The 575,342-nt window shown below is 48.3% G+C and overlaps 3 protein-coding genes and 3 long non-coding RNA genes across 13 annotated transcripts in view; 1 reads left to right on the top strand and 5 right to left on the bottom strand.

Annotated features, from left to right (window-relative positions):
* The window catches only part of hipk2 (homeodomain interacting protein kinase 2), a 295,692-nt gene extending 242,315 nt beyond the window's left edge, over positions 1-53,377 (bottom strand). For 5 of the 7 annotated variants that reach the window (XM_086008608.1, XM_086008610.1, XM_086008609.1 and 2 more), the window contains exons 1-2: positions 52,621-53,377; positions 26,276-26,386 (exon numbers count right to left, since the gene is read on the bottom strand). In XM_086008608.1, coding sequence (XP_085864734.1) covers positions 26,276-26,386; positions 52,621-52,630 — 121 coding nt within the window. In that variant the 5' untranslated portion in view covers positions 52,631-53,377. Of the gene's footprint in view, positions 1-5,359; positions 5,433-26,275; positions 26,387-52,620 lie in introns of those variants that run through there. The other 2 variants (XM_086008613.1, XM_086008614.1) reach the window with 2 other exon arrangements.
* Positions 53,378-88,154: 34,777 nt separating this feature from the next.
* Positions 88,155-403,875, top strand: tbxas1 (thromboxane A synthase 1 (platelet)). Of its 2 annotated transcripts, none has more exons than XM_086008606.1 (14): positions 88,155-88,239; positions 122,047-122,185; positions 136,764-136,857; positions 196,510-196,562; positions 236,160-236,256; positions 243,691-243,807; positions 297,619-297,707; positions 307,638-307,786; positions 309,404-309,534; positions 340,977-341,306; positions 365,339-365,427; positions 366,614-366,751; positions 394,153-394,315; positions 403,406-403,875. In XM_086008606.1, the coding sequence occupies exons 2-14, from the start codon at positions 122,079-122,081 to the stop codon at positions 403,484-403,486; spliced, it is 1,638 nt and encodes a 545-aa protein (XP_085864732.1). In that variant the 5' UTR covers positions 88,155-88,239; positions 122,047-122,078; the 3' UTR covers positions 403,487-403,875. The 2 variants fall into 2 exon arrangements, with proteins under 2 accessions (XP_085864732.1, XP_085864733.1); XM_086008607.1 differs by lacking the exon at positions 88,155-88,239 and adding an exon at positions 88,336-88,426.
* On the bottom strand, positions 111,987-422,659 carry LOC147105988 (uncharacterized). Its single transcript, XR_015081310.1, has 3 exons — positions 422,551-422,659; positions 237,768-237,841; positions 111,987-112,261 (listed from the first exon to the last, which is right to left on the bottom strand). It is a non-coding gene; the product is annotated as an uncharacterized LOC147105988 (long non-coding RNA).
* LOC147105990 (uncharacterized) lies at positions 114,674-120,407 on the bottom strand. The gene is made up of 2 exons (XR_015081311.1): positions 118,346-120,407; positions 114,674-114,873 (listed from the first exon to the last, which is right to left on the bottom strand). It is a non-coding gene; the product is annotated as an uncharacterized LOC147105990 (long non-coding RNA).
* A 3,657-nt stretch (positions 422,660-426,316) lies between the features above and the next one.
* Positions 426,317-428,545, bottom strand: LOC147105987 (uncharacterized). Its single transcript, XR_015081471.1, has 2 exons — positions 428,273-428,545; positions 426,317-426,615 (listed from the first exon to the last, which is right to left on the bottom strand). It is a non-coding gene; the product is annotated as an uncharacterized LOC147105987 (long non-coding RNA).
* Positions 428,546-510,876: 82,331 nt separating this feature from the next.
* LOC147105986 (intestine-specific homeobox-like) lies at positions 510,877-546,525 on the bottom strand. The gene is made up of 5 exons (XM_086009741.1): positions 546,120-546,525; positions 535,847-536,041; positions 533,533-533,684; positions 514,516-514,632; positions 510,877-512,147 (listed from the first exon to the last, which is right to left on the bottom strand). The coding sequence occupies exons 1-5, from the start codon at positions 546,301-546,303 to the stop codon at positions 511,893-511,895; spliced, it is 903 nt and encodes a 300-aa protein (XP_085865867.1). The 5' UTR covers positions 546,304-546,525; the 3' UTR covers positions 510,877-511,892.
* Between the last annotated feature and the right edge of the window lie 28,817 nt (positions 546,526-575,342).

Genomic DNA, 575,342 nt, shown 5'->3' with positions numbered 1-575,342 from the left:
TTGATGTCCACCAGAGAGGACAGACTTGGTTTAATGTCTCATCCAAAAGACGGCACCTCCCTCAGTACTACACTGGAGTGTCAGTCTAGATTATGTGCTCAAGTCTCTGGAGTGGGACTTGAACCCACAAACTTCTGACTCAGAGGTGAGAGTGCTACCCACTGAGTCACAGCTGACACTACCAAGGACCTTATTTTTTTGTGCTGTCTTTATCTGAGGCACCCATTCCTGTTGATTAATATTTTTAAGCCCTTGTCTGCTGACGGCGCTGGCTCTTGATGGGGTATAGGTGCGTGGGTTCCCCAGTACCCTGCCCAATGATGTACTGTAGCAACTTGATAAGGCTTCTTCGACAGCACCACCCAAGCCCCCGAACCTCGATGGACAAGGGCAGCAGGTGCATGGGAACACCATCCCCTCCAAGTCACATGCCATTCTGACTTAGAAGTATATCGCCGTTCCTTCATTGTCGCTGGGTGAAAATCCTGAAACTCCCTCCCTAACAGCACTGTGGGAGCACCTCCACCACACGGACTGCAGCGGCTCAAGAAGGCGGCTCACCACCACCTTCTCAAGGGCAACTATTGATGGGCAATAAATGTTGGCCTTGCCAGCGACGCCCACATCCAGAGAATACATTTTTTAAAGGTGGTTCTTCTTCACATTTGGAGCTAGGCGGAGAGCGTCGCTAGGGTCTCAGAGGGCATCACAGCCAAGCCCAATTTTGTTCAAACCAAATGACCAATCAGAATCGACAGCCCTGGCTGGTTTCTTTCCTTCCCCAGTTCAACTGATGGCACCTGTAACATCCCCACTGGGAATCTTACCTGGAACCTTGTGGTCTGCAGCACAAAGGGAAGTCTCTTTACCTACTCGCGGAACAGAAGAGCAACTATTTTTACCATTGAGAATTTGAACACCTCATTCATGCTCAAACTCACAGCAGAAAGCATCTCTCAGTGGTAGTAGACGAGTTAGGGCCGAAAGCACCAGTGGGCACAGGGCAGTAGCCCAGAGTAAAGGTGGCAGTGGGCATGTCCAAGAGGAATTGAAGCCTGGATTGGTAGCAGGAGAAGGAGGGGTGGGGTGGGGGGGGGGGGCGGCGGTGTCGCCAGGATGGTAGCGTTGAGTGGGGTGGAGAACCGAGAGGGGCATTTGTAGAAAACAGAAGAAAAAAGGCAGTAGAGGTGGTACAGGCTGGAGGAGATAGAAGTTGAGAAGGAGAGCTGGGAGGTGGCTGGCAGGAGTGGAAGAGCTTGGATCCGGAGCAGCAGACGAGTGTGCAAAGTGATCAAAAAGCTTCAAAAATCACAAAAAAGCAGGTTGCAGAGGAACTAAGCAACAACAACTTGCATTTATATAACGCCTTTGACATAGATCCCACGGCGCTATTTTGAAGAAGAGCAGGGGAGTTCACCCCGGTGTCCTGGACAATGTTTAATCCTCAACCATGTCACTAACACAGATTATCACACTGCTGGCTGTGGGACCTTGCTTTGCACAAATTGGCTGCTGCGTTTCGTGCAGTACATCAGTGACCACACTTCAAAAGTACTTCATTGGCTGTAAAGCCCGTTAGGATGTTCGGAGGTGGTGAAGGGTGGGGGTAGAAGGATGAGGGTAGAAATGCAAGTCTTTCTTTTTTCACTTGTGCGCAGTAATAGCCCAGATGTACTGTACTCGGCCACTGGGGAATGATGTTCTGGTCAATAGGGATGTGGCAAACTCCACCAATGTTTTTTTTGCGGTCTGTAAAGGGTTAAAACACACACCCATTCCACAAGACAGCTGGAGTTCCAGACTCTGAGCATAAGCTGCAAATCCTGAAGGGCTTTGGTGCCTAAACACAGCACAATACTTCAGATCAGGCCAACGTTATCCATCTCAGGGATCACCTTAATAAACAGCCCTGAGACGAAGGCCTCGATTCGGAACTTGTTTACGTCTTGCTTCGCTCGAAGTTTCACAATAATTCAACGTACCTGCGGCAGTAGTAAAGCACAGTCGCTGCAGTATTCTTCTCCTCAAGGTGCTGACCCTTGCTGGGCTATGGCCATCCTCTGCAGCCTCGCCCGAGGCAGCCACTCTTCATGCCTCAGCCCACAGACAGTGCGCGCGGGCCTGCTATTCTACTGCTGAGGGCATCACCTCTGATATTTCCTCTCCCTCGCCCGTGTCATAGCACTCCATCTCCTGCCCACAGTACAACTCAGGGAAGTCATGACAGACTGGGGAATCAGCCTGGGCCCTGCTGGTCTCCACAGCGCAGTAATGCACTGGGCAGTGCCTTAACCCAGTAAAACATCAGCAGAGAGAGCAAAACACTGAGGTAACCAGTGCTACAGAGAAACTATATCCTCTAGTGGGAGAATCAAGAACGAGGGGAGATAATCTTAAAATTCGAGATAGACTGTTCAGGAGTGAAATCAGGAAGCACTGTATCACACAAAGGGTAATGGAAATCTGGAACTCACTCCCCCAAAAGGCTGTGGGTGCTGGGAGTCAATTGGAGCTTTCAAGACTGAGACAGACAGATAGATAGATAATTGTTAGGTAAAGGTATCAAGGGATAGGAAGCAAAGGCAGATCAGCAATGCTCTAATTGAATGGTGGAGCAGACCCGAGGGACTGATTGGTCTATTCCTGTTCCTATTGGCCTGGAATTTGCTGTGGGTAATAACAGCGAATGAACAGCATTCTCTGTTATTACCCCTTTGAAACTAACTGCAACGTCAGGATTTAGCGCACGCGCATCCTAATGCAGGAACTCACTGCTCCGACACTGGCTGTACTGTGCCCGCCCCCAACTCCCCACATTGCCAGAAATTAGTGTAATCAGGGAAATCAGTGAAACTGATGAATTAGGGATTAGGGGTATCTGGGGTTTTAACAGCGCATTGACTGCTAAACAAACATTATGGCCCTAAAAAAACTAATTTAAATTTTGTGGAGTGTCAAATTTATCTATTTTAATAAAATTTACAAATTAAGGAACTTTTTTTTTAAAGTTTGTTCATCTTTATTTCAGGTATACCTTTTCCCCATGCAAGAGCCACAATCTTTGTTTTACTCTCTAGAACATTTATAAAAGGTAATAATAAAAGGAGCTTATTCACTTCCTGGTTCCCAGTCTGTGAGAAGTCTGCATTGTGATTGGCTGCTTAGACAGCTTGTTGACGTCACAGCAGCTCGCGTCAGGGATTCCCCATTAACTCACACTGATCTCAACTGAACGTTGGAGAAGCCGAACTTTTTAAAAATTCGTTCCTGGGATGTGGGCGTCGCTGGCAAGTCCAGCATTTATTGCCCATCCCTAACTGCCCTTGAGAAGGTGGGGATGAGCCGCTTTCTTGAACTGCTGCAGTCCGTGTGGTGATGGTACTCCCACAGTGCTGTTAGGGAGGCAGTTCCAGGATTGACCCAGCGACGATGAAGGATCGGCGATATACCTCTAAGTCAGGATGGTGTGTGACTTGGAGGGGAACTTGGAGGTGGTGGTGTTCCCATGCATCTGCTGCCCTTGTCCTTCTAGGTGGAAGAGGTCGCAGGTTTGGGAGGTGCTGCCGAAGAAGCCTTGGTGAGTTGCTGCAGAGCAATTTGTAGATGGTACACACTGCAGCCACGGTACGCCGGTGGTGGAGGGAGTGAATGTTTAAGGTGCTAGATGGGATGCCAATCAAGTGGGATGCTTTGTCCTGGATGGTGTCGAGCTTCTTGGGTGTTGTTGGAGCTGCACTCATCCAGACAAGTGGAGAGTATTCCATCACACTCCTGACTTGTGCCTTGTAGATGGTGGAAAGGCTTTGGGGAGTCAAGAGGTGAGACACAGAGATCGCAAGACCTTTGTGGGAAGCTTACTTCGGGGTCAGTGGCGACTGTCTTTGCTTCGCCGCTGACCGCAAATTCCGGGGCAATGTTCCTATGTTCCCACAGTGTGAAACACCTTTCTGAGGCTGTGGGTGGGTTAGGAAATTGTTCTGCCAAGACCGAGCCACCCACTAGGTAAATGAATGGCTGAGGCCCGGGGTATTGAACCTCTGGCTTTGGTTGGCCTTGGCTCTGCTCAGCACCTCCCCAGGTACCTCTGATGAGGTTGGGGAACTCGGCATTGGGAAGGAGCATCTCAGTTCGGCCGCTGACTGTCACTGCGTGCTATTCAACCTCCACATTACCCCCCGCCCCACCCCTGCACACCCAACACCATCCCGCCAAGGGAAACCTGGCACACTCTAGCACGAACCACCAGGATCATCGGTGAGCCACAGAGAGACTCGTGGTGGGTGTCAAACGGTTTGCATGAAGTGTCGTGACTGCAAAGATAACGCTGATCACGAACAACTCTAAACTTTCCCAAATCCTGCATTTCTTTTGCCGATAGGACTGACTGACAAATAGGTTATGGTTGTTGTCTCATCCCGAATCAACGAATCCAAAACTGGGAGTGAGCAGTTTCCTGGGATCATGGTTTGGAATTCTGAGCTTTGCTTTACTGTCGTGAAAATTTTATAAAATTACATAGTATTTACAGCACAGAAACAGGCCATTCGGCCCAACTGGTCTGTGCCAATGTTTCTGCTCCACACGAGCCTCCTCCCACCCATCTTCATCTCACCCTATCAGCATATCCTTCTATTCCTTTCTCCCTCGTGTATTTATCTAGCTTCCCCTTAATACATCTATGCTAGTCACCCCAACTACTCCCTGTGGCAGCGAGTTCCACCTTCTAACCACTCTCTGGGTAAAGGAGTTTTTCCCAAATTCCCTATTGGATTTATTAATGACTATCTTATATTTACGGCCCCTAGTTTTGGACTTCCCCACAAAAGCCTTAAATAATGCCATGGTGCCTCCATTTCACTGACTGGATGGATGTTGGATAATGAGTGATGCTCTCCCAACATGCAAAGGGCCGATGCCGGAGATTCTAGGCACCGCCCGGTTATAATCACGTATGCAAGCTCCAGGTGCAGGGACCAACTCTCATTGGAAGCTTGCCTGTGCAGGGCGGGGACAAAATATCGCACGCCACTGCGGTAGTTACAGCCCTGCAGCAACTTAAAGGGGCAAGCATCTTATTATTGTTGGACAAGTCAGGCTTAGCAAATAGGAAGATCTACAGGAAATGCAGTAGGTCATCGAGGAGCCCGTCAAGATTCTTGTCAATGCCCACCAGAGGGGACCGCCTCCCTCCATGATCATCCAGGACTTAATGAGAAGAGGTTGTCTTGGGTCCGAGTGCCAACTCAACCACACCACCCACTTGGAAGTAGAAGTCGAATAATATACAGAGTCCACTGAGGTAGAAGCACTGACCACTACCTGGCAATAATTGGGTTCATTGGGCATATTTGGCACTTACAATTCCCTGCCCCTGCCTTCACCTGGAGGTGTTCCTTCACTTAGATCCTTGGTTACTGAAGAGACAAAGAAGGAAATAAGGCAAGAAAGACAAGTAGGAACATTAGGAACAGGAGTAGGTCATTCAGCCCCTCGAGCCTGCTCCAGCATTCAATTGACCCTCCTTAGCTCCCTATCCTTGATACCCTTACCCAAGAAAAATCTATCTATCTCCTGTCCCCCAGCATCCACAGCGTTTTGGGAAGAGAGTTGCAGATTTCCACCTTTGCCCCAATGTTTTGCTGGTAAAAAGCAAAATAGGATGGAAAAGAAAGCAAATGCACCAGAGTTGGATAGCAATGTTCACCATTCAAGTCCTGGCAATAACTTTAGTAATCTCACTAAGGAGTTTAGATGATATTACAAACAGTAACAACCAACATACAAACTTAGAGAGGTGTCAAGGCAGAAATCAGTCTCATTATCTGAGGTGGTTTGTAAAATAGATTCCTAGAGTTTATGGTGGGGGGGGCTAGGGTGGGGGGGGAGCGGATGAGAAGGCAATTGTGCTTTGCAACAGGTACACTGCCAAACACTGGTGCGTGGAGACACTGAAGGGGTTAAAGATCGGAATGTCTGTGAATGGTACTGTAAGGATGGTGACCAGGAAATTAAATCAACAGTATAGATTAGATTTTGATCATTCCCACCATATTATCTCTGTTATGGCGATTGTAATTAATATTCCTGTCATATTCTACTGTGATGCTGCACAGTCCTGCATTCACCAAACGTACTGAGGTCTCGTGACTCTGTTCAAAGAAGAGCAAGAAGTTCTCCCCATGTCCTGGCCAACATTCCTCCCTCAACCAAGACCAGCAACAGCAGATTAACTGGTCATTCACCTTGTGTATCATTTATGAGATCTTGCTGTGCACATTTATCTCGGTAACAACAGTGACGGCACTTTAACAGTAATCCACTGGTAGTGAGCTGCTTTGGGACGTGGCTTTTTTGGTCGGTTCTGTTTTTGTTTAACATTTCTGTTTGAACGGCTGGAGTAATGACAGATCAACACTGCATGTGAGGAAAAAGAATCCTTAGTTTGTGTTAGGTCCTATATAAATGCAGGTTCTTTAAAAAAAAAAATTCATATACAAGATGACCACCCTCACAAATTCCACCAGAGACCCCCCCCCCCCCCCCGTATCAATACACAGAAACAAAGGAACAAGAGGAGGCCATTCAGCCCTTCGGGCTGGCTCCGGCATTCAATTGGATCATGGCTGATCTGTACCGCAACCCCATCTACTCGCCTTTGCTCTATATCCCTTGATTCCCTTACCTAACAAAAATCTATCGATCTCAGTCTTGAAAATTTCAACTGTCCCCCCCAGCATCCACAGCCTTTTGGCAGGAGAGTGTTCCAGATTTCCACTGCCGTCCATGTGAAAAGGTGCTTTCTACTTTCCCTCTTAAATGACCTGGCTCTAATTTTAAGGTCACGCTCCTTTATTCTTGATTGCCCCACCAGAGGAAATAGTTTATTTGTATCTACCCTATCGCATCCTTTTAACAATTTAAACACCTCGATTAGATCACCCCTCAACCATCTAAACAAGGGAATACAAGCCAAGTTTATGCAACCTGGCCGCATAATTTAACCCTTTAAGCCCTGGTATCATTCTGGTGAATCTGCGCTGCATTCCCTCCAAAGACAATACAGGTAGACTACCCTTTATCCGGACTTCCGAAAACCGAAACCCTCTAAAAACCGAAGGTTTTTTCGGTCAGCGTAAGTCGTGCGCACGACATGACCAGAGTGGCGCACGACTTACAGGCCTAGCCGGATAAGGGACAGTGTAGCATTTTTCCGCACTTCTGAAAACCGAAATCGCTCAGCGTAAGTTTACCAGCCTTTATCCGCACATCCGAAACCAGAAAACCTCTGAAAGCCGAAAGTGGAGCAAAGCATGACTTCTGAAAACCGAAATGCGCACGACCACGACCCCCGCCGACCCCCACCCCCGACCCCCCGGCCGAACCCGACCCCCACCGACCCCTGACCCCCACCGAGCCCCGACCCCCGACCCCCCCCGCCGTACCCCACCCCCGCCGACCCCCACCCCATTTCGGATAAGAGATAGTGTACCAGCCTTTATCCGCACATCCAAAACCAGAAAACCTCTGAAAGCCGAAAGTGGCGCAAAGCATGACCCGAGGTTTTCGGATAAAGGATAGTCTACCTGTATAGCTTTTCTGAGGTTCAGTACTCCAGACAGGGTCTGGCTAAGGCTCTGTATAACACCTGGGAATCCCTGGCCCAAGACCGCACAAAGTGGAGGAGAAGCATCCAGGAAGGCGCCGAACACCTCGAGTCTCTTCGCCGGGAGCAAGCGGAAGCCAAGCGCAAACAGTGGAAGGAGCGCACGTCAACCCAAGCACACCACCCACCCGCCCCTTCAACCACCATCTGCCCCACCTGTGACAGAGACTGTAGGTTCCACATTGGACTAAACAGTCACCTGAGAACTCATTTTTAATGTAGAAGCAAGTCATCCTCGGTTCCGAGGGACTGCCTAAGAGATAACTGCAGCATAACTTCACCCCCTTTGTATTCCAGCCCTAAGGTGAACATTCCATTAGCCTTTTCCATTGCTCTTTGTCTACTAGCTTTGTGTACCTGGGCTCCCAAATCTCTTTGCTTCTCCACAGTTCCTAGCTTCTTACCATTTAGAAAATACTCAGATTTATCTTTCTTGGATCCAAAGCTTCTATTCAAAATTCTCACCTCTGTGTCAGCTGGTATCCATAGGTAGAATTCCACTCATTCCCATTCCCAGCAACTTGCCACGTTTCGGGATTTCCGACTATTTTGCCACAGAGACTTTTCGGTGTCATTCACATTAAAATGGTGACTACTTAAATTCAGCCCACAAGCAGTTACATCCACAGGACAGCAACATGCTGAGAATGCGGGTTAGAATTCACACGCAGCATCTATCTCGTCTTTCCAGTCTATCTAGATTGCTTGAGATAGTGGCAATGCGTTGAAAGCATCTCAGTGAACATTCACCCTTGGAGGTGTTGGAATGCCCGTCCATCTGAGCTCAGCAGGAATTAGTTGCCGAGAGCCCTCGCCCAAGAGGGCATAGCCCGTTTGATTGGCAGCTCAGCTGACCAATCCTCACTCGCTAAGAACTGGAAGAGACCTCATTTTCCAGTCCAGCTAGGAAATAAGGAGAGAAACGCGTTGGCTACGGGGGGGTCAATCTGCGAGATATGGTAAGGAAGCCCGACCTCAAGAGAGAAAAGTCTCTCCTTGAGCTTAACGCCAGTCATGCTCAGAGAAATAACAGGCTAAATGCAACTTGTCTGACCAGTTAACAGGGAGGATGTGGCGTACTCGTTATTTTCTACATTACGAGGAGCATTATGAAATAAATTTTAATTGACTGCAAGCGTTATTGTGTTCGTTCACTTTTGTTAAATAAATCCACCTGCTGATTTATAGTTGAGCCACATCTCACTGAAGTAATCACCAGATGCCTTGTGGATATCCAGATGGAGACACGTGTGAGCTTACAGTATCCAATTCATATAACAAGGGGGTTTTATTGTTACTGCGCCACCCCCCGCCGCCAGCCCCTGCCACCCCCCCCCGACTCATGCTATCGTAGGTGCACTCCAGATTGTACGACTGTAGGCGTACGTACGGAAGAGACCGATGATGCTGAACCTGAGATAATATCGAGCATGCACCTGACACGGCACATTCTCACCACCTGTTACTTAAGTGACAACCTGCCCTCCCGACTCCTGAAGTTCGTTTTAAATGTCTGTCATACTAGGCTGTCTCTGATTTTTTTTAATAAAGGTTGATAATAAAGGAGGGAATAAAGGCAGAAGAAAGAAAGGATCTTGGGTGGAAAATCAGAATGTAGAATCAGTTTGGGTGGAGCTAAGAAACAACAAGGGGCAGAAAACACTAGTGGGAGTAGTCTATAGGCCTCCAAACAGTGGTTGTAGTGTCGGGCAGAGTTTACATCAAGAAATTAGAGATGCATGTAACAAGGGTAATACAGTAATCATGGGGAACTTTAACTTTCAAATAGACTGGGCAAACCAAATTTGCAGAAATAGTGCAGAGGAAGAGTTCATGGAATGCATTCAAGATAGTTTTCTAGATCAGTATGTCAAGGAACCTGCGAAGGAATTGGCTATTTTAGATCTAGTACTATGCAATGAGACAGGGTTAATTAATAACCTTGTAATAAAGGAGCCTCTGGGGAGTAGTGATCATAATATGATAGAATTTTATGTTGAGTTTGAGAGTGATTTAGTTAAATCTGAAACAAGGGTCCTAAACCTGAATAAAGTAAACTACGTAGATATGAGAGGCAAGTTGGCTAAGGTAGGTTGGGAAACTAGATTAAAAGATATGACAGTAGAAAAGCAATGGCAAACATTTAAAGAAATAATTCACAATTCGCAATGAATATATATTCCCTTAAAGAATAAAAACACCACGAGAAAAATGGTTTAACCGTGGCTAACAAGAGAAATTAAAGATAGTATTAGATTAAAGGAAGAGGCTTATAATGTTGCCAAAATGAGTAGTAATCCTGAGGATTGGGAGGATTTTAGAATTCAACAAAGGAGGACCAAGGAATTGATAAAGAAAGCAAAAATAGAATATGAGAGTAAACTAGCGAGAGACATAAAATAGACTGTAAAAGCTTCTATAGGTATGTAAATAGGAAAAGATTAGCAAAAGTAAACATGGGTCCCTTATAGGCTGAGACAGGAGAAATTATAATGGGGAATAAGGAAATGGCAAAGAAATTAAACAAATACTTTGTGTCTGTCTTCACGGAAGAAGATGCAAGAAACCTCCCAGAAATAGTGGAGAACCAAGGGTCTAGCGACAATGAGGAACTGAAAGAAATTAGTATTAGTAAAAAAAAAGTACTGAAGAAATTAATGGGACTGAAAGCCGATAAATCCCCTGGACCTGATGGCCTACATCCTAGGATTTTAAAAGAGGTGGCTATAGAGATAGTGGATGCATTGGTTGTCATTTTCCAAAATTCCATAGATTCTAGAATGGTTCCTGCAGATTGGAAGGTAGTAAATGTAACCCCACTATTTAAGAAAGGAGGGAGAGAGAAAACGAGGAACTACAGACCAGTTAGCCTGACAGCAGTAGTAGCGAAAATGCTAGAATCTATCATTAAGGACGTGGTAACAGGGCACTTAGAAAATAATAATAGGATTGGGCAGAGTCAACATGGATTTATGAAAGGGAAATCATGTTTGACAAATCTGTTTTTTGGAGGTTGTAAGTAGCAGAATAGATGAGGGGGAACCAGTGGATGTGGTGTATTTGGATTTTCAGAAGGCATTCGATAAAGTGCCACACAAGAGGTTATTAAACAAAATGAGGGCTCATGGGATTGGGGGTAATATACTAGCATGGATTGAGGATTGGTTAACGGACAGAAAACAGAGAGTAGGAATAAACAGGTCATTTTCGGGTTGGCAGGCTGTAACTAGTGGGGTACCGCAAGGATCAATGCTTGGGCCTCAGCTATTCATAATCTACCTCAATGATTTGGATGAGGGGACCAAATGTAATATATCCAAGTTTACTGATGATACAAAGCTGGGTGGGAATGTAAGTTGTGAGGAGGATGCAAGGAGGCTTCCAGGGGATATAGACTGGCTAAGTGAGTGGGCAAGAACATGGCAAATGGAATATAATGTGGAGAAATGTGAAGTTATCCACTTTGGTAAGAATATTGAAAAGCAGAGTATTTTTTAAATGGCAAGAGATTGGGAAATGTTGGTGTTCAGAGGGACCTGGATGTCCTTGTACACGAATCACTGAAAGTTAACATGCAGGTACAGCAAGCGGATGGTATGTTGGCCTTTATTACAAGAGGATTTGAGTATAAGAGTAAAGACGTCTTACTGCAATTATATAGGACCCTGGTGAGACTACACTTGGTGTATTGTGTACAGTTTTGGCCTCCTTACCTAAGGAAGGATATACTTGCCATAGAGGGAGTGCAATGAAGGTTCACCAGACTGATTCCTGGGATGGGGGGATTGTCCTATGAGGAGAGATTGAGTAGACTAGGCCTATATTCTCTGAGTTTAGAAGAATGAGAGGTGATCTCATTGAAACATGCAAAATTCTTACAGGGCTTGACAGAGTAAATGTAGTGAGGATGTTTCCCCTGGCTGGGGAGTCTAGAACCAAGGGTCACAGTCTCAGAATAAAGGGTCGACCATTTAGGACTGAGATGAGGAGAAATTTCTTCACTCAGAGGGTGGTGAATCTTTGGAATTCTCTGCCCCAGAGGGCTGTGGAGGCTCAGTCGTTGAGTATATTCAAGACAGAGGTCGATAGATTTTTGGATATTAAGGAAATCAAGGGATATGAGGATAGTGCGGGAAGGTGGAATTGAGGTCGAGATCAGCCATGATCTTATTGAATGGCGGAGCAGGCTCGAGGTGCTGAATGGCCGACTCCTGCTCCTATTTCTTATGTTCTTATGAGCGGTGGGAACCTGGACTGAAGACGGGAGGGCTGCCACTCCTGAGATTTGAGAACATAATCTAGACTCCTGTGTTGCATTGTTGGAGGTGCCATCTTTCGGATGAGACTTTAAACCCTCTCATGTGGATGTAAAAGATCCTGTGACACTATTTCGAAGAACAGCAGGGGAATTCTCCCCAGTGTCCTGGCCAATATTTATCCCTCAAAAACATCACTAAAAACAGATTATCTGGTCATTATTGCATTGCTGTTTGTGGAATCTTGCTGTGCACAAATTTAATGCTGTGTTTCCTACATTACAACAGTGACTACACTTCAAAAGCACTTCATTGGCTGTAAAGCACTTTGGAATGTCCTGAGGTAGGTAGGTTGTCTGTCTGTCTGTCTTTCCCTGCTGTTCTCTATTTTATAGCCACCTGGAGCAGCAGAGTGGCATCTAATAAAGAACAGATTCTGTTTCCTCCAGTGCTGCAATATAGATGGTGATTCCCTTCATCTCGATTTCAGTATCGACTCCTACTGCCGATTTGAAATCTCTCTCTGTATCTATCGTATCGCTTTCTCTCTCTCTCTAATCAATCTGCATTGGGAAATGTTGATGTACAACGAGACCTGGGTGTCCTTGTACACCAGTCACTGAAAGCAAACATGCAGGTGCAGCAAGCAGTTAGGAAGGCAAATGGTATGTTGGTCTTCATTGCAAGAGGATTTGAGTACAGGAGCAAGGATATCTTACTACAGTTATACAGGGCCTTGGTGAGACCACACCTGGAGTACTGTGTGCAGTTTTGGTCTCCTTACCTAAGAAAGGATAAACTTGCCATGGAGGGAGTGCAGCGAAGGTTCACCAGACTGATTCCTGGGATGGCAGGACTGTATGAGGAGAGATTGGGTCGAATAGGCCTGTATTCACTAGAGTTTAGAAGAATGAGAGGGGATCTCATTGAAACGTATAAAATTCTGACAGGGCTAGACAGACTGGATGCAGGGAGGATGTTTCCCCTGGCTGGGGGGCTCTAGAACGAGGGGTCACAGTCTCAGGATACGGGGTAGGACATTTAGGACTGAGATGAGGAGAAATTCCTTCACTCAGAGGGTGGTGAACCTGTGGAATTCTCTACCACAGAAGGCTGTGGAGGCCAAGTCACTGAATAAATTTAAGAAGTAGATAGATTTCTAGACACAAAAGGTGTCAAGGGGTATGGGGAGAGAGCGGGAATATGGTATTGAGATCGAGGATCAGCCATGATCATATTGAATGGCGGAGCAGGCTCGAAGGGCCGAATGGCCCACTCCTGCTCCTATTTTTCTATGTTCCTATGTATGGGACTAGAGTCACATGTATGTTAGACCAGGTAAGGGCAGCAGGTTTCCTTCCCTAAAGGACATTCCTGAACCAGTTGGCATTTTTACAACAATCCGGCAGCTTCATGGTCACTTTTATTGATACCCCAGATTTATGGCTCCTCTATTCTTTCAGTTCTGATGCCTGGATTAAAGTCCAGCCCAGACTGGCTGGGATGAAGGTTCTCTCCCGCCCTCTGGCTGGAAGGGTCCCCAAATGTACCGGGGCAATTGCTGTCCATTTCATAGCAGACATGGGCCACTGCACAAAACTGCCCATCAACAACAACAACTTGCATTTATATAGCACCTTTAACATAGTAAAAACGTCCCACAGTGTTTTACAGGCAAAATCTGACACCGAGCCACATAGAAATTTTGGACAGGTGACCAACACTTGTTCAAAGAGGTAGGTTTTAAGGAGCGCCTTAAAGGAGGAGAGGTAGAGAGGTGGCGAGGTTTAGGGAGGGAATTCCAGTGCTTAGGGCCTAGGCCGCTGAAGGCACGGCCGCCGATGGTGGAGCAATAAAAATCAGGGATGCAATAAAAATCAGGGATGCAATAAAAATCAAGGATGCGCAGGAGTCCAGAATTGGAGGAGTGCAGATATCTCTGAGGGTTGTAGGGCTGGAGGAGATTATAGAGATAGGGAGGGGCAGGGCCATGGAGCGCCTGGAACACAAGGTAAAGAATTACAAAATTGAGACGTTGCTGGACCGGGAGCCAGTGTAGGTCAGCGAGCACAGGGTTGATGAGTGAACGGGACCTGGTGCGAGTTAGGAGAGGGGCAGCAGAGTTTTGGTTGAGCTCAAGATCATCAATTGAGAATCTGGCTCAGAGGGGCCCTTGTGTGGGAAATAGACACCAACAGCAGTGGTTTAGAATGGGAGCAGAGTTGAAGAAGCTTTACTCTACTTTGAACCTATACTCCACCTGCCTGGGAGTGCTCGATACTGAAACTGGGTGGGGATTTTAAAAAAGAGGAAAAATAAATTACTAGAACAAAGCAAAATATTCCAGTTTTCAATACATACGTGCTGATTCAGTTCAAGCCGTACACCCAGGCTATTCTCACCATAGCAGCCCCAGGCCAAGGACTCCAATCAGAAGCATTACTGTCACACAAATTAGGTGTGGGCGGGACAAAATGAGTTTAATTAACCACTGCAGTTTAAGCACCTAATATTTGACCCGTAGGGTTTCCATTTACAGACAGATTTCTGGTGTCAGGTTCAGATGTTACTTTCCAATTCAAAAACTCCTTTGATTTTCATTGAATCATAGAGCCTTACAGAATAGGAGGCCATTTGGCCCATCGAGTCTGTGCCGGCTCTTTGAAAGATCTATCCTATTAGTCCCACACTCCTGCTCTTTCCCCAAAGCCCTGCAAATGTTTTCCTATTTAAGTATTTATCCAATTCCCTTTTGAAAGTTACTATCGAATCTGCTTCCACCACCCTTTCAGGCCGTGCATTCCAGATCACAACTCACTGCATAAAAAAATTTATCATCTCCCCTCTGGTTCTTTTGGCAATTATATTAAGTCTGTGTCCTCTGGTTACCGACCCTCCTGCCAGTGGGGACAGTTTCTCCCCATCTACTCTATCAAAACCCCTCATTATTTTGAACACCTCTAATAAATCTCCCCTTAACCTTCTCTGCTCTGAGGAGAACAATCCCAGCTTCTTGAGTCTCTCCACATAACTGAAATCTCTCAGCCCATTCCTGAAGTCGCCAACTCTGCCGGGTATCGCTCCAATGTCTCGCGCAGGTGGCCATTTTTCATGTGTGAGTCTAGACAGCGAGTGTTAGGAAGACTGCTCGTTCATGGAGGGCTTCACAGTGGAGCTTTACCTAGCCCCCACCTGCACTCTCGCACCGTCCAGCCGGAGAGACTGGATGGAAATCAGGTGTGGCAACTCCAGGTCAGGGACAAACTGTGGCAACTCCTACGGACTCACCAGCTGGCTTAGCACAGACAGGGAATCGATCTCAGGACCTTCTGGCCTGTATGGCTCAGTTACACACTGCCTTTACCAACGGAGCCATCGGGCAACTATAAACGGTATGGTTTAAAGAGAGATACTGTCTTCCTGTACATAGGAACAGGAGGAGGCCATTCAGCCCCTCGAACCTGCTCCGCCATTCAATGAGATCATGGCTGATCTGCGACCTAACTCCATTTACCCGCCTTTGGCCCATATCCCTTAATACCTTTGGTTAACAGAAAACTATCAATCTCCAATTTGAAATTAACAATTGATCTAGCATCAATTGCTGTTTGTGGAAGAGAGTTCCAAACTTCTACCACCCTTTGTGTGTAGAAGTGTTTCCTAATTTCACTCCTGAAAGGTCTGGCTCTAATTTTTGGACTATGCCCCCTAGTCCTAGAATCCCCAAACAGCGGAAATAATTTCTCTCTGTCTATCCCATCTGTTCCCCTTAATATCTTGAAAACTTTGATCAGATCACCACTTGACCTTCTAAATTCTAAGGAATACAACCCTAATTTGTGTAATCTCTCCTCGTAACTTAACCCTTGGAGTCCGGGTATCATTCTGGTAAACCTACGCTGCACTCCCTCCAAGGCCAATATATCCTTCCTAAGGTGTGGTGCCCAGAACTGTTCACCGTACTCCAGGTGTGGTCTAAGCAGGGTTTTGTATAGCTGCAGCATAACTTCTGCCCCCTTGTATTCTAGTCCTCTAGATATAAAGGCCAGCATTCCATTAGCCTTTTTAATTATTTCCTGTACCTGTTCATGACATTTTAATGATTTATGTACCTGGACCCCCAAGTCTCTTTGGACCTTCACTGTTTTTAGCTTTTTACCATTTAGAAAGTACCCTGCTCTATCCTTTTTAGGTCCAAAGTGGATGACCTCACATTTGCCTACATTGAAACCCATTTGCCACAGTTTTGCCCATTCACTTAATCTGTCGATATCTTTGTAATTTTATGTTTTCCTCTACACTGCCTACAATGCCGCCTATCTTTGTGTCATCGGCAAATTTGGATATATGACTTTCTATGCCATCATCTAAGTCGTCAATAAATATTGTGAATAGTTGAGGCCCCAACACAGATCCCTGCGGGACACCACAAGTCACATCCTGCCAATTAGAGTACCTGCCCATTATCCCTACTCTCTGTCTCCTGCCGCTCAGCCAATTTCCTAACCAGGTCAATAATTTGCCCTCAATTCCGTGGGCTTCTACCTTAGTTAACAGTCTCTAATGTGGGACTTTATCAAATGCCTTCTGGATATGGAAGTCCATATAAATAACATCCATAGACATTCCCCTGTCCACTACTTTAGTCACCTCCTCAAAAAATTCAATCAGGATGGTCAGGCATGACCTACCTTTCACAAATCCATGCTGGCTCTCCCTGATCAACTGAAAATTTTCAAGGTGCTCAGTCACCCTATCCTTAATTATAGACTCTAGCAATTTCCCGACAACAGATGTTAGGCTAACTGGTCTACAATTCCATGGGTTCCCTCTCTCGCCATTCTTAAATAGCTGAGTGACATGTGCAATTTTCCAATCTAAAGGAAGGACTCTAAAACTGCACATCAGCAGGAGTGAATGCGAAGCCCCCAGCAGGAGTCAATGCCATGTAACCATCCTCCAACAGAAGTCCCCAGTAGATAACAACCCAGGAGAGGAAGGGGCAAGAAGGCTGAGAAATGAGGTAAATAATAAAAGAAAGGTGAAGCCCCTCTATAACCACTGTAGGTTATGCAGGGGTTACACATCTGCTCAGCAGTCTGGGTAGTCTCTACCCCATTAGTACAAAACTGACTCTCTTCCAATCCTTCACTGAGATCCTAGTGGCAACTCGAGTGATCTAACGATTTCACAAATGATATTGGAGTTGAACGATTTGAAAGGCATTGAAAGATGCTTTATTTAAAATAGTCTCATTACCCATTTACTTTCAGAGTGCTGTAATTCAAAAATAAAATCAATCTCTCCTCTCACTCTCCGAGAGGCACCCAAATGAAGAAAGATTCAAGTATCTTACACTGCAATGCGGTTAAACTAGGTAGAAGTCTTCACGTCAGCCATAAAGATTCTCTATTTGCTTAATGTGGGTGCGGTCTGCAGCTATCAATCACAGAGGGCAAGGTACTAGGTGTTGGCATCCTGGCTCTGTATGTACTTTGAGGCACAGGGTCACTATGGTAACAGGAGCAATTGGAAAGATGAAAATGAATTTTATACCCCCCTCTTTTGGACAGTATCATTTATACAATCCAGTGAACCAGCCAAACTCGCATCTTCATGTGAGGAAATTCTTCAAATTAATCTAAAGATACAACAGTGGACTCATGTTCAATTACTATGACTTCCTTCTCAACTGCAAAAAACAATCTTTTCACTGCACAGTTACAAACACATTTATGGAGTTAAAACATTTTAAATGCTGAAAAATTCGGATTTTTTTTTTGCCATATTCTCGCCCTCTCTCCCCCAAGAGGCGCTGGGCGCTGGGGGACAACTGAAGCTTTCAAGACTGAGATCACTCGATTTTTTGTTAGATAAGGGTATCGATGGATATGGAACAAAGGCAGGGAAGGAGTTGAGGCACAGATCAACCACGATCTAATTAAATCCAACAGGCCCGAGGGGCTGAATGGACTGCTCCTTAAAGGAACTGACTCTCGCTGGGGTACAGTCCTGCAAGCACCAGCTTACTTTTGTTACCTCACCCAAGTCGCCATAATCCAGACAGTGAGGGGCAGCAGACTATTTTACCATGGTACTGGGAGAGAGGGAGAGAAAGAAAAGGGCATCACAGCTTCCTGTCAATTCTGTCCTCATCAAACTCCAACCCCTCCAGAGCAGGTCTATGGTAGCGATCAGGAACGGGGAATCATGACCAACTTTCCCCTCGTCAACTCAGGGGCACTGATCTCAGTTGTTGCAGCCCTACCACTGTCCTGCATTAGAGTTGCTAATTGAGAGTGTTGGTCAAACCCGTGGAGCTGTATCGGTCAACTAGTCAAAATCTTAACCAACCAAAGCATCTGGGGAGTGGGTGAAGAGTGCAGGGTGGTGGGAGGGGGGGGTGTAAATGTGGGAAAAGGGGGTTGACTAGTTAACAAAAAGAACTTGGTGATCTGTTGGCTGAGGTCTGAATGTTGACCAAGACAGTGGGAGAACTCTCCTGCTCTTCTTCGAATAGTGCCATGAGGTATTTTACATCCACCTAACCAAGCAGTTTAACGTCTCATCTGAAAGACAGCACCTCTGACAATGCAGCGCTCCCTCACTGGAGTGTCAGCCTAGATTAAGTGCTCAAGTCGTGGAAAGAGGTTTGAACCCACTGACTCAGAGGTGAGAGTGCGACCAACTGAGCTAAACTGAGGCTTTGTGTTGGTGGAGACAAAAGCTGATGCCCACAATGCCAGCTGGACACTTTTTAAAGATCTATTTTACATCAACAGCTTAACAACAAAAAGTCGCAATGAATGGACAAAGCATTTGTCACTGCAACTGGCTCCAAGACTGAACAGAGTCCAACCCTTGGTCAGTACCAGGATAAACTGCCTCTTAAAAGCACACTGCATAGTTCTGTAGTCTCTGGATGTGGAGAATATTCCATAAATGCAGCTTGCTTTCTGTAATTCATTGACCCATGGCCAGACAGATTATTTGAGGATTAACTGGGTGGTTTCAGAGAGAATTCCTACAGCCTTTCCTTTTCCAAAGACCAAGCATAGAGAAAAACAAATCAAAATCTGGGCACCGGTTTGAAGGATATGACATGTTTATTTCCCACTTTCAAAGATTCTTTTTCTCTCCCTCAAAGAGAATAAAGACATTGTAACAGAGCTGCATTGATTGGTTGTGCGTTATTGTGAAGTGAAGGGCAGGCGTTGACCCGCAGTAACATCAGCAAATCGGCAGCGTGCTCCGGAATGCTGTCCCCTTAAATAAAGACCTGGGGTGTTAATGGCGTGCAATGGCAGAGCTTGGGGGATCTCTTTATGTAGGTTTTTCTTCACACTTGCAACAAGTTGTCGGCTCGAATGGTGAATGCCGATTCAATGCAACGGTTCAAAAAGGAGCTCGACGCATTTCTTGCTGCGTCTAATATCAATGTGGACAAAAGGTCGGTGGGAGGTTGGGTATGAACCTCATGGTCACAGTGATCTCCTACAACTCATTTTTATCACCTTTGGGAGTGGGAGAAGTTGTTCCCTGATTTTTGTTCACCTTGAATTGGCTTTTTTTCACCTGTTTTTTTTTGCCTCTCCCAGGAAATGACATGGCTGGCAGTGGGAGGGAGCATAGGGAGTCACAATGCTTCGGTAAAAAGAAAGACTTGCATTTGTATAGCACCTGTCAAGGCCTCAGGGCATCCCAAAGTGCTTTACAACCAATGAAGTGTTTTTGAAATGTAGTCACTGTTGTAATGTAGGGAAACACGACAGCCAATTTGTGCACAGCAAGATCCCACAAACAGCAATGTGATAATGGCCAAACAATCCATTTTAGTGATTTTGGCTGAGGGATAATAATTGGCCAGGACACCGGGAGGACTCCCCTGCTCTTCTTCGAATAGTGCCATGGGATCTTTTCCGTCCTCCCAAGAGGGCATCTCATTCGGAGGACATCACCTCAGTACTGCACTGGAGTGTCAGTTGGATTTTGTGCTCAAGATTCTGGACTGGGACTTGAACTCTCAACCTTCTAACTCGGACAAAAGTGCTACCCACTGAGCCACAGCTGGCACCTTTGTTGTGTCCTGACTGTTTGGGACAGGCTCGATGGTCTTTTCCTGCTCCTCTTTTCGTATGTTCAACAGTAGTGGGTTCAATACCCCTCTGCATTGAACACTTCCCCGCAGGGCTGGAGAGAATCAAAACATACCAGAGGGAGAATCAGCGTCACCCAGAGAGGAACAAAGGAGCAGGAGGAGGCCATTCAGCCTCTTGGCTGATCTGTACCTCAACTCCATTCACGCACCTTTGCTCCATATCCCTTGATACCCTTACCTGACAAAACTCTTACCGGTATCAGTCTTAAAATTTTCAATTGTCCCAGCATCCACAGCCTGTTGGGGGAGAGAATTCCAGATTTACACTACTCTGTGCGAAAGTATGTTTCCTGAACCGCCTAGGTCTAATTTTAAGATTTGCCCTCTTTGTATCTACCCTATCAAATCCCTTCACCTAGCAGAGCCCTGGGAACATTACCTAAAGCAGACAGGAGCGGAAAGTGAGGAAACCAGATGGAATTTAGCTTCTACTAATGAAATTATTAAGAAGTATAGCTATATTAGATCTCTAGTGGAGACATTTCTATTCATTCTTATTAAAAATCACAACCTCAAGCTTTAAATATAGTCAATTTTTCTATTAAATTTGCAATGTCCTCAAATTAAGGTTCAAATTCATTAAATCCCAGGCTTTAAATTGCCTCATTTACTGAGTCCTGATTTCCAGATTTACTCAGTCTTGAGTCTAGCAAGTGCATTGTGTACTTTCCCCGATTCTCTCCTTTCACTACCCTCAAGGAATGAGCTACCTGGGGTACAGTTCCAGGCACCAGCAGCTTTCCAGTGCCTACCTAAGTTGCCATTCTTCCTGTGCAATACCTGGTCAGTTGAGTGTGGGCAGGCTATTCAACCATGGAGGGAGTCACAGGCTGAGCTCCGATCCCAATCCTGATCCTCATCCAATGCCACATTTCATCAACCACACTCTTAAATTATTTTATAAAGAAAGAGAGATCATCCAGGGCTCCCATTCCTGATACCTCTCCAATGACCCCACCTGCCCCCACTGTGGAACATGCAAGGTTGGGATCAGGTATGGCTGTGGGCCATCGGTTTAGGAATGACCACTTGGGTGAAGTACTAGAAGACGTCCCAAGGATCCACACCCCACCATGAATCAGTGCCTGGGGCGGGGGTGTTGAAAAATTAGGAGACAAGTCTGTACACTTCGAATTACCTTACTTTCAAACAGTTACAACAAGAACAACAACTTCCTACATATAGCACCTTTAATAAAGTTAAACGTCCCGCGGCGCTTCACAGGAGAGTAATCAGACAAAATTTGACATCGAGCCACATAAAGAGATATTAGGACAGGTAACCAAAAACAAAGATGTAGGTTTTAAGGAGCGTCTTAAAGGAGGAGAGAGAGGTAGAGAGGCGGAGGTGTTTAGGGAGGGAATTCCAGAGCATAGGGACTAGGCAGCTGAAGACACGACCACTAATGGCGGAGTGGTAAAAATGGTAGATGTGCAAGAGGCCAGAATTGGAGGAGTGCAGAGATCTCGGAGTGTTATAGGACCTTAAAGAAAGGGGCTTTGCAACCACTGGATAACGCCCATGAGCCGACTTGCCTGAGAATCACACTCAAAACTCCTGGCTCTTGGGGCAAGTCGCATCAATGAAGACCATCGGGGGTGAAATTGGTCATAGGCGGGAACGAGAGCAGGCGGTATTGCATAAGAACATAAGAACATAAGAAGTAGGAGCAGGAGTAGGCCATACGGCCCCTCGGGCCTGCTCCGCCATTCAATAGGATCATGGCTGATCCGAATCTAGACTCACGTCCACTTCCCTGCCCTCTCCCCGTAACCCCTAATTCCCTTATCTGCTAGGAAATTGTCTATCTCCGTTTTAAATTTATTTAATGTTGCAGCTTCCGCAGCTCTCTGGGGTAGCAAATTCCATAGATTTACTACCCTCTGAGTGAAGAAGTTTCTCCTCATCTCAGTTTTGAAAGGGCAGCCCCTTATTCTTAGATTATGCCCCCTAGTTCTAGTCTCACCCATCAGTGGAAACATCCTCACCGCATCCACCCGATCAAGCCCCCTCACAATCTTATATGTTTCGATAAGATCGCCTCTCATTCTTCTGAACTCCAATGAGTAGAGTCCCAACCTACTCAACCTTTCCTCATACGTCAACCCCCTCATCTCCGGAATCAACCGAGTGAACCTTCTCTGAACCGCCTCGAGAGCAAGTATATCTTTTCTTAAATATGGAAACCAAAACTGCATGCAGTATTCCAGGTGTGGCCTCACCAATACCCTGTATACCTGAAGCAAGACTTCCCTGTTTTTATACTCCATCCCCCTTGCAATAAAAGCCAAGATTCCATTGGCCTTCCTGATCACCTGCTGCACCTGCATACTAACTTTTTGTGTTTCATCCCTTTGTACTGTAGCACTTTGCAGTTTCTCTCCATTTAGATAATAACTTGCTCTTTGATTTTTTGCATCGGTTGCCCATTAGACATCCTGCTCCATTGATTTCAATAGCAGTGACTATCGGGCGTGTGCTATAACGGGCGACCAATGCGATCCTGCCAGCTTGCTTTCCAACCCATGTCCAATTGCAACACCCACCCCCCCTCACCCCGCCCCCCCACATCGGCTCGGCACTGGCACTGGCACAAATTCCTACAGTCTCCCTCAGTTGAACATCACTGAAGTCAGAGCATCAAACAATAAGCTGATATGCTCAAGTTTCATTATTCCCCCATCACCCCCTCCCCGGGTAACTTGCTAAGCTTAGTAATGAAACGAGTGAAATTTCCATGCTATAATCCATTTAAAGCATGATTGACGCCCAGCAGTACAAATATATATGATTTTCTTCCAAACCAGGGCTTGTATCTGGAGATGCGCTCATCATTACACTGCACTGAAATCCAAGCAACACTGCAGTCCCACATGCAATTTTAACCCGGTCAGTTTTACATGCCAAAAATACCAGAGTTTAAATGAGTGTTTCTGACCCTGACTGTACTAAAAGTCACTTTTCCTACTCCTGTTCCGGCTCCAGCTGAGCAATGTTCGAACAGATCTGGCCCAGAATTTCCAGGGGCAACTCTCTTCCTTTTCCCTGGCAATTGTGGGTGCCATTAGTAGGGCCAACTGTTCTCCGCAGCTTCAACCTTCGCTCTTCAAAACCCACGGGAAGTTTGATTCCAGGGGACCACTGGAGAGATGAAGCCCACCTCCTTTGTTTTATGATGCGCACTTGGCGATGGGGCTTCTGGAAATTTAGTGGTGGTGAACCCAGCCGTTGCCATCGCCAGGGCCCAGCTTGGAGGGTCCAGAGAATGGCAGGGCGAGGCACCTCTTTGCCTTGCTTGTCCAAAGAGACTGGTGGCAGGCTGAAGGCCTCTGTTTGACCAGGACTTTCTTGGCGTCCCAGTTGCAATACAAAAGAGCCTTAAATTGCCACTGTATAACACAAAGGCTCTGAGTCACAATGCCCTCAGCTGTCTGTGAAAGGCTGGAGTCAGGCCACAGTTTTAATGTAATCATTGTCACACTGTAACCATCTCGAGCCGGAAGAGTTCCCAAGTCACAAGTGATCTCACGTGCTGATTGACAAACAAGAGGATATCTGACCACAGCTAAAGCCTTTATGGGTCCAACAGCTCTCACGAGATAGAATGGCTTTCCATAAAGGGAAAGAGTTCTGACAAATGAGTTTCAGTTGGTAAATATGTGAGATATTTCAAGATTATGCCTCTCGCAACAGAACCTCCTTGGAAGTAAGTTTCTGAAGCAGCCAATGCAGAGAAGATGTCAACCCACTGCCAGGCAACATCTCAAAGCTTGTCCTCTGATAGACAATCCCTTCTACCTCAAGACCCCAGCCTTTTCTTTATTGGAATCAATTTATTTTTCTCTCTCTCATTGATACTACTGTGGTCAGTGCGCAACTGAACTTTACTCTTAAGTTGCGTCTTCTTTTTCCATCCTCACTGAGTTGCTATCAAGACTGGTATCATCCCCGACTCAAATTCATTCTTACTCAGGAACTCTTCACCTCCCTTATTCTTTGGCTCCCTTTGAAAACCGAAGCTTACTTCTCAATGTATCTCCCCATTTCCTTCCAACCTTGGTGAAGTCCTATCCCACAATCCTTCACTTCAATTTCTTAATAGATACATATTTTTTTCCAAAGAATATAAGTCATAATAGCAAGTCTACAGGTCACTAAGATGTTCAAGAAGGTGCGATCTGTACCCTAAATTATACCGTAATTACACTGATAAATGACCAGAAGCCGCAGACCACTCCCTTCCTACGTACTTGCACAACACTCTTTAAGTGGGACATTAGTGTTAAACTGCTGACCTGGTTCCACTGATTTCACAAATCCCGAAACCACACTTAACTCATCACACGTTCTACTGTCACTGCCTTCACGCATACGCAATCTGACAACACCGCCGCAGCTAAGCTCAGTGGGGTATTACACAACATCTCAGAGTCACAAGGATGTGCGTTCAAACTCCATTCCAGCGTTTGAACATATAATTTCCGCTGTGCAGTGGAGAAAGAAAAAGAAAGACTTGCATTTATACAGCGCCTTTCACAACCTCAGGACATCCCAAAGTGCTTTACAGCCAATGAAATACTTTTAAAGTGTCGTCATTGTTGTAATGTAGGAACTGCAGCAGCCAATTTGCGCACAGCAGGCTCCCACAAACAGCAATGTGATAACCACCAGATAATCTGTTTTTTTGTGATGTTGATTGAGGGATAAATATTGGCCAGGACACCGGCTTAACTCCCCCGCTCATGGGATCTTTTACATCCACCTGAGAGAGCAGACAGGGCCTCGGTTTAATGTCTCACCCGAAAGACGGCACCTCCGACAGTGCAGCACTCCCTCAGTACTGCACTGCAGTGTCAGCCTAGATTTTTGTGTTCAAGTCTCTGGGGTGGGACTTGAACCCACAACAATCTGACTCAGAGGCAAGAGTGCTACCCACTGAGCCACGGCTGACACAGAGGGGGTGCTGCATTGTCAGAGGTGCACACTTTGGGTGAGTTGCTATACTGAGTGTTAATAATAACCTCCCCAGGTATGGAAGCAATGCTGGAGTCTTGCACAGAATTGGGCTGTAAAGAGAGTTCATCTGAAGCAACATTTACACAGTATAAACGGGGCAGACATCCGCCTGTCTGGCTGAGTGTTAAAGGCACTGTTGATAGAAACATAGAAACAGAGAAGATAGGAGCAGGAGTAGGCCATTCGGCCCCTCGAGCCTGCTCCGCCATTCAATGCGATCATGGCCGATCATCCAAATTCAGTACCCTGTCCCTGCTTTCTCCCCATACCCCTTGATCCCTTTAGCCTTAAGAAATATATCCAACTCCTTCTTGACTATATTTAATGAACTGGCCTCCACCGCCCTCTGTGGTAGAGAATTCTACAGGTTCACCACTCTCTGGGTGAAGAAATTCCTCCTCATTTCTGTCCTAAATGGCTTACCCCTTATCCTTAGACTGTGACCCCTGGTTCTGGACTCCCCGACCATCGGGAACATCCTTCCTGCATCTAGTCTGTCCAGTCCTGTCAGAATTTTATAAGTTTCAATGAGATCCCCTCTCATTCTTCTAAACTCCAGCGAGTACAAGCCCAATCGACCCAATCTCTCGAAGAGGAGCAAGGAATTCTCTCAATGGTCTGGGCTACAAACTTACCTCAACCAACACCACTAAAAACAGATCAGCTGGTTATTCATCCCATTGCTGTTATTGTGTTACATTTGTTCACATAACAACACTCACTGGATTTTAAAACAATTCCTTGTACGTGAAGCGCTTTGAGTGGTTTCGGAGGGACAATGGAAGGTGTTATATAAACGGCCAATCTTTCTTTTCCTTCCCCCTCCCCTCGTATAACTGGAGCTGATCTATAAATCTGCCTTTACGTAGATCGAGACCAGATTATGACAACAGATTTTACTAATCCAGAACATTTAAATTTAACTGCTGCTTGGTGTTACAATGAAGGCTTGGTCGGGTGAAACAGTTCAGGGAGCTGCTTAATTATAGTGAGATCTACTAATGTAATCCAGATTCAGTCTGTGGAAACGCTGAGTTTGGGTTAAAAGGTGCTGGGCTTCTGAGATCCAGTGTTGTAATCCTGGTTTGGTCTACTTAGGTGCCAAGGGCAGGTTGGCAGAGCAGCCTAAATTATACTGGGAGGTGGTGCTGTAAATGGTGTGAGCGGGTAACTGAAACTCACCCCGTTTACATTGTGTAAATGTAGCTTCAAGTGAAGTCTCCTTAAAGCCCAAATCGGTCCAAGACTTCAGTGCTGCTTCCATGCCTGGGGAGGTTGTTCTCATTGACACTCCTGGTCAGGATAAAAGAAAAGGCTTAGGGTTTGATCGGCAATGTCTCTTTCACCTCCAGTTTATCTCTATCCTTCAGAACCTTTCTCATCTCACTCACAGTCTTCACTACGATGGTCAGTTCCTTTCTCTAAATTTTCCTCTGATTCCTCATTAGCTCCATGTACACCATCCTGTGCCCTCCATCTCCCTGCTGCTGCACACTTCAAAACCAAGACTCATTGTTTTTTATTCGTGCCTGGAATGTGGGCGTCACTGGCAAGGCCAGCATTTATTGCCCATCCCGAAGTGCCCTTGAGAAGGTGGTGCTGAGCTGCCTCTTGAACCGCTGCAGTCCATGTGAACCGGTGAAGGTAGTCCCACAGTGCTGTCAGGGAGGGAGTTTCAGTATCTTGATCCAGTGACGATGAAGGAACGGCGATATACTTCCAAGTCAGGATGGTGTGTGACTTGGAGGGGAACTTGGAGGTGGTGGTGTCCCCATGCGCCTGCTGCCCTTGTCCTTCTAGGTGGTGGAGGTCGTGGGTTTGGGAGATTCTTTTGTACCTTCTTCTCCAGGACCTTAAAATTGGTCAGCTCCTCAATCTTCACTCAATCCTACTATTTTTCAGGCTTCAAAAACCCAAGCTTGCTCCTACTTGCCGATTTACTTCACCTATCCTTCTACCCTTTTTAACCTTGACTGGGTCCTGCACTGGTATCCTCACTTAGGTCTCTTTGGAAAAGAAATAATCCTGAAGCTGCTTCAATTATACTGTGATATGGTGCTGTTAACTAGACCCGATGCATGTTGAGTGTAGATTTTTGGCACTGCCCCAGTTTCCCGACACACAGTGCTGTAATCTGGATTCAATGCATGTAGGTGTTGAGGGCTATCAACTGATTCTGCAGCACCCATTAGCAGTGAATATTTAACCTGTCCAATTCTCTCAGCCAGGAGATTGAGAGTAGGGTGACATAAAGAGGTTAGAGGAAGCAAAAAGCATCTTAAATGGGTTGGAGAGGTGGGACTGAGCATTCGACCAATAACAAACACTCAGTGCCATAGAGTGGCATAGGTCTACACTGGATTCCTCCACTTGAGAAGATCTGATCTAAGACGTACCAGGCAGAGGGGCAAGGCAAATCAACCAGGGATGTCTTGCCTGGGTGCCACCTTGGGTGCCCTTGCAACCAGCCAAAGTAGACACTGACAGCAGATGGGCGAGTTCAGGTACACTTCAAATTAGGAGATAAATTTTAAAAGAAATATATAGGGAAATGACCCCCTCTGGTGTAATAGCCTTTGGGACTTGGGTTCAAATCCAACCCAGAACTGACAGGATGAAAGCCTCCTCTGTCTGTAAGGGCCCTGGGAAAAGTGAAATTGGGTGGTCCCAACTCAGTTCACCGTGGGCACGAGCTTACAGCATGCATGGGCAGTCACAGTCAAAAAGGTCACAGGATGACTGGTGCGGGAAATGAAAGAAAGAATAAAAGAATAAAAGAACAGAAGAACGAAAGAATGGAAAAACGGAAGAACGGAAAAACGGAAGAACGGAAAACGGAAGAACGTTATCGGGATGCCCAAAGTAGGAAATGCAGCATCCAATTTGCACACAGCAAGCTTGCATAACAGCAACGAGGTAATGATCAGATAATCTGTTCTCGTGATGTTATTGGCCAGGACACTGGGGAGAACTCCCCTGCTATTCCTTGAAAATTGCAGTGGGAACTTTTACATCCACCTGAGTCTCATTCGAAAGACGGCAGCTCTGACAGTGCAGCACTCCCTCAGCACTGCACTGGAGTGGGGCAATAGGAGCTGCTCTCCTAAGGTTGGGACTGATTGTTGGGGCAGAGGGGGCCTTCCAAAGCCTGACTGAGGGCCCCCAAGTCCCAGCCACCAGGTGCTGCTGCTCTGCCAAACCTCGCAGCTTGGCTCTGACTGTCACATGACTAATTTTTATTTTCCAGTCAGCATGTAATGGTCTCTTGGAAGCACTTCTGTTACACATTCACAGTGTGTCACACACGAATGAGAAAGTCAGCGGCTGCTCGAGGATAGGAAACAGGACTGTTGAGATAAACAGGACTTTAACACCTTCCTCGGGGCAGTACATTGCGAGATTATGGCGTTGAAAAGATTAAAAACAAAGGCGGCTGCAATATGAAGTATTAACTGGTGAAGTTAATCTTTAAACTCCCAGTAAATATTTACCTAGCAGCGATCTTGGTGAGGAGAGGTGAATGGAGTGCAACTTAAGCGGATGGCCTACTATTTCTAGTATACAATAAATTATTACAATAGCAAAATACTGTGCATGCTGGGATTCTGAAATAACAGAAAATGCTGGAAACACTCAGCAGGTCAGGCAGCATCGAGGAAAGAGAAACCGAGTCAACATTTCGGGTCGCGGACCCTTCGTCAGAACTGGAAACGGTCTCCCTTTCATTTCCAAGTACTTGAGATTGAAGGGGGTGGTGGAGATACCTCCATTATTACAGAAGCAGCAGAAAGTAGGGCCTGAGGAAGATGCGGAAGATACACTATTGGAAATAAAAATTCAAAATGAAACTATATTAAAACGAATGGAACTGAAAGTTAAAAAAAGTAAGAATTCCCAGAATAGTGAAGGAGGATAGGGAAAAGAGAACAGAAAGGCCAAACATGATTTTCCAAGAATCTTTGAAAACAGGAACCAGAGGGTGGGAAATACTACAAGCCCACTGACTCCCACAGCTACCTGGACTACACGTCCTCCCACCCCGCTTCCTGTAAGGACTCTATTCCATTCTCCCAGTTTCTCCATCTCCGCCACATCTGTTCTGATGATGCCACCTTCCATACTAGTGCTTCCGGTACGTCTTCCTTTTTCCTCAACCGAGGGTTCCCCTCTACCGTTGTTGACATGGCCCTCGACTGTGTCCGTTCCATTTCCCGCACTTCTGCTCTCACCCCTTCCCCTCCCTCCCGGAACCACGATAGGGTTCCCCTTGTCCTCATCTTTCACCCCACCAGCCTCCCCATTCAATGGATCATCCTGCGCCATTTCCGCCACCTCCAGCGTGATCCCACCACCAAACACATCTTCCCCTTCCCCCCACCCCCTTTCAGCATTCTGAAGGGATCACTCTCTCTGCGACACCCTGGTCCATTCCTCTATCACCCCTAACACCCCTTCCCCTTCACCCGGCACCTTCCCATGCAAGCGCAGGAGATGCAACACTTGCCCTTTTACCTCCTCCCTTCCCACCGTCCAGGAGCCAGGGGTGATGGGTGAACGGGACTTGGTGCAAGTTAAGATACGGGCAGTAGAGTCTTGGATGAGCTCAAGCTTACTGAAGGTGCAAGGTGGGAGACCGGCCATAGCATGCAGAACTGAGTGCGCAACTTGCGTGTCAGATCGGCAATCTGACTCCCGACTGCACTGAATCCAAGAGAAGGTGGGAGCGGCCCCAAGGAGACAGTCTCACATCTCTTGGGGCAATGGTTAGGGCCCCATCGCTTGCTGCATGGAAACTGGGGTGACCCTGCCTATTAAGAGCTAAGACCCTTAGCTCCTTTTGCTGGATAGCAGGAAAAAGATAGGGAAGGGCATGGAATCCCGGCTCAGTCCGGTAGGCTGGGAATGGAGATCCTGAGGCATGGAACAGTTGGCCTACCAAATGGCACAGGCAAAGGAGAGCTGGGCTATGGCTGGCCCCTGAATGACAGTACAAGTGCCATTGCCTACAAGCCAGATTCTTCTTGAATGCAAAATGCTTTACTTTCCCTTCAGTAGATTCTGTGCTTAATTCAGAGACTGCTGCTGCCTTGCAGCAATCATTTTACTTTAACTTCCCATTTCCACAGCTTGTTAAACCCTTGCTACTCAGTGCCTGACCCACATACTCAGCCTGCCTCTGACCCTCCAGGCTTCTCGAGCGGAACCAACAATGGGGCAGGAGTAGAGAGTGCTGGAGGTTTAATTGTGGAGTTGAAATGCTCGATCCCACTTCCACTGCAGGAAAAATCGTAGAGCAAGTTATTATCTTAATGGCAAGAAACTGGAAAGTACTGAAGTACAAAGGGATCTGGGGGTCCTGGTGCACGAAACTCAAAAGGTTAGTATGCAGGTGCAGCAAGTGATTAAGAAGGCCAATGGAATGTTGGCTTTCATTGCTAGGGGGATAGAATATAAAAATAGGGAGGTATTGCTGCAGTTGTACAAGGTATTGGTGAGACCGCACCTGGAATACTGCATACAGTTTTGGTGTCCATACTTAAGAAAAGACATACTTGCTCTCGAGTCAGTACAAAGAAGGTTCACTCGGTTAATCCCGGGGATGAGGGGATGGACATATGAGGAGAGGTTGAGTAGATTGGGACTCTACTCATTGGAGTTCAGAAGAATGAGAGGCGATCTTATTGAAACATATAAGATTGTGAAGGGGTTGGATCAGGTGGATGCGGGGAGGATGTTCCCGATGATGGGTGAAACTAGAACTAGGGGGCATAGTCTTAGAATAAGGGGCTGCTCTTTCAAAACTGAGATGAGGAGGAACTACTTCACTCAGAGGGTGGTAGGTCCATGGAATATGCTGCCCCAAGAAGCTGTAGAAGCTACATCATTACATAAATTTAAAACAGAAATAGACAGTTTCCTAGAAGTAAAGGGAATTAAGGGTTACGGGGAGCGGGCAGGAATTTGGACATGAGTCTAGGTTCGGATTGGTCAGGGCCCTGTGGGTAGCGGAGCGGGCCCAGGGGCCGTGTAGCCTGATCCTGCTCCTATTTCGTGTGTCTAATTCTGTTAGATTCAGGAGATGGTTCTGTGATAGTGGATTGGCGGTTAGGATCAGATCAGCCATGATCTTATTGAATGGCGGAGCAGGCTCGAGGGGCCGATTGGCCTACTCCTGCTCCTATTTCTTATGTTCTTATGTTCTTATGTAGTCACATGGGATGAGTTCTTTATCACTGCGTCTGTATTCAAAGGAAATATCCTTCAGTGCCGACACTTAACCATGTTCTATGCAGTTTCACGTGATTCCTAAAGGCTGCGATCAACAGCTGGCCACATAAAATGATACAGCATAGAAGAGGGTCATTCTGCTCATCCTGCCTCTTTGGTAGAGCTATCTAATTAGTCCCATTCCCCTGCTCTTTCCCCATAGCCCTGCAATGTTTCCTGTTGTGTATGTACCTTTAAGGGAATAACTGGTTTTAGACTGCAGTACCGGCAGTGACCACCCCTGTATAAAAGGCCCTAGCAGGCCTCTGTATTTCAGTCTGACGTTGCCTCCTGTTCAGTAAAGTACCTGTTAAACTGTTCTCCCGAAGTCCGTGTATTATTGAGGCGCGGACTTTACATTTCCCCTTCAAGTATTTATCCAATTCCCTTTTGAAAGTTATTATTAAATCTGCTTCCACCGCCCTTTCAGGCAGTGCATTCCAGATCTGAACAATACAGAGTAAAAAAAAAATCATTCTCATCCCCCCTCTCTTTCTTTTCCCAGTTACCTTCAATCTGTGTCCTCTGGTTACCGACCCTCCTGCCAGTGGAAACAGTATCTCCCTATTTACTCTATCAAAATCCCTCAAACAGCTGGTCACACATTGCAATATTTTTTTCTCTTCCAGCTCCTTCCCCAGCTCTCCTGGAGGCCCTGATTGTTGCTGGGATACAACTTGATGGTTCTCGCAACCTGCTCGTACCTCATTCAAGTCGCCATCCTTTTCACATATTAATCTATGAGTGGGATTCACAACCAGACCTAAAGTGGACCTCATCTGGCGCCCACACAAGCTCCAGCAGGAGTCGCTGGATAACATTCCAGATAAGGACACCCTGTCTGAAGTTTTTTTTCCCTACTACCTGCTCCCTCTACTCGCCATCTGGCCACCCGACGTTAAGACTTGGAGGAGTCAAACTTTCCTCCACTTCCCAATGCAGGCAAACTCAGGCCAACCTTTTCAGCTCCCGATGGCCTCTATCCGACTCTATTGACTTTGCTTACTGTTACCCACAGGTTAAGTGTGTTTGTGTGGAAGACTGCCTTCCAGCAGTATGTGTGTGCCAGGTCTGTCACACAAGTCTGTTACACATCCATCTGCTGCCTCTTCCCCCACTACTTCCCAAACTTTAATGCATTCTGTTATCACCTCATAACTCAGTCGATCCAATATTCTCCTAACCAACGTTTCTCAAACTGCAACCCATCAGGAAGCCGCTGTCCCTGGCCTCACCTGTTCAAAGCCCACACTCCCATCACCCTGGCCTCACCTGTTCAAAGCCCACACTCCCACCACCCTGGCCTCACCTGTTCAAAGCCCACACTCCCACCACCCTGGCCTCACCTGTTCAAAGCCCACACTCTCACCACCCTGGCCTCACCTGTTCAAAGCCCACACTCCCACCACCCTGGCCTCACCTGTTCAAAGCCCACACTCCCACCACCCTGGCCTCACCTGTTCAAAGCCAACACTCCCACCACCCTGGCCTCACCTGTTCAAAGCCCACACTCCCACCACCCTGGCCTCACCTGTTCAAAGCCCACACTCTCACCACCCTGGCCTCACCTGTTCAAAGCCAACACTCCCACCACCCTGGCCTCACCTGTTCAAAGCCCACACTCCCATCACCCTGGCCTCACCTGTTCAAAGCCCACACTCCCACCACACTGGCCTCACCTGTTCAAAGCCCACACTTCCATCACCCTGGCCTCACCTGTTCAAAGCCCACACTCCCACCACCCTGGCCTCACCTGTTCAAAGCCCACACTTCCACCACCCTGGCCTCACCTGTTCAAAGCCCACACTCCCATCACCCTGGCCTCACCTGTTCAAAGCCCACACTCCCATCACCCTAGCCTCACCTGCCTCCCTTTGTAACTTTGTTCTTGCCTTCAAATACTTCTGCAGCCTTCCCCAACTCACTACCATGACCTACTTCTGCCCTCTGCCCCTGCTCACATCTTTCTCTGCTCTAACACTGGCCTGCTCCTCAGTCCTGTCTCATTGGTGGATGCTCTTTCAGCCAGCATGCATCTGCTTATCTCGAACAATCTCCCTCTCTGCCTCAAATCCTCCTCCATTTCAATTTTGAGAAACCTCACAAAAACTTTTCTCTTCAAGGGCTCTTTCAGCCCTCTCCTCCAACTCGATGCTACTTGTTCTATCCCTTCTCTCTCATCTCTGTAAAGCTCTGAGATGTTTTTCTAACATGAGGATCACAATGTAAATACAAGTTGTAATATTTATTAACCCACCTGGGGTTGTGATAGCAGTACTCCAATTAGCCTTAGAAATGCTAAATTAGGTGAGGGGGAATAACTATGGAGAAACAGCTATCCCATCATTCACAGCAGTATTGAATACTCCCTATTAACACAATAGGGCTGTCAGCATCTTAATCTCCTGCTTCTTCATGTTTGCCAAACAAATGCCTGGAACTACCAGCTCCTTGTGTAATCTTGCCCCAGCCTTCACTCTCTACACACGAGACCACAATCTTCCTTTGATTTTATTGAGAATAGTCTGGTCAATGCTTCTCTCCATCATCCTCTCATGTTCCTCCTAAATTGCAGTTATGCATTTTTCCCCCTCCCTGTATCCTCACTATTTTCTTATCATAATTCATTAATCGATTTCCTACTGTAATTCACTCCTTCCGAGACCTCATTACCTTGGTGCTCCCTCAGTTTCGGCAAACTTCAGGGTCTTAAAACTCATCCTTGGAGCCACCTTATCGTTTGTTTCTCATTTACATTGGCTTCTCTGCAACTCTTTTCGTCGCTGGTGATGTCCTGAGCTACAAGACTTGGTTAATCACTGGGCATTCCCAATCAACAAGAACTGGTGCTTGCAAATTGGCTTGCCACTCTCGAGTTTTTTTTTAAAAGTGCACCAATATGTTGACAATTCCCTCATGAAGCAATCTCCGTTATCAACTAAGGAAGCCAATCAAATTTGTCTAATGTGTGGAGATTTTAGTAGCTTGCTTTAAAGCCTCGCTACTTAGTTGCAGAATCTCCATCCCTGTCCACTAGCACGTCATGGTTTCACAGCTGGCCAGTTGCTTTTCCATACCTTCATGCTCGTTACACATGAAGCTCTCATGAGAGATTGATTAGGTACAGCAAAAATCAGATATATTAACTCACTGTGTAATTGGTCGTGGACTGAGTTGGAGAGGTGCATTATTGATTGGTTATCTCTGTCTTTGATACAGCAACACCTTGCATTTATATAGCAACTTTATCATAGTAAAACGTCCTAAGGGGCTTCACAGAAGCATTATCGAACAAAAGTTGACACCGAGCCACATAAGGAGATATTAGGATTAAGAAGCGTCTTAAAGGAGGAGAGAGAGGTAAAGAGGCAGAGAGGTTCAGGGAAAGAATTCCAGAGCTTAAGGCCTAGGCAGCTGAAGGCACGGCCACCAATGGTGGAGCGATGAAAATCGGGAATATGCAAGAGGCCAGAATTGGAGGAGCGCAGAAATCTCGGAAGGTTGTAGGGCTGGAGGAGGTTACAGAAATAGGGAGGGGTGAGGGCCATGGAGGGATTTGAAAACCAGGATGAGAATTTTAAAATCGAGGTGTTGCTGGACTGGGAGTCAATGTAGGTCAGGGAGTACGCTCGATGTAAGCATGAGCGATCAGTTGAGGCTTATACTGGCTGGTTGGGCCCTGAGCTGTTCTGCAATAGCTGACAAAGAGTAAGCTGCTGAATGAGTGAGAAAGAAAGAATCACATTTATATAGCACCTTTATCACATCTTAGAAATAACTCAAAATACAAAATACCCCAGCAGGTGAGGGTTTGCCACTGGAAGTAGACTTTTGTGTTTGGCACAAGAAAAAATACCTGGAATAGGGGCTGCCAACTCCAGTTGGGCATATTCCTGGAGGATTCATCACATGACCTCCCACCTCCAACCACCCCGCCCCCCTACACCCCACCATTGGTCACCCGACACCTCCACCCCACCACTGGTCACCCGACACCTCCACCCCACCATTGGTCACCCGACACCTCCACCCCACCATTGGTCACCCGACACCTCCACCCCACCATTGGTCACCCGACACCTCCACCCCACCACTGGTCACCCGACACCTCCACCCCACCACTGGTCACCCGACACCTCCACCCCACCACTGGTCACCCGACACCTCCACCCCACCATTGGTCACCCGACACCTCCACCCCACCACTGGTCACCCGACACCTCCACCCCACCATTGGTCACCCGACACCTCCACCCCACCATTGGTCACCCGACACCTCCACCCCACCATTGGTCACCCGACACCTCCACCCCACCATTGGTCACCCGACACCTCCACCCCACCATTGGTCACCCGACACCTCCACCCCACCACTGGTCACCCGACACCTCCACCCCACCACTGGTCACCCGACACCTCCACCCCACCACTGGTCACCCGACACCTCCACCCCACCACTGGTCACCCGACACCTCCACCCCACCACTGGTCACCCGACACCTCCGCCCCACTATTGGTCACCCGACACCTCCACCCCACCATTGGTCACCCGACACCTCCACCCCACCATTGGTCACCCGACACCTCCACCCCACCATTGGTCACCCGACACCTCCACCCCACCATTGGTCACCCGACACCTCCACCCCACCATTGGTCACCTGACACCTCCACCCCACCACTGGTCACCCGACACCTCCACCCCACCACTGGTCACCCGACACCTCCACCCCACCACTGGTCACCCGACACCTCCACCCCACCACTGGTCACCCGACACCTCCACCCCACCACTGGTCACCCGACACCTCCACCCCACCACTGGTCACCCGACACCTCCACCCCACCATTGGTCACCCGACACCTCCACCCCACCACTGGTCACCTGACACCTCCACCCCACCACTGGTCACCCGACACCTCCACCCCACCATTGGTCACCCGACACCTCCACCCCACCATTGGTCACCCGACACCTCCACCCCACCACTGGTCACCCGACACCTCCACCCCACCACTGGTCACCCGACACCTCCACCCCACCATTGGTCACCCGACACCTCCACCCCACCACTGGTCACCCGACACCTCCACCCCACCATTGGTCACCCGACACCTCCACCCCACCATTGGTCACCCGACACCTCCACCCCACCACTGGTCACCCGACACCTCCACCCCACCACTGGTCACCCGACACCTCCACCCTTGCGATGCATCGCCTTCCCACACCAAGTGTAAAGTTAACAGACCCTTTGTAACTTGATTGGATGATTCTTGACTGTCAGTCAAACAGAAAATTTTCCCCACCTCCAATATTTTTACAAATAATTAATGAAAGTGCTCAAAGAAAATGAAAAGATATAATTTTATCTAATGCCCCTGCGCTTTTTCTCCCGAGTTGCTCCCAGCAGTGTCCTGGAGATTAATCTCTAATCCCTGGACGAGCGTTGGCAACTCTAATCTGGAACGAGTCCCACCCGGACAGGTACAGTTTGGTTGGCACCCATTGAAAATGGAAAAGAAATATGAAAAGTTAGAAATAAACAAGACCTCGCTACATTTGCACTGATATAGTGCGGGGCAGTTGAGAGGATGAGGCACCAGTCAGGACAGCACCTCCCTCTCACTGCTGGGTAAATTTGCCTGATTGGCAGCCAGCCGGTCTGGCAAATGCACAGGGCTGTCAGCTCATTGGCATTTTACATAGGATTACATAGACATTTACAGCACAGAAACAGGCCATTCCACCCAACTGGTCTATGCCGGTGTTGATGCTCCACACGAGCCTCCTCCCACCTCTTATGTTCATTAATAAATAGACATTCTTATTGTGAACACAGCTAGATTTTGCTAGTTACTTTATTGAGCACATGTGGACTAGGTACGGTATCTGTAGAGGCTTCCATCTTGACTGCTGCCTTGTGGGTAGCCTAGTGCCTCATGGGTAATGTAGTCTTAATATACATACAGCTGGGTAGTGTAGTCTTATACATACAGCTATATACAGCTCTACACAGCTCTCCGGCTCCACCTAGTGTCCACTATAGAATGACATGTTATTGATCATTACATCCCCCTTTCTTTGAGGTTTAACAAAATCAATATCAATCAACTTTCAAGAAAACAATAAAGATAATATCAGTAACACTTTTGTTAGTGCTCTATAAACATAAACATTTTCAAAACAGTCAACACATTTTCAAAGCTTTACATTGTACTCAAAGATTAACTCTATCAGGCTTTTTTACTTCACGTGTGGATCTTCTCAACACGGGTAAGTCTGATGTGTCTTCATGAGATTGTTCTGGCGGTGAATGACAAGATGCAGTTGCGGCATTGTCATCGATCTGCTCTTGTATAGATCGAGGTCTCCTTGCGATCTTTGCTTGGAGAGGGTTTCAGTGTTTCCTTCACTCTTCATGCCATACCTCTCAATGTAGTCAATGCACTCTCGAAAAACTGCTGGCAGCTGGATCCCATCATACAGCATAGTCCTCTCAGCAGCCTCGGCTAATGGAACACCAAAGATTGGCCTGAGGGAAGAAGGAGTATCCACCGGAACTGCTTCCTGCTCTGGTGCAGGCTTCTTCTTTTTCTTTTTCTCTTTCCACTGCTTAACAACATCTGCTGCAGTTATATCTTTGGACTTTTTCTCCTTGTGTTTTTCCTCTTTGTGCTTTTCTTCCTTTGGCTTCTCTTTGACCTTAAAGTCTTTTTCTTTCTTCTTGGAGAAACTAGGCTTTTTGAAGACATGGATACCCTTTGGCCTTTTCATCCTTGATGGGCTCTCTGCTTCATCACTTGAGTCATCTGGTCTGCTTATGGCACAGTTTATACGGTAGACTCTCTTGACCAGTTCTAAGTCTTCACAAGCTTTGTCACCTAGTATCGAATCAAGTCTTTCAGCCACAACAGAAAACATGAGATGATGCACTTTGTCTTTGACTGTCACTTTAAGTCTGCATACACCTAAGCTATCTATTTTCTGTCCATTATAGCTCTTCAGTAGTACTGACTTTTTCTGTATTTTGGGCTTTTCTTTCATATTTTTTATGTCACTCATACTGATTAAGTTTGCTTTTGCCCCAGTGTCCAGTTTCAATGTAACTAATGCTCCATTTATCTGCAGTGGGATCATCCATTTGTCCTCTTTTACTGCATTAACTTTATGTTCAGCATTGTCCATTTCTGAGGGCTGCACATTTTCTGTATCTTTTTTGATATTGTCACATGACACCATTCGTACAAAAAATGTCTCACTTAAATCAGTGTCCTCAATTACATTAACTCGTTTCCCTTTCTTAGTTTTTACTTTTGAAAAGCATTGTTTGGCAAAGTGATTCTTTCCATTACACTTTGTGCACATTTTTCCAAACGCTGCGCATTGTAAACCACAGCGTTTACAATTAAAAATTTCATCCTCCGATTGCTTTTCATTTCTGTTCTGCCCACGTTTCTTCGCCTTGTAGGACACAGCACCGACAGCAGCATTATTACTCATTACAATCGCATCATTATTGATTTCACTGAAAGTCTTCGCGTGCTTTCGAGCTAGCTCGCTGGCTTGGCATATTTTCACTGCATTTTCCAAATTTAGTTCGGTTTCTCTCAACAGACGTTCCCTGACTTTTTTATCATGAATACCAAACACAATCTGATCACGAATCATGGATGATTTCAGCTCAGAGAAATTACATGTCTGTGCTTTCAGTTTCAGATCAGTTATAAAGCTATCAAAAGTCTCATTTTGCTGCTGTGTCCTTGAACAGAACATGTATCTTTCATAGGTCTCATTCTTTTTGGGAGAGCAATGTGCATCAAATTCTTTTAGCACATATTCTAATTTTTCTCTGTTCTCCTCTGGATTAAATACAAATGTATTAAATACCTCTATCGCCTGTGGGCCTGCAACCGTAAGCAGCAACGCTATCTTCCTTGCGTCTGGCTTCGTACCGAATCTGATGGCTGCAATGTAGAGTTCGAATTGTTGTTTAAAAGTCTGCCAATTGTAGTCGATTTTTCCTGTGAGTTTCAAACACTCTAGTGGCTTCAAATCCTCCATGTCGCTTTTCACAATTTTCAGCAGATCTTCACTATCCTGGTACCATCTTATGTTCATTAATAACTAGACATTCTTATTATGAACACAGCTAGCTTTTGCTAGTTACTTTATTGAGCACATGTGGACTAGGTACGGTATCTGTAGAGGCTTCCATCTTGACTGCTGCCTTGTGGGTAGCCTAGTGCCTCATGGGTAATGTAGTCTTAATATACATACAGCTGGGTAGTGTAGTCTTATACATACAGCTATATACAGCTCTACACAGCTCTATGGCTCCACCTAGTGTCCACTATAGAATGACATGTTATTGATCATTACACCTCCCTTCTTCATCTAACCCCATCAGCATATCCTTCTATTCCTTTCTCCCTCATGTGTTTCTCTAGCTTCCCCTTAAATGTATCTATATATCAACTACTCCCTGAGGTAGCGAGTTCCACATTCTAACCACCCTCTGGCTAAAGAAGTTTCTCCTGAATTCCCTATTGGATTTATTAGTGACCATCTTATCTTTATGGCCCCTAGTTTTGAACTCCCTACAAGCAGAAACATCTTCCCTATCAAACTCCTTCATAATTTTAAATACCTCTATCAGGTCACCCCTCAGCCTTCTCTTTTCTAGAGAAAAATGCCCCAGCCTGTTGAGTCGTTCCTGATAGTTATAACCTCTCCTTTGCACAACCTCCTCCCACTTCTATGTCAAGGAAACCCAACCCTACAACCAGTGGGGTTTCAAACAGGGAAACGGTAGATACCTCCATCGCTTACTGTGAAGGGCACAAGCAGAGCGATCAGCCGCAAACTGGCAGAGGGGCAGCTAGGCGCATTCTCCATTCTTTCTTAAAACAGTAGGGGCTCGATGTATTTGCGATTCAGATGGTGGCCATTTGAGAGCAGAAATGTGAGGCAGATTGAAGAGCAGAAGGACATGCTGATCATCAGCGTGCGCTGCTCTATGAAGAAACAATTCACGCCCTTGCTCCACTAAATAAAGAAAATGTCCATACAAGCAGCGCAACAAGGCCGGGGGACCCGATCTTTAAAGGGGCACGGCCAGCTCTTGAAGTGCCTTGCCATAAATAAAGATTGTGGGGTCCGCACACACTGGGAGGTATTCAGCCATACAGCTGTTGAGCACAAGGGTGAAGTTCATGCCAAACTTCAGCCCAGAGAAGTTTTGTTTTTTCCCTTCTCATTTTTCACCCCTCATCTTCCCTTTTGGAATAGGGTAAAGTTCTACAGGGCTGAGCGCTCTCTGCTACACCACCCCAAGGAGTCAATATCCAAACTGTGCCTGGACATCATCCGAGATCAAATGGGAGTGTGGGGAGTAGGGAGGGGGTGGCAAATCACACTTGAGCCTGTTCCTGTTCTCAGCTATTGTCCAGACACATGCTCTTCCAGCAGGGGCCGCTGGGTACTTTTTCTCCCATTCTCAGGAGATGGCGACACTAATTTATTGCCCGGCCCTAGGTGCCCATGAGAAGGTCGTGGTGAGCTGCCTTTTTCTTGAATAACTGCAGTCATGTGGTGAAGGTGCTCCCACAATGCTGTTAGGTAGGGAGTTCCATGATTTTGACCCTGATGTGCCTCAATGAATCTGAGACTCAACGTTAACGGAGCAAAGCAAGGCTTTTATTAACTCAGAAAGTAATACACATTGGAGAAGTGTCTCTCATCCAGAGATCTGCTGTACTGGATGTGAGACACGCTGGGCCTGCTTAAGTAGGGGCCAGGTATGGGCGGAGCCCTACACACAACACAATACAGGTAAGGAAATGAAACTGAAACTAAACTAAACACAGAGAATACAGTGCCTGATGAATGGCATATTTCATCACATTCGCCCCTTCTACAGATTTAGTCTGTTCGGGGGTTTGGTAGTCCTCTGTGACCGACGTAGCTGTTGTGGTGCCTCGGGTGTCGGCTGGGTGTCCCCGGTGGCCTCCTGGGTCTCTGCCGGGGGCGCCGCCAGGGTTGTTGAAGGGGTAGTTGGTGGGGGCACCGTTGGTCGGTGTTCTTCCGTGGGTGATGAAAGAGTAGTGGGTGGGTAAGAGTTGCTGTGATCGTTGTTGCCGTTGTTGTCGCGGTTGTTGTCGTTACCGGCTGGGGCGACGTCTTTTATGGACACGGTGTCCTCCCTTCCGTCGGCGTGCCGGACATACGCGTATTGGGGGTTGGCGTGTCCGTCTTGTGGCCCCTCACATGGCTTCGTACAAATACCGGACCTGGGGTGGAGAGCCATGACGGCATGGATACGCCTGAGGTGGATTTCCGGGGAAAGACAAACATTCGTTCATGAGGCGTGGCATTAGTGGCAGTACACAATAGCGACCGTATCGAATGGAGCACATCTGGGAGGACTTCCTGCCAGCGAGAGATAGGGAGGCCCTTGGTCCTTAGAGCTAGAGTGACTGCTTTCCATACTGTCCCGTTCTCTCGCTCCACTTGACCGTTACCCCGGGGGTTGTAGCTGGTGGTACGGCTCGTGGCGATCCCCCTGGACAGCATGTACTGGCGTAGCTCTTCACTCATGAAGGACGCCCCCCTATCCGTATGGATGTAGCTCGGCATACCGAACAGGCAGAACAGGCTGTTGAGGCATTTAATGACCGTGGCGCTGGTCATGTCTGGGCAGGGGAAGGCGAATGGGAAATGGGAGTATTCGTCCACAATGTTCAGGAAGTAAACATTGCGGTCAACTGACGGGAGGGGGCCCTTGAAATCTAAGCTGAGCCGCTCAAAGGGCCGTGTAGCTTTGATTAAGTGGGCTCTATCTGGGCGGTAGAACCGAGGCTTGCACTCAGCGCAAATGCGGCAGTTCCTGGTCAGAGACCGAACTTCCTCAATCAAGTAGGGTAAGTTGCGGGACTTTATGAAGTGGAACAGCCGTGTGACCCCGGGGTGGCAGAGGTCGTTGTGGAGGGTCTGTAGCCGATCCCCGGTGGCGCTGGCACACATCCCTCGTGAGAGGGCATCAGGGGATTCGTTAAGGGCCCCTGGCCGGTAAATGATGTCATAATCGAAGGTGGAGAGCTCGATCCGCCACCTAAGAATCTTATCATTTTTAATCTTCCCCCTCTGTTTATTATTGAACATAAACGCTACCGACCGCTGGTCGGTAAGTAGGGTGAAGCGTTTGCCGGCTAGGTAGTGCCGCCAGTGGTGCACTGCCTCCACGATGGCTTGGGCCTCCTTTTCCACGGAGGAGTGTCTGATCTCGGGCCCTTGGAGGGTCCTCGAGAAGAAAGCTACGGGCCGCCCCGCCTGGTTGAGGGTGGCCGCCAAGGCAAAGTCAGACGCATCACTTTCCACTTGAAAGGGAGTGTTCTCGTCCACTGCCTGTAGCGTGGCCCCCTCAATATCCCGCTTAATGCTTTTGAAGGCGGTGTGGGCCTCAGCAGAGAGCGGAAAAGAGGATGCTTTCAAGAGGGGGCGGGCTTTGTCGGAGTAGTTGGGGACCCATTGGGCATAATAAGAAAATAACCCCAGGCACCTTTTCAGGGCTTTGGGAGTGTTGGGCAGGGGCAGCTCCTGTAGGGGGCGCAATCGGTCGGGGTCTGGTCCGATTTCCCCATTCTCCACCACGCTGCCTAGTATGCAGAGGCGCGTGGTGTTGAAAACGCACTTGTCCTCGTTGTAAGTGAGGTTGAGTTTTTGTGCAGTTTTCAGGAACCTCTTGAGGTTCGAGTCATGATCCTGCTGGTTGTGACCGCAGATGGTAACGTTGTCGAGGTAGGGGAAGGTTGCCTGCAAGTGGTGGTCATCGACCATGCGGTCCATCTCCCTCTGGAAGACCGAGACCCCATTCGTCACCCCAAAGGGGACTCTGAGGAATTGGTAGAGGCGTCCGTTCGCCTCGAAGGCAGTGTACGGGCGGTCCTCTGGTCTGATAGGGAGCTGGTGGTACGCTGACTTGAGGTCGATGGTGGAGAACACCCGGTATTGGGCGATTTGGTTCACCATCCCGGATATGCGGGGTAGCGGGTAGGCGTCTAGCTGGGTGTATAGATTAACCGTCTGGCTATAATCTATCACCATCCGCTTCTTCTCGCTACCCCTCACCACCACCACTTGGGCGCGCCACGGGCTGTTGCTGCGTTCGATAATGCGCTCCTTCAGGAGCCTGTCTACCTCGGTCGCGATAAACCGCCTGTCCTCCCAGCTGTACCTCCTGCTTTTGGTCACTATTGGCCGGCAGTTGGGAGTAAGGTTCGCGAATAGCGAAGGCGGCTTTACCTTCAGGGTAACCAGACCGCACACTGTGAGGGGCGGCTGGGACCCACCGTACTTGAGCGTGATGCTTTGGTGGTGGCACTGGAAATCCAGGCCCAAGATCACGCTCGCACATAGATTCTTCATGATTAGTAATTTAAAATTATCGTATACAGTTCCGTTAACGGACAATTGTACCGCGCAGTAACCCATAACGGTCGATGTCTGGGTTTTATCAGCCATAGAGATGGTGCCCCGAGCAGGGACCACCGTTAGAGAGAGTTGTTGTGCCAGTTCCGGGTGGATAAAACTCTCCGTGCTTCCACTGTCAAATAAACATTTAACCCCGCACCCGTTTACCTCGATGTCCACCATTGATTTGGATAGCGGGTGCGGTCTGGTCTGGTCCACTGTGACCGATGCCACTGTAGGGCCCTGATCGAGACAAGATGGCGTCCACGCTGTCTGCTCACAAGATGGCGGACCCCACGAGGTCGGGCAAGATGGCGTCCAAGATGGCCGCTCCCACGGCGCACACGCGGCGGTGGCGGGTTTTCCAGCAGGGTTCCCTCTGCACACCTTCCCGAAGTGCCCCTTCTTACCGCACTTAAAGCAGGTGGTGCCTTTCGCTGGGCACAGGTTTCTGATGTGCTTCGGCTGCCCGCAGAAGTAGCAGTTGGGGCCCCGACGCGTCGCGGCTGTCGTAGGGCTTCTGGGGGGAGAGCGGGGCCCCGACGGTGTCGGGCTGCCGGGCGGGGAAGATGCCTTCCAAGATGGCGGCGCCCTTGGTGCACACGTGGCGGCGTGGGCGGCGCGGGCTGAAGAGTAGGCGTCCGAGTTTCTCTGGGCCTCATCCAGGGATCGCGCTGTGTCCACAGCCTGTTTCAGGTCCATTCCTGTTTTTTCCAGTAGTCTCTGCCGGATGTAAGTGGAGCTGAGGCCTGTGATAAAGGCATCACGAACAAGCTCGACAGTGTACACTGCGGCTTTTACATCTTGGCACTTGCAGTCTTTGCCAAGCGTTTTCAGGGTGACTAGGAACTCATCCAGCGATTCCCCCAGTCGCTGTGCGCGAGTAGCGAGCAGATGCCTAGCGTACACCTCGTTCGTAGGCTGCTGGTAATGCGCCTTTAGGATGTCGCAGGCGGCCGGGTACGTGTCGGCGTCTTGGATGAGGGGGTAAACCCGGTGGCTTACCCAATTCCGCAGGATTCCGAGTTTCATACTTTCAGCGTCCGTAGCGCCTGTGATGGCTGCGGAATTGTCCAGGAAGAATTCCATACACTTAAACCAGTGTCCGAATCGTGCCGATGCGTCCGAAGCATGCGGGTCCAAATCCAAACATTCGGGTTTCAAGAGTTGGTCCATTGCGTTGAAAATTGAGTTAATAAAATTGATGTGCCTCAATGAATCCGAGACTCAACGTTAACGGAGCAAAGCAAGGCTTTTATTAACTCAGAAAGTAATACACATTGGAGAAGTGTCTCTCATCCAGAGATCTGCTGTACTGGATGTGAGACACGCTGGGCCTGCTTAAGTAGGGGCCAGGTATGGGCGGAGCCCTACACACAATACAATACAGGTAAGGAAATGAAACTGAAACTAAACTAAACACAGAGAATACAGTGCCTGATGAATGGCATATTTCATCACAGACCCAGCGACGATGAAGGATAGCAATAGAGAGCTGGAACCTTCGACAACATTCCCCTCTTACTCTGACCTCGCACCTCCTGCAGAGGAGAGAACGAGATCTTGAATCTGTGCACCTTCCTGGTCTGTATGACTCAGTTACTATGGAGCCACTGGGGGAAGCCCTGCTGTGACAATTTAATGAACATAGGAAGGAACATAGAAACAGGAGGAGGCCATTCAGCCCCTCGAGCCTATTCCGCCATTCAATTAGATCATAGCTGATCTGTATCTTAACTCCATTTATCTGCCTTGGTTCCATATCTCCTCATACAATTACCTAAAAAAATCTGTTGATCTCAGTTTCGACATTTTCAATTGACCCACCGCATCCACAGCCTTTTGGGCAGAGAGTTCCAGATTTCCGCTATCATTTGTGTGAAGAAGTGCTTAAGATAAATTTCAATGAAAAAGATAGCATTGCAAAATATGATGTGCCACCTGTATGATTTACATGATGTACAAATCCTTTCACTTTCCCAATCAACAATAGAGAACAGTCAGAGGCTCACAGAGCTATTCCTTCAACTTACACTAGTCCAATTTGCTGAACACAACACCCGCTTGGGGGCTTAAATAACTGAGCATGGCAGATTTGAGAAACCAAGGTTTGAGTGGACACAGAAGGAAGGACCAGTTGACAGAAATAGGTTAATCGACTTTAAAGGGCATCACAGCCAAGTCTTTCACAGTTACAGGCACTGCCCAGTACAGTTGACTGGACATGAAGGTCCATCACAGTGCCTTAACTATAACAACAACTTGCATTTATATAGCACCTTTATCGTAGTAAAATGTCCCTAGGCACTTCACAGGAGGGTTATCAAACAAGGAGAGTTATCAAACAAAATTTAACAATGAGCTACATATGGAGATATTAGGACAAAAGACCAAAAGCTTGGTCAAAGAGGTAGGTTTTAAGGAGCGTCTTAAATGAGGAGAGAGAGGTAGAGAGGCAGAGAGGTTTAGGGAGGGAATTCCAGAGTTTAGGGCCTAGGCAACTGAAAGCACTGCCACCAATAGTGGAGTGATAAAAATCGGGAATGCGCAAGAGGCCAGAATTGGAGGAGCGCAGAGATCTCGGAGGGTTGTAGGACTGGAGGAGGTTACAGAGATAGGGAGGGACGAGGCTATGGAGGGATTTGAAAACAAGGATGAGAATTTTAAAATTGAGGCAATGCAGGTGATGCAGGTGAATGGGACTTGGTGCAAGTTAGGATATGGGCAGCAGAGATGTAGAGGAGCTCAAGTTTATGGAAGATGGGAGACCACCCAGGAGACTCTCATGGACAAGATGAGCTCGGAGAGGGCATGCGGGGAGATTGGAGAGAAACTAGCGAAAGATGCGAGTTCAGGGCTAGGGCAGGGGGGAACCTTAGAGGACGTTTAGCCCTGTGGAAGAGAAGGAAAGGAAGCAGCAGAGGCAGCTGAATGGATAGTCTCAATCTTATATATATATATATCTCATATATAAGTCAGTAGAGAGATGGAATCTAAGCTGGGACCTTCCTAGCCTGCACGGTTCAGTGCCACACCACCCTGATACCCAATGGTCCCTCCAATACAGAGTGTGTTAATATTTACAGAGGGGCCTGTGAGGGTGTTAATATTTACAGAGGGGCCTGTGAGGGTGTTAATATTTACAGAGAGACCTGTGAGTTAATAATTACAGAGAGGCCTGTGAATTATTATTCACAAAGTGTCCTGTGAGTTAATATTTACAGAGGGTCCTGTGTGTGAGTTAATATTTACAGAGGGACCTGTGAGTTAATATTTACAGAGGGACCTGTGAATTAATATTTAAAGAGTGTCCTGTGTGTGAGTTAATATTTACAGAGGGTCCTGTGTGTGTGTTAATATTTACAGTGGGACCTGTGAGTTAATATTTACACAGGGTCCTGTGAGTGTGTTAATATTTACAGAGGGTCCTGTGTGTGTTAATATTTACAGAGGGACCTGTGAGTTGATATTTACAGAGGGTCCTGTGAGTTGATATTTACAGAGGGTCCTGTGTGTGTGTTAATATTTACAGAGGGCCCTGTGTGTGAATTAATATTTACAGAGGGTCCTGTGTGTGAATTAATATTTACAGAGGGACCTGTGAGTTAATATTTACAGAGGGTCCTGTGTGTGAATTAATATTTACAGAGGGTCCTGTGAGTTAATATTTACAGAGGGCCCTGTGTGTGAATTAATATTTACAGAGGGTCCTGTGTGTGAATTAATATTTACAGAGGGACCTGTGAGTTAATATTTACAGAGGGTCCTGTGTGTGAATTAATATTTACAGAGGGTCCTGTGAGTTAATATTTACAGAGGGTCCTGTGTGTGAGTTAATATTTACAGAAGGTCCTGTGTGTGAATTAATATTTACAGAGGGACCTGTGAGTTAATATTTACAGAGGGTCCTGTGTGTGAATTAATATTTACAGAGGGACCTGTGAGTTAATATTTACAGAGGGTCCTGTGTGTGAGTTAATATTTACAGAGGGACCTGTGAGTTAATATTTACAGAGGGTCCTGTGTGTGTGTTAATATTTACAGAAAGTCCTGTGAGTTAATATTTACAGAGGGATCTGTGAGTTAATATTTACACAGGGTCCTGTGTGTGTATTAATATTTACAGAGGGTCCTGTGAGTTAATATTTACACAGGGTCCTGTGTGTGTATTAATATTTACAGAGGGTCCTGTGAGTTAATATTTACACAGGGTCCTGTGTGTGTATTAATATTTACAGAGGGTCCTTTGAGTTAATATTTACACAGGGTCCTGTGTGTGTATTAATATTTACAGAGGGTCCTGTGAGTTAATATTTACACAGGGTCCTGTGAGTTAATATTTACAGAGGGACCTGTGAGTTAATATTTACAGAGGGACCTGTGAGTTAATATTTACAGAGGGAGCTGTGAGTTAATATTTACAGAGGGTCCTGTGTGTGAGTTAATATTTACAGAGGGTCCTGTGTGTGAGTTAATATTTACAGAGGGTCCTGTGTGTGAGTTAATATTTACAGAGGGTCCTGTGAGTTAATATTTACAGAGGGTCCTGTGAGTTAATATTTGCAGAGGGTCCTGTGAGTTAATATTTACAGAGGGTCCTGTGTGTGTTAATATTTACAGAGGGACCTGTGAGTTAATATTTACAGAGGGTCCTGTGAGTTAATATTTACAGAGGGTCCTGTGTGTGTTAATATTTACAGAGGGACCTGTGAGTTAACATTTACAGAGGGTCCTGTGAGTTAATATTTACAGAGGGTCCTGTGTGTGTTAATATTTACAGAGGGTCCTGTGAGTTAACATTTACAGAGGGTCCTGTGAGTTAATATTTACAGAGGGTCCTGTGTGTGTTTTAATATTTACAGAGGGTCCTGTGAGTTAATATTTACAGAGGGTCCTGTGTGTGAGTTAATATTTACAGAGGGTCCTGTGTGTGAGTTAATATTTACAGACGGTCCTGTGTGAAGGTAAAGTAGTAAAGGGGGTAAAAGCAAGAATAAATTGTCACAAAACATATTTAAAAGTTCTTTATCTGAATGCACGCAGCATTCTTAACAAAATAGATGAGTTGACGGTACAAATAACTACACATGGGTATGATCTGGTGGCCATTACAGAAACATGGCTGCAAGGTGACCATGACTGGGAGCTAAACATCCAGGGGTATTTGACAATGTTGGAGTCCATTATTAAGGAAGCAGTAACAGAACATTTGGATAAGCATAATTTAATCGGACAGAATCAGCATGGTTTTATGAAGGGGAAGTCATGTTTGACAAATCTGCTCGAATTCTTTGAGGACATAACAAACAGGGTGGCTAAAGGGGAACCAGTGGATGTGGTGTATTTGGACTTCCAAAAGGCATTTGACAAGGTGCCACACAAAAGATTACTGCACAAGATAAAAAATCACAGGATTGGGGGTCATATACTGGCATGGGTGGAAGATTGGCTATGTAACAGAAAACAGAGAGTTGGGATAAATGGTTCATTCTCGGGTTGGCAATCAGTGACTAGTGGTGTTCCGCAGGGGTCAGTGCTGGGACCCCAACTCTTTACAATCTATATTAACGATTTGGAGGAAGGGACCGAGTGCAACGTATCCAAGTTTGCCGACGATACAAAGATGGGAGGGAAAGCAGTGAGTGAGGAGGACATAAAAAACCTGCAAAAGGACATAGACAGGCTAAGTGAGTGGGCAGAAATTTGGCAGATGGAATATAATGTTGGAAAGTGTGAGGTTATGCACTTTGGCAGAAAAAATCAAAGAGCAAGTTATTATCTAAATGGAGAGAAACTGCAAAGTGCTACAGTACAAAGGGATCTGGGGATCCTGGTGCATGAAACACAGAAGGTTAGTATGCAGGTACAGCAGGTGATCAGGAAGGCCAATGGAATCTTGGCTTTTATTGCAAGGGGGATGGAGTATAAAAGCAGGGAAGTCTTGCTTCAGTTATACAGGGTACTGGTGAGGCCACACCTGGAATACTGCGTACAGTTTTGGTTTCCATATTTAAGAAAAGATATACTTGCTCTCGAGGCAGTTCAGAGAAGGTTCACTCGGTTGATTCTGGAGATGAGGGGGTTGATTTATGAGGAAAGGTTGAGTAGGTTGGGCCTCTACTCTTTTGAATTCAGAAGAATGAGAGGCAATCTTATCGAAACATATAAGATTGTGAGGGGGCTTGATCGGGTGGATGCGATGAGGATGTTTCCACTGGTGGGTGAGACTAGAACTAGGGGGCATAATCTTAGAATAAGGGGCTGCCCTTTCAAAACTGAGATGAGGAGAAACTTCTTCACTCAGAGGGTAGTAAATCTATGAGAGCTGTGGAAGCTGCGACATTAAATAAATTTAAAACGGAGATAGACAGCTTCCTAGCTGATAAGGGAATTAGGGGTTACGGGGAGCGGGCAGGGAAGTGGTCGTGAGTCTAGATTCGGATCAGCCATGATCCTATTGAATGGCGGAGCAGGCCCGAGGGGCCGTATGGCCTACTCCTGCTCCTACTTCTTATGTTCTTATGTGAGTTAATATTTACAGAGGGTCCTGTGAGTTAATATTAACAGAGGGCCCTGTGTGTGTGTTAATATTTACAGAGGGTCCTGTGTGTGTGAATTAATGTTTACCGAGGGACCTGTGTGTTAATATTTACAGAGGGACCTGTGTTAATATTTACAGAGTGTCCTGTGAGTTAATATTTACAGAGGGACCTGTGAGTTAATATTTACAGTGGGTCTTGTGAGTTAATATTTACAGAGGGATCTGTGTGTGTGTTAATATTTACACAGGGTCCTGTGAGTTAATATTTACAGAGTGTCCTGTGTGTGAGTTAATATTTACAGAGGGTCCTGTGAGTTAATATTTACAGAGGGTCCTGTGTGTGAGTTAATATTTACAGAGGGTCCTGTGAGTTAATATTTACAGAGGGTCCTGTGTCTGAGTTAATATTTACAGAGGGACCTGTGTTTGAGTTAATATTTACAGAGGGTCCTGTGAGTTAATATTTACAGAGGGTCCTGTGTTTGAGTTAATATTTACAGAGGGTCCTGTGAGTTAATATTTACACAGGGACCTGTGAGTTAATATTTACAGAGGGCCCTGTGTGTGAGTTAATATTTACAGAAGGTCCTTTATGTGAGTTAATATTTACAGAGGGACCTGTGAGTGTATTAATATTTACAGAGGACCACTGTATGTACGTTAATGTTTACAGAGGGTCCCTTTCAATATTTGCAAGCAGTCCCCACAGAGAAAAGTTTGAAAAAGCAGTCTCGAAGCCTTGATGAGAGTTAGAGTTTGTACTGCTCTACGGTGAGTGAGATGAATCCATTTATAGTTTAACGCAAAGGATTTTTTGCCAGCTTCAACTGGCATTTTCGTTCAGCCAACCCGAGCTCTTCCTGGGGTTGAGCTCCACTCGATACCATTCCCCTTAAGTCTTGCACCACCAAATGCGAGGGAGGAGGAATCGATGCTAAATTGACCAACACTCTGGGAATAAAATATTAAGTGCCATTACAATAAATAGAAAATTAGAAAAAAATCAAAATACAACTGTTAATCGAATTTATAAGCAAAATGGTTCAAACTCGAAAAGGTTTTATTTGTTCCTCTAACAAGAAGGAGGTTAGCTTTGCAAATATAATAGTTCCCTTCAAACATTAACAGTTACAGACAATAATCCAACATGTACACACATTAGATCTGCAACGGGACAACTGTTTGAAAATGACAGCATGCTGCTGGTATGGAGAAAGACTTGGGCCAATATGTGGGGACAACTGCAGTAATAAGTCACAGGAAAGCATCACTGAAATAAAGGAAACCCCCCATCTCGAAATAAAAAGAGAATCCAGCGACCAGATATCTCGCAGTGAGTCAAGCATCGACATCACGGCAGCCTCGCCCGACAGGGGGCGGGCAAGGGAAGATTTCACAGAGGAGACAATTATTTCAGAATCCAGATAGTTTCTGTACACTGGCTGTGTCCTCTCCCAGTGCAATGAAATTCGCTTTCAACAAACTGCTCGTTTTAAAAGGCACGTGTGAGCAGATTCATTTTTGCTAAAAAAAAATGACATAGCGAGATAACAACCAAAAAAAAAAACAGGGCTTTGCAACAAAAAAACAGAAGCATTTCCAACAGTTCTGCTTCCATAGCCCCCTTTAAGACATTCCTTTGTCTCCTAGTGTTTAATCCAAGCCCCGCTATCACCAGGAAATCCTTCCAACTATTCACCCGTAAATCAATGGGACTTTCACACGCACGCAAAGTTTCCTCACTTGTTATTCGCTCTGTGAATCAGATCTGTGAAATTAATCATTTCAGCAATTTCCTCTCTTCCTTTTTCTACATATTGAGAAGTGGATTCTCGTGAAACACAAATTCACTCTTCCACCAAAATAAAACAAGAGTGGGGGGGGGGGGGGGGATTATCCGCAAACTGGTATTTGCTGAATTTATATATCTTTCCAAATCCATTAGACTGGGAATCCAAACCAATCGGGTCCAGACTGCAAGAGTCTAGACTCCCTCAACAATAACAAGCAGGATCCCGGTGAAATGCCCAGTGTCAGTTTCACTTGCACCCAGTCAAGTCTCCCCTTCGGTTTCCGCACTCACACAGATCGAGTCTCCTGCACAGAATCGGGAAGCTGTCCCCCAATCCTTTCACAATGACCACCCTCCAACACCACACAAGCCTCCCCATCCTCAACCTGCCAGCTGATCAACAAGAAAATGAGAGAGACGTGTGTGTGTGTGTGTGTGTTAATTTCAAGTCTTACCTTGGTACATCGGGGCCAGCGGTGCAATGCTGTATGCTATGCATGGCAGAATACAAAGCCAGTTGCTCCTCTCCTTGCTAAACACGGTGTAGATCTGCCATATTGTGCTGGACTAATTTGGACTGTAAATCCCTGGCTGCATCACTGTTCCGATTCATCCAGAGCGAGCGAGAGAGAGAGAGAGGGGGGGAGAGAGAGAGACATTGGGGGGAAAAACTCTTGCAGGATCGGTCATTGAACGCTCTTCTTTCACGCAAGGTTCTCTCTCCCTCTCCCTCCCTCTCTCTCCCCACCCCAGTACAAGACACCGGAGACCCTGCGAGGATCCAGTGCGAGTCCCACATACGGATCTGCTACTTTGTGTCTCAATATTATTTTTAAAAATTGAGCCAAATTGCGATCTTTTTTTTACCTCCTAGACAACATGTCTGGGGGGGGGGGGGGGGGGTTTCTGCAAACTTACAAGCAGAAGCCAGAGAGCCGGAGAGACATCAACTGCCTATGCAGTCGATCTCTCCCGAAAATAAACCCTTTAAGAGCGAGCTTAGCAACTTTGCTTTCCACCCCCCTCCCTCCCTCCCCCCAACTCTCTTTGCAATGACTTTTTGATCGCGATCTCTCTTTTTGGGGGGAGGAGGTACAGAAGGTGTTGGGCTGTAATCACTGCGGTGGATGAGGAGGACAGAATCGATGTCTCCAGCACAGAAACTGAAGGGGAATTATTTCGGCACCGTTCTTCTTTCGACTGCTACAGGCTGAGAGCGAGCGTGACGCAAAGACAGATACAACAAATGGAAATAGGGATGAGCCAGCGAGCGAGTGATGCCCATCCAGACTGGACACTTTAACTCCTTGCTTTCTGGGCTGTGAAAGGGAACAATTTCATCTTCTTTATTATTAAAATATAAATCAACGCACTTAATTGCCCACTGTCTAACCCCGCAACCAACACCGAGAAATAGATGATCTCATTGCTGTTTTGTGGGAGCTTGCTGTGCGCAAATTGGCTGCTGCGTTCCCTACATTACAACAGTGACTCCACTTCAAAAAGTAGTTAATTGGCTGAAAAGCGCTTTGGGACGTCCCGAGGTCGTGAAAGGCGCTATATAAATGCACAATCTTTCATTTTTTTTCTAAGTATATGCGCATGTATAAGTACAATCGTTTTATTTTCTTTTTCATTAATTCTCGGGATGTGAGCGCCGCTGGCCAGGCCAGCGTTTATTGCCCATCTCTCGCTGCCCTTGAGAAGGTGGTGGTGAGCCGTCTTCTTGAACCGCTGCAGTCCGTGTGGTGAAGGTGCTCCCACACTGCTGTTAGTGAGGGAGTTCCAGGATTTTGACCCAGCGACGATGAAGTAACAGCGGTATATTTCCAAGTCAGGATGGTGTGTGACTTGGAGGTGGTGGTGTTCCCATGTGATCGCTGCCCTTGTCCTTCTAGGTGGTGGAGGGCAAGGGTTTGGGAGGTGCATTTCTTGCTGTGCAGGATAGCTTCTTCGTCTTCATTCAAAGGCCATTGCCATTACACCTCTCAAAGTGTAATGAATTGACAGTATGGAGTTGGCGAGGGCAGTGAGAATTGTCATTTTCTGTAGCACTGGGGAATCAATTGGCCTGGAATCCCTGGTTTAAACCGAGGTGGTGTACCACTGCTGCATTGTAAAAAAGATCCCGTAGCACTGTTCGAGGACAGGGAGGGAGATCACCCGGCATTTTGGCCAACATTCCTCCCTCAGACGACAACTGCAAGCAAAAAAAAATGTAAACTGGTCAACCGTCTCCTGCTGTTTGTGGGATCATTCTGTGCATGCATCAGCTGCCTGATAAAACAACAGTGACTGCGTTCCAAAGCAGTTGATTGTGCAAAGCAGCTCGATGCATTGAGAGGTGATGAGGAGCTATTTAAATGCTCATCGAAGGCTGCGGCTGCTGTTTTGTTCCTTGGTGCTGCTTAATGTCGAAACATCTCAACTGAAACAGCAAAGGTTGAGAAGTATGACTGTCGTACAAAAGTGTTGGTCAAAATTGATTTTTCATATGTTTGTCAAACGTATGAGTCAATGGCATACAAATTTTAAAATTCTCATCCTTGTGTTCAAATCCCTTCATGGCCTCACCCCTCCCAGTCACGATAACCTCCTCCAGCCCTCCAACCCTCCAAGATCTCTGCGTTCATCCAACTCTGGCCTCTTGTGCATTGCCGATTTTCATTGCCTCACCATTGGTGGCCATGCTTTCAGCTGCCGAGGCCCTAAGCTCTGGAATTCCCTCCCTAAACCTCTCCGCCTCTCTACCTCTTTCTCTTCCTTTAAGATTCTGCTTAAAACCTGCCTCGCTGACCAATCGTTTAGTCACCTGTCCTAATGTTTCCTTCTTTAGCTCATTGTCATTTTTTTTCTGATTACGCTCCTGTGAAGCGCCCTGAGATGTTTTACTATGTTGAAGGCGCTATACAAATGCAAGTTGTTGTTGTCAGGCGAGGCTGATTGGCTTGTGAAAGCAGGTGCATGCGAAGTCACACACCACCCTGATTTGGAAGTATATCGGTGTTCCTTCATCGTCACTGGGTCAAAATCCTGGAACTCCCTCCCTAACATGATTGTGGGAGCGCCTTCACCACACGGACTGCAGAGGTTCAAGAAGAAGGTCCACCACCACCTACTCAAGGGCAACTAGGAATAGGCAATAAATATCAGCCTTGCCAGTGAAGCCCACATGATGAGAATTAAGTTAAAGAAAAAGTGGTATGTGTCACTTTGATGTGCAGGTGTTAACAACAAACATGGCATACAGCACGTTTCCTTCAGTGCCTTACTTCATAAAGAGAGCATATAACTCAGCCATTCTGACCAGTAAGGTCCCAGGTTCTGTCCCTGATCTCCGTGATTGCAGGTAGATTACCCCTCTCAGGAGGATGTAAAAGATCCCATGGCACTATTTCTAAGAAAAGGAGAGTTCTCCCCTGTGTCCTGGACAATATTTATCCCTAAACCAGCATCACTAAAAAAAAATGAATGGTCATTATCACATTGCTGTTTGTGGGAGCTTGCTGTGTGCAAATTGGCTGCTGCGTTTCCTACATTACAACAGTGACCACTTTAAAAGTACTTCATTGGCTGTAAAGCACTTTGGGATGTCCTGAGGTCATGAAAAGCGATGTTTAAATGGAAAACTTTCTTTTAAAAAAAACAAACACACAAAGTTTTGAAAAATAAATATTTTCTATGATGGTGCTTTACTGCTCCTGTGAAGTGTTTTACAACTCACTGGAAAAGTATGTGGCCACAACATTGGAAATGCTTTAAGCAAGAACTTGGGTTGGAATAAATTGGGTTGCGGGTCATCCAAAATATGCTTTCCAGCCATTTGCTCCCTCCTGCTCCTCCAGGTACAGGCTCCTGCTGGTGTACAGTTCCACAGAAGCTCACCACATCTCATCCAAGTGGCCATCGTCTTCCTTTAGCCTCAACATCAGCACCAGAAAAGCCAGTTTGACCCCAGAGGTCATCAGAGCTTAGCCTGATTCTGTCCTCACCTGACCTTCCAGCGGGGGTCACTGGACAGTGATTCAGAACAAGGTTCCTGGCTCTTGCTGCCTGCGGCTCGGGGTCAATTTCAATTACACTCCGATATCATTTCACGCAGCATAGACCAGGGATCGAATCTGGAACCTTCTGTCTATCTCTATCTCATAAGAAAGAAGAACTTGCATTTATATAGCGCCTTTCACAACTTCAGGACATCCCAACAAAGAGCTTTACATTAGATCATGGCTGATCATGTGCTTCAACTCCATTTTACATCTTTGCTCCAAATCCCTTGATACCCTTACCTAATAAAAATCTATTGATCTCAGTCTTGAAAATTTCAATTGACCACAGCCTTTCTGGGGAGAGAGTTCCAGATTTCCACTACCCTTTGTGTGAAGAAGTGCTTCCTGATTTCACTCCTGAACGGCCTGGCTCTAATTTTAAGATTGTGCCCCCTTATTCTGGATTCCCCCACCAGATGAAATAGTTTCTCTGTATCTACCCTATCAAATCCCTCTCATCATTTCAAACACCTCAGTTAGATCACCCCCTTAGGCTTCTAAACTCAAGGGAATGCAAACCAAGTTTATGCAACCCTTTAAGCCCTGGCATAATTCTGGTGAATTTGAAGAGCAACAAAGGCAAGCGTTTCTTGTGGAAGTCAGATAGTGCCCCAGATAGCCCAGTGGGTAAGTGCACCATCCACTTAGAGACCTATAGACCAAAAGCAGGTCATGAGTTCACAATCCTGGTCTAGCCTGAGTGGGCTGATATCAGGTGGGACTGCACGTGGGGCACTACAACTGGCCTCAGCACCCCTGAGGTAAGGGGACGAGTGTGAAATCAGCCAAGGTTCCTGTACCTGATTTGTTATCCAGTGCTGCAAAATAGATGTCGCACGACGACAGATTTGGGTTTGGTGAGATGTCTACCAGCTTTCACTGTCTCGCTCACACACCAGGAATAGTCACTTGGCAATGTTAGCACGACATCCAATGCCCATAGAAATGTAGGGGGTGATTTAGCCGGCCCTGGGGAGGCGGGTATGGAGGTGGGACTGCCAGGAAAATGGCAGAATTTGGGGGCGGCTGCCCAACCCGCCTCCATGCCATCTTGCCAAGAGGAGGGTAGCTGTCCCATCTCTTTGGAGGTGGGAAGGGATTAAAGCCAGATAGTTAACAGGTAGAAATTAGGATTATCCCCTTTTTGCCCTCACAAGTGCGGGCTTCCCGAAGGCTCTGAAACACGCCAGGTCAACAAGGCGAGTAGTGGGTCTGCGGGGGTCAGAGGGGTCCAAAAGTGTGCTGTGGAGGTGAGTGATGGGTGCAAGTGTGGAGAGGTGAGTATCTGAGGTAAGTGCAAAGTGTTAGAAAAAGTGTACTTACCTTTGTTTCTTCCTGCAGGCTTCAGTTGGTGAGTATGCGGAGAGTCTCGGTGTTGGAGATGACAGATGGCCGTTGCATTCTCCAATGCAACAACCATCTCATTTCTGCAAAAGAAAGAGGTTTGATGAGGTCTTGAATTGAAGACCTCTTTAAACTACAGAGAATGTCAGTGTTTGACAGCTTCACAGAATTTTTGACAGATGAAACGTCATACGTTGACGTTCTCTGCAATTGGCTTTCCCATAATTGGCCTGCTATGCTCATTGGGCGGGCTTAACAAAGTCAATCAAGGGAAAATAGCGTGGGTTGGCCAGAAGTTGATGGAGACGGGACTGAAACCTGACAAGTGGGAGTGCCGCCTCCAAAAGCTCCCCATTGGCAAAATCACCCCCGTAAACTAGCGAGAGTCAGTACTTTCAGGGGAGGACAGAGAAAGGTGTGGTTGGTGGTGTTGGGGGACCTCCCACTGGCAGGAAATGGAGAAGACCGAGAAAAGTCACATTATTCTCAAGATAATGACACTTTCGTCACTAGTGACACACTGCAACACAAGGCACATTGGTAACGGAACAAACATCTGTCATGTGCTATTAATATTCATTTAATAACATCCTGCTAAAAAATGTCAACAATTTTTATTCATGATGGATTGGCTTCCAGCTTGATACAAGTCAAGTCACCGGGGCTGGGAGATGGAATGCTGAACAACACGAACCAAGTAGGTCACTGTTCAAAAGCTCCGGTGATACAATGACAGCCCAAGATGGAAGGTGTTGCATTCTCTAGTGGTAAGAGCTGTCAACTCGATGAGCACATAATTCACACACAAAAAACCCACAGTAAACAAAGCAAAAAGCTGATTGGCACTGAGATCAGAAAGAACCACAAAAAGAAATCCAAGATTTCAAATGATTAAAGTGAAGAATGAAAATGAATATATAGAAGAGAGAGATGTCACTTTTCAATTTAAGGGTGGGGAAGGTGTAAATCAGGAGGTGCACATGGATCAATCTGCGAGTCTCACACAGAGTGGGCACTCAGTGTTTAAATTAAGCCGACAACTCCCCTGATGCAAGTGAAGGATTCACTCAGTTGAGTGCTAAGCTGTTCTGGCTAGAAGGGCCCAGGTTTATAATCCGAGGGGGACTTTTAAGTGGGAATGGTATTAGGGGGTTGGGGGCAGGGGAAGGGTGAGTTTAACTCCTGGGCTTCATCTGCATGCCTCCCGCCCGCCCAGAATGAGCATGAAGTGGCAGCGGGCCAGCGGGCAGGAGCGGAACTTTGAGTGGCAGGAGGCGGGCCGGGAAGAAGGTAAATCACGGGAAGGGGGTTTCGAGTGGGTCACATGGGAGGGAAAGTTGGGAGCCAACGTTCCCGCTAAGCTGCCAGGGATCCTGCACAGGCCGCTCACCGGCTTTTCGATGGGAGATTTCGCCCGTGCGCGAAATTTTGACTGGCCTGCGCAACCTGTTAAAGGGACCGCACACCCCCCCAAAAAAAATGAGGGAGGACATTGGTGGGAGCCCTTGACATAGGAGACCTAAACTTACCTTGTGGGGCCCGGAGGCACACTCTTGCTAATTTTCTAATATTTTTCCTGCAATAGGATGCTCAAAACTCCACAGAATATGCCAAATGTGGCCTAACCAATACCTTGTACAAATATCACTTCCTTGCCTTTATATTCAATGCTCCTCTGTATAAGTCCCTTTATAGGGCCTTCCCTATGCTCAGCTCAAAGATCTATGTTTATCTGCACCAGTAGATCTCCCTGTCCCTTTGCTCTGTTACAAATCTTGCTCTTTAGTGTCCACTTCCTTTCACTGTTCTTTTTCCAAAAAAGTACATTGTAGGAATGTCTAGTTCCTATCCAAAAGACTGAGGTCCACTCAGGCGATCAAATAAATGAGATTTAATGAAAACTAAGAGTTTAACGGATAACTACAGGAGAACATCGAATATAGGTCTAGTCAGTTTGGAGGCTCCACGAGGACTGCTTGGGCGGTCCCGTGGCTGACGTCATGACGTCATCGCGTTTTTCCCGCCGGTGGGGGATCACGTGATGAACGGCGTGACGTCATCGCGTTTACCCGCGCTATTAAAGTGATCGCGCTCTGTACATGTAAACAGTGAAAACAAAGATACAGACTCAGGCTGTAGCCAACATATTATTAAAGGGAATTATATACAATTGATTAGAGTCCCTTAGTGGCTCCGCCACAACTTCACATTTCTCAACACTGAACTGCCTCTGCTACTATCTGCTCACTTGGCTAATGTATCTGTTTTACTGCATTCTTCCTCATTCTTTGCCATGCTTTCTAATTTGATGTCATTGGCAAACTTCAATTATCATTCCAAATTGAGTCTACACCCACATTTTTTATATAAATAGAAAACAATAGTTGACTCAGCGCAGATCTCTCGGACACACTGCATCCTGTGAATCCAAAAAACATCCATTTATTGTTACCCTCTGCTTTCTGTTCCCCAATCACCCCTCTACCCATGAGGCTATATTCCCTTTAACATCATGTTCCTCAAACTTTGGAACAAGTCTTTTATGTGACACCTTATCAAATGCCGTCTAAAACCCGTAGATATATCATCCACCATAGTCCGTTTATCTATAGACTCTGATTTCCTTGCGAAATTCAATTAAAATAGTCAAGCTTGACCTGTCCTTTACAAGCAACAAGCTGAGTCATCCTCATTAGCCCGTCCCTTTCTAAGTATTCACTCATTTCATCCTGTATAATGGACTCTAGAAATTTACCCACAACCAATCTATTGTTTCATGGCTTATCCCTGTCGTCTTTCTTGAACAAGAGGAGTATTTCCCACCACTAATACAATAGAAAAATACTGCGGATGTTGGAAAGCTGAAATAACAACATAAAATGCTGGAAACACTCAGCGGGTCAGGCAGCATTGAGGAGAGAGAAACAGAGTTAACGTTTTGGGTTGAACCCTTCGTCAGAACTGGAAAAGGTTAGGGAAGAGAGATTTTTAAGCAGGGGCAGGGAGGAGGGGAGGAAAGAACGAAGGATGATAGGATGGAAGGCAGGAGAGATTGGCTGACAAAAGGGATGATGGTGGGAGGCAAAAGGAGAGGTAATGGGACAAGTTAAGAAACAAAAGATGGCTCTAGATGATGTGTGAATGATGATGGCATGGCAAAGCCACCAAAGAGACTCTCACAGTAACTTGTACAATTGTCTTTAATCATTATTGTTACCTTTTAATGTTTGCCCTGTTTAAACAGCGCAGGATCGATAAAATCGCGATCTGACGCGATGACGTCATCCCGTTCCCAACGGCGGGAAACGTGATGACGTCATGACATCAGGGTTGGAGGGCGTTACCAGTTTAGTTCACAGTGTTTTCGTTAGGAGTGCATAGACTCCTACATTGGTGACCCCGAATCCTCGCGATCGTTTTTCACGGTGGACACGGAACGCAGGCCAGTGATGGATGCCAACGCTGTGGCCTTGAAGCTCCCCCAATTCTGGGAACAACAGGCGGCCTCCTGGTTTGTGCAGGCCGAGGCGCAGTTTGAACTCCGCAACATCGTGCAGGACCAAACCCGACATTTGTACGTGGTATCCGCCCTCGATAGCTCGACGGCGTCAAGGATCATCAGCCTTCTGGAGAACCCCCCAAATGCTGACAAGTATGTAGCCATCAAGACTCGGCTGCTGCAGGTAATTGGCCTTACCAAGGCGGAGCGCGCTCGCCGCTTACTGACACTAACAGGGTTAGGTGACTCCAAACCCTCGGAACTAATGAGCCACATGCTGACGCTCCTGGGGTCCGAACCCCCATGTTTCCTGTTCCACGAGCTGTTCCTTACGCAGCTGCCCGAACACGTCCAGGCAGCCCTCGCCAGATCGGACACCGGGGACTGCATCACGCTTGCCGAAGAGGCGGATAAAATTTACGCGGTCCGGCAACAATACTGCGCCATCGTGCAACGCCCCACCCCGAGGGGCCCGGCCCCAGCCCCGGCGCCTCCGACGGCCGGTTACTGTTACTACCACACTCGTTTCGGCCCGAAGGCCCGCTGCTGCCAACCACCGTGTAGTTTCGTGCCCAGACCGTCGAATAGACCACCACGAGTCAGGAACACCGGATCCGGTGCGTCCCCCGCGGTCACGATGGCGATCGGCGACTCCGGGAATCTTATGTATTTAACCGACTCCATCTCGGGCCGTCGTTTTCTGTGTGACACGGGGGCACAGTGCAGCATACTTCCCGCCTCGGTCCTCGACCTTCGGTCCAGCGGACGGGGTCCCCCCCTCCAAGCTGCCAATGGAGGTACGATCCGCACTTGCGGGAAACGACGGGTGCAAGTCTGTTTCGGTGGCCAGCCCTTTACCTGGGATTTCATCGCCGCTCAAATTTTGCAGGCCCTCTTGGGCGCCGACTTTTTAGGCGCCAACGGCCTGTTGGTGGATGTGAAAAATTGACGCCTCGTTCACGCCACCATGCTCGACGGTATTTCAGGTGCGCACAGCACGGCTGCACCGCGCTCGGTCTCCTGCGTGCGGCCACCTCCCGACGACTTCTCCCACCTTCTCGGAGACTTCCCCGAGCTGACAAAGCCCACCTTTTCAGCTTCGACCGCCAAGCATCGGGTGGAGCATCATATTTCGACAACCGGCTCTCCCGTCTACGGCAGGGCGCGGCGTTTGGAGCCCAGCAAGCTCGCGGCAGCGAAGGCAGAGTTCGCCGCGATGGAGAAGCTGGGGATTATTCGCCGGTCCAGTAGTCCCTGGTCTTCACCGCTCCACATCGTCCCAAAGCCCGGCGGGGGATGGCGGCCCTGTGGCGACTATCGTCGCCTCAATGAGATAACGACGCCCGACCATTACCCCATCCCCCACATACAAGATTTCTCTGCACATTTGGCGGGGAAGTCAATATTCTCAAAGGTCGACCTCGTCCATGGGTACCATCAGGTCCCAGTGCACCCCCCGGATGTCGAAAAGACGGCGGTCATCACCTCTTTTGGACTTTTTGAATTCCTCCGCATGCCCTTTGGGCTTAAAAACGCGGCGCAGGCGTTCCAGCGCCTTATGGACTCGGTTCTGTGGGACCTCGATTTTTTGTTCGTCTACTTGGATGACATTCTGATTGCTAGCACCACAAAGGATGAACACCTCAAGCATCTCCGTGTCCTTTTTCAATGGCTTCAGCAGCATGGCCTCATTGAGAACACGGATAAATGTCATTTTGGCCTGGCGCAGCTCGATTTTCTAGGCCACCGCATAACTTCCGCAGGGGCATTGCTGCTTCAAGCTAAGGTGGAGGCGATCACGGCGTTCCCGAAGCCACAATCTGTGAAAGCCTTACAGGAGTTCCTGGGGATGGTTAATTTTTACCACCGGTTCGTCCCCAGGGCCGCACAGCTCATGCGGCCGTTCTACGAGGCCCTCAGGGGCAAGACGGGAAAGGAGCCCGTGGTTTGGTCGCAAGAAATGGGTCGCGCCTTCGAGGATACGAAGACCTCGCTCGCGAACGCGACGATGTTGGCACATCCCCTGCCAGGAGCTATCATCGTCCTCACGATGGACGCGTCGGATTACGCTGTGGGGGCCGTCCAGGAGCAATGGGTCGACGGCGCATGGCAGCCTCTGGCATTTTTTAGCCGCCAGCTGCAATGGCACGAACATCGATACAGTACTTTCGACAGGGAGCTGTTAGCTTTGTTTTTGGCCATCCGCCACTTCTGATTCCTCCTCGAAGGGCGCCGCTTCACTGCGTTTGTTGACCACAAACCATTGACGTTCGCGATGGCCAAGACAGCTGAACCGTGGTCGGCTCGGCAACAACGGCAGCTGACTTACATCTCCGAGTTCACCACCGACGTCAGGCACGTGGCCGGCAAGGACAATGTCGTCGCTGATTGCCTCTCCCGCGCCGCCGTCCAGGCCGTTCAATTAGGCATTGACTTTGCAAGAATGGCAGCCGACCAGGCTGCCGACCCGGAGACTCAGGCCTTTCGTTCTGTCCCCGCCAGCCTCCAGCCGAGAGATGTACCATTCCATGCAGCAGGTACCACTCTACTCTGCGACGTTTCGTTGGGTGCACCCCGTCCGATTGTGCCGTCCACCTGGCGCCGAGGCGTTTTCGACGCCATACACGGGCTGTCGCATCCTGGAGTGCGGGCGTCGCAGAAGCTGCTAGTCTCCAAATTTGTCTGGAGAGGAATACGCAAAGACGTCCACGACTGGGCGAACACTTGTGTGGTTTGTCAACGGGCCAAGGTGCAACGGCACGTCAGGGCCCCTCTGGCCACCTTTGAGGTACCGGAGCGGCGTTTCGACCACATTCATGTTGACCTAGTGGGCCCACTTCCACCGTCCCGTGGTCTTACGCACCTTCTGACAATGGTGGTTCCCCTGACGTCCACCACCTCTGCGGATGTCGCGCGAGCCTTCATCTCATCATGGGTAGCCCGGTTTGGTGTCCCTGCGGATATTTCGTCGGATCGCGGGCCGCAATTATTTCGTCGGAATTATGGAACGAGTTAGCCTCAGTATTGGGCACTAAACTACACCGCACTACGGCTTATCACCCGCAATCGAACGGCTTGTGCGAGCGGTTCCACCGTTCATTGAAGGCGTCGCTCAGGGCCAGCCTTCTGGATGCAGCATGGGTCGATAAACTGCTGTGGGTGATGCTGGGACTGCGCACGGTGCCGAAGGAGGATCTACAGTCGTCGGCCGTGGAAATGGTTTACGGTCAGCCACTTCGAGTTCCGGGCGAGTTCCTGCCGTCCCCTACGCGGCCGTGGTCTGCAGCCAGTCAGCGAGAGGCCCATCGGGACGCGGCTCAGTGTTTCCACCCAGTTCCGACCTCACAGCACGGTTTGCCTTCTTCCAACATCCCTGGGGAGCTGTCAAAGGCCAAGTTCATCTTTGTGCGCCAAGACGGCCATCGTACCCCGCTCGCGCCTTCTTATGCAGGTCCGTTCCAGGTTCTACAGACCGGGGACAAGAGTTTTGTGATCGACGTCGGGGGCAAGCCTGATCACATCTCCGTTGATCGCCTCAAACCTGTGCACCTGGACCTCGAACAGCCGGTCGAACTGGCGCAGCCTCCGCGCCGGGGCCGGCCGCCGGCCACCGCTACGCCTAACCGCACCATGCTACCTGCCAGCTCGTCACCTGCTCAGCGTTTTCCTCTCCGGGAATTTAGGAGTCGGTCAAACAGGCTTTTCCGACCTCCACAGCGATTGACTTTCCTCATTAAAGACAATTCTGGGGGGGCGTATGTGGCAAAGCCACCAAAGAGACTCTCACAGTAACTTGTACAATTGTCTTTAATCATTATTGTTACCTTTTATTGTTTGCCCTGTTTAAACAGCGCGGGATCGATAAAATCGCGATCTGACGCGATGACGTCATCACGTGGGATATGTGACGTTCCCAACGGCGGGAAACGTGATGACGTCATGATGTCAGGGTTGGAGGGCGTTACCAGTTTAGTTCACAGTGTTTTCGTTAGGAGTGCATAGACTCCTACAATGGCAGCAATATTAACAGCTACCATGTGAGGAAACAAGAGAAAAAAAATATAAAGAAATACAGGAGCCAATTTGTAGTCTGAAATTGTTGAACTCAATGTTGAGTCCAGAAGGCTGTAAAGTGCCTAATAGAAAGATGAGGTGCTGTTCCTCGAGCTTACGTTGAGCTTCGTTGGAACAGTGTAAGAGGCCGAGGATGGAGAGATCAGAGCGGGAGTGGAGCGGAGAATTAAAGTGACAGATGACCGACCGGAAGCTCAGGGTCATGCTTGCAGACTGAACGGAGGTGTTCCGCAAAGCGGTCACCCAATCTGCGTTTCGTCTCCCCAATGTAGAGGAGACTGCATCGTGAGCAGCGAATACAGTATATTAAATTGTAAGAAGTACAGGTAAATCACTGTTTCACCTGGAAGGAGTGTTTGGGGCCCTGGATGGTGGGAAGGGAGGGGGTAAAAGGGCAGGTGTTGCATCTCCTGCGCTTGCATGGGAAGGTGCCGGGCGAAGGGGAGGGGGTGGTAGGGGTGATAGAGGAATGGACCAGGGTGTCACGGAGAGAGCGGTCCCTTCAGAATGCTGAAAGGGGGGGGAAGGGGAAGATGTGTTTGGTGGTGGGATCACGCTGGAGGTGGTGGAAATGGCGCAGGATGATCCGTTGAATGTGGAGGCTGGTGTGGTGAAAGGTGAGGTCAAGGGGAACCCTATCGTGGTTCCGGGAGGGAGGGGAAGGGGTAGGAGCAGAAGTGCGTGAAATGGAACAGACACGGTTGAGGGCCATGATAACCACGGTAGAGGGGAATCCTCGGATGAGGGAAAAGGAAGACATACCCGAAGCACTAGTATGGAAGGTGGCATTGTCTGAACAGATGCGGTGGAGACAGAGAAACTGGGAGAATGGAATAGAGTCCTTACAGGAAGCGGGGTGGGAGGAAGTGTAGTCCAGGTAGCTGTGGGAGTCGGTGGGCTTGTAGTATTTCCCACCCTCTGGTTCCTGTTTTCAAAGATTCTTGGAAAATCATGTTTGGCGTTTCTGTTCTCTTTTCCCTATCCTCCTTCACTATTCTGGGAATTCTTACTTTTTTTAACTTTCAGTTCCATTCGTTTTAATATAGTTTCATTTTGAATATTTATTTCCAATAGTGTATCTTCCACATCTTCCTCAGGCCCTACTTTCTGCTGCTTCTGTAATAATGGAGGTATCTCCACCACCCCCTTCAATCTCAAGTACTTGGAAATGAAAGGGAGACCCCCTTTCATTTCCGAGTAGTTTTCCCCCTTCTTTGACTATCCTTTTGCTTTTTGGGGGGCTTCCAAAAGCCCTTACTATTTCCCTTGATCTTGACTGCCAGTCTTCTTTCCTACTCCCTTGGCCCTTCCTATTCTTTTTGCTTCCCTTTTATATTTCTCTATTGTTATCTTCTGTATTACGCTCTCAATATTTACCACTTGCCTCTTTTTTAAACCAAATATTTCTCTATTCATCCCTGGAATTCAAGCCTTTGACACAAGCCCTTTCCTCCTCGTCAGCATGTATTTAACCTGTATTTTAACCGTCTTTAATTTAAACATCTTCCACTGCTGGGCTGCTGTTTGATCTGTCATTTCTTTCTCCATCCAATTAATCTGGGTGAGGACCTCTTTAATACCGCTGAAATCATCTAATTTCTAGTCCAACACCGTTATCTTCTATAACTGGGAATATCTTATTCAATGGACTTGCTTCAGCTGAAGCCATATTTCTGACAAGGCTATACCATGTCCTTTCCCGTTGAATTAGTGCCTTTATTCCCCAACTATATGCTTTGCACATTGCACTGCACCCTGACTCATTCACGCTCCTAAGTAGCAGTTTTTTTCATTCTTTCCTTCACTATCTTTCTCCTCAACCTTTGTCCTATCTGCCTTAAAGTCTGTCTTTCCATAAGAAAGAAAAAGAAAAAAGAAAGAATTTGCATTTATATAGCCTGTTTCACAATCTCAGGATGTTCCAAAGTGCTTGCCAGCCAATTAAGTACTTTTGTTGTGTAGTCAATGTTGTAATGCAGGAAACACGGCAGCCAATTCGCACACAGCAAGCTCCCACAAACCACAATGTGATAATGATCAGATAATCTGTTTTAGTGATGTTGGTTGAGGGATAAATATTGGCCAAAACACCAGGGAGAACTCCCCTGCTCTTCTTCGAATAGTGCTATGGGATCTTTTATGTCCACCTGAAAGGGCAGATGGGGCCTCGGTTTAATGTCTCTTCTGAAAAACGGCACCTCCGACAGTACAGCACTCCCTCAGCACTGCACTGGAGTGTCAGCCTAGATTTTGTGTTCAATCCTCTGCTCATAACCCACCTTGAGCTGACTATTTTAGACTGTTTTTCCCCTTCACTATACCAGTTCTAACCTTTCCCTCCATATACTCTAAAGTAAGTCTCTCTAGCCCACCCTCCTGAGTTTAGTAGTTTAAGGTCACACTCACTGCTCTACCTAATCTTGGTTCCAGGACATTCAGTTCAGATTGAAGCCCTTTCCTCCAACACCTCTCTTCCCATCATGTTTCTGTCAGTTAGGCTTTGTACACAATGCAAATACTTTTAGTTTCCTTCCTTTCCCATCTTCCTCAGTCCTACCGATGTTTTTAGATTCCCGCCAGATGGTCCCAGCAGGTCCCAAGTGTTCTTTTTGGGTTAGTTGGCCTTAGCCAGCGCAGGACTTGGAGTACTACAATGGGCATAAGTGCTCTTAGGTTAGAGAAGAAAAGGAAAAAGAATCAGCAAGGTTCTCAGTCTTTCTTAAAATGAATTCTCAGGATGTCGGCATTGCTGGAAAGGCCGGCAATTATTGCCCATTCCCTGGTTGCCCTTGAGAAGGTGGTGGTGAGGTGGCTTCTTGAACCACTGGAGTCTGTGTGATGAAATTACTGCCACAGTGCTGTTACGTGGCGACTTCCAGGATTTTGATCCAAGAATGGCGATATTTGTCTAAGTCAGGATGGTGTGTGACTTGCCAGTGAACTTGGAGGTGGTGGTGTTCCCATCAGCCTGCTGCCCTTGTCCTTCTAGGTGGTGGAGGTTGAGGGTTTGGGTGCTGCCGAAGAAGCCTTGACAAGTTGCTGCAGTGCAATCTGTGAATAGTACATGTAATGTATATACCTTTAAGGGGGGAACTACTTTTTACAGCTCATGTATACTGTAGTACCGGCAGCGACCGCACCTGTATATAGCACTGAGTAGTAATCTGTACAGTCAGTTCCACTGTGAGCCACGTTGAGTAAACACCTGTTGTACCGTTTCTCCTGCAGTCTGTGTCTTATTATACACAGACACAACACTGGCGACGAGGCAAGTTCGAACCTACCTGCAACTCTGCATCACCTCCTGGGGATTCGTTCCTGGAGATCAGTGGATTGGAGGTCAAGGCCAGAGACTCGGGCGTCGACCACGGGCAACTGCCCAGTCATCCAGCAGAGACTCGAGAATTGCGGGGGAGGCTGTCGAGAGCCAGGCTTGGCTTTCCAGTCGAGGTGGTCCAGTGAAATGGGCTGGCAACAGGTAGTGCGCAGACCCTTCCCGGACAGCGGCGGGCTAGAGCCCGACCGAGCGGCACAGCAAAGGGCCGAGCAGCGTCGACGGGGGAGAGAGAGGGCAGAGCGCACAGGGCGCAGTCGGTGTTCAGGGGCTGAGCAGTGTCAAAGAGAGGGAGAGAGAGATGCGCAGAAACCCGCAAGGCGCCGCCATTGCCACGAGGACCGCCGAGAGCGGCATTGGCAGCAGCGCAGGAGAAGCGCGCGAAACCTACAGGGCGCCGCCATTGCCACGAGAACCGCCGGGAGCGGCGTCAGCAGCAGCGGGGGAGGAAGGAAAGCGCGGGAGACACCATTTTAAGCCATTGGGAGACACCATTTTAAACCACACCCAAAATGCCGAAGAGTGGCAGTATCACCGCATTTGACAATTAAGTCGAAGATTGGACTACATATGTCGAACGAATAGAGGTGTACTGCAAGGCAAATGAGGTGTCAGATGACAAGAAAGCGTCGGTATTGTTAAATTTAATGGGTGCAAAGTCGTATGGTTTATTACGAAATCTAGTAACCCCAACGAAGCCAATGGAAAAGAGTTTTGAAGACATAGTAACGATACTACAGGGACATTTAAACCCCACACCGCTGCTGATAGCAGAAAGATTCCAGTTTCACAAACGGAACCAGCATAAGGATGAAAGCAATGCTGATTATTTAACAGAACTGCGCAAACTATCGAAACATTGCCAGTTTGGAGCGGGACTGGCAGATACCTTAAGGGACAAGTTTGTGTGTGGGCTTCAAAGTGAAGGAACCCAGAAACATAGAAGATAGGAGCAGGAGTAGGCCATTCAGCACTTCGAGCCTGCTCCGCCATTCAATGAGATCATGGCTGATCATTCAAATTCAGTACCCTGTCCCTGCCTTCTCCCCATATCCCTTGATCCCTTTAGCCTTAAGAAATATATCCAACTCTTTCTTGAATATACTTAATGAACTGGCCTCCACCGCCCTCTGTGGCAGAGAATTCCACAGGTTCACCACTCTCTGGGTGAAGAAATTCCTCCTCATTTCAGTCCTAAATGGCTTACCCCTTATCCTTAGACTATGACACCTGGTTCTGGACTCCCCGGCCATCAGAAACATCCTTCCTGCATCTAGTCTGTCCAGGCTTGACAGAATTTTATAGGTTTCGATGAGATCCCCTCTCAATCTTCTAAACTCCAGTGAGTAGAAGCCCAATCGACACAATCTCTCCTCATAAGTCATTCCTGCCATCCCAGGTATCAGCCTGGTGAATCTTCGCTGCACTCCTTCCATGGCAAGAATGTCCTTCCTCAGGTAAGGCGACCAAAACTGCACACAATACTCAAGGTGCGGTCTCACCAAGGCCCTGTACAACTGCAGCAAGACATCCTTGTTCTTGTACTCGAACCCTCTTGCTACGAAGGCCAACATACCATTTGCCTTCTTAACCGCCTGCTGCACCTGCATGCTTACCTTCAGCGACTGGTGCACAAGAACACCCAGGTCTATTTGCACTTCCCCTTCTCCCAATCTATTGCCATTCAAATAATAATCTGCCTTCCTGTTTTTGCCACCAAAGTGGATAACCTCACATTTATCCACATTATAGTGCATTTCCCATGTTTCTGCCCAATCACCCAACCTGTCCAAATCGTACTGGAGTTTCACGACATCCTTCTCACAGCATACACTCCCACCCGGCTTTTATCTGAAAAGGACCTTACGCTGAAAAAGGCTTTCAGCATTGCGGTATCATATGAAGCAGCAGCACAGGGTGCTGCAGAGGTACAACAGAGACCGCAAGAATATGGCACAAACGAAATGGAACAGAGAAGTGCTATCACTGCGGCAGAACAACTCATGACCAGAATGATTGCTGGTTCAAAGACAAAGTGTGCAGACAGTGTGGAAAAGTAGGACACATAGCACGAGTCTGCAGGTCGGGAAAGAAAACCAGCAATAAGAAACCTACCAAAGGAAAGTACAAGAAGGTACATAAGATGACGGAGAATAGTTCAGATGAACAAAAGAGTGATAGCGACTCCGAAAGCAGGGAACTGAGTTGTCTGAAACTACATAATGTGATCACAATGGAGGATCACCGAACCATTTGGGTCACTCTCAAGATAGCAGGAGTCCAGGTAAAGATGGAATTGGACACAGGATCAGCCCTAACAGTCATAAACCGACGGGACTACGAGCGGCTATTCTCACACATACCCTTGAGAGACACAAAAATTATTTTGAAGACGTACACGGGGCAAAAAGTTGACCCCAAAGGAAAAATAAGGGTGACCGTTATATATAACGGTAAGGAAACACCAAAACTAGACCTGTATGTATTGCAAGATGGAGGACCACCATTACTGGGACGTGAATAGATCCGGAAAATACAACTGGATTGGCATTCCATACAGGCACTGACTGTGGCTGACAAAAAGGATGACGACGTCACACCTGGGCGACTGTCAAAGATCCTAACTGATGCGAAAGAAGTGTTCCAGCAAGGACTCGGAACACTAAAAGGCATGACAGCGACGATTAAAATTGAAGAAAACGCAAGTCCAAAATTTTTTAAGGCCAGACCGGTACCTTATGCGATCCGCCCAGCCGTCGAAGCAGAGCTGGAGAGTCTGGAACGTTCAGGTGTACTGTCCAAGGTAGACTGGAGCGAGTGGGTTACACCCATCGTCCCTGTGATGAAAAAGTCGTTGAGCAGCACGCCTGGGGAACCAAGGAAGGTTCGCATCTGTGGAGACTTTAAGGTAACAGTGAACCCGGTCCTTCACACCGTACAATATCCACTTCCGCGGATTGAAGATATTTTCGCCTCGCTATCTGGAGGGAAACGCTTCACTAAGATTGATCTGGCCCAGGCGTATCTGCAAATGGAGGTAGAAGAAGCATAAAAAAAAACCTCACAATCAACACCCATAAAGGTCTCTACCAATACAACCGGCTGGTATTCGGGGTAGCATCAGCTCCGGCTATTTGGCAGAGGGCAATGGAACAAGTCCTGCAAGGGATTCCAGGGACCCAGTGTTATTTGGACGACATCCTGGTCACGGGCGAAAATGACAGTGATCACCTTGCCAACCTGGAGCAGGTGCTCACTAGATTGTAGGAATATGGGCTCTGAGCTAACCGCCCCAAATGCGAGTTTTTTAGAAAACAGATCTCGTATTGTGGCCACGTTATCGATAAAGAGGGGTTACAAATGTCCCCAGAGAAGATTGAGGCAGTAGTCAAGGCTCCAGCACCGGAAAATGTGTCACAACTGAGGTCGTTCCTCGGGCTGGTAAACTACTACCATAAGTTCTTGCCAAACTTGTCTACAATACTACACCCACTGAACACCCTACTGCAAACTGGGGTGCCATGGAAGTGGAGTGACGAATGTAGACGAGCTTTCCAGAAGAGCAAAACACTAATCACATCGAAAGAGGTATTGGCCCATTACAACCCAGCATTACCAATTCGGTTGGCATGTGATGCGTCACCCTACGGCATTGGAGCGGTGCTGTCGCACAAATTCCCGGACAGCTCAGAGAGGCCAATAGCCTTTGCGTCATGATCACTAACCTCAGCCGAGCGTAACTACGCCCAGATTGACAGGGAGGCCCTCAGCCTAGTGTGGGGAGTGAAAAAGTTCAATCACTATCTGCACGGGCAGAAATTCACCTTGCTGACTGATCACCAGCCTCTTGTCTCCATTTTTAATCCGAAGAAGGGCGTTCCGGTGATGACTGCGCAACGACTACAAAGATGGTCACTTTTTCTAGGGGCGCACCACTATGAGATTGAATATAAGGGCACGAAACAGCATGGAAATGCTGATGGGATATCACGCCTGCCACTGCCTACTGCGGAGGAAGCACCAGCAGTGGATCCTGTCGAAATATTCCATTCGACTATAGTTGAATACCTACCGGTTACTAACGCTTGTCTCGAAAAGGAAACCCGAAATGACCCTGTAATGTATGTACCTTTAAGGGGGGAACTATCTTTTACAGCTCATGTATACTGCAGTACCGGCAGTGACCACACCTGTATATAAACCCTGAGTAGTAATCTGTTGTTTCAGTTGCAGTTTGAACCATGTGGATTAAACACCTGTTGTACCGTTCTCTGCAGTCCTTTTCTTATTATTACACGGACGTAACAATGGCGACGAGCAAGTTTGAACCTACCTGCAACTCTGCATCACCTCCCAGGGATTCGCTCCTGGAGAACAGTGGAAGAAGGTCGAGTCCAGAAGCACGGGCGTCGATCACGGGCAACCGCCCAGTCATCCAGCGGAGATTTGAGCATCGCAGGGGAGGCTGTCAAGAGCCAGGCTTGGCTTTCCAGTCACGGTGGTCCAGCGAAACGGGCTGGCAACAGGTACTGCGCAGACCCTTCCCAGACAGCGACGGGCTAGAGCCCGACCGAGCGGCACAGAAAAAGGCCGAGCAGCGTCGACGGGGGAGAGAGAGAGGGCAGAGCGCACAGGGCGCAGCCGGTGTTCAGGACCGAGCGGCGTCAACGGGGGATAGAGGCGAGAGAGAGCAGAGTGCAGCCGGTGGTCAAGGGCCGAGCAGCGTCAACGGGGGAGAGAGGCGCGCAGGAAAATGCGAGGCGCTGCCATTGCCACGAGGACCACAGAGAGCGGCATTGGCAGCAGCACAGGAGCAGCGCACGAAACCCACAGGGCGTCGCCATTTGCCACGAGGACCGCCGAGAGCGGCGTTGGCAGCAGCGCGGGAGATGCCATTTTAAGCCGCAGCGGGGAAGAAAGGAAAGCGCGGGAGACGCCATTTTAAGCCAGTCTAACCACACCCAAAAATGCCGAAGAGTGGCAGTATCACAGCGTTCGACAATGAAGTCGAAGATTGGACGACATATGTCGAACGCATAGAAGTATACTGCAAGGCGAATGAAGTGCCAGATGGCAAGAAAGCGCTGGTATTGTTGAATTCAATGGGTGCAAAAACGTATGGCTTACTACGAAAACTAGTAACCCCAGAGAAGCCAGTAGAAAAGGATTTTGAAAACATAGTGTCAATCCTACAGGACCACTTAAACCCCACACCGCTGCTGATAGCAGAAAGATTTAAGTGTCACAAAAGGAACCAGCATAAAGATGAAAGTAATGCTGAGTATTTAACGGAACTGCGCAAGCTATCGAAACACTGCCAGTTTGGAACGGGACTAGCAGATACTTTAAGGGACAAGTTTGTGTGTGGGCTTCAAAGTGAAGGAACCCAGAAATGGCTTTTATCAGAAAAGGATCTTACGCTGGACAAGGCATTCAGCATTGCAGTATCACATGAAGCAGCAGCACGGGGCGCTGCAGAGATACAACGGAGACCGCAAGAATATGGCACAAATGAAATGTCATACGGAACAGTGAAGTGCTATCGCTGCAGCAGAACAACACACGACCATAATGATTGCTGGTTCAAGGACAAAGTGTGCAGACAGTGTAGAAAAGTAGGACACATAGCAAGAGTCTGCAGGTCGGGAAAGAAAACCAGCAGCAAGAAATCTCCACAGGAGAAGTACAAGAAGGTACATAAGGTGACGGAGAGTAGTTCAGACGAACAGAAGAGTGATACAGAGTCTGGAAGCAAGGAGCTGGGTTGTCTGAAACTACATAATATGATCAAAACAGAGGATCACCAAACTATCTGGGTCACGCTCAAGATAGCAGGAGTCCAAGTGAAAATGGAATTGGACACAGGATCAGCCCTAACAGTCATAAACCAAAGGGACTACAAGCGGCTATTCTCACATATACCCTTGAGAGATACAAAGATTGTCTTGAAGACGTACACAGGGCAAAAAGTCTACCCCAAAGGAAAAATAAGGGTGAACGTTATATATAACGGCAAGGAAACACCAAAAATGGACCTATATGTATTGCCAGATGGAGGACCACCACTACTAGGACGTGAATGGATCCGGAAGATACAGCTAGATTGGCATTCCATACAAGCACTGACTGTAGATGCCAAAAAGGATGACGGCGTCACACCTGGATGACTGTCAAAAATGCTAACTGACGCACAAGAAGTGTTCCAGCAGGGACTCGGAACACTAAAAGACACAACAGCGACGATCAAAATAGAGGAAAATGCAAGCCCAAAGTTTATTAAGGCCAGACCGGTACCTTATGCGATCCGCCCAGCCGTCGAAGCAGAGCTGGAAGGTTTGGAACGGTCAGGAGTACTGTCCAAAGTGGACTGGAGTGAGTGGGCTACACCCATCGTTCCTGTAATGAAGAGGTCGTTGAGTAATACGCCTGGGGAACCAAAGAAGGTTCGCATCTGTGGGGACTTTAAGGTGACAGTGAACCCAGTCCTTCACACTGCACAATATCCGCTTCCGCGGATTGAAGATATATTCGCCTCACTATCTGGAGGGAAACGCTTCACTAAGATTGATCTGGCCCAGGCGTACCTTCAAATGGAGGTAGAAGAAGCCTCAAAACAGTACCTCACGATCAACACTCATAAAGGTCTCTACCAATACAACCGGCTGGTGTTCGGGGTAGCATCAGCTCCTGCTATTTGGCAAAGGGCAATGGAACAAGTCCTGCAAGGGATTCCAGGGACCCAGTGTTATTTGGACAACATCCTGGTCACGGGCGAAAATGACAGTGATCACCTCGCCAACCTGGAGCAGGTGCTCACTAGATTGAAGGAATATGGGCTCCGAGCTAATCGCCACAAATGCGAGTTTTTCCAGAAGCAGATCTCGTATTGTGGCCACGTTATTGATAAAGAGGGGTTACATAAGTCCCCTGAAAAGATTGAGGCAGTAGTCAAGGCTCCAGCACCGGAAAATGTGTCACAACTGAGGTAGTTCCTCGGGCTGGTGAACTACTACCATAAGTTCTTGCCAAATTTGTCTACCGTACTACACCCACTGAACACCCTACTGCAAACGGGGGTACCATGGAAGTGGAGTGACGAATGTAAACGAGCTTTCCAGAAGGGCAAAGCATTGATCACATCAAAAGAGGTGTTGGCTCATTTCAACCCAGCACTACCAATTCGGTTGGCGTGTGATGCATCACCCTATGGCATTGGAGCGGTTCTGTCGCACAAATTCCCGGACGGCTCGGAGAGGCCAGTAGCCTTTGCGTCTCGGTCACTAACCTCAGCCGAGCGTAACTACGCCCAGATTGACAGGGAGGCCCTCAGCCTAGTGTGGGGAGTGAAAAAGTTCAATCACTATCTGCACGGGCAGAAGTTCACCTTGCTGACTGACCACCAACCACTTGTCTCCATCTTTAATCCAAAGAACGGCATTCCGGTGATGACTGCACAACGGCTACAAAGATGGTCCCTTTTTCTAGGGGCGCACCAATATGAAATCGAGTATAAGGGCACGAAACAGCATGGAAACGCTGATGGGCTATCACGCCTGCCACTGCCTACTGCGGAGGAAGCACCAGCAGTGGACCCTGTGGAAATATTTTATTCGTCTATAATTGAATGCTTGCCAGTAACTAACGCTGGTATAGAGAAGGAGACCCGAAATGACCCGACACTGTCTCGGGTATATGATTTGACGGTGAAGGGATGGCCAGCACATGGCGACTCACTGTTGCCAGCATTCTCATCCAGAAGAGAACAGCTGTCAGTATGCCAGGGGACCTTGATGTGTGGATCCCGAGTGGTAATTCCACCCAAGTTAAGGGAGAGAATGCTCAATGAGCTTCACGAAGGTCATCTGGGAGGGGTGAAAATGAAAAGCCTTGCTAGGGCTTATGTGTGGTGGCCGGGGATCGATCAGCAAATTGAGGACCTGACAAAGAGCTGCTCAGGATGCCAGAAGGTCCAAAATGCACCACCACATGCCCCTCTACACCCATGGGAGTGGCCCTCATCTCCATGGCAACGGGTGCATATTGATTTTGCTGGTCCATTCATGGACTCAATGTTTTTAATAGCCGTGGATGCGCACTCGAAATGGCCTGAGGTGATCAAAATGTCCTCCACCACCATGGAGAAAACTATTGCAGTCCTATGGACCATTTTTGCCAGGAACGGCTTGCCAGAGCAGGTTTGCTCTGATAACGGACCACAGTTTGTGTCCGAAGAGTTTCGAAGATTTATGAAAAGGAATGGGGTAAGGCATTACACATCCGCCCCGTATCATCCAGCCACAAATGGATTGGCTGAGAGGTTCGTACAAACCTTTAAGAAGGCAATAAAGGCTATGTACAATGACAACATTCCGCTGCAGCACAAGGTGGACAATTTCCTGTTCGCCTACCGGAATGCGACACATGCAGTCACCAACCAGGCCCCAGCCATGATGTTCTTTAACCGAAGGTTAAAATCTCGCCTGGATTTGCTCAGACCAAACGTACAAAGAGATGTTGAGAGTAAGCAATTCCAGCACATCCATGAGAAGCCAACAAGGAGCTTCAATGTAGGGCAACCAGTCTTGGCCCGCGACTACCGAACAGAAAAATGGCAGCCAGGAACGATATGCACACGGTAGGGCCCACTAATGTACACAGTGGACGTTGGGGAGAGCATCGTGAGACGCCATGCTGACCAGTTTCTAGAGTCACAGGAACAAGTCAACCCCATGCCTCGCCCATACGTACCTGGTGATGAACCCGACGTACAGGTCGCATCTACCCCAGAAACAGTAGCATCGGAAGCTGATGAACCAACCGACAACAGGGGGCCAGAATCGCCTCCGCACCAAGAGCAAGACACTCGGGAAAGGCGCTATCCAGAAAGGGTCAGGAAGCCTCCCCAAAGACTGAATATATAAATAGACTATTTTCAGCTAATGTTGCATGTTAAAAGTGTTAATTGTAATTAGTTTGATATTTAATTGTTAAATGAGTGTTATGGTACTGTTAATCTAAAAGGGGAGGAATTGTAATATATATACCTTTAAGGGGGAAACTACTTTTTACAGCTCATGTATACTGTAGTACCGGCAGTGACCACACCTGTCTATAGCACTGAGTAGTAATCTGTACAGATCAGTTCCACTGTGAGCCACGTTGAGTAAACACCTGTTGTACTGTTTCTCCTGCAGTCTGTGTCTTATTATACACAGACACAACAGTACACACTGCAGCCACGGTGCGCCAGTGGTGGAGGGAGTGGAAGTTTAAGCTGGTGGATGGGCTGCCGATCAAGTGGACTGCTTTGTCCTGGATAGTGTTGAACTTCTTGAGTGATGTACCTCTGCACCCATCTAGGCAAGTAGAGAGTATTCCATCACACTCCTGACTTGTGCCTGGATGACTGCTCATACCTTGCTGGAAAACGCATGTGCACGGTTGTGATGTGAGGACAGGATTGGACTCGGCTGTGATGTCCTCTACAGCAGAATATGCCAACCATTGTGGCCCAACTTTGCCGAATGGCCGCTTGGTGAAATTGCAAGCACCCATGGATCTGTACCCATGCACGAGTCAGCGCCTTCAGGAGGGAAAGCTAGAGAGAGAGAAAAAAATGAGACTCCAACTTCCTGGTGTGTTATCAAATAGTTTTTAAACCATTTTGCTTTGACATTTAAGGCAATATAATCCCAACTGAAATCAAGGCCAGGCCACTTGACAAAAGTTCACTGCTTACTTCAGTTCTAAATTGTTTTATTGCCTCCATTTCTGCCACTTGTTTCCCCAGCCCGGGCACCTGCTGAGCTTTTTAGTAGATGTTTTATTACAGTTGTAACCATGGAATAGTGTGGGTAAGGCTATTGAGCAATAGCTGAAAAGCCCAATTGGCTATCTGCTCAGAAGGCATTGCTCTCCTGCTCTATCAATGCTAAAGTAACCACTCTGTCCTGTCTGTTATATTGGGTTTTCGCATCAAAAAATTCATTGATTTTCTTTTCTTTTGCTTGACATTTAGCTATTTCCAAATTTCAGCTAAGGGATAGAAGAAGCAATCAAAGCAGATGCTTGCTGTCAGCCTGATCGGTTTTGTTTATGCACTTATTTAATTGAGGGAACTTCAGGCACCTGGTGTCAGCATCAAGCACTCCCAGGTTAGGTATGAAACAATTGGATGCAGAGTAGAGTTTCCTGCACTCTGCCCCAAAACCAGAAGAGACCCCTCCCCCCACCCCATCTGCACAATTGGAGCATTTTCCATACCCGCTATCTGTGGTTTAGCTAAGGGATTGCCAAAATGGTGCTAACGTGTGGCGAAATGGAGGTAGATTTGTGCCGTGGGACCGTGCCCATGAGGAACCAGGTTAAGGATGCTCAAAAGTCTTTACCTGGCAGCCACAGATTCATATTTCTCAATTGGTGGCACTGGCTTGTGATCAGGGGCAGGAACGCTGACTCACGTCGTTCCCTGCTAAGTCCATGAGAATGGGTGCTGACTCTAGCATCCGGTGCTGCCTGAGCTGAGATGAGGCAACTTAGGACTGACTGGGCCTGGGCCCTTCCAGCTCTCGTGCAATGGAGCATGGTACCTGGACGTATATTTGCCCCATCAGCCATCAGGGGAGAACTCCAGAGAGCTCAACTTTCAACTGGAAGACCCAAGATCAAATCCTACTCTAAATGTATATGCAGGGGCTCTGTGACAAGTTTGTAAGTTGATTGTGTAGGAAATGGAACAAACAACAGATGGCGGTGGTAGTGAGGGGCTTGGGGGTGGAGAATGGTGGTAGACCCTGTTGCCTCCCTCAAGTGTGCCTCTTGTATGATGGGGCATTGACTGGAAACTTGGGAATCTCCCAAACCAGGGCATCTTGTTACTTCCTTTTAAGTATCAGCCATGACTCAGTGGTAGAACTCTCGCCTTTGAATCAGAAGGTTGTGGGCTCAAGCCCCACTCCAGAGTCCTGAGCACATAATCTAGGCTGACACTCCAGTGCAGTACTGCGGGAGCGCTGCACTGTCGGAGGTGCTGTCTTTTGGATGAGACATTAAACCGAGGCCCTGTCTGCCCTCTCAGGTGGATGTAAAAGATCCCATGGCACTCTTGGAAAAAGAGCAGGGAAGTTTTCTCATTGTCCTGGCCAACAATTATCCCTCAACCAACACCACTAAGGATAGATTAACTAGTTACTCATTTCATTGCTGCTTGTGGGACCTTGCTTGATACAAATTGGCTGATGTTTTCCCACAAAACAAGACCGACTTCACTTCAAGAAGTAATTCATTGGTTGTGAATCATTTCGAGACATCCGAAAGACACTATATAAATGAAAATTCTTACTTTTGATGATCTGGTCATTTATTTCATTGTTGTTTGTGGGATCTTGCTGTGCGCAAATTGGCAACCACATTTCCCAAATTAGAACAGTGACTACACTTCAAAAAAAGCACTTCATTGGCTGTAAAGCGCGTTGGGACGTCCTGAGGTTGCGAACGGTGCTATAGAAATGAGAGTTCTTTCTTTTCTTCATTCTTTTCTTTGATCATCATTTTAACATAAATCTTCCTTTATAAAGTCTTTAGTTAGTATTTTCACCCGCTCTCCATAATTTTTCATGTCCAATTCTCTCATGTTGCTCCTTTTCTTCTGGGTGGGTTGGATTTAAATTTTTTGCTTTTTAAATCATTTTTGGGATGTGGGCGTCGCTAGCAAGGCCAGCATTTATTGCCCCATCTCTAGTTTCCCTTGAGAAGCTGGTGGTGAGCTTTCTAAGATAGAAAACATCCCAAGGTGTTGCAGTGTAGTTTCTGGCAGAGAGCCTTGTGTTGTGTTGTTTCCTGTGTTATGCTTTGGGGTTGATATTTCACCGAGTGCTATTTTTAATGCATCGGTTAATACATTCATATTGAATTGCTACATGCGTCAACAACGTCACAAACCCCATTTTCTTTTTGTGGTTGCACCCTGTAATTTCGTGCTTGCAGAAGGTGAGCTAGCATTTTCCCTTATACGTTATGCAACTTCAGGTTTAACAGAAGGTTTTGAAAAGGTAATTTTTAATGATAATATTATTTTTATCCTACACCCTCCAGTCCTCTGCCTCTGGCCTTTTGTTTACACCTTACATCCCACCATTGATGGCACAGCCTTCAGCTACCTCAGCCCTATCGCTACAACTCCCTCCCTCTGCCTCCCCTCTTCCCCCTTCCCATTCCAGGGACTTGAGCACATAAAGCTAGGCTGACACTCCAGTGCAGTGCTGAAGGAATGCTGCACTGTCGGAGGTGCCTTCTTTCGGAAGAGACGTTAAACTGAGTCCCCGTCTGCTCTCTCAGGTGGACGTAAAAGATCCCATGGCACTATTCTGAAGAAGAGTAGGGGAGTTATCCCCGGTATCCTGGCCAACATTTATTCCTCAACCAACATAACAAAAACAGATTATTTGGTCATTATCATATTGCTGTTTGTGGGACCTTGCTGTGCGCAAATTAGCTGCCACGTTTCCCACATTACAACAGTGGCTCCACTTCAAAAAGTATTTAATTGACTGTAGAGCGCTTTGAGACTTCTGGTGGTCGTAAAAGGTGCTATATAAATGCAAGTCTTTCTTTCTTCTTTCCCCATCTTGAAAAACCTTCTCAACATCCACCTTTTTGACCAAGCTTTCCATCAACCCTCTTAATTTCTCTCTCCATGGCTTGGCATTTGCTCCTTGATCTATTTCCATTTTTTTCCTGCTTCTCTCTCTGTAAGGTATCTTGGGATATTTTCTGCTATATAAAGCTGCCATCTAAATGCAAGTTGCTGTGGTTAACAAGAGCACACTTTTGACGTAATGGCCCTGAAATTAGGATCGGGGGCTTGCCGCGCGTGCAAGCCCCCAATCTGCACTCACCCTGCGCGCCGACATCTGAAGCCCGGGCCTGCTTGCATTTCCTGTCACAGGCCCGGTTCAGATGTCGGCGCGATGTGCTTACCTGATCCAGCGGCGTAGTTAGTGCGATGTGCCGGCTGGGATCAGGTGAGCACTGTGCAGCCAATCAGGGGAGGGGAAACTCATTCATGAGTTTGACAGTAAGAACTGTCAAACTCATGAAAAGTATGGGCTGCCAAAACACTACTTTAACTTTAAATAAAATTTTAAAAAACATCCCACTGATTATATTAACTATAAATAAGTTTAAAAAAATGTTTTAAACAATTAATCAACTTTTTGAAAAAAAATTTTTTTTTTTAAATAGGGTCTAAAACTAAACTTACCATCCTGTAAATTCTTTAAAAATAACAAACCTGTGGAAAAAAAATTTCTACATTGTACTAAAAGCCCACTTACCTGAAAAACTAAATACTTACGTCTTGTTTTTCCACACGTAAAGACTGGAGGCCTTTACACGCGCGCAACTCTGAAAAAAAAAGGAATTTTACCGCGCACGTGTTGCCTGTGCAGTCGCGCACGTTCTGCCTCTTAACCCCTTGGGTCAGAGGACAGGAAATGCCGGTTTTCAGCGCATGTGCTGTGCATGCTGAGAACCGGCAATTCCTCCGGGCACACGCGTGAGTACCCCGTCCTTACCCACGCGTTGTGCCCGGAATTACTGGCCATTAAAACTCACTACGCACGTGGTTTGAGCATAAAGCAAGGCTTTAATCAACTTGTTTCAGAACATGGAGGTCTAGTTGTACTTCACTAGTTCCTTGTCTTACAAAATGTCCCTGGCAAGCTGGGCCCATGCCCGAGTATTTATACTCCTTGGACAGCGCCACCAGCTGGCCATCCAGCGTTATTTCACGAGTAGTTTCATGATGAATGATGAGATTTATAACATTCTTCCTGCCCAAAAGATTTGGAAGTCCGCCGACTTCCTCTTAGTGGATTAGGCGGACCACGAATAGCCGCAGTCTTTTAGATTTTTGTTTATGGCTAGAAGGCACGTCTCCCCGGACCGTGTCTTGGTCCCTGGGCTGCTTGATCCGTACCGGTGGATCGACAGGGCCCGTGTTGCTCTGGTCAACCCGAGGGAGGCTGGGGAGATCGTGACTCCGGGTGTGGGTCCCCACAGGCGCAGAACTGGCTTCATCCTGTTGGATAGCCGGGGATTGACCGGCGTCCTAGCCTCGGGTGGCCATCCCACGGGGAGCGCTCGGCTCCCCGAGTGGATCCGGTGGGGCAGCTGGCAGATCTCTCGATGTCCCAGGTAGGGCATCATCTTCAGGGGAGCGCAGAGTGTCGGCATTATCCCCATGAGTCCCTCTATCGGTTGGGTCCGTGGAACCGGCCGGACAGGGAGCCAGGTCCCAGAGCGAAACGGTGGACTCCCGGCCATCAGGGTACCACACGTGCGCGTACGTGGGGTTAACATCCATGAGTTCTACCTCGTCGACGAGAGAATCGTTTTTAGATGATCGGACGAATCTTCGGAGCAGCACGGGGCTGGGAGCTGCCAACCATGACGGTACAGACGTCCCATGGATGGAGCGATGCTGGAAGCTGAAGAATCACTCGTGAGGTGTGACATTGGTAGACGTAGAAAGGAGAGACCTTATGGAATGCAACACGTCAGGGAGCATAGTTTCCCACTGCTGGTCTGGTAGATTGCGTGACCTCAGCGCAAGATGAACGGCGTTCCAAATGATAGCGTTGTATCTCTCAACCTGTCCGTTACCGATGGGATGGTACTGTGTCATTTTACTTGTGGCGATTCCCTGTTGGGAGAGAGAACTTTTGAGTTTGCTTGACATGAAGGAGGGACCCCGATCAGAGTGGATGAAATTGGCCGTACCGCAAAGGGAAAAGACTTGATCAAGGCATTTGATCACTGTGGAAGTAAGCATATTGGGACAGGGGAAAGCAAAGGGAAAGCGTGAATATTCGTCCATCATAGTCATTAAGTAGGTGTTTCACGTTGAGGAAGGCAATGGCCCTTTAAAGTCAATGCTGAGTCACTGCATAGGCTGCATAGCGTGTATGAGTGAGCCATCCGATGGACGGAAGAATTGCGGTTTTAATTCTGCACAAATTCTACAGGAGGAGCACGTTCTTTTCACATCTTCCGTAGAAAATGGGAGATTTTTAGATCACACAAAGTGCAACATACGGGTAATGCCAGGATGGCATAAGTCAGTACGAAGATCCGCCAGAGTCGAAGTTGACATAGAAGAGCAGAATGCCTGCGTGAGGGTATCCGGAGCCACATTCTCTTTGCCGGGTCGATAATGTATGGTGTATCCAAAGGCGGCCAATTCCATCCTCCAGAGTTGTATTTTGTTATTCTTGATCTTAGTGCATTTCTGGTTATCCAGCATAAAGGCCACGGAGCGCTGATCGGTTATAAGTGTGAAATGGCGACGAGCGAGAAAATGACTCCATTTACGTACCGCTTCGATGATGGCCGTAGCCTCCTTCTTGACAGGAGGATAATGGAGCTCGCTACCCTGCAAAGTTCTGGACAGAAATGCAACGGGTCGACCACCTTGATTCAAGGTAGCAGAGATCGCCACATCCGATACATCGCACTCGACCACGAAAGGAAGATTTTCATCAATGGAACGAAGCGTGGCTTTTTCCAGTTGTCACTTGAGGAAGTTGAAAGCTGAAATAGCCGTTGCCTCCAATGGAAATGACTTTGCGTGAAGCAGGGGCTGGATCTTGTCGGAGAAGTGGGGTATCCATTTCGCATAATAGGCGAACATGCCAAGTGCCCAACAAAGAGAGCCAAGATTCCTAGGGGGAGGGAGCTCCTGAAGCAGACGAAGTCGCTCCGGATCCAATTTGATGACACCGTCGCCCACCCAGTAGCCAAGGATGTTGACTGATGGTACTGATTTCACAGATTTGGACTCATTTAAGGTTAAGTTGCGACGACGGAGAACGTCAAAACATTTCTGGAGATTGGCATCATGTTCCTTCTGGTCATGACCAGCAATGGTGATATTATCCAGATATGGAAACATAAGAACATAAGAAATAGGAGCAGGAGTAGGCTAATCGGCCCCTCGAGCCTGCTCCGCCATTCAGTAAGATCATGGCTGATCTGATCCTAACCGCCAATCCACTATCACAGAACCATCTCCTGAATCTAACAGAATTAGACACACGAAATAGGAGCAGGATCAGGCTACACGGCCCCTGGGCCCGCTCCGCTACCCACAGGGCCATGACCGATCCGAACCTAGACTCATGTCCAAATTCCTGCCCGCTCCCCGTAACCTTTAATTCCCTTTACTTCTAGGAAACTGTCTATATCTGTTTTAAATTTATGTAATGATGTAGCTTCTACAGCTTTTTGGGGCAGCATATTCCATGGACCTACCACCCTCTGAGTGAAGTAGTTCCTCCTCATCTCAGTTTTGAAAGAGCAGCCCCTTAACGGAAAAGTGTCCGTTAAGTTCTCCTGTTTGACTAGGCTATCCATTGCCCATTGATAGACGGCCACCCCATTGGTGACCCCAAATGGAAGACGACAAAACTGGTAAAGCCGACCATTGGCCTCAAAGGCCGTATACTTTTTGTCAGAGTCCTTTAACGGCACTTGATGATATGCGCTCTTTAAATCAAAAGTTGAAAATACCTTGTAGTTGGCAAGGTTATTGACCATGTCATCGATGCGTGGTAGTGGGTAGGCATCCAGGTCGGTATACTGGTTAATAGTTTGCGAGTAATCGATGCAAAGACGTTTCTTGTGTTGCTTCAGAGGATTTTTAACAACGACGACTTGAGCCCGCCAGGAAGATGAACATGGCTCAATGATACCGTCAGCTAGAAGGCGAGAGATTTCTGTCTCGATAAAGGATCGATCATCTTGGCTGAAACATCGTGATTTAGTGACTATGGGCTTACATCGGTGGGAAAGATTGGCAAACAAGGAGGGCTCGTCGAGCGAAGCCGCTGAAAGCGCACAAAACGGTACTTTGGAAATAGTAAGCTCTGGCTTTGACCCTCCAAACTGGAAAGTGAGCCTTTTGTGTTGTTTCTGGAAATCCTGTCCCAGGAGCACATCACTGCATAGGTTCTTGAGCACCCCGAGCCGGGTGGAGAAATAAGTACGGCCATTGAGAATAAGGTCGACAAGACAAAAGCCGGAAGAATTGGTGGTCAGTGTTGTCAGAGCCATTGCAATTTCCCTGTCCGAGGGGTAAATACACAGTTTTAACTTACTGGCAGCCCGCTCACTAATGAAGCTGTCAGAGCTGTATGAGTCGATTAGTGCACTCAAAATGTGTCCATTTACCGAAACCTTCGTGGCTGCATGGGACAGACTTTGGGGAAAACAGCTGTGATGGGAGGAGGGGCAGTTTTACCCTTGACAGCTGTAACCTTAGTAGTGGTTATTGGGGGAGGAGCAGTTTTATAGATTGCAGCTGTAACCTTAGTAGAGGCCCTTGGGGGAGGAGCAGTTTTATAGATAGTAGCTGCAAAACTAACAGGAGCTCTTGACTGGCATACCTTAGAAAAGTGACCCTTCTTGCTGTAATGATTGCAGGTCGCGTTACGAGCAGGACAACATTTCCTATAATGGAACGCACCTCCACAGAAGAAACTCTTCCTTCCAGATTGCTAAGATGCCGCTAGGGCGGGGTCGTCATCAGTGTAGGTTTCTAGGGTAGGGTTGTCATCAGCCGGGCTGGAGTTGTCATCCATGAGGGCTTCCGCCCGAGGCCTATCGAAAGAGTCACTAAAAGTGATAGCAGCAGCCCGTGCACGTGGTGAAAGATAGGTGTTTGCATTCCTCTTTGCTAAGTCCAGAGAACATGCCTGGTCATAGGCAGCCTGTAACTTGAGGGTTTAATTCACCAACAGACGCTGACATATGAAGGGAGACGCAATCCCATTAATAAAGGAATCACGAATTAACTCCTCCTGGTACTGCTCAGCTGTAACAGCTTTATGATTACAATCCTTGCTGAGCCTGTGAAGTTTCTGAAGGAATTCGTCAAGTGATTCCCCAGGTTGTTGTCGAATTGTGGCCAGTAGATGCCGAGCAAAAATTTCATTTGGGGACTTGACATATAGCTGCTGTAGTATTTGGATAGCGGCGTCATAGTCTACACATTCTTCGAAATAATCAAACACATGAGGGGATACATAATTAGCAAGCATTCGTAACTTGTTAGGAACATTCTCACCACGCTCCTCAAGGAAGTTGCTAAAGGTATGATACCAGTGTTTCCATACCTTAGCGGCTGTAAGTGAATTCGGGTCCAGGTCGAGACGGGCGGGTCTGAGTAGTTTCTCCATGATGGATCGATTACTTGTCTGAGTTCCCTTCTACAGTTCGAGTCGTAGCTGGCTGTTCCCGAATCACCCAAAGCGCGGAGTCGATATCAAGTTGATTAAATTGATGTAATAAAACTCACTACGTACTTGGTTTGAGCATAAAGCAAGGCTTTAATCAACTTGTTTCAGAACATGGAGGTCTAGTTGTGTTTCACTAGTTCCTTGTCTTACAAAATGTCCCTGGAAAGCTGGGCCCACGCCAGAGTATTTATACTCCTTGGACGGCGCCACCAGCTGGCCAACCATCATTATTTCACGAGTAGTTTCTTGATGAATGATGAGATTTATAACAGCTTTCTCAGAGCCTAAATAAGTCAAATTCTGTTTTGGATTTTTACCGGCAGGTTTGTGGATTGCATCCTATTCATCTTTCTGCGATGACCACAAATCTGTGAAAGAAAGAACTTGCATTTATATAGCGCCTTTCACAACCTGACCATCTCAACGTGTTTTACAACCAATGGAGTACTTAGATATATGAACCAATGAACCAGTGTGTGCTTCACAAATCTGATATTACTGAGATTTTAGATGGGTGAATTTCTATAGGGTTTGGGATCTGCCTATTTTGTGCCCCTCAAAAGAATTTCACTGTTGTCAACTCTGACTTTATCATCGAGTCTTGCCACATCTTTTCCAGTCTAAAAACAGATAAGGCCTTTTACAAGAGAGTGTAGGAACAAACCTTCAGTTATAAACTTTCCTTCCATGATAACAAAATGTCATCAAACGCCTCATGAACCCAAAGCCTCCTCAACATAAAAGACGGAAACAAATGAGGGGGGGGGGGATTTTTAAAATCTTAAATATCATACTTTTAATGTCCGCTATATAACTTTGAAATTTATGGCCAGCCACTCAAGAAACAGACAGGTGCCAACTGTGATCTAGTTCCTGATGGTCCAGCTGCATTGATTTTCCACTGACATTTGCAAAACAGAAATAGGAATATTAATAATGCAGCGTTGCCAAGACTCACAATCTCATTAACGATTTATTGACTTTGTACCATGGTTTTAACAAGTGTGATTCACCAAGAGAAGGGATGGACTTTTTCTCTGTTCCCCACCCGCTTCTATTCCCAAGAATAACCCCATAAATCGTTAACTAAATCCTTTCTGTTGACAATTCTGTTAGTATTTGGTTCCAGGCTGGATTTCACACCTCTCTCCAAAAAGGTGAAGTTTTCTTTTTTTTTAGATGCTGCCTAGCATCCTCTGTGCAATTTGTTTTAATATACCTAATAGCAGTTTTCGGCAAGTTAATATCCGATGGCAGTTTGCAGGGGGTTTAAAATGTCTTGGTCATGTTGTCATGGGCCCGTACCTGGGCGGTGATGGACCGCGCGCAGTGCCCTGTGGGAGCTGTAGTCTCTTGCCCTCCCTCCTATGCTTATTCGGCGCGAGCAATTGGGGGCGGGCGGACTACAACTCCCAGCGGGCCCTGCGTGCAGGGCGACGTCAACACTTCAGGCGAGCGGATGAGGCCGCGGCACTGAGGTAAGCGCTGTGAGGGGGTTGGTTTGGAGGGGCAGGAGAAGGCGGGAGGGGAGGTAGGTAGGTCGGCAGGCCGCTCCTCGTCATTAAACATTGCCTTCCTCCCATTATTCCCGCGACTTCCTCTCCCCGGGGCTGGGCGGGCACTTCCTTGTTGCTAGGCTACAGGTGCAGTTGGCAATACCAGCAGGTGAGTGCTTCATTTCCCTATCTCCTCACGGCACAGACCCAGGCTGGTCAATCAGGTTTCTCGGGCTCAGCTATCTCATGGAGGTTCCCGCGCTTTACACAGAAACATGGGCGGTGAGGCTGGCTATTCGGCCACAGTGGGCATCACCGCCAAGCCCTACTCTGCCCTTAACGGGGCATCTACACCAGCGCCATATTTGTTGGGGCTGTCGAGTTTGTGATCGGCAAAGGGGGACCCTGGCGGACCTTGCCCAGCTCTGTGCACCCAGGGGCCCTGAGGCCAGTTGTTAAGCGACATTTGTCTTTGGGATGAGACTTTAAAAGAAGTGGCTGTTCAGGTGGCTGTTAAAGATCCCAGTGTCTATACCAACATTCTGCCCTGAACCAAAACCAAATCCTGCATCTCATTTGTTTGCTGTGTGCAACTGGTTGCTGATGTAACAACAGTATCTGCACTTAAAAAGTGGTAAAACTCTTTGAGACACCTTGAAGACGTGACCATTTCCTGTAACAAATATAGGTTCTCTTTTTATCTCGGTTCAATTTTTACCCTCTGCTACTCTCCTGGTTGAGGTCTGCTAACTGGAGGAATAAATATGTCAGTGAATCCACTAGGTGCACAGCCGCCAATGGTGGAGTGATAAAATCGAGGATGCGGCCAGAATTGGAGAAGCGCAGTGATTTTGGAGGGTACTCGGGCGGGAAGAAGTTACAGAGATAGGGAGAGGGCTAGGCCATGGAGGGATTTGAAAACAAGGCTGAGAAATTTTAAAATCGTGGCGTTGCCGGACTGGGAGCCAATGTAGGTCAGCGCGCACAGGGGTGATGGTTGAATAGGACTTGGTGCAATTTAGGATATGGGCAGCAGAGTTTTCAATGAGCTCAAGTTTATGTAGAGTGGAAGATGGGAGGCTTGCCAGGTGAGCATTGGAATAGTCAAGTCTAGAGCTAACAAAGACATGGATGAGGGGAGGTTGGAGAGAAACTAGAGAAAGATGTGAGTTCAGGGCTAGGGCAGGGGGGGAACGTTAGCGGAAGTTAGGCCTGGTGGGCTAGGGTAAGGGAGGGAAGCGGCAGAGGCACTGAACGGATGGTCTCAATCTTAGTGACAAAGAAGTCCATGAGCTCCTCGCACTTGTTGGAGGTGAGGGTGCTGGAGACAGGGGAGAGGGGTTTAAGAAGACTGTTTGCAGTAGAGAAAAGAAGCCGGAGGCTATCTGCATTCCAGGATGACCTTGGAATAGTGAACAGTTTTCGCAGACGAGAGCAGGACCCGATGGTGCATTATGTGGTCCAGCCAGATCAGGCGATGAATGGTTAAACCAGTTATCCACCATAAACGTTCACGTCTGCATCCCTTGGGCTTAAGGGAACGGAGATGAGGGCCGTACCAGGGGGAATGACCAGGGTTTGAAAGAGTACTGGTTTTAATGGGAACAAGGACATCAAAGGAGTGCTTGAGCAGATCGGTAGCTGCAGAAATGTTGTGGTGAATGGAGGGCCAAAGGCTAGACAGTTGGGATTTTGCGAGTGCAGTTGTGTGACTTAGTGGAGAGCTTTTTCCAGGGCGGACACAGAAGGAAGTCGGGATGGGAGGAAGAAGGGGGAATTTGGGTGGAGAGGGATACAAGGAAGTGATCAAGATGGCCTTATCTGTAATTGATATGATGGGAGTAGAGGGACTATGCGTGATGGCAAGGTCGAGGAGGTGGCCTGAATATGGATAGGGAGGTTTATATTGAGGGAGCGATTAAGGGAGGATTGGAAGGCAGTGAACTCAGATGAGTTGAGATGGAGGTTGAAATCAGAGGATGAGAGGTTGCTTGGTGCAGAGGCTGAGGGAGGAAAGCAGTGAAGATATCTTGGTGAGAAACTTAAAGAAAAGAAAGACTTGCATTTATATAGTGCCTTTCACGATCACTGGACTTTACAGCCAATGAAGTACTATTTGGAGTGTAGTCACTGTTGTAATGTGGGAAACACGGCAGCCAATTTGTGCCACAAACAGCAATGTGATAATGACCAGATAATCTGTTTTATGTTGATTGAGGGATAAATATTGGCCAGGACACTGGGGAGAACTCTCCAGCTCCTCTTCGAAATAGTGCCATGGGATCTTTTACGTCCACCTGAGAGAGCAGACGGGGCCTCAGTTTAACGTCTCATCCAAAAGACGCAACACTCCCTCAGCGCAGAACTGGAGTGTCAGCCTAGCTTTATGTGCTCAAGCCCCTGGAGTGGGACTTGAACCCACAACCTTCTAGACTCTGAGGCGAGTGTGCTACCAACTTGGTGTGGTACTTCGGTGGGTGGTAGAAAACAAGGATTTTAAATGAGAGACGAAAGGGGTGGAACAAGGTGAGATGCTCAAAGGAGGAGAAGGTGCCAGAGTAGTAGGGGGACAGACCACGGTGTAATTTGGTGATGAGAGCCACACTGCCACCATGACGGTTTAGGCGGGGCAAGTGGTGGAAGGTATAGCCAGGCTTCATTTAGGGGGATGGTGTCATCATCCCTCAGCCAGGTTTCCCTCAAGGCCATGATGTTGATGCAATCATCCCCGATAAGCGCATGAATGGCAAGGATCTTGTTCGCAAAAGAGCAGACATCCTGGAGGGAGATGTGGAGAGGGGCGGTGATAGTTGATCCACTGGTGGAGTCTACAGGGTCAGCATTGGGAGGGGCGAGTGGGACGGGAAGGAGATTGGCAAGGTAAGTCCCCACGGGCGCGCTGGGTGGGAAGGGATATGAGGTCGTAGGATGGGGCATTCGGAATTGCTGCTCGTAAGGAGGCAGCGACGAGTGCCTCGATGTGCCCTTCGGAGGAAGCCAAGTGAGGCACAGAATGAAGCTGTAGGCTTATCTAAGAGAGAGTGAAGCCTGGGATGGCGGCAGGAGAATAAGATCATCTAAGAATGCTGAAGGGTTGGGATCGGGATTTGGAAGGGCGGAGTGCCTGAGGGGGGAGAAATGAAAGGAGGCATGACAACAGGAGAGAGGGGCCTAGGAGGGGTAATGAGAAAAGAGGGAAGAAAGGGGAAATAGAAGTGATGGGCTCAGATCTGGAGTGGCAGCCAAAACGTGCACGCAAATGGACACAGAAACTCAAGTTACATAGGCATGATTACATAGCAAGATTAGGATAAATATGTCCTGGTAATTAAGGAGAAATTAAGGATATTATTAGATCCAAAGAGGAGTCATATAAAGTTGCCAGAAAAAGTAGCAAGCCTGAGGATTGGGAGCAGTTTAGAGTTCAGCAAAAAAGGACCAAGAGATTGATTAAGAGGGGAAAAATAGAGTATGAGAGTAAACTTGTAAGGAACATAAAAGCGGATTGTTAAAGCTTCTACAAGTATGTAAAAAGAAAAAGATTGGTGAAGACAAATGTAGGTCCCTTACAGTCAGAAACAGGAGAATTTATAATGGGGAACAAGGAAATGGCAGAGCAATTAAACAAATACTTTGGTCCTGTCTTCACGGAAGAGGACACAAATAACTTCCCAGAAATGCGAGGGAACCAAGGGTCTAGTGAGAAGGAGGAATTAAAGGAAATTAGTATTAGTAAAAAAAATAGTGCTGGAGAAATTAATGGGTCTGAAAGCTGATAAATCCCCAGGGCCTGATAATCTGCTTCCCAGAGTACTAAAAGAGGTAGCCATGGAAATAGTGGATGCATTGGTTGTCATCTTCCAAAATTCTATAGATTATGGAACAGTTCCTGCAGATTGGAGGGTGGCAAATGTAACCCCCACTATTTAAATAAGGAGGGAGAGAGAAAACGGGGAACTACAGGCCTGTTAGCCTAACATCAGTAGTAGGGAAAATGCTGGAGTCTATTATAAAGGATGTGATAACAGGACACTTAGAAAATATCAATGGGATTAGACAAAGTCAACATGTATTTATGAAAGGGAAATCGTGTTTTTTGAGGATGTAACTGGTAGAATAGGTAAGGGAGAACCAGTGGATGTGGTGTATTTGGATTTTCAGAAGGCCTTTGATAAAGCCCCACAGAAGAGGTAAGTGTGCAAAATTAAAGCACATGGGATTGGGGGTAATATACTGGCATGGATTGAAAATTGGTTAACAGACAGGAAACAGAGAGTAGGAATAAATGGGTCTTTTTCGGGGTTGCAGACGGTGACTAGTGGGGTACCGCAGGGATCAGTGCTTGGGCCCCAGCTATTCACAATATATATCAATGATTTGGATGAGGGAACCAAATGTAATATTTCCAAGTTTGCTGACGACATGAAACTAGGTGGGATTGTGAGTTGTGAGGAGGATGCAAAGAGGCTTCAAGGCGATTTAGACAAGTTGAGTGAGTGGGCAAATACAGGGCAGATGCAGTATAATGTGGATAAATGTGAAGTTATCGACTTCAGTAGGGAAAACAGAAAGGTAGAGTATTATTTAAATGGTGATAGATTGGGAAATGTTGATGTACAAAGGGACCTGGGTGTCCTTGTACACCAGTCACTGAAAGCAAACATACAGGTGCAGCAAGCAGTTAGGAAGGCAAATGGTATGTTTGCCTTCATTGCAAGAGGATTTGAGTACAGGAGCAAGGATGTCTTACTACAGTTGTACAGGGCCTTGGTGAGACCACACCTGGAGTACTGTGTGCAGTTTTGGTCTCCTTACTTAAGAAAGGATAAACTTGCCATAGAGGGAGTGCAGCGAAGGTTCACCAGACTGATTCCTGGGATGGCAGGACTGTCGTATGAGGAGAGATTGGGTCGACTAGGCCTGTATTCACTAGAGTTTAGAAGAATGAGAGGGGATCTCATTGAAACGTATAAAATTCTGACAGGGCTAGACAGACTGGATGCAGGGAGGATGTTTCCCCTGGCTGGGGGGGGTCTAGAACGAGGGGTCAGTCTCGGGATATGGGGTAGGACATTTAGGACTGAGATGAGGAGAAATGTCTTCACTCAGAGGGTGGTGAACATGTAGAATTCTCTACCACAGAAGGCTGTGGAGGCCAAATCACTGAATATATTTAAGAAGGAGATAGATAGATTTCTAGACACAAAAGGCATCAAGGGGTATGGGGAGAGAGCGGGAATATGGTACATATTGAGATAGAGGATCAGCCGTGATCATATTGAATGGTGGAGCAGGCTTGAAGGGCCGAATGGCCTACTCCTGCTCCTATTTCTCTATGTTTCTATGTAATAAATGGAGAATAGAGAAGAGACAATAGGAGTAAGTCCAGAGTTAAAGTCAGAGGTCCCGTGGTGGGATAAAGTTGAAGTAGGTCTGGTGGAGTCAGCATGGAGCATCGACGAACTGATGTCCAGGTTTGGCGACAGGTGTGGAGAACGAGTGATCCAGAAGCTGTTTGAAGGGTAGAGTATCGGAGGACGGACTGCTGGAGGAATTTCTGTGGGAATGAAGAGCCAGGAAGTATGATCGATCGGGGGTCAGAAAAATGGCAGCAAAGTTGAAGGTCAGCATAAGATCCAGAAGTGACAGAGAGATGGGCTATGGCCCAGGAGAGTGGATTCCTGGCCAGGAACCACACTGTAGCTGAAGATGAAAAGTAAGTATGACCAGTAGGCCAGTCACAGGCTCAGCAATAACAGCAGGGTGATGGGCTGTAGGCTAGACAAAGTTATTGTAAAACTTAAGCAACTGAATAGCAGATCAGAGACGCAGCAGCTGAGTCTTACAATGTAGTCCAGTGGAGAAGCGTAATCCAAAGCCCAATTTGAGCAAAGATCCATTGCTCACTGATGAAAACAAAGAGCAGGTATGGTCGGGGCATGTGCAGTGGGCCCAGGTAACTTTGAACTTGCAGTTAGGACTGAAATGCACCCACTATTAGAGCTAGGGGAACTTAAACAGTGAAAGAAAGGGCAAAGGATGGTACTGGATAATCAAGGAGAATTGCACAGCAAAGAGCTCCCTAGGGAGCTGCCAGTCCAGGAGCCATCTTGAATTAGTAGTATGTAGTAATATATTAGTAATAATATAAAAATATAGACATAAATAACAAAAGGAAAATTTAGCGGTAGGGCCATTAAAGGATGAGCAAGATAAACTCGCAGGTAATGACGGAAATGGTAGAAGTATTGAATAACCACTTCGCCTCGGTTTTTACAAAAGAAAATAATGAAATAGGCACTTTACCAGAGGATGAGCTTAAAAAGAATATTAATATAGTTGGGATAGAAAGGGAGAAAATAATTGACAAACCAGCAGAACTAAAAGAGGATAAAACCCCAGGTCCGGATGGTATGCACCCACGCATACTCAAGGAAACTAGGGAGGAGATAGCGGATTGGCGACAGCTAATGTTGCTCCTATATACAAAAAGGCAGATAGAACAAAACCTGGGAACTATAGACCAGTCAGCTTAATGTCAGTGATGGGAAAGATGCTGAAATCTACACTAAAAGAATGGATAGAAGAGCATCTAGAGACAAAATATAATAAAAGATAGTCAGCATGGATTCCGAAAGACTAAGTCATGCTTAACCAACCTGATAGAATTCTTTGAAGCGGTAACGGAAAGAGTAGACAAGGGTAATGCAGTTAATGTCATATACTTGGATTTTCAAAAGGCTTTTGCTAAGGTACCACACGGTAGGCTCATGACAAAGGTTAGGATATGTGGAGCCAGGGGAAAAGTAGCTGAATGGATAGCAATTGGCTAAAATATAGAAAGCAGAGATTAGGGGCAACGGGTAGTTTTTCAGATTGGAGGAAGGTAGAAAGCGGTGTTCTACAAGGATCAGTGCTGGGACCACTGTTAGCCATAAATTACATTAATGATTTGGACTTGGGAACAAGTTAAATATGATACCAAACTAGGGGGTGTAGCTAACACTGAGGAAGAATGCAACATAATAAAGACACCATTAGAAAACTTGCAGGCTGGGCAGTTAAGTGGCAAATGAACTTCAAAATACCTGTAGATAAATGCGAGGTGATGCACTTTGGTAGGAAAAATAGAAACATCACCTGCACCTTAGAATATAAGAAGCTGAACGGGGTAGAAGAGCAAAGGGATCTAGGGATCCAGGTGAACAAATCATTAAAAGCAGCATCGCAGGTCAGCAAAGCAATAAAAATGCTAACCAAGCACTGGGATTTATTTCTAGGGGTATAGAATTCAAAAGCAGTGAAGTTATGTTAAACTTGCATAGGTCCCTGGTCAGACCCCACTAAGAGTACTGCGCACAGTTGTGGTTTTCATTCATACTATAAAAAGGATGTCGCATTGGAGAAAGTGCAAAAAAAAAAAAGATTTATAAGGATGCTACCAGAACTGAGAAAATACAGCTATCGGGAAAGGTTGAATAGGTTGGGGCTTTTTTCTTTAGAAAAGCAAAGATTTAGCGGTGACCTGATGGAGGTCTTTAAAATTACGAATGGGTTGGACAGGGTAGCTATTGAGAGAATGTTTCCACTTGTGGGAGAATTCAAAACTAGGGGCCATAAATACAAGATAGTCACTAATAAATCCAATAACAAGGAGAAATTTCTTTACTCATAGAGTGGTTAGTGGTTGAGGTAAATAGCTTAGATGCTTTCAAAAGGAAACTACAGGAAACTTTGGTTTATCCGGAGGTTAACTGTCCGGAATGCTCGATCCACCGGCAAAATTCAGGAGTCGGTTCAGTAAGTTTTTTTTCTTTTCGTTGCTTTTTTTTCACCAGTCAGGCTCTGCAAGGTCTAGCTAAAGCTGTTGCTTAGCTACAGAGACGCTTGCAAGCTACGGCCGACTGTTTAGAAGCTGTTGCTAAGCAACAGGGTTTGTTGCTAGATACGGAGCTCAAAAGCTCTGTATATGTTTTAACATTAGCGCTGGTTTGTCCGGCAGTTTTGATGGGGCGGCAACAGCTCGGTCCCGTCGGTGCCGGATATCACAAAGTTTCCTGTAGATGAGTCCATGAGAGAGAAGGGAATAGAAAGATATGCTGAAAGGCTGAGATGAGGTAGATAAAATGGGAGGAGACACGTGTTGAGCACAGACTAGTTGGGCTGAATGGCCTGTTTCTGTGCTGTGTATTCTATGTAATTCAATACAGACTGTATTGAACTGGAAACTTTATGGTATGACTTCAGTTACAACACTTGGTGGTGCTTATCTCCCTGAAGCCATCAAAAGAATACAGAAAATTCTTTCAACCCACATTTCTTTCTGGGGATAGTGGACATTTAAGGAAAGGAGAACATCTAGAAAGAAAAGAAAGAACTTGCATTTATATAGTGCCTGTCAGATCCTCATTACGGACCAAAATATTGTACCTTTGATGTGTACTTACTGTTGTCACACAGGAGAATGTGGAAGCCAATATGAACGCAGCAATGTCGCACAAATAACAAATGACCAGGTCATCTCTTTTTGTTGGTATTGGTTGAAGAATGAATGTAGGCTAGGACACCCCTGCATCTCTTTGAATAATGTTGTGGGATCTGAAAGGGCAGATGTGGCCTCGGTTTAATGTCTCATTTGAAAGACGGCATCTCTGACAGTGCCGCACTCCCTCAGCACTGTACAGAAGTGGTCAGCCTAGATTCAGGTCTCTGGAGTGGAGCTTGAGCCCACAACCTTCTAACTCAGGTGAGTGCTACCACTGAGCAATACTTTAATAATTTAGGAAGTAATTTTGCTTAATAAATAAATTCCTTGCCTCTCCCTGATAAAATAATACATTGGCCCAGATTTTGCTGCCAAAATAACAGCAAATTTAATGGCGCTTGTCCAGCAACTTCTGGCGAGGAAGAGATACTGGAGACAATTGCTGGATGATTTGACTCTAATTCACTCTATTTCCTTCTCCGTTGTTCCCCTGTTTTTTCCCTCAGTCTTTGAATCTCTGTGGTTAAGGAGATGGACTGTTGGTCCCATCGTTCACTAAGGTCCTACATGCCCCACTGCCTTCACCGGGGCTGTTATAAACTTCCAGCAAGTTGCAGGGCAAATCTTTTTCGAGCCGAAGGGTAAGGGAAGGGAAAAAAGTCCAACTACCAGGGCATGTAGCCAGATGTCCTGCTCCAGCAAAATCTGAGCCAATATAACATCATTAATTATGGAAAAGGCTATTTGATATTTATAACAGGACAAGACGAACCTTGTACCAGCTAGACCAGTGCTGATCATTAACTTTTCATCCAAGTCTATAATCCCAATTGGCAGTGATGAGATGCGGGTCAGCACCTGCGAATTCCCCACACAGTGAACTTCTGATTTCAGTATGTCACTGTGAGCAGTTTTGTAGTGTAGGCCAGGCACATTTCCCACAGGAAGAGAGGGATCAATGGTTTTATTAAATTGCTCCAAATTGATTTGAAACAAAAAACCCTTTTAAATGCTGTATTGAAGCTGGATTAAACAAGCTTCCTCTTATTATTCCACTGCTGGAGAACATGGAAAGGAGAGGGAAGAGCTTTGAATGCCAGCTGTGCCAACATCCCAAAGCCAGGCAGACTGTGAATAGAAGCCCAGAGGCACGTGGAACAGTGAGTCTACCAGGAGCAGCAGGTGAAGGAGAGGTGGGCTGCAAACAGCCTCCAGGGTCCTATTCTAAGCATCAGTGCGTTGAACTTTTAACATTAAATGAATGGTGAATATCATAAGAGTGACAGAAATGGAATGCAATATAACTCAACACACAAAAGATAAAGTGGTTCATTACGCAGCAAATTGTTCTGATCTGGAATGCACGGCCTGAAAGGGTGGTGGAAGCAGATTCAATAGTAACTTTCAAAAGGGAATTGCAGATATACTTGAAGGGGAAACATTTGCAGTGCTATTGGGAAAGTACAGGGGAGTGGGACCAAGTGGATAGCTCTTTCAAAGAGCCGGCACGATGGGCTGAATAGCCTCCCCCTGTGCTGTATAATATACAATTAACAGAAATTAGTGATGACTGGGGAAAAGTTTGTTTTTAGGAAACTGCATACTTGAAGTGGAGTGGCTGTGGAATTAAGTGTCGAGCCTGGATACATCCATGCTGTATAAAATGGTACATTTTAAAGTGAGGTGATTCAAAGGGTGAATCAAATAGAATTATCTTCAGCAACCTCTCCTGATGGTGTACTGAGTCAGTCACCCCTGTTGTGCACTGTACACACCAGGATGTCCCATGTTGTAATTGCTGGCCAATGATGAATTAACAGTGCACATTACCCAAGATGAAGAAGGGAGGGCAGGGGGAGGAGAGTAGCCCGGGTTCTTGCTTTTGATCACTATTGAGTGACCTCTGTAGTATTGTCCAATAGAAATTGCTGACTAACCACAGGTGTGGCTATGGTAACACTGTTTTATCCACATGCACTAATTATAGTAGAATAACACCTTTCTCTCTCAGTTCTGGTCACCAGTGTTTCCTTTAAGCTGCGTGGCCACACAGCATACTGCAGCTCCTGCGCAGCCAGCTCACTGGCTTTTAAATAGGAAAATTGTATTTTGAATGGGCCGTGCAGCCCCTTAAAGGGGCCATGCATCCAAAAAATATTAAAGGGAACATTGCTGGTCACCTGTCCTAATGTCTCCTTCCTTGGCTTGGTGTCAGTTTTCTTTTGCCTGATTACGCTCCTGTGAGGTGCCTTCGGAGGTTATACTGTGTTAAAGGCGTTATACAAATACAAGCTGTTGTTGTTGTAAATGTACTTCATCATGTGTATATTTACTTAACAATCATCTACCACTTTTCAGTCACCTAATGGCCACGGTAGGGTAAAGCTTACGTTACTGGGCTAGTAATTCGGATTTCCAACATCTGCAGTATTTTGCTATCGTAGTAATGCGGAGATGTGTTCAAATCTCATCATGCCAGTTTATGAATTTGAATTCTGATTTTAAAAAAAAGTTAAATAAATCTGGAATAAAAAGCTAGTAACAGTGACTGTGAAGCTATCAGATTGTTGTAAAAACCCAGCTGGTTCACTGTTTATTTTAGAGAAGGAAACCTTACCTGCTCTGTCCTATATGTGACCACAGACCCAATGTGGTTGACTCTTAACTGCCCTCTGAAATGGCCTAACAACTTAACTGTATCAAACCGCTACAAAGAAGTATAATAAGGATTAAATCAGACGGTCCACTTGGCTTCAACCTAGGCATTGGATTTGGACCCGGCAAAGGCACACCCACCCTGCAAAGTCCTCCTCACTAATGTCTGGGGACTGATACCAAAGTTAGGAGACCTGTCCCACAGACTATTCAAGTAACACCCTGACATAGTCATATTCACAGAATCGTACCTATCAGCCAACGCCTCATGGCATCAGGTCAAACATGGGCAAAGGAAACCTCCTGCTGATTACTACCTACCGCCCTCCCTCAGCTGATGAATCAGTACATCGCTGCAGGAGTTCCTCAGGGCAATGTCCTAGGCCCAAGCACCTTCAGCTGCTTCATCAATGACCTTCTTGCCATCGCAAGGTCAGAAGTGGGAATGTTCGCGGATGATTGTAGTGTTCAGTTCCATTCGCAGTTCCTCAGATAATGAAGCAGTCCGTGCCTGCATGCAGCAAGACCTGGACAGCATCCACGCTATGGCTGATAAGTGGTAAGTAACATTTGTACCACACAAGTGCCAGGCAATAACCATCTCCAACAAGAGAGAGTCTAACCACCTCCCCTTGATATTCAATGTCATTACCATCATCGAATCCCCCACCGTCAACATCCTGGGGGGGGGTCACCATTGACCAGAAACTTAACTGGCATATATAGTGTGGCTACAAGAGCAGTTCAGAAGCTGGGCATTCTGCAACGAGTGACTCATCTCCTGGTACTTCCCAAAGCCCTTCCACTACCTACAAGGCATAAGTCAGGAGTGTGATGGAATACTCTCGACTTGCCTGGATGAGTGCAGCTCCATCAGCACTCAAGAAGCTCGACGCCATCCAGGACAAAGCATTTGCTCAATCGACGCCCCATCCACCACCTTAAACATTCACTCCCTCCACCATCGGTGCAGTGTGGCTGCAGTGTGTACCATCTACAAGATGCACTGCTACAACTCACCAAGCACCTCCCAAACCCACGACCTCTACCACCTAGAAACATAGAAACATAGAGATAAGAACAGGAGTAGGCCATTCGGCCCTTCGAGCCTGCTCCGCCATTCAATGAGATCATGGCTGATCTTCGTCTGAGATCTTAGCTGATCTTACCAGTTCAGTACCCCGTCCCCGCCTTTTCTCCGTAACCCTTAATCCCCTTAGCCTTCAGAAATATATCCAATTCTCTCTTGAAAATATTTATTGAATTAGCCTTCACAGCCCTCTGTGGCAGGGAATTCCACAGGCTCACCACTCTTTGAGTGAAGAAATTCTTCCTCATCTCTGTTTTAAATGATTTGCCCGCTATTTTTAGACTGTGGCCCCTGGTTCTGTGCTCCCCTGCCATTGGAAACATTCTCTCTGAATTCAGCCTGTCCAGGCCTGCCATAATTTTATATGTTTCGATGAGATCCCCTCTCAATCTTCTAAACTCCAGTGAGTACAAGCCCAAACTATTCAATCTCTCCTCGTAGGTCATTCCCGCCATTCCAGGTATCAGCCTGATGAATCGCCGCTGCACTCTTTCCATGGCAAGAACATCCTTCCGCAGATGGGGCGACCAAAACTGTACACAATACTCCAGATGCGGTCTCACCAGCACCTTGTACAGCTGTAGTAAGGTATCCCTATTCCTATACTCGAACCCCCTTGATATGAAGGCCAACATACCATTTGCCTTCTTAATCGCCTGTTGCACCTGCATGCTCTCCTTCAGTGACTGGTGCACAAGAACACCCAGGTCCCTCTGCACTTCCCCATCTCCCAATCTATTGCCATTTAGATAATAATCTACCCTCCTGTTTTTACCCCCAAAGTGGATAACCTCGCATTTATCCACATTATAGTGCATCTGCCACGTATCCGCCCATTCCCCCAACCTGTCCAAATCGCACTGTAGCCTCCTGACATCCTCATCAGAGCCCACCCCTCCTCCTAGTTTAGTGTCGTCAGCGAATTTGGAAATATTGCATCCAATTCCCTGATCCAGATCATTTATATATATTGTGAACAGCTGGGGTCCCAGGACAGATCCTTGCGGCACCCCGCTGGTCACTGCCTGCCACTCCGAAAACGAGCCGTTTATTCCAACTCTCTGTTTTCTATCCGCCAGCCAGTTCTCTATCCACGTTAATACTTTGCCCCCAATCCCATGAGCCTTAATTTTGCATGATAATCTTTTGTGTGGAACCTTATCGAAGGCTTTCTGGAAGTCAAGGTACACCACATCCACTGGCTCTCCCCCATCTATTTTACCAGTTACTTCCTCAAAAAATTCCAGCAGATTAGTCAAACACGATTTACCCTTTGTAAATCCATGTTGACTCTGTCCGATCCTTTCCCCATTTGTCAAGTGCTCCGCTATTTTATCCTTAATAATGGACTCTAGCATTTTGCCCACAACCGATGTAAGGCTTACTGGTCTATAATTCCCTGCTTTCTCTCTACCCCCCTTTTTAAATATTGGGGTAACATTAGCTACCCTCCAATCCACGGGTACTGTTCCCGAGTCAATGGAGTTCCGGAAGATGATCCTTAGAGCATCTGCTATCTCCAGGGCCACCTCCTTAAGTACCCTAGGATGTAGTTTATCAGGCCCCGGGGATTTGTCGGCCTTCAGTCCCCTCAACTTACCCAACACCATATCCCTAGAGATACTAATTTCTGTCAGCTCCTCCCTCTCATTAGTCCCTATGTTTGCCGATATTCCTGGGAGGTTATTTGTGTCCTCCTTTGTGAATACAGAACCAAAGTATGAGTTTAATTGGTCTGCCATTTCCTTATTCTCCATTATATATTCTCCCGAATCGGACTGCAAGGGACCGACTTGGGATTTTACCAGTCTTTTCCTCCTGATATACCGATAAAAGCTTTTGCAGTCTGTCTTTATGTTTGCTGCAAGTTTACTTTCGTATTCTATTTTCCCCTTCCTGATTAGAAGGACAAGGGCAGCAGCCACCACCACCACCACCTCCAAGTTCCCCTCCAAGTCACATACCATCCTGACTTGGCCATATATCGGCATCCCTTCATCAACTCTGGGTCAAAATCCTGGAACTCTCTACTTAACAACACTATGGGAGTACTTTTACCACATTGAATGCAATGGTTCAAGAAGGCAGCTCACCATCACCTTCTCCAGTGCAACCATGGATGGACAATAAATTCTGGCCTTGCCAGCATCGCCCACATCCCGAGAATGATTTTTTTTTTAAAAAGGAGGCTCGTGTGGAGCTTAAACACCGGCATAAATCGGTTGGGCCGAATGGTCTGTTTCTGTGCTGTAAATTCCGTGTAATTCTATATAAGATAATCCTGGTCCTCCAAAAACCCAGGGGGATAAAAGCTAAACAAAATGGCTGAAATGCCAGTGGTGCGTTTTGCATTCCATATAATATACCCTTGTTGCTTCGTGTTTCCGTTCCTAGGACGGAGATAAGGCTGCCAGGAGTTGTACAAGAGAATCTTTGGATGACTTGTCCAACAACAACAACTTGCAGTTATATAGCACCTTTAAATTAGTAAAACGCCCCAAGGCACTTCACAGGAGTGTAATGACGCAAAAATTGACAACAAGCTGAAGAAAGAGACATTAGGAGGGGTAACCAAAAGCTTGGTCAAAGAAGTAGGCTTGAAGGTGTTGTATCCGTGTGTTAATGGAGACACGGAATGCAGGAGTTGGTTTAACAGGTGTTTACTGAACAAAGTCTGGAGGTGAACTAAAAGATACAAGACACTATACAGGCTTATATACCAGAGTGGTCACTACCGGTATTACAGTACACAGGGGCTCTTAAAGGTACATACACTACAATTCCTCCCCTTTTAGATAATTAGTACATAACATTTTAAGTAATCATTAATTAACATGTTTACAAGAATAATAACCTACACATTTGCTGCAGTTAATCAATTATAAGTCGGTCTCTCTGGAGGCTTCCTGACTCGGTCCGGATAACGCCTCGGTGGTGTAGTAGGTTCTTTTGGCAAGGTCGATTCGGCTTGAATGCCAGTGTCGGGTTCATCTGGTTCCAGTATCACCGGATCGGAGGTAGATACTATGGGTATCTCTGCTTCATCATTAGGCGTATAGAGTTGTGGTGTAGGTTGTCCCTTTTCGGATGACTCTATGATCTGGTCAGCATGGCACCTTATTATGCTTTCTCCAATGTCTACGGTATACATCAGCGGTCCTAGTCGTGTGCAAATAGTTCCAGGCTGCCATTTCTCGGTACGGTAGTCCCGGGCCAAAACTTGTTGACCTATCTGGAAGGTTCTAGTTGGCCTTTCATTCATGCCTTGAAATTGCCGGTTCTCTACGTCCCTTCTGATGTTTGGCTTGATCAAATCCAGCCGGCATCTTAGTCTTCTATTGAAAAACATCATGGCGGGAGTTTGGTTTGTAACCACATGTGTTGCATTCCTGTACGCAAACAAGAAGTTATCTACCTTATGTTGTAGATTTATGTCTTCATTACCCATGGCCTTTATGGCCTTCTTGAACGTCTGGACAAACCTTTCAGCTAATCCATTGGTGGCGGGATGGTATGGGGCGGACGTGTAGTGCTTAACCCCATTGTTTTTTAAGAACTTCCTGTATTCTTCGGACACAAATTGCGGTCCATTATCAGAACAGATCTGTTCAGGCAGCCCATTCCTGGCAAATATGGTCCTTAATACTGTGATGGTTTTTTCCGTGGTGGTGGAGGACATCTTTATTACCTCCGGCCACTTGGAGTGTGCATCAACCGCGATTAAGAACATTGAGTCCATAAATGGACCAGCAAAGTCGATATGTACCCTTTGCCATGGAGATGAGGGCCACTCCCATGGATGTAGAGGGGCTTGTGGTGGGGCGTTTTGGACCTTCTGGCATCCTAGACAGCTCTTGGTCATTTCTTCGATGTCTCCATCGATACCTGGCCACCATACAAACGCCCTGGCTAGGTTCTTCATTTTCACTCCACCCAGATGCCCCTCGTGAAGCTCCTTTAGCACTTTATCCTGGAGTTTGGGTGGAATCACCACTCTGGATCCACACATCAAGGTTCCTCGGCACACTGACAGCTGTTCTCTTCTTTGCGAGAATGCTGGCAACAGTGGTTCGCCATGTGCTGGCCATCCCTTCACCGTTAAATCGTAGACTCGTGAGAGAGTCGGGTCATTTCTCGTTTCCTTTTCAATGGTAGAATTTGTTGCTAGTAGACATTCCACTATGGTAGAGTGGAACATCTCCACTGGGTCCACTGTAGGTGCCTCTTCTACCGTTGGCAACGGTAGGTGCGATAAACCGTCAGCATTCCCATGCTGTTTTGATCCTTTGTATTCTATGTCATATTGGTGTGCCCCTAGGAAAAGGGACCACCTCTGTAGCCTTTGCGCTGTCATAATGGGAACGCCCTTTTTAGGGTTGAATATGGAGACAAGGGGTTGATGGTCAGTCAACAAGGTAAATTTTTGTCCGTGTAGGTAATGGTTGAATTTCTTCACTCCCCATACCAGGCTGAGTGCTTCCCTGTCGATCTGGGCATAGTTACGCTCAGCTGAGTTCAATGAGCGTGACGCAAAAGCTATCGGCCGCTCCGAGCCATCAGGGAATCTATGCGATAATACCGCTCCTACGCCGTAAGGGGATGCATCGCACGCCAGTCTGATTGGCAGTGATGGGTTGTAATGAGCCAACACTTCCTTGGACGTGATCAAGCCTTTGCATTTATGGAAGGCATGTTTACAGTCTTCGCTCCATTTCCAAATTACTCCCGTTTGTAGCAGTGCGTTAAGAGGGTGCAGAACAGTTGACAAGTTCGGTAAAAATTTATGATAGTAATTTATCAATCCCAGGAACGACCTTAATTGTGAGACATTTTCAGGTGTTGGGGCTTTTATGACCGCTTCAATTTTTTCAGGTGACTTATGCAACCCTTCTTCGTTAATTATATGGCCACAATATGATATTTGTTTCTGGAAAAATTCGCACTTGGGGCGATTTGCTCGTAGGCCCCGTTCTCTCAGCCTAGTGAGCACCTGCTCCAAATTGGCAAGGTGCTCGTTGTCATTTTCTCCTGTTACAAGGATGTCGTCTAGGTAGCATTGAGTCCCCGGAATCCCTTGCAGGACTTGCTCCATAGCTCTTTGCCAGATAGCTGGAGCTGATGCTACTCCGAAAACCAGTCGATTGTACTGGTACAGGCCTTTGTGTGTGTTTATCGTGAGATACTTTTTAGAGGCCTCCTCAACCTCCATCTGCAGATATGCCTGTGCCAAGTCAATTTTGGTGAAACGTTTCCCTCCGGATAGTGAGGCGAAAATATCTTCTATCCTCTGAAGAGGATACTGTACCGTGTGAAGGACCGGGTTTACAGTCACCTTGAAGTCCCCACAGATGCGAATTTTTCTCTCTTCTTCAGATTTATCATTATTCAACGTTTTCTTCATGACTGGGACGATGGTTGTTGCCCACTCGCTCCAATCTACCTTGGATAACATGCCTGCCTTTTCCAAATTCCCCAGCTCTGCCTCGACTGCTGGACGAATTGCGTATGACACCGGCCTTGCCTTAAAAAACTTGGGAATTGCCGCATCTTCCACTTTTATTGAGGCGGTGACGCCTTTCAAGGTTCCTAGTTCCTGTTGAAACACTTCTTTGGCGTTAGCCAAGATGTCTTTTAATCGTTCAGGTATGACGTCATCATTTTTTTTCTTACTGGTCACCGTCAGTGCCTGAATGGAGTGCCAGTCTAAACGTATCTTCCTGATCCATTCACGTCCCAACAGCGGTGGACCACCATCTTGCAGAACGTATAAATACAACTTCTATATTTCTTTGCCGTTATATACAACAGGCACCCTTATTTTCCCTCTGGGTTATACTTTCTGCCCCGTATATGTCTTCAAGATAATGGATGTGTCTTTCAAAGGTATATGCGGAAATAGCCGCTCGTAATCCCGTCGACTTATGACGGTCAGAGCTGATCCTGTATCTAGCTCCATTTTAACTGGGGACCCCGCTATCGTGAGGGTAACCCAAATGGTGTGGTAATCTTCTTTGGCAATTACATTATGTAATTTGAGACAGCTTAGTCTCTTGTTTCCGGAGTCACTATCGCTCTTCTGGTCTTCGAAGCTACTGTCCGTCATCATTTGTACCTTTCTGTACTTTTCCTTATTGATTTTTTTTCTGTCAGTGGATTTTCTGTTTCCAGATCGGCATACACGTGCAATGTGTCCCATCTTTCCGCATTGCCTGCATGCTTTGTCCTTGAACCAGCAGTCCCTCTGGTCATGGGTGGATCTGCCGCAGCGATAACATCTCTCGAAACCCCGTGTCATTTCATGGGTGCCGAAGTCCTGTGGCTTTTGCTGTATCTCTGCAGCTCCTCTTGCTGCTGCTTCGTATAATACAGCCACACTGAAGGCCTTGTCCAGTGTCAAATCTTTCTCAGAAAGTAGCCTTTTCTGTGTTCCTTCACTTAGGAGACCGCAGACGAATTTGTCTTGTAGAGAATCTGCCAGTCCTGCCCCGAATTGGCAGTGCATTGACAGCTTTCTTAATTCGGTGAGGTAATCAGCGTTACTTTCATTCTTGTGCTGATTCCTCCTGAAGAATTTGAATCGTTCCACTATCAGCAGCGGTGTTGGGTTTAAGTGCTCCTGTAGGGTATCAACAATCTCCTTAAAATTCTAGTCCATCGGTTTGGCTGGAGTGATTAAGTTTCGTAACAGCCCGTATGTCCTTGCGCTCATCAGATTTAGAAGTACCGATGCCTTTTTATCATCCTCTACTTCATTCGCTGTGCAATATACCTCCACTCTTCCCACATATGTGGTCCAATCCTGTATATCGCTATCGAAAGCAGTAATATTGCCAGTTTTAGGCATCCTGAAAATCAAAAAATGGCGCCTCCCGCGCTTTCCTTTCTTCCCTGCCGAGAAAAAATGGCGCCTCCCGCGCTTTCCCGCTGCTGACAATGCTGTTCTCCGCGGTTTTTATTTACACAGATATTTTTAATAGTTGGAGACTTGTTCCCGCTGGACTCTCTGGGACTTTTCCCTCCCTCTGCTTGGTCCGAACGCCGACCTGCTTTGCAGCGCCGGCCGTCTCCCGAGTGCTCCACCCTCCGTCTCTGTTTGCCTCCGCCTTCCGACTCGCTGCTCGGCCCCGCTGCAGAGCCACCCGATCGAGCCCCAGCCCGCCGCCCAGGAAGGATTAGTGCAGTACCTGCCACCAGCCCGGCTAGCTGGTGAAACCACAGTTGGTTTTTTTTCTTCGACCTTCGTCTGAGGAATCGATCTCCTTGAGGTGCTGCCGAATTGCAGGTAAGTCCGTTTCCAATTCGTCGCCACTGTTGTATCCGTGTGTTAATGGAGACAAGGAACGCAGGAGTTGGTTTAACAGGTGTTTACTGAACAAAGTCTGGAGGTGAACTAAAAGATACAAGACGCTATACAGGCTTATATGCCCGAGTGGTCACTACCGGTATTACAGTACACAGGGGCTCTTAAAGGTACATACACTACAGAAGGAGTGTCTTAAAAGAGCAGAGAGAGGTGAAGAGGTTTAGGGAGGGAATTCCAGAGCTTCGGGCCTAGACAGTGGAAGACATGTTGCCAATGGTGGAGCGAAGGATCGAGGAGGGGATGGACAAGAGGCCAGAATTGGAGGAGTGCAGAGATCTCGGAGGGTTGTAGGGTTGGAGAAGTTAACAGAGAAGGAGGGGGCGAGGTTATGGAGGGATTTGAACATGAGGATTTCATCGCGAGAGACGTGATTTTTATTGAAAATTCAGCCCAACTTGCGATCTCGCGATTCACCTCAGAAAATTCACGATTTAAAACTTTGTCTGCAATATTGTTGACATGCTGAGCAAACCAAAAGTGTGTGCTCCGCCACACACTATGCGGAGGAGTCCAACTCGCTGGGTATGTTGGGAGATGTAGTTCCATTCTCGAACCATTCACGTGTGCTGTGCATGAATCGGCACAGTCAGTGAATGCGATCTGGAAAGGGTGAGACATGGGTGAGGGGAGGAGAGATGGTGGAGAGTGACGGAGATGGGATACAGAGAGGAATGGGAGAAAGATGGAGTTAGAGAGATAGAGATTGGGGAAGAGTGACAGGGCGAAAGAGATGGAGGCACAGAGAGATTTGGAGGACGATGAGAGAGAGATGGGGGTACAAAGAGGAATGGGAGAGAGATGGAGGTGGAGAGAGAGATGGAGCTACAGAGAGAAAGGATGAGACTCAGGAGAGGAGGAAAGAGATCAAGACTGTTGAGTCTGTGCTTTCAAATGTAGTTATGCTGAATAACTGGACACAGACTACAGAAATACTTAAACAGGTCTTTAGTAACTGAGGGTCAGGGCTGAACTGGAACACTTTGCTCCACAGGGTTTATATACCGGTGTGGTCACCACCGGTACTACAATGTACAGGAGCCATCAAAAAGTAGTCCATCACCTTAAGGTATCCTCTTAAGGTGGTACAGGTTACATACACTACAAAGACCAGCGGAGGGGGGGGGAGAGAAAGGGATGGAGATGCGAAAGGAAAAAATTGACGTGGCCGGAGGGAGAGGTGTGGGAGAGATTGGGGGAGGAAGAGAGAGATACCGGGCAGATAGAGAGAGGAGTAAACACTGAGGGCAAGAGATAGTGAGATACAGGGAAAAAAGGAAGGGGGGAGACAGAGATGAGAGAAAGAAACTGAGAGGTAGTGGGGAAAAAGACTGAGGGGGGAGAGCGATTGATGGATAGATGTGAGGGAGAGAGAATGAAAGGAGGGGTTGGGGAGCGAGACCAGAGGCAAGGGAGAGAGAGAAAGCGAAGGGGGGAGTCTGATCGATTGATAGGAGGGAAAAGGAAAGAGGAGGATGATGAGGGTGTTAAAGTTTTTAGGCAGCAGAAGATGGTTTTCTTGAGTCCAGTGACACAAATCATTCCTGTATGTAAGTCCACACACCCAGTTAACTGAAGTGACTTTATCTGCCAATATCCGGTAATGTAGCATTGCCCAAGGTCAATCAGAGCACTTGTTGTAATTTGCTAATTGGATATGACAGCAGCCCTCCCATCTATTTGGATAATGGAAGAATAATCCAGTGGTTCTCAAACTGGGGTCTGCACAGACAGGCTGGTAAACAGCAGAGGGAGAGGAAACAACCCTGAAACACTCAGCAGCTGTGCCGTGAGTAGGCGGGCGGTGGAGGGTTACACCTGAAACTGTGCCAGTGTTCCCAACAGGAGCCACCGAGCCTAATCCCACTCCAGGAAGAACAGGGAAGTGTCGTGCGGTGAAGTATTCAACAAGCATGTTGCTGAACCCGTAGGCTTACCTTTCCGCTGAAGGGAAGATAAAAGTGTTCACATCACCAATCACATCAATGTTCACTAGGGGTGATCGCGACTCCTGTCTCCATGGGAAAGTATTTTTGATCTTTTTCCCCCAAAACTAACCTTTGGTTGGCAGCTGCAGGGACTGTATTGCGTGGTGGTTGTGTTGGGCACCAGGTGAAGGGTGGTGATGAGTAGAATTTTTAATAATTTTTTTTAAAGCATTTTCAGATACATTAATATAGTTTTTGTAAAGAGCTGTAACTTGTTAGAGATTAAATAAAGCCACTAATGATTAAAAAAAAGCCACTACCCTCATCCATGCCTTTGTTACCTCTAGACTTGACTATTCCAACGCACTCCTGGCTGGCGTCCCACATTCTACCCTACGTAAACTTGAGGTCATCCAAACCTCGGCTGCCCGTGTCCTAACTCGCACTAAGTCCTGTTTGCCCATCTACATTGTGCTCGCTGACCTACATTGGCTCCTGGTTAAGCAGCGCCTCGATTTCAAAATTCTCATCCTTGTTTTCAAATCCCTCCAAGGCCTCGCCCCTTCCTATCTCTGTAATCTCCTTCAACCCCACAACCCCCCTGAGATATCTGCGCTCCTCTAATTCTGCCCTCTTGAGCATCCCTGATTATAATCGCTCAACCATTGGTGGCCACGCCTTCTGTTGCCTAGCCCCTAAGCTCTGGAATTCCCTCCCTAAACCTCTCCGCCTCGCCACCTCTCTTTCCTCCTTTAAGACGCTCCGTAAAACCTACCTCTTTGACCGAGCTTTTGGTTATCTGCCCTAATTTCTCCTTATGTGGCTCGGTGTCAAATTTTTTGTCTTATAACACTCCTGTGAAGCGCCTTGGGACGTTTTACTACATTAAAGGCGCTATTGTGGCGACACGCCACCACTGGACATAATCCGCTCACGGTGGCACGGACAGTTTACGCAGGCGCACTGCCGGCAGCAGACGCCCCCAGCCGGGGGCCCTTTCCTCCAGCAACTTGTTTCCTGCAGGGACAGGCTGCCGGGAGCACTTCCTGTCTGGGGAGTATTTAAGTGGTTGCGCGGGCTTTTCCAGTTTCTCTTTGCCATGAGGTTGATTAAAGCAGTTGTGTTTCAGCAACTCTGGTCTCGACTCCCACGTTTTCCGCGGTATCTCAACACTATATAAATACAAGTTGTTGATGTTATAAATCAAAAAATAGCAACTCATGATTTCTTACTAAATCTCATGATTTTTCAGAGTTTTTCTCATGATTTATGAGGTGGTGGTGGGGTTGGCATTACTGGAAATCTAAAATTGAGATGTTGCCAGACTGGGAGCCAATGTAGATCAGCAAGCTCAGGGTTGATGGGTCAGCGGGACTTGGTGCGAGTTAGAATGTGTGCAGCAGAGTTTATGGAGAGTGGAAGATTGGAGGCCGGACAGGAGAGCATTAGAAACTGGCCCATCCAATTTTCCTCTTCACCAAACAGCAGCGCAGAGATAAGGAACTTGCCCTAAGGTCTCATGGATGCGAGTCTGTGTGCCACAGCAAACTGCGTAGGAACGTGCTGCTCATCACTGTAAACTGTAACCTCCATGAGCTCTGCCATGGTTCCGTTCCTGACCGTCACATCTCTATCCGAATTCTGTGCTAACATATCACCTATGCCTCAGCGATCAGCAGATGTGACGTTACTGGGTGGCACAGCCATTTTCACCGTTTTATGAGTGTCTTCAATTACGGGTGAATAACTAATTTCAGTGCGAATGCTTCAGATAGTGTGTAAAATTATAAAGTGATGCAGCTAAAGTAAAGCTGCATTATTATTTCAAAGTAAACCTTGGGATACAGTCAAACACTTTCAAGGCCGCATTTATTATTAGTCCCTGGTCGCCCTGAGAAGTTGGTGGCGGACCTTCAAGTTGTGATTGTTTGTACAACTGAAGGGATTTGCTCGGCCACTTCAGAGGGCATCAAGAGTCAACCAGCAGTAGGGAGTAGAGTCACATTTAGGCTGCTTTCGTGGTCATTTATTTCTGGTTCCAGCCTACAAAGAACCAGATTTATTGAATTCAGTTTCACAATTTACCCTGGTGGGATTTGAACTCTCAACCTCTGGGTTGCTCGCCCATTATTGGCTGCCATTCCAATACTGAATAGCTATCTAGAGAAAAACCCAGATTCAAAGTAAATCAAGAGAATAGGAATCCTCATTTACTGATTCTTTTATTACAGCAGAGGGCACTCCACCCCCAAAATAGCAGTGTGGCTGTACCCTTGCAACAGAAGGTGTGTCAGAAGGTTGTAGGTTCAAGCCCCACTCTAGTCCGACGCTGCAGGGCAGTACTGAGGAATTGCTGTCGGAGGTGACATTCTTTCGATGAGAAGTTAAGTCTGCCAGCTCTGGTGAATGTTAAAGATTCCATTGCACTACTCAAAGAAAAGCGGGGAGTTCATGTTCGCGGTCAACATTCTTCTCTCAATCAATATCTGTAACAAAAAAAAATAACTGGTTATTCATGTCCTCACTGTTTCTGAGACATCGCTGGCACAGAAATGCTGCTGCACTCGCCTACATAGCAACCATAGTGTTTCAAAAGTAGTTCATTGTGTGTTGCGCTCTGAGCTAATTCAACCTGATATGGTGCCGGGTGACTGCAAGCATGCTATTTATTATAAATAGCAATGTCCATGGAGCTCGTAGAGTGTGCTGCAGATGTGAGGTGTAGATTGGAACATGGTCACATCTGAAATAGCTGAGTGAATATAATACAGCTTCCAAATAAAACCATACTCTAATATAACTAAATGTATTTAAATATAACAAGAGAAAAGTGACCCTTCATACCAGACTGTTAATTCCCCATTGACTCACTGTCTTCTTTCTCTCATTTGCCATCATACCTGCCCACTTAAAATATTCTGGTGGAGATAAACAATTGTTACTTTTTATTTCCTCTCCAATTTGCCCCCCTCCCCACCCACTCTCGTAAACTCTGTTGCAAGGGTACAGTTCCACATGTGGTGGCTGCTCTTTGGCACCTTGCTCAAATGGTCATTATTCATGTGTGAGTCTTGACAGTGATTGATGACAGACTCTTTGACTATAGAGGGCATCACAGCCGATCATGACCCTGTCCTCACCGGACACCCACTTCCAAGAGGTCACTGGATGGTGATCGGCCGATTGGACCCTGGCTGACTTTCCCTTCCCCAATCCAGGGCATAGAGGCATGTTGTAACAGTCCTAACTGTTGGATCAGCTGGGAGAAGCGAACCGTAGAGACTTGAAAGATAGACTTGCATTTCTATAGCGCCTTTCACAACCTTGGGACGTCCGAAAGCGCTTTACAGCCAATTAAGTACTTTTTGGAGTGTGGTCACTGTTGTAATGTAGGAAACGTGGCAGCCAGTTTGTGCACAGCAAGCTCCCACAAACAGCAATGTGATAATGACCAAATAATCTGTTTTCGTGATGTTGATTGAGGGATTAATATTGGCCAGGACACCGGGGAGAACTCCCCTGCTGTTCTTCGAATTAGTGCCATGGGATCTTTTACGCCCACCTGGGTGAGCAGACGGGGCCTCGGTTCATCCAAAAGACGGCACCTGCGACAGTGCAGCACTCCCTCAGCACTGCACTGGGGTGTCAGCCTAGATTTTTGTGCTCAAGTCTCCGGAGTGGGTCTTGAACCCACAACCTTCTAACTCAGAGGCGAGGGTGCTGCCCACTGAGCCACAGCTGACACAAGGTCCAACACGTCTTTTGATATTAAAAAACCCTAAAATACTGAAGATGCTGAAAACCTAGAAAAACAAAAACCCACAGAAAATACTGGAAACACTCAGCAAGTCAGGCAGCATCTGTGAAGAAAAAAATACATCAACATTTCGGAAAATTCTTCTCTGACCCCCTTCACCAGGATCTGAAGATATTACACGTGAGCAGCTTATACGAAAGAACAGAACGAGGGTAAGGGTGGGGGGGGGAAAGAGAGAGAACGAGCTGTAAAGTGATTAGGTGGAGGACAGGAGATGATTAACTGACAAGTGACGATAGCATAAGACAAAAGGAGGCACCATGAGAGAAATAAAAGACATGTACGAGGTTCAAGACTGTGAATAGTTAAAGCAGGTTAGCTGGGTTGGAGAGAGGGGGAGCGTGAAAACCTGGCAAAATGGAGCAGGCTCCAAGTCTGGTGGAAGGTAAAAGCAGGTCAACCCCAGGGGAGCAGACCACCCTGCCGCTTCTGCAGATGCGACTTCACAAGGTGGTCAGTTTGTTTTCATGTTATTCAAAGCTGTCCTGATCAATGGATCAAATCTGCATTTCCAGGACGAATACAAACATACGAAAAATAAGGGCAGGAAAAGACCCACTGGTCCATCCACCCTGTCCCACACAGTTGTGATACTTGCAGCACCACAATACAGACACTCCCCACCCAACCCAAAACCATGTGATCTCCTGAGCGAGGCAAAGAAACATAAAACCCAGGGCGGGGGTGGGAAGAAACTGGAAAATTTTGCCTGACTGGCTGAGTGTTTCCAGCATTTTTCTGTGGGCTTTTGTTTTTCAGATTTCCAGAGAAAATCCTATCCAACTCCCTTAGACGATCAAAACTAGTCCAGGAGACCACCCTGGGCCTGATTAATGTTACCAGGCACCTAGCTTTTGTACAAGGTGATCTCCGCTCCAGCCAGAACAGGTCTAGCTCTCGATTGAAGGAATTAAGCAAATTAGCTGAATAAAGGCTTTGCGTTTCAGATCTCAATTGGATTCCCTTTTTATATATAGCGGGAAAGCACAGTATAAAGTTATGTAGTTGTGTTATGTTGGAAAACATGGCAGTGTAGCGATTCGTGTGCATCGCCACTAAATAATCAAGTTCGACTTCGACGAACTATAAATAAGTTGTTTATTTACAGGAACAGGTTAAATACAACAGGTAAGGTAGCAGGTAAGATGGCTGACTGTAGGAGCATCGTGGTGTAGGTCTTTCCCCAGCGGGGACGTCACGAAGACTAACTAGAAGTTTCCGAACTCGACTGCCAGCAGGTTCCGAGCTCTGATGTCATGACGCAGAGTACAGGAATGAAGCCTGAGTGCAGTAACAGATACATTTATAAGTTAAAGGGAATTATGTATATCTCAATGTAAGGGACAATCGGTGGTACCGCCACATAGGCCCCCCCAGAATTCGCTTTAACGAAAGTCCAAGGATGAGGTGGTCTGACGAGCTGGTGGTCTCGGTGGTCATGCTGTCTCGACTAGGGTCCTCAATTTAAATAAAGGAAACTACGATGGTCTGAGGAGCGAGTTGGGTAGGATTGATTGGGGAATGGCACTCAAAGGGTTGACGGTGGATAGGCAATGGCAAACATTCAAAGACCGAATAGATGAACTACAGAAGTTGTTCATCCCAGTTTGGCATAAAAATAAAACAAAAAAGGTGACTCAACCGTGGCTAACAAGGGAAATTAGGGATAGCATAAGATCCAAGGAGAGGACATACAAATTGGCCAGAAAAAGCAATAATCCTGAGGATTGGGTGCAGTTTAGGATTCAACAAAGGAGGACAAGGATTAATTAAGAAAGGAAAAATAGAATATGAGAGTAAGCTTGCAGGGAACATAAAAACTGACTGTAAAAGCTTTTATAGATATGTAAAGAGTAAAAGATTGGTGAAGTCAAGCGTAGGTCCCTTGCAGTCAGAATCGGGGTAATTTATAATGGGGAGCAAAGAAATGGCAGACCAACTAAATACATATTTTGGTTCTGTCTTCACAAAGGAGGACATAAATAACCTCCCAGAAATACTGCGGAACATAGGGTCTGATGAAAGGGTGGAACTGAAAGATATCAGTATTTGTAGGGAAATGGTGTTAGGAAAATTGATGGGACTGAATGCCGATAAATCCCCAGGGCCTGCTAATCTACATCCCAGGGTACTTAAGGAAGTGGCCCTAGAAATAGTAGATGCATTGCTGGTCATCTTCCAGAACTCAATAGACTCTGGAACAGTACCCATGGATTGGAGGGTAGCTAATGTTACCCCACTATTCAAAAAAGGTGGCAGAGAAAAAGCGGGGAATTATAGACCGGTAAGCCTGACATCGGTAGTGGGGAAAATGCTAGAGTCCATTATAAAAGATGTAATAGCAGAGCACTTGGAAAGCAGTGACAGGATCGGACAAAGTCAACATGGATTTACAAAAGGTAAATCATGCTTGACTAATCTACTGGAATTTTTTGAGGATGTAACTGGTAAAATAGACAAGGGAGAACCAGTGGATGTGGTGGATTTGGACTTTCAGAAGGCTTTCGATAAGGTCCCGCATAAGAGGTTAGCGTACAAAATTAAGGCACATGGGATTGGGGGCAAGGTATTGACTTGGATAGAGAACTGGTTGGCGGACAGAAAGCAAAGAGTTGGAATAAACGGGTCGTTTTCCGAGTGGCAGGCAGTGACTAGTGGGGTACCGCAAGGATCGGTCCTAGGACCCCAGCTGTTCACAATATATATTAATGATCTGGACGAGGGAATTGGATGTAATATCTCCAAATTTGCAGACGACACAAAGCTGGGTGGGAGGGTATGCTGTGAGGAGGATGTCATGAAACTCCAGTACGATTTGGACAGGTTGGGTGATTGGGCAGAAACATGGCAAATGCACTATAATGTGGATAAATGTGAGGTTATCCACTTTGGTGGCAAAAACAGGAAGGCAGATTATTATTTGAATGGCAATAGATTGGGAGAAGGGGAAGTGCAAAGAGACCTGGGTGTTGTGCACCAGTCGCTGAAGGTAAGCATGCATGTGCAGCAGGCGGTTAAGAAGGCAAATGGTATGTTGGCCTTCGTAGCAAGAGGGTTCGAGTACAAGAACAAGGATGTCTTGCTGCAGTTGTACAGAGCCTTGGTGAGACCGCACCTTGAGTATTGTGTGCAGTTTTGGTCACCTTAACTGAGGAAGGATGTTCTTGCCATGGAGGGAGTGCAGCGAAGATTCACCAGGCTGATACCTGGGATGGCAGGAATGACGTACGAGGAGAGATTGTGTCAATTGGGCTTATACTCACTGGAGTTTAGAAGATTGAGAGGGGATCTCATCGATAACTATAAAATTCTGTCAGGTCTGGACAGACTAGATGCAGAAAGGATGTTTTGATGGCCGGGGAGTCCAGAACCAGGGGTCATAGTCTAAGGATAAGGGGTAAGCCATTTAGGACTGAAATGAGGAGGAATTTCTTCACCCAGAGTGTGGTGAACCTGTGGAATTCTCTGCTACAGAGGGCGGTGGAGGCCAGTTCATTAAGTATATTCAAGAAAGAGTTGGATATATTTCTTAAGGCTAAAGGGATCAAGGGATATGGGGAGAAGGCAGGGACAGGGTACTGAATTTGGATGATCAGCCATGATCTCATTGAATGGCGGAGCAGGTTCGAAGGGCCGAATGGCCTACTCCTGCTCCTATCTTCTATGTTTCTATGTAAGCTGATCCTTACGCACGTCGTGGTGAATAAAACGTATCCGTCAGGCGAAGGAACAGGGAAACATGCGAAACAGCAGGCCTTGTCAGAGTGACAGGCAGGTCGGGCGGACGCGGGTGATGACTCTGTTGATGTTGGAACAAGTCCTTGTTCTGACGAAATCTGCAGGAACGCCAAACGAGCGATCCAGAAGGACTTGACAGGCGAGGTCGGTGAACTCGCCGACAGGTAAGCGAAACCTTCAGGAGGCTGGAACACACGGAACGGTGCGTGCCATAGTGCTACGACGTTAACACAACAGAGGGTGAAGAGTTACTGCGTTGACCAGTGATCGGTGAGGCCAGCAACTTTCACGTGGCTGATCGCGGCCGCAGGATGCCCGTTGGACCCATCCTCTATGTGTGCAGCTTCAGTAGACGTTTGCGTTTGTTAAAGGGAAAACTGGAGAAAGGGCGGCAACTGTCCAGGTTGTTGTTGCTTTCGGGAGGGGTAAACTGCTTGTTGTAGATTTAGGAGAAAACAGCCGGGAGGGCGGCACACTTTTTGTTCATGCCGAATCGTGTAGTAGGTAACACAACCAGCAGGCTGAAGGGCTGGTGCGTCGTCGGCGGAGAAGGAGTCGTCGTCTTTCACGAGGGATAGGTCCTCGTGGTTCGCGAGGGATGGGACCTCGTGCGCGAGGAGTGCGTCCTCGTGTTTCGTGGGGGGTGAGTCCTCGTGGTATTCCCGCAGGGCGCGCTCCGATTTTGTGGGCCCGAACATGCTTTACCCCGCGCTTGGAGAGATGTATACTTGCTGTTGCTTTGGACGTAGAGGCGGACGATTCGTGTGGCGGTAGGAAAGACGAGTACGGGGACCGTAAGCAAGTGCGTGGTCGGCGCCGCATCGATGTTCTCGTCGAACGGGGCTTCTACCTTTATAAAGCACGAGGGAGACTGTGGCTCCCTGGATTGCGGTAGCGACAGCAAAACGGCTGGTGCTTCCATGGCGTGCTTCTTTTGTGAAAATTGCTCACAAAAAAACGGGGTCCGGTTGAGTTTTGCCCGCGTCAAACGGGATCTGCTCCAGGCTGCACTTACCTTGCGAATACGTTCGCAAAGACGGGGTCGCCTTTGGAGGAATCGGTGTTAGGCGGTTGCTATTCCATGGTTGTGCGTCGGTCGTCTTGTGGGAAGACGAGGTTCAGGCTACGCGTTGCTACCGTGAAAATCGTTCACGGATACGGGGTCATCAATTGTAGTGTTGGAATTGATGAGCTCCGGTACTCACGTCGTTGGGTCACCAATGTAGCAATTCGTGTGCATCGGCACTAAATAATCGAGTTCGACTTCGACGAACTATAAATAAGTTGTTTATTTACAGGAACAGGTTAAATACAACAAGTAAGGTAGCAGGTAAGATGGCTGACTGTAGGAGCACCGTGGTGTAGGTCTTTCCCCAGCGGGGACGCCACGAGGACTAACTAGAAGTTTCCGAGCTCAACTGCCAGCAGGTTCCGAGCTCAACTGCCAGAAGGTTCCGAGCTCTACTGCCAGAAGGTTCCAAGCTCTGACGTCATGATGTCATCACGCAGAGTACAGGAATGAAGCCTGAGTGCAGTAACAGATACATTTAAAGGTAAGTTAAAGGGAATTATGTATCTCAATGTAAGGGACAACCAGTGGTACCGCCACAGCAGCTATTTTGTGCCAGCAACGTCCCACAAACAGCCATGAGGTGAACGACCAGTACCGTGGTCTGTTTATAGACTGAGGTAAGGACACCAGAAGAACTCCCTGCTCTTCTATATATTGTTACGGGATCATTAACATCCATCTGCACAGGCAGACTTGTCTTAACGCCTGGCCCAGTGGAGCAAGCAAAATAAAGCCTGCAAGTTAATTTTTCAGGCTGCCGTTAAGTGCTAGGGTCAAAGTCAAACGGTCATGGATTCCTCTGTGCATTTTTCGTAGCTCAGTAAATACCCGATCACTCCGTCCCAGCTGCGATTGATTGATGACTGAGTTGGATTTAGAGCAAAGTTCAGCAAAATAACACAGATCAACGGAGGTTGAGGAATTGGATGTGGAGGTTTATTCTGATTTTGGCCTGTGCTGGCAATAGCTGTGGGTGTGGATGCTGACTATAGTTACCCTCCTTGGCTATGATGCATGACAACGTTCAAAGAACATAATGAATATTACTACTGTGGGTAGATTTTTGTTCTCCTCTGCTGAAGGTGGTGACTTGGGTCGCCAACCCTCCAGGATTGCCCAGGAGTCTCCAGGAACTAAAGACTAATCTCCAGGATAACAACAGAAAATGCTGGAAAAACTCAGCAGGCCAGGCAACATCAGTGGAGAGAGAAATAGAGTCAACGTTTCAGGTCGAAACCCTTCGTCAGGACTAATCTCCAGGACACTGCTGCCAGCAAACTGGGAGAAAAATCATAGGGGCATAAAAAAAATCATGTTTTAAAAAAGATTTCTTTGAACACTTCTGTTTACTAGTTATAAAAATATTGGACATGGGGTGGAAAAAGCTGTTTGACTGACAGTCAAGAATCATCCATTTGGTTAATGGAGAGTCTATTAAAGTTCCAATTGGTATAGGAAGGTGGTGCACCATGACAATGGACATGTTGGGTGACCAATGGTGAGAGTGTGGGGGCGGGGTGGTTGTAGGCAGAAGGTCATGTGATGAAATTTCCAGGAATATGTCCAAGCAGAGTTGGCAACCCTAGTGGTAACCGATGCTAGGGTGTGGCTCCACCCATGCTGGACACCCTCTTGTACCTTGTACGATGTGTGAATTTGATGTGTATAACGAGACAACGTATGTTGGCAGGCTATTCAATCATACAGGGTATTGGGCCAGAAATTCGGGTCGGAGGCTTCCCGCGGGTGCAAGCCCCCGACCTGCAGTTACCTTGCGCGCCGGCCGTTGTGCTGTGGGCCGGCGTGGGATTCCGATCCTGGGCCTGCGCCAACTGCCGGCGTGCAGTGCTTGCGTATCCCAGGGGCGCAGTTAGTTCGATGCGTCCCCTGGGATCACGTGGGCCATGGAGAGCCAATCGGAGCAGGGAATCTCTATTCATAGATTTGACAGGAAGACCTGTCAAATCTATGAATACAGTTCGGCCCAAAACATAACAAGCTTCAAATACATAAAAAAAAAAAATCACATTTTTAAAATAACTATAAATTACATAAAATAACTATTTTAAACAATTTAAAGTTTTGAAAAAAATTAATTACAGTTTCTAACGGGGCTAAAAATCAACTTACCTTTCTTTAAAGTGTTTAAAAATAATAAACCTGTGGAAAAAATGTTTTAATTTTACTTAATTCACCACTTACCTTGTTAAAAGCAGGCCTTGCGACTGCTTTTTAAAAGCATAGCTGCTGGAGACTTGCCCTCCCGGAAAAACCTGGAAAAAAGCGGAAGTTCCAGGCATATGTGCTGCCTCTCCAGCGCACGCGTTCGACCTGTGATCCCCTTCCTTTAAGGGAACGGAAGTTCCGGGGTTCCCGCGCATGCGCAGTGCATGCACGAAACCGGCACTTTCGTTGGGCCTACGCGTGAGTACCCAGCGCGTACTCACCCGGTGGACCCGAATTTCTGGCCTATTATTTCTTATCTGCCGCCTACTGGATAGTGTGCAAGAGCAGGAACCCTTGCTTGATTTTTTTCCTCTCTCCCTTGCCTAAGGGTGCTAAGGCCCATTTTAACATCATAACTAATGCGGAATTGAACCTGGGGTCACTGGCCTGTGCTACCAACTGGCCATACTGTAGGTTTATCAAGAAGGACTTGGTAGTTTATTCCCAAGAGATTCACTCTGCCGAGTGTATTTCTAATGAGAAAAAAACTGCAACGTTAAACAGCCATCTAAAATTCTTTCTTTCCATTCATCAATTCAGTCATTAGAATGGCATAAGCTCATATTCACTGTCACAGTTGAGATGTGATGCATAATTCTACCCATTACATCTTTCTGATCACTGCATTGGCTCAACTGTGATGCCAGTCTTAAGCTCACATGGAATAGAATCATGGAATCATACAGCACAGAAAGAGGCCATTCGGCCCACCGTGCTTGTTCTGGCTCTTTGAAAGACCTAACCAATTAGTCCCACTCCCCTGCAAATAGTTCCTTTTTAAGTATATATCCAGCTCCCTTTTGAAAATTACTACTGAATCTGCTTCCACCACCCTTTCAGGCAGTGCATTTCAGATCATAACAACTCGCTGTGTAAAAATAATTCTCCTCATCTCGCCTCTGTTTCTTTTGCCAATTATCTTAAATTTGTGTCCTCTGGTTACCGGCCGTCCTGTCAGTGGACATAGTTCCTCCTTTTTTATTCTATCAAAACCCCATATAATGTTGAACACCTCTGTTAAATCTCCCCATACCTCCTCTGCTCTAAGGAGAACAATCCTAGCTTCTCTAGTCTCTCCACATAACTGAAGTCCCTCATCACTGGTAAATCTCCTCTGCACCTGCTCCAATAAAATAATTGTCCACGTATGAACATTGATCATGCCTGGACTGCACCTTTCTGCCTGTGGAATACACGAAGGAGAATTGTTTCCTTTAGGGATGAGGGTTGAAAAAAAATAACCTCCCTTTCTGAACAGGAGCAATTTTGTCGAATCTGTTCTGCATAGTTAGTTGGTAAACAATACTGTGCCTGTTTACTCTCCTGGCCAATTGACTTGCATGCCAAAGAAAACGCCTTGCTGCAAATTGCTCAAACAGTCCAGCGTGTGGTGAGATTCATTACTCCTGTTCCTTCAGTATTGTGCAGGATTCAGACGGAAACACTGAAGATGGAATCTGTGGTAGACCTTGTGAGGTTCCAGGCTGCCTCGATCGAGCTCACTGGGACGACGGTTTCTGTTGGACTGTTTGTGCTCTTCCTTGGCCTTCTGTACTGGTAAGTAGACTGAATGTCTCCTCCATTTTACTTTACAAAAACGATGGTTTAAAAGTACACTATTGCTTTCTTGCCCATAAGAATTAGCTTTGGATGTGCGGCAAAAAGCGTCAGTATCATTCTAGAATCTGGTCGGCCATCTAACTCTCAAGTACACTGAAGCCACAAAGTGCGAGCCCACCTGTGCAGGTAGTCTCGTGCTTTTTGAAAGGTGGGTGCAGTCTGATGTGAAACCAAGTTTAGAAAATCTCCCCAGGTGGATGCCTGAGATCTTCTTGTGTAGGACTGTGTTCCCGCACAAAATTCACTTTTTAATAATGGCAGAGAGTCACAGTCCTACTAGCGAGTGGAGCTCTGCACATGTGAACTTGTGCACCAGCACAGTGTGTTGCTGGGCAGAGTGCGAGGCACAATCGGCAGTAGAACTTTGATCTGGTGCCTGAAATCTAACTGTACGGGCACTGGTCTCACGCCAGTTTTTGCGGCGTAATGACACCTCTACATTATTACCCACTGTTTTTACCCTGTTGGCTATTTGCTCATTTATTTTATTTGCTATCTTCTAGCCCGCCCCCCCCCCGCCCCCCCAAGGCACTGTGTGAGTACCATGAAGAGGCAGACCGAAGCGTCCCGTAAGACTCGATGCTCTCCTCCCCTCCTGTTAGGAAATGCTGCACCTCCATTCTGCATTTCTTACCTGAGAACAGGGGCTGAGATTAGGATCTCACTATCTGTAGAACCTTGGGTATGAACCGGCCCCAGGACACTTTTTGACATGGTGTGTTGGTGCAGCGACCTAGTTTACCACCACATTGCCTGAGCATCTTTAGACATCAGGATGACATCAAAACTCATTGCACCCATTAGTACGTGGAAATCCAGTTGACCGGGTTAGGGTTAGGCTGGCACATCTGTACAGTACTGAGGGTGTGCGGCACTTTCTTTCAGATGGCACGTTAAACCGAGATCCCATATGCCTGTTCTGTGGGCATAAAAAACCTCAACGCACTATTCAGCGGGAGGAGAGAGTTGTCCTGATGGCCTGGTCAATATTTATCCTTCAACCAATACCACCAAAAACAATACCTGGCCATTTATCTCATTGCATTTATTTGTGGGATCTTGCTATGTGCATATGTTTTGCTGCATTTGCCTACATAATAACAGTGACTCTGCTTCAAAGCAACTCATTGCCTGTAAAGAGCTTTGGGAGACCTAAGGCCCTGTACAAGAGTTTTCTTTTTTTTTCCACAGTGCTAAACTCCTTCCATTCCCGTAATATTATCCGGGTTCCCCCATTTACATTACAGGGTGGGTATAGTGCAACGCAAGAAAAATGGCACGTGCGCATTCACGACTTCGTCGTACTGGCCGAGGGCTTTCCCAGACACGAGTCTGTCCACAGCCTGAGCTTTCAATGTTGAGCAGCACCAGCAATTTACATTAGCACCTGGGATTGCATTGCCTCTCGAAGGGACTGCTGTAGTATAAATCAGAGAGCGTAGAAGGAGGCCATTCCCTTTTGAAAGTTATTACTGAATCTGCTTCCACCACCCTTTCAGGCAGTGCATCCCAGATCATAACAACTCGCTGCGTAAAAAAATGTCTCCTCATCTCGCCTCTGGTTCTTTTGTCAATTATCTTAAATCTGTGTCCTCTGGTTACTGACCATCCTGGCAGTGGAAACAATTTCTCCTTATTTACTCTTATCAAAACCTCATATAATTTTCAAATGGGATATAAAATTCCCTCGATACTTTGAAGTTACCAGCGATTTTGCTGTATTTACAGATTTCAGATAAAAACACTGATGTAATAAAACTCACTACGCACGTGGTTTGAGCATAAAGCAAGGCTTTAATCCACTTGTTTCAGAACATGGAGGTCTAGTTGTACTTCACTAGTTCCTGTTTTACAAAATGTCCCTGGCAAGCTGGGCCCCCGCCCGAGTATTCATACTCCTTGGACAGCGCCACCAGCTGGCCGTCCAGTGTTATTTCAGGAGTAGTTTCTTTATGATGATGAGGTTTATAACAAACACCTCATTTAATTGTCCCCATCCTTCTCTCGGTGCACTGTGACAAGCTTATTGCAGAAAGGCAAATAAACTGAAGAAATACAAGGGGGGGGGAAAGAGATACTTATTTTCCTACATGGCTAACAGAAACAGGCTGTTTCTCTACAAAACTATTTCAGATACACAAAGTACAGTGGAACTTCAACTGTCTGGAGGAGACTCTTTCTCTTACCCCCTCCCCCCCCCCCCCCCCACACACCACCCCCACGCCCCCACTTGGATAATGAAGGCAGGCCCTTAGTTGAGAGTTTGCCTTTGATGGTGTTGGTTGAGGGAAGTCTAACCACCTCCCCTTGACATTCAACGGCATTACCATCGCCAAATTCCCCACCATCAACATCCTGGGGGTCACCATTGACCAGAAACCTAACTGGACCAGCCACATAAATACTATGGCAATAAGAGCAGGTCAGAGGCTAGGTATTCTGCGGCGAGTGTCTCACCTCCTGACTCCCCAAAGCCTTTCCACCATCTACAAGGCACAAGTAAGATGTGTGATGGAATACTCTCCACTTGCCTGGATGAGTGCAGCTCCAACAACACTTAAGAAGCTCGACTCCATCCAGGACAAAGCAGCCCGCTTGATTGGCACCCCATCCACCACCTTAAACATTCACTCCCTCCACCACCGGCGTACCGTGGCTGCAGTGTGTACCATCTACAAGATACACTGCAGCAACTCGACAAGGCTTCTTCAGCAGCGACTCCCAAACCTGCAACCTCTTCCAAATAGAAGGACAAGGGCAGCAGGCGCATGGAAACACCACCACCTCCAAGTTCCCCTCCAAGTCACACACCATCCTGACTTAGAAGTGTATCTGGAACTCCCCACCTAACAGCACTGTGGGAGTACCTTCACCACACGGACTGCAGCGGTTCAAGAAGATGGCTCACCACCACCTTCTCAAGGGCAACTAGGGATGGGCAATAAATGCTGGCCTTGTCAGCGACACCCAGATCCCATAAGCGAATAAAAAAAAAAAAAGAATCTTATCCAGAATTCAGGGGGCACTCACTGCTCTTCTTCGAAGATTTTCAACATTCACTTCAACAGTAAGCGGAGCATTGGTTCAATATCTCTTCCGAAAGACAGCATTTCCATTAATGTAGCACTGCGTTGAAGTGTCAGTCTAGATTCTGGTCCCACATTTCCTTGTGAGTCCTGATTGATAGAGATTATGGGTAGGTGAGTGATGGGGGTATGGTGAATTGAGCAATGGCTGAGACTAGTGGTGCAGTTGGTAGGATATGGCATTTGAAGGTGCATTCACTGACCTTGACCACTCGTGTGAGGTCATTAAACTTCTTGTGACACTGCATCCAGGTCCTTGGGGCTGCGCTCCTGGCATTAACCTCCGCGGCTATCTGCTCCCACTGCCTTCTCACTGTGTGTCTGGAGGGCATCCTGCCCCACTGCAGATACAGGACATCTCTCATGTGTCTTTCCACCTCCTCCAACAAGACCTCCAGTGCAGTGTCGGAAAACCTTGATGCACGCTCTCTCCGATGGTCAGCCATTGTTCTTTGTTGAACAGCACTATTCCGAATTATGTCAGCACCTCCAGCAGCCACAATACACCTTCCCGTTAAGAGGTGCAGGCTATCTTTAAGCCGTGCAGACTAGCTTTAAGTAGTGTTAGCAAGTAACAATATTGGGCCCCCTGCTGATGCATGCAGCCAATGAACAGCGTGGTTAGCACTGGCTGCTCCCAGCAATCAATATAATGAGCAGGCAGCACGAAGATGATGTGCTGCCTGGATTACATTGAACGGGGTAATTGCACATTGCGATCCCTGCACCTGTTTTTGGGGGCTATTCAATTTACCCCCCAGTACTCCTAACAGATTGAAGTTCCCACTTATTTAAAACAATGAAGTGGTGACAAATCAGACTATTTCTTCAGCACAGTCATTCTGCCCAATTGTGTTGGTATAGACACTGTAAGCTTGTTTTCTGACTCTTTAGGAGAGCTTGACTTATCTTTGTTCTCTGACTTGGCTCACAAGTTGCAGGTTCAATTGGATCTTCTCCAAACCAGCTCTCAGTCCCAGAAAGTCGTCGTCTTAGGCAGTCCCTCGGAACCGAGGATGATTTGCTTCCACGTTAAAAATGAGTTCTCAGGTGACTGATGAATCCAATGTGGGACCTACAGTCTCTGTCACAGGTGGGGCAGACGGTGGTTGAAGGGGCGGGTGGGTGGGGTGCTTGGGTTGACGTGCGCTCCTTCCGCTGTTTGCGCTTGGCTTCCGCTTGCACCTGGGGAAGAGACGCGAGGTATTCGGCGCCTTCCCGGATGCCTCTCCTCCACTTTGTACGGTCTTGGGCCAAGGATTCCCAGGTGTTGGTGGGGATGTTGCACTTTTTCAAGGAGGCTTTGAGGGTGTCCTTGAAGCGATTCCTCTGCCTACCTGGGGCTCACTTGCCGTGTCGGAGCTCCGAGTAGAGCGCTTGTTTTGGGAGTCTCGTATCGGACATGCGGACGATGTGACCCGTCCATCGGAGCTGATCGAGCGTGGTCAAAGCTTCGTTGCTGGGGATGTTGGCCTGAGCGAGAACACTGACATTGGTGCGCCTATCCTGCCAATGGATTTGCAGGATCTTACGGAGGCAGCATTGGTGGTACCTCCCCAGTGCTTTGAGGTGCCTGCTGTACATGGTCCATGTCTCTGAGGCATACAGGAGGCATATTGCTCTGTAGACCATGAGCTTGGTGCCGGGTTTGAGGTCCTGGTCTTCAAACACACTCTTCCTCAGGCGACCGAAGGCTGCACTGGCACACTGAAGGCGGTGTTGGACTTCGTCATCGACATCTGCCCTTGTTGACAGTAGGCTCCCGAGGTATGGAAAGTGGTCCACGTTGTCCAAGGCAGAGAAGCACTACTGGCGCGAATTCATGAACTAATTTCTCTTATCTGGAAGGAGGAGAGCATGCCAGGGGATCTCGGAGACGCCGTAATTGTGACCATCTTCAAGAAAGGTGACAAGTCCGATTGCGGTAATTACAGAGGAGTTTCCCTGCTGTCTGCCACAGGGAAAGTCATCGCAAGTCCCAGAAAGTATCTAGCAGTCTGCTATCCATCTGCAACAGTATTCTCCTCCTCCCCCTCCCCTCTGTAACTCTGCAATCATTGGGGAAACATGTCCCAGACTTGTGAAACAAAATGTGGTCAGAACGTGCTACACGAAAGAAGTAGGTCTAAGAGGTAACCTTTTGAAACTGCAAGACAAACTACCTCTGGAAATACACAAATAAGTGTGTTGATATATTTCCATGGTGATGAAAATACACAGGGGAGACGAAGGAAGCACAAACTGCACCAGCACTTCAGCCAAAAATATTTACAACATTCTCACTGAAGTTCTGAGCTCAAGCATGTGACAGAAACTGAACGCAAGGTACAACCAGAGTAAACAAAACCCACCAACTGGGAAATAGAAATAAAATGAGAAGCGCAAGGAAAATGAAACCTCTCCTTTTCTCCGCTCCCTTTAAGGTGCCAGCTCCCAGCTGGAATACCAGTCGTGGTGTGTTGCCCACTGTTAGATTTCAGTGGTTTCTCCCCCTGTTCTGAATTTGTCCTTTGGAAAGAAATAAACAACCTTTTTTTTTGCAAACTCCTGTCGGCGACCTGGCTTTGGAGAGGTTGGTCTGACATAACAGACCTGAATGTACTTCATGCAGCAAATCGCTGATTATATATTTTGCGACTGCTTTGAGATCAAATGGAACAGAACATCTGCTGCAACAGAGGCATCGACACGACTATTCAAAATGAATCCTCCACACAGGAAGAGAGGGCTCCAAGCTGAATGTACTGCTGCTGATGTCGGTGCCTCTGCTTTGGCATCAAAAGATGATAGCGAAGAGAGTGGATAACCAAAAATAGCAACAATTGTCACGGGAGCCAGAATATTGCTCAGGAAGAGCAGTCATTCAGGAAGCAGCTCAGTACCTTGGGTTCTGATCAGTCTTAATCATACTATTTATAAACATCTGCTTCATACAGTCTAGTGAAGGGTATGATCCATATGTTTATTCCATTTGACTGCTGTGAAAGAACAGGACAAATTTAAATGGACAAATTGAGAACAGAAGATCGAGGGGTGATCTGATCGAGGTGTTTAAAATGATTAAAAAGATTCGCTAGGGTTGATACAGAGAAACTATTTCCTGTGGTGGGGGAATCCAGAACAAGGGGCCATAATCTTAAAATTAGAGCCAGGCCGTTCAGGAGGGAAATCAGGAAGCACTTTTTTTACGCAAAGGCTAGCGGAAATCTGGAACGCTCTCCCCCAAAAGGCTGGGGATGCTGGGGGTCAATTGGAGCTTTCAAGACTGAGATTGAGAGATTTTTATTAGATAATGATATCAAGAGATATGGAGGAAATGCAGGTAAATGGAGTTGAGGCGCAGATCAGCAATGATCTAATTGAACGGCAGGGTAGGCTCGAGGGGCTGAATGGCCTACACCTGTTCCTAATGTTACTATTTTTCTAAATGGCTGTCGAGAGACTACTTTGAGAACTCTAGCTCCCCACCACTCCTCTCCTGAAAGTGCTGACTATGTTTTCACAGGAGCCTGAACCTCACCCAGTCTTCATGAGCCTCGACAGTGAGTGTTGACAGGCTATTCTACTACGGAGAGGCTCAGAGCTGAGCCAAGACCTGTGGCTAAATGATGTGCGTGTGTGCCTTCCAGTGTGGGGGCACTGGATAGTGATGGGGAGCGCCCTGCCTTCTGCCCTAGTTAACTCCGCACAGGCTGGGTATTGAACCTGAGCCTTAACTAATACATGTGGTGACTTTCTCCAACTTGCACACTGAGCAGCTGGAACGATGGTTTGGATTGCAGTTTCTTAACAGATGTGCCATGCTTAGTAGGCAAAGGAAGAGTCGTGGATAATGAATTTAATGCCTCATGTTTTAATTCTGTTGTCCCGACATTAAATAGCAGCACTAAGGAAAGAAACACTGGCTTTGAAGAAGGCAAAAATCAGCTAATCGTCCGCTCTGCTGAAAACATCTCGTGTGCTGACTGGACTTCCACCCATTCAACACACAGCCGGCTGAGAGATATGGAAGGGCCTAGAATCCAGCCTCGCCTATATGAGCAGGTGCTGGGTGCCAAGGGACAAACACCAACAAAAATTACTGCAACGAATAAAAATGCGAAACTTGGCATTTCAGAATTGTTTATCAAGGATGCATGTTGTAAAAGCAGGTGATTTGGAATCAATATTTCATCACCCCCTCGCCCCCCGCCCCCACCAACTGAAACCTGACAAGCTACCAGATGTCCTCAATTACTGCTTGTGGGAAAATTGTGCTCAAATTTTGAGTTCAAATGATGAGCTTGAACATGTGGGGGAGGGGAACGAAAAGCTCTACAATCAGTTCTTGAATATATATTAGGTCAACTTTCGAAAAACAACGGCATCTGGAATAACAACTAGCTCTAATCAGTGATCGAATATTCCGCTCCCCATGCCATCTGTTCCTAACATTACTGTGACCCCTGAACCAGTATAACTTACTGGCATAGTCCTACAGCCTGGATAACCCTAGACTGTCTTTATCTGACAAAAAATGTTTCTCATTTGAGCTGCTGCGGGATGTGCAGAAACCTCTTTCCAGTACTCCAAAGTACATGTTCAAACAGACTGATTTTTAAAGCGACTGGTGCTTTACCCAACCCTTACACAGTTGCTGATCGTAATCGCATGCAAGGCCAATCTGGTGTTTGCCTTTTGCGCTTTGGAATGCCACTTTTATAAGTCTGAAAGAGAGAGAGCGAGAGCAAAAGAAAGAACGAAAGACTTGTATTTATATAGCGCCTTTCCTGACCTCAGGACATCCCATAGCGATTTATAGCCAATGAAGTATTTTTGAAGTGTAGTCACTGTTGTAACATGAGAAACTGCAGCAGCCAATTTACGCACAGCAAGGTCCCACAAACAGCAATGTGATAATGACCAGATAATCGATTTTAATGATACTGGTTGAGAGATAAATATTGGCCAGGACACCGTGGAGCACTCCCCCGCTCTTCTTCACAAAATGCTGTGGGATCTTTTACGTCCACCTGGGAGGGCAGACGGGGCCTCAGTTTAACATCTCAGCCGAAAGACGGCAGCACCCCCTCAGTACTGCACCAATGTGCCAGCCTAGATTACGTGCTCATGGCCCTGGAGCGGAGCTCCAGAGGGGGTAGTTAAAATGGACTAGGAGACTTACCCACTGGCCTCCCGCCTATATCCTGCCGACTGCAGGGTCCTTGTTTAAGTATCTGATCGGATCCTGACGACGTCATCGGGACCCAATTGCAATATTAATCCCTCGCGGTTTCCCCGCCAGGCCAAACCGCCTGCGAACAGGAGCCAGCAGAGTAGGTATGTTGTACTGCCTGGAGGAGCACCTCTGCCCCACAAGGAAGCCCGAGCCTCCCCTGCCCTGGGCTTCCTTCCCCCTCCGAACTCTCGAACGCCATCCCAAAGACTTATCTTAGTGCATGGGACCATTCGATTGGGTCCCCAGTGGTGGCCTCCTACTGCCTGAAATCCCACTCCTCCCCACTGGGTATATGTGGGTGACTGCGTCCGATTATGCAGGTGAGGCTGGGGAGTTAAAATCTCAAACTGCAGAGGGCTGGACGGATTGCCCTCCACCTTGGCCCCCTGACTACACCAATTCTGCTCATATTTCAAATAGCCCCCATGTTGACTTGTCTCCTCATTGGGATTTCAAACCATCTCCTCTCATAGAATCTTCCAATTGCCCTCCCCCACTCCTCCAATTTAAACAGAACAGTCTGTTTACATTCCTGGAAAAGAGTTACCAAGACTTCTTGGATTTGGGATGGTCTGACCTCAAAGCTGAACTGAACGCAGTGGATTCGACAACGATTAGCCCTACCCCTGATCTTGTGATGGGATAGTTATTGATGAAACAGCTAATGATGGATGGGCCAAGGACCCTTCCCTGAGGAATTCCTGCAGTGATTTCTGGGGCTATGATGAATAGGCTCTGACAACCACAACCATCTTCCTTTGCGTCAAGTACGACTCCAGCAACTGGAGGGTTTTTCCTTTGACCTTGGTGCTATACTTGGTCAAATGCTGCTTTGATTCAGATCTTGCATCCTTGTCTGGATCAAGATTATGATGAGGTCTGGAACATTGTTTCTAGCGGAACCTGAACTGAGCATCGGTGAGCATGTTATTGATGAGTCGGTGTCATTTGATGGCACTATTGATGAAGCCTCTCATCACTTTACTGATGATTGGGAGAAGGCTAATAGGGCGGTAATGGGCTGTCTTAGATTTATCTTGTTTACTGTGGATAGGACTTACCTGGGCAATTTTCCACACTGTCGGGTAGATGCCAGAATGTATAATGATAAAGGTAAAGTAGTAAAAGGGGTAAAAGCAGGAATAAATTGTCAGAAAACATATTTGAAAGTTCTTTATCTGAATGCACGCAGCATTCGTAACAAAATTGACGAGTTGACGGTGCAAATAACTACACATGGGTATGATCTGGTGGCCATTACGGAAACATGGCTGCAAGATAATCATGAATGGGAACTAAACATACAAGGGTATTTGACAATTAGGAAGGACAGACAGGAAGGAAAGGGAGGTGGGGTTGCTATGTTAATCAAGGATGGAATCACTGCAATAGTCAGAAATGATATTGGGTCAAGGATCAGGATAGTGAAACAGTTTGGGTGGAGATAAGGAATAATAAGGGGAAAAATAGTGGGCGTAGTCTATAGGCCTCCTAACAGTTGCAACTCTGTTGGTCGGAGTATAAATCAGGAAATAGTTGGGGCTTGTAATAAGGGAACAGCTATAATCATGGGGGATTTTAACTTTCATATTGACTGGACTAATCAAATTGGGCATGGCAGCATTGAGGAAGAGTTCATAGAGTGTATTAGGGATGGGTTCCTTGAGCAGTATGTAACAACCAACCAGGGGGCAGGCAATCTTAGATCTGGTCCTGTGTAATGAGACAAGATTAATAAAAAATGTCCAAGTAAAGGATCCCCTTGGAATGAGTGACCATAATATGGTTGAATTCCAAATTCAGTTTGAGGGTGAGAGAGTTGGATCTCAAACCAGCGTACTAAGCTTAAATAAAGTAGACTATGAAGGTATGAGAGTAGAATTGACTAAAGTGGACTGGGAAAACAGATTAAAGTGTATCACAGAATCACAGAAACCCCACAGTGCAGATAGAGGCCATTTCGGCCCATCGAGCCTGCACCGACACATATCCCGCCCGATCCCCGTAACCCCTACACCAACACATATCCCACCCTATTCCCGTAACCCCACGTATATTTAATCCCCCTAACACTAAGGGTCAATTTATCATAGCCAATCAACCTCACCCGCACATCTTTGGACTGTGGGAGGAAACCGGAGCACCCGGAGGAAACCCACGCAAACACGGGGAGAATGTGCAAACTCCACACAGACAGTTGCCCGAGGCCGGATTCGAACCCGGGTCCCTGGCGCTGTGAGGCAGAGCAGTGGTCTACATTCAAGGAGATATTTCACATCTTTCAAGATAAATATATTCCACTGAGGAAAAAGGGGAGTAAAACAAAAGACAGCCATTGGTGGCTTAGTAAAGTAATAAAGGATAGTATTCGACTGAAAACAAGGGCATATAAATTAGCCAAATCTAGTGGGAGGATAGAAGATTGGGAAGCATTTAAAAGCCAGCAAACAATAACTAAAAGATTAATTAAGAAAGGGAAGATAGATTATGAAAGTAAACTAGCAAAAAATATAAAAACAGATAGCAAGAGTTTCTACAGCTATATGGGTGGCTAAAGTGAACGTTGGTCCCTTAGAGGATGGGACTGGGAAACTAGTGGTGGGGAACATGGAGATGGCAAAGACACTGAACAAATATTTTGTATCAGTCTTTACAGTAGAGGACACTAAAAATATCCCAACACTGGACAAACAGGGGGCAATGGGGGGGGGGGAGGAGCTAAACACGATTAAAATCACTAAGGAGATGGTACTCAGTAAAATAATGGGACTTAAGGTGGATAAATCCCCCGGACCTGATGGCCTACATCCTAGGGTCTTGAGAGAAGTGGCGGTAGGGATTGTGGATGCATTGGTGATCATTTTCCAGAACTCCCTGGACTCAGGAAAGGTCCCGGCAGATTGGAAAACTGCTAATGCAACGCCCTTATTTAAGAAGGGAAGTAGACAAAAAGCTGGAAACTATAGACCAGTTAGCCTAACATCTGTGGTTGGCAAAATGTTGGAGTCCATTATTAAGGAAACAGTAACAGAGCATTTGGATAAACATAATTTAATAGGACAGAGTCAGCATGGTTTTGCGAAGGGGAAGTCATCAAATCAAATCAAAATCAAATCAAATCAAGTTTTATTGTCATTGTTAGTGCACAAGTGCAGTACAACGAAATGTAGGCTTGCATTTTTTAATTTAAACATAATTTAATAGGACAGAGTCAGCATGGTTTTACGAAGGGGAAGTCATGTTTGACAATTTGCTCGAATTCTTTGAGGATGTAACATACAGGGTGGATAAAGGGGAACGGGTAGATAAAGGGGAACCAGTGGATGTAGTGTATTTGGACTTCCAAAAGGCATTTGACAAGGTTCCACACAAAAGATTACAGATCAAGATAAAAAATCACGGGATTGGGGGTAATATACTGGCATGGGTGGAAGATTGGCTATCTAACAGAAAACAAAGAGTTGGGATAAATGGTTCGTTCTCGGGCTGGCAATCAGTAACTAGTGGTGTTCCGCAGGGGTCAGTGCTGGGACCCCAACTCTTTACAATCTATATTAACGATTTGGAGGAAGGGACCGAGTGCAGCATATCCAAGTTTGCCGACGATACAAAGATGGGAGGGAAAGCAGTGAGCGAGGAGGACATAAAAATCCTGCAAAAGGACATAGACAGGCTAAGTGAGTGGGCAGAGATTTGGCAGATGCAATATAATGTTGGAAAGTGTGAGGTTATGCACTTTGGCAGAAAAAATCAAAGAGCAAGTTATTATCTAAATGGAGAGAAACTGCAAAGTGCTACAGTACAAAGGGATCTGGGGGTCCTGGTGCATGAAACACAAAAAGTTAGTATGCAGGTGCAGCAGGTGATCAGGAAGGCCAATGGAATCTTGGCTTTTATTGCAAGGGGGATGGAGTATAAAAACATGGAAGTCTTGCTGCAGTTATACAGGGTATTGGTGAGGCCACACCTGGAATACTGCGTGCAGTTTTGGTTTCCATATTTAAGAAAAGATATACTTGCTCTCGAGGCGGTTCAGAGAAGGTTCACTCGGTTGATTCCAGAGATGAGGGGGTTGACATATGAGGAAAGGTTGAGTAGGTTGGGACTCTACTCATTGGAGTTCAGAAGAATGAGAGGCGATCTTATCGAAACATATAAGATTGTGAGGGGGCTTGATCGGGTGGATGCGGTGCGGATGTTTCCACTGATGGGTGAGATTAGAACTAGGGGGCATAATCTTAGAATAAGGGGCTGCCCTTTCAAAACTGAGATGAGGAGAAACTTCTTCACTCAGAGGGTAGTAAATCTATGGAATTTGCTACCCCAGAGAGCTGTGGAAGCTGCAACATTAAATAAATTTAAAATGGAGATAGACATTTTCCTAGCAGATAAGGGAATTATGGGGAGCGGGCAGGGAAGTGGACGTGAGTCTAGGTTCAGATCAGCCATGATCCTATTGAATGGCGGAGCAGGCCCGAGGGGCCGTATGGCCTACTCCTGCTCCTATTTCTTATGTTCTTATGTCATAATGGTACTAGAACTTGGCTAGCTCTGTTACGCAGGTCTTCAGCAGTAGCTGTTGCCATGTCTAGTGCTTACAGCTGTTTCTTAATGTCACGCAGAGTAAACCATATTGGCTGGATATTGGGTAACTAGGATGGTGGGGACCTGGGGAGGAGCCCTGCAGGATTGTCCACCTGACACTTTTGACTGGAGCATCGACTAAAATGCCAGTCTCCCTCTCAGAGATGTAAAGTGCTATTTTAACTCATGAAATACTTGCATTTGTGCACTAAGAAAGAACATGCATTTATTTAGTACCTTATCACATTCTCAGGGCATCCCAATGCACATCACTTTTGTTGCTATTTGGGCAAACATGGAAGATAACTTTGTTATATCTCACCCAGGAATGTACATGCTTTTGAATAGGACTGAGTACTTTGTGCTTCCAATGCTGCCTGGAAATACCCCTTCTTCCAACATGTGTGGCACTTGCTGGTTCTAGCAGGATACACATCTCTGGGGTGGTGGTGGGTGGAGAGGAAACGTCCACACCAGTCACACACTTTTGGTTTATCAGTGAGCTTCCCATTTGTAGCTTTGCTTCAGAGGGTCCTTTGGTCTTGACCGTGGCTTTGACACTTGTGTTGGCTGCTGAAGTTTTCCCCTCCGTGCTGCCATTTGCTTTCTCAGTTGGCTGGTTTCTAACTGCCGCCTTTTGCCTTTTAACAGCTTGTCTCTTGCATTGATTCTTCAATTGCCTCCTTAACTATAAGGTCAGGGTAAAGCTTAAAGCCTTTTATCTCGCAGACCAACTACAATGTGACCACGAATCATTTCACCATGTAATGCATCGTATTTGGAATGCTCTGATTCCAATGTACCACCACCAATGCCTTTTAAATCTTTCTACAGCTATTGAATAGAATTTACAGCACAGAAACAGACCATTCCGCCATTCACCTCCAAGTTCCCCTCCAAGTCACACGCTATCCTGACTTGGAAGTATATTGCCATTCCTTCATCGTCGCTGGGTCAAACTCCTGAAACTCCCTCCCTAATCGCACTATGGGAGTACCTTCACCACACGGACTGCAGCGTTTCAAGAAGGTGGCTCACCACCACCTTCTCAAGGGCAGTTAGGGGTGGGCACTAAATGCTGGCTTTGCCAGTGATGCCCACATCTCAGGAACAAATTTTTTTAAAAACTGGTCTGTGCCGGTGTTTATGCTCTACATAGCTATAGTCCCGACTCTCAGCTTAAATGAGCAGACAATATCTTCTGTTTCATCTGTATGAGTGAACAGATATGAATCTCCTCAGCCTTTTCACATCCACTAGATGCTTTTCCATAATCTTCAAGAGTTTGAATAAACTTAATGCACTCTTCGGGGTTTTTGAAATTCAATTTCTTTGGGGGCTTAATTATGTTTTTGTTAGATTTGTTCTCCAGAAGTAGCGTAACAACATTTATTAACATTGTCCTAAAATCAGGATATTGCAACGGGGCTCGCAAGTAATGTCCCTCCCCTCCCAAAGTCAAATATCTTATTGACACTCGCGTCTGAAGGATGGCCCACTTGGTTGAGGTAATGGAAGACACCCATGGAACTGTTGCCCAGCAAGAATTGTTTTTGGGAGAGAAAGGGAAAAAATTGGCCAAAACAGTACTGTGATACTTCTTTTAGTATTGTGTTATTCCTTACAGGTACTCGGTGTTACCATTCTCTGAGTTGAAAAGGATTGGAATCAAACATCCAAAGCCATCTCCTTTTGTAGGCAACATGTTCCTCTTCCAGAAGGTAAGATCCTAAGAGAAGCATTATACAAAGGAAACATTTGGGGTTGGGGAGGGAAGAAGAACTTGAATGGAGGTGAACGGGATGGAACCTTATGGAGGTATACAAGATAATAAGCAGAATAGAAAAGGTAAGTCTGGTGCACTATGTCAAGTTAAACCACAACTGCAGGACAAGAGGACATAGGCTCAAACTGGTAAAGGCAAGTTCAGGAAGCACTTCACGCAACGAGTGACTAACACCTGGCATGGTCTTCCCAGTAGGGTACAAGAGGCAGAAACTCTAAGCTAGAGGTTATGATGGGAATGCCCTGGGTTTCTATGGAAGGATTAGCTGGATGGACCGATGTTCTCCCTCATCGCTACTTACCTTTCTGATTGAAATACAACTCCTTCATAGTAAATTTGCAAACCAAAGTGAAGGGATAAGGCCCAAGTGCAGGATACCACTGAGATAGAGCTGAGGAGAAGACGCGATAAGTCAGAAGTAGTGATTAGGTGAGGCCAAGCTTTGGTTAATAATATAATCAATTGTAGGAGGAAAGGGAAACTGAGGGAACTCAGGAGTTCCACCGTTTTAAGTCCTGAGGAAGAACGATTTAGAGAAAGAAGCATTGTGTGAAGCCTTAATTTTACTATAGTGAGGAATTAGAAAGGAGGAGGGGGAGCATGTAGGATAGCGTATTTGTGGCTTAGACTATGGGTTTGGAAGTTAGATTACTCATGGTCCCGGACCACACCAAGATAACATTGCCATACGACAGCTAATCTACAATATTCCCCGGGTTAAGAGAGACCAGAAACACTGATTTCGCATTGCAGGAAGCTGAGATTTTAAGATGCTCATTTCGAGACGGCCGTTCATTTCGCTGCATGTTTCCCCGAGAGAATCTTCACAGTGAATCAGTGTGTTTCTCAGCCAGTCCTGGTTGTTTTTAATTTGTTGCTGAGGCAACGGGCGATTGTTTTCAAAAGGAACCTAATCAATAATCTCGTGCGAATTCCAGAACAGTTTACACCGTGTAAACACATATTTACCAAGTTAGGAGTAGCCTGTCTGTCTGAATTCACCAGGCAAAGCCAGTTGTCACAGCACTCCCAAAATCTGAGGAGAAATAGCCCTTTGATTTAAATCTGATGTCAAGACATTTCTGTACGTCCCTGAGCTTTTTACATTTATTTATTGTTTTTCCTCATTAAGAATCAGTGGTAGATAATGTAGCCAAGGACTCTCAGTTCCTACACGCTCTTTAATCATTCTTATTTTAAGAGATAGGGGAAGTACATCATGTTAAAAGCACTGCCTCATTTTACTGAAATATGCAAGAAATGTTGTTTGACTGTCTCAGCAGCTTTCTGAGCTACAGGGAGGCCAGCCTTCTCTCCCTGCTAGGCCGCATCGTGGTGTCAGTGGTGGCAAATGACCTGGGTTGCCTCCTTTGGAAGTGACTCCAGACCAGGCTGACAGTCGGTTCAAAGCTGCAAGACAATGGCGCAGCTGTCGGCTGGGCCCTCCGAATGCCTAGCCGACAGTATGGTGTCATAGGTTCTTAGGTTGGCGTGCAGTGAGGGCCTCCATCCTTTGCAGCGGAGCCACTCAAGGATACAAAAGGCCACCATGGTGGTGATGTGTTGCCAGGCCTTACCTCACTTGAACTTCATGCAGCTCAGGAAGTCAACCCTTTTAGGGGGGGAAAAAAGGTCAAACAAAATTATTGGGCTGAATTTTCACCCCTTCTGCCTGGTGAAAATGGAAGGCAATGACCTACCACCCAGTTGCCGCTGGCACTGTGGCCATGTTCACCGGGGCCTACCGCTAGGCGACAGGAGCTGCCCCTCGGAGTCAGGCGGTAGGCCCATTTAAAATGGAAATCGGGGTCCGACCAGCATCAGGTGGAGGTGTGGCCGAAGTGGACTTGAAATAAAGTACCTCTTCGTTTGTGTGGGGCTGGGACAAGCGTGGGTGCACCGCGCTCCTCTCGGTCTCACATGCCCAGCCCAGCCCGGGCCGCTGTCACTCCAGCTCCCCTTCCCCAGAGATTCCTCCCCCCTCCCCTCGCCACCCCCAGCAACCTACCTGGAACCGGTCTGCCCAATGCAAATGAGGCCCCATCCTCGAGGTTGACTGGGCCTCCCGGCTGGGATACTGAGTTGTCAGCAGGCACATTCTACTGGTCCGTTCACCGGATGGGGGAAATCCCCTTCCCCCCACGATTGAGTGTCATTTTCCTCCTACAGAGGGAAGATGGTGCTATCACATCCTTCTCTGACCTGTTGTTTGTGTCCACCAGGTGGCTGACATTGGTGGAAACACATCACCATGTTTAAGAGTCTCTGAATAGAACTACTGGGAAATTTAAGTGAGGACAAATTCCAATTGCTCGATGTGGATTGTGCACTCTTTCCTGTAGGGACGGATCCACTTACTTCAGCCCTGAGAACTTGAGCAGCTTGCATTTATATAGTGCACTAACTTCATAAAACATCCCAAGGCACTTTACGTGGGAAGAACGGATGAGCGGAGAAAGAAGCAGGAAAGTTGATCAAATCCACAATGAAAAATGAGGAGTATTTTTGGGATGTGGTTGGGGGGTGGTGGTGGGGTGAGGAGGGCGACAGTTCCAGAGAGCAGGACCTCAGCAGCTGAAAGCCCCCACCACGGAGTGTCATTTTTCTATCCGAACAATCTCATGCAATACTATATGTGTTCAACACTCACTGAAACACATCAAATAAAAGTGTGATGCATTGCTCGGGATCGGAATAAAGCTGTGGGGTATTTGTAACCAGTGAGTTTAAAATCAATAGTTTCCATCTTTGTTAAAAATAGCAGGTAATAGAGTTTCACAAGGACACGAAACATATTCTTCACTACAATTGTGACTTCAATCACTTTGATTCCAAAGACTAAGTGCAGTCGATTTACAGTGAGCCTTGTTTTTCACGCAGGTGAAATAGTGGGGTTTTTACCTTTGCTTCGTTCATTCTTCCTACAGCCTACGGGTAGTGCATAAGAGTCCTTTGGAGTGAACACACTGACTTCCCTGATCAAGTTGAAAGCACAGAGGGGGAGAAGTTGCTTTCGGCCCGTTTTCGGGCATGACATCAGAGACGCTTTTGATACGCGCGTTAATGACTGGAGGCCCGAGGCTTGTCCCAAATTGGGCCTCAGGCTTCATTGCCATAATTCTGGAGAGCGGCGGAGCCAACTGGGTGTCAAGCTCCAGGCCAATCGGGCTGGCTTGACATTAGCAGCGGCCCCCTCAGGACCTACCTGAGAACTGGCGGGGGGGTGGGTGTGGAGAGGTGAGCTCAGTCCAGCAGAGGCCCACAGTCATGCTGTAGAACTGTTTTGTTGGCAGTCCCCAGCGGCCCCTTTAAGAACTGCCAGTTAGGCCACAGAGGAATCTGAAAAAGGAGTGGAACGTGCCCACGTATCCTCTAAATTTCGGAGCAAGGGATGTGAAACAGGCCTTAAGCCCCTCATTAGCACATGGAAGGGGCCTATTGCCTGGCTGAGGTGGCCACCAGAGATGCCTACATATCACCTGACCCAGTATGGCGTTGGATGTACTTTTGGCGCCGTTTAGGCACAGGACATAGCCCTCCCAGAAATTGGGGCTCCCCCCCCACCCCCCCCACCCAGTTTTGCGCCCCAAAAAATGGGCATAACAGGGTCCAAATTTTCCAGCAGAGTAAAAGTTCAACTACACGAATTGGAACATGTAACAGAGCAGCAATAAAAATGTTGCCTGCTCATATTTCAGAATAATCACAAGATATTTCTTGTCTTCAGTACTTCATTTCCTGACATAATTTAAGATTCCAGAGTTCAGGTTTCCTGCTCGCCTACGGATTATTATTTTTTTTACAACATGTTGCTGCTTCTTTGCTACCAACCCATTGCTTGCACGTACTCGAGGCAAAGTTTGTAGAGATACGATGGTTGTGGGAAAATGTGGCTTTGATTTAGAAGCCGATACATTTGCCATAAGCAGCAGGTTATGCTGGGACGGTCCCAGCATCTGAGCACATTGTTGGGCTATTGGAAATGCATCCTGTTTAACTATTAAATGGGCAGAATTTATTTTCCTTCCCTCGATGGCTCATAGGAACAGGAGCAGTGCCATTCAGCCCATCGAGCCTGTTCCACCATCCAGCGAGATCATGGTTGATCAGTATCCTAACTTAACTTACCCACCTTTACTCCATTGCTCTTAATATCCTTGCCGAACAAAAATCTTATCACTCTCAGTTTGAAATTAGCAATTTACCCCCAGCCTCAGCAGCTTTTTTGGGGGAGAGAGTTCCAGATTTCCACTACCCTTTGTGTGAAGATGTGCTTCCTGACATCACCCCTGAACGGCCTGGCTCTAATTTTAAGGTTATTCCCCCTTGTTCTGGATTCTGCTGCTGGAGGAAATAGTTTCTCTCTATCTACACTATCAACTCTTTTAATCATCTTAAACACCTCAATTAGATCATCCCTCAATCTTCTGTAATCAAGGGAATATGAGCCTAGTCTATGCAACCTGTCCTCACAATTTATTCCTTTTAGCCCGGGTATCATTCTGGTGAATCGGCGCTACATCCCTTCCAAAGCCAATAGCTCCTTCCTGGGGTGCGGTGCCCAGAACTGAACGCTCAGTTGGTAAATAGAAACCTAGAAAAATAGGAGCAGGAGGAGGCCATTCGGCCCTTTGAGCCTGCTCCGCCATTCAATATGATCATGGCTGATCCTCTATCTCAATACCATATTCCCGCTCTCTCCCCATACTCCTTGATGCCTTTTGTGTCTAGAAATCTATCTATCTCCTTCTTAAATATATTCAATTCAATTCAATTCAAATCGCTTTATTGGCATGACAAGTTACATCTTATGTTGCCAAAGCATCGAAAAACATTCATGTTTGATACAGATCTATCCATACAGTGTATAAACAGATATATCCCTGAGTGTATAAATATACATTCATATATTTTATATATACTCTTGTAGCGATTCGTGTGCATCGCCACTAAATAATCGAGTTCGACTTTGACGAACTATAAATAAGTTGTTTATTTACAGGAACAGGTTAAATACAACAGGTAAGGTAGCAGGTAAGATGGCTGACTGTAGGAGTACCGTGGTGTCGGTCTTTCCCCAGCGGGGACGCCACGAGGACTAACTAGAAGTTTCCGAGCTCAACTGCTAGCAGGTTCCGAGCTCAACTGCCAGCAGATTCCGAGCTCAACTGCCAGCAGGTTCCGAGCTCAACTGCCAGAAGGTTCCAAGCTCTGACGTCATGACGTCATCACGCAGAGTACAAGAATGAAGCCTGAGTGCAGTAACAGATACATTTAAAGGTAAGTTAAAGGGAATTATGTATCTCAATGTAAGGGACAACCGGTGGTACCGCCACACTCTTCTTATATTTAGTGGTTGTCCCTCTGTTTATGGCAAGCTGTAACATAGTGTGCTGCTAGTGTTACACAATTTCTCTCTTCCCCTAGTAGGTATGGGAGTTTTTGATCATCATTCAAATTTCTGAATTCTGGGCATATTTTTGTGAATTTTGGGTAGAAATTCTCCCTTATGCCCTGATATTTTCTACAAGCTGTGAGGAAGTGCATCTCTGTCTCCACCACTCCCTGACTGCAGTGAGAGCATATCCTGTCCTCTCTTGGTAGCCGGGTCTGCCTGTGTCTACCTTTTTCGATCGCCAGGCTATGTTCACTAAGTCTGTACATTGTCAAGGTTTTTCTCAGTTTGCTATCCTTTACCATGGTCAGGTAATCAGCCATGTTGTATTGTCTGTTTAGGGCCTTGGTTTGGTTTAGGGCAGTGACTTGGCCTCTACAGCCTTCTGTGGTAGAGAATTCCACAGGTTCACCACCCTCTCAGTCCTAAATGTCCTACCCCGTATCCGGAGACTGTGACCCCTCGTTCTAGACCCCCCAGCCAGGGGAAACATCCTCCTTGCATCCAGTCTGTCTAGCCCTGTCAGAATTTTATACGTTTCAATGAGATCCCCTCTCATTCTTCTAAACTCTAGTGAATACAGGCCTATTCGACCCAATCTCTCCTCATACGACAGTCCTGCCATCCCAGGAATCAGTCATGTGAACTTTCGCTGCACTCCCTCTATGGCAAGTTTATCCTTTCTTAAGTAAGGAGACCAAAACTGCACACAGTACTCCAGGTGTGGTCTCACCAAGGCCCTGTATAACTGTAGTAAGACATCCTTGCTCCTGTACTCAAATCCTCTTGCAATGAAGGCCAACATACCATTTGCCTTCCTAACTGCTTGCTGCACCTGCATGTTTACTTTCAGTGACTGGTGTACAAGGACACCCACGTCATTTTGTACATCAACATTTCCCAATCTATCGCTATTTAAATAATACTCTACCTTTCTGTTTTCCCTACTGAAGTCGATAACTTCACATTTATCCATGTTATACTGCATCTGACATGTATTTTCCCACTCACTCAACTTGTCTAAATCGCCTTGAAGCCTCTTTGCATCCTCCTCACAACTCACAATCCCACCTAGTTTCGTGTCGTCAGCAAACTTGGAAATATTACATTTGGTTCCCTCATCCAAATTATTGATATATATATATATTGTGAATAGCTGGGGCCCAAGCACTGATCCCTGCGGTACCCCACTAGTCACCGCCTGCCACCCCAAAAAAGACCCATTTATTCCTACTCTCTGTTTCCTGTCTGTTAACCAATTTTCAATCCATGCCAGTATATTATCCCCAATCCCATGTGCTTTAATTTTGCACACTTACCTCTTATGTGGGACTTTATCAAAGGCCTCTGGCAATCCAAATACACCACATCCACTGGTTCTCCCTTATCTATTCTACCAGAAACATCCTCAAAAAACTCCTGTAGGTTTGTCAAACACGATTTCCCTTTCATAAATCCATGTTGACTTTGTCTAATCCCGTTGATATTTTCTAGGTGTCCTGTTATCACATCCTTTATAATAGACTCCAGCATTTTCCCTACTACTGATGTTAGGCTAACTGGTCTGTAGTGTTCCCTGTTTTCTCTCTCCCTCCTTTTGTAAATAGTGGGATTACATTTGCCACCCTCCAATCTGCAGGAACTGTTCCATAATCTATAGAATTTTGGAAGATGACGACCAATGCATCCACTATTTCCATGGCTACCTCTTTTAGTACTCTGGGATGCAGATTATCAGGCCCTGGGGATTTATCAGCTCTCAGTCCCATTAATTTCTCCAGCACTACTTTTTTTTACTAATACTAATTTCCTTTAATTCCTCCTTCTCACTAGACCCTTGGTTGCCTTGCATTTTTGGGAAGTTATTTGTGTCCTCTTCCATGAAGACAGGACCAAAGTATTTGTTTAATTGCTCTGCCATTTCCTTGTTCCCCATTATAAATTCTCCCGTTTCTGACTGTAAGGGACTTACATTTGTCTTCACCAATATTTTTCTTTTTACATACTTGTAGAAGCTTTTACAGTCTGCTTTTATGTTCCTTGGAAGTTTACTCTCATACTCTATTTTTCCCCTCTTAATCAATCTCTTGGTCCTTTTTTGCTGAACTCTAAACTGCTCCCAATCCTCAGGCTTGTTACTTTTTCTGGCAACTTTATATGATTCCTCTTTGGATCTAATACTATCCTTAATTTCTTTTGTTAGCCATGGTTGGGCCGCTTTTCCTTTTGTGTTTTTGCGCCAGAAAGGAATGTATAATTGTTGCAATTCATGCATTCGTTCCTTAAATGTTAGCGATTGCCTACCCACCGTCATACCTTTTTAATGAAGCTCCCCAACCTATCATAGCCAATTCACTCCTCATACCTTCGTAGTTTCCTTTGTTTAGATTTAGGACCCTAGTTTCGGATTGGACTTCTTCACTTTCCATCTTAATGAAGAATTCTATCATGTTATGGTCAATCTTCCCTAAAGGACCCCGCAAAAAAGGTTATTAATTAACCCTTTCTCATTACATTATACCTGACGTAAGAAAACTACTGAGCACTTGGTTTGAGTATAAAACAAGGCTTTAATCAACTGTTTTACAACCATGAGCTCTGGTTACATCACTAGTTCCTGGTTACAAAAACGTCCTGAGCAAGCTGGGCCCACGCCCGAGTATTTATATTTTCCTTGGACGTCGCCACCAGCTGGCCGCCCAGTGTTATCTCATGAGTCATTTCTACACGAATGGTAAGATTCATGACATTCTTCCCGCCTGAAAGATTTGGAAGTCTGACAACTTCGTTCTAGCGGATATAACGGACCACGAAGAGCCGCAGTCGTTTCGATTTCTGTTTGTGGCCGGAAGGCACGTCTCCTCGGACCGTGTCTTGGTCCCTGGGTCGCTTGGTTCGTACAGGTAGGTTGACAGGGCCCGTGTCACCTTGATTGATCTGAGGGGGACTGGGGCGATCATGACTCCGGGTGCGGGTCCCCACAGGCGCAGAGCTGGCTTCATCTTGCTTGGTAGCTGGTGATTGTCCGGCGTCCTGGCTTCGGGTGGACGTCCCGTGGGGAGCGCTCTGCTCCCCGAGTTGATTCGGCGGAGCAGCCGGCAGATCCCTTGATGTCCCGGGTAGGGCGTCATCCTCAAAGAAGCGCAGAGTATCGGCATCATTAATATGGATCCCTCTATCGGTGGGGTCCATGGGACCGGTTGGACAGAGAGCCAGATCTCGGAGTGAAACGGTGGACTCCCGGCCATCAGGGTACCGCACGTGCGCGCATGTGGGATTAACGTCTGTTAGTTCCACCTCATCGACGAGGGGATCATTCTTGGAAGATCGAACGAATCTTCGGAGCAGCATGGGGCCGGGAGCTGCCAACCATGATCGTAGGGTCGGCCCATGAGTGGAGCGACGCTGGAACCCGAAGAGTCATTCGTGAAGAGTAACGTTGGTGGATGTAGAAAGAAGAGACCTGATGGAATGCAACACGTCAGGGAGCACAGATTCCCACTGCTGGTCTGATAGGTTGTGTGACCTCAGTGCAAGATGAACAGCGTTCCAAATGATAGCGTTGTATCTCTTAACCTGTCCGTTACCGATGGGATGATACGGTGTCATTTTACTTGTGGCGATTCCCCGTTGGGAAAGATAACTTTTGAGTTCGCTTGACATGAAGGAGGGACCCCGATCAGAGTGGATGAAATTGGCCGTACCGCAAAGGGAAAAGACCTGATCGAGGCATTTGATCACTCTGGAAGTAAGCATATTGGGACAGGGGAAAGCAAAGGGAAAGCGTGAATATTCGTCCACCATAGTGAGCAAGTAGGTGTTTCGCGTTGAGGAAGGCAATGGGTCTTTAAAGTCAATGCTGAGTTACTGCATAGGCTGTATAGCGTGTATGAATGAGCGAGCCATCTGATGGACGGAAGAATTGCGGCTTTAATTCCGCACAAATTCTACAAGTGGAACATGTTCTTTTCACATCTTCTGTAGAAAATGGGAGATTTTTAGATTGCACAAAGTGCAACATACGGGTAACGCCAGGATGGCATAAGTCAGTATGAAGATCTGCAAGAGTCGAAGTTGACATAGAAGAGCAGAATGCACGTGTGAGGGTATCCGGGGCCACATTCTCTTTGCCGGGTCGATAATGTATGGTGTAGCCAAAGGTGGCCAATTCCATCCCCCAGAGCTGTATTTTGTTATTCTTGATCTTAGTGCGTTTCCGGTTATCCAGCATAAAGGCCACGGAGCGCTGATCGGTTATAAGCGTGAAATGGCGACGAGCGAGAAAATTACTCCATTTACGTACTGCTTCGATGATGGCCGTAGCCTCCTTCTCGACAGGAGGATAATAGAGCTCGCTACCCTGCAAAGTTCTGGACAGAAATGCAACGGGTCGACCACCTTGATTCAAGGTAGCAGAGATTGCCACATCCGATGCATCGCACTCGACCACGAAAGGGAGATTTTCATCGATGGAACGAAGCGTGGCTTTTTCCAGTTGTTGCTTGAGGAGGTTGAAAGCCGAAATAGCCGTTGCCTCCAACGGAAATGACTTTGCTGTTGGGGTCATAAGAACATAAGAAATAGGAGCAGGAGTAGGCCAATCGGCCCCTCGAGCCTGCTCCACCATTCAATAAGATCATGGCTGATCTGATCCTAACCTCAAATATACTATCACTCTCCATCCCACCCGAACCCATGTGATCTCCCGGGAGAGGCGAAAAACCGGATTAAAAAAAAAAACCAATGGCCAATTTGGGAGAAAAAATCTGGGAAATTCCTCTCCGACCCATCTAGGCGATCAAAACTCGTCCAGGAGATCACTCTGTCCCTATATTTTCTACAGTACTTACCTTCTGTAAAGGCGATCTCCACCCCAGCCAGGAACAGCTATAAAACCATCTCCTGAAATCTAACAGAATTAGAACACAAGAAGTAGGAGCAGAACCAGGCTACACGGCCCCTGGGCCCGCTCCACTACCCACAGGGCCACGACCATTCCAAACCTAGACTCATGTCCAAATTCCTGCCCGCTCCCCATAACCCTTAATTCCCTTTACTTCTAGGAAACTATCTATTTCTGTTTTAAATTTATTTAATGATGTAGCTTCCACAGCTTTCTGGGGCAGCAAATTCCACAAACCTACCACCCTCTGAGTGAAGAAGTTTCTCCTCATCTCAGTTTTGAAGGAGCAGCCCCTTATTCTAAGATTATGCCCCCTAGTTCTAGTTTCACCCATCATTGGGAACATCCTCACCGCATCCACCCGATCAAGCCCCTTCACAATCTTATATGTTTCAATAAGATCGCCTCTCATTCTTCTGAACTCCAATGAGTAGAGTCCCAATCTACTCAACCTCTCATCATATGTCCACCCCCTCATCCCCGGAATTAACCGAGTGAACCTTCTTTGTACTGACTCGAGAGCAAGTATGTCTTTTCTTAAGTATGGACACCAAAACTGTATGTAGTATTCCAGGTGCGGTCTCACCAATACCTTGTATAACTGCAGCAATACCTCCCTGTTTTTATATTCTATCCCCCTAGTAATAAAAGCCAACATTCCATTGGCCTTCTTGATCACTTGCTGCACCTGCATACTAACTTTTTGAGTTTCGTGCACCAGGACCCCCAGATCCCTTTGTACTTCAGTACTTTCCAGTTTCTTGCCATTAAGATAATAACTTGCTCTATGATTTTTCCTGCCAAAGTGCATAACCTCATAATTTCCAGTATTGTATTCCATCTGCCAAATCTCTGCCCACTTACTTAGCCTGTCTATGTCCCTTTGCAGGTTTTTTATGTCCTCCTCACTCACTACTTTCCCTCCCATCTTTGTATCATCTGCAAACTTTGATACGTTACACTCGGTCCCCTCCTCCAAATCATTAATATAGATTGTAAAGAGTTGGGGACCCAGCACTGACCCCTGCGGAACACCACTAGTTACTGATTGCCAGTCTGAGAATGAACCATTTATCCCAACTCTCTGCTTTCTGTTAGAGAGCCAATCCTCCACCCACGCCAGAATATTACCCCCAATCCCGTGATTTTTTATCTTGAGCAATAATCTTTTGTGTGGCACCTTGTCAAATGTCTTTTGGAAGTCTAAATACACTACGTCCACTGGTTCCCCTTTATCCACCCTGTATGTTACTTCCTGAAAGAACTCAAGCAAATTTGTCAAACATGACTTCCCCTTCATGAAACCATGCTGAGTTTGTCCTATTAAATTATGTTTATCTAAATGTCCTGTTACTATCTCCTTAATAATGGACTCTAAAATTTTACCAACCACAGATGTTAGGCTAACAGGTCTATAGTTTCCAGCCTTCTGCCTACTACCCTTTTTAAATAAGGGTGTTACATTAGCAGTTTTCCAATCTGCCGGGACCTTTGCTGAGTCCAGGGAGTTTTGGAAAATTATTACCAATGCATCCACAATCCCTACCGCCACTTCCCTCAAGACCCTAGGATGTAAGCCATGAGATCCAGGGGATTTATCCGCCTTGAGTCCCATTGGCCCAGAAATTCGTGTCGGGGGCTTCCCACGGGTGCAAGCCCCCGACCTACACTTACATAGCGCGCCGACAGTTGAGGCCTGGGCCTGCGTGGATTTCCTGTCTGTGGCTCGTTCCAGCTCCCGGCGCGCTGTGCTTGCGTGACCCAGCGGCGTACTTAGTGCGATGCGTCGGCTGGGATCACGTGAGCACTGGGCAACCAATCGGAGGAGGGAAAAGTCCATTCATGAGTTTGACATAAGACCTGTCAAACTCATGAAAACTCCGGGTGCCCAAAACAGTACATAACCTTAAAATATTTTTTTTTTAAATCGCACTATTTAAATCAACTATAAATAACATTAAATAACCATTTTAAACAATAATTTAAATTTTTGAAAAAAATAATTTTATAAAAAAATCAGAGCTAAAAATACACTTACCTTACTGTAAAGTATTTAAAAATAATAAACCTGTGGGAAAAATGTTCTAATTTTAATTAATTGACCACTTACCTTTTAAAATGAAGTCCTTACGTCTGCTTTTTTAATGTGTAAAAAGTGGAGGCCTTCACACACGGGCAAACCTGTCAAAAGAAAAGGAAGTTCAACGCACACACGCTGCCTCATACGGCGCACGCGTTTCACCTCTTAACCCCTGCTTTCAGGGGACCGGAAGTGCTGTTTTCCCGCACATGCGCTGTGCATGCAAGAAACCGGCACTTCCATCGGGTCCACGCGTGGGTACCCCGTGCGTACTCACGCGTTGGGACCCGAATTACTGGGCCTTTATTTTACCAAGTGCCACTTCCTTAGTGATTTTAATCGTATTTAGCTCCTCCCCCCCCTAGAGCCCCCTGTTTGTCCAGTGTTGGGATATTCTTAGTGTCCTCTACCGTAAAAACTGATACAAAATATTTGTTCAGCGTTTTTACCATCTCCATGTTTCCCACCATTAATTTCCCGGTCTCATCCTCTAAGGGACCAACATTTACTTTAGCCACCCTTTTTCTTTTTATATAACTATAGAAACTTTTGCTATCTGTTTTTATATTTTTTGCTAATTTACTTTCATAATCTATCTTCCCTTTCTTAATCAATCTTTTAGTTATTTTTTGCTGTCTTTTAAAGACTTCCCAATCTTCTATCCTCCCACTAGATTTGGCTACCTTATATGCCCTTGTTTTTAGTCGGATACTATCCTTAATTACTTTACTTAGCCACGGATGGCTATCTTTTCTTTTACACCCTTTTTTCCTCAGTGGAATATATATTTTTTGGAAGTTGTAAAATAACTCCTTAAATGTACACCACTGAGCATATACCGTCTTACCCTTTAATCTATTTTCCCAGTCCACTCTAATCAATTCCGCTCTCATACCTTCATAGTCTCCTTTATTCAAACTCAGCACGCTTGTTTGAGATCCAATCTTCTCACCCTCTAATTGAATATGGAATTCAACCATGTTATGTCACTCATTCCAAGGGGATCCTTTACTAGGACATTTTTAATTAATCCTGTCTCATTACACAGGACCAAATCTAAGGTTGCTTGCCCCCTGGTCGGTTTAGTTACATACTGCTCAAGAAACCCATCCCTAATACACTCAATGAACTCATCCTCAAGGCTGCCCTGCCCAATTTGATTTGTCCAGTTAATATGATAGTTAAAATCCCCCATAATTATAGCTGTTCCCTTATTACAAGCCTCAACTATTTCCTGATTAATACTCCGTCCAACAGAGTTGCAACTGTTCGGAGGCCTATAGTCTACGCCCACTAGTGTTTTTTTCCCCTTATTATTCCTTATCTCCACCCAAACTGTTTCACTATCCTGCTCCCTTGACCCAATATCATTTCTCTATTATAGTGATTCCTTCCTTTATTAACATAGCCACCCCACCTCCCCTTCCTTCCTGCCTGTCCTTCCTGATTGTTAAATAACCTGGTATGTTTAATTCCCAGTCATGGTCACCCTGCAGCCATGTTTCTGTAATGGCCACAAGATCATACCCATATGTAGTTATTTGTGCCGTTAACTCATCCATTTTGTTACAAATGCTACGTGCATTCAGATAAAGAGCTTTCAAATATGTTTTGTGACACTTAGTTCCTGTTTTTTCCCCTTTTACTACTTTACTTTTTACTCCATACCTTCTGTCCCTTCCTGACATGTTCTGTTTTTTAATTCCCCCACTGCTACCTAAGTCTATGACCTTCTCCGTTGTCATTTTTATTATTTGCTCTCCAGAAACCTCCCCCCCCACTAATTAGTTTAAAGCCCTCTCTACAGCCCTAGTTATATGATTCGCCAGGACTCTAGTCCCAGCACTGGCCAAGTGAAGTCCGTCCCAACGGAACAGTTCCCTCCTGTCCCAGTACTGGTGCCAGTGTCCCAAGAAGCAAAACCCATTTTTCCCACACCAGTCTTTGAGGCACACATTTAACTTTTTAATTTTATTTATCCTAGCCAAATTCGCTCGTGGCTCAGGTAATAATCCAGAGATTATTACCCTTGAGGTTCTGTTTTTTAATTTGACCCCCAGCTGCTCATACTCCTTTAACAGAACCTTCTTCCTTGTCCTATCGACGTCGTTTGCACCAACATGGACCACGACAACTGGATCCTCCCCCTCCCACTCCAAGTTTCTTTCCAGCCCAGAAGAGATGTCCTTAACCCTGGCACCGGGCAGGCAACACAGCCTTCGGGACTCCCGCTCTTGACTGCAGAGAACCCTATCTATCCCCCTAATGATACTATCCTCTACCAGTACAACATTTCTTTTTACTCCCTCCACTTGAATGGCCCCCTGTTCCACGGTGCTGTGGCCAGGTTGCTCATCCTCCCTGCAGTCCCCGCTCCCGCCCTCACAGGGAGTAAGAACCTCGAACCTGCTTGACAAGAGCAAGGGCTGCGTCTCCGTCAACACTACCTCCTGGATCCCTGTACCTGCCTCACTCGTAGTCACACTGTCCTGTCCCTGACCACGGACTACATCTTCATTAATTAATTTCATAGGTGTGACTACCTCCTGAAACATAGCGTCCAGGAACTTCTCCCCCTCCCTGATGTGTCGCAGTGTCTGAAGCTCGGTCTCAAGCTCTTTAACATGGAGCTTGAGTTCCTCTAGCAGCAAACACTTATCGCAAATGTAATCACCGTGAGCCTCAATGGGGTCCACCAGCTCCCACATTTCGCAACAGTAACACATCACCTGTTCACCCATATCTATGTAATTAATTAAATTTCTTCTTATTAGTTATGAAGGCCCTCTGCCCCGAAATAGATGATAATATTGCACCACTATTTAATGGGTCGATAGAAATCAACAGGCTCTGAGACTTTTGTTTCGGCAAAGGCAAAACGTGTCTTACTTTAATCACTCTCCACGAGGTCTGAAGGGCTCAGCCCCGTGCAGGGGCTATGACGTCATCATGCAACCGATGTCATGACATCATCACGCTACCGACGCTCTTAAAGGGACCCTGCACCGATAACCCAACCCAGAACGTACATATCACAACATTGCTATACATAGTGAATTGTGTTTAGGTACATATAACAGCATTGGCTATACATTGTGTTATTGTCCCTATGTGGCCTCCGCCACATTGCGTGAAGCAGGGGCTGGACCTTGTCGGAGAAGTGGGGTATCCACTTCGCATAATAGTTCCTGGTTACAAAAACGTCCTGAGCAAGCTGGGCCCATGCCCGAGTATTTATACTTTCCTTGGACGGCGCCACCAGCTGGCCGCCCAGTGTTATCTCATGAGTCATTTCTACATGAATAGTAAGATTCATGACAATACCCAATCTAGGATAGCCTGTTCCCTAGTTGGCTCCTCAACATACTAGTCTAAAAAACCATCTCGTACACACTACAGGAATTCATCCTCCACAGTATTATTGCTAATTTGGTTTGGCCAGTCTATATGTAGATTAAAGTCAACCATGATTACTGTAGTACCCTTGTTACATGCATCTCTAATTTCCTGTTTGATGCCATCCCCTACATTACCATTACTGTTTGGAGGCCTATAGACAACTCCCACCAATGTTTTCTGCCCTTTGGTGCTCCTTAGCTCCACCCAGACTGATTCTACATCTTGATTTTCTGAGCCAATATCCTTTCTCACTATTGCTCTGATCTCATACTTTACTAACAATGCCACCCCACCACCTTTTCCTTTTTGCCTGTCCTTCCTAAATATCGAATATCCTTGGAGATTCAACTCCCAGCCTTGGTCACCCTGCAGCCATGTCTCCATAATCGCAATTATATCGTATCCATTTACATCTATTTATCCTGTTAATTCGTCTACCTTATTACAAATTCTTCGTGCATTCAGATACAGTGCCTTTAGATTTGTCTTGTTAACATTTTTAGACATCTTAACATTTTTTTGTCCTATGGCCCTATTTGTCTTATTCTCATTTTTTCTTACCCGGACCCTATTTGTTAGTGCACTCTTTTGTTTGTACGCTCTGTCCCTTCCTGACACAATCTTGTTATCCTTGCCCCAATCACTTTCCTGCACTGCTTTCTTGTCTTTTCTCTAGCATTCTAGATTTCTGTCCACCGAGACCCCCCCCCCCCCCCACCCCCCTTTTTAGTTTAAAGCCCTATCTACCTCTCTAGTTATTCGATTCGCTAGAACTCTGGTCCCAGCATGGTTCAGGTGTAGTCCGTCCCAATGGAACGGCTCTCCCTTTCCCCAGTACTGGTGCCAGTGCCCCACGAATCGAAACCCACTTCTCACACACCAATCTTTGAGCCACGCATTCATCTCCCTGATCCTATTGACCCAATGCTAATTTGCTCGCGTCATAGAGTTATACAGCACAGAAAGAGGCCCTTCAGCCCATCGCGTCTACGCCGGCCATCAAGCCCTGTCTAATCTAATCCCATTTTCCAGCATTTGGTCCGTAGCCTTGTATGCTATGGCATTTCAACTGCTCATCTAAATGCTTCTTGAATGTTGTGAGGGTTCCTGCCTCTACCACCCTTTCAGGCAGTGAGTTCCAGATTCCAACCACCCTCTGGGTGAAAAAGTTCTTCCTCAAATCCCCTCTAAACCTCCTGCCCCTTACCTTGAATTTATGCCCCCTTGTTATTGACCCCTCTACTAAGGGAAAAAGTTCCTTTCTATCTACCCTATCTATGCCCCTCATAATTTTGTACACCTCAATCAGGTCCCCCCTCAGCCTTCTCTGCTCCAAGGAAAACAACCCCAGCCTGTCCAGTCTTTCTTCATAGCTGAAGCGCTCCAGCCCAGGTAACATCCTGGTGAATCTCCTCTGCACCCTCTCCAAAGCAATCACATCCTTCCTATAGTGTGGCGACCAGAACTGCACACAGTATTCCAGCTGTGGCCTAACCAGCGTTTTGTACAGCTCCATCATAACCTCCCTGCTCTTATATTCTATGCCTTGGCTAATGAAGGCAAGTATCCCATATGCCTTTTTAACCACCTTATCCACCTGTTCTGCTGCCTTCAGGGATCTATGTACATGCACACCAAGGTCCCTCTGATCCTCTGTCTTTCCTAGGGTCTTACCATTCATTGTGTATTCCCTTGCCTTGTTCGTCCCTCCAAAATGCATCACCTCACACTTTTCAGGGTTAAATTCCATTAGCCACTGTTCAACCCATCTATATCGTCCTGCAGACTGAGGCTACCCTCCTCGTTATTTACCACCCCACCAATTTTCGTGTCATCTGCGAACTTACTGATCATACCTTTTACGTTCACATCCAAATCATTAATGTAGACCACAAACAGCAAGGGACCCAGCACCGATCCCTGCGGTACCCCACTGGACACAGGCTTACAGTCACAAAAACAACCTTCGACCATCACCCTCTGCCTTCTGCCACTAAGCCAGTTTTGGATCCAATGTGCCAAGGCACCCTGGATCCCATGGGCTCTTACCTTCTTGACCAGTCTCCTGTGCGGGACTTTATCGAAAGCCTTACTGAAATCCATGTATACCACATCCACTGCACTACCCTCATCCACACACCTAGTCACCCCCTCTCAAAATTCAATCAAATTGGTCAGACATGATCTTCCCTTGACAAAGCCATGCTGACTATCCCTGATTAATCCTTGCCTCTCCAAGTGGAGACTAATTCTGTCCCTCAGAATTTTTTCCAATAATTTCCCTACCACTGATGTTAGGCTCACTGGCCTGTAATTTCCTGGTTTATCCCTACTACCCTTCTTGAATAATGGTACTACGTTAGCTGTTCTCCAGTCCTCTGGCACATCCCCTGTGGCCAGAGAGGTTTTGAAAATTTGTGACAGAGCCCCTGCAATCTCCTCCTTTGCCTCACACAGCAGCCTGGGATACATCTCATCCGGGCCTGGAGATTTATCCACTTTTAAGCCTGCTAAAACCGCTAGTACCTCCTCCCTCTCGATGCTAATATGTTCAAGTATATCACACTCCCCCTGCCTGATTTCTATGTCTACATCGTCCTTCTCCATAGTGAACACAGATGCAAAAAATTCATTTAAAACCCCACCTACATCTTCTGGCTCCACACACAGATTGCCACTTTGGTCCCTAATGGGCCCTACTCTTTCCCTAGTTATCCTCTTGCCCTTAATATACTTATAAAACACCTTAGGATTTTCCTTTATTTTGCTCGCCAGTGTTATTTCATGGCCCCTCCTCGCTCTCCTAATTTCTTTTTTAAGTATCCTCCTGCACTTTTTATACTCCTCTAGGGCTTCCTCTATCTTTAGTCCTTTGTATCTGCCAAAAGCCCTCCTTTTTTTCCTAATCCATTCTTGTATATCCCTTGACATCCAAGGTTCCCTGGGCTTGTTGGTCCCACCCTTGACCTTTACGGGAACATGTTGCCATTGTACTCTCTCAATTTCCTTTCTGAAAGACTCCCATTGCTCTGATGTGGATTTTCCTACAAGTAGCTGATCCCAGTCCACTTTGGCCAGATCCTGCCTTATCGTATTAAAATCGGCCTTCCCCCAATTTAGAACCTTTATTTCCGGTCCATCTCTGTCCTTTTCCATGACTACCTTAAATCTCACCGAATTATGGTCACTGTCACCAAAGTGCTCACCTACTAACACTTCTACCACTTGCCCGGCCACATTCCCTAGAATTAGGTCCAGCACCGCCCCCTCTCTTGTAGGACTTTCTACATGCTGGCTCAAAAAGCTCTCCTGGATGCACTTTAAGAATTCTGCACCCTCTAAGCCTTTCACACTCTGACTATCCCAGTTAATATTGGGGAAGTTGAAATCCCCCACTATTATTACCCTATTATTTGCACATTTCTCTGAGATTTGCCTACATATCTGTTCCTCTATCTCCCCCTGACTGTTTGGGGGCCCATAGTACACTCCCAGCAAAGTGCTTGCCCCCTTTTTGTTTTTAAGTTCTACCCATATGGCCTCATTAGATGAACCTGTTAATATATCATCCCTCCTTACAGCAGTAATTGACTCCTTAATTAATATTGCGACACCCCCTCCTCTTTTACCCCCCCCCCCTGTCTCGCCTGAAGATTCTATACCCCGGAATATTGATCTGCCAGCCTTGCCCCTCTCTCAACCATGTCTCCGTAATAGCAACAATATCATACTCCCATGTGTTCATCAACACCTTCAGTTCATCCGCCTTATTCGCAAGACTCCTTGCATTAAAATAAATGCCATCCAGCCTTGCCCTACTCCCTTGTGCCGTTACATATTTGCTCTGCCTTCCAAGCTGATTTGTTTTTTCCTCTATATTTGGCTGTACATCACCCCCTATTATAGCTCCACTCTGTATCCCATCCCCCTGCCAAGTTAGTTTAAACCCCCCCCCAACAGTGCTAGCAAACCTCCCCGCAAGGATATTTGTCCCGTTCTGGTTCAGGTGCAACCCGTCCGACTTGTACAAGTCCCACCTTCCCTAGAAGCAGACCCAGTGATCCAGGAAACGAAAGCCCTCCCTCCTGCACCAACTCTTTAGCCACGCATTCATCTGCTCTATCCTCCTATTCCTATACTCACTAGCACGTGGCACCGGGAGTAATCCAGAGATTACAACCTTTGAGGTCCTGCTCTTTAATCTGCTACCTAGCTCCCTAAATTCTTGCTGCTGGACCTCATCCCTCTTCCTACCTATGTCGTTGGTCCCAATGTGAACCACGACCTCTGAATGTTCACCCTCCCCCTTCAGAATGCCCTGCAGCCGTTCAGTGACATCCTTGACCCTGGCACCAGGGAGGCAACAAACCATCCTGGAGTCACGTCTACGGCCACAGAAACGTCTATCTGTTCCCCTTACGATAGAATCCCCTACCACTATTGCTCTCCCACTCTTTTTCCTCCCTTCCTGAGCAGCAGAAGCACCCCTGGTGCCAGGAAGTTGGCTGCTGCTGCCTTCCCCTGGTAAGTCATCCCCCTGAACAGTATCCAAATCGGTATACCTATTTGAGAGGGGGATGGCCACAGGGGTCCCCTGCACTACCTGCCTACTTCTACTGCTCCGCCTGATGGTCACCCATTTCCCTTCTGCCTGTGCAGCCCTTACCTGCGGTGTGACCAACTCACTAAACGTGTTATCCACGACCCTCTCAGCATCGCGAATGCTCCAAAACTCACCTATCCGCAGCTCCAGCGCCTCAATGCGGTCTGCTAGTAGCTGCAGCTGGATACATTTCCAGCACACATGGTCGTCAGGGACACCGGCAGTGTCCCTGAATTCCCACATAGCGCAGGTGGAGCATAACACGGGACTTGGCTGTCCTGACATGACTTACCCTTTAATTAATTTAAATTAATTCAATACCACCAATTAAAGATATTCTCTAGGGCGCTTGTATGGCAGAAGTCCCCGCTACACCAGAGAGACCCTAGAAAATATAAACCGCAGAAATTGAAGTTACCTTACAGCTAAATGATATATTTAAGGGCTCTGGTTTACAAACAAACTCGTGGCTCCGGTAATAATCCAGAGATTATGACCTTTACGGTTCTGCTTTTTAATTTAGTCCCTAGCTGCTCAAACTCTCTCAGCAGAACATCTTTCTTTGTCCTACCTATGTCGTTGCTACCTACGTGGACCACGACAACTGGATTCTCCCCCTCCCACTGCAAGTTCTTCTCTAGCCCGGAGGAGATGTCTTTTACCCTGGCACTGGGTAGGCAACATAGCCTTCAGGACTCACGCTCCTGGCTGCAGAGAACAGTGTCTATCCCCCTAACTATACTGTCGCCTACTATAACCACCTTCCTTTTCACTCCTCCCACTTGAACGGCTTCCTGTACCACGGTGCCGTGGTCAGTTTACTCGTCCTCCCCGCAGCCTCCACACTTGTCCACAAGGGTTGCAAGAAGCTCAAATCTATTGGACAAGTGCAGGGACTGAAGCTCATGCAATATTGCCTACTGACCAGGTGGTCCGAGGTTCGATCCCTTTACCACTCTGAGCTGGTCGATCTTGGCTGGGACCACAAGTGCTGCGTTTAAAGTCAGCAGCCCCTGGGCCGGGGGTGGGGGTTGTGGATTCAGCCAGTGCGTGGATGTTGGGTGAGGACAGCCAGCCCGCTCACATGGTCGAATTGTTTATTGACGCGCTGTCGCAGCTCAGACTGCGGGTGGGGGGGAGAGGGTCAGCCTGAGTAACGGACGATGCTCGCGGATCCATCCCGAGAAGGCAAGGAAGGATAGTAACATTGACCTCAATTTTTCTGAGGTGGTGGGGGGATGGGGGGTGTGTGGTGGAAACCTGGTAGCGGGCAGGGCCCCATTTAAATAAGACTTCCCAAGTCCCTCTCGACTCTTGGCAGACTGTGTAGGAATCCCCCTCTCCCCCCGCCCCCCCCCCCAATCTCCTGGCAGACAGTGCGGGAATCGGCCTCTTCCCCCCCGCCCCATCTCCTGGCAGACAGTGCGGGACTCCCTCCCCCCCCAGCAGACAGTGCGGGACTCCCTCCCCCCCCCCCCCCCAGCAGACAGTGTTGGGCCCTCCCCCTGGCTTATCATCAGCGCCACAGCATAACATTGATGACGTCATCGGGCTATGACTTTTGCTTCTTAACTAGGCCCCCGCCGTTAATATTACGCCGGCCGGGAACGTGGCGGTTCAAGATTTTAACCCCTCGCCTGACCCTCTCCTGCCCGTCGTCGGGGGGTGGGGGGGGGGGCGGCTGGTGGTGGTTTGCTGGTTAAAATCGAGACCAATGTCTGAAAAGGAAGGGGAGAAAAACTGAGTGACTCCGCCTGCTTCGGAAGCTTAAACCTCTGCCTGTGAGCAATCGAAAAGAAAAAGTTATTATCCCATTTTGCAGCCTCGGCAGCTGGTCCATTCCTGCTGGTAGTTGGTTTGATTTAGTGCGCAATTGGCAGTTTGGGCTCGCCTTGCATCTCAATGAAAAGATCACTTTCTTGACGCCTCTTGAGCCAGACAGCATTCTCTTTGTTTGGCTCTCACTGCCTGGCCTATATATAGCACTTCAAGCTTTCCCCCCTCCACCCCCTCTGTGTGCAAAATCCCAGGAAAACAGACCATGGATGTGTGGGGGCATTGTCCACAGACGCTATGGACCCAGGCTTTTTTTTTTAGCTGTGCGATGCCTGACGAGGCGGATTAAACTGTTTGTGGCAGTTTTCATTGTGTAACAGGTGACATTGCAGCTACCCCCAGCCCTGCCCTCCCCCTCAGTGAAGTGCGCGGCTCTCATTCCCTTTATACAATTCAACGTTCTGTGCTAGAATATGAAGCCATTACCACTGTGATACATTACCCAGAACACTCTTTAGTGGTTTAGCAACCAGAGCTCGGCCGCTCCTGCACAAAAAAACACCTGCTGTCGAGCCTTTGCAATAAATCACGATAAAAGGAGCCCGAGACGCATTTTGTGGTCAGTGCTCCTTGTGAAGACAGAATTTCATTTGTTCAAGTCCCCGGGGTGTTATTTTCAAAATAATATTTCGATCTTTAAGGTCTTTTAAAATTATGAAGGGGTTCGATAAGGTAGACGTAGAGAAGGTGTTTCCACTTGTGGGGGAGACCAAAACAAGGGGTCATAAATATAAGATAGTCACTAATAAATCCAACAGGGAATTCAGGAGAAACTTCTTTACTCAACAGTGGTTAGAATGTGGAACTCTCTATCACAAGGAGTGATTGAGGCGAATAGTATAGATGCATTTAAGGGGAAGCTAGTTAAGTACATGAGGGAGAAGGGAATCGAAGGATGTGCTGATAGGGTTGGATGAAGAGGGGTGGGAGGAGGCTCGTGTGGAGTGTAAACGGTGGCATGGACCACTGGGGCCGAATGGCCTGTTTCTGCTGTAAATTCTATGTAATTCTATGATCTGTGCAGTGCGCTGGAAATACACGTACAGTACCTCATTCATATTTTGGATGGCAAAAAAAAACCCACCTGGCTCATTTATCGGTACAACCTTGGAAAACCACCGCGGTTTGCTTGTACAAAAAAAAATGTATTATGCCAAATCCCACATTAAAAAATATCATCAGTTTTCTTTCACCTCCTTCAGGCGGCATTAAGCAGGTAGCCCCAGTCATGGTTTGGCATCCTAAAATAAAAACAGTGGCGACGATAATCTGAGCCTAAGCTGGTCAACAAGGCACTCGTACAGGAGTCAGTTCCTGACATCTCATGTACCAACACAGCAACGCTCTGTTTACGAACCCGTGTAATTTGGATTTGAGAGTGTTTTTGTTTGGTGGGCAAATGAAGGAGGTCTGGACCAAAGCCTGGACACAGGATCATTTCCAGTATTTTGTTGGCACTGTGCTACAACTAATGGCTAGCTGCCTGGCAGCGCAGCATTAAAGGAACATTCAGTCCCACAAGATCTGCTTCCCAGCTTTCTTGCCCTCCTCTCCTGATGGCCGCGACTTCTGCCCGGGGTGCGGTTCCAAGGGGCGCTGGCTCGCCTCCGCTCCCTCGCTCAACTGGCCATTCTTCATGTGCTCGCTGGGCTGTTTGACCTGGGGGGTGGGGCGTTACATCTCAGCTCAATCCTGGCCTTGGTCGTCGTTCACACATCCACAGTTGCCAGCATCGCAACATTTCAGCTCTATCTACCCGCCTTGGTTCTGTAATCCTTGATACCCTTACCTAGCAAAAATCGACCAATCTCAGTGTTGAAATTTTCAATTGACCCCCAGCCTCAACAGCTTTTTGGGGGAGAGAGTTCCAGATTTCCACTACCCTTTGTGTGAAGAAATGCTTCCTGACATCACCCCTGAATGGCCCGGCTCTAATTTTAAGGTTTTGCCCCCTTGTTCTGGACTCCGCCCCACCCCCCCCCCCCCCCCACCAGAGGAAATAGTTTTTCTCTGTCTACCCTCTCACCTCCTTTAATCATCTTAAACATCTCAATTAGATCACCCTTAAATCTTTGCTGCTTGAGGGAATACAAGTCCAGTCTGGGCAACCTGTTCTCATAATTTAACCCTTTTATTTCCAAGGTCATTCTGTCGTGGGTTACTGGATGGCAATCGTTCAGGTAATGCAACCCCATTGTAATGGGTTAGTAATCTTTCAAAAGGCCTATTTGGGGAAAGGCGGTGCACAACGTGGTACTGAGCTGTGCACAGCAGATGGCCTTGGATTCAGTTGCCAGTCTGTGTTCAGGTAGATGATGCCAGCTGGGACAGCATTTGGGACACTGCACTTGTCCCTGGGTGAGGGTGGGGGGAAAAAAAATCAGACAGGACTGCAAAATGCATGTATGTGGACATCCAAGTGGGGGCAGCATTGGGCTTGACCGTGATGCCCTCTGTAGTTGAATAGTCTGCCAGTATTCATCTGCGACCACACAAGAAGAATGACCACTTGGGTGAAGTAGTGAAGGCCCATCACCTTCAGAAAACATTTCCAGAGCAATACAGCTGTTATGGGTCATGATGGTTTAGGAACACAAGGAACAGGAGGAGGCCATTCAGCCCCTCCAGCCTGTTCTGCCATCCAATTAGATCATGGCTGAGCTGCACCTCAACTCCACATACCCACGTTTGTTCCATATCTCTTGATGCCCATACCCAACAACAATCTATCAATCTCTAAAGCTCCAATTGACCTAGATCTGTATCTTAAATCCAATTTCCCACCTCTGCTCCATTTCTCTTAATACCCTTGCCCAACAAAAATCTTATCAATCTCGGTTTGAAATTGGCAATTGACCCCCAGCCTCAACAGCCTTTTGGGGCAGAGAGTTCCAGATTTCTATTAACCTTTGTGTGGAGAAAGTGTTTCCTGATTTCACTTCTGAATGGTGTAGCTCTAATTTTAAAATTTTGCCCCATTGTTCTAGATACCCCAGCCACTTCCCCCCCTTCCCCCCCCCCCCCCCCCCCTGAACAGATAGCTTTTCTGTATCTACTCCATCTAATCTTTTTCAAATTTTAAACACCTTGGGCCAAAAATTCATGTTCGCCACGAAAGTTGCTGGTGTCACCGGCAACTGGAGTTAACGGCCACTGAAAATGGCCGCCACGCTAAACCGAGTAAATCGGTCTGGGGGAGCTGGAGAATGGTGGCGCAGCACTTGCTTTGTGTGCAACGCCCTCCTAGTGGCGTTAGTGGAGACTTACAAGGTAAAGTTCCCGTCCTGAAGTGGCATTCGAGCTTCACACAGCTTATGGGAGTGAGGCTGTGGAGCTCACAAGCAATTGTGGGCAATTAATAGGGCTATGAATTAAAGGGGCAATGCACGCAGATGTAATACAAAATAAAATGCAGTTTTCAGCCCTTACTACCTTTCAAAAAAAAATTTAACATTAAAAAGAAGTCCCAAATGTGATTATTCAGCTCTTAAAGCTGAATTCTTTTCCGAACCTCAATAAATGGCTCAGCACGCCAGGGAAGGGGCACCCAGGGTCTCGCAAGCAGCACTCCAGCTTTGTGCATGGGTTCAACACTGCAAGACAGGTCCTCTACCCACAGGGACCAGGAGGCCCTCCAGAAAGAATGATGTGGGACTACATCACCGAGGCTGTCCCTGTCAGCAGTGTCGCCTCCACCACCTGGCTCCAGTGCCCAAAGAAGCTTCATGACCTCAGACCACTGGTCAAGGTCAGTGAATGCATCTTCAAAAGCCGTCTCTTACCAACTCGCCACACACACTGCTCAATCCACGACCCCCACTCCCAATCACTCACCTACCAACAATCTGCACCAATCACGAGGCACATCACCTATTCCTAGCCTCACTTCACCCCCTTGGAGGAGACGGTGCAGGCTATTCTTGGCAGGGGCACGGCTGAGCCCTTGGCCAGTGGTGGGGCTGAAAGGATAAATCCTCATACGTTATCGTTCTTCTGGCATGCACCTCTTGCTTTCCCACCCTCCCCTCCCCACAGCTCCACCCTTGTGTCTTCCTCATTTATGACACCAAAGAAATGCAGCCTGCCCAGCCAGTGGTTGACCAAGAAGAGGGAGAGGAGAGTGAAGAAGAAGAAGAAGATTGATTTGACACTCACAGCCACCAGCTCCTCAAGATCCACCAGCAAGGCCATCTGCAGTGTCCCCCACTGAAATTCAGCAGCCTTCCACCAGCCATGCTGCAGCCACTGGGGTAGCACTGCGTGACATCAGTAGGATAGGCAAAGGCACACACACAAGACAGTCACTAAGAGAATGCATACGGGTGATGAGTTGATTTCTTGATGTCACATTGGATGGATAGACGTATATAGGTAGATTGGAAAGTTTGCTTTGTGGTGGCTTTTATTTCAGCATCGTGGCCACGAGAGAAGGTAAGTTGTGGGACGAATGTTGAAAGGGGAATTGGGGTTGTAGTCACTGGGACCGCAGGTGGATGATTCCATCCCGGATATCCTGGCTTCAAAGGGGCTGTCTGAGATGCATCCTTCCGTCTGCTTCCTCCTCTTTGTCTCTGTCTTCCCTCTGCGAGCAAATGCTGTAAATATGAAATGACAGCATAAAATGCTGGAAATACTCATTTGGTCAGGCAGCATCTTGACCTGAGACGTGAACTCTGTTCCTCTCTCCATGGATGTTGCCTGACCTGCTGAGTATTTCCAGCATTTTCTGTCTTCCCAGACACCTTCCTTTACCATCCGAGCCCTTGTAAGCACCCAGCAGCACTCCCTACCCACTTAAAAACTTTTAACATCTATTGCAGCAAGCCATTGCTTCAATAAAATCAAAAAACCCAGTCCAAAAGCTTAAATACAAACTCACCTGAATGATGTGTGTGTCCTTTTAAGAGGTGTTGACCTCGTTAACCTGGCATGTTAAGGATCCAGCACTAGGGTCGAAGTTCGCGTTGTAACATTAAGTTGGTATTGCACGTCGATTGTTGTGAGATGGTGCTGCCAGTTACCGGCAGTGCAAAGGTAAGCAAGACAATGGCGACCGCCGTGGGACCCGCCACCAGCTGACTTAAAAGAGCGGCAGTCGCCGTTTTAGCACCATTTAATGGTGCTATGGAGTGGCACTAAGGCCACGAATTTCTCGGCCCTTGACCGGATCACCCCTCAATTTTCTAAACTCAAGGGAATACAAGTCAAGTTTATGCACCCTGTCCTCCTATTTTAATCCTTTACATCCCGGTAGCATTCTGGTGAATCACAGCAAACACTTTATAGGATTTACGTATTAGTGTGCAACTCAGAATGCAAGCTCAGGAAGTTACAACTAGATGCTTCCTTTGGTCAATTTAATATCCCAACCTTACTTCACCACATATTCTTAATAAAAGAAAGGCATTTACATAGCGCCTTTCACGACCACCAGACGTCCCAAAGCGCTTTACAGCCAATAAAGTACTTTTTAAAGTGTAGTCACTGTTGTAATGTAGGAAACGCGGCAGCCAATTTTCACACAGCAAGCTCCCACAATTGGCAATAAAGGAAAAGAAAGACTTGCATAGGATTCCATAGGATATACAGCACAGAAATAGGCCATTCGGCCCAACCAGTCCATGCCGGTGTTTATGCTCCACTCGTGCCTTCTCCTGTCTTTCCTCATAATCTTTCAGCATAACCTTCTATTCCCTTCTCCCTCATATGCTTATCTAGCCTCCCCTTAAATGCATCTATACTATTTGCCTCAAATACTCCCTGTGGTAGCGAGTTCCATATTCTCACCACTCTCTGGGTAAAGAAGTTTCTTCTGAATTCCTTGTTTGATTTCTTGGTGACTATCTTATTTTGATGGCCTCTAGTTATGCTCTTCCCCACAAGTGGAAACTTTCTGTTTCTACTCTATCAAAACCTTTCATAATTTTAAAGACCTCAATTAGGTCACCCCTCAGCTTTTTTTCAAGAGAAAAGAGACCCAGCCTGTCCATCCTTTCCTGATAGCTATTTATATAGCGCCTTTCACGACCTCTGGACGTCGCAAAGCGTTTTACAGCCAGTGAAGTGCTTCTGAAGTGTAGTTCCTGCTGTAATGTAGGAAACGCGGCAGTCAGTTTACACACAGCAAGCTCCCACAAACAGCAATGTGATAATGACCAGATGATCTGTTTTAGTGATGTTGGTTGAGGGATAAATATTGGCCGGGACACCAGGGATAACGCCCCTATTCTTCTTCGAAATAGTGCCGTGGGATCTTTTACGTCCACCTGAGAGAGCAGACGGGACTCGGTCTACCATCACATCCGAAAGCGAATTCTGAATATCCTGAATAATAGTTCAGAATTTCAAACATCGATCGGTTTTCTGCCACTTAAAAATCAGCTCCCTCGGTGGATAAGCAACACAGACCAAGCAGTCCTGTGCTTCAGCCCCTCAGATCTCAGTTGGCTTAAAAGTTCTAATGTCCTTTAGGGAAGGACACCAGCCACCCTTACTCGGTCTGGCCTACATGTGACTACAGTCCCACAACAATCTGGCTGGCTCTTACCTGCCCTCTGAAGTGGCCGAGCAAGCCACTCAGTTGCATCAAACTGCTACAGAGAAGAAGGCTCACCACCACCTTCTTAGGGCAACTAGGAGGGGCAATAAATGCTGCCATACCAGCGAGAATAAATAATAAAAGAAAAAATTGGCCTCCCGGTAGGAAAGGGAAAATCAGCCCTCTCTTGATTGCTATCCTTTGTCCTTGAGTGGAAGGAAGGGTGACCGTTACCTGTGCACCTGTATCCCTGCACCAGCCAGCAATACCGTCAGGAGAGGAGGAAGGCAGAAACTGTGATTTGATACTTTTGTCGGAGATTCTTCGGTGGTTACAAATGCTGAAAAAGACTTGACGTGTTTTAGAGAACATTCAGCTTCAGATACACTTTGCACGCATACTATGAATGGCGAGATTCAGACAGCAACAAATATAGAGGTGAGGTTTCCTCTCGAGGCATGAGGGAGGGATGGTCTCCTTTTCCCCAAAGTTTCTTAAGGCAGTGGTTCTCAAACTGGAGTCCGTAGAGATAATGTGAAAGGGACCAATGTTCCCTCCTATTTTTTTGGGTGTGCGGCCCCTTTAAGGTGCTGTGTGGCCCTTGCAAAGTTTCGCGCAAACCTTTACATTGAAAAAGCCGGTCCCGGGCTGCGCAGGACTGGCAGAGAGGTGTGTGGCCCCGCACCTTATAGGGAACATTGAACGGGACCCGTTGCTGTGATGGCACGGGTCGAGCGCGAGCTGTAGGCTGTTATTGTGATTTCCTTCATCCGTTCGAGCGGCACAGCTGGGAGCTTGTGCACCGGGGGAGTTTGATGTCAGGCCCGGGCACCTGGTGCACTCGCACAGCGAGACACTGGTAAGCAATCGCCGGGCGGGCACTCGGGCCGAGGCAGCTCTGGAAACGGACACGTAACCAGATTAGCCTGGCCTCGGACTGATTGAGAGTCCCAAGAGAGGAGACGAGAGGCCCCAGGGACACCAGGAATGGATTCGCAGGGCTGGGGGAAGGCAGGAAGGAGCCGCCACATCAGTCTTGTCCAAGGTTGATCAAGCTGAGCTTCGTTCGGTGAGTACGGCAGCTGGGCCTGTGACTGGACCCGGACTAAAGCCGCAGTCCCAGTTACTGGTGGTGTCTCCATGGTAGAAATGCCGCACACCAGGCAGCGAATCAGCGATACTCCAGCGCAGACAGGCCGGTAAGCAGCAGAGGGAGAGGAAAAAAAACCCTGAAACACTCAGCAGCTGTGCAGTGAGTAGGCGGATGGTGAGGGGTTACACCTGCAACGGTGCCAGTGTTCCAAACAGGTGCCACCGAGAGTCCGACTCCAGGAAGATCAGGGAGATGTGCGGTGCAGTATTCAACAGGCATGTTGCTGAACCTGTCGGGTTACCTTTCAGCTGAAAGGAAGATAAGAGTGTTCATATCAGCCATCACATCAATGTTCACTATATCGGACAGCCCTGGTAAAATTTCTTGCAAGTCCCTTTAACAGGACACTGATGAACTTTATCTTCAGAAATGTAAACATGCAAGGCGTTTATAGTATTATAATTTAGGCGGGGTGGGGGGGTGGTCTGTGATTGCTAATCCATTTGAAAAGGAGTCCTTATCCAAAAAGGCTTGAGAACCACTATCTTATAGAAGCAGATCACGCAATGCACTTTGGGTGCTACACATGCCTGTGGGACCTCCTGCAGACCTTGTGCTGTAATGCAAAGTTAGCTTACTGCAATAAATGTTCAGCGCTCTTGGAGCACAGTGCATGGTGCGCTGGAAGGACTACAACATCAAGGTTGGTATATCCAGCACTAGCAGCTCTTAAAGGGCTGCTGTAGTGGACAGGCTTAAAGCTATCCGGCAACTGAGAGGGGAAAAGGGTTGGAAGGACACTGTGGGGAGGGGCAATGGACTGCACCATTCATTGACAATGCAGTAGGATGTCCTGCAGAGAGGGGTGGCTTTTTTTGGAGGTGAGAGGCACCCAAAAAGAAAAAAAGTAAATAAAAACTGGCATTTAGATAGCACCGTAGCACCTTTCATGTTCTCAAGATGTCCCAAAGTACTTCACAGACAAATGAGATACTTTTGAAGTGTGTAGCCACTGTTCTAATATGGACAACACAGCAGTTAATTTATGAACAGCAAGATCCCACAAATGAGACAACTGTCCAATGAATCTGTTTTGGTGGTGTTTGTTCAGGGAGGATTGTTGGCCAGGATATGGAGACAATACCCTACTCTTCAGTGAGAAAGTGCATGATATCTTCTGTCAGCCTGAACAGACAAACAGGGTTCATTTGGTTTAACGTCTCATCCAAAACACAGCACCTCTGACCGTGCAGCACTCCCTCAGGGCAGCACTGGAATGTCAACCTAGATTATGTATTCAAGTCTCTGGGACTTTTTGGGGGCGATTTTGTGACTGGGGGCGCGTTGGAGGCGGGACTGCTGCTTGTCGGGTCGATGTCCCACCTCCATCGATTTGTGGCCAACCCACGCTATTTTCCCTTGATTGACCTTGTTAAGCCCGCCTAGTGGGCTTAGCAGGCCATTCAAGGGAAAGCCGGTTGTAGAGCACGTCAACGTATGACGTTTCATCTGTCAAATATTTTTGACAGATGTATTGTCATCGTTTGACAGCTCCGTGAAGCTGTCAAACAGTGACATTCTCTGCAGCTCGATGAGGTCTTGAATACAAGACCCCATCAAACTTCTTTCTTTAACAGAATTGAGATGGTTGTTGCATCTGTGAATGCAACGGACACCTGTCAATCCCAACACGGAGGTCCAAGACTCTCCGCATACACACCGACTGAAGCCTGCAGGAAGAAACAAAGGTAAATACACTTTTAAAAACACTTTGCACTTACCTCAGATACTCACCTCTACACTCTTGCACCCATCACTTACCTTCACACCACACTTTTGCACCCACCCAACCCCCGCAGACCCAGTACTCGCCTCGCTGAGCTGGCGTGTTTCGGAGCCTTCGGGAAGCCCGCACTTGTAAGGGCATAAAGGGAATAATCCTATTTTCTACCTGTTAACAGGCAGTTAATAGGCTTTAATCCCTTCCCGCCTCTAAGGAGATGGGAGCAGGCGCGGGACGGCTACCCTCCTCCTGGGAAGATGGCATGGGGGCGGGTTGGGCACCTGCCCCCAAATTCTGCCATTTTCCCAGCAGTCCCACCTCCATAGCCGCCTCCCCAGGGCTGGCAAAATCGCCCCCTTTGAATCAGAGGCATGAGCACTACCATGAAGCCAAGCTGATTACAATAAAGAGCAGCGCCAGAGGAGCGTAGATGGAAGTGACAAGAGAATGAATGTTACCTCACCTGTGGCCCAAATGTGGTAGCAAATGAGGAAGAAATTTTCCGGGCAATGCAAAGTTGCCATGGTAAGTGTGCTCTTAAATGTGGTTCAATTTTACAATGTTGACTTACGATGCCTCTTAAGTGAAATTCACTATAAACAGATGCACCATCACAGGGGGAGAATGCACTGCGCTTTGTCAACTGTTCATCTTTCTAAATGCACAGATGTGCTTGTGTTGTTCAAGGGCACTATATGTTGCTGTATCAACGTGTTAAGCTTGTGGCCCATAAAATGTGGCAAACAGCACACAGCACGTACACTGCCAACACGAGGTACTAGACTTCTGCACGCGCATGTACTCACAGAATGTGGCAGGTGGATTGGCCGCTTGGGTGATGAAAGTCATCCTCCACATGTCCCTTGCTTGCAGGAGAAGAAGTGGGTGGCCATAGCTGTGACCCTAGACTCCTTATGAGGAGAGCACAACAGAGATTCTGGGCATGGAAGCAACAGAGGGAGCGAGGGGTTGGTGAGTCGGGAGGCTTCCTCTCCAAGCTTCTGGCTAGTAACTCTTGCTTTTGGCTTCTTATCAACTTGCTCATTCGCTCCCACACACCTAGGGAGACATTGCAGCCCAACACTCGGCAGTATTTTGCCATGGGGTGGGGCGGGGCGGGGGGATGTGCCAGTTGGTGAGTTGTAGAAACACTGCACAAATGATGAGAAGCAAATGCTCAAGGGCTCCTTCAGCTGCTGAGCCCAGGGATTTGGACCTGCCTATAATGGCACTTTGGGGGCTCAGCATTAGCGTAATTTGAGAGTGTGCCGCATGGCCCGTACAGTTTGGAAACCTCTATGGAGGAGTCTGCATTTGCAGTGATGTAGTTCACTACAGAGTATGCTGCCGCTCCGGACATACCTGCCATCATACGAACATACAAAACTGACGGGCGGGAAAAGACCAGCTAGTCCATCAAGCCTGCCCCACACTCATGATGGCCATAGCATCATGACTGAACACTTCCTTCCTGTACTAGTGGGACTTAATGAGGGACAGGATACAGACAGCTGATATGTAGACAAGTTAGCGTTTATAGAGGGTGGAGGTCATTGGAGAAATTAAGTCTTAAGGTGATGAGGGTTTCAGTGGCCATGGGGGCTAAGGTAGGGGCAGAGGCAGGTAATGTTGTGTAGGTGGGAGTAAGCGAGCCTTGGTGATGGAAAAGAATGTGAGGTTTGGAGCTCAGCTGAGTCAAACAGGACAGCAATGTTTTGCACAGTCTAGTTCATCCTGAACAAATGGGCAGGCAGAGGGATGTAGTCAGTGGCAAGGGAGTGGAGTTTCTGGGGTGATCGAAGACAATGACTTTGGTCCTCCCAATGTTCAGTTACATATGCTGGGGGAGAGCCCAGCAGCAGAGGAATGACAGCAACTATCACAGGCCATATTACCTACAGGCCCAAGCAGCCACCAAGTCAGTCGCAGTTGTAGGGCCATCTACTGACCCAGCACAACTAAGCACTGGACCACCTCCATCCCTAGAGGCAGACACTGACACTTGCCAAATAACCTCCTCGCGCCCTCCTCCAACTGAACGACCACTTCGAAGTAGCTCTCTGTTAGGAAGTAGAAGGCTCGCACCATATATTTAAATTAACGGTAGGCACTAGGGCAAACACATGACACTGCACACAGTCAGGGTTAATAAACTTTTGTTTGAGAGATACTGGAATGTGCTCCAACAGTTTTATTTTTCTGAGGCCAGCTGAGGTTGTTGGGGAGAAATGATGTGGTAACAGTATTGTTACAAATTATTTACAGCACATTCGGCCCAACAACACCAGTATTTATGCTCCACACAAGCCTCCTCCCAACCCTCTTCATCTAACCCCATCAGCATAACCTTCTATTCCTTTCTCCCTCATGTATTTATCTAGCTTCCCCTTAACTGCATCTATGCTATTTGCCTCAACTACTCCTTGTGGTAGCGAGTTTCACATTTTAACCACTCTCTGGGTATAGCAGTTTCTCCTGAATTCCCTATTGGATTTATTAGTGACTATTTTGTATTTATGGACCCTAGTTCTGGTCTTGCCCGCAAGCGGAAACATCTTCTCTGCGTCTACCCTATCAAATCCTTCCATAATCTTAAAGACCTCTATCAGGTCACCCTTCAGTCTTCTCTTTTCTAGAGAAAAGAGCCCCAGCCTGTTCAGTCTTTTCTGTTAGGAATAACTCTCAGTTCTGGTATCATTCTAGTACGTAAATCGTTTTGCTCCTTCTCCAGTGCCTGTTTATCCTTTTTACAATATGAACACTAGAACTGTTCACAGTACTCCAAGTGTAGGAGATTCCGTGTAACAGGGTTTGACAGAACCTTCTGCAAGCATGACCAGTTGCCATGGCTCAGGACTTGACAAAGTGGATGAATAAGATCTGGGGATGGGAAGTGGAGAATTCTGAGCTCATAGTTCACATGGGAACCAGCACTGTAGGCGGCCATAGAATGGAGACCCCACAAAGAGACAAGAAAAAGATTGAAGGAAAGGGCTTCCGAGATAGTAATCTCAGGATCACTGCCCATGCCAAGTGCTGGGCCAATTAGGGAGTGGCAGATTAGGCAGGTCATTGCATGGCTCAACACATGGGATAGGAGGGGAGGCATGCAAATTCTTGGCCTGCTGGCCCTCATCTAGGGCAAAAATACTTTACCGTTAGGACATTTATCTCAGTTGATACGATAAATAAAATAGTTGGGAAGGATTTCAAATTGGGAAGAAATGTGGGGGCGGGGTGCCGGGATGGAACGTGAAGGATCAATTAGGAAGGAGCCATATGAGTACAGTAAGGAGTGAGTTAAATGTAATTACTTGAGTGCCAGGAGTATAATGATTAAATTTGATGAGTTAGAAGTGATGGTAAATAGGGATGTCATCACTATCATAGAAATTTTAGGGGGAATGGTAGCATCGTGGTTATGTTACTCGACCAGTAATCCAGAGGCCTGGACTAATGATCCAGAGACGTGAGTTCATAATCCCACCACAGCAGCTGGGGAATTTAAATTCAGTTAACTAAATAAAATCTGGAATAAAAAGCTAGTGTCAGTAATGGTGACCACGAAACTACTGGATTGCTGTAAAAACACATCTGGTTCATTAATGTCCTTTAGGGAAGGAAATCTGCCGCCCTTACCTGGTCAGGCATATGGGATACTTGCCTTTATTAGCCGAGGCATAGAATATAAGAGCAGGGAGGGTTATGCTTGAACTGTATAAAACACTAGTTAGGCCCCAGCTACAGTACTGCGTGCAGTTCTGGTCACCAGATTACAGGAAGGATGTGATTGCACTAGAGAGGGTGCAGAGGAGATTTACGAGGATGTAAATCTCAGCCCCTAAACTTGCTTTCCATTTCCTGCTTTTTTTCCGTTCTGACAAAAGGTCATCGACCTGAAACGTTAACTCTGTTTCTCTCTCCACGGATGCTGCCTGGCCTGCTGAGTTTTTCCAGCGTTTTCTATTGTTTTCTGGGCTGGGGAATTTTAGCTATGAGGAAAGATTGGATAGGCTGGGGTTGTTTTCTTTGGAACAGAGGAGGCTGAGGGGAGACCTAATTGAGGTGTATAAAATTATGAGGCGATAGGAAGGACCTATTTCCCTTAGCAATAGGGGCATAGATTTAAAGTAATTGGTTGGAAGTTTAGAGGGGATTTGAGGAGAATTTTTTTCACACGGAGGGCGGTGGGGGTCTGGAACTCACTGCCTGAAAGGGTGGTAGAGACATTTAAAAAGTACTTGGATATGCACTTGAAGTGCCATAACCTACAAGGCTACGGACCAAGTGCTGGAAAATGGGATTAGGGTGGATAGCTCTTTTTCATCCGGCACGGACAAGGTGGGCCAAATGTCCTCCTTCTGTGCTGTAAACTTCTATGATTCTATGATGATTCTATGGCCTATATGTGACTCCAGACGTACAGCAATGTGGTTAACTCTTAACTGCCCTCTGAAATGGCCTAGCGAGCCACTCAGTTGTATCAAACTGCTAGGAAAACCTTCACCTCATGGACTGCAGCAGTTCAAGAAGGTGGCTCACCACCAGTTAGGGATGGGCAATAAATGCTGGCCTTGCCAGCGATGCCCACATCCCATGAGTGATTTAAAAAAAATTAGTGAAAGCTAGCTAAGGGAAGAGGATCAGGGGAGACTTATCTGCGTGATTATGTGTGCTACAGGAGCAATAGAGAAAGAGGGTGGTCCTATTTATCAGGGGAGTTGATGAGAGGAAGGAAGTGGGAATAGGCATAGGGGGCTAAATTCGGTTGATTTGCACCCTAAGAGGGCGCTAACAGGGCACAAATGAACTAGCACCTGGGCGTGACGCCGCTAATACCTCTCGCGAAATTCAGCGGGAGGTTAGCGGCGGCATTAACTGTTAGCGCCACTGGCGATGACATCATCACCGTGCGCAGTGCCCCGGCTGTAATATTGGGTGGCGCCCCCGATTTATCACCGGACGCTATGTCCACCGGGTCAGGGGGGCCTACCTGCGGCCAGGGCAGCGCTAGTTAAAGGTGAGGTGGCGGGCGGCCATTTCTGTTGCTGGCCGCCTGCCAGCACCTGCCCCCGTTGCCGTCCCCGGCCTCTGTGAAGCCCCCCCCCCCGCGGGGTGCTGGCTGCTCTCTGTGAGCCCAGCACTCCTCTTGAGTGCCGGGCTCATTTGCCAGCACTCCCGATCCCTGGTGGCCCAGCTGGGGAGGAAGGCCTGCAGTACCGCGGCGCGACATTGGCTCGCAGTGCCCCAAGAGGGACGTGCGGCGCTTCCAGTAGCGCCCCTCCTCCCTCTCGGGGCGCTACCTGGGAAAATCGGCCGCAAGGACGCTAAATTTAGAGACCCGGCGAAGGGGGCACGACCCAATTTTTACCCCATAGAATTTCTTTATATAGATCTGGAAGATAGAAATGGGGATAAAAAGTCAGTGGTAAAAATGTGTTCAGGCTAGTACAAAATGAAATAGAGGTCAGAAAGTCCTTGGTCATAACCATGGGAGATAATTAATTTTCCTTACAATGGGGACAGCCTGTAGACCTGAGGGAGTTTATTGAAGTACAGCAGGTAATGCAGCCCACAAGGGGGAAGATACGAATGCATTTGCTCCTAACTAATAAAGAGGGAATAGTAAACCAAGCAGACTTAGGGAAAATTTGGGGTCTGGTAATCACTAACTCTAGGCGTGGCTCTCCTATGGAGCACCTAGAGACGCTGAAGTTACATTGGTATCCTTAGGATGAGCTTTCAATTCAATTTTTTTTCAATTTCAATTTTATTTGTCACATAACCAAATACAACAAGTGAAATCCAGTCAGTGAAATGCTTTTTTCTTAACGAGCCGAGCGCACCAAGCAGCAAAGGACACTTAGCTGCCTGGTACGCACGGAGCCCGCAAGGACGGCAGCCATCTTCATCGGCGCTGCAAAGACTGACATGGTGAAGAGTCTCAGTATAAGCTTTGTTGCCAGTGATTGAATGAGCGAGTAGGATGAAATGGAAGAGCAGCAGAAGGTTACAAGGAGCTCAGTTCTCCGATTTCACTATACCTAATCAACTCTCTCCCTAGGCTCTGCAAGGCTTCCTCTCTATATGGGGTCCACAGAATGAATATTAAGGTGCCCTTTTTTTGTGTCTGTTCTCTCTCTTTTGTTACGGGACATCCTCTCCTGCAAAAGGTGAGAAGTCATGATGACAACAACAACTTGTATTTATATAGCACCTTTAACATAGTAAAATGTCCCACGGTGCTTCACAGGAGTGTTATAAGACAAAAAATTGACACTGAGCCACGTAAGAAATTAGGGCAGATGACCAAAAGCTCGGTCAAAGAAGTAGGTTTTAAGGAGGAAAGAGAGGTAGCGAGGCAGAGAGGTTTACGGAGGGAGTTCCAGAGCTTAGGGCCCAGGCAACAGAAGGCACGGTCACTGATGGTTGAGCGATTATAATCAGGGATGCTCAAGAGGGCAGAATTTGAGGAGTGGAGATATCTTGGTGGCAGGGGGGAGGGGCGGTTGTGGGGCTGAAGGAGATCACAGAGATAGGGAGGGGCGAGGCCATGGAGGGATTTGAAAACAAGAATGAGAATTTTGAAATCGAGATGTTGCTTAACCGGGAGCCAATGTAGGTCAGCGAGCACAGGGGTGATGGGTGAACGGGACTTGGTGCGAGTTAAGACACGGGCAGCTGAGTTTTGGATCAACTCAAGTTTACGTAGGATGGAATGTGGGAGGCCAGCCAGGAGTGCGTTGGAATAGTCAAGTCTAGAGGTAACAAAGGCATGGTTTCAGCAGCGGATGAGCTGAGGCAGGGGCGGAGACGGGCGATGTTACGGAGGTGGAAATAGATGGGTTTAGTTATGCTGCGGATATGTGGTCGGAAGCTCATTTCAGGTTGTGAATAGTCTGGTTCAGCCTCAGACAGATGCTAGGGAGAGGGATGGAGTTGGTGGCTAGAGAACGGAGTTTGTGGTGGAGCCTGAAGACAATCGCTTCGGTCTTCCCAATATTTAATTGGAGAACATTTTTGCTCATCCAGTACTGGATGTCGGACGAGCAGTCTGACAATTTAGAGACAGAGGAGGTGTCGAGAGGAATGGTGGTGAGGTAGAGCTGGGTGTCAGCAGCGTACATGTGGAAACTGACGCTGTGTTTTCAGATGATGTCGCCAAGGGGCAGCATGTAGATGACAAATACGAGGGGGCCAAGGATAGATCCATGGGGGACCCCAGAGGTAATGATGCGGGAGCGGGAAGAGAATTGATTTTCTGGCTACGATTAGATAGATAAGAATGGAACCAGGCGAGTGCAGTCCCACCCAGCTGGACGATGGTGGAGAGGTTTTGGAGGAGGATGGAGTGGTCACCGTGTCAATGCTGCAGACAAGTCAAGAAAGACGAGGAGGGATAGTTTACCTTTGCAACAGTCACAAAGGATGTCATTTGTGACTTTGCTGAGCGCCGTTTCGGTACTCTGACGGGCAGAAACCAGATTGGAGAAATTCAAACATAGAGTTCCGAGAACGAAGGGCACGGATTTGGGAGGCGACAACACGTTCAAGAACTTTTGCGAGGAAAGGGAGGTTGGAGATTGGGCGGTAGTTTGCAAGGATGGAGAGGTCAGTTCCCTCTAATTTTTTTTGTACCTAGCGGGCCATGACATTTTCGTCCATGAGCAAATTTTAAAACAACAACAAGAACAACTTTTACAACAACAACATTTACAACAACGACAGCAACAGCAACCACTTAACAGTGTATAATACAGTAATGGCATATTGCCACCCCACCATCTCAAATCATGAGACCATCAGACAAGGTCCTATACAAATTTAATATAACTTCTCTGCTTTTGAATTATATTCCTCTAGAAATGAACCCCAGTGCTTTATTTGCACTTTTATGGCTTTTTTAACCTGTGTTGCTACTTTTAATGATTTGTGAATCTATACCCTTAGATCCCTTTGCACCTCTACCCCATTTAGACTCTTATTTTCCAAGGAGTAGGTCGCCTCCTTATTCCTCCTACCAAAATGCACCACCTCACACTTATCTATATTGAAATTCATTTGTCATTTACATGCCCATTCTGCAAGTTTGTTTCTGGTAGAATTAATTAAAAGCTTTTAGTTCATCATGTACAAACTCTATTTAATAAAAAAAACTTGTCAAAAATGACTGGGATATAAAAGAACTGCATAATAATGCATTAACACTTCAGAAACATCACTCAGTTACACGGTTATGCATCGACAAACAATCCAAAAGCCCAAGGTGAGCTGAAAGAGGCATATCTCTTCGTTCAATTTTTAAATTTTCAACATATTAGCCCATCCCTCAAGTCACTATAGCAGTGGCTGCACAAGCAGCGGCTGTCCTATGGCGCTGACGTGCTGTATGTCTGTTAGAAACTAGGGGTGCCTAAAAATGTATATGGCTACACGAACAATACTGTGTTTAAATGATAAGTTTAGTTTTCCTGGAAAGCTTGCATTAGAATTTGAGACAGTCTTTTTAATCAGTTAGATTAGGTGAAACAAACATTCCACACAGGGGCCATAGGATGGCCCTGCCAGGTTAGTTATCTGTTGTTTGTAAGTTAGGGTTTTAACTTTGTTAATGTAGCTTTAATTTGGCCAGTGAAGGCCCAACATGTGTTTCTTCCATTATTACTAATAACCATATTATAATCTCTGCAGATAGAATTTGGAGTTTGTTTAGCAGAACTGCTTGTGAAGATAATTAAAAGTTAATTAGGAAAAGACATAGAATGAAAGGAATTTGAGGAGGCTAAGGTATCCATCTTAGAATGGGCCATTTGCTGGATGAAGGTGAGATAGCGACTGGCTAATGTGCGACAACTCTGGCTGGGGCCATGATTAAGAGGGACAGGGCCGGGCCTTGTACTTGCTGGGTTAAGGAGGATAGAGTCAAGAGAGAGAAGATGGATTACAATGGAGGAACCTTCAAAATGTAAAAACAAGAAAGATAAATTGGATGAAGTAATGAGACCTTCTTTTGGGGAGGGCTTTTGTCCAAGAACAAGACAAAGAACTTGAGCTGTCATTGGTTGATGAAGTTTTGGAGGAACCTCTGTAGGTTAAATGGTCTTGTCAATAACATGGCCTCAGGCCCACCCCTAAAATGAGAATATAAGTGACACCCCAAGGGCTTGCCCACACAGACGGTGGAGGGGAGAGCTGAACAGAATTTGCAAAGAGAAGTTGGGCTGGTCGAACGCTCTTTTGAGAGTGATCCCATGCTCACCATCGAAGGCCCTAGAGAGAGAGAGAGGCCGGAAGCCAGAGAACTGTTTACCCATGCCAGACGTCTGTCCGATCGGGTCCGGTACCAGCTGCTTGTCACGGTCGTATGTTTTTGCTGTATTACTAGTGTGTTATATTCCATCCTAAACTCCGACTAAACACAATATACCCACCATATTGGTTTGCACTCGATCCTGTTTACCAGAGATACGTGAATCTCTACACATCCACATAAGTGATTAGAATATTAATCACAATGCAGCCAGACAACCAACAAATATAAAGTGCTGTAGTTCTTTAGTTCACAGTATCAAAAAAGAATTGAACAAAAACAGGTATCCATATTTCCAACTTCAATCACTTCCATTAATAAACGTGGGGGGAAAAATTGAGTCGCGCCCCCTTTGGGGCACTAACTTTGTCGGGGCACTACTTTTAGCACCCCGAAAAAATTAGCGCCCCGCGGCTTATTTTCCCAGGTAGCGCCCCGAGAGGGACTAGGGGAAGGAAGGGAAGTGGCAGAGGCAGCTGATCGGATGGTCTCAATCTTAGAGACAAAGAAGTCCATGAGCTCCTCGCACTTGTTGTTGGAGGTGAGGGTGGAGGAGACAGGGGAGAGGGGTTTAAGAAGATGGTTAGCAGTAGAAAATAGTAGCCGGGGGTTATCTTTGCATTCCAGAATGATCCTGGAATAGTGAGCAGTTTTGGCAGACAAGAGTAGGACCTGATAACGCTTCATGTGGTCCAGCCAGATCTGGCGGTGAATGGCTGTTCAAGTCTGCGTCCCTTGGACTTGAGGGAGCGAAGATGTGGGCCATACCAGGGGGAACGGCCAGGGTGAGAGAGAGTAATTGTTTTAATAGGGACTAGGGCATCAAAGGTGGTGATGAAGGTGTGGTTGAGCAGAAACGTTGTGGTGAATGGAGGGCTGGACAGTTGGGATGTCGTAAGTGCAGTTGTAAGAGAATTGGGACCTGCAAAGGCCAGCAGTGATCCCCAAATATCTGGCATATATCACCCACAATATGATAAGTGTCATCTTGGCTCAGTGGGTAGCACTCTTGCCTGAGTCAGAAGGTTTGTGGGTTCAAGCCCTACTCACAGACCTGAGCACACAATCTAGGCTGACAGGTGCAGTGTCGTGCTGAGGGACTGTAGCACTGTTGGAGGTTCCGGTTTTTGGAACAGACATTAAACCGAGGCATCGTCTGCCCTCTCAGGTGGCTGTAAAAGATCCCACGGCACTATTTGAAGAAGTGCAGGGGAGTTCACCCCGGTGTCCTGGCCAATATTAATCCCTCAAGCAACATCACTAAAACAGATCATCTGGTTATTTAATCCATTGCTGTTGTGGGACCTTGCTGTGCGCAAATTGACTGCCACGTTTCCTATATTACAACAGTGACGTCACTTCAAAAGTACTTAATTGGCTGTAAAGCACTTTGCGATGTCCTGAGGTTGTGAAAGGCGCTATATAAATGCAAGCTCTTTCATAGAAACATAGAAGATAGGAGCAGGAGTAGGCCATTCGGCCCTTCGAGCCTGCTCCGCCATTCAACGAGATCATGGCTGATCATCCAACCCTAGCACCCGGTCCCTACACCGACAGCCATCCCACCCAAGCCCTATCCCCGTAACCCCACGTATTTAATCCCCCCTAACACTAAGGGTCAATTTTTTTTTATCATGGCCAATCAACCTAACCCACACATCTTTGGACTGTGGGAGGAAACCGGAGCACCCGGAGGAAACCCACGCAAACACGGGGAGAACGTGCAAACTCCACACAGACAGTCGCCCGAGGCCGGATTTGAACCCGGGTCCCTGGCGCTGTGAGGCAACAGTGCTAACCACTATGCCACCGTGCTTTCACAATGGGTATGAGATGACTCAGAATCATGCAATCACATTACATGAGAGGATTACTTTGAATCAAATGCATGCAAGGTGTGAGTGAAGGTGCAGTTCAAGGAAATGCTGTTAGTGCTAAATGAACCCTGCAGCATAAGTGTCATTTACACCAGCAACCAGAGTACTGTAAGACAGTGTGAGGTGGATGTAATTGCAAGTGCAATATATGTTTACATAGTATTTACAGCACAGAAAAATGCTCAACAGGTTCATGCAGGTGATTATGCTCCACAAGAGCCTCCTCACACCCTTCTTCATTCAAACCCCAGCAATATATCCTTCTATTGCTTTCTCCCTCATGTGTTTATCCAGCTTCCCCTTAAATGATCAGTGTTAGTCGCCTCAACCAATCCCTGTGGTGGCGAGTTCCACGTTCTAACCTCTCTCTGGCTAAAGAAGTTTCTCCTGAATTCCCTATTGGATTTATTAGTGACTGTCTTATATTTATGGCCCCTAGTTCTGGTTTCCCCCACAAATGGAAACACCTTCTCTATGTCTACCCTATCAACCCCTTCATATTCTTAAAGTCATCTATCAGGTCACCCCTCAGCCTTCTCTGTTCGAGAGACAAGAGCCCCAGTCTGTTCAGTCTTTCCTGATACTGTAGTTATAACCTCTCAGTTCTGGTATCATTCTAGTAAATCTGTTTTGCACTTTCTCCAGTTTAGTACATGGAATTAATGGATGGCAACAATCTGTGCCTGGCATGGTAAGGTGATTAAGCTGAGTGCCTCATTTCCTGCAGCAGAATTTCGATGACTTTTTCTGGAAAACAAGGTGTTCTCATTGCACAATTCCTTACAGATATTGTGAACCACCAAAGAAGCTTGCACCCTTTGACAGTCAGAAACCACGGTTTCTGCCTCTTTGAGCTACCAGGAGCTTTAAGTCCTGTCACAGCACCTGATTTCCAACCCTCCAATGGCGAACTCCCAGTCAGGAGTCTTTTTCACGCTGGGAATTTACCTCCATTATGTAACTGATGTAGTTTCTGAAAATATGTGCCAGGTCAGTGCACTATAGGTCAGGTCAGTGCTTTCCACGCACCATCCCGTCTTTGGTTGTGCTCAGACCCAGTTGGAAACTCTGGGCTAATATGTCAGTAACCTGCATGATACAAGTGTGCACTGTCCCGGAAATGTTTCCTGATTCTGGCTGCAGGATTCTTTATAGTTTCATTGGTGCCTCTTTCAGTATTTTTAGTCTCCACATAGATATTCTGATCCTTTTCATGTGGGTGGTGGTGTAAGGATGGCTCTGAATGGAGGTTCTAATTTGCAGGCACACCTATCTGTCATGCCTCCTTCGACCCTGATGCTCCCACAGAACCTGAAAATTGACTGTTGTGCCCATAGGGCGACACAGGCTCCTCTCTGCAGATGACATAGAAACATAGAAACATAGAAGATAGGAGCAGGAGTAGGCCATTCGGCCCTTCGAGCCTGCTCCGCCATTCAATGAGATCATGGCTGATCATCCAAATTCAGTACCCTGTCCCTGCCTTTTCCCCATATCCCTTGATCCCTTTAGCTTCAAGAAATATACCCAACTCTTTCTTGAATATATTTAATGAACTGGCCTCCACCGCCCTCTGTGACAGAGAATTCCACAGGTTCACCACTCTCTGGGTGAAGAAATTCCTCCTCATTTCAGTCCTAAATGGCTTACCCCTTATCCTTAGACTATGACCCCTGGTTCTGGACTCCCCGCCATCGGGAACAGCCTTCCTGCATCTAGTCTGTCCAGACCTGACAGAATTTTATAGGTTTCGATGACAAAGGCAGTACAGCTTTAAGAAGCTGTCAGCAAAGGTCCAGAAAGTTTCTCTACTTTCCTTTGTTTAACACAGCAATATAGCAGAGAAACAGCGCCTTGCAAAAAGATATACCAAAAACAACAATGTACCTTTACGAGCAAGGGCTCAACTGAAGGGAAGAAGCCTCTCTTGCAACACCCATTTTACATGAACAGTTAACCCATGGCAGTCCTGCTTAGGTGATCCACCTACGTTATGAGGACCACCCCTAACTTGCATCAGGATTGGGGCCTTAAATATCCCACACAGTTGGTGCGCAGACTCCAAACGCTTGAAGCGTTTCCGGCTCAGGTTCCTGTTCTTGGGCTCCATAGACCTCAGCACCTATTAATTCTGGGAACCAGCACCCAATGCTTTCTGGCCCCTTCAAATGGGCTTACACAATCATCCTGACAGAACGAAGTGGCTCCCCATCTTAACATCCACGTGTGCAGATGCTTTATGGCTTATTTTCCAACGCAATGCCCCATTCGCAAAATTATCTGGCAAAAATTGACCAAAACTCTCTGGCATTATCAGCCAATAATCTGACCAGTTTAAACTGCAGTTAAAATAAGAAGGAGGCAATACTTTAGGAATGAATATCATCGCTCCCAACCTTCCACAAAACCAAAGGGTGACAAGTAATCGGAAGCGGCCGAAGTACCTCTCACCACTGCCCCCCCCTCCCCCCGCAGTTGAGGAATTCTCCAAGATAAATTCTCATTGTGCCCAAAATTAATCCTTTAAAATGCCTTTTAGAATTCCAGTTTAATAATTAATGCTTTAAAATGAAACAGTTTATCACTGCCTTTCTGTACCTGGGTTAAAATAAAACAGATCATTTCCTAATGCTCAAAGAAGATTGGTCTCAGGGGTAGAATCGAATTACTAGATCCAGTTGTAAGCACGATACAGCTTTTCAGGTTGAACTAAAGATTTATTGTGTTGATACGCAGCACTGCTTACATTGGGTTCTTATTACAGAGGAGCTGGAAACTCCTAATGACTCAAGCTTCTTTATGAAAAGAAAGAACTTGCATTTGTATAGCGCCTTTCACGACCTCTGGACATTCCAAAGCGCTTTACAGACAATTAAGTACTTTTGAAGTGTAGTCACTGTTGTGATGTAGGAAACGTGGCAGCCACTTTACACACAGCAAGGTCCCACAGACAGCAATGAGAATAATGACCAGATAATCTGTTCTAGTGATGTTGGTTGAGGGATAAATATTGGCCGGGACACCAGGGAGAACTCTCCTGTTCTTCTTCGAATAGTGCCATGGGATCTTTTACGTCCACCTGAGGCGGCAGACTTCTTATCCGAATGACAGCACCTCTGATAGTTCAGCACTCCCTCAGTACTGCACTGAAGTGTCAGCCTAGATTATGTGCTCATATCTATAGAGTAAACTCAAGCTTACCTAGGAATCAATTATCTATCCCTATAATATGTTAAGAATCACCCTTCCAATGCTCCCAGACCATCGTACGCACTTCCCCAACCCATGCTCCAGCATTTCCACCGCCAGGATTCTCCCCAGTGTTCGAGATCCCGTCGGCCTCCCCAGCACTCCATAAACGGGATCCTTGAGCACCCGCCTAGACCTGACAGACTGTGGCATCATCTGTCAATGCTCCCACCCCAGGAATCCCCTAGCAAAACTAAACCCCACACTCCGCATCCAAGTGTCACAAAATCCGAAATACCCACTTTGTAATACTGCTGTAGCCCACAAACTCCCCCCACTTTCTTCCTCCCCCTGCCCTACAAATTCAGAGTGACCTCGCAACCCCCTCCCCACGACGGCTTCTAAACCCCACGTAACTATGACCAGTCTGCGACATGCTGCCCGTCATCTTTCTGTGTGCCTTCAAAAAAAGGTAAGAGATAAAAGTTGCAACATAGCTATTTTATTATAAAAAATTGGTACAATAGCATGCACTTTCTGCATCAAACTTCAGTGTCAGCTTTCTGATTCGTTCAGATTCTAGCCTCAGACTTGATTGGCTCACACTTTGGTGTGACACTTGGAGATTGGCTCAAATCTCATTCAACAAATCACGAGCTCAGAAAAGTAACCAAAACTGTATCAATAAAGCAAAGCAGAACCTGAACCAATCATGTCACTCCATTTTATTTTTCAAAAACCCTTTGTGCCAGAACTAAATAACTACAAAACCGAGCAAACTCTACCAGTAATTTAAAAAAAACTGGGATTAGTCTTGAACTGCTCTAGCAACGAGCTGGCAAAGACGCGATGAGCGAAATGGCCTCCTTCTGTGCTGTAAACGTGTATGGTTCCGCATGATGAAGCCCAGCATCACGTTAGCCTTTTCAGTTTTTGCAGCTAAAAGGGAGCTTTTAATCACTTCTGTACCTGCATCCCTAAATCACTTTATTTGTTTAACCCCCCAACCCCACGCCATGCTGATCTATTTAGACACTACTCTCATCTGCCATTCTTGTGGCTCAGTGGATAGCACCCTCTACTCTGAGTCAAGGTTGTGGGTTCAAGGCCCACTCCAGAGACTTTGAGCACATCCAGGTTGACACTCCAGTGCAGTACTGAGGGAGTGCTGCACTGTCGGAGGTGCCGTCTTTTGGATGAGACGTTAAACCGAGGCCCTGGAATAAAAGATTCCATGAAACTATTTGAAGAAGAGCAGGGGGAGTTCTCTCCTGTTGTCTGGGAGTTATCTGGGCTAACATTAATCTTAAGGTAATTGGCAAAAGAAGTAGAAGGGAGATGAGGAGAATTTTTTTACGCAGCGAGTTGTTTATGATCTGGAATGCACTGCCTGAAAAGGTGGTGGAAGCAGATTCAATAATAACTTTCAAAAGGGAATTGGGTAAATACTTCAAAGGGAAAAATTTACAGGGCTATGGGGAAAGGACAGGAGAGTGGGACTAATTGGATAGATGTTTCAAAGAGCTGGTACAGGCACGATGGGCCGAATGGCCTCCTTCTGTGCTGTATCATGCTATGATTATGTACGACCTCACATTGGGTTATATCAAGGTGCATCTGCTATTGTTCTGCTCACTTGCTTAATGTGTTATGCAGGTTTCTGCTCTCCTCCTCACTATTCCCTTTGGCCTTGAAATTCTGCGTTGGGGGGGGGGGGTGGAGGCGGGGTGGTGCATCCCTGTGTAAGTGCCAAGATACACCCGCCCATGTCCTCCACCACCGACCCTGTCAAGGTTCGCAGGGTTACAGGGAGATCCAGCAACTTGCATTCCTTTGGCTGGCTAGGGGTGTACCTGGGACGCCTCTACACCAAAGAGGCTAGAAAGTCTGATCGAAGAGTCCCAGGCCAGTGGGGGTGATGCCAGGTATCCACTTCCCCAGCTCATGGAAGAAAGCTGTAGGTGCCTGCACAGCCCCAGTAAAAAGGGGGCTTCCTTAATCTTTAGGCGTCCAGGCTACAATCCTGGCCTGGACCCTCAGGTGGGTCCCACATTTGCCCGTGGTCAGGGAGGTCGCCATATCTGACCAGGTCTACCTCCGCCAATTATACGCCGGGTCCCTCTGAATGCCCAGGAGAATGGTAACTCCGAACTTAAGGAGTCGTTGCCGCCCCTCCCCAGTCTTCCTTATAACGATGGCCATGTCTAAATGGGGAGTGGAGGTTTTGCCCCCTTCCCAACTCTGGGGTAAGGCCGGGAACTGGTAACACTGGGTTCCAGCCTCGCATCTGGACATTCCAGCAGGCTCCCGCTGAAGTTCTGGCAGAGCTTACATCTCCTAGCTTAGTATCAACTGCAAACTTGGATATACTCCAATGTACTTACAGAGTGTAAAGCTGAGGAACACCACTTGTCACTGCCTGCCAATCTAACAATGTTCCTTTTATCCCAACTTCACCTCCTACAGCCAAATCAGTTCCCTGCCCATGTCACCAGTTGCCTCTATTTCCTCGTGCATCAGTTTTAGCCAGTAATCTGTTGTGCAGAACTGTACCAAATGTCTTTGAAAATCCATGCATATGACATCCTGTATAAGACTTCTATATTTACCACTTGTGACTTTGTGAAAACTTGATTAGCTTTTAAACATAACCTATTATTTCTAGGGCTAGAGGGGGAAAAATTGAGTCGCGCCTCCTTTGGGGTGCTAAGTTCGCCGGGGCGCTACTTTTAGCGCCCCGAAGAAATTAGCGCCCCCACGGCCAAAATTCATCGGTAGCGCCTCAAGAGGGAAGCGGGGCACTACTGGAGGCGCCCCGCCTCCCTCTTGGGGCGATGGGAGGGAATATCGCGGCGCTATGTGCCGCAGCGCCATGCGCTGCAGCACGTCACGCCACGGTACTGCAGGCCTTCCCCCCCCTTAAAGGGGAGGGGCCTTGTGCAGCGCGACCCGGGGCCCAGGTGGGCCACCAGGGATCGGAGTGCTGGCAAAAGAGCCCGGCACTCAAGAGAAGTGCCGGGCTCATGGAACGCAGCCGGCACTCCACGGGGGGGCTTCTCTGAAGGCCGGGGATGGCAACGGAGGCAGGTGCTGGCAGATGGCCAGCAACAAAAATGGCTGCCCAGCACCTCGCCTTTAATTAGCATCGCCCCGGCCGCAGGTAGGCCCCCCTGACCGTGTCGGACATAACGTCCGGCGGTAAGTTAAGGAGCGCTACCGAAGATCGCAGCTGGGGCGCAAGCGGGGTGCTGTGCACGGCGATGATGTCATCGCCAGCGGCGCAGTGCCATGGGGCGCTAACGGTTACCGCCGCCGCTAACCTCCCACTCAATTTCGTGGGAGGCGCTGGTGGCGCCGCGCCCGGGCGCTAGTTGCTTTGCACCCCGGGCGCTAACGGGAGGCGCAAAGCAACTGAACTTTTCCCCCATAGAATTCAGATGTAGTGAAGTTATGTTAAACTTGTATAGGAACTTGGTCAGGCCGCACTTGAGCAGAATTGTGCGCAGTACTCTTTCATGCTATAAAAAGGACATAGAAGCACTGGAGAAAGTGCAAAAAATATTTACAAGGATGGTACCAGAACTGGGAGATTACAACTATTGGGAAAGATTGAACAGGTTGGGGCTTTTTTCTTTAGAAAAGTGAAGACTTAGAGGTGACCTCATAGAGGTCTTTAAATTATGTCTTTACTCGGAGGGTGATTAGAATGTGGAACTCGCTACCACAGGAAGTGGTTGAGGTGAATAGCTTATATTCTTTCACATGGAGTACATGAGAGAAAAGGGAATAGAAAGATATGCTGAATGGCTGAGATGAGGCAGATGAAATGGGAGGAGACTCGTGTTGAGTATGAACACCAGCACGGCCTAGATGGACCGAATGGCCTGTTGCTGTGTGTAGTGTATGTACCCGTCTACCTTTAAGGGAACTATTGAATGTAACCGTTCACCTTTAAGAGGACTACTTTCGGGTGGCACTATTTGTTTGGCTTCTGTATACTGTAATACCGATAGTGACCACACCAGTATATAAGTGTTGTGGCAGGATTGCTGGGGCAGATTCGCCCGGACCTTCGAATAGTAAAGACCTGTTTGTTTGTTACTTCTGAAGTCTGTGTATTTATTAACTGCACAACCCACAGACTTTACACTGTGCTGTATATTTTACGTAATTCTATCTTTCACAAAACCATGCTGCCGCTCCCTAATCAGCTCAGACTTTCCTAAGTGCTCTCTTTAGCTGCTTTTGATGCTGGACTTTAGCAATTTTCCCACTCTGCAAGTCAATTAGAGGTTCAGTGGTCTTAAAAAGAGATCGCTTTTAGAACTTTCTCTGTAAACAACAACTTGCATTTATAACAACAACAACTTGCCATTAACATTGTAAACATCCTAAGGCACTTCACAGAAGCGTTATCAGACAAAAATTGACACTGAACCACATAAAGAAATATTAGGACAGGTGATCAAAAGTTTGGTCAAAGAAGTAGGTTTTAAGGATCGACTTAAAGGAGAGGAGAGAGGTAGAGAGGCGGAGAGGTTTAGGGAGGGAATTCCAGAGCGTAGGGCCCAGGCAGCTGAAGGCACGGCCGCCATTGGTGGAATGATGAAAATCGAGGATGCGCAAGAGGCCAGATATCTCGGAGGGTTGCAGGGCTGGAGGAGGTTACAGAGACAGGGAGGGGCGAGGCCATGGAGGGAATTGAACACAAGGATGAGAATTTTAAAATCAAAGCTTTCTCATTTGTTACGTTACATATCAAGCTCCACCTCACCACTTAGTTTGCTAGCAGGATATTGCATATATATATTTTTTAAATCCATAGTTCCAGACCAGGAACCAATGTAGGTCAGCGAGCACAGGGGTAATGGGTGAACGGGACTCGGTGCAAGTTAGGATACGGGAAGCAGAGTTTTGGAGGAGCTCAAGTTTGTGGAGGGTGCAAGGTGATGGAGAGGATATGGGGTCGGAAGCTCAGCTCAGGGTCAAATAGGACAACGAGGTCGCGGCTTCATGTTGATGCTTCCGTTCCTTTCTTCAAACGTCCTTTATAACCTATCCTTTCAATCATGAACCCCCACACCCTCCCCCACCCTCCTCCCCCCCAACCCCATCTAATTCCCCTGTTCGGCATTCTCCCCCTTCAGGAGCCCTTGAAATGAAGCACTGCTGTAATTAATTTTTTTGAGGAGAACTTTGTGCTAACCCATGTGGGTATTGCACCGCTCCAGATCCAGGAGAGAGGAAGGCGGAGTCTAACCTCATGTCAAAGCCCAATTCAGTTCAAGGCCTTTGTTACAATGTGCCTTTCTCAACTCTCTTCAATCTGTTCAAGATCAGATCACACAGCATTACAAAGTGGAGGTTCAGGGGCAGAATGGGGTGGCAAGGAAGTAAGAAGAAGAGTAAATGGAAAATGAACTGAAGTGAGAGAAAAAGAGGGAAAGTGGAAAAGAACAAAAAGGAGCAATGAGAGAAAAGGAGTGAGTAAAAAAAAAGGACAAAGAAACAAAGGACTAACTGCAGCAAGAATCTACACTATATTTTAAAATATGTTTTAAAACTGAACAGAATAAGTTTGCAGTGTCTGGTCAAAATGTAGACTTCTGAATATCCACTACCCTGTAATTCTAAAGTTTGCAGAACACAAAGAGATTGCAGCCTGTATAATGGAATATTTAGTGGAGTTTATACAGTTACTTCAAGTCCAGTGGCCATCCATCAGTGTCGCACACAGAGCAGACTTGTGTTCTTTGCAGTTTGCCCTTTCAGGTTTTAACCACAATTAGTCCAACTGCTCTTTCCGTGCAGACTGGATCCATTTCTTTTTTGCAGGGTAGTGAGTGTATCCTGGGTGTTCTTTCTGTCTCTGCTCCATAAAGGGAATTGGAAGTTTTACATACAGTTGAGTCAGTACAGAAATCTGACAGGAATATAACCACACTGGACTAAACCCGAGATTCATATTATGCATGCTGATCGCACCCTTCACCCTTATGCTGCTGAAATGCTAATCTGTGCCTTCATCCTCTCCGGGATTGACTTCCGCAGCCTCAAGACCTTCCCTGCCTCCACAAGCTCCAACATATTCAGATTTCCATATCCTCTCCTGCACAAAGTCTGACATTCCCTTACCACCAACTTTACCATACTACACTCACTCCTCACATCTCAGTAAATTGATTTAAAGTACCCAGTTCTTGATTTCAGATCTCTCCGGAGACTTGCCGCACCCTAGCTCAGCCACCTCCTCCAATCTTATGACCCCTGTAAACACCCTCCAGTGCAATGACACCAGATTACTCCTCACTTCATATTCACTCCACTGCACTATTAGTTCCCTTTATTTTAGCCACTATGGCTATGCATTGGAACTTTGTCCTTGCTTTCTGCTATGGCTGAATGGGTAGCACACTCACCTCTGAGTCAGAAGGTTGTGGGTTCATGTCTCATTCCAGGGACTCAAGCACAAAAATCTAGGCTGACACTTCAGTGCAGTACTGAGGGAGCGCTGCACTGTTGGAGGTACTGTTTTTCGAATGAGATGTTAAACTGAGACCCATGCTTTCCTCTCAGGTGGACGTAAAAGATCCCATGACATTATTTTGAAGAAGAGCAGGGGAGTTCTCCCTAGTGTCCTGGTCAATATTTATCTCTCAACCAACATCACTAAAACAGATTGGCCTAGAAATTCGGCTACTTACCACCACCCGGTACCGGCAGATTCCTTAAAAAAAAAGGCAGGTGGGAAATGCCTTGGACATGCAAATCTGGATAGCGTGACATCAGTCGTCGTGCAACGCCGACTTGCCCCACGCTCTACGAACTTGGACCTTTGCGCTGAGTTTAGTGCTGGGTCCTAGGCTCGCTCTGAAAAGCGAGCGTGCAGCAGAGATGCTGTCAGCAATTCTTAAAGGGACACACACATCTTTCAGGTAAGTTTGCATTTAAGCTTTTGGACAGGATTTTTAAATATTTTATTGAAGTAGTGGCTTGGTGCAATAGATTGTTAAAAGTTGTTAAAGTGTGCAGGGAGTGCAAGGAGTGCTGCTGGACACTTGCAAGGCCTCAGATGATAAAGGAAGGCCTCCGAGAAGACAGAAATGCTGGAAATACTCAGAAGGTCAGGCAGCATCTATGGAGAGAGAAACATAGTTCACATCTCAGGTCGAGATGCTGCCTGACCTGCTGAGTATTTCCAGCATTTTTTGCTTTTATTTCAGATTTTCAGCATCCACTCGCAGAGGGACGAGGAAGACGCAGAAGAAGAAGACATAGAACAGGAAGAAGCAGAAGAGGAGGAAGTAGAAGTAAAGATGCAACCCAGACAGCCACTTTCTGGCCTGGATATCCGTGATGGAATCATCTGCCTGCGGTACCAGTGACCACAACCCCAATTCCCCTTTCAACATTAGTCCCACACCTTACCTTCCCTCTGTTATTGACCATCACAGCGTCCTCTTGACCACAATGCTGAAATAAAAGCCACCACAAAGCAAACTTTCCAATCCAACTTTATACATCTATTCATCCAATATGACATCAAGAAATCAACTAATCACCCTTATGCATTCCGTTTGTGACTGCCTTGTGTGTGCCTTTGCCTATCCTACTGATGTCATGCAGTGCTACCCCAGTGGCTGCAGCATGGCTGGCGGAAGGCTGCTGACTTTCAGTGGGGGACACTGCAAATGGCCTTGCAGGTCGACCTTGAGGAGCTGGTGGCTGGGAGTGTGAAATCGAGTAACGGTGCTTCTTCTTCTTCTTCTTCACCCTCCTCTCCCTCCTCTTGGTCAACCACTGGCTGGGCAGGCTGGATTTCTTGGGTGTCTGAATTGAGGAAGGGTGGAGTTGTGAGGGGAGGGCGGGAAAGTAAGAGGTGCATATGAGAAGGAGGATAACGTATGAGGATACCAGCATCTTGTATCCTTTCAGTCCCGCTGCTGACCAAGGGCTCAGCCATGCCCCTACCAAGAATGGCCTGCACTGTCTCCTCCAAGGGGGTGAAGTGAAGCTAGGAATGGGAGGTGTGCCTTGTTTGGTACAGATTGTTGGTAGGTGAGTGGTGGGGGTCGTGCATGGAGAAGTGTGTGAGGCTAGTGGTGCATTTGGTAGGAGATAGATTTTGAAGATTAATTCAGTGACCTTGACCACTGGTCTGAGGTCATGAAGCTTCTTTGTGGACTGGAGCCAGGTTGTGGGGGCGACACTGCTGGGTGCCCTTCCCTGGCTTGCTGAGCCATTTGTGTTTGTGCTGAAGCACCGTTCCCATTTTTTTAGGTGTGGAAGGCAATTCAGCTTTAAGAGCTGAAGACTGCCATTTGGGAATTCTTTTAAATTTTTTTTCTTCAGAAGGCAGTTGAGTCGTAAGAGCTAAAAACTACCTATTTTTAAATTATTTTAATTTTTTTCATTTTAGATGGCAGTTCCCCTTTAAGGGAGCGCACTGCTTTTTAAAATGACAGCTTTGCTCAATAGAAGGCTGTTCTTGCTCCAGTGACGCTACAGCCACGCTACATTGGGCCTCCTGAAAACCGGCCTTGCACAGTGAGTTTAGCGCTGCGCTAATGTTAATTAGCAAGCAGCACCAATATACCAGTGCTGCCAGCACTATTAATTTTGGCGGTCGTTAACTGCAGCCGGTGGGGCAACCAGCAGGTTTCCAGCGCTCTGGAATTTCTAGGCCATTATCTGGTTATTATCACATTGCTGTTTGTGGGATCTTGCTGTGTGTAAATTGGCTGCCACGTTTCCTACATTACAACAGTGACTACACTTCAAAAATACTTTATTGGCTGTAAAGCGCTTTGGGACGTCCTGAGTTTGTGAAAGGCGCTATATAAATGCAAGTCCTTTCTTTTTCTTAGCTTATTAGATCTCCTGCAACCTTTCCAGCAATTAACACTGAGTTGCAGAGGTGCCGTTTAATATATGCAGGGTAGGATTTTTAACTTTTTCCATCAGCTGATTTGTGATTGAACTTGATGCCATTGTTAAACAATACATTTCCCTTTGCTCCTCTGCGATTGGACGTCTTTTTAGCTGTTTCCCCAATGGCTCATAATGGGCAGGTTATCACTAGGCTCATAGGAGCAAAAACAGAAAAGCAAAAGGCAGCTTAAGAAGAAAATGGCTCAATAATCACCATTGTCCAGGAGTTCTTGTCAAGGGCTCCCAGAGTTACAGGAATAGATGCCAATTAAGCACGACTATTGAGGCATGATTCCCACTGCAATGACTCATAACTGGACAGAGCCAGGCAAAAATAGAGAAGCAATGGAGCCGACTTCCAAAACCACAGAACTGCCCACATGAGTTGGTGAGATTGCAAGGGGCTAGGGCCAATTGAAGTTGAAAGACAAATAGGGTCACCTCTAGGAACAGGATTGAAGCAGGTCTGTGTCATCGCCACCCATGGGTGCTCATGTGTATTCGTCAGTCATTGACTGAACCTGCGCAGCTTTTAATAATATAAACTGGACCATGGGATAGCAAGTCGGTACATTGACCCACTTACTACTCCAAATAAAATGAGCTGGGGATTCAGTACCTTAAAGGGAGGCACACTAGGAGCATTTCTAAAGACATTTGAATAAAAATATGAATCCTGAGAACACTAACTCTCCCAAGTAGAGTTTGAGAGCTGAATTAGGAGGTTGTGGGTTCAAGCCCCACTACAGATTTCAGCATGTGATCTTCACGGACCCTTCAGTACAATACTGAGGGAGTGCTGCATTGTTGGTGGTGCCGTCTTTCAGATGAGCTGCTAATCCGAAGACTTGTCTGCCCTCTCAGGTGGATGTAAAAGATTCCATGACACCATTCAAAGAGCAGCAGAGTTCCCTTAATGTCCTGTGGCCAGCATTTATTCTTCACCCAACACTGCCAAAAGCAGGTTAACTGGCCATTCATCTCATTGATGCTTGTGGGATCTTGCTGTGTGCAAATTGGTTGACAGGTTACCAACAGTGACTACACTTCAAAAGTAATTCACTGGTTGCAAAGCACTCAGGGACATCTGAGGACGTGAAAGTTCTACATAACTGCAAAGTTCTTTCTTTTCTCCCAATACATTATAGGTGGGAACTGGCCTGGTACTGGAGTTGCAGTTATATATATTTAGATAGAATGGAAATGAATCAGTCGGGATTATTTCAGTGTACGTACTGCTGTGGTTTAGATTTCCTTTTCACACAGCAAAATACATACAAAAAGGACGTTTACAAAATGGTGCCTAAGTGGATGTTTCTGAAGCAGTGCCGTTTGTGTTCTTTTGGGAAATTTTCTCCCCTTCTCCCCAGAATGCATCAACTGTTGCTAAGGCTGCATGTTCACACAGGCCCCAGCAACCCCCAGTACCTCAGTTAGTGACAATTCTTCCTGCATGAGCCTAGATATTGAGTGTCCAAAGGGTATTGGACCATGGAGAGCATCAGAATTCAACCAAATCCTGACCTCAGCCAAACTCCACATACTCACACTGTCTGTCAGGGGTCACTCTGTCTGTCAGGGGTCACTCTCTATCAGGGTCAATCTGTCTGTCAGGGGTCTCTCTGTCAGGGGTCACTCTGTCAGGGGTCACTCTTGTCCGTCAGGGGCCACTCTGTCTGTCAGGGATTACTCTCTGTCTGTCAGGGGTCACTCTTGTCTGTCAGGGGTCACTCTGTCAGGGTCACTCTCTGTCAGGGGTCACTCTCTGTCAGGGGTCACGCTTGTCTGTCAGAGGTCACTCTGTCAGGGTCACTCTCTGTCAGGGATCACTGTCTGTCAGGGGTCACTCTGTCAGGGGTCACTCTCTGTCAGGGGTCACTCTCTGTCTGTCAGGGGTCACTCTGTCAGTGTTCACTCTTGTCTGTCAGGGATCACTATGTCTGTCAGGGGCCACTCTGTCAGGGGTCACTCTCTCTGTCAGGGATCACTGTCTGTCAGGGGTCACTCTCTGTCAGGGGTCACTCTCTGTCTGTCAGGGGTCACTATGTCTGTCAGGGGCCACTCTGTCAGGGGTCACTCTGTCTGTCAGGGGTCACTCTCAGTCAGGGGTCACTGTCTGTCAGGGGTCACTCTGTCGGGTCACTGTCTGTCAGGGGTCACTCTCTGTCAGTGTTCACTCTTGTCTGTCAGGGCTCAGTCTTGTCTGTCAGTGGTTATTGTCTGTCAGTGGTCACTCTCTGTCCGTCAGGGGTCACTGTCTGTCAGGGGTCACTCTCTGTCTGTCAGGGGTCACTGTCTGTCAGGGGTCACTCTCTGTCTGTCAGGGGTCACTGTCTGTCAGTGTTCACTCTTGTCTGTCAGGGGGCACGCTGTCTGTCAGGGATCAATCTCTGTCAGGGGTCACTCTCTGTCTGTTTGGGGTCAGTGTTCACTCTTGTCTGTCAGGGATCACTATGTCAGGGGCCACTCTGTCAGGGGTCACTCTGTCTGTCAGGGGTCACTCTGTCTGTCAGGGGTCACTCTCTGTCTGTCAGGGGTCAATCTCTGTCTGTCAGGGGTCACTCTCTGTCTGTCAGGGGTCACTCTGTCAGTGTTCACTCTTGTCTGTCAGGGATCACTATGTCTGTCAGGGGCCACTCTGTCAGGGGTCACTCTGTCTGTCAGGGGTCACTCTCTGTCAGGGGTCACTCTCTGTCTGTCAGGGGTCACTCTGTCAGTGTTCACTCTTGTCTGTCAGGGATCACTACAGGGATCACTATGTCTGTCAGGGGCCACTCTGTCAGGGGTCACTCTGTCTTTCAGGGGTCACTCTCTGTCTGTCAGGGGTCACTCTCTGTCAGGGGTCACTCTCTGTCTGTCAGGGGTCACTCTGTCTGTCAGGGGTCACTCTGTCAGTGTTCACTCTTGTCTGTCAGGGGTCACTCTGTCTGTCAGGGTCACTCTCTGTCAGGGATCACTGTCTGTCAGGGGTCACTCTCTGTCAGGGGTCACTCTCTGTCTGTCAGGGGTCACTCTGTCAGTGTTCACTCTTGTCTGTCAGGGATCACTACAGGGATCACTATGTCTGTCAGGGGCCACTCTGTCAGGGGTCACTCTGTCTGTCAGGGGGTCACTCTCTGTCTGTCAGGAGACACTCTCTGTCAGGGGTCACTCTGTCAGGGGTCACTCTGTCTGTCAGGGGTCACTCTCAGTCAGGGGTCACTGTCAGGGGTCACTCTGTCGGGTCACTCTGTCTGTCAGGGATCACTCTTGTCTGTCAGTGGTTACTATCTGTCAGGGGTCACTCTCTGTCCGTCAGGGGTCACTGTCTGTCAAGGGTCACTCTCTGTCTGTCAGTGGTCACTCTTGTCTGTCAGGGGGTTACTGTCTGTCAGGGGTCACTTTCTGTCTATCAGGAGTCACTGTCTGTCAGGGATCACTCTGTCAGGGGTCACTCTGTCTGTCAGGGGTCACTCTGTCAGGGGCCACTCTGTCACGGGTCACTCTCTGTCACGGGTCACTCTCTGTCAGGGGTCACTCTGTCTTTCAGGGGTCACTGTCTGTCAGTGTTCACTCTAGTCTGTCAGGGGTCACTCTGTCAGGGGTCACTCTGTCTGTCAGGGGCCACTCTGTCTGTCAGGGGTCACTCTGTCAGGGGCCACTCTGTCACGGGTCACTCTCTGTCACGGGTCACTCTCTGTCAGGGGTCACTCTGTCTTTCAGGGGTCACTGTCTGTCAGTGTTCACTCTAGTCTGTCAGGGGTCACTCTGTCAGGGGTCACTCTGTCTGTCAGGGGCCACTCTGTCTGTCAGGGGTCACTCTCTGTCAGGGGTCTCTCTGTCTGTCAGGGGTCTCTCTGTCCGTCAGGGGTCACTCTGTCTGTCAGGAGTCTCTCTGTCTGTCAGGGGTCACTCTCTGTCTTTCAGGGGTCACTGTCTGTCAGTGTTCACTCTTGTCTGTCAGGGATCACTCTGTCAGGGGTCACTCTGTCTGTCAGGGGTCACTCTCTGTCAGGGGTCACTCTTGTCTGTCGGGTCACTGTCTGTCAGGGGTCACTCTCTGTCAGGAGTCACTCTCTGTCAGGGGTCTCTCTGTCTGTCAGGAGTCACTCTCAGTCAGGGGTCACTGTCTGTCAGGGGTCACTCTGTCGGGTCACTCTGTCTGTCAGGGGTCACTCTGTCGGGTCACTCTGTCTGTCAGGGATCATTCTCTGTCAGGGGTCACTCTCTGTCAGGGGTTGCTCTGTCAGGGGTCACTCTTGTCTGTCAGGGGTCAGTCTGTCAGGGGTCACTCTGTCAGGGGTCACTGTCTGTCAGGGGTCACTCTTGTCTATCGGGGTCACTCTTGTCTGTCAGGGGTCACTCTTGTCTGTCAGGGGTCACTCTTGTCTGTCAGGGGTCACTCTTGTCTGTCAGGGGTCATTAAATTGTGTCTGGAGTGGGAACCCAGGCCGATTTCTCCGCTCACTAGCCTGCGGCAATGATGCTATTCATATCATTGTAACACCTTAACTGCTGAGCTCAGCTAACTCAGCCCAGAGATGGAACCTGGACCTCCTGGTCTGTATCACTCAGTTACACTTTACCGACTGAGTCACTTATTGTTGTATTATTGTTGGGCTTGTTTTTATTGAGAATTTACATTTTTTACTTATTTTTGTTTCCAAATAGGGCTTTTTTGAGGGCCACCAGGAGTTGGTCCAGAAGTATGGCCGAGTTTGTGGGTAAGCAAATTCTTCAAACTTTTATTACTGCACTGACCTGCCATAGCTGGGGAGAGGAGGGAGAGAACGAGGAGGAACACTGATCAGGAGAAACATCTTTACCCAGAGAGTGATTAGAATGTGGAACTCACTACTATGGAGTAGTTGAGGGAATAGCATAGATGCATTTAAGGGGAAGCCAGATAATCACATGAGGGAGAAAGGAATAGAAGGGTATGTTGATAGGGTTAGATGAAGAAGGGTGGGAGGAGGCTCGTGTGGAGCATAAACACCGGCATAGACCAGTTGGGCTGAATGACCTGTTCCTGCGCTGTAAATACTTTGTAATACGATGTAAGAAGGATCAACATTGCAGTGACTATCTCCAGTCTTTACTGGGTGTAATAATTGAACTCATACATTTTTTGCAATTATTACAATGCTTTTTTGGATGGTGGAAACACATTGGTACTTTAAAAGGCTCAGTGCCATTTCAGGGTCTTAAGAGAACCAGGCACCATATTCTTTCTTGAAACCTTCCCCTTGATTACTAGACGGAAACTATCTTTATTGTAGGAAGGCGCGGAAACATCTGTCATTGTATAGACTTACCGGTGAATCATCGATCTCAATATTTACGGGGAGACTAGGAGGGTGCGGGGGAGGCCGAAAACAGCCAAAGGACCCGCCAAGGCAGGGGACGCTGAGGCAGCTGGGCCTCATTATCATTTATCTGTTCTGTTTCCCGCTTGGCCACTGGCCAAATTGACCAGTGGCAGGAGTCTGCAATCGGGGACCCTTGTGGGGGGAGGGATGGTCCTTGGCAATCGAGAGCGGGAGAAGGTCAGATATTGTGGGTGGGGGAGAGAAAGGGCATTGGGGCTTGAGGAGAGAAAGGGCATCCGGGCTGGGGAGAGAGAGGGCACCTGGGCTCTGGGGAAAGAGAGGCCATTGGGGATGGGGGGGGTAGAGATTGGCAATCGCGGCAGGGAGGAGAGAGAGGCCGTGATCGGTGGGGGGAGGCCAAAGGCTTCCTTGAGGGGTCGTGGGGGGGAGCACCTGCTCCTCCTGGCCCACAGGAGGGAGTGCTGGAAAAGGCACTTACCTTGTGGAGCCGGCAGTTCCCGCCTCCCATTTCACTGCTGGCTTTCCCAAACCCTAGGAAAGCCTTGCTGCGGCAGTGGATTTTAAATCGGGCTCCTAATTGCACGGTGGGATCTCGATTTAAATACGTTAATAAAGTGCCCCGCTTCTCCACAGTGGGACACTCAGACATCCTGCTATCCGTGCCGTAAAAATGACTTGGGTACTTGCGCGGCGTGTTGGGGACATATTCCCCATATTTAATTAGTTAACCAGACCCTCTCCCGCCCATCATGGGGGGGGGGGTTAATAATATCAAGGCCACCATGCTTCCATGAATGAAAGTCATAGGATTACATAGGATATACGGCACAGAAACAGGCCATTCGGCCCAACCAGTCCACGCCAGCGTTTATGCTCCACTCGAACCTCCTCCCGGCTTTCCTCATCTAACTCTATCGGCAGAACCCTCTATTCCCTTCTCCCTCATATGGTTATCTAGCCTCCCCTTAAATGCAGCTATACTATTCGCTTCAACCACTCCCTGTGGAAGCGAGTTCCACATTCTCACCACTCTCTGGGTAAAGAAGTTCCTTCTGAATTCCCTATTGGATTTATTGGTGACTATCTTTTATTGATGGCCTCCAGTTTTGCTCTTCCCCACAAGTGGAAACGCTCTCTCTGTATCTACTCTATCAAAACCTTTCAGAATTGTAAAGACCTCGATTAGGTCACCCCTCAGCCTTCTCTTTTCAAGAGAAAAGAGACTCAGCCTGTTCATCCTTTCCTGATAGGTATACCCTCGCATTTATGGTATCATCCTTGTAAATCTTTTTTGCACCTTCTCCAGTGCCTCTATATCCTTTTTATAATATGAGGGCCAGAATTGTACGCAGTACTCAGAGTGTGGTCTAACCAAGGTTCGATACAAGTTTAGCACAACTTCTCTACTTTTCAATTCAATCCCTCTAGAAATAAACCCTAGTGCTTGGTTTACTTTTTTATGGCCTTATTAACCTGTGTCGCTACTTTCAGTGATTTGTGTATTTGTACTCTGAGATCCCTTTGCTCCTCTACCCCACTTAGATTTGTATTTTCCAAGTAATATGTGACCTCCCTATTTTTCTTACTAAAACGTAATACCTCACATTTATCTGTGTTGAATTTCATTTGCAAATTATATGCCCATTCTTCAAGTTTATTAATCTCTTATAATGTGTTGCAGCCCTCCTCAATATTGACTATCCCCCCCCCAATTTGGTGCCATCTGCAAATTTAGAAATTGTGTTTCTGATTCCAAAGTCTAAATAATTAATAAAAGTTGTGAACAACAGTGGCCCAGCACTGATCCTTGTGGAACACCACTACCCACCTTCTGCCACTCTGAATAGCTACCCTTTACCCCTACTCTCTGCTTTCTGTCTTGAAGGCAGCTAGTTATCCATTCTGCTACTTGTCCCCTGACTCAGCATGCTCTGACCTTATTCATTAGTCTATTATGTGGTACCTTATCGAAGACTTTTTGAAAATCTCAATAAATTACATTTACTGCATTATCCTTGTCTACTCTCTCCGTTACCTCTTCAAAGAATTCATTGAGGTTGGTCAAGTAAGACTTTCCTTTTTGAAATCCATGCTGACTATTCATTATTATATTTTTGGTTTCTAGATGTACTTCTGTTTTCTCCTTTAGTAGGGATTCCACTATGTTTCCTACCACTGATGTTAAGCTGACTGGTCTATAGTTCCCTGGACATGTTCTATCTCCCTTTTTAAATATAGGCATTACATTAGCTATCTGCCAGTCCTCTGGCACTGCACCTTGGTCTAACGAATTATTAAGTATGTGTAGTAATGCCTCTGCTATCTCTTCCCTAGATTCTTTTAAAATGCGTGGATGTAATCCATCCGGACCAGGGGTTTTATCCTCTTTGAGTTTGATTAGTCTATTTAATATTTCTCCTCTTTTTATTTAAAATGCTGTTATCTCATTTCTAATCTCATCATCTGATGTCATGTCCATCTGTTCTGTCTCCCTGGTAAATACCGAAGCAAAGTTATTATTTAATATTTCTGCTATCTCTCTATTGCTGCCTGTGATATTATCCTGTCCATCCCTTAGTGGCCCTATTCCCATCTCGACTTTCCTTTTTTTATTTATGTGCCTGTAAAATATTTTACTATTTTGTCTTATGTTCCTTGATAATTTAATTTCATAGTTCCTTTTTGCCTTTCTAATAGTTTTTTTGACTTCTCTCCTAATCTCTTCGTATTCTCCCTTGTCATGCTCTCCCCTGCTGTCTATGTACTTAGTGTATACCTCTTTCCTTACCTTCAATTTTTCCCTTATGTCATTATTCATCCACGGTGTTTAGATTTTTCTTGTTTTTTAGCGGAATATATTTTCCCCAGTCTCTGTTGAACACCATTTTAAATATTTCCCACTGCTATTCTACATCATTGTTTGCCAATATTGTTGTCCATTTTATTTCCCCAAATTCTATTCCCAGCCCTGGAAAATTGGCTTTTCTCCAATCTATTACCCTGGTCTTCGTCATACTTACTTCCTTCTCAGTTATTATCTTAAAGCGTATTTTATGATGGTCACTATTGCTTAGATGTTCCTCTACTTTTACTTCTTTTATTTGCTCTGGTTGATTCCCCATTACTAGATCCAGTAGCGAATCCTCCCTTGTTGGGCTTCTTACATATTGGGTTAGAAAGGAGTCCTGTACACATTGTAGGAACTCCATTCCCTTATCCCCTTTACCTACCTCTTCTGTCCAATTAATAGCGGGGTAGTTGAAATCCCCTATGATTATTATTCTATGTTTTTTACTAATTTCCCTAATTTGTTTGCATATTTCTTCCTCCACCTCCCTTCCACTATTAGGTGGTCTGTAGACTACCCCTACTAATGTGATTGATCCTTTATTATCTTTTATCTCTACCACATGGATTCTATTTTTGCCTTGCTGTCGTTAGAAAAAAAAAGTTGAATTAAAGTACAATTTTTTTTTCTCACCTACGACCTCCGCTCCTCCTCTTGAAGATGTTCATTCACCGGTTGCCATTTGGTAACTGGTGGACACTGTTTATGTGGGAGCATTGAAAATGAATGCCATGATGTCATGAGGCTAGTTAGCCCTCATGGATCACAGCTTCGCCTGAGGTCCACACAAACACACTTCCAGCATGGGTCATTGGATAGCAATTGAAAACAGGAGCTCTGGCTGACTTTCCTCTCCCTAACCCTGGGGAGCTACGACCAATTGTGGCATCCAACCGTGAACCAAGCTGAGAGCAGGTAATTCAGGGAGCTGACCATCATCTATGGGTACGCACCTTGAGTATTGAGGGAGCACCTCGAACACAACTTAACTTTAAGCCAGCAAACTGGGCTTCTTGGTGCAAGCCTGTGTAGTACTTATTTTTCTGAACTAGATGTCAGCAGGCACACACTTTAAATACTCTCCTGTAGCAGGTATGTTTAGGAAGAAAGAAAGGACTTGCATACATATAGTGCCTTTCACTATCTCAGGGTGTCCCAAAGTGCTTTACAGCTAACGGAGTACTTTGGAAGCGTAGTCACTGTTGTAATATAGTTGCCAATTTGCGCACAGCAAGGTCCAACAAACAGCAATGAAATAATAACCAGATAATCTTATTTTAGTGATATTGGTTGAGGGATACATATTGCCCAGGACACCAGGAGAAACATAGAAACATAGAAGATAGGAGCAGGAGTAGGCCATTCAGCCCCTCGAGCCTGCTCCGCCATTCAATGAGATCATGGCTGATCATCCAATTTCAGTACCCTGTCCCTGCCTTCTCTCCATATCCCTTGATCCCTTTAGCCTTAAGAAATATATCCAACTCCTTCTTGAATATATTTAATGAATTGGCCTCTACTGCCTTCTGTGGTAGAGAATTCCACAGGTTCACCACTCTCTGGGTGAAGAAATTCGTCCTCATCTCTGTCCTAAATGGCTTACCCCTTATCCTTAGACTGTGACCCCTGGTTCTGGACTCCCCCGCCATCGGGAACATCCTTCCTGCATCTAGTCTGTCTAGTCCTGTTAGAATTTTATAAGTTTCAATGAGATCCCCTCTCATTCTTCTAAACTCCAGCGAGTGTAAGCCCAATCGACCCAATCTCTCCTCATACGTCATCCCTGCCATCCCAGGTATCAGCCTGGTGAATCTTCGCTGCACTCCCTCCATGGCAAGAACATCCATCCTCAGATAAGGCGACCAAAACTGCACACAATACTCAAGATGTGGTCTCACCAAGGCCCTGTACAACTGCAGCAAGACATCCTTGTTCCTGTACTCGAACCCTCTCGCTACGAAGGCCAAAATACCATTTGCCTTCTTAACCGCCTGCTGCACCTGCATGCTTACCTTCAGCGACTGGTGCACAAGGACACCCAGGTCTCGTTGCACTTCCCCTTCTCCCAATCTATTGCCATTCAGATAATAATCTGCCTTCCTGTTTTTGACACCAAAGTGGATAACCTCGCATTTATCCACATTATATTGCATCTGCCATGCTTCTGCCCAATCACCCAACCTGTCCAAATCATACTGGAGTTTCTTGGCATCCTCCTCACAGCACACACGCCCACCCAGCTTTGTGTTGTCTGCAAACTTGGAGATATTACATCTAATTCCCTTGTCTAGATCATTAATATATTTTGTGAATAGCTGGGGTCCTAGGACCGATCCCTGCGGTACCCCACTAGTCACTGCCTGCCACTCGGAAAAAGACCCGTTTATTCCAACTCTTTGCTTTCTGTCTGCCAACTAGTTCTCTATCCAAGTCAGTATCTTACCCACAATCCCATGTGCTTTAACTTTACATGCTAATTTCTTATGCAGGACCTTACCGAAAGCCTTCTGAAAGTCCAAATACACCACATCCACTGGTTCTCCCTTATCTATTCTACCAGTTACATCCTCAAAAAATTCCAGTAGATTAGTCAAGCACGATTTACCTTTTGTAAATCCATGTTGACTTTGTCCGATCCTGTCACTGTTTTCCAAGTGCTCTGCTATTACATCTTTTATAATGGACTCTAGCATTTTCCCCACTACCGATGTCAGGCTTACCGGTCTATAATTCCCCGTTTTCTCTCTACCACCTTTTCTGAATAGTGGGGTAACATTAGCTACCCGCCAATCCATGGGAACTGTTCCAGAGTCTATCGAATTTTGGAAAATGACCAGCAATGCATCTACTATTTCTAGGGTCATTTCCTTAAGTACCCTAGGATGTAGATTATCAGGCCCTGGGGATTTATCGGCCTTCAATCCCGTCAATTTCCCTAACACCATTTCCCTACAAATACTGATTTCTTTCAGTTCCTCCCTCTCATTAGACCCTATGTTCCCCGACATCTCTGGGAGTTTATTTGTGTTCTCCTTTGTGAAGACAGAACCAAAATATGTATTTAATTGGCCTGCCATTTCTTTGTTCCCCATTATAAATTCCCCTGATTCTGACTGCAAGGGACCTACGCTTGACTTCACCAATCTTTTTCTCTTCACATATCTATAAAAGCTTTTACAGTCAGTTTTTATGTTCCCTGAAAGCTTACTCTCATACTCTATTTTCCCCCTCTTAATTAATCCCTTTGTCCTCCTTTGCTGAATCCTAAACTGCTCCCACTCCTCAGGTTTACTGCTTTTTCTGGCCAATTTATATGTCCTCTCCTTGTATCTTATGCTATCCCTAATTTCCCTTGTTAGCCACGGTTGAGTCACCTTTTTTGTTTTATTTTTTTGCCAAACTGGGATGAACAAATTCTGTAGTTCATCCATGCAATCTTTGAATGTCTGCCATTGCCTATCCACCGTCAACCCTTTGAGTGATATTCCCCAATCAATCCTACCCATACAGATTCCACATCATCAGAGCTAATATCCTTCCTTACAATTGTGTTAATCCACTCTTTAACCAGTAATGCTACCCCACCTCCTTTTCCTTTTTGCCTATTGCGTGGGATCTTTTACATCCACCTGAGAGGATTCAGCGTCTCATCAAAACGACAGTGCAGCACTCCCTCAGTACTGCACTGAAGTGTCAGCCTAGATTATGTGCTCAAATCTGTGGAGTGGGGCTTGAGCCCACAACCTTCTGACTCAAAGGCAAGAGTGCTACCCACTGAGACACGGCTAACACCCCAAAAAAAGCACATAAGAAACATCTAGTGGCGACAATAAAGTAAAGCGTGAGTTTTTTGCTCAAACTACTGTCAGTGTGGAGATGTTGATCGCTACTCAGTTGAACACTTCGACATTAATGAAGATGACCAGACTTGCCTGATTTGTGAAAGCTAAGCAGATGTCCGAGATAAGTCTGGAGAATTTGAAGTCATGACTCTTTGTATAAGCAGGATCTTTTACCAGTAAATGCACCCACTGAGAGTGGGGAGAGAGCTTAAGGGAAATTTCATTCTGCAGGGAGATATAAGAGCATGAAATACTTTCCCACAGGAATTGTTTTGAGGCAGAGACCATCGCATCTTTTAAGCGAACAGCAAACATTTGAAGCAGAGAATGATACAGAGCTATGGGAGAGAGAGCAGAGCAGCAGGATTAGCTTTGGGTAATAGCAAAGAGCCAGCACAGACACAGTAGAGTGAATGGCTTCTTTCTGTGCTGTGAACTTCTGCAGCTGAGTAAGTTGATAACAACCCTGTGGTGCTGTATTGCATGTTCATGGATATTTGCTCATGTTTATCACGGGCTAACAGCACCATAAAATAACACAGGGGCGGACAGTAACTACGACACACATAAATTCTAGAGGTCCCATGGTGAGGTCGTTGGCCCCGTCTTTCTCCTGAGCATTGATCAATCTCTTTCAGAATGGTGGAACTTTTCATCTGGTTACTGTCACTCACTGAAATTCAGACTGCTAAATTCTGAGCAGAGAGGAGTGGTATAGTTTATTTAATCCTGACAAAGTCTAGGCAATTTGGGATGCCACGGTCGACCTCAACGAACACAGGGATGGAGATGGTAAAATTGGCCAGGATTCCTGCTGCTAATTGCTAGCCAGTAACCCGGGCGTGAAAGCGGGCACTTGCGGATGGTGGGTAAGAACAAGATCAGACTTGGCTGTGATATACCCTCCAAGGTCAATAAACTACCAACAGTCACCTAGCCTTGAAGAATAGCCACTTGGGTGAGGTCAACAGCAGGATTCACTGGAAAACGATCAGGGGCACAAACCTCCTCTGATTTCTTCCCCTCCTGCTATCCTAAAGTTGCTGAGGTCAGCTGCAGCACCCGAGGTCAATTGCTGCCCTCGGGCAGATTGAGTAACATGGGTTTCCATGGTCAAGAATCTCAGAGCAGCTCTCAGCTTGACAGAAATTTCCATCATTGACTGTTTGCTGTGGAGTTATCACTGGAACATTCTTGTAGCAAGGGAGATCTGACTTAAGGTTATATATAATGAAAACTAAACTCCGTCCTGGTGAATATTGGAATTTTTTTTTACTGACTTTGATTATATATGGGGGAAATGAAAGTGACTTTGAACTAACGGGGTCAAAATGGAGTGGTCTTTCCTCACAAGACCACCAGCTGAAATTGGGACTAGGCTGTCTGAGAAAGCAGACCTGCATTGTTTGAGGTGATCATATAAGGAGCAGTTGCTACACTGTCCCCACCAATTAGCAGTTCCTGGGTGTGGGGGGCCTACACTAGGTGTGAATTGTTGCACTTCAAATAGTGTCATTTCAAAATGTTTCATTGGGGAAAGATTTGGTTGCTTTGCGCTAACGGGACGCAAAGCAACTAGTGCCCGGGCGCGGCGCCACCAATGCCTCCTGCGAAATTCAGCGGGAGGTTAGCGGTGGTGCTAACCGTTTGCGCCCCGTGGCGCTGCGCCACCTACGATGGCATCATCGCCGTGCGCAGCGCCCCGCTTGTGCCCCAGCCGCAATCTTCAGTAGTGCCCCCTGACTTACCGTCGGACGCTGTGTCCGACGGGGTCAGGGGGGCCTACCTGCGGCCGGGGCGGCGCTGTTTAAAGGCGAGGTGCCGGGCAACCATTTTTGTTGCTAGCTGCCTGCCAGCACCTGCCTCCGCTCCCGTCCTCGGCCTCCTTACCCACCCCCCCGCAGGAGCCCGGCGCTTCTCTTGAGTGCCGGGCTCTTTTGCTGGCACTCCCGATCCCCGGAGGCCCAGCTGGGCCCCGGGTTGTGCTGCGCAAGGCCCCTCCCCTTTAAGAAGGGCCTGCAATACCGCGGCGCGACGTGCCGCAGCGCCATAGTGCCGCGATATTCCCTCGGAGCGCCCCAAGAGGGAGGCGGGGCGCTTCCAGTAGCGCCCCGCTTTCCTCTTGGGACGCAACCACTCAATTTTGGTCGTGGGGGTGCTAATTTTTCCGGGACGCGAAGTTAGCACCCCAAAGGGGGCGGCGACTCCATTTTCCGCCCATTGTGTCTTGAAACTGGCTCAATGCACAGGTCGGTGCTCGTTGGCCTCTTGGGCAGTTGTAGGGATGTCAACCCTCTGGGCTTGTCCTGGAGTCTCCAGAGTAAGCTCCATAACACTGTTACGAGCAACCCAGATGAAAAATTATGTGATTTCTTTTCATTTTCTTTGAACATTTATTATTTGTTAAAATATTGGAGACGGGATAAAAAGGCTGTTTGACTGACAGTCATGCATCATTCAGTCGGGTAACAAAGAGTCTGTTTACTTTCCGATTGGCGTGGGAAGGCGGGGCGGGCAACGATGGACGTGTCGGACAACTGATGGCGGGAGCTTAGAGGGCGGGGCGGTTGGAGGCGGGAGGTCATGTGATGAAACCTCCAGAAATACGCCCAATCAGAGATGGCAACCCCAGGTGGTTGGGCAGTTCTGGACTTCAGTCAGACCAATCACATTGCTAGGTCAGGATGGTGAGAATAACTCGGAGCATGCAATACTTAAAAAGCTCACCTAAAATCTCTGAAAAAGGACTGCACAAATCTGGAAATAATTTGTCATGTTGGATGAAATACCATTTAATGTGTAGCATAAGTGCTGCACCGCTATTCAGATCTGCTGATCGAACTTGCTTCTGTGTATAGTTCTTACTTGTATTTGTGGTTTAGCCTGAAATATGTGGTTCATCAACAGATTGCTTTTCCATCTATCAGAAAGGTCAGGACAGTACGGCGAGCAATGCACATCCATTATAGCCCACCGGTAAAAGGATAGATTGTTGGCCCTGAGACACACTACATCTCATTCACTGCACTATAACAACAACAACTTGCATTTACATAGCACCTTTAACATAGTAAAACGCCCCAAGGCACTTCACAGGAGCGTTATTAAAACATAATTTGACTCCGAGCCACTTAAGGAGATATTAGGACGGATGGTCCAAACCTTGGTCAAAGAGGTAAGTTTTCAGGATAGAGAGGCAGAGCGGATTAGGAAGGGAATTCCAGAGCTTAGGGCCTAGACAGCTGAAGGCCTGGCCGCCATTGACGGAGTGATGGAATTCGGGGATGGTCTACTTCAGAAGAGGGGGGAAGGAGGGGAGGGAGGGAGGGGGAAGGAGGAAGGGGCTAGAAGCTGCTTTTCGCGATGTGCACAGTGGAGTGCTGGGAGATCAGTCCACTTTGGAAGGCAAGAAACGAACTACAGGAAATATGATATTTTCTTCCATGAAAAGGAGACTAGTTTGAACAAAAACTAGACTTTACTTGCCCTTAAGTAGCTTTGTGACTACATGAAAGAAGTATATCATTAATGTCCACTCTGTTCATTGATTCATTATGGCTTCGACTGTGCATTCACTGATGCACGAGGTGCTTTGTGTGGCAAGGTCGGTCCTCGTTCCAGTTCATTTTTTTCTCTGCCTTTTCATTTTGCAACCCAGTTTATCTTATCCAGTGGAATAATAATTCAGTCCAGCTTGGCATTCCAACCCAGATTCCCCAGCACGGTCACTGGAAGTGGGTGGGGGGAGGGTGGGGGTTGGGGTTGGGGGAATTCCAAGGGTGACTTGGACTTGTCACCTGAAGCTGCTGTCCTCAATTTTTTTTTAATTCGTTTATGGGATCAGGGCGTCGCTGGCAATGCCAGCATTTATTGCCCATCCCTAGTTGCCATTGAAAAGGTGGTGGTGAGCCGCCTTCTTGAACCGCTGCAGTCCGTGTGGTGATGATACTCCCACAGTGCTGTTAGGGAGGGAGTTCCAGGATTTTGACCCAGCGACGATGAAGGATCGGCGATATACTTCTAAGTCAGGATGGTGTGTAACTTGGAGGGGAACTTGGAGGTGGTGGTGTTCCCATGCGCCTGCTGCCCTTGTCCTTCTAGGTGGAAGAGGTCGCGGGTTTGGGAGGTGCTGCCGAAGAAGGCTTGGCGAGTTGCTGCAGTGTATCTTGTAGTTGGTACACACTGCAGCCACGGTATGCCGGTGGTGGAGGGAGTGAATGTTTAACGTGGTGGATGGGGTGCCAATCAAGCGGGCTGCTTTGTCCTGGATGGTGTCGAGCTTCTTGAGTGTTGTTGGAGCTGCATTCATCCAGGCAAGTGGAGAGTATTCCATCACACTCCTTACTTGTGCCTTGTAGATGGTGGAAAGGCTTTGGGGAGTCAGGAGGTGAGACACTCGCCGCAGAATACCTAGCCTCTGACCTGCTCTTGTTGTATCCGTGTGTTAATGAAGACACGGAATGCAGGCGTTGGTTTAACAGGTGTTTACTGAACAAAGTCTGGAGGTGAACTAAAAGATACAAGACGCTATACAGGCTTATATACCCGAGTGGTCACTACCGGTATTACAGTACACAGGGGCTCTTAAAGGTACATACACGACAATTCCTCCCTTTTTAGATAATTAGTACATAACATTTTAAGTAATCATTAATTAACATGTTTACAAGAACAATAATCTACACATTTGCTGCAGTTAATCAATTATAAGTCAGTCTCTCTGGAGGCTTCCTGACTCGGCCCGGATAACGCCTCGGTGGTGTAGTAGTTTTCGGTGGTGTAGTAGGTTCTTTTGGCAAGGTCGATTCGGCTTGAATGCCAGTGTCGGGTTCATCTGGTTCCAGTAGCACCGGATCGGTGGTAGATAATATGGGTATCTCTGCTTCATCATTAGGCGTATAGAGTTGTGGTGCAGGTTGTCCCTTTTCGGATGACTCTATGATCTGGTCAGCATGGCGCCTTATTATGCTTTCACCAATGTCCACGGTATACATCAGCGGTCCTAGTCGTGTGCAAATAGTTCCAGGCTGCCATTTCTCGGTACGGTAGTCCTGGGCCAAAACTTGTTGACCTATCTGGAAGGTTCTTGTTGGCCTTACATTCATGCCTTGAAATTGCCGGTTCTCTACGTCACTTCTGATGTTTGGCTTGATCAAATCCAGCCGGCATCTTAGTCTTCTATTGAAAAACATCATGGCGGGAGTTTGGTTTGTAACCACATGTGTTGCATTCCTGTACGCAAACAAGAAGTTATCTACCTTATGTTGTAGATTTATGTCTTCATTACCCATGGCCTTTATGGCCTTCTTGAAGGTCTGGACAAACCTTTCAGCTAATCCATTGGTGGCGGGATGGTATGGGGCGGACGTGTAGTGCTTAACCCCATTGTTTTTTAAGAACTTCCTGAATTCTTCGGACACAAATTGCAGTCCATTATCAGAACAGATCTGTTCAGGCAGCCCATTCCTGGCAAATATGGTCCTTAATACTGTGATGGTTTTTTCCGTGGTGGTGGAGGACATCTTTATTACCTCCGGCCACTTGGAGTGTGCATCAACCGCGATTAAGAACATTGAGTCCATAAATGGGCCAGCAAAGTCGATATGTACCCTTTGCCATGGAGATGAGGGCCACTCCCATGGATGTAGAGGGGCTTGTGGTGGGGCGTTTTGGACCTTCTGGCATCCTAGACAGCTCTTGGTCATTTCTTCGATGTCTCCATCGATACCTGGCCACCACATAAACGCTCTGGCTAGGTTCTTCATTTTCACTCCACCCAGATGCCCCTCGTGAATCTCCTTTAGCACTTTATCCTGGAGTTTGGGTGGAATCACCACTCTGGATCCACACATCAAGGTTCCTCGGCACACTGACAGCTGTTTTCTTCTTTGCGAGAATGCTGGCAACAGTGGTTCACCATGTGCTGGCCATCACTTCACCGTTAAATCGTAGACTCGTGAGAGAGTCGGGTCATTTCTCGTTTCCTTTTCACAGAATCACAGAATCCCCACAGTGCAGATAGAGGCCATTTCAGCCCATCGAGCCTGCACCGACACATATCCCACCCTATCCCCGTAACCCCACGTATTTAATCCCCTAACACTAAGGGTCAATTTTATCACAGCCAAATCAACCTAACCCGCACATCTTTGGACTGTGGGAGGAAACCGGAGCACCCGGAGGAAACCCACGCAGACACAGGGAGAATGTGCAAACTCCACACAGACAGTCGCCCGAGGCCGGATTTGAACCAGAATTTGTTACTGGTAGACATTCCACTATGGTTGAGTGGAACATCTCCACTGGGTCCACTGTAGGTGCCTCTTCTACCGTTGGCAACGGTAGGCGCGATAAACCGTCAGCATTCCCATGCTGTTTTGATCCTTTGTATTCTATGTCATATTGGTGTGCCCCTAGGAAAAGGGACCACCTCTGTAGCCTTTGCGCTGTCATAATGGGAACGCCCTTTTCAGGGTTGAATATGGAGACGAGGGGTTGATGGTCAGTCAACAAGGTAAATTTTTGTCCGTGTAGGTAATGGTTGAATTTCTTCACTCCCCACACCAGGCTGAGTGCTTCCCTGTCGATCTGGGCATAGTTACGCTCAGCTGAGTTCAATGAGCGTGACGCAAAAGCTATCGGCCGCTCCGAGCCATCAGGGAATCTATGCGATAATACCGCTCCTACGCCGTAAGGGGATGCATCGCACGCCAGTTTGATTGGCAGTGATGGGTTGTAATGAGCCAACACTTCCTTGGACGTGATCAAGCCTTTGCATTTATGGAAGGCACGTTTACAGTCTTCGCTCCATTTCCAAATTACTCCCGTTTGTAGCAGTGCGTTAAGAGGGTGCAGAACAGTTGACAAGTTCGGTAAAAATTTATGATAGTAATTTATCAATCCCAGGAACGACCTTAATTGTGAGACATTTTCAGGTGCTGGGGCTTTTATGACCGCTTCAATTTTTTCAGGTGACTTATGCAACCCTTCTTCGTTAATTATATGGCCACAATATGATATTTGTTTCTGGAAAAATTCGCACTTGGGGCGATTTGCTCGTAGGCCCCGTTCTCTCAGCCTAGTGAGCACCTGCTCCAAATTGGCAAGGTGCTCGTTGTCGTTTTCTCCTGTTACAAGGATGTCGTCTAGGTAGCATTGAGTCCCCGGAATCCCTTGCAGGACTTGCTCCATAGCTCTTTGCCAGATAGCTGGAGCTGATGCTACTCTGAAAACCAGTCGATTGTACTGGTACAGGCCTTTGTGTGTGTTTATCGTGAGATACTTTTTAGAGGCCTCCTCAACCTCCATCTGTAGATATGCCTGTGCCAAGTCAATTTTGGTGAAACGTTTCCCTCCGGATAGTGAGGCAAAAATATCTTCTATCCTTGGAAGAGGATACTGTATCGTGTGAAGGACCGGGTTTACAGTCACCTTGAAGTCCCCACAGATGCGAATTTTTCTCTGTTCTTCAGATTTATCATTATTCAACGTTTTCTTCATGACCGGGACGATGGGTGTTGCCCACTCGCTCCAATCTACCTTGGATAACACGCCTGCTTTTTCTAAATTCTCCAGCTCTGCCTCGACTGCTGGACGAATTGCGTATGGCACCGGCCTTGCCTTAAAAAACTTGTGAATTGCCGCATCTTCCACTTTTATTGAGGCGGTGACGCCTTTCAAGGTTCCTAGTTCCTGTTGAAACACTTCTTTGGCGTTAGCCAAGATGTCTTTTAATCGTTCAGGTATGACGTCATCATCATTTTTTTTCTTACTGGTCACCGTCAGTGCCTGAATGGAGTGCCAGTCTAAACGTATCTTCCTGATCCATTCACGTCCCAACAACGGTGGACCACCATCTTGCAGAACGTATAAATACAACTTTTGTATTTCCTTGCCGTTGTATACAACAGGCACCCTTATTTTCCCTCTGGGGTATACTTTCTGCCCCGTATATGTCTTCAAGATAATGGATGTGTCTTTCAAAGGTATATGCGGAAATAGCCGCTCGTAATCCCGTCGACTTATGACGGTCAGAGCTGATCCTGTATCTAGCTCCATTTTAACTGGGGACCCCGCTATCGTGAGGGTAACCCAAATGGTCTGGTAATCTTCTTTGGCAATTACATTATGTAATTTGAGACAGCTTAGTCTCTTGTTTCCGGAGTCGCTATCGCTCTTCTGGTCTTCGGAGCTACTGTCCGTCATCATTTGTACCTTTCTGTACTTTTCCTTATTGATTTTTTTTCTGTCAGTGGATTTTTTGTTTCCAGATCTGCATACACGTGTAATGTGTCCCATCTTTCTGCATTGCCTGCATGCTTTGTCCTTGAACCAGCAGTCCCTCTGGTCATGGGTGGATCTGCCGCAGCGATAACATCTCTCGAAACCCTGTGTCATTTCATGGGTGCCGAAGTCCTGTGGCTTTTGCTGTATCTCTGCAGCTCCTCTTGCTGCTGCTTCGTATGATACAGCCACACTGAAAGCCTTGTCCAGTGTAAAATCTTTCTCAGAAAGTAGCCTTTTCTGTGTTCCTTCACTTAGGAGACCGCAGACAAATTTGTCTCTTAGCGAATCTGCCAGTCCTGCCCCGAATTGGCAGTGCTTTGACAGCTTTCTTAATTCGGTGAGGTAATCAGCGTTACTTTCATTCTTGTGCTGATTCCTCCTGAAGAATTTGAATCGTTCCGCTATCAGCAGCGTTGTTGGGTTCAAGTGCTCTTATAGGGTATCAACAATCTCCTTAAAATTCTTGTCCATCGGTTTGGCTGGAGTGATTAAGTTTTGTAACAGCCCGTATGTCCTTGCGCCCATCAGATTTAGAAGTACCGATGCCTTTTTATCATCCTCTACTTCATTTGCTGTGCAATATACCTCCACTCTTTCCACATATGTGGTCCAATCCTCTATATCCCTATCGAAAGCAGTAATATTGCCAGTCTTAGGCATCCTGAAAATCAAAAAATGGCGTCTCCCGTGCTTTCCTTTCTTCCCTGCCGAGAAAAAATGGCGTCTCCCGCGCTTTCCCGCCGCTGCCGCTGCTGACAACACTGTTCTCCGCGGTTTTTATTTACACAGATATTTTTAATAGTTGGAGACTCGTTCCCGCCGGACTCTCTGGGACTTTTCCCTCCCTCTGCTTGGTCCGAACGCCGACCTGCTTTGCAGCGCCGGCCGTCTCCCGAGTGCTCCACCCTCCGTCTCTGTTTGCCTCCGCCTCCCGACTCGCTGCTCGTCCCTGCTGCAGAGCCACCGATCGAGCCCCAGCCCGCCGCCCAGGAAGGATTAGTGCAGTACCTGCCACCAGCCCTGCAAGCTGGTGAAACCACAGTTTTTTTTTTTCTTCGACCTTCGTCTGAGGAATCGATCTCCTTGAGGTGCTGCCGAATTGCAGGTAAGTCCGTTTCCAATTCGTCGCCACTGCTGTATCCGTGTGTTAATGAAGACACGGAATGCAGGAGTTGGTTTAACAGGTGTTTACTGAACAAAGTCTGGAGGTGAACTAAAAGATACAAGACGCTATACAGGCTTATATACCCGAGTGGTCACTGCCGGTATTACAGTACACAGGGGCTCTTAAAGGTACATACACTACAGTGGATGGGGTGCCAATCAAGCAGGCTGCTTTGTCCTGGATGGTGTCGAGCTTCTTGAGTGTTGTTGGAGCTGCATTCATCCAGGCAAGTGGAGAGTATTCCATCACACTCCTTACTTGTGCCTTGTAGATGGTGGAAAGGCTTTGGGGAGTCAGGAGGTGAGACACTCGCCGCAGAATACCTAGCCTCTGACCTGCTGTTGTTGCCACAGTATTTATGTGGCTGGTCCAGTTAATATTCTGGTCAATGGTGACCCCCAGGATGTTGATGGTGGGGAATTCGGCGATGGTAATGCCATTGACTGTCAAGGGGAGGTGGTTTGACTCTCGCTTGTTGGAGATAATCATTGCCTGGCACTTCTGTGGCGCGAATGTTACCTGCCACTTATCAGCCCAAGCCTGAATGTCGTCCAGGTCTTGTTGCATGCAGGCATGGACTGCTTCATTATCTGCGGAGTTGCGAATGGCGCTGAACACTGTGCAGTCATCAGTGAACATCCCCATTTCTGACCTTATGTTGGAGGGAAGGTCATTGATGAAGCAGCTGAAGATGGTTAAGTAAGTGTTAGTCTGGCCATGAGATAAGTAGGCTTCGGAAAGCAAGGGGCTAGAAGATGAAAAAATAATTAATGGTCTGGGACATGTCACACTCCAATTGTGGCCCGGCCCATGCTGGTAGGTGATGAATTCGCCATTCTTGGTGGTAATAGTGAAGCTGCTCCCTCCTGACATGCTCTGTGTAAATAGCCTGAAATTTGGAGACTGCAGGGAGGGGGAGAAAAACTAGCAAAAGCAACTTTATTCTACAGTTTTATGTAACAGGAAATGTGATTACTGGGATAGCTGAGGACATTTGATACCCGGAGTGTTTAAATCATCCCAGTGTTTACTTGTGCAGGAATATCAACACAGCACTGATCGCCTGCATTTACTACAAGTTATCTTGAGGGGTCAAGAACGAGGGGCTCCAGATACAAGATTAAATGTGAGCGATTTAGAACAGAGGGCAGAGAGTTGTGAGGCTGTGGAATTCACTTCCAAGGTTAGTGGTTGAGGCAGAAACTATGTCAACATTTAAGATTAGATTGGATAGGTGGATAAAGGAACAGGGGATAAAGAAAGGGATGTGGGAGCAGGGCGGGTAAATGTGATTAGGACTATTTGCTCATGTGGAGGGTAAACGCTGACACGGACTGGTTGGGACGAATGGCCTGTTTCCGTGTTGTAACTTCTGTGTATTTTGCTGTATCATCGTCTCCCTGTCCCCAACACATGGAAAGCCAATCTTCTGTCAATCATCACAGAGCCATCACCCACTAAAGGCACTCGTGCTGCCCAAGCGATGTGCTGCTCACCCAATTGTCCTTTGTCCTGATGGGCCCTATTCGAGTTGGTTGGAGTTGTAAGAAGCCCTGCCATTAGAGCGGCCTCCAGCAGCTACACTTGGGCCCCTCGAGCAGTCGGGCTCTGGATGAAATCTAATGCGCGGAATCCATCTTCTTTATATTATAGTGTGGCATTGGTGGCGTTAAGGAGACATACCTATATTTATATCAATATAAAAGCACCTTAACAATCACTATTCTATTATTAGGTTTTGGCCTTGGCTCAGGGGTAGCATTCTCGCAAAGGTCATGCGTTCAAGTCCCACTCCAGAGACTTGAGCACATAATGCAGGCTGACACTTCAGTGCAGTGCTGAGGGAGTGCTGCACTGTTGGAGGTGTTGTCCTTCAGATGAGCTGTTAAACTGAGGCCCCGTCTGCTCTCTCAGGTGGAGGTAAAAGATCCAACTGCACTCTTCGAAGAGGAGCAGTGGCGTTCTCCCCAGTGTCCTGGCCAATATTTATCCTCAGCCCACATCACTAAAAAACAAATTAATTTCAGTGCTGCTTTGGGACCTTGCTGTGCGCAATTTGGCTGCCGTGTTTTCTACATCACAACAGTGACTACACTTTAAAAGTACTTCATTGGAAATAAAGCGCTTTAGGACATCCTGAGGTCGTGAAAGGTGCTATATAAATGCAAGTTCTTTCTATTCTTTCATTATTCAAAATCATCAGGCAAGTTATAATTACACAGCTACAACACTTGAGTGCTCTAACAGAGCCTAACCCCCTAGATGCGACATAGGCACACAGTACATGCTAACAACTCCATCTGAAACACACACACGCCATCTATCGTCCAACCACACACATACAGCATGAATGAAATGGAGCAAAAGAACATTGCAGAAACCACCTCAATTACAAACAGGACAACAGCTTTCCCAGAAGATGCCTTCAGAATCAACATGGGTTTCAGGGTCTGGCTGCTGAGACAGGGAAGAGACTAATAAACTTCCAAAACTGATACGTTTTACCATGTGACCTCTGCGATGGCAGCACAAATTCAACACAAAATGCTACAAAGGTTTCTCACCTGAGTAATGTTATTTTTAAATTTGTTCTTGGAATGTGGGCATCATTTTTAAGGCCGGCATTTATTGCCCTTCTCTAGTTACCCCTGAGAAGGTGGTGGAGAGCCGCCTTCTTTGTCACAGTTTGATATAATCTAAGTGGCTTGCTAGGCCACTCAAGACAATTAAGAGCTGCCCACATTGGTGTGGGACTAGAGTTGCATATCGGCCAGACCGGGAAAGGTTTCCTTTCCTAAAGGACACTCGTGAACCAGTTGGGTTTTTAATACAATCCAATAGCTTCACGGTCACTTTTACTGATATCAGCTTTTTATTTCCAGATTTAAGTTTTTTAAAATTCAAATTCTCAAACTGTCACGGTAGTGTTCTGTGGATTATTTCCCTCAGAGACCAAAGCACACCAACCCAACCAGAAATACAAGAGGCAGAACATGACAATGCAAAGAGGTCCGCTATTGAGGTGTGACAGTCAGTTTTACAGACAGAAAGGTTTCAGGATCAATCCCCAGTCTGTGCCGGTTTGCTGATTACCTACTACTGCTTACAAACTGGCTTTAATCAAAGAACTGCTAATCCTGATCCAGTCAGGCCTGAGAGAATGTGTGCAAGACCACAATGCGAGGACATGATCAGGTTTGGCTGTCTTTCTGTCAAGTAGCTTAGCAACCCTTCCTGGGCTCACACACCTGGGCAAGATACTGGAGCACAGCTGGCATCTGTATTACATAGTATTACATCGAATGTACAGCACAGAAACAGGCCATTCGGCCCAGCTGGTCCGTGCTGGAGTTTATGCTCCACACAAGCCTTCTCCCACCTTTCTTCATCTAACCTTCTATTCCTTTCTCCCTCATGTGTTTATGCAGATTCCCCTTAAATGCATCCAAGCTATTCACTTCAACTACTCCATGTGGTAGCGAGTTCCACATTCTAACCATTCACTGGGTAAAGATGTTTCTCCTGAATTCCCTATTGGATTTATTAGTGACTATCTTATATTTATATCCCCAACTTTTGGTCTCCTCCACAAGTGGAAACAACTTCTCTAAGTCTACCCTATCAAACCCTTTCGTAATCTTAAAGACCTCTATCAAGTCACCCCTCAGCCTTCTCTTTTTCAGTCTTTCCTGATATGTATAACCTCCCAGTCCTGGTATCATCCTTGTAGAACTGTAACCCAGCATGGGTTTGGGCATTCAGGAGAGCAGGTGGACAAACCGGAGCAATTAAAAAAAAATCAAAACAGTACCAGCACAGAAGATGCAAAGAATAAAAATGCAACCAATTCAAGGAATACCGAAGTTAAGAGTTACAACAAATTCAAGAAAAGAAGTTCAAAGTTTGAAGGAACAACAGAGGTACTATAAAATGAAAGAGAACGGGCACTGAGAAAAAAGGACTAAAAACTCCCTCGAGAAAACTTGACCAAATGTCACAAAAGGACTAAAGTGACAGCCCCACAGTGATTACAGGTAGACTATCCTTTATCCGAAAACCTCGGGACCAGCCGTGTTTCGGTTTTCGGAAAATTTCGGATTTCAGAAGGTATTTTATAAGACTGGGAAATTTGTCGGGGGTGGGGGTCGGCGGGGGGGGGTCGGCGGGGGTCGGGGTCGGCGGGGGGGGGTGGGGGTCGGCGGGGGGGTCGGGGGTCGGCGGGGGTCGGGGTCGTGCGCACGACTTACGCTGAACGAAAAAACTTTCAGTTTTCAGAGGATTTCGGTTTTCGGAAGTGCGGATAAAGGATACACTATCCCTTATCTGAAAGGGTGGGGGTCGGGGGGGGAGAAAAGAATATCGGACAGGCCGCTGCAGCTATCGGACGGGCCACTGTATTGTTGGGTTCACTCTCCCGGTATACCTCCTTCACACTGCCCGGCTCGGCCTGCAATCTCCTACCCAGGAGGGAACTCAGTGACCCTCTGCCCTCCTCAGCGTAAGTCGTGTGCCACTCTGGTCATGTCGTGCGCACGACTTACGCTGAACGAAAAAACTTTCGGTTTTTAGAGGGTTTCGGTTTTCGGAAGTTCGGATAAAGGATAGTCTACCTGTACAAGAGGGTGTAGAGATGTTTGAAATAATTCTTTAAACAAGGCACATCTCTCCTATACCCGTGAAGATTGCCATGTACTGCATTGGGCAGTCTCAACCTCGAGTGCATAAGCTCATTCTCAATGTCACTAAATTGGGAATCTCATTCAGAGACTACAAGAGGCTGTTTCAGGAAATGGTACACTAGGGGGTTTCTTCAGAAGTTGAGGAAGAGTGGAAGGAGCTTTACCTTGCATCTAACCGTACTGTATCCGACGTGCAATCGCTCAAAGCTGACGGGGTACTATTCCCCCAGCACTAACGTCCCTGAACCATTTTTGAATATAAAACTTACACAGGAAAAGTAAGGTGAAAATAATCTCACCAGTAGCAGTGCCACATACAATCACTTGCATTTATATGGCGCCTTTAATGTAGCAAAAATGTCCCACGGCGATACACAGGAGCATTATCAAACAAAATTTGACACTGAGCCACAGTAGGAGATATTAGCACAGGTGAACAATAGCTTTGTCAAAGAGGTAGGTTTTAAGGGGCGTCTTAAAGGGGGAGAGTGAGGTGGAGAGGTTTAGGGAGGGAATTCCAGAGCTTAGGACCTATCAGCTGAAGCCACGGCGCCAATGGTGGGCGATGGAAATCGGGGATGCGCAAGAGGCCAGAATTAGAGGAGCACAGAGATCTTGGGTTTGTAGGGCTGAATGAGGTTACAGAGATAGGTAGGGGTGAGGCCACGGAGGGATTTGAAAACAAGGATGAGAGTTTTAAAATCGAGTTGTTGCCGGACTGCAAGTCAATGTACCCAGAATGATTACTCTATTCAGTGTTAGCTGACATGATGCTTATAGAAAATGTTAGTCTTTGAGTACAGATACAGGGGGTAATCTTGTGAAACAAGCAAAGCCTCATAAAATGACCCTTTAATTATTATATACCATGTAAGCCCAGGTTGATCATACCCATCATTTTAATATTTATATTGACAGGAGTGGAGATGGCACAATAATACAGTATTTGGAGCTTAAAAGTGCTGCAGTATAGAGTGACCAGCCATGGGTTTGTATCTGCAGTTCCCTCAATACAGCAACTGACTGATCTCAGCCTTCATGTTGTAGTGAAGTGCACATAGTGTTGTCACCTATTGCCAAGACAGGGGCCCAGTACAGTAGGGGCAGGAGGTGGGATAATGATATGAGTTCTGATGCTTGCTTTGTCAGTAATGAAACTTAATGGGCTCGTCCCTCCCCATCTTTGTAATCTCCTCCAGCCCTAAAAACCCTCCCCTGACCCCCTCCCCAACCATCTGAACGCTCCGTTCCTCTAATTCAAGGTTCTTCCTTGATCCACTATGGCCCCAAGACTCCACCCTAAATCTCTCCACTTCCCTCTCCTCCTTTATGACCCTCCTCACACTCACCTCTTTGACCAAGCTTCTGGCAACCCGTCCTAATCTCTCCTTCTTTGGCTTGGTGTCAATTTTCTTTTTTTACACCTCTGTAAAGTGTTTCTATGCTAAATGCACTATGTAAATGCAAATAATTGTAATCAAAGACTTAACGTGCAATGCCTCCATATCACAGAAGTAGGAAAGAAAGGACTTTCATTGTAAAATCTAGACTTCTTACATTCGGTATACCACTTGGAAATATCCAGGTGGCCAACTCAAAAACCAGAGTTGGATCCCAAGCTGGACAGGTGGCATTCCTAAGTTCAGGATGAAGCCTAAAGGCTTGCACATAGGGATGGAGAGAAAAGCAGGCCATGCTTGTTGAACTCCTAGTGGCATAGCCTATGACACAGGCATCTACAGAGAAAGGGCAGTACATAATACTCCTCTCTATTCACTTCAGTGCTGGGCCTGACAATAACACTGCCCCCCCCGCCACACTCCACCCAGCTCCCTTGAATGCTTGCCACTCTGTTGTAGCCATTACCAGTGTCCTTACGTACTGATTTATTTATAATTCTCAACAAGAAATTTGAAAGGACAGTGCTTCTATTGTGCCATTGAAACAGTGACAGTGGAGGCCAGGCAACTGCTGTTCATATAAAATACCTTCCGAACTCTGTTCGATTTAAGCTGTACAGATCGTGCAGTAGCACTGTAGTATGTTTTATGATGCTCATTTGCAGCATGACTCAATAACATTCCAGTGCTAGTCTGGACACCACAGTAATTCTGAAGTTGTGATGCAGGTGATGTATCAGACAGGGACTATTGTGTCGCTTTCGCGAGCACTGCAGATGTGATCGAGGCAACTCTCCGCACTGACGGTGGCCTAACATAGTGGCGGGCCACAACATCATCCTCATGATTTCCCCAGCATGGTGGGTTTCCAATCTCAGCCAGCTATTCGGTGAGGCAGCGAGTGGAAATAGGCACAGGGGAATGAAGAATCTGCGGAGCGTTCAGGTTCTTCTAAACGATAGGTTGCAGAAGGTGATGAAAGAAAGAAAGAACTTGCATTTATATAGCGCCTTTTATGTACCACTGGGCCACGGCTGACACCTAAGGGACTGAACAAGGAAATGGTTTGCTCTTCCCACTTGAGGGGAAGGACGCTTGGAGAATGGGAGGATTGGATAAACAGATGTTAGCGAAGTGAAAGTAATGTGATATATGGAAAAGGTGACTCACATGCTTTGAAGATTAATGTTTTCAATGCATAACGTACCTATGGGAGCTCTCCAATCACATGCTTCTCTTATCCATGGTGCACCCAAATCTACCTTTATCCTTTTATTTCCCAGTTCCCTGAAGGCGCTGACTCCTTGCTCAGGTGTAGTTCCACACACGACCACTCTTCAAGTGTGCATCTAGAACATTTTTTAAATTATTTGTTCACAGGATGTGGACGTCGCTGGCAAGACCAGCATTTATTGCCAAACCCTAATTACCCTCGAGAAGGTGGTGGTGAGCCGCATTCTTGAACCGCTGCAGTCCGTGTGGTGATGGTACTCCCACAGTGCTGTTAGGGAGGGAGTTCCAGGATTTCGATTCAGCGACGATGAAGGATCGGCGATATATTTCCAAGTCAGGATGGTGTGTGACTTGGAGGGGAACTTGGAGGTGGTGGTGTTCCCATGCGCCTGCTGCCCTTGTCCTTCTAGGTGGTAGAGGTCGCGGGTTTGGGAGGTGCTGTTGAAGACGCCTTCGTGAGTTGCTGTAGTACATCTTGTAGCTGGTACACACTGCAGCCAAGATGCGCCAGTGGTGGAGGGAGTGAATGTTTAAAGTGGTGGATGGGGTGCCAGTCAAGCCGTCTGCTTTGTCCTGGATGGTGTCGAGCTTCTTGAGTGTTGTTGGACATGAGTGGCAGCAGGCTGTTTGGCAACGGTGGGAGGGGAGGGGACACTAGGGCTGAGCCCAGTGCTGGCGTCACTGATATCTACAATTTCAATTTCAATTTCAATTTTATTTATCACATAACTAAATACAAGAAGTGTAATCTAGTCAGTGAAATGCTTTTTTCTTGACGAGCCGAGAGCACCAAGCAGCAAGAACACTGAGCTGCCTGGTACGCACGGAGCTCGCAAGGACGGCAGCCATCTTCATCGGCGCCATCACAAAAAAACACATACCGACATATACACGCATACATACTTCAAATATAAATAAAGCAGACATAAAATAAATAAAAGACATTAAAAAAGACAGCGCATAAAATGAACAAGCAATAATGTAAAAAAAGTAATTTCTACAGTAATTACATTGATATTTCTACCCAGGCTTCTAGAATAATCTCTGGCTACAGGGTGGCCGCCCTGGGAGAGCATCGTCAGGAACTCACAACTTATAATTAATATGAACTTCCCAGCACGGTTTACTGGATAGCGATCAGGAGTGGGAGCTCTGGCTGATTTTAACCTCCTTTGCCAACTCAGAGCATCTCAGCACAGACCAAAGTTCTTTCTGATTCCATACTTCCTTAACTAACTGATGAACAGCTCTTTTTATATGTTTGAAAGTTTTGCATAACAACCTGCATTTATATAGCACTTTTAACATAGTAAAGCGTCCTGAGGAGCTTCACAGGAGCGCAATCAGACAAAAGAAATTGACACTGAGCCAAAGAAGGAGATATTAGGACAGGCGAGCAAAAGCTTGGTCAAAGAGATAGGTTTTAGTTTAATCTTCTCTTCCTTTCTGTTGTTTTGCAACAGTATTTATGTTTCATCGTTCTGACGCTTGCTCAAACACGCCAGTGAGCACAAGACATTGCTGTGTGTTTCCTTCCTCCTACTGCTCGCTCGGTATGACCGGGAACTATTCCAGCTATCCCATTAATCAGCTTATCAGCTACTACTGCTCACTACATCAACAGGTCCCCATTGTCTGATACAATTTCCACCCGGCTTCTAGCATGGGGACTGGCACGATTGAACAACTGCCCTTTTTCTTTGCTTTTGGGATTTTGGCATCAGACTCTTCATACATTCAACACCAAAATTCGATGGTATAAAATGTCATGCACAATGACTGAGCTGTGGGGTTGACTGATGCTAGATGAACCGCATCTGAGTAATGATGAAGGCTGTCCGTCCAGAAACCTCTCTTTACCCCTCTTCAGATTTTGACACTGCATTTCCAGCGATTTTCATTTTTATGTCAGATTTCCAGCACTCGCTGGTTTGCTTTTTATCTGGTTAGCATTATGTTTTGCATGAAACTGTAATTTTCCCTTCATGCTCGACCAAACTAGTAAGGGTCAACACGACACAGGACTGCTTGTTGGGAGAGTAGCACACTTAAGTAGATGTTAGGTTAAGATATTCCTTTCAGATGGCTTCATTCCCCACAAAACCATCAAACACAAAAAAAAATCAGAAATCTGGGTAACGAGTCAGGGGCAAGAGAGTGGGACACAAACTGAGGTTAAAGAGTAAAAGAGAAATAATGATTAGGTGATGCTAACTTTTGGGGTCCAAAAGCTTGTAGATTATAGGAGGAGGGGAGGTGTGGAGTTCCCCAGTTTCTAGGACTTGGAGAAGAATGAGTTAAAGTGGCAGACTGTGCGATGAATCCTGAATTACAGTATTCATTCGTGAGAAGTCTTAATAATTCTGCTAATTAATTTTATGTTTGAGTTATTGTATTTCCTGACATATCTGTCTGCTATGTTGGGGCAGTTGAACCAGAATGGTACAATAAATGTTTACATAGATAAGTAAATCTGTTGGCACACGGGTGAAGCATAATGGTTCTTTGAACTTCAAACAGAAGGCTGCTTGAAGATTACCGTGATGATTGATGGTCTCTGCAAAAGCATTACCCATTTATAGCAAACAACAAGGAACGGTTTTAGTCTGGGGAGACTTGCAGCTCATGAATATTGAGGCATCCCTTGTAGCCCCCAAAGAACCTTTGTGCTTTTTGAAAGGGAGGTTTTCTTTTTAAAAATTGCCGTTTATTATTATAATATTTAATCTTGTTGCGGCACTGCTCACAGACTAAAATTTTAAAGAATGGTCTCCATTTTACCCTGCAGTGGTCAGCCATGTGGGAGCAGTGCTATCTGTCCGTTTTATTCTGACCATCAAATCTAGTTGGGGTTCTTTGTCAGTGGGATGAGTGTTCTCACCTCACTTCTCTTGCCTCAGAGGCAGAAGGTTGTGGGTTCAAGTCCCACTCCAGAGACTTGAGCACATAATCCAGGCTGACACTCCAATGCAGAAATGTTGGAGCTGCAGTGTTTTGGATGAGACGTTAAACCAAGTCCCTGGCTGCCCTCTCAGGTGGATGTAAAAGATACCATGACACTATTTAAAGACGAGCAGGAGCGTTCTCCTCCGGTGTCCTGGCTAATATTTATCCATTAACCAACATCACTAAAACAGATTCTCGGTCATTATCTCATTGCTGTTTGTAGGATCTCGCTGTGCACAAATTGGCTGCTGCATTTCCTTTATTACAACAGCGATTACACTTCAAAACTACTTCATTGGCTGTAACTCGCTTTGGGATGTCCTGTGGTTGTGAAAGGCGCTATAGAAATGCAAGTCTTTCTTTTTTTCTGTAGCTCCGCCTGCACCTAGTCTGGGAAACGGACAGACTGGGCTTTAGGTTAACGGGAACATGAAGCCCAGGGTCCGGAGCTGCTGCTGAGCCGGTTGTGTAAATAATATTTTTAAAGGGTTCCGTGCTGTCAGCGCGCTTGTGCTTTTGGCTTGCTGTGCGTGTGTTCTTTGCATTTGGGCCTCAGTTGCAGAGAGGTTTAGGGAGGGAATTCCAGAGCTTAGGGCCCAGGCAGCTGAAGGCATGACCTCTAGTGAAGCGACTAAAACTGGGGATGCGCAAGAGGCCAGAATTGGAGGAGCGCAGAGATCTCGGAGGGTTGTAGGGCTGGAGGAGGTTACAGAGATGGGGAGGGGCGAGGCCGTGGAGGGATTTGAAAACAAGGCTGAGAATTTTTAAATGGAGGCGTTGCTGGACTGGGAGCCAATGTAGGTCAGCGAGCACAGGAGTGATGGGTGAACGGGACTTGGTATGAAACAAAATACATTTAAAAACTGGCAGTGCCATCAGTATATAAAATATTTCTGTTAGTACCCGGCTCTGCGAAAGGAAATATTTTTTTCTCTTTAAAATGCTGATAAATCCACAACGCACTTTCGGTTCTATCTCAGACTTCCTGTATTCCAGCTTTACTTTAACTCAACAAAGCACGTGTTCCTTTCCATTGCCAAGCGGGGCGTGTATGACGGGCGGCCGGTCCGCTACTGCCCTGCCGTCAAGGTTGAATTTTACCCCCATTGGTTGAGATCTGAATGTACGTGTAAAATGACAAGGAAGCTCATTGAACCGTGGGTTACCTCGGACTGCAGTTCTTTATTCATTTTCGGGATATGGACCTCACTGGTAAGGCCCATCCCTAGTTCCCGTAAGTTTGAGACAAACCCAGTGGCTTTCTAGACCATTTCAGAGGGCAACTAATAGTCAACCATGTTGGTGCGGGACTGGAATTACATATAAGCTGGGTAAGAATGGCTGGTTTCCTCCGTAATGGACATTACTGAACCAGTTGAGTTTTTACAACCATCTGATGCTTCATGTTACCAGCTTTTTATTTCTAGCTTTTTAAAAATTCTAATTTCAAATTCTCAAACTACCACGCTGGGATTTGAATTCACATTCTCTGCATTAACAGGCCTCTGGATTATTAGTCCACTAACATAACCACTACACTACTGTACCGTTTAGAGTATTTTAAAGTGTGACTCAACAGTGAAGTGACTATTTTAACAGTCAGCACTGGCCTGGCATACAGCTGAATAGATCCTGTGCCCTTTTGGAGTCCAGCAAAAACAATTAATTCCCATTGAACCCTAGAGATTGCATTTAGAAGTTTATAGCACAGAAGGAGGCCATTCTGCCCATCCGGCCTGTACTGTCTCTTTGCTATAGCAATCCAAAACTAATCCCACTGCTCTGCCCTCTCCCCATAGTCCATATCTTCCTCTGCTTCAAATATTTATATAGTTTTCCCTTAAGAGATGAAATGGTTTCTGTCTCAACCACTCCCTGTGACAAGGTATTCCAAGCTTCAACAACGCTCTGGCCTCGATTTTCATTGGGCCGTGAGACGGGCTTTGAGGCGTGTGGGGGGTTAAAATTGCAAAACCTAGGGGTCGGGACCCCCGCGCCTGGTTTCCGCCTCCACGCCATTTTAACCTAGGTGTGTCTGATTGACCCGAATCAGTCCCGCCTGCAACAGGCGGGACTGGTCTTTAGGGCCCTTAAGCAGCACTGACTGGCCTTTATAATCCCATTTTAACAGGTCCTTGCCTGTTTAACCCTTTTCCCACGTAAAACACGCCTGGTAGGGATGACGCCTGTGAAACCTGGCGTGAACACTATTGGCTTGCTGACTATCAGCTGCAGGTCCAACATTAAAGAGGATATTTGATCAGTCATCATTTGCAGGTGGCAAGACTTTGTTGTCTCAGGTCTGGCGGAACTTTTAGAAGGCATAACCACACCTGTGGAAGGTTGGAGCCTCACACACTTCTCCAGTGTGACCTCCTGCGAGACCCCTCTCGCCACCCTCACTCAGCGCTTCCTCAACTGAGGCACCTACCAGAAGCATGGGAGGCCTTTTTTCCTTCCCCTCTTGGCATTAGAGGACCTCCAGCCCCATTCGCGAAATGACACACGCCACAACTGCAGAAGTTGCCATCAGAAATTTTATTTACAATAACCAACTGATGGCATTTTTAAAATAAACACATTTCACCCAAGTGACTACCCTTGTGACTATTAGTGCTTTATTTTCCTCTTACGCGTGCTCCTACGTAGTGGTTCCCCTGTGACTTCAGCAGATGTGGAGACCCCTTGCTCACTTTCCTACTGCTCCTGTCTCGACATCTTTGGCGGGCGTCCTCTGGGATGGCGAGCCTGTGAGGGCTCGCCAGCAGTCTGCTGCTCCTGCGGCTGTGCAGGGGTTGAGACCTCTATCTCCGTTGGGTGTGTATTCTGGCGGGGCTCTGACTGAGGGCTCTGCAGTGGCATGGAAGTGTGAGCGCTTGGAGAGGAGCCCCCACTTCCTTGAGGTCTGCCACCAACCTCCCTCTCAAGGACCAGGTCCCCCTCAGTGCCTGCAAGTGGCTTGAGAGCAGCTTGCTGCACATCAGGGGGGCCATGGGGACCCGTTTCTACAATGGCAGTCCTACTCAGAGGGCCTGCCATGAAGGTCTGGTTTCTCTGTTCAATAGCTGACCATCGCTCCTCCAGAGATGCCATGTTTTCAACACTCTGGCGACTTAGCTCCTCCATGGCCGTAGCCATCCTCTCCTCTACTGTAGCCATCCTTTCCATGGAGGTTGCCATCCTTTTCGTGGTGATGCGTTCATGCGCCAATGATTCCACAGAGGCTCTGCTCATGTTCGCTATGGACTCCTCCATTCGCTCCACACTCGCAGTGACCCTAGAGACAAAACCTGCCAGAGACTCCTGCATCTGTGCCTGGGGTTCCATCACCTCTGATCTTACGGATGGACCCAGAGGCAGAGGGTCGACATGCTGCTGAGCCGAGCTGGCAGAGTCCTGTGCCCTCCGACTAGGACTCTCCACTGCTGTCCCTGTCTCCACAATCTGCTGATGCTCACTTGTGAGCTGTGATACACCAGGTGACAACTCTACTCCAAGTCCCGAAGGTCCCACCGAGGTGTGAGTGTCTGCGCTGGTGCTGGGTGCACTTATTGCTGATGACGCTGCGCCCTCAGAGGTTGCAAAGTCCTGTGAGGAGTCTGGCTGCTCGGGCTCTTCCTCCTGCAGAGTGGGGATGGGGGCTCTCGATGGTCCTGTGAGGGAGTCAAGGAAAAAGTTAGAGATGTGATGCCAAGGTTACATGCACATTGCATTCTGCAGATGATCATAAGTTCATATGATGTAGCTTCAGAATCATTATCAGCGACTTATGCAATGCCAATGAGAGAGATGGAAAACTATTCTGTCACCAGCTTGCGGGGATGCTCCTGCCTGTCCTTCCCCAACGTCCATATCTCGGTCAGCCCCGGCAATCTCCAGGATGCCTTCCTCCCAGGGGGTGAGCTGGGCTAATGAGGGCGGCCCTCCTGTCCTGGCTCGCTCTCTCCTGTTGTGAGCTCTCTTTTCCTGCAATGAGGGAGACAAGTGGAGGTTGAGTGAGAATGAAGGAGTGAGTGCAGAGATTGCATAGCATAGATACTTAGAAGGAGACAAAGATGGAGTGAGGTTGCAAGACCAAGGGCCCTCCCTGTGTGTTGTCAGTTGTGTTCAAAGCATCAGAGTGAGAGGGAGTGTGAGGGCTGCATGGTGGCATAGCTCTGTGAATGTGAGCATAGAGAGAGAGGGAATGGGTAAGGGTGCATGGATGTGAGTGTCTAGCGGGATGTGCAGGAAGAGATTGCTAAAGCTGAGTGCTGGTGAGGAAAGGCAATGGGGATCAGATTGAGGGTGATGGAAAAATCATACAGTACTTACTTTTCCAGTGCGAAAAAGGTCATGGAATCTTTTCCTGCACTGCAACCATGTTCTTCATGTTAGCCCCAAGGAGTTGACTTGACCTGCCACCTCTAGCCACACAGCCTTGGTCTGGCTGGGAGGCCTCTTCCTCCCTGAAGAAGGGAAGAGGACCTCCCTGTGGGCCCTAGCACCGTCCAATAATGCCTGTAGTGAAGTCTCATCAAATTTGGGCGCAGATCTGGCCCTCCCGCTGGCCGTTGCTCCTGCAGGCTCCTGTGCCATCTTAATGTGGAAGGTTGGAAGCCTGCAGAGGCAGACTTTCTGACTGGAAATACTCAATTGCCAAGGCTTCCCACACGCTGGAAATCAATTGGCCAATTGTGTTAAATTTGCATCAATCTCACAGACCCATTTACAATCGTGTCGGAATCACTAAATTCGGGGAAACCGCCAATTCCCCGCACCTGAACGAAAATCGACCCCTCTGTACAAAATGTCTCCAAACATCTCTCTGCACTCTTTCTGTGAAGATTTTAAATTGATGACTCCTCGGGCTCGATTTTCATTGAGCCGTGGAGTCGGGCTTGGAGGCGTGCGGGGGGTTAAAATCGCAAAAACTGGTGGCGGGACCCCCCCCCCTGCCTGGTTCCCGACTCCGAGCAATTTTAACTCAGGCGTGTCTGATGGTCCCGACTCTGTCCCGCATCCAACAGGCGGGACTGGTCTTTAAGGCCCTTAATAACCACTAAATGGCCTCTACAATCCTATTTTAAAAGGCCCTTGCAAATTTAACCCTTTTCCCACGTAAAACGTGCCTGGTGGGAAACACGGATGTGAAACCTGGCAGTAGCACCATTGGATTGCTGACTATCAACTGCAGGTCAACCATTAAAGAGGAGATTTGATCAGCCATCATTTGCAGCTGGCAGGACTTAGTGGTCTCAGGTCTGGAGCAACTTTTAGAAGGCTTAACCACACCTGTGGAAGGTTGGAGCCTCACACCCATCTCCAGTGTGGCCTCCTGGGAAACCCCTCTCGCCACCTTCACTCAGCGCTTCCTCAACAGAGGCATATACCAGAAGCATGGGAGCCATTTATTTCCTTCCCATCTGGGCATTAGAGGAGCTCGAGCACCAGCTGCAGCACCAGCAGAACCAGGAACAACAGCAGCACCGGCAACAGCAGCGGCAGCAGGAGCGCGAGGCTGCTGCTCACCCACCTGAGGCTGCACAGGCCAGAAGGGGCCAGCGCCTGGAAGCCCGTTAGCGCAGGAGATACACCCCCAAACAGGATCTACAGACGCAGGATGACCTATCTCAACATGTCTGAGCAGCAGTGCCAAAGGCGGCTCCGACTTTCGCGAGAGGTAGTGACTGACATCTGCGCAATGCTACAGCAAGACCTGCTGCCCAGAGGACCAGGTGGACAAGCATTACCAGTGGCCGTCAAAGTCACCATCGCACTCAACTTTTTTGCCTCAGGCTCATTCCAGGGATCAGCAGCAGACATCAGCGGCATCTCCCAGGTGGCCGCACACACTTGCATCACGCAGGTGACCGATGCCCTCTTTGCCCTCGCGCACAATCACATCCATTTCACCAAGGATCGAGCAAGTGTGAGGGCGCGAGCGGTTGGATTAGATCATCTGGCAGGCTTTCCAAGGGTGCAGGGCATCGTTGACTGCACACATGTGGCCCTTAGGGCACCCCATCACAATCCAGGTATTTTTGTCAACCGCAAGGGCTTCCACTCCCTTAACATTAAGCTGGTGTGTGACCACAAGAAGGAAATTTTGCATGTTTGTGCCATGTACCCTGGCAGTTGCCATGACTCCTTCATACTGCGCCAGTCTAGTGTGCCTCCACTATTCAGTCCGCCAGACCAACTTAACGGATGGCTACTTGGAGACAAGGGCTATCCCCTGAGGACGTGGCTGATGACGCCGTTGAGGAGACCATCCAACGAAGCTGAGGAGAGCTACAACTCCAGCCACATGTCCACCAGAGCCATAATCAAGCAAACCATCGGTTTGCTGAAGATGCGCTTCAGATGGCTGGATAGATCAGGTGGAGCCCTGCAGTACTCAGCAGCCAAGGTCTCCAGAATCGTTGTGGTTTGCTGTGCACTTCACAACATGGCACAGTGTCGTGGCTTGCAGATTCCTGAGGACCAAGTGGCTCCTCACATATCCTCCTCAAATGAGGAGGAGGAGGAGGGCGAAAACTAACATCCTGCAGAGGCCCATCAAAGAGCGGCAGCATTACATGAGAACATTGCTGCCCGGGATGCAAGGAACACACTCATCTTTGCCAGATTTGCTTAGCCTAGTCAATCAAACACTTTTGCCTCGCAGCTTCTTACCAGAGCATTGACAATGGCCAAGAACCAGAGGATTCCTAGCACACCGACCACCATACTGACAGTTGCAAGTATTCGTAAGCCCTCAATGCGGAAGTCCCAATAGCGAAATGACAGACGCCACAACTGCAACATTTGCCATCAGAATTTTTATGTACAATTACGACGTGATGGCATTTTTACACTAAACACAAAATTCTACCCAAGTGACTACCCTTGTGACTACTTGTGCATCATCTTCCTCTTATGCGTGCTCCTACGTAATGCTTCCCCTGTGACTTCACCAGATCTGGAGGCCCCTTGCTCACTTTCCTGCTGCTCCTGTCTCGACACCTTTGGTGGGCGTCCTCTGGGGATGCGAGCCTATGAGGGCTCGTCAACAGTCTGCTGCTCCTGCGGCTGTGCAGGGGTTGAGACGTCTATCTCACTTGAGTGTGGACTCCGGTGGGGCTATGACCGAGGGCTCTGCAGTGGCATGGAAGTGTGAGCGCTTGGAGAGGAGCCCCCACTTCCTTGAGGTATGCCACCAACCTCCCTCTCATGGATCAGGTCCCCCTCAGCGCCTGCAAGTGGCTGGAGAGCACCTTGCTGCACATCAGGGGGGCCATGGGGACCCGTATCTGCAATGGCAGTCCTACTCAGAAGGACTTCCATGAAGGTCTGGTTTCTCTGTTCAATAGATGCCCATCGCTCCTCAAGAGATGTCATTCTATTCTGAACAATGACCCATGTTTTCCATACCCTGGCGACTAACCTCCTCCATGGCCGTAGCCCTCCTCTCCTCTACTGTTGCCCTCCTCTCCTGTACGGTAGCCAGCCTTACCACGGAGCTAGCAATCGTTTCCACGGAGGTAGCCATCCTTTCCGTGGTGATGCGTTCATGCGCCAATGACTCCACAAAGGCTCTGCTCATGTTCGCTATCGACTCTTCCATTCGCTCCACACTCGCAGCGACCCTAGAGACAAAACCTGCCAGAGACTCCTGCATCTGTGCCTGGAATTCCATCACCTCTGATCTTACGGATGGACCCAGAGGCAGAGGGTCGACATGCTGCTGAGCCGAGCTGGCAGAGTCCTGCGCCCTCCGACGAGGACTCTCCACTGCTGTCCCAGTTTCCACAATCTGCTGATGCTCACTTGTGAGCTGTGATACACCAGGTGACAACACTATATGTCCCGAAAGTCCCACCGAGGTGTGAGTGTCTGCGCTGGTGCTGGGTGCGCTGAATTCTGCTGATGCTGCGCCCTCAGAGGTTGCAGCTTCCTCTAAGGAGTCTGGCTGCTCAGCCTCTTCTTCCTGGCTAGTGGGGACGGATGCTTGTGATGGTCCTGTGGGGGATTAAAGGAAAGAGTCTGGGATGTGATGCAAAGGCTACATGCACATAGCTTTTTGCAGATGCTCATAAGTCCATCTGTTACAGCTTCACAATCATCATCAGCGACTCATGCAATGTCACAGAGAGAGATAGGAAACTTTTCTGTCACCAGCTTACTGTGTTATACCTGTCTGTCCGTCCCCCATGCGCGAATCATCCTCAATGCCCATAATTTCCAGGACGGCCTCCTCCCAGGAGGTCAGCTGGGCTAGTGAGGGTGTCCCTCCTCCAGTCCTGGCTCGGTCTCTCCTGTTGTGAGCTCTCTTTTCCTGCAATGAGGGAGACAAGTGGAGGTTGAGTGAGAATGAAGGAGTGAGTGTAGAGATTGCATGGCATAGATACTTAGAAGGAGACAAAGATGGAGTGAGGTTACAAGACCAAGGGCCCTCCCTGTGTGTTGTCAGTTGTGTTCAAAGCATCAGAATGATAGGGAGTGTGAGGGCTGCATGGTGGAATAGTTATGTGAACGTGAGCATAGAGAGAGAGGGAATGGGTAAGGGTGCATGGATGTCAGTGACAAGTGAGATGTGGAGGAAGAGGTTGTGAAAGTTGAGTGCTGTTGAGGAAAGGCAATGGGGATCAGATTGAGGGTGATGGGAAATTCATACTCACTTTTCCAGTGCGCTGAAGGTCATGAAATCTTTTCCTGCGCTGTATCCAGGTTCTGCGGGTGACTCCCAAGGAGTTGACCTCCTCAGCCACCTGCATCTACACTGCCTTGGTCCGAGTGGGAGGCCTCTTCCTCCCTGATGAAGGGAAGAGCACCTCCCTGTTGGCCCTAGCCCCATCGACTAATGCCTGCAGTGCCACCTTGTCAAAGCGAGGAGCTGCTCTTGCCCTGCCGCTTGTCATTTTTGCTGCAGCTCCCTCACACTGCACAGTCAAGAAGCTTGGCAGTCTGCAGAAGAAGCAAGCCTTGCTGTGGACCTTAAATGCAGCAGCAACGATGACGTCATCGGAGGGGACTTTCAGTCATGAAAAACCCATTTGCAAAGGCTTCCCACACATTGGAAATCAATTGGCCACTTAAGTTAAAATTGCATCAATCTCCCACATCCATTTAGATTCGTGTGGAAAACACGAAATTCGGATAACACATCACCATCCCGCACCTGAGTTAAAATCCAGCCCCTCGTCTCTGTCTCCCCAAACAAGGGAAATAGTCTTTCACTGTTCAGTCTATCAAAACCCTTCATATTATAAAAAAAAACTCTATTAGATCTCCTATTACCCTTCTCTGCTGCAACGGAAATAGTCTCAGTAACTCAAAGTCTCTCCAGCCAACTAAAGATTCCCATCCCTGGCATCATCCTGGTGAATCTACGCTGTACGCTCTCTGTGCCCTTACTGTAATGATGGGCCCCATACTGCACTCAGTAACCGTGGCCTATCCAATATTTTGTACAAACTTATCATTCCATCTCTTCTTTAAAATCAAAATGCATTTAAATTGAAATAAAGTTCAACAATACCCGAAGTAATGTACTTTGAAGTCACAGTCCAATACATCAAACAGTGTGCAAATGTAAAATTTGTCCATATGAAACACAATTGAAAGATTAAAGACAAGCCATCAGATGTAAAATCTCATCTCTGAACTATACAGATCCGTAAGGTCCCAAGTCTGTGCTAAGTTAGCTGATTTCACCTCAGGCAGCATTGGGAGTGCTGCAGCTGGTTTAGTGAAGGGAAAGCTGGTTAGAGTTCTGGAGGGGATTGTGACTGGAAATGTGCATCAGGTGAGGGAAGGATCGCACTCAACTGCCATAGCCTGCCTACAGTCACCATCAAGGCTGACCCATGTATTAAAGAGAATTGGATGAGGGATCGGAGAGTGACCACTGGCCATTGGAAGCATACCCCGGCAAGGAGTCCAACACCTTCAGTGGAGGAAAGAAGCTGGAGGAGAAAGGGAGAGGCAATTAGCAAAGAGACGTTATTGATGGATGGCGGAAGTCATATTTCTGATTTGCAGCAACATCTGATGTAAACTAAGCCATTTGATTAATTTCCCATTTGAGGCAGAAAACAATTAGACTTTCCAAGTTTGGGGAAGATAACACTTGCGGTATTTGAGTTTCCTGAGAAAGTCTGTTTAGCAATCAACTGGATAATTTGCCAGTGTAATGAGATCTAATTAGCTAATTCACTTGTATGTTCTCCTTTTACATACCCTCAACATTTCATAAGAATTGTGATGGTTGCACTTCTTGGAGAATTTTAACTTGTAAAATTATAACTAATGATACGTAATTAATTATGCATCATACTACCATGCACTTGTTTTCCAGACAGGAACCATGTATTTGAGCTGTAGGGAAGTGCCTATTTTCCAATTAGCCTAATTTTCATTTCCACATGCAAATGAGGTCCAATAGTATACTTGCGTAATGTGTTTTCTATTACAACTGTGTGACCCTTGTACACACTGAATAGCTGAGTCTTTAATGCTCCCAAATGGAGTGCATCGAACAGCTGACCCACACCAAACTCAAATAGACTGTCTTGGGACGTTTTGCTACGTTAAAGGCGCTGCATAAATGCAAGTTGTTATTGTTGTCTATTCCGATTTCTCTCATTACAGAAAATTCGAAGTCCCATCGTATTACAACCTTGTGAGTAAATGCATCAGCTGCTGATGTTGTACTGAGCCACAGAAACCAGAAGGGACAAGGTTCCATTCCTGGTCCCTATTGAGTTTGCAAATCACAGCTGGGGCAACAGCGGGAGTGCTTCAAATAGCCTCCGTGCTCCTGTAATTCAGAGGTGAATAGACAAAAGAATCCGCCCGAGTCTTTGCACCTGATTGTTATCCAGTGACCACTGCTGGAAATTGATGACAGACTGTGATTCCCTTCACAGTCAAACAGTCCAACACCATTCAGTGTCTGTGTTCACACATGAGGAATAGAAACCCAGGTGAAGTATCAGAGGGCTCCAGTAAGAGTCTGTGTCTTAAGGAGATGATGGGAGAAGGTTGTGGGGAAAAAAATAATGTACTTACAGATATTAAACTGTACAGATCTTCAAGGGTTTTAACCCCGCTCTGTGCTGAGTCAGCCAGGATAGTAGCAGGGTTGCTATAGTGTGCCTCAGCGTCCCTGGGCTAGAGGAAGAAACAGCCAGGCTACCATTCCCACTGGACTGTGTGTGTGTTTGTTTATAGGCAGTCAGGATCAATAGCCTGCTGACACTCAGGAAGGTTGGCTATTTAAACAGGGATTTCGATGGGCATCCAGAGCCCATTGTAGAAGAGTCTGTTAAGAGTCAGTGCCTTCAGGAGCAAAGGGGAAAAAAACAAAGCAGAGAATTGCCTTTTCAACCTAAAAAAGTCTGTGCCTGCCACTGTTTTCACTTGCAAACTGTATCACTTCAGCTCTTTAATTTAAAAATAAACTGTTCTGAAAAGCAAATGTATGCTTTAATTTGCATGAAATGTCAACATGTCAGTGGATGGAATGACTTTCTGGATGAGCTGCTGTCTGAGCAGAATATGCAAAGAGTCGACAAGTAAACAACTGCTTCTTCCTATGGGATTGTGTGTGTGACCGGATTATTGTTCTATCACCTGCATTGTATAGCATCTGGCGTCTATGTGAACCCACATTCCCTATGCCACACGAACGACGCTTGAACCCCAAATGATATATGTATGTTGTCCATTTAAATTTCTCCCCATTTTTCACACCTTCCCATTCCTGGACTGATCCTGCTTGCCAGGATTCTCTCAGTGCCATTATCTACCCGGACTGCAAGATTTTGTTAAATTAATTCTCAGGATATGGGCATCACTGGCAAGGCCGACATTTATTGCCCGTTCCTAGTTGCCCTTGAGAAGGTGGTGGTGAGCCGCCTTCTTGAACTGCTACACTCGGTGTGGTGAAGGTACTCCCACAGTGCTGTTAGGGAGGGAATTCCAGGATTTTGACCCAGCGGCGATGAAGGAACGGCGATATATTTCCAATTCAGGATGGTGTGTGACTTGGAGGTGATGGTGTTCCCATGCGCCTGCTGCCCTTGTCCTTCTAGTTGGTGGAGGTCGCAGGTTTGGGAGGTGTTGTCGAAGAAGCCTTGGCGAGCTGCTGCAGTGCATCCTGAAGATAGTACACACTGCAGTAACGGTGCCACGGTGAGTTGGTGGTGGAGGAGGGAGTGAGTGTTTAAGGTGTCTGTATATACCGTGTCAGGAAGTTTTAGCTAGGATAAAGCTACCCCAAAATTTGACTGGTAAAGGCATTACTTGGTGTGGTTCTGAGCCATGAGAAACAGAAGGTCCCAGGTTCCTGTTGAAAGGTTGGCAGAGCCTCAAGAGCAGCTCACTTGCGTGCCTCTGTGTCAGGCGATGAGGTGTAGCTTGGGAAAGAGTGGAAAAACATTATTTTAAAAGGGGCTGCGGGGATGGCGAAGGAAGAATCGCGTTGTTTTATCACGACTTGCAATTTATTTCCTGTTGTACCTACACTGTTGACACACATCTGACTGCATAAATAACTGAAGTGGCAAAAAGATTTGCCTGAAAATTGCGATCTATTCTCAAGAAATTGTCCTTTCATATGTTTCAGATACTACTTTGGTCGGCGACCGGCCATTCTAATCGCCGAGCCTGAAATGCTGAAGCAGATTCTGGTGAAGGACTTCAGCAACTTTGTCAACAGAATGGTAAGAGATCCTGAACCCGTCTACACCGTTGCTCTAATCTGACAAGTCGCGTGCCCAGTGTGGTTGAGAATTTAAAATCCACCTTGGGTGGGAGATCGTGATTCCTCCTCGCACTTGCGTTGCGCTAGTAATTCAGAATCTCTCTTGCGGCACGTTTAATAATTCTGACTCAGTTGGAATATTACATCACCACTGAGGAGCTTACCACAGCATTCACAGTGCAAGCCGACTGCAGGTCTTGTTTAATTAGCTGAGCAAGGGTAACTGTAGCACTGTTTGCTTGATAGCCCAGAGGATGCAGGATCTGACTGAAATTAAATCGGTTTCCTTCACAGCTTGTAAAACACTTGTGGATGTGCCCGAGTGTATTTTCTGTATTTACCATGGCTGCTTTGTCGCCTCATGCTTATATTTAATATTGATCAAGAGAATTCATGGTAGAAAGGGGGTGCAATTGGTCTTTGGTTGTAGCACAAAACAGGTGCTAGCATATCAGCAGCCTGTTTCACACCCTGCCCGATTTTCTTCCCCATTGATTTCCGATTGCTGCTTATTCGCTACCGCCCGTTTTGCGCTACCGCCAAAGACCAATTTCACCCCAAAGTTCTGAAGAGGAAGCTTTAAAGGAAGACCCTAAGCTTGGCATAAAAAAAGACTAATCATACCGCCTCATTCTAATGAGCCGTGCGCAACTGGAGACTCAGGTCCACCCTCCAGTGCCTTGACCAAGCGGTCATGTCTGAGCCCAGACGGTGAACGTCAACAAGGCTGTCACGGTCCAGCCTGACCAAACATAAATTCACATACCAAATAAGGGGCATTTGTATAGGGATCAGGAGCAGGAACCATGGCTCATCTTCTCTTCCCTTACAAGCTTGATAGCACCTGTGCAGCCTGCTCCGACTATCCAGCCCACCACCCACTGGCCATTCTGACCCTCAAGCATGTAAAACTATTGCAGAAGTAGGCACAACTCTGCCATCAACGTACCTTCCTCAGGGTAAATGCCACATTGAGAAATGTGCTCCCAACTGCACCAACATATAAACCAGGGCATTATCTTTCTCCTTGAATAATTTTCAGTTAACCAATCTTCTACCGTGACTCCTAAATGTGAAATGTTTGACCTTTTTCCTGTTTGGGTTTGTATTCTTCTTCTGAATTTTTTTTTAATGCTGATAAAAGAACTATGGAAAAAATAAGGAAGTACAGAACAAAAAAAAAGTAAAAATAGGCAGTTCCAATCATAGATCTTAGTGCAATCTCAGACAAAGTCAAGATGAGAATTGGTAATTTTGCCCCTTGAAGCTGATCACTCTAGTAACCTAACTCTCTCATTATCGCCTCCAGTTGCAATTTCCATATCACTAATGTTTTTCCATCTACAGCCCACAAGGCAGATTATTCTGAACATTCACCCTGAATAAAAATTGTCCTGCAAAATTCTTGCTGCCTCCAAAGGATGTCTAACTCCAGAACCCGACCAACCTGACATCTTGCAATATACGTACTTCACTTGTTGAGCTCCTCCACATGACATTTCCATGGTATTGGCAACTCACGAAACGTTATGTTCCCGAGAAATCTGTAAATAAAATAAAAAGCCGATGGCGGTAAAAGTGACCATGAAGCTGTCAGATTGCAGTAAAAACCCAACTAGTTCACTGATGTCCTTTAGGGAAGGAAACCTGCCGTCCTTAATCAGTCTGGCCTATATGTGACTCCAGTCCCATGCTAACGTGGTTGACTCTTAACTGCCCTCTGAAGTGGCCCAGCAGTTGTATCAAACCGCTATCAGCGTTTCAAGGCCCACCACTACCTTCTCAGGGCATCTAGGAACGAGAAATAAATGCCGGCCTTGCAGCGCACACACATCCCAATAATTAATAATAATTTTAAAACATAGAAGATAGGAGCAGGAGTAGGCCATTCGGCCCCTCGAGATCATGGCTGATCATCCAAATTCAGTACCCTGTCCCTGCCTTCTCCCCATATCCCTTGATCCCTTTAGCCTCAAGAAATATATCTAACACCTTCTTGAATATATTTAATGAATTGGCCTCAACTCCCTTTTGTGGTAGAGAATTCCACAGGTTCACCACTCTCTGGGTGAAGAAATTCCTCCTCATCTCTGTCCTAAATGGCTTACCCCTTATCTTTAGACTGTGACCCCTGGTTCTGGACTCCCCTGCCATCGGGAACATCTTTCCTGCATCTAGTCTGCCTAGTCCTGTTAGAATTTTATAAGTTTCAATGAGATCCCCTCTCATTCTTCTAAACTCCAGTGAATAATAAGCCCAATCGACCCAATCTCTCCTCATACGTCATTCCTGCCATCCCAGGTATCAGTCTGGTAAATCTTCGCTGCACTCCCTCCATGACAAGAACATCCTTCCTCAGATAAGGCGACCAAAACTGCACACAATACTCAAGGTGTGGTCTCACCAAGGCCCTGTACAACTGCAGCAAGACATCCTTGCTCCTGTACTCGAATTCTCTCGCTATGAAGGCCAACATACCATTTGCCTTCTTAACCGCCTGCTGCACCTGCATGCTTACCTTCAGCGACTGGTGCACAAGGACACCCAGGTCTCGTTGCACTTCCCCTTCTCCCAATCTATTGCCATTCAGATAATAATCTGCCTTCCTGTTTTTGCCACCAGAGTGGATAACCTCGCATTTATCCACATTATACTGCATCTGCCATGCATCTGCCCAATCACCCAACCTGTTCAAATCATACTGGAGTTTCTCGGCATCCTCCTCACAGCACACATGCCCACCCAGCTTTGTGTCATCTGCAAACTTGGAGATATTACATCTAGTTCCCTCGTCTAGATCATTAATATATATTGTGAATAGCTGGGGTCATAGCACCGATCCCTGCGGTACCCGACTAGTCACTGCCTGCCACTCGGAAAAAGACCCGTTTATTCCAACTCTTTGCTTCCTGTCTGCCAACCAGTTCTCTATCCAAGTCAGTACCTTACCCACAATCCCATGTGCTTTAACTTTACACGCTAATTTCTTATGCGGGACCGTATCGAAAGCCTTCTGAAAGTCCAAATACACCACATCCACTGGTTCTCCCTTATCTATTCTACCAGTTACATCCTCAAAAAATTCCAGTAGATTAGTCAAGCACGATTTACCTTTTGTAAATCCATGTTGACTTTGTCCGATCCTGTCACTGTTTTCCAAGTTTTCTGCTATTACATCTTTTATAATGGACTCTAGCATTTTCCCCTAGCATTTTCCCCACTACCGATGTCAGGCTTACCGGTCTATAATTCCCCGTTTTCTCTCTACCACCTTTTTTGAATAGTGGGGTTACATTAGCTACCCTCCAATCCATGGGAACTGTTCCAGAGTCTATAGAATTTTGGAAGATGACCAGCAATGCATATACTATTTCTAGGGCCACTTCCTTAAGTACGCTAGGATGTAGATTATCAGGCCCTGGGGATTTATCGGCCTTCAGTCCCATCAATTTCCCTAACACCATTTCCCTACAAATACTGATTTCATTCAATTCCTCCCTCTCATTAGACCCTTTGTTCACCGACATCTCTGGGAGGTTATTTGTGTCCTCCTTTGTGAAGTCAGAACCAAAGTATGTATTTAATTGGTCAGCCATTTCTTTGTTCCCCATTATAAATTCCCCTGATTCTGACTGCAAGGGACCTACGCTTGACTTCACCAATCTTTTTCTCTTCACATATAGAAGCTTTTACAGTAAGTTTTTATGTTCCCTGCAAGCTTACTCTCATACTCTATTTTCCCCCTCTTAATTAATCCCTTTGTCCTCCTTTGCTGAATCCTAAACTGCTCCCAATCCTCAGGTTTGCTGCTTTTTCTGGCCAATTTATATGTCCTCTCCTTGGACCTTATGCTATCCCTAATTTTCCTTGTTAGCCACGGTTAAGTCACCTTTTTTGTTTTATTTTTATGCCAAACAGGGATGAACAAATTCTGTAGTTCATCCGTGTGATCTTTAAATGTTTGCCATTGCCTATCCACCGTCAACCCTTTAAGTAACGTTCCCCAATCCATCCTACCCAACTCGCGCCTCATACCATTGTAGTTTCCTTTATTTAAATTCTGGACCCTAGTCTCTGAGTCAACTACTTCACTCTGCATCTTAATGAAGAATTCTATCATATTATGATCGCTCCGCCCCAAGGGGCCTCGCACAACAAGATTGCTAATGAATCCTTTCTCATTACATAATACCCAGTCTAAGATGGCCTGATGTCTAGTTGGGTCCTCGACATATTGGTCCAGGAAACCATCCCGTATACACTCCAGGAATTCCTCCTCCACAGTATTGTTACTAATTTGGTTAGCCCAATCTATATGTAGATTAAAGTCACCCCTGATAACTGCTGTGCCCTTATTGCACGCTTCTCTAATTTCCCGTTTAATGCCATCCCCAACCTCAGCATTACTGTTTGGGGGTCTGTATACAACTCCCACTAATGTTTTCTGCCCCTTGGTATTTCTCAGCTCTACCCATACAGATTCCACATCATCAGAGCTAATATCCTTCCTTACTATTGTGTTAATCTCCTCTTTAACCAGCAATGCTACCCCACCTCCTTTTCCTTTTTGCCTGTCTTTCCTGAATATTGAATACCCCTGGATGTTGAATTCCCAGCCTTGGTCACCCTGGAACCATGTCTCCGTAATCCCAATTAAATCACATCCATTTACATCTATTTGCGCAGCTAATTCATCCACCTTATTACGAATGCTCCTTGCATTAAGACACAAAGCCTTCAGGCTTGTTTTTTTAACACTCTTAGACATTTTAGAATTATTATTTACTGTGGCCATATTTGATTTAAACCCTTGATTTCTCTGACTGCCACTTTTGCTTTTCTCCTTACTGTCTTTTGCTCCTATCCTTGCTTCCCTTTCGTCTGTCTCCCAGCACAGGTTCCCAACCCCCTGCCATTTTAGTTGAAACCCTCCCCAACAGCACTAGCAAACACTCCCCCTAGGACATCGGTCCCGGGCCTGCCCAGGTGCAAACCGTCCAGTTTGTACTGGTCCCACCTCCCCCAGAACCGGTTCCAATGTCCGAGGAATTTGAATCCCTCCCCCTTGCACCATTCCTCTAGCCACATATTCATCTGAAATATTCTTCTCTTTCTACTCTGACTAGCACGTGGCACTGGCAGCAATCCTGAGATTACTACCTTTGAGGTCCTATTTTTTAATTTACCTCCTAACTCCCTATATTCAGCTTTTAGGACCTCATCCCGGTTTTTACCTATATCGTTGGTACCTATATGCACCACGACAACTGGCTGTTCACCCTCCCCCTCCAGAGTGCCCTACAGCTGCTCCGCGACATCCTTGACCCTTGCACCAGGGAGGCAACATACCATCCTGGAGATAGAAACGCCTATTGATTCCCCTTACAATAGAATCCCCTATCACTATAGCTCTCCCACTCTTTTTCCTCCCGTCCTGTGCAGCAGAACCACCCATGGTGCCAGGAAGTTGGCTGCTGCTGCCTTCCCCCGATAAGTCATCTCCCTCAACAATATCCAAATTGGTATATCTGTTCGAGAGGGGGATGGCCACAGGGGACCCCTGCAATACCTGCATGCGCCTTCTACTCTGCCTGGCGGTCACCCATTCCCTTCATGCGGTGTGACCAACTGATTAAACGTGATATCCACGACGTCCTCAGCATCGCGAATGCTCCAGTATGTATCCATTCGCAGCTCCAGCGCCGCAATGTGGTCTGCCAGTAGCTGCAGCTGGATACACTTCCCGCACACATGGTCGTCAGGGACACAGGAAGTGTCCCTGATTTCCTACATAGTGCAGGAGGAGCATGCCACGAGGCCGAGTTGTGCTGTCATGAATTACCCTTCAATTAATTTAAACTAAATTAAATCAAATCAATACCACCAAATACACTACAATTAAATGATATACTCAAGGGCCCTTGGTTACTGGCACTCCCCGATACACAACAGAGACCGTAGAAACTATAACCACAAAAAGTAAGACGTTCTAAACTTTATAAACTATTAACCTTAACTGTCAAACTATAGAGTAGTATAAATACTCACCTGGCTGTACTCACCCAATCAGCTGCTTTCTCTTGCCCATGTCACTTTTTGAATCATGGCGTGGCTCTGGAACGCCGCCGCCGCCGGTCTGCGAGATTGACCGGCCTTTGAGAAAAAGCCTGCGAAAGTGAGTTTAAATACTCACTACTCTCCTGCTGCTCCTGACACCGGCCTCTTCCTACAGGGTGAAACGTTAGGAAAAACAAAGGCGAAGCAAGGGAGCTCCTCCTTCCACTCCTCACCTAACTCCGACTCACCCAACTCGCAGCACTCAGTTGAAACCCCACTCACATGTCCTGTTGGTTATTATCTTAATGGCAAAGTTTAATCTAACCTCCTTGATGGGCCAGTTTGAACAAACATAAAATAGGGTCTGAAAATTCATCAGGCTTTAAAGGTCAGGTGAATATTGGAACAGAACGGTGCAGGGCAGCACGGTGGCATAGTGGTTAGCACTGTTGCCTCACAGCGCCAGGGACCCGGGTTCGAATCCGGCCTCGGGCGACTGTCTGTGTGGAGTTTGCACATTCTCCCCGTGTTTGCGTGGGTTTCCTCCGGGTGCTCCGGTTTCCTCCCACAGTCCAAAGATGTGCGAGTTAGGTTGATTGACTATGATAAATTGACCCTTAGTGTTAGGGGGATTAAATACGTGGGGTTACGGGGATAGGGTGGGATATGTGTCGGTGCAGGCTCGATGGGCTGAAATGGCCTCTATCTGCACTGTGGGAAGTCATCTGCCTTCCAAATGAAATGCTTCAGGGAACCTTGATTGGAAATTTCAGTCATTTGTTGACCAATATTCTGTACCAAACATTCTAAACCATCCATTTCTGTGTTGTAAGTAAACACAGCCTGCAACACTGCAATTGTACACTGCCAAAGGCACTGCTATACCTTCTCTTGTATGCAATGCATCCTGGATTAAGTGACATCACTGTACGTGGCCACGCTTGGTTCCAAAGCTTTGTCTAAAATAATTATTTCCAGTGTAGCAAAGCGAGTTAGTGAGCAGTACCTTCACACCTGGGATCTGGTTTTGAGTCTAAGGGTGCACATGTGAACATCAGGTGAGTACAGGATGAGGCTCAGCTGTGAGGCCCATCACAGTTAAAGAGCCCGCCAACACTCACTCAGGTGCCTCTTGGGCGAGATCCCAGGGGTGGACAACCGGCGCCTGTTGAATTGGACCCTCCCAGGTGTTCGCACCTTCAGGAGAAGAACAAATTGTAAAAGAAAAATTTTGCGAGCCGCGCTGTATATTGGCCACTGCACTATGTGCTCTTAAAAATAGCTTTGAGAGTTCTGAGATGCTTAGCTGACAATAAATAATGTTTCTATTTTTCAGAAAGTAATTTTTCCCAACAAGCCAATGGTCGACAGCCTTTTGTTCTTGCAAGATGGAGATTGGAAAAATGTCCGCAGTGTCCTGACACCAAGTTTCAGTAGCGCAAAGATGCGAGAGGTGAGAAGAGCTCAATGCTTTAAGCATGAAACTCTTTCCATCAACAAATGTATTTTTATAAATCGATCATTAGCTCATTCTATTTCAAACTGGTTTTTAATTTTACCTTTTATTGTGTGAAGTTTTGTGCTCATTAAGGTGACAGATGTTAGTGCGAGAAATTTGGACTCTTTCCATTTCAGGCACTCAATGGGTACAGTAGCGTAGTGGTTATGTAATCCAGAGCCCTGGACTAATAATCCACAGAACGGGAGTTCAAATCCCACCATGGTAGTTTGAGAGTTTTCATTCAGTTTTAAAAATCTGGAAATAAAAAGCTAGTATCAGTAAAAGTGATCATGAAGTTGTCGGATTTTCGTAAAAACCCAACTGGTCCACATAAGTCCTTTAGGGAAGGAAACCTGTCGTCAATACCCAATCTGGCATATATGTGACTCCAAACATGGTTAATTCTTAACTGCCCTCAGTAAGCCACTCAGTTGTACTCGGGATAGGCAATAAATGCTGGCCTTGCCAAGAATGAATTAAAAAAAAACAATGTCCGCATCAAGCACTCCTATGTCTAGTACAACACAGTTAGTTGCAGAGTAAAGGCCCCTATAAAGCCCAACAATGTGCTTCACCTCCAGTCTCAAAAAAGCATTCCTCTTTCATTTCAGAGAGAGATTGCTACTTATTGCCGTGGCACTATTCAGTCTTCCTTAACAGCCTCAAAGTACAGTGCAAAACAATTGAATTAGATTAAAATCAAACTATGCCAACATTGTTTCAAGACACGATGACATACAGAGATACACACGCATATTTATGTACACCTCTTAGAAACATCTCAAAGCTTCTGAATTGCTTTTGAAATTCAGTGACTGTTATATAAGCAAACATGCCATCCATTTTGCACACAGCAAGATTTCACAGACTTCAATGCACTGAATAGCCAGTTAATCTGGTGGTGTGACCAGTTACTTCTGGTATCCATGGCAGCTGGATTGCGAGGATAAAGAGGTGTGTAGAAAATCTCAAACTTTCCAAATTACTCCTGCGATAAAGCCAAAATGCAAAGAATCATCCACATCCAAATTTAAGGCAGACTTTAGATTATTAGCTGATCTCCCGTGGCACTGCTCACAATGAATTGGAAGTCAGGTTGTTGCGAGGGAAAGATGCTGGGGTGTGTAAGCGGGGAAGGTGTTAACTTTTCCATTGAAAGGATTTAGAAATAAATTTGTAAGAGTAACAGTGAAGTAATTTTTTTATTAGTTCCTGGGAATAAATAAATGATTTTCCTTCCCCACTGTAGATGCATAAATACATTAGTTCCCTTCACATCAATAAATCTGTATGTAGTGTGGGGGGAGCACCTCTTTCCTTCTGTGAATTTTTATATCGAAGGCCATGAATAATATAAAACTTACAACAAAAACAAAATGTGCTTCTTTCCTTCTTTACCAAATATCTCTGGACAGAACCGACAAGGTTCTGCATAAATAAACAAATTTAAGTGCAGGACGTTTGCTCAGAACTTTCCTCCAAACTTAAGTGATACAAGTCCTTCCAGAATTTTTCTGCTATTTTACATTGATTGTTTTGTTTTGAGTTCAGAGATAAAAAAATAAATAAAAAGAAGTGCAGCTGGTGTGACTATTAGAAAATCAAAAGATAAAACAATGCCAAATTTCAAAGTGCAAAGTTTCATTTGTCATACTGTTTTATTTGCTAAATAAACAATCCCTTGAAGAGACCCTTTTTTTTACCTAAGAGGCAAATGTAAGAGTTCATGTTTTACTTTGTTTTGCTGTTTTATCTAAAAACACAGCTTTTGATTGTTTTACCCACTCCTAAAAATTGATTTCCCTGAGGGTTTATGTCAACGTTAGATACACCAAAGCAGAAGACGGCGCAAGACTTACAAACAGCCAGTTTAAACGTTAATCGTAAAATCTTTTTCGGAGTTGTAGGCACTGATGCATTCTGGCTGACGATTGTTCTGGGAAACCCCGTGAACTCAAATCCCAGGCTTCTCAGAGAGCTACAGGCCTCCTCCAAAGAGTGTTGTTAGGCACATTTTAAACTGAAAACCTGTTTTTTGTATTGGTAGGTTTGATTAAAAAATATTACAAATTCACCAGGACATTATGGCCTAGAAATTGAGTTTTGGCTTAGCCAGGGCTTTAGCGCCGGAAGTTAGTGCCGGCGCTAAGTCCCCCTGCGCGCGCCAAAAATTCAGCAGGGCCGCGCCCAAACGGCTGCCGGCGCTACTGAAGGGTCTTTGCGGCGGTAAATCGGCGCTAAGTGCCGTTTCGCGCTGCAATTCCGGCGCTGCGGCACCCGATGCGGTGCGGCAGGCTCGGGAAGTGCAGGCCTCCTCCTTCCCTTAAGGAGGAGCTGCCTGCACCCGGCTGCGGCCCGCGAAAATCTTTTTAAAAATGAGCCCGGCACCTCGGACAAGTGCCGGGCTTGCTTCTGTTCCGGGGGGGGGGGGGGGGGGGAAGTCCGGGGAGGGAGCTGCGGCCAGGCGGCCGGCGGGAAAGCGGCCGGCCGCCGCGGGGCCTTTAATGCGCCGGCGCAAAGACTTGTAAGACTCTGTTGCCAGAGTCTTAGTTGCGGCTGCCACGGGCGAGGCGGCCGCAACTGAATTTCGGCGCTGGGGCCCGTCGGCATGGCAACCGGGATGCTGCGCACACCGATGACGTCATCGGTGCCGGCGCAGCGCTACCGGTCTACCGCGGCGGAAGGGCCCCAGGCAATTTCGGCGCCGGCGCCAATTGCAGCGCTAGGCCCTCTAGCGCCGCAAAATCGGCGCTAAGGGCACTCAATTTCTAGGCCTATGTCTTTAGGTTTCAGTTCTTGTTTCTAGTGCTAAATTTCTTATTGTGCACAAGAGGATTTAAAGCAAAATCTTTGGCGTTATTTCATTACTTTGCCTTTTTTATCGCTAGCTTTTGCTGACTGCTTATTCGTTCTTTTCTTGCATCCTCAAGTAGCTTTTCATTGGAGGTTAATATATTAATGCAAGTTTTTTCTTTCACCGTACCTGCTTTTGGTTGGTGCGTTCGCTACCTGTTTAGTTGTGATCTGTTGCAGTTTTCGTGAATTAAAAAAAAATTTGTTTATGGGATCAGGGCGTCGCTGGCAAGGCCAGCATTTATTGCCCATCCCTAATTGCTCTTGAGAAGGTGGTGGTGAGCCGCCTTCTTGAACTACTGCAGTCCGTGTGGTGAAGGTACTCCCACAGTGCTGTTAGGGAGGAGTTCCAGGATTTTGACCCAGCGACGATGAAGGATCAGCGATATACTTCTAAGTCAGGATGGTGTGTGACTTGGAGGGGAACTTGGAGGTGGTGGTGTTCCCATGCACCTGCTGCCCTTGTCCTTCTAGGTGGAAGAGGTCGCAGGTTTGGGACCTGCTGCTGAAGAAGCCTTGGCGAGTTGCTGCAGTGTGTCTTGTAGATGGTACACACTGCAGCCACGGTACGCTGGTGGTGGAGGGAGTGAATGTTTAAGGTGGTGGCTGGGGTGCCAATCAAGTGGGCTGCTTTTTCCTGGATGGTGTCAAGCTTCTTGAGTGTTGTTGGAGCTGCACTCATCCAGGCAAGTGGAGAGTATTCCACCACACTCCTTACTTGTGCCTTGTAGATAGTGGAAAGGCTTTGGGGAGTCAGGAGGTGGGACACTCGCCGCAGAATACCTAGCCTCTGACCTGCTCTTGTTGCCACAGTATTTATGTGGCTGGTCCAGTTAAGTTTCTGGTCAGTGGTGACCCCCAGGATGTTGATGGTGGGGGATTCGGCGATGGTAATACCGTTGAATGTCAAGGGGAGGTGGTTAGACTCTCGCTTGTTGGGGATAGTCATTGCCTGGCACTTCTGTGGCGTGAATGTTACCTGCCACTTATCAGCCCAAACCTGAACATTGTCCAGGTCTTGCTGCATGCGGGCATGGACTGCTTCATTATCTGTGGAGTTGTGAATGGCGCTGAACACTGTGCAGTCATCAGCGAACATCCCCATTTCTGACCTTATGTTGGAGGGAAGGTCATTGATGAAGCAGCTGAAGATGGTTGGGTCTAGGACATTGCCCTGAGGAACTCCTGCAGCGATGTCCTGGGGCTGTGATGATTGACCTTCAACCACCACCCTTTGTGCTAGGTATGACTCCAGCCAGTGGAGCATTTCCCCCCCGATTCCCATTGACTTCAGTTTTATTAGGGCTCCTTGATGCCACACGCAATCAAATGCTGCCTTGATGTCAAGGGCAGTCACTCTCACCTCACCTCTGGAATTCAGCTCCTTTGTCCATGTTTAGACCAAGGCTGTAATGAGTAATGAGGTCAGGAGCCGAGTGGTCTTGGCATCCGTGAGCAGGTTATTGATGAATAAGTGCCGCTTGATAACACTGTCGATGACACCTTCCATCACTTTGCTGATGATTGAGAGTCGACTGATGGGGTGGTAATTGGCAGGGTTGGATTTGTCCTGCTTTTTGTGGAGTGAATCGAATTGGCTGAAGAGTGGCTTCTGTGATGGTGGGGACCTCGGGAGTAGGCCGATATGTATCATCCACTCGGTTCTTCTGGCTGAAGATGGTTGCAAACACTTCAGCCTTGTCTTTTGTACTCATGTGTTGGGCTCCACCATCATTGAGGATGGGGATATTCATGGAGCCTCCTCCTCCCGTTAGATGTTTAATGGTCCACCACCATTCACGACTGGATGTGGCAGGACTGCAGAGCTTTGATCTGATGCGTTGATTGTGGGATCGCTTAGCCCTGTCTATAGCATGTATGTAGTCCTGTGTTGCAGCTTCCCCAGGTTGGCACCTCATTTTTAGGTATGCCTGGTGCTGCTCCTGGCATGCTCTTTTACACTCCTTATTGAGCAAGGGTTGGTCCCCTGGCTTGATGGTTATTTGTAGAGTGAGGGATATGCCAGGCCACATTGTGGTGGAATACAATTCTGCTGCTGCTGATGGCCCACAGTGCCTCATGAATGCCCAATTTTGAGCTACTAGATCTATCCCATTGAGTGGTAATGCCACACAACACAATGGAGGATGTCCTCAGTGTGAAGATGGGACTTCGTCTCCACAATGACTGTGCGGTGGTCACTGCTACCAATACTGTCATGGTAGATTGGTGAGGACGAGGTTTTTCCCTCATGTTGGTTCTCTCACCACCTGCCGTAGGTCCAGTCATGTCCTTCAGGACTCGGCCAGGGGATATGGAAGTCCCCCAGCCAGAATGCATTCTGTACTCAGTAGGTGGTAACAGCAGGAGGCTTCCTTGCCCATGCTTGACCTGAAGCCATGAGACTTCATGGGGGCCAGAGTTAATGTTGAGGACTCCCAGGGCCACTCCTTCCCGACTGTATCACCACCCCTGGTGGGTCTATCCTGCTGGTGGGACATACCCAAGGATGGTGATGGAGGAGTCATTGGCTGAAAGGTATGATTCTGTGAGTATGACTATGCCAGGCTGTAGCTTGACTAGTCTGTGGGACAATTCTCCCAATTTTGGCACAAGTCCCCAGATGTTGGTGAGGAGGACTTTGCAGGGTTGAATGGGCTGGGTGTGCCGTTGCCGTGTCCATAGCCAGTGCTGAGGTTAGTGAACCAGATGGGTTTTTAATGACAATCCAATAGTTTCATGGTTACCATTACTGATACTAGTAATTATTCCAGATTTATTTAATTAACTGAGTTTAAATTCCCCAGCTGCCGTGGTGAGATTTGAACTCACGTCCAGGCCTCTGGATTACTAGCCCAGAGACATTACCACTACGCTACTGTTCCCATATGATATTTGAGCTGATAAGATGCAAGTATGCCACATAGGTTGCATATTAAGTGGCATCTGAGGTATGATGGATACAGAACAAAAGATTTATATCAGCACATTGATGGCTGGCCTCATAAGTTATCCCAGATACATGACCCTATCAGACAAAAGATACATAGCGCCTTTCACAACCTCAGGAAGTCCCAATGTGCTTTACAGCCAGTGAAGACCTTAGAGACCTAAACAACCAGTCTCTGACATTCATTTCACTGCTCCTTATTGTTTTAATAATGAAAGTTTAGCATTCTGATTTCCACTGTAAGCAGAGGTCTTCATACAATAAATAGTGAAAATCTGGAACTCTCCCCCCCAAAAGGCTGTGGATACTGTGGGTCAATTGAGATTTTCAGGACTGAGATTGATAGGTTATTGTTAGGTAAGGGTATCAAAGGGATACGGAGCTAAGGTGGGTAAATGTAGTTGAGGTACAGATCAGCCATGATCTCATTGAATGGCGGAGCAGGCTCGAGGGGCTGAATGGCCTCCTCCTGTTCCAATGTCGCAAGAGTGTGCAATTGGAGTGAAACCTTTTTAACAGAACTGCAGAAAAAAGAGAAAGTGAGAGTACGGATGTGGAATTTCATGTCATATTTTGTATATATCTGCACCTGTTATGCTGGCCGTAACTCATTTGCAGTTTTGCTACCTACAGGTTATATGGTTGCCTTGTAGAGATACTGAGAGGTAAAAAAAACTCACTACAGGAAACTTTGTGCTATCCGGAGGTTGAATGTCTGGCAGCTTCGATCTAACGGCAGAAATCAGCAGCCGTTTTGGTTAGGTTTTTTTTCTTCTCCTAGCATTCTTTTCACAGGCAGGCTCTGGAAAGCGTCTTTGTCGCTTAGCAACAGCTTCAGAGGCTTCCAAGCTACTGGGCCGAGTGTTTACAAGCTGTTGCTGAGCAACAGTGTTTGTGGTCAGATACGGAGATGAAAAGCTCCTATCTGATAACATTGACGCTGGTCTATCCGGAAGTTTTGAGGCAACGGCAGCAGCTCGGTCCCGTGGGTGCCGGATAGCACAAAGTTTCCTGTACTTTCATATTTGTATGAATAACAGGGTAAAATAAACTGTAAAGCTCCTTCTCGCTGGCCTAAGGGGTAAAACACACCTGGTATGTTACTGAACTGTACAGACCATAAGGTCACGGGTTCAATTCCCAGTCTGGGCCGGGTTTGCTGATAGCAGCCAGGGCACTAGAGTAGATAACAGTGGATTAAGACATGAAAAAAATAACTAGTCAGGGTTCTCGCTCCTGATTGCTACTCTTTGGTTCTTGCTGCACATGTGTGAATGATGGGCAAGGGCAGACAACTGTGATGCCCTCCATGGTTAAATAGCCCACTGACATTGGGGTTGCAGCTGAGAAATGACTGGTGAGGTACTGGAGGGCTGCAAGCACTCGTAGAACCATCCCCCAGCCTGGATTTTCTGATTGGTGTTACTTTTAATGCTGGCGTTAACCAGTTTATTTTAAAGAGGAAAAGAAAAGGAAAGAACTTGCATTTCTATAGTGCCTTTCATGACCTCAGCACGTCCCAAAGCGCTTTACAGACAATGAAGTGTGGTCACTGTTGGAATGTAGGGAAACATGGTAGCCAATTTGCGCACAGCAAGGTCCCACAAACAGTAATGACCAGATAATCTGTTTTTATCTGGTTAATCTGTTTTTTAGTGATGTTGGTTGAGGGATAAATGTTCAGGACACCGAGAGAATTCCCCTGCTCTTTGAAATAGTGCCATGGGATCTTTTACATTCACTTGTGAGAGCAGACAGGGGGTGGGGGGGCCTCGGTTTAACGTCTCATCCGAAAGACAGCACCTCCGACAGTGCAGCGCTCCCTCAGTGCTGCACTGGTGTGTCAGCCAGGATTATAAGGGTTAAAATAATCTCCATCAGAAAATCGAGGCTAGTTCCTTCCGGAGAGAAAGGGACAAAATTGGGGGAGGAAAGTTACCTGGACTTTCTCAAAAAAGTGAATGTTTTTTAAATAATGTACAATTTGAAGACATATAATATACTAACTGTGCCATTTATAGTAACAATATATTTCACACTTGCTGTTCAACCAGAAGCCTTCCAACATAGCTTCTCACAGCAAGAGTGCAGCTTCTTTATTATTCACTGAACTCGCCTGGCTGCATTTCCACTGAGCCAAGAGAATTTTTTTTTAAACTGTCATTTGATAAACATCTTTGTTCTTTTCCACACAACTGCAGTGAAGGTTACTGATTTCATTTACATGGCTTGGCAGCAGCGATAGGACAACAAAGCTATCATCTTTTCATAAAGGTAGGGGGGGAAAGAAATCCTTGTCAAAGTCTGCCTGCCGTTTAAAGCTTGGCATCTATTAAAGTGATGAAGGACACAGGAGTCATTATGAGAAGCACCATTCCTCACTCCCGTGTCAGAGGAGATTAACATTTTTATATAGATAGCGTTCATATTAAAAACCCTTGGAGGGAAAATATCGTGAGGCTCGTCACGTTATGCAAGCAGACTGTTCTTATGTCAGTGCTTCAGCACCGAGGCAGCCAGCAGTTTCCTGGCAACCATGTGGAACTAGTTGGTCAGTTATTCATTTACAGCCTGCCATTCCCAGACTGCAATTAGAAAAATGCTGAGTGCAGGCCAGCTCGCGAGTCTGAAAAAGAAACCGTCCCGGCTTCTTGGAAGTGCTCAAGACAATCCAACAAATAAAAAAGGGGGTTTATTACATGGGAACACGGCACATTAACTCCAACCATAGGCTTCCCTTGCTATGAAAGTAGTGGTTTGCCCTCCACGCAACTGCAGATAAAGGCCTTAACAGCAGTTCGCATATTGGACCAGAGCCAAGCAGAGTAAGCTCCTGGCATTTATATTTTGGAGCAACACAAGGTCAGAGGTGTCCGAAGTACAGCCCACACGCATCCCATCAGCCCCGTCTGTCTGGGCTGTGATGTCCCAGGGGCTTACTCATCCGTGGTCTGCTCTTGACCCAGTGCAGCACATTCAAACAGTCAGTTTCCAACTATACCTAGAGCCTTTTTATGTGTTTTTACTTAAACAAAATTAGTTTTGAATTTATGTTTGTAATTTTGCAGTGGGAGGGAGGGGCCATATGGCCTACTCCTGCTCCTACTTCTTATGTTCTTATGTTCTTATGATGTAAAAAGATCCTATCAGACGATGTGAAGAAGAACAAGCAGTTCTCAAATTTCTTCCATGACCCAACACCACCAAGAAACAGATCAACTGGGCATGCATCTCATTGCTGTTTGTGGAACATTACTAATGCTATATTTGCTTACCTGACAATGGTCACTGCACTCCAAAAGTACCTTGATGTAGCACTTTGATCTAATACAATGTTCTAAAGTACTTCACAAAGGCAACCAGATAGCGAGCATCGTTAGGACAAGAGTCGGGGTGGTGGCAAAAGTCATGATTAACGAGGCAGGTCTTGAGAAGGCGATTGACGAAGGGGAGAGAGGTAGCAAGGTGGAGGAGGTTTAGAAAGAGTGTTCCGAAGTACGGGAATAAGATAGCTGAAGGCTCCGCTGCTAAAGGTGGCACAGAGGAAGGGGGATGCTAGGAGGCCAAAGTCGGAAGAATGGAGGGCATATGCTGGCACACAGGGCTGGAGGAAGTTGTAGAGGTGAGGGGGTGGGGGGTGAGGGCGTGCAAGGTCACGGAGCGACCTGTAGATGAGCACAAGGATTTTGAAATCGATGCATTAGAGGATGGGGAGCCAATGCCGGTTGGTGATTACAGAGTTAACAGTATGTGAGACTCTGTGGGATAGTATTCAGGACAGTAGCGTTTTGGACAAGTTAAATTTTTGAAGGGCACATCTGAGGAAGTTGGCAAGAACAACCTGAGTTTGGAGGTGACAAGAGCCTGGCAGTGGGGGTGACACAGAGGTAGAGGTGAGTGATGTTCCAGAGGTGGAACTAGGTTGTCTTGATGGTGGCTACTATGTAGGGTTTGAAGCTTAGCTCAGGGTTAAACAGGATCCCACAGCTCTGCATTGTTGGGCTCAGACTGAGCGAGCTGCCAGAAAGAAGGAGATGATTGGGGCCTCTAAGGTGCGGAGTTTTTGGGGGGGAAACAGCAACATTTGAGAAGAAATGTTTCTCTACAATTCAACAAATCATGACGCTGCTGCTTCAGTGCATGATTTTAATTTGTCTTCATGTGGCATCATGAGGACATGAAAAACTTGAACGCCGCGATTTTATTTAACGAGGCGGCTTGGAGTCGGGTTGTGTGCTGGGTGGGTTCCGGACCCGCTGCCAGCGGGATCAGCTGTGGTTTTTTGATTTTAATTAAATGACCTTGTTAACTTCTGTTAAGTCTGTGAATTATTTAGTTAATTAAGACACAGACTAATGAGTAACAATAAAAACAGGTCTTTACTGGTTGGAGGTAGGGACTATACTGAATACAAGATTACTGCACAGTGCTTATATACCGGTGTGTTCACCCCCGGTATTACGTCTACAGCAGCCTGAGAAAGTAGTACATCTCTTAAGGTGGAACAGGCTTAAGCTCTCTTAAGGTGGAACAGGTTACATACACAACACTCCTCCCTTCTTAGCTTTATAGTCATCCCCCCCATTTACCATAACGTAATAACATATATACATATATAACTTCATGTTTAATGTAACATATCACAGATTCAGTCTCTGCGGAAAACAGTTCACAGATTCAATCTCTGTGGTGTAGTCGGTTCACGTTACTCATTCAATAGTCCTTTCATGGATTTAACAGCTTGAACTTCCGAACTGATTTGGCTCCGTTCGGAGGGACCACGTGTGTGATCTGGTAGGGGTGATAATGGTTCAGATGGTTATCATCTTCTGCTTCGTCTTTTCCTTTTCTGCTTCTTAGAGACTCTCTGGGCTCCCCTGTCAGCTGCCAGCTGTAGCGCCACCATCTCCCTATGTTCCTTAGACTTTAAGTGATTCATCCTGATTTCTGCACTTTGGGAGTTTTCATCACAAGCTGGGCAGACCAGGTCACTATAATATTCAGTGTCACTCAATAGGTCATGGTAATATTCGGTGTCGTCCTGATCTAGGCCAGCGAGAGGGTCTTCTATTTCCTCCATACCCAGCTGGGCGTTAGCCAGCTTTTGTTCCAAGTCCAGACATCTTTCCTGAAGAGACTTCTTCATGCGTACCTCTTCATCCAGCTTTTTCTGGGCTTTCAGCAAGTCGTTTACTAATGACCTCATTTGAGATTTTACTACTTCAACTTCTTTTGGAGATTGATTGATCGGACTATTCAATCCCTCTACCGGAGCAGCTGTTTCAGCGGTCTGTTGTTCTACGTTGACGTGAGTCAGCGTACTTTTGGCATCCAAGGGCTGCTCTGTTGCAGTCATCTCAGTCTGTGTTGCCACCTCAGCTCTTCCAATAACCTTTGAGAGCTCCGAACCCCTTTCGTTTGAATATTGAAGTTCGTGTTCAAGTTTTTCCCATTTCAGAGTCCTGTCCTTCAGCATATGCAGGAGTTGGCTGACCGTTAACTCCTCTGACATCAGACGTTTTGTGTGCTCCTGCTCCATTTGCTCCAGCAGCTGCTTCTGTTGTCTTTCCAGATGTTCCCACTCTATATCAAAGAACTCTTTCGTCGCATTCATCTCTTGCTCAAAACGGCGAATCATTTGTTCTAATTGCTGTTGCAGTTTGAAATGGAGTTGAGTTCGAGCCCGGTGTCCCTCAGAAATGTGCATGTCAGTAGACTGGACAGACTCAGAATTCTCTATCTCGGTGGAATTCTGTGCTGAAACTTTGTCTTTTGCACACGGGTTGGTCTTACCATCATCAGTTCCAGAGTCTGGGTTGATTATGTTCACCGAGTTCTCACTCGTTATTGTTTGTAGGAAATGCCAGTCGATATTCATTTTCCTAATCCACTCCCATCCTAGTAGTGGAGGACCTCCTTCAGAAAGCACATATAAGTCCATTATTTGACTTTCTTCGCCCTTGTGGACCACTGTGACCTCAATTTTCCCGATGGGGTACACTCTTTGCCCCGTGTATGTTTTCAATATGAGCTCCGTATCCTGTAGGGGAATATGTTGGAATAACCTTCCATAATCTTTCTTATTTATGACCGTCAATGCGGATCCAGTGTCCAATTCCAGTTTTACTTGGACTCCTTCTATCTGAAGAGTGACCCAAATTGTCTGGAGGTCTGCACCCTTACCAGCGTTGAGTACTCTTAAGCTAGCCAGTTCAATACTGCTTAAGCCAGCCAGTTCATTACTGCTAGCGTCTGAATCGGACTCCTGTTCGGCCACCTTGTGTACTTTTGCGTATTTTCCTTGCGGTGACTTCTTGTTGCTGGTCTTCTTCCCTGACCTGCATACTCTAGCTATGTGTCCAAGCCTACCACAAGTTCTACATTCTTGGTTTTTAAACCAACACTGGTTCTGATCATGCGTTGTCTTTCCACAACGATAACATTTGCCAGAACTCACACCCAATTTGTGTGCACTGAGCTCCGGTGACCGTAGCTGCATTACTGCCGTGCCTCTCGCTGCGGCTTCGTGTGCTGCTGCCATAGTGACCGCCTTCTCAAGCGTCAGCTCATTCTCCTCGAGCAGTCGCTTTTGTGTATCCTGTTTAAATAAACCACACACAAATTTGTCTCGTAGTGCATCTGTCAGTCCCGTTCCAAACTGGCAATATTTCGCTAATTTACGCAATTCCAGCAAATATTCAGCATTGCTTTCATGCTGTAGCTGCCTTCTGTCATAAAATTTAAATCGTTCCGCTAGCATCAGCGGCGTGGGGTTTAGATGATCCTTCAGGACAGTAACAATCTCATCGAACGTCTTATCCGCCGGTTCATCTGGTGATAACAGGTGTTTCAATTGCCCGTATGTCTTCGCACCCATTAAATTTAATAATGTTAGAGCTTTATCTTGGTCACGAATTTTATTGGCCTTACAATAATTTTTTACTCTTTCAACATATATGGCCCAATCTTCGAGGTCACTATCAAAGGTGCTAATATTCCCGTGTTTAGGCATTGTAGATTTGCAATTTCTCAGATTTTATTTTCTTTACTTGTTATCAAAGATGGCGGCTTCCCGCTCTTGCCGTCGTCCTCCGCCCACAAAATGGCGGTTTTCCCGCGCTTGGCGGTCTTCACCTGTCCCCCGACGCCGTCTCCCTTCAGCCCCCGATTGCGGCCCTTATCTTCGCCGCGATCGCCCGAGTGCGGCCCTTATCAGCGGATTCGATCGATGGCCCGGCTGCGCCTCGCACTTGAAAGCGGCCCGGCCCTTATCAGTGCTTGCGATCGATGGCCCGGCTGCACCTCGCACTCCAAAGCCCTTATCTCCCGATCGCGATCGATGGCCCGCGCTTTTCACCGCGGCTCTCGCGCCTTCAATTTCTGCAGCCGCTGCCCTTTCAGCCCGAGTGCGACCCTTATCGGTGGTTGCGATCGATGGCCCGGCTGCGCCCCTCACTTCAAAGCGGCCCGGCCCTTATCTGCCGATCGCTATCGCCCTGTACCTCTGTCTTCCCCAGCCCTGTCTTCTACTCCGGTTCACAAGCTGATGGAGGCTTCAGGGTCCTAATGCCTGTCGCTTCCAGTGGGGTGGTGTGGTTTGAAACCTCTCTTCAACCGCCGTGGAATAACTGCCGCAGGGTAAGAACCTGACTCGTCGCCAGTGTTAAGTCTGTGAATTATTTAGTTAATTAAGACACAGACTAATGAGTAACAATAAAAACAGGTCTTTACTGGTTGGAGGTAGGGACTATACTGAATACAAGATTACTGCACAGTGCTTATATACCGGTGTGTTCACCCCCGGTATTACGTCTACAGCAGCCTGAGAAAGTAGTACATCTCTTAAGGTGGAACAGGCTTAAGCTCTCTTAAGGTGGAACAGGTTACATACACAACAACTTCATTGGGGCGCGCTGGCTGGTCCTATCAAAATAGGATTAGCAATGCAGCTAACAGGCTGTTAACTGCCTTAACTACCTGTCCCACCGGTTCCAGTCGGGTCAGTTTGGGAGCGGCTGACCCGACACTCACGAAAATCACGTGGGGGCGAGATGGAGGCGGGTTGGCAGTCTGAAGCCATTTTTTCTGATTTTCGCTGATGACCCGCCTCCGAACCTGCCTCCTCAGGGCTATTAAAATCGAGCGCTGTACAACTGCTATTCCAGTGTGTCTGTAAGTGCGCAAGTATGGTTGTTTTGGAGCTTTACTTGGGTAGATTGGTTAAACCCACGGCTGATTGACTTTGGTGTTGCCCAGTGATTGTTGTACATCTTGAAAGCAGAACTTTGATCAACAAACCAATTCTCCCAGCCCAAGGACTTCTCCATGGTTTGGGCTGGGAGACCTTAGTAAACTTGAGCTCATCCAAAACTTTGCTGCCGTATCCTAACTCGCACCAAGTCCCGTTCTCCCATCATCCCTGTTCTCACTGACCTACATTGGCTCCCGGTCCATCAGCACCTCAATTTTAAAATTCTCATCCTTGTTTTCAAATCTCTCCATGGCCCTGCCCCTCCCTAGCTCTGTAACCTCCTTCAGCCCTAGAGCCCTCTGACATCTCTGCGCTCCTTCAATTCTGGTCTTGTGAACATCCCCAATTTTCATCGTTCCACCATTGGCAGCTGTGCCTTCAGCTGCCTAGGCCCCAAGCTCTGGAATTCCCTCCCTAAACCTCCCCGCCTCTCTACCTCTCTCTCCATTATTAAGAAAGTGGTAACAAGGCACTTAGAAAATCATAATGGCCCAGAAATTCAGGTCGGGGGCTTCCCGCGGGTGTAAGCCCCCGACCTGCACTTACCTTGCGCACCGGCCGTTGAGCTGTGGGCCCCCGTGGGATTCCGATCCTGGGCCTCCTCCAACTGCCGGCGCGCAGTGCTTGCGTATCCCAGGGGCGCAGTTGGTTCGATGCGTCCCCTGGGATCACGTGGGCCATGGAGAGCCAATGGTAGCAGGGAATGCTTCATTCATAAGTTTGACAGGAAGGGCTGTCAAACTTATAAATACTATAAGCCCCAAAACATCACTAAATCTTCAAATAATTTTTTTTTTAAATTACATTTTTAAAATAAACTATAAATTACATGAAATAACTATTTTAAACAATAATTTAAATTTTTGAAAAAAGTAATTTTATTTTCCAACGGGGCTAAAAATAAACTTACCTTTCTTTAAAGTATTTAAAAATAATAAACCTGTGGAAAAAATGTTTTAATTTTAATTATTCACCATTTACCTTGTAAAAAGCAGGCCTTGCAACTGCTTTTTATATGTGTAACTTCTGGAGACTTACCCTCCTGGGAAAACCTGCAAAAAAAACGTAAGTTCGATGCACACGCGCAGCCTCTCCTGCGCACGCGTTCGACCTCTGAACCCCTTCGTTCAGGGGAACGGAAGTTCCGGTTTCCCGCGCATGCGCAGTGCATGCAGGAAACCGGCAGTTCCATTGGGCCTACGGGTGAGTACCCCGTGCGTAATCACCCGTGGAGACCCGAATTTCTGGGCCAATATGATTAGGCAGAATCAACATGGTTTTATGCAAGGAAAATCGTGTTTAACAAATTTATTAGAGTTTTTTAAGGATGTGACTAGCAGGGTAGATAAAGGGGAACCAGTGGATGTAGTATATTTGGATTTCCAAAAGGCATTCGATAAGCTGCCACATAAAAGGTTGCTAAGTAAGATTAGGGATCATGGGGTTGGGGGTAATATATAGCATGGATAGAGGATTGGTCATTGAACAGAAAACAGAGAGTAGGGATAAACAGATTATTTTCCGGTTGGCAGGCTGTAACTAGTGCGGTGCCGCAAGGATCAATGCTTGGGCCTCAGCTATTTACAATCTATATTAATGACTTGGATGAAGGGACTGAGTGCAATATTTACTGACGATACAAAGCTAGGTGGGAAAGTAAGCTGCGAGGAGGATACAAAGGGCTCGATTTTAACTCGGGTACGGGCTGTTGTCGTGTTATCCGAATTTCATGTTTCCCACACGAATCTAAATGGATGTGGGACATTGATGCAATTTTAACTCAATTGGCCAATTGATTTCCAACGTGTGGGAAGCCTTTGCAAAGGGGTTTTTCATGACTGAAAGTCCCCTCCGATGACGTCGTCATTGCTGCTGCATTTAAGGTCCACAGCAAGCCTTGCTTCTTCTGCAGGCTTCCAAGCTTTCTCCATTTGGTGTCAGAGGGACCTGCAGGAAAGATGACAAGCGGGAGGGCAAGATCAGCTCCTCGCTTTGACGAGGCGGCACTGCAGGCATTAGTGGATGGGGCTAGGGCCAACAGGGAGGTGCTCGTCCCTTCATCAGGGAGGAAGAGGCCTCCCACTCAGATCAAGGCAGTGTGGATGCAGGTGGCTGAGGAGGTCAACTCCTTGGGAGTCACCCGCAGAACCTGGATACAGTGCAGGAAAAGATTTCATGACCTTCAGCGCACTGGAAAAGTGAGTATGAATTTCCCATCACCCTCAATCTGATCCCCATTGCCTTTCCTCACCAGCACTCCGCTTTAGCAATCTCTTCCTCCACATCCCACTTGACACTGACATCCATGCACCCTTACCCATTCCCTCTCTCTCTATGCTCACATTCACATAACTATTCCACCATGCAGTCCTCACACTCCCTATCACTCTGATGCTTTGAACACAACTGACAACACACAGGGAGGGCCCTTGGTCTTGCAACCTCACTCCATCTTTGTCTCCTTCTAAGTATGTATGCTATGCAATCTCTATACTCACTCTTTCATTTCACTCAACCTCCACTTGTCTCCCTCATTGCAGGAAAAGAGAGCTCACAACAAAAGAGAGCGAGCCAGGACAGGAGGCGGGCCACCCTCAATAGCCCAGCTCACCCTCTGGGAGGAGGCCGTCCTGGAAATTATGGGCATCGAGGATGATTCGCGCGTGGGGGACGGACAGACAGGTATAACACAGCAAGCTGGTGACAGAAAAGTTTCCCATCTCTCTCTTTGACATTGCATGAGTCGCTGATAATGATTGTGAAGCTCTAACAGATGGACTTATGAGCATCTGCAAAAAGCAATGTGCATGTAGCCTTTGCATCACATCTCTGACTCTTTCCTTTACTCCCCCACAGGACCATCACAAGCATCTGTCCCTCCTAGCCAGGAAGAAGAGGTTGAGCAGCCAGACTCCCCAGAGGAAGCTGCAATCTATGAGGGTGCAGCGTCAGCAGAATTCAGCGCACCCAGCACCAGCGCAGACACTCACACCTCGGTGGGACTTTCGGGACATAGAGTAGTGTTGTCACCTGGTGTATCACAGCTCACAAGTGAGCATCAGCAGATTGTGGAGACAGGGACAGCAGTGGAGAGTCCTAGTCGGAGGGCGCAGGACTCTGCCAGCTCGGCTCAGCAGCATGTCGACCCTCTGCCTCTGGGTCCATCCGTAAGATCAGAGGTGATGGAACTCCAGGCACAGATGCAGGAGTCTCTGGCAGGTTTTGTCTCTAGGGTCGCTGCGAGTGTGAAGCGAATGGAGGAGTCCATAGCGAACATGAGCAGAGCCTTTGTGGAGTCATTGGCGCATGAACGCATCACCACGGAAAGGATGGCTACCTCCGTGGAAACGCTTGCTACCTCCTTGGTAAGGCTGGCTACGGTAGAGGAGAGGAGGGCTACGGTCATGGAGGAGCTTAGTCGCCAGGGTATGGAAAACATGGTGAGTATTCAGAATAGAATGACATCTCTTGAGGAGCGATGGGCATCTATTGAACATAGAAACCAGACCTTCTGAGTAGGACTGCCATTGCCGATACGGTTTCCCATGGCCCCTCTGATGTGCAGCAAGGTGCTCTCCAGCCACTTGCAGGCGCTGAGGGGGACCTGACCCATGAGAGGGAGGTTGGTGGCAGACCTCAAGGAAGTGGGGGTTCCTCTCCAAGCGCTCACACTTCCATGCCACTGCAGAGCCCTCGGTCAGAGCCCCACCGGAGTCCACACCCAAGTGAGATAGACGTCTCAACCCCTGCACAACCGCAGGAGCAGCAGACTGTTGACGAGCCCTCACAGGCTCGCAACCCCAGAGGACGCCCGCCAAAGGTGTCGAGACAGGAACAGCAGGAAAGTGAGCAAGGGGCCTCCACATCTGGTGAAGCCACAGGGGAAGCACTACGTAGGAGCACGCGTAAGAGGAAGATAAAGCACAAGTAGTCACAAGGGTAGTCACTTGGGTGGAATTTTGTGTTTAGTATAAAAATGCCATCACGTCGTAATTGTGCATAAAAATTCTGATGGCAAATGTTGCAGTTGTGGCGTCTGTCATTTCGCTATTGGGACTTCCACATTGAGGCCTTACGAATACTTTCAGTATGGTGGTCAGAGTGCTAGGAATCTTCTGGTTCTTGGACATTGTCAATGCTCTGGTAAGAAGCTGCGAGGCAAAGTGTTTGATTGACTAGGCTAAGCAAATGTTGCCAGGATGAGTGCGTTCCTTGCATCCCGGGCAGCAATGTTCTCACGTAATGCTGCCGCTCCTTCATGGGCCTCTGCAGGATGTTCGTTTTCGCCCTCCTCCTCCTCCTCCTCCTCCTCCTCATCTGAGGAGGATATGTGAGGAGCCACTTGGTCCTCAGGAATCTGCAAGCCACGATGCTGTGCCATGTTGTGAAGTGCACAGCAAACCACGACGATTCTGGAGACCTTGGCTGCTGAGTACTGCAGGGCTCCACCTGATCTATTCAGGCATCTGAAGCGCATCTTCAGCAAACCGATGGTTTGCTCGATAATGGATCTGGTGGAAATGTAGCTCCTCAGCTTCATTGGCTGGCCTCCTCAACGGCGTCATTAGCCACGTCCTCAGGGGATAGCCCTTGTCTCCAAGTAGCCATCTGTTAAGTTGGTCTGGCGGACTGAATAGCAGAGGCACACTAGACTGGCGCAGTATGAAGGAGTCATGGCAACTGCCAGGGTACATGGCACAAACATGCACAATTTCCTGTGTGCAGTCAACGATGCCCTGCACCCTTGCAAAGCCTGCCAGATGAGCTAATCCAACCGCACGCGCCGTGACACTTGCTCGATCCTTGGTGAAATGGATGTGATTGTGCGCGAGGGCAAAGAGGGCATCGGTTACCTGCGTGATGCAAGTGTGTGCGGCCGCCTGGGAGATGCCGCTGATGTCTGCTGCTGATCCCTGGAATGAGCCTGAGGCAAAAACGTTGAGTGCGGTGGTGACTTTGACAGCCACTGGTAATGCTTGTCCACCTGGTCCTCTGGGCAGCAGGTCTTGCTGTAGCATTGCGCAGATGTCAGACACTACCTGTCGCGAAAGTCGGAGCCGCCTTTGGCACCACTGCTCAGACATGTTGATATAGCTGACCCTGCGTCTGTAGACCCTGTTTGGGGAGTATCCCCTGCGCCGACGGGCTTCCAGGCGCTGGCCCCTTCTGGCCTGTGCAGCCTCAGGTGGGTGAGCAGCAGCCTGGCACTCCTGCTGCTGCTGCTGTTGCCGGTGCTGCTGTTGTTCCTGGTTCTGCTGGTGCTGCAGCTGGTGCTCGAGCTCCTCTAATGCCCAGATGGGAAGGAAATAAATGGCTCCCATGCTTCTGGTATATGCCTCCGTTGAGGAAGTGCTGAGTGAAGGTGGCGAGAGGGGTTTCCCAGGTGGCCACACTGGAGATGGGTGTGAGGCTCCAACCTTCCACAGGTGTGGTTAAGCCTTCTAAAAGTTGCCCCAGACCTGAGACCACGAAGTCCTGCCACCTGCAAATGATGGCTGATCAAATCTCCTCTTTAATGTTTGACTTGCAGTTGATAGTCAGCAATCCATTAGTGCTCCAGCCAGGTTTCACATTCGTGATTTCCACCAGGCGTGTTTTACGTGGGAAAAGGATTAAATTTGCAAGGGCCTGTTAAAATAGGATTATAGAGGCCATTTAGTGGTAATTAAGGGCCTTAAAGACCAGTCCCGCCTGTTGGATGCGGGACGGAGTCGGGACCATCAGACACGCCTGGGTTAAAATTGTTCGGAGTCAGCAACCAGGCCGGGGGGGGGTCCCGCCCGCCAGTTTTTGCGATTTTAACCCCCCGCACGCCTCCAAGCCCGACTCCACGGCTCAGTGAAAATCGAGCCCAAAGAGTCTGCAAAGGGATATAGACAGGTTAAGTGAGTGGGCAATAAAGTGGCAGATGGAGTATATAAAGTGGAGAAATGTGAGGTTATTCACTTTGGTAGCAAGAATAGAAAAACATAATTTTTTTTAAATAGTGAGAAACTATTAAATGTTGGTGTTCAGAGAGATTTAGATGACCTCATACAGGAAACACAGAAAGCTAGCATGCAGGTACAGCAAGCAATCAGGAAGGTAAATGGGATGTTGGCCTTTATTGCAAGGGGTTTGGAGTACAAGAGTAAGGAAGTCTTACTACAATTGTACAGGGCTTTGGTGAGACCACACATGGGATGAGAGGGTTGTTCTCTGAGGAGAGATTGAGTAGATTGGGCCTACACTCTGGAGTTTAGAAGAATGAGAGGTGATCTCATTGAAACATAAGATTCTGATGGGGATTGACAGGGTAGACGCTGAGAGGTTGTTTCCTCTGCCTGGAGTGTCTAGAACTAGGGGCATTGTCTCAGGATAAGGTGTCGGCCATTTAAGACTGAGATGAGGAGGAATTTCTTCATTCAGAGGGTGGCAAATCTTTGGAATTCTCTACCCCAAAGGGCTGTGGATGCTGAATCGTTGAGTATATTCAAGGCTGAGATCTATAGATTTTTGGACTCGAGGGGAATAAAGGGATATGGAGATCGGGCAGGAAAGTGGAGTTGAGGTAGAAGATCAGCCATGATCTTATTGAATGGGGGAGCAGGCTCGACCGTATGGCCGACTCCTGCTCCTAATTCTTATGTTCTTATGTCCACCTTTAAGACGCTCCTTAAAAGTTACATCTTTAACCAAGCTTTTGGACACCTGCCCTAATATCTCCTTATGTGGCTCCGTGTCAAATTTTGTTTGATAACTCTCGTGTGAAGCACCTTGGGATGTTTTACTACGTTAGATGCACTGTATAAATGCAAGTTGTTGTTAGTTTGAAAAAATCCTGTACATGATTGACACATTGTAAATGTTCAGTGCCGCCCAACCCAGTATCTTAACAAAAATTCAGGAGGAATATTAGATGGATTTCATGCACCAGATCCCTCCCCAAGCAAAGAAGAGGAGGGCTGTAACACAATTTCCCAATGCTAGCAACAACTCCAGGACATTGAATTACAGTATTCTTGATCTCTACCGGAAAATATTTGTGCCAGACAAATGTCCAAAAGTTAGATTAAACCAACGTACGCAAATATTTTAGCTATTGGGAATTTGTCAAGTGGAATAAGTCGCTAACAACTGAATACTGGACTGAAACTGTATATTTATACCATGATTATTATTGCATATATGTTGCCAGCCTTGGCTCAGTGGCAGCTATCTCACCTCTGAGTCAGAAGGTTGTGGGTTCAAGTCCCACTCCAGAGACTTGAGCACATAATCCAGGCTGACATTTCAGTGCAGTACTGAAGGAGTGCTACACTGTCGGAAGTGCCGTGAAACAGAGGCCCCGTCTCCCTTCTCAGCTGGATGTAAAAGATCCCGTGGCACTATTCGAAGAAGAGCAGGAGAGTTCTTCCTGGTGTTACGGCAAATATTTATTCCTCAACCAATATCACTAAAACAGATTATCTGGTCATTATCACGTTGCTGTTTGTCGGACCTTGCTCTGTGCAAATTGGCTGCCACGTTTCCTACATTACAACAGAGATTACAGTTCGAACTGTAAAGCGCTTTGGGACGTCCTGAGGTTGTGAAAGGCACTATATAAATGCAAGTCTTTCTACTTTCTTGTAATCCACTGAGAAAACGAAATTAATAATACGATGTTATAAGCCATGCCTTTACCTAATGCACATCGCGCCTACTATATTGAACGTTTGCGTGAACAGAATCGCTGGCATCGAGTTTAAAGTGGAAGAAAAGTCAAGGGGCATTACTTGGCGTTCAGTCTATTTTGGAAGCAATAAACACTTTATTAAACTACTCAAAACATTTTTTTAAATGTCAACTCTTCACCGCCAACAAAGCCTTGCCAGGTAGGTCTCCGTGCTGCCAGGCCACTCCATGGCCTTACTGACAAGAGAAGCCCCGGAGTGGAACGCAGTGTTGGCAGTCACTTATGACTAAGATTATAGTTGACCCAGAGTCACCCAATCATATAATTATAGAATAGTACAGCACAGAAGGAGCCATTCGGCCCATCGAGTCTGTGCCGGCTCTTTCGAAGAGTTAGTCCCACTCCATTGCCGGAATTTTCTGGGGTCCGTGCGGGCACGATTGGAGGTGGGTCAGGTGGGAAATTTGAAATATCTTGCAGTGGGTCGGGAACCCGCCATCATCCCGCCACCACGTGCCTTTCCCTTGGGTGCGTTTGCCAGCGTGGCAGCGACCCGGACGGCAGAGGCGGGCGAACTAATTTAAATCATTATGAGGTACCTGTCAGACCCATAAGTGCCTTTTTCACTCTGCCTTTTAAATTTCCCTGGATGAGCACGGGACTCACGCAGCTCGGGAACCACGTCTGTGCACCTAAGGCGGAAGTTGAGTTGCCATTGACCCAGCTCATTACTACACAGCATGAAAAGTACAATAAAAACTCCATCCTCACAGCTGATCAGTTTCCCAAGGCAGATGCTGTTGCTGACTGCATTGTCAGCACAGATTTAGTTTTCTAGAGGCTGCAAGTGACTCCATCAAAATCGGCATCTGCCGTCACCTCATTGGTAGAACCTATCACACCGCTGACAGATTGCTTCTGTCATCTCTACTTGACCTGCCATCTGTTCCATAAGCATAGGTGCCATTTATACTGTCTCACCTTGGTCCTCATAATTGGACCACGATGAGCCCCAATACCAGCAGCAACAGCACCAACAACAACACCACCAACCATCTCCTCAACCACCTGATGCAGCACAGGACAGAGAGTATCAGCGCAGGGCTGCACCACACCGGAGGCGATAACCCCAACACTGGGTGTACAGGCAGAGGATGCGCTTCCTCAACATGACGGAGCAGCAGTGTTAAAGGAGGCTCAGGCTATCGCACCAGACGTCACAGACATTTGCACATTGCTGGAGCAAGACCTGCAACCCAGAGGAGTGGGTGGACACTCCATACCAGTGGCTGTCAAAGTCACCAGCACCCTCAACTTCTTCGCCTCAAGCTCCTTCCAGGGATGTGCAGCAGACATTTGTGGCATCTCGCAGTCGACTGCCCACAGATGCATCACCCAGGTCACCGATGCCCTGTTTGGCAACTCACCCAATTATATCAACTTTGCCACTGATGAAGCCAGTGTTACTGAGCGGGCGCTCGGCTTTGCCACTCTGGCTGGCTTCCCACAGGTGCAGGACGTCATCGACTGCACACATGTGGCCATCAGGACACCCATCATCACCCAGGAGCCACATTTCCACCAGATGTGTCATAGGGCAGACAGTAGGTATGCTCAAAGTGCACTTCAGATGCCTTGACAGGTCTGGAGGAGCCCTTCAGTTCGCACTAGCCAGGGTCTCCAGAATCGTCGTGGTCTGCTGCGCGCTGCACAACATAGCACAGCAGCGAGGATTAGCGTGCATGAGGAGCAAAGCTCTGAGCGCACAGCCTCGTCAGAGGAGGAGGAGCAGGAGGAGCATCAGCTGGAAGACGAGAAGGAGGAGCAGGAGGAACCTGAGGTCCAGATCCCACCAACACTCGAGCACATTGTTGCCCGGAAGGCCAGGGATGGACTCATCATGGCCAGGTTTATTTAACTTTACGCATTACACCCATATGGCTGCCACATGCTGCGCCAGGTTGGCACCACCCCACAGCAACACCATAAAGCATCCCTACAATGACCAAGCCATTCCTTTCACACTCACCACCATTGCTGTCTCACCATTCACTCCAACTGACAAGTATTTTATATAGGTTTAGCATAATTTCCTGGCTTTTGTACTCTATACCTCTATTTATAAAGCCCAGGATCCCATATTCTTTGTTAACTGCTTTGTTAACCTGTCCTGCCACCTGTAAAGATTTGTGCACAAACACCGCCAGGTCTCTCTGTTCTTGCTCCCCCTTTAAGTTGAACTGTTTAACATGTCTTGTCTCTCCTCATTCTTCCTACCAAAATGTATCACCTCACACTTCTCTCTGTTGAATTTCATCTGCATGTGTCCGCCCATTCTACCAGTCTGTCTATCTCCTCGTGAAGTCTATTACTATCTTCCTCACTGATTACTACACTTCCAAGTTTCGTGTCATCTGCAAATTTCTAAATTGTGCCCTGTACCCCCAAGTCCAACTCATTAATGTATATCAAAAACAGCAGTGGTCCTAGTACTGAACCCTGGGGAACTTTACTGTATACCTCCCTCCAGTCTGAAAAACAACTCTCTGTTTTCTATTCCTTAGCCAATTTTGAATCCATGCTAATACTGCCCCTTTTATCCCATGGGCTTCAATTTTGCTATCAAGCCTATTATATGGTACTTTATCAAATTCCTTTTGAAAGTCCATATGCACAACATCAACTGCACTGCCCTCAGCCCCCCTCTCTGTTACCTCATCAAAAAACTCAATTAAGTTAATCCTCCAATACCTCTATAACTTCCCCATGCCCTATGTGCCAGCACACACCCTCCACTCTTTCGACTTTGGCCTCCTTTGCACCCTCCCTTCCTTTGAGCCACCTTCAGCTGTGGAGCTTTTGCCATCTTATTCCCATACTTTGGAATGCACTTTCTAAACCCTCGCCACCTTGCTACCTCTCTCCCTTGTACCAAAAACCTGAAAACCTGCTTTGTTAATCATGCTTTTGGCTTCCACCCCGAACTGTTGTTCTAACACTGTTTACTCTGTTTATTTTTGCCTTTGTGAAATGCTTTAAAATGTTGTATTATGTTCACGTTGAGAGTATGAAGAACATTCTTCCAGATGGTATCAATAGTCACAGCAAAGGTTTCTGTAAGTACGTCAAGAGAAAGAAAGTTGTAAAAGAGATGGGCTTAATGAAGGAGGGAAACTGACAGGACTTGATATAAACAGAAAAATTGTAATGGATGAACTAACTGTATTGAAACCAAATGTTCAAGCCTAGATGGTTCCCACTCAAAAGTATTAAGAAAAATAGAAGAGGAAATTGGGGATCCATTAGTGATAACATTCCAAAGCTTGGTTGATTCATGGATAATAACAGCAAACTTTACACCATAATTCCTAAGGGGGTCAAAGGACAAAACAAATGACCACAGGCTAGTGGTTTAATGTCAGCAGTGGGAAAAATTACTGGGATCCATTCAATGTTCCCCCTAAGGCACCAGTCGATGGTCCCGCGCAGGCCGCTCACCAGCTGCTGCCGCTGGAAAAGATACCGCACATGCGCGGCAGCGCAGCAAATTTAAAGGGACAGCGCACCAAAAAAAAATGAGAGGGAACATTGGATCCATTATGAGTAAGTGAGCACTTGGTGTAAGTTGAACAGGGAGCGTCACCATGGTTTTGTTAAAAGTAAGTCATGTCCAACCAAACAAAGAAGGTTCTTTGGTAGAGCCAGTGAGATAGAAGAGGATCGTTGGGTGGCATATAGCAACAAAGAACATAGGAACAGGAGGAGGCTATTCATCTCCTCGAGCCTGTTCTGCCATTCAGTGAGATCATGGCTGATCTCTATCCTAACTCCATCCACATGCCTTGGCTCCATATCCTTTTATACCTTTGTCTAGCAAAAATCTATCGATCTCAGATTTAAAATTATTAATTGAGCTAGCATCTACTGCTTTTTGTGGGAGAGAGTTCCACACTTCTATTACCCTTTGCATGAGGAAGTGTTTCCTATGTACATAGGTCTTCAGAAGACATTTGATAAGGTTCTGCACAAGAGATGACCAACTAAAATTAAGGCTCTTGGAATTGTAGGCAACATTGTGGCATGGATAGAAAACTGGTTAGGAGGTATAAGACAGAATGTTGGGATAAAAGGGGCACTCTCGGATTGGTGGATAGTGACAAGTGGTATCCCCCAGGTATCAGGGCTGTGGCTCCAGCTTTCCAGTCAACGTATAATTGACCTGGATTTGGGAATTTCCAATTCTGCAGATGATACTACATTAGGAGGTATAGTGAATTGTGAGGAAAAGAACAGAAACTGCAAAAGGGCATAAATTAAGCCAGTGGGCAGAATGAGGGCAGATGCAGTTTATCATAACTTTGGACATAGAATGGGAAACACAAGGGGTGTAGAGGACGAAAGGAGAGATCTGGCTATACAAGTCATTAAAGTTAAGTTACAATAGTGATCAAAAAGGCTAATTGGCTGCTGGGATTCATCACACGTGTGTTTGTAAAATAAATGACAAGAAGTACTACTGCAGTTATATAGAGCGCTGGTCAGACATCATTTGGAAACTGTGTTCAGTTTTGGGCATCCCATCTTAGGAAGGATAGCCTGGGCTTGGCTGGAGTCCAGTGACAATTCACTAGGATGACACCTGGGATGAAGGACTGAGCTATGATGATAGACTGTATAAAATTGGATTGTACTCCCTTACGACAAGAGGGTTAAGGGATGATCTGATTGGGCCATTTAAAATAATGACGTTACTCAGGGTAAAAAGGGAATGACCCTCCAGTAAGGGAATCCAGAACAAGGGGATCATCTTACAATTAGAACTAACCCTTTTACAAGTGAATCCAGAAACCAACTACTTCAATAGAAGGATGTGGAAAGTACTGCTGCAGAAGGCCATATATGCAGACTCAATTGAGATGTTTAAGGGCGAGAGAAATAAGGGTGTTAATATATATAGAGAGGGGGCAGAAAATCAGGATTGTAGAGGTAAGCCACACCCCCTCCAGGTCACACACCATCCTGACTTAGACATATATCGCCGATCCTTCATTGTCACTGGGTCAAAATCCTAGAACTCCCTACCTAACAGCACTGGGAGCATCTTCAATACATGGACTGCAGCGGTTCAAGAAGACCACCCATTAGGAATGGGCAATAAATGCCGGCCTTACCAGCGACGCCCACAAGGATCACTAAATCACCATAGGACTCAAAACGTTGAAGGCTAGCCCAAGATATGTGCACTGTGCAAGTTAGCCTTCCTGGAGCACTTTATTTGACTTGGTTAAGACTCCATTTCAGTGTGGGTTCATGCATTTAGAATGTTAACCTGGATACAGCAATTAGAAATCCAACGTAGGCTCTTTCGCTGGCAGTGATCTCTAGTCCATCAGCATGTCTTTATCCATTGATTTAAAGTCATTTGCCTGTATATATCAGAGATATTGCGGTATAATTGACCAATTAGCACCCCCACAATTAGCTTTGTGTGCCAGGAGCGTACATCAGGCATTTGAATGAGGTCATCAGCTGGAGCACTGGACCTAGCTCTATTTGAGTCTAGCTGCAATTGGAAATTGCTATGCCGACTCTCTTCTCAAAAGGGAATGTTCTTAACTGGGACCAAAAAATTTGAGAAGCTGGCACCACATTTGCAAAGGAACAACTGGGGTTATTTTGATCTGACACCGTAGTGCAAACGTATCTGTATAAAAGGCAAAATTGGAAACTGCTGTGTTCAGATTGACATTTTGTGTGCACAGAACCGTAAATCCATCCACATTAAATCCTCAATGTGCAATTACATCCATCTCCCATGCTCCTTTTGGAAGTGCTTAGAATTTAATGCAATTGGAATAATATTGGAGAGCAGAAGTCAGTGTCACAAAAAGATCAGCCTAGCTTTTATATTATTCTTCAGAATGAGTTTATGAATGGGGAAGATGAGGAGGCTTAGAGAATTTCCATTATTATTGCAGATTCATTCTTTCCCACAACCTCAAAACGATGGACTTCCTTATTCCCATCAGTCTTTCTTTCCTCCTGGAATCCTTATGCTTTTTAAACCCAAACATGATATCACCTAACCAATAGTCCTTGATTCATCTCATCTTCTCTTCTACTCTTTCCAACGTTGGTGCTGTCCCATGCCATGGACCTAGAATCTCCATCTGGGCTCCTCAATAGGAAAAAAAAGACTAAAATAAAACCCATTTAGAACTATTTATAAAAAGATGCCAGGAATATTATGCAACTGCTGGAAGGATTTGATTACTCCGTTTTTGAAGTAATGATGGAACATATCCAGTCCCAGTTTGTACCAATTAGCACAACTAGCACCTGCCAAGTGCCTTGGGAAATGTGGGTTTGGCGAGATCGACGCTACTGGTAACAGCGTGTTTGGGAACTTAAAGAATTTACTCGAGTCCTTCTGACAACATATTGCTGTCAGATGTTTGGAAATAATACATGAACTCAACAGAGGAGAGTGCATTGGACGCTGATGATGAATCAGATCGCAGAGTGCAGTGAATTCAGTTCAACTTTTAACTCCAGTTACTCATAGTTCTTGGGTTGCATTCAGAATAGTCGATACCCTAACTGAGATGCCCAGTAACTCAAAATGGAAATTGGGAAAGGGCAATCTGCAACTAAAGCTCGGTGATATGCAGCTTCTGGCCTAGAGAGAAACTGTGATATCATCATTAATGATGAAAGTAGACTGTGCAGTATATTGGTTTTGATAATGCTCACCCTTCCTATAAGGGAGTGAGGTCCATTAGAAAGAAAGAGTTGATATCTTTTTTTATAAAGGGCTTCTCAGATCCTCAGGACATCCTAAACTAATGAGCTACTTTTGCAGTATAGCCACTGTTGTTTTGTAGGCTAACGCAGCTGCCAATTTGCGCACAACAGATTCCACAAACAGCAATGCGATAATGACCAAATAATCTTTTTTTAGTGGTGTTGGTTGAGGAATAAATGTTGGCTAAAATATTAGCAGAACTCCCCTACTCATCTTTAAATAGTGCCCTGAGACCTTTTACACCCGTCTGAACAGGAAGATAGGCCTTGGCTTAACGTTGCATCTAAAAAATGACACCTCTGACAATGCAGCACTCCCCTAGTACAGGAAACTTTGTTATATCCGGCACTGATGGGACCGAGCTGTTGCCGATCTATCAAAACTGCCGGACATACAAAGTTAATGTTGAAGCATACGGAGGTTTTCATCTCCGTATCTGACAACAAACACTGTTGCTTAGCAACAGCTTCAGAGAGACTTTCCAGAGCCCGACTGTTGAAAACAAAGCCATGAGAAGAAAAAAAACCTAACAAAACGGCTCCTGATTTCTGCCGGTAGATCGAGGTTTCCGGACATACAACCTCCAGATAAACCAAAGTTTCCTGTATTGCACTGAAATATCAGCCTAGATTACGTGCTCAAGTCCTGCAGTGGGGCTTGAACCCACAACCTTCTGATTCAGGTATAACATTGAATACATAAGAACATAAGAAATTGGAGCAGGAGCAGGCCATTCGGCCCCTCGAGCCTGCTCCGCCATTTAATGAGATCATGGCTGATCCGATTTTGGCCTCAACTCCACTTTCCTGCCCGTTCCCCATAACTCTTGACTTGTTGCTCAAAAATCTGTCTAACTCAGCCTTGATATATTCAATGACTCAGCTTCCACAGCTCTCTGGGGTAAAGAATTCCAAAGATTCACGACCCTCTGCGAGAAGAAATTCCTCCTCATCTCCGTCTTAAATGGGCGACCCCTTATTCTGAGACTATGCCCCCTCGTTCTAGATTCCCTGACGAGGGAAACATCCTCTCAGCATCTACCCTGTCCAACCCCCTCAGAATCTTATATGTTTCAATAAGATCACCTCTCATTCTTCTAATGAGTATTGGCCCAACCTGCTCAACCTTTCCTCATAAGACAACCCTTCCATCCCAGGAATCAACTTAGTGAACCTTCTCTGAACTGCCTCCAATGCAAGTATATCCCTTTCTTAAATAAGGGGACCAAAACTGTACGCAGTACTCTAGGTGTGGTCTCACCAGAGCCCCATACAGTTGTAGCAAGACTTCCCTACTTTTATACTCTATACCCCTTGAAATAAAGGTCAATATTCCATTTGCCTTCCTAATTACTTGCTGCACCTGCATGTTAACTTTTTGTGTTTCATGTACGAGGACACCCAAATCCCTCTGTACCGCCACATTCTGTAGTCTTTCTCCATTTAAATAATATTTTTCTTTTCTATTCTTCCTACTAAAGTGGATAACTTCACATTTTCCCACATTATACTCCTTCTGCCAAATTCTTGCCCGTTCATTTAACCTATCTGTATCCCTTTGCAGACTCTTTATGTCCTCCTCACAACTTGCTTTCCCACCTATCTTTGTATCGTCTGCAAATTTGGCTACAATACACTCGCTTCCTTCATCCAAGTCATTAATATAGATTGAAAATAGTTGAGGCCCCAGCACTGATCCCTGTGGCACCCCACTAGTTACAGATTACCATCCTGAAAATGACCCATTTATCCCGACTCTCTGTTTTCTGTTAGTTAGCCAATCCTCTATCCAATCTAATATATTACCCCCAACACCATGAGCTCTTATCTTGTGCAGTAACCTTTTATGCGGCACCTTGTCGAATGCCTTTTGGAAATCCAAATATACTACATCTACTGGTTCCCCTTTATCCACCCTGCTCGTTACCTCTTCAAAGAACTCTAATAGATTTGTCAAACATAATGTCCCTTTCATAAAACCATGTTGACTCTGATTGTATTATGATTTTCTAAATGCCCTGCTACTACTTCTGTAATAATGGATTCGAGCATTTTCCCAATGACAGATGTTAGGCTAAACTGGCCTATAGTTTCCTGCTTTCTGTCTCCCTCCTTTTTTGAATAAGGGCGTTACATTTGCGGTTTTCCAATCCGCGGGGACTTTTCCAAAGTGAAGGGAATTTTGGAAGATCACAACCAATGCATCCACTATCTCTGTAGCCACTTCTTTTAAGACCCTAGGATGCAGGCCATCAGGTCCAGGGGACTTGTCAGCCTTTAGTCCCATAAGTTTGCCTAGCACTTTTTCGCTACTGATAGTGATTGTTTTAAGTTCCTCCCTCCCTTTTGCCCCTTTATTTTCTACTATTATTAGGATTTTTTAGTGTCCTCTACTGGGAAGACAGATACAACATGTTTGTTCAAATCCTCTGCCATTTCCTTGTTTCCCATTATTATTTCCCCAGTCTCGTCCTCTAAGGGGCCAACATTTATTTTAGCTACTCTCTTCCTTTTTATATACTTGTAGAAGCTCTTACTGTCAGTTTTTATATTTCTTGCTAGTTTACTCTCATAAGCTATTTTCTCCCTCTTTATTATTTTTTTAATCATCCTTTGCTGGTTTCTAAAATGTCCCCAATCTTCTGGCCTACCACTAATCTTTGCAACATTGTATGCCTTTTCTTTCAATTTGATACCATCCTTAACTTCCTTAGTTAGCTATGGTTGGTTCATCCTTCCCTTCGAGTCTTTCTTTCTCACTGAAATATATCTTTGTTGAGAGTCCTGAAATATCTCTTTAAATGTCTGCCACTGCTTTTTACCGTCTTCCCTTCTAATCTATTTTCCCAGTCCACTTTAGCCAACTCTCTCCTCATACCTTTGTAATTGCCTTTATTTAAGTTTAATACTCTAGTTTCAGACCCAAGTTTCTCAACTTCAAACTGAATGTGGAATTCTATCATGTTATGATCACTCTTCCCTAGAGGATCCTTTACTATGAGATCATTAATTAATCCTGTTTCATTACACATTACCAGATCTAAAATAGCCTGTTCCCTGGTCGGTTCCACAATGTATTGTTCCAAGAAACTGTCACAAATATACTCTATGAACTCGTCCTCAAGGCTGCTTTTGCCAATTTGATTTGTCCAATCTATATAAAGATTAAAATCGCCTACGATTATTGCAGTACCTTTCTTACAAGCCCCCATTATTTCTTGGTTTATACTCTGTTCTATAGTGTCTTCTTCTTAGGCTGTCCCTCGGAACCGAGGATGACTTGCTTCCACATTAAAAATGAGTTTGCCGGTGACTGATTAGTCCAATGCGGGACCGACAGTCTCTGTCACAGGTGGGGCAGATGGTGGTTGAAGGGGCGGGTGGGTGGGGTGCTTGGGTTGACGTGCGCTCCTTGCGCTGCCTGCGCTTGGCTTCTGCTTGCTCCCGGCGAAGAGACTCGAGGTGTTCGGCGCCTTCCCGGATGCTTCTCCTCCACTTTGTGCGGTCTTGGGCCAGGGATTCCCAGGTGTTGGTGGGGATGTTACACTTTTTCAAGGAGGCTTTGAGGGTGTCCTTGAAGCGTTTCCTCTGCCCGCCTGGGGCTCTCTTGCCGTGCCGGAGCTCTGAGTAGAGCGCTTGTTTTGGGAGTCTTGTATCGGGCATGCGGACAATGTGACCCGTCCATCGGAGCTGATTGAGCGTGGTCAGAGCTTCGATGCTGGGGATGTTGGCCTGAGCAAGAACACTGACATTGGTGCGCCTATCGTGCCAATGGATTTGCAGGATCTTGCGGAGGCAGCGTGGTGGTACCTCTCCAGTGCTTTGAGGTGCCATGTCTCTGAGGCATACAGCAGGGCGGGTATCACTGCTGCCCTGTAGACCATGAGCTTAGTGCCGGGTTTGAGGTCCTGGTCTTCAAACACTCTCTTCCTCAGGCGACCGAAGGCTGCACTGGCACACTGAAGGCGGTGTTGGACTTCGTCGTCGACATCTGCCCTTGTTCACAGAAGGCTCCCGAGGTATGGAAAGTGGTCCACGTTGTCCAAGGCCTTGTCGTGGATTTTGATAATCGGGGGGCAGCACTGTGTGGCGGGGGCAGGTTGGTGTAAGGCCCATGCTCTCGTACGCTTCAGTGAAGGTGTTGACGATGGTTTGGAGTTCGACCTCCGAGTGAGTGCAGACACAAGCATCATCTGCATACTGTAATTCAACGACAGAGGATGTGACGACCTTGGATCTGGACTGGAGGCGACGGAGGTTGAACAGTTTCCCGTTTGTTCTGTAAATTAGCTCCACTCCAGTGGGGAGCTTACTGAGTGTGAGATGGAGCATTGCAGCAAGGAAGATCGAGAAGAGCGTTGGTGCGATGACACAGCCTTGCTTGACCCCGGTTCGTATGTGAATTGGGTCTGTGGTGGAACCGTTGGTCAGGATCACGGCTTGCATGTCGTCGTGAAGCAGGCGGAGGATAGTGACAAACTTTTGAGGGCAGCTGAATTTGAGGAGGACACTCCATAATCCCTCATGGTTGACAGTGTTGAAGGCCTTTGTGAGATCAAAGAAGGCCATGTACAGTGGTTGGTGCTGTTCCCTGCATTTCTCTTGTAATTGACGTGCGGTGAAGATCATGTCCATTGTGCCCCTTAGTGGGCGGAATCCGCATTGCGACTTTGGGAGGAGCTCTTCGGCCACTGGGAGAAGGCGATTGAGGAGGATTCTTGCGATGACTTTCCCTGTGGCAGATAGCAGGGAAACTCCTCTGTAATTACCGCAATCGGACTTGTCACCTTTCTTGAAGATGGTCACAATTACGGCGTCTGAGATCCCATGGCATGCTCTCCTCCTTCCAGATAAGAGAAATTAGTTCATGAATTCGCGCCAGTAGTGCTTCTCCGCCATGCTTTAGTGCCTCGGTGGGGATTCCATCTGCTCCTGAGGCCTTGTTGTTCTTCAGTTGTCGGATGGCCTTTTCAACCTCATGCCGGGCTGGGGTTGTGCTGAGATGGTGGCAGATAGCATGCTGTGGGATGGAGTTGAGGACACTCGTGTCGAAGACAGAGTCATGGTTAAGGAGATCTTCGAAGTGCTCCTTCCAGCGGGCACTGACTGCTTCCCTGTCCTTGATGAGTACCCCTCCGTTCTTGGCCCGCAGTGGGGAAGGGCCTTGGGTGCTTGGGCCGTAGATGGTCTTGATTGCGCTAAAGAATCCACACACGTCGTGGTTGTCGGCTAGCTGCTGGATCTCCTGCGCTTTCTCCACCCACCATCTGTTCTTTAGGTTGCGAGTTTTTTGTTGGACCTCCGCCTTCAGGCTTCTGTAGAGCTGCTTTCTTGCTCTCGAGTTCTGTTGCAGTTTCCAGATCAGAAATGCCTTGCGCTTGCAGCTTATTAGCTCCTAGATCTCCTGGTCATTCTCGTCGAACCAGTCTTGGTGTTTCCTGGTCGAGTGACCGAGCGTCTCTTCACAGGTGCTGATTATGGAGGCCTTGAGTGCAGACCAGACGCTGTGGGCACTCTGTGTCTCTGCATCACTGGGAGTCGTCAGGTTGTTTATGAGGCGCAGGCTGAATAGGGCTTTCTTAGTGGGGTCTTTGAGTGCTCCAGCGTTAATTTTCCTGTGGCATTGTTTCTGTTGCCACCGCTGTTTTGGGGCTACATTGATGGAGATGACAGAGCGGATTCGGCGGTGGCCTGTCCAGCAGTCATCAGCTCCTGTCATGGCGCGGGTGATGCGGGCGTCCTTGTGGTCCCTCGCTCGGACGATGATGTAGTCCAGCAGATGCCAGTGCTTGGAACGAGGGTACTGCCATGATGCCTTGTACTTGTCTCTCTGACGGAACAAGGTGTTGGTTATGACGAGGCCATGTCCTAAGCATTTCGACAGGAGGAGGGTACCGTTGGAGTTGGCTTTCCCTACCCCCTCTCTGCCGATCACGCCTCTCCAGAGGTCTGTGTCCTTTCCAACTCTATAGTGTAGCTACTTTTAGGGGGCCTATAGACTACACCCACCAGTGCCTTCTTTCCCTTACTATTTCTTACCTCCGCCCAAATCGATTCTACATCTGGAACTTCCGAACCAAGTTCATTTCTCACTAATGTACTGATCTCATCCTTTATTAACAGAGCTACCCCACCTTTCCTTTCTGTCTATTCTTCCGAAATGTCAAATACCCCTGAATATTCAGTTCCCAGCCTTACATTGCAACCATGTCTCTGTGATGGCTATTAGATCATACCCATTTATTTCTATTTGTGCCATCAATTCATCTATCTTGTTACGAATACATAGATACATAGAAGATAGGAGCAGGAGTAGGCCATTCGGCCCTTCGTGCCTGCTCCGCCATTTAATGAGATCATGGCTGATCCTTTAATTCAGTATCCCGTCCCCGCCTTCTCTCCGTAACCCTTAACCCCTTTTGCCCGTAGAAATATATCTAATTCCCTCTTAAATATATTTAATGAGTTGGCGTACACTGCCCTCTGTGGCAATGAGTTCCACAGGTTCACCACTCTCTGAGTGAAGAAATTCCCCCTCATCTCTGTCCTAAATGGTTTAGCCCTTATCCTTAAATTATGTCCTCTAGTTCTGTTCTCACCCGCCAAGGGAAACATTCCTTCTGCATCCAGTCTGTCTAGACCTGTCAGAATTTTATACACTTCTATGAGGTCCCCTCTCAATCTTCTAAACTCCAGTGTGTACATCCCTAAACTACATAGTCTCTCCTCATAGGTCATTCCCGCCATTCCTGGTATCAGCCTGGTGAATCGCCGCTGCACCCCCTCCATGGCAAGAACATCCTTCCTCAGATGAGGCGACCAAAACTGTACACAGTACTCGAGGTGTGGTCTCACCAGTGCCCTGTACAGCTGCAGCAAGGTATCCCTGTTCCTGTATTCTAACCCTTTTGCTATGAAGGCCAGCATACCGTTTGCCTTCTTGACCGCCTGTTGCACCTGCATGCTCGCCTTCAGTGACTGGTGTACAAGAACACCCAGGTCTCTCTGTACTTCCCCCTCTCCCAATCTATTGCCATTTAAATAATAATTTGCCCTCCCGTTCCTGCACCCAAGGTGGATAACTTCGCACTTGTCCACATTATAGTGCATCTGCCATTTATCCGCCCAATCGCCCAGTCTGTCCAAATCGCTCTGGAGCTTCCTGGTCTCTTCCTCTGAGCCCACCCCACCTCCTAGTTTAGTGTCGTCTGCAAATTTGGAAATGCTGCATCCGACTCCCTGATCCAGGTCATTAATGTAAATTGTGAACAGCTGGGGGCCTTTAATTTTGTCTGTTTTATAATTTTTCCCTGCTCTGATCTTATTTGCTGGTGCATTCTTATGTTTGTACGCTCTGTCCCTTCCTGTCACACTCTGGTTTTCATTGCCCATATCGCTACCCTGCACTATTGCCCTGTCCTTTCTCTTTAACTTTCTAAATTTCCCCTCGCTTGAACCCTCCCCCCCACTATTTAGTTTAAAACCCTATCTACAGCCCTAGTTAGTCGATTTGCCAGAACACTGGTCCCAGCATGGTTCAAGTGAAGGCTGTCCCAACGGAACAGCTCCCTCTTTCCGCAGTACTGGTGCCAGTGCCCCATGAATCAAAACCCATTTCTCCCACACCAATCCTTGAGTGATGCATTCGACTCTCTGATCTTATTGACCCTATGCCAATTTGCTCATGGCTCAGGTTGTAATCCAGAGATTATTACCTTTGTGGTTCTGCTTTTTAATTTAGACCCTAGCTGCTCATACTCCCTCAGCAGAACCTCTTTCTTAGTCTTACCTATGTCGATGGTTCCTACGTGGACCACGACAACTCTCCAGCCCCGAGGAGATGTCCTTAACCCTGGCACCAGGCAGGCAACACAGCCTTTGGGACTCGCACTGTCGGCTGCAGAGAACAGTATCTATTCCCCTAATTATACTGTCTCCTACCACTACAACATTCCTTTTTACACCCCCCCCCCCACTTGAATGGCCCCCTGTACCACAGTGCCGTGGTCAGTTTGCTCAGCCTCCCTGCAGTCCCTGCTCTCATCCACACACGTTGCAAGAACTTCGTAACTGTTTGACAAGTGCAAGGGCTGAGGCTCCTCCAATGCTACCTCCTGGATCCCCATACCTGCCTCACTCGCAGTCACACACTCCTGTCCCTGACCACAGGCTAAACCTGAAGTATTTAACCTAAAGGATGTGACTGCCTCCTGGAACAAAGTGTCCAGGTAACTCTCCCCCTCCCTGATGTATCGCAGTGTTCGAAGCTCGTCAACTCTGAGCCGAAGTTCCTCGAGCTGCAGACACTTACTGCAGATGTGGTCACCCTGGATCACACTGGTGTCCACCAGCTCCCACATGCTACAGCTGCAACACATCACCTGCCCTGACATCTCTATTGTATTTTATTTAATGAATTACGTAAATATCAATCAATTGTCTATTTATAGTTTTTAATCTAGGTAAACTAGGTAACAACCTTGTTTAATTTATTAAATTTATTAAAATAAGTTTAGTTATAAATTGAGTTATATGCTATAGGTCTTTACTGTAACTTAGCCCACAGTCGTAAGAGAAAAGAAATACTCACCACCAATCACCTACCTGCTTACCTGTGACGTCACGCTTTGATTTTGTTGTTGTTACTGAATTGGAGACACGCTGCTCCTCCCCAGCTAGCTCTGCTCTCGGGCCTCCTCTCGCCGCGCTCTTTGTTCTGCTCCCACTGCTGCTCCGGTTCTGCCCAGGTCCGCTGGCTCTGCTCTCGGGCCTCCTCTCGCCGCGCTCTTTGTTCTGCTCCCACTGCTGCTCCGGTTCCGCCCAGGTCCGCTGGCTCTGCTACCACTGAGCCAAGCTGACACTTCAGATCTCTTTGATATTGTATATTATGAAAGTGGTGGCAGTAGTTGGTCTTTTAGATACATGTAGGCTGTAAAACATGTGTCACATTGCCGAGAAATATTTATCTAGCTTACAAATGAGAAAAATTGACAGAGCCTGTTTACCTACAGAGGAGGTTATGGCTGCTGCTTGAGTGATGCCAACACTTGTCAACAAACATCAGAATATCAACTAATTCTTCATTCAGTCTCCTGTTACCCAGTGTATACAGGATGTAGAGAATCTAACAACTGCTGACTGTCAAAGAATAAGACAATTCGTTTCACAAGTAGGTTCCATGCTTTTGACGCCATATTCAAGCAGCTGGTATTTAGTCACACTATTTCAATGACTAGTTTATCAATGGGTTTCAGGAAGGTCAACATAGAATCATCGAATGATACAGCACAGAAAGAGGCCATTCGGCCTATTGTGTCTGCGCCGGCTCTTTGAAAGAGCTATTCAATAAGTCCCACTCCCCTGCTCTTTCCCCATACCCAAGCTAATTTTTCCTTTTCAAGTATTTATCCAATTCCCTTTTGAAAGTTACGATTGAATCTGCTTCTACCACTTTTTCAGGCAGTGCATTCCAGATCAGAACAACTCGCTGTGTAAAAATTTTTTTCCCGGGTAACCTCTGGCTCTTTTGCCAATCACGCTAAATCCGTGCCCTCTGGTTACTGCCCCTTTTGCCACTGGAAACAGTTTCTCCTTATTGACTCTATCAAAACCCTTCAAAATTTTGAACACCTCTGTCAAATCTCCCTTTAACCTACTCTGCTCTAAGGAGAACAATCCCAGCTTCTCCAGTCTCTCCACATCACTGAAGTCCCTTATCCTTGGTCCCTCATCCCTGGTACAAATCTCCTCTGCACCCTCTCTAGGGCCTTGACATCCTTCCTAAAGTGTGGTGCCCAGAATTGGCCACAATACTCCAGCTGGGGCCTAACCAGTGTTTTAGAAAGGTTGAGCATAACCTCCTTGCTTTTGTGCTCTATTCCTCTCTTAATAAAGCCAAGGATCTTGTATGCTTTTTTAACAGCTTTCTCAACTTGTCCTGTCACATTCAAAGACTTGTGTACACATATCCCCAGGTCTCTCTGTTCCTGCACCCCCTTTAAAATTGTACTATTTAGTTTATATTGTCTCTCCTCATTCTTCCTTCCAAAAGAATCACTTCACACTTCTGTGCATTAAATTTCATCTGCCAAGTGAAGTGCCCTTTTCAACTCACTGAAATTAGCCCTCCTCCAGTTGAATATTTTCATATTTGATTTTTCCTTGTCCTTTTCCATAACTACTCTAAACCTAATGATATTGTGATCATTGTTTCCCAGAGGCTCCCACTGAAACATGCTCCACCTGTTCCACTTCATTCCCCAGAACTAGATCCAGCACTGTTTCCTTCCTCGTTGTGCTGGAAACACACCAATCAAGAAAGTTCTGCTGTACACATTTCAAAAATTACTCCCCATCTTTGCCCTTTACACTGTTACTATCCCAGTCTATAATAGGATAATTGAAGGACCCCATTATCACTACTCTAAATTTCTTACATCTTTCTGCAATTTGCCTGCAAATTTGCTCCTCTATCTCCTTTCCATTATTTGGTGGCCTATAGTATGCACCCAGCAGTGTAATAGCTCCTCTATTGTTCCTTAATTCTAACCAAGTAGATTCTGCCTTTGAACCCTGAAGTACATCATCCCTTTCTGAATATATTGTAGCTGGGAATATTAAGTGCCCATTCCTCCCTTTGTTTGAGCCAGGTCTCCGTTATTGCCACTACATTATAATCCATGTGGCTACTTGTGCCTGCAGCTCAGCAACCTTATTTACCACACGCCGAGCATTTACGTACATGCACTCTAAACCCATCTTAGTTTGCCTCGCATTTCCCTCCTGTCTGATTCCTCCTATTCCTGAACTACTCTTTATTCTAATGCTGTTTGTCTCTCCTACTCCTCTGTGCACCTTGTATTTCCTCTCTAACGCTTCATTCTGGGACCCTTCCCCTGCCAAAGTAGTTTAAACCCTCCCCACATATTCCCTCACCATGCTAATTGGGTGGTGGAGAGGTAGAGCTGGGTGTTGTTAGTGTACAGGGGGAAGCTGAGCCCATCCAAAGATACCCAGCTCTACCTCTACACCACCTGTCTGAACCCCTCCACTGCCTCTGCGTTGTCAGACTGCTTGTCCGATATCCAGCTCCAGATGAGCTGCAGTTTCCATCACCTTTGGCTCCCGCCATAAACTCCGTACCCTTGCAACCGATTCCACCTCCCCCCCGCCCCCAGGCCACTATTTCATGTTAAACCAGACCGTTCACAACCTCGGTGTTCTCTTTGATCTCCAGCTGAGCTACAGTCCTCACATCCACTCCATGACAAAAACCACCTACGTCCACCACTGTAATAACACCTGCTTCAGCCCACCTGCAGCTGAAACCTCATCTATGCCTTTGTTGCCTCCAGACTCGAATATATAAATGACCTCCTGGCTGGCCTCCTACCCTCCACCATCCATAACCTTCTGCTCATTCCAATACTGTTGTCCATATCCGACCCTCCACCATCCATAACCTTCTGCTCATTCCAATACTGTTGTCCATATCCTAGCCTCCACCATCCGTAACCTTCTGCTCATTCCAATACTGTTGTCCATATCCTAGCCTCCACCATCCGTAACCTTCTGCTCATTCCAATACTGTTGTCCATATCCTAGCCTCCACCATCCGTAACCTTCTGCTCATTCCAATACTGTTGTCCATATCCTACCCTCCACCATCCGTAACCTTCTGCTCATTCCAATACTGTTGCCATATCCTAGCCTCCACCATCCATAACCTTCTGCTCATTCCAATACTGTTGTCCATATCCTAGCCTCCACCATCCGTAACCTTCTGCTCATTCCAGTACTGTTGTCCATATCCTACCCTCCACCATCCATAACCTTCTGCTCATTCCAATACTGTTGTCCATATCCTACCCTCCACCATCCATAACCTTCTGCTCATTCCAATACTGTTGTCCATATCCTAGCCTCCACCATCCGTAACCTTCTGCTCATTCCAATACTGTTGTCCATATCCTACCCTCCACCATCCATAACCTTCTGCTCATTCCAATACTGTTGTCCATATCCTAGCCTCCACCATCCGTAACCTTCTGCTCATTCCAGTACTGTTGTCCATATCCTAGCCTCCACCATCCGTACCCTTCTGCTCATTCCAATACTGTTGTCCATTGTGGTAAACCACTTTTATCGTTCACTATCGTTACACTATGGTTATCACTGTTATATCGTTACACTATGGTTATCACTGTTTACACTGTTGTATCACTACACGAGGTCGCCTCTTGTCACGCTGTTATACCTGGGCTGACCACTGCTGACTCCGCCCATGGCTCCATCTACTTGCCCAGGTATAAAGGTGGTCGACTGGCTGGTATTCCTCCTTGTTGGATCCAATCACCCACGAGGGTGGGCTCTGTTATTTAGCCAATAAAAACCTATAGTTACTGTCTTAACTCGTCGTTTTTCATTGGATGAATTGATAGGTATATCAATTTTATTGGCTAAATTTTGAAATGTCTTTAACGGAGCAGCCAAACGACCAGTCAGACGCCCAGCTACAACAGCCACAGCAGCCGGCCTGGCTGCGAGCCCGCCGACCGCTGTACCTGGATCTAAACCCACAGGCAGCAAACTCAGCCCTCGACTTCAAACACTGGCTGAGCTGTTTCGAATCCTACCTGGGAGAATCCGGCGTGCCTCAGAGATCCAAACTAAGAGTTCTGACCGCCCAAGTGAGCCCTAAAGTATTTGCACTCATCCAGGACCTTACTACATACGAGGCCGCCCTCAACCTGCTGAAAGAGCAGTACCGGAGCCCGGTAAATTCTATGTATGCCAGACATCTCCTAAGATCCCGCCCGCAACAGCCAGGAGAGTCTGTAGATGAATTTTTACGGGCGCTACAAACACTCGGCAGGGACTGTGACTTTAAAGCTGTAACGGCTGCAGAAAATACTGAAGAGAATATCCGCGATGCCTTCGTGAAAGGCCTTCGGTCCGACTACTCACGGCAAAGACTGCTCGAATCAAAGGACCTCGACCTGAACACAGCTGCAGCCCTCGCTCGCTCTCTGGAAGTGGCCCATCGGGACCTCGAGGCGTATTCCAGGTACTGTGCTGCGCGACCCTGGGACTCGGGCCCGACCCCGACCGCAATACCCCTCGCACCGCCGCCTCTGGGACCTACCTCAGCGTCGGCGTCCCGGACCCGATCGGGACCGCCACCCCCGGTACCGGCTGCGACATCGGAGCGCCGCGATCGGGCCGCCGGCTGCTTTTTCTGTGGCCAGGCGAAACACCCGAGGGCGCGCTGCCCTGCAAGAAACGCGACCTGCTCCGACTGCCACAAGAAAGGCCACTTCGCGAAGGCCTGCAGGGGGAAAGCCACAGACGCCAGCAGTGCCTCATGCGAGTTGTGGGGGCGGCCATCTTTCATCAAGGCCACAGATGCCAGTATCCCCGCGTGTGAGTCGTGGGGACGGCCATCTTTGATCCAACACCGGCAGTGCCTCATGTGAGTTGTGGGGGCGGCCATCTTCTCCGCCATTTTATGCAACGTCGTGGGCACTGCCATTTTGTTCTCCACACTCGACCACCACCTTGTCTCCAGACCCGACCACAGCCTCACCCGCAGACTACAGCAGCTCGCTCAGCCATACACTAGCCTCCGTCACACTGGACCAAGCTCGCCCGCATCACCTGTCCAAGTCCATGATGGACATCAAAGTAAACGGCCACGCCACGACCTGCCTGTTTGACAGCGGAAGCACGGAGAGTTTCATCCATCCAGACACGGTGAGCCACTACTCCCTCACTGTCCAGCCAACGCGCAACCGGATCTCAATGGCGTCGAGGTCCCATTCAACAGACATCAGCGGATACTGTGTTGTGACCCTGTCGGTTAGGGGCACGGAGTATAAAAATTTTAAACTTCTCGTCCTGCCCCAACTCTGCGCTGCCGTCCTACTAGGGCTGGATTTCCAATCCCACCTTCAAAGTGTCACTTTGGCATACGGTGGACCCCTCCCCCCACTCACAGTCGACAACCAACAGCTTTTAAACCGCCCACCGTGTACCACCTGTGGCCTATCCACCCTCAGGGTTCCGCCCCCCTCCCTGTTCGCCAACCTCACCCGCGACTGTAAACCCGTCGCTACCAAGAGCAGGCGGTACAGCGCCGGGGACAGAGCTTTTATTAGCTCTGAGGTGCAGCGTCTCCTGAAAGAGGGCATCATCGAGAGGAGCAACAGCCCCTGGCGTGCCCAGGTCGTAGTCGTTAAGACCGGCGATAAAAACCGCCTAGTCATCGACTACAGCCAAACCATAAACCGGTACACCCAGCTGGACGCATACCCCCTTCCCCGCATATCTGATATGGTCAATCAGATTGCACAGTACCGAGTATTCTCTACCATCGACCTTAAGTCGGCCTACCACCAACTCCCTATCCGCCCTGAGGACCGCCAGTATACCGCCTTCGAGGCGAATGGCCGCCTCTACCACTTCCTTAGGGTTCCCTTCGGCGTCACCAACGGGGTTTCGGTCTTCCAAAGGGAGATGGACCGGATGGTTGACCAGAACGGGCTGCAAGCCACGTTCCCCTATCTAGATAACGTCACCATCTGCGGCCGCGACCGGCAGGACCATGATGTTAATCTGGAGAGATTCCTCCGTACGGCCCAACGGCTGAACCTCACCTACAATAAGGAGAAATGTGTGTTTAACACCTCGCGCCTTGCCATCCTCGGCTGCGTAGTAGAGAACGGAGTCATCGGCCCCGACCCCGAAAGAATGCGCCCCCTCATGGAGCTTCCCCTCCCCCACTGTCCAAAGGCGCTGAAGAGGACCCTGGGGCTCTTCGCCTACTATGCCCAATGGGTGCCGAATTATGCAGACAAAGCCAGACCCCTCATGAAGTCCGCCTCCTTCCCCCTGACGGCAGAAGCGTGCGCAGCCTTCTCCCTCATTAAGGGAGACATTGCTAAGGCCACGATGCACGCGGTGGATGAGTCTATCCCTTTCCAAGTGGAGAGCGATGCTTCCGACTTCGCCCTAGCCGCAACCCTTAACCAGGAGGGGAGACCGGTGGCCTTCTTCTCAAGGACCCTCCAGGGCCCTGAGATCCGACACTCCTCGGTCAAGAAGGAGGCCCAGGCGATCGTGGAGGCTGTACGACGCTGGAGGCATTACCTGGCAGGCAAACGATTTACCCTCCTCACCGACCAGCGTTCGGTCGCTTTTATGTTTAATAACAAGCTGAGGGGCAAAATCAAGAACGACAAGATCTTGAGGTGGAGAATCGAGCTCTCCACCTATGATTATGAGATCTTGTACCGGCCTGGTAAACTGAACGAACCCCCAGATGCTCTATCACGAAGTACATGCGCCAACGCGCAAATTGATAGACTGCAGACCCTCCACAACGACCTCTGCCACCCCGGAGTCACCAGACTTTACCACTTCATTAAGGCCCGCAACCTGCCCTACTCCATCGAGGAGGTCAGGACCATGACCAGGAACTGCCAAACCTGTGCCGAATGCAAACCGCATTTCTTTAGGCCGGACAGAGCAAGCCTGATCAAGGCCACCCGCCCCTTCGAGCGCTTGAGCATCGATTTTAAGGGGCCCCTCCCGTCCTCTGACCATAATGTGTACTTCCTCAACATCATTGACGAGTACTCCCGTTTCCCCTTTGCCTTCCCCTGCCCAGACATGACCAGTACCACGGTCATCAAATGCCTGAACGACCTCTTCGCTGTGTTCGGGTTCCCGAACTATATACATAGCGACCGGGGCTCCTCCTTCATGAGCGAGGAACTTCGCCAGTTCCTACTAGCGAGAGGTATTGCTGCAAGCAGGACCACCAGCTACAACCCCCGAGGGAACGGCCAGGTGGAAAGAGAGAACGCGACTGTCTGGAAGGCCGTTCTCTTAGCCTTAAAGTCCAAGGGCCTCCCAACCTCTCGCTGGCAGGAAGTCCTCCCGGCAGTGCTGCATTCCATCCGGTCACTGCTTTGCACTGCCATTAACGCCACCCCCATGAACGAATGTTTGTTTTCCCCAGGAAGTCGACTACGGGAACCACGCTACCAACTTGGCTGACCTCTCCGGGGCCCGTCTTGCTGCGAAAGCATGCGAGGGCCCATAAAACGGACCCCCTGGTCGAGAGGGTGGACCTCCTACACGCCAACCCCCAGTACGCCTATGTGGCATACCCAGACGGGCAGGAGGACACAGTCTCCTTATGAGACCTCGCACCCTCGGGCATCCCTGAGACACCACTGTTACCCCCCACCACCCCCCCAAATCCAGCCCAGGTAGACGGCATGCCGGAACCCCATGAGCCTTCGCCGACCACGCAGACACCAGCGTTAACATCGGATACTGCATCACCGCCGCCGCTGCTGCGACGATCGGAAAGGCTTACGAGGCCTCCGGACAGACTGACATACCCGAACTGGTAGTACACTTCACCCCGCCGGACTCAAATCTAAACAAGGGGTGAATGTGGTAAACCACTTTTATCGTTCACTATCGTCACACTATGGTTATCACTGTTATATCGTTACACTATGGTTATCACTGTTTACACTGTTGTATCACTACACGAGGTCGCCTCTTGTCACGCTGTTATACCTGGGCTGACCACTGCTGACTCCGCCCATGGCTCCACCTACTTGCCCAGGTATAAAGGTGGTCGACTGGCTGGTATTCCTCCTTGTTGGATCCGATCACCCACGAGGGTGGGCTCTGTTATTTAGCCAATAAAAACCTATAGTTACTGTCTTAACTCGTCGCTTTTCATTGGATGAATTGATAGGTATATCATCCATATCCTAGCCTCCACCATCCGTAACCTTCTGCTCATTCCAATACTGTTGTCCATATCCTAGCCTCCACCATCCGTAACCTTCTGCTCATTCCAATACTGTTGTCCATATCCTAGCCTCCACCATCCGTAACCTTCTGCTCATTCCAATACTGTTGTCCATATCCTAGCCTCCACCATCCGTAACCTTCTGCTCATTCCAATACTGTTGTCCATATCCTAGCCTCCACCATCCGTAACCTTCTGCTCATTCCAATACTGTTGTCCATATCCTAGCCTCCACCATCCGTAACCTTCTGCTCATTCCAATACTGTTGTCCATATCCTAGCCTCCACCATCCGTAACCTTCTGCTCATTCCAATACTGTTGTCCATATCCTACCCTCCACCATCCGTAACCTTCTGCTCATTCCAATACTGTTGTCCATATCCTAGCCTCCACCATCCGTAACCTTCTGCTCATTCCAATACTGTTGTCCATATCCTATCTTCCACCATCCGTAACCTTCTGCTCATTCCAATACTGTTGTCCATATCCTAGCCTCCACCATCTGTAACCTTCTGCTCATTCCAATACTGTTGTCCATATCCTACCCTCCACCATCCGTAACCTTCTGCTCATTCCAATACTGTTGTCCATATCCTAGCCTCCACCATCCGTAACCTTCTGCTCATTCCAATACTGTTGTCCATATCCTAGCCTGCACCATCCCTCTCACCCATCACTCTTGTCTTTTGCTAACTTACATTGGCACTCCCAGTCCACCAACAACTCCAATTTAAGATTTTCATCCTATTTAATTCCCTTGTACCTCCCTATCTCTGTAACCTCCTGCAGCGCTACAAACACCACCCCCCCTCTCACCCACTCCCCGCCTCCGCCCCCTTCCCAGAACTCTGTTCCTCTAACTCTGGCCTCTTGTGCATCACCCTTCCCTTGACTCCACCATTGGTAGCCATGCCTTCAGCCAACTAGGTCCTTTGCTCTGGAATTCCCTCCTTAAAGCTCCACCTGCCGCTCCTCCTTTAAGACCTTCCTTAAAACTTTCTTTGACCAAACTTTAATATCTCCATTTTTGCTCGACACCCATTTTTGTCTGACTTCGCCGTAGATTGTTTTTCTATGTTAAAAGCACCATATATATGCAAGCCATTGTTGTCGCAAGTAGCAGTCAGTCATACTGCCCTCTTTGCTTATGTAGCATTATTATAACCCCCTCATGTTTTTGCCTTCCTCTCTTGAAGGGCTGCAGTTTCACGGGTGTCAGCAAACCTCCAGTAGCTTTCTCACTGTTCATGTATGAACTCAGGCAGTGCATGTCAACAGGCAGACTCTTCAGCTGTGGAAGTCATCACAGCCAATCCTATTCTCATCCAATGTTATTTCTAGTGGGGTTCGGGAGTCACTGTATACCGATCAGGAACTGGTGTAGCAGCAATGAGGTCCCCTGGAGCACAACAGCTGTCGCCCTGGCTGACATCAGCTAACTCAGCACAGACCAGGAGCCGAACCTGGGACTTTCTGGACTGTTTAACTTGATGTAACATCTAGTGGTACCTTTATCCACTAGGCTGTCAGGAGACCTGTAATGCATCATTTGACGAATCAGTAAGTAAAGTAGAGAAGCAACAGCTGAATTGGTAACAACAGCTCTGACAGCATTTCTATAGCGCCTTTCACGACCACCAGAAATCCCAAAGCACTTTACAGCCAATGAAGTGCTTTTTGAAGTGTAGTCACTGTTGTAATGTAGGAAATGTAGCAGCCAATTTGCGCACAGCAAGCTCCCAGAAACAGCAATGTGATAATGACCAGGTAATCTGTTTTAGAGATGCCAATTGAGGGATAAATATTGGCCAGGACACCAGGGATAACTCCCCTGCTCTTCTTCCAAATCGTGCCATGGGAACTTTTATGTCCACCTGAGAGGGCAAACGGTTTAACATCTCATCCGAAAGATGGCACCTCCAACAGTGCAGCACTCCCTCAGTACTGCACTGGAGTGTCAGTCTGGAGTGGGACTTGAACCCACAACCTTCTGACTCAGAGGCAAGGGTGCTACCAACTGAGCCAAGGCTGACACTGAGTGTAGAATTGAGCTCCATTTGCCCGGAAGCTCCAATATTTGATCACTGGTACGTGCTGAGTTGGTCGATCTGTGGTAGAGGTGCCACCATTGAGCTGTGCAGGGAAAACAATCAAGCGTCCCCCACTGTTGACCAGTGTTCCCTGCTGGAAAGTGCATATCTGGATGTTAGATGAGGACAGGATTGGGCAGGGTTGAAATGTCCACCTGATTGGCTGTCCTACCGACATTCACTGTCCAGGCTCAGGTGAAGAATGGCTGCTTGGGTGAGAAACCATCTGGAACCTACCCTAGCAAGAGTCAGCACCTGCAGGAGCAAATTAAAAAGGAAAGGTGGTGTGTGTATGCCTGTGCGTGTACTTCTGAATGGAACAGTGTTTGGGAGGACCTAGATAATCACAGAGAAAGGTGCGCATAGCTGGAGTCACGTTGTCAGTGTGTGAACTCATCTTTAGTGGGGGGAGAGCAGGGGCAAACAGCATTGATATAGTACATCTGAATTGGGAACTAAGCTGTGAAATTGTTGGAATTTAACAGCAAGGTGTGAGGTACTATTTACATTTCACTGGCATACGGTTGCCTGATAACTCACGAGTGAAGAATTCAGTGCTGTACAGATGATCGTCACTAGTACCATATAGACATGGCTTAACATTTGTCCACTCATTACACATTTGGTTTTAAAACAACTTTTTTTTAAATTAGAGTTTTGGAATGTCATGGTTTGGAATGCAGGAAATTAAGGATTATAGTTGCACCATAAGGTGGGTTTCACCTCTTGTTCCAGAACTTCATTTGAATTGATCCCTCACCATCTATAAAACATAGCTCCCACTACTGTTACCTACTATTGTTTTCCTTCCCTTTGCCCATGTCTCACTCAATTACTGCACCAAATGGTTGGAGGAACGTCCTGTTCTCAGGCTACTGATCTTTTGTATAGACCATGGAGGTGTGTGCTCCACTTACAGCTTTCAAATGGGCTAGCTACAACTAACTTAGAGAAACTGAAATTACTGCAACATTTTTTATAAAAACTCTGATTTAAAGAGAACACTTTGCATAAATGCATTCCTCCAAATTCCAAGAAACAAATTTAAACCAGTTTGGATGACTCAAAACTCCCTCTGGGAATGCTAGCTTGTGTTTTATGGGGCCAAATCTTCCTGTAAAAATAACAGCGTGTTAATGATGCACGTTGTTATTAATGTGCAAATTGGCCAGCAAGTTCAGGGGATAAAGAGATACCCTGTGAGTTGCGAATCTCCGGAACTTGCTGGTCGATTTACGACGCTCTGCTGTTTGCCTCACACAAATGGCATCTCGCTCTTAGCATCCCTGTTATTTTTAAGAACGTGCTGGATTTGCACATTAAACTCGCCGCAGAAAGTTAGGGCTTATAATTCTGAACACCTCTATTAAATCTCCCCCTAACCTTCTCTGCTCTAAGGAGAACAATCCCAGCTTCTCTAGTCTCGCCATGTAACTGAAGTTCCTTATAACAGTATGGTTAAAGAGTGAAAGCCTGGTCTCCACTGGCCCAGCAGCACCACCATCCGACTCACTGCACTGCAGTTTTATTTTTAGCATCTCATTAGCCCCACCTCTGGCGCACTAGGGTACTACGACTACTTCACTGGCCACCTTGTCGTCGTTCCTCCTTTTCTTTATAAATGGATTTTTCCTAAACAGACCATGATGGGCTGCATTATAGGTGATGTCTTCCATTGGGGGGACGGAGAAGAGAAATGCAGGAGCCGTTTAAAAGAACACATCTGGACCAAGTAAGAGTACCAATCTTAAATGAATGGTGCTTTTGCTGTCATGTGGAAGGAAAGGGCAACTTAATGCCCATAAACATGATAAGTTAATTGACTAAGGGTAAAGGTTGCTGAGTTTTTAACCCAACTGAGATGGCAGTGGTAATTCTTAGTGGGCCAAGTGTGAACGAAATAGGGAAAACAAGAGGAAAAAATGTGCTGTTAATCACCTAGTGATGTCAAGTCTGAACTCCTACAACAACAACTTGTATGTATATAGCGCCTTTAACGTAGTAAAACGTCCCAAGGCGCTGCACAGGAGTATTAAAAGACAAAAAAAAATTTGACACCGAGCCACGTAAGGAGAAATTAGGGCAGATAACCAAAAGCTCGGTCAAAGAGGTAGGTTTTAAGGAGCGTCTTAAAGGAGGAAAGAGAGGTAGCAAGGCGGAGAGGTTTAGGCAGGGAATTCCAGAGCTTAGGGCCTAGACAACAGAAGGCACGGCCACCAATGGTTGAGCGATTATAATCAGGGATGCTCAAGAGGGCAGATATCTCGGGGGGTTGTGGGGCTGAAGGCGATTGGGAGGGGCGAAGCCATGGAGAGATTTGAAAACAAGGATGAGAATTTTGAAATCGAGGTGTTGCTTAACGAGGAGCCAGTGTAGGTCAGCAAGCACAGGGGTGATGGGCGAACGGGACTTGGTGCGAGTCTAGGGTCAGTAAAACACATACTTCTGATTTATCAGTCAAATAGCTACTTCATAATTCACAGAGACCATCACAGAACATTATACCTTCATTCATCAAGTATCATATCCAGCACAGTACAGCACCTCCCAAACCCGCAACCTCCACCACCTAGAAGGACAAAGGCAGCAAGTGCATGGGAACACCATAATCTTCAAGTTCCTCTCCAATTCACATACTTCGACATGTATCACCGTTCCTTCATCGTTGTTGACAATTTTTTAAAAGTGCATTGGGTATACCGAACCAATTGAAGGTACTGTTCAGCTCTGCATAGTGCCTTTCATTTTGAGCCACGAACCCTCATCCATACCTCTTTTCAGCAGTTAAGTTGTCTGGGAGCCCAATTCACCATTCCAGGTGGACTTCAGCCCTATTGTACTACAGCCTGCTTGGCAGGTATAGTTTTGAAGCGGTACAGTGCTTTGCCCAGACTCCTGCAGGGAGATGTCCAGTGCTTTCCTCCATTGTGCCATGTAGCATAAATGTTTGGGTCTCAACCTTTACAGAGACAAGAATTGTTATGTATTTCCCTTGTGCAAGTACAATTTACACTGTATGGAGATGTTGGCATGCCCCTACACTTGCCCAAATTCACTTCACATGCAACCCTTAAGGTCAGCAGAAGAGGCTTTCATTTTGTCATTCTGGGCTGGACTTGAACTCAAGTCCCAGAGGGTTTTTGCCATATTTTCTCGTCTACTGCTTCGTAAAGAAATTTAAAACATATCACACATATCCAAGGAAAGGTTGGAGCCGGATCATCAAATTTGGGAAGGGGTAAAGGCGATGTTTGGAGTACAGCACTGAGGAGGTGGAGCTTCCCTCTTGTACACTAGTTCAGGAATCCAATCCGTTCTTTCTCCAGGGGTCATAACATTTTAAAGAAGAAGAAAGAAAGAACTTGCATTTATGTAGTCTTTCGCGGCCTCAGGATATCTCAAAGCATTTTACAGTCAATTAAGTATTTTTGAAGTGTAGTCGCTGTTGTAATGTAGGAAACGCAGCAGCCAAAGCTGCACACAGCAAGGTCCCATGAGCATCAATGTGATAATAGTCTGATCATCTGCTTTTTTAGTGGTGTTGGTTGAGGGATAAATATTGCCCAGTACACCGGGGAGAACTCCCCTGCTCTTCTTTGAAATAGTGCCATGGGATTTTTTACGTCCACTCGAGAGGGAAGACGGCTTAACGTCTCATCCGAGAGACGGCACCTCCAACAGTACAGCGCTCCCTCAGTACTACACTGAAGTGTCAACTGGGTTATGTGCTCAAGTCTCTGGAGTGGAGCAAAGCAATGCCCCTGAGAATGCAGGGCTTGGAATCACACATTTATATTACACTTGGTAATGCTGGTGTGATGGAAGTTGGCTCAGTGTTTAACTGTTGATCTTTCTCTTGTGTTTGTGTGTGAAATTTAAAAAATGGTATCAACAACAACAACAACATATATATTTATATAGCGCCTTTAACATAGTACAGGGAACTCTTTGGTATCCAACACCGACGGGACCGGCATGTTGCCGATTGATCAAAAATTCCGGATGACGGAGACAGTTATCTACCGAGGCTATTTTTAATAAAGAAAGATTAAAAAAATCAAGAAATGTGCAGTATACAGTAATTGGGTACTCACCTACAGAATGTTGTGTTAAATGGATGGTGGAAGATGCTTGATTAAGTACAGTACTGCCAGTTGAGGGTAATACAATGCAATGACTACCAGCAGCGTGGGAGACTCACAGTACCCCTGTAAAATGGCGGATCAGAAGAGACTACCGGCAGCGCGGGAGAGTCAGACTCCGGTTACAGGGATATTGAGGTGTTCCGAATTCCAACAGCGCCAAGAAGCTGAGTAGTGGCAGTTTGGAGAACTACCCCCACTGACTAACTTGGCCACCGCGGGAGACTCGGACTCGGACTCGGCAACATTGCCAGTTATTGAGGTGTTGTTTTCGGAGTGAGAATTTTGCCGGTTAATAGAGAATTCCAGATATTTAGGTGCCATTTAAACGAGAGTTTCCTGTAAAATGTCCCAAGGCGCTGCACAGGAGCATTTTAAGACAAAAAATTTGACACTGATCCACATAAGGATAAATTAGGGCAGGTAACCAAAAGCTTGGTCAAAGAGGTAGGTTTTAAGGAGCGTCTTAAAGGAGGAAAGAGAGGTAGAGAGGCGGAGAGGTTTAGGCAGGGAATTCCAGAGCTTAGGGCCTAGGCAACAGAAGGCACGACCACCAATGGTTGAGCAATTATAATCAGGGATGCTCAAGAGGGCAGAATTAGAGGAGCGTAGATATCTCGGGGGGTTGTGGGGCTGGAGGAGATTACAGAGATAGGAAGGGGCGAGGCCTTGGAGGGATTTGAAAACAAGGATGAGAATTTTGAAATCGAGGTGTTGCTTAACCAGGTGCCAATGTAGGTCAGCGAGCACTAGGGTGATGGGCGAATGGGACTTGGTGCAAGTTAGGACATGGGCAGCCGAGTTTTGAATGACCTCAAGTTTACGTAGGGTGGAATGTGGGACGCCAGCCAGGAGTGCATTGGAATAGTCAAGTCTAGAGGTAACAAAGGCATGGATGAGGGTTTCAGCAGCGGATGAGCTGAGGCAAGTGCGGAGATGGGCGATGTTATAGAGGTGGAAGTAGGCGGTCTATGTTATGCTGCGGATATGTAGTCAGAAGCTCATTTCGGTGTCAAATATGACACCAAGGTTGCGAACAGTGTGGTTCAGCCTCAGACAGATGTTAGGGAGAGGGATGGAGTCAGTGGCTGGGGAACGGAGTTTGTGGCGGGGACTGAAAACAATGGCTTCGGTCTTCCCAATATTTAATTGGAGAAAATTTTTGCTCATCCAGAACTGGATGTCAGACAAGCAGTCTGACAATTTATACACCGTGGAGGGGTCACGAGAAGAGGTAGTGAGGTAGAGCTGGGTGTTGTCAGCGTACATGTGGAAACTGACGCTGTGTTTTCGGATGATGTCACCAAGGGGCAACATGTAGACGAGAAATAGGAGGGGGGCCAAGGATAGATCCTTGGGGAACACAAGAGGTAACGATGCGGGAGCGGGAAGAGAAGCCATTGCAGGTGATTCTCTGGTTAAGATTAGATAGATAAGAATGGAACCAGGCGAGTGCAGTCCCACCCAGCTGGACGACGGTGGAGAGACGTTGGAGAAGGATGGAGCGGTCAACCATGTCAAAGGCTGCAGACAAGTCAAGAAGGACGAGGAGGGATAGTTTATCGGTGAAAAGAGAAAGAAATCCAGGAAACAAAAGCAAAATACTGCGGATGCTGGAAATCTGAAATAAAAACAGAAAATGCTGGAAATACTCAGCAGGTCAGGCAGCATCTGAGAAGAGAGACAAACAGAGTTAACATTTCAGGTCCATGATCTTTCGTCAGAACTGGAAAAAGTTAGAGATGAAACAGATTTTAAGCAAGTGCAGGGGCAGGGAAAGGGAGGAGGGGAGGAAGGAACAAAAGGGAAGGTCTGTGATGGGATGGAAGGCAGGAGAGATTAAAAGACAAAAGGGATGATGGTGCAAGGCAAAAGGAGATGGTAATGGGACAAGTTAAGAAACAAAAGATGAGTCTAGGTGAGGTGTAAATGGCACTGGCAGAATCATCAACAGCTGCCATGTGAAAAAATAGGGGCAGAGGTTATGGGAAGAAATCCAGGAAAGCATTTGGGAAAAGTAAAACTGGGTGTTTTAAGCACCTCAGCTTGTGACCTTTTTTTTCAGGGTTGAGGGACTACTTATTGCCTCTTGCATGCTCGATTACTGTTCCAGCCCTGCAGACATAACTTTATACAGCAATAGATATTCTCCCATAATTATACAAGCTATTTTGCTTTCAGATGTGTCCATTAATTAACCAGGTTGCTGACACGTTAATGGAAAATCTGAAGACTCATGCAGACTCCGGCGAGGGTTTTGATATCCATCGGTAAGCAGCAGGTACCAAACAACACTGTTTGACTGTGAATGTCAACATCCCTGAAGGTTAGGTTTCAAAGATAGGTAGAGTCTGACTGATAGCGCGCAGGCTTGTTCTGTCACAAACAAGAAGTCAACTTCTCCAAAAACCTGCAGTACCCCACATTATTTGCAAAAAAAAGTAGGGAAAGAAAAGGTCTGTAAGCATCCAGGATTGAAGGGAAAGGTTGGGGATGGGCACATCTTCTGCAGCTTTGCTTGATTATCTTTGGGAGTCAACTACTTCATTCTCCATCTTAATGAAGAATTCGATCATATTATGATCGCTCCGACCCAAGGGGCCTCGTACAACAAGATTGCTAATTAATCCTTTCTCGTTACATAATACCCAGTCTAAGATGGCCTGATCTCTGGTTGGTTCCTCGACATATTGGTCCAGGAAACCATCCCGTAAACACTCCAGGAATTCCTCCTCCACAGTATTGTTACTAATTTGGTTGGCCCAATCTATATGTAGATTAAAGTCACCCATGATGACTGCTGTGCCCTTATTGCACGCTTCTTTAATTTCCCTTTTAATGCCATCCCCAACCTTCGCCTTACTGTTTGGAGGTCTATATACCACTCCCACGAATGTTTTTTTCCCCTTAGTATTTCTCAATTCTACCCATACAGATTCCACATCATCAGAGCTAATATCCTTCATTACAATTGTATTAATCCCTTCTTTAACCAGTAATGCTACCCCACCTCCCTTTCCTTTTTGCCTACCTTTCCTGAATATCGAATACCCCTGGATGTTGAGTTCCCAGTCTTGGCCATCCTTGAGCCACGCTTCTGTAATCCCAACCAAATCATATTCGTTTACCTCTATTTGCGCAGCCAATTCGTCCACCTTATTACAAATGCTCCTCGCATTAAGACACAAAGCCTTCAGGCTTGTTTTTTTAACGCCCTTAGACCTATTCGAATTATTATTTACTGTGACCACGTTTGATTTAAACCGTTGATTTCTCTGACTGCCACTTTTGTTTTTCTCCTTCCTATCTTTTGCTTTTATCCCTGTTTCCCTTTCCTCTGTCTCCCTGCTCAGGTTCCCAACCCCTTGCCATTTTAGTTTAAACCCCCCCGAACAGTGCTAGCAAACCTCCCCGCAAGGATATTTGTCCCGCTCTGGTTCAGGTGCAACCCGTCCGACTTGTACAAGTCCCACCTTCCTCAGAAGCAGGCCCAGTGATCCAGGAAACTAAAGCCCTCCCTCCTGCACCAACTCTTTAGCCACGCATTCATCTGCTCTATCCTCCTATTCCTATACTCACTAGCACGTGGCACCGGGAGTAATCCAGAGATTACAACCTTTGAGGCTCTGCTCTTTAATCTGCTACCTAGCTCCCTAAATTCTTGCTGCAGGACCTCATCCCTCTTCCTACCCATGTCATTGTCCCAGTGTGAACCACGACCTCTGACTGTTCACCCTCCCCCTTCAGAATGCCCTGCAGCCGTTCAGTGACATCCTTGACCCTGGCACCAGGGAGGCAACAAACCGTCCTGGAGTCACGTCTACGGCCACAGAAACGCCTATCTGTTCCCCTTACGATAGAATCCCCTACCACTATTGCTCTCCCACTCTTTTTCCTCCCTTCCTGAGCAGCAGAAGCACCCCTGGTGCCAGGAAGTTGGCTGCTGCTGCCTTCCCCTGGTACGTCATCCCCCTCAACAGTATCCAAATCGGTATACCTGTTTGAAAGGGGGATGGCCACAGGGGTCCCCTGCACTACCTGCCTGCCTCTACTGCTCTGCCTGATGGTCACCCATTTCCCTTCTGCCTGTGCAGCCCTAACCTGCGGTGTGACCAACTCACTAAACGTGTAATCCACGACCCTCTCAGCATCGCGAATGCTCCAAAACTCATCCATCCGCAGCTCCAGCGCCTCAATACGGTCCGCTAGTAGCTGCAGCTGGATGCATTTCTGGCACACATGGTCGTCAGGGACACAGGCAGCGTCCCTGAATTCCCACATAGAGCAAGAGGAGCATAACACGGGGCTGGGCTGTCCTGACATGACTTACCCTTTAATTAATTTAATTAAATCAATACCACCAATTAAAGATCTACTCTAGGGCGCTTATTTACCAACTGTCCCCACTACACCACAGAGACCCTAGAAAATATAAACCGCAGAATTTAAGCTTGTAAAAAAAAAGAGAAAATACTCACCAACCAATCACTCACCTGCTTTCTGGTGACATCACACTTCAAATACTTTTTACCTCTCTCCCGCTCGGAGCTCTGAGATTGGAGATTGGTAAGCCTACCTGGTCCTCGGGATCGCCGCCGCCTCTGCTTCCCACACAGGTCCGACTCCGCTCTGGGGCCTACCTGGTCCTCGGGGTCGGTTTTATAGCCGCTCCGCTGCCGCCCCTGCTTCCCACACAGGTCCGACTCCGCTCTGGGACCTACCTGGTCCTCGGGGTCGGTTTTATAGCTGCTCCGCCGCCGCCTCTGCTTCCCACACAGGTCCGACTCCGCTCTGGGGCTTACCTGGTCCTCGGGGTCGGTTTTATAGCTGCTCCGCCGCGGCCTCTGCTTCCCACACAGGTCCGACTCCGCTCTGGGGCCTACCTGGTCCTCGGGATCGGTTTTATAGCCGCTCCGCCGCCGCCTCTGCTTCCCACACAGGTCCGACTGCGCTCTGGGGCCTACCTGGTCCTCGGGGTCGCTTTTATAGCCGCTCCGCCGCCGCCTCTGCTTCCCACACAGGTCTGACTCCGCTCTGGGGCCTACCTGGTCCTCGGGGTCGGTTTTATAGCCGCTCCGCTGCCGCCTCTGCTTCCCACACAGGTCCGACTCCGCTCTGGGGCCTACCTGGGATATGGCGATAGGGCCGGTGAATGGAGTTGAGGCAGAAGATCAGCCATTATCTCATTGAATGGCGGAGCAGGCTCGAAGGGCCGAATGGCCTACTCCTGCTCCTATTTCTTATGTTCTTATATCGCCGTTCCTTCATCGTTACTGGGTGAAAATCCTAGAAATCCCTACCCAACAGCATTGTGGGAGCACCTTCACCATACAGACTGCAGCAGTTGAAGAAGGCGACTCACCACCACCTTCTCAAAGACAACTGGGGATGGGCAATAAATGCTGGCCTTGCCAGTGATGCCCATATCCTAAGAATGAATAAAGAAAATGGGCAGAATGTACGATCGTGCACACACATTAATGACCAGATAATTAGCAGCTATAAGTTTGAAATTTTCCAAAAATGTATGCCGCCCGATGAGAGCATCAGGTCACCCAGTGCCCTTGGTTCTGTGGGAGGAGGGAAGAAGCAACAAGGTTTAATGGGCTTATGTCCCTGGAAAGATAAACTAAGTTGTAGTACCATGTTTAGATAATCATAAACTGTACAAGGCAAAGACTTGGAATCGAGGTGAACTAATTTGTACACCAGCTGGTGAGAATATGGTGCAGATCGTTGGGGGAAGCAGGAAGGTGAATAGGGTCAGAAAATTCCAGAGGAAGCTGGATTGATATTTGGCAGAGAAAGCAGTCGAGGGACAAGAGTAGGACTGAATGGTATTTTTGACTGTCCAGATGGGCCCGCGATGATCGCTTCATGCTTAGGTAAATGACTCTATCTCGCTTCATGCTTTAAGTTGTTTTCTCTTCACTTCAGAGTTCCTAAGATTTCACACAGTCACCTGTTTTCCTCACTTCTTGTAGTAAAAACTTCTGCTATTTTGCAGTGGCCCGCAATCTTGAAGTGTCAGCACCTGCTCCTACGAGCAGTATAGAATTAACAGTGCCCCTCCCTAAATGAACACTGGAGGAGGTGCAAAAACGATTTACTAGAATGATACCAGAACTGAGAGGTTATACTTATCAGGAAAGATTGGAGGCTGGGGCTCTCTTCTCTAGAAAAGAGAAGGCTGAGGGGTTCACCCGATAGAGGTCTTCAAAATTATGAAAGGGTTTGATAGGGTAGATGTAGAGACGATGTTTCCACTTGTGGGGGAGACCAGAACTAGGGGCCATAAATATAAGGTAGTCACTAATAAATCCAACAGGGAATTCAGGAGAAACTTCTTTACCCAGAGAGTGGTTAGAACGTGGAACTCGCCACCACAGGGCGTGGTTGAAGCGAAAAGCCTAGAGGCATTTAAGGGGAAGCTAGATAAACACATGAGGGAGAAAGGAATAGAAGGATAAGTTGATAAAGATGAGGAAGGCTGGGAGGAGACTTGTGTGGAACATGGACCTGCTGGGTCGAATGGCCTGTTTCTGTGCTGTAAATATTATGGGGTAGAGTTTCCGCTTTGAGCGCAATCAGCGACCCGGGCGCAAATTGTGCCTAAAATTGTGCGAGTTTTGAGAAGTTTCTTTTTCCTCGAGTTTCCGCTCGAACGTATTTGCATATAGCCAAATGTAAAATCTGCCATGAACCAGCATAATTGGGCAGTATTTTAGAGCGTAATTTAAAAAAAACATTTTGCTTTAAACAATATTTCTTGATATATTTAAGAGTGAAATCACAAAAAATTAAGCATTTTAAGCAGAATGTCTAGTCCACCAGCTGTAAGCAACCCGATTTTAAGGGGGAATTTTAACCCCAGGAGGCGGGTTGGCACTTTAAATATTATAATGAGGCTGGGAGCCTCATTTTGAAGCTCCATTTTAAATTTATCTCTGGGCGGCAAGGAAGACAAGGACTGCTGGATCCAGGAGCTAGGTTCCTTTCCACTTACCTGCTGGAACCAGCGTTCCTGCCTCACCAATCCCCCGCGACCGGACACCCCCTCCCCGCCCTCCTACCCCCCCCTTCCCCCATGAGGTCATCGATCTCCGATTCTTCCTCCCAGTCCTCCAACCCCCCTCTGGCCTCCGATCCCCCTCTGGCCTTCCAATCCTCATCCTCCGGTCCCCTCTCTGGCCTCCAATCCTCGACCCCTCGGCCCCCTCTCCAGCCTCTGAACCCCAGCCCCCAAATTCCTCCCCTGCCTCCGATCCTCGGTCCCCGACCCCGGACTTCCGATTCTCAGCCCCCAGTCCAGAACCCCCCCCCCCACCCCCTCCCTCCCTCCGGTCTTCTGATCCCTGGCTTTCCTATGCCACTGCCCCACCGATCTCCAGCCCCCTCCGATCTCCAGCCTTCCTACCTCCCCCTCTCCCCCCCCGCCCGGATCTTCGGCCCCCTCCAATCCCCAGCCTTCCTACCCCCCCCCACCCCCGCCCCACTGATTCCGATCCTTCCTTCCCTCCTCTCTGCTACACGCCCGACTGCCAGCCAGCCTCTCAATTTGGCTGGCTACGGGTGGGAAACAGAGAAACAAAATGCTAATTGGGCCCTGCTGTTAAATTCAGCAGAGCCTGAGGGAAACCCATTCTCCCGGGTTTCCTGTCCACATTCCAGCCCCCCCACAGCCTCCCCCGCTCCCTACCCCACTTTAAGTTTAAATTCTGCCTTAAATAACTGAAAATTTCTTTTAAAAAACTATGCAGATCCATTTGGTGGTTATATTGGTCTACAGTAGTCAGTTTCTTGTAAATTAAAAAAATATTATATTCTAAAGCTTTTAAAAGTGCCCTTGTGCCTAAAAACATCTTTTTAGAGCCTCCTTGAAGGCCTGTAAATGAGCACAATTAGTGGAAACTCGTATTGGTGAATAATTCGATCTGGGACCGTGGTCAGTTTTGTGGCACAATGTTTTTTAAAACTAGCGCAAAAGATTTCAGGCGAATTGCGCTGAAAAAAAACAGTGGAACCGAGTGGAAACTCCAGGCCCATATAACTATATACTCTGCATCTACATTGAATTGGACAGTCTTAGCCTGCAGAGACTCATCTTCAAGCATTGAGGGTTGTCTGGTGTACAAATAAAACAGTCTGGAACCCATCCAGGAATTTGCGGTGCATGAAGTGACCTCAGACCACCCTGGATCATTCTCCGCCCTGCAAAGCTAGGACAGGGCAAACAAAACAGGTTTGTATTTTCAGATGTCAATGCAAATAGCTTCCTGGTTTCTGCCTGCAGATTTTCCCATCCGGAATCTCCCTCGCGAGATCAACACTGAGCAAGTAATTCCTGGCATTCCCCTTGGTTCCCCCTGTTGAATAGTGTGGTTTTGATAGAGGGCTTTCGTGGCCATTATAAAGAAAGAAAACTTGCATGTCCAAAGCGCCTTTCACAACCTCAGGTCGTCTCAAAGCTCTTTACAGCCAATGAAGTATTTTTGAAGTGTAGTCACTGTTGTAATGTAGGGAAACATGGTAGCCAATTTGCGCACAACAAGGTCCCCCAAACAGTTGACCAAAAGCTTGGTCAAAGAGGTTGGTTTTAAGCAGTGTCTTAAAAGAGGGGAGAGAGGCAGAGGTTTAGGGAGTGAGAGATTCATTTAAGACCAGAATTGGAGGAGCGTTTGTAGGACTGGTGGAGGTTACAGAGATAGGGAGGAGCAAGGCCATGGAGGGATTTGAACACAAGGATGAGAATTTTTAAATTTGAGGATTTGCTGGACTAGGAGCCAAAGAAAGTCAGCGAGCACAGGGGTGATGGGTGAGCGGGACTTGGTGCAAGTCAGGATACGGGCAGCAGAGATTTGGATGAGCTCAAGTTTACAGAAAGTTAAAAATGGGAGGCCGGCCAGGAGAGCCTTGGAATAGTTGAGCCTGCAGGTAACAATAGCATGGACGAGGGTTTCAGCAGCAGATGAGCTGAGGCAGGGGTGGAGACAGGCGATATTACGGTGGAAGTAGGCGTTCTTGGTGATGGACAGGATATGGGGTTGGAAGCTCAGCTCACAGTCAAATAGGACACCAAGGTTGCAAACTGTCATGTTCAGCCTCAGACAGTGGCCAGGGAGGGGAATAGAATCAGTGGTGAGGGAACGGAGCTTGTGGCGGAGCCTCAGACAGTGGCCAGGGAGGGGAATAGAACCAGTGGTGAGGGAACGGAGCTTGTGGCGGAGCCTCAGACAGTGGCCAGGGAGGGGAATAGAATCAGTGGTGAGGGAACGGAGTTTGTGGCGGAGCCTCAGACAGTGGCCAGGGAGGGGAATAGAACCAGTGGTGAGGGAACGGAGCTTGTGGCGGGGACGAAGACAGTGGCCAGGGAGGAGAATAGAATCAGTGGTGAGGGAACGGAGTTTGTGGCGGGGACGAAGACAGTGGCCAGGGAGGGGAATAGAATCAGTGGCGAGGGAACGGAGTTTGTGGCGGGGGCGAAGACAGTGGCCAGGGAGGGGAATAGAATCAGTGGTGAGGGAACGGAGCTTGTGGCGGAGCCTCAGACAGTGGCCAGGGAGGAGAATAGAATCAGTGGTGAGGGAACGGAGTTTGCGGTGGGGGCGAAGACAGTGGCCAGGGAGGGGAATAGAATCAGTGGTGAGGGAACGGAGCTTGTGGCGGGGGCGAAGACAGTGGCCAGGGAGGAGAATAGAATCAGTGGTGAGGGAACGGAGTTTGCGGTGGGGGCGAAGACAGTGGCCAGGGAGGAGAATAGAATCAGTGGTGAGGGAACGGAGCTTGTGGCGGAGCCTCAGACAGTGGCCAGGGAGGGGAATAGAATCAGTGGTGAGGGAACGGAGCTTGTGGCGGGGGCGAAGACAGTGGCCAGGGAGGAGAATAGAATCAGTGGTGAGGGAACGGAGTTTGTGGTGGAGCCTCAGACAGTGGCCAGGGAGGAGAATAGAATCAGTGGTGAGGGAACAGAGTTTGTGGCGGGGACGAAGACAGTGGCCTTGGTCTTCCCAATGTTTAATTGGAGAAAATTTCTGCTCATCCGGTATTGAATTTTGGACAAGCAGCATGACAAATCAAATGCAGTTGAGGGGTCGAGAGAGGTGTTGGTGTGGTAGAGCTGGGTGTTGTCAGGGTACATATGGAACCTGACGTTTTTTCGGATGATATTGCCGAGGTGCATTTTGTAGATGAGAAACAGGAGGGGCCAAGGATTGATCCTTTATGGACTCCAGAAGTAACAGTGCAGGAGCAGAAAGAGATGCCATTGCAGGAGATTCTCTGGCTACGACTGGATAGATAAGAATAGAACCAAGTGAGGACGTCCCACCCAGCTGAACAACGGAGGAGAGGCATTGGAGGAGGATGATATGGTCAACCGGATCAATGGCTGAAGATAGATCGAGAAAGATGAGGAAAGATAGAGCACCACAATCACAGTCACACAGGATGTCATTCGTGACTTTGATAAGGGCTGTTTCAATGTTGTGGCAGAGTCGGGAACTTAAGTGGAGAGGTTCACACATGGATCTGCATCTGCTTAAGTGACCTCCCTGATAACTTATTTGACAACTCTTATACCCTGTGGGCCAACAGAGATCTGCCTGACTTCTCTTTCTCCATCTGCATTTTGCTTGGGATTTCAACCCTTCACTATTGTGATCAATTTGTTTCATAAACTTCAATTAGGTTAGTTCAAACTCTGCTCTGTTCTAAACAAGCCAAACTCCTATTAGCTTTCCTCACAACTTGAATTCCTGATACCCAGCATTATCTTCAATATTTACCTCTTCACGTTCTCGCCAGTAATAACATAATTCCTCAGCGTCACTGACCAGAGCTGTACGCAGTACTCCAAAAGGGTTATATTGGTCATCAGTGCTGTGTATTTTATACAGGATATTTTGGTTAGGTTTTGTGGACTTTGTGTGGTCGGGGGAGGGGGATTAACTTCATCAGTTATGTGCAGACTTGATGAAAGAAGTTTTTGTTTATCTTGAGACACTTACATGACATGGTTTGTAACTACGTGAACAACTGTGATGCAGCATCTTGGATTGTGGACTCTTGTGTCTTGTCCAGTATGGAGTCATCCATTGGAAAGAAGGTCGCAGGTTCGACTGCCTCTCCAGGGACTTGGGTACAAAACCCAGGCTGTCACTCCAGTGCAGTGGTGAGGGAGTGCTGCACTGTCGGAGATGCCGTCTTTTGGATGAGATGGTAAACTGAGGCCCCGTCTACTCTCTCAGGCACTATTTTGAAGAAGAGCAGGGCAGTTCTCCCCTGTGCCCTGGCCAATATTTCCCCTCAACCACCTGCACCAAAAACAGATTATCTGGTCATTGCCTCATTGCTGTTTGTGGGATCTTGTGCACAAATTGGCTGCTGTGTTTCAGACATTACAACAGTCACTACACTTCAAAAGTACTTCATTAGCTGTAAAGAGCTTTGGGATGTCCTGAGGTCATGAAAGGCACCATAGATATGCAAGTCTTTCCTTCTTTCTTCCTAATACCAGGTTGTGAGTGGCAGGCTTGCGTCTCAGTTCCTGTTTTTCTGATGTCTGCTAGCAATAGCATTGCTACTTTTGGCCATACTTTCTGGATTCTTTCTCTGCTTTAGTTCTGACTCTTTCTTCTCCCTTATCGTGCCTCCCCTCCCCCACCTCCCATTGCCAGTGTGTCTCTAATAGACAGAGGCACAGTTTGCAGGTGTGAACACTGTTAAATGTGTGTGCCCAATGATGAGGTCAGCTCCAGGGACCCGGGTTCGAATCCGGCCTCGGGTGACTGTCTGTGTAGAGTTTGCACATTCTCCCCGTGTTTGCGTGGGTTTCCTCCGGGTGCTCCGGTTTCCTCCCACAGTCCAAAGATGTGCAGGTTAGGTTGATTGGCTATGATAAAATTGCCCCTTAGTGTTAGGGGGATTAAATACGTGGGGTTACGGGGATAGGGTGAGCTATGTGTTGGTGTAGGGGTTACGGGGATCGGGGGTGGGATATGTGTCGGTGCAGGCTCGATGGGCCGAAATGGCCTCTATCTGCACTGTGAGGTTTCTGTGATTTCTGTGATTTTGATAGTGAGCTGGTGTTGCAGCAGTTTTTTGGAAGGTTGGTTTCGTGGGGCCCACCCAATTTCAGGGCTTCATACAGGATGAGAACAGTCTGTAGCCATATGAATAATATCGGTTCTACCGCCCAACAGGTACTATGGCTGCTTCTCCATGGACGTTGTTGCCAGTGTCGCATTTGGTACACAGGTGGACTCCCAGAAGAACCCAGAAGACCCATTTGTCAAACATGCAAAGATGATCTTTAACGTAAATTTCTTCAAACCACTTATTTTTCTCAGCAGTAAGTCTCACCACTTTTATTGTTCTCCTCCTGTTCGATCCTTTCAGCCATATCTATTGGTATTGTAGTGGTCATGTTACTGGACTAGTAATCTAGAGGCCTGGACTAATAATCCAGCGAATGTGAGTTCATATTTCACCATAGCAGTTTGAGAACTGAATTCAGTTTAAAAATCTGTAAATAAAATTATGGTATCTATAAAAGTGACCATGAAGCTGTCGGATTGTCATTAAAAACCCAACTGGTTCACTAATGTGGGAAGAAAACCTGTCGTACTTACCCGGTCCGGCCTAGATGTGTCTCCAGTCCCACATGCCCTATAAATTTCGTAAGAGAGCAAAATCCTTTTTGATATTCAGAAGGCCTCCAAAGCATCTGATATGCGTGCAGGGACAACCAAATTAAACTTTTCAAAAAGCACTGACATCAGCGAGATTCCTTTGTAGTTTGCAGGTTCATAGAAATTTCCCTTCTTGTGGAAAGGATTCACAACTGTGCTCTGGAACCCAAAGGGTATGTGTACTTCAAACAGAATCCTATCACCAACCTGAGAATGGCAGTTCCAAGACAAGCCTGTGGTTCCTGGCACTCTACTCCAAGACTATCACTGTAAGAAATCACACAACACCAGGTTATAGTCCAACAGCTTTATTTGAAATCACAAGCTTTCGGAGCACTGCTCCTTCGTCAGGTGAAGTGGAGAGATGCATAAAAACACAGCTTATATTCTCTGACTATATAAGCTGTGTTTTTATGCATCTCTCCACTTCACCTGACGAAGGAGCAGTGCTCCGAAAGCTTGTGATTTCAAATAAAGCTGTTGGACTATAACCTGGTGTTGTGTGATTTCTTACATTTGTCCACCCCAGTCCAACACCGGCATCTCCACACCAAGACTATCACAGTCTCTTTCCTTCCTTCCCATCACCTCCCCCACGCACACGCCACCCACCACTTCCCACCCCACCGAGAAAAGCTTTTTGGAGTTCAGCATGAATAGCATCCACATCTGCCCTGCCATTAGTTAGAGGATGGAGTATGGAGTCAACTGGTTCATGGTGGCTTTTTATCTATCCCGTACACTTCACTGGCTTTTCCAACGTCAGTGCAGAGTCTATTGGGACAGACATCAACTCAATTTAGTACTCTCTAGTGGATGCCCTGAGGGGCTTGTGAAGAGAGCAAGCCAGCAGAGCTGCACAAAATGCAACTGAACATCATGGCACTGCGGATTTAGATGTAGATTCTAAACTTTGTCCTGATATCCCAGTAAAGCCTCTCATGTTTAGTCTGCTGCTCATTGCAGCCATGAAAATTCAACCACTTGAAGTTTCTAATGACATTTAGTGACAGGCCCTATTGTCATTGTTTCTAAGTGGTTACGTACATCGCTACTAGATTTCCCCCCCCCCTTTATTACTTCCCTCCTCTACTGAAGGTGAGGACCCTCATTGGATTCAGTTCCAGGACTATCGACACCTATGACACCATAGCCCAGCAGAGTCAACACCTTCAGGGAGTGGGGGCGGGGGAGGGTAGTGGGGGGGGAGGAGTATATGGGGGAAGAAACCCCTGGTATATGATGTATGATGAAAATTCTTCTGTCTTCTATTTCAGTAATATTCCCCTCCTTCATGATGCCTGTTCGGCAATTTATGCCCCGTACATCCATGAGCAAGGTGAATGCCTTCTTCATCAAAGTGATTAAAGATATTATAGTCCTGAGGGATCAGCAGCCTTTGGATCAGGTAATGTCCCACAGTGCAAATATCCAACTTTCCCTCCCGCTATCTGCTCGTGTACGGTTTCTGACTCCTCTCTTCATGTGGTCTCGCAGCCATTGCTAACCATTCCCTGTACTATTGAAATCCAGTTAAGAGAGATCTGGGCAGTGCATCGCCCTTTCACCTCTCTGTCTTGGGTTCAAACTGGAACATAGGAACAGGAGTAGGCCTTTCATCCCCTAGAGCCTGTTCCGCCATTCAGTTAGATCATGGCTGATCTGTGTCATTACTCCATTTACCTGCCTTGGTTCCATATCCCTTAATACCCTCGCCTAACAAAAATCTATCAATCTCAGTTTTGAATTTTCAATTGATCCCCCCCAGCCTGAACAGCTTTTTGGGGGCGAGGGTTCCAGATTTCCACTACACTTTGTGTGAAGAAGTGCTTCCTGACATCATCCCATAACAGCCTGTCCCTAATTTTAAGGTTATTCCCCTTGTCCTGGACTCCCCCACCAAAGGAAATAGTTTCTGCCTGTATCTAGCCTATCAAATCCTTTAATCATCGTAAACACCTCAATTAGATCACCCCTTAATCTTCTATACTCGAGGGAATACAAGCCTGTTCTATGCCCCGCCCCGCCCTCCGTTTCCTCTCTTTCACACAACAGCTGCTGGCGCAAAACCATAAGCAAAAATATTCAACTACAGGAGACCCAACCTTCATCATAAGGTAAATGCAGTAACATTTGTAGAAGTCATGTGATCAGACATCACATGGTCGGCTGTCATGTGGTCTGAATGTCACGTGATCAAGCCTCCAGGAATCCCTCCAACCAGAGTTGGCAACCTAGGGTGCTGCGAGTCTAAGCCTGAGGCCTGTTCAGGGCATAATACGTTTAGTACCCAATAATGAGTACTAACTACTTCGTCAGTGCTGAATCTGTGCAGGTAATATAGGCAAGGAACATTAAGGCCCCATTTCTAATGTGAATGAGGCCTGCTCCCCCAGACTTGGCGAGGAAGGACCACGGGGGTTAAAGATTAATTTTTTGGCTAGGTCACCATGACCTTCTAAAAGAGCCATTATAGGCCCCTATATACATATGTAATGAAAGAGAATGACAATCTGTACAAGCTGCAGATGTTGAAAATCTCACCCTGTGTGCCAACGCACACACATTGAGAGGGCCATAAAAATAGCTTACGAGCTGACCCTTCATTATCGGTCGAGGTCATTATCCACTCCCCGGTCACGGGTACCTCGCATTTAAATCACGTCATCAAATTACCTCAAAGTGCTTTTGGAGTGCAGCAACTATTGTCCCACAAGCAGCCAGGAGATGAATGTTGTCGGTTTAGGGAGGAATGCTAGCCTGGATACTTTTGCACAATAAACATGAGAGGTCTTTTCTTCAAATGGTGGCCGGCGATCTATGACTTCCACCAGAATGGGCCTCAGTTTAATGGCTCACCTGAAAAAGTGGTAATGATTTTTTTTGGAAACTATCTTGCCATCTGTTTACTCTGAGGAGGGAATGCCAGTCATAGAGGACAATGCATTCCGAGACATCTGCTTGTGTGCACATGTAGATTAGGTAGAATCTATACTTACAATCAGTGCAGACATATAGCACAAGATATAGGGGTCTGTCCCCGCCAATGACGCCAATCCTCGCCCTAGCCACTGCCTAAGGCTGAACCAGACTGTTCACAACCTTAGCATCCTAATTGATCCTGAGCTGAGGTTCCGACCCCATATCCTGTCCATCACCAAGACCACCTAATTCCATCACCGTAACATTGCCCATCTCTGCCCCTGCCTCAGATCATCTATTGATCTGAGATTTAAAATTATTAATTGAGTGAGCATCTATTGCTTTTTGTGGGAGAGAGTTCCACATTTATACCACCCCTTATGTGAAGAAGTGTTTCCTAACTTCCCTCTTGAATGACCTGGCTCTGATTTTAAGGCTATGTCCTCTTTTCCTATACTCACCCACCAGCTGGCGTCCCACCTTGCACCCTCTGTAAACTTGATCTCATCCAAAACTTTGCTGTCCATGTCCTCAGCGTCAGCTGTGGCTCAGTGGGTAGCACACTCGCTTCTGAGTCAGAAGGTTGTGGGTTCCAATCCACTCCAGGGATTTGAGCACGATAAAGCTAGGCTGACACTCCAGTGCAGTGCTGAGGGGGTGCTGCGCTGTTGGAGGTGCAGTCTTTCAGATGAGACGTTAAACCGAGGCCCCGTCTGCTTTCAGGTGGACATAAAAGATCCCATAGCACTACTTTGAAGGGGAGTTATCCCCAGTGTCCTGGCCAATATTTATCTCTCAATCAACATCACTAAAACATCACATTGCTGTTTGTGGGAGCTTGCTGTGCGCAAATTGCTGCCACGTTTCAACAGTGACTCCACTTCAAAATTACTTCATTGGCTGTAAAGCGCTTTGAGACGTCCGGCGGTCGTGAAAGGCGCTATACAAATGCAAGTCTTTCTTTCTAACTCACATGAAGTCCCGTTCACCCATCACCCCCTGCTAGCTGACCTACATTAGTTCTGGCAACACCTCGATTTTAAAATTCTCAGCCATGTTTTCAAATCCCACCATGGCTTCGGCGCTCCGTCTCTCTGTAACCACCTCCAGCCCTACAACCCTCTGAAACCTCTGTGCTCCTCGAATTCTGGCCACTTGCCCATCCCGATTTTCATCACTCCACCATTGGCAGCTGTGCCTTCAGCTGTCTGGGCTCTCAGCTCTAGAAATCTCTCCTTAAACCTCTCCGCCTCTCTTTCCTCATTTAAGACACTCCTTAAAACTTACCTCTTTGACCAAGCTTTTGGCCACCTATCCTAATATCTCCTTATGTGGCTCAGTGTCAAATTTTGTTTGGTAATGTTCCTGTGAAGCGCATTGGGACATTTTACTATCTTAAAGGTGTGATATAAATGTACGGTGGTGTTGGTGTTGATATAGGGGTCTGTCAGAGCTCCCTCAGGTTGCCCTGGCAGCACAGTTCATCTCCAGAAAAGGGAAACATAGAAGATAGGAGCAGGAGTAGGCCATTCGGCCCTTCGAGCCTGCTCTGCCATTCAACGAGATCACGGCTGATCATCCAAACCCTAGCACCCGGTCCCTACACCGACAGCCATCCCACCCAAGCCCTATCCCAGTAACCCCGTAACCCCACGTATTTAATCCCCCCTAACACTAAGGGCCAATTTTTTATCATGGCCAATCAACCTGACCCGCACATCTTTGGACAGTGGAAGGAAACCGGAGCACCCGGAGGAAACACGGGGAGAATGTGCAAACTCCACACAGACAGTCACCCGAGGCCGGATTTGAACCCGGGTCCCTGGCGCTGTGAGGTAACAGTGCTAACCACTATGCCACCGTGCTGCACTGTGTACTACAGCAGCATGTTGTTTCCATTTTCCATATTGAATTTCATGCTGTTTTCTGTTGGAAACTGGTTTCCACTTCAGTGTAGGTGTTACAAGAAGCTGTCTATTTTCTTTGTGTTAACATTTTGCTCATTTAAGGCGAGGGATGTCATTGCAGGGGAATGGAGGACGTTCCATCATCGGCATCAGCACTCCCAGGTTAGCTGTAGCAGTCAGAAGTCAAGTGAACATCCATCCCCTCTGCCCCCAACAAGGTTCCTCAGCGCCAGCCTCAGAATATTGCCCCCTACTGTACACTGTGACAGTTTTCCATTTTTTACACCAGCCTCCGGTGTCAGCTGTGGCTCAGAGGGCAGCAATCTCGCCTCTGAGTGAGAGAAGGTTGTGGGTTCAAGACCTACTCCAGAGACTTCAGCACAAGATCTAGGCTGGCACTCCAGTTTAGGAACATAAAAAAAAGAAAGACTTGCATTTATATAGCGCCTTTCACAACCACCAGACATCCCAAAGCACTTTTGAAGTGTAGTCGCTGTGGTAATGTCAGAAACGCAGCAGCGAATTTGCAGACAGCAAGCTCCCACAAACAACAATGTGATAATGACCAGATAATATGTTTCAGTGATGTTGATTGAGGAATAAGTATTAGCCAGGACACCAGGGCTAACTCCCCTGCTCTTCTTTGAAATGGGCCATGGGATCTTTTAGGTCCACCTGAAAGAGCAGACGGGGCCTTGGTTTAACATCTCATCCGAAAGACATAGAAACATAGAAGATAGGAGCAGGAGTAGGCCATTCGGCCTCTCGAGCCTGCTCCGCCATTCAATGCGATCATGGCTGATCATCCAAGTTCAGTACCCGGTACCTGCTTTCTCCCCATACCCCTTAATCCCTTTAGCCTTAAGAAATATATCCAACTCCTTCTTGAATATATTTAACGAATTGGCCTCTACTGCCTTCTGTGGTAGAGAATTCCACAGGTTCACCACTCTCTGGGTGAAGAAATTCCTCCTCATTTCTGTCCTAAAAGGCCTACCCCTTATCCTTAGACTGTGACCCCTGGTTCTGGATTCCCCGACCATCGGGAACATCCTTCCTGCATCTAGTCTGTCCAGTCCTGCCAGAATTTTATAAGTTTCAATGAGATCCCCTCTCATTCTTCTAAACTCCAGCGAGTACAAGCCCAATCGACCCAATCTCTCCTCATACGTCATTCCTGCCATCCCAGGTATCAGCCTGGTGAATCTTCGCTGAACTCCTTCCATGGCAAGAATATCCTTCTTCAGATAAGGCGACCAAAACTGCATACAATACCCAAGATGTGGTCTCACCAAGGCCCAGTACAACTGTAGCAAGACATCCTTGTTCCTGTACTCAAACCCTCTCGCTATGAAGGCCAACATACCATTTGCCTGCTTAACCGCCTGCTGCACCTGCATGCTTACCTTCAGTGACTGGTGCACAAGGACACCCAGGTCTCGTTGCACTTCCCCTTCTCCCAATCTATTGCCATTCAGATAATAATCTGCCTTCCTGTTTTTGACACCAAAGTGGATAACCTCACATTTATCCACGTTATATTGCATCTGCCATGCTTCTGCCCAATCACCCAACCTGTCCAAATCATCCTGTAGTTTCTTGGCATCCTCCTCACAGCACACACGTCCACCCAGCTTTGTGTCATCTGCAAATTTGGAGATATTACATCCAGTTCCCTTGTCTAGATCATTAATATATATTGTGAATAGCTGGGGTCCAAGGACCGATCCCTGCAGTACCCCACTAGTCACTGCCTGCCACTCGGAAAAAGACCCGTTTATTCCAACTCTTTGCTTTCTATCTGCCAACCAGTTCTCTATCCAAGTCAATACCTTGCCCCCAATCCCATGTGCCTTAACTTTACACGCTAATCTCTTATGTGGGGCCTTATCGAAAGCCTTCTGAAAGTCCAAATACACCACATCCACTGGTTCTCCCTTATCTATTTTACCAGTTACATCCTCAAAAAATTCCAGTAGATTAGTCAAGCACGATTTACCTTTTGTAAATCCATGTTGACTTTGTCCGATCCGGTCACTGTTTTCCAAGTGATCTGCTATTACATCTTTCATAATGGACTCTAGCATTTTCCCCACTACCGATGTCAGGCTTACCGGTCTGTAATTCCCCGTTTTCTCCCTACCACCTTTTTTGAATAGTGGGGTAACATTAGCTACCCTCCAATCCATGGGTACTGTTCCAGATTCCATCGAATGTTGGAAGATGATCAGCAATGCATCTACTATTTCTAGGGCCACTTCTTTAAGCACCCTAGGATGTAGATTATCAGGCCCTGGGGATTTATCGGCCTTCAATCCCATCAATTTCCCTAACACCATTCCCCTACAAATACTGATTTCTTTCAGTTCCTCCCTTTCATCAGACCCTATGTTCCCCGACATTTCTGGGAGGTTATTTTTGTCCTCCTTTGTGAAGACAGAACCAAAATATGTATTTAATTGGTCAGCCATTTCTTTGTTCCCCATTATAAATTCCCCTGATTCTGACTGCAAGGGACCTACGCTTGACTTCACCAATCTTTTTCTCTTCACATATCTATAAAAGCTTTTACAGTCAGTTTTTATGTTCCCTGTAAGCTTACTCTCATATTCTATTTTCCCTTTCTTAATTAATCCCTTTGTCTTCCTTTGTTGAATCCTAAACTGCTCCCAATCCTCTGGATTACTGCTTTTTCTGGCCAAATTATATGTCCTCTCCTTGGATCTTATGCTATCCCTAATTTCCCTCGTTAGCCACGGTTGAGTCACCTTTTTTGTTTTATTTTTATGCCAAACTGGGATGAACAAATTCTGTAGTTCATCCATGCGGTCTTTGAATGTTTGCCATTGCCTATCCACCGTTAACCCTTTGAGTGACATTCCCCAATCAATCCTACCTAATTCGCGCCTCAGACCATCGTAGTTTCCTTTGACGGCACCTCTGACAGTGCAGCACTACCTCAGTACTGCAGTGGAGTGTCAGCCTAGATTTTTGTGCTCAAGTCTCTGGAGCGGGACTTGAACCCACAACCTTCTGACTCAGAGGCGAGTGTGCTACCAACTTTTTTTAAAATTACATATTATTTATAAAACATTAAAAACATTTACAACATCATGATCATTCCATTGTATCATACAAATCTATTCCGCCACTCTGCACAGCCATTCCTCCACCACATATTAACATCAAAACCTGAAGTTTAATTTGTCTCCCATAACATATCTTAATCTATTGTACTTTAAAAATTGATCATAAAATATTATCTTTAAATTCCTTTCTGAATAAAACATCCACAGTGCCTTATAATGATCTTTTAGCTTATATTTAAAATACTCTTTTAGATTTATTCTCGTCCCCTTAAAAAACAGAGCATTCCTTCTTTGCACAATCATGAATCTAGCCGAATTGAACATTAAATTAATTGCCGCTCTGCTAGACTCGGCCAGACTCTCCTGCAATCCCCATCTCAAAATTGAGTGCCACAGGATTCCCATTCTCGCTCTTCGGTCCCCACCCAGCAAAAAAACCTCATACAACTGTCGAACATAGTACTTAAAATCCTTTAACTGCGGACATAACACCAGTAAATGGGACAGAGTCTCATCCCATGTCCCACACACTGGGCACGTTGCCACCTTCACTCGCCCAATCTTACATAAGGCCGCCACAGTAAAAATTCGGTTATGAGCCAATTTGAAATCGAGTTCAATCCACTCTGGACATTTAAAATTTGCCCACACTCCCTTCCAAATCTTGTTGAAGTCCAGCTGTGGGTATATACTCTGCCAAAACTCCTGACCAGCAGGTGTCTTGAATCTCCATTCTCTAAACACCTCATAGAAATCTCGAGTATTTCAGTTGTCAAATTGGACCAACTCCTCCCCTTTCTCCAGCAGAAAGCTTGGAAAAGCGGGACACATTTTACTTCCTTTGGAGATTCCCGCATTTATTTCTTCCATCCAATCCTGTGGCATTGCCCTCACAATCTTCTCATACATGATCATCATTGCTTTTTCCTCTACCTCCTGATCCTCCTCCCAAACCATGTCCCTCACTATTGCTTACGGCAACCAACCTGGAATTACCTCGTATAATACATCTTTCACATATATAATCCCAGCTTTTATAAAAGCTTGATTAAATAATACCTCTCCTTCAATGTTGACCCATCTGCTCAAAAATAAGGACTGTTCCAAAAATTCCTCAGCACCCTTGGGCATAAACTGCACACTTTTTAAAAATTGGGCCCAAGTCTCTACAACCCCCTTATAAAACCTAGGGAGCGGTTTAATCGATTTCAAAAACATATTATTGTATTTCATATACAATATCCCCAGACCACGGTGCAGCACGGTGGCATAGTGGTTAGCACTGTTGCCTCACAGCGCCAGGGACCCGGGTTCGAATCCGGCCTCGGGTGACTGTCTGTGTGGAGTTTGCACATTCTCCCCGTGTTTGCGTGGGTTTCCTCCGGGTGCTCCGGTTTCCTCCCACAGTCCAAAGATGTGCGGGTTAGGTTGATTGGCTATGATAAATTGATCCTTAGTGTTAGGGGGATTAAATACGTGGGGTTACGGTGATAGGGTGGGACATGTGTTGGTGTAGGGGTTACAGGGATCGGGTGGGATATGTGTCGGTGCAGGCTCGATGGGCTGAAATGGCCTCTATCTGCACTGTGGGGTTTCTGTGATCTGATCTGTGACCACCTATCCCACTTCGTTTTAAAAAATGCTCAAAACAACTCTTCCAAAAACTTGTATTTGACTTCTGAAGAAATCTCTTCACCCGTTTGATTCTAAAGGTTTTTTTTTCAAATCAGTATCTGGGAAATTGAGTCCTCCCTGATTTCTCCGTCCAATGATGGTATTGTAAGCAACCAAGGCTGGTTTCCCTTTCCATAAAAACCTCACACAAGCCTCTTGGATGGACTTTTCCGCCCACTCAGGACACCACTGTCGCTCTTCCTTGCACTTTCAACCACTTTCTTTCCCATCTTCCCAAAATCTTTTTAATTTTCATAACCTTCAGTTCCCAATTTAATCGATCCACTTCATCCCTGTGCTTCTTGCACCCCTTATGCACCCCCAGAACTTCCAAAACCTCCACCACCTTAAAGGGGCTTTCCCCCAACCATTCCCCTCTACCCCTTCTCACAACCAGGCATTGAGACTTACTATAATTCACTCTGGCTCCTGAAGCTCTACAATACTCCTCCACTACTTCCATAGCTTTCCTCACTGACTCCCCATCTCTCAACGTTAAGGTTGTGTCATCTGCATATTGGTGTATCACCGACACCCGCTCGGAACTGGGAACCGCAATCCCGACTACGCCTTGTTCCTTTCGCATCATATAACCTAATGGTTCTGCTACCAATGCATACAACAATGGGGACAGGGGACAGGGAACAACAGCAGCTTCTCTTGCTCTAGAAAATATCTAGTGCATCTTTCTCCCTCCAATTCATCTTTAGCTTTTGCACGGCGAATGGCTCCCTTGCATTTTTCAGTTTGCAATAATTCCCACTCTCCCTTTAAAACCACCCACTTGGTCTCTGCTCCCTTATCCCCTCCGTCAACTGCTTTACAGACATCCGTAAACCTTTTGTTTATATTCTCTTCTCGACACCGGTTAGCTGCCTCTCTCTCTTTCCCATAACGTACCGAAAAAACATTTACCTCATATTTGAAATTGTCCCACTAAATGCTTCTTTTTTTCAAGAATAAAGGTTCCTTCCGAGCATTCTTTATTATATTTAAAATCCCTTCTTTATAAGCAATTTCTTTCAGGTATTAATTCTTTAAAATCCACACCCCTGGACCGATCTTAACTCTGCTGTTCCTAATTATAAGAACCAAAGCCGAGTGGTCACTAAAAAATACTTTATTATTGTAATAAATCTCCATCACCTCCGAACTTAACCCTTCCTGCATTAACACAAAATCTGTTCGGCTCTGTTTTAAAACATCACCCACCCAATCTCTTCTGGAGAACTCCCTTTTTATGGGGTTCCGATCCCTCCATAAGTCTCTCAAATTTAAATTTGCCATCAGTTTTACAATTATCCCTCTGGAGTTATCATCCTTAAAGGTTACCTGGGCTGAAATGTCCATCCGAGATAAAAATACATTAAAATCCCCCACTATACAAGGGTTTTCTGCCTCTGCCACTTCAGTGAATAACCACCGAAAAAACTCGCAAAGCTTGCAATGTCGTTCGGTGCATAGATATTAAAGAGATCGCAATTAAATTTTTACCTTTAGTTGTAAAAATCTCCCCTCAGTGCCCTTGTCCACCAAGGCAACGTTCTCTTTTATGGATGGACTCACCAATACAGCCACCCCTCTATGGTTATTGTTTGCACAACTTCCAAACCTTGCAAACTCTTTCTAGGATATCCTCATCCCAAAAGGTTTCTTGCAGACACAAGTCAGTGCCTTTAACACACTGCCATAACTGCTGCAATTTCTTCCCACCCCTCAGTCCGTTCACATTAATCGAGACCAATGTAATCATAAGGGAAGTGTAGCTGATAGGAACAGGGAGAGGCAATACACACTTAATGGCACAGTTTTAAAGAGTGTGCAGGGACAGAGGGACCTGGGAGTTAATGTGCATTGGTCCCTGAAGGTGGCAGGACATATTGAGAGAATGGTTAGCAAAGCATATGGGATCTTGGGCTTCATAAATAGAGGTATTGAGTACAAAAGTAGAGAAGTTATGCTGAACCTTTATAAAGCACTAGTTAGGCCACAACTGGAGTATTGCGTCCAGTTCTAGTCACCACACTTTAGGAAGGATGTGAGGGCCCTTGAGAGGGTGCAGAGGAGATTTACCAGAATGGTTCCGGGGATGGGGGATCTTAGCTACAAGGACAGGTTGGAGAAGTTGGATTTGTTTTCATTAGAGCAAAGGAGGTTGAGGGGTGATTTAATAGAGGTGTACAAGATTATGACGGGTCTGGATAGGCTAGACGGGGAAAGGCTGCTCCCATTAGTTGATGGTACAAAGACTAGGGGACACAGATTTAAGGTTTTGGGCAGGAGATACAGGGGGGATGTGAGGAAAAACATTTTTACCCAGCTAGTGGTGAGGACCTGGAAGTGGTGGAAGCGGAGACACTCGATGTTTTCAAGGGGAGACTGGATAGGCACTTGAGGGAAATAAACTTGCAGGGCGACGGGGATAGAGCGGGGGAATGGGACTGACTGGATTGCTCTACAGAGAGCCGGCACGGACTCGATGGGCCGAATGGCCTCCTTCTGTGCCGTATGAATCTATGACTCTATGATAATCCTCCCATCCTTTAATCTCCGGCCCTTCCCTCCTCTCATGCTGCTTCCCAATATTTCGGGCAGCTGTTGCTTTCTCTTTATCACCTCCTGTTTGAACCTTCCCTGCAGTTTCAGCCTCTTCCTTACATTAGGTTTGGGCCGAGGAGCTGCCTCCTGCCCCTCACTAACCTTTCCCTTTCCACGCGATGCCACCCCACCCTCCACTTCCATGTCTCTGTCCCCCTCTGACTCCTCACTCTCGAGCTCTTCTATAATCTCTTGTTGCTGCTCCCCGTCAGATACATAATCTCCCTTAGAGTCTTCCTGCGATCACGGTTTCGCCAACAGTGCCACTCCCGTCAGCCTCATCTCCACCACTGACCCTTGCTCCCCGTTTCTTCTCTCTCTGGGACAATGGCGCATCTGCACCTATATTGCTCCCTTCTGGCGTCTTTGTCTCCCTGCTTCCGTCCTGCTGCCCCATTAAGGCTCCTGCCTTTTGCACCCTCTCCTTGTCTTGCCCCCACTTGCTCCCCGAGATGTCCGACTCCCCGTCTTTCTTTGGAGTACTTACACTTACCCTGCACCCTGCTCCTGCCTCCTCTCCCCCCGCGGACACCAGATTCTTTAGGGAGAGTTGAGCCGTATTATGGCTCGACTCTGCCCTCGCCCCGTGCTGCCCTCTGCTGTCTTTGTCCTTTTTCACTGTATTTGGTGTGTTTTCTACCATCTCCATCCTGTTCTCTGCGCCGCAATTTTCTGCCTCTTCCTGCGCTATTTTCTCCTTCCATTCACCAGCTGTGTCCTTCGCCTGCTCTGCTCCTCCAGCCTCTCCACTCACACTTCCTGCTCCTTCTCTCATCTCCTCATCACTCAAGGGGCTTCTTTCTGCCTCACACTCACAGCGGGTGGGGCCTTTGTGAGACACCCCACAGCTCTCCGCCTTGCAGCTCCAGGCGATGTGTCCAGACTCTCCGCAGTTATAACTGTACAAGTCTGGATAGCTTCTTAAAAGATGGTTGTGCCCAAGACAATAATAACAAACCTTCGCCTGGTTATCATGCAGTACTCGGAAGTACTGCACTCCTTCCATTGGCTCGAATTTCATGATATACGGCAATGACTTCACCCCCTCTGGGAACCGCGTCTTTACATAATGGGTTCCATCTGCTACCCACGTTCCTGGATAGTATCTCTTTATTGCTGAGCAAATTTTAATGTTCCACGACTCCAACTTTTTTACTAACACATCGTCCTCAATATAAACCGGCAGGTTTAAGAATGAGACCAGCGCCTTTTCAGAATATAGCAGAGATACCTCCAAGAACTTACCTCCAACCTTCAAACTGAGTAAAAGTCTTTCCACCTCCTCTCGGCCACTGACCGTCACCTTGAACCCAACATTCGGCTTTGGTCGGCAGGCAAAGCAGCTTCCCTCACCGCAGTCCTCATGTACCGCCTGGATAATATCCCAAGCTCATATCTCCTTATCCTCGCACTGAACCACCACCGTGTTTTCTTTTCCAAACCTCCTGGGGTCCCGGCCCAAATCTTTGGGTCCTTTTTTCTCCCTTCCCCCAACATTTTCTCCTTTGATTAAATTCATCCTGGGAATATTGTCCTCTGAGGGGTCCGGCACTCCGGGCCCCTCAGCAGCCATCTGGCTGCTGTTTAAGGACCAATTAGGCCCTGAAACCACCACTAACTTTTTACAAACTCACCCCAACTCCCTGCAGTAATCAAGCACCCAGCAGCACCTGCTCACTCTTAGCCCCTCCCACCTAGAGAGTACTACCAACTGAGCCACAGCGAACACTGCAATAGAGACCTAAGAGTAGACCATTCGGCTCCTCGAGCCTGTCCTGCCATTCAGTGAGATTATAGCTGATCTGAATCCTAACTCCATCCACCCACATTGGCTCCATATCCCTTAATAACCTAGGCTAGCAAAAAGCTATTGATCTCAGTTTTGAAATTATTAATTGAGCTAGCATCTACTGCTTTTTATGGGAGAGAGTTCCACACTTCTATATCCTTTGTGTGAAGAAGTGTTTCCTAACTTCTCTCTTAATTGGCCTAGTTCTGATTTTAAGTTTATGTCTCCTTGTCCTAGACGCTCCCGCCAGCGGAAAAAGTTTCTCTCTGTCTACACTATGAATTCCTTTCAAAATCCTAAAAACTTCAATCAATTCACCTTCTATATTCTAGAGAATACAAGTCTAGTTTATGTGATCTCTCCTCATAATCTAACTTTTGGAGCCCTGGTAACATTCTGGTGAATCTGCGCTGCCCTCCTTCCAAGGCCAATATATCCTTTCTAAGGTGAGGTGCCCAGAACTGTACACAGTACTTTAGATGTGGTCTAACCAGGGCTTTGTATAGCAAAACTTCCTCCCTTTATATTCTAGCCCTCTAGTTATAAAGGCTAACATGCCTTTAACTTTTTTTATTATTTTTTGCAACTGACTACTACATTTTAGTAATCTGTGTACATGGACCTCCACTGTTTAAAAAAAAAAGGACCGAGGGAGCAATGCGCTGTCGGAGGTGCCATCTTTCGGATGAGGCGTTAAACCAAGGCCCCGTGTTCCCTCTCAGGTGGATGTAAAAGATCCCACTATTCGAAGAAGAGCAAGGTAGTTCTCCCCAGTGTCCTGGCCAATATTTATCCCTCAACCAACACCACTAAAACAGATAGGCCTAGAAATTCATTGACGCCACTTTTGGGGCACTAAAGTGGGGCGTCCGCTAAAGTTAGCGTCCGCCTCCAAATCTAGGCCACTTCTCCGATATTCATTAGCTTCGCCCTACTAGTTCGGGCGAGCGCTAAAACTGCTGTTGGACGCCTCTCTCTGGGCGCTAAGCCGGAGGTGGTGATCGATAGCGCCTAGGCCGGGCGCAGCGCAGGTGCGGCCATCTCGTGACTGACAGCAGACACCCTGGCGCCGGCCAGCTCTTAAGGGGGAAGGGTCGACTGTGTCTGCTGCCACGCCCTGGATAGTGGAGCCCTCCAGCTAGGCCTGAACACTGCTGCTGGACCCAAATAGCGCCTGAAGACATGGAGAAGGCCCGTGAACGTGCGCAGCGCTTCTCAGAGCGTGATCTGAGTGTGCTGCTTGCTGCTGTGGAGAAGAGGCGCCATGTTTTGTACCCGGACAATGGCAAGAAGGCGACGGTCCGCGTCTACAGGAGAGCCTGGAGGCATGTCGCCACCAAGCTGTCAGCCAACAGCGACGTCCCCAGGACCAGTGCCCAATGCCGCAAAAAGATAAATGACCTCACACGCATTGTCAGGGTGAGTACCCTTTCCAATGACCTCCTCATCCTTGCATGTGCACCTCACATTATGGGCAAAGGGACCTGAAAGCTCTAATGGCCAGCCTTCATCCAGCAGCTATGGCACAGGCATGAGCATCAATTGCACATTCTGCACTGAACACACTGGCCAAGCTATTCCACCATGGGAGGCAGTGCACACCAGATCATGGCGACACACTGGCCAGGCTATTCCACCATGGGAGGCAGTGCACACCAGATCATGGCGACACACTGGTCAGGCTATTCCACCATGGGAGGCAGTGCACACCAGATCATGGCGACACACTGGCCAGGCTATTCCACCATGGGAGGCAGTGCACACCAGATCATGGCGACACACTGGCCAGGCTATTCCACCATGGGAGGCAGTGCACACCAGATCATGGCGACACACTGGCCAGGCTATTCCACCATGGGAGGCAGTGCACACCAGATCATGGCGACACACTGGCCAGGCTATTCCACCATGGGAGGCAGTGCACACAAGATCACGGCGACACACTGTACTTAGAGGCCGTCCTTTCTCTTGCAGGCCAAGCTGGCGAATAATCGCAGGAGCCGGACTGTGACCGGGGGAGGATGACCCCATTTCCAGCCACTCACCAACCTGCAACATCGCGTGGAGCGCCTCATGGGTCGCCGGGTGATTGGGCCCGTTGCATGTGGAGATGCCGACCCTGTTCTGGGAAGCAATGTTAAGGACATCACCTTTTGCACCTCTCTCGTCCCACTTGCGCATCAGATCTACATCCTTTGCCACTGTCCGACCAATGCGCTGAATGCCACCACTCATGCATCCCGCACTGACGCCCTCTCCTCACTCTAAAGCTACTCTTGTGCCTTCCTGCTTTCAGATGGTCAAGAGGAGGTCCCTCAACTTGCCAGTGACAGACCCTCCGAGGAGGAGCAGGAGGAGGAGCAAGAGGAAGGCGGCCCATCAGGGGAACCCTCAGCCGCGGCCACCCAGGCCAATGTAGGGGACACGTCTTCCCTGGAGGGCAGCGTGGCGGAAGTGTCGAAGGGGAGGGGAGCTCCTGGGACCTGCATGCTGCAGAAAGGCGGGAGGGGGGTGGAAGCTCGGCGGCCTTCTCCCCAGAGGGGGGATGCGTCGGAGGGGAGTCCAATTGCTGGGCCCAGCGGCCTCCAGCAATGCAGGAAGGGTCGGCCAGCTCGGCGGCCTTCTCCCCAGAGGGAGAGTCCGGCCTCCAGTCAGGAGATGCTCTTCGCCGAGGAGATGGAAGGCCTCGAAGACTTGTCCGCGGACTCAGAGCGCCGGCACACGGAGCTCATGGCGGTAGTGTCACGGTTGCCTGAGTCCATCGATTCCCTCTCTCGGAGTGTGGCCGAGTTCGGGCCCTTAGAGGCCACCAGTCGGGCGGAATACCGGGCAGATCTTGCAGTGACTGGCCAGGTGATTAGTGGTGCCGTCCAGTCACTGGCTGCTCTGCTGCGGGCAGTGAACAGGTCAACACGGGCACTCACTGCTGCCACACTCGCTGTGTCAGCCAGGCATCGCCAGGGCACCCGGCGCGCTGCAGCAGCACATCGGTCTGTCCCTCGGCAGATTGGTGCGCATGCTGCAGTGCTGGCCCGGGCGACTGCCAGTGTCTCAGGCGACCAGCGAGCGCCTGCCATCCGCCAGCTTGCCACCATTCCTCCAGCCGCCACTGCCACTCCCCCAGTGGAGCTGCCAGGAGCTGCTGCAGCGACTGATGCTGGCCAGCCACAGCTGCAGCAATCAACAGCCGGCCGCTCGACGCCCAGACCTCGACTAGGCCGACCCCCAAGGGCATCTGCCGTCACGACATGTGCCCCTCAGGAGCCTGCCCCCAGCCTTGCAGCAGCCAATGGCCTTACTTTGAGGCGGAGCAGCAGGGCGGGCAGGGGCCAGCCAAAGATGGCCAAGGCATCGCCCTAGCGGGCCAAATATTCGAATGTGTGGCCATTTGTGTTTGTTTCTTGAGGCCGAGAATTGGATGTTAGTTTTTTGAAGGCCGATGATGTGATGTTTGTTTTGGACGAAGGCCGACAATAACGGCCATTTTAGTTGCCGTATTTTGTTAATCCTCCCCAGGTTGTGGGAGCGAGTAATGTGTTTGAGTGTTTTTTGTGGGTTTCCTCTGTTTTTGGTTTTCATGTGGGAAGGGCCCAGAGTTTGTACAATAAAGCATTTTATTTATTCACATTGTCCATGTTTGATCTTTGAAGTGTTTGTTGCCTTAACTGGCTGCGGGCTTGCGGAGCGGCTGCAATCATGTTCTATCATTGGCGCAAGCCATTCCCTGACAGGGGGCCTAGAAGTGACGTTCAGTAAGCCGACGACGGGCGGCCCTTGGACCTTGTGCGTCCCTCCTGGGCTGGTACTCCTCATCCTCGTCGTCCTCATGCTCCTCCTGCTCCTCCTCCTGAGGTGGTGGTCCAACGTGAGGTGGCAGTGCCTGAGTCCTGCGGATAGCCAGGTTGTGCAGCATGCAGCAAACGACGACGAATTGGGAGACTCGATCCTGCGAATACTGGAGGGCTCCCCTGGAGCGATCGAGACAGCGGAACCGTTGCTTGAGCACGCCGATAGTTTGTTCTATGAGGTTCCTCGTCGCTTGATGGCTCTCATTGTATGCCTCTTCAGCAGGGGTCGTGGGCGCACGGAGCGGGGTCATGAGCCAGGTACACAAAGGATAGCCTTTGTCCCCGATAAGCCATCCTCTTGGGGGAGGCTGTGCCTGGAACATGTCAGCCACAGTTGTCTGTCGCAGGATAAAGGCATCGTGGCTGCTGCCTGGAAAGTGGGCATTGACAGCTAGGATGCGCTGCCTGTGGTCACACACCAGCTGTACATTGAGGGAATGGTAGCCCTTCCGGTTGCGGTACTCCTCGGCATGCTCAAGAGGTGCCCGCAAAGCCACATGCGTGCAGTCAATGGCGCCCTGCACCATGGGGAAGCCCGCTATTCTTGCAAACCCCAGTGCACGCTGCTGCTGCTGCTTGTCCAGGGTCATGGGGAAGGAGATGAATTGATGTCTCCTTCTGAAAAGGGCTTCGGTCACCTGGCGGATGCAGCAATGCACGGCGAACTGGGAGATGTTAGCGATGCCCCCAGTAGCGGATTGGAAGGAGCCGGAGGCATAGAAGTTGAGAGCCACCGTCACCTTCACTGCCACCGACAGAGACGTCCTGCGCATCAGCTGTGGCTGCAGATCTCTCTGAAGCAGCCGGCAGATGTCTGCAACCACCTCCCTTCGGAATCGCAGCCTCCTAACACACATCGCGGCAGACATGGTCAGATAGGAGGTCTGCTGGCGGTATACCCTGCGTGGGTAAGGCCTCAGTTGGCGACGCCTGTTGCCCCCTCTGCATCTAGCCAGGGCTGCCACTCTCTCACGGCGTCTGTAAGCCCTTCTGGCATAAGGCTGAAATTCAGCATTGCCACCCAATGCAGCCCCCATTATATGCTGGCAAACACTGAGCTCTGAATGAAGGCTAAGATAATTGGTAAGCTCTGGCCTGAGCCAAAAATACCTGTCCAAGTGTTGGTCCAAACCAGTAAACTCTCCTCCTTGGTCTCTGTCCAAAAAACCGTTGCACAAGAGTGAATGCTGCAAAATGGCTGGCCTTTATACTGCTGGGTAAGTGCCCTTTAATTAGCGCTCCCCCCGGCCCGGCTGGCCTGTGTACCGTTCCACTTCACAGTCGCTCGGAACGCCCGGCGCACAATGGGCGGCGCGAGTGAAGTTCCGGTTTGGGGCGCACAAAGGGCGTTGCACTATTATATGACGTCATGATCTGCGCGCGCAGCAGGGCGCGCGCTAAGACTTTGCGCCGGCGCTAAATGTGTCCTGAAGTTGGGGAAAGGCGCAGATCGCGCTGCGCCCGGGCGATAAGCGCCTAGCGCTCGAGATCTACTCCCCCTAAGGCGCTAACGGCTGGCGCGCCCAACTGAATTTCTAGGCCTTTATCTGGTCATTCATACCCATTGCTGTTTGTGGGACCTTGCTGTGTGCAAATTGGCTGTCACATTCCTACATTACCACAGTGACTAAATACACAAGTACTTCATTGGCTGTAAAGGACTTTGGGACATCATGAGGTTGTGAAAGAATCATAGAATGGCTACAGCACAGAGGAAGGCCATTTGGCCCATCGAGCCCATGCTGGCTCTCTGCAAGAGCACTTCAGCTAGTCCCACTCCCCCGCCCTTTCCCCGTAGCCCTGCAAATTTTTTCCCCTCAGGTACTTATCCAACTCTCTTTTGAAAGCCACGATTGAATCTGCCTCCACCACCCTTTCAGGCAGTGCATTCCAGATCATAGCCACTCACTGCGTAAAAAAGTTTTCCCTCATGTCGCCTTTGGTTGTTTTGCCAATCACCTTAAACATGTGTCCTCTGGTTCTAGACCCTTCTGTCAATGGGAACAGTTTCTCTCTATCTGCTCTGTCTAGACCCCTCATGATTTTGAACACCTCTATCAAATCTCCTCTCAACCTTCTCTGCTCTAAGAAGAACAACCCCAGCTTCTCCAGTCTATCCACGTAACTGAAGTCCCTCATCCCTGGAATCATTCTCGTAAATCTTTTCTGCACCCTCTCTAAGGCCTTCACATCCTTCCTAAAGTGCGGTGCCCAGAATTGGACACAATGCTCCAGTTGAGGCTGAACCAGTGTTTTATAAAGATTCATCATAACTTCCTTGCTTTTGTACTCTATGCCCCTATTTATGAAGCCCAGGATCCCGTATGCTTTTTTAACCGCTTTCTCAGCCTGCCCTGCACCTTCAACGATTTGTGCACATATACCCCCAGGTCTCTCTGTTCATGCACCCACTTTAGAATTGTACCCTTTAGTTTATATTGCCTCTCCTCATTCTTCCTACCAAAATGTATCACTTCGCACTTTTCTGCATTAAATTTCATCTGCCGCATAGGATTACATTGGATATATGGCACAGAAACAGGCCATTCGGCCCAACCAGTCCATGCCGGCGTTTATGTTCCTGGATTGGTGCTGGTTCAATAAAGGGCAGGATTGGGTTTTAAATATTCCTGGATGTAAGGGTGTAACATTTGCAATTCTCCAGTCCTCTGGCACCACCACCATATCTAAGGAGGATTGGAAGATTATAGCCAGTACCTCCGCGATTTCCTCCTTAACTTCCCTCAGAATCCTCGGATGCATCCCATTCGGTCCTGGTGACTTATCAACTTTAAGTACAGACAGCCTTTCTATTACCTCCTCTTTATCAATTTTTATCTCAAACAGTATCTCCACAACCTCCTCTTTCACTATGACTTTGGCAGCATCCTCTTCCTTAGTGAAGACAGAGGCAAAGTACTCCTTTAGTACCTCAGCCATACCCTCTGCCTCCATGCGTAGGTCTCCTTTCTGGTTCCTAATCTAGCCGTGCCTCTAGCCAAGCTGTTCCAGTACAGCTACAACACTGGCATCTATCCGACAATGTGGAAAACTGCCCAGGTATGTCCTGTCCTGTCCACAAAAAGCAGGACAAATCGAATCCGGCCAATTCCTGCCCCATCAGTCTACTCTCAATCATCAGCAAAGTGATGGAAGGTGTCATCGACAGTGCTATCAAGCGGCACTTACTCACCAATAACCTGCTCACTGATGCCCAGTTTGGGTTCCGCCAAGACCACTCGGCTCCCGACCTCATTACAGCCTTGGTCCAAACATGGACAAAGGAGCTGAATTCCAGAGGTGAGGTGAGAGTGACTGCCCTTGACATCAAGGCAGCATTTGACCGAGTCTGGCATCAAGGAGCCCTAATAAAACTGAAGTCAATGAGAATCAGGGGGAAAATGCTCCACTGGCTGGAGTCATACCTAGCACAAAGGAAGATGGTTGTGGTGGTTGAAGGTCAATCATCACAGCCCCAGGACATCGCTGCAGGAGTTCCTCAGGGCAGTGTCCTAGGCCCAACCATCTTCAGCTGCTTCATCAATGACCTTCCCTCCAACATAAGGTCAGAAATGGGGATGTTCGCTGATGACTGCACAGTGTTCAGCGCCATTCACAACTCCACAGATAATGAAGCAGTCCATGCCCGCATGCAACAAGACCTGGACGGCGTTTAGGCTTGGACTGATAAGTGGCAGGTAACATTCACGCCACAGAAGTGCCAGGGAATGACTATCTCCAACAAGCGAGAGTCTAACCAACTCCCCTTGACATTCAACGGCATTACCATCGCCGAATCCCCCACTATCAACATCCTGGGGGTCACCATTAACCAGAAACTTAACTGGACCAGCCACATAAATACTGTGGCAACAAGAGCAGGTCAGAGGCTAGGTATTCTGCGACGAGTGTCTCACCACCTGACTCCCCAAAGCCTTTCCACCATCTACAAGGCACAAGTAAGGAGTGTGATGGAATACTCTCCACTTGCCTGGATGAGTGCAGCTCCAACAACACTCAAGAAGCTCGACACCATCCAGGACAAAGCAGCCCACTTGATTGGCACCCCATCCACCACCGTAAACATTCACTCCCTCCACCACCGGCGTACCATGGCTGCAGTGTGTACCATCTACAAGATGCACTGCAGCAACTCGCCAAGGCTTCTTCGGCAGCACCTCCCAAACCCACGACCTCTTCCACCTAGAAGGACAAGGGCAGCAGGTGCATGGGAACACCACCACCTCCAAGTTCCCCTCCAAGTCACACACCATCCTGAATTAGAAGTATATCGCCGATCCTTCATCGTCGTTGGATCAAAATCTTGGGACTCCCTCCCTGACAGCACTGTGGGAGTACCTTCACCACACGGACTGCAGCGCTTCAAGAAGGCGGCTCACCACCACCTTTTCAAGGGCAACTAGGGATAGGCAATAAATGCTGGCATTGCCAGCGACGCCCAGATCCCATAAACGAATAAAAAAAAAATCAGCCCCCCCCTCCTACTGCCTGTTTACTGTTGATATGCCTATAGCAGACTTTTGAATTCCCTTTTATGTTAGCTGCCAATCTATTCTCGTACTCTCTCTTTGCCCCTCTTATTTTCTTTTTCACTTCTCCTCTGACCTTTCTATATATAGCCTGATTCTCAGATGTATTTGCAACCTGACATCTGTCATACGCACTCTTTTTCTGCTTCATCTTACTCTCTATCTCTTTTGTCGTCCAGGGAGCCCTGACTTTAGTTGCCCCCCCCCCCCCCCGTTCCCCCTAGTGGGAATGTACCTCAACTGTACCTGAACTATTTCCTCTTTAAAGGCAGCCCATTGTTCCATTACAGTTTTGCCTGCCAACCTTTGATTCCAGTTTACCCGGGCCAGATCCATTCTCATCCCACTGAAATTGGCTTTCCCCCAGTTAAACATTTTTACTCTAGATTGCTCCCTGTCCTTTTCCATAGCTAATCTAAACCTTATGATACTATGATCACTGTTCCCTAAATGTTCACCTACTGACACTTGCTCCGCAAGACCTACCTCATTCCCCAGAACCAGATCCAGCAATGCCTCCTCCCTCGTTGGGCCAGAAACATACTGATCAAGAAAGTTCTCCTGAACACACTTAAGAAATTCTTCCCCTTCTCTGCCCTTTACACTATTACGGTCCCAGTCTATATTAGGATAGTTAAAGTATCCCATTATTACTATCGATAGTTCTTGCACCTCTCTGTAATTTCTCTGCAAATTTGTTCCTCCATATCTTTCCCACTATTTGGTGGTCTATAGAATACACCTCGTAGTGTAATGGCACCTCTATTATTTCTTAACTCTAGCCATATAGTTTCTGTCCTTGACCCCTCCAGGACATCCTCCCTCTTCAGCACTGTAATATTCTCCTTAACCAATACTGCCACCCCACCTCCTATCTTTCCTTCCCTATCTTTCCTGAACACTTTATAACTAGGAATATTTAATACCCAATCCTGCCCTTTTTTGAGCCAAGTCTTAGTTATTGCCACAACATCATATTCCCATGTGGCTATTTGTGCCTGCAGCTCACCAACCTTGTTTACTACGCTTCGTGCGTTCACATACATACACTGTAAACCCATCTTAGACCATCCTGTATTCTCTCTTGGTTTGACCCCACCTAATACCTTACTATTTGTTATTTTAGTGCTCTCTGCCTCTCCCAATCCTTTGAGCACTTTATTTCCCCTTTCTAATGTTACATCCTGGTGCCCATCCCCTGCCAAATTATTTAAAACCCTCCCCAACAGCACCAGCAAACCTCCCCGCGAGAATATTGTTTCTAGCCCTGTTGAGGTGCAACCTGTCTGGCCTGTACAGGTCCCACCTCCCCCAGAACCGGTCCCAATGCCCCAGGAATCTGAAGCCCTCCCTCCTGCACCATCTCTCCAGCCACGCATTTCTTATAGTACCCTTACAACAGGCAGATCAGGGGCCAGACATACATCCCAAAAAGGTGGCACATTCTAGTCTCCTGTGCATAATTTCCTCCATCGAAAATTGGTGCAGCAACCACAACTTGCATTTATATGGTGCCTTTAACATACAAAACCACCCTAAGGCACTTCGCAGTGTAATAATAAGAAATGCATAGACGGAGGCCTTTTGGCTCCCTGAAAAGGGCAGAGAAAAGGAACTAACTGCAACTCTGCTGTGGCAGTTTAGGCAACGAAAGGATGACAAGCATTTGATAAGTTAATTATCTACTTAGTCCCATTTCCCTGCCTTTTCTCCATACCCTTTAAAGTTTTTCTTTTTGAGTAGAACAGGAGGGAGCAGAGCAGGGCCTCGACAGGCTGAAGGAAGAATGGGAGCTGGGGTTCAGGTCTAGAGTTGATGCCAAAGTGTGCAGACAAGTGGTGTCAGAGAAAACCCTTTAATTACATGCACTTAGTAAGGTGACCAATGCCTGAGATTTTGGCCTGGCAAGGAAAGGTTATCAGGGTAAGGGAAAGAGAGGGAGGGGAGGTGACTAGTCAAACAGAGGCAGAGGAAGGCTCCAATAAAGAAGACCGATTGCAGCATCTCAATTGATTCCCCAGCTGAGATTAGCTGGCTCAGCAAATATTGGGAATCAAATCTGCTAAACTGGGCAGCCTAATCAGTAAAACAGCAATAAATTAGAACATAAGAACATAAGACGTAGAAGCAAGAGTAGGTCATTTGGCCCCTCGAGCCTGCTCCGCCATTCAATATGATCATGGCTGATCTGATCTTGGCCTCAACTCCACTTCCTTGCTCACTCCCCATAACCCTTGACTCCATTACCTTTCAAAAATCTAACTTGCACTTATATAGCGACTTTAACATAGTAAAACGCCCTGAAGCGCTTCACAGAAACGTAATCAAACAAAATTTGACACTGAGCCACATAAGGAGATATTAGGGCAGATGAGGTAGATTTTAAGGGGCGCCTTAAAGAAGGAAAGAGAGGTGGAGATGTTTAGGGAGGGAATTCCAGAGCTTATGGCCTGGGCAGCTGAAGGCACAGCCGCCGATAGTAGAGTAATTAAAATCAGGGATGCGCAAGAGGCCAGAATTGGAGGAGCGCAGATATCTCGGAGGGTTGTCGGCCTTTAGGAGATTAGAGATAGGGAGGGGCAAGGCCATGGAGGGATTTGAAAACAAGGATGAGAATTTTATAATCGAGGCGTTGCTCAACCGGGAGCCAGTGCAGGTCAGCGAGCACGGGGTGATAGGTGAACAGGACTTGGTGCAAGTTTATGGAGGGTGGAAGGTGGGAGTCCGGCCAGCAGTGCGTTGGAATAGTCAAGTCTAGCGATAACATAGGCATGGATGAGAGTTTCAGCAGCAGTTAAGCTGAGGCAGGGGCAAAGCGGGCAATGTTACGGAGGTGGAAGTAGGCGGTCTTAGTGATGGCGTGGATATGTGGTCGGAAGCTCATTTCGGGGTCAAAATATGACACCAAGGTTGCAAACAGTCTGGTTCAGGCTCAGACAGTTGCCAGGGAGAGGGATGGAGTTGGTGGCTAGGGAACAGAGTTTGTGGCGGGGACCAAAGACAATGGCTTCGGTCTTCCCATTATTTAGTTGGAGGAAATTTCTGCTCATCCAGTACTGGATGTCGGACAAACAGTCTGACAACTTAGAGACAGCGCAACTTCCTACCCAACAGCATTGTGGGAGCACCTTCACCACATGGACTGCAGCCATTCAAGAAAAAGATTCACCACCCTCTTCTCAAGGGGATGGGCAATAGATTCTGGCCTTGCCAGCGACACTCACAACCCAAGAATGAATATTTAAAAAAATCATCTTTTTATTTGTGGAACCCAAGAGTTGATGAGCACTTGCTTTTTAGAGATTGTCCTGATGTGAGTCAGTGATCAGCACATGGCTTTAAGTTAAACATAGAAACATAGAAGATAGGAGCAGGAGTAGGCCATTCGGCCCTTCGAGCCTGCTCCGCCATTCAACAAGATCATGGCTGATCATCCAAACCCTAGCACCCGGTCCCTACACCGACAGCCATCCCACCCAAACCCTATCCCCGTAACCCCGTAACCCCATGTATTTAATCCCCCCTAACACTAAGGGCCAATTTTTATCATGGCCAATCAACCTAACCCGCACATCTTTGGACTGTGAAAGCAGCACATCGCTCGTTTTCTGAAAGTGAATCTGGACTCACAGAAAGTAATATCTTTGTTGCCACTTATATCCCAATGGAAAATCCACCACCAATCACCATTTGGAACAAAGTCAACAATCAGTAGCTCAGGAAAAGCACTATTATGCTTGGGGGAATCCAAAACTAGGGATCATAAGTATAAGATAGTCACCAATAAATCCAGTAAGGAATTAAGGAGAAACTTCTTTATGCAGAGAGTGGTGAGAATGTGGAACCTTTTTTTATTCATTCACGGGATGTGGGCGTCGCTATCAAGGCATTTATTGCCCATCTCTCGTTGCCCTTGAGAAGGTGGTGGTGAGCTGCCTTCTTGAACCGCTGCAGTCCGTGTGGCGAAGGTGCTCCCACGGTGCTGTTAGGGAGGGAGTTCCAGGATTTTAACCCAGCGACGGTGAAGGAATGGCGATATATTTCCAAGTCAGGATGGTGTGTGACTTGGAGGAAAACTTGAATGTGGTGGTGTTCCCATGCGCCTGCTGCCCTTGTCCTTCTAGGTGGTAGAGGTTGCGGGTTTGGGAGATGCTGTCGAAGAAACTTGCTACCACGTGGAGTGGTTGAGGCGAATAGCATAGATGCATTTAAGGAGAAGCTAGATAAGTACATGAGGGAGAAAGGAACCGAAGGTTCTGCTAATAGGGTTAGATGAAGGAGAGTGGGGGGAGGCTCGTGTGGGGCATAAACACCGGCATTGACCTGTTGAACCGAATGGCCTGTTTCTGAGCTGTAAAATTCTGTGTAATTTTTAGTCATTTATCTCTTCTCTGCCTGGACTACTTCTTGTGTCCTCAGGGCATCCCAGTATGTTTCTCATCCAATGAATTAATCCAATAGTACACAACATGGAAGAAGGTGAATAACCTGAATTTGAGCTCCTAACAGAACTAAAACAATTGTCCGAGGTGTAACATTGAGCATTAGATGTCTTCTTCTCCCTTCACTCCCTTGCTCAATGAGATCCCCATCATCATCAGTGTCAGCCTTGGCTCAGTGGTAGCACTCATGCTTCTGAGCCAGTAGGTTGTGGGTTCAAGTCCCACATTCAGAGACTTGAGCTCAAAAATCTCTGCTGACATTCCAGTGCAGCACTGAGGGAGTGCCGCACTGTCAGAGGTGCCGTCTTTTGGATGAGACGTTAGACTGAGGCCTTGTCTGCTCTATCAGGTGGACGTAAAAGATATATTGAAGAAGAGCGGTGTCCTGGCCAATATTTATCCCTCAGATAAAACAGATTATTTGGTCATTATCACATTGCTGTTGGTGGGAGCTTGCTATGCGCAAATTGGTTGCCGCATTTCCTCCGTTACAACAGTGAATACATTTCAAAAGTACTTTATTGGCTGTAAAGCACTTTGCGATGTCCTGTGGTTGTGAAAAGCACTCCATAAATGCAAGCTTTCCTTTTTTCTTTTTTCAAGCAAACTGTAACCCTTTCCTTGTCTCAGGTCTTCACCTATGACATCTGGCCTCCAATAGGGTGTCTGAAGGATAGGAATACCAAGAACAGTTTCTGAAAGTATTTTTTTTCAGATATACCAGAATTTAATTGACAAATTTAGCAAAGTGAATAACTCTTTCAGAGAACCAGTACAGGCACAGTGGGCCAAAAGGCCTCCCGCGTTGTCAAATTCTGTGATGCTGCGAGAGTTGCAAGTTGTCGAAGACAGTATGGAATTTGACTGTAATGCCCTCCACAGCCAAATAGTCTTCCAACACCCATAGGAGTGGGCCCACAAATAAAGAATGATTGCTTGGATGAGGTATCAGAAGAGATCGAGCACCTATGATACTGTACACCAGTACAAATTGGAAACTTGAGGGGGCAGGGAAGAAAAAAACATCAGTATCTCCAGTTTTGAGTGTACTGTGGAAGTGGCATTTTTAATACTGCTTTAATAAACATTCTGTCATTGAGGCAATTTTGCATTTCAAAGTGATGAATATTTTATCATTTTAAAGGCTGCTAAGTGCTCATCATTAATTCTGTCTCTTTGATATTACCTTCTGATAATTTCACAAAAGATGGGGTCTTAGTTTATATTTGATGGTAATTTTTATTAAAAGGGAATTTTATAATTCTTAATTACTACACAATCCTAAAAATGTCACAAAAGGCAAGATCTGAATATACTTGGTAGAAAAAAAATCTGTGCCTTCTCCTTCTCTCCTGAAGGTTACAACTGTTACTGTGCTGGTCAAAAGGGGACTGGTCACTCACCATTTGCCCATGTGGCTATTCTTCACTTGTACACCGAGATAGCGAGTGTGAGCAGGTGATTCAACTACGCTGGGGGAATAGGAGAGGATAGGACAGGAGGAGGGGAACAAACCCAATCCTGTCTAAGTGAAAGCTCCGTGACTAGGGGACAGTTTTTCGCTCCTTGCCCCAGTTCCAAGGCCAGTCCTAAGATCAGCTAACTCAGCCAAGACCAGGAATTGAAGTCAAAGTTTCAGCTACTCCCTGGATTAACCCCCTGAGCCAACAGGGCCCTCTGGACCCGGCTTTCTAATGTTGTAATGGCTGAAACACATGTGATTGTAACACAATCCCCCCACCTAGTGCCATTTCAAGTAACACATCTCTGGGCCATTAGCAGGTGGAGAGAGCCAAGTCCACATCTGTGTAAACTTGGTGAAGCATATCCCTGCACACGGGGTATATGTCAGCAGTCCCTTATCAGAAGCATCAATTAAAATAGAAAATCTCTGGTCTCTCCAGACTGCTGCTGTCTAAACCTTAACAACACCTCTGCAGCCAGCTACAGAAGTGACTTGCTGCAACTTTGCTGAGAGCCTTATCTTTATTGGCAATCAAATCCATCTTGATCTCACTCGAATCACAGCATTGCAGGTCTTTCATACCCTCGCACAAAGTCGCTTACAGCCGAGTGTGCAGATTTTCACAGAGAATCGGAGAAAACGTTCCCAAAGCACTCCTTAAAATATCTTGGAGAATCCCATAATAAAAACAAAATTTGACTGATCCAGGCACCAAAAAGCCAATGGGATTACAGTAATTATGAAAAATGAATGGAGTTGCAGAATTCCTCAAACACTGGTAAATATCCCAGTGTTCAATGTAATTGATGTAAGAAAACTACTGAGCACTTGGTTTGAGTATAAAACAAGGCTTTAATCAACTGTTTCACAACCATGAGATTCTAGTTACATCACTAGTTCCTGGTTACAGAAACATCCTGAGCAAGCTGGGCCCACGCCCGAGTATTTATACTTTCCTTGGACGGCGCCACCAGCTGGCCGCCCAGTGTTATCTCATGAGTCATTTCTACATGAATGGTAAGATTCATGACAGTAATAAAAAAGGAATTTGACTTATTCAGTAACTACAAGATGGTGACCCTGCTTGTAGCTGTGTTACCGATGTAGGGTGTTCCTTTGTTGGCCCTCTTCTAACAATTCTATAGAAGTTGCTGGAGCAAACATAGCTGGGACCCAATATAAAAGCCAAAATCGAGATAGACATGACCAGACAGAATCGCTATCATACCCCAGCTGTAAAACCATGCGCAATACTTACCAAGGCTGAACCAGATATATACTTTCCACTCAAGTTATCACTTAACCACTAGGTATAGAAGAGGTCTTAATACGGGCAACTCCAGCTCATCTAATCTAAGCAGAGTTCTCCTCCAGTTTCAAAGCCACCAACTCCTGGTGATGTTCAACAGTTCCCCTCCTTCACCCAAGAGCCCATCCTTCATGCACAAGTGTAAACAGTGAAAGTTAGCAGGCTACTTGTGTGTGGAGGACATCATTAGCCGAGCCCAGTCCGGCCCTCACCTGAAGTCCACACACATGCACTTTCCAGCTGGAATTTGGTAGGAAGAATAGGGAGGTCACTCATAACTTGGAGAGTGCGAGTCTGGATGGGGTAGAGGAACAAAGGGATCTCGGAGTACAAATACACAAATCACTAAAAGTGGCAACACAGGTTAACAAGGCCATGTTATGTTAATGTATTACATTATGTTAATGTATTACAAGCCAAATGAATGTTGAATGTTTAAATGTCTTAATCTAAATGTACACTCTCGGGAGCCGCAAGCCTACATTTCGTTGTACTGCACTTGTGCACTAACAATGACAATAAAGTTGATTATGATTATGATTATGATTATGAAAAAAAGCAAACCAAGCACTAGGGTTTATTTCTAGAGGGATAGAATTGAAAAGTAGTGAAGTTATGCTAAACCGGTATTGAACCTTGGTTAGACCACATTTGGAGTACTGTGTACAATTCTGGTCGCCATATTATAAAAAGGATATAGAGGCACTGGAGAGGGTGCAGAGAAGATTTACAAGGATGATACCAGAAATGCGAGGGTATACCTATCAGGAAAGGATGAACAGGCTATGTCTCTTTTTGCTTGAAAAAAGGCTGAGGGGTGACCTAATAGAGGTCATTAAAATTATGAGAGGTTTTGATAGAGTGGATACAGAGAGAATGTTTCCACTTGTGGGGAAGAGCATAACTAGAGGCCATCAATATGAGATAGTCACCAAGAAATCCAATAGGGAATTCAGAAGAAACTTCTTTACCCAGAGAGTGGTGAGAATGTGGAACTCGCTACCACAGGGAGTGGTTGGGGCAAATAGTTTTGATGCATTTAAGGGGAGGCTAGATCAGCATATGAGGGAGAAGGTAATAGAAGGTTATGCTGATCGATTTAGATGAGGAAAGACGGGAGAAGGCTCGAGTGGAGCATAAACACTGGCATGGACTGGTTGGGCGAATGGCCTGTTTCTGTGCCGTATATCCTATATAATCCTATGTAATGGAATCTCTGGATAATGATGAGGAGTGGGAACCCTGAGCCCAGGACAGCCAAAGCTCAATCGTAGTGTCCCCAATTGCTGCCCCAGCTCAGCTACCTTACATCAGGGCAGGCCGTGAATGGAACCTGGGACCTTCTGGTCTCCATGGCTACGTGGGTGCTGCGTTCACTCACCAAACCACCGGGGAGCGGTAACGTAAAGAAGTGCGCTCAACCGTCAGATATAACGGAGAAATTACCAATGATTAAATGATTACCAATGATGGAAATTCCAGCTCGTCAGGATGGGAAAAAACACAGGCCTGGAGCTTCCACTGGGTTGCGCTGGTTTTTTCGGCACAATTAGCCTGAAATCAGCGTTACTGGTGCAAAAAAATCGCGGAATTTTAAGCGCAAATTGCGTTCAGCGCAAATCGAGTTTCCGCAATCTTTTGCGGTAGTTTTAAAAACACCCCGCTGGAAGTTGGCCCCGCCCACAAAACTCATCACCATGGTGAGTTTCCGCTAATTGCGCTCGTTTGCAGGCCTTCAGAGGCTCTAACAATTAAGCTGTATCTTTTGGGCGCAAGGCCACTAATAGGTACGTTTTAAAAGGTTTTGAATGTAACTTTTTTTATTTTCTAAGGAACTGACTACTGTACCCCAATCTAACTGGCAAATGGCTCTGTATAGTTTTGAAAAGTCATTTTCTGTCAGGTTACTCACAAGTGGTAGATTGACACTGTGACCATGCGGACAATGTGCTTCGATGGACGGGCCACATTGTCCGCATGCCCGATATGAGACTCCCAAAACAAGCGCTCTACTCGAATCTCCGGCACGGCAAGAGAGCCCCAGGTGGGCAGAGGAAACGCTTCAAGGACACCCTCAAAGCCTCCTTGAAAAAGTGTAACATCCCCACCGACACCTGGGAATCCCTGGCCCAAGACCGCACAAAGTGGAGGAGAAGCATCCGGGAAGGCGCCGAACACCTCGAGTCTCTTCGCCGGGAGCAAGCGGAAGCCAAGCGCAGGCAGCGCAAGTCAACCCAAGCACCCCACCCACCCGCCCCTTCAACCACCGTCTGCCCCACCTGTGACAGAGACTGTAGGTCCCGCACTGGACTCATCAGTCACCTGCGAACTCATTTTTAATGTGGAAGCAAGTCATCCTCGGTTTCAAGGGACTGCCTAAGAAGAAGAAGAAGATTGACACTGTGATTATTTTTTGTGATAAACCCATTTCCAGTTGTACTGATCAAACTTTACCAAGTTACCACTCTTAAATTTGGCAATGAATATTTTTAAAGCAAAACTTTTAAATAAAATTACGTTTTAAAAGTTTGAGCGGAAACCCGGGAGGGAAAACCACTTTTCAAAGCGGGTGCAATTTGTACCCGGGTCGCTGATTGCGCTCAAAGTGGAAACTCTCTCCCATAGTATTTACAGCACAGAAACAGGCCATTCGGCCCAACAGGTCTGTGCCAGTGTTTATGCTCCACACGAGCCTCCTCCCACCCTACTTCATTTAACACTATCTGCTGATCCTTCTATTTCTTTCTCCCTCATGTGTGTATCTAGCATCTCCTTAAAGGCAACTATGCTGTTCGCCTCAATTATTCCTTGTGGTAGCAAATTCCAGATTCTGGCCAAAGAAGTTTCTCCTGAATTCCCGATTGGATTTATTAGTGACTATCTTATATTTATGACCTCTAGTTTTGGTCTGCCCCACATGTGGAAACATCTTCTCTATGTCTATCCTGTCAAACCCATTCATCATCTTAAAGACCTCTATCGGGTCACTCCTCAGACTTCCCTTTTCTAGGTTAAGGTTTCAGGTGGGGACCCTCATCAGAACTCTTTATGGGTGTCTTTCCTGCAACATTAACCTGTCCTTTTTTTCTTTGCAGGTGCTGATGGGCCTGCTGTGTATTTCCATCATTTCCCATCTTGTACCCAATGCAGATCTGTCTATTCAAGCGTGCCAACATCTTCTGCAGAGTGGCAGCTCGCAGCGTTGCAGTGTGCGAGGTGTGCAGTAGTGTTAATGGTTCCGTGCTTGTGTTTTACAGAGACGCAGAGATTTCCTGCAGCTCATGCTCGATGCCCGGGTATCCACCGATTACACCGCCGTGGAGAAGTCCGATATCATCAATTCCGACAGTCAAGTTGAGGAGTCGCCCGAGACACAGAACGCAAAGCACGCGGCCACGACAAACCCACCCAAGGTCCAGAAGAGGTTCCTCACTCTGGATAAAATCTTGGGGCAGGCGTTCATTTTCTTTGCGGCAGGATATGAAACCACCAGCAGTACTCTGGCCTTCACTTCTTACCTCCTTGCCAACCACCCCGAGAGCCAGGAGCTGCTGCTGAAGGAAGTGGACGAATTCTACGAGTCTCACGTAAGTTCAGTTTGACTTTTAGGTCAGGCCTTTAGCTGTTTCAGACATTTCCATGGTCTCGCCCCATCCTAGCTCTGTAACCTCCTCCAGCCCTTCAACCCTCCGAGATCTCTGCATTCCTCCAATTCTGGCCTCTTGTGCATCTCCCACTCCCCTCGCTCCACCATTGGTGGCCATGCCTTCAGCTGTCTAGACCCCAAGCTCTGGAATTCCCTCCCTAATCCTCTTCGCATCTCTACCTCTCCTCCTTTAAGACACTCTTTAAAACCTACCTCTTTGACCAAGCTTTAGGTCACCTGTCCTAATGGCCTGGAAATTGCGGTCAGAGGCTTACCGCCCGCATACGCCTCCGAACCGCAAGAAAACTATGTACTTACCTGTGTATCCAGACCTTCAAACACCTGCGCTCCTGGGCCTGCAGGCGTACACCTGCGTAAAGGCCCAAGGATCCCAGGGGCGCAGGCGGTTCGCAAGTGTCCCTGGGATCACGTGGGCCAGGCCAACCAGTGACAAAGGGAGATTCCTATGATGCTTACGGGGATTTCATTTACGTACGGAATCCCCATAAGCATAAGACAAATCACCTAATAAATATAATTTCACAACACTGAAATAAAAATAAATGATCACTGGTTCAAAATGAATTAAAATACCCTTTAATTAAACATTTAAAATAAAAATTTAATTTTTTGAAAAATAAGTGTGAACATTTTTAAACGGGACAAACATAACCTAAACTAATTTTAAATGTAAGTGAATGTTTAAATCATCATTTATTTGAACCCTTACACTGGTAAAAGAAGGCCTTACGCCCGCTTTTACGAAGCGTGGGTGTTTGGTGGGTATTCGCTGGGCAGTAGTTGAACCCTACGCCAGCGAATGTGAATTTACAGCAGATGTGTACGATCTGTCAAGGAGAAACTTGACAGATCGCAAGTTCCAGATTTTCGCGTATGCGCATTGCATGTGGAAACCCGGAACTTGCGGGGCCATTCACAGCACAGCGTATGCCGTCATAGGCCCCGTAAATTCCGGGCTAATATCTCCTTATATGGCTTAGTGTCAAATGTTGTCTGATTACGCTCCTGTGAAGTGCTTTGGGCCATTTTACTATGTTAACTCTTTATGCCAATCTGTCCATATCTTGTCAGTTTTTCATGTGTCCACATTTAGTGCCGTGGGATCTTTTAAATCCACCTGAGAGGATAGATGAGGCCTCGGTTTAACGTCTCGTCCGAAAGACGGCACCTCCGACAGTGCAGCGTTGGAATGTTGGCCTAGATTGTGTGCTCAATTAGAGCCCCGAGAGCTCGGAGTTTTGGAGCTTCTGTATCTAAAAGTAATTAGAAGTTAATTCTGTTCAAATCTGCTGATGGGGTGTGTAAACGTGTCACTTTACCAGATGAGACACTTTATAAAACCATCCTCCAATGATCGCCATACATTTTTTTTCAGTGACTTGGATGTTCATTTCAATTCATGTTGATTCAGCAGACTTCCCTTGCGCTAGTATATGATGGCAGCTGTTAATGTCTCTGGGTGTGTCATGTATTTAGAGTTAACATGCAGGCTTGCAACAGCTGAGTGGTAATTGGATAATGGAATGCATCAGAGATAGCAGCTATTTAATTTTCAGAGTTAAAAGAGTTTGGAGCCAGAGTTAGAGACAAATTAAGAGTTAGGAGTAAGAAGGGACATGTGCCAGGCACAACTTTTTCAGCACAAGGAGTAGGAAATTACAGGAATGGTCACTGAAGTGGGTTTGCTTAGGTACAGTTCTGGAGAGAGAGGAGAGTTTAAATTCTCATTCTCATGTTCGAAATTCTCCATGGCCTTGCCCCTCCTATCTCTGTAACCTCCTTCATCCCTACAACCCTCCAAGAACTCTGCGTTTCTCCAACTCTGGCCTCTTGTGCATCCCCCACAAGCTTCGCCCCACCATTGGTGGCTGTGTCATCAGCTGTCTAGGCCCCAAGCTCTGGAACTCCCTCCCTTAAACTCTGCCTTTTCACCTCTCTCCCCTTCTTTAATACCCTTCTTAAAACCTACCTCTTTAACCAAGCTTTTAGTCACCCCTTCCTAATATCTCATTCCCGTGAAGCTTCTTGGGATGTTTTCTTACCCTAAAGGCACTATTGTAAATGCAGGTTGCTGTTGGTGCGGTTGAGGGATCACGACAAAGGGCATGTAATTGGAGATTGAGCTATCAAAAAAGGACAGCTTTAGCCCCATCGTCCTTCTTAAAAATCCCTATGAAATTCCCCCATCCCCAAGTATTCAGAAAGAGGGGAAACTCCACCCCGAGTGTATCAGTGCATCTTAAAACAAATAATTTGGAGTGCGTGCAAAACAAAAGGAATTCATAAAGAAATAGAATTTACTTTAACCGTTATATCCTTGGCCAAGTGAAGTGGCATAAAACAACAATCCATGAGTGCCAATTGAGAGCATCGCTCCACAACACCTACCCATGTCCATTCAGTTATTCCAATATAATACCTCTTTTAAAACAGCACAGAAGTACTGTCAGCTCCGATCAGAACTTGCAACAAGAAATACAAAGAAGGAAAGCATCAAGAAAAACAGGTGGTTTCATACTGGAATAATCCAGATTGGTGGCCCATGATCAGCTGGCAAAACTGGTTTAGAAAAGATCTCGTCAGATCAGTGAATAGCATTTCCCTTTGCCGGGGCAGGATACTCTAGAGTCCCTTACTTGTATTAAGCCGACGCCTTTCAACTCAAACAGGCCCCATTTCAATTTTTCATTTATTTTCAGTTCTGTCAAATGGACAGGAACTCAATAGACAATGATTTGGAGAAAGAAGGATCCCTGTCATCTTGTTACATTGGAGTGTGCTCAGGGGGACCCTTTCACATTGTAAATGAAGACTTTGGGGGCGATTTTGCCAGCCCTGGGGAGGCGGGTTTGGAGGTGGGACTGCCGGGAAAATGACAGAATCTGGGGGCGGGTACCCATCCCGCCCCCAACCTGCCTCCGTGCCATCGTCCCAGGAGGCGGGTACCCGACCCACACCGGGTCCCGTCTCCTGGAGGCGGGAAGGGGATTAGTGCCAATTAACTGCCTGTTAACAGGTAGTTAACAGGCAGTTTTTTGGAGAATCCCTATTTTCAGCCCTGAAGTGTGGGCTTCCCGACGGCTCTGAACCTCGTCAGGGTCAGCGAGGCGGGCCGTCGGTCTGCGGGGGTCGGAGGGGCCGAGATGTCCTGTGTGTAGGTGAGTGATGGGTGCATGTGTGCAGAGGTAAGTGTGTGAGGTGTGTGTAAAGTGTTTTAATAAGTTTTACTTACCTGCAGGCTAACTCCCTTCAGGTCTCGGGAGTCCCTCAGCTCACCAGCACAGAAAGCAGAATGGCCGCTGAACTGTCAAAAGCTGCAGCCTTCTGCTTTCTGCTCAGGAGAGATATCTAACTGAGCCTGAGTAGAAGGACTCAACTTAGAGGACAGATTGTCAGTGTTTGACAGCTTCACAGAGCCGTCAAACGCTGACATTTCATCTGTCAAAAGCTCGCTCGCTGACGTCACCAGTCACCGGCTTTCCCTTAATTGGCCTGCCATGCCCGCTGGGTGGGCTTAACAAGGTCAATCAAGGGAAAATAGTGTAAGATGGCCACAAGTCGATGGAGGCAGGACTAAAACCTGACAAGTGGGAGTCTCGCCTCCAAAAGCTCCTCATTGAGAGAATCCAGCCCTTTGTGTGGACATCAGTTTTTCCTCTAATTCCCCCCCCCCCCCACCCCTTATCTCTCCTTTCCTGAAGGTGCTGGGCTGTTGTTCCAAGGGTACTGGCAGACCAGGGTACCTCACTTGAGTGGCCATTCTTCAATGTGCAAAGCTAGACAGCTGAAAATTCAGCAGGGATGTGTTATCACCATTAAAGCCCAGTGCTGCCCTGACCCAGTGTCGATGAATTAGCACTTCCAGCAGGAGACAGTCACTATCAAACAGGAACAGTCGATCCGGCTGATCCCTCCCCTCCCTAGCTCAGCAGCACGGAGGATACCTCCAGCGGCCCCACCACAGTCCTGGCCGAGACCAGCAAGCCCAGACACGAGCTGAAACCTCACCACTTTGCATTGCTCATTAGCCCATGCAGTGTCCACTCACTAAACGTACAGCTTCCCGAAAGAGACTGTCATTTCCCAGCAGTCATTTGGGTCGATGTGGACACTACCCAAAAACTCAAGGAACTCTATCAGCAATGAGTGACTTGTTCCTTCTGATTGGAAAATAGCATTATAGATCACTTAAATGGTTGCCGCTGGTAATTAACATGCATCAATACCCTCTTCACCTACAGACACCTTGGGCTCGATTTTGTCAATGGGGAGCTTTTGGAGACAGGACTCCCACTTTTTGGGTTGTAGTCCCGCCTCCATCGACTTGTGGCCAACCCACGCTACTTTCCCTTGATTGACCTTGTTAAGCCCGCCCAGCGGGCTCAGCAGGCCAATTAAGGGACACCTGGTTACTGGTGACATCAGCGATTGACATTTCATCTGTCAAGAGCTTTTGACAGATGAAAAATCAGCGTTTGACGGCTCTGTGAAGTTGTCAAACGCTGACAATCTGTCTTCTAACTTGAGTCCTTCTACTCAGACTCAGTTAGAGATCTCTCCAGACCAGAAAGCAGAGGCTGCAGCTTTTGACAGTTCAGCGGCCATTCTGCTTTCTGTGCCGGTGAGCTCAGGAACTCCCGAGAACTGAAGGAAGGAAGCCTGCAGGAGAAAGTAAAGGTAAGTAAAACTTATTAAAACACTTTACACTCACCTCACACACTTACCTCTGCACACATGCACCCATCACTCACCTGCACACCGGACATCTCGGCCCCTCCGACCCCTGCAGACCAATGGTCCGCCTCGCTAACTTGGCGTGGTTCGGAGCCATCGGACAGCCCACACTTCAGGGCTAAAAATAGGGATTAGGCAAAAAAACTGCCTGTTAACTACCTGTTAACAGGCAGTTAATTGGCACTAATCCCCTTCCCGCCTCGGGGAGGCAGCTCCCAGCACAGGTCGGGTACCCGCCTCCTGGGACATTGGCACGGAGGCGGGTTGGGGGCGGAATGGGTTCCTGCCCCCCCGATTCTGCAATTTTCCCACCACTCCCGCCTCCAAACCCGCCTCCTCGGGGCTTGGAAAATCAAGCCCCTTGTGTGGACAGCTATGTGTATATCCTCTTTTATATTTCTGTGATCACTCTATGACCTTATATGTGCTACAACCGCTCCAGATATGTAAACCGAGTAGATGACAATAAGACAAACATAGAGAGCTGTCCCTGATAGCTGAGCTGGTAAAGGAAGCTTACACTTGAGCCACGCAGAGCAGTAGGCCTTCCACCTGAGGCAGCGGTTGGGATGTTATTGTTAGCCTCAGCACCTCTAGGATTAGCTAGGGCTCCCTCTCTTGATTGATATCCAGCTGGATAGGGCATATGCACAGAGGGCAGGATCGGACTAGGCTGTAATTGCCTCTCGCCCCCACCAATTGTCGAATACCATAATGAAGCTCACGGCCTAGGCTAACTTGAGTGAGGTACCAAGGGGAGGCCAGACCCTGTGGAACCAAATCCCAGCAAGACTCAGCAGCTTTGGTTCGGGGGAGGGTGGGTGAAATGAACTGCTTAGAAAAAATGTCTTCCCAAAAATGTAGAGAGGCAGTAGATCAGGATGGGTGCTTGAGATGAAAACAGAAAATGCTGGAAACACTCAGAAGGTCAGGCAGCATCTGTGAAGAGAGAAACAGAGTTAACGTTTCAGGTTAATGACCTTTTGTCAGAACTGGAAAAAGTTAGAGATGTTACAGATTTTAAGCAAGTGCAGGGGCAGGGAAAGGGGGGAGGGGAGGAAAGAACAAAATGGATGGTCTGTGATAGGGTGGAAGGCAGGAGTGATTAAATGACAAACGGTATGATTGTACAAAGCAAAAGGAGATAGTAATGGGACAAGTAAAGAAACAAAAGATGAGTCTGGAAGAGGTGTAAATGGGAGTGGCAGAACCATCAACAGCTGCCGTCTGAGAAAATAGGGGCAGAGTTATGGTCTGAAATTGTTGAACTCGATGTTGAGTCCAGAAGGCTGTAAAGTGCCTAATCGAAAGATGAGGTGCTGTTCCTTGAGCTTCTGTTTAGCTTCGTTGGAACAGTGTAAGAGGCCGAGGACAGAGAGGTCAGAGTGGGAGTGGTGCGGAGAATTAAAGTGACAGGCGACCGGAAGCTCGGGGTCACGCTTACGGACTGAACGGAGGTGTTCCGCAAAGTAGTCACCCAATCTGCGTTTGGTCTCCCCACTGTAGAGGAGACCACATTGTGAGCAGCGAATACAGTATACTAAATTGCAAGAAGTACAAGTAAATCGCTGTTTCACCTGGAAGGAGTGTTTGGGGCCCTGGACAGTGGGAAGGGAGGAGGTAAAAGGGCAGGTGTGGCATCTCCTGCACTTTCATGGAAAGGTGCCGTGGGAACAGGAGGAGGTGTTTGGGGCGATTGAGGAGTGGACCAGTGTGTCGCAGAGGGAGCGATCCCATCGGAATTCTGAAAAGGGAGGGGAAGATGTGTTTGGTGGTGGGATCACGCTGTAGGTGGCAGAAATGGCGGAGGATAATCCATGGAGGTTGCTGGGGTGGAAGGTGAGGACAAGGGAAACCCTATTGTGGTTCTGGGAGGGAGGGCGGGTGAGAGCAGAATTGCGGGAAATGGAACGGACATGGTCGAGGGCCGTGTCAACCATGGTGGAGGGGAATCTTCAGTTGAGGAAAAAGGAAGACATGGCGGAAGCACTAGTATGGAAGGTGGCATCGTCAGAACAGATGCGACGGAGACGGAGAAACTGGGAGAATGGAATAGAGTCCTTACAGGAAGCGGGGTGGGAGGAAGTGTAGTCCAGGTAGCTGTGGCAGTCGGTGGGCTTGTAGTGGATGTTTGTCAATAGCCTATCCCCAGAGATGGAGACAGAGAAGTCGAGGAAGGGAAGGGAAGAGTCGGAGATGGACCATGTGAAGGTGAGGGAAGGGTGGAAATTGGAAACAAAGTGAATGAAATTTTCTAATTCAGGGCGAGAGCAGGAAACGGCACTGATACAGTCATCGATGTACCGGAAAAAGAGGTGAGGATGGGGACCTGTGTAGGATTGGAACAAAGAATGTTCCACATATCCCATGAAAAGGCAGGCATAGCTAGGACCCCTGCAAGTTCCCATAGCAACACCTTTAATTTGGAGGAAGTGAGTGGAGTCAAAGGAGAAGTTGTTCAATGTGAGAACAAGTTCAGTCAGGCGGAGGAGGGTGGTGGTTGATGGGGACAGATTGGGCCTCTGTTCAATCTGTTACATCTCTTAACTTTTTCCAGTTCTGATAAAAGGTCATCAACCTGAAACGTTAACTCTGTTTCTCTCTCCACAGATGCTGCCTGACCTGCTGAGTATTTCCAGCATTTTCTGTTTTTATTTCAGATTTCCAGCATCTGCAGTATTTTGCTTTTGTATGGGTGTTTGAGAAGTTAGAGTCTGTAATCACCAACCCCAATCCATTCTCATTGTACCTCCAAACACTAAGGGCAGGATTTTCATTGGGGCGTGGAGGCAGGATTGGAGGCGTGCGGGTGTTTAAAATTGCAAAAACTGGCGGGCGGGCCCTATCCCGCCTCCACGCAATTTTCAAAAATTCGTGTCTGATGGTCCCGTTTCCGTCCCGCCTCCAAGAGGCGGGATAGGCCGTTAAGGCCCTTAACAAGCACTAAATTGCCTCTATAATGCCATTTTGAATGGCCCTTGCAATTTTAACCCTTTTCCCACGTGAAACAGGCCTGGTGGGAAACACGAAGGTGAAACCTGGCGGGAGCACAATTGGATTGCTGACTATCAGCTGCAGGTCAACCATTTAAGAGGAGATTTGATCAGCCATCATTTGCAGGTGGCAGGACTTTGTAGTCTCAGGTCTGGAGGGACTTTTAGAAGGCATAACCACAGCTGTGGAAGTTTGGAGCCTGACACCCATCTCCAGTGTGACCTCCTGGGAAACCCCTCTCGCCACCTTCACTGAGCGCTTCCTCAACTGAGGCATCTACCAGAAGCATGGGAGCCATTTATTTCCTTCCCTTCTGGGCATTAGATGAGGCCGAACAACAGCAGCAACAACAACAGCAGCACCAACAACAGCAGCCCCAACAGCAGCAGCAACAACAGGAGCGCCAGGCTGCTGCTCACCCACCTGAAGATGCACAGGCCAGAAGGGGCCAGCGCTTGGAAGCCCGTCGTGCAGGAGATACACCCCAAACAGGGTCTACAGACACAGGGTCAGCTATCTCAACATGTCTGAGCAGCAGTGCCAAAGGTGGCTCTGACTTTCGCGAGAGGTAGTGGGTGACATCTGCGCAATGCTGCAACAACACCTGGAGCCCAGAGGACCAGGTGGACAACCCTTACCAGTGGCCGTCAAAGTCACTACCGCACTCAACTTTTTTGCCTCAGGCTCATTCCAGGGATCAGCAGCAGACATCAGCGGCATCTCCCAGGCAGCCGCACACACTTCCATCACGCAGGTAACCGATGCCCTCTTTGCCATCGCGCACAATCACATCCATTTCACCAAGGATCGAGCAAGAGTCACGGCGCGTGCGGTTGGATTAGCTCATCTGGCAGGCTTTCCAAGGGTGCAGGGCGTCGTTGACTGCGCACATGTGGCTCTTAAGGCACCCCCTCGCAATCCAGGTATTTTTGTCAATCGCAAGGGCTTCCACTCCCTTAACGTTCAGCTGGTGTGTGACCACAAGAAGGAAATTTTGCATGTTTGTGCCAAGTACCCTAGCAGTTGCCATGACTCCTTCATACTGCGCCAGTCTAGTGTGCCTCCGCTATTCAGTCCGGCAGACCAACTTAACGGATGGCTACTTGGAGACAAGGGCTATCCCCTGAGGACGTGGCTAATGCCGCCGTTGAGGAGACCATCCAACGAAGCTGAGGAGAGCTACAACTCCACATGTCCACCAGAGCCATAATCGAGCAAACCATCAGTTTGCTGAAGATGCGCTTCAGATGGCTGGATAGATCAGGTGGAGCCCTGCAGTACTCAGCAGTCAGGGTCTCCAGAATCGTCGTGGTTTGCTGTGCACTTCACAACATGGCACAGTGTCGTGGCTTGCAGATTCTTGAGGACCAAGTGGCTCCTCACATATCCTCCTCAGATGAGGAGGAGGAGGAGGAGTGCGAAAACGAACATCCTGCAGAGGCCCATCAACCAGCGGCAGCAGTACGCGAGAACATAGCTGCCCGGGATGCAAGGAACGCACTCATCTTGGCCAGATTTGTTTAGCCTAGCCACTCAAGCACTTTTACCTCGCATCTTCTTACCTGAGCATCGACAATGGCCACAAACCAGCTGATTCCTAGCTATTTGACCACCATACTGACAATTGCAAGTAATCCTAAGCCCTCAATGTGGAAGTCCCATTCGCGAAATGACACATGCCACAACTACAGCAGTAGCCATCAAAATTTTTGTGTACATGATTAATATGATGGCTTTTACACATAAAACATCAAATTTCACCCAAGTGACTACCCTTGTGACTATTTGTGCAATATCTTTCTCTTACGCGTGCTCCTACATGGTGCTTCCCCTGTGGCTTCAGCAGATGTGGAGGCCCCTTGCTCACTTTCTTGCTGCTCCTGTCTCGACACCTTTGGCGGGTGTCCTCTGGGGTGGCGAACCTGTGAGGGCTCGTGAACAGTCTGCTGCTCCTGCGGCTTTGCAGGGGTTGAGACGCCGATCTCAGTTGGGTGTGGACTCTGGTGGGGCTCTGACCGAGGGCTCTGCAGTGGCATGGAAGTGTGAGTGCTTGGAGAGGAGCCCCCACTTCCTTGCTGTCTGCCACCAACTTCCCTCTCATGGGTCAGGTCTCCCTCAGCGCTTGCAAGTGGCTTGAGAGCACCTTGCTGCACATCAGGGAGGCTATGGGGACCCGTATCTGCAATGGCAGTCCTACTCAGAGGGACTGCCATGAAGTTCTGGTTTCTCTATTCAATAGCTGCCCATCGCTCCTCCAGAGATGTCAGTCTATTCTGAACACTCACCATGTTTTCAACACCCTGGCGACTTAGCTCCTCCATGGCCATAGCCATCCTCTCATCTACTGTAGCCATCCTTTCCACGGAGGTTGCCATCCTTTCCGTGGTGATGCGTTCATGCGCCAATGACTCCACAAAGGCTCTGCTCATGTTCGCTATGGACACCTCCATTCGCACCACACTCGCAGCGACCCTGGAGACAAAACCTGCCAGAGACTCCTGCATCTTTTCCTGGAGTGCCATCACCGCTGATACTGTGGATGGACCCAGAGGCAGAGGGTCGACATGCAGCTGAGCCGAGCTGGCAGAGTCCTGCTCCCTCTGACTAGGACTCTCCACTGCTGTCCCTGTCTCCACAATCTGCTGATGCTTACTTGTGAGCTGTGATACACCGTCTAGTGTGCCAACACTGCACTATCTCGCGAAGGTCCCACCGAGGTGTGAGTGTCTGCGCTGGTGCTGGGTGCGCTGAATTCTGCTGACGCTGCGCCCTCAGAGGTTGCAGCTTCCTCCGAGGAGTTTTCAGGCTCATGCTGTTCCTCCTGGCTAGTGGGGACGGGTGCTTGCGATGGTCCTGTGGGGGAGTAAAGGAAAGAGTCAGAGATGTGATGCCAAGGTTACATGCACATTACATATTGCAGATGATCATTAGTCCATCTGTTAGAGCTTCCGAAACATTATCAGCGACTCATGCAATGTCAATGAGAGAGATGGAAAACTATTCTGTCACCAGCTTGGTGTGATGCACCCATATGTCCGTCCCCCACATGCGCGTTGTCCTCCAGTCCTACGATCTCCAGGACCGCCTCCTCCCAGGGGGTGAGGTGGGCTACTGAGGGTGGCCCTCCCCCTGTCCTCGCTCGTTCTCTTTTATTGTGAGCTCTCTTTTCCTGCAATGAGGGAGACAGGTGGAGGTTGAGTGAGAATGAAGGAGTGAGTGTAGAGAATCCATAGCATAGATGCTTAGAAGGAGACAAAGATGGAGTGAGGTGGCAAGACCAAGGGCCCTCCCTGTGTGTTGTCAGTTGTTTTTATAGCATCAGAGTGATAGGGAGTGTGAGGGCTGCATAGTTAGGTGAATGTGACCATAGAGAGAGAGGGAATGGGTAAGGGTGCATGGATGTCAGTGTCAAGTGGGTTGTGGAGGAAGAGATTGCTAAAGCTGAGTGCTGGTGAGGAAAGGCAATGGGGATCAGATTGAGAGTAATGGGAAATTCATACTCACTTTTCCAGTGTGCTGAAGGTCATGAAATCTCTCCTGCACTGTATCCAGGTTCTGCGGGTAGCCGACAAGGAGTTGACCTCCTCTGCCACTTGCATCCACACAGCCTTTGCCTGCTGGGGAAGCTTCTTCCTCCCTGATGAAGGGAAGAGCACCTCCTTGTGAGCTCTTGCTCCCTCCACTAAAGCCTGCAGGGCAACGTTGTCGAATCGGGGTGCAGACCTTGGTCTTTCTGTGGCCATTCTGCCTCCAGCTCAGTGTATCAGCAAAAGCCAAAAGGTTGGCAGCCTGCAGAAGAAGCAAGGCTTGTTGCAGACCTTAAATGCAGCAGCAATGATGACGTCATCGGAGGCGACTTTCAGACTGGAGAAACTCATTTGCCATGGGTTCCCACACGCTGGAACTCAGTTGGGCAGTTTAGTTAAAATTGCATCAATCCCCCACATCGAATTACATTCATGTGGATAACACGAAATGCGGATTACACGACACCAACCCGCATGAAAACCCAGCCCTAAACATCTGCAGCAACATGTTCATGTTGACGATAACTGCAGAGTTTGATGTTCTCCAAAGCACCAAGGCCACAACAGCTGCCAGAAATAAACCAACTGCCACAGCACACATTCATGGATCCATAAGTCCAACCTAATGTTGGGGCATTGGTGACTGAAGCATGAATCATCCCGTCCAACACTTGGAAAGCTACTACAACTGGCTGTCACATACAGGGGGAGGGGGTGAAACCGGCAACACCGCAGGCAGGTCATTCATTCACCAGTTCCAGCCTGGAAAAACTAACGTGGCAATTGCAAAACGTTTGACCAGAGAAGTAGCAAATTCCAATTTGAAAATGTAATTATGCCCCAATTGCCTCAGCTGGTAACCAAGTGAGTAACTGAGCTTTACATAGAATATACAGCACACAGACCATTCATCCCAGCTGGTCTATGCCGGTGTTTATACTCTACACGAGCCTCATCCCACTCTAATTACCTCTTCCCATCCTGTCCCTGTATCCCATTAGTCCTTTCTCCCTCAAGTATTTATCAAGCCTTCCCTTAAATGCATCAATACTAACTCCACTTCATGTGGCAGCGACTTCCACATTCTCACCGCTTTCTGTGCAAAGAGATTGTTCTTAAATTCTTTATTTGATCTGTTGGTGGCTATCTTATATTTATACCTCCTTGTTCTGGATTCACCCACAAGTGAAATCAATTTCTCCATTCCCACCCTATCGAGCCACTTCATAATTTTAAAGACCTCTATTGATTCTCCTCTTATAGACACTGGCCCATATTTTCCGAACCCACGGGTGCGTACGAGGTGCATACGCGTCCGTAGGGGCCGCGCAAGTGCCGGGTTTAGGCATGCAAAGTGCATGCGCTGAAACCCGGAACTTGCGATCTGTCAAGAATTCTCTTGACAGATCCAATGCATGTCCAAGAAAAGGGCCTCTGCGGGTGGAGAGCTGCACTATTTGCTCAACTTCCGCCCACTGAAAGGCCATAGAATTCTTACGCCTGGTAAAAGCAGGTGTAAGGCCTGCTTTTACCAGCACAAGAGTTTTAAAAAATAGAAAAATAAGATTTTATCACTCACTTATAAATTAAAAACCCTGCCCAATAAGGTAAGTTTATCCGTTAAAACATATTAAAAAAAAATTCAAAAAATTAAATTTTTGTTTAACATATTTAATTAAATGCCATTTTAATTAATTTTATATATGTAATGGTTTTTATTTATTTATTTCAGTGTGTTGGTGCATTTCTGCAGTCATCCCCATTCATACTTTTGACAGATCTGTGCGTACGGAACTGTCAAAAGTATGAATGGGGATTCCCTTCTTCCATTGGTTGAGCTGGCCCATGTGATCCCGGGGTGCTTGCGAATCGCGTGCGCCCCTGGGATACGTGGGCCTCTGCGCATTTCCAAAAAGAGGCCCAGGATCGGAAGCCACCGTATCTCCGGGACTAGCAGGTAGGTTCGTAGATTTTTTGCTGAGCGGAGGTATCCACCCGCAGGAAACCTCCAAACACTAAACATCTGCACCAACATGTTGGAGATAACTTTACCTGCCCTCTCCAGAGTTTGCTGTTCTCCAAAGCACCAAGGCCACAGCAGCTGCCAGAAATAAACCAACTCTGACTTTAGTTACCCTACCTTTCCCCCTAGTGGGAATGTACCTCAACTATACCCAAACTATTTACTCTTTAAAGGCAGCCCATTATTCCATTACAGTTTTGCCTGCCAATCTTTGATTCCAATTTACCCGGGCCACATCCGTTCTTATCCCACTGAAATTTGCATTCCTCCAATTAAGTATTTTTACTCTAGATTGCTCCCTGTCCTTTTCCACAGCTAATTTAAACCTTATGATACTATGATCACTGTTCCCTAAATGTTCACCTACTGACGCTTGCTCCACTTGACCCACCTCATTCCCCAGAACCAGATCCAGCAATGCCTCCTTCCTTGTTGGGCTGGAAACGTTCTGATCAAGAAAGTTCTCCTGAACATACTTCAGAAATTCTTCCTCCTCTCTGCCCTTTACACTATTACTATCTCAGTCTATATTAGAATAGTTGAAGTCCCCCATTATCACTACTCTATAGTTCTTGCATCTCTCAGTAATTTCTCTGCAAAACTCCTCCATATTTTTCCCACTAGTTGGTGGTCTATAGAATACACCTAGTAGTGTAACGTCACCTCTATTATTTCTTAACTCTAACCAAATAGATTCTGTCCTTGACTCCTCCAGGACATCCTCTCTCTCCAGCACTGTAACATTCTCCTTAACCAATACTGCCACTCCACCTCCTATCTTTCCTGAACACCTTATAACCAGGAATATTTAATACCCAATCCTGCCCATTTTTGAGCTAGGTCTCCATTATTGCCACAGCATCATATTCCCATGTGGCTATTTGCCTGCAGCTCACCAACCTTGTTTACTATGCTTCATGCAGTCACATACATACACTGTAAACCTATCTTAGACCATCCTGTGTTCTCTCTTAGTCTGACCCCACCTAATACCTTACTATTTCTTGCTTTAGTGCAATCCATCTCTCTCAATCCTTTAAGCACTTTATTTCCTCTTTCTAATGCTACATCCTGCTGCCCATCCCCCTGCCAACTTAGTTTAAACCCTCCCCAACAGCACTAGCAAACCTCCCCGCGAGGATATTGGTACCAGCTCTGTTGAGGAGCAACCCATCCGGCCTGTACAGGCCCCACCTACCCAGAACCGGCCCCAATGTCCCAGGAATCTGAAGCCCTCCTGCACCATTTCTCCAGCCACGCATTCATCTGCTCTATCCTCCAATTTTTATACTCACTCGCACGTGGCACTGGGAGTAATCCAGAGCTTACTACCTCTGAGGTCCTGCTTTTTAATCTTTTTCCTAGCTCCCTAAAATCTGCCTGCAGGACCTCATCCCTCTTTCTACCTATGTCGTTGGTACCAATATGAACCATGACCTCTGGCTGTTCACCCTCCCCCCTCAGAATGTTCTGCAGCTGTTCAGTGACATCCTTGACCCTGGCACCAGGGAGGCGACATACCATCCTGGAATCATGTCTGCGGCCGCAGAAACGCCTGCCTGCGCCCCTAGCTATCGAATCCCCTACCACTATTGCTTTCCCTATCTTCCTCCTCCATCCATACAGCTGAGCCACCCGTGGCGCCGTGGACTTGGCTCTGGCTGTACTCCCCAGAGGAACCATCACCCTCACCAGTACTCAGAACAGAATACTGGTTGGAGAATGAGATGCACTCAGGGGACTCCTGCACTATCTGCCTGGTCCTCCTCTTCTGTCTGGCGGTCACCCATTCCCTCTCTGCCTGCACACTCCTCAGCTGCAGGGTTACCACCTCCTGAAACGTGCTATCCACATAGCTCTCAGCCTCACGGATGCACCGCAGTGACGCCAGCTGCTGCTCAAGCTCTGAAACCCGGAGCTTGAGCTCATCCAGCTGACGACACTTCCTGCACACGTGGTTGTCCAGGACATGGGAAACGTCCTGGATTTCCCACATGGCACAGGATGCGTATCCCGCGGGACTGAGCTGCCCTGCCATGCCTTTATTTACTTGACTATTAACTAACTTTACAGAAACTTAAGACTAAGATGTATCTAATTCAAGTTATTAATATAATAATATATTATTAACAGTTACTAATTTAATATAGTATTAACAGTTACTAATTTAATATAATATTAACAGTTACTAATCTCCAAGCACCTGCTTTATCCCTAACCAGCTATTTAACCCAGCCCCTAACTTGAAGAGAAAAAAAACGGTGTGACCTTTACCAACCAATCAGTTCCCAGCTGTGCTGTCACTCCTGGAATTTTTTCTCTCTCTCCTCTCTGGTCTGAGCCTTCTCTCCGCCGCTCCTTATATCCCGGTCTCCCCTCCATCCCCGACCAGGTCCGCTGCTCTCGGTGAGTCTGGGCCTTCTCTCCGCCGCTCCTTATATCCCGGTCTCCTCTCTGTCCCCGACCAGGTCCGCTGCTCTCGGTGAGTCTGGGCCTTCTCTCCACCGCTCCTTATATCCCGGTCTCCTCTCCGTCCCCGACCAGGTCCGCTGCTCTCGGTGAGTCTGGGCCTTCTCTCCGCCGCTCCTTATATCCCGGTCTCCTCTCTGTCCCCGACCAGGTCCGCTGCTCTCGGTGAGTCTGGGCCTTCTCTCCGCCGCTCCTTATATCCCGGTCTCCTCTCCGTCCCCGACCAGGTCCGCTGCTCTCGGTGAGTCTGGGCCTTCTCTCCGCCGCTCCTTATATCCCGGTCTCCTCTCTGTCCCCGACCAGGTCCGCTGCTCTCGGTGAGTCTGGGCCTTCTCTCCGCCGCTCCTTATATCCCGGTCTCCTCTCCGTCCCCGACCAGGTCCGCTGCTCTCGGTGAGTCTGGGCCTTCTCTCCGCCGCTCCTTATATCCCGGTCTCCTCTCCGTCCCCGACCAGGTCCGCTGCTCTCGGTGAGTCTGGGCCTTCTCTCCGCCGCTCCTTATATCCCGGTCTCCTCTCCGTCCCCGACCAGGTCCGCTGCTCTCGGTGAGTCTGGGCCTTCTCTCCGCCGCTCCTTATATCCCGGTCTCCTCTCCGTCCCCGACCAGGTCCACTGCTCTCGGTGAGTCTGGGCCTTCTCTCCACCGCTCCTTATATCCCGGTCTCCTCTCCGTCCCCGACCAGGTCCGCTGCTCACGGTGAGTCTGGGCCTTCTCTCCGCCGCTCCTTATATCCCGGTCTCCTCTCCGTCCCCGACCAGGTCCGCTGCTCTCAGTTTCATTTTGCTAAGTCTGTTTACTTCCCAAATATCTTCCTTTTAAAGACATTTTGAATCCCTCTCCCCTAGTGAAATTCCTCTCAGAAGAATGGCTGATACTTGATACCTTATTCACGTTTTTGTGATGTATACACGTTTCAAAACATGATCTACGCCTTGCACTGATTTATCAATAATAATCAACATGACTGACGTATCTAACAGGCTGCAAAAGTTGTTACTCCAGTTGATAGCTGGAGCATCTCTGGCAGCTCGTAAACAGGATATTACACTGAACGTCTAATGTTGGATTGGAAGCTGCTTAATTAGAAAGCATCCAGCTTAAGCTAGAATGAAACCTCTGAAATTGTAAATCAATTCCAACAGTTTGTTCCCCAGTTGTTTCCACTTACTGTGCTGCTTCTTGCTGGAGTACAATTCCACAACCACCTACAGCCCTCCAAATAGCTCACCAAAGTGGCCATTCTCCGTACATGAGGCTGGATGGTGAGTGTTGGCTTGCTGCTTGATGGAGGACACCACAGCCAAGCCCAAACCGTGGTACAAACGAGCGCACTTTCCTGCAGGAGTCACTGGATGGTTTTCTCTGTCGCTAGTCTGAGGAAGAATTGAGACCAGTTATTGTGCCCTGACTCCTGCTCCATCTGAGATTATCCTAGTTAGTGCAGAGCAGGCAATCAAACACAGGACCATCTGGTCTATATTGTTCAGTACCACTGACCCACTAAGTAACCAGGGGAGCTATCACTTTTAACATTTATTTTTAAGGAATTTTTCTTTTCAAGGTGAGGGATGTTAGTACTGGGGAATGGAATGCTTTTTCCAATTCGGGCACTCAGTGTCAGCAGCACGCACTGCATTAGTTGGATGCCGAATAAAGCTTTGTCACAACAATATTCTCATTCCTACTGTATCAGTGTGACATTTTTCTATCTCCTACATCTGCCATCCTGGATATAACAGCAAAGAAGGAGACCATTTGGCCCATCATGCCTGTGCCAGTGCTAGCTCTTCAACTCAAATCCCAAGTCCCTAACCTTTCCTCATATCCTGTTCTATTCATGTTCTAATAGCCCTCTGTGTGGAAAAAAGGTTGATGTTCTGCTTGCGATTATTCTGAGTCATAGAATCATAGATTGATGCAGCACTGAAGAAGGCCATTAGGCCCACTGTGCCTGTGCCGGCTCTTTGAAAGAGCTCTCCAATTGGTCTCAATCTCCTGCTCTTCCCAAATAGCCCTGCAAAATTTTCCCCTTCAAGTATTTATCCAATTGCCTTTTGAAAGTTATTATTGAATCTGCTTCAAGGCAGTGCATTCCAGATCATAATAACTTGCTGCGTACTTTTTTCTCCTCATGTCGCCTCTGGTTCTTTTGTCAATTACGTTAAATCTGTCTCCTCTGGTTACCGACCCTTCTGCCACTGGAAACAGTTTCTTTTACTCTATCAAAACCATTCATGATTTTGAACACCTCTGTCAAATCTCCCCTTAACCTTCTCTGCTCTGTGGAGAACAGTTTCTCTAGTCTTTCCACGTAACTGAAGTCTTTCATCCCTGATACCATCCTAGTAAATTTCCTCTGCACCCTCTCTAAGGCCTTGAGATTCTTCCTAAAGTGTGGTGCCCAGATTGGGACACAATACTCCAGCTGGGGCCCAACCAGTGTTTTAGAAAGGTTCAGCATAACTTCCTTGCTTTTTGCACTATATTCCTCTCTTTATAAAGCTAAGGATCCTGTATGCCTTTTTAACAGCATTCTCAACTTGTCCTATCACCTTCAAAGATTTGTGTACATACACCCGCATCTGTTCCTGCACCCTCTTTGTACCATTTAGTTTATATTGCCTCTCCTCATTCTTCCTACCAAAATGTATCACTACTTCACACTTCTCTGCATTAAATTTCATCTGCCATGTGTCTGCCCATTTCATTAGTCTGTCTATGTCCTCCTGAAGTCTGTTACTATCCTCCTCACTGTTTAGTACATTTCCAAGTTTTGTGTCATCTGAAAACTTTGAAATTATGCCCTGTATACCCAAGTCCAGGTCATTAATATATTTCAAAAAGAGCAGTGGTCCTAGAACTGACCCCTGGGGGACACCGGACACCACTGCACAAGTCCCTCCGGTCTGAAAAATAACCGCACTCCACTATTCTCTGCTTTCTGTCCCTTAGTCAATTTCATATCCACGCAGCCACTATCCCTTTAATCCCATGGGCTTCAATTTTGCAAACAAGCCTATTATGTGGTACTTTATGAAACGCCTTTTGAAAGTCCATATACACAACATCAACCGTATTACCCACATCATCCCTCTCTGTTACGTCATCAGAAATCTCAATCAAGTTAGTCAAACATGATTTGCTTTTAACAAATCCGTGCTGGCTTTAATTTATTAACTCATATTTTTCCAAATATCCATTAATTTTGTACTGGATTATTGTCTCTAAAAGTTCCCCCACCACCGATGTTAGGCTGACTGGCCTGTAGTTGCCTGGTTTATCCCTCGCCCCTTTTTTGAACAGAGATGTAACATTTGCAATCCTCCAGTCTTCTGGCACCACTCCCATATCTGAGGAGGATTGGAAGATTGTGGCCAGAGCCTCTGCAATTTCCACCCTATGTTCCCTCAGCAACCTGGGATACATCTCATCCAGACCGGTGACTTTCCTACTTTGAGCGCTGCCAACCTTTTAAATACCTCCTCCTTATCTATTTTTATCCTATCCAATTTCCCCACTACCTTTTCCTTTACTGTAACATTGACAGCATCCTCTTTAGTGAATACAGATACAAAGTACTTATTTAGTACCTCAGCCATGCCCACTGCCTCCACAAGAAGATCTCCTTTTTTGTTTCCTAATCGGCCCCACCCTTCCCTTCACTACCCTTTTACTATTAATATGTTTATAAAAGACTTTTGAGTTCCTTTTTACATTATCCACTAATCTATTCTCATACACTCTCTTTGCCCCTCTTACTTACTTTTTCAGTTCTCCCTTGTACTTTTTGTATTCAGCTTGGTTCTCTGTTGAATTATGAACCTGACATTTATCATAAGCCTTCTTTTCTGTTTAATTTTAACCCTTAGTCATCCAGAGAGCTCTAGCTTTGGATGCCTGTCCTATCCCCCTCATGGGGATGTGTCTAGTCTGTATGCAAACTATCTCCTCTTTGAAGGCCTCCCATTGCCAATCTTTGATTCCAATCCACCTGGGCCAGATCCCTTTTCAACTCACTGAAATTAGCCCTCCTGCAGTTGAATATTTTCACATTTGATTTTATCTTGTCCTTTTTCATAACTATTGTAAATCTGATAATATTATGATCACTGTTCCCCAAATGCTCCCCCACTGAAACATGCTCCACTTGCCCCACTTCATTCCCTGGAATCAGACTGTGTCCTTTCTCATTGGCCTGAAACATACTGATCAAGAAAGTTCTCTTGTACACATTTCAGGTATTCCTCCCCTTCTTTGACCTTTACACTGTTATTTCCCCAGTCTGTATATTAGGATAAATGAAGTCAAACAATTTTTCAAAGCTGTGGAAATCATATTTTGCTATTCACCCTCTCTAAACCTTTCAGTATCATGAAAACTTTTGTCAAATCTCCCCTTAACCTTCTTTGTTCCAATGGAAAGAGGCCCGGGCCCCAACAACCTGCAGGCCGCAATCCTGGCAACCACCAGATTTAATAGGTCAGTGGGAAGGCACCTTACTTACATGGGGTGGGGTGGGCAATGGGCACCCACGCCACTACGGGCACATCTCTGGTGCCTGCCCGCAATTGGGCAGTGGTCAGCCCACTTACCCCCCACCCCAGAGATCCCATGCAGCGCCCTGTGTAAAGGTGTTGATCCAGAATTATTTCAACAACATAAAACCCTTTCTTTAGGGGTTCAGGCCAGTTCTGGCATAATTGACCACATAAGGGGGGCAGGTGGAGGTTTCATTCCTTAGAAGGCCAAACTGGAAACTCCCGGAGTGGATGAGGGCCCAACGTATCTGGGGCTCTGCACTTTTCTGGATCTTGAGAAAATTCTTTTGAGGCTTTTTTCCTAACTATAAATGTGCAGTCTTGTGAATTTTCACTGTATCCTTTCCATAGCTCAAATATCCTTTCAATAATAAGGTGCCAGAACTGCACACAATACTCACTGTGGCTTAACCAGTGTCTTGTACAAATTCAACTTTCTTGCTTTATCTCCAATGCTCCCATGTATAAACCCTGAAACCCACCTGTCTTCTTAACAGCCTTTACATGCACACCCACCAATAAAGATCTACATATCTACCCTCCTAGTTATCTTCTGCTCTTCTCGCCTATATGATTGAGATTGCTAATGTATGTCACATTAGAACCACCTCCCTTCTGTAGCCCTATGCTCACAAAGAACTGGCTGGAGACTGCCCAAACTCATTTCAATTGAGAGTACAAGTAAGAAAGAGACTTCCATCCAATGAATCTGACAGAATTTTGAATCCAGTTGGAGGAGGTGAAAGGCCAGTGGTTAACCCATTCTTTGACGATGTCCCTGTTAGGCTATTTATTTCAACATATTAAACTTGGATCAGTGTTTTCATCCAAAGGACAATAATGAGAAACCAGACCAATACAACTGTGCATAAATATAGTGACTACATTAAAAAAGTTCCAATTGCAGTGCACATTATCAATGCTATTTAAATCTGATCATCCAGCAACTTGATTCAGAAGGCACTGGGAGCATTTATTGACATGCATCTGCTGTCCTTGAATCACTACTTCTATCAATGCTCAATTGGAGTGTGCAAAACAACTTCAAGGATCTCACCTGGTGTGTTTATACTGTGATCTACAGAGGGTCTATTTCCATTTTAATTGGTTCAGTCCCTGGTCTTCAGCTGTTTTTTTTGTATTCATTGCCCACACTCGACACTTTGACCAGCACATGAAGCCTTTTCCACTTGTACCGTCTTCACATATTGTAAATTAAGTGTATTCCAGCGTGCCAGTGCAGGATCGGAGTCAGTGCGTCTCTTCCTTTAATAGAACAGTTCCTAGCATCCCGGTGCTCAGTTTCTCTCTGGAGCCCTAGGATGATGTCCTTTTCTTGTTTAAAACCCCTCCCATTTTCAGCACCAGTCAGCTTCCATTAGTCCTGCCATTGGAGTAATAAATGTTTCCAGATAATATATTGTGCTAAGTCAATCATCAGCACCTTGGTTTGATTTGCTGTGTGGTTCAGCACCCAGTCCTGATTGAAAAAATGCTCCGAACGCACCAGAAGAGAGAAACCAAAAGGCAACTGTTAAATGATAATATAATCGTGGTTTGAAAAATAAGTGCAAACTCTTGATTTGCTGAGAAGGAACTTTTAAATTACAATATCTTAGCCTTCTGAAAATGGACTTATAGGAAGCTGCCTTTCCAAGTCTAAGTGACCTGATGAAGATGAATGGTTTGAAAGAGATTTGGGCCATAAATTATGGTCTCAGGCTGTAACTCAACACATCGCTGAAATGCTTATCTTGCAACAAGATTCCTTTTTTTTCCCAGCAATTTTATAAATACCTTTCATTGAGCAGTAAAAACCTAGGTGTGGGACCATGCCAAGTGCGAGATGGGGTAGGCTAGCTGCTTGGGGTCCAGATTCATGCATACTAACAGTAATTGAGAAAAGGCCGTCAGGCCCATTAGGAACATAGGAATGGCTAGGTGAAAAAAGACCACGGTCCATCTAGTTCCCCTTCTACCATCCTGGTAGCCACCTGATACAATGATAATGGAGTTATTGACTAATCATGGCAACAATCTCTATCAATTAATCTACAACAGACAAGAGCTTTGGGAACCACAGGTCCAAAGCCACCTGTTCCGCCCAAGCGTGCTGCACCTATCGCATCATGTCTCAAATTACTCATATACTGTAGCCCAAAATATTATTTTCTGAAAGAAATCTGATCTAATGCTCATCCTCTCCATAAGACAATTCCCCACCTTCCCTAACTGCCAGTAACATTAACTCCTAGAGGAGGCAAAACAACAGGGAATAAAACAATTGTGGCCAATCTGAGGAAAAATTCTGAGAAGTCCCTCCCCGACTCCAGAAGGCAATAGGACCCACTTAACCATTCTTACTGTGCGAAGGCCTGCAGACTGTTTGACCGTGAGGGGCATCACAGCCAGGCTATCCTCACTCAGTGTTTAAACGCATGCACTTTGCAGGAGGAATCGTTGGCTAGTGATCAGGAGAAGGACCCCGGGCAGAATTCCATCTCCCCCTCAGCTCACGGGCAAAAACCAAACTGTACCAGCCCAGCATTTTCCGCAGCTGAGATTAGATAACACACCACAAATGAGCTATTAAACGGGGCAGTTTCCAGTCTGTCTGGATTAGTACTACACCAGGTAATGTCCTTACAACCAAGCCATAAGGGGAGACTAGAGTTTTGTTTGAATAACTTATCAGAGGCTCAGGCTTAGACATTGACTGTCTCAATTTGTATTGACTGTAGGCTCTCGTGGATTAATGATACCATGTTTCAAGATTTTTGCCGATTTAACCTAGGAGGAATTTTGGGTAATTTATATGAAGCAGTTGTAATCAAGTTTAATTTGGCTCACAAAGGATTAAATTCTCAGAACACATGTATTCTGGAAATGTGAATTAGAGCCAGTCAAAACATCTACTCAAAATGGTTCTCGCATACCACATCGGGTTGAGACAATTAGGCTCACTAACACATCCCAGAGACAAATTTGGGTATAATATGTTGGAAAGGCCTCGCTCATTTGAGCTCAGCAGGAATCCTCGACGTTCCCATGTTTTTGCCACGACCTTGGTACCTTGGGGGTCTCTGATTTAATTGGTAGCTGAACTAGCCAAGGACACAGGGGGCTGGGGGAGGTTCAGATGGCAAGTCTTTAGGACAAGGTGACACACAGGAGAAGTCTGGAATGGAAGATAGACACAGCGGGCAAGAACTCTCATCTTAAATTTAACAGCAACTTGTTTTAGAGAATTGCTAGTCTGAATTTTGCCTTCGAAGAGGAATAACACAACGTCCTTTACTACTTTCTATGTCACAAAGAGCATTATGAAGTAAGTTTAAACTCACTGTGAACACTATACTGTCAATTTCCATATTATTTGTAAAATAAATCAGCCTGCAGGTTTATAATTGGCCTCCTCTCACTGGAGTGTTCGTCAGTCCACCCCCTGGAAGATGTGAGAAATCCATGTGAGGATAATACGAGATTACAGTAGCCAGTTAACAGAATGAGGATTGCCCTTGTTACATCCCCAGGTCACACTATTATATGACTAGATTTTGGGCAGTAAAGGTGAATTGATTGCAGTGGATATGGGATTCATTTACGGAAAACACTGAACCCAAGAGAATATCTGTTGTCCATTAACTCACCATTGTAATCTTTCAGACCTCCCCTGATTATAACAACGTGCAGAAGTTACCATACCTGGACATGGTAATCTCAGAGTCTCTACGCATGTACCCACCTGGAGTCAGGTAAAAAAAAACGGTTCACAACGCGTTAACAGATTGGAGTGAGAAAGGGGTAAAACCCTTCTTTAAAAAAAGTTATTAAAAGATGGGCAGCGTTTTGTTTGAAATTACAAACCTTTCCATTGGGCTTTGTACTGCCCGATGACTTGGCTGGTTAGGGCAGTGAGTGGCTGAAACAAGTATATCAGTAAGATCCCAGCTTTGTTGCCATAGTGAATAATAAACCAAAGTTCAATCCTAAAGGAATTATTATAGTTGAGGACATCACATGGTATGCCGCACTGTTGATTTTTTATAGCTCTGTAACCTGCAGGTTGGGAACTTACCTTTAAGCAGTTTTGATGACATCTTCCTCGTATAAACCCTTCCCTTTCCATTGCCCTCCCCCTGGGCATCACAGCTGAGCCCAGTCCTGTCCTTACTTCATTCAAGAAGGAAGTTGCTTCATTTTTGTTGAGTACAAAGCAAATGGCGAACCTTTTAGCAGACAAGCACTAGCCTAAGAATCATAGAATCATTCTCTTCATCTCCCCTCTGATTCTTTTGCCAATTATCTTAAATCTGTGTCGTCTGGTTACCAACCCTCCTGCCAGTGGAAACAGTTTCTCCTTATTTACTCTATCAAAACCCCTCTTAATTTTGAACACCTCTCTTAAATCTCCCCTTAACCTTCTCTGCTCTAAGGAGAACAATCCCAGTTTCTCTAGTCTCTTCACATAACTAAAGCCCCTCATAACAGTATGGTTAAAGATTGAAAGGCTTGTCTACGATAGCCCATTAGCACCAACCAATGTAGTACAAAACCACACGGACCAAGAACGTCCAGACCCGATTCCTGGCCTGTGCAGAGTTGAGCTGATCTCAGCCTCAGTGCCCCTTGCCTTAAGGAAGTGGAGATGAGGGGGAAAAAATCAGCCCGCAATCCTGATTGCTATCCCGTAACCTCTGTTAGAAAGTGCCTATGTGTGAATAGAGGGCATCTGGTGCCCATGTATCCATGCCAGGCTTCAGTGCCTTCAAGAAAGGAGAAAACTGGGCAAGATGACAGGAGCTGGAAGCCATTAGGGTTTGTCCTCCTGGGAGGGAACTGTGGTGGGAGAAGGTCACAATTAACTAAGGTTATTGTATGTGTTGTCTTTATTTGTAAAGACCGGAGATGAACTAACCAGCATTTGTTGGTCTGTTGCAGGTTTGCCCGCGTGTGTGAAAAGGACTGTTTGGTGAACGGGCAGTTAATTCCAGCGGGGATGACTGTAGAAGTTCCCGTCGGTGTCCTTCACTATGACCCCAAATACTGGCCGGAGCCGGAGAAATTTAAACCAGAGAGGTATGTAACAACCAACAACAACAACTCACATTTATATAGCGCCTTTAACACAGTGAAATGTCCCAAGGTGCTTCACAAGTGCGTAATCAGCCAAAAATTGACCCCGGGCCAAGTAGTGAGATATTAGGACAGGTGACCAAACACTTGGCCAAAGAGGCAGGTTTTACGCAGCATCTTCAACGCTGCAAAGTTGCATAGACCCATTTTGTACCTGCAACAAGACCAAGAATACTGTCATAAATAATTTAGCTGTGAGTATAAAGGCATAAATGCCATCCGCTTTAATGATCTGTTCATTGACCTAGCCGGTTATGTGTTACCTCCACATGTTCAGTCACAATGTTGCTACCTCATCTGGAAATTGCTGAATTGTGGAATTTCACAGTGTTCAGCCTCGAGGTATGCCGTGATTACACACAGTCTATCCGCAGAACCACGGCCACATGAGTTCTCCTGTGACAAGATTTCATGAGTATAGTGAAACCTACAGTTACGGCCACTCCACAGAGCGGACACCTTAAAATAAAGGAAAGCAAGACTTGCATTTATATAGCGCCTTTCACAACCTCAGGATGTCCCAAAGCAATTTACAGCCAATGAGGTGCTTTTGAAGTGTAGTCTCTGTTGTAACATAGGAAACTCAGCAGTCAATTTGTGCACAGCAACATCTCACACACAGCAATGTGATAATGACCAGATAATCTGTTTTTAGTGCAGTTAGTTGAGGGGTTCAATATTGGCCAGGACACCAGGACTAACTCCCCTGCTCTTTGAATAGTGCCATGGGATATTTTACATCCACCTGAGAGAGCAAACAGAGCCTCGGTTTAACGTCTCATTCAAAAGACGGCACCTCCAACAGTGCAGCACTCTCTCAGTAGTGCACTGGAGTGTCGGCCTAGATTATTTGCTCAAGTCTCATGGAGTGAGACTTGAACCAACAACCTTTGAATGGTGAGAGTGCTACCCACTGAGCCGCGGCAGACACAAAGGACGTGAATGTTTTGAAACAGACCTGATTGGAGCGAGGCAGCGGCGGTAAATTTAAACGGCGGCGAGGCTCGAGAGGCCCCACAGCGAACCTGTTTGGAGCGAGGCAGCGGCAGTAAATTTAAACGGCGGCGAGGCTCAAGAGGCCCCACAGCGGACCTGATTGGAGCGAGGCAGCGGCGGTAAATTTAAACAGCGGCGAGGCTCGAGAGGCCCCACAGCGGACCTGATTGGAGCGAGGCAGCGGCGGTAAATTTAAACGGCGGCGAGGCTCGAGAGGCCCCACAGCGGACCTGATTGGAGCGAGGCAGCAGCGGTAAATTTAAACGGCAGCGAGGCTCGAGAGGCCCCACAGCGGACCTGATTGGAGCGAGGCAGCGGCGGTAAATTTAAACAGCGGCGAGGCTCGAGAGGCCCCACAGCGGACCTGATTGGAGCGAGGCAGCGGTGGTAAATTTAAACGGCGGCGAGGCTCGAGAGGCCCCACAGCGGACCTGATTGGAGCGAGGCAGCGGTGGTAAATTTAAATGGCGGCGAGGCTCGAGAGGCCCCACAGCGGACCTGATTGGAGCGAGGCAGCGGCGGTAAATTTAAATGGCGGCGAGGCTCGAGAGGCCCCACAGCGGACCTGATTGGAGCGAGGCAGCGGCGGTAAACTTAAACGGCGGCGAGGCTCGAGAGGCCCCACAGCGGACCTGATTGGAGCGAGGCAGCGGCGATAAATTTAAATGGCGGCGAGGCTCGAGAGGCCCCACAGCGGACCTGATTGTAGGGAGGCAGCGGCGGTAAACTTAAACGGCGGCGAGGCTCGAGAGGCCCCACAGCGGACCTGATTGGAGCGAGGCAGCGGCGGTAAACTTAAACGGCGGCGAGGCTCGAGAGGCCCCACAGCGGACCTGATTGGAGCGAGGCAGCGGCGGTAAACTTAAACGGCGGCGAGGCTCGAGAGGCCCCACAGCGGACCTGATTGGAGCGAGGCAGCGGCGGTAAATTTAAACGGCGGCGAGGCTCGAGAGGCCCCACAGCGGACCTGATTGGAGCGAGGCAGCGGCGGTAAATTTAAACAGTGGCGAGGCTCGAGAGGTCCCACAGCGGACCTGATTGGAGCGAGGCAACGGCAGTAAATTTAAACGGCAGCGACGCTCGAGAGACCCCACAGCGGACCTGATTGGAGCGAGGCAGCGGCGGTGAAAATTTAAACGGCGGCGAGGCTTGAGATGCCCCACAGTGGACCTGATTGGAACAAGGCAGCGGCGGTAAATTTAAATGGCAGCAAGGCTCGAGAGGCCCCACAGCGGACCTGATGGGAGCAAGGCAGCGGTGGTAAATTTAAACGGTGGCGAGGCTCGAGAAGCCCCACAGCGGACCTGATTGTAGCGAGGCAGCGGCGGTAAATTTAAACGGCGGCGAGGCTCGAGAGGCCCCACAGTGGACCTGATTGGAGCGAGGCAGCGGCGGTAAATTTAAACGGCGGCGAGGCTCGAGAGGCCCCACAGCGGACCTGATTGGAGCGAGGCAGCGGTGGTAAATTTAAACGGCGGCGAGGCTCGAGAGGCTTACCAGTCTCCGAGCTCAGAGGGATGGAAGTAAAAAGTAATCAAAGTGTAACGTCACCAGGAAGCAGGTAAGTGATTGGTTGGTGAGTATTTCTCTCTTTTTCCAAACTTTAACTCTGTGGTTTATAGTTTTTAAGGTCTCTGTGGTGTAGCGGGGACAGTTGGTAAACCAGGGCCCTTAAGTATATCATTTAACTGTAGTGTAATTGGTGGGATTGATTTGATTTAATTTAATTTGAATTAATTAAAGGGTAAGTCATGGCAGGAGAGCTCGGCCTCGTGGCATGCTTCTCCTGCGCTATGTGGGAACTCAGGGACACTTCCTCTGTCCCTGACAACCGTGTGTGCAGGAAGTGTATCCAGCTGCAGCTACTGGCAGACCGCATTGCGGCACTGGAGCTGCGATTGGATGCATACTGGACCATTTGCGATGCTGAGGAAGTCGTGGATAACACGTTTAAGCAGTTGGTCACACCGCAGGCAAAGGTTGGACAAGCAGAAAGGGAAGGAGTGACCAACAGACAGAGTAGTAGGCGCAGGCAGGTAGTGCAGGGGTCCCCTGTGGACATCCCCCTCTCAAACAGATACACGACTTTGAGTACTGTTGGGGGGATGGCTTATCAGAGGAAGGCAGCAGCAGCCAACTTCCTGGAACCAGGGGTGGCTCTGCTGCACAGGACGGGAGGAAAAAGAGCGGGAGAGCTATCGTAATAAGGGATTCTATTGTAAGGGGAATAGATAGGCGTTTCTGCGGCCACAAACGAGACTCCAGGATGGTGTGTTGCCTCCCTGGTGCAAGGGTCAAGGATGTCTCAGAGCGGCTGCAGAACATTTTGGAAGGGGAGGGTGAACAGCCAGTTGTCATGGTGCATATAGATACTAATGATATAGGTAAAAAACGGGATGAGGTCCTAAAAGCTGAATATAGGGAGTTAGGAGGTAAATTAAAAAATAGGACCTCAAAGGTAGTAATCTCAGGATTGCTACTAGTGCCACGTGCTAGTCAGAGTAGAAATAGAAGGATACTTCAGATGAATACGTGGCTAGAGGAATGGTGCGAGGGGGAGGGATTCAAATTCCTGGGACATTGGAACCGGTTCTGGGGGAGGTGGGACCAGTTCAAACCTGTCCTAGGGGGAGTGTTTGCTAGTGCTCTGGGGGAGGGTTTAAACTAAAATGGCAGGGGGTTGGGAACCTGAACAGGGGGACAGAGGAAAGGGAAACAAGGATAAAAGCAAAAGATAGGAAGGAGAAAAACAAAAGTGGCAGTCAGAGAAATCAACGGTTTAAATCAAACATGGCCACAGTAAATAATAATTCTAAAATGTCTAAGAGCATTAAAAAAACAAGCCTGAAGACTTTGGCCTAGAAATTCAGTTGTTTGCGCCAGCCGCTAGCGCCTTAGGAGGAGGAGAAGTGGGGCGCTAAGCGGCTAGCGCCCGGGCGCGGCGCAATCTGCGCCTCTCGCGAACTTCAGTTAAGATTTAGCAGCGGCGCAAAACCTTTGCGCGTGCTCAGCTGCACGCGCAGATCCTGACGTCATTTCATGGTGCAACGCCCTTTGTGCGCCCCGAACCGGAAATTCAGTGGCGCCGGCCTATTGTGCGCCTGGCGCCCCTAGCGACTGGTAGAGGGGAACGGTTCCCAGTCGCTGTGGGGCACAGGGGGCGCTAATTAAAGGGGACTCCTCCTGCAGTATAAATGGCAGCCATTTTGCACCACTCCTTCTTTGTGAGAGACGGATCTTTGGAGAGAGACAAAGGTAGAGAGCTTTCTGGTTTGGCTCAACACTCGCACAGGTGCTTGTGGCTTCAGGCCAGAGCTTTGCACTTGTCTTTAACTTCAGTGTCATAGCATTGATTGGAAACATATAATGGGGGCTGCAATGGGTGGAAATGTTGGGCTTCTCCATTGCATTCAAAGGGCTCAGAGATGCCGTGAGAGCGTGCCAGTCATGGCCAGACGGAGAAGGGCCAACAGGCGTCGGCAAAGGAGGCCTTACCCACCCAGGGTATACCGCCAGCAGTTCTCATATCTGAACATGTCTGAGGAGCAGCGTGTTCGGAGGCTGCGATTCAGAAGGGCGGTGGTCACTGAGATCTGCCACCTGCTTCGCGGAGATCTGCAGCCACAGCTGAGGAGCAGGACGTCTCTGTCGGTGGCAGCGAAGGTGACGGTGGCTCTCAACTTCTATGCCACTGGCTCCTTCCAATCCGCTACTGGGGACATTTCTAACATCTCCCAGTTCGCGGTACATTGCTGCATCCGGCAGGTGACCAATGCCCTTTTCAGAAGGAGACGTCAGTTCATCTCCTTCCCCATGACCGTGGACAAGCAGAAAGAGCGTGCAATGGGCTTTGCAGCATTAGCGGGCTTCCCCATGGTGCAGGGCGCCATTGACTGCACGCATGTGGCTTTGTGGGCACCTCTACAGAATGCCGAGGATTACCGCAACCGGAAGGGCTACCATTCGCTCAACGTGCAGTTGGTGTGTGACCACAGGCAGCTCATCCTAGCTGTCAATGCCCGCTTTCCAGGCAGCAGCCACGATGCCTTCATCCTGCGCCAGACTTCTGTGGCAGACATGTTTGAGGCCCAGCCTCACCCCTGAGGATGGCTTCTCGGGGACAAAGGCTATCCTTTGTGCACCTGGCTGCTGACCCCGCTCCATGCGCCCATCACCCCTGCTGAAGAGGGATACAATGACAGCCATCAAGCAACCAGGAACATCATTGCGCAAACAATCGGCGAGCTGAAGCAACGGTTCCGCTGTCTGGATCGTTCCGGGGGAGCCCTACAGTACTCGCCTGAGCGAGTCTCCCATTTCGTTGTTGTGTGCTGCACAACCTGGCTATCTGCAGGACTCAGCCACTGCCAGCAGACATTGGAGGACCACCAGAGGAGGAGGAGGACCAGCACGAGAGGGAGGCAGAAAGTGCAAGGGCTGCCCGTCGGCGGCTTATTGCAACTCGGTTCTAGGCCCCCTCTCAGGGAATGGCTTGTGCCAATGGCAGAAGATGAATGTAGCCGCTCCACAAGCCCTCAGCCGAGCAGGGCAACCAGGACTTCCAAAAGAAAGCATGGATAGTGCGATTTAAGAAATTTTTTTACTGTGATACCTCTGTGCCCTTCCCACATGACAAACTAATGGAGAGAACCCCCCCCCAAAAACACAAATACACCAGTCTCGGCCTTTAAATATGAAACAAATACAGCAGTCTCGGCCTTTATAAATAAAACAAAACATTTGGCCACACCTTCTACTTTTTCCCCTGCGAGGGTGATCCGTTTCGTTGCCATGACTGGCCCCTACCCGCCCTGCAGCTCCTCCTCAATGGGACCCCAGTGGCTGCAGCAAGGCTGGGGGAAGGCTGCTGAGGGTCAGATGGTGAGACGGCAGATGCCCTTGGGGGTCGGCCTGGATCAGCTCTGGGCCTGGAGGGGCCGGCTGCTGACTGCTCCAACTCTGCTTGGGCGGCAGCAGTCTGTCTAACGGCTGGTGGCAGCTGCAATGGAGGAGTGACAGTGTTGGCTGCAGGAATGCTGCCAACCTGACAGATCACAGGCACTCCCTGGTCGGCTGATACATTGGCACGCGCACGGGCCAGCACTGCAGCTTGCGCAGCAATCTGCTGAGGCACAGACTGCTGGGCTGCTGTGGCACGGCGAGTGCCCCGGCGATGCCCGACCGATCCAGCGAGTGTGGCAGCAGTTAGTGCCCGTGTGGCCCTGGTCTGTGTCTGCATGACAGCAGCCAGTGAATGCACGGCACGACTGAGCACTTGGCTAGAAGCCGCCTGTGATGCAGCGAAGTCCTGCTGACTCCTAGCCTGTGCTGCCGCAACATCCTGCAGACTCCTGGCCTGTGCTGCACTGAATTGTTGCAGACTCCTGGCCTGTGCTGCACTGAATTGTTGCAGACTCCTGGCCTGTGCTGCATTGAATTGTTGCAGACTCCTGGCCTGTGCTGCCGCGACGTCCTGCAGACTCCTGGCCTGTGCTGCCCCGAATTCCTGCACACTCCTTGCCAGTGACTCTATGGAGTCAGGCATCCTTGCCACTGCAGCCATGAGCTCAGTGTGCCTGCGCTCAGCCTGGGCGCCCATTTCCGCTAGGAGCCGCACCTCCTCTGCACTCACCGTAGCAGGACTGGAGGCCGCACTCACCCTCCGGGGAGAAGGCCGCCGAGCTTCCCCACCCCTCCCGCGTTGCTGCAGCCCGCTGGTCCCCGGAGCTTCACTATCCTCCGACCCTTCCCCCCTGCTCCCCTCCAGGGAAGACGTGTCACCATCATGGCCATGGGCTGCCTCGGCTGAGGGTGTCCCTGATGGGCTGGCTTCCTCTTCCTCCTCCTCTATGTCTGACTCGGACACAGTGCCAGCTTCAGGGGCCGCCTCCTCACCTGGCGGGTCACCATCTGAAAGCAGGGAGGCACAAGAGTTGCTTTAGAGTGAGGACAGGGCGGCAGCGAGGGAGGCATGAGTGCTGCTGTGCACTGCATTGGTTCGATAGTGGCAAAGGATGCTGGTGTGAGGCGCAAGTGGAAAGAGAGAGGTCAAAAAGGTGATGACCTTACCATTGGTGCCCAGAACAGGGTCAGCATCTCCAGTGGCGACGGGGCCACTCAGCCGGCCTGCCATGATCCGCTCCACTCGCTGTTCGAGGTCGCTCAGCTGTTTCAGGTCAGGACGGCCTCCCCCGGTCTGTCGCTGCTGTCTTCTGTTATGCGCCAGCTTGGCCTGCAAGAGAAAGGACAGCCTCTAAGTACAGTGTCAAGCCCTGATCTTGCCCGCACTGCCTCCCATGGTCGATTAGCCCTGACAGTGTCAAGCCTTGATCTTGCCCGCACTGCCTCCCATGGTCGATTAGCCCTGACAGTGTCAAGCCCTGATCTCGCCCGCACTGCCTCCCATGGTCGATTAGCCCTGACAGTGTGTAAAGTCCTGAATATGCAAGTGCTTTTCATGACAGTCCCATAGCTGCTGGATGAGGGCTGGCCATTAGGGCTTTCCGGCCCCTTTGGCCATAAAGTGAGGTGCACATGCAGGGATGAGGAGGATACTGGAAAGGGTACTCACCCTGACAACCCGAGTGAGGTCGTTGAATTTTTTCCGGCATTGGGTTGGTGTCCTGCCAACCACGCTGTTGGACGTGACCCTGTTTGCCACATCCCTCCATGCTTTCGGATATTCGGTGGGCAGCAGCCTCCTGCCACCCTCAGGGAAGAGGATATGGCGCCTGCGGTCCACTGCGCCAACCAGCAGCCTCAGGTCACCCTCGCCAAAGCGCTGCGCTCTCTCCCTGGCCTTCTCCATTCTCCTGGGCGTGGAGCAGTTCCAGAAGCAGTGTTCAGGCCTTGCCTTAGGGCTGCAGTGTGCAGTGCGTGGCAGCCAAACAATTCCACCCTCCCCCTTTAAGTGCTGACCGGCGCCTGACTGTCTGCCCTCAATGAGCAACTCGCCGCACCTGCGCTGCACCCGCCTTCGGTGTTTGCGCCCCGGATCGCCGGCTTAGCGCCTAATGATAGTTGTGCATCGCCTACTTTAGCGCAGCAGCAACCTCTTGGAGCGATGCAACTGAATATCGGCGAAGGTGGCGCTAAGTTGCGCCGGGCGCAAAAGTTAGCGAACGCCATGCTGTAGCGCCCCAAACGTGGCTATACTGAATTTCTAGGCCTTAGTGTCTTAATGCGAGGAGCATTCGGAATAAGGTGGATGAATTAGCTGCGCAAATAGAGGTAAACGAATATGATTTGATTGGGATTACGGAAACATGGCTCCAGGATGGCCAAGGCTGATCACTCAACATCCAGGGGTATTCAATATTCAGGAAAGATAGGCAAAAAGGAAAGGGAGGTGGGGTAGCACTGCTGGTTAAAGAAGAGATTAACACAATTGTAAGGAAGGATATTAGCTCTGATGATGTGGAATCTGTATGGGTAGAACTGAGAAATACCAAGGGGCAGAAAACGTTAGTGGGAGTGGTATATAGACCTCCAAACAGTAATGCGGAGGCTGGGGATGGCATTAAAAGGGAAATTAGAGAAGCGTGCAATAAGGGCACAGCAGTCATCATGGGTGACTTTAATTTACATATAGATTGGGCTAACCGAATTAGTAACAATACTGTGGAGGAGGAATTCCTTGAGTGTTTACGGGATGGTTTCCTGGACCAATATGTCGAGGAACCAACCAGAGATCGGGCCATCTTTGGGTATTATGTAACGAGAAAGGATTAATTAGCAATCTTGTTGTACGAGGCCCCTTGGGTCGGAGCGATCATAATATGATAGAATTCTTCATTAAGATGGAGAATGAAGTAGTTGACTCAGAGACTAGGGTCCTGAATTTAAATAAAGGAAACCATGATGGTCTGAGGCGCGAGTTGGGTAGGTTTGATTGGGGAATGTCACTCAAAGGGTTGACGGTGGATAGGCAATGGTAAGCATTCAAAGACCGCATGGAGGAACTACAGAATTTGTTCATCCCAGTTTGGCATAAAAATAAAACAAAAAAGGTGACTCAACCGTGGCTAACAAGGGAAATTAGGGATAACATAAGATCCAAGGAGAGGACATACAAATTGGCCAGAAAAAGCAGTAAACCTGAGGATTGGGAGCAGTTTAGGATTCAACAAAGGAAGACAAAGGGATTAATTAAGAAGGGGAAAATAGAATATGAGAGTAAGCTTGCACGGAACATAAAAACTGACTGTAAAAGCTTTTATAGATATGTGAAGAGAAAAAGATTGGTGAAGTCAAGCGTAGGTCCCTTGCAGTCAGAATCAGGGGAATTTATAATGGGGAACAAAGAAATGACAGACCAATTAAATACATATTTTGGTTCTGTCTTCACAAAGGAGGACACAAATAACCTCCCAGAGATGTCGGGGAACATAGGGTCTGATGAAAGGGAGGAACTGAAAGAAATCAGTATTTGTAAGGAAATGGTGTTAAGGAAATTGATGGGTTTGAAGGCCGATAAATCCCCAGGGCCTGATAATCTACATCCTATGAAGTGGCCCCAGAAATAGTAGATGCATTGCTGATCATCTTCCAACATTCGATGGAATCTGGAACAGTGCCCATGGATTGGAGGGTAGCTAATGTTACCCCACTATTCAAAAAAGGTGGTAGAGAGAAAATGGGGAATTACAGACCGGTAAGCCTGACATCGGTAGTGGGGAAAATGCTAGAGTCCATTATAAAAGATGTAATAGCAGAGCACTTGGAAAACAGTGACAGGATCGGACAAAAGGGAAATCATGCTTGACTAATCTACTGAAATTTTTTGAGGATGTAACTGGTAAAATAGATAAGGGAGAACCAGTGGATGTGGTATATTTGGACTTTCAGAAGGCTTTCAATAAGGTCCCGCATAAGAGATTAGCGTGTAAAGTTAAGGCACATGGGATTGGGGGCAAGGTATCGACTTTGATAGAAAACTGGTTGGCAGACAGAAAGCAAAGAGTTGGAATAAACGGGTCTTTTTCCGAGTGGCAGGCAGTGACTAGTGGGGTACTGCAGGGATCAGTCCTGGGACCCCAGCTATTCACAAAATATATTAATGATCGAGACAAGGGAACTAGATGTAATATCTCCAAATTTGCAGATGACACAAAGCTGGGTGGGCGTGTGTGCTGTGAGGAGGATGACGAGAAACTCCAGGATGATTTGGACAGGTTGGGTGATTGGGCAGAAGCATGGCAGATGCAATATAATGTGAATAAATGTGAGGTTATCCACTTTGTTGGCAAAAACAGGAAGGCAGATTATTATCTGAATGGCAATAGATTGGGAGAAGGGGAAGTGCAACGAGACCTGGGTGTCCTTGGCACCAGTCGATGAAGGTAAGCATGCAGGTGCAGCAGGCGGTTAAGAAGGCAAATGGTATGTTGGCCTTCGTAGCGAGAGGGTTTGAGTACAGGAACAAGGATGTCTTGCTGCAGTTGTACAGGGCCTTGGTGAGACCACATCTTGAGTATTGTGTGCAGTTTTGGTCGCCTTATCTGAGGAAGGATGTTCTTGCCATGGAAGGAGTTCAGCAAAGATTCACCAGGCTGATACCTGTGATGGCAGGAATGACGTATGAGGAGAGATTGGGTCGATTGGGCTTGTACTCGCTGGAGTTTAGAAGAATGAGAGGGGATCTCATTGAAACTTATAAAATTTTGACAGGACTGGACAGACTAGATGCAGGAAGGATGTTCCCGATGGTCGGGGAGTCCAGAACCAGGGGTCATAGTCTAAGGATGAGGGGTAAGCCATTTAGGACAGAAATGAGGAGGAATTTCTTCACCCAGAGAATGGTGAACCTGTGGAATTCTCTACCACAGAAGGCAGTAGAGGCCAATTCATTAAATATATTCAAGAAGGAGTTGGATATATTTCTTAAGGCTAAAGGGATCAAGGGGTAGCGGGAGAAAGCAGGGACCGGGTACTGAATTTGGATGATCAGCCATGACCAGCGGTAAGTCAGGGGACGCTACTGAAGATCGCGGCCGGGGCGCTGCAGACGGCGATGACGTCATTGCTGGCGGCGCAGCGCCACACTGCGCTAATGGTTACCCCCACCGCTAACCTCCCGCTGAATTTTGCAGGAGGCGTTGGCGGCGCCGTGCCCTGGTGCTAGTTGCTTTGCGCCCAGTTAGCGCCCAAAGAGGGCACAAAGCAACCACATTTTTAGGCCTTGGTATTTATTCACACTATAGTTCAAAATTCAAATGTACAATCGCAATCAATATGCGCCCAATTTACCCATACATAAAAGTATTCCCCAGCAATTTACACGCTACCTCTGAGCGATTTATATTCCAAGTACTGACTATAAAAGCTTTTATAGATATGAGAAGAGAAAAAGATTGGTGAAGTCAAGCGTAGGTCCCTTGCAGTCAGAATCAGGGGAATTTATAATGGGGAACAAAGAAATGGCAGACCAATTAAATACATATTTTGGTTCTGTCTTCACAAAGGAGGACACAAATAACCTCCCAGAGATGTCGGGGAACATAGGGTCTGATGAAAGGGAGGAACTGAAAGAAATCAGTATTTGTAGGGAAATGGTGTTAGGGAAATTGATGGGATTGAAGGCGGATAAATCCCCAGGGCCTGATAATCTACATCCTAGGGTACTTAAGGAAGTGGCCCTAGAAATAGTAGAAGCATTGCTGATCATCTTCCAACATTCGATGGAATCTGGAACAGTACCCATGGATTGGAGGGTAGCCAATGTTACCCCACTATTCAAAAAAGGTGGTAGAGAGAAAACGGGGAATTATAGACCGGTAAGCCTGACATCAGTAGTGGGGAAAATGCTAGAGTCCATTATAAAAGATGTAATAGCAGAGCACTTGGAAAACAGTGACAGGATCGGACAAAGTCAACATGGATTTACAAAAGGTAAATCGTGCTTGACTAATCTACTGGAATTTTTTGAGGATGTAACTGGTAAAATAGATAAGGGAGAACCAGTGGATGTGGTGTATTTGGACTTTCAGAAGGCTTTCGATAAGGTCCCGCATAAGAGATTAGCGTGTAAAGTTAAGGCACATGGGATTGGGGGCAAGGTATTGAATTGGATAGAAAACTGGTTGGCAGACAGAAAGCAAAGAGTTGGAATAAACGGGTCTTTTTCCGAGTGGCAGGCAGTGACTAGTGGGGTACCGCAGGGATCGGTCCTTGGACCCCAGCTATTCACAATATATATTAATGATCTAGACAAGGGAACTAGATGTAATATCTCCAAGTTCCCAGACGACACAAAGCTGGGTGGGCGTGTGTGCTGTGAGGAGGATGCCGAGAAACTCCAGGATGATTTGGACAGGTTGGGTGATTGGGCAAAAGCATGGCAGATGCAATATAACGTGGATAAATGTGAGGTTATCCACTTTGGTGGCAAAAACAGGAAGGCAGATTATTATCTGAATGGCAATAGATTGGGAGAAGGAGAAGTGCAACGACCTGGGTGTCCTTGTGCACCAATCGCTGAAGGTAAGCATGCAGGTGCAGTAGGCGGTTAAGAAGGCAAATGGTATGTTGGCCTTCGTAGCGAGAGGGTTTGAGTACAGGAACAAGGATGTCTTGCTACAGTTGTACAGGGCCTTGGTGAGACCACATCTTAGTATTGTGTGCAGTTTTGGTCGCCTTATCTGAGGAAGGATGTTCTTGCCATGGAAGGAGTTCAGCGAAGATTCACCAGGCTGATACCTGGGATGGCAGGAATGACGTATGAGGAGGGATTGGGACGATTCGGCTTGTACTCACTGGAGTTTAGAAGAATGAGAGGGGATCTCATTGAAACTTTTAAAATTCTGACAGGACTGGACAGACTAGATGCAGGAAGGATGTTCCCGATGGTCGGGGAGTCCAGAACCAGGGGTCACAGTCTAAGGATAAGGGGTAAGCCATTTAGGACAGAAATGAGGAGGAATTTCTTCACCCAGAGAGTGGTGAATCTGTGGGATTCTCTACCACAGAAGGCAGTAGAAGCCAATTCATTAAATATATTCAAGAATGAGTTGGATATATTCCTTAAGGCTAAAGGGATCAAGGGGTATGGGGAGAAGGCAGGGACCGGGTACTGAATTTGGATGATCAGCCATGATCGCATTGAATGGCGGAACAGGCTCGAGGGGCCGAATGGCCTACTCCTGCTCCTATCTTCTATGTTTCGATGTTTCTGCAGTGAACTCCGTGGGGTAGATTTTTGGCTTTGTGCGATGGTGTAAAACGAGCGATAGCGAGTCGGCAGATCGTTTTATACCTCTCCCGATTTTTTTTCCATGTGTTACTGTCCAAGGGAAATAAAAATTGGGAGAGATGTAAAATGGGCTGCCGACTCACTATCGCCCGTTTTATACTACAGGTACAACACCGGTAATCCGGCACCCGACGGTCCGGTACGAATTGAAACCGGCGGAGTGCCGGCTGCGTTCCAAGAGCCCGGCACGTCTCCTCGGTGCCGGGCTCTTTTGCCGGCACTCGCGATCGTCGGTGGCCCAGCTGGGCCCCAGATCGCGCTGAACAAGGCCCCTCCCCTTTCTGGCGGGCGGCCGCAAATGCTTCCGGGGCGCTACTTTTAGCGCCCTGGCGAGGCTGGCGCCCCAAACGGGGCTATAGACAATTTCTAGGCCATTGGGTTTAATTATGCTCTGTGACTGCATGGCGAAGTGTCTATTCCACTTGTAAGCACTTCCAGTACTGCAACCAGCTCGGCCTCCAGAAAGTCCTCGTTGCACTTCCCCCTCGAATTTTGGTTTCAGTACAAGGAGCCCTTCAGTGGTTCGGAAGTTTTAATGGTCCGGCACCGGCCTGGTCCCGAGGGTGCAGGATTACCGGGGTTGTACCTGTAACGAAACAAAGTCACGATCTTGTATCTGGGCTGAGTAGAATGTTATTGCACCAAGTTATTGTTGAAGGGACTGAGATTTTGTTTTACAAATCTCCACATCGATAATCTTGCTTTCTCAAAAGGAAAGGTAATTTCGCATCACCTTTCTGGGTTACTTTGGTGGAAAAAAACCTCAAAATGACCTTCTTTATTACTGGTCTGGTGTTCATCCACTCAATCCTGCAGACTACCCAGAGCTCACACACTTGGATACTGACATATTTACTAGTACAAGCCAAAAGGCCCCAAGCTGTGTCCTCGGTCAGTGCTGAGGCTCCGCCTAAGTCACAGCTTGAGCACTGCATTTGGGGGGGGGATAGTGAGGGAGCAAAACAGCCACAGTTCCCAGCCCTTATTGCTACCTACTGACCACTGTCAAGTTGAAAGTGTGTGCGTGCGTGCGTGTATGCACACGCGCGTGTGAGTGTGTAAAGACCACATTGGGCTCAGCTGTGATATACTCCACAGCTAAATAGCTTGGTAGCAACCACCCTTTAGGTTCCCAAATGAGGACTGGTCACTAGTAGGTACTGGAAGGCAACTGGTGCCCATGACCCCAACCTGAGCCTTCAGAAGAGGAAAGGGGAAAATTGGAGTGAAAAAAACCATCTCTGTTTAGCTTAGTGTCAGCCTATGAAAGTATGTAAATGAGAAGGTTTGAACATTAGAACACAGTAGCACTTGCTGCATTGAAGTATAAATGGTTAAAGCTTCTGTCTTTGCACCTGTTTACGACAAAGAAGCAATATAAGAATAAATGGTTAAAAGAAAGAGGAATGTTTTAGTTGCAGGAAAGCAAACAAGAATATCAGTAGAGCAGTCTGCAGGGAGTAATTGTACTCCTTGCTTAATGTTTATGCAGTAGTGTGGTCTAATCATGCATCCTCTGGGGAAAGATATACTCGTCATCTGTCCAGCTCTTTCACAACATCCATTCTTCCCCTTTTATCAGTCCTGTCATTCTTCAATGCCTGTGTTGTTTTAAAATTAAAAAAAACATTTTTCCCTCCACAGTGTTCAATTCCCTTCCCATTGATGGATGATTTTACGAAGTTGCACTGGGCATGGGGCCAAAAATGATCCAAAGATGGCAGTTTTGCCCTAGAACAAATAAAATAGGAAATTCTAGTCCCTTACCATTTTTTTAATCTGAGGAGACACATTGGGCAAATGTTGCTGGGACGGGGCATTTCACGGCGTACGCCGTTAGTTCGATTTTTCCCTCACCCTTCAGCTTGAAATTGTTTTGCACCGTAACTTGCTGGCGGTACGAGCTGAAAGGTGAGGGCAACGGGGCATCTGGGACCTTAGTGAAATGCAGGACCAACGGTCTATCTCCTCAACCAATGTGATTTAAGGATTGTGGTGATTATTCTTTATGTTTAGTAAGAAGTATTGTGATTGGTTGTTTGTTTCCTGCCTTGGGATATATGCTGTAATCTCATTGGTAGTTGATGTCATGTGATTTGTGGTGGCCATCTTAAATTCAGTTCTTTCCAGCCTTTAGTTGGGACTGGGTGTTGAAGATGTGCTACAGGATTTTTAAGTTAATAAAGCCTAGATTAGAAAGGCAAATCTATTCTTCATTTCAATTTATTAACTTTATGTCAGAATGGAGCGATATCTTCAACCAGAACGATTCAATGCTGACCCTAATTCTGCAGGAGTGGATGATAAATGGAAACATTGGTATTGTACATTTAAAAACTTTTTGGGCGTGTTGGATCAAGAGTCTCTAAATAAGCTGAATATGCTGATCAACTACATTGCTCCGGATGTGTATAAGTATATTTTGGACTGTAAAACTTACGAAGTGGCTATTTCTACATTGGAAAAGATTTTTGTTAAACCAAAGAATGAGGTATTTGCACGTCACCTCCTATCTGCATGTAGGCAGCAGGTGGGAGAATCTTTGGATACTTATTTACAAGCACTTCGGTGCCTTAGTGTTAACTGTAATTATAAGGCCGTGACAGCTGAAGAATATAAGGAAGAATCGGTACGGGATGCTTTTATTAATGGATTACTGTCTAGATCAATTCGTCAGCGGTTGTTAGAAAATAAGACTTTGGATCTTAAGAGTGCTTTTGAGCAAGCTTCTACATTGGATGTGGCTCAGAGAAGTTCAGATTCTTATGCTCTTTTTAATCGGCCTGTGACTGTGGTTTCGGCAGTTCCGGATGAAAAGGAATTATGTGGACTTAATAGGAGTGGTTTACTAGATTCTGAAACAGTTTCTACTTCAGCGGCTGTTGCCTCTAGGATTCAGAAGTGTTATTTTTGTGGGAACGTCCGGCACCCTCGTCTGAAGTGTCCTGCTCGGGAGGCTGTGTGTAGTAAATGCGGCAAGAGAGGTCATTACGCACGTGTGTGTAAATCATCAGGTTCAATTACCTCCTCTGTGACTATTCAGCCTTTAGATAGGGCGTTTATTGCATCAATTTCTGCTGCATTTGCTCATGGCCTAAACAAAGCTATAGTTACGGCCCAAGTTAATGGGTTGGAAGTGAAGGCCCTTATAGATACGGGCAGTACCGAGAGTTTTATAAGTCTTCAGTTTGCAAAGGAGAAGCATTTGAAAATTTCGCCTGTTTCCTATCAGGTGTGTATGGCTCAGACGACTCTTACTTCACAAGTAGCTGGTTGTTGCCTTGTGAAATTGATTCTTCTAGGTAATACGTATACTGATATACGCCTATCTGTTTTGCCTAATCTCTGTGCGGATATTTTGATTGGTCATGATGTGCTTCAGTTACACGAGTCTCTCAGTCTTTCATTTGGCGGGACTAAGCCACCTTTATCTATTTGTGGATTAACCTCTTTATCCATTTCCCCATTATCACTTTTTTCCAATTTGATGCCGGATTGTAAGCCAATTGCTACCAAGTCAAGAAGGTATAGCAGTCAGGATAGAGAATTTATTAATTCTGAAGTTCAACGTCTCTTATTGGAAGGAATCATTGAACCTAGTTGTTCGCCTTGGCGGGCACAGGTAGTTGTCACGACTAACGAGAGACATAAGAAACGAATGGTGATAGACTATTCCCAAACTATTAATAGGTATACTCAATTAGATGCGTACCCTTTGCCTAAGATTGATGAGCTTATCAATAAAGTATCTCAGTATAAGGTTTTTAGCACTATTGACCTAAAGAGTGCTTATCATCAGATTCCTATTGTTAAGAAGGATCAACCATATACGGCCTTTGAGGCTGGTGGAAAGCTGTATCAGTTTTGCCAAATACCATTTGGTGTTACTAATGGTGTTGCTTGTTTTCAACGGGCAATGGATGCTTTTATAAGTGATAACTCTCTCTCTGACACCTTTTCATACTTAGATGACAGCACGGTGTGTGGCAAATCAAGGGTGGAGCATGATTCTAATTTAGAAAGATTCCTTCAAGCTGCGGAAAAAGTTGGTTTAACTTTCAATAAAGAGAAGTGTACCTTTTCGACCACTGAGGTAAATCTACTGGGGTACATTATCTCGGGAAACAAGATTAAACCAGACCCAGAACGTCTGCGACCATTGATTGATTTACCTTGTCCTACTAATTCTAAGGCTTTGCAACGAGTTGTTGGACTGTTTTCTTACTATTCTAATTGGATTGCAAATTTTTCACAGAAGATCCGGCCTCTTATTCGGGTTACGACATATCCTCTATCATGGGAGGCCAGGACGTGTTTTGATAATTTTAAAAAGGATATCCTTGGAGCAGTTGTGCATTCTATTGATGAGCAGGTTCCTTTTGTGATTGAGACGGACGCTTCTGATTTTGCAATCGGGGCTACTCTGAACCAAAATGGAAGACCTGTGGCCTTTTTCTCACGTACCTTGAACAATAGTGAAAAAAGGCATTCTTCAATAGAGAAAGAGGCGTATGCAATAGTAGAAGCACTGCGTAAATGGAGACATTATTTATCGGGGCGACATTTTACGTTGGTAACTGATCAAAAGTCTGTGTCCTTTATGTTTGATGTCAAACATTTTGGAAAGATTAAGAATGATAAAATAATGAGGTGGAGGATTGAGTTGGCATGTTACCATTTTGATATAGTTTATCGTCCGGGGAAGGATAATGTTGCTGCTGATGCGCTGTCGAGGGCTTATTGTTCTGTGATTCACGGAGATACGCTTATTAATCTTCACAATGCCTTATGCCATCCTGGGGTTACGAGGATGATACACTTCGTACGCAGTAAGAATTTGCCCTTTTCAGTTGAAGACGTCAAGCAGATGACTTCATCATGTTCTATCTGTGCTCGGTGTAAACCGAATTTCTTTAAGCCTCAACGAGCTCATCTTATAAAGGCTACTTCTCCTTTTGAACGTTTGAGCGTCGATTTCAAGGGGCCTCTTCCTTCAACTACTCAAAACCGATATATATTTACTGTTGTGGATGAGTTTTCAAGGTTCCCTTTTGCTTTTCCTTGCGCAGATGTATCAGCTGCTACAGTTATCAAATGTCTGACTCAACTTTTTGTCATCTTTGGGATGCCTACGTATATCCATTCGGATCAGGAAAGTTCTTTTATGTCTTCCCAGTTGAAGGAATACCTTCTCAGAGTCGGGGAATTTCTACTAACAGAACTACCCCGTATAATCCCCAGGGTAATGGACAGTGCAAACGATACAATGGGGTGATCTGGAAGGCAGTTATGTTGGCTTTGACATCCCGGAACCTTAAGAATACACAGTGGGAAATGGTACTGCCTGATGCCCTGCATTCCATTAGATCATTGCTTTCAACGGCTACTAATGTGACCCCCCATGAAAGGCTCTTTAACTATCCGCAGAGATCTACTATGGGATATTCGGTACCTTCATGGCTTACTATGCAGGGACCTGTGCTGCTTCAACGCCATGTTAGATTGTCAAAATATGATCCTTTAGTGGAGGAGGTGGAGCTGTTGGAGGCAAATTCCCAATATGCTCATATTCGATTCCAAGATGGGAAAGAAAGTACCGTTTCAATTAAAGACTTGGCTCCTTGTGGTGGCCAGCCCTCTTCTGAGGATATCAACAATAGTCATGATTCAGATAATGTGGATGCTGTTACAGATACTACGAATATTTCCAATCCGACTGCAGATAATTATACTTCTATTAGTCAGCCCTCGATGGATGTTCATGACGGTCCCAGTTTACCTCCTGATGGGATTTCTAATCCGGAAACCGTTGAAAATCGGGATATGGATAGCCTTCCTGCAGAAGATACTTCTGTGTCTCCTGGTGTGGGAGGGCAAGGAATTTCACCAAGGTTGAGAAGGTCGACACGAACAAGATATCCGGTCGACCGATTGAAAATGGACTTTTAAATTGATAGTAATGTTTTAAAATTGTTGAAATATTATATTATTTTAGTTGAGAGATACTTAATACTTATGTGCAATGTTACTATTTGTTGTTGCTCACTTAGTATTGTGTCATGTTGAATAGTTTTATTTGTCTGTGCATAGTTTTAGTTGTAAATAATTAATTATAAATTGTAAAGGTTATTTAGGTTGGAGTATATTTTAAAAGGAGGAGTGAATGTGGTGATTATTCTTTATGTTTAGTAAGAAGTATTGTGATTGGTTGTTTGTTTCCTGCCTTGGGATATATGCTGTAATCTCATTGGTAGTTGATGTCATGTGATTTGTGGTGGCCATCTTAAATTCAGTTCTTTCCAGCCTTTAGATGGGACTGGGTGTTGAAGATGTGCTACAGGATTTTTAAGTTAATAAAGCCTAGATTAGAAAGGCAAATCTATTCTTCATTTCAAGGATTGAGAAAGAAACAGAGGAATGACGGAGAAGGACAGTGAATTAGATTCAAATCAAGTACAGAAAGAGAAATGGAGAGAGGAAAAGAAAGATTGGATTAAGAGAGAAAAAGGAGAGAAAAGAAAAGTAAGAAAAATTTTTTACAATCTCAAAACAGCAATTTACTACATGCAGGAATGAGACTCCACAATTTAAATTATTACATTTCTGGGCCAAAAAGGTTCATTGTCATTGCATTAACAATTATCAGGTCGTTAAAAAGGTACTTCCGCTGATAAGTTCCAGCCCTATCTTTCTGTGGCGCACTTAATGGCCAATTAATGTGGCAAGTTCTTAAAAATAACAGTGAGGCTAAGGGTGAGATGCCGTTTGCACGAAGCAAATAGCGAGCGGTGTAAATCGGCCAGCAAGTTCCAGAGATTCTCAACTCATGACATATCTCTTCTTTGTCTGACCTTGCTGGCCGATTTACGCATTAATTACAGTGCACATCATTAACATGCCGTTATTTTTCAAGCAAGATTCAGCACCATAAGATGGTACGCAAGATGTACCAGTTGGAGGTAAGTAGAAAGGGAGATGATGTTCAGCAGCAGAGGAGGAAATCCTGGGCTTTAGTAGCATTGGAGGGACAGCTCTGGGAGTTGGCAGCACTGGGATGCGGGTGGAGTTTGGGCAATGAAGAACAGTATGGGCCTGTCAGCAAAGGGGAGGGTCCGCGAGTTTTCCGGCACTGGTTTGTAAGTTTCTAAGCGATCATTGCAAATGTTGAGCTCAGTGTTTTGTAATTAGTCCCTGGACCAGTGTCTGTATCTCTCTGTCTGTGTCTCTTTCACAGCTGTCACTAGTAGAATGTTTCAATTTTCTACCAACAAAACACAGGTGATAGCAATCAACGCCTTTCTGTTTGCCTGAAAAGCTTTCAGAATTCAACTCAACTGTTCTTTATTGGGGGGAAAAAAGTATTCAAAATAGATTGAGGAAAGACACTTGTCGCGATTTCCCCTACCTCGACGGGTCCGTCGTGGGCCACGTCGGTGGCGGGTCCCGACCCCACTGCTGGCTGCAGCCCATAGTGTGGAATGATTTTATGTTGATTGGGCTTGTTAAGCCCGCCCAGTGCGTTTGCCGGCCAATTGAAGGAAGCGGGTCTGATGACATCATTTGATGACGCGTCATCAGCCGGTTTCCTTAAAGGGACCATGCGCAAATTGATTTTGACAGTTGTGCTGTCAGTGTTCTACAGCATTGAGGTGCTGCAAACACTGACAAGCACTGCACAGAGGTGCACAGCTGCACCCAGGCTCTCCCATGACTCCCTCATCACAGCACGCAGGGAGGTTCTCTTCCCTTCCAATGGGCGGAAGAGACCTCCCCAGGAGACCAACGCAGCCTGGTTGCACATTGCACAGGAGGACACAAGTAGGGATGTCATCAGGAGGACCAGGCTGCAGTGACGCAAACCTTTCAATGATCTCAGTAGATCACAAACGTTACTGCAAAGCCACACTCAACCTCATCCTGCTGTGCCACTCATCACATCCCCATCACTCTTCCATCCCTAACCTACTCCTGCACATCTTTACTCACACCAGCTTACCTTGCATCTCCACCCATCCCTCTCTATCTACATTATCACTTCCCCATCTCACTAGCCACCCCTCACACTCACCCTCATCCTAGTCCAATCATACCAACTAACAACACACAAGGGTCAACACTTGTGTGTTTTAGCCAATGTTCATGTAAAGTTTCTGTTAATGTGCTGTCAAACATTGAAACCTTTATTTTCAACACTTTTGTGTTCTTGGACAGATCTGTGTACACATTTGGAAGTGGCTTAGTGAGTTGCTGTGAATGGTGAGACATAATGGTACCCCCTGCAATGGTGATGAGTGTGAAAGGAATGGCTTGGGCATTGTAGGGATGCCTTATGGTGCTGGTGTGGGGTGGAGCCAACCTGGTGCATCATGTGGCAGCCAGGGTGTACAGCATCAAGTGAAGTAAATGTGGCCATGGTGAGGCCATCCCTGGCGTCCCGGGCAGCAATTTGGTCAGGTGCTGATGCCCTCTGTCCTGTGCAGCATCAGTTGATTGCGGAGAAGGTTGGTGTTGTTGTTGGTGCTGCTGGTGTGCCTGGTGCTGCTGGTGTTGGGGCTGATCGTGGTGGGATTCTGAAGACCAAGGTGAGATAGTTTCAAGGGCACCGATGCTGATGTAATAGATGGCAGGTGAATTTGAGATGACAGAAGCAATCTGTCAGTTCCAATGAGGTGACACTGGATAGAGAGTTTGCTCCAAACACTTGCAACCTGCATAAAGCCCAATCTGTCTTCCAAATGCAGTAAGCAACAGCTTCTGAGCTTGGAAAGTGAATAACTGTGAGATCGGTGCTTTTATAGCTGTCAAGTAATGAGATGATTCCATGGTCATACAACTCCCAACCTCCTTACCTGACGTGATCCCCGAGCAGCATGGACCCCGTGGGCATCCTCGTAAAATGGTAAGGTGAGCTCAAAATGCTTTTTAGTGGGCTGTTAACAAGGTCATAATGACCTGAATTGCCTCTCCCACCACTGCGTGTCGGGTCTGTTCAGCCCTGACAGACCCAACATCTGGGAAAGTCGCGTGGCGACGGGTTGACATGTTCCCACCTGACCCACCACCGAACGTGTCCGCTGACCACCTGAAAAATTCCCCCCACTGTCTCTGTTTGCGACATTCACTCTGTATCTCTCAGCTTGACACGCTTTCAGTAGTAAAAAGGAATAGCTTTCATTTAAAAATTTAGTTGAAAACCTACTCAAAATCATCCAGTTTGTATTTAAATCATTTTCAATAAACATAAAATGAAATACTTTGACACAGAAAAACACCATTAACTTTTCCACTAGGAAAAATAATGTTTTAAATTTGAACATAAACAAAAGCTGCAACAGATGTGTAATCTGTACAGCCCATCATATTTAAAGTGGATCCGTGTTTTATTCTCTCTCACACACCTATTTTAAAAAACACTTAGTGTAAGCTTTACCTGTTCTCTAGTTTTTCTTCAAATAATTTTGAAAAACAAACAAATACCATTAGAGAAGGAAGAAAAGCATTGTATCAGTTGGGCTCACTGAATGCTAATAATACATTCTGGGACATTGTGAACACTGCACATGATCAGACTGCAGGATCTGACTTCAGCTAATGGAGTCACAGCCCGGACAAAAATATCAAGTCCAAGCCAAGGCGTTTGGTAGAAGCTGAGGCCTTCAACTTTATAATTCAGCCTAATCATTATACTGTATTGTGAAATATAACCTGTTTTATGTTACAAAATGTCACATTTTTGGGTTTTTACTCTAGATCTTTTCTCAGATTCAGCATCAGTAGGCCCTCCCTTACCCTACGACCTGGAGTGCGCCTTTCTCTAGATAAACAAGAGCAAGATGAAGGAATTGAAATGGAGAAGCCTCACTTTTTACAAAAGCTGTGGGAATGTATCACGTGTTGCCATCTGCAACTCCTCCCTTTGTAAGGCAGAGTGAATATGCACAAACTCAGTCTCTGAACAAACAAATGGTTTTATTTAAATGAAACAAGTAAACATTGTAAAACAGAAAATTATACATTTCTCTACTCTCCTCAATACATAAAAATAATAAAGGCACCACCAAGTCTCTCTCTGAACATCAGCTTTAAAACATAAGCACATTTCGTGCACTGTGGAACATGTCAAAAGTTCCAGAACGGACCCAACTCTTCTAGTCAGCAGAGAACTTAAAACAAAGAGCTCTCTCTAGCTGGGCAGCTGAAACGGAGTCTCCATTAACACAGGCATCCCAGAAACGAAATGTAATAAACGACTGCATCTCCCAATTACATTAGAGCAACAGGCATCCACAGCAGGTTGCGTTCCGCTTAGCAGTACTGAATATACGGCCAGTCTGTGGCAATGCCGAAGGAGTCTGTGATTTGTGGGGAAATGCCGCCTGATGGCCAGATTATGCAATTACAGGGTGTTTCCAGCACAGTCTCTCCCATTTAATAGGAAAATTTATATTAAAAGCTTAACAGGTGTCACAAGAAAAGGGTTACATACAAATGTTACAGGTAGGCCTGGACACACAGAAGGTAAAATACTGGTTTGGCATCAAAACAATTGATAAAATAACCATTTCTTATTTAGCTGTATTTCATAAGCCAAGTTCTGAATATATGGTTAACCTATTTTATCGCTCCTACAGTCACCCAAAAACGACACTCTGATGACACACGTAAAAGCTTAAGTCCCCTTCCTCCTGCTACTGTCATCTTCAAACTTCATGTGTGTATCACTATGTCCTGTCTGAGTGACCTTCTCCAGGCAAACGTCCCTGTCTCTGCTCCTGTGACAACTGATTACTGCATATTCACCGGTTGCTTTGCTCCACCATTGGCGCCTGGTCTTTCAATCACTATATTCCTCTTTCCAGGCATTCTCTCCCCAAATTACTTCACCTCAGCATGTCATTCTCTGCCTTCAGAAATTCCTAAAACTCTTCTCTTTGATTGTGCTTCATTCTCCCCTTTTCCCACCCGAAACTATCCTGTTGCTTGGTGCTCCCTGCCACCTGGGTTAGCCGTTCAGTGCCCAGAGAGCATGTTCACTTCAAGGACATCCCCTAAGCAGTGAGTTGGGAGTCCTCTGCACATTGTAACCTTGGCCCAGAAATTCAGGTCGGGGGCTTCCCGCGGGTGCAAGCCTCCGACCTGCACTTACCTTGCGCGCCGGCCGTTGAGCTGTGGGCCCCCGTGGAATTCCGATCCTGGGCCTCCTCCAACTGCCGGCGCGCAGTGCTTGCGTATCCCAGGGGCGCAGTTAGTTCGATGCGTTCCCTGGGATCACGTGGGCCATGGAGAGCCAATCGGAGCAGGGAAATGCCCATTCATAAGTTTGACAGGAAGAGCTGTCAAAACTTAAAAATACTACGGGCCCCAAAACATCACGAAATCTTCAAATAAAAAATTTTTTTAATCACATTTTTTAAATCTATATATATATAAAAGAGTTTGTCTGTCTGTTTGTCTGTCTGTTTGTCTGTCTGTCTGTCCGGCTATACAATCAAAAGTTATAGAGCGTACCTACACATATGTTATATCAAAAGAAAGCTTATCATTAGGGGAGTCTAATAGGCATATTTACTTTTTGGTCAGACAAAAATTGTTCCGACAGTATACAAAAAAGGTTCAGAAAATGGCAAAATTCCGCTCATTAGCGTTGAGTGACGTGATGGTTGACCAATCGGTGCATCACGGGGGAAAGGTTCATTGTGTGTGTGGGCGGGCCTAATCCTTCTGAGCTGAGGTGAGTGGCCGCCATCTTGATTTCTAACTATTGATTTATTTTTCCCACTTTCTGTGTGTTTATTTTTCCCACTTTCTGTGTGTGTGGAGGGGAAATTGTTTTTAAAAAAAGTAAATTAATTTGTAAATATTTTTTCTAAGCTGATTAATTTTCCTACCTTTCACCCTTTTTTTTCCTCTTGACTCGCTGCCTCCGCCGGGCGCCGCAACCTTGGAGGGTTACCCCACCTGCAGGCCTCGGCCTCTCCTCGCCAGCCACGCCCGAGCTAGGCACCGCCCGCCCCGCAGTCGCCGCCATCTTGGTAAAGGCTGGCGGCGCGGGACTGAGCCGAGCGTAGCCATTGCCGCCATCTTAGTAAAGGCTGGCGGGGCGGGAGTCAGCGCGCGCGTCAACGTCGGCCCGGAGCGCGACCTCAGCTAAGGTGAGTCCGGCCGGGCTTTACGCGCTAGGCCGTGCACCGGCCGGCCCTGAGCCGTTGATCCGCACACGGGGGCTTCGACTCACCGCTGCTGGGCTCTCAGGAAAGGCAGACAGAGAGGGGGAGGGAGGGACAGAGAGGAAATCAGGGAGAGACGAGGAGGGAGAGGAGAGGGGGAGCGAGAGGAGAGGGGGGCACGGAGAGGAGAGGGGGAGAGGAAGAGGAGAAGGGGGGAGGGAGGGAGAGGAGGGGGGAGGGAGAGGAGAAGGGGGGAGGGAGAGGAGAGGGGGAGGGAGAGGAGAGGAGGAGGGAGGGAGAGGAGAGGGGGGAGGGAGAGGAGAAGGGGGAGGGAGAGGAGAGGGGGAGGGAGAGGAGAGGGGGAGGGAGGGAGAGGAGAGGGGAAGGGAGGGTGAGGAGAAGGGGAGGGAGGGTGAGGAGAGGGGGAGGGAGAGGAGAGGAGAGGCAGAGAGGGGAGGGAGGGAGAGAGAGTAAAGCAGGGAGAGACGGGAGGGAGAGAGAGGGTGAGGGAGGGAAAGAGTGAGGGGGTGGGAGAGGGAGGGAGAGCTCACCTTCTTCCTTCCTTCGCAGGGGTCCATCGGGCCAGGCCTGAGGCGCTCCTTCCCCCCCTCTCGCTCCAGGCTAATCCCGAACTGAATCCAGCAGTCTCTCTCTCTCTTCCCCCCATCTCTCTCTTCTCCCCCAGTCTCTCTCTCCCCCCCCCAGTCTCTCTCTCTCTCTCTTCCCCCCAGTTGCTCTCTCCCCCCCTTCCCCCCCAGTCACTCTCTCCCCCCCAGTCTCTCTCTTCTCCCCCCAGTCTCTCTCTCTTCCAACAACATGCCCTCAAAAAACCCTCGGCACCGCCGGGCACTCCAGCTAGTAAACTATAAATTACATGAAATAACTATTTTAAACTAATTTAAATTTTTGAAAAAAATAATTTTATTTTCTAACGGGGCTAAAAATAAACTTACCTTTCTTTAAAGTATTTAAAAATAATAAACCTGTGGAAAAAATGTTTTCATTTTAATTAATTCACCACTTACCTTGTAAAAAGCAGGCCTTATGCCTGCTTTTTATATGTGTAAATTCTGCAGACTTACCCTCCCGAGAAAACCTGTAAAAAAAAACTAAGTTCGATGCACACGCGCAGCCTCTCCTGCGCACGCGTTCGACTTCTGAACCCCTTCTTTCAGGGGAACGGAAGTGCCGGTTTCCCGCGCATGCGCAGTGCATGCAGGAAACCGGCACTTCCATTGGGCTTACGGGTGAGTACCCCGTGCGTACTCACCCGTGGAGACCCGAAGTTCTGGGCCCTTGTCTTTGCCCCACGGTGGTCTGAATTCACTTCATCCACCAGCACATTTCCGAAGATATGGAAAATATTACAGCGGAAAGGAGGATGAGAAGATTCACTGTCATTCTTTAAATTTAGGCATATTCCTTACTTGTACTTCACACCATCTTCTCTTTATGTATCAGCTGTGGCTCAGTGGGCAGCACTCTTGTCTCTGAGACAAAAGGTCATGGATTCAAGTCCCGCTCCAGAGACATGAGCACATAATCCAGGCATTGATTTAATAATCTTTGGTAATCGCAGCAGAGATTCAAGTGCCAGGTCCTGATCATGGAGAATTCACCTTATTCAAATCAGTGCCTGACATTAACAGCTTACGCAACTTCTCTTTTTTACCACTAAGTTGAACTTGGGCTCAGACGGGTCCTCAGAAAGACGCATGCAACTTCCGAGAGGAATTTCTATCACTGCACTCGCTCAGTCACAGTCGGGCGCTCTGAGCTAAGGAAACTTGGGAAGCCAAGATTAGTTCTCATTAACAGAAGTCTAAACTCAAAGCAGCTCTGCGTTCATTATATAGATCCCAGTTACACTTCACACATCTCCCCTATACGGATTGGATTCATGTCATCTCTTTAATGTGTTTGATCATCAGATTCACTGCGGAGATGAAAGCAGAGCGCCATCCTTTTGTGTATCTGCCCTTTGGCGCAGGACCCAGAAACTGTATCGGAATGAGACTGGCACAGTTGGAAATCAAGATTGCACTGGTGCGGCTTCTGTCAAAGTACAGTTTCCAGACCTGCCCCGAAACACAGGTACGTAACATTTAGATCTGTCATAGTATATAACTGGGCCTTGTTGATTAAATACTAGAGGGATACAGTGCGAGTTCTAGGCACAGAGTCTTTGCTTATACATTTATTAGAGAAAATCATGCTCACAGACAACACATAGGCCGCGAATTTATTAGCGCTCGGGGCGGGTTTGGAGTCGGGTCCGCTGACAAAATAGCAAAGATTGACAGTGGGTAGGAAACCTGCCGTCAACCTGCCTCCACGCGAGTCTCCCAGTTGTCGGGTCTGTCAGCGCAGAACTGACCCGACACCAAGCGGCGGGGGATACAATTCAGCTACTTAAGTGGCTTGTTAAGAGCCAATTTAAGATTATTTTGAGGCTTACTTCTAATTTTACGTTCTCCCCCACGGTTTTACCTGCCGTTCGGGGAACACGCCAGCTCAATCTGGCGTGTTTTGAGGCTGCTCTGATGTTTGTGAATAGCTGACAGCTGCAGAAGTGGTGTCAAGGATGCCGTGTTGCAGATGGTGAGTTTCAGAGCACAGAAAATGTTGGTTACTGCATTTTTAATACATATAGAGATTTCTTTAGCTTACAAGTTTTTAGATCCAACTGTATGTCCAGTGCCACCTCATTGGGAGAACCTCTCTCACCATTGACAGATCGCTACTGTTATCTCACCTGGAGCTGCCATCTATTGCAGCAACATCGTCGCCCTTGAAAAAATCATACCTTGGTCCTCTGAATCCTTCCACGATCAGCCCCAACACCAACATCACCAGGCACACCAACAACATTACCAACCTTCTCCGCCATCACCTGATGCTGCACTGGACACAGGGCATCAACCCCTGACAACATTGCTGGCCGGGAGGCCAGCGATGGCATCACCATGGCCAGATTTTCTTCACTTGACGCTGTAAACCCTGGCTGCCACATGATGCGCCAGGTTGACACCATCCCATACCAACACCGTGAAGCAGCCCTTTGATGTGTCCAAGCCATTCTATGCACACTCATCACTATTGCCGGGGCGGTGGGGGGGAATTTATGACTGAACAATCAATGGAACGCAGTAAGACACTTCCCAAGGTGTGCTCAGATCTGTCCAATAAGGGGCACTTTTGGGAAAATAGATTTCACTGTATGACAACACATTACCAGAAACTTCACAAGGACATTGGCTAAACCTCTAAAGTGCCTGTCCTTGTGTTGTTAGTTGCTATGCTTCCAGTAGGATGAGGGTGAGTGTGAGGGGTGGCTAGTGAGATGGGAAAGTGATAAAGTAGATAGAGAGGGTTGGGTGGAGGTGCAAGGTAAGTTGGTGTCCTGGGGAGGTCTCTTCCGCCCTTGGAAGGGAAGAGAACCTCCCTGCGTGCTGTGACTCCCTCCATAAGTATATGGAGAGAGTAATTGGAGAGCCTGGGTGCAGGAGTTAACCTTTGTGCAGTGATTGTCAGTGTTTGTAGCACCTCAATGCTGTAAGACACTGACAGAACAACTGTCAAACTCCATGTGGACATGGTCCCTTTAAGGAAACCGGCTGATGACGTGTCATTAAATGACGTCATCAGACCCGCTTCTTGTTAATTGGCAGGGAAGCCCGCAGGGCGGGCTTAACAAGGCCAATCAAGGGAAAACCATGTTTACAGAGCGGCTGCAGCTGGGAACAGGACCTGAACCCGGAAACCAGCTCTCCCGCCACCATCCTGCCTCCTCCATTAAATTCGCGGCCATAGTGTGAGGATTGTAAGCAAAATAACTGTAGGATATGGGGATTGGGTGGTGTAGTGGGTTAGACACTGGCCTTTCACTGGGTTAGACATGGGCATTTCACTGTGTGCACTGGGTTAGACACTGGGTGCAGGGGCTAAACACTGGCCTTTCACTGGGCGCAGGGGGTGGACACTGGCCTTCCACTGGTTGAGTGGTTTAGACACTGGATGTTCACTGGGTACAGTGCATTAGGCACTGGCCTTTCACTGGGAGCACTGGGTTAGGCACTGGCCTTTCACTGGGAGCACTGGGTTAGGCACTGGCCTTTCACTGGGAGCACTGGGTTAGGCACTGGCCTTTCACTGGGAGCACTGGGTTAGGCACTGGCCTTTCACTGGAAGCACTGGGTTAGGCACTGGCCTTTCACTGGGTGCAGGAGGTTAGACACTGTCCTTTCACTGGGTGCAGCTGATTAGACACTGGCCTTTCACTGGGTGCAGTTAATTAGACACTGGCCTTTCACTGGGTGCAGGAGGTTAGACACTGGCCTTTCACTGGGTGCAGGGTTTAGACACTGGCCTTTCACTAGGTGCAGGAGGTTAGACACTGTCCTTTCACTGGGTGCAGCTGGTTAGACACTGGCCTTTCACTGGGTGCAGTTGGTTAGACAACTGGCCTTTCACTGGGTGCAGTTGGTTAGACAACTGGCCTTTCACTGGGTGCAGGGGCTGGACACTGGCCTTTCACTGGGTGCAGGAGGTTAGACACTGGCCTTTCACTGGGTGCAGGGGGTGGACACTGGCCTTCCACTGGGTTGAGTGGTTTAGACACCGGATGTTCACTGGGTACAGTGTGTTAGACACTGGCCTTTCACTGGGAGCACTGGGTTAGGCACTGGCCTTTCACTGGGAGCACTGGGTTAGGCACTGGCCTTTCACTGGGTTAGGCACTGGCATTTCACTGGGAGCACTGGGTTAGGCGCTGGCCTTTCATTGGGAGCACTGGGTTAGGCACTGGCCTTTCACTGGGTGCATGAGGTTAGACAACTGGCCTTTCACTGGGTGCAGTTGGTTAGACACTGGCCTTTCACAGGGTGCAGAGGGTTAGACACTGGCCTTTCACTGGGTGCAGGGGTTGGACACTGGCCTTTCACTGGGTGCAGAGGGTTAGACACTGGCCTTTCACTGAGTGCAGGAGGTTAGTCACTGGCCTTTCACTGGGTGCAGGAGGTTAGACACTGGCCTTTCACTGGGTGCAGGTGGTTAGACACTGGCCTTTCACTGGGTGCAGGGGTTGGACACTGGCCTTTCACTGGGTGCAGGAGGTTAGACACTGGCTTTCACTGGGTGCAGGGGTTAGACACTGGCCTTTCACTGGGTGCAGGAGGTTAGACACTGGCCTTTCACTGGGTGCAGGAGGTTAGACACTCACCTTTCACTGAGTGCAGGAGGTTAGTCACTGGACTTTCACTGGGTGCAGGAGGTTAGACACTGGCCTTTCACTGGGTGCAGGAGGTTAGACACTGGCCTTTCACTGGGTGCAGGAGGTTAGACACTGGCCTTTCACTGGGTGCAGGGGTTGGACACTAGCCTTTCACTGGGTGCAGGGTTTGGACACTGGTTTTTCACTGGGTGCAGGAGTTGGACACTGGCCTTTCACTGGGTGCACTGGGTTAAACACTGGCCTTTCACTGAGTGCAGGGAGATAGACACTGGTCTTTCACTGGGTGCAGGGGTTAGGCACTGGCCTTTCACTGGGTGCAGGAGGTTAGACACTGGCCTTTCACTGGGTGCAGGACGTTAGACACTGGCCTTTCACTGGGTGCAGGAGATTAGTCACTGGTCTTTCACTGGGTGCAGGAGGTTAGACACTGGCCTTTCACAGGGTGCAGGAGGTTAGTCACTGGCCTTTCACAGGGTGCAGGAGGTTAGTCACTGGCCTTTCACTAGGTGCAGTGGGTTAGACACTGGTCTTTAATAACAACAGAAAATGCTGGAAAAACTCAACAGGCCAGGCAACATCCGTGGAGAGAAAACATTCACTACAAGCCCACTGACTCCCACAGCTACCTGGACTACACTTCCTCCCACCCTGCCTCCTGTAAGGACTCTATTCCATTCTCTCAGTTTTTTCCGTCTCCGCCGCATCTGCTCCGACGATGCCACCTTCCACACCAGTGCTTCCGACATGTCTTCCTTTTTCCTCAACCGAGGATTCCCCTCTACTGTGGTTGACACGGCCCTCGACCATGTCCGTTCTATCTCCCGCACTTCTGCCCTCACCCCTGCCCCTCCCTCCCGGAACCACGATAGGGTTCCCCTTGTCCTCACCTTTCACCCCACCAGCCTCCACATTCAACGGATCATCCTCCACCATTTCCGCCACCTCCAAAGTGATCCCACCACCAAACACATCTTCCCCGCCCCTCCCCTTTCAGCATTCCATAGGGACCGCTCCCTCTGAGACACCCTAGTCCACTCCTCTATCACCCCCAGCACCCCTTCCCCTTTGCCTGGCAGCTTCCCGTGCAAGCGCAGGAGATGTAACACCTGCCCTTATACCTCCCCCCTTCCCACTGTCCAGGGCCCCAAACACCCCTTCCAGGTGAAACAGCGATTTACTTGTACTTCTTGCAATCTAGTATACTGTAGTCGCTGCTCACGATGTGGTCTCCTCTACATTGGGAAGACCAAATGCAGATTGGGTGACCGCTTTGCGGAACACCTCCGTTCAGTCCGTAAGGGTGACCCCGAGCTTCCGGTCGCCTGTCATTTTAATTCACCGCTCCATTCCCACTCGGACCTCACCGTCCTCAGCCTCTTGCATTGTTCCACGGATGCTCACCGTAAACTCGAGGAACAGCACCTCATCTTCCGATTAGGCACTTTGCAGCCTTCCGGACTCAATATCGAGTTCAACAATTTCAGATCATAACCACGGCCCCCATTACATTTTTACTCATATTTATTATCCACACCTTTGTTTTGGCTTTCCCCCCCCCTTTTTTTTTCTCTCTCCCACATGGCAGCTGTCTCCCATTCTGCCAGCGCATTTCACACCTAATCGAGAGCCGTCTTTTGTCTCCACTAGTCCTATCACCATCTCGTCTCGTTTTGAATACCTCTTAATGTCTCTTCTCTTTTGTTCTCTCCCAGCCTGGCCTCTTAATCTATTTCATTTCCTGTGCTTCTTTAGTCTTGACAAAGGGTTTTCACCCGAAACGTTGACTCTATTTTCTCTCCACGGATGTTGCCTGGCCTGCTGAGTTTTTCCAGCATTTTCTGTTGTTATTTCGGATTTCCAGCATCTGCAGTATTTTGCTATCAGCACTGGTCTTTCACTGGGTGCAGTGGGTTAGTCACTGACCTTTCACTGGGTGCAGTGGGTTAGACACTGGCCTTTCACTGGGTGCAGTGGGTTAGACACTGGCCTTTCACTGGGTGCAGTGGGTTAGACACTGGCCTTTCACTGGGTGCAGTGGGTTAGACACTGACCTTTCACTGGGTGCAGTGGGTTAGACACTGGCCTTTCACTGGGTGCAGTGGGTTAGACACTGGCCTTTCACTGGGTGCAGGAGGTTAGACACTGGCCTTTCACTGCATGCAGTGGATCAGACACTGGCCTTTCACTGCGCACAGTGGCTTAGACACTGCCCTTTCACTGGGTACAGGGGATAGACACTGGTCTTTCACTAGGTGCAGGGGGATAGACACTGGTCTTTCACTGGGTGCAGGGGGATAGACACTGGTCTTTCACTGGGTGCAGGGGAATAGACACTGGTCTTTCACTAGGTGCAGGGGGATAGACACTGGTCTTTCACTGGGTGCAGGGGGATAGACACTGGTCTTTCACTAGGTGCAGGGGGATAGACACTGGTCTTTCACTGGGTGCAGGGGAATAGACACTGGTCTTTCACTAGGTGCAGGGGGATAGACACTGGTCTTTCACTGGGTGCAGGGGGATAGACACTGGTCTTTCACTGGGTGCAGGGGAATAGACACTGGTCTTTCACTAGGTGCAGGGGGATAGACACTGGTCTTTCACTGGGTGCAGGGGAATAGACACTGGTCTTTCACTAGGTGCAGGGGGATAGACACTGGTCTTTCACTGGGTGCAGGGGAATAGACACTGGTCTTTCACTAGGTGCAGGGGGATAGACACTGGTCTTTCACTGGGTGCAGGGGGATAGACACTGGTCTTTCACTGGGTGCAGGGGAATAGACACTGGTCTTTCACTAGGTGCAGGGGGATAGACACTGGTCTTTCACTGGGTGCAGGGGGATAGACACTGGTCTTTCACTAGGTGCAGGGGGATAGACACTGGTCTTTCACTGGGTGCAGGGGAATAGACACTGGTCTTTCACTAGGTGCAGGGGGATAGACACTGGTCTTTCACTGGGTGCAGGGGAATAGACACTGGTCTTTCACTAGGTGCAGGGGGATAGACACTGGTCTTTCACTGGGTGCAGGGGGATAGACACTGGTCTTTCACTAGGTGCAGGGGGATAGACACTGGTCTTTCACTGGGTGCAGGGGAATAGACACTGGTCTTTCACTGGGTGCAGGAGGTTAGTCACTGGCCTTTCACTGGGTGCAGTGGGTTAGACACTGACCTTTCACTGGGTGCAGTGGGTTAGACACTGGCCTTTCACTGGGTGCAGTGGGTTAGACACTGGCCTTTCACTGGGTGCAGTGGGTTAGACACTGACCTTTCACTGGGTGCAGTGGGTTAGACACTGGCCTTTCACTGGGTGCAGTGGGTTAGACACTGGCCTTTCACTGGGTGCAGGAGGTTAGACACTGGCCTTTCACTGCATGCAGTGGATCAGACACTGGCCTTTCACTGCGCACAGTGGCTTAGACACTGCCCTTTCACTGGGTACAGGGGATAGACACTGGTCTTTCACTAGGTGCAGGGGGATAGACACTGGTCTTTCACTGGGTGCAAGGGGATAGACACTGGTCTTTCACTGGGTGCAGGGGAATAGACACTGGTCTTTCACTAGGTGCAGGGGGATAGACACTGGTCTTTCACTGGGTGCAGGGGGATAGACACTGGTCTTTCACTAGGTGCAGGGGGATAGACACTGGTCTTTCACTGGGTGCAGGGGAATAGACACTGGTCTTTCACTAGGTGCAGGGGGATAGACACTGGTCTTTCACTAGGTGCAGGGGGATAGACACTGGTCTTTCACTGGGTGCAGGGGGATAGACACTGGTCTTTCACTAGGTGCAGGGGGATAGACACTGGTCTTTCACTGGGTGCAGGGGGATAGACACTGGTCTTTCACTAGGTGCAGGGGAATAGACACTGGTCTTTCACTAGGTGCAGGGGGATAGACACTGGTCTTTCACTGGGTGCAGGGGAATAGACACTGGTCTTTCACTAGGTGCAGGGGGATAGACACTGGTCTTTCACTAGGTGCAGGGGGATAGACACTGGTCTTTCACTGGGTGCAGGGGGATAGACACTGGTCTTTCACTGGGTGCAGGGGGATAGACACTGGTCTTTCACTAGGTGCAGGGTGTTAATAATTATCAATCTCACTCAGAGAGAGCACAGGAGAGTTGTGGCTGAAGCACATTGTTGGGGGCTGGTGGCCGAAGTAGAGGGAGTTGTTCTCTGCGACTAACTGTGCTGTACCTAACCTGGGAGTGCTTGGTGCTGACACCGAGTGCCTGAAATAGGTGTCTGCATCCATACCCCTCACCTTGAAAAGTACAGAAAAGAACACTTAAAAGAGTATATGGGGAACAAATGATTGAATTAAAAGTACGACTAAATTCCTTCCGTTCGATTTTTCCAGCAACAGCAAGGTGTAAGAAATCTCAAATCTTCATTATAGAATAAATTATTAAAAGTAGCTTTATCTTCCTGAAAAAAATTTACTTCAAATTGCTTGCCTACCATAAAATATTATCAGCTTAATCTTCCTCGGTGTATTGTGTCTGTAAAGAGCTGACAGCAACAGCAAGAGGAATCACAAATCTCACGATATTCTGGGAGATGTCACAATGTGTGATCTTGTTACAGGTTCTTCCACAAGTTAGAGGTGTGGAGTTCGGAGGGAGGGAAGATAGCTGTTCTGATACGTACCCCCCTTACTATTACTGCCAAGCCTGTTATAAGATCATTCACATGATGTATAGTTTGCTGCAGATGTACGGAGAGACACGTGAATAATTCATAATCAACATACTGTGCAACTCGACCACAATTACATCCTTGTTTACAAAGGAATATATGCTTTCCGCATTGTTACTTACCTTGAAGATCTAAAGAACAATCATAAATTTGGCTGGGACAATCTTTCTCTCTGCTCCCATCTCTTTCTTTCTCGGTTTCGAGACGAGGGCGAGAGAAAGAGAGAGAGGTGCTGGGATCACTGATACAGGAAAATGCGAGATTGCCTCCCTTCTGACCTCACTTGCCGGTCTCCCACCAATTCAAGTGAGCTGGCTTGAATTTGGGTCTACCAAGTTGGCGATGCCATAGGCTAAAGAGTAGAGATAACAACCGAGTGGTGTGAAAAGGGGGTCCCTACAATAGTTCTGAAATAATAAGCAGATGAAGAATAGCTCGCTTGCCCTCCTCTCAGTGCACAACCTGACAGCTTGTCTGTGTTACAGCCTTTGACCCTTAACCGAGTTACAGCTCCTCCCAAGTTTATTGTGACTGGCAATAAAATGCAGGTTCCCATGCGGAAAGGGCCCCAGGTGAAGCGCATCATTGACAACTTATGTTTGCCAAAGACTCTCTGTATTTCATTAGTTGCAGGGCTATTTTCTAGCTTGTTGCTCGTGATGGTTAGCTCATTCAGGACCAGTGCCCAGATTACAGGTTAAGTCAACAAAACCTGGAGAAAAGAGGAAGAAACCTGTTCCCTCGGGTTTAACCATTTGTGAGCGTCACAAGGTGACTTTCTGCCCAGCAGCTCACCTATTGAAAGAAGCAAGGCGGAGGACTATGTTCGTGCGTAACCTGTTCAAACATAGGGTACAATTCCTCTACCATTGGCGAAAGAACCAGAGGGGAGGTGAGGAGATTTTTTTTTTACACAGTGAGTTGTTGTGATCTGGAATGCACTGCCTGAAAGGGTGGTGGAAGCAGATTCAATAATAACTCCCAAAAGGGAATTGGAGAAATACTTGGAAAGGAAGTATTTGCAGAACTATTGGGAAAGAGCAAGTGAGTGGGTCTAATTCGATAGCTCTTTCAAAGAGCCGGCACAGGCACGATGGGCTGAATGGCCTCTTTCTGTGATAATTACCTACAATCTGTATAAATTTGTGCATTTCACATGGTCCTCTGGAGAGGGTCAAAGCTGGGCTCATATACTCCCTGTCGCCTGGTGCTCAATCTGCGATCAGTGATCACATGCTGTTCTTTTTAGATTCCGGTGCAGATAAAATCGTCGGGAACTCTTGGACCTAAAGACGGAGTGATCCTCAGAATAGTACCAAGAAAGGACTAAACTTACGGATGCAGCCGATCGTCTCAGCAGCCCAACATAACTGATGAATCTGACTGATGATCAAGACTTCTTAATGATTAACCAAAGGGTGCGGGCAGACTTTAGCGGAGATTCTGGACTCGGTGTAAATGGGCGATGTAAGTGGGCCTAATTATGAAGTGGTAATTTGCTTATTCCTCAATTAGAACTGTTTGAATTGATTTAGGATAGCTTCAGAACATAATTGACGCATCTATTAATGGCAGCACTCTGATTAAAGATTATACTAACATAAAATAACAAGCACCAGCAGACTGGAGAAAATCCCATTTTATGTTCTAAAATGCGATGTAATAACAGATGTTCAGTGTGATTATCTAACATTAAAATAAATTCCCCGTTGTACCCTGCCTTAGACCACTTGAATTATTATAAAATAATAAGAATAAAACCGGACGGACCACCCGGCATCGACCTTGGCACCGGCTACGGACACAACAACGGCACACCCAGCCCAGTCAACCCTGCAAAGTCCTCCTCACCAACATCTGGGGACTTGTGCCAAAATTGGGAGAGCTGTCCCACAGACAGGTCAAGCAACAGCCTGACTTAGTCATACTCACAGAATCATACCTTTCAGCCAATGGCCCAAACTCCTCCATCACCATTCCTGGGTATGTCCTATCCCACTGGCAGGACAGACCCACCAGGGGTGGTGGCACAGTGGTATACAGTCGGGAAGGAGAAGGAGTGGCCCTGGGAGTCCTCAACATTGACTCCGGACCCCATGATGTCTCATGGCTTCAGGTCAAGCATAGGCAAGGAAACCTCCTGCTGATTACCACCTACTGCCCTCCCTCAGCTGATGAATCAGTACTCCTCCATGTTGAACACCACTTGGAAGAAGCACTGAGAGTAGCAAGGGCACAGAATGTACTCTGGGTGGGGAACTTCAATGTCCATCACCAAGTGTGGCTCGATAGCGCCACTACTGACTGAGCTGGCCAAGTCCTGAAGGGCAGAGCTGCCAGTCTGGGACTGAGACAGGTGGTGAGAGAACCAACACGAGGGAAAAACCTACTTGACCTCGTCCTCACCAATCTACCCGTTGCAGATGCATCTGTCCATGGCAGCATTGGCACCGCACAGTCATTGTAGAGACGAAGTCCCATCTTCACACTGAGGACACCGTCCATCGTGTTGTGTGGCACTACCACCGTGCTAAAAGGGATAGATTCAGAACAGATCTAGCAGCTCAAAACTGGGCATCCATGAGGTGCTATGGGCCATCAGCAGCAGCAGAATTGTATTCCACCACAATCTGTAACCTCATGGCCCGGCAGATCCCTCACTCTACCATTACCATCAAGCCAGGGGACCAACCCTGGTTCAATAAGGAGTGTAGTAAAGCATGCCAGGAGCAATACCAGGCGTACCTAAAAATGAGGTGCCAACCTGGGGAAGCTGCAACACAGGACTACATGCATGCTAAAAAGCAGAAACAGCATGCTATAGACAGGGCTAAGCGATCCCATAATCAATGCATCAGATCAAAGCTTTGCAGTCCTGCCACATCCAGTCGTGAATAGCGGTGGACCATTAAACAACTAACGGGAGGAGGAGGCTCCATGAATATCCCCATCCTTAATGATGATGGAGCCCAGCACGTGAGTGCAAAAGATAAGGCTGAAGCGTTTGCAACCATCTTCAGCCAGAAGTGCCGAGTGGATGATACATATCGGCCTCCTCCTGAGGTCCCCACCATCACAGAAGCCAGTCTTTAACCAATTTGATTCACTCCACATGATATCAAGAAACGGCTGAGCGTACTGGATACAGCAAAGGCTATGGGCCCCGACAACATCCCAGCTGTCGTGCTGAAGACTCTTGCTCCAGAACTAGCTGCACCTCTAACCAAGCTATTCCAGTACAGCTACAACACTGGCATCTATCCAACAAAGTAGAAAACCGCCCAGGTATGTCCTGTCCACAAAAAGCAGGACAAATCCAATCCGGCCAATTACCCCATCAGTCTACACTCGATCATCAGCAAAGTGATGGAAGGTGTCGTCGACAGTGCTATCAAGTGGCACTTACGCACCAATAACCAGCTCATTGATGCCCAGTTTGGGTTCCGCCAGGACCACCCAGCTCCAGATCTCATTATAGCCTTGGTCCAAACATGGACAAAAGAACTGAATTCCAGAGGTGAGGTGAGAGTGACTCCTTTGACATCAAGGCAGCATTTGACTGAGTGCAGCATCAAGGAGCCCTAGTAAAACTGAAGTGAATGGGAATCTGGGGGGGGGGGGAAACTCCCCACTGGCTGGAGTCATACCTAACACAAAGGAAGATGGTTGTTGTGGTTGGAGGTCAATCATCACAGCCCCAGGACGTCGCTGCAGGAGTTTCTTAGGGCAGTGTCCTAGGCTCAACCATCTTCAGCTGCTTCATCAATGACCTTCCCTCCAACATAAGGTCAGAAATGGGGATGTTCACTGATGACTGCACAGTGTTCAGTGCCATTCACAACTCCTCAGATAATGAAGCAGTCTATGCCCGCATGCAACAAGACCTGGACGACATTCAGGCTTGGGCTGATAAGTGGCAGGTAACATTCGTGCCACACAAATGCCAGGCAATGACTATCTCCAACAAGTGAGAGTCTAACCACCGCCCCTTGACATTCAACAGCATTATCATTGCCAAATCCCCCACCATCAACATCCTGGGGGTCAACATTAACCAGAAACTTAACTGGACCAACCTCATAAATACTGTGGCAATAAGAGCAGGTCAGAAGCTAGATATTCTGCGTGTCTCACCTCCTGACTCCCCAAAGCCTTTCCACCATCTACAAGACAAGTAAGGTGTGTGATGGAATACTCTCCACTTGCCTGGATGAATGCAGCTCCAACAACACTCAAGAAACTTGACACCATCCAGGACAAAGCAGCCCGCTTGATTGGCACCTCATCCACCACCTTAAACATCCACTTACCCCACCACCGGCGTACCATGGCTGCAGTGTGTACCATCTACAAGATGCACTGCAGCAACTCGCCAAGGCTTCTTTGGCAGCACCTCCCAAACCTGCGACCTCTACCACCTAGAAGGACAAGGGCAGCAGGCACATGGGAACACCACCACCTCCAAGTTCCCCTCCAAGTCACACACCATCCTGACTTGGAAGTATATCGCCGATCCTTCATCGTCGCTGGGTCAAAATCCTGGAACTCCCTCCCTAACAGCGCTGTGGGAGTACCTTCACCACACGGACTGCAGCGGTTCAAGAACACGGCTCACCACCACCTTCTCAAGGGCAATTAGGGATGGGCAATAAATGCTGGCCTTGCCAGCGATGCCCAGATCCTATGAACGAATAAAAAAAAATCATTTATATAGCACCTTTCACGACCTCAGGGCATCCCAAAGCACTTTACAGTCAATAAAGTACTTTTGAAGTGTAGTCACTGTTGTAATGTAGGAAACTCAGCAACCAATTTGCGCACAGCAAGGTCCCACAAACAGCAATGGGGTAATGACCATTTAAAATGGATCTACCACGTTTCAGAACTGCAAGTTCTTTTTATCCCCACAGATTCGCCAACTTTGGCTGAATTCCAGGTGTGAGTTTTTCAGTCATGGCCTTATGCCAGAGGCACAGGTGCGGCTCAAAGCTTAAAAATAAAAGCAGAAGGAATCCAATCATGTTGTCATATGGGTCAGCCTTTCACGAGGTTTGTGGGCTTGCCTCCATTTTAATGAGAATTCAAAGCCAACGCTTCCTTCCCTTCCCGGACTCCAAAAAAGACTAAACAGCAGGATGATGTATCTGTATCATAGGATCTTAAGAACATAAGAAATAGGAGCAGGAGTAGGCCAAATGGCCCCTTGAGCCTGCTCCGTCATTCAATAAGATCATGGCTGATCATCGACCTCAACTCCACTTTCCCGCCCAATCTCCATATCCATTGATTCCCCTAGAGTCCAAAAATCTATCTATCTCAGCATTGAATATACTCAAAAGACCCAGCATTCACAGCCCTCTGGGGCAGAGAATTCCAAAGATTCACAACCCTCTGAGTGAAGAAATTCCTCCTCATCTCAGTCTTAAATGGCCTACCCATTATCTTGAGACTATGCCCCCTAGTTCTAGACACTGCAGCAAGGGGAAACAACCTCTCAGCATCTACCCCGTCAATCCCCTTCAGAATCTTGTATGTTTCAATGAGATCACCTCTCCTTCTAAACTCCAGAGAGTATAGGCCCATTCTACACAACCTATCATCATAGGACAGCCCTCTCATCCCAGGAATCAATCTGGGATTCCTGCCTCCAGTTGCACTGCCTCCAGGGCAAGTATATCCTTCCTTAGATAAGGAGACCAAAACTGTGCACAGTACTCCAGGTGTGGTCTCACCAAAGCCCTGTACAATTGTAGCAAGACTTCCTTACTCTTATACTCCAACCCCCTTGCAATAAAGGCCAACATGCCATTTGCCTCCCTTATTGCTTGCTGTACCTGCACGCTAGCTTTCTGTGTATCTTGCACGAGGACACCTAAATCTCTCTGAACACCAACATCTAAAATTTCTCACCATTTAAAAAATATTCTGTTTTTCTATTCTTCCTACCAAAGTGAATAACCTCACAGTTCCCTACATTATACCTCATCTGCCACCTTACTGCTCATTCAATTAGTCTATCTATATCCCTCTTTGTGCAGACCCTTTGGGCTGGATTTTCTCAATGGAGACGAGTTGGAGGCGGGACTGCTGCTTGTCGTGTGAATGTCCCGCCTCCATCATCGTTTGACCAATCAGAGGGATTTTCCCCTGATTGACCTTGTAAAGTCCGCCCTGTGGGCTCAGCAGGCCAATTAGGGAGGAAGTCATGTGCTATCTGACAAGACTTCTTGAAAGAAGAAATGTCAGTGTTTGACAGCTCTGTGAAGCTGTCAAACACTGACATTCTCTGTAGTTTGATGAGCCCTTGTGTTCAGGACTCATCAAGCCTTTCAACTTTGTCGATTTCAGATGGCTGTTGGGTCAGAGGATCCAACAGCCAGTCTGTGAAATCGACAAGGAGGATGTCAGGTCTCCTGATCTAGGGTGGATGAAGGCTGTAGGAAGAAAACAAGGTAAGTGAACATTTTTTAACACATCACTCACCTTACATACTTACCACTCCACACTTGCACCCATCACTCACCTCCACATCTTACTTCCAGGTGTCTCCAACCTCCGCAGACCTCCTTCACGTCTCCTCCAACCCGACGGGGTTCTCTGAGGTCGGGAAGCCTTCACCTGTGAAGGTAAAATGGCACTAATCCTTTTTTCTGCCTGTTAACTACCTGTTAACAGGCAGTTAAAAGGATTTAATCCCTTTCCCGCCTCCAGGAGACGGGACCCAAAGCAGCACATCTTCCCGCCTCCTGGCAAAAGGGCACGGAGGCAGGATGGGGGTGGGTTTGCCATCCGCCCCCACTTTCTGCTACTTTACCAGCAGTCCCGCCCCCTTGCCCGCCTCCTCGGGGCTGAGAAAACCCAGCCCTTTGTGTTCTCCTCACAGCTTACTGTCCCACCTTGCTTTGTATCGTCAGCAAACTTGGATACATTACATTCAGTCCCTTCATCTAGATCATTAACATAGATTGTAAATAGCTGAGGCCACAGGACTGATCCTTGCAGCACCCCACTAGTTACAGCCTGCCAACCTGAAAAAGACCAGTTTATCCCTACTCTCTGTTTTCTGTCCGTTAACCAATCCTCTATCCATGCTACTATATTACCCCCAATCCCATGCACCCTTATCTTGTGTAATAACCTGTTATGTGGCACCTTATCGAATGCCTTTTGGAAATCCAAATATACTACATCCAGTAGTACCCCTTTATCTACCCTGCTAGTTGCATCCTCACAAAACTCTAATAAATTTGTCAAACACGATTTCCCTTTCATAAAACCATGTTGAATCTGCCTAATCATGTTATGATTTTCTAAGTGCCCTGATACCACTTCCTTAACAATAAATTCCAGCATTTTCCCGATAACTGATAGAAACCTAGAAAAACATGGAAAAATAGGAGCAGGAGTAGGCCCTTTGAGCCTGCTCCGCCATTCAATATGATCATGGCTGATCCTCTATCTCAATACCACATTCCCGCTCTCTCCCCATACCCCTTGATGCTTTTTGTAGCTAGAAATCTATCTATCTCCTTCTTAAATATATTCAATGACTTGGCCTCCACAACCTTCTGTGGTAGAGAATTCCACAGGTTCACCACCCTCTGAGTGAAGAAATTTCTCCTCATCTCAGTCCTAAATGTCCTACCCTGTATCCTGAGACTGTGACTCCTCGTTCTAGACCACCCCCAGCCAGGGGAAACATCCTCCTTGCATCCAGTCTGTCTAACCCTGTCAGAATTTTATACGTTTCAATGAGATTCCCTCTCATTCTTCTAAACTCCAATGAATACAGGCCTAGTCGACCCAATCTCTCCTCATACGACAGTCCTGTCATCCCAGGAATCAGTCTGGTGAACCTTCGCTGCACTCCCTCTATGGCAAATATATCCTTTCTGAGGTAAGGAGACCAAAACTGCACACAGTACTCCAGGTGTGGTCTCACCAAGGCCCTGTATAACTGTAGTAAGACATCCTTGCTCCTGTACTCAAATCCTTTTGCAATGAAGGCCAACACGCCATTTGCCTTCCTAACCATTTGCTGCACCTGCATGTTTGCTTTCAGTGACTGGTGTACAAGGACACCCAGGTCCCTCTGTACATCAACATTTCCCAATCTATCACCATTTGAATAATACTCTACCTTTCTGTTTTTCCTACCGAAGTGAATAACTTCACATTTATCCACGTTATACTACATCTGCCATGTATTTGCCCATTCACTCAACTTGTCTAAATCACCTTGGAGCCTCTTTGCATCCTCCTCACAACTCACAATCCCACTTAGTTTCATGTCGTCAGCAAACTTGGAAATATTACATTTGGTTCCTACATCCAAATCATTGATATATATATTGTGAATAGCTGGGGCCCAAGCACTGATCCCTGCAGTACCCCACTAGTCACCGCCTGCCACTCCGAGAAAGACCCATTTATTCCTACTCTCTGTTTCCTGTCTGTTAACCAATTTCAATCCATGCCAGTATATTACCCCCAATCCCATGTACTTTAATTTTGCACACTAACATCTGACTGATGTCAGGCTAACTGGCCTGTAGTTCCCTGTTTTGTCTCTCCCTCCTTTCTTGAATAGCGGTGTTACATTTGCTACCTTCCAATCTACTCGAACCATTCTAGAATCTGGGGAATTTTGGAAGATCAAAACCAATGCAAACACTATCTCTGCAGCCACCTCTTTTAGAACCCTAGGATGTAGGCCGTCAGGTCCAGGGGATTTGTTGGCTTTTAGTCCCATTAGTTTCTCTAGTACTGTTTCTCTACTTATATTAATTACGTTAAGTTCTTCACCCTCATTAGACCCTTGGGGGGAAAAATTCGGTTGATTAGCGCATCCCGTTTGCGCCCTTAAGAGGGTGCCAACGGGGCGCAAAGCAACTAGCGCCCGGCCGCGGCAATGTTTGCGCCGCTCGCGAAATTGACCAGAGTTTTTGCGGCGGCACTAAACTCTACCGCCACGATCTCCTGCGCCTGCAGATCGTGACATCGGTAGCACCCCAGACCAGCTATTGAGAAGTGTCCCCTTCCTTTCCGCCTGCCGTTAGCAACGACAGGTAGAGGGGAACGTTTTGCAGTCGGGAAGGGGCTGGGGGAGCGCTATTTAAAGGCGGCCACTTCCTGCCTTTTTTTGTCGGAGACATTTTTGCACCACGCATTCTGAGAGAGAGAGAGACTTCTGGAGAGATTCAACGCTGTGTGAAGGAGTTTTGGGTACTGAGCAGCACTTTGCAGGTTCATTTTGATTTGACCTTCCTTGCATTGATTTAGAAGAGACTTGGGGGCTGCACTGATTCGGGGCGTCGTCCTGCGCCTGTAGAATCAGAGACATCAGACGCAGAGAGAGAGTGGCAATCATGGCCAGAGGGAGGAAGGCCAACAGGCCTCTGCACAGGAGACCTAACCCTCCCAGGGTATTCTGGGAACAATTCTCCTACATTAATTTGTCTGAGGAGCAGTGTTTGCGCAGGCTGCGCTTCAGCAAGGAGGTGGTCACTGAGCTCTGCCACCTGCTGCAGCCAGATCTGCAGCCTCAACTGAGGACCAGGACGTCTCTGTTGGTGGCAGTGAAGGTCACAGTGGCTCTGAATTTTTATGCCACCGGCTCCTTTCAAGCAGCTGCTGGGGACATCACCAATATCTCCCAGTTCGTTGTCCATTGCTGTATCGGGAGGTGATAAATGCCCTCTATAAAAGGAGATGCCAGTACATCTCTTTCCCCATGACCCAGGCCAAACAGCATGAATGCGCATGTGGCTTTGCTAGGATAGTGGGCTTCCCCATGGTGTAGGGCGCCATTGACTGTACACATGTGGCATTGCGGGCACCGCATGAAAATGCAGAAGTTTTCTGAAACCGCAAGGGGTTCCACTGCTTAAATGTCCAGTTGGTCTGTAACCACAGACAGCTGATACTCGCTGTCAATGCCCGCTATCCTGGCAGCAGCCACGATGCTTTCATCCTGCACCAGACTGGTGTGCCAGACCTTTTCCAGGCACCGCATCAGCTAAGTGGTTGGCTCCTCAGGGACAAGGGTTATCCACTCTGCACCACTCCGTAACCCCAACACCCCTGTCGAGCTACAGTATAATGAGAGCCATGTAGCCACCAGGAACATAATTGAGCAGACGATTGGTGTGCTCAAGCAACGGTTCCGCTGTCTGGACCATTCAGGAGGAGCCCTGCATTACTCTCCTGAGCAAGTCTCCCACTTCGTTGTTGTGTGCTGTATGCTTCACAACCTGGCAATCCCCAGGATCCAGCCAATGCCACCAGGAATTGGTGCACCACTGGAGGAGGAGGAGGAGGAGGATGAGGAGGATGATCAGCAGCAGCACCAAGGCGGGAGGGAGGCCCACAATGTTGCCACTGCAAGGGCCGTCCGTCAACGGCTGATAGCAAGCTTCTTCCAGGCCCCTACTCAGCAGATGGCTTCTGGCATGGAGAACAACATCATGGAAAGCAACCCGCAACCCCGATTGATGGCCAAAGCTGCAATGATTCCAAATGCCAAACTTGTACATTTTGAATACAAAAACTTTTTTATTTAACAAACTCTGTGTGTGTCATTTATTCAGGACAAATTAATAGAAACAAACACAACACATCATTAATTAACATAACTGGTTCTCACAAGCTGGAGACAAATGCCACAACACTAAACAAAAGTTATCAGATGAACCTCGACCTTTAACAAAAACATTCCCACCATTTATTTAGACCTCCTACTGTTTGCCCTTCGAGGGTGATCTCGATCCCTTGCGTACTTCTCCCCTTCCCACCCTACTGCTCCTCTGTAATGGGGTCCCAGTGGCTGCAGCAAGGCTGGTGGAAGGCTACTGAATGTCAGATGCAGAGACTACAGATGCCCTTGAAGGATGCCCTCGACTAGCTCTGGGCCTGGAGGCCCGGCTGCAGACTGCACCAACTCTGCATGGGCGGCAGCAGCCTGGGCTGGCTGTGTTGCAGGCGGTGGCAAGTGCAAGTGCAATGGGGAAGTGCCAGTGGTGGGAGCAGGAATGCTGTCATCCTGAGAGAAGACAGCAAATCCATGCTCGAACGACACACTGGCACTCCCACGGGGCAACACCTAAGCATCCGGAGCAATCTGCTTGAGCACAGATTGCTGGCCTGCTGCAACGCAGTGAAAGCCCCGGGGCAATGTGTCTGAACCAGCGACAATGGCAGCAGTCAGTGCTTGCGTGGCCTCAATCTGAGTCTGCATGAGGCCAGTCTGAGATTGGATCACAGCAGCCAGTGACTGAATTGCAGCACTAAGCAGTTGCGTTGCGTCGGGCTGTGCTACAGCGTAGTGCTCCACACTCCTTGCCAGTCCATCAATGCTTTCGGGCACCCTTCCCACTGCACCCATGAGCTGAGTGTGCATGTTCACCGCCAGGATGTTCATTTCAGCAATGAGCCGCTCCTCCTCTGCATCCAGTGCATCAGGACTAGCTGGCCTACTCTTCCTCCGGGGAGAAGGCTCCCGAGCTTCCCTAGCCACATCGCATTGCTGCAGCCCGCTGGGCCCCGGAGCTTCACCCTCATCAGACCCTTCCCCCCTGCTCCCCTCCAGGGAAGACATGGTCCCAGTGTGGGCATGGGCTTCCTCGGGAGAGGGTGGCACTGATGCTCCAGCTTCCTCTTCCTCCTTGCCTGCGGCTTTGCTCCCACTGGCAGCTTCAGGGCCCGTCTCCTCAGCTGGTGAATCACCATCTGAAAGCAGGGAGGTACAAGAGTGGCTTTAGCGTGAGGACAGGGGTAGGTAAGGAAGCAAGGACTGGAGAGATTTAGTAAGTTGGATTGAAAGAGTAAAAGGCTGGTGTTGTGAGGGACAAGCGGAATGAGAGAGGAAAGAAAGCTGATGACCTTACCATTGCTGTCCCCAAGGGGGTCGACCTCTCCAGCGGCCACGGAACCTATCACCTGACTGGCAACGATCCTGTGGACGCGCGCCTCCAAATCCACCCGTCCGTTGCTGCTGGCGCCTATTATGAGATAGCTTGGCCTGCAAGAAAAAGGACGGCGTCTGAGTAAATGTGCAGCCATGTGCTTGCCTGATGTGCCTCCCATAGTTGAATAGCCCTTAATGTATGCAGCCATGTGCTTGCCTGATGTGCCTCCCATAGTTGAATAGCCCTTAATGTATGCAAGGTGTGGAATGTGCGTGTGTGTTTTATGAGATGGCCATAGGTCTTGGATGCGTGTTGTGCATTTGGGGTTTTTAAACCTTCTGGCCACAGAGTGAGGTTGAGGTGGAGGGATGTGGAGGTATTGAAAAGCAGCCACTCACCCTGACCACCCGAGTGAGGTCGTTGAACTTCTTCCGACATTGTTTGTGGGTCCTGGGCACCATGCTCCTGGAGGAGACTTGCTGAGCCACCTCCCTCCACACTCTTCTGTAGTCGCGGGGCAATAGCCTCCTGCCACACTGTGGGTAGAGTATAGATCTTCTGTGCTCCACTGCGCCAACCAGAGCGACCAAGGCCCGGTCGCTGATGTGCTGAGCTCGTTCCCTGGGCCTCTCCATTGTTCTTTCCAGCAGATTTGATGTACAGGTCTCTCCAGGCTGAGATTCAAGGCTGCAATGAGCAGGGTGTGGATGGAGAGCAAGATCGACCCTCCCCTTTAAGAACTGGCTGGCGCCAGTGTGTCTGTGTTCCATTGCTAACTGACATCACATGAGCTTCGCCAGCGCTCTGAGGTAGCGCCTCGCTCCTCGGCGTTAGCTCCTTAAGAGAGGTGTGTAGCACCTGATTTAGTGCTCCAATCACCTCCAGGGGCGATAGAAGCCAAGTTTGCAGTCAGAGGCGATAATTTGCGCCAGGCGCTAAACTTTGCGCCCGGCCGATAATTGCGCCCCAAACGGGGCGATACCGAATTTCTCCCCCATGGTTCCCCACCATTTTTGGTATGCTTTTTGTGTCTTCTACTGTGAAGGCAGATATAAAATATTTGTTTAACGTTTCTGCTATTTCCTTATTCCCTATAATAATTTCTCCTGTCTCAGCCTCGAAGGGACCAACCTTTACTTTTGCTACTCTCTTCCTTTTTACATACGTGTAGGAGCTCTTACAATCTGCTTTTATATTTCTTGCTAGCTTACTCTCATATTCAATTTTTTTCCTTTTTATCAATTTTTTGTCATCCTTTGCTGGTTTCTGAAACTCTCCCAATTCGCAGGCTTATTACTATTCTTTGCAACATTATAAGCTTCTTCTTTCAATCTAATGCTATCTTTAACTTCTTTAGTTAGCCATGGATGGATCACTTTTACTGTGGAGTTTTTGTTTCTCAATGGAATGTATTTTTGTTGAGAATTATGAAATATTTCTTTAAATGCTAGCCACTGCTTATATACCGCCATACCTTTTAATCTATTTTTCCAATTTACCTTAGCCAACTCACCCCTCATCATACCTATGTAATTGGCTTTATTTAAGTTTAAGACTCTAGTTTCGGACTTAGGCAAGTCACTCTCAAACTTAATGTGAAATTGTATCATATTATGATCACTCTGCCCCAGAGGATCCTTTACTATGAATTGCTAATTAACCCTGTTTCATTACACAATACAAGATTTAAAATAGCCTGTTCCCTGGTTGGTTCCATGACTTATTGTTCGAGGAAACTGTCCCGAATGCATTCCATGAACTCGTCCTCCATACTACCTTTGCCAATTTGATTTGTCCAGTCTATATGAAGATTAAAGTCCCCCACGAATCTTACAGCACAGGAGGCCATTCAACCCATCGTGCCTGTACCGACCGTTTGAAAGAGCTTTCCAATTAGTTCCACTGCCTTGCTCTTTCCCCATAGCCCTGCAATTTTTTCCTTTTCAAGTATAATCCAATTCCCTTTTGAAAGTTATTATTGAATCTGCTTCCACCGCCCTTTCAGGCAGTGCATTCCAGATTGTAACAACTCGCTAAGTAAAAAGAATGTTTCCTCATCTCCCCCTGGTTCTTTTGCCAATTATCATAATTGGAGTTTGATCCTCCACCAATCTAAACACATAGACTGGAATTTTAACTTGGAGTGGGGTAGGGAGCGGGGTCTTGATTGCATTCGGGAAACCCGGAAGAACGGGTTTCCCTCAGACCCTGCCGAATTTAATGGCAAGGCCTGATTAACATTTTGCTTCTCTGTTTCCCACCCACAGCCAGCCAGATGGAGAGGCTGGCTGGCTGTCGGGTGGGTAGGCCTGCGGCACCAGGCCGCAGAGAGAAGGGAGGATGGGATCGGGGGAGAAGTCGGAAGGTCGGTATCGGGTGGGGGGGAGTCAGAAGCCTGGTGATCGTCGGAGGGGGTCGGAAGGATGGAGGTTAGATGGGGGATCGGGACGGAAATCGGAGGCTGGAGGGGGGATCGGAGGCCGGAGGTGGGGGTGTGCGGGGGATGGGGGCCGGAAGGCCGGGTGAGGAGGCTGGGGATCAGGGGCCGGAGGTGGGCCCCGAGATCAGAGGCTGGGGGGGGGGGGTCAGAGTCCGAAGGCCTCGTGGGGGTGGGGAGGGGTCGGAAGGGTTAGGAGGGGGTTTAACCGTTGGGGATTGGTGAGGCAGGAACGCTGGTTCCAGCAGGTAAGTGGAAAGGCACTTAGCTCCTGGATCCAGCAGTCCTTGTCTTCCTTTAACTGGCGAGTTCCCCGAGGCCCGGGAAACCCGGCCGCCCAGAGATAAATTTAAAATGGAGCTTCAAAATGAGGCACAAAGTCTCATTATAATATTTACATAGAAACATAGAAGATAGGAGCAGGAGTCGGCCATTCAGCCCCTCGAGCCTGTTGCGCCATTGAATGAGATCATGGCTGATCATCCAAATTCAGTACCCTGTCCCTGCTTTCTCCCCATATCCCTTGATCCCTTTAGCCTTAAGAAATATACCTAACTCCTTCTTGAATATATTTAATGAATTGGCCTCAACTGCCTTCTGTGGTAGAGAATTCCACAGGTTCACCACTCTCTGGGTGAAGAAATTCCTCCTCATCTCAGTCTTAAATGGCTTACCCCTTATCCTTAGACTGTGACCCCTGGTTCTGGACTCCCCCGCCATCGGGAACATCCTTCCTGCATCTAGTCTGTCTAATCCTGTTAGAATTTTATAAGTTTCAATGAGATCCCCTCTCATTCTTCTAAACTGTAGTGAATATAAGCCTAATTGACTCAATCTCTCTTCATACGTCATTCCTGCCATCCCAGGTATCAGTCTGGTGAATCTTCGCTGCACTCCCTCCATGGCAAGAACATCCTTCCTCAGATAAGGCGACCAAAACTGCACACAATACTCAAGGTGTGGTCTCACCAAGGCCCTGTACAACTGCAGCAAGACATCCTTGCTCCTGTACTCGAATCGTCTTGCTATGAAGGCCAACATACCATTTGCCTTCTTAACCGCCAGCTGCACCTGCATGCTTACCTTCAGTGACTGGTGCACAAGGACACCCAGGTCTCGTTGCACTTCCCCTTTTCCCAATCTATTGCCGTTCAGATAATAATCTGTCTTCCTGTTTTTGCCACCAAAGTGGATAACCTCGCATTTATCCACATTATACTGCATTTGCCGTGCATCTGCCCAATCACCCAACCTGTCCAAATCATACTGGAGTTTCTCTGCATCCTCCTCACAGCACACATGACCACCCAGCTTTGTGTCGTCTGCAAACTTGGAGATATTACATCTAGTTCCCTCGTCTAAATCATTAATATATTGTGAATAACTGGGGTCCTAGCACCGATCCCTGCGGTACCCCACTAGTCACTGCCTGCCACTCGGAAAAAGACCCGTCTATTCCAACTGTTTGCTTCCTGTCTGCCAACCAGTTCTCTATCCAAGTCAATACCTTACCACCAATCCCATGTGCTTTAATTTTGCACGCCAATCTCTTATGCAGGACCTTATCGAAAGCCTTCTGAAAATCCAAATACACCACATCCCCTAGTTCTCCCTTATCTATTCTACCAGTTACATCCTCAAAAAATTCCAGTAGATTAGTCAAGCATGATTTACCTTTTGTAAATCCATGTTGACTTTGTCCGATCCTGTCACTGTTTTCCAAGTGCTCTGCTATTACATCTTTTAGAATGGACTCGAGCATTTTCCCCACTACCGATGTCAGGCTTACCGGTCTATAATTCCCCGTTTTCTCTCTACCACCTTTTTTAAATAGTGGGGTTAAATTAGCTACCCTCCAATCCATGGGAACTATTCCAGAGTCTATAGAATTTTGGAAGATGACCAGCAATGCATCTAGTATTTCTAGGGCCACTTCCTTACGTACCCTAGGATGTAGATTATCAGGCCCTGGGGATTTATCGGCCTTCAATCCCGTCAATTTCCCTAACACCATTTCCCTATAAATACTGATCCATTAGACCTGATGTTCCCCAAAATCTCTGGAAGGTTATTTGTGTCCTCCTTTGTGAAGACAGAACCAATGTATGTATTTAATTGGTCAGCCATTTCTTTGTTCCCCATTATAAATTCCCCTGATTCTGACTGCAAGGGACCTATGCTTGACTTCACCAATCTTTTTCTCTTCACATATCTATAGACGCTTTTACAGTCAGTTTTTATATTCCCTGCAAGCTTACTCTCATATTCTATTTCCCCCCTCTTAATTCCCCTTTGTCCTCCTTTGCTGAATCCTAAACTGCTCCCAATCCTCAGTTTTGCTGCTTTTTCTGGCCAATTTATATGTCCTCTCTTTGGATCTTATGCTATCCCTAATTTCCCTTGTTAGCCACGGTTGAGTCACCTTTTTTGTTTTATTTTTATGCCAAACAGGGATGAACAAATTCTGTAGTTCATCCATGCAATCTTTAAATGTTTGCCATTGCCTATCCACCGTCAACCCTTTAAGTAACGTTCCCCAATCCATTCTAGCCAACTCGCACCTCATACCTTTGTAGTTTCCTTTATTTAAATTCAGGACCCTAATCTCTGAGTCAACTACTTCACTCTCCATCTTAATGAAGAATTCTATCATATTATGATCGCTCCTTCCCAAGGGGCCTCGCCCAACAAGATTGCTAATTAATCCTTTCTCATTACATAATGCCCAGTATAAGATGGCCTGATCTCTAGTTGGTTCCTCGACATATTGGTCCAGGAAACCATCCCATACACACTCTAGGAATTCCTCCACGTTATAGTTACTAATTTGGTTAGCCCAATCTATATGTAGATTAAAGTAACCCATGATAACTGGTGTGCCCTTATTGCACGTGTCTCTAATTTCCCATTTAATGCCATCCCCAACCTCAGCATTACTGTTTGGGGGTCTGTATACAACTCCCACTAATGCTTTCTGCCCCTTGGTATTTCTCAGTTCTACCCATACAGATTCCACATCATCAGAGCTAATATCCTTCTTTACTATGTGTTAATCTCCTCTTTAACCAACAATGCTACTCAACCTCCTTTTCCTTTTTGCCTGTCCTTCCTGAATATTGAATACCACTGGATGTTGAATTCCCAGCCTTGGTCACCCTGGAACCATGTCTCCATAATTCCAATTACATCATATCCGTTTACATCTATTTGCGCAGCTAATTCATTCACCTTACTACGAATGCTCCTCGCATTAAGACACAAAGCCTTCAGGCTTGTTTTTTTAACACTCTTAGTCCTTTTAAAATTATTATTTACTGTAGCCCTGTTTGATTTATACCCTTGATTTCTCTGCCTTCCACTTTTGCTTTTCTCCTTCCTGTCTTTTGTTTCTATCCTTGCTTCAGTTTCCCCTGACTCCTTGCACAGGTTCCCAACCCCCTGCCATTTTAGTTTAAACCCTCCCCAACAGCACTAGCAAACACTCCCCCTAGGACAGCGGTCCCGGTCCCGCCCAGGTGCAAACCGTTCAGTTTGTACTGGTCCCACCTCCCTCAGAACTGGTTCCAATGTCCCAGGAATTTGAATCCCTCCCCCTTGCACCATTCCTCTAGCCACGTATTCATCTGAAATATCCTTCTATTTCTACTCTGACTAGCACGTGGCACTGGTAGCAATCCTGAGATTACTACCTTTGAGGTCCTATTTTTAAATTTACCTCCTAGCTCCCTATATTCAGCTTTTAGGACCTCATCCCATTTTCTACCTATATCGTTGGTACCTATATGCATCACAACAACTGGTTGTTCACCCTCCCCCTCCAGAATGCCCTGCAGCCGCTCTGAGACATCCTTGACCCTTGCACCAGGGAGGCAACATACCATCCTGGAGTCTCGTTTGCGGCCGCAGAAACGCCTATCTATTCCCCTTACAATAGAATCCCCTATTACTATAGCTCTCCCAGTCTTTTTCCTCCCGTCCTGTGCAGCAGAACCACCCATGGTGTCAGGAAGTTGGCTGCTGCTGACTTCCCCCGATAAGCCATCTCCCTCAACAATATCCAAAGTGGTATATCTGTTTGAGAGGGGGATGGCCACAGGGGACCCCTGCACTACCTGCCTGTGCCTACTACTCTGCCTGGCGGTCACCCATTCACTTCCTGCCAGTGCAGCCTTTACCTGCGGTGTGACCAACTCACTAAACGTGCTATCCATGATGTTCTCAGCATCGCAAATGCCCCAGTATGTATCCATTCACAGCTCCAGTGCCGCAATGCGGTCTGTCAGTAGCTGCAGCTGGATACACTTCCCACACACATGGTCGTCAGGGACACAGGAAGTGTCCCTGATTTCCCACATAGCGCAGGAGGCGCATGCCACGGGACTGAGCTGCCCTGCCATGACTTACCCTTTAATTAATTTAAATTAATTTAAATCAAATCAATACCACTAATTACACTACAATTAAATGATATACTCAAGGGCCCTTGGTTACTAGCACTCCCCGATACACAACAGAGACCTTTGAAACTATAACCACAAAAATTAAGACCTTCTAAATTTTATAATTATTAATCTTAACTGTCTAAATTTTATAACTATTAATCTTTTCCCACAGACAGAACAGACAAACATTTCTCCTTCCACATTCAAAGGCCGATGATATTCGGGTCCTGATGAATGGAGTGACTCTGTCAGAACTTGTTGTGATGTTTGGTTTGAGTTTCCTGACTGTAATTTAGTATAAATACTCACCTGGCCGTACTCACCCAATCAGCTGCTTCCTCTTGCCCGCGTCACTTTGTGAATCATGACGTGGCTCCGGCACGCCACCGCCAGTCTGTGAGATTGGTAAACCTTGTACTGCCGCTCTCTGCTCCTCCCGACACTGGCCTCAATCAGCTCCCTCCCCTTGTGCCGACGTCACTTTTGACTTCTGACATCACTCTTTGAAAATTCTGCTGGTGCTGAGTTGATACCGCCGCCGCCGCCTCGCCGCTCCTCCCAGGTCCGCACTGCCGCCGCCGCTGCTGCTGCTGTAGGGCCTACCTGCGCCTCAGGCTCACTTTATACCGCCGCCGCCGCCTCGCCGCTCCTCCCAGGTCCGCACTGCCGCTGCTGCTGTGGGGCCTACCTGCGCCTCAGGCTCACTTTATACCACCGCCGCCGCCTCGCCGCTCCTCCCAGGTCCACACTGCCGTCGCCACTGCTGCTGCTGTGGGGCCTACTTGCGCCTCGGGCTCACTTTAAAGTGCCAACCCGCCTCCTGGGAGCAGGTTGTCCTCCCGCCCCCCGTCCTACCGCCGTTAAAACTGGAAGTGGGCGGGTTGGAGGCGAGTTGGGGTCGGGATTCGGATTTTTACCACTTTAACCTCCCATCCGACTCCAACCCACCCATTTTTTGGGGTTAAAATTCCCCCCAAAGGAGATCCCAAAAATCATTCCAAGATTGATGGAGGTACCTAGCACTCTGCTGACTCCCTTCTTCAACATGAATACATCTTGCCTTGACTTTAGTACAATTATTTTGCCTGTGTCAGACCAAAGCAGCCTGGAGCACTCTTAGGATTGGATGTCAAATGAAATGTGTGCAAGAGCCAGCTTTTAAAAAAAAACTTTGTAGCCTTAAACATCATTATGAAAGTAAACCATATCCCAAAACACTAACTGGAGGAAATCTCGGTTTGTGTTGTAAAATGCAAACACAGTTACAGATCAGACCAAGACCTAGAATCAGGAGGACAAGAGGTAAATGTCCTCCCCACACTCGAAAGAGTGGAACCAATCCTCTCTCAAAAACACCTTTACAGCCATGTTGTAGAGTGACTGGTACATCTACCAACCCCACAGCTATCAGAAACACCCAAAGCCTTCCCAATATTAAATATTTTTCCTTTCCAAGTTTAATTCCTGCCAAATTGTGTCAGGACTGCAAAGCAGTGCCAGTGACATAAAACAAACTTTTTTGCCAAACACCATCTGCATAAATTCAAACTAAGTTAGGGAACCAGAAGACTTTCTGATTTTACTACACTCAGCACAAATAACAACTTACTTCCACTCCATTGGGTGACCTGGTTCACCTCTCCAACTCAAGGTGTTATATGAAGCTCCGTGTCTTCTCCTCCCAAGCAATCCAAAGGGAACCAAACTCTTGGAAGACCATCGACATTCCACACAAGTGATTGTTTTTAGACATTCAGTTTCCAGGATCGTGACATTTTTACTAAAGCACAAAAGCTGAGACATTTGTTGCAGAAAACTGATAACAGTTTGCCTTTGTAATCTTCCAGAAACAATTGCATTGGCCATTGCAACAGCACAGTGAAAGTTCAAGGGTTTCCATTCTCCTGACTATCGTAGCAACTATTTAGTTTCAAACTGGCTACCCGGTGTAGTTCTGGATCCCCCGCCAGTCCTACTGAGCATGCCTGCTCATCTTAAAGCAGCAATGCACTGGATTATGACTTAAAGCAGAAGGAGCCCCAGATTGCACCGTGGGAACTTTACAAGATTTATCTGGTGGGAACAATTTCAGGAACTTGCCTTCAAAATCTGCAATACTGCTGTCAGATATTTCAATCCCTCTCACTGCCTTTTGTATAAAATTCACTTGTCGAGTATTATGATCTAGACTGTGACTGTTGTGGCATACTCCTTCAGAAACTGGGCCGGTGCCCAGTCACGCCAACTCCCAAATTAGCCACCAACTTTCTGGGATGGTTCTTTGAAGATGGTGCCTCCACCCTTCCCTTACAAGGCCACTGTCATAAAGGGGGTGACGGGGGTCAGGACCGGGGATGGGGGCTCCCTACGATGGGAATTATTGGGCCCACAGACTTTTAGAGGGACCCATCGTATGATTGGCATAGCTACGCCTGGTTAGACCGGCCTACTGGAGCAATTGAGGACAACCTGGGGATCTCGGCCTTAATTCCTGAAGGTTTGGCCATTAGTTGCTTTTAAAGGTTTTTTAAATCAGCCCCCTTTGGAGGAGAGCCATAGGGACAACAACGTTTCTTCTGGGTGGGGTGGTACCGGTGCATTCCCTTTCCCTAGCCCAGGACTCATCGCCCAGAATTTCTTGTCTTTTGGGTGTCGGGGTTGGAAGGCCAAACCCCAGATGTGCCCTCAGCCACTGAATGCATTTGATCGCAGCATCACGCCCCCTGCTCCCTGCTAACTAGTAATGTGCTTGTTTTACCATGCCTGTAATATCGTGTCAAACTTTGATCCTTTTCACAACTTTTTTAGTCTCTGTGTTTTCACCAGGCTTTGTGTTCCTCCTTCCTTCTCCTGTAGCAACCATCACCTTGTAGACCGTCCATTCGATCGAACAACCAGCCCCTTTCCTTGCACCAGTTTCATGTTCACATCACACACACACACACAATTATGGGATGCCCCAGTCCCCAGTCCTGTTGGATTTGGTTGCAATTTACTGTACAATTATGTGTAATTTGACACAAATGGAGTGTTTCAGTTATAGATGCACTTAAGGGGAACCTAGATAACTACATGATGGAGAAAGGAAAAGAAAGATATGCTGATAGGATGAGATGAAGTAACAAAGAAAAAAATAAAGACTTGCATTTATATATCGCCTTTCACGACCTCAGGACGTTCCAAAGCACTTTACCTCAAATGGAGTACTTTTGAAATGTAGTCACAGTTGTTATATAAGAAACACAGAAACCAATTTGTACACAGCAAGGTCCCACAAGCAGCAATGCGGTAATAACCAGACCATCTGTTTTTGATGTTGGTTGAGGGATAAGTTTTGGCCAGGACATCGGGCAGAACTCCCCTGCTCTTCTTCAAAATAGAGCCATGGGATCTTTCATGTTCATCTGAGAGGGCTGACGGGGCCTCAGTTTAACGTCTCATCCAAAAGACAGCACCTCCAACAGTGCAGCACTCCCTCAGCACTGCACTGGTGCATCAGCCTAGACTTTGTGCTCAAGTCTCCAAAGTGGGTACTTGAACCCACAACCTTCTAACTGAAAGGCAAGAGGGCTACCGACTGAGCCACAGCTAGCTCCGTACATGGAGCATAAACACTGGCACAGACCTATTCAGTCAAATGTGTTTCTGTGCTGTATAATTCTATGTAATTTAATGTAGTTTACGGGTGGAGAAATTTGGTTGAGGCGCCAAAGTGGCGCCAAGTTCGCCTGGGCGCTGATTTTTGCGCAGCATTCGGAGTAATACCGATTGCTAGAAATTCAGTTTCAGCGCCCCTAGAGGGAGACGGGGCGAGGCTCGAGGTGCTCCGCGTCCCTCTTAGGGCGTTGAAACTGAATATCGCAGCGCAACGTGCCGCAGCGCCACACGCTGCGGCATGGCGCGCTGCGGTACTGCAGGCCTTCCTCCCATTGTTAAGGGGGAGGTGCCTGCAACAGCGCGATCCCCGATCGCGGGTGCTGGCAAAAGAGCCCGGCACTGAGGAGAAGTGCCGGGCTCTCGGGAAACAGCCGGCAATGCCGCGGGGGGGGGTGATCAGGAGGCCGGGGACGGAGGTGCTGGCAGGCGGCCGCCGAAAAAAGCAGCCGCCCCGCACCTCCACCTTAACTTGCGCCACTGCCGGCACAGCAAGGCCCCGTGAACCGGGCGCGGGTAGCGAACGGCGCTACAGCGACGTTCACTACCAAATATCGCGATTGTGGCGCTAATGGGGTGCTGCGCGCACCGATGATGTCATCGGTGGCGGCGCAGCACAACAGGCTAACGCCACCATTAGCGCCCCCGCTGAATATCGCGGGAGGTGCAGCCTGTGGCGCTACAGCCACTGACTGCCCTCTTTAGGCGCTAACAGGTGGCGCTACATACCCAATTTCTCCCCCAGACTCTTTTAACAGAACCATCAAAATGACTTCTTCCATTGGATGCTGGGATATTGGCATTAGTTCCTCTGTGACCCCAGCTGAAGCTTATCAGAACATAGGCCTGCTCCGCCATTCAATTCATTAAGATCATGGTGATCTGTACCTCAACTCCATTTACCCACCTTAGCTCCGTAGCCCTTGATACCCTTAGCTAACGAAAAACTATCGCTCTCAGTCTTGAGTATTTCAATTGACCTCCAGCTTCCACCACCTTTTTTCGGGGTGGGGTGGGGGGTGGGGGGGAGAGAGTTCCAGAAGGAAGCCAATTAAAAATTGTTTGCAACATTGCGCCTGTCAAAAAAAAAGACCCACATGCTAGAAACACATCTCAGCAGGTGAGTTAATCGACATCACAATCTATTTAGTTCAACCTTAGTTTAGACAGCCCTCATCTATTCCTCCAGCTGGTCTTCGACAGGCCTTTTGTATGTGATAAATAACTAAACTCCATTGTGAGAATGATTTGCCTTAATCTGGTAAATTGGCTTCTCAAAGAGCTAGACTGCATACCAAAGGGGATGGGGGAAATAAAAGGTTTGGGCAGTTCTGATATTCTAGTTAGTTATGAGTTCGATTCAGTTGTCAAGCCAAGGTGCTAGCTCTGTACGTAGGAATGTCTACATCATTCCAAAGATGATAGCAGCTGTTAGGAATGAGGGTATAGCTGAGCCACCAAAGACGGTCTGTGATCCATTACCTTCACTGGCTTCAAAGGCATTCCACTGACTGGGTTGACAACTCAACTCTTTCACGATCTGTTTCCAAACTGCTCTCCTATTGAACTGACTTGCCAACTTTACTGCTACTATATATATTTTAAATGTACGCATGAATAAATTTGTTTGGTAACTCAGTCTGATGTGATTAATATCAATCGGCCTCTGACATGGGTGTGCAGCGGAAATCTATGCATGAAGCCAGAGGCAACAAATCAAATCAAATCAAATCAAATCAACTTTTATTGTCATTGTTAGTGCACAAGTGCAGTACAACGAAATGTAGGCTTGCGGCTCCCGAGAGTGTACAATTTGGATTAGGACACTTAAACATTTCAACATACATTTGTACATATATATTAGCATAAATATGACCATAATAAAGTGCATCGGCAGATGTGCAGGCTTTAGTGTTTATTTGTGGAGTTCAGTAGGATGACAAGCGGGTCTGTTGTTTGCAGGCCATCCCAGAATGCTTTGCGTTATATTTTCCTTCTCCGTCTCATCATTCCTTGCTCCCTGTAAAAGAAAGGACGAAAGACTTGCATTTATATAGCATCTTTCACAATCTCAGGACGTCCCAAAGCACTTTACAGCCAATGAAGTATTTTTGAAGTGTAGTCACTGTTGTAATGTGGGAAACGCGGCAGCCAATTTCCGCACAGCAAGCTCCCAGAAACAGCAATGTGATAATGACCAGAGGATCTGTGTTAGTTGGTTGAGGGAAAAATATTGGTCAGGACATTGGGTAGAACTCCCCTGCTCTTCTTCAAATAACCTCACAAGTGGATGTAAAAGATCCCATTCCACTATTTTGAAATATTATCTGAAGATTATCTGTTGTTGTTTGTGGGAGCTTGCTGTGCGCAAATTAGCTGCTGTGTTTCCTACATTACAACAGAGACTACACTTCAAAAGTACTTCATTGGCTGTAAATGCAAGTCTGTCTTTCTTTAGGGGTTGTGTTTCAACAAAGCGCAAACACAAAGCTGCTTTAAGAACTTTTTAATTCTGATTCATTTTCTAAGAGAACAAATGAAATAGGGACTGTTGCTGGCATAAAGTTCCCTGGATGCAGGAGGCCCTCTGGCACCTCGTCCAACTGGGCACTCTTCAGATGGGAGCCTCGAGAAGGGGAAAAACAAAATGGGAAAAGGGAAGGAAAGATAGGAAATGGAACTGTAAAAAAGGGAACAGGAAGAACGAAGGAAAGAAAGTGGAGGAAGGAAGAAAGGGAGGAAATGAAGAAAGAAAAGAGAGAAAGAAACAAAGGAAAAGAAAGGGAACAGGGAAAAAGAGAGGAAGGAAGAAAAGGAGGGAGGGAGGGAGGAATACAGAAACAAGGATGAAGTCAAAATCCTGGCTCAGAGACTGGTCTGATCGGTTCAGCTGTACAGTTTCAGTTAAATGTATTATCATTTCATCCGAACAGGCAAACCTTGTGCATAATGCATGTGTTCACATTGTATCTCGATTATCACTTCATAAATCAGCAACAATTTACAACCGAACGGGTTCAGAGCCTTCAAAGAAACATCCTGTGATGCTTCACAACTAGGCATAGGGAAAGAGACACTGTGCCAGGAAGGGAGAGGATTAGGCAGCTTGACCAAAGGGCTGGTCCAAGAGTTGTGTTTTTAGGTGCAATGTGAAGAAGGGTATCCCAACTGCAGGCTGTGGGTACCAAGCCCCGACCGGCCAACCCTTGAAGCCCAGCTGACTCACTCCTGTTGGTGCTTATATTTCTTATCCACTTATTTGCCAAATGTGAATATTGTGAGCCTAGAGGTTTGGAAAGTAGGTTTTGCTTGTCATTTGGTATATAAATCCTGAAGCAGAAAATGAAAGCACTTGCATGTATATAGCGACTTTCACAACCGCAGGACGTCCCAAAGTGCTTTTACAGCTAATGAATTACTTTTGAAGTGTGGGCGCTGTAGTAATGTAGGAAATGCCAAGAACACCAAGATGTGTTAATATCTGCAACTTGAGATCCATGCAAGTTAATGGGAACACGGGATTTAAACTTTGTATGTGTCCATGAGGCTCCATTGTACAAAGCTATGGTTCCCCAAGGTCCCCAATGTTTCAGCAAATATCCACATGGGAACACATTAGGACCATAAGAATAGGATCCACAGCCTTTTGGGAAAGAGAGTTCCAGATTTCCACTAACCTTTGCGTGGAAAAGTGCTTCCTGCCTGATTTCACTCCAAGATGGCCGAGCTCTAACTTTAAGATTATGTCCCTTTGTTCTGGATTCCCCCCACCAGAGGGCCATTGAACTGCCTCGCCAGCACATTAGATTACCACTTAGAATAACTTAATTATGAGTTGAGATTTATAGCGGGGTTGGGCATCATTGGCCCAGATATTCGGGTCTCCACGGGTGAGTACGCACGGGGTACTCACCCGTAGGCCCAATGGAAGTGCCGGTTTCCTGCATGCACTGCGCGTGCGCGGGAAACCGGCACTTCCGTTCCCCTGAAAGCAGGGGTTCAGAGGTCGAACACGTGCGCGGGGGAGGCTGCGCGTGTGCATCGAACTTCGTTTTTTTTTACAGGTTTTCCCGGGAGGGTAAGTCTCCAGGAGTTAGACGTGTAAAAAGCAGGTGTAAGGCCTGCTTTTTACAAGGTAAGTGGTGAATTAATTAAAATTAAAACATTTTTTCCACAGGTTTATTATTTTTAAATACTTTAAAGAAAGGTAAGTTTATTTTTAGCCCCGTTAGAAAATAAAATTATTTTTTTCAAAAATGTAAATTATTGTTTAAAATAGTTATTTCATTTAATTTATAGTTTATTTAAAAAATGTGATTTAAAAAAAAAATTATTTGAAGGTTTACTGCTATTTTGGGGCCTGTAGTATTTATGAATAACTTCACTCCAGGCTATTAGTTTAACATAATTCTGGTTGTCTTCCGAGTTGATAAAGCTCAATGAAGGTCCAAAGCCCACAGGGTAGAACACTAAAAGTGAAATAAATACAGGCCAAAGCTTGTAAATAAGAGGTTTATAGTTTTGAGGTGCTGGACAAACTATGAGACGGTGCAGTCAGTCTCAAGTTCAACAGAGAAGCTGCGGGGAGGAGGAAGGCCAACATCACCATCTGCTGGTCGACATACAGTACTACATCAAACAAAAAATGACCAGCTGGTTGAAATTTAAAGGGGCTCCTCGAAAGGGAATGAAATCTTATACTTCTCACTCATCCCAAATGTCACTTCAGTGATGCGCTTGCCATTTCTAGACGCCATGCATATTTCTTCTCCCCTCCTGAAGCCGTAACTCAGGCCGAGGTGTCGTTCTATGACGGCTGCCAATCTTCTGATGGCCCCTCCCAAGGTATTCTTCACACCCAAGTCTGTTCGGCAGGTGTCGGCAAATTATCCCAACGTGGTGCGTCGCAGTTCAGCCCATTGCCTTTCTCGGTTGCATTTCTCCTCCAGGGAGTCTCAGGCCAGGTCTTGCCCTGATTCAGGCTCAGTTTACACTGTAATGCAGCTTCACTGCGCAGTGAAAATGCCTCGCACTGATGTAGTGTAAGTGTGCCCTGAGCCAGTCATGCCTGAGTGTGCACAGGAGCTCATTGATGTATTGTCATAGTGTAAGTGTGCCTTGACTCAGCCATGCCCGAGTGTGTACAAGGGCTCACTGATACCCCCAGACAGACCGAGTGTAAAATATCGGTACCGTGACCAACACCACAACTTTTAGTCCTCTCGTGACTATACTCCCACAAGAGTTCATCAAGGAGAACTGAAGGAAATGAAGCCTCTGTCGTGTGTCACAAGACCTCAGAGTAACGTCACAAACTTACTCAACAGTCTTCTCCATTTCAGCAACCGAGCTAGACGTGTGCAGGTTCCAGTACGGGATTGAAGATCTAAACCCATCCCAAACCAATCCTGGACACTGGTCAACAAAATACTCTTATTTTTTTCAGGGTATTGAAAAATATTGGAAGCAAGTTTAAATCTACAAATCACACAAATTACAGTGCGGAAGGAGGGCATTTGGCCCATCACAATTGCGCTGGTACTAACTCGTCAACAACAAATTGCGTTTATATATCGCCATTAATGTAGTAAAACGTCCTAAGGCGCTTCAAAGGAGCGTTACAGACAAAATTTGACACTGAACCACATAAGGAGATATTAGGCTAGTGGACCAAAAGTTTGGTCAGAGAGGTCGGTTTTAAGGAGTGTCTTAAAGGAGGAGAGAGAGGTAGAGAGGTTTAGGGAGGGAACTCCAGAGCTTAGGGCCCAGGCAGCTGAAGGTACGGCCATCAATGGTGGAGCGATGGAAATCAGGGATGTGTAAGAGGGCAGAATTGGAGAAGCGCAGAGATTTCGGAGGGTCGGAGGATTCTTCCTACAGTTACAGAGGTAGGGAGGGCGAGGCCATGAAGAGATTTGAAAACAAGGATGAGAATTTTAAATTCGGGATGTTGCTGGAGCACGAGCCAATGTAGGCAGTGAGCAGAGGAGTGAACGGGATTTGGTGCGAGTTAGGACACAGGCAGCAGAGTTTTGGACGAACTGAAGTTTATGAAGAGTGGAAGAGGGGAGGCCGGCCAGGGGAGTGTTGGAGCAGTTCAACTGGAGCAATCAACTCCACTCCCACTCCCCTGCCAACATATGGCAAGAGAATGGGATGAGAGTGGAAGGCTCCAAGGTGAACTTGTGCAAGCAAGGGATCCAATCAACAAGGACTCCCCTACTGCGGAGTAACTACCAGACTGTCTGGGTGTCAAAGTAACGTGAAATGGGCTTGTAGAGAATCAGCAGCCCGGTTACACAATGGTTGATTGGCTACGAGCCCATTCCAAACTAATGGCGAAGACCAATTCCCCACCCCCCCCACTGCAGAACGGTGGTGAAAGACCAAAGACCAACAGTGCTGGACATCCAGGTATAAAAGAGTAGAAGGGAAGAGGAAGTGAATTAAGAATGGCAGAAGTTTACAGCACTGGTTGGAATTCGACCTGTGCCAGCTCCTTTCTGCTGGAGTAATCCAAAACTAATCATAAGAACATAGGAAATAGGAGCAGGAGTCGGCCATTCGGCCCCTAGAGCTTGTTCCGCCATTCAATGAGATCATGGCTGATCTTCGACCTCAACTCCACCTTCTTGAACTATCCCCATATCCCTGGATTCCCTTAATATCCCAAAATCTATCGATCTCTCTCTTGAATATACTCAACGACTGAGCCTCCACAGCCCTCTGGGGTAGAGAATTCCAAAGATTCACCACCCTCTGAGTGAAGACATTTCTCCTCATCTCAGTCCTAAATGGTCGACCCCTTATTCTGAGACTGTGACTCCTGGTTCTAGACTCCCCAGCCAAGGGAAACATCCTCCCTGCATCTCTCCTGTCAAGCCCTGTAATAATGTTGTATGTTTCAATGAGATCACCTCTCATTCTTCTAAACTCTGGAGAATATAGGCCTAGTCTACGCAATCTGTCCTCATAGGACAATCCCCCCATCCCAGGAATCAGTCTGGTGAACCTTTGTTGCACTCGGTCTACGGCAAGTATATTCTTCCTTAGGTAAGGAGACCAAAACTGTACACAATACTGCAGGTGTGGTCTCAACAGGGCTGACATTATATTCCATTTGCTATGTTCTTGCCCACTCACTTAGCCTGTCTATATCCCCTTGAAGCCTCTTTGCATCCTCCTCACAACTTACATTCCCACCCAGCTTTGTATCATCAGCAAACTTGGATATATTATATTTGGTCCCCTCATCCAAATCATTGATGTAGATTGTGAATAGCTGAGGCCCAAGCACTGATCCTTGCGGTATCCCACTAGTTACAGCCTGCCAACCCGAAAATGACCTGTTTATTCCTACTCTCTGTTTTCTGTCCGTTAACCAATCCTCAATCCATGCTAGTATATTACCCCAAATCCCATGAGCCCTAATTTTGTTTAATAACCTCTTGTGTGGCACCTTATCGAATGCCTTCTGAAAATCCAAATACACCACATCCACTGGTTCCCCCCTTATCTATTCTGCTAATCTCAAAAAACTCAAACAGATTTGTCAAACACGATTTCCCTTTCATAAATCCGTGTTGACTCTGCCCAATCCTATTATTATTTTCTAAGTGCGCTGTACCAGGTCCTTAATAATAGATTCTAGCATTTTCCCTACTACTGATGTCAGGCTAACTGGTCTGTAGTTCCTCATTTTCTCTCTCTCTCCTTTCTTAAATAGTGGGGTTGTAGCAGTTCGTGTTCACCTAGGTAGGTATCGGACGAATGACTACTAAATAATCGAGTTCGACTTCAGGAGAACAATCAATAAGTTATTTAATGCAGGAAACAGATGTTATACAGCAGACAATGGAGTTGGATGCAGGAGAGCCAGAAGGTACGTCTTAACCCAGCAGGGACGCCACGAGGACTGACTCCGCAGTCCTGTGGAGAGCGTGATGACGTCATCACGCTCGGTCGCGTTTTCCCGCGCTTAGGTGGTCACGTGACCGCGTCGTGACATTAGCGCGTTTGCCCGTGCTTGGGCGGTCACGTGACCTGCGCCATTGCGTCGGCGCGTAGCTGTGGCTGGCCATTGCGGCCGAAGCCGCGAGAGCGGGCGGCCGAACCGGGCCGGCGGCCATCGCGGGCATGGGAGGCCGAACCGGGCCGGCGGCCACCGCAGGAGCGGGAGGCCGAGTTGTGCCGGCGACCGTCGGGAGAGTGTAAGGCCGAGCTGGGTCGGCTCGCATCTCGGTGTGTTACGCGATGCGCGACGTGGCGTCAGTGCGTTACGTCGCGTTCTTAAAGAGGCAACGGCCCAAACAGGTAAGTTAAAGGGGCAACGGCCCAAACAGGTAAGTTATGTACATACAAAGGTAAGTTAAAGGGAATTATGTATATACATAGTAAGGGACACCCGGTGGAACCGCCACAGGGTTACATTATTTATCCCGCTGCCCATGAGCAATTACCAGCTCGCACTAAGCTTACGTTTTAAATGGACCCTCAGTGGAGACCGGAGACCCGTCTCTGAATTCTGGGATGAGATCCAGTGGGATACCCACGTCTGGGGTGTGTGGGTGGCCCCACCTTCATCGTATGTGTTGTGGGAGCCCATAAAATAAAAAAATAAAATAGCAAATTATTATTTAATTGGGGAGAGATTACAAAATGCTGCGGTACAGAGGGACCTGGGGGTCCTCGTACATGAATCACAGAAAGTTAGCATGCAGGTACAGCAAGTAATTAGGAAGGCAAATTGAATGTTGGCCTTTATTGCAAAGGGAATGGAGTATAAAAGTAGGGAAGTCCTATTACAACTGTACAGGGTGTTGGTGAGACCACACCTGGAGTACTGCATACAGTTTTGGTCTCCTTATTTAAGGAAGGATATACTTGCCTTGGAGGCAGTTCAGAGAAGGTTCACGAGGTTGATTCCTGGGATGAAGGGGTTGTCTTATGAGGAAAGGTTGAGCAGGTTGGGCCTATACTCATTGGCGTTTAGAAGAATGAGAGGGGATCTTATTGAAATATATAAGATTTTGAAGGGGCTCGACAGGGTAGATGCGGGGAGGATGTTTCCCCTCATGGGGGAATCTAGAACTCGGGGGCACAGTCTCAGAATAAGGAGTCGCCCATTTAAAACGGAGATGAGGAGGAATTTTTTCTCTCAGAGGGTCGTGAATCTTTGGAATTCTCTGCCCCAGAGAGCTGTGGAGGCGGAGTCATTAAATATATTTAAGGTGGAGATAGACAGATTTTCAAAAGGTAAGGGAGTCGAGGGTTATGGGGAGCAGGCAGGGAAGTGGAGTTGAGGCCAAGATCAGATCAGCCATGATTTTACTGAATGGCGGAGCAGGCTCGAGGGGCCAAATGACCTACTCCTACTCCTATGTCTTATGTTCTTATGTTCTAAAACCCTCCCGCCATATAGGACTAATCGCCCCATTGGCTGGTATAACAATGACTACAGCCATGGAAGCGTTCACGTCACGGCCTGTCAGACAATTAATCAGCCTGCAAATCCTTCCAGTGCTTCACACTGTTCTCCAAGGGGAGAGGGTGAAGATACGAAAACAGCGACAATTGACCCACAATCACACGTTCACACGTCAAACAGAGGTATCAAATTTAACATGGCAAGAGGAGATCACAGTCTCACTAAACCAACAAATAAACATTGGAATAAAAACAGAAAATGCTGGAGATTCTAACGAAAGGTCATCGACCTGAAACGTTAACTCTGTTTCTCTCACCACAGATGCTGCCCGACCTGTTGAGTATTTCCAGCATTTTCTGTTTTTATTTCCGATTTCCAGCATCCGCAGTATGTTGTAAATAAGGAGGAGATTGGGGACGCGGGCACTGATGACATCTCTGCGGCAAAAAATGGCAGAGTAACAGATGAACACTAATTACAAGAGGCTGAAAATGGAACAGGGAGTGAAAAATATACTAAAGAACCATTCTGTGGATAACACAACTATCTGAAATATAACTGCAGGCGCATAGCCATAGCTAGTTGTACAAAGTGAAGGTTCATCCTCTGTTTAAATCATGTTGTGTTTTCTGATTCCTGCCTCAGTTTACACTGGGTTTCTCATTCCTGACGAAAGGTCATCGACCTGAAATGTTAACTCTGTTTCTCTCTCCACAGATACTGCCTGACCTGCTGAGTGTTTCCAGCATTTTCTGTTTTTATTTCAGATTTCCAGCATCTGCAGTATTTTGCTTTTGTAAATAAGAACATAAGAAACATAAGAAATAGGAGCAGGAATAGGCCATACGGCTCCTCAAGCCTGCTCCGCCATTCAATAAGATCATGGCTGATCAATCTAGTGAACAATCGTTGCACCGCCTCTAAGGCAAGTATATCCTTCCTTAGATAAGGAGATCAAAACTGTGCACAGTACTCCAGGTGTGGTCTCATCAAGGCCCTGTACAAATAAATATTGGAGATGCACTTTAAATAGTGACATAAAATTAGGCTGAAAAGGAGGATTCGATGAGGCATAAAACCTTTGCACGTGAAGAAACCATTCTCCACCCAGCACCAGTTTTCCTTCTGTTGTGATGGTGGTGTCACTTGCTGGGTAGAGTTGCACGGACCCAGGCAACCCTCCTGCCACTTACCCCAAGCACCCTTCCTGACCCCTAAACAACCAAGTGCCAACTGGCTTTATGACAGCGTGTGCCGTCTGAGAGTCATCATCAAAAGCTGAACCCAATTCTGTGCTCAACTGCACTCATGTTCCAGCAGGGAGCACTGAGTCATGATCAGGAACCGACCCCATGCAAATTTTCCCACTCCATCACCTTCCTTAAAGAGGAAAATTCTGCAGGGCTGTGGGGAAAGAGCAGAGTGGTGGAACTAATCGCTAGCTGACAACAGCCAAGTCAGCACAGACCGGGATCTTCCTTAGCCTGTTTGACTCAGTGCCACACTCTCTGAGCCATCGGGTTCACCCATCCTCCCCGGCACTCGGTGAGAGTAGGCCTCGCTGCCAGAGGCTTGAGCACAGAAAGCTAGGCTGACACTCCATTGCAGTGCTGAGGGAGTGCTGCACTGTCGGAGATGCTGTCTTTCAGATGAGACGTTAAACCGAGGCCCCGTCTGCCCCCTCAGGTGGATGTCAAAGATCCCATGGCACTATTTTGAAGATGGGCAGGGGAGTTATTCCCGGTGTCCTGGGCCAATATTTATCCCTCAACCAACATCGCTAAAACTGATTACCCGGTCATTATCACATTGCTGTTTGTGGGAGCTTGCTGTGCACTCGTTGGCTGCCGCATTTCCTGCATTACAACAGTGACTACAATTCAAAAGTACTTCATTGGCTGTAAAGCGTTTTGGACATCCTGAGGTCATGAAAGGCGCTATAGAAATGCAAATCTTTCTTAACTGTTCGTATGTTACCAGGGGTCACAGTCTCAGGATAAGGGGTCGGCCATTTAAGACTGAGATGAGGAGGAATTTCTTCACTCAGAGGGTTGAGAATCTTTGGAATTCTCTGCCCCAGAGGGCTGTGGATGCTCAGTCGTTGAGTATATTCAAGGCTGAGATCGATAGATTTTTGGACTCTAGGGGAATCAATGGATATGGAGATCGGGTGGGAAAGTGGAGTTGAGGTCGATGATCAGCCATGATCTTATTGAATTGCGGAGCAGGCTCGAGGGGCCGTAAGGCCTACTCCTGCTCCTATTTCTTATGTTCTTATGCTAGCTTTTTCAAAGAGCCAGCTCAGACACAATGGGCTGAATGGTCTCCTTCTGTGCTGTATGATCACCTACAGTCCCCAGGTCCATTCCTGGTTCTGCCCACTGCCACCCCAGATGAGATTCTCCTCCTCCCCTCAATCTCACAGAATGAGGCAATGGTGGGACATTTCACTTCAGTTAAACTCGCATTTTAACTCGCAGTGTTGTTGGAGACCATGCCAAACAACACCTGGAGGAGAGAGTCCAGATTGCAGCGATTCAGGAGAGTGCTGCCTGCAAATTATGCAGAGTTTTTCAGCCAGAGAAAACAAAAATCATCACAGCAACAGCTGTGTACAAGTCAGCGCAAGCTCCCCTCCCCCACTCCCCTGAAGGTGCTGACTCCTGGTGGGGAGTATAGTTCCAGGGACCCCGTCACACCAGTACGATAGCAAAATACTGCAGATGTTGGAAATCCGAAATAACAACAGAAAATGCTGGAAAAACTCAGCAGGTCAGGCAACATCCGTGGAGAGAAATTTGAGTTGACGTTTCGGGTCGAACCCTTCTTCAAAACTGGAAAGAAAAGAAAATAGATCGAAGGCAGGGCTGCGATCGGACAAAAGAAGTGAAAGAGCTAGACGAGATGGTAATAGGCTGAGATTAGGTGTAAAGTGTACTGGCAGGGCATGAGATAGCTGCCAGGTGTGAGAGAGAAACAAAAGGAAAAGGGGGGGGGGGAAAAGGAGTGGAAAAACTACAAGAAAAAATGTGTAATAGGGGCCGAGGTTATGATCTGAAATTGTTGAACTCGATATTGAGCCCGGAAGGCTGCAGAGTGCCTAATCGGAAGATGAGGTGCTGTTCCTCGAGTTTACGTTGAGCTTCCGTGGAACAATACAAGAGGCCAAGGACGGTGAGGTCCGAGTGGGAATGGAGCGGTGAATTAAAATGACAGGTGACCGGAAGCTCGGGGTCACCCTTATGGACTGAACGGAGGTGTTCCGCAAAGCGGTCACCCAATCTGCGTTTGGTGGACCTCGCCAGGTGGTTAGTCAAACATCGAGAACACCACAGCCAAGGCTGATCCTGTTCTTGCCAGACATCCACACATTCCAGCGAGCATCAAAAGATTAGTTCTGGGGAGCAGGAGACAGATTAAGACTCGGTAAAGAGCGGAAGCTCAAACGAGCAGTGGAGACACTGAAGTAAACAGGGAGATTGGACAAACTTTTAAAAAACAAAATTCAAGTGGCCTAAGTTCATTAGCGACCCAGAAATGAAAGGCTCAAGAACCAAACTAAATTGGTCAATGATGCGTTGTGATGCAGCTCGCTTGAGGTTTCAGCCTTCCCGAGTCCGACCTGCGCCGAGGCCCGCAGTAAGTCTGGGGGTGGGTGAGGGAACAGTTGTTTCGCAGAACCAGGAGGAGCATTCCTGCTACTTCTGACGCCATAAAATACACAAATTTGCAGTGTTTTGGGGTCTTTTTCCTGAGTTGCCTCCAGCAGTCCCGATAAGGACCCCGCCGATTAGACTGCCCCAGACCCAGAAACACCAGTCGGAGTTTGTGCATCGCAATCTCCAGCTGGTGTAAACCAATTTACCAATCCAGGTCAGAAATGAGCACACAAGCCTCATTTCAATATTGAAAATTAGGCCTGCGCTCGGCCGCCTAAAGAAAGGCCCCGGCCAAATTAGCAATGCTCTGAATGCCCGTGTACATTGGGCTCGGGCCTCCGAGCGGCTAAATTGGTTATCGTTGCACCCAATATAGGTTGACAAAACGGGTGCAGCGATGTTGAATTTAGACCCCTCGATGTCTAGTTTACACCTTTGAGGCATTTGCGCAGCGCACTCGAACAACTAGCGTAGTCCGGGCTGATCCCAACTCAGGGTGGAAGCCCAGGGTGAGGTTTTAAAGCCAATCACAGATGCACTAGTAGGTACTGCAGAGTTCTTAAACTGGTATCTTTCCAGTACCTGGTAACATAGAAACATAGAAGATAGGAGCAGGGGTAGGCCATTCGGCCCCTCGAGCCTGCTCCGCCATTCAATGTGATCATGGCTGATCATCCAAATTCAGTACCCTGTCCCTGCCTTCTCCCCATATCCCTTGATCCCCTTAGCCTTAAGAAATATATCCAACTCCTTCTTGAATATATTTAATGAATTGGCCTCCACTGCCTTCTGTGGTAGAGAATTCCACAGGTTCACCACTCTCTGGGTGAAGAAATTCCTCCTCATTTCAGTCCTAAATGGCTTACCCCTTATCCTTAGACTGTGACCCCTGGTTCTGGACTCCCCGGCCATCGGGAACATCCTTCCTGCATCCAGTCTGTCCAGTCCTGTTAGAATTTTATAAGTTTCAATGAGATCCCCTCTCATTCTTCTAAACTCCAGCGAGTATAAGCCCAATCGATCCAATCTCTCCTCATACGTCATTCCTGCCATCCTAGGTATCAGTCTGGTGAATCTTCGCTGCACTCCCTCCATGGCAAGAACATCCTTCCTCAGATAATGCGACCAAAACTGCACACAATACTCAAGGTGTGGTCTCACCAAGGCCCTGTACAACTGCAGCAAGACATCCTTGTTCTTGTACTCAAACCCTCTCACTACGAAGGCCAACATACCATTTACCTTCTTAACCGCCTGCTGCACCTGCATGCTTACCTTCAGCGACTGGTGCACAAGGACACCCAGGCCTCGTTGAACTTCCCCTTTTCCCAATCTATTGCCGTTCAGATAATAATCTGCCTTCCTGTTTTTGCCACCAAAGTGGATAACCTCACATTTATCCACATTATACTGCATCTGCCATGCTTCTGCCCAATCACCCAACCTGTAACAAGAAGCTTTTGTTCAGGTGTGTTGGGAGTTAGTAAAGGCTGCTGGTTCCCTGCCATAAATAGGCCCTATAGCAACCTCCGAGTCAACAGCTTAATAACCATACCAATCTTGTCATATACTTTAAGTTATTGCGACACATCGAGGGCCGAAGTACAGTAGCACTCTATGTCTAAGGCTCTATTTTTTTGCCATATTAACCACATCAATTAACTTTACTCACCTCACTCGCCTATATATGGTGCTTTTCTGTACATGAGGATACACAGCGGGGCCAGTTCCCATCATTCAGAATCTGCTTCCTGCAACATGCACATCAAATGCGTGACAATCTTGGGGCAGATTCCCTGTTATTTAACCTATTCTGATTATGAGCTGCACGAATAGTCCTCACCATCACCAGGCAGAATATAACACGGGATGGCGCAGGGTCGTGCGCTGTGTCGTTACGTATCGAACTGACCATGATGTAGGGTGACCATATTTTCTAAACCGGATCCGGGGACACACAAGGTGGGAGCACAGCAAAGTAGCCAGGCTAGAAAATATAGGTTGCGCAGCGTAGCGAGGCAAAATATTTAGCAGCCTATATTTCAACAGTCGCACAGATACACTGCAAATGGAAAACAAACATGCATATAATTACCACGGATGTGACGTCACAGTATTGAAGCGCATTCAGCACACTTCCCATCAGGGTAGACTGACTACATGTTTATAAATAGTACAATAACGCTGTTCAGTCCATTGATCTGAAACTGAGATTATGTCTAACGGTACGATATACATATATTCCAATGACTATGGCTCCAGTCTATTCGGGGATGAGTTTCATGAACTGGGGACTCTTGCGGGAACATTGTTTGCCCGGGGACGCAGCATCTCATCTTGTGACATGTGGTCAGTCTACCCTGATAGGAAGTGTGCGTCAAGCCCGTCAGATCAACTTACCTCCAAACCCTGTGGAAACTAGTACAGGAAACCCTTTGGTATCCGGCACCGATGGGACCGGGATGGTGCCAGTTGATTAAAAATTCCGGATGATGGAGTGGGTTATCTACCACGGCTATTTTTAACAAAGAAAAATAAAAAAATCAAGAAATGTGCAATATACAGTAATTGGCGGATCGGAAGAGACTACCGGCAGCGCAGGAGAGTCAGACTCCTGTTATTGAGGTGTTCGGACTTCCGACAGCGCCAAGAAGCCGAGTAGTGGCAGTTTGGAGAACTACCCCCACTGACTAACTCAGCCACCGCGGGAGACTTGGACTCGGACTCGCAACATTTCCGGTTATTGAGGTGTTGTTTTCGGAGTATGAATTTTGCCGGTTAATAGAGAATTCTGGATATTTAGGTGCCATTTAAATGAAAGTTTCCTGTACTTGGCTGCAGGAATCGTCAGATCCCTAGCTGAAATACTGAGGTCGAGTCAGTCCGATAATTAAACGAAGTTTAATGTAAACTAACGAACAAACAATGGAATTCAGGAGAAACAATCAACAGGTCTTTTCTTAAGGCTGGCTTCCCGAGGTCTGACCTGGGAACCTCCCAGCCTGACGTCATGACGTCATCACGTTTCCCGCCATTCGGGACGTCACGTGACCAACGTAATGACGTCATCGCGCTGGTTCTGGAACTTACCGAGAACGGGTTATTTACAAACAGTAAACAAACATAGGTGCTGTAGCACTCTGTTAAAGGCAGTTATATAGTCATACAGGAGTCCCTTGGTGGCTTTGCCACATGCGCCCCCCCAGAAGTGTCTTTAACCACAAAAGTCAATCGCAGAGGAGGTCAGACAAGCCTGTTCGAACGACTCCGATATTCCCGGAGAGGAATGGGCTGGGCAGACGATGAGCTGGCCTGCGGATCAGGTGTGGCGGCAGCGGGCGGCCGCCCACGACGCGGTGGCTGCGCTGCCTCGACCAGTCGCTCGAGGTCTAGGTGTGCGGCCTTGAGGCGGTCTACGGAAATGTGGTCAGGCTTGCCCCCGACGTCCACTAAAAAACTCTTGGCACCCGACTGCAGTACCTGGAAAGGTGTGAGAGGACTACGGTGGGAGTCATGCCTGACAAAAACGAATTTAGCCTGCATAAGCTCCGGCGGAACGTGTGACGCGGGCAAACCGTGATGTGACGTCGGAATTGGCCTAAAAGATTGAGCTGCATCCCGGTGGGCCTCCAGTTGTTCGGCTGCCAACCAAGGTCGCGTTGGTGACGGAAGAAACTCGCCTGGCACCCGGAGTGGCTGTCCATAAACCAGCTCGGCAGCCGATGCCTGCAGGTCCTCTTTGATGCTCGGGTTATGCATAGCGCCCACCCAAGGCAGCCTGTCTATCCATGCGGCCCCCTGGAGGCTGACCCGCAGCGACGCCTTCAAGGACCGATGAAAGCGCTCACCTAGTCCATTTGCCTGCAGATGGTAAGCCGTGGTCCGATGGAACTTGGTGCCCAAACCCAAGGCTGCGGTGTTCCACAGTGCAGACGAGAATTGCGGCCCGTGGTCCGACAAAATATCAGATGGAACGCCGAAACGTGCAACCCAGGAGGAAAGAAAAGCCCGGGCGACATCCGCAGAGGTGGTGGACATCAAAGGAATGCCTGGTGGTACGGTCGACAATAGTCAAGAAATGTGTGAAACCCTGTGACGGCGGTAGTGGGCCAACGAGATCGACATGGACGTGATCGAAACGCCACTCCGGTACTTCAAAAACGGCTATGGGAGCTTTGACGTGCCGCTGCACCTTAGCCCGTTGGCACACGATGCAGGTGTTGGCCCAGTCGCGGACATCCTTGCGCATCCCTCTCCAGACGAACTTGGACGCCAGTAGTTTTTGTGAAGCCCTCACGCCAGGGTGCGCAAGCCCGTGGATGGCATCGAAAACGTTCCTACGCCAGGACAGCGGAACGATCGGGCGGGGGTCCCCCAAGGAGACGTCGCAGAGCAAGGAGGTGCCGGCCGAGTGGAAAAGCACATCCGCTGGCTGAAGGCAGGAGGAGTCGGTACGGAAAGCTTGCGTTTCCGGATCAGCCGCTTGGTCAGCAGCCATGAGTGAATAATCGAGTCCCAGCTGGACGGCCTGGACCGTCGCACGCGAGAGGCAATCGGTGACCACGTTGTCCATTCCGGCCACGTGCCGGATGTCGGTGGTGAACTCAGAAATAAAGGTGAGCTGTCGTTGCTGTCGAGCCAACCACAGCTCAGCCGTCTTGGCCATGGCAAACGTCAGGGGCTTGTGATCCACAAACGCGGTGAATTGGCGCCCCTCCAACAGAAAACGAAAATGGCGGATGGCCAGAAACAACGCCAACAACTCCCTGTCGAACGTGCTGTAGCTGCGTTCGTTACAACGCAATTGGCGACTAAAAAATGCCAGTGGTTGCCATGTCCCGTCGACCCATTGCTCCTGCACGGCGCCTATGGCGTAGTCCGAAGCGTCAGTCGTAAGCGCGATGGTGGCGCCAGGCAGCGGGTGCGCCAACATCGTTGCGTTTGCGAGAGCATCTTTCGTGTCCACAAAAGCGCAATTCATCTCTGGTGTCCAGACCACAGGTTCCTTCCCCGGTTTCCCTCTGAGTGCCTCGTAGAGTGGCCGTATAAGCTGCGCGGCCCGGGGAACAAACCGATGGTAAAAATTTACCATACCGAGGAACTCCTGGAGTGCTTTAACGGATTGTGGGTGTGGAAAAGCAGCAACCGCCTCCACCTTCGACCGAAGTGGCACTGCTCCTTCTGCAGTGATGCAGTGGCCCAAAAAGTCGATCTGTCGCAGCCCAAATTGGCATTTGGCCGGGTTAATTATGAGGCCATGCTGATGGAGGCGGCGAAAAAGGAGGCGCAGGTGGCTGAGATGTTCCTCTTTCGAAGTACTGGCGACCAGGATGTCATCGAGATACACAAACAGGAACTTAAGATCCCGCAGCACTGAATCCATAAGGCATTCTTGAGCCCGAACGGCATTCGGAGGAATTCAAACAGTCCGAACAGGGTAATGACCGCCGTCTTCTGGATGTCCTGGGGGTGGACGGGCACTTGATGGTACCCCCGGACGAGGTCGATTTTGGAAAAAAACGAATTGCCTGCCAAATGTGCGGAGAAATCTTGGATGTACGGTATTGGGTACCGGTCGGGCGTCGTGACCTCATTGAGGCGCCGATAATCGCCGCAGGGCCGCCAACCACCGCCGGGCTTAGGGACGATATGAAGTGGCGAAGACCAGGGACTATCCGACTGGCGAACTATCCCCAGCCGCTCCATGGTGGTGAACTCCGCCTTCGCGGCCTCGAGTTTACTGGGTTCCAGCCGCCGAGCCCAGGCATAGACCGGAGGGCCGGTCGTCGCGATGTGGTGCTCCACACCATGTTTAGCGGTCATTGCCGAGAAGGTGGGCCGAGTTAGATCCAGAAATTCCCCGAGAAGGCGGGCGAAGTCGTCGGGCACCGGCACGGTGCAGGAAACCGTGTGAGTCGCGCCTAAGCCCCGAAAGCACGGGATGGAGGCAAACGTGGCGGCGTGAATCAGATGGCGATTTTGTAAATCAACCAATAGGCCATTGGCACAGAAGAAGTCAGCGCCGAGGATTGCCTGTGCGATTTGGGCGGTGATAAACTCCCATAGGAAACGTTGCCCGCCGAAACACACCTGGATCCGCCGCTTCCCGAACGTACGAATAGCGAAGCGGGGAGGATGCTGCACTGGGCGCCCGTGTCACACAAAAACCGCTGGCCCGAAATGGAGTCGGTGATATAAAGTAACTTCCCGGAATCTCCAACCGCCATCGTAGATGCGAAACTGACCTCGGGGTCGTTCTTCCGTTCACGCAGTCGGTGCTGATGCTTTCTCGTTGCATTAGGCACGAAACTACAGGGAGGACGGCAGCATCTGGCTTTTGGGCTGAAACGGGCGTGATAATAACAGAGACCAGATGGTGGAGGCGCCAAGGCGGGGTTCTTCGGGGCGGGGCGCTTCGAGGTGGCGCAGTACTGCTGCATCACCGCATAAATAGTGTCGGCTTCGGCCGCGAGCGCTACACTGTCCGTAGCCTTCGACCTGGCGAGGGCTGCTTGCACCTGCTCGGGGAGCTGGCTCAGGAACAGTTCCCGGAACAGAAAACACTGCGGCTCAGAACCAAGGAGCGTGAGCATCCGGCTTAGCATCGCCTAACCCGGGCAGTGTGAGTAAACGTCGCGCGCGCTCCGCTTTCGTGAGGCCAAAAACCTGCATTAGTCGCGCCTTAAGCGTATCATACTTGTTATCCACGGGCGGGTTTTCCAGCAGGCTGATGATCCTCGAAGCCGTCGAGCTGTCCAGTGCAGAGACCACGTAAAGATAACGGGTCTGATCCAGCACGATGTTCCGTAGTTGGAACTGAGCCTCCGCTTGGACGAACCAGGAGGCCGCCTGTTGTTCCCAAAATTGAGGGAACTTCAAGGTCACTGCATTAACATCCATCGTGCTGCGTCGCGCTTCCTCCGCGAAAATCGTCCGCGAAGCTTCGGGGTCACCACTGTAGGAATCATCAGATCCCTAGCTGAAATACTGAGGTCGAGTCAGTCCGATAATTAAACAAAGTTTAATGTAAACTAAAGAACAAACAATGGAATGCAGGAGAAAGAATCAACAGGTCTTTTCTTAAGGCTGGCTTCCCGAGGTCTGACCTGGGAACCTCCCAGCCTGACGTCATGACGTCATCACGTTTCCCGCCGTTCGGGATGTCACGTGACCAACGTGATGACGTCATCGCGCTGGTTCTGGAACTTACCGAGAACAGGTTATTTACAAACAGTAAACGAACATAGGTGCTTTAGCACTCTGTTAAAGGCAGTTATATAGCCATACAGGAGTCCCTTGGTGGCTTTGCCACAGTTTCCTGTACTTGGCAACTGCAAACAAAACTGTGGTGGCAAATTCACATCGATTTCGCAGAGCTGGAGATGCAGAAACTGATTTTTATTTTGAATGGCTCAATGTGCTTCTGACGTAATGGCGATGATTGACCTGTTACGGTATTTGTTTGCTCGATATACATGAAAAGGAAAAATTTGCAGGGCTATGGGGGAAGAGCTGGCGGAGTGGGACTAATTGGATAGTACTTGCAAAGAGTCAGCACAGGCATGATGGGCTGAATGGCCTCTTTCTGTGCCGTATGATTCTATGATATGGACTTCCTGTGGAGCTGGTGTCTGACCTTTTCAGTCTTAGGATTTCTCTTAATTTTTAAGTAAGAATGGTCGGTTTAATATTACTTCTCCACCCGGACACCCGCAGTCAAATGGGGGAATTAAGGTGATGGTACGTGTATTCAGAACTTCTCTAAAGAAGGGGTGCCAGATCCTGGCACCAAGCCTCAGAAATGAGCTGTATTCCCTTTGAGTTATCGTACGGCACCTCATACTGTTATACATATGACACCTGCTGAGTTCTTCACCGGAATGGAGGTAAGAACTCGTTTTGATACTTTTTACACTTGACTTGGAAACATCAGAGATGAGAAGGAAACTTTGTATTGGACCCTCAGGCTGGGTCGGCAACTTCAAAGTGCGAGAGAAAGAATAATGGCCCAGAAATTTGGGTCGGAGGCTTCCCGCGGGTGCAAGCCTCCGACCTGCACTTACCTTGCGCACCGGCCGTTGTGCTGTGGGCCCGCGTGGGATTCCGATCCTGGGCCTGCTCCAACTGCCGGCGCGCAGTGCTTGCGTATCTCAGGGGCGCAGTTAGTTCGATGCGTCCCCTGGGATCACGTGGGCCATGAAGAGCCAATGGTAGCAAGGAATCTGTATTCATAGATTTGAAAGGAAGACCTGTCAAATCTACAAATACAATTCAGCCCCAAAACATAACTAAAACTTCAAATACATTTTTTTTAAAATCACATTTTAAAAATAAGTATAAATTACATAAAATAACTATTTTAAACAATAATTTACATATTTGAAAAAATTAATTACAGTTTCTAATGGGGCTAAAAATAAACTTACCTTTCTTTAAAGTATTTAAAAATAATAAACCTGTGGAAAAAATGTTTTAATTTTACTTAATTCACCACTTACCTTGTTAAAAGCAGGCCTTGCGACTGCTTTTTAAACGCGTAGCTGCTGGAGACTTACCCTCCCGGAGAAACCTGCAAAAAAAATGGAAGTTCCAGGCGTACACGCTGCCTCTCCGGTGCACACGTTCGACCTGTGAACCCCTTCCTTTAAGGGAATGGAAGTTCCGGTTTCCCGCGCATGCGCAGTGCATGCACGAAACCGGCACTTTCGTTGGGCCTACGCGTGAGTACACAGCGCATACTCACCCGTGGGGACCCGAAGTTCTGGATTATGTTTTGATTTCTGTGGGAATGTGAAAAAATGATCTGTTGGCATGAACATTGAAGCTGTTACCTTCTTAGTATTGGTGGATGGTTTGCTGTGGAAATGTCATATGGATCAGCCATGACAATCATGACAATCGATCGACTGCATTTTATGTACCAGATGATGCAGGCCTTGGAGAGGGTGCGGAGGAGATTTACGAGCATGTTACCAGGGATGAGAGACTTCAGTTATGTGGAGAGGCTGGAGAAGCTGAGCTTGTTCTCCTTAGAGTAGAGAAGGTTATGGGGAGATTTAACAGAGGTGTTCAAAATCATGAGGGGTTTTGTAGAGTAAATAAGGAGAAACTGTTTCCACTGGCAGGAGTGTCGGTAACCAGAGGGCACAGATTTAAGATCATTGATAAAACAACCAGAGGGGAGATGAGGATAATTTTTTTTACGCAGCGAGTTGTTGTGATCTGGAATGCACTGCCTGAAAGGGCGGTGGAAGCAGATTCAATAAGAACTTTCAAAAGGAAGTTAGATAAATACTTGAAGGTGAGGAATGTGCAGGGCTATGGGGAAAGAGCGGGGCAATGGGACTAATTGGTATCTCTAGCAAAGAGCCAGTGCAGGCCTCCTTCTGTGTTATAACGTTCTATGGTAACATTGAATGTGTCCTTCCAGCAATGCCTATTCCACCTAAGGAAGTAATTGTTACAGCTCCTCAAAGTTTCAGATGTTTCGCCTATTCCCATATGTAATGGACCAGCCATCTCCCAGGATATTCTTTGCACTCTTGATTCTGGTGTGAACTCTCCACAACAGCCTGCAAGGAAAGCTGTGAACCCAGATAGTGTTGTAACCGAACCTGAGAAGTCCCAACTTCCCCAATGTCAATCCTACTCGAAGAAATCCACAAAGATCAGGGAAACCTCCAAATCATTTGGATCTGTACATTAGGGTGACCATATTTACTAAACCGAAGCAGCCTATATTTCAACAGTCGCACAGATACACTGAAAATGGTAAACAAACGTGAATATAATTACCGCGGATGTGACATCACCGTATTGAAGCGCATTCAGACACCGTTTATAAATAATACAATAACACTGTTCAGTCCATTGTCCTGAAACTGAGATTATGTCTAACGGTATGATGTGACTATGGCTCCAATGACTACGGCTCCAATCTATTCGGGGACGAGTTTCATGAACCGAGGGTGCTGTTTGCCCGGGGGACACAGTACCTAATCCTGGCACTATCCCTGGAAAATGGCAACGTACGGTCACCCTATTGTACATTGTTAGTGCTTTCATTATGGTTCTAGTGTGTTGACATCACCCATCTTTCCCGCGGACTAACGGGAGCGAGCTACAGTTTATTTTTAATCACATTATTGCAAGATGTAGTTGCTGAATTTCTTTGCTAAATGCTGTTTAATCAGTTAACCAGGCTCATTCTTGGATATGGTCATTTTCACCTTGCGATTCTGAGGGGGAAGCGGTATGATTGGTACTTGCTTATTTTAACTGAACACTAGGTGGCCCAGTGATAGGAGTCCACTCATTGAACAAAATACACCCCAAAGTCTTTATTGCTTTTGTTATTCTTTGACGGAATATTCTGGAGGGTGTGGAAATAAAATCAGCCAGTTATTACTATTTGAGTTGTTACTTGGACATACCAATAGAGCGCAGGGTCAACACCAGAGGGGCAACGCCAGAGGGACAACGCCAGAGGGACAATGCCAGAGGGACAACACCAGAGGGGCAACACCAGAGGGACAACGCCAGAGGGACAATGCCAGAGGGACAACACCAGAGGGGCAATGCCAGAGGGACAATGCCAGAGGGGCAAAGCCAGAGGGGCAACGCCAGAGGGACAATGCCAGAGGGGCAACGCCAGAGGGACAATGCCAGAGGGACAATGCCAGAGGGGCAACGCCAGAGGGACAATGCCAGAGGGACAACGCCAGAGGGACAATGCCAGAGGGGCAACGCCAGAGGGACAATGCCAGAGGGACAATGCCAGAGGGGCAATGCCAGAGGGACAATGCCAGAGGGGCAACGCCAGAGGGACAATGCCAAAAAGACAATGCCAGAGGGGCAATGCCAGAGGGACAATGCCAGAGGGACAACGCCAGAGGGACAATGCCAGAGGGGCAACGCCAGAGGGACAATGCCAGAGGGGCAATGCCAGAGGGACAATGCCAGAGGGGCAACGCCAGAGGGACAATGCCAGAGGGGCAACGTCAGAGGGACAATGCCAAACAGACAATGCCAGAGGGGCAATGCCAGAGGGGCAATGCCAGAGGGACAATGTCAGAGGGATAACGCCAGAGGGGCAACGCCAGAGGGACAATGCCAGAGGGACAATGCCAGAGGGGCAATGCCAGAGGGTCAACTCCAGAGGGTCACGCCAGAGGGTCAACACTAGAGGGACAATGCCAGAGGGACAATGCCAGAGGGACAATGCCAGAGGGGCAATGCCAGAGGGTCAACTCCAGAGGGTCACGCCAGAGGGTTAATACTAGAGGGACAATGCCAGAGGATCAATGCCAGAGGGACAACACCAGAGGGTCAACCTCTGAGGGTCAATATACCTCAACTTCTGCGATGATGAAAAAGGACAATTTTTTGGTTCCTTAAATCTTTTCAATTTCCAAACTTTCTCCTTCACTTGGGTATTGTTTCAATGTTAGTGTAAACATCAAACCCATTCAGCTCACTATCACGTGACTGCTTCACACTGTTTGACCTTAGTGACCTCAATCAGTTGGGTTTTTACACTATCGCGTGACCAGTTCACTAATCCTCTCTTGGTGATCTCTGAAATGACCTAGTAAGCTACAATCAGTATGATTACAACGCCCAGTATGATATGACCGAGGCAATAAATGCAGTCTTGCTGCCATCCTGAGAACAAGTGATTCAGAAGAGGGAGGAAAGCAAAGTGAATCTGGATGCTGCTCCATGTTTGTTTCCCTCCATGAAGGATGACACAAGATGAACCTTTCACCCACTTACCTTTCCACCCATCTTATCCTCTTTGTAATAACTCTTTTTATCACTCATCAGTTTACTGATTACATTAACAAGCCATAAACTCTGTCATACAGTGACAGGTACTTTTTTATTCCAATTTTGTCTCTAATGAGTTTATTGACACTCCGCACAATAAAACACAGTAAAAGCAATCTCACGCAAAAACAAAGAACTTGCATTTACACAGCGCCTTTCACGACCACCGGACGCCCCAAAGCGCTTTACAGCCAATGAAGTACTTTTGAAGTGTAGTCACGGTTGTAATGTGGGAAACACGGCAGCCAATTTGCACACAGCAAGATCCCACAAACAGGAACGCGATAATGACCAGATCATCTGTTTTTTGAGGGATAAATATTGGCCAGGACAGCGGAGATAACTCCCCTGCTCTTCTTCAAAATAGTGCCATAGGATCTTTTACATCCACGTGAGAGGGCAGACAGGGTTTCGGTTTAACATCTCGTCCGAAAGATGACACCCACGACAGTGCAGCACTCCCTCAGTACTGCGCTGGAGTGTCAGCCAAGATTTCTGTGCTCAAGTCTCTGGAGTGAGACTTAAATCCACAACCTTTTATCTTAGACATTTGTGTCAGCTGTGGCTCAGTTAGTCGCACACTCCCCTCTGAGTCAGAAGGCTGTGGGTTCAAGTCCCACTCCAGGGACTTGAATACATACATCTAGGCTGACACTCCAGTGCAGTGCTGAGGGAGTGCTGCACTGTTGGAGGTGCCGTCTTTTGGATGAGACGTTAAACCGCGGCCCTGTCTGCTCTCCCAGGTTGACATAAAAGATCCCATGACACTATTGAAGGTCAATCATCACAGCCCCAGGACATCGCTGCAGGAGTTCCTCAGGGCAGTGTCCTCGGTCCAACCATCTTCAGCTGCTTCATCAATGACCTTCCCTCCAACATAAGGTCAGAAATGGGGATGTTCGCTGATGACTGCACAGTGTTCAGTGCCATTCGCAACTCCTCAGATAATGAAGCAGTCCATGCCTGCATGCAACAAGACCTGGACGACGTTCAAGCTTGGGCTGATAAGTGGCAGGTAACATTCACGCCACAGAAGTGCCAGACAATGACTATCTCCAACAAGCGAGAGTCTAACCTCCGCCCCTTGATATTCAACAGCATTACCATCACCGAATCCCCCACCATCAACATCCTGGGGGGTCACCATTGACCAGAAATTTAACTGGACCAGCCACATAAATACTGTGGCAACAAGAGCAGGTCACAGGCTAGGTATTTTGCGGTGAGTGTCTCACCTCCTGACTCCTCAAAGCCTTTCCAACATCTACAAGGCACAAGTCAGGAGTGTGATGGAATACTCTCCACTTGCCTGGGTGAGTGCAGCTCCAACAACACTCAAGAAGCTCGACACCATCCAGGACAAAGCAGCCCGCTTGATTGGCACCCCATCCACCAGATTAAACATCCACTCCCTCCACCGCCGGCGTACCATGGCTGCAGTGTGTACCATCTACAAGATGCACTGCAGCAACTCGCCAAGGTTTCTTCGGCAGCACCTCCTAAACCCGTAACCTCTTCCACCTAGAAGGGCAAGGGCAGCAGGCGCATGGGAACACCACCACCTGCAAGTTCCCCTCCAAGTCACACACCATCCTGACTTAGAAATATATCGCTGATCCTTCATCGTCGCTGGGTCAAAATCCTGGAACTTCCTCCCTAGCAGCACTGCGGGAGTACCTTCACCACACGGACTGCAGCGGTTCAAGAAGGCGGTTCACCACCACCTTCTCAATGGCAATTAGGGATGGGCAATAAATGCTGGCCTTGCCAGCGATGCCCACATCCCATAAACGAATAAAAAAATATATCAAAAAGAGCAATGGTCCTAATACCGACCACTGGGGGATATACTTCCTTCCAGTCTGAAAAATAGCCGCTCACCACTACTCTCTGCTTTCTGCTCTTTTGGCAATTTCAGATCTATGTGGCCACGGCCCCTTTAATCCCATGGGCTTCAAGTTTGCTAACAATCCTATTATGTTGTATTTTGTCAAACACCTTTGTAAAGTTCATATACACCACATCAACCGCATTACCCTCATCCACCTTCTCCATTACTGCATCAAAGAACTCAATCAAGTTACTCAGCATGCTGCTTGTGAGCTTTTCAGCTGGATCAACAACAACAACAACAACTTGTATTTACATAACGCCTTTAACATAGTAAAACGCCCCAAGGTGCCGCGCAGGAGGATTATAAGACAACAAATTTGACACCGATCCACATAAGGATAAATTAGGGCAGGTGACCAAAACCTTGGTCAAAGAGGTAGGTTTTAAGGAGCGTCTTAAAGGAGGAAAGAGAGGTAGCGAGGTGGAGAGGTTTAGGGAGGGAATTCCAGAGCTTAGGGTCTAGGCAACAGGAGGCACAGCCACCAATGGTTGAGCGATTACAATCAGGGATGCTCAAGAGGGCAGAATTAGAGGAGCGTAGATATCTCGGGGGGGGGGGGGGTTGTGGGGCTGGAGGAGATTACAGAGATAGGAAGGATCCTCAAACTGGGCAGCTTTTCAAATGAACAGTTGACTGGAACCCCAAAAAGCTCCACGGGAATTGGCTCCACGGGAAACGGCTCCACGGGAAACGGCTCCACGGGAAACGGCACCATGGGACGCGGCTCCACGGGAAATGGCTCCACGGGAAACGGCTCCACGGGAAACGGCTCCACGGGAAACGGCTCCACGGGAAACAGCTCCACGGGAAACGGCTCCACGGGAAACGGCACCATGGGACGCGGCTCCACGGGAAATGGCTCCACGGGAAACGGCTCCACGGGAAACGGCTCCACGGGAAACGGCTCCACGGGAAACGGCTCCACGGGAAACAGCTCCACGGGAAACGGCTCCACGGGAAACAGCTCCACGGGAAACGGCACCATGGGACGTGGCTCCACGGGAATTGGCTCCACGGGAAACGGCTCCACGGGAAACAGCTCCACGGGAATTGGCTCCACGGGAAACGGCTCCACGGGAAACAGCTCCACGGGACGCGGCTCCATGGGAAACGGCTCCACGGGAAACGGCTCCACGGGAAACGGCTCCACGGGAATTGGCTCCACGGGAAACGGCTCCACGGGAAACAGCTCCACGGGAAACGGCTCCATGGGACGCGGCTCCACGGGAAACGGCTCCACGGGAAACGGCTCCACGGGAAACGGCTCCACGGGAAACAGCTCCACGGGAAATGGCTCCACGGGACACGGCTCCACGGGAAATGGCTCCACGGGAAATGGCTCCACGGGAAATGGCTCCACGGGAAACGGCTCCACGGGAAATGGCTCCACGGGACACGGCTCCACGGGAAATGGCTCCACGGGAAATGGCTCCACGGGAAATGGCTCCACGGGAAACGGCTCCACGGGATGCGGCTCCGCTGAAAACGGCTCCACGGGAAGTGACTCCACGGGACGCGGCTCCACGGGATGCGACTCCACGGGAAGCGGCTCCACGGAAAACGGCTCCACGGGAAGCAGCTCCACGGGACGCAACTCCACGGGACGTGGCTCCACGGGACGCGACCCCACGGGAAGCGGCTCCACGGAAAATGGCTCCACGGGAAGCGGCTCCACGGGACGCGACTCCACGGGAAACGGCTCCACGGGAAACGGTTCCATGGGACGCGACTCCACGGGAAGCGGCGCCACGGGAAACGGCTCCAGAGAAAACGGCTGCACGGGACGCGGCTCCACGGGAAATGGCTCCACGGGAAGCAGCTCCACGGGAAGCGACTCCATGGGACGCAGCTCCACGGGAAGCGACTCCATGGGACGCAGCTCCACGGGACGCGGCTCCACGGGAAGCAGCTCCACGGGAAGCGGCTCCACGGGACGCGGCTCCACAGGAAGCAGCTCCACGGGAAGCGACTCCACGGGATGCGGCTCCACAGGAAGCAGCTCCACGGGAAGCGACTCCATGGGATGCGGCTCCACGGGACGCGGCTCCACGGGAAGCAGCTCCACGGGAAGCGACTCCACGGGACGCAGCTCCACGGGAAGCGGCTCCATGGGACACGGCTCCACGGGGAGCAGCTCCACGGGAAACGGCTCCACGGGACGCGGCATCCACGGGACGCGGCTCCACGGGAAGCAGCTCCACGGGAAGCGGCTCCACGGGACGCGGCTCCACAGGAAGCAGCTCCACGGGAAGCGACTCCACGGGATGCGGCTCCACGGGACGCGGCTCCACGGGAAGCAGCTCCACGGGAAGCGACTCCACGGGCCGCGGCTCCACGGGAAGCGGCTCCACGGGAAATGGCTCCACGGGACGCGGATCCACGGGACGCAGCTCCACGGGAAGCAGCTCCACGGGAAGCGACTCCACGGGATGTGGCTCCACGGGACGCGGCTCCACGGGAAGCAGCCCCACGGGAAGCGACTCCACGGGATGCGGCTCCACAGGAAGCAGCTCCATGGGAAGCGACTCCATGGGATGCGGCTCCACGGGAAGCGGCTCCACGGGAAGCAGCTCCACGGGAAGCGACTCCACGGGATGCGGCTCCACGGGAAGCAGCCCCACGGGACGCGGCTCCACGGGACACAGTGATCAGAACAGCGCTGCGATTAACCGTCACACGGCGAACAAGTGCACTGTAGAAACGTAATTTATTTAGGGTGTACAAGACCCTGGATTTCTCCGTTTTAAAAACACTGATTACACACTGTGAAGTTTTATTTTTTAATCTTTAAGTAAAGTGAACATAAGGCCTGGAATTTCCGCTCGATTGCATTGTTTTTTTTGGCACAATTACCCTGATACCGGCGTAACCGGCGCATAGGATCGCCGAATTTTAAGCGCAAATTGCATTCAGCGCAACTTGAGATTCCGCGATGTTTTGTGCTAGTTGCAAAAACATTGCGCTGGAAGCTGGCCCCGCCCACCAAACTGCCCACGCTCCCAAGGTGAATTAATCACCATGGCGACTTTCTACTAATTGCGCTCGTTTGCAGGCCTTCGAGGAGGCTCCAAAAATTAATTTAATGATCCTAGCTCAAAAAAGGACTTGCAGTTCTATCGCACCATTCACCACCTCAGGATGTCCCAAAGCACTTTGAAGTGTAGTCACTGTTGTAATGCAGGAAACGTGGCAGCCAATTTATGCACAGCAAGATCCCACAAGCAGCAATGTCGAATCATAGAATAGTTACAGCACAGAAGGAGGACATTTGGCCCATCGAGCCCATGTGGGCTCTCTGCAAGAGCACTTCAGCTAGTCCCACTCCCCTGCCCTTTCCCCAGAGCCCTGCAAATGTTTTTCCTTCAGGTACTTATCCAACTCCCTTTTGAAAGCCGTGATTGAATCTGCCTCCTCCCTTTCAGGCAGTGCATTTCAGATCATAACAACTCGCTGTGTAATAAAATTCTCCTCATCTCCAATCACGTTAATTCTATGTCCTCTGTTTCTCCATCTTTCCACCAATGGGAACAGTTTCTCTCTCTCTACTCTGTCTGGACCCCTCATGATTTTGAATATCTCTATCAAATCTCCTCTCAACCTTCTCTGCTCTAAGAAGAACAACCCCAGCTTCTCCAGTCTATCCACGTAACTGAAGTCCCTCATCCCTGGAACCATTCTTGTAAATATTTTCTACACCCTCTCTAAAGGCCTTCACATCCTTCCTAAAGTGCGGTGCCCAGAATAGGACACAATACTCCAGTGGAGGCTGAACCAGTTTTTTAGAAAGGCTCATCATAACATCCTTGCTTTTGTATTTTATGCCTCTATTTATGAAGCACAGGATCCCATATGCTTTTTTAATTGCTTTCTCAACCTGCCCTGCCACCTTCAATGATTTGTACACATATACCCCAGCTCTCTCTGTTCATGCACCCACTTTAGAATTGTACCCTTTCCTCGTTCTTCCTACCAAAATGTATCACTTCGCACTTTTCTGCGTTAAATTTCATTTGCCATGTGTCCGCCCATTCCACCAGCCTGTCTAAGTCCTCTTGAAGTCTATCACTATCCTCCTTACTGTTGACGATATTGCCAAGTTTTGTGTCATCTGCAAATTTTGAAATTGTGCCCTGTACACTCAAGTCTAAGTCATTAATATATATCAAGAAAAGCAGAGGTCCTAGTGCCGACCCCTGGAGAACACCACTGTGTACCTTCCTCCAGTCCAAAGAACAACCGTTCACCACTACTCTCTGTTTTCTGTTGCATAGCCTATTTTGTATCCATGCTGCCATTGTCCTTTTTATTCCATGGGCTTCAACTTTGCTGGCAAGCCTATTAAGTGGCACTTTTTCAAACGCCTTTTGGAAGTCCATGTACACCACATCAACCGCATTTCCCTTATCAATTCTCTCTGTTACCTCATCAAAAAACACAATCAAGTTAGTTAAGCACGATATGTCTTTAACAAATCCGTGCTAGTTTTCATTAATTAAGTCACACTTGTCCAAGTGACTGTTAATTTTGTCCCAGATTATCATTTCTAAAAGCTTCCCCACTACCAAAGTTAAACTGACTGGCCTGTCATTGCTGGGTTTATCCTTACACCCCTTTTTGAATAAATGTGTAACATTTGCAATTCTCCAGTCCTCTGGCACAACCCCTGTATCTAAAGAGGATTGGAAGATTATGGCCAGTACCTCCGCAATTTCCACCCTTACCTCCCTCAACATCCAAGGATGTATCCCATCCGGTCCTGGTGATTTATCTACTTTAAGTAGAGCCAGCCTTTCCAGTACCTCCTCTTTATCAATTTTTATCCCTTCCAGTATCTGAACTAGCTCCTCTTTCACTATGACTTTGGCAGCACATTCTTCCTTGACAGATGCAAAGTACTCATTTAGTACCTGAGCTTTTTGGTCCCAAATCGGCCCCACCCCTCCTCTTACCCGGGCCAGATCCATTCTCAACCCACTGAAATTGGCCCTCCTCCAATTAAGTATTTTTACTCTAGATTGCTCCTTGTCCTTTTCCATAGCTAATCTAAACCTTATGATATTATGATCACTGTTCCCTAAATGTTCCCCTACTGACACTTGCTCCACTTGACCCATCTCATTCCCCAGAACCAGATCCAGCAATGCTTCCTCCCTCGTCAGGCCAGAAACATACTGATCAAGAAAGTTCTCCTGAACACACTTCAGAAATTCTTCCCCATCTCTGCCCTCTATATCCTTCCCACAATTGGTGGCCTATAGAATACACCTAGTAGTGTAATGGCACCTCTATTATTTCTTAACTCCAACCAAATAATTTCTGTCCTTGACCCCTCCAGGACATCCTCTCTCTCCAGCATTGTAACATTCTCCTTAATCAATACTGCCACTCCACCTCCTTTCTTTCCTTCCCTATCTTTCCTGAACACCTTATATCCAGGAATATTTAGTACCCAATCCTGCCCTTTTTCGAGCCAGGTCTCCGTTATCACCACAGCATCATATTCCCATGTGGCTATTTGCGCCTGCAGCTCACCGACCTTATTTACCATGCTTCGTACGTTTACACATATGCAGTGTAAACCTGTCTTAGACCTTCTTGTATTCTCTCTTAGTCTGACCCCACCTAATACTGTATTATTTCTTACTCTAGTGCTATCTGTTTCTCCTTTCTAATGCTACATCCTGATGCCCATTCCCCTGCCAAATTAGTTTAAACCCTCCCCAACAGCACTAGCAAAACCCCTCCCGCGAGGATATTGGTCCTGGCTCTGTTGAGGTTGAGGTGATAATGACCAGATAATCTTTTTTAGTGATGTTGGTTGAGGGATAAATATTGGCCGGGAAACTCCAGGGAGAACTCCCCTGCTTTTCAAATAAACCGCCTGAGATGGCAGATGGGACCTCGCTTTAACATGTCATCCGAAAGGCGGCACCTCCGACAGTGCAGCACTCCCTAAGCACTTAACTGGGAGTGTCAGCCTAGATTATGTGCTCAAGCCTATGGAGTTGGGCTTGAATGCACGACATCCTGACATAGAGGTGAGAGTGTTATCATTGAGCCACAGCTGATGCTTCTGTGTAACTATCTGTGAAGGCATTCTGTGACCAGCGCACTGACAGCAGGACTGGCTGGCTGTGCCCCGCACTGTGAGCATTTTGGCTGTTGCCCACACCAATTGTGCACCCTTTCCATTGCTGTGCAGCCCCTCCCCCCCGTCACCAGGCCTGCTTTTGGATACCTCCATTTGTAACTAGGTCAACTAACAAGCACTGCACTGGGACAACAGGAGAATGGAATCCAAGCTCTGTACTGGATGGTGCCCACCATCCCCAGTCACCGTTCTTTGATGCTATCTTTTCCGGGAGATGATGATACAGATATGTCTCACCTGCTTGGCAGCCTCATGGGGAGGGAATGGGATGGGGTGGGAGGCGGGAGGGGTGGAGAGTGGAGAAGGGAGGGGAGGCAAATTTGAGATTTTCTAGAAAATGACCAGCAGATGTTGCGGAACATTGAAGTGCTGTCCCCCTATCCATAAACGTCATTGTTCAACCATAATTGTTAAGTATGTGTATTGTATTGAACAATTAACACAAAGACTTAAACGTATAACTCAAACAGGTCTTTACTGGTTGGAGGTAGGGACTATACGTAGGTCTTTACTTCATGCCCACAGGCGGGAACTGAGGGGAGATCAGTACCCACAGTACTATTTATACCCCTATGGCCAGGAGTGGTACTGCGTATCACTACGCCCTACAAGTAGTGCAGTCCTGTCCATAGGTTCAAAGTAGCACACATATTACATACACAACATTCCTCCCTTCCTAGCTTTACAGTCATCTCCCCATTTAACATAACGTAATAACATATATACATATATAACTTCAGGTTTACATAACAGAATAACATAGATACATAGATAACTTCATGTCAAAACAGATCACAGATTCAGTCTCTGCGGAAAACAGTTCACAGATTCAATCTCTGTGGTGTAGTCGGTTCACGTTGCTGGAGTGACTCATTCAATAGTCCTTCCATGGATTTAACAGTTTGAACTTCCGAACTGAATTGGCTCCGTTCGGAGGGACCACGTGTGTGATCTGGTAGAGGTAATAATGGTTCAGATGGGTCATCTTCTGTTTCGACTTTTCCTTTTCTGCTTCTTGGAGACTCTCTGGGCTCCACTGTCAGCTGCCAGCTGCATGCGCAGTTCCTCCTTCTCTTCCTCCTTTTTCCGTAGTAGAGCCACCTTCTCCCGATGTTCCGTAGACTTTCGGTGCTCCTCCATGATTTCTGTATGGTGGGAGTCGAAGTTACAAGTTGGGCAGGACAGGACATAGTAATATTCGGTGTCGTCCTGATCTAGGCCAGCGAGAGGGTCTTCTATTTCCTCCATACCCAGCTGGGCGTTAGCCAGCTTTTGTTCCAAGTCCAGACATCTTTCCTGAAGAGACTTCTTCATGCGTACCTCTTCATCCAGCTTTTTCTGAGCTTTCAGCAAGTCGTTTACTAATGACCTCATTTGAGATTTTACTACTTCAACTTCTTTTGGAGATTGATTGATCGGACTATTCAATCCCTCTACCGGAGCAGCTGTTTCAGCGGTCTGTTGTTCTACGTTGACGTGAGTCAGCGTACTTTTGGCATCCAAGGGCTGCTCTGTTGCAGTCATCTCAGTCTGTGTTGCCACCTCAGCTCTTCCAATAACCTTTGAGAGCTCCGAACCCCTTTCGTTTGAATATTGAAGTTCGTGTTCAAGTTTTTCCCATTTCAGAGTCCTGTCCTTCAGCATATGCAGGAGTTGGCTGACCGTTAACTCCTCTGACATCAGACGTTTTGTGTGCTCCTGCTCCATTTTCTCCATCAGCTGCTTCTGTTGTCTTTCCAGATTCTCCAACTCTATATCAAAGAACTCTTTCGTTGCATTCAACTCTTGCTCAAAACGGCGAAGCAGTTGTTCTAATTGCTGTTGTAGTTTGAAATGGAGTTGAGTTCGAGCCCGGTGTCCCTCAGAAATGGGCACATCAGTAGACTTGCCAGACTCAGAATCCACAGTTAAACTATGTTGTTGTTGCTCAGTGGAATTCTGTGCTGAAACTTTGTCTTTTGCACCTGAGTTGGGCTTACCATCATCCGTTCCAGAGTCTGGGCCGACTATCTTCACCGAGTTCTCACTCGTTATTGTTTGTAGGAAATGCCAGTCCATATTCATTTTCCTAATCCACTCCCGTCCTAGTAGTGGAGAACCTCCTTCAGATATCACATATAAGTCCATTATTTGACTGTCTTCGCCCTTGTGGACCACTGCAACCTCTATTTTCCCGATGGGGTACACTCTTTGCCCCGTGTATGTTTTCAATATAATCCCCGTATCCTGTAGGGGAATATGTTGGAATAACTTTCCGTAATCTTTCTTATTTATGACCGTCAATGCCGATCCAGTGTCCAATTCCAGTTTTACTTGGACTCCTTCTATCTGAAGAGTGACCCAAATTGTCTGGAGGTCTGCACCCTTACCAGCGTTGAGTACTCTTAAGCTAGCCAGTTCATTACAGCTTAAGCTAGCCAGTTCATTACTGCTAGCATCTGAATCGGACTCCTGTTCGGTCACCTTGTGTACCTTTGCGTATTTTCCTTGCGGTGACTTCTTGTTGCTGGTCTTCTTCCCTGACCTGCATACTCTAGCTATATGTCCAAGCCTACCACAAGTTCTACATTCTTGGTTTTAAACCAACACTGGTTCTGATCATGCGTTGTCTTTCCACAACGATAACATTTAACAGAACTCACACCCAATTTGTGTGCACTGAGCTCCGGTGACCGTAGCTGCATTACTGTCGTGCCTCTCGCTGCGGCTTCGTGTGCTGCTGCCATAGTGACCGCCTTCTCAAGCGTCAGCTCATTCTCCTCGAGCAGTCGCTTTTGTGTATTCTGTTTAAATAAACCACACACAAATTTGTCTCGTAGTGCATCTGTCAGTCCCGTTCCAAACTGGCAATATTTCGCTAATTTACGCAATTCCAGCAAATATTCAGCATTGCTTTCATGCTGTAGCTGCCTTCTGTCATAAAATTTAAATCGTTCCGCTAGCATCAGCGGCGTGGGGTTTAGATGATCTTTCAGGACAGTAACAATCTCATCGAACGTCTTATCCGCCGGTTCATCTGGTGATAACAGGTGTTTCAATTGCCCGTATGTCTTCGCACCCATTAAATTTAATAATGTTAGAGCTTTATCTTGGTCACGAATTTTATTGGCCTTACAATAATTTTTTACTCTTTCAACATATATGGCCCAATCTTCGAGGTCACTATCAAAGGTGCTAATATTCCCGTGTTTAGGCATTGTAGATTTGCAATTTCTCAGATTTTATTTTCTTTACTTGTTATCAAAGATGGCGGCTTCCCGCTCTTGCCGTCGTCCTCCACCCACAAAATGGCGGTTTTCCCGCGCTTGGCGGTCTTCACCCGTCCCCCGACGCCGTCTCCCTTCAGCCCCCGAGTGCGGCCCTTATCTTCGCCGTGATCGATAGCCCGCGCTGTGCACCGCGGCTCTCGCACCTTGAGCTTCTGCAGCCGCCGCGCCTTTCAGTCCGAGTGCGGCACTTATCTTTGGTCCCGATCGCTGGCCCGCGCTGCGCCTCGCACTTGAAGCGGCTCCCGGCCTCTGGCTCACCCGCTCGCGCGTTTCACCGCGGCTCTTGCTCGCTCCCTCCCGGGCTCTGGCTTACCCGCTCGCGCGTTTCACCGCGGCTCTTATCAGGGATTGCGATCGCCCTTATCTTCTCCAACTTCCCCAGCCCTGTCTTTGCAGCCAACGCTGCACGGCTTACCCCACCACCTAGGTTGAACAAGGAAACTGCAGAAAGACTTCTGTCAGTCGCTGGAAGCTGTCAGGATGGCTGCTGCACTCCAGTGCTCAGTCGCTGATGGAGGCTTCAGAGTCCTAAAGCCTGTCGCTTCTAGTGGGGTGGTGATGTTTGAAACCTCTCTTCAACTGCCGCAGGGTAAGAACCTGACTCGTCGCCAGTGTTAAGTATGTGTATTGTATTGAACAATTAACACAAAGACTTAAACGTATAACTCAAACAGGTCTTTACTGGTTGGAGGTAGGGACTATACGTAGGTCTTTACTTCATGCCCACAGGCGGGAACTGAGGGGAGATCAGTACCCACAGTACTATTTATACCCCTATGGCCAGGAGTGGTACTGCGTATCACTACGCCCTACAAGTAGTGCAGTCCTGTCCATAGGTTCAAAGTAGCACACATATTACATACACAACAATAATGAACATGAATCTTCAGCACAACCAGTCCGTGTTGGTGTTTATCCTCCACACAAGCAGTCGTCCTAATCCCATGTTCCAGTCCTGTTCCCATATTCCTTCATCCTGTTTCCCGTCAACCACCTACATAACCTATTCTTAACTGTTGACATGGTCTCTGTTTCAATCATTCCACAACTTCTGTGTAAAAAAGGTTTCTCCTAAACTCTGCCCTAAATCTCTTCCATTTAATCTTATATCTATGTCCCCTTGTTCCAGGCCCCTCAATCAATAACAACAACAACTTATATTAATATAGCACCTTTAACATAATAAAACGTCCCAGGGCGCGTCACAGGAGTGTTACCAAAAAAAAAATTGACACCGAGCCATATAAGGAGATGTTAGGGCAGATGACCAAAAGCTTGGTTGAAGTGGTAGGTTTTAAGGAGAGTCTTAAGGGAGGAGAGAGAAATAGAGAGGCGGAGAGATTTAGGAAGGGAATTCCAGAGCTTAGGGCCTAGGCAGCTGAAGGCACAATCGCCAATGGAGGAGTGATTGAAATCGGGGATCTTCAAAAGGCCAGTATAGGTGGAGCGCAGAGGTCTAGGGGGATTATAGGACTGGAGGAGATTACCAAGATAATGAAGGACAAGGCCATGGAGGGATTTGAAAACAAGGATGAGAATTTTAAAATTGAGCCGTTGCTTAACTTGGAGCCAATGTAGGTCAGCGGGCACAGGGGAAATGGGTGAGCGTGAATTGGTGTGAGTTAGCACATGGGCGGGAGAGTTTTGGTTGACCTCAAGTTTACGAAGGGTAGAACTAGGGAGGCTGGCCAGGAGAGCATTGGAATCATCAAGTCTAGAGGTGATAAAGGCATGAATGATGGTTTCAGCAGCAGATAAGTTGAGGTAAGGACGGAGGCGGGTGGTATTACAAAGGTGGAAATGGGCAGGCTTAGTAATAGAACGGATATGAGGTAGGAAGTTCAATTCGTGATCAAATATGACACCAAGGTTGTGAATAGACTTGGTCAGTGTTAGACAGTTGCCGGGGAGAGAGATCGGATCAGTGGAAAGGGAATAGAGTTTGTGGCGTGAACCGAAGACCATGGCTTTGGCCTTCCCAATATTTAATTGGAGGAAATTTCTACTCATCCAGTGCTGGATGTCGCACAAGCAGGCTGATAGTATAGAGATGGTGGAGGAGAGGTAGAGCTGGGTAATATCAGCGTACAAGTGAAAACTCACATTGTGTTGCCGGATGTGTAAGGTTCACAAAATTCCCACATTTCCCCCAAGGTTATTAATAAAAGGGACCCTGTATGGACAATTTAAAAAGGGTACCCAAAAGATGGCGTCTGCACCTCGTGACCAAAAGCCTGTAAGATTTTCTGCAGCACAAGCAGGCGGCTTTGGGAAATCGAAACTTAAAATGCATTTCTGTGAAAAGGACTTTGTGTTTGAAAAGCCAGACAGCTAGGCAAACATTGAATATGCATTATGTCAGATCAAAACCAGTTAGGCCTAAGCATAAGGCCATTAGTTTGTCCGCATAAATAATCGGAAACAGCTCAAGGGAGCCACCAAGGCTGGACAGGCCGATTAAAATGCATTAATGACAATACAACCCGGACATCGGGCCATTAGGTGCGATAAACGGCCATCTAAAACCAGTTAACTTAGATTGGTATAATCGTTTAAAACAGCCCGCCAAAAGTTAAACAATGGACTGACCTGATTTGGCGCGCAGATAAGGAGTTGAAGAAACGGGTATAATTGTAGGCCCTCAGTAGCAATCGCCCCTGCTCTCTCTTGCTCTGGTCTCTTGACCCTGACCTTCTGGCTGCTGCCACTCGTACTTGTGCCCTGGCCTCGTGGCGGGTTCTCTTCTCGCTCCCCGCATTAAGTTGCAACCAAGGACATCAATACCAATCGCAGGTGGGGGAACGAGACCCGAGTCCAGAGTCATACAGGACACACGGGCCAAGAAAAGGGCGAGACGAAACGAGACGAGACAAGGCGAGATGAAGAAAAAGGTAAAGACCCGACAAGAGCAGAGAAGGGCAGCAGAAGACGCATTGATTAAAGACCGAGTGCCTAGTTATAAGCTGGCGCTTGGGGAATAAAATATATGTATGGACAGTGAGAATAAGTTGGCTAGTGAACACTACGTAAAAGTTGGCGTTAAACGCAGGTGTCCACGCCACAACAAATATACCGGCGTTCAAAGAATGGGTAGAAAAATCTAAGCAGTGAAGACTGCCAACCGCCCCACAATGCGACGTTACCACCGACGACCGCCCAAGGGAGAAGAAGAAGAGAACCCATCGCGACGAGACGATGACGGTAGCTGAGGAGAGGGAAGATGTGTCACATCAACACCTCCAGCACCGCGCCCTGAGACCACGTGGCGACGGAGTACTCCAAAGGACAGAGGACCAAACCTCAAAACTCACAACGTTAAAGCAACAGGTTTTGGATTGGTGAGCATGAATTCCTGGCCCCTCATAGCTTAATCTAGTTAGGTATAAGGGGTGGGATAAGGATAAGGGCATTGTTAATGTACTTGTTTTCCCTCGATGTGCCGTGTGTTCCCCATTCCCTATATAAGTGTCATTGTTTATGCCTGTATTTTATACCAGTAATTTCTCATAAGACTGTGTTTTATTCTGTTTTAATAAAATCTTGGTTTTCTTGCACCAAACCACTTGTCTACTCGATTTTTCTGTATCGCCGCCTGTACCTAAGTCCGGTGTCTAGAACCCAGGGGTGTGGGAGCGATTCGAACCGCTCACAGGCAGTCAGGGGCATAACTAACTGGGCGCACGTGCCACATGCCACCCCCTACAGATGATGTCACCGAGGGGCAGCATGTAGATAGAAACATAGAAACATAGAAACATAGAAGATAGGAGCAGGAGTAGGCCATTCGGCCCCTCGAGCCTGTTCCACCATTTAATTAGATCATGGCTGATCATCAAAAATCAGTACCCTGTCCCCGCTTTCTCCCCATATCCCTTGATCCCTTTAGCCTTCAGAAATATATCTAACTCCTTCTTGAATATATTTAATGAATTGGCTTCAACTGCCTTGTGTGGTAGAGAATTCCACAGGTTCACCACTCTCTGGGTGAAGAAATTCCTCCTCATCTCAGTCTTAATGGCTTACCCCTTATTTTTAGACTGTGGCCCCTGGTTCTGGATTCCCCCGCCATCGGGAACATCATTCCTGCATCTAGCCTGTCTAGTTCTGTTAGAATTTTATAAGTTTCAATGAGATCCCCTCTCAATCTTCTAAACTCTAGTGAATATAAGCCTAATCGACCCAATCTCTCCTCATACGTCATTCCTGCCATCCCAGGTATCAGTCTGGTGAATCTTCGCTGCACTCTCTCCATGGCAAGAACACCCTTCCTCAGATAAGGCGACCAAAACTGCATACAATACTCAAGGTGTGGTCTCACCAAGGCCCTGTACAACTGCAGCAAGACATCCTGGCTCCTGTACTTGAATCCTCTCACTATGAAGGCCAACATACCATTTGCCTTCTTAACCGCCTGCTGCACCTGCATGCTTACCTTCAGCGACTGGTGCACAAGGACACCCAGGTCTCGTTGCACTTCCCCTTTTCCAAATCTATTGCTGTTCAGATAATAATCTGTCTTCCTGTTTTTGCCACCAAAGTGGATAACCTCGCATTTATCCACATTATACTGCATTTGCCATGCATCTGCCCAATCACCCAACCTGTCCAAATCATACTGTAGTTTCTTTGCATCCTCCTCACAGCACACACGCCCACCCAGCTTTGTGTCGCCTGCAAACTTGGAGATATTACATCTAGTTCTCTGGTCTAGATCATTTATATATATTGTGAATAACTGGGGTCCTAGCACCGATCCCTGCGGTACCCCACTAGTCACTGCCTGCCACTCGGAAAAAGACCCATTTATTCCAACTCTTTGCTTCCTGTCTGCCAACCAGTTCTCTAACCAAGACAGTACCTTACCCCCAATCCCATGTGCTTTAACTTTGCACGCTAATCTCTTATGCGGGACCTTATCGAAAGCCTTCTGAAAGTCCAAATACACCACATTCACTGGTTCTCCCTTATCTATTCTACCAGTTACATCCTCAAAAAATTCCAGTAGATTAGTCAAGCACGATTTACATTTTGTAAACCATGTTGACTTTTTCTGATCCTGTCACTGTTTTCCAAGTGCTCTGCTATTACATCTTTTATAATGGACTCTAGCATTTTCCCCACTACCGATGTCAGACTTACTGGTCTATAATTCCCCGTTTTCTCTCTACCACCTTTTTTAAATAGTGGGTTACATTAGCTACCCTCCAATCCATGGGAACTATTCCAGAGTATATAGAATTTTGGAAGATGACCAGCAATGCATCTACTATTTCTAGGGCCACTTCCTTAAGTACCCTAGAATGTAAATTATCAGGCCTTGGGGATTTATCAACCTTCAATCCCGTCAATTTCCCTAACACCATTTCCCTACAAATACTGATTTCATTGAATTCCTCCCTCTCATCAGACCCTATGTTCCCCGACATCTCTGGGAGGTTATTTGTGTCCTCCTTTGTGAAGACAGAACCAAAGTATGTATTTAATTGGTCGGCCATTTCTTTGTTCCCCATTATAAATGCCCCTGATTCTGACTGCAAGGGACCTACGCTTGACTTCACCAATCTTTTTCTCTTCACATATCTATAGAAGCTTTTACAGTTTGTTTTTATGTTCCCTGCAAGCTTACTCTCATAATCTATTTTTCCCCTCTTAATTAATCCTTTTGTCCTCCTTTGCTGAATCCTAAACTACTCCCAATCATCAAGTTTACTGCTTTTCCTGGCCAAATTATATGTCCTCTCCTTGGATCTTATGCTATCCCTAATTTCCTTTGTTAGCCACAGTTGAGTCACCTTTTTTTGTTTTATTTTTATACCAAACAGTGATGAACAAATTCTGTAGTTCATCCATGCGATCTTTAAATGTTTGCCTTTGCCTATCCACCGTCAACCCTTTAAGTAACGTTCCCCAATCCATCCTAGCCAACTCGTGCCTCATACAATCGTAGTTTCCTTTATTTAAATTGAGGACCCTAGTCTGTGAATCAACTAATTCACTCTCCATTTTAATTAAGAATTCTATTATATTATGATCGCTCCTCCCCAACGGGCCTCGCACAACAAGATTGCTAATTAATCCTTTCGCATTACATAATACCCAGTCTAAGATGGCCTGATCTCTAGTTGGTTCCTTGGCATATTGGTTCAGGAAATCATCCCATATACACTCTATGAATTCCTCCTCCACAGTATTGTTACAAATTTGGTTAGCCCAATCTATATGTAGATTAATGTCACCCATGATAACTGCTGTGCCCTTATTGCATGCATCCCTAATTTCCCGTTTAATGCCATCCCCAACCTCAGCATTACTGCTTGAGGGTCTGTATACAAATCCCACTAACGTTTTCTGCCCCTTGGTATTTCTCAGCTCTGCCCATACAGATCCCACATCATCAGAGCTAATATCCTTCCTTACTATTGTGTTAATCTCCTCTTTAACCAGCAATGCTACCCCACCTCCTTTTCCTTTTTTCCTGTCCTTCCTGAATATTGAATACCCCTGGATGTTGAATTCCCAGTCTTGGTCCCCCTGGAACCATGTCTCCGTAATCCCAATTATATCATATCCGTTTACATCTATTTGCACAGCTAATTCATCCACCTTATTACGAATGAGAAATAGGAGGGGGCCAAAGATAGATCCTTGGGGGACACCAGAGGTGATAGTACGGGTGCGGGAAGAGAAGCCACTGCAGGTGATTCTATGGTTAAGGTTGGAAAGATAGGAATTAAACCAGGCAGGTACAGTCCCATCCAGCTTTACAATGGTGGAGAGGCGTGGTGCAGAATTTTATGCTCAGCTGTGTCAAAGGCTGCAGACAGGTCCAGAAGGACGAGAAGCGACAGATTAGCTTTGTCGCAGTTGATTAGGATGTCATTTGTGACCTTGGTAAGAGCAGTTTTGGTGCTGTGGCAGAGGCAGAAGCCTGATTGGAGGGATTCAAACAAGGAGTTTTGGGAAAGATGGGCATGGATTTTGGAGGCGACAACACGTTGAAGAACTTTGAAGAAGAAAGGGAGGTTGGAGATGGGGCGGTAGTTTGCAAGGATGGAGGGGTCAAGGGTTGTTTTTTTGAGGAGAGGAGTGATGACGGCAGGTTTGTAGAAAAGAGGGGCAATACCGGAGGAGAGAGAATCGTTAACAATATCCGCTAACATGGGAGCCAGGAAGGAAAGTTGTGTTGTCAGCAATTTAGTAGGAATAGGGTCGAGAGAGCAGGAGATCAGTCTCACTGACAAGATGAGCTCTGAAAGGGCAAGAGGGGAGATAGGAGTGAAATGAGAGAAATATGCAAATTTAGGGTTAGGACGGGGGAAAACAGACAGGAAGTAAGGGGGCTAGTAAGTGGGCTAGGGGGAGGGAGGGAATTGAAAGCAGAAGCAGTTGAATGGATGTTGTCGATCTTTTTATCAAAGAAGTCCATGAGCTGCTCACATTTATAGTTGGAGGAGGGGGCAGGGGAGGGGGGTTTGAGAAGACGGTTAGTGGTGGAGAAGAGATGCCTGGTGCTATTTTTGCTGTCCTGGATGATCTTAGAACAGTGGGAGGTTTCAGTGATGGAGAGCAGGACCCGGGAGTGCTTTATATGATTGAGCCAAATCTGGTGATGGATGATTAGACCAGTTGTCCGCCAAAGACGTTCAAGTCTGCGTCTCTTAGACTTAAGGGAGCAGAGATGAGGGGTACACCAGGGGGAATGACTAGGGTGAGAGAGTGTAATGATTTTAGTGAGGATAAGGGCATCAAAGGTGGTAGAGGGGGTGTAATTTACTAAGTCAGTAGCTGCAGTGATGTCAAGGATACTAGTAGGCCAAAGGCTGGGTAGTTGGGAATTAGAAAGTGATTCTAAATCACTGCAAACAGCCTCCCTCCATCTTCCCTGTCCCATCCCTTTATAATTTTAATCACCACTCTCAAATCATCCCAGAATCTCCTTTGTTCTAATAAAAACAGCCCAGTTTTACTGTGATTCTACTGGTGCCCAAAGGGTGTAATTGGCCTCATGGACAGTAACCTGGGGGAGCGAATCGCTCAGCCATTGTAGATCTCATGTGATGAAAGCCAGGCGGGTTGGAAACGGTAGGGCGGTCCGCTTACGCCAAGTGATACAACACAGCTCAAAACTCAGGCATGAAGTTGCTGAACTGAGGGTGTTCCTTTGCTTATAATTTTAATTTATTTATTATCGGGATGTGGCCATCACTGGCAAGGCCAGCATTTATTGTCCATCCCTAGTTGCCTTGAGAAGGTGGTGGTGGTAGCGAGCCAGCTTTTTGAACCACTAATAGCGGCTGGATACAACAGTGGGCAGTTATGAGTCAACAATATTGATGTGGAACTGCAGTGACTGGGTTAAGACGATAGGTTTCCTTCCCTAAAGGACATTAGTGAGCCAGTTTTTTAAACTGAATTCAAATTCTCAAATTGTCATGGTAGGATTAGAAATCCTGCTCTCTAGTCCGTGTAATATAAGTACTACACCATCGTACCCTTCTAAATAAAGTAGTGTGAGACAACCTGCGGGATCTGGATTGGGCTGGGGGGCACGGTGGCATAGCGGTTAGCACTGTTGCCTCACAGCGCCAGGGACCTGGGTTCAAATCTGGCCTCAGGCAACTGTCTGTGTGGAGTTTGCACATTCTCCCTGTGTCTGTGTGGGTTTCCTCCGGGTGCTCCGGTTTCCTCCCACAGTCCAAAGATGTGCAGGTTAGGTTGATTTGGCTATGATAAATTGACCCTTAGTGTTAGGGGATTAAATACGTGGGGTTACAGGGATAGGGTGGGATATGTGTCGGTGCAGGCTCGATGGGCCAAAATGGCCTCTATCTGCACTGGTGATTCTGTGACACTCCGTTGACTTTGCACCAGTTGCAGTCCAACAGCAACCAATTTGAAGTCAAGTTTTAAAAAAGTTCCTCGTGATCCCTTGGGTCTCCTTCATTATTATCCTTTCTGACGCCTTAATGGCTCGTTGCCAGCATTAAAAGTTAAATGTTCTTTTGGCCATCTGACAACAGAATTACTCAAATCTGGCAGTATAGCTTGGGTCTACCAGCTTCGCATTGCTCTCAGCAAGTACCAGTCTCAAAGAAAGACTTGCATTTATATAGCGCCTTTCACAACCACCGGACATCTCAATGCGCTTTACAGCCAATGAAGTACTTTTGAAGTGTAGTCACTGTTGAAATGTGGGAAACGCGGCAGCCAATCTGCGCACAGCAAGCTCCCACAAACAGCAATGTGATAATGACCAGATAATCTGTTTTTGTTATGTTGATTGAGGGATAAATATTGGCCAGGACACCGGGGATAACTCCCCTGCTCTTCTTCAAAATAGTGCCATGGGATCTTTTACATCCACCTGAGAGCGCAGACGGGGCCTCGGTTTAACGTCTCATCTGAAAGACGGCACCTCCGACAGTGCAGCACTCCCTCAGTACTGCACTGAAGTGTCAGCCTAGCTTTATGTGCTTAAGTCCCTGGAGAGAGACTTAAACCCACAACCTTGTGACTCAGAGGCGAGAGTGTTACCCACTGAGCCACAGCTGACACTGACACCGGCCGTATATCTGCGCCCTAAATATAATGGTAGAAAAGCCTTTTTAGCTGCACCAAGGACTCTGGGATGCCGAGAAGTATTTTCAACACAGAGGGGCAATCAACAACTGTATCAGGTTGCTGAGAAGCATGGCTGAAGTCAGAATACTGGAGTCATTTAGGAAACGGTAACACGGAAACTGTAAAGAAAACACTTGCACTTCTATAGCGCCTTTCACAACCTCAGGACGTCCCAAAGCATTTAACAGCTAATGAGGTATTTTTTTAAGTGTAGTCTTTGTTGTAATGCAGGAAACACAGCAGCCAATTTGCACACAGCAAGAGCCCACAAACAGCTATGAGATAATGATGGGCTAATCTGTTTTCGTGATGCTAGCTGAGGTATAAATATTGGCCAGGACACCAGGGAGAACTCACCTGCTCCTCTTTAAATAGTGCCATGGATCTTTTAGGTCCACTTGAGAGGGCAGATGGGGCCTCGTTTTACATAGAAACATAGAAGATAGGAGCAGGAGTAGGCCATTCGGCCCTTCGAGCCCGCTCCGCCATTCAACGACATCATGGCTGATCATCCAAACCCTAGCACCCAGTCCCTACACCGACAGCCAGCCCACCCAAGCCCTATCCCCGTAACCCCACGTATTTAATCCCCCCTAACACTAAGGGCCAATTTTTATCACGGCCAATCAACCTAACCCGCACATCTTTGGACTGTGGGAGGAAACCGGAGCACCCGGAGGAAACCCACGCAAACGCGGGGAGAATGTGCAAACTCCACACAGACAGTCACCCAAGGCCGGATTTGAACCTGGGTCCCTGGCGCTGTGAGGCAACAGTGCTAACCACTATGCCACCGTGCTGCCCAGAAGAAAGACAACATCTTATCCAAAAGACCACTCCTCCAACAGTGCAGCACTTGAAGTGTCAGCCTAGATTATGTACTCAAGTCTCTGGAGTGGGGCTTGAACTTATGACCTTCTGACTCAGAGGTACAAGTTCTAGCACTGAGTCAAGGTGACACTGTAGGATCGAGATTACAAGAGAATGAAATACAATGGACTGACAGGCCTTGTTCACATCAACTGACCTTGTATCATTACACCATTGAACCATTGTCACTCTGGTGCATTCACACAGATATGATTATTGCCATCGCAAGAGAAAGTTAGTATCACATGTCTCCTTCAATTCTAATTTCGCAACATCTTCTGGCTGTTGAATTATCAGATAAGGAAGATCAGTGAGGAACTAGTGTTATAAAAGCAGCTATCTGATGAGTATCTATAAAATAGTCAGGTTATTGATTGCTGCGAGAATCAGACAGCTCTTTGAAAACTCCGGGTATGAACAAGGTCGTCTCAAAGTCAAAGTGAAATGTTCTGTTTGCATAATGCCCGTGTTGGTTTAAAGGACACTGTGAGCTGTTACCAATGGGACCATTTGGGTGGCACACGGCAGTACAAGCTGCTCCCGTAACCCAGCTAGTTCATTTGCCGTCCTTACCCAGTCTGGCCTACATGTGACTCCAGTCCCGCACCAACGTGATTGACTATTAACTGCCCTCTGAAGTGGCCTGCAAGCTGCTCAGCTGTATAAAGCCACTATCAGGGCAACTAGTGGGTTGGGAATAAATACCGGCCTTGCCAGTGTAAGGTGCGCAAAATTCTACAGATTCCCCCAACCAAGAAAAGAAGAGATTAAAACCCCAGGATTTTGGTTATTTTAAAAGGACATGTCCAGGCCTGTGGAAGGCTGCGACAAAGGAGTTGGGATGGGCTCCTGTAAAACAAACAGTTTGAGTATTGGCATAGGCCAGATTGTCTGGGAATGTTCTGGACCGTCTCAGTCATTCCACATAAATGACAATAGGCCTATGGAAGGACAGTTACAGAGCCATCAAGAAAATGAATAATACAGTACATGCCACTGATCAACAAAAGAGACCCTGACCCCAGCAGGAGAAGACAAAACCCAGTAATCGGACAAGAGTTTAAACAGCCATTAAATACTAATTTAAGTTTTGACAAACCATCCCGAAACTAGTTTACATCAACTTAAGTCAATTAAAAGTAGATAGGACCAGCTCTGAACTCGTTAAAGAATTTAAAACTATTAAAGTTAACGAGCCCACCAAAATTAACAATGGGCCAGAGAAGATTTGGCGGGCAGATAAGCAAAGCCTCAAACGGTATAACTGAGGTCTGCTTTTATACAGAAACAGTCAGAGAGTCAGTCGGACAGTCAGTGAAGGTTATTCGGATGGTGTGTGAACTTGAAGGTACAGTTCATACAGACAGAGACACAGCTCATTCGAAACATAGAAACATAGAAGATAGGAGCAGGAGTAGGCCATTCGGCCCTTCGAGCCTGCTCTGCCATTCAATGAGATCATGGCTGATCATCCAAATTCAGTACCCTGTCCCTGCCTTCTCCCCATATCCCTTGATCCCTTTAGCCTTAAGAAATATATCCAACTCTTTCTTGAATATATTTAATGAACTGGCCTCCACTGCCCTCTGTGGCAGAGAATTCCACAGGTTCACCACTCTCTGGGTGAAGAAATTCCTCCTCATTTCAGTCCTAAATGGCTTACCCCTTATCATTAGACTATGACCCCTGGTTCTGGACTCCCCGGCCCTGTTCCTGGGACTAGGGACAGGGTCACTGGCAAGGCTTGGAAGCTAAGCAGAGCCAGGCCTGGTTAGTACCTGGAGGGGTGACCTTCAGGGAAGACCAGGTGCAGAAGGTCACGGAAAGAGCCCCGGGAGGGGCGGCTGGTGAGCAGGCCCGGGCGTTGGGCTGAAGATTGTCGGACAGGAGGAATGGTGGAATGGAATGGAATGGCGGCGCGCACAGACGCAGCAGCTTTGCTTCTCCCAGGACGGTGCTATTTACGTTAATGTTAATGTTATTTGTACTGGACTCATGGGAGCTTGCAAGATCACATTTCGTTGTTCATGTACTTGTGCATTGTACAATGACAATAAAGTTGAATTATTATTATTATTATTATTATTATCAGAAACATCCTTCCTGCATCTAGTCTGTCCAGGACTGACAGAATTTTATAGGTTTCGATGAGATCCCCTCTCAATCTTCTAAACTCCAGTGAGTATAAGCCCAATCGACACAATCTCTCCTCATACGTCATTCCTGCCATCCCAGGTATCAGCCTGGTGAATCTTCGCTGCACTCCTTCCATGGCAAGAACGTCCTTCCTCAGGTAAGGTGACCAAAACTGCACACAATACTCAAGGTGCGGTCTCACCAAGGCCCTGTACAACTGTAGCAAGACATCTTTGTTCCTGTACTCAAACCCTCTTGTTACGAAGGCCAACATACCATTTGCCTTCTTAACCACCTGCTGCACCTGCATGCTTACCTTCAGCGACTGGTGCACAAGAACACCCAGGTCTCTTTGCACTTCCCCTTCTCCCAATCTATTGCCATTCAAATAATAATCTGCCTTCCTGTTTTTGCCACCAAAGTGGATAACCTCACATTTATCCACATTATAGTGTATTTGCCATGTTTCTGCCCAGTCACCCAACCTGTCCAAATCGTACTGGAGTTTCACGACATCCTCCTCACAGCATACCCTCCCACCCAGCTTTGTGTCGTCTGCAAATTTGGAGATATTACATCCAATTCCCTCGTCCAGATCATTAATATATATTGTGAACAGCTGGGGTCCTAGGACCGATCCTTGCGGTACCCCACTAGTCACTGCCTGTCACTCGGAAAATGACCCGTTTATTCCAACTCTTTGCTTTCTGTCCGCCAACCAGTTCTCTATCCAAGTCAATACCTTGCCCCCAATCCCATGTGTCTTAATTTTGCACGCTAATCTCTTATGCGGGACCTTATTGAAAGCCTTCTGAAAGTCCAAATACACCACATCCACTGGTTCTCCCTTATCTATTTTACCAGTTACATCCTCAAAAAATTCCAGTAGATTAGTCAAGCATGATTTACCTTTTGTAAATCCATGTTGACTTTGTCCGATCCCGTCACTGCTTACCAAGTGCTCTGCTATTACATCTTTTATAATGGACTCTAGCATTTTCCCCACTACTGATGTCAGGCTTACCAGTCTATAATTCCCCGCTTTTTCTCTACCACCTTTTTTGAATAGTGGGGTAACATTAGCTACCCTCCAATCCATGGGTACTGTTCCAGAGTCTATCGAGTTCTGGAAGGTGACCAGCAATGCATCTACTATTTCTAGGGCCACTTCCTTAAGTACCCTGGGATGTAGATTATCAGGCCCTGGGGATTTATCGGCCTTCAGTCCCATCAATTTTCCTAACACCATTTCCCTACAAATACTGATTTCTTTCAGTTCCACCCTTTCATCAGACCCTATGTTCCCCGGCATCTCTGGGAGGTTATTTGTGTCCTCCTTTGTGAAGACAGAACCAAAATATGTATTTAGTTGGTCTGCCATTTCTTTGTTCCCCATTATAAATTCCCCTGATTCTGACTGCAGCCTCGGGACAATCAATCGACGAAAGGACAACAGGAGGAGAACGGAAGGAATCGCGGCAACCAAGGGCCCCAAGAAACAAACAACCAACAATATTAACAACAACTAGGAAATATTGGGCCACCACGACCAACAAGAAACCAACTCAGAAGAAACCGAAGATCTGCAAGTTTTTCCCACTCTACAAACTATTCCTGCGTTTGGTGAGCATTTCCCTGGTCCTCTGGAATCCAACCTATTTAGTGTAGTGGGATTGGGAGGGGTGAAGTATTTTGTCTATTGTCATTCTCCCTCGTATATTCCGAAGTGTTCCCCCTTTTAGAGTGATAAGATTATTGTATTGTGTATATTTTCTTGTCTCAAATAAAAAACAAAGTCCTTGTATCAAATTCAGTTGTTTGCTGCAATTTCATTACAACCCCAAATAAGTCCAGGTCTAGAACCAAGGGAGTGGGAGCGATTCGAACCGCTCAGGAGTCAGAGGCAAAGCTGACCACACACACCACCCCTTACATAATGGCGGCCGTGGCACGAGCTTGGCAAAAGGGATGTGATACAGTAGACACTGTTTTTGAGGACAGAACTAAGATGGAAGAGAGGATTTCCTCTTATGTGTTCAAGAAAGTGAATATAACAAAGAAATGGGTGACCAGTCTGCTGCGTGCTGAGCGTCCCATGGACGCTGCAGCCAAATGGACTGAGAGCAAGGATCATAAGAAGTCGGTGGAAAAGGCCATCTGGTTGGTCTGCGCCCTGCGACAGATCCAGCTTTTAGATCAACACATTAAGATGTTAACAGAAGAGCTGCAGGAGCCAGCCAAACTGTCTCAAGCAAGAGCTATAGCAGGGGAGGGATTACTGCAGGAATTACAGGCCCAAAGTCAGGAGAAGTTACAGATAGCGGAGAAACACAGGAACAGACATGAGTATTTTCGGTGTCAAGTCACCGAGGCTAAGAGCAATGAGTTAGTGTTAAGAGAGGAGAACGCTCACCTTACCAGACAGTTAAAAGAACAGGAGGAAAAATTAAGAGACATGCAGGCAGCTTATCAAGTAGCAAGCACTAGGGATTTTGAAGCGGGAGATTACGGCCCCTGCCAAAAGCAGATCGACAGTTTAAAACTTGCTCTGTCCAGGGCAAAAGGCATGGTATGCCTAGTGAGCCCGGGTGTGGCCCGGGTGGACCTGGAAGTAGAAGTAGAAACTGTTCAGACGTCACCTGTGGTGCCGGGGAACAACCCGGTTGGGCAGCAGGAGGGACAAGCAATCTGTAGGGAAGACAGGGAGGAGTGCACACCACCGCCACCTGTGGCGCTGGGTTTTGACTCGGTTTGGCAGCAGGCAGAAGTGGGCAAACAAATGCAAGAAAGGTCAGAGCCGGGGCCGATGTGCCCGGCTCAACAGCAAAAGTTTGGCCCGCCCGGTGGTGGTGGGGGCCAGGGGTCCCTTGAAAGCCAATTCGTGATTCCCCACGGTACCCAATAGCTTAGGGCTATGATAAGCCACCTGAACAAACTCACCCAAAAAGGAGACCCCTCAGTCCACTTCATGGAAGTGGAACAGGCAGCAGGCATCAACGAGTGCGACGACTCTGAGATGCCCAAAATGCTTCTGTTTTCTTTGGATGGCAAGCTGTACCAGTCCCTCTCTGCTGAGAGCAAGACGGGACAGGGCGGGTACGCTGCTATCAGGGAGCAAGTTCTGGAAGCGATGGGGATGAATGATGGTAGTCCTTTCTCCCGGGTGGGGAAGACTACACAATTAGCAGGGGAGACCCCACAGGCTTTCGCAGACAGGCTGTGGCCTGTGTATAAGAGTGCCTGTAATGGGGATCTCGACCGGACTCACCTGAACCAGAACGAGCTGGCCCACTGGCTCCGGAGCCTGGTGGCAAACAGCTTGCCGCGGATAAGAGCTAAGGCTGAGCTTTGGTTTGACCCGAAAGACCCCCGGGTCACCGAGGAGACATTGGTCAGACAACTGACCCTGGCTTACCGGAACGGTAGAGGGGTAGAAGAGCACCCACCAAAAGGAGAAGTATATGAAATAAAACCTAGCCAGAGTAAGAAAGAGTGGCACCAGGAAGGGGGTAACCCTTCCGATACGAAGCGTAACTGCTTTGGGTGCGGGAAAAGTGGGCATTGGAGAAGGGACTGTAGGAATCCATGGAAGGGTAATGTAGGGAAAAACTCCCAGCTTCTGCCTCAAAAACAGAAACACCGACATCTTCCCCCCACGCTTGATTCAATAGTAGCAGCACTCTGAGTCATCTTAACTGGCCCAGGGAAGGTAGCCACTGTAACTGGTGCTTTAACCCCATCTGCCCCATACAACCCAGACCTATGACTAAAACCAGCACAGCCTGTCGACTTGTGTCCCCTTGAATACGATGAGGGGGCAGACCCTGTGTTAAGATTGGGGTGGAGACGGTGCAGGGGAGATATTTGGTGGACACTGGAGCTTCCAGCAGGGTGGTCCATTCAGAAGACCCGACCAATTCACCCAGGTCTAACAAGGTCCCATTTAGCCTAATGGGATTCACAGGGAATGAGCAGGCTGGGGAAATGTCCAAACCTTTGGCCATAGATTTAGGATCCCTCCATACCACGTAGGAAGGTAACCAAAAACCGACGAGGTGGCCAAGCAGGGGGCCAGGGAAGGAGAGTTCTGAGATCCCTGTAGAGCAGGTCCGGTAGCCGCAATCCGGGACAAGGGAGGCACACAGGGGATAGCTTTGGCCTCGGACTTAAAGCAGGTCCAAGCCCAGGATTCCGTCCTTAAGGCTGTCCTGGTAAAGAGAGAGAATGGGGAGTCCATAGAAGGCCCATTCGGGGCAGCGAACGAGACTTTAAAACAGGCTGCTAGTTACATTAACCAGTGTAAACTGTTTAAACCCGAGAAAGGGGAACGGCCAGAAAGGGCGAACCGTTTTAAAAATAGAGATCATCAGCCTGCAGCTGTGGCAGACTCACAGACCGCAAAGGTGGGGGCAGTGACGTGTGTGACTGGAGAGGCCCTCCCACCGATTATGTGGGACTCAGGTACACCCCCAGTAGCTGGAGCCTTTAGAAGGTCTCCTCGCATACCACAGCCTAAGCTACCGTGGTCACCCGAGTATCAATTTAAATGGTCCAGCCCCAGGAGAGCCCTTAACAGGAAGGGAAAAACCAAGGCCAGGGACCAGTCTAAGGATACAGATCCCCAGCCTGCCGCCTCCAAAGGTGGGGGACTCATAGGAGAGGTAGCGTTGGGCAGAGAGAGAGAGAAGGGTCCCCAGCCTGCGGCATCAGGCTGCGGGGAACCCACAGGACAGGACAGGGACTCAGCAGCCACACAGAAAGGGGCAGTGTGCTGCAGCACAGGAGGGCACACTCCTCCGGTCAGTTGGGAAACAGAAAAACTCCCAGGTCTTTTAAGAAGGACTCTCCGGGTCCGGTGGCACGGGTCACCTAACGCCCAGGCGTACAAGCTGCCTAGATTCCACAAAAGGCAGAGGCCTAACAGGAATTAGCCTGGCCACCTGGAGACGGGCGGCGGATGTACAGTATATAGCTTTTAGTTTAAGAGTGTTTTACAGTTTCTTAGGTTTTGGAATTTTTAATAGTCTAATTTTAGTTTATGATAAGTTTAAGTTTTTGAAAATTTCGGTAACTGTGTCAGGCCAGAGAACCTTCTCGGGACATGGCTATTTTGTTTGTGTGTCCCTACAGAGAGGAAATCGGGATGAGAAAGGTTCTGTTCCTGCTCGCCCTGGTAGGGGTGAGCATCGGTGACCGAGGAGACGTGGAGAACGCCCACATCTATGGGTGCTCGGGAGAGAGAGAACCGATCGTTACCGCAGGGGGTGGCGAACGGGGTGTGGAGGAGCTCGCCATCTACTTCCATGAGGGAAGGTGGCCAGGGTGGCTGGGGTCTAACTCGACCCAGTACTCCAGCCAGACCGGGTTCACGTACGGGGAGGCCTCCATCCCGTGCCCCAGGGTACAGGTCGTTGCTACAAGGGTCAGCCTCACTGAGGGGAAACATGTCTGATTGACATGTACGGGACAGATTCCTTTGGATAGGTGGTGGTGGCTCAGAAAGCATGACAAGGATATAGGAAACCCCACAGTCGATTGGGAACGATTGGGGAACAATACCCATCGGACGATTACAGGGACCCGAGTGGGATTGAATGTGTGCTGGGATAAGTGATGGAAGCCGGATCAGGGAGCTTATGTTTGTATGTGGGAGTCAGAGGAAGTCTGCCCCGCAGGCATATCCATCATTTTCCACTGGCAATGGCAAGATGCCGGGGAGGGGATGGAGTGGGATTCCAGCCTGCATGCATGCGCGATCCCACACTCCCTGATCCCAGTCAATACCACCGAACTCATGACCCGCCCCCGAAAGCCCCTGCCTATGACCACAACATCACGGACTACAGTACAGAGGTGTCCTACCACCACCAAGGGACCAAGGAATGGGTTAGTCCTAGTGCCAACTGGTAAGTTACTGTACCAGGGGTTACACTATGCAGTGGCCTCAGTGACCCTGAACCTGACCGAGGTACACTTACCTGAGTGGTGCCCTAAAGAGACAGAACAGTTGTACCAAGCCCTGCTGAAAGAAATGTTTAGGAAGTTTTATGAATTCGACTTTGCCAGTGTAGACAAAGCGAAACTGTACAGTTTACATCCTGAGCATAATGCGAGTGCGGGGACACAAAGAAGGGGGACCTGGAATAATATTTTCACTGCCTATAGTACAGGATCCTCGGTAGTAAGCAGCCTGGATGATATAGAGTTACAAACCCAGATAAATGGTTTAAAGACCCAATTAACAAAACTCTTAACAGAGTAGAACACAGTGGTAGGCTCAGAGCTACATGAGGACCAGGCCATGACGGCCCATTTAAAAGAGACTATTGCTGAGCTGGAGAAACACGCCAAAACAGTAAATGCACTTATACGGGAGGACAGGAATGCTTCGGATCAAGCTGCACAGAATGAGGTGTGCGTGCTACACGGGGCATGGTTGCTGGGTGAGGGCCGCAGAAACCTGGAGGATTTAAAACAAGGTTTAGTCCCCTCCTGGATTAGCAACAAGCACCTCACAGCCCTCCACCCGTTTAGTAATTCACTGAGCCCGTGTCAGCTCTGCCTAGCCTCTGAAGCCTACCCTGTCCCAGTAGATTGTGGACGTTCCAACCAAACTATCATGGAGATAGTAGTGAGGATGCTGGTCATGGGTGGGACAGCCCGACCCGCACCGGTATACAGGGTGGAGAACATTGGAGCCATTCAAGGGGGTGCGCACGTCCGTTTCGCAGAGGTCCCACCTTATGTCATAAAGTGGGAGCACACTATGACAGGTACAGACCTCTCCGGGTGTCAGAGCCAGGCAGCATACATAATACTGTGTCCCCAGCACTTGAATGCCTATTTGAGACCACAGTGCGGGTTTAAAGCTGCTGGCGCACAACCTGTGAACTTTACCATGGAGGTAATGGCACAAGGCCATGTTTCCCCACAGGTAGCATTCATAGGGGGTGGGACATATTGTGTCACCACAAGTGCGCCCCACTACTGGCACGGACAGCACATCTGGTGTCCGGTGAGTGACAGCAGTTTCTGCTTTAAACCCGAGGCAGACGTTCAAGTGGCCCAGGAACGGATTGTACCCATCCCTGAACCCTCAACTGTTCACCTCACTGTCAGGGAAAACATTACCAACCTGCAAAATTATGTAACACATTTCAGCTATGAAATTCCCCCTCTACCAGAACATCTTACCGTCCTATTAAAAGCAGTGGTCATCTCACAGAAACATTTCTGCACATTAGAACAGAAGACAGTCGAGATAGGGGCCAAGATCTTGGATATTGTAGTTCCATCCTGGTGGGATATTTTTGAAATATAGAGGTCCCCTCTTGGATTAGGCTGGCTTCACACATTTCAGTGGTCTGCCAGCTCGGTATAGTTTTCTACTTGTTGTGTACAAAGTGCAAGGGAAGGGACCGGATGCTCTGCTCTCAACATGAGGGAGCATGGGACAAACATAAAAATAAAGTCTACGACCAGGTATAAAACCAATCTTAACTGTTATTAAAAATAAAGTTTGATGAGTGTGTGTGTCGTTATTTTTCCTATGTGTGTATAATTTTTCCAAGTGGTGCAGTGGTGTTGGACCCCCTCCGTGCTTGGATGTGAATGTAATCGAATTTCTTGTACCTTGTATATCTGTTGAACACTACACCTAGAGGGGAACAGGAGAGTGTTTTGTTTTTGGGTTTTTAGTTTAGATAATACAGGGGAAGGTTGGCTCCCGAAGATCAGAAAATTTTGCTCACCCAGGATGATACTATAGTGGATAGTATCACAGGGGGGAGTGTAAGGTTCGCAAAATTCTACAGATTCCCCCAAACCAAGAAGAGAAGAGATTTTTGGACTGTTTAAAAGAATATTGGGCCAAAAGGGGCTTAAAGTAATAAACCCCAGAATTTTGGTTATTTTAAAAAGGACATTTCCAGGCCTGTGGAAGGCTGCGACAAAGGAGTTGGGATGGGCCCCTGTAAAACAAACAGTTTGAGTATTGGCATAGGCCAGATTGTCTGGGAATGTTCTGGGCCGTCTCAGTCATTCATACATAATGACAATAGGCCTATGGAAGGACAGTTCCCGCCAAAGTTACAGAGCCATCAAGAATATGAATAATACAGTACATGCCACTGATCAACAAAAGAGACCCTGACCCCAGCAGGGAAAGACAGAACTCACTAATCGGACAAAAGTTTAAACAGCCATTAAAAGCCAATTTAAGTTTCGACGAACCATCCCGAAACTAGTTTACACCAACTTAAGTCAATTAAAAGTAGATGGGAGCAGCCCGGAACTCGTTAAAGAATTTAAAAACCAATCAATGTTAATGATCCCGCCCAAAATTTAACAATGGGCCAGAGAAGAGTTGGCGGACAGATAAGCAAAGCCTCAAACAGTATAATTGAGGCCTGATTTTACACAGAAACAGTCAGAGAGTCAGTCGGACAGTCAGTGAAGGTTATTCGGACAGTGTGTGAACTTGAAGGTACAGTTCATACAGACAGAGGCACAGCTCATTCGAAACACATCAGCCTCGGGACAATCAATTGACGAAAGGACAACAGGAGGAGAACGGAAGAAATCGCGGCAACCAAGGACCCCAAGAATCAAACAACCAACAATATTACCAACAACCAGGTAATATTGGGCCACCGCGACCAACAAGAAACCAACTCGGAAGAAACCAAAGATCTGCAAGTTTTTCCCACTCTACAAACTATTCCTGCGTTTGGTGAGCATTTCCCTGGTCCTCTGGAATCCAACCTAGTTAGTGTAGTGGGATTGGGAGGGGTGAAGTATTTTGTCTATTGTCATTCTCCCTCGTATATTCTGAGGTGTTCCCCCTTTTAGAGTGATAAGATTATTGTGTTGTGTATATTTTCTTGTCTCAAATAAAAACCAAAGTTCTTGCATCAAATTCAGTTGTTTGCTGCAATTTCATTACAACCCCAAATAAGTCCCGGTCTAGAACCAAGGGAGTGGGAGCGATTCGAACCGCTCAGGAGTCAGAGGCAAAGCTGACCACACACACCACCCCTTACACCAGTGACGTGCACATCCTGAGAATTAACATTAAAAAAAAATCCTCAGAGAGAAATCATCCGAAATGACTTGCTGGAAATAGCTGATAAGGTGGCTCTTGGAATGGTTTAGGTAGCAGCTGTGGCTCTGTTGGTAGCCTGCTCAACTCTGAGTCAGAAGGTTGTAGGTTCAAGCTCTAATCCAGAGACTTGAGCACAAAATCCAGGCTAATGCTTCAGTGCAGTACTGAGGGAGTGCTGTACTGGCGGAGGTGCCTTCTTCTGGATGAGACGTTAAACTGAAGCCCTGTCTGCCCTCTCAGGTGGACGTCAAATCCCCTGACATTATTCACAGAAGGGCAGGGGTGTTCTCCCGGTGTCCTGGCTAATATTTATCCCTCAAGCAATATAATCATAATCATAATCAACCTTATTGTCATTGTTAGTGCACAAGTGCAGTTCAACGAAATGTAGGCTTGCGGCTCCCGAGAGTGTACATTTAGATTAAGACATTTAAACATTCAACATAGATTTGGCTTGTAATCCATTAACATAAACATAACCATAATAAAGTGCATTGGCAGATGTGCAGGCTTTAGAGTTTATTTGTGGAGCTCAGTAGGATGACAGCCCTGGGAAAGAAGCTGTTCCTAAATCTGGTTGTACGGGTGCGAATGCATCTGTAGCGTCTCCCAGATGGCAGGAGGGTGAACAGACTGTGGCTGGAGTGGGTAGGGTCTTTGATGATGGTCCGTGACCTCTGTAAACAGCGTTTCTGGCATATGTGCTCTATGGTCGGTAGCCGGGTGCCGGTAATGCGTTGGGCAGTTTTGACTACCCGCTGCAGGGCTTTCCGGTCATAGTAGCTACAGCTGCCATACCATACTGTGATACAGTTCGTCAGGATGCTCTCTATTGTGCAGCGGTAAAAGTTACTAAAGCAGATGATCTGGTCATTATCACAGTGCTGTTTGTGGGAGCTTGCTGTGCGCAAATTGGCTGCTACGTTTCCTACAAGTGACTACACTTCAAAAGTACTTAATTAGCAGTAAAGCGCTTTGGGACATCCTGAGGTTGTGAAAGTCTGTAAAGTGTTTCTTTCCTTCCTTTCTATCTTTCTTTCAATCAGTATTGTGCAACATGCTGAACTGGTAGTGCTACTAAAGAAGCATAAAGGGCATTCATATACCGTGACGGTGTCTTCAGTGTCTGCTGGTACAGTTGCTTTGGCGAGAGGAGCCTCCACCATTACTATGCCTGGAAAAGTGAGATACTTTTACCTCTCTCTGACAACAAGAAGGCACGAAGCAAGCCTCAGGCAGCCTGACCTGCCTGGTATCCCTCCATGGGTCCTCCTCATCTTCCAAACGCATCAATCGGGAGACTTCCCGTTGGGAAACCCATTGATGCCAGTTAACAACAACAGCAACTTGCATTTATATAGCGCTTTTCACATAATAAAAACATCTTAAGCCACTTCAAAGGAGCTTTATCAGACAAAATTTGACAGCGAGCCCCATAAAGAGATATTAGGACAGGTGACCAAAAGCTTGGTCAGAGGTAGGTTTTAAGGAGTGTCTTAAAGGAGGTAGAGTGGCGCCAGTGGCGCACTGCCTCCACGATGGCTTGGGCCTCCTTTTCCACGGAGGAGTGTCTGATCTCGGGCCCTTGGAGGGTCCTCGAGAAGAAAGCTACGGGCCGCCCCGCCTGGTTGAGGGTGGCCGCCAAGGCGAAGTCAGACGCATCACTTTCCACTTGAAATGGAGTGTTCTCGTCCACTGCCTGTAGCGTGGCCCACTCAATATCCTGCTTAATGCTTTTGAAGGCGGCGTGGGCCTCAGCAGAGAGCGGGAAAGAGGATGCTTTCAAGAGGGGGCGGGCTTTGTCGGAGTAGTTGGGGACCCATTGGGAATAATAAGAAAATAACCCCAGGCACCTTTTCAGGGCTTTGGGAGTGTTGGGCAGGGGCAGCTCCCGTAGGGGGCGCAATCGGTCGGGGTCTGGTCCGATTTCCCCATTCTCCACCACGCTGCCTAGTATGCAGAGGCGCGTGGTGTTGTAAACGCACTTGTCCTCGTTGTAGGTGAGGTTGAGTTTTTGTGCGGTTTTCAGGAACCTCTCGAGGTTCGAGTCATGATCCTGCTGGTTGTGACCGCAGATGGTGACGTTGTCGAGGTAGGGGAAGGTTGCCTGCAAGTGGTGGTCATCGACCATGCGGTCCATCTCCCTCTGGAAGACCGAGACCCCATTCGTCACCCCAAAGGGGACTCTGAGGAATTGGTAGAGGCGTCCGTTCGCCTCGAAGGCGGTGTACGGGCGGTCCTCTGGTCTGATAGGGAGCTGGTGGTACGCTGACTTGAGGTCGATGGTGGAGAACACCCGGTATTGGGTGATTTGGTTCACCATTTCTGATATGCGGGGTAGCGGGTAGGCGTCTAGTAGGGTGTACCTGTTGACCGTTTGACTATAGTCGATCACCATCCGTTTCTTCTCGCTACCCCTTACCACTACCACTTGGGCGCGCCACGGGCTGTTGCTGCGTTCAATAATGCGCTCTTTCAGGAGCCTGTCTACCTCGGCCGTGATAAACCGCCTGTCCTCCCAGCTGTACCTCCTGCTTTTGGTCGCTATTGGCCGGCAGTTAGGGGTAAGGTTCGCGAATAGCGAAGGCGGCTTTACCTTCAGGGTAGCCAGACCGCACACTGTGAGGGGCGGCTGGGACCCACCGTACTTGAGCGTGATGCTTTGGTGGTTGCACTGGAAATCCAGGCCCAAGATCACGCTCGCACATAGGTTCTTCATGATTAATACTTTAAAATTATCATATACAGTTCCGTTAACGCACAATTGTACCGTGCAGTAACCCAGAATGGTCGATGTCTGGGTTTTGTCAGCCATAGAGATGGTACCCTGAGTAGGGACCACCTTTAGGGAGAGTTGTTGTGCCAGTTCTGGGTGGATAAAGCTCTCCGTGCTTCCACTGTCAATTAAGCATTTAACCCGGCACCCGTTTACCTCGATGTCCACCATTGATCTGGATAGCGGGTGCGGCCTGGTCTGGTCCACTGTGACCGATGCCACTGTAGGGCCCTGATCGATACAAGATGGCGTCCACGCTGTCTGCTCACAAGATGGCGGACCCCACGAGGTCGGGCAAGATGGCGTCCAAGATGGCCGCTCCCACGGCGCACACGCGGCGGTGGCGGGTTTTCCGGCGGTTGGTTTTCCGGCGGGGTTCCCTCTGCACACCTTCCCGAAGTGCCCCTTCTTACCGCACTTAAAGCAGGTGGTGCCTTTCGCCGGGCATAGGTTTCTGGTGTGCTTTGGCTGCCCGCAGAAGTAGCAGTTGGGGCCCCGACGCGTCGCGGCTGTCGTAGGGCTTCTGGGGGGAGAGTGGGGCCCAGCCGGTGTCGGGCTGTCGGGCGGGGATGATGCCTTCCAAGATGGCGGCACCCTCGGTGCACACGTGGCGGCGTGGACGGCGCGGGCTGAAGAGTAGGCGTCCGAGTTTCTCTGGGCCACATCCAGGGATCGCGCGGTGTCCACAGCCTGCTTCAGGTCCAACCCCGTTTTTTCCAGCAGTCTTTGCCGGATGTAAGTGGAGCTGAGGCCTGTGATGAAGGCATCGCGAACAAGCTCGTCAGTGTACACTGCGGCTTTTACATCTCGGCACTTGCAGTCTTTGCCAAGCATTTTCAGGGTGCTTAGGAACTCCTCCACCGATTCCCCAGGTCGCTGTGCGCGGGTGGCGAGCAGCTGCCTAGCATACACCTCATTCGTAGGCTGCTGGTAATGCGCCTTTAAGATGTCGCAGGCGGCCAGGTACGTCTCGGCGTCTTGGATGAGGGGGTAAACCCGGTGGCTTACCCAATTCCGCAGAATTCTGAGTCTCATCCTTGCAGCGTCCGTAGCGTCTTTGACGGCTGCGGAATTGTCCAGGAAGAATTCCATACACTCAAACCAGTGTCTGAAGCGTGCTGATGCGTCCGGAGCATGTTGATCCAAATCCAAACGTTCGGGTTTCAGGAGTTGATCCATAGTGTTGAAAAATAAGTTAATAAAATTGATGTGCCTCAATAATTCCGAGCCTCGAAGGTAGCAGAACAAAACAAGGCTTTTATTAACTTAGAACGAAACACGTAAGCGAGAGAGATGTCGTCCTTCTGGAGACTGGGGCTAGACTGAAGCTAGCTTACAAACGGGACCAGGTATGGGCGGAGCCCTACACACAGCACATTCCAGCACATTCCAGTATACAATACAGCACATTCCAGTACACAATACAATGAGGTCTGGGGGAAGGGAAATGACACTGAAACCGATCTCAGTCACAGGCAGTGATGAATGGAAATATTTCATCACAATTAGGACAGGTGGCTAAAGGCTTGGCCAAAGGCGTAGGTTTTAGGTAGTGTCTTAAAGGAAGAGAGAGAGGTGGGGAGGATTTAGGGAGGTATCTGGGAGATCTGACGCTTCTATCTGTCATCGCTCCCATTTACAAGCCTCCCTTTGATCGGGTCTGAAAACTACGAAGTTGGCTCGTAGCACTTGACCTTGTAGCTTAATTTTCTTCTCTTCCATGTGCCTCAAGGTTATACATGCCTGAGACTGCAGTGTCATGCTTCACATAATGCCTATTATACACATTGGCATAAATCACTAATTTAGATAAGGTAATTTATTGCCTCGCCTAAACATTTATCAAAACTTTATTGGTATATTTAGAGAGCACAATTTAAACTAGAGATAAGGCTCGCTGAATGAGACCAATCAAAGGTAGGTACCTCTAAATGAGAGAGGATATAAAGACAGTCAGGAATTGTCAAACGAGACACAAACTTAAACAGAGATAGGAATTGTCAAACAAGACATGATTTAAACTGAGACAGGCGATTACAAACGTGACGCAAATTTAAACTGAGGCAGGAATGAGAAACAAAAGCAAAATACTGCGGATGCTGGAAATCTGAAATAAAAACAGAAAATGCTGGAAACACTCAGCAGGTCAGGCAGCATCTGTGGAGAGAGAAACAGAGTTAACGTTTCAGGTCGATGACCTTTCGTCAGGAATGAGAAACCCAGTGTAAACTGAGGCAGGAATCAGAAAACGCAACATGATTTAAACAGAGGATGAACCTTCACTTTGTACAACTAGCTATGGCTATGCGCCTGCAGTTATATTTCAGATAGTTGTGTTATCCGCAGAATAGTTCTTTAGTATATTTTTCACTCCCTGTTCCATTTTCAGCCTCCTGTAATTAGTGTTCATATGTTACTCTGCCATTTTGTACCTTGGACGTCTAATTGATGCCCGTGTCCCCAATTTCCGTTTGAAAGCACCAACTCATCTGGACACTACTATATCTTTCAAATTGATGTTCCATGGTACAAGGAGCTCCCCAGAACCTCACTAAAGTGGCCGCCCTCCAAGTATGAGTCTCGCCGGATTAAGTCTCGGGGGCTCTTTGACTGCAGAGGCCATCACAGAGGAGCCCAATCATTTCCTGAATCGTAACTGGGAGGTGGGCCCTCAGGTTTTCTCTCTGCCCGTACCCGCCCCCCCCGCACCCACACCAAGCCCAGGGAGCAAAGGGAAGGGGGCGTGCTGGCAGCTGGCCAAGGTGATGCGCTATTAATTACTCAAAAGACTGAGGTTAAGCGAGTAACTAACAGGCTTTTATTAACAAGAGAATGAAGGTGTGCCTCGAGTGGTCGACCAGTCCAGAATACAGAGGGACTGTGGAGCAGTCACCTTTATACCTGGACTCGTGGGAGGAGTCAGCCAAGGCATGTACAGACATGTACACAGTGGAATACAAACACCCACACAGGCAGGTATAACAGTGGTTTACCACATTCACCCCTTGTTTAAAAATGAGTCCGGCGGGGTGAAGTGTATTAAAAGTTTGTGTATTGGAGTCTCTCCGGAGGTCTTGTCTGCCGCTGTGATCGACGTGGCGACGGCAGGGGCAGTGAAGCTTCCGGCGTCGAGTCCCGCGTAGGCTGGGGCACTGGTGTGTAGTCCTCGTGGGTGTCGAGCAGGTCGCGGGGCCCAGGCGTGCCATCTGCTGGGGTTGGATATTGGATCGTGGCGGGGGGTGGTAGTGGGTAGTGGGTTACTGGGGCCCCCGACGGTGCGAGGTCTCGTATGGAGACTGTGTCCTCCCGCCCGCCCGGGTACGCAATGTAAGCATACTGGGGGTTGGCATGGAGGAGGTCGACCCTCTCGACCAGGGGGTCCATTTTATGGGTCCTCACGTGTCTTCTCAGTAGGACCAGCCCTGGGGACGTCAGCCATGGCGGTAGCGATGTCCCCGATGTGGACTTCCTTGGGAAGACAAACATTTTCTCATGAGGGGTGGCGTTAGTGGCAGTGCAGAGCAGTGACCGAATAGAGTGGAGCGCATCGGGGAGCACATCCTGCCAGCGGGAGGTCGGAAGGCCCCTAGACTTTAAGGCTAGCAGGGCGGCCTTCCAAACTGTCGCATTCTCTCTTTCCACCTGTCCGTTCCCCCGGGGGTTGTAACTGGTGGTCCTGCTTGTGGCAATACCCCTAGCGAGCAGGTACTGGCGGAGTTCGTCGCTCATAAACGATGAGCCCCGGTCGCTATGGATATAGCTGGGGAAACCGAACAGGGTGAAGAGGTCGTTCAGACATTTAATGACCGTGGCACTGGTCATGTCCGGGCAGGGCATGGCGAACGGGAAACGGGAGTACTCATCAATAATGTTGAGGAAGTACACATTGCGGTCGGAGGAGGGGAGAGGCCCTTTAAAATCAACGCTCAGGCGCTCGAAGGGGCGAGTGGCTTTTATCAGGTGAGCCCTGTCTGGTCTATAAAAGTGCGGTTTGCACTCAGCGCAGACTTGGCAGTTCCTGGTCATGGTCCTGACCTCCTCAATGGAGTAAGGCAGGTTGCGGGCCTTGATGAAGTGGAAGAACCTGGTGACCCCCGGGTGGCAGAGGTCATTGTGGAGGGCCCGCAGTCTATCGATCTGCACGCTGGCGCAGGTGCCACGCGATAGAGCATCCGGGGGTTCATTGAGCTTCCCGGGCCGGTACAAGATCTCGTAATTGTAGGTGGAAAGTTCGATTCTCCACCTCAAGATCTTGTCGTTTTTGATTTTGCCCCTCTGCTTGTTGTTAAACATAAAAGCAACTGAACGCTGGTCAGTGAGCAGGGTAAATCGTTTTCCGGCCAGGTAGTGCCTCCAATGACGCACAGCCTCCACAATAGCCTGGGCCTCCTTCTCAACAGCGGAGTGCCTGGTCTCCGGGCCCTGGAGGGTTCGTGAAAAGAAGGCCACGGGTCTCCCCGCCTGATTAAGGGTAGCGGCCAGGGCAAAGTCGGACGCGTCGCTTTCCACCTGGAAGGGGATGGATTCGTCCACTGCGTGCATGGTGGCTTTGGCAATGTCTTCCTTGATACGGTGGAAGGCTAAGCGGGCCTCTGCCGTCAAGGGAAAAGAGGTGGACTTGATCAGCGGACGGGCCTTGTCCGCATAGTAGGGGACCCACTGGGCGTAATAGGAGAAAAACCCTAGGCACCTCTTCAGGGCCTTGAGGCAGTGGGGCAGTGGGAGTTCCATAAGGGGACGCATCCGGTCGGGGTCGGGACCGATGACTCCGTGTTCCACAACACAGCCAAAGATGGCGAGGCGGGTTGTGCGGAATATGCACTTCTCCTTGTTATACGTCAGGTTCAGGAGTTGGGCGGTGCAGAGGAATTTTTCGAGGTTTGCGTCATGGTCCTGCAAGTCATGGCCGCAGATGGTCACATTGTCCAGATATGGGAAAGTGGCCTGCAACGCATTTTGATCGACCATCCGGTCCATCTCCCTTTGGAAGACGGAGACCCCGTTGGTGACGCCAAAGGGAACCCTAAGGAAGTGATAGAGGCGGCCGTTTGCCTCAAAGGCAGTATACTGGCGGTCCTCAGGGCGGATAGGGAGCTGGTGGTACGCTGATTTCAGGTCAATGGTCGAGAAGACGCGGTACTGCGTGATCTGGTTGACCATATCAGCTATGCGGGGGAGTGGGTAAGCGTCCAGCAGGGTGTAGCGATTTATTGTCTGGCTGTAGTCGATGACCAGGCGCTGCTTCTCGCCGGTCTTAACGACCACAACCTGGGCTCGCCAGGGGCTGGTGCTGCCCTCAATAATCCCCTCCTTCAGGAGCCGGTCCACTTTGGTTTTAATGAAAACCCTGTCACCGGCACTGTATCGCCTGCTCTTTGTGGCGATGGGCTTACAGTCGGGGGTGAGGTTAGCAAACAGTGGGGGGGGGGGGGGTGACTCTGAGTGTGGAGAGGTTGCACCTGGTGCGCGGCGGGCAGTTTGGAAGCTGCTGGCTGCGGACTGTGAGTGGGGGGAGGGGTCCACCGTACGCCATCGTAACACTTTTAAGGTGGCACTGAAAATCTAACCCCAGTAGAACGGCAGCGCAGAGGTGGGGCAGGACCAGAAGTTTGAAATTATCGTACACAGTCACCATGCAGTAGCTGCCAATGTCCGCCGACTGGGACTCGGAGGCCATAGAAATCCACTGGTGCGCAGGCAGGACTGGGAGAGAGCAATGCCGCACCGTGTCGGGGTGGATGAAGCTCTCTGTGCTCCCAGAGTCAAAAAGGCAGGTTGTTTCGTGACCATTTACCTTAATGTCCATTGTGGACCGGGCCAGTTGGTGCGGTCTCGCTTGTTCCAGCGTAACGGAGGCCAGCGTAGGGGTCGGTGTGTCGCTGCGGGTATCAGATAAGGCGGTGTTGGGGGCCTGCTGCGTCCCGGCTGGCGTCCAAGATGGCGGCGTCCATGACCCCCATGTGGCTGGAGGCGTCCAAAATGGCTGCTGTTCCGGTGGTTCGCACATGGCTGGGGAGGCCCAAGATGGCGGCCCGCACGGCCCACACGCGGCGCTGCTGGGGTTCGGAGTGGCTTTGGCCCTGCAGACGCTGGTGTAGTGTCCCTTCTTCCCGCAGCCCGAGCAGATCGCATTTTTCGCCGGGCAGCACGCTCTGGGGTGTTTGGCCTGGCCACAGAAGTAGCATTTCTGGCCTTGGGACACTGCTGCAGTAGTTGGGCCGTTGCTGGGATGTGGCTGGGGTGGCACGGCGCTATGAGACGGTCCTACCGTGTCCCAGGCTGTCGTTCCCCGCGGCGTCCACGGTGCAGAGGAGTAGGCATCCATGCCCCGGTAGGCTGCGTCCAATGATAGTGCGAGTTCAGAGGCCTTGTTGAGGGCGAGGTCACTCTGCTCCAACAGTCGCTGTCGGGTGTAATTGGACCTGTGGCCCGCTACAAAAGCGTCCCGGATAAGTTCCTCTGTGTACATGGCGGCCTTTACATCCTTACAACCACAGGCCCGGCCAAGCACAGACAGTGCCTGAAGGTATTCCTCGGTCGATTCCCCAGGTTGTTGTTTACGACTCCCCAGGAGGTGCCTGGCATACATCTCGTTCACTGGGCGCGTGTACTGGTCCTTGAGGAGATTGAGAGCAGCCGTGTACGAGGTCGCGTCCTGGATGACCGAGTACGCTCGGTGGTTCACTTTGGAGGTCAGGACATCCAGTTTGTCCTCATCCGATTTGACCGTTGCAGCGGAGGCGATCAGGAATCTTTCAAAGCACCTAAGCCAGTGAGCAAACTTGGTGGATGCGTCCGCCTCCCGATGGTCTAAGTCCAGGCATGCTGGTGTGAGGATCTTCTCCATTATAAAAAAATCTTGTTAATAAAATTGATGCGCTATTAATTACTCAAAAGACTGAGGTTAAGCGAGTAACTAACAGGCTTTTATTAACAAGAGAATGAAGGTGTGCCTCGAGTGGTCGACCAGTCCAGAATACAGAGGGACTGTGGAGCAGTCACCTTTATACCTGGACTCATGGGAGGAGTCAGCCGAGGCATGTACAGACATGTACACAGTGGAATACAAACACCCACACAGGCAGGTATAACAGTGGTTTACCACACAAGGCAAGGCCAGTTGGCCCCCACGGAGACTGGGAATAGGACCTGGGACTTTTATCTGAATGGCTTCATAGTACAGTCGGTGGAAGTGTCACGCTCTACGTCCTCAGGAGAACTACACTAGAGAGAAAAAAGATAGAACTTGCATTCTTGCCTCTGAGTCCGAAGGTCATGACTGAAGACTTGAGCAAAAAATCCAGGCTGACACTTCAGTGCAGTACGGAGGGAGTGCTGCACTGTCGGAGGTACCACCTTTCAGATGAGACTTTAAACCAAGGCTCCGTCTGCTCTGTCAGGTGGACGTAAAAGATCCCATGGCACTATTCGAAGAAGTGCAGAGGAGTTCACCCCAGTATCCCGGCCAATATTTATCCCGCAACCAAAATCACTAAAACAGATGGGCCGGAATTTTCTGTATCTGGGCGGGGCGGGTGCAGGCGGTCGGCATGTCAGGTCGCGACCCCGTTGCTGCTTCCATCCCGCTGCAGAAATCGACTTTGTGTTAATGAGGCCAATAAACCCGCCCTGCGCGTTACCCGGCCCAATTAAATGGTGCAGGTCTGATGACTTAATCTACGAGGCGTTGTCAGCCAGTATATTTAAAGGGGCCGGGACCACATTGCATTTGAAGGTTCATGCAGGAGTGTGCAGGCAGCACACTGGAGGGTTTCATTGCTCCAAACAGTTGGAGAGATGCTGCACAGAGGCCGAGGGCTGCACCCAGGTTCTCCGATGACTCCCTCCATACCCTTGTGGAGGGAGTCAGAGCACGTAGGGAGGTCCTCTTCCCTTCCAATGAGCGGAAGAGAGCTCCCCAGGAGACAAAAAGAGCCTGGCTCCAAATTGCAGAGGAGGTCAACAGCAGGGACGTGGTGAGGAGGACCTGGGTGCAGTGCCGCAAACATTTCAATGATCTCATTAGATCAGGAAAGGTGAGTACAAAGCCACACTCAACTTCATCCTGCTGTGTCTCTCATCACATCCCCATCACTCTGCCTTCCCAACCCTACTCCTGCACATCATTACTCACACCAACATACCTTGCACGTCCACCCATCCCTCGCTCTCTCTATCTACATTATCACATCCCCATCTTACCAGCCATCCCTCACACTCACCCTCATCCTAATGCAATCATACCAACTAACACGCAAGGAGCCCACTTGGCATTGCCACCCCAGTCCTTCATAGTCTCCCTCTAAAGATGTAACCCATTCATTCCTTACACTCATTCGTCACTCTCACGCAACCTTCGCTTCTTTCCCTCCTTGCAGGAAAAGAGAGCCCACAATAAGAGGGAGAGGGAGAGAACTGGAGGTGGGCCTCCATCATTTGCCACTCTCACAACAGCAGAAGTCTCGGGAGTGGCTGAGCAGCTGGAGATGGGGGACGGAGAGAGGGGGACATCTCAGCAACCTGGTGACAGAATTACATCTCATACAGCTACATGGCATACAGCAGTCACTGATATGGGGACTGATGACATCAGCCACTGAATGGTCATCATGTGCATAATGGTATGTGCACCCATTCTTCATATGGCATATCTAACTCCTCTCTTTACTCTCCCACTGGTCCATCAAGAGCCCCCCACCACTGTCCAGAAGGAAGAGGAAGACGACTCTTCAGAGGAGCCTCCAGCTTCTGAGGGTGCACCGTCAGCAGACATGAGCGCACCCAGCACCAGCGCAGATACGCACACCTCGGTGGGTCCCACGCGAGATAGAGTAATGTTGTCACCTGGTGTGTCACAACTCACAAGTGAGCAAGAGTAGATGGTGGAGACAGGGACAGCAGTGGAGACCCCTCACCGGAGGGCGCAGGACGCTCCCAGCTCTGCTCCGCTGCATGAAGACGCTGAGCCTCGGGGGCCATCCAGAAAGAGAGCGATCCTGGAGGTACAGCAAGAAGTGCAGGAGACTCTGATAGGTTTTGCGAGCACGATGTCTGCAAATGTGCAGAGAATGGAGGAGTCCATCTCCAACATGAGCACCACCATGTCGCAGGTGATCGCAACTGTAGGCTCTTCCATGGATAGGATGGCCACCTGCATGGAGCAGCTAATGCACCACTCACAGGAGCACATGGTCTCTGTGGAGAATAGATGGCTATCTATGGAGCAGAGATGGCAGAGGCTCATAGACCGCCTCTCTAGGAGGGATGTCAGCATAGACGTGGGTCCTCATGGCCCCACTGATGTGCAGCAAGGTGCTCTCTCCAGCTCCTTGCTAGCAGGGTAGTGCAGGTGGCCCATGAGAGGGATGATGGTGAGAGGGGACATGGAAGTGTGGGCTCCTCTCAAAGCACTCACACTTCTCCCCCATTGCCCCCCCCCCCGCCCTCGGTCAGAGCCCCAGGTGGCTCCTCGGATTGCGATGGCCGAGTCTGCCCCTGCAGTCACAGGAGGAGCAGACTTTGGCGGGGCCATCATAGGCTCAAAACCCAGAGGATGTCCGCCAAGAGTGTGTATGCAGCTGTAGCAGGGAAGTGAGCAGGCTGCCTCTACCTCTGCTGAAGCCACAGGGATTGCACCTCGTAGAAGTACGTGGAAGAGAAAGATGACTCACAAGTAGATTCACAAGGGTAGCCACTTGGGTGTTTTAGTCAATGTTAATGGCAAGTATCCGTTAATGTATTGTCAACCATTAAAATCTTTATTTTCACCACTTTCATGTCTTGGACACATTTGTGTGCACCTTTGGAAGTGGCTTAGTGAGTTGCAGTGAATGGTGAGACATAACGTTACCTCCAGCAATGGTGATGAGTGTGAAATGAACGGCTTGGTCATTGCAGGGATGCTTTATGGTGTTGCTGTGGGGTGGCGCCAACCTGGCGCAGCATGTGGGTGTACAGCATAAAGTTAAGTAAATCTGGCCATGGTGAGTGTGGTAAACCACTGTTTGTATTCCTGTTTGTCCTGTTTGTATTCCACTGTGTACATGCCTGGACATGCCTCGGCTGACTCCTCCCACAGGTCCTAGTATAAAGGTGACTGCTCCCCAGCCCTTGTATCCTGGACCGGTCGACCACGCGAGGCAGACCTCCATTCTGTTGTTAATAAAAGCCTTTAGTTACTCTTCTAACTCTCAGTCTTTTATGAGTAATTGATAGCGCATCAATTTTATTAACAACATTTTTATAATGGAGAAGATCCTCACACCAGCATGCCTGGACTTAGATCATCGGGAGGCGGACTCATCCACCAAGTTTACTCACTGGCTTAAGTGTTTCGAAAAATTCCTGACCGCCTCCGAAGCAATCAAATCGGACGAGGACAAACTGGATGTCCTGACCTCCAAAGTGAACCACCGAGTGTACTCGGTCATCCAAGACGCGACCTCGTACGCGGACGCTATCAAACTCCTCAAGGACCAGTACACGCGCCCAGTGAACGAAGTGTACGCCAGGCACCTCCTGGGGAGTCGTAAACAACAACCTGGGGAATCGACCGTGGAATACCTTCAGGCACTGTCTGTGCTTGGCCGGGCCTGTGGTTGTAAGGATGTAAAGGCCGCCGTGTACACAGAGGAACTTATCCGGGACGCTTTTGTAGCGGGCCACAGATCCAATTACACCCGACAGCGACTGTTGGAACAGAGTAACCTCGACCTCAACAAGGCCTCTGAACTCGCACTATCGTTGGATGCAGCTTACCAGGGCATGGATGCCTACTCCTCTGCACCGTGGACGCCGCGGGGAATGACAGCCTGGGACACGGTAGGACCGCCTCATAGCGCCGTGCCACCCGAGCCACACCCCAACAATGGCCCAACTACCGCAGCAGTGTCCCAAGGCCAGACAGCAGTGCCCCAAGGCCAGAAATGCTACTTCTGTGGCCAGGCAAAACACCCCAGAGCGCGCTGCCCGGCGAAAAACACGATCTGCTCGGGCTGCGGGAAGAAGGGACACTACGCTAGCGTCTGCAGGGCCAAAGCCACCCCGAACCCCAGCAGCGCCGCGTGTGGGCCATGCGGGCCGCCATCTTGGACCTCCCCGGCCATGTGCGAATCACCGGTACAGCAGCCATTTTGGACGCCTCCAGCCACATGGGGATCATGGACGCCGCCATCTTGGACGACAGCCGGGACGCAGCAGGCCCCCGACACCGCCTCATCTGATACCCGCAGCGACACACCGACCCCTACGCTGGCATCCGTTACACTGGACCAAGCGAGACCGCACCAACTGGCCAGTTCCACAATGGACATTAAGGTAAATGGTCACGATACAATCTGCCTTTTTGACTCTGGGAGCACGGAGAGCTTCATCCACCCCGACACGGTGCGGCGTTGCTCTCTCCCAGTCCTGCCTGCGCAACAGCGGATCTCTATGGCCTCCGAGTCCCAGTCGGCGGACATCGGCGGCTACTGCGTGGTGACACTCGTAGTAGACGGGACCGCGTACGATCATTTTAAACTTCTGGTCCTGCCTGACCTCTGCGCTGCCGTCCTGCTGGGGTTAGATTTTCAGTGCCACCTTAAAAGTGTTACGATGGCGTACGGTGGACCCCTACCCCCACTCACAGTCCGCAGCCAGCAGCTTCCAAACTGCCCGCCGCGCACCAGGTGCAACCTCTCCACACTCAGAGTCACACGCCCCCAACTGTTTGCTAACCTCACCCCCGACTGTAAGCCCATCGCCACAAAGAGCAGGCGATACAGTGCCGGGGACAGGGTTTTCATTAAAACCGAAGTGGAGCGGCTCCTGAAAGAAGGGATTATTGAGGGCAGCACCAGCCCCTGGCGAGCCCAGGTTGTGGTCGTTAAGACCGGCGAGAAGCAGCGCCTGGTCATCGACTACAGCCAGACAATAAATCGCTACACCCTGCTGGACGCCTACCCACTCCCCCGTATAGCTGATATGGTCAACCAGATCGCGCAGTACCGCGTCTTCTCGACCATTGACCTGAAATCAGCGTACCACCAGCTCCCCATCCGCCCTGAGGACCGCCAGTACACTGCCTTTGAGGCAAACGGCCGCCTCTATCACTTCCTTAGGGTTCCCTTTGGCGTCACCAACGGGGTCTCCGTCTTCCAAAGGGAGATGGACCGGATGGTAGATCAAAATGCGTTGCAGGCCACTTTCCCATATCTGGACAATGTGACCATCTGCGGCCGTGACTTGCAGGACCATGACGCAAACCTCGAAAAATTCCTCCGCACCGCCCAACTCCTAAACCTGACATATAACAAGGAGAAGTGCATATTCCGCACAAACCGCCTCGCCATCCTTGGCTGTGTTGTGGAACACGGAGTCATCGGCCCCGACCCCGACCGGATGCGTCCCCTTATGGAATTTCCACTGCCCCACTGCCTCAAGGCCCTGAAGAGGTGCCTAGGGTTTTTCTCCTATTACGCCCAGTGGGTCCCCTACTATGCGGACAAGGCCCGTCCGCTGATCAAGTCCACCTCTTTTCCCTTGACGGCAGAGGCCCGCTTAGCCTTCCACCGTATCAAGGAGGACATTGCCAAAGCCACCATGCATGCAGTGGACGAATCCATCCCCTTCCAGGTGGAAAGCGACGCGTCTGACTTTGCCCTGGCCGCTACCCTCAATCAGGCGGGGAGACCCGTGGCCTTCTTTTCACGAACCTTCCAAGGCCCGGAGACCAGACACTCCGCTGTTGAGAAGGAGGCCCAGGCGATTGTGGAGGCTGTGCGTCATTGGAGGCACTACCTGGCCGGAAAACGATTTACCCTGCTCACTGACCAGCGTTCAGTTGCTTTTATGTTTAACAACAAGCAGAGGGGCAAAATCAAAAATGACAAGATCTTGAGGTGGAGAATCGAACTTTCCACCTACAACTACGAGATCTTGTACCGGCCCGGGAAGCTAAATGAACCCCCGGATGCGCTATCGCGTGGCACCTGCGCCAGCGCGCAGATCGATAGACTGCGGGCCCTCCACAATGACCTCTGCCACCCGGGGGTCACCAGGTTCTTCCACTTCATCAAGGCCCGCAACCTGCCTTACTCTATTGAGGAGGTCAGGACCATGACCAGGAACTGCCAAGTCTGCGCTGAGTGCAAACCGCACTTTTATAGACCAGACAGGGCCCACCTGATAAAAGCCACTCGCCCCTTCGAGCGCCTGAGCGTCGATTTTAAAGGGCCTCTCCCCTCCTCCGACCGCAATGTGTACTTCCTCAATATTATTGATGAGTACTCCCGTTTCCCGTTCGCCTTCCCCTGCCCGGACATGACCAGTGCCACGGTCATTAAATGTCTGAACAACCTCTTCACCCTGTTCGGCTTCCCCAGCTATATCCATAGCGACCGGGGCTCATCGTTTATGAGCGACGAACTCCGTCAGTACCTGCTAACTAGGGGTATTGCCACAAGCAGGACCACCAGTTACAACCCCCGGGGGAACGGACAGGTGGAAAGAGAAAATGTGACAGTTTGGAAGGCCGTCCTGCTAGCCTTAAAGTCTAGGGGCCTTCCAACCTCCCGCTGGCAGGATGTGCTCCCCGATGCGCTCCACTCTATTCGGTCACTGCTCTGCACTGCCACTAACGCCACCCCTCATGAGAAAATGTTGGTCTTCCCAAGGAAGTCCACATCGGGGACATCGCTACCGCCATGGCTGACGTCCCCAGGGCCGGTCCTACTGAGAAGACACGTGAGGACCCATAAAGCGGACCCCCTGGTCGAGAGGGTCGACCTCCTCCACGCCAACCCCCAGTATGCTTACATCGCATACCCGGACGGGCGGGAGGACACAGTCTCCATAAGAGACCTTGCACCCTCGGGGGCCGCAGTAACCCACTACCCACTACCACCCCCCCCCCACGATCCGATATCCAGCCCCAGCAGACGGCAGGCCTGGGCCCCGCGACCCGCTCGACATCTACGAGGACGACACGCCTGTGCCACAGCCTACGCTGGACTCGACGCCGGAAACTTCACTACCCCTGCCGTCGCCACGCAGATCACAGCGGCAGACAAGACCTCCGGAGAGACTCCAATACACTAACTTTTAATACACTTCACCCCGCCGGACTCAATTTTAAACAAGGGGTGAATGTGGTAAACCACTTTTTGTATTCCTGTTTGTCCTGTTTGTATTCCACTGTGTACATGCCTGGACATGCCTCGGCTGACTCCTCCCACAGGTCCTAGTATAAAGGTGACTGCTCCCCAGCCCTTGTATCCTGGACCGGTCGACCACGCGAGGCAGACCTCCATTCTGTTGTTAATAAAAGCCTTTAGTTACTCTTCTAACTCTCAGTCTTTTATGAGTAATTGATAGCGCATCAATGAGGCCATCCCTGGCGTCCCAGGCAGCAATGTGGTCGGGTGCTGATGCCCTCTGTCCTGTGGTTGCGGAGAAGGTTGGTGGTGTTGTTGTTGGTGCTGCTGGTGTGCCTGGGGCTGCTGGTGCTGGGGCTCATCATGGTCCGATTCTGAGGACCAAGGTGAGACAGTATAAATGGCATCCATGCTGATAGAATAGATGGCAGGTCAAGTAGAGTTGACAGAAGCAATCTGTCAATGGTGAGTGAGGTTTTTCCAATGAAATGACACTGGATGGAGACTTTGCTGGAAAGACTTGCAGCCTGCAGAAAGTTAAATCTGTGCTGGCAATGTAGTCAGTAACAGCTTCCGTCTGAGGAAAGTGATCAGCTGTGAGGTCAGAGCTTTTATAGTACATTTGATGCTGTCAAGTAATCAGCTGGAACAATGGCCACTCAACTCCCGCCTCAGGTTGACAGACGTGGTTCCCGAGCTGCGTGAATCCCGTGGCTATGCTGGGAAATTTAAAATGAAGGGGGAAAAAGGCTCTTACAACAAGTTTATAATGATTTCAGTTAGGTCGCCGCCTCTGCCGCTTGGATCGCTGCCGCACCGGAAACGTGCCCGAGGGAAAGGCGCATGGGGCGGGATGATGGCGGGTTCCTGACCTACTTTGACTTTTTTCTAATTTCCCACCTGACCCGCCTCCGATCGTGTCCGCATGGACCACAGAAAATTCCAGCCATAATCTGGTCATTGTCTCATTCCTGTTTGTGGGAGCTTGCTGTGCGCAAATTGACTACAGCAGTTCCTACATTACAACAGTGATTACACTTCAAAAGTACTTAATTGGCGGTAAAGTGGTTTGGGACGTCCTTTGGGTGTGAAAGGTGCTGCAGAAATGCAAGTCTGTCTTTTGCAGGAAGTCCATAGGCCGCAGTTTGGATTCCTTTGCTTTGGCGCATTTGAGTTGTTCGTAATTGATGTTTTACGGTGGAACCAAAACAATCGTGCTTGCTGTTTCTATTATCGAGCAGACCATGTTCCAAAAGTGCCTTGCCGACCTTGCTGAAATATTTGCACCCAGCTATAGATACATCGAAGACCCGTGCAAGTAAGACTTAACAGGGGCGATTTTTCACAAATACTTTAGGAGTTAAAAAGATAAAGAGGTGCCCAAGATGTCTTAAGCTGAAAGGCTGGTTTAGCCTGTGTTTAGCTCAAGACGCCATCTTAGTAAAGGAGTTGAAACTAGCGCTAGGAACGGCCACCCGGAGACTTGTTAAACAGCTGATTGCCACTTAAAATGCCTGCTAGCGCTCATTAAAGAAGCTGCGCGGCATTTTGGTGGCTAGCGCTTCAATTAATGCTCTCTCCTAACAGCGACCAGCTGTTTGAGAGCTAACATGGCGTCGATGTCGATTTCAAGCGTTACTTAACGGGACACTCGCAATTTAGAGGGACACTCACCATTTAAAGGGATACTCGCCATTTAAAGGGATACTCGCCATTTAAAGGGATACTCACCATTTAAAGGGATACCCACCATTTAAAGGGACACTCACCATTTCATGGTCTTTGCTGCTGGAGCTGTGAAGAGGATCTCTGAAACATATCGCGTGACTTCCTGGGACACTTTGTCGAGACTTCACCAACACTCGAGCAACATTTATTCCAGAAATTCTCTGAGGCCTTCACCTAAAAAGAGTGCGTGTTGTGCTACTCCACCTTATTGGACACCTTATAGGAGTCAGCAGGAGAAAGGGAGTGCTTGGTCATAGGCACCTTGCCAGGGGTACCCCTTAGTCTGGACGAGGAATGGGAGGAGGACATGAGGCCTGGCAGAGCAGCACCAGCTGCTGCAGGAGAGAGGGACAGGAGGGTGAGGTGGGCAAGGAGGACTCCTTTCCCCCACGGGTACAGGACATCCCTCCTCCTCTGGACCTCCTCCACCAGGACCTCCAGTGCCGCCTCCAAGTGAGTCCTCTCCCTCGGTCCCAGAGCCATCCTTCAGTGGGAGTGATGCGAGGCGCCCACATGTACTGCTCCACCAAAATTGCGTCTAATCAGTACTTGAGTGCTAAACCTGCGGGTGTCTGGTTAGAACCTCCAGGCAAGTTCAAACTGTGGTAAGCAGCAATTAGACCAAAATTGTGCGCTAAATCCAGACTTTCAAACAGGCGTGTCTCATTAGCACTGCACCCATTCAGTGCCTGTTTTCACCCTTTGGCCAAAATAACCCCCAACATACCTTCCCCATCACCACTAAAAATGCTACTAATATTGAGCTTGCAACAGTGGAACCTTCAAAAATATTTCACATGTACACAAGGAAGAGCTGGAGGAAGAGATTAAGAAACTCCAATCCTGAATTCAGGCGCAGACCATTGCTTCCTTGAGTATGAATTGAAACATAATCAAAGTTGCAGCTCTGTTGAAGATTTTGCTCATGAAATAAAACTTATTTTATTGTAGGACAGAGGAATTTCAGATAACGTTTTTGTTTATGCTCATTCGACTCGTTGCTGTTTTTGTGCGATCTTGCTGCAGAATGGCAGCCACATTTTCCCACATAACGACAGTGACTACACTTCAAAGTCATTTGTTGTATGTGAAGTTCCTGAGCTGTTTCTGAGAGATGTGCTTCGGGCCTACGTAAATGTACCTGTTTTCTGTACATCATTGTCTACCTTTAGACACACAAACACGGAGGGAGCAGATAATGGGGGTGGGGTGGGGGGGTGGGCGGGGGCGGGGGCACATTTTTGCGGGGTGAAACCCAGAATAACCGGTTTCCATCAGGTCCTGCCGAATTTAGTGGCAGGACCTGATTACCACTTTTTCTATCCATTTCCCAGCCGGAGCCAGCCAGATTGAGAGGCTGGCTGGCTGTCGGACGGGAAGGCCTTTGGCACCAGGCCACAGCCGGGGAGGAGAGAGGAGGGAGGGATCGAAAAGGCCAGAGAGGAGGGGAGGAGATTGGAGGCCAGAGAGAAGATCAGAGGCCAGGGTCGGGGGAAGATCGGCCTCCGGAGCAGAGCGGAGATCGGAAGGGTTCGGGATCGGGGAGATTGGAAGGGTCCGGGGGGGAAATTGGAAGGGTTGCGGGGGATTGAGATCAGAAGGGTCGGTGGGGCTATCAGAAGGGTCGGGGGGGAGAGATTGGAATAGTCGAGGTGGGGGAGATTGAAAGGGTCAGGGGAGGGAGATCGGAAGGATCAGGGGAGATCAGAAGGGTCAGGAGGAGATCGGAAGGGTCGAGGGGAAATCGGAAGGGTCGAGGGGAAATCGGAAGGGTCGGGGGGAGATCGGAAGGGTCGGGGGGAGATCGGAAGGGTCGGGGGGAGATCGGAAGGGTCGGGGGGAGATCGGAAGGGTCGGGGGGAGATTGGAAGGGTCAGGGGAGATCGGAAGGGTCGAGGGGAGATCGGAAGGGTCGAGGGGAAATCGGAAGGGTCGGGGGGAGATCGGAAGGGTCGGGGGAGATCGGAAGGGTCAGGGGGAGATTGGAAGGGTCGGGAGGAGATCGGAAGGGTCGGGGGGAGATTGGAAGGGTCAGGGGGAGATTGGAAGGGTTGAGGGGAGATTGGAAGGGTCAGGGGAGATCGGAAGGGTTGAGGGGAGATTGGAAGGGTCGGGGGGAGATTGGAAGGGTCGGGGGAGATCGGAAGGGTCGGGGGGAGATCGGAAGGGTCATGGGGAGATTGGAAGGGTCGGGGGAGATCGGAAGGGTCAGGGGGAGATCGGAAGGGTCAGGGGAGATCGGAAGGGTTGGGGGGAGATCGGAAGGGTCAGGGGAGATCGGAAGGGTCAGGGGAGATCGGAAGGGTCGGGGGGAGATCGGAAGGGTCGGGGGGAGATCGGAAGGGTCGGGGGGAGATCGGAAGGGTCGGGGGGAGATCGGAAGCGTCCGGGGAGATCGGAAGGGTCGAGGGGAAATCGGAAGGGTCGGGGGGAGATCGGAAGGGTCGGGGGGAGATCGGAAGGGTCGGGGGAGATCGGAAGGGTCGGGGGAGATCGGAAGGGTCGGGGGAGATCGGAAGGGTCAGGGGGAGATTGGAAGGGTCAGGGGGAGATCGGAAGGGTCGGGGGAGATCGGAAGGGTCGGGGGAGATCGGAAGGGTCGGGGGAGATCGGAAGGGTCGGGGGAGATCGGAAGGGTCAGGGGGAGATTGGAAGGGTCAGGGGGAGATCGGAAGGGTCGGGGGAGATCGGAAGGGTCGGGGGAGAACGGAAGGGTCGGGGGGAGGTTGGAAGGGTCGGGAGGAGATCGGAAGGGTCGGGGGGAGATTGGAAGGGTCAGGGGGAGATTGGAAGGGTCAGGGGGAGATTGGAAGGGTCAGGGGAGATCGGAAGGGTTGAGGGGAGATTGGAAGGGTCGGGGGAGATCGGAAGGGTCGAGGGGAGATTGGAAGGGTCAGGGGAGATCGGAAGGGTCGGGGGGAGATTGGAAGGGTCGGGGGAGATCGGAAGGGTCGGGGGGAGATTGGAAGGGTCGGGGGAGATCGGAAGGGTCAGGGGGAGATTGGAAGGGTCAGGGGAGATCGGAAGGGTCGTGCGGAGATCGGAAGGGTCAGGGGAGATCGGAAGGGTTGGGGGGAGATCGGAAGGGTCAGGGGAGATCGGAAGGGTCGGGGGGAGATCGGAAGGGTCAGGGGAGATCGGAAGGGTCGGGGGGAGATCGGAAGGGTCGAGGGGAGATCGGAAGGGTCGAGGGGAAATCGGAAGGGTCGGGGGGAGATCGGAAGGGTCGGGGGGAGATCAGAAGGGTCGGGGGGAGATCGGAAGGGTCGGGGGGAGATCGGAAGGGTCAGGGGAGATCGGAAGGGTCGGGGGAGATCGGAAGGGTCGGGGGAGATCGGAAGGGTCAGGGGGAGATCGGAAGGGTCAGGGGGAGATCAGAAGGGTCAGGGGAGATCGGAAGGGTCGGGGGAGATCGGAAGGGTCGGGGGGAGGTCGGAAGGGTCGGGGGGAGGTCGGAAGGGTCGGGGGAGATCGGAAGGGTCGGGGGAGATCGGAAGGGTCGGGGGAGATCGGAAGGGTCAGGGGGAGATTGGAAGGGTCAGGGGAGATCGGAAGGGTCGGGGGGAGATCGGAAGGGTCAGGGGAGATCGGAAGGGTCGGGGGGAGATCGGAAGGGTCGAGGGGAAATCGGAAGGGTCGGGGGGAGATCGGAAGGGTCGGGGGAGATCGGAAGGGTCAGGGGGAGATAGGAAGGGTCGGGAGGAGATCGGAAGGGTCGGGGGGAGATTGGAAGGGTCAGCGGGAGATTGGAAGGGTCAGGGGGAGATTGGAAGGGTCAGGGGAGATCGGAAGGGTCGAGGGGAAATCGGAAGGGTCAGGGGAGATCGGAAGGGTCGAGGGGAGATCGGAAGGGTCGAGGGGAAATCGGAAGGGTCGGGGGGAGATCGGAAGGGTCGGGGGGAGATCGGAAGGGTCGGGGGGAGATCGGAAGGGTCAGGGGAGATCGGAAGGGTCGGGGGAGATCGGAAGGGTCGGGGGAGATCGGAAGGGTCAGGGGTAGATTGGAAGGGTCAGGGAGAGATCTGAAGGGTCAGGGGAGATCGGAAGGGTCGGGGGAGATCGGAAGGGTCGGGGGGGATCAGAAGGGTCGGGGGAGATCGGAAGGGTCGGGGGGAGGTCGGAAGGGTCGGGGGGAGATCGGAAGGGTCGGGGGAGATCGGAAGGGTCGGGGGAGATCGGAAGGGTCGGGGGGAGATCGGAAGGGTCGGGGGGAGATCGGAAGGGTCAGGGGAGATCGGAAGGGTCGGGGGAGATCGGAAGGGTCGGGGGAGATCGGAAGGGTCGGGGGGAGATCGGAAGGGTCGGGGGGAGGTTGGAAGGGTCGGGGGGAGATCGGAAGGGTCGGGGGAGATCGGAAGGGTCGGGGGAGATCGGAAGGGTCAGGGGGAGATTGGAAGGGTCAGGGGAGATCGGAAGGGTCAGGGGAGATCGGAAGGGTCGGCGGGAGATCGGAAGGGTCGAGGGGAAATCGGAAGGGTCAGGGGAGATCGGAAGGGTCAGGGGGAGATCGGAAGGGTCAGGGGGAGATTGGAAGGGTCAGGGGAGATCGGAAGGGTCAGGGGAGATCGGAAGGGTCGGGGGGAGATCGGAAGGGTCGAGGGGAAATCGGAAGGGTCAGGGGAGATCGGAAGGGTCGAGGGGAGATCGGAAGGGTCGAGGGGAAATCGGAAGGGTCGGGGGGAGATCGGAAGGGTCGGGGGGAGATCAGAAGGGTCGGGGGGAGATCGGAAGGGTCGGGGGGAGATCGGAAGGGTCAGGGGAGATCGGAAGGGTCGGGGGAGATCGGAAGGGTCGGGGGAGATCGGAAGGGTCAGGGGTAGATTGGAAGGGTCAGGGGGAGATCAGAAGGGTCAGGGGAGATCGGAAGGGTCGGGGGAGATCGGAAGGGTCGGGGGGGATCGGAAGGGTCGGGGGAGATCGGAAGGGTCGGGGGGAGGTCGGAAGGGTCGGGGGGAGATCGGAAGGGTCGGGGGAGATCGGAAGGGTCGGGGGAGATCGGAAGGGTCGGGGGGAGATCGGAAGGGTCGGGGGGAGATCGGAAGGGTCAGGGGAGATCGGAAGGGTCGGGGGAGATCGGAAGGGTCGGGGGAGATCGGAAGGGTCGGGGGGAGATCGGAAGGGTCGGGGGGAGGTTGGAAGGGTCGGGGGGAGGTTGGAAGGGTCGGGGGAGATCGGAAGGGTCGGGGGAGATCGGAAGGGTCGGGGGGAGGTTGGAAGGGTCGGGGGAGATCGGAAGGGTCGGGGGAGATCGGAAGGGTCGGGGGAGATCGGAAGGGTCGGGGGGAGATCGGAAGGGTCGGGGGGAGGTCGGAAGGGTCGGGGGGAGGTCGGAAGGGTCGGGGGAGATCGGAAGGGTCGGGGGGAGATCGGAAGGGTCGGGGGGAGATCGGAAGGGTCGGGGGAGATCGGAAGGGTCGGGGGAGATCGGAAGGGTCAGGGGGAGATTGGAAGGGTCAGGGGAGATCGGAAGGGTCAGGGGAGATCGGAAGGGTCGGCGGGAGATCGGAAGGGTCAGGGGAGATCGGAAGGGTCGGGGGGAGATCGGAAGGGTCGAGGGGAAATCGGAAGGGTCGGGGGGAGATCGGAAGGGTCGGGGGAGATCGGAAGGGTCAGGGGGAGATTGGAAGGGTCGGGAGGAGATCGGAAGGGTCGGGGGGAGATTGGAAGGGTCAGGGGGAGATTGGAAGGGTCAGGGGGAGATTGGAAGGGTCAGGGGAGATCGGAAGGGTTGAGGGGAGATTGGAAGGGTCGGGGGGAGATTGGAAGGGTCGGGGGAGATCGGAAGGGTCGGGGGAGATCGGAAGGGTCATGGGGAGATTGGAAGGGTCGGGGGAGATCGGAAGGGTCAGTGGGAGATTGGAAGGGTCATGGGGAGATTGGAAGGGTCGGGGGAGATCGGAAGGGTCAGGGGGAGATTGGAAGGGTCAGGGGAGATCGGAAGGGTCGGGGGGAGATCGGAAGGGTCGAGGGGAGATCGGAAGGGTCGAGGGGAAATCGGAAGGGTCGGGGGGAGATCGGAAGGGTCGGGGGAGATCGGAAGGGTCAGGGGGAGATTGGAAGGGTCGGGAGGAGATCGGAAGGGTCGGGGGGAGATTGGAAGGGTCAGGGGGAGATGGGAAGGGTCAGGGGGAGATTGGAAGGGTCAGGGGAGATCGGAAGGGTCGGGGGAGATCGGAAGGGTCATGGGGAGATTGGAAGGGTCGGGGGAGATCGGAAGGGTCAGGGGGAGATTGGAAGGGTCGGGGGAGATCGGAAGGGTCAGGGGGAGATTGGAAGGGTCGGGGGGAGATTGGAAGGGTCATGGGGAGATTGGAAGGGTCGGGGGAGATCGGAAGGGTCGGGGGGAGATCGGAAGGGTCAGGGGGAGATTGGAAGGGTCAGGGGAGATCGGAAGGGTCGGGGGGAGATCGGAAGGGTCAGGTGAGATCGGAAGGGTTGGGGGGAGATCGGAAGGGTCAGGGGAGATCGGAAGGGTCGGGGGGAGATCGGAAGGGTCAGGGGAGATCGGAAGGGTCGGGGGGAGATCGGAAGGGTCAGGGGAGATCGGAAGGGTCGAGGGGAGATCGGAAGGGTCGAGGGGAAATCGGAAGGGTCGGGGGGAGATCGGAAGGGTCGGGGGGAGATCGGAAGGGTCGGGGGGAGATCGGAAGGGTCAGGGGAGATCGGAAGGGTCGAGGGGAAATCGGAAGGGTCGGGGGGAGATCGGAAGGGTCGGGGGGAGATCGGAAGGGTCAGGGGAGATCGGAAGGGTCAGGGGGGAGATCGGAAGGGTCGGGGGGAGATCGGAAGGGTCAGGGGAGATCGGAAGGGTCGAGGGGAAATCGGAAGGGTCGGGGGGAGATCGGAAGGGTCGGGGGGAGATCGGAAGGGTCAGGGGAGATCGGACGGGTCGGGGGGAGGTTGGAAGTGTCAGGGGGAGATCGGAAGGGTCGGGGGAGATCGGAAGGGTCGGGGGAGATCGGAAGGGTCGGGGGAGATCGGAAGGGTCAGGGGGAGATCGGAAGGGTCAGGGGGAGATCGGAAGGGTCGGGGGAGATCGGAAGGGTCGGGGGAGATCGGAAGGGTCGGGGGAGATCGGAAGGGTCAGGGGAGATCGGAAGGGTCAGGGGAGATCGGAAGGGTCGGGGGGAGATCGGAAGGGTCAGGGGAGATCGGAAGGGTCGGGGGGAGATCGGAAGGGTCGGGGGGAGATCGGAAGGGTCAGGGGAGATCGGAAGGGTCGGGGGGAGATCGGAAGGGTCAGGGGAGATCGGAAGGGTCAGGGGAGATCGGAAGGGTCAGGGGAGATAGGAAGGGTTGGGGGGAGATCGGAAGGTTCGAGGCGGGGGAGATTGAAAGGGTCGGGGGGAGAGTGGAAGGGTCGGGGGATGATCAGAAGGGTTGTGGGGGAGAATGGAAGGGTCGGGGAGAGATCGGAAGGGTCGGGGGGAGAGTGGAAGGGTCGGGGGCGAGAGTGGAAGGGTCGGGGGGGAGTGGAAGGGTCGGGGGGAGAGTGGAAGGGTCGGGGGCGAGAGTGGAAGGGTCGGGGGAGAGTGGAAGGGTCAGGGGGAGATCGGAAGGGTCGGGGGGAGATCGGAAGGGTCGGGGGGAGGTTGGAAGGGTCAGGGGGAGATCGGAAGGGTCGGGGGTGATCGGAAGGGTCGGGGGAGATCGGAAGGGTCGGGGGAGATCGGAAGGGTCAGGGGGAGATTGGAAGGGTCAGGGGAGATCGGAAGGGTCAGGTGGAGATCGGAAGGGTCAGGGGAGATAGGAAGGGTTGGGGGGAGATCGGAAGGGTCGAGGCGGTGGAGATTGAAAGGGTCGGGGGGGAGAGTGGAAGGGTCGGGTTGAGATCAGAAGGGTTGTGGGGGAGAATGGAAGGGTCGGGGGACGATCAGAAGGGTTGTGGGGGAGAATGGAAGGGTCGGGGAGAGATCGGAAGGGTCGGGGGGAGAGTGGAAGGGTCGGGGGCGAGAGTGGAAGGGTCGGGGGAGATCGGAAGGGTCGGGGAGAGATCGGAAGGGTCGGGGGGGAGTGGAAGGGTCGGGGGGAGAGTGGAAGGGTCGGGGGCGAGAGTGGAAGGGTCGGGGGAGAGTGGAAGGGTCAGGGGGAGATCGGAAGGGTCGGGGGGAGATTGAAAGTGTCGGGGGGGAGAGTGGAAGGGCCAGGGGGCGATCGGAAGGGTCGGGGGAGAGTGAAAGGGTCATGGGGCGATCGGAAGGGTCGGGGGGAGAGTGGAAGGGTCGGGGGGGAGAGTGGAAGGGTCAGGGGGAGATCGGAAGGGTCAGGGGGAGAATGGAAGGGTCGGGGGGAGATCCGAAGAGTCGTGGGGGGGAGAGTGGAAGGGTTGGGGGGGAGTGGAAGGGTCGGGGGGAGATCGGAAGGGTCGGGGGAGATAGGAAGGGTCGTGGGGGAGAGTGGAAGGGTCGGGGGCGGAGATCGGAAGGGTCAGGGGAGAGTGGAAGGGTCGGGGGGGAGAGTGGAAGGGTCAGGGGGGAGATCGGAAGGGTCGGGGGAGAGTGGAAGGGTCGGGTGGAGAGATCGAAATGGTGGGGGGTTGTCTAATCGTGGGGGGTGCTTGAAGCCGGCAAGCTGGATCCAGTAGGTAGGTGGAAAGGCACTTAACTCCTGGATCCAGCAGTCCTTGCCTCCTTTTAGCTGCTGGGTTACCCGAGGCCCGGGTTAAATATAAAATGGTGGTTAATTCTGAAGCATGGCGCCTCATTATAATATTTAAATGACCAGCGGTTATTTTGTATAATCTTGTGAAGTGGGTGTTCGGTTCCCTGAGAAGTGTTGACTTGGTGCCAATTCCTCCACAAGAAAACTTTACCATTCACTAAATACGGGGCAGGGGTGTGGTGGTGGGCCTGGGGACACGCGTGCTTGTGGAACCAAACTACCATATTCTGGAGCACTTTCTGAGTTATTTTAATGATTCCAGAAGCAGCATGACCAGCACAGGAATAATAGGAATAGGAGGAAGCGTGGAATGAGGAAAGGGGTGTCCCTAAAATCGCAATGTTTTGACACCCCTCCCCCCCGCCTGTAAGAAAAGGGTGAATCAGACTGACTTGACGTGTGCTAATGCAATTACATTATTGATTTGTCTTTATATTGTTGTAATGTTAGCTTTTAGTCTCTCTTTGTTAAAACGGGAAGTGTGATTCTTGAATTGAAATATCTTAAAATTGTTACAATTGTACAGCCACACAACAGTTCTAAGATGGTGACCACTGAACTTTGAACTGAGACTGACCCTTACAGCGGGTTCTAATATGAAGCAACAACTTGCTAAATGACCAGAGATTACCAGTAGACGTGGGTACAGAGGGTTAAAATGTAGAGTACTAACTTCAGCACACAGTGAAACACAGTGGGTCACAGGCAGAAAGGTTCTCTCTACCGAGGCACTAAAGACAGCAAGAGTGGCCTCAATTGAAATAAACACCTGCCTCTTTACAATGGCGTGGACCATGAGAGACAGAAAGAGACTCCTTGCCTCTGGCCTCATGAGAACTTAGCTGGTGATCTAGAGAGGGAAAGATGGGGAGATTGGGGCCTAAATTCCTTGGCGCCGTAAATCGAGTGCAGTAGATCAGAAATAAAAACCATCCTCCTGTTGGCAATTCGACATTTTCTCAAACCTGTCTCAAAGTACTTCCAGACCCCTCTCAAAAAAACTGAATCTTAAATACAGCAACTTCATTTAAGTTCTGATCAAACAGATTTAATCAAAAGTCATGAACAGATTAACATTATCAACACAGGTATCATCAACAATGGCCGACTAAACAAGTGAGCAGAGGGTTCAAAACAATGTACATACGCTCTGGTTATCCCTCCACACATACTCATAGATAATGGACAGGCCCATTCAGCTGGTTCACCCTGTTCACAATCCGTAAACAATCAGCTCTGCCATGGCCTCTACCCAACCCACTTCGACCCCGCCTCAACAAATGTTAACCAAGCAACTTCCCAATCGTACGTCGGACTTTATCCATCCTCGGCCAGTTGCCTTCTTTTGACGTTTCCCGTATCCTCTTGTGAATGTAAAGCACTTTCAAGTGGTGAGAATGACACAACATGAGCTGCACAAGAACAGGACTGGGGGGAAAAAACATCACATTCGAACGTTATTCTTCATCTGGTACCCGGGCCAGAATCCAGCTCAGGCAGAGGCATCCGATAAAGTCCTTCTTCCTCAGACAGACGATTGGAATGAGCAGTCATGTGCATGAAATGTTGTTCTGAAGCTACGTCTGCTATGGCAGCTACAGGGAGAGAGAGAAGAATAGTGTCCACACAGCCCAATGGGGATCGGAGGGCGCTGTACGATAGAACAACAAGAGTTAACGTAGAAAATGAAGGGGCTCTTCATTCTAGTCATCAATGGTGAAAAGGGCTCAGGAGGAACTTCAGTCACAGCATAAATCAGCAAGGCTCCAGAGGGCTCACCCTGAGCCAGTGTCCTGAGGTCAGAGTGTACCAACTCTCCCCGCTTCCTCAAGGTTCTCAGGGCAATGTTGGAGAATCCCTGTTCCCTCGGCTTGAGTTCTTCTGGCCATTGTTGGGTACAGCCTCTCGCCGAGCATTAACACGTATGTACAACACAAAACACCACATCACTTCACGGCGAGGCTCCAAGAACGCTTCCCATATTGTGCTGGCCTCCTGGATTCTGCTGGGTGCATGTTATAGTCTGTAGCGGTTAATTTTAGTTTGGGTTGTTTCTCCTTAGCCCCATGCAGGTCATGTCCCATTGTGGCCTAGTGGAGATGGGTACATGGTACGGTGGAACCCATAAGAAATGAGGCTGGAGCTTTGACATGGCGATGGTATCAACTGCGGGCAGCGGTGCCAATGCTAAAGAGTACGGTGCCAACATCGATGTCAAAGACTCTGGTACGAGGGGGTAGTAGCTGGACAGTAGTGGGGCCATTAATGCTTTCTTTGTTATCGTGCTTGAACTCTGCAAAGAAAGACAAGCATAAGTTTGTAGTGCAAATAAAGAGAACCCCAAACCCCATTCATTAATTGAACTTCGCATCTTGAGAGCGACAAAAGGGAAACAACAACAAACTGCAGAAAAAACAACCCAGTTTTTCTCCTCATCTCCGAAAGGCTCCAGGTGGATTATGAGGTGCCTGTACTGGCATCCCTTACTGTCCGATCTTCCCGCCAAGTGGTCAAACATCAAGTTTGAGGTTGGACTGTGAGGATGTTGAGGCCAGGCTGGTCCTATCCCTCACCCAAGAGCCACATTCCACACAAAGGGGTAATGCTGTCTTGGCTGGCCTCCCACCTACCCCCCTCCATAAATATGAACTCATCCAAAACTCTGCTGCCCATATCCTGACTCACACCCAGTCCCGTTCACCCATCACCCCTGTGCTCACTGCCCCGTGTCCTAACTCACACCAAGTCCCATTCCCCCATCACCCCCTGTGCTCACTGACCCGTGTCCTGACTCACACCCAGTCCCGTTCACCCATCACCCCCTGTGCTCACTGCCCCGTGTCCTAACTCACACCCAGTCCCGTTCACCCATCACCCCCTGTGCTCGCTGACCCGTGTCCTGACTCACACCCAGTCCCGTTCACCCATCACCCCCTGTGCTCACTGCCCCGTGTCCTAACTCACACCCAGTCCCGTTCACCCATCACCCCTGTGCTCACTGCCCCGTGTCCTGACTCACACCAAGTCCCATTCCCCCATCACCCCCTGTGCTCACTGCCCCGTGTCCTGACTCACACCCAGTCCCGTTCACCCATCACCCCTGTGCTCACTGCCCCGTGTCCTGACTCACACCCAGTCCCGTTCACCCATCACCCCTGTGCTCGCTGACCTACACTGGCTCCTGGTCCATCAATGCCTCAAATTTAAAATTCTCAACCTTGTGTCCAAATTCCTCCATGGCCTCGCCCCTCCCTATCCCTGTAACCTCCTCCAGCCTGACAACTCTCCGAGATCTCTGCGCTCCTCCAATTCTGACCTCTTGAGCATCCCCGATTTCCATCGCTCCACCATTGGCGGCCGTGCTTTCAGCTGCCTTGACCCTGAGCTCTGGAATTCCTTCCCTAAACCTCTCTGCATCTCTACCTCCCTCCTCCTTTAAGATTCTCCTTAAAATCTACCTCTCTGACCAAGCTTTTGGTCACCTGTCCGAATATCTCCTTATGTGGCTCGGTGTCAAATTTTGCCTGATGACGCTCCTGTGAAGCACCTTGGGACGTTTTGGTCCATTAAAGGTGCTCTATAAGTGCAAGTTGTTGTTGTTGCGGACTGATTTTCAGGACTATAGACAGGACAATATAGGGCATCTGAGGCCAACAGTGATTCCTCTTTGACTGCTCTAGCTGAGATCAGCCAATCACAAGCTTCGAACCTGCGACCATCCTGGTCAGTACGGCTCAGCTACTCACCGGCTTTACAATTGAATGCTTTGTTACATGGAAAGAATATTTTCAGTGAGCAAGTGGTCAATCTATGGAACAGGCTCCCTCGGGAGGTGGTGGAAGCAATTGGTATTGATTCATTCCAAAGCAAATGAGATAGATTTCTTTCAGAACCGCACAGGAAACCAGTGCTTCCCGGAAAGGCACAATGCCGCTGATGCTTAAAGGGTCCTTCAGAAAATAATAGTTTGGGAGACAGTATATGAGTATTTTGAGACATGGCATGGTAAGTGTAGCCGGTTTTGGAGGAATTCAGAAGAATGAGAGGGGATCTCATTGAAGCATACAAAATGATTACAGGGCTTGATAGGGTGGATGCTGGGAGAATGTTTCCCTTGGCTGGGGAGTCTCGAACCAGGGGCCACAGCCTCAGGATAAAGGGTAGGCCATTCAGGACTGAGTTGAGAAGAAATTTCTTCACACAGAGGGTGGTGAATCTTTGGAATTCTCTACCTCAGAGGGCTGTGGAGGCTCAGTCATTGGGTATATTCAAAACAGAAATCGATAGATTTCTGACTAGTAAGGGCATCAAGGGATATGGCGATAGGGCTGGTGAATGGAGTTGAGGCAGAAGATCAGCCATGATCTCATTGAATGGTGGAGCAGGCTCGAAGGACCGAATGGCCTACTCCTGCTCCTATTTCTTATGTTCTTATGTTCTTAACAGGTGACTTTGGACCTATGGTTCCCAAAGCTCTCCACCACTGGGGGTTTCCCGCGCCTCATGTGTGGGTCTGTTGTAGACAGATTGATAGAGATTGATCACTCTGATTAGTCAACAACTCCATTATTGTATCATGCGACTACCAGGATGGTAGAAGGCGACCTAGATGCACCTTGGTCTTTTCCCGTCTAGCGATTCCTATGTTCTGATGTACTCACCATGGTTTGGGATTTGGGAGCAGGAACCACATCTACCTCGGTGAGGTGTTGCAATCCGCCAAAGTTCCCCAGTTTCTCATACTTCCTCCATTTTGCTCGGCGGTTTTGGAACCAGATCTGCTTGATAAAAATGAACAGCACTTAGAAATGAACAGTTCCTTCCTGCGGACTTTGGTTTAGTTTCAGATCTCAGAACTTGCGCTGCTTGAAGGTAAGGAGCCATTGTGGCTCAGTGGGTAGCATTAAAACACTAGTTAGGCCTCAGCTAGAGTACAGCATGCACATTACAGGAAAGATGTGATTGCACTAGAGAGGGTACAGAGGAGATTTACAAGGATGTTGCTAGGAGTAGAGAATCTTAGCTATGAGGAAAGACTGGATAGGCTGGGTCTGTTTTCCTTGGAACAGAGGAGACCTTATTGAGGTGTATAAAATTATGAGGGGCCTAGATAAAGTGGATAGAAAGGAACTATTTCCCTTAGCAGAGGGGTCAAAAACCAGGGGGCACAGATTTAAATTAATTGGGGGAAGGTTTAGAGGGGATTTGAGGGGAAATTTCTTCACCCAGAGGGTTGTGGGGGTCTGGAACTCACTGCCTGAAATGGTGGTAGAGGCAGGAACCCTAACCACATTTAAAAAGTACTTGGATGTGCACTTGGGAAGCTCTAACCTGCAGGGCTACGGACCAAGAGCTGGGAAGTGGGATTAGGCTGGATGGCACTTTGTTGGCGGGCGCAGACACGATGGGCCGAAATGGCCTCCTTCCGTGCTGTAACTTTCTATGATTCTATGATTACCCCAACCCACCCCCCACCCCACTTCCCCCCCCATCAGGAAGGTTGTGGGTTCAAGCCCCACTGCAGGGTTTTAGCCTGACTCTTCAGTGCAGTACAGAGGAGTATTGGTGAGCCGATACTGATGGAGCAATGACATTTGACACACTTCCTGTCATTATCACTAGGAACCCTAAAACAGAGCTTCCCGGGGAGACACAATGCAGCAGATGCTTAAAGGGTCAAAAGAGGACCAGCAACCGACAGAGGGAAGGCGGATTACCAGCTCTGCACCCTGGGACTTCATCAGAGACGCAGAACCTTCTGCTTCAAGCCACACAACAGAACCAAAGAAGAGTTCCAAGGGTAATTTGCCACAGCTGGCCTTCTCCTTTAACTGCGAGTCTACCTTGCCCATAGTTAAAAATGGCCAGTGTGTAAGGGAATTCTTGTATTTGGGAACATAATCTGAGGAGCTTCCCTTTAATACGCTATTGTAAAGAAATACATTTGTATTGAATTAAACCCAGGGGCTGTAAAATTCTGGGTGTGATAGTAATGTACAAAGACCTAAATAAAATTCCTGTCTTCGTTATTTTACTTGAGTTTGCGTTAAATGGGTTAGCAGTAACGTAGTGGTAATGTCACTGGGCTAGTAATCCAGAGGCCTGGACTAATGATCCAAAGACGTGAGTTCAAATCCCACCACGGCAGCTGGGGAATTTAAATTCAGTTAATTAAATAAATCTGGAATAATTACTAATATCCAGTAATGGTGACCATGAAACTATCGGATTGTCGTAAAAACCCATCTGGTTCACTAATGTCCTTTAGGGAAGGAAATCTGCTGTCCTTACCTGGTCTGGCCTATATGTGACTCCAGACCCACAGCAATGTGGTTGACTCTTAACTGCCCTCTGAAATGGCCCACCAAGTCACTTAGTTGTAACAAACCGCTACAAAATAAAATAATAAGAATGAAACTGGACGGACCACCCGGCATCGACCTCGGCACCGACTACGGACGCAACAACGGCACACCTAGCCCAGTCACCCTGCAAAGTCCTCCTCACCAACATCTGGGGACTTGTGCCAAAATTGGGAGAGTTGTCCCACAGACTAGTCAAGCAACAGCCTGACAGTCATACTCACAGAATCATACCTTTCAGCCAATGTCCCAAACTCCTCCATCACCATCCCTGGGTATTGTGGTAAACCACTGCTAACTCTGTACATGTCTGTGTGGTAAACCACTGTTAACTCTGTACAGGTCCGGGCATGTCTCCGCCCCTGGCTCCACCCCTAAGCCCGGGTATAAAGGTGACTCACCACCCTTCCCCCAGGAGCTCTTAGGAAGGATCCACTAGCAGAGGCATGCTCCAGTTCTTAGTCAATAAACGCCTACTTCGTATAAGTTCAACTCGTAGTCTTTGGTGTTGTTGATAGTGCATCAATTTTATTGACTAAATTTTCGACATGGAGCAAATCTTGAAGCCGGAACGTTTAGACCTGGATCCTCAAGCAGCAGATGCAGCCAATAACTTTGAACACTGGCTGAGCTGTTTTGAAGCCTTCCTGGAGGCCTCCAGCACTACCGTCACTACAGATGACGCGAAACGGCTTGTCTTGAACTCACGGGTGAGCCACCGAGTCTACTCGATCATCCGAGACGCCACAACTTACGCGGCCGCCATCGCGACGCTAAAGGAACAATATGTGAGGCCTGTTAACGAGGTCTACGCCAGACACCTCCTGGCTACCCAAAAACAGCGCCCCGGGGAATCGGGCGCCGAATATTTACTGGCACTGAGAGTCCTCGGCCGGGCCTGTAATTGCAAAGCGGTGACGGCCAAGGAATGCACGGAAGACCTGATCTGAGACGCCTACGTAGCCGGCATCAGGTCCAACTATACACGGCAGAGGCTGCTGGAACAGAGGGGGCTCGACCTGCAGAAGACGGTGGCCCTCGCTAACTCGTTAGACGTGGCCCTCCAGATCATGGACGCCTACCCCCCTGACCGGATGGCCACGTGGATGTCACGGGAGCAGCCATCTTGGGACCCGGTAAGGCCACAAGCCGTCAGCAGCCCAACTACAGCTGCAATGACCAGAGGCCAGAAATGCTACTTCTGCGGCCAGGCCAAGCACCCCAGACAGCAATGCCCAGCAAAGGACGCGACCTGCTCCAAATGCGGCAAGAAAGGCCACTACGCGAGAGTGTGCAGGGCGAAATCGACCCTCAATTCCAGCAGCGCTGCGTGTGAACCGTGCAGGCCGCCATTTTGGACCCCACCAACCACGTGTGAGCCGTGCGGGCCGCCATTTTGGGCACCACCAGCCGCGGGGGAGCTGCCATCTTGGACACCATTTCGGGACCAGGCCCCCGGCGCGGGCGAATACTACAGCGACCCACCGACCTCGACGATGGCCTCCATCACCCTGGACCAATCTAGGCCCCATCAACTAGCCAGGTCCATGATGAACGTAAAGGTAAATGGCCATGCCACAAATTGCCTTTTCGACTGCGGAAGCACGGAGAGCTTCATCCACCCCGACACGGTGCGATGCTACTCCCTATCGGTTATGCCCATACGCCACCAGGTCTTTATGGCCTCAAAGTCCCATACGGCGGACGTCGGCGGCTACTGTGTAGCGACTCTGACAGTGAACGGCGTGGAGTACAGAGATTTTAAATTCCTCGTCCTGCCACAGCTCTGCGCTCCCGTACTGCTAGGATTAGACTTCCAGTGCCATCTGGAGAGCGTCACGATGGCATATGGCGGGCCCCTGCCCCCACTTACAGTCTGCAGCTGGCAGAATTTAAACACGGCGCCGCGCAAAGTATGCGGCCTGTCCACCCTGAAGGTCAAACCCCCCCCCGTTGTTCGCTAACCTCGCCAAAGACTGCAAGCCAATTGCTACTAAAAGCAGGCGGTACAGTGCCGGGGATAGGAGCTTTATTAAATCAGAAGTAGAAAGACTCCTGAGGGAAGGGATTATCGAGGGCAGCACCAGCCCATGGCGAGCCCAAGTGGTGGTAGTGAAGACCAGCGAAAAACAGCACCTGGTTATTGATTACAGCCAGACGATCAATCGATACACACAATTAGACGCATACCCACTTCCCCGCATATCTGACATGGTCAACCAGATAGCACAATACCGGGTATTCTCGACGATTGATCTGAAGTCGGCATACCACCAGCTCCCCATCAGGCCTGAGGACCGCCAGTACACGGCCTTCGAGGCTGACGGTCGCCTCTACCACTTCCTCCGAGTCCCCTTCGGCGTCACCAACGGGGTCTCGGTCTTCCAAAGGGAGATGGACCGGATGGTTGACCAGAACGCGCTGCAGGCCACCTTCCCCTATCTAGACAACGTCACCATCTGCGGCCATGACCGGCATGACCACGACGCCAACCTAGAAAAATTCCTCCGTACGGCCCAACGGCTGAATCTGACATACAACAGAGAAAAATTTATGTTCCGCACCACGCGCCTCGCTATTCTTGGCTGCGTGGTGGAAAACGGAGTCATCGGGCCCGACCCCGACCGAATGCGCCCCCTCCTGGAATTACCCCTCCCCCACTGCCTAAAAGCCCTGAAGAGATGCCTAGGGTTCTTCTCTTACTACGCCCAGTGGGTGCCCAACTATGCGGACAAAGCCCGGCCCCTCATCAAGTCAACCTCCTTCCCCCTGACGGCAGAGGCCCGTGCGGCCTTCACCCTCATAAAAGAGGACATTGCGAAGGCCACAATGCACGCAGTGGATGAGTCCATCCCTTTCCAAGTGGAGAGCGATGCATCCGACTTCGCCCTAGCCGCAACCCTTAACCAGGCAGGGAGACCCGTGGCCTTCTTTTCACGGACCCTCCAGGGCCCCGAAATTCGACACTCCTCAGTCGAGAAGGAGGCCCAGGCGATAGTGGAGGCTGTACGGCACTGGAGGCATTACCTGGCCGGTAAACGTTTCACCCTGCTCACTGACCAACGGTCAGTAGCATTTATGTTTAACAACAGACAAAGGGGGAAAATCAAAAATGATAAGATATTGCGGTGGAGGATCGAGTTATCCACCTACAACTACGATATCTTATACCGGCCCGGGAAACTTAATGAGCCCCCAGACGCCCTATCCCGTGGGACATGTGCCAACGCACAAGTCGATAGGCTACGGACCCTCCACAATGATCTCTGCCACCCGGGGGTCACCAGGTTCTTCCATTTTATTAAAGCTCGCAACCTGCCTTACTCCATCGAGGAGGTCAGGACCATGACCAGGAACTGCCAGGTCTGCGCCGAATGCAAACCGCATTTTTATAGGCCAGACAGGGCACACCTGATTAAAGCCACCCGCCCCTTCGAACGTCTCAGCGTCGATTTCAAGGGGCCCCTTCCCTCCTCTGACCGCAACACGTACTTCTTCAATATTATTGACGAGTACTCCTGTTTCCCCTTCGCCATCCCCTGCCCGGACATGACCAGCGCCACAGTCATCAGGTGCCTCAACTGTTAAGTATGTGTATTGTATTGAACAATTAACACAAAGACTTAAACGTATAACTCAAACAGGCCTTTACTGGTTGGAGGTAGGGACTGCACATAGGTCTTTACTTCATGCCCACAGGCGGGAACTGAGGGGAGATCAGTACCCACAGTACTATTTATACCCCTATGGCCAGGAGTGGTACTGCGTATCACTACGCCCTACAAGTAGTGCAGTCCTGTCCATAGGTTTAAAGTAGCACACATATTACATACACAACATTCCTCCCTTCTTAGCTTTACAGTCATCTCCCCATTTAACATAACGTAATAACATATATACATATATAACTTCAGGTTTACATAACAGAATAACAGATACATAGATAACTTCATGTCAAAACAGATCACAGATTCAGTCTCTGCGGAAAACAGTTCACAGATTCAATCTCTGCGGAAAATAGTTCACAGATTCAGTCTCTGTGGTGTAGTCGGTTCACGTTACTGGAGTGACTCATTCAATAGTCCTTCCATGGATTTAACAGCTTGAACTTCCGAACTGATTTGGCTCCGTTCGGAGGGACCACGTGTGTGATCTGGTAGGGGTGATAATGGTTCAGATGGTTATCATCTTCTGCTTCGTCTTTTCCTTTTCTGCTTCTTAGAGACTCTCTGGGCTCCCCTGTCAGCTGCCAGCTGTAGCGCCATCATCTCCCTATGTTCCTTAGACTTTAAGTGATTCATCCTGATTTCTGCACTTTGGGAGTTTTCATCACAAGCTGGGCAGACCAGGTCACTATAATATTCAGTGTCACTCAATAGGTCATGGTAATATTCGGTGTCATCCTGATCTAGGCCAGCGAGAGGGTCTTCTATTTCCTCCATACCCAGCTGGGCGTTAGCCAGCTTTAGTTCCAAGTCCAGACATCTTTCCTGAAGAGACTTCTTCATGCGTACCTCTTCATCCAGCTTTTTCTGGGCTTTCAGCAAGTCGTTTACTAATGACCTCATTTGAGATTTTACTACTTCAACTTCTTTTGGAGATTGATTGATCGGACTATTCAATCCCTCTACCGGAGCAGCTGTTTCAGCGGTCTGTTGTTCTACGTTGACGTGAGTCAGCGTACGTTTGGCATCCAAGGGCTGCTCTGTTGCAGTCATCTCAGTCTGTGTTGCCACCTCAGCTCTTCCAATAACCTTTGATAGCTCCGAACCCCTTTCCTTTGAATATTGAAGTTCGTGTTCAAGTTTTTCCCATTTCAGAGTCCTGTCCTTCAGCATATGCAGGAGTTGGCTGACCGTTAACTCCTCTGACATCAGACGTTTTGTGTGCTCCTGCTCCATTTTCTCCATCAGCTGCTTCTGTTGTCTTTCCAGATGTTCCCACTCTATATCAAAGAACTCTTTCGTCGCATTCATCTCTTGCTCAAAACGGCGAATCATTTGTTCTAATTGCTGTTGCAGTTTGAAATGGAGTTGAGTTCGAGCCCGGTGTCCCTCAGAAATGTGCATGTCAGTGGACTGGACAGACTCAGAATTCTCTATCTCAGTGGAATTCTGTGCTGAAACTTTGTCTTTTGCACACGGGTTGGTCTTACCATCATCAGTTCCAGAGTCTGGGTTGATTATGTTCACCGAGTTCTCACTCGTTATTGTTTGTAGGAAATGCCAGTCGATATTCATTTTCCTAATCCACTCCTGTCCTAGTAGTGGAGGACCTCCTTCAGATATCACATATAAGTCCATTATTTGACTGTCTTCGCCCTTGTGGGCCACTGCAACCTCTATTTTCCCGATGGGGTACACTCTTTGCCCCGTGTATGTTTTCAATATAATCCCCGTATCCTGTAGGGGAATATGTTGGAATAACTTTCCATAATCTTTCTTATTTATGACCGTCAATGCCGATCCAGTGTCCAATTCGAGTTTTACTTGGACTCCTTCTATCTGAAGAGTGACCCAAATTGTCTGGAGGTCTGCACCCTTACCAGCGTTGAGTACTCTTAAGCTAGCCAGTTCAATACTGCTAGCGTCTGAATCGGACTCCTGTTCGGCCACCTTGTGTACTTTTGCGTATTTTCCTTGCGGTGACTTCTTGTTGCTGGTCTTCTTCCCTGACCTGCATACTCTAGCTATATGTCCAAGCCTACCACAAGTTCTACATTCTTGGTTTTTAAACCAACACTGGTTCTGATCATGCGTTGTCTTTCCACAACGATAACATTTGCCAGAACTCACACCAAATTTGTGTGCACTGAGCTCCGGTGACCGTAGCTGCATTACTGCCGTGCCTCTCGCTGCGGCTTCGTGTGCTGCTGCCATAGTGACCGCCTTCTCAAGCGTCAGCTCATTCTCCTCGAGCAGTCGCTTTTGTGTATCCTGTTTAAATAAACCACACACAAATTTGTCTCGTAGTGCATCTGTCAATCCCGTTCCAAACTGGCAATATTTCGCTAATTTACGCAATTCCAGCAAATATTCAGCATTGCTTTCATGCTGTAGCTGCCTTCTGTCGTAAAATTTAAATCGTTCCGCTAGCATCAGCGGCGTGGGGTTTAGATGATCTTTCAGGACAGTAACAATCTCATCGAACGTCTTATCCGCCGGTTCATCTGGTGATAACAGGTGTTTCAATTGCCCGTACGTCTTCGCACCCATTAAATTTAATAATGTTAGAGCTTTATCTTGGTCACGAATTTTATTGGCCTTACAATAATTTTTTACTCTTTCAACATATATGGCCCAATCTTCGAGGTCACTATCAAAGGTGCTAATATTCCCGTGTTTAGGCATTGTAGATTTGCAATTTCTCAGATTTTATTTTCTTTACTTGTTATCAAAGATGGCGGCTTCCCGCTCTTGCCGTCGTCCTCCGCCCACAAAATGGCGGTTTTCCCGCGCTTGGCGGTCTTCACCCGTCCCCCGACGCCGTCTCCCTTCAGCCCTCGAGTGCGGCCCTTATCTTCGCCGCGATCGATAGCCCGCGCTGTGCACCGCGACTCTCGCACCTTGAGCTTCTGCAGCCGCCGCGCCTTTCAGTCCGAGTGCGGCTCTTATCTTTGGTCCCGATCGCTGGCCCGGCTGCGCCCCTCACTTCAAAGCGGCCCGGCCCTTATCTGCCGATCGCTATCGCCCTACCTCTCTCTCTTCCCCAGTCCTGTCTTTACTCCGGTTCACAAGCTGATGGAGGCTTCAGGGTCCTAATGCCTGTCGCTTCCAGTCGCTGGAAGCTGTCAGGATTTCTGCTGCCCTTCAGTTTTGAGTGGGGTGTTGAGGATTGAAACCTCTCTTCAACGTCCTGTCTTTGGACGAAGCCGCCTGGAATAACTGCCGCAGGGTAAGAGCCTGACTCGTCGCCAGTGTTAAGTATGTGTATTGTATTGAACAATTAACACAAAGACTTAAACGTATAACTCAAACAGGCCTTTACTGGTTGGAGGTAGGGACTGCACATAGGTCTTTACTTCATGCCCACAGGCGGGAACTGAGGGGAGATCAGTACCCACAGTACTATTTATACCCCTATGGCCAGGAGTGGTACTGCGTATCACTACGCCCTACAAGTAGTGCAGTCCTGTCCATAGGTTTAAAGTAGCACACATATTACATACACAACATCAACGACCTGTTCGCCATATTTGGCTTCCCCAATTACATCCACAGCGACAGGGGCTCGTCGTTCATGAGCGACGAGCTGCGCCAGTACCTGCTCGAGAAGGGCATAGCCACGAGCAGGACTACCAGCTACAACCCCCGGGGTAATGGACAGGTAGAGAGGGAGAACGCAACGGTGTGGAAGACCGCCATGCTCGCCCTAAAATCCAAGGGCCTCCCAATCTCCCGCTGGCAAGATGTCCTCCCCGATGCGCTCCACTCCATACGATCACTGCTCTGTACTGCCACAAACGCCACCCCTCACAAGAAGATGTTCGTCTTCCCCAGGAAATCCACCTCGGGGACATCACTACCGCCATGGCTGACGTCTCCAGGACCCGTCCTGCTCAGGAAACACGTGAGGAGCCATAAGACGGACCCCCTGGTCGAAAAGGTTCACCTCCTCCACGCCAACCCACAGTACGCCTACGTGGCGTATCCTGATGGGTGGGAGGACACAGTCTCAATTCGAGACCTCGCACCCTCAGGTACCACCCGAAACACCATCGATCACCATCCACTACCTCCACCCACCACCACTACCCACGGCGCACCACTGGGGTGTCTACCACGAACTGACGACATGCCGGTGCCATCCCTACCCCGAGAGGACGACATGCCAGTGCTCCGTCCCACGCGAGTAGCGGCCGCGGGCAAAGAACCGCCGCAACCGGCACCACGAAGATCATTACGGCAGACAAGACCCCCGGAGAGACTTTCGTATACGAACTTTTGAAACACTTCACCCCGCCGGACTCTTTTTTAAATGAGGGGTGAATGTGGTAAACCACTGCTAACTCTGTACATGTCTGTGTGGTAAACCACTGTTAACTCTGTACAGGTCCGGGCATGTCTCCGCCCCTGGCTCCACCCCTAAGCCCGGGTATAAAGGTGACTCACCACCCTTCCCCCGGGAGCGCTTAGGATGGATCCACTAGCAGAGGCATGCTCCAGTTCTTAGTCAATAAAAACCTACTTCGTATAAGTTCAACTCGTAGTCTTTGGTGTTGTTGATAGTGCATCAGGTATGTCCTGTCCCACCAGCAGGACAGACCCACCAGGGGTGGTGGCACAGTGGTACACATGTCGGGAAGGAGTGGCCCTGGGAGTCCTCAACATTGACTCTGGACCCCATGAATCTCATGGTTTCAGGTCAAGCATGGCCAAGGAAACCTCCTGCTGATTACCACCTACCGCTCTCCCTCAACTGATGAATCAGTACTCCTCCATGTTGAACGCCACATGGAAGAAGCACTGAGGGTAGCAAGGGCACAGAATGTACTCTGGGTGGGAGGCTTCAATGTCCATCACCAAGAGTGGCTCAGCACCACTACTGACTGAGCTGGCCGAGTCCTGAAGGACACAACTGCCAGTCTGGGCCAGCGACAGGTGGTGAGTGAACCAACACGAGGGAAAAACCTACTTGATCTTGTCCTCACCAATCTACCTGTCGCAGATGCATCTGTCCATGACAGCATTGGTAGCAGTGAACACCGTACAGTCCTTGTGGAGATGAAGTCCCGACTTCACACTGAGGACACCCTCCATCGTGTTGTGTGGCACTACCACCGTGCCAAATGGGATGGATTCAGAACAGATCTAGCAGCTCAAAACTGGGCATCCATGAGGCATTGTGGGCCATCAGCAGCAGCAGAATTGTATTCCACCACAATCTGTAACCTCATAGCCCGGCATATCCCTCACTCTACCATTACCACCAAGCCAGGGGACCAACCCTGGTTCAACAAGGAGTGTAGAAGAGCATGCCAGGAGCAGCACCAGGCGTACCTAAAAATGCGGTGCCAACCTGGGGAAGCTGCAACATAGGACTACATGTATGCTAAAATGCGGAAGCAGCATGCTATAGACAGGGCTAAGCTATTCCACAATCAATGGATCAGATCAAAGCTCTGCAGACCTGCCACATCCAGTCGTGAATGGTGGTGGACCATTAAACAAATAACGGGAGAAGGAGGCTCCAAGAATATCCCCATCCTCAATGATGGTGGAGCCCAGCACATGAGTGCAAAAAACAAGGCTGAAGTGTTTGCAACCAACTTCAGCCAGAAGTGCCGAGTGGATGATCCATATCGGCCTACTCCTGAGGTCCCCACCATCACAGAAGCCAGTCTTCAGCCAATTCGATTCGCTCCACGTGATATCAAGAAACGGCTGAGCGCACTGGATACAACAAAGGCTATGGGCCCCGACAACATCCCGGCTATCGTGCTGAAGACTTGTGCTCCAGAACTAGCCGCGCCTCTAGCCAAGCTGTTCCAGTACAGCTACAACACTAGCATCTATCCGACAATGTGGAAAACTGCCCAGGTATGTCCTGTCCACAAAAATCAGGACAAATCCAATCCGGCCAATTACCACCCCATCAGTCTACTCTCAATCATCAGCAAAGTGATGGAAGGTGTCATCGACAGTGCTATCAAGCAGCACTTACTCACCAATAACCTGCTCACTGATGCCCAGTTTGGGTTCCGCCAAGACCACTCGGCTCCCGACCTCATTACAGCCTTGGTCCAAACATGGACAAAGGAGCTGAATTCCAGAGGTGAGGTGAGAGTGACTGCTCTTGACATCAAGGCAGCATTTGACCGAGTCTGGCATCAAGGAGCCCTAGTAAAACTGAAGTGAATGGGAATCGGGGGGAAAATTCTCCACTGGCTGGAGTCCTACCTAGCACAAAGGAAGATGGTTGTGGTGGTTGAAGGTCAATCATCACAGCCCCAGGACATCGCTGCAGGAGATCCTCAGGGCAGTGTCCTAGGGCAGTGTCCTAGGACCAACCATCTTCAGCTGCTTCATCAATGACCTTCCCTCCAACATAAGGTCAGAAATGGGGATGTTCGCTGATGACTGCACAGTGTTCAGCGCCATTCACAACTCTTCAGATAATGAAGCAGTCCATGCCCGAATGCAACAAGACCTGGATGACGTTCAGGCTTGGGCTGATAAGTGGCAGGTAACATTCGCGCCACAGAAATGCCAGGCAATGACTATCTCCAACAAGCGAGAGTCTAACCACCTCCCCTTGATATTCAATGGCATTACTGTTGTGTATGTAATATGTGTGCTACTTTGAACCTATGGACAGGACTGCACTACTTGTTGGGCGTAGTGATACGCAGTACCACTCCTGGCCATAGGGGTATAAATAGTACTGTGGGTACTGATCCCCCTCAGTTCCCGCCTGTGGGCATGAAGTAAAGACCTATGTATAGTCCCTACCTCCAACCAGTAAAGACTTGTTTGAGTTATACGTTTAAGTCTTTGTGTTAATTGTTCAATACAATACACATACTTAACACTGGCGACGAGTCGGTTCGAACCCTGCGGCAGTTATTCCACAGCGGCTTCGTCCAAAGACAGGACGTTGAAGAGAGGTTCCAATCCTCAACACCCCACTGAAAACTGAAGGGCAGCAGAAATCCTGACAGCTTCCAGCGACTGGAAGCGACAGGCATTAGGACCCTGAAGCCTCCATAACCTCGTGGGTAAGCCAGAGCCCGGGAGGGCGCGAGCGGGTAAGCCAGAGCCCGGGAGGGAGCGAGCAAGAGCCGCCGAGCGGGTGAGCCAGAGGCCGGGAGCCGCTTCAAGCGGGAGGCGCTTAGCGGGCCAGCGATCGCACCGGTGATAAGGGCTGAGAACCGTTTCGGGCGGGCGGCGCACCAGCGATCGCACAGGAGATAAGAGCCGCAGTCGGGCTGAAAGTCAGCGACGAGAAGCGCGGGAAAACCGCCATTGAAGTGGGCGGGGAGAGCGAGAAGCGCGGGAAAGCCGCCATTTTTCACGGGAAAACCGCTGGGGAAGAAGGCAGAAGCGGGAAAACCGCCATTTTGTGGGCGGAGGACGACGGCAAGAGCGGGAAGCCGCCATCTTTGATAACAAGTAAACAAAATAAAATCTGAGAAATTGCAAATCTACAATGCCTAAACACGGGAATATTAGCACCTTTGATAGTGACCTCGAAGATTGGGCCATATATGTTGAAAGAGTAAAAAATTATTGTAAGGCCAATAAAATTCATGACCAAGATAAAGCTCTAACATTATTAAATTTAATGGGTGCGAAGACATACGGGCAATTGAAACACCTGTTATCACCAGATGAAACGGCGGATAAGACGTTCGATGAGATTGTTACTGTCCTGAAAGATCATCTAAACCCCACGCCGCTGATGCTAGCGGAACGATTTAAATTTTACGACAGAAGGCAGCTACAGCATGAAAGCAATGCTGATTATTTGCTGGAATTGCGTAAATTAGCGAAATATTGCCAGTTTGGAACGGGACTGACAGAGGCACTTCGAGACAATTTTGTGTGTGGTTTATTTAAACAGGATACACAAAAGCGACTGCTCGAGGAGAATGAGCTGACGCTTGAGAAGGCGGTCACTATGGCAGCAGCACACAAAGCCGCAGCGAGAGGCACGGCAGTAATGCAGCTACGGTCACCGGAGCTCAGTGCACACAAATTGGGTGTGAGTTCTGGCAAATGTTATCGTTGTGGAAAGACAACGCATGATCAGAACCAGTGTTGGTTTAAAAACCAAGAATGTAGAACTTGTGGTAGGCTTGGACATATAGCTAGAGTATGCAGGTCAGGGAAGAAGACCAGCAACAAGAAGTCACCGCAAGGAAAATACGCAAAGGTACACAAGGTGACCGAACAGGAGTCCGATTCAGATGCTAGCAGTAATGAACTGGCTAGCTTAAGAGTACTCAACGCTGGTAAGGGTGCAGACCTCCAGACAATTTGGGTCACTCTTCAGATAGAAGGAGTCCAAGTAAAACTGGAATTGGACACTGGATCGGCATTGACGGTCATAAATAAGAAAGATTACGGAAAGTTATTCCAACATGTTCCCCTACAGGATACGGGGATTATATTGAAAACATACACGGGGCAAAGAGTGTACCCCATCGGGAAAATAGAGTTTGCAGTGGTCCACAAGGGCGAAGACAGTCAAATAATGGACTTATATGTGATATCTGAAGGAGGTTCTCCACTACTAGGACGGGAGTGGATTAGGAAAATGAATATGGACTGGCATTTCCTACAAACAATAACGAGTGAGAACTCGGTGAAGATAGTTGGCCCAGACTCTGGAACGGATGATGGTAAGCCCAACTCAGGTGCAAAAGACAAAGTTTCAGCACAGAATTCCACTGAGCAACAACAACATAGTTTAACTGTGGATTCTGAGTCTGGCAAGTCTACTGATGTGCCCATTTCTGAGGGACACCGGGCTCGAACTCAACTCCATTTCAAACTACAACAGCAATTAGAACAAATGCTTCGCCGTTGTGAGCAAGAGTTGAATGCAACGAAAGAGTTCTTTGATATAGAGTTGGAGAATCTGGAAAGACAACAGAAGCAGCTGATGGAGAAAATGGAGCAGGAGCACACAAAACGTCTGATGTCAGAGGAGTTAACGGTCAGCCAACTCCTGCATATGCTGAAGGACAGGACTCTGAAATGGGAAAAACTTGAACACGAACTTTAATATTCAAAGGAAAGGGGTTCGGAGCTATCAAAGGTTATTGGAAGAGCTGAGGTGGCAACACAGACTGAGATGACTGCAACAGAGCAGCCCTTGGATGCCAAAAGTACGCTGACTCACGTCAACGTAGAACAACAGACCGCTGAAACAGCTGCTCCGGTAGAGGGATTGAATAGTCCGATCAATCAATCTCCAAAAGAAGTTGAAGTAGTAAAATCTCAAATGAGGTCATTAGTAAACGACTTGCTGAAAGCCCAGAAAAAGCTGGATGAAGAGGTACGCATGAAGAAGTCTCTTCAGGAAAGATGTCTGGACTTGGAACAAAAGCTGGCTAACGCCCAGCTGGGTATGGAGGAAATAGAAGACCCTCTCGCTGGCCTAGATCAGGACGACACCGAATATTACTATGTCCTGTCCTGCCCAACTTGTAACTTCGACTCCCACCATACAGAAATCATGGAGGAGCACCGAAAGTCTACAGAACATCGGGAGAAGGTGGCTCTACTACGGAAAAAGGAGGGAGAGAAGGAGGAACTGCGCATGCAGCTGGCAGCTGACAGTGGAGCCCAGAGAGTCTCCAAGAAGCAGAAAAGGAAAAGTCGAAACAGAAGATGACCCATCTGAACCATTATTACCTCTACCAGATCACACACGTGGTCCCTCCGAACGGAGCCAATTCAGTTCAGAAGTTCAAACTGTTAAATCCATGGAAGGACTATTGAATGAGTCACTCCAGCAACGTGAACCGACTCCACCACAGAGATTGAATCTGTGAACTGTTTTCCGCAGAGACTGAATCTGTGATCTGTTTTGACATGAAGTTATCTATGTATCTATGTTATTCTGTTATGTAAACCTGAAGTTATATATGTATATATGTTATTACGTTATGTTAAATGGGGAGATGACTGTAAAGCTAGGAAGGGAGGAATGTTGTGTATGTAATATGTGTGCTACTTTGAACCTATGGACAGGACTGCACTACTTGTTGGGCGTAGTGATACGCAGTACCACTCCTGGCCATAGGGGTATAAATAGTACTGTGGGTACTGATCCCCCTCAGTTCCCGCCTGTGGGCATGAAGTAAAGACCTATGTATAGTCCCTACCTCCAACCAGTAAAGACTTGTTTGAGTTATACGTTTAAGTCTTTGTGTTAATTGTTCAATACAATACACATACTTAACAATTACCATCGCCTAATCCCCCACTATCAACATCCTGGGGGTCACCATTAATCAGAAACTTAACTGGACCAGCCACATAAATACTGTGGCAACAAGAGCAGGTCAGAGGCTAGGTATTCTGCGGCGAGTGTCCCACCTCCTGACTCCCCAAAGCCTTTCCACCATCTGCAAGGCACAAGTAAGGAGTGTGATGGAATATGCTCCACTTGCCTGGGTGAGTGCAGCTCCAACAACACTCAAGAAGCTCGACACCATCCAGGACAAAGCAGCCCGTTTGATTGGCACCCCAGCCACCACCTTAAACATTCACTCCCTCCACCACCGGCGCACCGTGGCTGCAGTGTATACCATCTACAAGATGCACTGCAGCAACTCGACAAGGCTTCTTCGGCAGCACCTCCCAAACCCGCGACCTCTTCCACCTAGAAGGACAAGGGCAGCAGGCACATGGGAACACCACCACCTCCAAGTTCCACTCCAAGTTACACACCATCCTGACTTAGAAGTATATCGCCGATCCTTCGTCGTCGCTGGGTCAAAATCCTGGAACTGCCTCCCTAACAGCACCGTGGGAGTACCTTCACCACACGGACTGCAGCGGTTCAAGAAAGTGGCTCTCCACCGCCTTCTCAAGGGCAACTAGGGATGGGCAATAAATGCTGGCCTTGCTGATCCAATAAACGAATAAAAAAAAAACAGGGCTGTCAAAATGGCAGACAAACAAATTTCAGAGGAAAGCACCAAATGTGTACTTAATGATGTCGCACAGAGTGATTCAAGGCTGAGATCGCCTAAGTAAAAAGAAATCTCGATCCATACCGGCTATTAATTTGTTGGAAGCTGCCAGAATCTTCTGACAACTGGTCATAAATAGATGCAGTGTCTGAGATATATTATATTACCCAATCAAACAAATGAGAACTGCTTCGTATGCAATCAGTGCAGGGAATGACTCAAGAGATGGACAATTCACTGTTGGCTAACAATCTAACATCCTAAGGGACAGATCTCCGGTCCGTTATTTTATTGGACGCAATAGCCTGATCAAAATAAGTGGAGCAACTTAGATCAGAGTATTTACTCTGTTCCGTCAGAAGGTGATGTTTTAATTCAAGTTTGATTGGAAAAGTGTTTTTTTTATTTTTAAAAGTTGCGGGGGGGTTGATTACAATACTCAGCTGTCCATATCCTAAGTCCTGTTCACCTTTGACCTCTGTGCTCGCTGACCTACATTGGCTCCCAATCCAGCAACGCCTCGAATTTAAAATTCAATTCCTTGTGGTCAAATCCCTCCGTGGCCTCGTCCTTTCCTAGCTCAGTAACCTTCTCCAGCCCTACAGCCCTCCGAGATCTCTGCGCTCCTCCAATTCTGGCCTCCTGCGCATTGCCAATTTTCTTCGCCCCACCATTGGTGGCTGTGCCTTCAGGTGCCGAGGCCCTAAGCTCTGCAATTCCCTCCCTAAACCTCTCCCCCTCTCTACCTCTCTCTCCTCCTTTAAGAGGCTCCTTAAAAACTCCCTCTTTGACCAAGATTTTGGTCGCCTGCCCCAATATCTCCTTATATAGCTTGGTGTCAAATTTTGTCTGATAACGCTCCTGCGAAGCACCTTGGGACAATGTTAAGGTGCCATATAAATGGAAATTGTTGTTGTATGAATGCCAGCAGCCTTCCTGTAAGTTGAGCCAAGATAGTGTGTTAAGGGGCTATTCGACTATGAACGGCATCAGAGTCAAGCTGGATCCTCCTCACCCAATATTCCACATAGGAGCAGAAATCCTGGTTGATTTTTTTTTCCTTTCACGAACCCAGGGGCACTGAGGCAGAGTACACTGAGGCCCCACTTTCAGAGGCTAGGTTAAACTGAGCCCCCCACCCGTATCTGGCACTGTTCAAAGAGGAGCAGGGGAGTTCTCCCGGTATCTGAGCCAACGTTTTTCCCTCAACCAACACCATAAAAAAAATCAGATTAACTCATGATTAATTCATTTGCCATTGGTGGGACCTTGCTGTGTATTCATTGGCTTCTGCGTTTGATTACATCACGACAGTGATTGCACTTCAAATACAATTCGTCGGTTGTGAAGCACATTGGGACATCCTGAGGATGTGATCGGGTACTATATAAAGGCAACTCTTCTTTTCCTATTACTTGGACACAGTCTGAGATTCGCTAACTGGCTGCAGACTGGGAATCAAACCTGGGAACATTAGGTGTCGTCAGTGGCAGAGTTGGTAGCACTCTCGCCTCTAAGTCAGGCGATTGCGTGTTCAACCCCCACTTGGGAGACACTCAGTGCAGTACTGAGGGAAATGCTGCACTAACAGATGAAACATTAAACTGAGGCCCTATCTGCCCTCTCAGGTGGATAGGAAAGATCCCACGGCACTATTTCAAAGAAGGGCAGGGGAGTTCTCGCTGGTATCCTGGCCAACATTTATCTCTCAACCAGCATCACGAAAAATCAGATTATCTTGCAGTTTTGGCCGCCTTATCTGAGGATGGATGTTCTTGCCATGGAGGGAGTGCAGCGAAGATTCCCCAGGCTGATACCTGGGATGGCAGGAATGACGTATGAGGAGAGATTGGGTCAATTGGGCTTGTATTCGCTGGAGTTTAGAAGATTGAGAGGGGGTCTCATTGAAACTTATAAAATTCTAACAGGACTGGGCAGACTCGATGCAGGAAGGATGTTCCCGATGGTCGGGGAGTCCAGAACCAGGGGTCACGGTCAAAGGATAAGGGGTAAGCCATTTAGGACAGAGATGAGGAGGAATTTCTTCACCCAGAGAGTGGTGAACCTGTGGAATTCTCTACCACAGAGGGCAGTTGAGGCCAATTCATTAAATATATTCAAGAAGGAGTTAGATATATTTCTTAAGGCTAAAGGGATCAAGGGATATGGGGAGAAGGCAGGGACAGGGTACTGAATTTGGATGATCAGCCATGATCGCATTGAATGGCGGAGCGGGCTCGAGGGGCTGAATGGCCTACTCCTGCTCCTATCTTCTATGTTTCTATTATCACATTGTAGTTTGTGGGACCTTGCTGTGCACAAGGGAACATAGGAGCAGGAATAGGCCATTCAGTCCCTTGAGCCTGTTTCACCATTCAATTAGATCACGCCTGATCTGTACCTCAACTCCCTTTACCTGCCTTTGCTCCATATCTCTTGATACCCTTGCCCAACAAAAATCTCTCTCTCTCATTTTTGAGAGGAAGTGGCTGTGAGGTTCTGCACAGTCTGCTACACTCGCTGTCCAGGGTCACGACTGAGTAATGGGTGCTTGGACCAGCTATCGGCCGGTTGGCAGTGCCCGCGGAACCCTCTCCCAGGACAAGTCAGGTCCTTCGGGGGATGAAGGAAAAGAGCTGGGGATAAGAAAAGGCAGGAAGTCCGCTCACCTGAACCCTGGCCTCAGGCAGGTTAATCTTATGTGCGAGCTGGTCTCGTGTGTAAACGTCCGGGTAGTGCGTGATCTGAAAGATCTTCTCCAGCTCGCGGAGCTGCTCTGTGGTGAAGGTCGTCCGTATTCTTCGCTTCAATTTCCTCTCGTCTGGAGATAGGCAACAAAAAAATGAGCTCACTTACCGCACAGAACGACAATCACCCATCATGATGCGCACTAATACCACTTGTGGTATTGTCCATGTCAGGACCAGGAATTCGTGGGTCAGAAACAGCCCAAGGGTCAGCTTTTTTTAATTTAGTGTCTGGCTAACTGCACCACCTACTTTTTAAACAACAGGGGCAATGGGCACATAGAAACATAGGAAAATAGGAGCAGGAGTAGGCCATTCAGCCCGTCGGGCCTGCTCCGCCATTCAATTTGATCATGGCTGATCCTCGATCTCAATACCATATTCCCGCTCTCTCCCCATACCCCTTGATGCCTTTTGCGTCTAGAAATCTATCTATCTCCTTCTTAAATATATTCAGTGACTTGGCCTCCACAGCTTTCTGTGGTAGAGAATTCCACAGGTTCACCACCCTCTGAGTGAAGAAATTTCTTCTCATCTCAGTCCTAAATGTCCTACCCCTTATCCTGAGACTGTGACCCCTCGTTCTAGAGCCCCCATCCAGGGGAAACATCCTCCTTGCATCCAGCCTGTCTAACCCTGTCAGAATTGTATACATTTCAATGAGATCCCCTCTCATTCTTCTAAACTCTAGTGAATACAGGCCTAATCGACCCAATCTCTCCTCATACGACAGTCCTGCCATCCCAGGAATCAGTCTGGTGAACCTTCGCTGCACTCCCTCCATGGCAAGTTTATCCTTTCTTAGGTAAGGAGACCAAAACTGCACACATGAAGATCTGTGTCACCACCGCAACGAGAAGCATATGAACTAAAGATGAGCAGCTATCTCAAGCCCTTCATGCGAAATGGAGCTGTTTACGCCACTGATGTTGCTGTTGAAGACAGCTGCCTTCCTACCTGGATACCCCACAATGGATCGCACTCCATAGCTGCCAGCTGTCTCTGCCTTGTAACAGAAAGCTTGCCGACCTTGTCTGAGGATTTTTTATATTATTCATTCTCGGGACGTGGGTGTCGCTGGCAAGGCCCGGTATTTATTACCCATCCTTGGTATAATTGAGGGTCTTGCTGGACCACTTCAGAGGGCAGTTAAGAGTCGACCACATTGGCGTGGGACTGGAGTCGCATAAAGACCAGACCGGGTAAGGACGGCAGGTTTCCTTCCTTAAAGGATAGTACTGAACCAGTTGCGTTTTTACAACAATTCAACAGCTGCCTGGTTATAACTGACGGCAGCTTTTTATTTACAGTTTTAAAAAAATTGAACTCAATTTCTCAACTGCCATGGTGGGATTTAAACTGCATTCTCTGGATTGCTAATCCAGTAACACAACCACTACCGCACCCATATGGAAGCTAATGCATCTGTTCCTTCCCAAACTCATGGCAACACAGGTAGTGCACGCAAAGCCCAATGCCAACCAACTGAACACACATCTTGAAGTTAACCACATGAGCAATATCATAGGGTCTCTCACGCACACATTTCCTGAGCTCATTATTGATGTTAAAGAGACCACAGTTGTTACATTTATAAGGAGATATTGAGTTCATCAATAAAGGAATTTTTATCAGAGCCACAACAGAGACAGATTGGGAGACATAAAGGAACAAGAGGAGAGGCAGATTGAGAACTAGGCCGAGAAATTTGTGGTATTGGATCGACCGCCCGTTGCAGTCACTGGAACTGAACATCGAGCGCTGCGTACAACGGGCAGCCGATCAGATACCGCCGCACTGAGCCACTGCCCGAAACAAATTACTCGGCCCTAGAATCAGGGATAAATCGAGAGATATCACAGTGACTAAAGTGAGCACAGTGAGAAAGGGTAGAACACAAATAGAAAGACTGAGATAACAATCAAAGAGCCGGAAAGAACCAGAGTTCACGGAGACAACTTTGTTTTTAATTTCCCCTGTGAGCCAGGGGAGATCAATTAGTAAGAAATGCCATTCAGCCGAGTAAGCCTGTTCCTTTTCCATAGATCTGTCTGACCTATCCACGTTCTCAACATATCCTCCAGAAATGCACCCAATTGCCTGTCGCACCCACTCAGACTATCTGCCTCAATGTCCTTCCCTCCTAACTTATTCTACAGCTAGATTACCAGTTGGAAGACTTCCCTTCTTACTTTGAACCTCCTGGCTTTAGTTTTGCTTGTGAGACACCACCTACCGTAGAAGGAGCTGTCCACCGTGGTGTCACATTCGCTCGACTCCTCCCCACAGTTCCTGTCCTCCCTCAGGTTCTCCTCACAATGGGTTTCCAAGATGGCGGCCCTTAGCATGCTCCGGGGAGCCAATGGTGTAAACGCTGTCTTCAGTGCCTCCCGCAGTAGCTCCCGAGCAGATTTCTGTTTCTCTTCCTGATCTGAAAGGAACCGACAGAAATGACGTCAGGAGACCTGAAAGGAGAGACGGTCCAAGCAATTCCAGTGCTACCTCAACACACAAAGAACTGCTGGGTTGCATGTTGCTATGAATGATTGATTTCATACAAAGGGAGACTTGGGTACGGCCAAGTGCCATGTGGTGTTTAATATGATAAAAGTGTTCAATAGGGGAGATCGAGAGAAACTATTTCCTCTGGTGAGGGAGTCCAGAACAAGGGGGCATAACCTTAAAATTAGAGCCAGGCCGCTCAGGAATGATGTCAGGAAGCACTTCTTCACACAAAGGGTGAGAACAGATACTCTCGTAATGTTTAACTCCCAGTTACATTCGGCAAAATTGCACCCTGGGCCCCTTTTCTTTGAGCTTAAGTATGTAGTAGTATCAGTGAAAGTTTCAGAAGTAAAGCTGTAATCGCAAAAGTTTGTTATAATCTAAATAATAAACGATATAAGTCCTAATAATAACATTATAGCTAAGTGACAAATAAACTAAACATTAAATTAAACACTAAAGTACACAACAATACCAAATAAAAAACTTTGTTGCCCTAGATATTTTGAGCCATACCATTCTCGATAGACAGGATGGCCAACAAAGGTAACCTGTTGTCTCCATGTTCAATCGTAACTATGTTTTTATGAACTTCACCTTCGAAAAGCTCCATTCACTGCTCACCACCGATATGGGCACTGTTAACAGGATCCTGAGCGCTCTCCATCACCAGTGATACGGGCAGGGTTAACAGGATCCTGAATGCTCTCCATCACCAGTAATACGAGCAGGGTTAACAGGATCCTGAGTGCTCTCCATCGCCAGTGATACGGGCAGGGTTAACAGGATCCTGAGTGCTCACCATCGCCAGTGATACGGGCAGGGTTAACAGGATCCTGAGTGCTCTCCATCGCCATGGGGGGCACGGTGGCATAGTGGTTAGCACTGTTGCCTCACAGCACCCAGGGACCCGGGTTCAAATCCGGCCTCAGGCGACTGTCTGTGTGGAGTTTGCACATTCTCCCTGTGTCTGCGTGGGTTTCCTCCGGGTGTTCCGGTTTCCTCCCACAGTCCAAAGATGTGCGGGTTAGGTTGATTTGGCTATGATAAAATTGACCCTTAGTGTTAGGGGATTAAATGCGTGGGGTTACAGGGATAGGGTGGGATATGTGTCAGTGCAGGCTCGATGGGCCGAAGTGGTCTCTATCTGCACTGTGGGGATTCTGTGTGATACAGGCAGGGATAACAGGATCCTGAGTGCTGTCCATCGCCACCAATACGGGCAGGGTTAACAGGATCCTGAGTGCTCTCCATCGCCTGTGATACAGGCAGGGTTAACAGGATCCTCAGTGCTGTCCATCGCCACCAATACGGGCAGGGTTAACAGGATCCTGAGTGCTCTCCATCGCCTGTGATACAGGCAGGGTTAACAGGATCCTGAGTGCTCTCCATCGCTAGTGATACGGGCAGGGTTAACAGGACCCTGAGTGCTCTCCATCACCCCCGATACGGGCAGGGTTAACAGGATCCTGAGTGCTCTCCATCGCCAGTGATACGGGCAGGGTTAACAGGATCCTGAGTGCTCTCCATCACCCCCGATACGGGCAGGGTTAACAGGATCCTGAGTGCTCTCCATCGCCAGTGATACGGGCAGGGTTAACAGGATCCTGAGTGCTCTCCATCGCCAGTGATACGGGCAGGGTTAACAGGATGCTGAGTGCTATTCACATGTTTGGGAACTTACTCTTGAAACTTGAAGTTTGCTCTTCTTTGGAGATGGCCCAGTTCTTTGCAGAGCTCGATGCCATTAATGTCAGGCCCTCTTGACCACGGCACCACCCCCCGCCCCCAACCACAGCGCCCTGGATGGTCGCCCATGTCATGAACAGAGAGACCTGGGGTTATACGGGGAGGCGGTGGCGTAGTGGTTATGTCACTAGACTAGTAAGCCAGAGGCTTAGTCAAATGTTCTTGAAGCTATGGGTTCAAATCCCACCACGGCAACTGGTGGAATTTAAATTCAATTCAATTTAATTCTGGAATTAAATTAAATGTTAGTCTTAGTAATGGCGACCATGATACCATTGTCGATTGTTGCAAAAACCCATCTGGTTCACTAATGTCCTTTAGGGAAGGAAATCTGCTGTCCTTACCTGGTCTGGCCTACATGTGACTCCAGACCCACAGCAATGTGGTTGACTCTTAATGCCCTCTGAAATGGCCTAGCAAGCCACTCAGTTGTAAACAACCGCTACAAATAAGAATAAAACCGGACGGACCACCCAGCATCGACCTCGGCACCGGAAACGACAACGACAACCCAGCCCTGTCGACCCTGCAAAGTCCTCCTTACCAACATCTGGGGACTTGTGCCAAAATTGGGAGAGCTGTCCCACAGACTAGTCAAGCAACAGCCTGACATAGTCATAATTACCGAATCATACCTTACAACCAATATCCCAGACATCACCATCCCTGGGTATGTCCTGTCCCACCGGCAGGACAGACCCACCAGAGGTGGTGGCACCGTGGTATACAGTTGGGAGGGAGTAGCCCTGGGAGTCCTCAACATTGACTCAGGACCCCATTAGGTCTCATGGCATCAAGTCAAACATGGGCAAGGAAGCCTCCTGCTAACTACCACCTACCGCCCTCCATCAGCTGATGAATCAGTACTCCTTCATGTTGAACACCAATTGGAAGAAGCACTGAGAGTAGCAAGGGCACAAAATGCCCTCTGGGTGGGGGACTTCAATGTCCATCACCAAGAGTGGCTCGGTAGCACCACAACTGACTGAGCTGGCCGAGTCCTAAAGGACATACCTGCCAGACTGGGTCTGCGACAGGTGGTGAGGGAACCAACAAGAGGGAAAAACCTACTTGATCTCGTCCTCACCAATCTACCTGTTGCAGATGCATCTGTCCATGACAGCATTGGTGGAAGTGACCACCGCACAGTCCTTGTGGAGACGAAGTCCCGTCTTCATGTTGAGGATACCCTCCACCGTGTTGTGTGGCACTACCACCGTGCTAAATGGGACAGATTTCGAACAGATCCGGCAACTCAAAACTGGGCATCCATGAGGCGCTGTGGGGCAGCAGCAGAATTGTATTCAGCCACAATCTGTAACCTCATGGCCCGGCACCTCCCTCACTCTACCATTACCATCAAGCCGGGAGATCAACCCTGGTTTAACGAAGAGTGCAGGAGAGCATGCCGGGAACAGCACCAGGCATACCGAAAAATGAGGTGTCAACCTGGTGAGGCTACAACACAGGACTACTTGCATGCCAAACAACGGAAGCAACATGCGATAGACAGAGCTAAGCGATCTCACAACCATTGGATCAAATCAAAGCTCTGCAGTCCTGCCACATCCAGTCGTGAGTGGTGGTGGACAATTAAACAGTTAACAGGAGGAGGAGGCTCCAAAAATATCCCCATCCTCAATGATGGTGGAGCCCAGCACGTGAGTGCAAAAGGCAAGGCTGAAGCATTTGCAACTATCTTCAGCCAGAAGTGCCGAGTGGATGATCCATCTCGGCCTCCTCCTGAGGTCCCCAGCATCACAGATGCCAGTCTTCAGCCCATTCAATTCACTCCACGTGATGTCAAGAAACGGCTGAAGACACTGGATACTGCAAAGGCTATGGGTCCTGACAACATTCCGGCAATAGTACTGAAGACTTGTGCTCCAGAACTAGCTGCGCCCCTAGCCAAGCTGTTCCAGTACAGCTACAACACTGGCATCTACCCGGCAATGTGGAAAATTGCCCAAGTATGTCCTGTCTACAAAAAGCAGGGCAAATCCGACCCGGCCAATTACCGTCCCATCAGTCTACTCTCAATCATCAGCAAAGTGATGGAAGGTGTCGTCGACAGTGCTATCAAGCGGCACTTACTCAGCAATAACCTGCTAACTGACGCCCAGTTTGGGTTCCGCCAGGGCCACTCAGCTCCTGACCTCATTACAGCCTTGGTCCAAACATGGACAAAAGAGCTGAACTCAAGAGGTGAGGTGAGAGTGACCGCCCTTGACATCAAGGCAGCATTTGATCGAGTGTGGCATCAAGGAGCCCTAGCAAAACTGAAGTCAATGGGAATCAAGGGGAAAACTCTCCATTGGTTGGAATCATACCTAGCACAAAGGAAGTTGGCTGTGGTTGTTGGAGGTCATTCATCTCAATCACATGACATCACTGCAGGAGTTCCTCAGGGCAGTGTCCTAGGCCCAACCATCTTCAGCTGTTTCATCAATGACCTTCCCTCCATCATAAGGTCAGAAGTGGGGATGTTCGCTGATGATTGCACACTGTTCAGCACCATTTGAGACTCGTCAGATACTGACGCAGTTGTATCCATATGCAGCAAGACCTGGACAACATTCAGACTTGGGCTGACAAGTGGCAAGTAACATTCGCACCACACAAGTGCCAGGCAATGACCATCTCCAACAAGCGAGACTCTAACCATCTCCCCTTGACATTCAATGGCATTACCATCGCTGAATCCCCCACTATCAACATCCTGGGGGTTACCATTGATCAGTGTGAGGGTGCCAGTCAGTTCCTTTTTGTAACCTTTAGATGGCACCTTCACTTGTTTTGTTCCTTTGTTAATTGTCCTAGTCTCTGGTGTTAATTGTTCCTAACCCTGTGTTAGTTTTTAAACTGCCTGTTAGCTGTTTATGGGTGGCACCTGGTTTTCTTGGTATATAAGTTCTGTTGTTGTTTCACTCAGTGCTCAGTCCTCACTAGGGTGAACCAGGGAGTTAGTCTTGACAATGTTCCTTGTCTTGACTAGGTGCTCTGTGTGACTAGCCTTTCCTCTATGGCAGCTTGCCTTCACAAGCTGGCTGCCATAGTTCTCTTGAGCTATGTATCTAAGTCTGTGTTCTAGTTCTCTCGAGCTATGTATCTAAGTCTGTGTTCTAGTTCTCTCGAGTTATGTACCTAAGTCTGTGTTCTAGTTCTCTCGAGCTATGTACCTAAGTTTGTGTTCTAGTTCTCTTGAGCTATGTATCTAAGTCTGTGTTCTTGTCTCTGGATTTAAGATGTATTTAAGTCGGTTGTTCTGTTAAGTTGCTTGTCTTGGTAAGGTGCTGTTTGGACTAGCGTGTTGCTATGTGGGAGCCGTTGGGATCTTGTCTTGAGCTTTGCATTGATAAGCCGATTACCCTTGGGGTAGCTTGTCTGGAGTTTAGCCTCGGCAAGCCGGTTGCCCCTTGTGGTAGCTTGTCACAAGCTCAGTATAGATAAGTGGGCTTCCTCATGGAAGCTGTCCTGAGTTCCTATCTTGACTAGCTGTCTTGTAACTTGTCTCTAGTTCTTATGTTTCTGTCTCTAGTTCTCTTGTCTCTAGTTCTTATGTATATTGCTGTGTCCCTTGTGTTAATCTGGTTATGTGTGAATCTAGTAAAGTTCAAACAAAGTACTGTATATTTGTCTCTTGTCTGGTTTCTGCACTTGGGTCCAGATCCTACCTCGCCCGGAGAGCACGGCCTCGTATTTATACGGCCCCATGGCTCCCCAACCCTGACAATCAGAAACTGAACTGGACCAGCCATATAAATACTGTGGCGACAAGAGCAGGCCAGAGGCTGGGAATTCTGCGGAGAGTGTCTCACCTCCTGACTCCCCAAAGCCTTTCCACCATCTACAAGGCACAAGTCAGGAGTGTGATGGAATACTCTCCACTTGCCTGAATGAGTGCAGCTCCAACAACACTCAAGAAGCTCGACACCATTCAGGATAAAGCAGCCCGCTTGATTGGCACTCCATCCACCACCTTCAACATTCACTCCCTCCACCACCGGCGCACTGTGGCTGCAGTGTGTACCATCTACAAGATGCACTGCAGCAACTCGCCAAAGCTCCTTCAACAGCACCTTCCAAACCCGCGACCTCTACCACTTAGAAAGACAAGGGCAGCAGACGCATGGGAACATCACCGCCTACAAGTTCCCCTCCAAGCCACACACCATCCTGACTTGGACCTGTATCGCCGTTCCTTCACTGTCGCTGGGCCAAAATCCTGGAACTCCCTTCCTAACAGCATTGTGGGTGTACCTACACCATATGGACTGCAGCGGTTCAAGAAGGCGGCTCACCACCATCTTCTCAAGGGCAATTAGGGATGGGCACTAAATGCAGGCCTAGCCAGCGACGCCCACATCCCATCAATGAATAAAAAAATAAAAAAATAAAAATATGTGCACAAAGATTGAAGGTGGCAGGGCAGGTTGAGAAAGCAGTTAAAAAAGCTTACGGGATCCTGGGCTTCATGAATAGAGGTATAGAGTACAAAAGCATGGAAATTATGATGAACCTGAATAAAACACTGGTTCGGCCTCAACTGGAGTATTGTCCAATTCTGGACACTGCACTTTAGGAAGGATGTGAAGGCCTTAGAGAGGGTGCAGAAAAGATTTACGAGAATGATTCCAGGGATGAGGGACTTCAGTTACATGGATAGACTGGAGAAGCTGGGGTTGTTCTCAGAGCAGAGAAGGTTAAGAGTAGATTTGATAGAGGTGTTCAAAATCATGAGGGGTCTGGACAGAATAGATAGAGGGAAACTGTTCCCATTGGCAGAAGGGTCGAGAACCAGAAGACATAGAGTTAAGGTGATTGACAGAAGAAAAACTTTTTAAATTAGCGAGTGGTTAGGATCTGGAATGCACTGCCTGAAAGGGTGGGGGAGGCAGACTCAATCATGGCTTCAAAAAGGGAGTTGGATAAGTACCTGAAGGAAAAAAATTTGCAGGGCTCCGGGGAAAGGGTGGGGGAGTGGGACTAGCTGAAGTGCTCCTGCAGAGAGCCGGCACGGGTTCAATGGGCCGAATGGCCTTCCTCCGCGCTGTAACCATTCTATGATTCTATGTCACCCACCCGTAAGGCCGGCCCTGGTTACACTGAGTACAGGTACCTTTGTACTGTTTAAATCCCAGATACACCAGGTATAGATACCATCTCAGACCTGAATGGAGTGTGTTATTGTTAGATTAGATTTAATATAATTAATTCTTTAAATAATTACAGCGCAATCCCATTACTACACAGGCCTGGCATGAACCAAAGCAGGATTGCTGGCCTTGCTGAAAGCTCCATCAATAGTTAGGACTGGACCTTGAACCTTGGGGAATGAAACCCTGGTAAGAAATACCTCGCACCATGGATTTTGTATTATTCAGGTTCTGTTGTGTGGCGGGCGGCAGTTTAAAAAAAAATATTTTCTTTCCTTCCATTCCTCAAGGCGCTGATTTTCATTGGGTTTCCATAGGAACGGGCAACCCTCCAATACCTCGGCCTAGTAGTCACACTCAACAAATTTTTCCCCTCAAGTTCCGCTGGCTCGCGGGTCAGGAAAAAAGTCAAGGTTGAAGGATGGGTTGTGAGAACCTCACGGTTCATTTCCCCCCTCCATAGTTCAGTGGCACGGAGCCCAATTGCCCAATTGTGGTGTGCCAACTGCCACCCTGATTGAGCTCTGCCCCGACCAGACATCAACACTTGGCCACTCGCCCTTCCCTATCTCTGTAACCTCCTCCAGCCCTACAACTCTCCGAGATCTCCGCGTTCCTCCAACTCTGGCCTCTTGTCCATCTCCCACTTTCTGCGCCCCACCATTGGCGGCCGTGCCTTCAGCCGCCTAGGCCCAAAGCTCTGGAATTCCCTCACTAACCTTGTCGCCTCTCTACCCCTCTCTCCTCCTTCAAGATGCTCCTTAAAACCTACCTCTTTGACCAAGTGTTTGGTCACCTGTCCTAATATCTCCTTCTTTGGTTCGGTGTCAAATTTTGTCTGATAACGCTCCTGTGAAGCGCCTTGGGACGTTTTACTACATTAAAGGCGCTATATAAATGCAAGTTGCTCGAGTTGCTGTGTTGGTCTGCCCGATTCAGTGTGACATCACGCTGTGCCTTTACTGACAACCACAGGGCGAGCAAGCCCTGCATTCCATACTGAGGTCCACATTGCAGCTTTATTGATTGCGATGCATTTATCAAACAACAATTCAGGAAAAAGCCCAGTCGGCACAAACCGCAGACCAGCTGATGTGATGTAATCTGCATCAAAGTTAATCTTGTAAATAAAAATTTAACCCTTAACGCACACACATACTGTGAAACACATATGAGTCACCTGAACGAAGCAGCTTTAACCTCATTCCACTGGCATTGAAAGACAATTCCTCATTAATTAAACTTCTCCCCCCCCCCCCCCCAACATCTTGTTCTCAAAACAAGAATAGTCTTCATTTTATTTATTTTTGATTCATTCTCAGGGTGTGGGCGTCGCTGGCAAAGGCCGGCATTTAATGCCCATCCCTAGTTGCCCTTGAGAATATGGCGGTGAGCCGTCTTCGCGAAGCGCTGCAGTGTAGCGGTTTGATACCCTGCTTGCTCAACCACTTCGGAGGGCAGTTAAGAGGCAACCACGTTGCTGTGGGACTGGAGTTACTTATAGGCCAGACCAGGTGAGGACGGCAGGCTTCCTTCCCTACAGGACATCAGTGAACCAGTTGGGTTTTTACGACATTCCAACAGCTTCATGGTCACTTTTTAACTTTTTATTTCCAGAATTTTTAAACTGAATTCAAATACTCAAACTGCCACGGGTGGGATTTGAACTTCTGTTTTCTGGACTATTAGTGCAGGCTTCTGGATTACAGGCCCAGTAACATAACCACTGCACTACCGTACTCAAAGGTATCTCATTGAGGTCGGTCCTCTTCATCCATTGCGACACCGCCCTCATTAGACATGCCAGTGTTGGGCCCCATACTGAATCACACTTTGTTATGAGCTTACAATAGATTCCTTTCATGCGTTGTTTCCCCCCGCCCCCCATTTCCCTCCTGCCTCCCTGTTACTGCACCCTGTAATAGTTCACTAGACCAAGAAGATAGGCAGCCAGCTCAGTCCCAATTCTTGTGTGGAGCTGGCTGTGAAAGACTTGCCCCTGAGGTGGATGATGTGGCTCACGCTGGAAGTCCGTTGCACGGTCTATGACACAGTAACAGGAGGAGGCCATTCAGCCCCATGGGCTTGCTCCGCCATTCAATTAGATCACGGCTGACCTGTATCTTAATTCCGCCTTATCCATCTTTGCTCCATATCCCTTGATACCCTTACCTCACAAAAACTCTATCGATCTCAGGCTTGACAATTTCAATTGACCCCCCCCAGCACCCACAGCCTTTTGGGGGACAGAGTTCCAGATTTCCGCTACCTTTGTGTGAAACAGTGCTTTCTGATTTCACTCCTGATTGGCCTGGCTCTAATTTTAAGATTATACCCCTTTGTTCTTGATTACCCCGCCAGAGGAAACAGTTTCCCTATCGAATCCTTTTAACATTTTAAACACCTCGATCAGATCGCCCCTCAATCTTCTAAACTCAAGGGAATGCAAGGCACGTTTATGCAACATGTCCTTGTAATTTAACCCTCTAAGCCCTGGTTTGACAGATGCAACCCCATGTTTAACGCTCATTGGAACAACTCGATGACGCTCCGATTCACTGCTCCGTCTTTACGCGTTTAAAAAAAATTAAAAATCTACCAATCCAGTTAACAGATTCCCCCCCACCCCCATCCTCGCCAACCCCGTCCATCCCACTCCTGAATTTTCTCCCCCTCTCTTCCGAAGGTGCTGACTCTGGCTGGACTGCAGTTCCGCAGGCCATTCTGGTCAAAGTAGCACAAAGTAGCAAGGGAGCACAGTGAATGTCGGCCATGAGCGGCATCACATCCTGTCCTTATCCTGTCCTGCAGCACTGCACAACAATTAAAAGAAGGAACCCAGGCTGAATTTTGCCCTCCCCCGGGTTGGGGGACACTGAGCAACATTTCCCATGCCTGACAGTCACTCTGGTGCCGGCGCGGGGCAGGGGGTGGGGGAATGGATGGGAACCTGGGACTTGTGGTCTGTGATTTTTTTCGAGGAATTCCACAATCATTTAATCTGCCCTGGTATTTGCCCTGGTTTTCAATCGACTGCCTGGCCCCCGCACCACCCCTTTCCCCCTCTCCTACCCCCCTCACTCCCCCGCCATGCCTTACCTGATGTGCTGTGCCTGTGATGATCCTCCAGTTGCCTGGAGACTCTGACGTCGGGCAGACTGCTTCTCCCGGCACCCGGCCTCTCCTGGCTCCAGCCTCTCGGACAAGGCCGGCTCAAGATTTCTTCCACCGAGTGGGCCAGGGCAGGCCTGTCTATGCTCCTTGGATCTCTGCCGCTGCTCATCCTTCACCACCCCCCCACCCTTAAAATAAAACAGTCCGAAAAAGCAATTGAAGGATTCTCCACACCTTATCTCCTCACGAGTTTGTGGCTCTGGTTTACTTTCCTTTCAAACCAACTTAACTTCTTTTCCAAGTCTCGGGCGCTTTTCTTTTTAGTCCCTGCCGCCTTTCCCCCCGCCCCCCTCCCAAAGCAGCTGTCCTACGATTGTTTTACCTGCTTTATTTTAAATTATATTTACTGTTCCTACACAATCCTTTTGGCTGTTCATCCAATGAATGAGCAGTTTAGTGGACAATCATACCTTATGATCATTAATGAGGCCTGGCTTGGATTACACTGTAACCAGTGTTCAATAAAACTGCCTGATAACATTGTGGCTCATAAACCCAGCAAGCCCTGCTGCCTCTCGGAATATGAGTTACTAGCTGAAACTGTGCTTCCACCTGTAGCCTGGGGACCAAGGCCTTTGTACTCGAAGCCACCCCCGCGCCCAACCACCGCCCCCACACCCCATCCCCCGAGTGCCTCGCTTAAGGTCAGTGCTAATCAGCCTTGAACTCGTCTTGCATCCGGTTTAACCGTGACTGGGACGGGTGGCACTGCTGCTACAGAGGCTCTCGGGCATGCCGTTACCCAGAGACGGGCTGCGAAGAAGATTAAAGACCAACTCACAAATTCAGCTCAGGGTCGTAATTCTGCAGCACAAACAGTGCCAGTGAGTCAGTGGAGGAGCCTGGAGTGGAAAGGTGGGCTGGCCCCGACTGACAACGGATGGCCAATGACCACAAAGGTCTGACGTCAGGATCAGTTATTTCTATTACATTGTACAAATAATTCAAGTTGCCACTTTGTTTTAAATGCTGCCTCTTCATCACTCCAGTGAACGCTGATGTTGAAACAGTTTAGGAACAGATTCCCTGTGTCCATTTGCCTGGGCATTGGTTGCAGCTCTGGCTCCGAGCCCATCACATCTAGTTCCCTTTCTATTTCTCTTCTCTTTACCCGTCTTGGGCCTTTCTCTCCTTTAAGACGCTGCTTAAAACCTACCTTTTTGACCAAGCTTTTGGTCACCCCTCCTAATGTCTCCTTCTTTGCCTCGGTTATATTTTTTGTCTAATTACGCCTCTGTGAAAAGAAAGAACTTGGATTGATATGGCATTTTTCATAACCTCAGGGCATTTCAAAGCGCTTTACAGCCAATGAAGGACTTTTGAAGTGGAGTCACTGTGGTAATGTGGGAAACTCGGTAGCCAATTTGCGCACAGCAAGCTCCCACAAACAGCAATGTGATAATGACCAGATAATGGGGGGAAAATTCAGTTGTTTGCGCCTTAAGAGGGTGCCAATTGGGGCGCAAAGCAACTAGAGGCCAGGCGCGGCGATGTTTGTGGCGCTCGCGAAATTAACTAGACATTTTGCAGCGGCGCTAAACACTACCGCCACGATCTCCTGCGCCGGCAGATTGTGACGTCATTCGAGTGCGCAACACCCTGTTAGCGCCCCGGACCGGATATTGAGTGGCGCCGCCCTGCCTTACCGCCTGCCGCTAGCAACGACAGGTTGAGGGGAGCGTTATGCTGTCAGAAAGGGACTAGGGGAGCGCTATTTAAAGGCAACCAACTCCTACCTTTTTTTGTCTGTGACATTTTTGCACCACGCAGTCTGAGAGAGAGAGAGAGAGAGAGAGAGGCTTCTGGAGAGATTCGACGCTGTGTGAAGGAGTTTTGAGTACTGAGCAGCACTTTGCAGGTTTATTTTGATTTGCCCTTCCTTGCTTCGCCAGCACTCTGAGGTAGCGCCTCACTCCTCGGCGTTTGTGCCTTAAGACAGGTGTGAAGCGCCTGATTTAGTGCTCCAATCACCTCCAGAGGCGATAAAAGCCAAGTTTGCTGTCGGAGGCGATAATTAACGCCAGGCGCTGAACTTTGCGCACGGCCGATAACGGCGCCCCAAATGTGGCGATACCGAATTTTCCCCCCAATCTGTTTTAGCGATGTTGGTTGAGGGATAAATATTGGTCAGGACACCAGGGAGAACCTCCCTGCTCTTCTTCGATATAGTGCCATGGGATCTTTTACATCCACCTGGGAGAGCAGACGGGGCCTCGGTTTAACGTCTGATCCAAAAGACGGCACCTCCGACACCGCAGCACTCCCTCAGCACTGCACTGGAGTGTCAGCCTAAATCTTGTGCTCATATCTCTGGAGTGGGACTTGAACCCACAATATTCTGACTCAGAGGCGAGAGTGCGACCACTGAGCCACGGCTGACACTACTGATGCGCCATTGGACGTTTTTACTACTTTAATGGTGCTATATAAACACAGGTTGTTGTTGATCCACAGGTCAGGCCCAGTTCGGGGCTCACCCCACGTGCACGTGTGTTGTCCGCCTCTTACTGTTATTCCGATCGCCTTTCCCGGTGGACAATCTCCCTCGTTGCATGTGTTTAAAGGCGGGACATGACTGCTCTGCCTGTGTCCGACTGGGTGGGATCTACGCTGCACGTCCACTGCTGCTGCAGATGGCCCCGAGTTGGGCACGGGGCTCGGTGGGTACAGGAGCTGTGGCTTGTCCGTGGCTAGGTCCCCCGGTGCCAGTATAAAATGGACTGCTGCACAAAGGATGGGAGCTTTTCGTTTCCTAACCTTTACTGCCCTCCTCCCCTCTTCTGGAGGCAGTGACGAGCTGCTGCTGGGGTAACATAGAAACATAGGAGATAGGAGCAGGAGTCGGCCATTCGGCCCCTCGAGCCTGCTCCGCCATTTAATGAGATCATGGCTGATCATCCAAATTCAGTACCCGGTCCCCGCTTTCTCCCCATATCCCTTGATCCCATTAGCCTTAAGAAATATATCCAACTCCTTCTTGAATATGTTAATGAATTGGCCTCTACTGCCTTCTGTGGTAGAGAATTCCACAGGTTCACCACTCTCTGGGTGAAGAAATTCCTCCTCATCTCTGTCCTAAATGGCCTACCCCTTATCCTTAGAATGTGACCTCCTGGTTCTGGACTCCCCGGCCATCGGGAACATCCTTCCTGCATCTAGTCTGTCTAGTCCTGTTAGAATTTTATAACTTTCAATGAGATCCCCTCTCATTCTTCTAAACTCCAGCGAGTACCAGCCCAAGTGGCAGCAGCTCTCCTCCACCTCACCCATTCTTCAGTTGTGATCCCAGGCAGCCGGTGCCAACGGGCTATTTGACAGCGATGGGCACTGCAGCTGAGCTGTGATCAGATGGTCGCGCTACATCCTGATGTACCCCTGTGTGTGCTCACCGCGGGAATTTCCACTTGAAAGATAAACTTGCATTTCTATAGCGCCATTCACAACCTCAGGATGTCCCAAAGAACGTTACAGCCAATGAAATACTTTTGAAGTGTAGTCACTGCTGTAATTTAGGAAACGGGGCAGCCAGTTTGCACACAGCAAGATCCCACAAACAGCAATGAAATAAATGACCAGATTAACTGTTTTTGTTATGTTGGTTGAGGGATAAATATTGGCCAGGACTCCGGGGAGAACTCCCCTGCTCTTTTTCAAAATAGTGCCACGAGGTCTTTTACGTCCACCTGAGAGAGCAGACAGGGCTTCGGTTTAACATCTGATTCAAAAGGCGGCACCTCAGACAGTGCAGCGCTCCCTCAGCACTGCACTGGAGAGTCAGCCTGGATTATGTGGTCAAGTCTCTGGGGCGGGACTTGAACCCACGACCTTCTGACTGGGCGGAATCTCATCGCCTCTTCCATCAGGGGGGCACCTCCACCCACCCTAATGATGTGTGGTTGATCCCGTCTAATGAAGTCGTTTTGAAGTGTAGTCGCTGCTGTAATGTAGGAAACGCAGCAGCCAATGTGCGCACAGCAAGATCCCTGCAACAAATCAATTTTTGGTTAATGTTTAATTTTTCTCCACTCAGCCCAGCAGAATTAGCAGCAGCTTGTCTCAAGAGGACACGTTCTTGATAATCAGTAAATAAACAGCCCCCCTGATTAGCTGAACTCTTAAATGAGTAATACCAATTATCCAAAGTCTTGATTAACCAAAATGATTTAATGTCTCGACACTGCCAGTTACAGCCGTACTAATGATTCTCCCTGAGGGAATCTGATAAAACCAGCCATCATCATTTCGATCTGAATTCCCTCCTTGTTTTTGCTCTTTAATATTTGGCTGCAACAGGACAAACTAATCCTTCCACAGCGGATTCCAGTGCCTCCCCCATACAAGAGATGCAAGCCTTCAGGAGGTGATGTTCGTTTGTTCTTGTGTTACGGAATACTCTGGGCACAACAAACAATAACTTGTATTTATATAGCGCCTTTAACAGAGTAAAATGTCCCAAGGTGCTTCACAGGAGTGTTATTGGAAAAAAAATGGACACCCATCCGTGTCACATAAGGAGACATTAGGGCAGATGACCAACACTTGGTCAAAGAGGTAGGTTTTAAGGAGTGCCTTAAAGGAGGACAGAGAGGTAGAGAGGCGGAGAGGTTTAGGCAGGGAATTCCAGAGCTTAGGACCGAGGCAGCTGAAGGGCACAGCCACCAACGTTGGGATGAAGGAAGTGAGGGATGGACAAGAGACCAAAAATGGAGGAGCGCAGAGATCTCAGAGGGTTGTAGGGCTGGAGGAGGTTACAGAGATAGGGAGGGGCGAGGCCATGGAGGGATTTGAACGCAAGCAAATAGAGAAAGAGAAAGTTATGAAGCAAAGGCTGAGTCAACGTTACAAAAAAAATTCCATCCTGCCCCCGGATTTAATATTCAGACAGGACTTAGCACAGTAAAAGTGAGCAAACATCTAGGGAATCAGGAGTCAAGCAATTACTCTTTGAAGATAATATCATGTTATCTGAAGTCAGGCAGTAATAAGGTCAAAAGAACCTCCAGGAGACTGGCCACCAACACCAGAGCTGAGGGGTGGATTTAATCGGCCCCAGGCCCCGAGACCAGCCTGTACCCAGAGTGAGGGACGTCCCACTGTGAGCACTGCCCCAGACCCCGAGACCAGCCTGTACCCAGAGTGAGGGACGTCCCACCCTGAGCACTGCCCGAGACCCCGAGACCAGACTGTACCCAGAGTGAGGGACGTCCCACCCTGAGCACTGCCCGAGACCCCGAGACCAGCCTGTACCCAGAGTGAGGGACGTCCCACCGTGAGCACTGCCCGAGACCCCGAGACCAGCCTGTACCCAGAGTGAGGGACGTCCCACCCTGAGCACTGCCCCAGACCCCGAGACCAGCCTGTACCCAGAGTGAGGGACGTCCCACCCTGAGCACTGCCCCAGACCCCGAGACCAGCCTGTACCCAGAGTGAGGGACGTCCCACCGTGAGCACTGCCCCAGACCCCGAGACCAGCCTGTACCCAGAGTGAGGGACGTCGCACCCTGAGCACTGCCCCAGACCCCGAGACCAGCCTGTACCCAGAGTGAGGGACGTCCCACCCTGAGCACTGCCCCAGACCCCGAGACCAGCCTGTACCCAGAGTGAGGGACGTCCCACCGTGAGCACTGCCCCAGACCCCGAGAGACCAGCCTGTACCCAGAGTGAGGGACGTCCCACCCTGAGCACTGCCCCAGACCCCGAGACCAGCCTGTACCCAGAGTGAGGGACGTCCCACCCTGAGCACTGCCCGAGACCCCGAGACCAGCCTGTACCCAGAGTGAGGGACGTCCCACCCTGAGCACTGCCCCAGACCCCGAGAGACCAGCCTGTACCCAGAGTGAGGGACGTCCCACCGTGAGCACTGCCCCAGACACCGAGACCAGCCTGTACCCAGAGTGAGGGACGTCCCACCCTGAGCACTGCCCCAGACCCCGAGACCAGCCTGTACCCAGAGTGAGGGACGTCCCACCGTGAGCACTGCCCCAGACCCCGAGACCAGCCTGTACCCAGAGTGAGGGACGTCCCACCCTGAGCACTGCCCCAGACCCCGAGACCAGCCTGTACCCAGAGTGAGGGACGTCCCACCCTGAGCACTGCCCCAGACCCCGAGAGACCAGCCTGTACCCAGAGTGAGGGACGTCCCACCGTGAGCACTGCCCCAGACCCCGAGACCAGCCTGTACCCAGAGTGAGGGACGTCCCACCGTGAGCACTGCCCGAGACCCCGAGACCAGCCTGTACCCAGAGTGAGGGACGTCCCACCCTGAGCACTGCCCCAGACCCCGAGACCAGCCTCTGCCCAGAGTGAGGGACGTCCCACCCTGAGCACTGCCCCAGACCCCGAGTCCAGCCTGTACCCAGAGTGAGGGACGTCCCACCCTGAGCACTGCCCCAGACCCCGAGAGACCAGCCTGTACCCAGAGTGAGGGACGTCCCACCGTGAGCACTGCCCCAGACCCCGAGACCAGCCTGTACCCAGAGTGAGGGACGTCCCACCCTGAGCACTGCCCCAGACCCCGAGTCCAGCCTGTGCCCAGAGTGAGGGACGTCCCACCCTGAGCACTGCCCCAGACCCCGAGACCAGCCTCTGCCCAGAGTGAGGGACGTCCCACCCTGAGCACTGCCCCAGACCCCGAGTCCAGCCTGTACCCAGAGTGAGGGACGTCCCACCCTGAGCACTGCCCCAGACCCCGAGACCAGCCTCTGCCCAGAGTGAGGGACGTCCCACCCTGAGCACTGCCCCAGACCCCGAGTCCAGCCTGTACCCAGAGTGAGGGACGTTCCACCCTGAGCACTGCCCCAGACCCCGAGTCCAGCCTGTACCCAGAGTGAGGGACATCCCACCCTGAGCACTGCCCCAGACCCCGATACCAGACTGTACCCAGGGTGAGGGACATCCCACCCTGAGCACTGCCCCAGGCCCCGAGACCAGCCTGCACCCAGAGTGAGGGACGTCCCACCCTGAGCACTGCCCCAGACCCCGAGACCAGCCTGTACCCAGAGTGAAGGACGTCCCACCCTGAGCACTGCCCGAGACCCCGAGACCAGACTGTACCCAGAGTGAGGGACGTCCCACCCTGAGCACTGCCCGAGACCCCGAGACCAGCCTGTACCCAGAGTGAGGGACGTCCCACCGTGAGCACTGCCCGAGACCCCGAGACCAGCCTGTACCCAGAGTGAGGGACGTCCCACCCTGAGCACTGCCCCAGACCCCGAGACCAGCCTGTACCCAGAGTGAGGGACGTCCCACCCTGAGCACTGCCCCAGACCCCGAGACCAGCCTGTACCCAGAGTGAGGGGCGTCCCACCGTGAGCACTGCCCCAGACCCCGAGAGACCAGCCTGTACCCAGAGTGAGGGACGTCCCACCCTGAGCACTGCCCCAGACCCCGAGAGACCAGCCTGTACCCAGAGTGAGGGACGTCCCACCGTGAGCACTGCCCCAGACCCCGAGACCAGCCTGTACCCAGAGTGAGGAACGTCCCACCCTGAGCACTGCCCCAGACCCCGAGTCCAGCCTGTACCCAGAGTGAGGGACGTCCCACCCTGAGCACTGCCCCAGACCCCGAGTCCAGCCTGTACCCAGAGTGAGGGACATCCCACCCTGAGCACTGCCCCAGACCCCGAGACCAGACTGTACCCAGAGTGAGGGACATCCCACCCTGAGCACTGCCCCAGGCCCCGAGACCAGCCTGCACCCAGAGTGAGGGACGTCCCACCCTGAGCACTGCCCCAGACCCCGAGACCAGCCTGTACCCAGAGTGAGGGACGTCCCACCGTGAGCACTGCCCGAGACCCCGAGACCAGCCTGTACTCAGAGTGAGGGACGTCCCACCCTGAGCACTGCCCCAGACCCCGAGACCAGCCTCTGCCCAGAGTGAGGGATGTTCCACCCTGAGCACTGCCCCAGACCCCGAGTCCAGCCTGTACCCAGAGTGAGGGACGTCCCACCCTGAGCACTGCCCCAGACCCCGAGTCCAGCCTGTACCCAGAGTGAGGGACGTCCCACCCTGAGCACTGCCCCAGACCCCGAGACCAGACTGTACCCAGAGTGAGGGACATCCCACCCAGAGCACTGCCCTGGACCCCGAGACCAGCCTGTACCCAGAGTGAGGGACGTCCCACCCTGAGCACTGCCCGAGACCCCGAGACCAGCCTGTACCCAGAGTGAGGGACGTCCCACCCTGAGCACTGCCCCAGACCCCGAGACCAGCCTGTACCCAGAGTGAGGGACGTCCCACCCTGAGCACTGCCCCAGACCCCGAGACCAGCCTCTGCCCAGAGTGAGGGATGTTCCACCCTGAGCACTGCCCCAGACCCCGAGAGACCAGCCTGTACCCAGAGAGAGGAACGTCCCACCCTGAACACTGCCCCAGACCCCGAGAGACCAGCCTGTACCCAGAGTGAGGGGCGTCCCACCCTGGGCACTGCCCCAGACCCCGAGACCAGCCTGTACCCAGAGTGAGGGACGTCCCACCGTGAGCACTGCCCGAGACCCCGAGACCAGCCTGTACCCAGAGTGAGGGACGTCCCACCCTGAGCACTGCCCCAGACCCCAAGACCAGCCTCTGCCCAGAGTGAGGGATGTTCCACCCTGAGCACTGCCCCAGACCCCGAGTCCAGCCTGTACCCAGAGTGAGGGACGTCCCACCCTGAGCACTGCCCCAGACCCCGAGACCAGCCTGTACCCAGAGTGAGGGACGTCCCACCCTGAGCACTGCCCCAGACCCCGAGACCAGCCTGTACCCAGAGTGAGGGACGTCCCACCCTGAGCACTGCCCCAGACCCCGAGTCCAGCCTGTACCCAGAGTGAGGGAAGTCCCACCCTGAGCACTGCCCCAGACCCCGAGTCCAGCCTCTGCCCAGAGTGAGGGACGTCCCACCCTGAGCACTGCCTGAGACCCCGAGACCAGCCTGTACCCAGAGTGAGGGATGTTCCATCCTGAGCACTGCCTGAGACCCCGAGACCAGCCTGTACCCAGAGTGAGGGACGTCCCACCGTGAGCACTGCCCCAGACCCCGAGAGACCAGCCTGTACCCAGAGTGAGGGACGTCCCACCGTGAGCACTGCCCCAGACCCCGAGAGACCAGCCTGTACCCAGAGTGAGGGACGTCCCACCGTGAGCACTGCCCCAGACCCCGAGAGACCAGCCTGTACCCAGAGTGAGGGACGTCCCACCCTGAGCACTGCCCCAGACCCCGAGAGACCAGCCTGTACCCAGAGAGAGGAACGTCCCACCCTGAACACTGCCCCAGACCCCGAGAGACCAGCCTGTACCCAGAGTGAGGGGCGTCCCACCCTGGGCACTGCCCCAGACCCCGAGACCAGCCTGTGCCCAGTGAGGGACGTCCCACCCTGAGCACTGCCCCAGACCCCGAGACCAGCCTGTACCCAGAGTGAGGGACGTCCCACCCTGAGCACTGCCCCAGACCCCGAGACCAGCCTGTACCCAGAGTGAGGGACGTCCCACCCTGAGCACTGCCCCAGACCCCGAGACCAGCCTGTACCCAGAGTGAGGGACGTCCCACCCTGAGCACTGCCCCAGACCCCGAGACCAGCCTGTACCCAGAGTGAGGGACGTCCCACCCTGAGCACTGCCCCAGACCCCGAGACCAGCCTGTGCCCAGAGTGAGGGGCGTCCCACCCTGATCACTGCCCCAGACCCCGAGACCAGCCTGTACCCAGAGTGAGGGACATCCCACCCTGAGCACTGCCCGAGACCCCGAGACCAGCCTGTACCCAGAGTGAGGGACGTCCCACCCTGAGCACTGCCCCAGACCCCGAGACCAGCCTGTACCCAGAGTGAGGGACATCCCACCCTGAGCACTGCCCCAGGCCCCGAGACCAGCCTGTACCCAGAGTGAGGGACGTCCCACCCTGAGCACTGCCCCAGACCCCGAGACCAGCCTGTACCCAGAGTGAGGGGCGTCCCACCCTGGGCACTGCCCCAGACCCCGAGACCAGCCTGTGCCCAGTGAGGGACGTCCCACCCTGAGCACTGCCCCAGACCCCGAGACCAGCCTATACCCAGAGTGAGGGACGTCCCACCCTGAGCACTGCCCCAGACCCCTTCAAAAACCTCTACATCCCACCATATCAACCTCACTCTGTGCATAGACAATATAAATTGCCAAATCCCCAACACTCACCCAACAACAATGCCCATCTACTAAAAGTCACATCCACATCTCACGCTTTGCATACATTAACAGCTATTCAACTGTTGTAGGCACATCTGTCAAACTCTTCTTCTTCTTAGGCAGTCCCGCGGAACCGAGGATGACTTGCTTGCACATTAAAAATGAGTTCTCAGGTGACTGATGAGTCCAATGCGGGACCTACAGTCTCTGTCACAGGTGGGGCAGACGGTGGTTGAAGGGCCGGGTGGGTGGGGTGCTTGGGTTGACGTGCGCTCCTTCCGCTGCTTGCGCTTGGCTTCCGTTTGCTCCCGGCAAAGAGACTCAAGGTGTTCGGCGCCTCCCGGATGCTTCTCCTCCACTTTGTGCAGTCTTGGGCCAGGGATTCCCAGGTGTCAGTGGGGATGCTGCACTGACATCTGTCAAACACATGGCTGCACACTCACTCACAAGCTGTCCTTTTTCTTGGAGGCCAAGCTTGCCCATAACAGGAGGGAGCAGCATTGCACGGGAGGAGGTCAGGTGGAGCTGCACCCCCTCACACAGCTGGAGGAGAGAGTTCACAGACTCATCGTGAGTCATGTTGTGGGCGCTGTGGTAGTTGGAGAGGTCGCCCCCCTTGGGGACAACAACGGTATGTTCATCATCGCTCTCTCCTCTCTCATACCACTTCCCCCTCACAACACCAGCCTTTCCCACTTTCTGTCTAACTATACTGTCTCCATTCCTTGCCCCCTGCCCTCACGTTAAAGCCACGCTTGTGCCTTCCTGCTTTCAGATAGTGAGCCACCATCTGACCAGCCTGTCCCTCAGCCTCCCAGTGGCAGTGATGCGGGAGAGGAGGAGGAACACGAAGCCGGCGTCTCACTGCCTGCATCTCCCGAGGATGAGACATCCGACACTGGGGCCACACGTTCACTGGAGGGGAGCAGGGGATTTGGATCTGATGTGGGTGAAGCTCCGGGATCCAGCGGGCTTCAGCAATGCCATGGGGGAAGGGAAGCTCGGGGGCCATCTCCCCGGAGGGTGAGTGCGTGCACGAGATCTGCTGCACAGGACTCGGATGAGGACCTCGATATCACGGCGATGAACGCACAGGCAATGAGCATGAATACCGAGCTCATGGGTGCAATGGCAAGGGTGCCCGACAGCAGGGATGCACTGGCTAGGAGCATGGAGGAGTCCACCTCCAGCATTGCCCTCATCTCTGCACAAACTATCGAGCCCATCCTTGGCACTTTGCAGAGGATGGTTGACTCACAGAGACCGTGGGGACACAGACCTCAAGCCGCGTGTCATGGGTGAGGTGGCAGCATCTATTGCAGCACAGGCCAAGGCAATGCAATGGCTTAGTGCTGTAACAGAGTCAGTGGTTGGTGGCATCCAATGTCAAACTGCTTTCATGCAGTCTCAGATTGATGCCATGCAAGCGCTGACTGCTGCCATCGTTGCTGGGTCACCCACTGTCCACCGGGGATTTCACGGTGCCGCAGCAGGCCAGCAATCTGTGCTCCATCAGATTGCTCCGGATGCTGAGGTTCTGCACCGGGGGAGTGCCAGTGTGTCGGTCGAGCAGAAAGGTGCTGTCCTCTCTCAGGATGACAGCATTCCTGCTCCCACCACTGCCACTCTGCCATTGAACTAGTCGCAGTCTGTAACCCAGCCAGCTCAGACTGCTGCCGCCCATGCAGAGTTGTTGGAGTCTGCAGCCGGGCCCTCCAGGCCCAGAGCTGGCCGAGGGCGTCCTTCAAGGCCATCTGCAGTCTCTGGCTCCCAGACTCAGCAGCTTTCCGCCAGTCTTGCTGCAGCCACTGTGGCCACATTACGGAGGGGCAGTAAGATCGGTAGGGGGGAATTGCAAAGGGGAGGGAAATCATTGAGGAAGGCCCAGTAAATAAAATGTTAATAGCAATTGGGGGGAGTGTGTGTACAAAAGTTGATGTGTTTGTAAATATATTGTTCAGTTTGGTAAGAACTAGTTCCAATTGCTAAGAACCAGTTGTGTTTGTTGATAAATTGTTGTGTTTCTTTATTATTGGTTGTGTTTGATCAGAGAGAGTTGTGCAGAATAATAAATGTTTATTTCGACGTTGCACATTTTATGATGTTTCTCATTTGAGCTTTGCCCGGTGATAGGGGCTGCGAGCTGGTTGGAATGATGTGGTTGTTCTGAGCAAAGGCCATGTGATATCTCATTTATTGGAAGCGCTGTGTAATGAGGCATTCACGAACAGCCCTTGCAGAAGTAACATTGAGCGGCTCCCTCCTTCGTTAGTGCTGCTCCTCCTCCTCTTCATCCTTCTCCTCCGCCTCCTCCTCCTCCTCCTGTCCCTCTTCCTCCTCCTGAGGTGGACCTGCAATCCCTGGTGGCAATGGCTGGGCCCTCAGAATGGCCAAGTTGTGCTGCATGCAGCACACAACGATGAAAAGGGAGAATCGATCAGGGGAGTACTGCAGGGCTCCTCCAGAGCGGTCAAGGCAGCGGAACCATTCTTTTAGCACCCCAATAGTCTGTTTGACCAGGTTCCTGGTGGCACTATGGCTGATATTGTATGCGTGCTGAGCAGGGGTGTTGGGGTTGCGGAGGGGTGTCATCAGCCAGGTGGCGAGTGGATGACCCTTGTCTCCGAGCAGCCAGCTGTGAGCTTCATGTGGTGGGTGGAACAGTGCTGGGACACCAGTCTGGCGCAGGATGAAAACATCGTGGCTGCTGCCAGGATAGTGGGCATTGACGGCGAGGATGTGTTGTCTGTGGTCGCACACCAACTGCACGTTCTGAGAGTGGAAGCCTTTGCGGTTGCGGAACACCTCTGCATTTTGATGAGGTGCCCGCAATGCCACGTGGGTGCAGTCAATGGCGCTCTGAACCATGGGGAAGCCCGCTATCCTAGCGAAGCCACATGCGTGTTCACGCTGTTTGTCTCGGGTCATGGGGAATGAGATGCACTCCCTTCTCCTTCTGTACAGAGCATCTGTCACCTCCCGGATGCAGCAATGGATGGCGAACTGTGAAATGTTCGCAATATCCCCTGTTGAAGCCTGGAATTAGCTGCTGGCGTAGAAATTGAGAGCCACCGTCACCTTCACTGCCACCTGGTCCTGAGCTGAGGCTGGAGCTCTGGCTGCAGGAGGTGGCAAAGCTCTGTGATCACCTCCTTGCTGAAGTGGAGCCTTCCAAGGCACTGCTCCTCTGACAGATGAATGTAGGAGAAGTGCTCCTGATATACCCTGGGAGGGTAAGGCCTCCTGTTGAGAGCCCTGTTGGCCCTCCTCCCTCTGGCCACGTATTCCAAGCTTTCTCTCTGGCTCCTCTGCCTCAGGTGGTGAAGCTGGAGGGCGAGGTCCCGTGCCAGTACAGCCCCCATTAAGTGTTGGAAATGTTGCAGTATCAAAAGTAAGACAAATAAACCTGATAAATTTTTGTCAGGAGCAAAACTCCTTCAAGTAGGAAAACCTCAAATGGGTCAAAGCGCCTGTCTGCTTCTGTCAAAGTGACAAGGCAGCATTGTTTGCCGACAAAAAAAAAACAGGAAGTTCACGCCTTTAAATAGCGTTCCCCTAGCTCCCAGCCGACTGCAAACCGCCTCCTCTACCTGTCGTTACTAACGCCAGGCGCTGAGGCGGGGGCGAGAATGAATTTCCGGTCCGAGGGCAATGCGTGGCCGGATGACGTCACGATCTCCGAGCTCAGGAGATCGTGGCGGTAGTGCTTAGCGCCGCCGCTAACCGCCAGGTAAATTTCACCGGCGCTGCTAACATCGCCACGCCCGGGCGGTACGTCGTTAGCGCCCCGTTAGCGCCCCCAGTGGTGTTGACAGGAGGTGCTAACCAACCGAATTTCTCCCCCTTGTACTATAATGTAAAACCAAGCAAGTATCATCTAGTGTTACATGAACTGGGGAAGGGCAGGAGGGGTTATCTACTTGACTATCCCAATGCTCTCCGGCTGGTCTCCCGTCTTCCATCCTCCATAAACTTAAGCTCACCAAAACACTGCTGCCCGTGTCCTAACTCGCACCAAGTCCCGCTCACCCATCACCCCTGTGCTCGCTGACCTACACTGACTCCCGGTCCGGCAACGCCTTGAATTTAAAATTCTCATCCTCGTGTTCAAATCACTCTAGGCTTCGCCCCTCCCCATCTCTGTAACCTCCTCCAGCCCTACAACCTATCGAGATCTCTGTGCTCCTCCAATTCTAGCCCCTTGTCCATCCCCCACACCATTGGCGGCCGTGCCTTCAGCTGCCTAGTGTCTACGCTCTGGAATTCCCTCCCTGAACCTCTCCACCTCTCCACCTCGCTACCTCTCTCTCTTCTTTGAAAATGCTGCTTAAAACCTATCTCTTTGACCAAGCTTTTAGTCACCTGTCCTAAACTCTCCTACTTTGGCTCAGTGTCAAATGTTTTCTGATTATGCTCCTTTCACTAGGAAGAGTGCTCAAACCAACTTTATTTTTTACATTCACTCCCCTCCCCCCACCTTCCACCACCCCCGCCCCCACTACCCACCCCGGCAACCCCCCACCACTGGTACAGCTTTGTGCTGGGCTACATTTCCACATCAACTGCCAATTATCCCACAGCGGCCATTCTTCAATTGAGAACAGTCACAGGCACACATGAGCATACAAGTCATCAAAGCCAAGACATATCATGACCCCGTCCGACCTCCACACACATGCCCCTTCCAGCATGGTCGACTAGACAGCGATGAGGAGCTGGAGTCCTGGCCGATCTTCCCTCGAGCGACAGCCATTGAAGCCAATTATAACTCCCTTACTGCCACCCTGGCTGAGGTCAGCTGACTCATCTGACCCCGGATCATCCTTGCTCATATGGTGCACTAAGAAGAGGGGGTGCTTTTACCCACTGAGTCACAGAGGAGCCAAAGGCCTGTTTCAGGCACGGGCCCTGGACGCCTATTTTATTACCTACACCAATATGACGGGCGGCGCGCATCCAGCTCGTGATGAGCGCGCGCTTCCTCCCACCATGCCTGCACATTGAATCCTGCAACAGCAGACAGGGTGATGATGAGTTCTACAGCTATGGGAGGTCACAGGGAAACTGAGTGAAACTTAAAAAGAAGAGAGGTTCAATTAAGCAGCCGATAATTTTTAATTAACTGCACAACCAGACCCTTTGATGGTGCTGATAAACTGCCTTAATTGCAGCCTTTTCCTTTGTTTGTGTACTGATTACCGCCGTGGGTTTTGTTGAATTAAACCCTTTAAATCTGCCTGCCTTTCATTCAGAATTGGTAGATGAATCAACCCACCCATAAAACAAAGAGATAGCAGCACGGTTATTTTGACAGATATTCCAGGGCAATTCTCAGAATGAGAGAATATACCATCTGTCCTCTTAAAGATAACATGCTTCTCAGGGACTTGTGCCTAATGAGCAATCAGACTGAACCGCCTTACAAAGGTTATATGGCTGGAATTCTCCACTCTTGTTTGCATTCCAGCTGCACTGTGTAGAATCCATCGATCGTGACTCCACAGCTGATTGATTGTGCTGTGCCTTTTATTTTTACTTCATCAATGAGATGCCGCCAGCACTCCTGCAGTATAAAGGAAGTGAGCTCCTTATCTTGACTGGTGCCCGACACCCAACGTGCGTGGGCGCTGAACACCGCCATCTAAGGATGTGCAAAAAACACCTGGGAGAGCAGACGGAGCCTCGGTTTAATGGCTTATTTGAAAGACAGCACCTCCGACAGTGCAGCCCTCGCTCAGTACTGCACTGGGATGTGGCGGCCTAGGTTTTGTGCACGTGTCTCTGGAGTGGGACTTGAACCCACAACCTTCTGACTCAGAGGCCAGGGTGCTTCCATTGAGCGACGGCTGACACCATGAATAGAGGGCCAACAGGTGTATCCCTTTTACATAGATCAATCCGACCAGATTTCCTTTATGACTCCAAGGGGGCGATTTTATTTCAGGTGCGGGGAATTGGCGGGTTCCTCGAATTTTGTGATTCCCACACGATTGTAAATGGGTCTGTGAGATTGATGCAATTTTAACTCAATTGGCCAATTGATTTCCAGCGTGTGGGAAGCCTTGGCAATTGAGTATTTCCAGTCAGAAAGTCGCAGATTATGACGTCATCATTGCTGCTGCTTTTAAGGTCCACAGCAAGCCTTGCTTCCTCTGCAGGCTCCCAAACTTCACCATTAAGATGGTACAGGAGCCTGCAGGAGCAACGGCCAGCGGGAGGGCCAGATCTGCACCCAAATTTGATGAGGCTTCACTCCAGGCATTGCTGGATGGTGCTAGGGCCCACAGGGAGGTCCTGTTCCCTTCTTCAGGGAGGAAGAGGCCTCCCAGTCAGGCCAAGGCTGTGTGGCTACAGGTGGCAGGTCAAGTCAACTGCTTGGGGCTCACACGAAGAACGTGGTTGCAGTGCAGGAAAAGATTCCATGACCTTCTTCGCACTGGAAAAGTAAGAACTGTATGATGTTTCCATCACCCTCAATCTGATCCCCATTGCCTTTCCTCACCAGCACTCAGCTTTAGCAATCTCTTCCTGCACATCCCATTAGACACTCACATCCATGCACCCTTACCCATTCCCTCTCTCTCTATGCTCACATTCACAGAACTATTCTACCATGCAGCCCTCACACTCCCTCTCACTCTGATGCTTTGAACACAAATGACATCACACAGGGAGGGTCCTTGGTCTTGCAACCTCACTCCATCTTTGTCTCCTTCTAAGTATCAATGCTATGCAAGCTCTACACTCACTCCTTCATTCTCACTCAACCTCCACTTGTCTCCCTCATTGCAGGAAAAGAGAGCTCACAACGGGAGAGAGCGAGCCAGGACAGGAGGAGGGCCGCCCTCAGTAGCCCAGCTCACCCCCTGGGAGGAAGACGTCCTGGAGATTGCCGGGGCTGACCGAGATGTGGACGTTGGGGAAGGACAGACAGGAGCATCCCCGCAAGCTGGTGACAGAATAGTTTTCCATCTCTCTCATTGGCATTGCATGAGTCGCTGATAATGATTCTGAAGCTACATCATATGGACTTATGATCATCTGCAAAATGCAATGTGCATGTAACCTTGGCATCACATCTCTAACTTTTTCCTTGACTCCCCCACAGGACCATCGAGAGCCCCCGTCCCCACTGTGCAGGAGGAAGAGCCTGAGCAGCCAGACTCCTCAGAGGAATCTGCAACCTCTGAGGGCGTATCGTCAGCAAAAATAAGCGCACCCAGCACCAGCACAGACACTCACACCTCGGTGGGACCTTCGGGACATAGAGTAGACCTGGTGTATCACAGCTCACAAGTGAGCATCAGCAGATTGTGGAGACAGGGACAGCAGTGGAGTGTCCTCGTCGGAGGGCGCAGGACTCTGCCAGCTCGGCTCAGCTGCATGTCGACCCTTTGCCTCTGGGTCCATCCGTAAGATCAGAGGTGATGGAACTCCATGCACAGATGCAGGAGTCTCTGGCAGGTTTTGTCTCCAGGGTCGCTGCGAGTGTGGAGCGAATGGAGGAGTCCATAGCGAACATGAGCAGAGCCTTTGTGGAGTAATTGGCGCATGAACGCATGAACACGGAAAGGATGGCTACCTACGTGGAAATGATTGCTGCCTCCGTGGTAAGGCTGGCTACGGTAGAGGAGAGGATGGCAACAGTAGAGGAGAGGAGGGCTACGGCCATAGAGGAGGTTAGTCGCCAGGGTATGGAAAACATGGTGAGTGTTCAGAATAGAATGACATCTCTTGAGGAGCGATGGGCATCTATTGAACAGAGAAACCAGACCTTGAAGTCCTTCTGAGTAGGACTGCCATTGTAGATACGGGTCCCCATGGCCCCCCTGATGTGCAGCAAGCTGCTCTCAAGCCACTTGCAGGCACTGAGGGGGACCTGACCCGTGAGAGGGAGGTTGGTGGCAGACCTCAAGGAAGTGGGGGCTCCTCTCCAAGCGCTCACACTTCCATGCCACTGCAGAGCCCTCGGTCAGAGCCCCGCCAGAGTACACACCCAACGGAGAGAGAGGTCTCAACCCCTGCACAGCCGCAGGAGCAGCAGACTGCTGACGAGCCCTCAGGCTCACCATCCCAGAGGACGCCCGCCAAAGGTGTCGAGACAGGAGCAGCAGGAAATTGAGCAAGGGGCCTCCACATCTGCTGAAGCCACAGGGGAACCACTACGTAGGAGCACGCGTAAGAGAAAATAAAGCACAAATAGTCGCAAGGGTAGTCACTTGGGTGAAATGCTGTGTATTTTGTAAAAATGCCATCAATTGTTTGTTTTTCATAAAAATTCTGATGGCAACTTCTGCAGTTGTGGCGTGTGTCATTTCGCGAATGGGGCTGGAGGTCCTCTAATGCCAAGAGGGGAAGGAAAAAAAGGCCTCCCATGCTTCTGGTAGGTGCCTCAGTTGAGGAAGCGCTGAGTGAGGGTGGCGAGAGGGGTCTCGCAGGAGGTCACACTGGAGAAGTGTGTGAGGCTCCAAACTTCCACAGGTGTGGTTAGGCCTGGTAAAAGTTGCCCCAGACCTGAGACAACAAAGCCCTGCCACCTACAAATGATGACTGATCAAATATCCTCTTTAATTTTGGACCTGCAGCTGATAGTCAGCAAGCCAATAGTGTTCACGCCAGGTTTCACAGGGTTAAACAGGCAAGGGCCTGTTAAAATGGGATTATAAAGGCCAATCAGTGCTGTTTAAGGGCCCAAAAGACCAGTCCCGCCTGTTGCAGGCGGGACTGATTCAGGTCAATCAGACACACCTAGGTTAAAATGGCGTGGAGGCGGGAACCAGGCGGGGGGGTCCCGACCCCCAGGTTTTGCGATTTTAACCCCCCGCACGTCTAAAAGCCCGCCTGTCGACTGCGTTAAAATCGAGCCCCAAATCTCTAATTTTTAACTTGTATTCCTTGATATTTTAACTCGATTCTACCTGGATCAACTTAGAAAACTTCACAATCTTAAAGGTTTCAGTGAGATTGCCTTACACTGTCTTCTTTACCAAAAAAATGACCTCAACCTCTGCTGATCCCTGGAATATTGTGTTCCATCTTCCCCATAGCATTTATACTGTAGATCCAATGGGCCCATAGCCCTATCGGGCCTTCGAGGGACCCGTTTTGAGACCAGTGCCACACACTGCACGGATATTTAAAGACAGGACTTGCATCTAAAAAGTGTCTTTCAGGACCTCAGGGCATCTCAAAGTGCTTTAAAGTCAATGAAGTACATTTGAAGTGTAGTTACTGTTGTAATGTAGGAAATGGAGCAGCCAATTTGCACACAGCAAGATCCCACAAACAGCAAACATTTGGTAGCACCCTCGCCTCTGAGTTAGAAGGTCGTGAGTTCAAGACCCACTCCAGAGACTTGACCAAAAAATCCAGTCTGAAACTCCAATACAGTGCTGAGGGAGTGCTGCACTGTCAGAGGTGCCGGCTTTTCGTTAAACGAGGCCTCGTCTGGCCTCTCGGAGGACACAAAAGGTCCCAAGGCACGCTTTCGACAAAGAGCTGGGCAGTTCTCCCCGGTGTCCAGGCCAGTATTTATAGCTCCACCAACATCACTAAAATAGGTTATCTGGTCATTATCACATTGCTGTTTGTGCGAGCTTGATGTGCGCAAATTGGCTGCTGCATTTCCCACATTACCACAGTGACTGCACTTCAAAAGTACGCAATTGGCTGTGAAGGGTTTTAGGCAATTCTGAGGTTGTTAAAGGCGCTATAGAAATGCAAGTCTTTTTTACTTTCAGACACTGTTACTATGGTCGTAGCCAACGATCCCTTTAAGCTGTGCGGCGCTCTGCAGCTACCATGCAGCCGGCTCACCGGCTTTTAAGTAGGAAATACTGTCCATCACTCCACCCCTGCCCTACCCTCCATACTGTCCATCACTCCACCCCTGCCCTATCCTACCCTCCATACTGTCCATCACTCCACCCCTGCCCTACCCTACCCTCCATACCGTCCATCACTCCACCCCTGCCCTACCCTCCATACTGTCCACCACTCCACCCCTGCCCTATCCTGCCCTCCATACCATCCATCACTCCACCCCTGCCCTACCCTCCATACTGTCCATCACTCCACCCCTGCCCTACCCTACCCTCCATACTGCCCATCACTCCACCCCTGCCCTACCCTACCCTCCATACTGCCCATCACTCCACCCCTGCCCTACCCTACCCTCCATACTGCCCATCACTCCACCCCTGCCCTACCCGCCATACTGTCCATCACTCCACCCCTACCCCACCCTACCCTCCATGCTGTCCATCACTCCACCCCTGCCCTATCCTACCCTCCATACTGTCCATCACTCCACCCCTGCCCTACCCTCCATACCGTCCATCACTCCACCCCTGCCCTACCCTCCATACTGTCCATCACTCCACCCCTACCCTACCCTCCATACTGTCCATCACTCCACCCCTGCCCTACCCTCCATACTGTCCATCACTCCACCCCTGCCCTACCCTACCCTCCATACTGCCCATCACTCCACCCCTGCCCTATCCTACCCTCCATACTGTCCATCACTCAACCCCTGCCCTGCCATAGAAACATAGAAACATAGAAGATAGGAGCAGGAGTAGGCCATTCAGCCCTTCGAGTCTGCTCCGCCATTCAATGAGATCATGGCTGATCATCCAAATTCAGTACCCTGTCCCTGCCTTCTCCCCATATCCCTTGATCCCTTTAGCATTAAGAAATATATCCAACTCTTTCTTGAATATATTTAATGAACTGGCCTCCACTGCCTTCTGTGGTAGAGAATTCCACAGGTTCACCACTCTCTGGGTGAAGAAATGCTTCCTCATTTCAGTCCTAAATGGCTTACCCCTTATCCTTAGACTATGACCCCTGGTTCTGGACTCCCCGGCCATCGGGAACATCCTTCCTGCATCTAGTCTGTCTAGTCCTGTTAGAATTTTATAGGTTTCGATGAGATCCCCTCTCAATCTTCTAAACTCCAGTGAATATAAGCCCAATCGACACAATCTCTCCTCATACGTCATTCCTGCCATCCCAGGTATCAGTCTGGTGAATCTTCGCTGCACTCCTTCCATGGCAAGAACATCCTTCCTCAGATAAGGCGACCAAAACTGCACACAATATTCAAGGTGCGGTCTCACCAAGGCCCTGTACAACTGTAGCAAGACATCCTTGTTCCTGTACTCAAACCCTCTCGCTACGAAGGCCAACATACCATTTGCCTTCTTAACCGCCTGCTGCACCTGCATGCTTACCTTCAGCGACTGGTGCACAAGGACACCCAGGTCTCTTTGCACTTCCCCTTCTCCCAATCTATTGCCATTCAAATAGTAATCTGCCTTCCTGTTTTTGCCACCAAAGTGGATAACCTCACATTTATTTACATTATACTGCATTTGCCATGTTTCTGCCCAATCACCCAACCTGTCCAAATCGTACTGGAGTTTCACGACATCCTCCTCACAGCATACCCTCCCACCCAGCTTTGTGTCGTCTGCAAATTTGGAGATATTACATCCAATTCCCTCGTCCAGATCATTAATATATATTGTGAACAGCTGGGGTCCTAGGACCGATCCTTGCGGTACCCCACTAGTCACTGCCTGCCCTACCCTCCATGCTGTCCATCACTCCACCCCTACCCTACCCTCCATACTGTCCATCACTCCACCCCTACCCTACCCTCCATACTGTCCATCACCTCCACCCCTGCCCTACCCTACCCTCCATACTGCCCATCACCTCCACCCCTGCCCTATCCTCCCTCCATAATGTCCATCACTCCACCCCTGCCCTACCCTACCCTCCATACTGTCCATCACTCCACCCCTACCCTATCCTACCCTCCATACTGTCCATCACTCCACCCCTACCCTACCCTCCATACTGTCCATCACCTCCACCCCTGCCCTACCCTACCCTCCATACTGTCCATCACCTCCACCACTGCCCTATCCTACCCTCCATATTGTCCATCACTCCACCCCTGCCCTACCCTTCATACTGTCCATCACTCCACCCCTGCCCTGCCCTACCCTCCATACCGTCCATCACTCCACCCCTGCCCTACCCTACCCTTCATACTGTCCATCACTCCACCCCTGCCCTGCCCTACCCTCCATACTGTCCATCACTCCACCCCTGCCCTGCCCTACCCTCCATACTGTCCATCACTCCACCCCTGCCCTACCCTACCCTCCATACTGTCCATCACTCCACCCCTGCCCTATCCTCCCTCCATACTGTCCATCACTCCACCCCTGCCCTACCCTACCCTCCATACTGTCCATCACTCCACCCCTGCCCTACCCTACCCTCCATACTGTCCATCACTCCACCCCTGCCCTATCCTCCCTCCATACTGTCCATGATTCCACCCCTGCTCTATCCTACCCTCCATACTGTCCATGATTCCACCCCTGCCCTTTCCTACCCTCCATACTGTGCATCACTCCACCGCTGCACTACCCTCCATACTGTCCAGCACTCCACCCCTGCCCTATCCTACCCTCCATACTGTCCAGCACTCCACACCTGCCCTATCTCCACCCCTTTATTCATGCTTTCTGTCACCAACTCCCTCCACCAATTGGCCTAGTCCTCCTATTTAAAGCGTTGCAGCGGGCCCAGCCTGTCTGCCTGCCCCACTGGTTTTCCCAGCCTCCCAAAAATGGCGAGCTGCCTATCAGGGCAAGAATCCCACATGGAGCTCACTAACAGAATGCAAATGGTGCCCGATCATCAAACTAGTTTGGGCCTCTTGCTGGTGACACAGGGTGAACTTTCTGATCATGTTAGAGATCCCACAGAACCATTGGAAGAGCAGCAAGTTCCCTTGGTGTTCCAGCCATCATTACTCCCTCATCTAGCGTGTCATCAATTGTCTACATCTGCGCAATGCTACAGCAAAACCTTTATACTTGAAAGTAAGTCACTGAAAAATGTATAAAGGCACTATATGGTGCAAGCCCACTTTTCTCTATGGAGGAGTTTTAGGAATAAAAAGAAAGAACTCCCATTTTATATAACGACATTCATGACCTCAGGATGTTCCAACGCGCTTTACAGCCAATTGGGTACTTTTTGAAGAGTACTCACTGTTGTAATGTAGTAAACACAGCTGCCAACTTGCGCACAGCAAGCTGCACAAACAGCAATATGATAATGGTCAGATCATCTGTTTTTTAGTGATATTGGTTGAGTGATAAATATTGGCCAGGGCACCGGGGATAACTCCCCTGTTTTTCTTCAAAATAGTGCCGTGGGAAGTTTTACGTGCACCTGAGAGAGCAGACGGTGCCTCGGTTTAACGACTTATTTGAAAGACGGCACCTTCGACAGTACAGCCCTCACTCAGTGCTGCACTGGGATGGGTGAGCCCAGATTTTGTGCTCGTGTCTCTGGAGTGAGGCTTGAACCCACAACCTTCTGACTCAGGGGCGAGAGTGCTACCAACTGAGTGATGGCTGACACCATGAATAGAGGGCCAACAGGCCTTTTACGTAGCTCAATCCTACTAGATTTCATTTCTGCCTCCAAGGCCTCGATTTTCATTGAGCCATGGAGGCGGGCTTGGAGGCGTAGGAGATACCCCCCAAACAGGCTCTACAGATGCAGGGTCAGCTACCTCAACATGTCTGAGCAGCAGTGCCAAAGACGGCTCCGACTTGTGCGAGAGGTAGTGACTGACATCTGCGCAATGCTACAGCAAGACCTGCAGCCCAGAGGACCAGGTGGACAAGCATTACCAGTGGCCGTCAAAGTCACCACCGCACTCAACTTTTTTGCCTCAGGCTCATTCCAGGGATCAGCAGCAGACATCAGCGGCATGCCCCAGGCGGCCGCACACACTTGCATCACGCAGGTAACTGATGCCCTCCTTGCCCTCGCGCACAATCACATCTATTTCACCAAGGATCGAGCAAGTGTTACGGCGCGAGCGGTTGGATTAGCTAATCTGGCAGGCTTTCCAAGGGTGCAGGGCGTTGTTGACTGCACACATGTGGCCCTTAGGGCACCCCATTGCAATCCAGGTATTTTTGTCAACCGCAAGGGCCTCCACTCCCTCAACGTTCAGCTGGTGTGTGACCACAAGAAGGAAATTTTGCATGTTTGTGCCATGTACCCTGGCAGTTGCCATGACTCCTTCATACTGCGCCAGTCTAGTGTGCCTCCGCTATTCAGTCCGCCAGACCAACTTAACGGATAGCTACTTGGAGACAAGGGCTATCCCGTGAGGACGTGGCTAATGACGCCATTGAGGAGGCCAGCCAACGAAGCTGAGGAGTGCTACAACTCCAGCTACATTTCCACCAGATCCATTATCGAGCAAGCCATCGGTTTGCTGAAGATGTGCTTCAGATGCCTGGATAGATCAGGTGGAGGCCTACAGTACTCAGCAGCCAGGGTCTCCAGAATCGTCGTGGATTGCTGTGCACTTCACAACATGGCACAGCATCGTGGCTTGCAGATTCCTGAGGACCAAGTGGCTCCTCATATATCCTCCTCAGATGAGGAGGAGGAGGAGGCGGGCGAAAACGACCATCCTGCAGAGGCCCATCAACCAGCGGCAGCATTACGTGAGAACATTGCTGCCCGGGATGCAAGGAATGCACTCATCCTGGCCAGATTTGCTTAGCCGAGTCAATCAAACACTTTTGCCTCGCTGCTTCTTACAAGAGCTTTGACAATGTCCAAGAACCAGAGGATTCCTAGCACTCTGACCACCATACTGACAGTTGCAAGTACAGGAGACTTTGGTTTATCCGGAGGTTGTATGTCCGGAAACCTCGATCTACCGGCAGAAATCAGGAGCCATTCTATTAGGTTGTTTTTCTTCTCGTGGCTTTTTTTTCCAACAGTCAGGCTTTGGAAAGTCTCTCTGAAGCAGTTGCTAAGCTACAGAGATGCTGCCAAGGTACGGGCTGACTGTTTGAAGCTGTTGCTAAGCAACAGTGTTTGTTGTCAGATACGGAGATGAAAATCTCCGTATGCTTCAACATTAACTTTGTATGTCTGGCAGTTTTGATAGATCGGCAACAGCTCGGTCCCGTCGGTGCCGGATATAACAAAGTTTCCTGTATTCCTAAGGCCTCAATGTGGAAGTCCCAAAAGCGAAATGACAGATGCCACAACTGCAACATTTGCCATCAGAATTTTTATGTTCAATAACGACTTGCTGGCATTTTTACAATAAACACAAAATTGCACCCAAGTGACTACCCTTGTGACTATTTGTGCAAAATTTTCCTCTTACGCATGCTCCTACGTGGTTCCTCCCATGTGGCTTCAGCAGATGTGGCGGCCCCTTGCTCATTTTCCTGCTGCTCCTGTCTTGACACCTTTGGCGGGCGTCCTCTGGGGTTGCGAGCCTGTGAGGGCTCGTCAACAGTCTGCTGCTCCTGCGGTTGTGCAGGGGTTGAGACGTCTATCTCAGTTGGGTGTGGACTCCGGCGGGGCTCTGACCGAGGGCTCTGCAGTGGCATGGAAGCGTGAGCGCTTGGAGAGGAGCCCCCATTTCCTTGAGGTCTGCCACCGAACTCCCTCTCATGGGTCAGGTCCCCCTCAGCACTGCAAGCGGCTGGAGAGCACCTTGCTGCACATCAGGGGAGCCATGGAGACCCGTATCTGCAATGGCAGTCCTACTCAGAAGGACTTCCATGAAGACTCCTCCATTCGCTCCACACTCACAGCGACCCTAGAGACAAAACCTGCCAGAGACTCCTGCATCTGTGCCTGGAGTTCCATCACCTCTGATCATATGGATGGACCCAGAGGTAGAGGGTCGACATGCTGCTGAGCCGAGCTGGCAGAGTCCTGCGCCCTCCGACAAGGACCCTCCACTGCTGTCCCTATCTCCACAGTCTGCTGATGCTCACTTGTGAGCTGTGATACACCAGGTGACAACACTACTCCATGTCCCGAAAGTCCCACTGAGGTGTGAGTGTCTGCGCTGGTGCTGGGTGCGCTGAATTCTGCTGACGCTGCGCCCTCAGAGGTTGCAGCTTCCTCTGAGGAGTCTGGCTGCTCAGCCACTTCTTCCTGGCTAGGGGGGATGGATGCTTGTGATGGTTCTGTGGGGGAGTAAAGGACAGAATCAGAGATATGATGCAAAGGCTACATGCACATAGCTTTTTGCAGATGCTCATAAGTCCATCTGTTACAGCTTCACAATCATTATCAGCGACTCATGCAATGTCAAAGAGAGAGATGGGAAACTTTTCTGTCACCAGCTTGCTGTGTTATGCCCGTCTGTCCATCTCCCACGTGCGAATCATCCTCTATTCCCATCATTTCCAGGACGGCCTCCTCCCAGGGGGTCAGGTGGGCTATTGAGGCTGTCCCTCCTCCTGTCCTGGCTCGCTCTCTTTTGTTGTGAGCTCTCTTTTCCTGCAATGAGGGAGACAAGTGGAGGTTGAGTGAGAACGAAGGAGTGAGTGTAGAGATTGCATAGCATACATACTTAGAAGGAGACAAAGATGGAGTGAGGTTGCAAGGCCAAGGGCCCTCCCTGTGTGTTGTCAGTTGTGTTCAAAGCATCAGAGTGATAGGGAGTGTGAAGGCTGCATGGTGGAATAGTTATGTGAATGTGAGCATAGAGAGAGAGGGAATGGGTAAGGGTGCATGGATGTCAGTGTCAAGTGAGATGTGGAGGAAGAGATTGCTAAAGCTGAGTGCTGGTGAGGAAAGGCAATGGGGATCAGATTGAGGGTGATGGGAAATTCATACTCACTTTTCCAGTGCACTGAATGTCATGAAACATAGAAGATAGGAGCAGGAGTAGGCCATTCAGCCCCTCGAGTCTGCTCTGCCATTCAATGAGATCATGGCTGATCATCCAAATTCAGAACCCTGTTCCTGCCTTCTCTCCATATCCCTTGATCCCTTTAGCCTTAAGAAATATATCCAACTCTTTCTTGAATATATTTAATGAATTGGCCTCCACCGCCCTCTGTGGTAGAGAATTCCACAGGTTCACCACTTTCTGGGTGAAGAAATTCCTCCTCATCTCTGTCCTAAATGGCTTACCCCTTATCCTTAGACTGTGACCCCTGGTTCTGGACTCCCCGACCATCGGGAACATCCTTCCTGCATCTAGTCTGTCTAATACTGTTAGAATTTTATAAGTTTCGATGAGATCCCCTCTCATTCTTCTAAACTCCAGCGAATATAAGCCCAATCGTCCCAATCTCTCCTCATACGTCATTCCTGCCATCCCAGGTATCAGCCTGGTGAATCTTCGCTGCACTCCCTCCATGGCAAGAACATCCTTCCTCAGATAAGGCGACCAAAACTGCACACAATACTCAAGGTGTGGGCCTAGAAATTGGGTTTTGGCTTAGCCAGGGCTTTAGCGCCGGAAGTTAGTGCCGGCGCTAAGTCCCCCTGCGCGCGCCAAAAATTCAGTAGCGCCGCGCCCAAACGGCTGCCGGCGCTACTGAAGGGTCTTAGCGCCTGGAAAAGGGCGCTAACTGCCGTTTAGCGCCGCAATTCCGGCGCTGCGGCACCCGATGTGGTGCGGCAGGCTGGGGAAGTGCAGGCCTCCTCCTTCCGTTAAGGAGGAGCTGCCTGCACCCGGCCGCGGCCCGCGCAAATCTGTTTAAAAATGAGCCCGGCACCTCGGATAAGTGCCGGGCTTGCATCTGTTCCGGGGGGCGGGGGGGGAGAAGTCCGGGGAGGGAGCTGCGGGCAGGCGGCCGGCGGGAAAGCGGCCGGCCGGCGCGGGGCCTTTAATGCGCCGGCGCAAACACATGTTGGACTCTGTTGCCAGAGTCTTAGTTGCGGCTGCCACGGGCGAGGCGGCCGCAACTGAATTTCGGCGCTGGGGCCCATCGGCATGGCAACCGGGACGCTGCGCACACCGATGACGTCATCGGTGCCGGCGCAGCGCTACCGGTGCAACGCCGCTTTAGGGCCCCAGGGAATTTTTCAACTGGCCATAACTCTGGCGCTAGTCCCTCTAGCGCCTCAAAAGCGGCACTAAGGCTAGTGAATTTCTAGGCCGTGGTCTCACCAAGGCCCTGTACAACTGCAGCAAGACATCCTTGTTCCTGTACTCAAACCCTCTCGCTATAAAGGCCAACATACCATTTGCCTTCATAACCGCCTGCTGCACCTGCATGCTTACCTTCATCGACTGGTGCACAAGAACACCCAGGTCTCTTTGCACTTCCCCTTCTCCCAATCTATTGCCATTCAGATAATAATCTGCCTCCCTGTTTTTGCCACCAAAGTGGATAACCTCACATTTATCCACGTTATATTGCATCTGCCATGCTTCTGCCCAATCACCCAACCTGTCCAAATCATACTGGAGTTTCTCGGCATCCTCTTCACAGCACACACGCCCACCCAGCTTTATGTCCTCTGCAAACTTGGAGATATTACATCTAATTCCCTCATCTAGATCATTAGTATATATTGTGAATGTTGTGTATGTAATATGTGTGCTACTTTGAACCTATGGACAGGACTGCACTACTTGTTGGGCGTAGTGATACGCAGTACCACTCCTGGCCATAGGGGTATAAATAGTACTGTGGGTACTGATCCCCCTCAGTTCCCGCCTGTGGGCATGAAGTAAAGACCTACGTGTAGTCCCTACCTCCAACCAGTAAAGACCTGTTTGAGTTATACGTTTAAGTCTTTGTGTTAATTGTTCAATACAATACACAAACTTAACACTGGCGACGAGTCTGATTCGGACCCTGCGGCAGTCACTCCACGGCAGCTTCGTCCACAGCCAGGACGTTGCAGAGAGGTTTCCACCCTCTCCACCCCACTGGAAGACATCCTGACCTCGGAGCCTCCATCGGCGACCGTCAGCTTCTTCTCCAGCTTGGTGGTGGGTAAGCCGTTGTCTGAGCCGGGCAGCGACGCGACAGGCAGTCGACCGCGTTGGCCGCACGAACGGGGCTGGGGGAGCTGGAGGAATAGGGCGCGAGAGCCGCTTCGAGCGGGAGGCGTTTCAACAGAGCGATCGCATCTCCTGATAAGAGCCGAGAGCCGCTTCGCGATCCAGCGATCGC

The sequence above is a fragment of the Somniosus microcephalus genome, chromosome 16 (assembly GCF_052327205.1).
Source record: "Somniosus microcephalus isolate GS21.2 chromosome 16, FLI_Smic_1.0, whole genome shotgun sequence".
NCBI classification, from domain to species: Eukaryota; Metazoa; Chordata; class Chondrichthyes; order Squaliformes; family Somniosidae; genus Somniosus; species Somniosus microcephalus.
Note: the sequence above shows the minus strand (reverse complement) of the source record. Positions and strands in the feature narration are given on the sequence as shown.

Bases quoted from the DNA above. Each gene is read 5' to 3' on its own strand.
- tbxas1 (XM_086008606.1), top strand. From the start codon at position 122,079: ATGGAATCTGTGGTAGACCTTGTGAGGTTCCAGGCTGCCTCGATCGAG. The intron at 136,858-196,509 runs GTAAGATCCTAA...GTTTCCAAATAG, and splicing joins ACATGTTCCTCTTCCAGAAG to GGCTTTTTTGAGGGCCACCA. The intron at 196,563-236,159 runs GTAAGCAAATTC...CATATGTTTCAG, and splicing joins AAGTATGGCCGAGTTTGTGG to ATACTACTTTGGTCGGCGAC.
- LOC147105986 (XM_086009741.1), bottom strand. From the start codon at position 546,303: ATGAGCAGCGGCAGAGATCCAAGGAGCATAGACAGGCCTGCCCTGGCC. The intron at 514,633-533,532 runs GTGAGCGGACTT...TTTATCAAGCAG, and splicing joins TGCCTGAGGCCAGGGTTCAG to ATCTGGTTCCAAAACCGCCG. The intron at 512,148-514,515 runs GTGAGTACATCA...CTTTCTTTGCAG, and splicing joins CTCCCAAATCCCAAACCATG to AGTTCAAGCACGATAACAAA.